Source organism: Motacilla alba, chromosome 14, assembly GCF_015832195.1.
Source record: "Motacilla alba alba isolate MOTALB_02 chromosome 14, Motacilla_alba_V1.0_pri, whole genome shotgun sequence".
In the NCBI taxonomy this organism is placed as follows: domain Eukaryota; kingdom Metazoa; phylum Chordata; class Aves; order Passeriformes; family Motacillidae; genus Motacilla; species Motacilla alba.
In genome coordinates, this window is record NC_052029.1 from 12449545 (window position 1) to 12973844 (window position 524300).

Here is a 524300-nt window from a genome sequence, read left to right on the forward strand (position 1 = left end):
TCATTACAGGTCTTCTGCATCCACCATGATTCACAGAATCTTCTGGTGCTTCTCCTCTGTAAAGAGAACCACAACACCTTTGAACTTGAAAATGTTACATAAATGTGTCAAAACCAGAGTGTATCAGCAGTACACCTTAGAAAAGCAAGAATTCCTGTATTGAGTCACACCAAAGATCCACCTCTGCCAGAGAACAGCAACTGCATGCTCCCAAAGCTGGAAGCTGAAGCCATCCTCATGTAAATGCAGCTCCACTGCAGGAACAGGAGCTGGGTCATTACAGAGGAGAACAGAGATAATCTTATGAAACAGGAATTTGCCAAAAGCAATTTGGGCTAAGTTAGTAATTTGATGGAAAAGTTATCAGATCCCAGAGGTCAGACTGAGATATTACCATGTTATGCCTTATTTCTCCTTATTGTTTCCCTTAAATAGAACAAACTTTAGCCAACATCTCATTCAGGGTTATTCTGCCAAAACAGCAATGATCATTTCTGAAAGCAGAGGATTCTGAGGCAGGCTAGGAACATATAATGTTTTCCAAGCAAGGGGAAGAGGGCAGAAGCAGCAGGTAGTGGAGAGTTCTTGAGAGGTTTTTAACAGCCTGTGAGTCTGAATTGGCCCCTGTGACTGAACGGACAGAAATCTTGATGTCCTACTTGATCTGTATGTGGAATTTTTCTATGACTTGCTACTTATAAATTATTTTTTCATCTTTGGATGTATCTGTTCTCCCAGGAGCTCATGTTCATTTTCTATTTAACTGTGTAGTTCCCAAGGGAAGGACTCTGAGCATTCCTGTAGAGGAGTTCTTAGGATCATATAAATAGAGGTCATATATCACAGCACATTTTACATATGTGAGATGAAACATAGCCATAAAACTATATGGCTGCTATTTATTGATCCATAAATGAATACCTGGGTTGGAATTTTTAATATTTCTCTTTGAAACAATAGTCTAGCTTTCTGCAAGCTGTGCTTTCTCACTGCATGGCAACTCTGTGTTAGAATATTTAACACCTTTACATCTATGGGACTTTCACTTCCTTCCAATGCCCACATACCCACATTCATTACATGCCATGAAATTTGTAACAAACTTTGATTCACTTATCATTCATGGAGGTACTTCTGATGCACCTGATGTAATAGAATGCAGATAACCCATCTGAAAATAAGTAATGGAAATGTAATTAATTCAAGCACACATAGGTCTAGGTTTTTATCTGTAGATCTAAATTGCCACAATTTTAATAACTTCTTAAATTTATTACATTAATAGATAATGATATCTAATAAAACTGAAGCCTGATTTTATGAGACATTGCACTAATTACCTGGTTTGATGTGTTAATCACTGCTTCTTGTGTAAAACATACCAGACCACTGCTGAGTTTACTGACCTCCATTCATTCATAGAAATATGCCTACATTATATTTTGTATAAAGGAGAGAAAGGACAGAGAGATGAGCACAGTCCTTTCATATAAAACTGAAAAGAAGTCTAAAATTTACAGCACTGCATAGTGCTTTAGGCTTATTTAAGAGTGTAAAAAGTTTTGGAGAGAACAAAGAAACCATATTGTCTCTTTCTGAAAAGACATGGAATTATGCATTTATCCTCTTTTGGCTCACCAAAATATGAAAAACTGCTTATAAACTTGTGGGCTTAAAATTCCAGTGAGTGAAACCTGTAAATTTTAAGAAACCCCAGTGACTCCTAAATTGGACTTTCAGTGAGACAAAGAAGCAATAATGTTAAGAGTATTGACAGAAAGAGGGAACTACCATTTTATATCAGGATTTAGGGAATGATATATTCCCCTTGCAACTACTGTATCCAATCCTTATCCTTACACCATGAAATAAACTAAATTCTCTATTCTATCATGGATCTATTAAGCTCTCTCTACACCAGTATAACTGAGGAATTTAACAGCTATTCACACTAATCCTGAAAATTTATCCACAACAAAAGAATTCTTTCTCAAAATATACCACCAGCCAGCCTTTTGCTAATTACCTGTTGTTAGGGGCTGGCCTGCCTTTCTCCTGAGCAGAAGTCATGCCTGTCTTGTAGCTCAGGTTGTTGTATTTCTCTGAGCATGAGAAATGAAAGCTTACATGGAGTATATTTGCCCTCACTCTATTTAACCACTCACTAATAGGTGATTCAAGGCTTTTTAGCATCATTTACTTAATGAACAAGACAGGACACTTCTTTCAGGAATGGTCAGCAATCCATTTCTGGCCCTGCAAGCTTCCCAGGGGAAAAGTGAAGTGTTTGAACAAGACTGTGGTTTGGGTCTTAAGAGATTTAACACATCGACAGCAGGCTGTCATGAAGGCTGAGAGCTGCTTGGAAAACCATCGGTCTCCCACTGACACGGCAGGGAATGGGTTTCCTATAAACATTCTCTGAAATCTTTGCCCTGTTCTGTTCTTACAGAACCTAAATGGTCACTGCTAGAGGCAAGATGTTCACAAAATGTCAGACAAGTTGAAAGAGGGAATCTGATTTTTTTCCCATTTAACTTATTTTTAATACAGAAAGTCTAGAAAATGTTTCGCATTTGGACACAGCCCATGTCTGGAAATACCACCAAAGTAACTCAGCAATGATGTAATCAAAGTAATGCGGCAAACAGGTTTGGAGATGAGAGAGGGGCAGTGAAGATGGGCACATAAGTTTCAGAAGACTTCACTCTTGCAAAGACAGAAGTACAAAAGCTGTTAATGGCCCACAGGTGAAGATCTGCTGGACAAAAGCTGTAGCTCTCCATAGTTCTGTATGGACAAAGAAGGAAAAAAACCCTAATGGAAATGGAAGGGTAATGAAATTGTCTTAAAAGTGATTTCATACACATAGAACACTGTTCTGGTCCAAAAACTATACATCAGCTACTGGTCCAAAATCTTCCTCAGAAATACCCTGGTAATTGATGGTTTCAGAGAGAAGAACAGAGATGACAGCAAGGAATAATAGAAAGCTCAAAATTTGAAGGGAATAGAAAAGCTTAAATCGTAAGGGAAGAAAAAAATCATACATGAATATTGCACTTGAGACAATGAAAGTGAAAGGACAGAAGGGAAAACGGACCTTGGACATGGAGAGCTGGTGGAAGAGGCTGCTGAGCAGGTGTGGAAGGATCAGTAATGCTAAAAGCACAGATGTGCAGACATAGGGGAGCTTTTGTTCTGATTTCTTGAAACAGACCAGGAATTAGTTTACATTTCTAAAGACTATGGTAGTGTTCTGCTTTCAACAATAGCTACAAACCAGGCATTTGCTATCAATAGTACTGTACACTGCTACAATACCCTCATCTTGGGCTCTCAGCAGTCACTACCTCTCCCAAAGAAAGCAGCTCAGTAATATTGACCTATGCATGCAGAAAAAACAGGACTTGAAGTCTTCCAGCAGAGCCACAGAGATTCTCACCAGAGGCAAACAAGAAGTGGCCTCATGAGACTTAGCACAATTTGATCCTTATTATGTTAAAATTGAGGTCCCACATTTCTTCCATATGGGAAACCATTGCGGATGCCTGAGGTATAAGAAACAAAACAAGTGTGATAGTGAGTACCAAAAGCCCTAATGAAGATGAATTAACAAACAAGAAGAAGTGAGGAGAAAGATTAAGATGATGATATGATGCTTTTTGCAGAGGCTTTCACTTTACTGAGTCTAGTCTAAACTGACAGGCCTGGCTGGGAGCAACAGCTCAAGTGTTCAGAGGAGTGGAGAAGGAGAGCTCACTTTTATATTTTGCTGAGTTGAAAAGTGTCACTTTTAATTTCGCTTTTATAGCTGCTGGAGATCATTCCAGCTCAGCCTGGGTTGGCTTTCCCTGCCCTGGAGGAAGTAAATGCCATGTGAGGAGGCAGTAACTGTGTGGTTTATCGGCTCATTTCATGGGACCCCACAAAAGCACTGCAGGCTCATCTGCAACGCCTCAGCTTCACATCGCTTGGGTGAACCAATGTACCAGGCGCAGCTACTTTTGTTTATATAACTCTCAGCAGCTTTACAACGGCGGAGCAGAACCCAATGTCTGCTCTGGCAAGCCCAGAGGAAAGCAAGATCATGACAGGAGACCTTGTAGGAACTTGCTGTCCTTGAAGAGAGGAGGGGTGATGGGGAGAACTATCAGGAGATGTAGTGGAATGTGCACATGGTATAGACACTGGGCACATCTTATTTCTGGAATAAGACATATACATTCTTTTCAGCTGAATTCAGAATGTCTCCACATACTGTGAGGGGGTGAAGGTGATGCAGTAAGGACAGATTCTTTCCGGCACAACCCTGAGAGCAGAGAAAGGGACACTACAAAGCCCAACTACTTCTTTTTGGTCACCCACTGTGAGGCTTCTGAAGGAGGAGACAGATGTGGATACGATAGTGCCTCTCTTTTTTCTAATGAATACTCAACACTCCCGTGGATGGAAAGAAGAGGAAGAGGAGGCAGCACCAAGCTGTGCTGCTGGAATGGTCAGAAGTTAAATCATTCTGTCATAGAGCAAAAGACAGTAAGAGAAAATCAGAACATTCATGGTCTGTAGGTTCAGTGACGGGATGGTACCAGGGTTGTGAAGTCAGAGACTGTAGGATCAATGCACAGCACAACCTGCTGCTCTGCAGCTCCCTGTAACTGAGGCAGCTGTCCCTGGAAATAGTGCACTGTTATAATTAAGAACACTAAGGCAAAGTTAGTATTTTGGACCTCAATTCTGCAAAGTCTCATGTAGGTTCCTCATACTGTGAGCAGTCCTACTGAAGCATCAGTTCTTCAAATTAAGGCCATTATAAGTCTCTGCAGGATCATAATCAAGGATTGTATTTTCAGTCCTGTGTTAATCCTGAAAAGGGGCTTCATGAGAAAGACATTAGAATAAAGTAGACTGCAAAGCATATTCCATAAATTCTAAACCCTAGAAGCCAGACAAGCTGTGCTATTCATTAACATTTCTGGTCTTCCCCAAAGTCATCAGAGATTAATACAATTGCTGCAGCAAAGGGCTACAAATACTATAGAAAATAAAACATTTACATACATATAAAGCCAGACTAAATTTGATTGCTCTTGCATAGCATCTCCACATTTGTATTGATACATTTGCTATCATAAAGTGGGAAAAAGAAGACACTAATTTTTCTGCATTATTTCCAGTGCCGAATCCATCAATAGTGGGAAACATGTCATAAACAGCTGTGAAATCCAGCCTTTCATCCCACCAAGGGCAAGACATTAGCCAGGTTATTATCAGCACAATGACACACGCAGAGCAAAGGAGAGGGTTTCAGGGAGGGTTTTCACATGAAAGGTAAAAAGATTCTTTCCATGGTGAGTTTCTGTGACTGTTTTCACTGCCTCAAGCAAGTTGCATCAACACCCCCCCCCCCAGTCCAACAGATATCTTCCATTACTTCCACACGGATGCAGAGAGGGTTATCTCATACATCAGCTTTTTATTCAGGTAGCTAATGTCTTCAACCAGACTGAAAGTACCAAAAATAAAATGCAGAAAATTCTACTGGAATGATTTCAGAGTTCACAAACTCAGGAGGTAGCAGAGTCAGAAACAAAAGTGAACTTTAAGGGTCTGTACAAGTTGAAAGATGGATTAAAATATACTTCAGCTCATTTCCTTTCTATCTACAGTAGATTAAATTATCACACTTGGTTCTTTTTGAGTTTTTTTTCCTCCTTCCCAAGTGCCCAACTCTTCCTCTCATCCCTGCATGAAAAGAAACAATTCCATTCCTTAGTTCCCATGCAAAACCATATGAAAGAGGTCTGTGGTTATTTAAGAAATATTTGCCTCCCAACTCATGTCCTCATTTGCCTGCCAGTGCCAACTTGAGAGAGCAGGCAATGATGTGAAAATGTGGAACCAGAGAATGTGCACACGTTGCAGTTTCAAACTTCTCATTCCCATATGGGCTCAGTCACTCGCAGCCTCTGCTGTCCCTGTTTATCTTCCCCAGGAGCAGCAGTGCAGCTCCCTCAGCTGCCTTGGTGCTGCTGTTCCTGTGCCATCTGCATGTGTGACACTGATTTATTCAGCCACACAGAGAGCTCCCAGCTCTGGCCAGGAGGACGAGCAGCAGCTTTGCTCTCCTGAGCAAAACCCTCACGCGGTGCCAGCTCAAGGTGCTCGGGTCTGACCTGCACCTGATGTGCCACTTACACCTGACACTGCCAAGAGACCCCAAATGCCCAGATCACTGAGTCTGGAGTGCAGTCGTTTCCACACCACAAGGAAACAGGAGCAAACAGCACCTCAAGAAAACAGGAGCAAACAGCACCTTCCTGTCCCTCTCCTCATGCAGTGCTCAGTCCCCACCAGACCCAGCTGGTGTGAGAGCTGCACTGTGCTCTGCTACTTCAAAAACTTCATTACTTCTACAAAATATGTTGCAGCATATTTAACAATGCACTGTGAAGGATTATAAATAATTAAAGCTAAACCATTCATGTCAGAAATAAATGAACAAAGCCCATTTTGCAATGCACCATCCCTGATTTATTTTTATTGCATTCATTTAGCTCATTTGTTAATTCTCAAAACCCAGCAGTCCGCACAGAGTGGGTCTCACACACAGTAGGGAATGCTAGTGAGGCTGTGTCTTCCCTCATAAAGGAGCAAATCATTTTGGGTCAATAAAAACCATACAAAATACAGAAAATTATCAACCAACTGCTCCTGGATTTCACACTCTGTGTTTTCCAAGTGTCCGCTGCTCTGAACGTCTCTTTTTAAGAACTTTTTCTGCACACTGCATTTGCATTGGGGTACAAAATATGCAGAATCACACTCCAATTAGAAATAATTTTAAATACAGCTCTGGCTAATATCTACCCTGTGAGAGACTGATACTGTCTTGGCTGCTCCCTGACTTCCAGTGGGCTTGTTTGTGAGCATCATAAATAACATTGCTTCTATTTAAAGCTGCAGTTTCACCAGGTGAGGATTTCTTTGGGGGTCCAGATTATAGTAGTGAGGATCAGACACCCTTATTGCTGTGCTATTCTTATTTTCTGTATCAGGGTTATATTTCACAAAGAAAGCTTTGATCTCACACACGAGAGGATAAATAAGCATATCATCTCAGATCTACTGCAATATGAACCCATAATATAAACCCTACTTTTTTGCTTCATCTTATTTTCACAGAGATGCTGTGTGGAAATATATTTAAATCTATAAACAAATTCCTATATTAAACACTGAAACAATTCCCCAATAAAATTATAATGGGCTTAAACACTATTTCAAGCTATTTTAGAACAAGTACATATGCACCTGCAGCAAAATACAGATCTGGAATAATATTGGACCCTTCCAATCCCATTCATTTCATCACAAACCTGGGTTTGTCTTTATGGCTCAGTCACTGAGAGCAGCTACTCCTATAACAGAAAGAGCTGTTTGGGTTTTCTTTGCTGGAAGAATGCCCAAAGAAGTTGGAGAGCACAAACTTATGTGAGAACCAAGTGAAAGCAGAATGCTCATCTCTATTAAATATATTTTCTTATGATTCTGCCAAAAAATCTTTCAAATTCTAATCATGTATTATTAATACTATGCTTAAATTAGTTGATACTATTCCAATATTAATTATCCCACAAAAGTTTGCAACCACTGCAGGGTTACCTTTGGTAAAATTTCATAGGTTTATTGACTTCATGTCAATATTTTAATCATAAACAGTTTCACAGATGGAATATTTAAATCCTTCCTAAGGTTTCCATGGACTTCTCTGGGCTACTTTTTTTCCATTTAAAGAGGAAGTACATTCTCAGAAGATAAAATGGATTGAACAGGTAAGAAATCAAAGGCTTTGTTTCTATTCTGATTTTTCTATACTCTTCTATGTTGTTCTGGTCCATTCCTATGCTTTTCACAACACTGGAAGTGAAGAGATTTGTAGCCCCAAGTCACTGCTCTTCTCTGGGAGTTTCCCTATTCGTGAAACTGTAGAATATCCCTGCCTGCATTCCAAGTACACCACAGAAATTAGAGCATTTAATCTTGCTGCCTATTCACAGCAAAAACACCTATAAAAATGAACAGGATGCAGGACTGGGTGTCACACCCTTCCATTCTTGCTATCAGGCCTGATGTTTCCCAGCACAAGCAGCTCCTGAAGCCTCGGCAAATTTCCAAGTGTGCTGCTCCCAGCGTGGATATGGGCACAGAGACCTGCACCCTGTGGTCCAAAGTGTCCTCAGCCTGGCACTAAAAACACTTTGAGAGAAGTGTGTCCCTCGCTGACAGGAGTCCAGGTGCTCCCCAGGGAGGGGCTCTCCTGCTGTTCCAGGAGGGTTGCACCAGGAGTGTTTGCTGAGCTGAGCTCCAAGGAGAGGGGAGGAAGCAGATCCTCGGCTGTAATTCCTAGTGAGAGAGGAGCTTCTGCACAGCCTCTCTTGTGAGAGTCCTCAAGAAGAGCAGCTGAGCTCACCTGAACCCCTCAGCAAGAGATTCCTGTGTCCACACCTCCACAGACAGGACTGGGACAGACACCACTGACAAATACACAAATCCCCCTCATGTTCAGTAGGATGGGAACGGGCACTCACTGGGCACAAGCCTGGCTTCTCCCAGAACGTACCACACTCAGGGGCTGAACTTATGCACATAATGATTATTCTACTCCATTCATCTTTATGCATGAACTGGATTTGTTTTACTTTTCTAAGCCATTATTTAATAGAAGAGGCAGTGCAGAAAGTAAGAAGCTAATACAATCACTTCTCTTGTGTACTGCATGCTTCTCTAGCTGGAAATGTAAAAATGTCAGAATGCATGAAGGATATCAGAAGTGTCATCAGGTCTGTTTCACATGCAAAAGAGCACTGGACAAGGTTTTTTTATTTAAAAATATATATTTACTCCAAATTGAATTTCTCCTACCACACCTTCAGTACTCAACAACTAGTTAAAAAAAAAAAAAAGTCTGATTGGTTTTTAGATATTTATAAGTAATGCAAACCAAATGATTAACAAGACTCAGATCCAGACTGTGATGTCAACACAGACAACAGCCTCAACCTGAGCAGCCTTGTCAGACCTGAGCTTTTAAACAAATGTGAACAGTTAAGGTGCTTCCCAGTTCCCACCAAGGGAACGTCTCTAAAACCTATTTTGCACTGACTAATGCTGCAGAGACTGAAATCTTCTCAAAGAAGCCACGTTTCAACTAATGCAGCTCAGTTTTAAACCTGAATGGCCCTTATATTTGGTGTCTCCTACTTTCTGCCTTACACATCATTTTCATCAGATGGATGCAGCTACTGAAGGATATTCTGTCACCTGAGTTTTTTTACACATGTGAACTTTGTCAGGGATGGCAGTTCTGGGAAAAGGGTTATGTTACTGTGATCATTAAATGATGCCATGACGTTTGCATCATCAACAAGTAAAGCAGAATATGTGATTCTTCCTCTTCAGCTGGAGGGCAAACAGGCAGTGAGCCAGTCACGGGCATGGCATGGTGCCCTTCAGCCCAGCCCAGATCCTGCCTGCCCACCCTGGCAGGGCAGAGGGGCAGATCCATCAGCAGGGCCAGGAACAGGAGCAGCTGAGGCCACAGCAGGGCTGGGGTGCAGGAGACACCGAGCCCTCAGTCTGGGGTGGCTGCTCAAGGATGCCTGAGCCACAACAGCAACAGGCAGCAGAGTATTAACACCATCACCAGAACAATGATGACTCTTCATTATTGAAGAAACACCATTTTAATTGCCCCCTTCTTCTATTAAAACATTAACAAAAATCCCAAATAAGTAATCTGCATTTCACAAATGACAGTGACCTCGGTCTGCTGCTGCTCCAAACAGAGCTTGCTTTAGGGCAATGGGCTCTTAACAACCGTCAGTTTACAGCAAATGAACATTTATCTGATTTTTTTTTTATTCTATTATATTGTATTTCTGTAATGGTGCTTGAAATTAACATTTTTGCTCTGTTTTTTTCACTTTTTTGATCATTAATGTAGTAAATTATACCAGCAAAATGACTGCAATGGTTTCATTTGTGTCCTAAAAACCTATTAAGTGTCTGTGTAGAAATTGTGGAGCTTTTGGAGGTTGACTGTCTTATTTCTAAGGTCATACTTGGCCTATTGACCTAAACTAAACTGACTCCACCTCAAATATTCACAAAAAGAATTGTATCAAATTAAAAGCTTGAAGTGAAAGAGGAAAATAAAGCCTAGACTCATAGTTACATCATCAAAGCTAAAATTATCTGTAACTAGTCAAAGTGTTCCAGAGATCTCCATTGGCTTTTTCTTCCTGGGAGGTCCCTATTGTATTATTCAGATTTTTAAAAACCTCGTAAGTTGAGGTATTCAACAAGCTGCTGGATATAATTTATCTTACTTTAATTTATTGGAACATGTTTCTATATCACTGTTCTTATTTTAACAAAGACATTTTTTAAGCTGGTAAAAAGAAATGCATATTTAATTTATTTTGCCCAGTAAAGAATCCTGGAGAAAATCAATTTCCATTTACAAAGATATCCCAGCAGGCCGGGTGTCCCATTACCACAGTATTGTGCCTCTTATATCCAGGTTTATGTGACACATGCTATCATTTCTTCTCCATGATTCTATTACTTCTGCAAAACTATGTTAAAACATAATATAACATATAATGTGACTTCAGACTGACAAAAGCTGTGAAAATCAAAGGTAGTGCTGATCACTGGCAGGTTGGCTGACAGCACACCCGATGTTTAATGCACACATTTCCATATTTCTGCCACCACATGACCAAGCAAACTTCTCACACCTCACCCCACAACCCTACCAACAGCAGGGTTTCTGACCTGCTGGGGCTGCACTGGGCTGATACTGCTGCTGCTTTATTCAGTCATTTATCCTGACCCCAGGAGAGACAAACATCCCATGACACCTTCCCACAGCAGCAGTCACTCAGCTGGATGAGCTGTTCCCATGCTCTCAAAACCTGCAGTAATCCATCTCACCCTTCCCTAAAGGACACTTCCCCATGCTTGGAGTGGGATTTTGTGTCCATTTTTTTAAATTTTAGACTAAAAGCAAGGACCTTTTCCATTAGTTATAGCTGCCACAGTTCTCAAGGTATTGTTATGTAGAACCAACACCAAACACTCCAACTGTAATAAAAGCAGCCTTGGTGACACCCAATATTCACATAGGAATTTAATTAGATTCCAGGTTGGGCCTTCATTTCACTTATGATTTTATACAATGTATACACAAAAAGTATGTGTTTATATCCATATTTAAAGGTGCTGAGAATTACAGGATCCTAATTCCATTGTGCCTTCTCATGCCATCATAAACTATGAGAGAGGGAACCCAGTGGATTGCACAACCAGAACCCAAAACATAAATGATATTTCTGCAAACCTGAGCTGCTTTGTATTTTAGACAAAATGTTGGTACAGAAGCTGTGCAGTTCCCAGCCTGTTAGTTCTCCTGCTTATGCTGCTTCCTCAGTAATGTGCCCTCCACATTCCCACATCCGCTGATTTCCATGGAGCCTCGCTCCTCTTCAAGTGTTTCTGAAGAGTTCTGATATTCTTGCACACGACATTTTGCAATCAATGAGCACAACTTCAGCAGGAATGCTGATTTAGGTGCACACAGGCATACCCAGGAATTATGAGGGCTTTTTCTGGGACTGCAATGTGCACAACACTGCAATGAATAATGCTGCACTCCCCAAGCTGGCATAAGAAATGGCTGTAAAACTAATCACCTCCTAGCCCAAGAATGACACAGCTGAGGTTGCCTTTGCATACTTGATTCATCTGAAGGTGTGTGTTGCCCCTCATCCCCAACAGCACAGTTTCAAAGGCATCTAAGAGAATCAGATGCTCCTGTTCCACTGAAGTTCCAAGGAATGTAGCTCTGCATGCAGTTTTAAAAACTGTTGAAAATGACAATTTACTGTATTTAATTATAAAACCTTTCTGTCTTACTCAAGGATAGATGATGCTTACTAAAGTTGTGTCTGAGCAAATGTAATCAAGTTCTTATATTTTGGTATATCCTTAAATCCCATTTTCTTTAGCAGGAATGTAATGAATCTCTGTTCTGATGAGGTGTGATGTTTACTTTAAAATAATATCGGAAAGCAGGAGAGAAGACCATCTCATATCTAAGCACTTTCCTTTTTGGAACTGCAAGAGGACTCAGAAGTGAAAAGAAGACAAAAAATGTGTATTTCTTAAGAATGCACATAACGACCAAAGGCAAAAAGAATGGAGATAAGATTTCCAAATGTGGATGTTGTCTCTTACTTATTCACAGTATTAGTATGTAGACTTCACAACAGAAATGCCTTTGTTCAGTATAAACACTTTTCACTTGCTAAGGCAAAGTGATGGCAATTTGGAAAAGGAAATCACAGGTCAGACAGCAACAGCACTCATTCCTGGCCATGGACAACAATCTACCCATGTGACAGGAGACATTAAATTTTTATAACCTGGATCTATGTCAGGTGACTGGGATCAGAAAATAGAGGGCAATTTGCTCCTAACACTTCTTTGTTGCACATTTTTTACAAGGTTTTAACCTCCAGCAACTCTGGGATTTGAAAGAAGGAGGTATCTCCCTTACACAATATCCCTACATCCCACATCAGACTAAGAGTAAATCCCAGCAAGCCATTAGTTGTGTGTAAATCAATAAAAACCAACCAAACAAAAATAAATCCCAGAGACCAAACATATAAGATCAGAATTTCCAAGTACTTGCCTGATTTATAAACTCTCTTTACTAATTCTGAACCCAAGCCTGTTATCAGCCCTGGAGCAGTGCATCAGCAATGCCACACAGCCACCAGTTTTTATCCTTATCTTCATCACCATTTCCCCTCTGCCACTTCAACACAGCACAGAAAAGGCAACATCTCCTCTACTCTTGGATACCACTACAGGCATTTTTGCTCATTATCTGAATATTAAGTACTGGATTGCTGTACAGACTTGTTGTTACAAATATGGTTGTTGTCTTCATGTTTCATTCTTTATTAAGCTGCTGTTTAAAATGCCTTAAGATGCCCAACACGAACAGCTACAGCATGTAAAGTACAAACCACAGAGACACTGAAGGGAGTTTGTGTTCATGTGTGTGCACACATGGAACAAAGAGAAGGCAGGAAGCACTTCTAGAACTTGTCCTGTTGGAAGAGTGTGCTGCTACACAAGACAAGGTGATGCTGTGCCATCACTACACAAACCTGAACAATTCACCAACACCATGTCCAGAGATATCACACCAGGAGGAACTGCTGCATCAAATTACTACAGTTGACATGTATGTGAAGTTGCACATGCTGACTACTTCCAAATATAGCATAGGAGTATGGTTTTCCTCTACAGATCTCTTTGAATAGTTATGAGAGGTTCGGGCTTCTTGTGAGCAGTCACAGAGCTTTGAAAATGAGTATTTTTGTACCATGCTGCTGGTGATAGCATCTGTGGAACAATGTCATGGCATATGCCACAGGAATACAGCACTGAAATCAATCAACAAAGCCTCCTTCTTAACATGCTGTGGGAAAAAAAAAGTGAGACACAAATATTTCATATTTAGAATTGCATATGTTCAGGGCAGGCAGTTCTGCAGGCGAGCTGTGCTCAGGCTCTCTGTGCTGTGCGGAGCTGCTGCAGTGCTCCTGCTGCAGCTCAGCCCCGTGCCCAGAGCCTCAGCACACCCAGCCAGCACCGAGGGGAGCCACCTCTCAGGAAGAGCAGGCAAAATGCATCCCTGCTCCCAGCTCATGGATTGCAGAACATTCACATCCAAAACAGACTTGGTTATGTCTGTGTAACATCCTTCATCTCTATGTCCACTAAAATATCCTTTGGTAGGACTCAAAAAAAAAAAAAATCTGTCACCTTCTGTTACCTTTCTTTTGGCACTGAGGTACCTTCGTACTGCTAGGGACACTCTCAGGGGGTGATCAAAACAATTAGGACATTATTAGGTAATGAGGTTCATACAGCATAAATCATCCTCTCCCTAGTATCTGGGTCTCTGAAATCTTATCTTCTCAGAGGATGAAACCAAATCCAGTGTTCTCAGCTGTGCTGCCCTGTAACACACCAGTCACCAGCACTTTGTGACAATTACTATTCCCTAGAAAGCTGCTTTGCTGTAGCTGGTACACTCAGCATGTTTTTAGTATACGCTGAGTACATATCAGAGGCCAGCTTGGACAGGGCTTGGAGCAACCTGGGACAGTGGAAAGTGTCCCTGCCCATGGCAGGGGTGGAACAAGATGAGATTTAAGGTCCCTTCCAACCCAAACCATTCAGTGAGTCTGTAATTCTATGAAATCAGGTATCCTGCTGACCATATGCAGGGAGAAAGTCCCACAGGAAAAGTTTTGGAAGCAGAGGTGGGGAAGTGTAAAGAGGCATTTAATTCAAATGCAAGGGGTGGGGGAGGGCAAGATCTCATTCGTGAACTTTCTTCCTGCTGTCATCCCAGGTTGTGTAAATATTAGCTCTGTGAACTGGAATAATGGCTCGACTGTCTGAGAGGATGACAAGTGACAGCGAAGAACTGGGTCAGGATCAATCCCTATTTGCATACCAATTAGTTAATGTTCTTTCTTTTCTCACACAAATGGAGGAAAGGGTAACACTTCTCACTTTTAGAATAAAAAGCTTCAAATGTCTTTCATGCAATAACTTGTGTTGTATTTTTAGAAAACTTGTTTAGGCTTCAGGAGCTCTGCTAAAACGCCTTAATCCTGATTTTAAACTTATCTAAGTCCCAGCTTCATCAACTCAGCGAATGTATCTTGTACCACTCACCTTTCCAGTAAACTCATGTGCTTAGCAAACAGGTTTTTCCTGGCTCTGGAGCAGTCGCCCTTATTTCACTCCCCCAGTGCTTCTTTATAACTCCTATATTTTTCAGTATATTCCGAGAGTGATGTTCGCTGCTTTCCTCTTATTCAGGCCATAGGCCCTCTGTCAACACAGCAAACCCCAAACATGTGGCACTCCTGCAGATTCCCTCTTCGGTCATCATTAAAACAGTGCTTGAATTCCACCCTGTTTCTGGGCACAGCAGATTTATGGTAGAAATTACAAGAATCATTCATCTTTTTCAGGTTTATAGTGGAGCTCACTGCTGGACCGTTACCTCTCTTAAAGAGGCTGCTTGCAGTAAGGAAATTGGAGAGAGGAGCAGCTAGATGGAAACTTTTATCATTTGGACACTGTTCTTGTCCTTATTGATCCTTGCCTTAGTTGAGCCAGTACCCCCAGCTCCAGTAACACCTTATTTCTAAAGAGGGCAGGAGCCTCGGAGAGACTGAGAATGGTGGATTAGTAAAACAGTCACTTTCTAGACTTATTTCTTCAAGTATTTTAATATTTCAAAGGATTAACTCTAAATGTTTTAAGAGCTTTAAATTAGTAGCTGTAACCTGATCATAAATTAAACATCTTCCCTTCCCAATGCAAAGCGATGCCGAGTTATTTGTATACTTATTGTTTGTTTACACTCAGCATCAAGATATTCCCTGGAAACTGATTTTTATTGCCAAAAGAATCTGAAAAGACAATACAACTTCCATACTAACTAATCTTGTATTATGCCTTCATTAAGCAACTTGTGCATTTCTGGTCATGCACAAACATCCACCCAAACCCATGAAATTTTAAATGTAAATAAATATCCCAAAACCCACATAAGCAGAGCACCTAATTCTCACATCAGAATGCAGACAGGTGAGAATATGTGCGCAATCATATCCAAGTGGAATTTCAGGTGACGTAAGAGCTTAAACGAAGAGCTCCGGCCAAATGGGGGAATCACAGTAACTCCAGCTTCCTTCTCCAAATAAAATGGAAACTCAAGAGTCCTGGTCATGCTCATATGCTAAGCCTAATGCTATTTATTTATTTATTTTACTTTTTAAAAATACAGTGCACATCTGGGTGCAACGCCACTGCTCTAGGTGCTGCATGGCCATCTGACTTAACATTAAGCCAGAGGAAAGTTAAAGTGAATTGGACATAAGTTCAAAATTTAAAAAAAAAATTAAATTATGTGTGCCCATGCTGACTTCACTCATTATAGAAGGCTTCTTCCCAATGCTTTTTAAACAAACTTTAAGCTTTTGGGCTTCTTTCTCATTCCAGGGACATTGGCTCCAGCAGACATTCCAGGAATACATACACTTCCTTTGATTTCATTAGGAGTCATCCCCAGGCCACCAGCCAGCAACACAATGGATCCTTCAGATGTCATTTCCGCAGCTCATTCTGTTATTAATGAAAACTGGAAACAAAGTCCAGCTTGAGGAAAGTCATCCCAGGGCTCTACTTTCCTACTGGTGCTGCAGTGCTTAGAGAATAAAAAATCCTTGTTTGTGGAATCCCAGGTGTCTTAAACTAACAACAGTTAATTTACCGATGATTAGTACTTCACATGACAGCTACATCCCATTGGAATGCAAAAACCTGTCAAGTCAACTGTAAGAAGCTTGGGTCACCAGGAAAGAGAAATTGAAATTGATTTGGATCTCTGGAAATCATTTGCTGTCGGGATAGGATTGGCCAAAATGTTCATAGGCACAAGTAAAACACTATTTTGTATCAACTGCTCAGTTTCTTCACCCCAGAAATTGTTTCACTCAAATTCCACAACCTTCAGAAACACTCAGCCCTGTATAACAATCTGATATAATCTCAAGTATGTATTTTTTTAGTTCTTCTAATTTTACATAATATATAACTCCTACAGCACTGCCATATCAAAAATATATTTTCTAAGTGGAGAAAACTGAAAATATTAATTTGCTATTGGCCCATTTGTTTTTTAAAGAGCATAAACAACAGCCATTTTCTAAGCATATGGAGACTTTCACAAGTGTATGTTTACATAACTCACACTGGTTTCACTGCAAGTTGTGCATTGAGTACCTGTGTGCTGCTTTGGGCTGGGGGAGAGTTAATTTTCTTCACCGGAGCTGATATGGGGCTGGTTTTGGGATTTGTGCTGCAATTACATCGAATCAAGGTCTTTTCCCCAGCCCAGCAGTGAGGAGCTGCAGATGCCCAAGGAGGTGAAGGAATGCCTGGGGTTGCTTTGCTTGTGTCTGAGGCTTTTGCTTTACCTATTAACCTGTCTGTATCTCAACCCACAAATTCTCTTTTTTTACTCTTTCAATCCTACCAGGGATGTGGGTGAGTGGCTATCTGGGGCTTACTTGCTGTCTGGGATTAAGCAACATCAACTTGGGAATTCTACTAAATCAGCAATGAAATCCATTCAAGGCTCCTGAAGACATCCCTTTGCTACCGCCCTAAACCCAAAGATACAGAAAGCTCAGTGGTTTCCAGCTGACAGAATATTTACAGTGTCTCATGCCTAAATGTCATTTTATTGCATTCTTCCTGCTTCATCTCCTATAAATTAAAAGACGTGTGATTAATCAGTCGTACTTTGGGTTCCACACACGAATTCATGCCCTGCCAAACCCACAGCCCAAGTGTGCCACCTAATGGCCCCAGAGTCAGGAATGCACCGATCCCTCAACTTCAGCAATAAAATCTAAAGAAAGCATCGCTTCACTTGTTGAGGTGGAGGTGGAGCTTCATCATTATTTTCCTGCAGGCCCTACCCACCACATTTCCCCAGCAATTCTGCAGGTTGGATGAAATAATTGCTTTAAGGCACTTCAAAATGTTGAGATAAACAAGCATTTGAATGTGACCACGAGGTTAAAGAAATCCACAGAGCTTTAACCTCACAGTTGAAACCTCATAGGCTGCAAGCTGCACAAAAACCTGGACGTTGCCTGGCTGCCTCCAAGCCTCACTGCTAAACGATCAGCATTTCCAGTGAAGTTGTGGTGAGTGGCAGCAGTGGATTCAGCCTGCTAAATGAAAGTGTTATTTATCTGCTGAAGTACTTACAGAGGGCAAGCTTAATTTAGCTGATATCATCTCCTTAAAATGCAGTCCATAGTCAAGTGAAGTGTTTGCCTTAAGAAGTACCAGGGAAAAAAAATTACATAGAGGAGTTGTGGAATAACATTTGCAATGGTGATACATACAAAGAGAATATAATTCCATTATAAAATAAATACCACAGTAGCACACATTAATGAAGTTGTCAAGCAAAGTTCTTAAAAATACTACCCACCTAAAAATACTGTTAAGGAATAAAAAAGAAATACAGATGCAATTAATTCATATAACATTTACTATTGGGAAACATAGCTACTTTGTAATAATTTACAAAAGAAAGCATTACAAACGTGGGGCAGAGGGTGTAGATTAAGGAAATGAGTTACTGATTTGGTTATGTACTCAGAAACTGAACACCAGGAAGGAGGCTTGGGATTTACGTTTACACTGCTTACTGTCAGTCCCTGTTTTCTACTGCTTGAAAAGAAGATTCAGAAAATGCTTACATTTGCATGGGATTAATGATTTATTATAAACACAGTGTGCCAGCAGATGAACAAGGGATGGGAAATACTCCTCGACATTTGAATTATTTTCATATGTACTCAAAGCTTCCTTTCCATTATTATTAACTAATAATGTAAAATCTGAACCTAAATATTGTCAGATGCAAAACTGTATGCCAAGAGAGCGTTTACATTATTTATTTTGAAATCAATTATAATGACTCCCCATTTCTTTCCAAATATGCCTGAATTCTGTGCCTTCCCTTTCCAAGCTTTACTTCACCACCTTGCTTGCTTTAGGCAGGATGAACCATATGAGCCTTTTGATTCTGATAAATTCATCCACACCACAAGATTGCTTTCTCTTTATCTAATGTTAGCAGTAGTAAAGAACAATTATATCAGTTTTATGGAGCTGTAGCAATACAGAATATCTCTGTGATACATAACTGTGGTGCCTTAGGAGGAGTAATTACTGAACCAGTGTCTTGACTGTATCAGTGGCACAGGCACAGGAATGAAGAAATGCTTGTGCCTGTGGTGGGCTCCCGACAGACCCCGTGACCCAAGGTGCAAGGGAACTTCAGCCATGGTTTAGCACAACAAATCCTAACCAATACATTACAGTTCTGGAAAGAGATTATATTGTTACAATTAGATAAGAGGTTTCAGATAGCTGGAGCCTGAAAGAAAAAAAAAAAGGAATCTTATGGAGTGAGGTACTTAGAAAACCTGCAATACACTAAGCTAAACTTCTGCAACTGTCACCTGATTTGTTTATACTTTGCTTACAGCTGCCTGTTAGCAGCTGGTATGATGTGTCAGCCACGTGGAGATTCCAAACTCCAGCGGAAAGGGCAACTAAAGGAATGCATGTAGGAAACCATCAAAATGGGGATTTTAGGATGCATTTATATCCTTTAGTCCAAGCATGCTATTTCTGAGGCAACCTTTCACCAAATGTTCAAGCAAACATGAAACTAATCCTTCCATTGTGATGGAAGCACCTCTATTCCATGGGCTTTAATTCCCAGTCCAGAAGCCTTCTGGGAATTGTCTGTACTGTACAGAACTGAACTTGTTCATCAAAGCAAAAGGAAGTGGAAGAGATGGTCTTACAGGCTTGTCTGTCTTTCTAAGATCAGGGCTGAAGACATTTTTCAATCAAAGCGTACATTTTCAGTTTCACTGTCAAATTCTCCATTTGCTACCATGGAAAGAGACATAAGGATGTGCAACAGAAAATATTTCTTTCTCTTTTCCTATAAAGTCCTGATTTCTTTTGCCATAATGCTGAAGCTGGTAGAACACTCTGCATGTTGTATAAGCAAACAGGAGCAGGGGGATGAGGCAAAAAGGAGCTGAGTGAGATGAAATGGCAGAACTGAGTAATTGGGGTTTTACCTCTCTTTTCCTCAATTCTCTATATTCATGCTTGGACAGTTCCACACAGAGCCAGCTGACCCGGCCCACCCAGAGCTGGAAGGTTCTTTTCATTTCAGATCTCATTTCTCTGACAGGCTGCCAAACACAGAGGACGTTATCTCACAGTTTGTCACATCAGGATTGCTAGTGATGCAACAAAAAGAAAATAAAGACAGAAAATAGCCAAGAAGAATACAGGCACTCATGGCCAAGACATTTCTGAAGAGAACTTTAGAAAAGGTATGGTTCATAGTGCTTGTCACAACTGAGGCTGCTCTGTGGCTGGCTGCATTAAGACTGGGAATGGCTGCTGCTCATGGAATCCTAGTATTCCCTGCAAGACATTCCTCCTATCCCATTCCTTTCCTTATATGCTGCGTTGTGCAATTTGTATATGGAAGATGCTTTTATTCTATCTCCTTACAACCAACATTGGCCAAAGGATTTAGTTTTGGTGGAAAGTTATCTCCTTTGCAGGTGTCAGTGATAAACAGAGAAGGAATCACTTGATGTTTGTAGACACAGCCTTTCCCACTTTATGTGGAGATAAACTTCCTTAATGTATAGCTCTCTAAATGTGTGCATGTAGCTTAAGACTGTAATTCTGTATAAATATTTAAATTAAATCAGTGGCAGCTTTCTCTAGTGACGAAATATAAACGAAACTTGCAAAGAAAACAAAAAACCCCCAACGCTTTCACTGAACACTACTGCAAACTACATAAGGTTTTTATGGAAATTTTTCACACCACTCCCCCTCTCATTTCCTCTTGTCATATAAATAATTCACCAGCAAAATCCTCATTCTGAACCAGAAATGAAAAAATTAAATAAACAGATGATCAAAAGATATGTATGGGCCCTGCACAAGGTATAATTTTGTTTTGTTTTGTTCAGGTCGGTAGGGAGTTGTTAGCAAGTCCTCCTGCCACACTGGGATGAGAGGGGGGATTGCAAAACCTGCAGACAGATAAAACTGCTGGAGAGGCTGGAATCTGATTTCCTTATCAGAGTCAGAAAGTTGGCTGATGCAAAGCAGAGCGCAAACACTCACCTATTGGGTTTTCAGTAAGAAATGGTAATTGCACAGTGATGGCTATGAGTTAGAGGTAGAATCTAAACTAAAAACTAAACCAGGTGAATAATTCAAATTTGACATATCTGCCAAGGTAGGGGAATGGCCCAGGTTCTTCCTATTCAACAACAAATAGCAGATTTTCCTCCATGCATATCATGCTCCAAAGATTTTTAAGTGAAAGAAACTTGTTATCTGAATAATCCAGTTTTAGCTCAGTGGAACAGAATTTGCAATTATAGAATGCTGCTGTAAACTTTGACACCACTCATGTAAATATCATTCATCCCAACGTGATCTGTGAGCTCAAAAAACATTTCCAAAAGCAGGATCTCCGCACTTTAGGTTGAATTCTGCATTGTGTGCTTGTTGAGCCTGCTGATCCTTTCAAGACTATTCTTCCAGATGGGGGACACTTGACCATCTTAGTTTGATAGTTGGATAGTTTCTTGCCAAGAGAAAAAGAGAAGGAGAATTGCAAACCATTTCTCATTCTCATTATGAGGTTGCTGGGTGCACATCCCATGGTACCTACACTGCCCTGTCAGCAGCCACTGTTTGCAAAGAGCAAAAGCCCCATCCCCAGTGACCTGTACAAACATTGCTGTCAGTTCAGGGGAAAGCCTACTGAGACTTCTGAATACAATAAAATGTGTAGTCATATTAGAAATTCTTCCAAGAAAGCAATGATTGGCCAGCATTGAAAGTTGCTAGTCCTCTGTTTAACCCATCCTTCCCACACCACCTTTGTGGTACAGACAGAGCAGGCCAGAGGGGTCCCTTGGCTGCAGGATGCTGGTGACTGCTCAGGAAGGACAGCTCTGTGCCCATCAATTGCAGATGGTGCCTGGAGAGCAGGAGAAATATTTGGCAGCATGTCCTGAGAACAGCCAGGGATGCAGAGTGCTCCCATGACACTGCAGCTAGCCTGGCCAGCCCTGTTCTAGCTGCTCTTTGGGGACAAGGTCTCCAGGGGTCCAGGTCACTATAAACCAGGCATTGAAATCCGGGGGTGACTCAGTGCTGCTTTCAGGAGAGGCCTGGTATGAAACCTGAGCACAGCTGCGCACGTTGAGCTGTTACTGGATGATCATTAAAGGAAAGAGAATAGTTCTCAAACAGAGGGGATGCCAGCAGGAAGCTCCTCTTTCAGAAATAAAAGCCTGATGCATCCTGAGATTTTCCTCTTGTGAAGGAAAACAAGGGAAAGGACAACCTTCTTCTCTTGATGTGATTCCAGCAAACTACAACACAAAACATTTATGAACATAGTATTTTTATCTATTTACCAAAATATAATGTATAATAGTTTCCTGTTTTACTTATGGCTTGAGGGTATCCTAATTGCAGCTTGCCAGTACCTGAAGGGAGCCTAAAGAAGGATGATACAAGATACAAGAGCATGGAGTGAGAGGACAAGGGGGAGTGGATTCAAACTGAAAGCAGATTTAGATTAGATATAGGAGAAAATACTTCCCTGTGAGGGTGGAGAGGCCCTGGCACAGGTTGCCCAGAGAAGCTGTGGCTGCCTCAGCCCTGGAAGAGTCCAAGGCCAGGTGGGATGGAGCTTGGAGCAACCTGGGATAGTGGAAGGTGTCTCTACACCTGGAATGAGATGAGCTTTAGGTCCCTTCCAAACCAAACCATTTCACGGTTTCATGATTCTATGACACTTTCATGGTACATTTAGGGAAAGTGATGTCATCAAAGGGTAACTGCCTTAACATCATAAGAGATTTGAGGGGGCATGCTCTGCCCTTAGCACTTCCAGACAACTCTATTTATGTCAATACCATTGCAAAAATGTAACTCTGGGTAGAATTGTATCTGCAATTTATAAATGATGGTGTGCTGGAGTCTGCAGCTGTGTTGAGCTGATATTTAGCTGCTCTATTGTGAGCCTCTGACTCCGATATGAATAAATACACCAATGACAGAATTCACAAGCAGTGTAAACCTCAGGAGGACTGCAAATGGATTTTCTCGTTTGACTTTTTTTTTTTTTTTTTTTTTTTTTTTTTTAATCATTCCAATCTCCTTTATTTGGAACAAAGGATTTTCTGGTAGGAGGAATACAGAAAGACCTCATGAAAATACCATCTAGGTATTTGTTGGTTTGGGTTTTCAAGCAGCCTGTTGCAGGGTAGTTAAACTTACCTCACACTAACAGGTTCTCTTTGTGAAGAGCAGATGTGAATAAATTTGTGGTAGAAACAAAATAAAAAAATAAAGAAGATTTTGGATACTGCAGATTTTTTCTGGAATTTCTGGAGATAGAGTCCCACCTTCCTTCTCCAGGCTGATGGGAACAGAGTTCACTCTTAGCAATTCTGACTGGTACAGTTACAGTTCAGTCCCATACACTGACTGGGATAGTTAGCTAATTCTAGACATGGAGAGGGGAAATATAGGACATGTCTAAACTGCAGACAATTGTGTGCTGAGCATCCTTTGTTCTTGTCTGGCTGCATAATGACCCAGCTGTGATCCAGAGGCACTGGGACATGCTGGGGGTGGGGATGTTCCTGTGGTTCCCAGGCTCTCCCCCATCAGCCCTTCCAGAGGAATGGAGCCAGCCTGGCTGTGCCATGCCAGGGCAGGAGCAGAGCTGAGGCCACAGCTCCCTGTGCCTAAAGAAGTCTGTAGTCCCAAACCTGCCAGTACTGCGTCAGAGAAGGAAAAGCTGCCTTACATTGAGATAAAGCATATTCCTGTCACAAGAAAAGCTTTTTAAAATCCAAGGCAAGCTGTCTCACATTCATTGCATTGAGCTTCAGAAAGGAAAGACTGAATGAAAGGGGACATTCAGGGTTACCTGATTGACATTAGCACATGTATGATTTACCTTCAAGATCAGTGGAAAGAACAATGAATCTGTTTGCAAACTCTTCTTTAACATCAGTATGGAAAAAAACACAAAGGTAGGTCTTTCTTTTCCCTCAAACAAAATAGTCTTTCTAGGTCAGAGTTGCAGCTTCACTGCTTAACCAAGATGCAGAGAATTCAGGACTAATCAAGTTCTACTGAAGGGAAAAGCAATGTCTGAACTGAGGACTGAAAACTACAGATCAAATAAAACTAAGTAAGGTTCCTCTTTTTCACCAGTGAATTTAAATTTTGGTCCAAACTGCAGAACTGTAATTCTGAGTACAGACTTTTGAAAACAAAAATGTAGGGAAAAACATATTTTGCAATTTCCTTTAAATGAATCCACTGATTGTATCTTCCAGGGCAGCATAAACTCTCATGTTGCTAAACCAAAATCAAGGGATTACTCAGCACTATAATGCTGTAACAAACAGAATAGGTTAATAGCTGTCATTGCCATTTCTAAATCGAGACCTGCATCATTATGCATTGTTTGAGCTGCCAGCATCACATCCCTATTACAGAACTCCTGCAACCTCACACAATAACAGCAGTGATGTTTTGCAAGACATTTTGATATTTGCAGACCTAAGGAGACTTCAGTAAAGGCAGTGCTTAGGTTAGATATGCAAAAAGAGAGCAAAACCAAAAATCTTTTTCTTCACTCTAATTTAATGTTGTTTCCTGCACAAGTCATGCAACTTTTCTGACACATGAGAAATGCCTGGAGGAGGCCAGTCTGTCAGCAAAACAGCCAGAGAGAAATTTATTTATGGGAAAGAACAAAGGTGTAGTTAAAAAAGAAAATAAAAAAATGCTCCCCTTTGAGAGGAGATGGAAAGGCAGGTATAGACTAACAAGGCTTTCTTGATCTTTCCTCCTTACTGAAAAAAATGTCTTAAAGAAGTCGGACTTGCAACACTCAGAACAGAACTGAAAATTGCCATCCAGTGTCTCCCTAAGCCTCCTGCAATATAGTACATGCTTGCTTAGGGACTATTTCCCACATTTCTCCTGTGTATGACAGCAGTTCCCACACACAACTGGTGATATTCACTGGAGATCTATGAGATTTAGATTTAACTCCAGTTTCAAGAGTGGGGTTTAATCCCTGTGTCAGACAGCACCCCATCACTGCCCTTAATAATGGCTGTTCTGGCTTTTCAGTGCCTTGAAAATATTTTTGAAAGACTGGAATTCTTCCCTTCTCTCTAACTGTACTGCCAGGCTTTTTTCCCCTATAAAACAGCTGAAGGAATTGCAGAACAGATACGATATGGATGGTAAAATTATTGTACAGGGCAGTAAAATGTTATGACCAAAATCACATTTCCTTTCTTTAGCTAAGGCACTCTAAAATGAGCTTGGACAACAAACCCATTCTACTAAAGGAAAACCAGGACACATTGTAATGCAAAGCATATTTATAATATAGTTGTATTTAAATCCATGAGTTAGCTATTGGCATTTTCCTGTGAGTGCCACTGTCTCACTTGGAACTGCACCTACTGACAACAGTATAATTTTATCTCCAGCCTGTTTGGAACATGGGCAGCTTTGTTGCAGGGAAATGCATTCTCATATATTCTTTTCTCAATCTATCTTTCTCAGTCATTCACATCATATAAATGCTTTTGGTTTCACACGTATCTCTTGCAGCATACTAATTAAAGGTTTCAAAAGGCTTTATCCATGGTTAAGCGATGATAAAATTTTAATGATTTAATTAGCAAGCTCCAAGAAAAAAATAATAATGAACAGAGATGTGTGCTTTTAGTGGCTCTTGAGCTCATGTTACATTAAAAGCACAGGAAGATGCAACATTCAACACCACTTTTACTCATACACCCAGCAGCAAAAAACATGGTCCATACCATGCTAGAAGGGAAGTGTGGAACACAAGGCAAGTGACTTATGCCAGTTCTCAGGATACATGGAAAGAGTGCAGCCTTATGGAGGGGAAAACAAATCAGTTAGCATTTGATCCCTATTTTTTGAAAGCAAATGGGAAAAAAAATATTAGTTTCAGAAGATGCACTGAAGACTGGTTCACTTTTAATATTTCCTCATGACTCTGTGTTTCTCTTGTCAGTTGGCCCCTTTTCTCCCCCAGGCCACTGCATTTAGGCTTTGGTAAAGCTGAAATTCTGCTGTTCTGTATTATAGGCTAGAGAATAAAAAGCTAATTGCTCTGTGTGAATAACTTTCTATTCCAATTTTGAATGTATTATTTTGCTTTCCTCTCGACCAAGATTAGCCTATTATGAAAATCACTACCCAGACACCACATATCAGTGACAGAGAGCACAATACCAGGCAGTTTGAGCCTGCCTCTGGGATGCAGCCATTCTAATCCCACCACTTGGCTCTTCCCTCCCAAATGTGATGAAGTTGGTTACAATATTCCATTCCATATAGACCATGATGCCCTATGCTCTAATTCACATACTGAATATCAAAAGGAGATTAAAGGTAGCTGGGATTGTTCCCTCATTATAAAGCATCACTCATTCAAAGAAGTTAAACGCATCAATAGGCAGCTGCTCCCTCAGCTCAGTTCAGAGGGATCAGCAACACATGGAGCCCTGCTTTAAGAATTAGAGGCGAGGACAGAGCAGAAGGAGGGCTCAGAAAACACGCATTTAGCTGCAATTAGAATTGCAGCCCATTGTAACATAATCATTGTTTTAGTTCACAAAATTTGCGGTTGGCAGCGATCTCACTCTGTCAGCCATCACTGAGCCTGCTCTGCAAAGACCAAGAGCTGTGCTCAGTATCAGCTCTTGGCAGAAGTGGTCACCATGCAGTCACTGAAAGCAAAGTGATATCTATATTCTCATCTCATTATCATTATTCTTCTCAGCCAGGATCCCCAGTAAGAAGACGGAGCTGGCCAAGTTCTGCAGAAGGCTCTGTGCACAGGATAATAAAGCTGTGAAAGCTACGTGCAAAAGGAGGGCACGACACAAATGTGCCCTGCAGAGGGAAGGCAACTGGTAAGGGATGTAGTGAAGAAACTGAGGAACTGATGGCAGCCATGGAAATCCAGCAGAACATGTGACTCTCTAAGAGTTTTGGTAGTGCTTCGTCTATGTTCTGGTTCTTATAAACTCAGAATATGGGCACTGCTCAAGCCTTTGATCTGCAAATCCCCTGGAGCAAGGATTTACTTTTGTAAGTGTTAGTCAACCTCTTGTAAATCACTGTTTACAGCTAACAACACTATCAATGACTGCAACAAAAGAGTGCTAATGTGGGTGACTGAGGCACTGGGAGAGAAAAGTTGCAGGGAGCGACTGTACAACTGGTGTGGATATAAAGAAGCACTTGAGGTCAGCTTCACTTGTTCAAATTAAAATTAAGGCTTGATTTTCAGTGCTTAGTTAAGAAACAAATTATGTGAGCTGTACACATTAAAGTCACACACACTGGACATCTTTATGCTGCTCATTTGCGCACAATATGCTTCTCACACTATTTGACTTCTTTCCTGTAAATCTGACTAACCTAAGATGACCTGTACTGCTGTAAAACAAAGTTAAATTGGTTCACAAAAGCAGGTTCGGGGGACAGAAAGAAGAGCAGGGAATCTGAACTACTCACTCATTAAAAAGCACTATCCATTTACAGCTGGTATTTTACAGCTGATGTGTTTTGTGCTGCTTTCTCTGCACAAACAAACTGAACAAGGAAATCAACAGTTTTGAACTTGGAGCTACACTGAAAGCAGACATGGACAGTTCTGTCCTATGTCAACTCAAAAAAAACCCAAAAAAACCCAAACAAAACACCACTTAGGGCTCTTACAAACAGACATTAGAGATTTTCAATATTGAACTGCAATAATCCGAAAGAAATGCAAAGCAATAATCTGAAAGAAGTGCAAAGCATAGTACCCCTAATCTTAAATGTAAGTACACTAGAGTACCAACTTTCTCTTTCACCAACACTAACAACACAGGAAAACTTGCGCTAGAGACACATGAACACTTCGGTTAAAATTTGGAGAAAATTATCATAGGCTTCTAGGAAGCAAAGGTCTGTCTAAGTCAGCTGTTCTTGCCTGGCACCTCTGCAAATTTGCCTATGAGGGTCTTCAAAAGTTCTTTGATAAAGATTAATTAAGGAAGAAAGAGTCTATGTTTGCGATCTCTTAATTCTCTCAAGCAATGTAAATGTTTGAAAATACTGTGAGATTGGTTTCAGCTCTTTTTCAAACAGAGAGCTGTTGCTGCTGAGATCGATGGTCGGACGTGGGCACGGGATAGATTACAGTAACCAGTGGTGTTTCCTGTACAGCTCATCAGCTGTTAACAACTAAACTGGACAGAAGCAAATCTTCCAGCTGCAGCAATATTGCAATAAAACTTCTACCAGCGATTCTCACATTGGTGTGGTTGTAATAAAAAGTCTATCAGTGTTAAAGTTATAAGTCTTGCTTAATTTAACTATGAAAATTTGCTGGAGGCAGAGGTTTGTAATATAAATTTTTAGCCTGACAGCAATTTCCACTTTACACATTTTGAAAACAAATGTGGCAATGTTTCAGTTAGTGGAGAACAAATAATGTCATGGAAGTCTATCTGTTAAAGGAGTTGAGGAAAGGAAGATTTACACATTTTAAAGCTGACAAACTCCCATTACTATCAGTGCTGACATGTGCTTGGTTAATTCATGCTTTACCAGAAACTGCCATCAAGTCAGGAAATGTGGAATGACTACAAATGTTTCATAAGCATTCACAGTGGCAAATCACGTTGGATTGACTTGACCAGTTAAAGTTGGAACATTTAGAATATATTATAGAAATCCTTATGAACACACACCTGTGGTTACTTTTGCTCTTTGTTCCATGTATATATTATAATTTTGGCTGTAAATATGTCAATCGCTGCTTTTCAAACATTCTGGAAGTATAATAACGCATCACAACACTACAAGTGACAGTTCTAGATAGAAAACATGAGGCCACAAAGAGGCAAAGAACCCTGGATATGGGCCAGAAGGTCATTCTGGAAGTGCAAGTGAGTGCAATGCAAAGCACAGATCAGTGTGATTCCAGAAATGCCATGACCCTGAGAGGACCCGTGTGTGCACAGTTCCAGGCACACCAATATTCATTTGTCCACAAAATAGGCTCTAATAAATCCTGATCAGCAGTTGTGCCTGTTCTCTATGTAATTAGCATTTGTGTGCTTTTCACTGCCCAGGACTGTCATCTAGAATCCTGTAGATTACTGCTTTCCATTTCCCCTCCAGTATTGTAATTTCTGCCAAACGGCCTTCATGCCAGAGAACATAGTTGTAAAATGATTAAAGAAAAAAAGAAATGAACAAACTCATCATGTTTGATTTTAACTGCTTTCCATGTTCATTATGTGATCCGTGTTTCTCGCTCAGGCTTTGTGGAACCGCTTACCCCAGGTACAGCCCTGCAATCTCCACTGCACAATGGAAAACTGGCTTGCAATTATTGTCACGAAATTGGAAGGACAGTGTGAATTTCCATAACAACTTAATGGATCTCAGTTCTTCATCTGACAAGCAAGTTTGTGCTTATTTCTTAGTAAATTTACTGATTAACTCCCTGGTAATCTGCAATGGATTGGAAGTGCCTGTGTTTTATACAAACTGAAAACAGAGCCTCTACAGTCACTCGATCAAATCCATGGAATCCACTGTGGTGCCTTTTAGCCAGCCCCTGGGAAAATGCAGGGGTTCACTGGATGCTGTGAAGCTTAATGCACTCATGCTCTGATGGACCAAGGAAATAAATTAACTGCCCCCCAATGGAAAATGCTCTAGTCTCTGATTTCTGATAAATACCTTTTTGCTTCTAAGGTTATTTCAGCTGAGTAGATATGACTTAAAAAGAGATGTTCTCCAGGCTGGATTGAATTAACACCATTTCAGCCACTGCATAGAAACAAACTGGAAACCAATTAGATCTAAGAAAAACAAAGATAATTTGCTTTACCAAGCACCAATTCAGTAGGGTTCTACATTAGCTGAGATTTCAGAGTGATTTTTTAGTATTGCTCCAATGCAGATAACAAATCTACAATTCTAGACATGACAAAGTATGGATAACTGCAGTGTAGACTGCCATCACTAAAGCTCAGGAAACAAAGAAGGGGAGGAAGCAGGAGACTATTTCAAATACTCTTTTAAATAAGTATTTATTCTTCAAAAGTTTGCAAAAGTTTTATAAAAAAATTTCCTGGGAAACTCAGTTTTCATTTGAACAGAACCATCCTGGAGAGTAAATTCAATTGTTAAAGTGCAAGTCTTGCTTGGTATAAAAATCTCAATGCATCCTGAACTGCCCATTTAGTGCTGATAGCTCTGTAATATGTGACTTTATAAAGCATTGTCCAAAATTTTTAAAATTAAGCATTTATACTCCTAAATCACTTCTGCCTGAAAAATACTGGGTATTCAGCAATTTTGAAAATCATGCTTTTGCATGTCTAAATATAGATGTAGGATGTTCTTGATGACTAAAGCATCACAGAATCCTTCTCAGCTAGAGAGTAAATATTAATACTACTCTGAGTCCTCGTTCATCCCTATGCACAGTGCTTGGAGATCTTTGGATGAAAAGAGTTACACATCTATTAAAGGATCTTCTCCAGAACTCAGAATATTGAAGAGCTCTGTTAACCCACTCCCTCTTTAACAGGACTCACAGCACATGTTATCCAAAGAATCTATGTGCCATTCTCTTTTATACACTGGCAATTGGAATTCTGTCAACCAGAGTTCTTTTGCCTTAACCTCCTCTTTGTTCTATTTTTGTTTTTCTGTGTCACACTTTCCTCTTATCGACGGATGCTGTATCTGCACTAAAGGATGTGCACTTTCAATGAAAATAAAGTTTTAGCTTGCTAGCTATGCCATCCCCACTTCATTAGTTTCTGCACATAGGCTGTTGCTTATTAATTATATGTATCTATTTAAAGATAATAAATGCTGAAAAATAAAATACATGTATGAGGCTTGGAGCCAGTGAGAAAGTGAAATAACAGCAAGAACATCTTCCAGCAGTGCTCCAGCAAAAGGTAGGTTCTGGATTTTGCTGCACATTTCATCTGTCCAGAGCATTTTCATTTATCAGAGCAGCTGGATTACAGCTCTAGTGCACAATTTTTTTAAATAATTATGCATTCATTTTAATCCTATTAAATAAACAAAATGAACAAAATGAAACTGCTCTTTGTGAAGGCAAAGGGTTTAGCTTCTTTCTTGGAGGCTTTCTGTACATTGGGATAGCAGATTGCTTTTTACTGAGAGAAGGCATGCCTCTTTTGAAAGGGTCCAATTAGCAAGTCTGGGGACGCTCAGCTTACAGTGCTGAGTGAAATTGGAGCTGGACTTGTGCAAAACAAGACTCCAGTCCCCTGCTCAATGGAGAGAAAATGTAGTCAACTGAGAAGAAGGAAATAAGAGGAACAAAAAGAAAAAAGGGAAAGTGGATGATAAAACCCATTCTCCCACATGTTTTCATTTATAGTGTCATAAAAGCCTGCTTAGAGACTTTTATTTACTCTTAAGCCAGACATTGGAACATCCAATATCCCTCACTAGAACTAGCAAAACTCTTTTCATAGAGGAACAGAAATTTTTCTTGTTGATTTTTATGAAATTCTAATTTTGTAAGTATTGGAAATGATGCACAAATTGATGAGTGGTCTGGGAGTTTCAGAGCAAACAGAATTACTTTCTTTTTTGTGCAAAGGAGAGGGAGAAGAGGAAAATATGCCAGATCAGTAAATATATGAAAACAGTCCAATTAGTGCCAATGGAAAGAAAGGAAATTACCTGATAATCAAACCTCAGTATTACAGATGAAAGAAGATCCTAGCAAACTCCATTAACTTGTTCTAGGTTAATCCAAACCAAACTCCTCCCAAAGCCTTCAGTTGCAGTATAGACACAGATCCTCACACAGAGACATTTTAAATGAAACTGTTCTCCCATTCAGCATTAAAGCCCCAAACTTATAAGGATCTGCCAGCCTGTATTTTCTGTTTTGCAGTGGCAAATAATAAACCAGGCCTACATATTATACGGAGTAGAGTGACACAGTTAAACCACCAATTTCTATTATTGTTGTCGACCCCTCTAACCATCTCAGCAGCATCTGATATATCCTGAGGTCTCTAAAGAGGCTACAATCAAAACATTGCAAAAAAGCAATCAGAAGGTTGTGTGTGAACAAAAAGCAGACAGGCAACAACAAGCCAAAAATACCAAGTAGAGCTGCAGCTGGGGGCTGCCCTGGTGTTTGGGCACAGGGGCACAAAAGAGAGAAAGCCTGCTGGGAATCTTTGGCAAATCATGTCCCCAAGGGATGTTCCCCAGGAGAGCACAAACCCACAGAGCAACCTCCACACCTTTCTGGGACTGTCACACGGAAGGGAGGACAAAAGCCAAGAGCAGCATTGTTCTTAGCACTGGTACTGGCAGCTGTGCAAACACAAGGAGCCATCTGCTGTCATTTCATAAGTGCAGGGGTGATCTGGGACAGCAACGGGCTAAAAATATGATCTTCCTAAGTAAGAGAGGTTGGCTCAGTTTCTAACATTTCTGTCAACAAATCTGTGGGCTAGGTCATACTCCTGAGAATTTCCCAACTTGGCTTCTGCATGGAGGTGTGATATCAATGGGTTTTATGACTGTATTAGTTAAGCCCTCAGGACAATGATTGCATTTCATGGATCTTAGGGGATGATATGCTCCAGCTTGGCTTTGTGGTGGATGCTGAACTCCTCCACAACCACCACTCTAAAATGACAACACACAGGGAAAAAGAACAAATAGTCTATTTGTGCAGCCTAATCCAAAATAGTGTCCCATCTGAAATTCACACACTGTTTGGGGGGTGGAGGGGTTCTGCTTTGCTGGCTTGCATTGTGTCATGGCAAACTGTACTGCATTAAAAACATTGCACACAGTGTTGTAATTCCTACTACAAACACACAGTTATCTCGACCTGACTATTCACTGCCTCTTCACCTGCAGGAAACATTGCCTCCTGAGCAAAACCAGAGCTCAGCAATGCATGGAAAATAAAGATTTGGTTGTTTATAACATATAGCAAGAAGTCACTTATGTATTATTGTTTCTTGTCAGTGTTGTCTTGTAGCGATTACAGCAAACATTGGCTAAGTATTTGTGAAAACAGACTAAAAAATGAGGTAAATAATAGAAAATCATATCATACAAAGGAAAGAATACAAATTTATAGACCTCAGAAAGCTAAAATTCATGGCCTAAGACTGTGACTAGGTACTTCCATGCAGTTTTGCATTTCCAAAGAAAAGAACAAATTGTCTAATTGATCCTCATGAATAATTTACTGTTTGAAATGACACTGTAACCCTTGCCTTTCAGTGTATCACTGAACCTTCTGCCTTATTTTAAAACTGTGGATTCTGCAAGAGATACACATAAGCATGTTTTAATCATTTAATGGAATTTCAGTTGGGCAATAGTCCGCTACAACTTAGTGGAAGCTGCTCATCTTATCACAAACTTCTTGTTGATTCCTCCCCATGATGAAGCATTCTGCTCACATAAATAAATAAAATGCTTATCTAACTGCCTAGAATATGCTACCTTTGCATATGCATTCTGTCTGGATAAGTATGCACATGAAATCCATAAAGTTCTTTATTTTTTGAAAAAGCCCTTCCCCAGTAAAACATTGTGAACCTCTCATTAGTCTCATTGTGACTTACAATGGCAACACATGGAAATCATTGCTACAGTGAATCATTGGCTACATGAACTCTCTACACTAAATCTTAGTCCACAATTTCAGCAGAATTCAAACAAAGGACCAGACATTTAGACAGATACACTCACAATTACAATGGATAGAATAAAGTTAATTATCAGGGATAAAAACTCCCTGTAGTGTTTTTTTTCTACCCATCACCAATATATTTTATACTTTCAGAAGTCTGATAGATGCAGCCTTAAATGAACAACCAGTTTGATATGCCATAGCAATTCTTATCTTCTCAAAATGTAGAAGAGTTTTTGCAATATTCTCTGTGAAAGCCCAAATCAACTGGAATCAAGTACCAGCACAGTAATTATATTTCTGTTTAAAATGAATGTGCAATAGAATCAATGGCATTAATAATTTAATTTAATCTATAATCTGATTTTAATTTTTATAATTGAACATGACAGTTGTGTGCAACACACTTTTTTCACTTTCACTTAGTTGGTACCTAAAATGTAATAACTATCTTACCACACAGAACTTCCTATATGGCATTCATCACATGTTCTTTAGTGCACTGTATACTTTTTGAGCTCCATGTATATTTTAATAACGCTGAGTGAAAAATTTATAGGAAGCCTTTTTGCATCTTTTCAAGCATGAAACTGCCTTACTACAGATGAAGAACTATTCTGCAAACGTGCATAATGCTAGGACGGCTCCAGAATTACACAAACATCAGTGCAATGTGCAAACACAAAAGCAAAAAAGGGAAACATTCTACCTCATGTTTATATAATCCACAGATTTCTCCATGAAACTAAAATATTCCTTGATTCTCTCTTTCTGCCTCCTCCCTACACAATGGCACAACCATGATTTCAGACACACAAAGTTTCTTGAACTATAAACTTTTCCCACCTGCAAAGTAAATTATAAATTACAGCCCCTAAGGGCTAACTACTGATATTCTCTTAACACACATGGCCAATAACAATATAGAGTTTCACGGCTAAATAGTAACCCTGTAATTCAATCACAGGCTCCTGCTGCCATGTATAAATTGCTCTGGCTTTTATGATGCCAGCATCTCACCTTTGGAAATGCAGAATGGGATTCAGACATAAAACTTGTTTTATTGTATCTGTACAAGGACTATAAGGCAGTGTCCACATAAATGTTAACCCAAGGGGAATACATTCTTGCTGGTTAGAGTTGCTGATGCAGTTCACCACGTTGAGACCCGTTTCCTGAAGGAGGGAAAGGCAGGTACACTTACCTTATACTGAAATGCTACGACCTAACAGAAACCAGACAAAAACCAGCTTGGATCAAAGGCCTTGCTCTTGCAAGGCCTTGTAGTTTTATTGGGAGAAAAGGGTGTCAGAATTCTGGCAAGCTCTGCAATGTAAGGCAGCACCGTCTCCACAAAGCAGAGCTTTTGTGTGACATATTCAATTTTCATAACCAGCATAAAATTACAGCTGGAAACCCATATGCCCACAAGTTCAGGGAAAGCCTAAAGGAAACCAGTTGAAAAGAATTAGGTCAATAAGAGAGGGAAGAAAAACAGTGTAAAGGGCGAGGTAGGTGAAAGGAGAAAAAGAATATTTAATTCCACTGCTGTGGATTTTTTTCTCCATAGGTCCTCCAAGAGTCAAAGTTCAACAAGTGTGATGTGCTGTATTATAACATCAGCCTCCTTCCAAACACATCCTGGCACTGCCAGCTGACACCACAGCACAACTATGGAGAGCAGGGACTTCAAATGTCTGTCAGAGAGAGGGTGGTGTGCTTATTACAGATTCTATACACTTTGTGCTTTTTTAGTAAACATTAGCTTTGTTAGACTACTACCAGAATAATCACTCTTCCAATGAGGAACCTCAAGTGAGAGGAGTTGAGAGGTTCTTGCTCCATGGACACTACTTGGTCTTTTAACAGTCAGAGGAGATGAAAAAGATGGCACTGGGCACAGTTCAATAATTTCACTGTTTTCTTTCTTTTGGAGTTCACACTAACACCCTACTGCTCTTCAGGGAATTTTTTTCCAGGTCAATTCCAACATAACACTTCAACGTCAGCAGAATTAGCATTGTCTGTCTCTCACCCTCCCTTTCCCAGTGACCTTGGACACTTTATGATAGAATCTGCAAAATCTATAGAAGGGGGACTACACTGAGAACTGTGGTCCCCAGGGTTTTAAATAAAGTTTCCCTGAATATAAACGGATTCATACTTCAGATTAATAACCAAGGAAAATGAATGATGAACGGATGTGTTATGACTGTTGCAATCGAGAAAATGAAGCATAACTAAAAAAAAAAAAAAAAGAAATCAGGTTAACTCTATGTGGCTATCATTGTAGTAGGAGCAATGGGAAGCACAGCCTCGTGCCAGATAAAATATCTCTGAAGGGAAAAGCATCACTCAAACTTTATACAGCTCCATTCATCCTGCCTGTCTTTGAGGGGACTGAGCAGCTGACCCACCATTTGACCTACTGAATTGTAATTGGAAATATATATCTCTGCTTCATTTTCTGTAGGGATATCTGTTCAGGGGCTCATATTCAGTCCTAAATCTGAAGAGAGTCAGGATACACATTCTGCATTTAAATATCTTGGGTATTCCACCCAAATAGAATAAATTTGTATCTAAATTGAGATAAATCTGATTATGTATAGCTTAGACCTCACTCTCACTGCTTGCCACATGGGTGCAGAAAGGATTGTAAAATTGCTACTGTAAAAAAAAAACCCCAGGATTCCATTGAATCCTACTGAATCTCTCTCTCAGTATATGTATTTACTCCACACAGGCATGAATGACTACAAAACCAAGAGGCAACAAAGACTGGGTAATTAGTTCACTTGTTACTTTCATCTGCAAATACTATTCCCACTGCAGTTCTTGTTTTCTTCAGTACATGCACTTGCACATACAGAGCTGATAGAAACATGGCAGAGAAAACCTCTCTTTACTGAAATCAATCTTGTTTCAGAGCAGGCTCATAAGGCAAACCTCCTACTTGTAGCACATATCAATGACACAAATTGCCATGTTTCACAGGTTCACCAATACACAGTAAAGATCTTTCAGCCTTATGTCTAAAGCAATCACAGAATCATGGAATATCTCAAGCTGGATGGGACCCATAATGGTCATGAAGTTCAATTCTCTGTTGCTCACAGAACTACCTGAAACTAAACCATATGACCAAGAATGTCATCCAGATGCTCCTTGAAATCTGACATCACTCATCTCTCTTTCATAGCCCTGGTTTAGGTTTTGTGAGAACTAATATTTTTATTTTCTTCCAGGCCTGTGCAGAACCCAGTGAATCCCCACTGCTCCCATTCCAATCTAATGCCAGCTGTTTTCACACAGCCTGGCTGCCAGCCAGCCTCTGGATGGTTCTGCTGTGCTTCGGATGAACTGAAGTCATGGAGTGAAGTCCTGGGGAACACAAGCACACACTTCAATATATGCTTAACAACAGAGCTCCAAGACACTTGTACAAACATTGCTATTTCCATGTTCCTCAAGACCATAAAGGTGAGTTGGCCTCATATAAATTCTGGGGTTCTAACTGGAAAGGCTTAAGTTAAAGTTTTCCAACATTGGGGGAGTTATTCTGAACCTGTGATTCTGCTGGTACTAAAATTCCTCTGTTCTTCTCTTGAAGTATACAGACAAGAGTCTTTAAGTCTCTGATGACTACAACAGTTTTAAATAATGCTCTTTCTCTTGCTTCTCCTTCTCTGATTTAATATTTTCAGACTCAAAATGTCTTTCCCAAGGATGCAGAGTGAACAATGGAAACATCATTCAATCCAGCTTGCATACAAAGATTGACTTTGTACCACTGACACTGTAACAGGTTGATGTCACTAGAATTAATAAATTCCATCCAACAGTTGGACCCTAGCCATGGAAAAGGGTTATGAAAATGAACGATACAGCAGATGTCATATATCAGGGTAGGGAGAGTCATTGTTTTCCACTCTACACAATGCCCATGATAACATATTTTGCAAAGGACATCAGATTATCAGGAGGTTTTCAGCACATGAGAAAACTGGACAACATGGTTGAAACTGGCAACTTACCCATGTCTCTGAGTTTATAAGAACTATACTTCTAAGCATATTCTCTCTCCTTATAAATACTATCAACCCACTTTTCACACACACTTAGAAAGCCAAGCACTGACTTAATTATATAAATACAGAATCCACCAGTTTTGTTTCCTTGATTATCTGGTGATAGGAACACAAGGATAAAGTAGGATAAAACTAAGCCTTAAAATTACATGAGACTCCATCCTTATGCATAAAAAAAGCAGAAGGCACAACTACCTCCCGGGAAATTACTATCATAATATACCCTTTCAAAAATACAATTGAAATGGGCAGGTAGGTTTTTTCTACAGCTGGATTTTTCAGACTAGAATAGTATATAAACCCACTCAATATTCTCAGGTTTGCTCTGCTTTTTAAAGTATGGATTCATTCCATACTACTACATCTGAGCCATTTCAAATAGACAGATTATTGTGCTTGGCCATTTTGTGTAAGCTGTTTACAAGTAAGACAATTATAAATATTAAATTATGGCCAGAAGAACAGGTAAGTCATCTGAGTTGCACACAAACAGTATTTTATATACCAAGTTTCTGAGGCATATCCTTGTTCCTAAAGTCACAAACTGCAGGATTAGAGGAAAGATGTCGGGTGTTTTTTACTGTACAAGGAAGTCAACTGTGTCATCTGAAGGAACTGCTTAAGCTGCACTGATGAAAGAAATCAAGTTATTTTAGGCTTAACCATCACAAGGCTAAAATACTCAAGCAGTCAAAATTCAGGGGGGGGGGTTCATTTCTTTGTGTTTTTTAAAACTGGGAAAAAATGTTCATACTTGAGGATCCCAAATGTCTTCCACCTCTTTGCAATGAAATCACCCAAAGATATAAATAAACTATTCTAAATAAAGTTCAGACTGACTGCAGCATTAGATATGTCTATTAATGTATGTGACTGTCAGCCAAAATAAATTAACCTCCAATAGAAGTCATTTTCATAAAATTAATTATTCCAATGTCAGCTAAAAGAGTCAGGTGCACTCTCTCTGCTCCTTCACCTAGACTTTTCGATGAACTTCCCAAATAGGCTGCAGCTAGAAAAACTTCAGAATAGTTCTATATTTGAAGGTTTTATTTTATTGCTTTTTCTAGGTTGTGAGCTTGGTTGCTCATTTATTTTTTTTAAGCAAAGCAAAGGATCTAACTAGAAAAAGAAAGGATTACTGAGCAATTGATATATAGTACAACAAAAATATAAGGGGAAACTCAATGACAGAATGAACATTAAGCCTCATGGACTAGAAAAGGGACTGAGATACTGGCAGGTGCCCGTAACTCACCTCAGGGATTTAGCTTTTGCCACTCTTCTGAAAATTTGCCCAAATTTAGCTGCTGTAAATCTGAGAAATGGAGCTTGTATAGCTCAGTGGAGACTTGGATTTTAGCTGCCAGTGCCTGCAAGATTCAAGCCACACTGGGAACAGAGTAGTGCAGTAGGAAGGGACCTACAACAAATCTCCAGTCCAAGTGACATGCTGAGCACATCCCAGCCAAACCTTCCCAGTGCAGCCACAGCTCTTGGCTGCTGGGAACTGTTTCTAACTTCAGGCACAGATGTTTCTCAGAGCTTGTGTGGGAATTCCTGCAGACCAAGTTACTGTGCAGTCCAGGCAGACTCTGAGCATGTATGACATTCATAAAATAAAGAAGAATGTGCTGAAAATTTGGCTTCATCTAAATCAGTGTTACAAACATATTTCCATTGTAACTATGAACCTAATGCAGAGGTTCTTAACTTTAATTTTTGCCAGAGTGACGATGTTGTTTCCTTGCTGCAGCACTCTCAAGCAGCCTGAAGAACTCTACATATATTTTCCCCTCTGTTGGCATTCTTAAGTTTCCCTGAATGGCACTGAATTGCTGACAGACCATTCAGCCTCTCAACTCTGCCTCCATGCCTCAAAGATCAACTTGAGACCAAATATACTAATGCAATTTTCTAGCTTGGTAATTTTTGGGTTTGGAATAGCTATTACATTTTCCTGACATAAACATATACCTCTGTTTGTGTGTTTTTAAGGATGCTAATATGTATTCTCAAAACTGTTTTCTTCCAGGCTTAGTATTTGTGTATGGGGTAACAAAAACTGTTTAATTAACATAACGAGGGTTTGTAAGGGATAGCTGAGAGCTGGTTATGAAGAGGTTTGTCCTCACAGCAATCTGTATATAAGAACACACATTAAACATATGGGTAGGGAAAAATCATAATGCCCTAGGCAAGGCTTTGTTGTGGAATAAAGATCCATCTCCTTCTGCACAGAAACACAATAGTTTCCTAACATCACGACATTCCAAGAGAGAATTGGAGCATATACTATTCAATTTTACAAAACTGTTGAATTGTGCACTTGAGACAGTCAAAATGGACAGCAAGATAGACAGATTTTTTATTCCAGCAAAATTATTTTGTGTTGATATTCTGTGTCTATGATGCATCCAAATAGCTGCCCTGGGGCAAGACCCCAGTGCAATCAAGCTGTCAGGTTTAACATATATATTCTATGAAAACAACTTCAGTAAACAAATTAAAGATCATGGCTACTTGCAAAGAAGGTTATTCGCTCTTTTACTGGCAGTTCAGGCATTTTTTATCTCTAAAATAGCAGGTTGCCATCAGATATTTGGAGCATTAGTTTCATCTCATCACCAGCAGGATAAACAAAATAATGCTCCCCAACCTTTAAATCCTTCTCCTGTCAATGTCTTAACAAATTCAAGACATATCAACTACTTGTACTGTCAGCATGGTAGATGGAGTATGAGTGCTGTCAATTTGTTGGAATAAACCATTCTCTGCACACAGATCCCAGAATGCAGCTTCAGGTTTACCTGAAGTGAATAAAAAAAAAAAAGGTGAAATTAATATCTAACTCAGCAAAGTGTAAATTGCAGGTCACAAAAATAGTATTTTCTTATTGTAGAGCATTTACATGCTCTTAATTCATTTGCATCCCAAAGGATTAAAGTTATTTTAAAGAAATAGCCCCTCAACCTCTTAAGGTGCTGGATTCTGCTATTGTTCTGCCTAAGCTGATACAACTCAGCTGGAAATAAAATGTAACTTACAAAAATGATATTTTCGTTTCTTGGTTGCTATAATTTTCCAACAAAAAATATACAGCTATACTGTATTTCTCTGGGCACTCAAAGGAGAACAAAGACATGAATCGTAAGTGGGATGTAAGAATTTCCCAATACTAGGTGTTTGGGTTTTGTTGGTTTTATAGATGGAAGAATACAGACAATGAATAGCAGTAAAGTTTTGTTTTCTGAAACAAAACATGGAGGCAGCTTCCCAAAGCATTTGCCTTTCTCAGAGCAATGAGGAAACTGGAGCAATAGCAGCCACATCCTGTAGGTTCAATGGGCAGCAATGGTGCAGAGTCCTCAGTCATTTGGATGTTGTTATGGGAACTACAAAATCAGAGATCCAACGATTGCAGGCATCAGTAAAAAGCACCATTTTTCTCCAAATTAATTTTCGTTGGTCACTCTTCCCAACACTAAAAATCAATAGGTACTCGATAAAGAAGCTGCATCCATTCCTTTCCATGGGATGCAACCCATGGCTTATATTTGATAACAGACAAATCTAAAACCATTTTTCCTCTTCTGTGTAATAGTGTCAAAAGATTTTAATTCTAAGCTTGAACACAGTTTCCTAAATAATCTGCATATGTTTTATCTTGTTCTGAAATTAGAATAGTCTATGTTAAAATGACAGTCTAGCAATTAAGGCATTACTCAATATCAATAAGATTACAAGGATCAGATCTTTAGTATGTCTATTTGAGGCATGAATTTGCACGAAGTGGAATAAAAGAAGCAAGAGTTCAACCAAACTGCTGAATACATACTTAACTTTAAATGCATTCTTAAATACTATGTAGCATTTAGACCACAAAAATATAACCAAGTCTTATTCTGCAGCAATATCCAGTTTACAAATTAGTGCCCTATAAAATCAATTTACAGTAAGAGGCAGTCATAGTAAAACACAGGCAATATAGACTTTAATTAAAGCAAGACTCTAATGATGTCATCAGTAAACCACAGTTTGTGCTTTGTAAATGGCAATTACTCCAGAACTGCAGAATTATTAACTTAATCCTATTTATCTGCTCCTTGGTATAAAGTTTTCTTGGTTAAGCTGTGAGTTACAGTCCATCATGACTTTAAACAGCATAAGCATAATAGGGAGATCTAAGTTCAATCATAAATAGAGGCCAGTTTCCACTTCAGCCACACTGGAAATATCGAGTAACTGATTTCACAGGGATGAATTGTAGAACAATTCAAAACACACAGAGTAGCAGAATTCTTATTAATTGCTTTTACCCTTAAAGCAGTATTGATTCCAAATGCTTACATACATTGGGACACATCTTTATATGAAAACTTCCTGATGTTCTGTGTATGTGTGAACATGTGTACTAACTTCACACTTTGTTAATTTTGTGTCTAATTAATGCACAACTTGCAAACCCACATCTTATAATTAAAGTTCTTTGTCATTAGAGACACGCTGCTAAGACACTTCACAAATATGTCCAATTTCATCTGCAAAGAATGACAGACTATAAGCAGAACATTAAGCAATTTGAAAATCATTTGGGAAAAAAATCAAAACTTAATTACAGAGTTCAAATTATTGAAATTGCTCATGCCAGTGTTAAAAAAAAAAAAAAAAACCAACACAACAAACCCTCAAAATTCTCCAAGAGAAACTATTGACCACTCGTGTAAAGCTAATCTAAGAAATACAATTTGTCTTGAGGCTTTTCTTAAGAAAGCAATAATTTAAAACTGTGCTGGTCCCCAATAAGTAAGGCTCCAAGACAGTTTTGATCCATTGATGAATCCTTCCTAATATGTTCCCTGAGGTACAGTTTTCCTAAATCTATTAGACATTTACAGTCTTTCAGGATGTGCTGCCTGAACTGCTCTATCACACTGTATTAACTTGACAAGGTAATGCAGTGCTATCTTTTATTTCCATGGAAAGAACTCAGGTTTGACCTTGGAACCACTAACAACAGTTTATTACCCCTAACCTTACTAGAGGGACATTCTGACATATTCCTGCAAATTATTACCCCAGACATATGGTACACATTAGATACATAGAGGAAGTTATTTGGGGGGTTACAAGATCCCAAATCTACAAAAAAATCACAGTATTATTTCTACCTAATACCCAGTTCTCCAAGGAAAGGCAAAACAAAACAAAAGCAATCCATGATGGTCTCTAATTTATAAAACATAGTTACCACAATAAACCAACAATTCCCATTTGTTGCCTAGTGGCTCCCCTAGGCTACCAGCATGGAATCATGGTACTGACTCCTCTTGGAATCATAATGGATCTTGAACCCCGGATACAATTATTCCTCTCCCAATAAACAAACTTACACGTTCGTGGGGATAAAGGGAATGTCAGGCCCTTCTCCCCTGCTGTGCAGTGGCCTCTGGAAGAGTACCCTGAGTATTACTGCGCTGATAAAAGGATCCCAGCCACACTGAGCACAGTTGCAAACCCTCCTATGCAACAGATTTTGTGAGTTTATGCATCACAGTAAGCTTCCAGGAAAGAGTTATTTGTGCATTAATCTTCATCTTAATAACCCCTTTGCTCCAAATAAATTAGCTATACTTAGCTGTGTCATAAGACGTTATACTGCAATGTGCTGGAAGGAAAGCTGCTCTTCCATTTTTCTTTTTCAGAATTACTCTCAGCTGCAGTGTTTATCAAGGAGCCAATGCAAAGTGTGACTATTCAGCACAGGGGCACAAGTGAAACAAGGGTTCTTTTTCACCCTTTTGATATTTTTCTAGAGGCAAATTTATGGATATTACTTAAAAATATACCTTAAAGTAAGTAAACCCAGAATAATTCAAAATGCTTTGTAACAAAAAAATTCTATATCTGAGGTATTTCAAGCAGCAATTTAAGATGTATTGTTCTTTCTTTGTTCAGAGGCTTTGTAGTCATTATTTTACAGCATTTTAGGACGCCTTTAAATGAATTTTTGTCTAAATAATGAACGCTAAGTGACTGGAAGCCCCTGGGACTTGTTAGAGATCAAGCAATAACAGCAAGCAAGGCACAATGTCTCCAACCAGAACACCAAGCTCTGCTCCAGGTGACATCCACTGAAACTAGAAGTGTCTGCTTAAATTAAATCCTGCAGAGATATTCATCTGCTGCAAGTTAAGCATTTGTATATTACTGCTGTAATATATAGGATTTGCCCCTTGCCTGGAGTACATGTACTAAGTCCTTGCAGTATTAAGGCTTTATTTTGGATTTATATCATTATGACAAAAGGCAGAATTAGTCTCAGTATTATTTAACACAAATATATATAGTGAAAGGAGAAAGGCCACAGCTATGAAAGCTTTGCTTGATCTTCTACAACTCCCTGAGACTTCAAACACCCATAACAGGATTCAGACTCCATCCAGGTATCCAATTGATTAAAGCTACTAATTTTGTAAAAAATTAATTACAACTGAAAGAAAGAACTCTCTGAACATATGGTTTTGAGATTTGCCAGCATCCAAGGCCAATTTATTTCTTGTTAATCTATGTATATAAGATGTCTGAGACAGCGTGTAAATCTCCTTTTGAAAAGCTGGAGTAGAGTTGAGAAAGAAAAACCAAGATGTGACACTGTTCAATGAATGTCACAAAGAAAAGTTTCTCTTGTCATATAAAAGAAGTATGGAACTCCAAACTCACATTTTTTTGCCATGCATTTTACAAATAAATATAATTGGAAACTTTTTTTAAGGATTTAATTGCAAATATCCTTCCTTGCTGGCTTTGTTCTTGTCATCAAAGCAACTAACACATTTTATTGTTGACAAGTCTCTCAGAATTTGGAACATTTTCTGCTGTTTTTGTTTTCTTTCTCACACATTAGAGAAATTCTCTGGCTGCTGCTATGATCAACAAAGATTGCTGGATTCAGGTGAAACCAAGAACAATCAAACACTGCGCAATAGCAACTTCCTTCCCTGTCTTCTCCCTGAAACTACTGAAGAGACTTCCATGGATAAGGTCAGAATTTTACTCCAGCTCGTGAGCCAGCTGTTTCTCTAAGGTTTGATAAAGAAACATTTGTTTATATTGCAAACTCGCAATAATTTTTAAAGCCAAATCATGTACACAAACGTATTTTTTTAAAATTGGAATATTAACACAACTATTATTTCTATTGGAAAGCAATACTGAACATTGAGTGAAATGTAATTGGGAATAGCAAAAAGTCTATTTACAGATTATTTTCTAAATAAGCAACATCTTCTACAGACAGAGAGGCATTGCATGTCCAGGTAAAGTATGTGAAGACCAGTTACCAACTGGGATGGTCTGAGTGGATGGATCAGGAAACCTAAGCTGCTGAACACTGGCAATAAATAAAACTGGTTGAACTCGATGGTGATTATTTCGTTTCAGATGTTAAAAATCTCTTAAATTCCAAACTCCAGCACACTAGAGTTCATATTACTCAAGAATTATGACATCCACAAAGGGATTTATCATTCTTCAGTTTATGTTCTCTAATTTCACACTTTCAGTTGCTTTAGCTGAGCTTTTTCAAGTGTCACCATAGAGATGAAAATTCACTGTTGACAACCTCTACTCTTATTTGTGGTCTGAAATAATTTAGCATCACTTTTCAACTGTGGACTTTTTTTTTACGTCCCAAAGCATGCTTTGCCTGACAGATGAAAGATTTCTCAGAATGTCATTCTTCAGGAAGGATCCTAAATAATACCAGGCCTAAAAATAGATCTGACAAAGTTCTCCCAAACACACACTCCTTCCACACACCTTCCAACCCGATGATTATTTTCAGAAGTTTGTTTCAGTTTATCATTCCAATCTAAAGGGCTGAACATCAGATAACCCAATTGTTTTTAAAACCATAATCAGGCAAGATATTATGGCCAAACAAAGAACATTAAATGAACTAATGGGAGATTATCTGTCAAGGCTGTGATGTCATCCACAGCACCAGCATTCCTGTTCAGTATCTGTTTTCCATAAAAATCCAGATTAATCAGCACTGATTTTTAATTTTGCTTCTACGGTTTCCGTCTTAAGCAGTCTGTTGAGTGCATGAGAACTGATCTTCAATTAACATGTCTGGGATTACTTGTGGAATCATTAGCTTTAAAATATTTACACAACACTGGGTTTTCTTTCCAGTCTTCTGGAAATTTTATTGCTAAAGAGACACTGACAGTTCACAGAACTTGTTTGGCAGTTGCTTTAAGAATCCATGGCATATCCAGGCATTATGTAATATAAAATGATATTTGTATTATTTAACCATTAGAAATTTGAAGGTATTTTGCATTCATCTTGGTGACTCTTTTAAAGTATTAATTTTGATTAGCAAAGAAATATATTGCTATTTCTCTACAAAATTCACCACCTCCCATCAGTTCCTTTAGCCATCTTTATTTTTATTCAGGCTTTATGAATTTCATAACTGAGTTCAGTCGTGTGAATGAATCCAAGTTACAACTCAGTATTGAAGTTTCACCCTTATCTGGTTAATTTTTGCCCCTCTGAGGGGGCTTGAAAGGCTCCTCTATAAGTCTGTCAGGAAAAGCAATGATAAACATTCTCAGCAAAACAAAGTAGCTCTTATTCTCATCCTACACGATCTGGAACCCACAACAGTTCTGGGGAGGGAGGTAAAATGATAACAACACATGACTTCCTTTGGTTTTTTTCCCCTTAGCAGTAAAAACCAGAAGTAGTGACACCAAAATGTGTAGGGCTGCAGCAGCTGAACTAACATGCTGGAGCAGAATTAAGTTCCATCCCTAGGGAGATCCAGACTGAGCTGAGCTTTACTTTACTTCACTGTTAAGGCATCAGGAGTCCTGTTCTGATCACCGAGTGCTTCGCAGAGCAAGTCACCTCACTCTGGAGGTTGTACCTTTTCCTCTTGGACCTATGAGAGCCCTGTGGAGCTGCTCCCAAAGGGAGGTCACATTAGAGTCATCTTGGAATACTTAAAACCTGAAGATACACATACAAAATAAGGAATGAGATCAGATTTAAATACTAATTGAAGATTTATAGATTTTTTTACAGTATATTCATTAGAAGAGCAAAGAGGCTGCAGTGTTATTGTAGTGCAAATTCCACTCAGTCTAAAGTTCATAGTTTTCCTTATTTCACTAAACTCATTACTAAAACAAAAATCTTCAATCTCTTGCTGTACTAAAACTCTGTATTAGTAGGATCAGATGTATACATAAGCCAGCTACAAGAATCAGATCATATTACAGCTCACTAACAATTATTTAAAAAGTGTATTTATATTCATCCCATATAAGCATAGTGGGGTTTTTTCCATTCCTGTGAATTATTTACACCAGAAGTGTTGATTCACAAAGCTGGGGTTTCATCAAACTTGACCTATGCGAAACGCAAGCACCTGATGGAGTTCTGTGAACTATTGATTCTGCTGCATCCATCTGTCTCACACTCACTGTGTTCTGAGTACTCTCTGAAGAATAATGCTGGCATCTGTTTTAAGTATAAGCTTTCTAAATTACTGCATAGATGCATTACAGAGTAGTTAAGAAAAATCAATGGTTTCTATGTAAATAACCACAAAGCTTTCCTACTTCCTTTAAAGCATACATTTCTTCAATAAAGATTGTTTTATTTTATTTTTACTCCAATATTTCTCCTTTACATCAGCTATGCTGTCAAAGCTATCCTGATATTCTGCTGCTGTTTAAATTTATCATGGGTGTGAACTCCTTTGTTGTGGGTGTTTTCTTCCAAGGAGTATGCATTTCATATTGTCTGTATTACTGAAAAGTAACAGTGAAAAGTGAGATTTGGATTCAAGACCTTAGCACACGTTTAAATACATTTTCATCGCTTTCCTAAAAATGGAGCAAGGGTGTCACCCAAGTGGATCACTTAGAAAATATTTCAGATTAGCCTTTTAAAATAACATTTAATTGCTATGGAAATTAAGATAAAATGTCTGTAATTAGTATGCAGTCTTCCCTTCTGAGCACAGAGCAGCAATAATAACCTTGAGCTAAAGCTGTAAGAATGGTGAAATGCACTGTCCGTGCCCAAGCCTGGATTTCTACAAAATTAATTTCTGTTAGCAGAATCATGATAAGAGACCTGTGGAAAGGAAAGCTCTCCAGTGCTAATCTGAACTCTTGTCCTATCTTGAAAAGATTCAAAGATATATTATAATTGCTTTTGATCATCTTAAAAAAAAAAAAGAATAAAAAGGAAAAAAAAAGAACTTGTAAGAAAAGGAAGAATTACAGAACTGAGAAGAAGCAGTCTAGAAAAAGCTGTTAAGCACTGAGTAGATGCCAGTACAGTCAGGCAAGAGAAGGGCTGAGCTGATGTACATAAAGATGCAGCCAAGGAGAACAGTGGTGATAAATAAATTATTTTGGCCGCTAAATAGAAGAACCTGCTGGTCAGTATCTCTGCACAGATATCTGGCAAAAATATTTTGGAACAACATTAATTTTATGCCAAAATAGCAGTACTTGTAAAATCCATCTGGCACAGTGGCTCACTCACATTAACCCTCTCACTTTATCTCCCTGAACCAACAGTCTGGCCCATTTTTTATTTTTGTAAACCAGAGCTATAGGATCTAAAATTGACATCTCAATTTCAGTCATCAATACATCTGGAAAATTCTTGGCTACACAAGTGTTCAGAAGCAAAGGATTAATAAAGCCAAAATGTCCTTAAAAGATAAGCAATGGTCTCATTATGGCAAAAAACTATCTGCTGAAATCCCCATAGTGGCAGATTCCTCTGGATTTGAATCCTAATTTAAAATACTACTCAATCAATATATATTCACATCCTATGGAGGAAAAGAATAATCTATAGCTAAGGTGGCCAATCACTGCAAATAGCTTCTATTTATTCTTTAAAACTCACTTTGCCATTTCACGACCTGTTTATTTTTATATGACGGACAAATTGTAGACTTTGGCAGCAGCAACATGGCTGAGATGTTCAGTTTTCTCCCTTTTAGTGAGAGGGACTGCTCAAGCCCTTGTGGTAATTGTTTCCATCCTCCTTCTTGTTATCTCTTTGTCACACTGGCATTTTGCTTTTAAAGCTTTTCCATTTGAGTCATGTCAATCAAGTCAGAAAAATGCAGGGTTGTAATAATGAACTAACTCGTCACATCTAGCACTTTGCATTTCTCAATTACAGGATCTCAAGGATATGCTATTTTTTGAAATATGATCTCTATGCATACACTTAACACAGTTCTTCACCGTAATGGAGGAATCCCACCACAAAGTGTTCAATAGATGTCTTTGCTTACTTAAGATGCTCATACTGCATCTGAAAATAACCCATACCCTTGATAAAAACAGTTTTCTGCACTGTTCAGAGACTGCAAGAAAGGAATTTAAGTCTTTGTAATACTTTTGTGAATAAGGATATGGAAGACAATAACCAGTTCACTAATGACTAAACTAGCACCCTCTGGGAGAAAGGATGGGCGTATTACAGCTTCCCTTAATCAGGAAATTCAGAAACTTGTAATCAACAGAAATCACAATGGGTCTCGCATGGGGTACAAGGACTTCAGCTAAGGATTTTGTGGGGTTTTTGTTTGCTGGCTTTTTCATATGAGAGTTATTGAAAAATGGAAAACACCATGAAATCTAATCTCATTTCAAAGTGTTTAACATTTTATGTCCTGCAGAACTAGTACCTTTTACTGTTGTGAATGGGCTTTGGTTTAGTTCCAGGAAAAAAGAAAAAAAAAAAAAGGATGGGGGGAAAAAAGAATGCAACCATATACCGTACTTCCCACAGTCTGATGTATTCTCTGGAAGTCTTCTGCCTAGTGTGATCAAGTGTAAGCTGATGCATTAATGCATTTCACTGGTAATATTCAGCTGCTATTCAGTAGATTTCTTTTGTACTTACAGTTTCAGATTCTGCTTCATTTATTTTTTCCTGATCAACTAGAAAGTTGAGGAAGTCCCCAAGATGGCACTCCTCAGTACAAAGGTTAACTTCAACTGAAACATTCAGTCTTTGTCCGAAGTCTGCCCCAGTATTTATGGGCAATTTCAGACAGTTCTCAAAGTGCTCAGGTCACTCGTGCCTGGGGCATCATCAGAACCTTGAAAGGGCGATCCCGGCAACCCATGGCTGGGTAGCCAGACCCGCTGGTGTTTGAAGGCACAGACTTCTTAAGAGAAGATCCCTCTCTCCATTCTAGCCCACCTTGTCTGGAGTAGAATCATTAGAGCCCCTATAGACTTCCTCTGGGAGGCTCTGAGAATGTTTTCAAACGTCTACATTTCAAAAACGCAGAACCTGTTGTCTTGATCCTTTATGTTACTTCGCTAACTCTCTACTCCATAAAACACAGCAGGGCAACATGGCTGGGTCATTGTGAGTTTCCTCTGATGGCTAAATGAGAAAGCCTATCTTTACCTTGGGATAATACAGGGGGTGGGATAATTCAGAAGCCACGTTAGCTCCTAGTCCTGACGGCACACACATTGCTTCCATCAGCTTAACTGTATTTGAGCATGAATACAGCCGTGCTACAGCTCTAGCAGGATCTTTCTCAGGCTCATGAAAGCCATGAAACATTTCAATATATTCATTCTGCCCTCATCTTCTACAGCTGTGCCTTAGAACTGCACCTCGCCTGTTCCCACACTCCTGAGCACAATCATATTAAGCAGCAAGCGAAGGAATTTAACTCCGAATTTGCTCGCATTTCTGAATTTAAAATCAGACGTAAGAGGTACATAAATCTAATTCTAATTTCTTTTATGTAAATTCAAACCACATGGAGAAAACAAAAATTTGTCATTCTGTTTGTTTGGGGGCTTTATAAACTGACACCACATTAAGTTATTTAAGGCCAGTAAAATTTAATGGGAGTTTATTCTTGCTCTTGCAACAGTGTTTGCTGCAGGAGATACTTCCAGAAGGGTGGTGAAGTCATTGCCTAATGTCTCCCTTGAGACATCCAGCATATAATGGGATACTTTTTTCCTTCTCTTCCAATGTTTTTTATTGACGTAGAAGCATATTTACTTGATAAAAGCAGAGCAGCTGGCTAGTGTCCCTCGGGAATATACCCTTGCTAGGGAAGATTTTAGCCCCCTCCCAAAAGTTCATTGAATTCAGGTTGATTTAATATGCAGAAAAACCTTCCCATTTGAAAGAAAGTTACTTTCTACTTGCAAAGTCATTGTTTTCTAAAGCACTGTCCCTCTTGGGAGAAAAGGAAAGGCAATATAAAAACCCTCTGGGACTATCATGTGGTAGTCAATAAAATTGCTTGTCCTGAATTTTGCACTTTAAGCTTTTGAGTGAAGGAAAATGGAAGTGTAGGAACAACCCATGGAACTGTTTTCAGGTACCAACAAGATCCAAACCTTCTATGCAAGGAATTAAAAATAGTAATTCTTCCACATTACTTATGATGAAGACCTTACTAGAATATCAACTTTTATTTTGCCTGTTATAGTGTTCATATAGCTCTCCATTTAATTTTCAAAGGTTTTGGTAAAGACTTTTACTTTACCAGTTAAATTTTCCAGGCGGACTAAGTCATCAACAAAGAAAGTGTGCTGTCGAAAAATACCACATTAAAAAAATCACTGATTTTTATTTTTATATATATAAGAGAATGCAGTATAATTGTTCGGCTTACAGGACTAAACCAGCCAAACAAACCATAGCAATTACCTGGCTAAAAACCATCACATTTGGCATAATCTAGACCCCAGCTGGGTACCACCCGTCAATGACTGCAAGAACCAGAGACTGCATGAGGAGACACAGCAGATCCCATCAACCTGCTGCAGTGCTCAATAACAAACAAACCAAAAAACCGAACAAACCCCCCAACAAACCAATAAAATCTTAAAATCATATAAAATTATTTGCACATGAGAACGCTCCATCTGTAGGAGTTCAGCTAATTCCAAATGCTAAAGAGCCAATAAACTGTGCCCTAGGAGATATAAAGGCTTGTAAAAAGACATGGGTGAGGATTTCCTGCGGAAGTAGTTCCATGATTTCACTTTCTTGGCTAGAAGACTGCCTTTCCTTAAATGGCCTCTCTTTGGTAGTGGAGCCTTTTCTTCCTTTCTCTTTTGTCTCATTATCTCACCGCATTTACACCTCATTTCAAATCACAACCGTCATTGATAAAAGGACTTTAAACCTTCTGGTTTCCCACCTTTAAATAAAATTAACTAGATTGCTTCTTTTGTTCCAGTATTTACTTTCAAATTTCCTGAGAATTCATCTTTTTTTTTCTGTCTTTATGACCACCAGATTTGTTGTTTCTGGTTTTTCAGGTGGGAGAGCTCTTCTCCTACCAGTATTCCTGCCATATGTTTAACTGGTACACGCATGCAGGATGGAGAAGTGGTTAAAAGCTTTCACTAATCTAGATAACAAGATTTCAGATAATTTTTTTTCAGGTATGAACACTATTAAGTACGTTTACTGTAACCAAGGTAAAGAAAAAAAAATCCAAACCATGAATTTTGTCCTCTTAGATGTGCTCATTGTTAAAAATAAAAGAACAAACTGCAAACATTTCACCCAAAATGTCAAGTATGAAAGACATCATATTTAAATAAGAAAGCAAGGCCTGAGTGATGAAAATAGGTTACTTTCCTGTGTTTATGTTTGTAGATTACCTTCCGAACCTTATGTTTGCATGCTGAACAGATTTAAAGGGCTACAAGGAAAACATGTCAATTTCAAAGTGAAACAAACTTCCAGTGAAATTGAGCAGTGTCACAGAAATGAGCATTTCTCCTTTGTAGCACCTTGGTTTCAACAGTCTGACAATGATTCTTTCAGCAGACTTTTCACAATACTCTCATAACCACTGCAAACTGCCTCCCTTAGAACTTATAAGGAAGCACAGGGGGCTTTCTTAGATATCAAACTGAATTTGAAATCTTAAACTGAAATTTCCATCAGCAGCCCTACATTCCTTTGTTAACAGTGCTTTAAAAAAATACCAAAACAAAACTGCCCAACACACAATTAAATATATTTTCCATTTCCAGTTAAGGCAAATCAGTCCCACCCAAATTTACTGGTTAAATAAAAAGAAGGTTTTTTTTACGCTGCAGTAAAATAAGTACTATTAATGGTGCAATGGGAGTTACAAACAGATTGTTACTTCCTTGAGGTCAGTTCTGAACACAATCTGGTTTCAGTATGCATTGTTCTCAAAACGGACGTATTGCAGGGAAAATCATAAGCACCGAGTCCTGATATGTGTAGATAATTATTAAAGTGGTCTACGCACAAAAAAAAAGGAAAGTGTGACGTGACAAGCACAGCAGAATCGCTATTTTCACTCTATTTACCACAAGGAAGAGGCGGCTGGTGCATGCAGCACATACCTCTTACCAGGAAAAGGTGCCACAATAAGGAGGATTTGAGTACAGCAACTTCTTGAACACAGGAACAGGCTGGCACACAGAGGGATAAAGGGTGGGCAGACAAGAGATGTCATAAAACTTAATAACCTGTTGGATACTAGAAGAAGCAGGGACTGGCGTAGGAGGGAATCTGGCAGACAGATGTACCTGGGAGATAAAAATGGGAGGGTCAGGAGGAAAAGCTGCCCTGCAGCTCTGGATGCTGATGGGTGGAATGGGTTGGATAAGGAGGCAGCTGAGGGCCAGGTGTTGGGCACTGCCAGGAACCAGGGAAAGTCTTCCCCTGCACTGGGGTGCAAACTGAAGCTGCTTTACCTTCTTGTATGCTGTAAAATAACAAAGGCTTGAGAAAAAGGTGCTTTCTTGGGCAACACACCTGTCAGACACCCATCACACCGGCTGCGAATAAAAGGGGAAAATGACCTTGTGTTTGATGCGATAATACACAGTGTTTGCTGCACAGCTCCATCATCACACACCGCCTCTCAAAAAGGCAGAAGGAGCAGGAGCCAACCTCCAACTTTGGCTCTGCCACCCTGCAGCCCTCGCTCCCCTCCACGGGGCACAACCGCACCGCGCTCAAGAACGCGGCAGCACCGCACAGCCCAGCGCGCAGGGACGGGGTTAACTCGCACCTCGGGGCTCCCTTGGCTCTGTCACCACATTCCTGCTGCTCGCCCTCCGGCGCACGGGAAGCGCGGCCGCCGCGGGGCGCGCCCGGGATGAGGCGGCGGCGGCGGCGGCGGCGACCCGGCCTGTCCGGGCGGGCCCGGCGCGTCCCCGCCCGCGGCACCGCCGCGCGGGCCTAGGGGGCGCTGTTAGCGCGGAGACGCGGCGGCGGAGCGCCCCGCCGGGACCGCGGGGACGGGGATGGGGACGGGGACGGGAACACCCGGCGGGGACCGCGGGCCGCGTCCCCTCAGGGCCGGCGCGCGCGGTGGGGTTCGGAGGGGGCGAAGCGGGGCGCGAGGCACAGCCCCGCTCGCGCCTTTGCGCGGGCTGCGCGCGGCCCCTTGCGCGCGCGCGCTGCCCGCCCCGCTCCGCCGCCCAATGAGCGTCCCGGCCGGAGGGAGCGCAGGTCCCGCCGCGCCGGCGGCGTGAGGGGATGGGGATGGCTGTGCTTGTGTCCCCCTTCCCGCGGCTGCGGAACCTGCACTAAAATACCCCCCCCCGCCATCCCCGCACCGCCCAGTCCCGGCAGTGGCACACGCGTACAGATACACACGCGTACAGATAAACACACACGCCCACACATCCCCTCAGCCCCGCGCAGGATGCGCCCCCCCCCCGCCCTTCCCGGCCCAGACACGGCCCCGCTAGTGAGGTGTAGGTCAGGGGAAGGTGGGCTGAGGCGCTGTGGGCGGGAGAGCCGTGCGGGGAGCCGGGAGGTGAGCCAGCAGCGCCGCTGCCGGTTCGGAGGGAGCTGGGGGGGAGCCGGGACGCGGGGCGGGGACGCCGAGGTGGGCGCGGGGGGATGGTGGGGGGCGCGGGCAGGGTCGCGCCGCGCCGCCGCCTGAGGCGGTGAGAAAAGTTGAGGCGGCTTTCGGGGGCGGGGGCGAGCTGGCGGGGCTCGTGTTTGATCAACTTCGCGCTTAGGTGCTTTGTTTTTAACTCGCCTTTATCCTCGGTGCACTTCTTTTATAACTAGTCCTATTCTTTCCTTTCTTTTAACAAGGGGGGGGGGAGGGAATCTCCCACGAAAGTTTTCCCTTCACGGAAGGCGGGACTGAAACAATACCCCGATGCTTTGTTCAAATATAAAACCTCCAGCGCTTGCTTTCCTTTTTTTTTTTTTTTTTTTTTTTTTTCGGTTGGGTTTTATTGCCGCCGCTGCCGCTGTTGTGATCGCGCTTTCCCCCTTGTGTTTACAGCGCCTGTGAGGGAGAGACGCTCGGAGGAAGGACCGGGATCCCTGGGCTGCATCAGCGCAGAGAGCCGGAGCCCGGCTCAGCAGAGCTGGGAGGATTTCACCTTGTTGCTGTTTGTTTCGGGAGATCTTCGGTCCCCCCACGCCGGACACTGTCCAGCTGAGGATTTGCTTCCTTACTGCGTCCACAACCGGCCAGAGAAAAAGCGCTTTCTCTGTTAGAGGTGATTTTTGTCGTGGTCTCTCTGCAAGGAGAGGATCGGCACCAGCCTTCGAGGAGGGAGACAGGATCAACTGAGGTTTTCCCTACCTCCGGCTGAACGTGAGGAGTTCAAGTGACACCGGCACCGGCCTGTGGCTGACTGACTGCACAGCGAGCTGGAATCACAGCCGGAGCTGCTCGATTTACCTGCTCGAGGACCCTTCAAACCCTTCTATTGACGGTAGAGATTTGTATTCCAAGGAAAATCGGATTAATATAAACTATGCAGAGCTTTGCGGGGATATCGGGAGACTACTCTGTCTGCATGGCTAATCTTGAAATTGTCTGAAATAAATCCTTAGCGCAAGGAATAACGAGATACTTTCAATTAGTTTTTTTTTTTTTTTTTTCCTTGTCGCTTTCTTCCCCTCCTGCGAGAATTTAACACTTCCATCGGAGGGTTTTTACAGGAGAATGGGACACATGCTGGAGAACTCACCACGCTCCACAAAAATGACGGGGGTAACAGTTTCCATCACTGTTGCGGTATAAAAGGTTCTCTTTGGATTGTCTGCTGGTGGCTGCTAAGATGGATCAGTTTCTCCCTGTTCCTGTTTGCGATGTGCTGAAGGATCCGGATTTACTGACATACTGACGCCCATGAACTTACTCCCTCTCTGCTGAAGGCATCGGATGTGACAGTGCAGAGAAACATGTGTTTCACATTTCTGACTGGTTGTTTTGGTGCAATCAATACCTCCACAAGAAACATTGACTTAGGTGGCGACTGTCATAGCGGGAGGCACACGGAGCGCTGCTCCCGGCTTGCAGGCGGAGCGAGCACAAATCAAAGAGCCCGCCGATCCTGGCAAGTGGGGGCTTCGCTTCCCCCCAAAGCGCGGGGCACAGGCTCCCGAACCTCCTCAGAGAGCCCGGCCCGCGGGTGCGGAATGGGCGATGACCAAAGCGCTGTCAGGAGTGGCAGCCACTCGGATCGGATGGGCATCAGTGAGGCAATACCGGTTGAAAGAAAGGTGGATCGCGAAATTATTGCCCGGAGGAATAGCAGGCGAGGCGGAATGATGATAAAGTTAAACTTCTGTTTCATCTTCTGTCGGGGATGGTGGGCGTTTCTGTTGCTTCAGCTCCACATGTTGCAAGCACTGGCACAAGGTAGGGCTAGAGACATTTTTTGTTTATAGAAATGCTGCATCCGCCTTCTGAGAGGAAGGGAATCTTGCTCGGGTACAGAGAAACCCTTTTACTTTTATCCTTATCAGAGATAAACTGCAGAATTCGCACTGAGCTGATTCATGTGGGAATGGTCGTTTCTTACACACAATCGTTTCTTTATGGAGCAGGGATTTGCAAACTGTACCTTCATGTTTCTCTCCCTTTCTAGTCCCATCCTTATCCTATCCCAACCTCCCACGGAGAATCACAATCCTGCTTTTTAAATTTACTTGAATGCATCCGTGCTGTTCTTTCAGGCAGCAAAAGAGTTAACTGCTGGGTTTGTGTGTGTGTGTCTCTGTGTCTGCGTGTGTGTGTTTAAAACCACTGTGCTCTGAGATAAGTTATTAGGAGAAGGGGAGTCATAAATCCTCCGACTAGAACTAAACCAGGCATGTAAAAGGAATTCTTTAAACATATGAGCACTATTCTGTGTGAGCCTCGGTCTCAGCATTGTTCATTTCTTTTGGATTGCCAAGTAACATTTACCCGAGACAAAAACTGCAATTGATTCGTATCTGAGCATTTCCACATCAGAGATCCTTGCAGTCAAATGAGTCACTTGTAAACGAAGGGTCAGAGTCGACCAATAGACTTTAAATACCAAGTGTCAGTCACTTTGCATGTAAATTCCCTTCTCAAAAAATTGCCAAATGTAGCCTAATTCTTAATAATCCTTTGACAGAGTAAACAATAAATGGCAGGCAGAAGCATTACAGTTGGCTGCGCCAAATAACACGCTGAACAAACGCAGCTTTCACTTTCTTTGCTGGGTTGAGTTTTATTGCTGTGTGCATTGTCTGGCTGAAGTGGGGTGTGCTGGACAATGCAGAACTGTATCGTGTGGGACCAGGAGTTAGTTATTAAAGCGGAAGTTAATACTCCATGAAGGGGAATAGTCTTTGTGTTTTAGCTCTTTGTTTTCAAGTATTTCACGGGGAACAACGGTGCATTCAGTTGTAATAAGTGGATGGGGCTCGTGTTGAGGAAGAGGAGTTGGAAGCCAAGTCTGCTGTAGTTTGTCTGCTCTGGGTTTACTGCTGCATCCTCGGAAAGTTTGGAGCCGCAGGATACAGAAGAGATTTAATCCAGTGTTTTATATAGACTCCACCCTCATAAACCTTTCTCAGTGCTTTGTTTATGCTGTCACTGCTATTCCCAAATCACTTCTGCTGAGGCCTGCAAGCCCTAACAGGGTATTGTTATCCTGAAACAAGCCATACCTGACATAATTATCTCCGCAAATTAAAATTCACATCACTTTTTGCTTTTTTTCTTTTGGTAGTTGTTGTTGATAGGTGCCAATATGATGCTTCATGTTGGCAGAGAAATGCTGATGATTCTTGCTGCTTACATTAAAAATAATAATAAAAAAAATCATAAAAGGTAGTTTAGGTGCCAGGGATTCAGGAATCATTTTAGGTGCCAGTCTTTCTATGGTTAGTGGTAAACTAGCCACCTTACTGGATTAAAAGTGAATTGAAACTTTTGTTTAGCCCACAGTAGAGCATAATTTTTCAATCGCTTATTTCAGATTACTCAGCATTTGCAGTAGTATCAACTTGAGGTACTGTATCACTCAGGGAGTTATGTAGTGTATACAAACTATCCCCCAAAAAAGTCCTTACACCAAGTTAGTTTTGAGTAACTAAGAGTATTTAAGGCAAGGAGGGGAAGGGAATAGAATAAGATATATTATTTCTGAAAAATATTGCAACAGATAAAGCTATGAAGTGTAGAAGACATGAAACAATGAAAGATTAAACAATTATGTAATGCAGAAGCAAAATACATTTTAATTTTTATATAATGCTGAAGATTAGACTTAGTCCTCTTAAGAATTATTTGACACATAAACCAGTGTGGAGGTCTTGATGTAGAGGGCTTTTATTGGAATTTTACAAAATTTGTATTAATTTATAACTTACGGTTCTTTTTGCACTCTGAATTCTAATGGATTCTAAGACATTCATAATTTTTTTGCAAAAATTTACTTTAGAGAGAAGATGACAATATAAAAGTCCTTCATGGAAATGGGAATTCTGCTACAGCCAGAGAAGTTTCTAATGGAATGATGTGGTCATATGCATGAGAGAATTACATGACTTCAATCATTCTATAAGATAAAAAAATGAACATTCTAAATATATGGGCCATGGCTCTTCTGAATGAATCATAATACAATGTTATAACCAGCTAATGTTTCCATAATCACTATTCCAGCATTAAAGACATAAGAAGTATTTCAGGCAAACTGAAATGCAGGTTCTTCATTCCTAGGAAACAGATCAGGTAAAGTTGTTGAGATCAAGTATCTTATACTTCATGGTGAACAGAAGAAATGAGTTTCAGCTGCAACAGGTTGGTTGAGTATTCTCTAAACTTGAATGATCATTCATATGAAAGCTCATGGTGAACTGTAGACAAAACCACTCGTAAATTCATTTTGTGCTTAGGTCTTCAGCTGTTCTGTCTTCCGATAGTTGCGTTACATATTTCAATATACAATTTATCTGCTTTCTTTTTCCTCTTTAAAGTGAGTTTGATGAGTCTAAAATGTCCATTGGGTTGTTGTCCTGAGTAATAAAGGATGCTCTTTGAACCTTAGTGGTGTTGTGCAGACCTTCTCACAGTGGGAGTGACTTTCCAGGTACAGAAGACAAAGGCTGTGGCCTGTCCCAGGCTGGGAGTGGAGCTCCCACTCCTGTAATGGCCCGGGCTCTGCACAGGGCCCCTCACACTGGGGGTGTGTCTGCACTGGCCCATCTCAGAAAAATTAACCTGTAAGAGTCCCCAGAGTGTTGCACATTCCTTTGTTTACTCAGCTCTCTCTGCCTGCTGGCCTCTGCCACCAGCCCTCTTTTCATGGCATTTTTATTAAATGATGTACGAGATGCTAGTTAGCCTCAAGTCATCGTGTGTCATCAAATAGTGATGAGATGCTAATTGATAATCACTATAATTATCAAATTAGACTTTGTGAGGTGGTGGTAGGAGTGAATCATTTGGCCCCAGTGGCTGCCTACTGTACTTGGAGGAACATCCTCCTGCAGAGTCTGGCTCAGGGGTCTGCATGCCTGGGCAGAGTCCTGGGAATACACAGAGCTCCTGCAGCTTTGGAATTTATTCCTTATGTATGAGATTAACAAACACGGATGCCTACTGAGGTACAAAATGTTTACTAAACTACTGGAATATTTGTATGGAAATAGAAAAATTCTGCTTATTTAAAATAGGTTGGAAGTTGCTAGAGGGTACTCTACATGCATCTTAATGGATTTAAGTACTTTCCCAATGTCTATCTTTTGTTAAGGAATGAAAGAATACTTTGAAAATATATTTCTTTGGATTGATAGCTGTTGTTCAGAAAGATTTTAAAATAGATAAAAGCAGAGCAAAGCTTTAAGCTTCTCCAGCAGGAGCCTGGTATCTTTAAATATTAAGAAAGAGAAGCTTGTCTGATTTTTCTTAGTTTTATAGCAATGGAACCATAATCTTTTTATGCTACTTAATCAAATCTGTATTCAGAATTCTACAAATACCTGAATGTACATTTAAGGTGATATTGATATGCATTATGCTTTGAAAGAAGCCATAACCCAGTAGATAGATGAAAATGTTTCTGGGGCCAAACTTCCTTAATTCAAATACTTGATCTGGTGTATTATAAATATGCTGAATGTAAGAAGTCTTTTCAAGCAAATTTCAAATTGCATTAGGTGCAGAGATGATAAACAACTTGCATAGAATATTTGGTTGTTAGGAGGATGGAGAGATGGTAAAATGTTAGGGCAATTCCTACTGGAGAGTGAAAAAGATTATGAATTCAATGTAGAAGGAACCATTTCTAATTCCAGAAGACTCTGTTACTCTTTATTGGATACTCAAGATTTTGTATTGGGTTTCCCTTTTGTGTTTCTTTTCTTTAGAAGAGCATTTTAAGTATGTGCTACTTTCAAGCAGTTGAATTTTTTGTGTATATAATTATAATAATTAAGCAATTGATTTGGAGGAGTAGATCCAGGCCCAGTCTAAATAGAACTGGGGTGGAGATGGTTGGCATTTTCTGTGGCCAGATCATGCGACTTCTCGCTCTCTCTACTGTGGTAAATCTTGGTTTGCTTTATATGTTTATGTTTTGCTGGAAAAGTACCTATTCTTAAGACTTCTTACAGCAAGTTCAAAGAGCTGTGAGCACATAATATTAACATTCCAAGCGCAGTGTTTCAGAGGATTTCTTGAGAGTGCAGTGTAATGGTCCTGTTAGAGCTGAAGGGAGACCATAAGTAATGGGTGTTTATTATCATTGTGTTCATGCACTGCCAGGAGATGCTCAGAGCAGGAATGGCCTGGGTGTGGAGAGAGGCTGTGGTAGCTCTGCTCTGTGGCTTTCACCTCATTAAGAAGAACAGAAGGCAAATCTGTGTCCTTGAAAAGTTGTTCTGGAAGGTTCTGCCATCTCTGCATAGTCATGTATTTTGAATAATGAAGGCAGATCTTGTCTAATATTTTAAAAATTGCTTAAACAAACCACAGAAATACTAAAAAAGCAATTTCGAATGAGTTATCAGGAAGCTGTTAAATGAAGGGATTGGACTTTTGTAGATATGAGAGGGAATTTTTTTATTGTCTTATTGTTCTTATCACCATACATGTACAAGTCTGGAACACATTCTTGACTCCAAAGATTTCCATGCATGTATCAACTTTCTGTACAGCTTTACTTGAACATCACATTCTGGATGGCCTGGTTATTTGGTCCAGCTGGACGTTTGTGCTGTGATGAATCTGTGGGCTGACTAGAGGCAATTACATTCCTCATGGAGCAAAATCTTGTTCATGCTGAGTTCATTACAGAAACAGGCCTTTCCTCCTCCCTCTGCATATGTACATACATACCATATATTTAAATAGCTTCTAAAGAACAATTTGATGATATGTTGATATTTTCAAAATTGTATTTTCTTGAAGTTAAAACATATGAAATAGAACAATTTTTGTAAGATTTATGTAGAGATTATAAAATGCCAGAAGTAAGGTACCTTTGCATCTTTAATACAAATTCTTAATGCGTGTACATGATGATTAAGTTTAAATTGTTACCTATTATTTTTCCTGTCTACACCGTCAGAACTGAGACTGAGTGCTGCCCACTGATCAGTTTTTCAGTATTTTGTTTTCTTGTCAGTGCCTGGCTCCATTTTTCATTTGCTTGAAATCTTTTAAATTCAGCACAAGAAGACTTTTGTGTGAACCAAAGGAAGAACTGTTAGCAGCTATAGCATGGCATTGGATTAGGCTACTTAGAGTTATTACAGCTGGAGAGCAAGTAATTGGTGAGATTTGGGTTCTATTTCTGACTATCAAGTGAGTATTTTCTAGTGAATAAAGACTCTTCGCTGCACGTGCCTCAAAGATGACCCTTCACCATGCACAGAGCTCGAGTAGAACAAAAATGTAACTTCATGGAAAGGCCTGTTCCCAAAGAACTTGGGGTTTCTGAAGTTACATCTGCCCCTGGAGTAAATACTTTGCGATTCCTTTACAGACATGGCCTTTGGAATGTCACAGCCCCAGAAGGTTCAAAGGGTGACACGGCTGAGAAGGGAGGAGCTTTTTATTTTAAAGTGATCCCAGCTTCATTGCTTTTAAACATACATGACTGGGTTTGTAGGATCTGCTCATGGCACAGATTCTTGACTTCTAGATGTATGTGATACTTGTATATCATATCTTGAGCATTTGTATTTTTGGTTTACAAAGATAGATTTTTGTTGTTCTGCCTTTGCTACAGAAAACAACAGATCTATTCCTAGAATAGACACTGGTCTGTTGCTAATTGTGTTTTAGCAGTGAAATGCCCCTGAGGTGCAATACCAATGGCAGCCTCACTAAGATTAGAAATGTAGATCTGTAGGCTTTTTAAGGGGAGTGTTTTTAATTTTCATCTGTTCAGCTCCCTGGACTCGCACAGACTCGGGTCACACTGGCACAGTGTGGGACACACAGGCACATCAGGGACAATGCAAACGAGGTGACAGGACAGCCTGGCTGGGCCATGACCCTGGCAGTGTTTCTAAGATCAGCTTCAGCTGGGGGGGAACTTACCAACTCTGACAAAACACAAGGCAATGTACATGGCCTGACTTCTTACAAATACGTGGAGGCTGCTGCACCTGGGGAAAGATAGTGAAGTGAGGTGGTTTAGAAGAGTTAACTTTAGTTTTTTTCTCTGAAAGTCCCTTTCAATGGGTTTCTCTCTCTGTTGGGTGGTCTTCTCAACCCAAGTTTATAAGGTAGATGCTAAATTTAAGTAATATGAAAATTCCCCTTAATCCCCTGATATATCAATTCTGTAGGATGATGATAGAAATAATACCTTTTTCTTAAAAAAAGAAGAAACTTTGCAACTTCAGTTGCGAATTCCACCAGTATTACTTTGTAGTGTTTCTATCTAATGCACAGATTCAGAGGGTTAAAAAGGGGAGGTGTGAGCTCCAACAGCTCTGATTAAAGGAAGTCTTTAACGGCACTTAATGCAGGATGTGGAAGTGGATTGTACAATCTTACGTCACAACATTCAGATAACTTTTGAAGTGTCATTTTTATAAACAATAAAGCATTAGAGCTCTTTATGCAGATAATGTGATTCTTTAATCCTGTTTTTCTCATTTCCATGCTCTGTTGCGGCAGCCTGAAGAGAAAGTTGATTCTGGTAGATAAATCAATGTCCCTTAGGTCTCTTTAAACCACTTTATGGTCTTTTAAGCCCTAAGCCATATATTTTTCCTAATAAACTCCTTGGTCTAACATGTTACCTAAAAAATAATTTGTTGGGTATTGCTCTCTTGGACCAGAAAGTAGAGAATGATGATAACATAGCTTCAGTGTGTGTTGCCAGAAGAGTCCCACATTGATTCCAGGCTGCAATTGAAGTTTGTAACTCATTATTACACAAAGAACCAGAAGATCTGGTGGCATTGCTTTCATCCTCAGGTTCATATTTGTCAAATTTTATGTATTTATTAGCTGAGAATGTTGGGGCTTTCATATGTGATTTTGGCATTGAGTTCATAGGAGATCAGCTCAGTAGCAATGCTACTTTTTAAGAGAAGGTGCTAAGGCAATAATGGAACTGTAGTGCAAATATTTAAAATGTTTAGACACTTAGAAAAAATTATTTTGTTAAACTAGTGCTGTTTGCTCACCTAACATTTGTGCTAAGCACAGACTCAGTTCTAACACTGTCGTTGCAGTCTGGCTGCTGCATTGGGGAATGAATGTCCCTGTTTCTTATTTCTTATCTGTCAAAGAGTGCAAAGGCCATTAATGACTAAATACTTTGAAGTAACTAAATGGTATATGATTATTGGAAAAGAAATATATGGTGCAGTGCCATACCTGCAGTTCAAGGAGAATACATTTATCATAACATGGAACACATTGCTGGAGTGTTGAAGTGCTTGGGTGGAGGTGAAGGGATCTCTGCATCAGTATTTCTAAATGTGTGTACTGATAAGTCCTCTTGAATCTGTGCATGTAGAGGTACAACAAACTTTTCTTGTTTGTGACTGTTTCCTTTCCTTCAGGGTCAAGAGATTGAATAAACCCAGATCCTGCCTATCATGTGAATGTAACATTTGCAAACCAGCCCCTTTGTGCTCTCTTCCCCGCTGTCCATGTTGTTGAGGAGAAAGTCGTTGGCACTTCTGTTTTATGTTGTGATGCTAAAAAAACTTTTACAGCAGCTTTGCTGATAGTGCTCTGGCAATGCTGCTGTGCCGTGGTGAAGGCAGTGCTGTTGTTTGTGTGCACATCCATCTGTGTGTCTCACCCTTCCCTCTGTTGTCTTTATCCCTTTGTCTCAGGCTGACACAATGTGCTTCTGCTCTCAGATTAGTGCTCCTCCGTGCTGTTGTCTACAAGTAATGCCTCCTGCCAGGGACAGGCTGAGGAGGAGGCTTAAACCCTCTGATTCTGCACTTGCAATGTGGAGCAGATCCCACCGTGATCCTCTCCCTGGGCACAGAGTGCCTTTTCTAGGACACGTGCATTGTGTTAAGCAGGGCTTTTATTGTGCTGGAGGCCTTGTCATCTGGAGAGCAGATGAGCAGGAAGATTGTTTAATGGTAGATTATCCCAGCATTTTTTAAATGTTAGATAAGTCTAAGAGGCGAGACATCAAGAACAGTAGCTCCTGTGTTTCACCTTTTGCTGGTTTTATTGCCATGAAGACATTAGATTTGTTTTTGAAGATGGAGTAGCTGAAATTAAAAACCATTTTAATGCCACTGCAAACACCAGGTTTTAAGATAAATTCTATCAACTAATTTCCCATTTCTCTCTAGAATTTCTTTGTTTTTACAAACATAACTGTTTACTTGTGAACAACATCAGATGTACCTTAAATGAAGAAAGATATGTGGATTATTGTTAAATTAGTTTCTTGCATCGGCATGTGCAACCATAATCTTCTAAACTGCTGTATTTTGACTAGAAAGAATATTTTCTTTTCATCTTAAACTTCATTTTTAGGGTTATGTTTTGTCTTCTCTCTTGGAACTGCTATGCAAGGCTCTTAGCTTTTAAGAACTAATGAGAGGTCAGTGTTTTGTTCTGGGGTTTTTTCCTCCTCTTGAAAAGAATACATATTTTATATAGTAACTTCATAAAATTAGTCAGCTGAGAGAAGGTGGTTCTTGTTCACAGAGCCTAATCATGCTAGTGCTCATTATCCATAAAACAAGGCTAAAATTTCACTTTTAGGTGTTCTGTTTCAGGGAAATGGGAGAATAGGTCAATTGACTCTAGCTTAATTCAATTACAAGATAGGCAGTGATGCTATTGTTGAATGAAATCATCAACAAAAAAATTTCAAGTGACTCTCAAGATAAACCTCCCATTCATACTCAAGTTTGAAGCAGCAGTGAATAACAAAGCAAGATTTGTATTTTGAAAACTTTTTTCCCAGCTGTTTATGTAGTACCTAACATCTTCATTTCCAGTTTCTCTATACAAGTGTTGATAGCAATCTTACTCAGATTTAATTAATTATATATGGCTTATTATTAGCATTTAATGGGTCAAATATTTAAGCATATTTTTCTGAATCTTCAGTTGAGAATTCTGAGTCGATGGCACTCATGTCAAACTCAGAATTTTAAGTGCTGGTAATTCAATATTACATTCACTATGTAAATGCATCATAATTAAAATGATGCCTTGTCAATGCCATTCAGGTTTCTTGTGAGTATAATTTTCAGCTTTCATATACTGTATGTAGCTCTGTTTTCTCCTACCCAAAACCTGAACAAGACATATTTATGGTGTACTGGTGTCAGTAAAAACCTGCGGTGTTAACTGTTGTGCCTGTTTAAACTCAAAGAGTGAAAATCTTACTGCTTCTGTTCAGGAAGTCCAGGTCAAATCTAAAACTTAATTTTCAAAACATTTTTCAAATGGTTGAACTCCCGTATATAAAAAATACTGGAGCAGCCATTTAGAAAAGACAAGATGGCTCTGCAAGTGATCCCATGGGCAGATATGGGCAGTTCTTATCCATATAATTGACAAGTGAAGTCAGAGTTTTCATGTAGCATACAGAAAAGGAAATGCTGAGTAATTTTTGATTTCCACACTTAACATGTGAACAAATGTTCATACATGTTGCAACAAATCTTGAAAGAATTCTTCATGTTCTAAGAGCCTTTCTTTGGAGCTGCAGCACATCATAAACGCTGCTAAACCCACTTCTGTACAAATGGTCACTAGACTGGAGTAAGTGCTAGCTGTCACTTTGTTAAAACTAATGGCTTAATTACTCATGTTTGCTTGAAATTCATTGCAGTGTGAAGTGATTAGGCATTGGTGCTTTGGTAAATTATGGCATATTGCACATTTTCTGTAGGCAATTAGTGAGTGTTGGTGTTGGGCACGTGCAGTGCACCCAGCTGTCACTCATTTCATTAACATCCAGATCTGTGCCATTACTGAAAGACTTCTGTTGGAACTTTAAACACGTGACAAAGACAATGGGGAATTAAATATATATATATATATATATATATATATATATATATATATATATATATATATATATGTATATTCAATATTTATATGTATGAGAAGCTCAGAAAAGACAGCAAATAAGTACAAGATAAAAGTTACAGTGCAGTTCTAAGCACATGACTGCCTTGACTGAAAAGCTCCCCAAACCAGTACTAGAGTTGCCAGATACTTCTGTTCTGAGTGAAAGGCAAATGTTGCCTTCATACATATTTGCAGCTCTCTTCCAGACATCCAGCAGTCTCAGCTGTCTCAAAATTCTGGAGAAGTGGCTACATGCTGAAAAAACCGTGTGTTTGCCTGCTTGTTTAGATGCTGCACCAAGGCAAATAGAACACCAGACACAGCTACTCAGATCTCACGTAGTAAGTTGGCAGTAGAATGTACTGTACAGATGAAGAACTGTCTGTAGTGATTGATATATTGGGGTTTTTTTTAAGTCTTCAGTGTGTTCAAGGCTTCTGAAGTCCCATTTCTGATGCTGGTCAGAAGTTCCTTTGCTGTTCTCATTTTTGTAGAGAGAGTATTTTTGTGATTTAGATGGATATATTGCTGAATTTCAGATTTCTAGGAATGATTTGTATTGAAGACTTGTTATGGTTTAAGCCCAGCTGGCAACTGAGTACAACAAAGCCACTCACTTCCCCCACCAGCAGTGGGATGGGGAAGAGGATTGGAAAAGTGAGAAAACTTGTGGGTTGAGACAAAGACATTTTACCAGGTAGAGCAAAAGCTGTGTGTGCAAACAGAAGGCAACCTGAGGTGTCCCTTCACCTTGTCCCCTCAGCAGGCAGGTGCTCAGCCATCCCTAGGACAGCAGAACTCATTAATGGTGATTAATGATGGCATTTGGAAAGCAAACCCATCATTCCAAACATCCCCCATTCCTCCTTCTTCCTCCAGCTTCCCATGCTGAACATGACACCAGATGGTCTGGAATGTCCCTTGGGTCAGCAGTCCAGGCTGTGTCCATCCCAATTCCTTGTGCACCTCCAGCCTCCTCGCTGGCAGAGTGGTGAGAAGCACAAAAGGCCTTCACTCTGTGCAAGGGCTGCTCGGCAATAACAAAATCATCTCTATGTTATCAACGATTTGTTTTTCAGCACAAATCCAAAACACAGCCCCCTACCAGCCACTGTGAAGAAAATTGACTCATCCCCAGCTGAAACCAGCAAATGACTGCATCTGTAAATGCATTTTCATTTTGTACCTTGTATATTGACAGAGGAACTGTATGAAATGGCATGATCTTAAATGGAGATCTCGAATCTCATAAATCTGCATTGTGAAACGTAATCGTGTTAGAGGCAGAACACTTGTGGTTTTTCAATTATAGTGGTGCTTTTTCATATCACTGTGTGTGAAGCAGTTCTGTCAGAAACAAAGAGTTCAGAGCTCTCAGACGTACCATCTTTGAAGAAACAGCTAAAGGCAACAGGTGTCAAGCTCTTTGAAGCCTTTTCTCTTTGAGTCCTTGTTAAAGGATGGTCTCTCATAACTGCTGGTCACTTACTAAGTCTGTTTCTAAATTTGTGGGAAATCACATAAAGTGCATTATTGCATATTCATGTAGCACAGAAAGCCATTGTATTTTTCTTTATATAGTGCACATTTGTATTTTATAACTTGCAGAAGTTCAGTTAATTGCAGTGAACACTTTCAGTAGGAGAAGGCATCTCAACTAATATAAAGAGGAGGGGTAAAATTTGTATGAGTTAGCTGAATATGATAACAAGTGTAATTATACTAATATAACAATGTGATGTATGAAAGCAAGAGATTTTAATTTTAGCCTGCATTCTGTAGAGATTACATATTAGGAACATTCTTTGGCATAGTGCTTTATAGTTTAAATAGTTTTGAAGGGTTAGAAGCTTTAAATATTTGTATTGCAGTTATAAGAGTCTTAATTTTCCTTTAGACAGTTAAGAGCTTCAGTTGTGTTGGGATGGTTTTAAAACTTGTTTGGTAGAAGAATTAATGTATACAATGAGGTTTATAATAAGTGTTACTAGATTCATTCCAATGACGTTCTTCAGTGTCAATGTGTAAACTGCTCTCCTCTTCTTACTGTCACTCTTTTTTTTTTTTTTTTTTTTTCTTTTCACTTAAACAAATGTGTGGGATTCTGTGTGAAAAGGATGTGTTTCAGCAGGTTTCAGGAGCTGAGATATTGGTCTGTCCCCTCACTCAGATTGATAATGGAAGTAATATGCTTTACAGGCAAAAAGTCTGTTGAAATGTAAGAGTTTTATGATGAAATATTGACTTTTGAGATACACAGGTTTCATAGCAGTTCTTAATAAAGCCAAGGAGTCCCATGTTTTGGTTTCAATTTTAGTTTTATGGTCGCTTTTTTGTTGCTTTTTTGGGTTGGTTTCTTTTATGTCATAATCTGGGTCTGTGCAACAGGTTTAAGAAAATAAACAGAATCAGATTGTTGACATGATCAAAACCACAATAAGTTTTTTAAACAGAAATTTTATTTGAACCAGGAAAAGACAAGACATGAGTCAAAATCTTCATATGTATACAAAAGAAATATGTATAGTAAGAAAAAAAAATGTAGTACATTTTGACTAATGTTGCTTATCAAGTTGCACAGAGCAGTGTGATGGCTCCTCAAGTTAGTAAAAGCCATAACCATCAATCTTCTGTTGAATATGTGTGAGCTATTTAATAAAATTAAATATTTTTTCCAGGTCTTAAGTCTTCCTAGCTGTTTATGAAGATGCTCCAGACAGAAACAGCAATACTGAACTGTGGGTTGCATTTGCCAGTGCTTGGCTATTCCAAATGTGTAGATCCCCTAATCTCAAGAAGGCAGTATTTATTGTGAACTCTGGCCTTTCCTTTACCTAGATCCAAAGGCAAGATATGTGTTCTCAGTAACACAAATATTTAGAGTTGTCCAGCTTTTAGGTGTTTCACAGTCCAGAAAAATGCAAGTAAATAAATAAAAAGGATTTCCTCTAGTTGTCATGCTTTCAAAAATCACTGATAGAATTAATATTTCATTATGTACATTTTTTTCTCCTGTAGAAGCTTCTTCTTGTAAACCCAAGCATTCCATATTCTCAGAGCTTTCCTTTACCCACGCCCCTTTTTATTTTGCCTGCTTTGATTGAGTTTTTTGGTGTTTGTTAATTTATTTCTTTCGTAGCTAGTGCAGAGACTTCGGTTAGCAGAATGGATGTCCTGTGTGGGAGAAAACAGACATACTGCATAAATGGCTTTTTCCATGGTGGAAGATGAAGGATCTTTCTTGAGTTCTTATCTATAAATTCCTGATGCCATCCACCTGGGCAGAGAACACATATCTCACAACTGTGAGGTACAGGGAAAAAAGTTCAAAAGGAGAATTGGCTAAAAGCTGTGGGCTCTTGCTGGGGGTTTTCTCTGAGCAGGTCTCTGGGGGCTGTGGAGGGCAGAGCTCTGCTCTGATCCTGAGGCCTTTGCAATTTTCTCTCTCACCCTGGAGCTCCTCTGGTGCCAGGAAGTCTGACCTGTTTATCTAAATCAACATGGAATCTTTGAGATTGCAGGGAAGCCACAAGTTCCTGCACATCAAGCGAGGATTAGTGTTGTTACACTCTAAAATAGCACATCCCAAAACTATTTTAAAATGGTACCTTACTTAGCACAGACCATCTCCTGGGTCCCCTCTTTTTAACACTTCCAGTTTATAATGCTGCAGGTAGAAGAGTTTGAGTACTGTGGTCAGAATGGCAGAGGAATTCTTCATCATTTATCTTCTATGGTGTTTGATCACTATTTGACCATCTTGGATCTTATTCATATCATATCTTCTTCATACATCATCTACAGAATTGTTTATTAAGTTCTGAACAATTAAACAATGCAAACTCATTCAAGGCAAAATAGCTAGAGCAAGTGCTGGTGGAGCCCTTGCACGATGTCAGTATTGCATTGATATTGCAAATATCATTCGTTCATTCATTTTTTGTATCTATTTGACAGCGTGACATAATTTAAGAGAAGAAAAATAGATTTTAATTAGCATATTTCTGTATTACTGAACAGCTAATTAGGGAAATTAAAGTACTTTCTCAGCTATGAATAGTACGTTAAAAGAACTGTGCAACAAAAATACTCCTGTAGCTGTACTGCTGACTTCCTGGAAAGTACCCATTTAATTCTATTACAGATATTAGTGGTGCATCATAAAGTTGTGTGAGTGCTCTCAGTTGAAGTGAATTATAAAGACAGAAGAATCAAACCTTTGAATATGGTTTGATCAGAGTTTGCTAGAGACTTTGTTTTATTGACTAGTTCATAGAGCAGTGCTAATAATACAAAAAATCTGATACTTGGGGCCTGAGATTTTTAAAATGAGTGCCACAGTAACGGGGAAAACTGGCCTTATCATCCAAGGGAGTTTTAAAATTCTTTTTTTGGGTGTTTTTGGTTATTAACTAAAACTTATTTTTAGTCAGTTTTCGCATTTTGAAAACTTTTTCTGAGATTTTTTTATGAGGACTCCTGTATAACAAGTCATTTTCCTCCTAGGAGGAATATATATTTAACTAGCACACAGTTTTCTCTGGCCTGCTATTCTAGGAAGAATTTCTTCACTGGAAGGATGGTGAAACATTGGAAGGGGCTGCTCAGGGTGGTGCTGGAGTCACTGTCCCTGGGAGTGTTGAAAAAATGAAGGCGCTTGGTGCCACGGGCTGGTGGTCAAGGTGGTGATCAGTCAACAGCTGAACTCAATGATCTTGGAAGCCTTTTCCAACCTCACTGATTCTATGATTATTTTGATAATTCAGTTTGCTAAATGATGTATTAGCAACACAAGGAATGCAACAAAATTCTTGAGGAATACATTGAATACATGGCTCCCTCAGCTTTGCAGGGAGCCACATCTCTGGGAGGCAGACAAATATTATTCTGGCTTTATTGCTGCTCTGAGAGTTAATGACCATAATAACGATAAGCATATCTTGCTAATTGTCCACTAGTTTTGGTTTTAATAACATTTTAATTTGCATATTGGTCATATGCTGAAAACACATGGTTTTAATTGTTCATCTTCCATTAGCATGGCTTTTCACACTTTTTGAATGGGCTTTTAAAAAAGTTTTTAAAGTGCTGGTCTAAAAAGTTTGTCAAAATGAATTGAGACATAAATTTGAAAAAGCAGGCTTGTGTCAAAAATACTGGATTTCAGTTAAAAACTTGAGTTCTAAGGTCAGTCTTGCCCTGTGGTTTTTAGCTTGGAATGTTTTGGGCCATTATGACCATTACCAAATTGACTGACTTCTGTGTTTTATCTTTGAAAAAATGGATTATTGTTTAGAGCCTAGAATTACAGTTTGAAAGGATAAATTATTGATTGTTGACATTTTCCACAATACGAGATATTACTCTAAGATCTTTCTTGGAGGATGAAATCTAATTTCTTTGATCTTGTAAAAGTGAAATAGAAAAGTATACTTTAGGTTGATTTGGGGAAAAAATGCTTTTACAAATAAAAAGATGTTTTTATATTTGCATTATTTAAAATGCATTTTTTTGTCTTATAAATATGCTAATCTTCATAAGCTGCTTCTGGTGTGACATATGGTTTGTAATTTTCAGTTCTTTGACATCAACCTACTTTCTATTACATAAAAATGTACAATTGGCAGGGAAAATTAGTATGTTCAATGGCACCATACTTAGAAGACTTTGAGAAGTATCTGGGGTATTTATCTGCGTTATAGGCAGACAGATGTTTGAAGAGGTCTTGGAGGTTCTGTTAATTGTATGTTTGTTCCCTTTCAGACTACATTTCTTTGGGGCTTGGTCTGATGGAAAAATTGCAGATAAATACTTGTGAATAAAAGAGCAAAGCTCAGTATAACATATGTTTGTATTTTAAGTAGTTTTATAGATCTAAAAGGATATTTAGCTTAGAAATAATTAAGATTATTTTCTCGGGGGGATGGAGCAATGTCAGGAAAGAAAAAAAATCACAAAACAAGTTTAAAAGATTGACTGAAATGACCCCTTAATCTATCAACTGGGACTTAGTCACATGCATTGTGTTAGGAAAAGAAGGAAAATTAGATGATAAATTCAAATTCAATTCAGAAATTTATTTAAACAGAAATTTATTCTGTTACAACTGTTGTTGATCTCCCTCTGTTCCCCATTCCACAGGGCTGTGCACAGATAAATTCTGAACTGAAAGACTGTCTTGAGTACCTTGGAATAATCTGCAGTAATGGTGCAGAGTTCAAGTGGGAGGTTCCATGATCTTGTCCCTGCCCTCTGAATCACGTGTGCAATTTGAAATATTCCAGCTAACCTTTTCCAAGGTTTTTCACTCCTTGTTGGAAGCAGCTGCTGAGAATCTCAAGTGCTCAGCTCTTCTCCAGTGACACTGAAGCTGGGTTTGTGGTTTGAACTGCCTGAAGCAGATGTCAAAGAGCTGGGTAGAGCACAGACCCACTTGTTAGATCTTAAATAGTAGAATATGTTAAAAATAGTTGCTTTTACTGTTAAGTGTTTTCTGTTCAGTTTAGCTGCAACTAAATGTTGTTACATGTACACTTCTGCCTTTTCTAAAAAACATTTTTCTCCATCTTAGCAACGTGAGAGGTACTTGCTAAGCCAGGGCAAGAGAGCTACAGGCAGTTTGACTTGACTCATGTTGTGAAAGGGTTCTTTGCTAGAAACTGATGCTGAAGAACATTTCCAAGAATTAATTCATTATTTTTGGTTTTGGAAGGCTGGTTTGATTATGGTTTTCATTTAGCTAAGTCCCATCCTCAAATCATTGAGCAATGATTCCATACAATTTTATTAAAACCAATGTAGTGAATACTCTTTTCATAGGCCAAATTCAGTGTGGTACTTCAGCAAAAGCTTAATTTCAGCTACATGAGAAGTGATATTATTGATAAGTCAAGCATGCTTTACCCTACTCAATTATATCATAATTTGTGTTTAAAAAAACCCTCTCAGTCATTTGAGGTCTTTCATAACAAAAAAATTCTGTAAATTATTCTTAGTAAATGAAGAATTTCCTATTGGTCTTGCTTGGCTTTGCTCTAGATTTTTTTTTTTTTTTGAGATTTTTGAGTGGTGTGCAGAATTTCTTGTACTTTTGGCCAGTAGTTTAATATTTCTACAAAAACTGTCAGGAGCATGTGATTGAAGTCACATGTTTTTGCTCTCTAGTTGGGGCATCTTTTTTATACTAACATCTCTAGTCTTGTTTTGACTTGACACAAAGTGGTCTGCATTTAGTAAGGTCAGATCTTCAAGTGGTCAGAATTAGCAGCTGTCTGGAGTAATTCTGTTTGGACTGACAGACTGGAGGTGTGGCTGTGGTCCACCTGCCATCTTTGCCTCTCAGTGTACACGAAGGCTTTGAGGCCATCAGGGCCTTGGGGACATTAGGTGACAATTTCCCTGAGCCTCCAGGGAAGTTGGATTTCACCAGGACCCTCCATCCACAGCCTCCACCCCTGGGCCCTCAGCTCCCTTCCAGCTCAGGGCTGGGAACTTGGTCCCTACCTGCTGGAGGGATCCCAGCCCTGTGTGAGAGTTTGGATGGGCCCCTCGGATGTGCCTTGTGCCTGGTGCTGTCCCTGTACCCATTTCTGTCTCTGCTCTGCCCCAGTGTCACTGTCTCCTGCCCTGCCTGGGGTTGTCAGTGGGTTCCACTCCCTGTTCCTCCTCTCCCTGCTGTGTTCAGGTGCTCTGGGGCTGCATCTGAATGCCGGGGGAAGCCCCTGGCCTGGGATCACATTGCTCCTGCTTTGCTCTCCCTTTGGGAACAGCCAGCCCTGGCTGCTGCTGGACACTGCTTCAGTGTCCTGTGTAAGGAGACTCTCTCAGCGCTGGCAGCCAATCCTTGTGCTGTCCTTTTCCATCAGTGGCAGGTGTGGCAGACACAGCTCCCTGCCTCGGTGCAGTTTCCTGGCAGCAGCACACCTTCCCAGCTCCTCACACCTGCCTCTGAGCCCCTCGCCTTGCTGGACTCTTCCCTCTTCCAGGCTCACTCTTCCCCACCATGGCCGTAAGGCTGGGAGCTTTTTGTGATCATCTGCTACTTCATGGCTGAATTAAATATGTTTAATTTTGAGTGTGGTTTTAAAAGATAAATTAACTAAAACACAATGATCAGATGCTGCAATTCAGTGACTCAAAGAGGAGAAGAAAGCAGGGGGGCTGGAAAGAGATTCAAAGGTTCAACAGTATATTCTCCTGGGCTATGGCAGGATCAATCATAGCAGCACAGTTCCTGACAGATATTTATTTAATCTGTTTTCTAAGCACTTCAGTAAGGGAGATTCCAGCTATTCCATTGTCAATCTGTTCACTATTTAACTATCCGAGCTGTAAAAAACAAATTTTCTTGAGTTCAGAATCTAATTGCTTTTGCTGCTACCAGTACTCCAGATTGCTGAAGTAGATGGTATTTTGGACACCTGCTATCCATAATCCTTTTCTGTTTCATGCGTTTGATGATCCTTTGCTGTTTGCATTGAAATTTGAAAACGGAACTGAGCTGTCCTTTGTTAGTGAAGTAAACACATATCCAAACTGTGTCCTCAAGAGATTATCAGCCAAGTTTTGGAAAAGTGCTTGGAAAGTCCTAAAAGTGCTGAGGAAGAGTTGGCAGTCAGGACCTTCATTAGAAAAAAAAAAAAAACAAAACACAACAACAAAAACAGCCACAAGAAAACAGCCTTCTTTAAGCAGTGGCACTTTTGCAGCCTTCAGCCAGGAGTGATGGTGGAGTTTTCTGCTCGTTCCGGATGCGATTCTGTGCAGTCTGGTGCATTCTCAGTGTATTCTCATGGTGAAGTCAGTCACCTTTCAAGGATGTCTGATGAGAGTCCTTTAGATCTGAACATTTGCTAAGTCAGACGCCCCCAGCATTCCCCTTGGTATAAATTCCTCCGGACTGCTCAGCGGGGGAGGAAACACCATTAACTCCGTTCTTAAGATAAAAGTGAGTTACAGAATTTCGGTTATCAGAGACCAAAGTCCAGCTTCCTTCTTGCTTCAGAGTAGTTGCATTAAGTGCTGTTCTTGCAGGACTGCATACTTGCAGGGCAGTTACAAAGTAAGAATCTTGAAGTGTAGAAAATATGGGAGATTTCAGAGCTTAAGGAAATAGTACCTGTGGCTCAAGAAAAATTCCATTGCTTTGTTAACTGGACTTGTAGGGTTTGAGTTTCTTTCCCCAAGGAAATGCCGAAGTTATTTAATTTGGAAGAAGACTGCTTTCATGTGCTTAGCTGCAGGGAGAAGGAGGAATTTTCATCAGGGGAAGAAAACAACAAGGTGTTGGAGTGGGGTTTAAAAAATATTGAAATGGGCCGAAGGAGAAGAGCAGGAGTGGAAGATTTTAGAATGGGATTTTTTGTTTAGATAGGAGCTCATACTTTTGCCAAAGAAAGCTCTTTGTAGGACCAGAGTCCACATTTCAGGACAAGTCAGGAGATCAGAGACCCAAGGCATGAAATGTACAATCCTGAATTCTCACAAACACGCAATAATAGAAAGAAAGTTTCAGGGAACTGACAATCGGAAGATAATTTTTTTTGCTTGTCTTGTCATTGTGCGTTGTGTGACTTCTTTTAAACTGTGAAGTTACTTTGCGCTTCTGTTCCCAGATCTCCTAGAGTTAATAAGCTATGCATCAGACTGGAACTCTGGAGGAGAGCGATGTCAAAGCATCTGCAGCCCGTGGGTGTCCTGAGCCGCCCCTGGGGCCGCGGGGCTGTGTCACCCACGGCGCCGCTGCAGGTACCGGGAAGCTTTGAAATCATCACAAGAAGATGAACGGCCAGTGCTGGGTCATATCCAGTTGAAGGCAGCCTGAAAGCCGCTTGAATGGAGCGCGGCCAGGCGGGGACAGGCCGGGCGTCCCTCGGGCGTCCCTCGGGTGTCCCTCGGGTGTCCCCAGGGACGAGCCCGGAGCGCGGGGGCTGCAGGGGCGGTGCGAGGCCGCGGCGGTACCGCCAGAGGGCGGCAGAGGGCGGCGCAGGCAGCGCGGGCGGGGCGGCAGCGACCCCCGAGGGACCCCGAGAGAGCCCAGACACCGAGAGCCCAGAGCCCACCCGAGCCGGCCCCCAGAGCCCGCCCGGGACCCTCCCCGCAGCCCTGGGTGTGAATCGGAATAGGCTCCTTTGGGGCAGGGCGCCATCCCCGCTAGCGCGCCGGAGGGATGGAGAGCAGGCGCTGCTCTGCTCCAGCCCCGGTGCCCGCAGGAGCCGGGCATGGATGTGCAGGATGTCTGGAGCAGCGAGTGCTCAGTAAAAACACCTTCGGTGCGGGGTGGGAGGCTATGTGTGTTTCAAGTTGGGAAAATAAAGGATTTGACACACTTTAATGTAGGATTAAGAACTTAAAATGTGGAAGATCGCTGAAGGTGATGGTTTAACGTTCCTTTTCCACTTGAGAAATGGATTTTTCTTCTCCTTTCAGTGCAAGAGAGGCTAATCCAGCAAATAATTCAATATTATCAAAATCCATTTGATTTTTGTCAGAAAAACATGTTTGATTCAGTTTTCATGTTCAACCTGTTGAAGGATTTGATGAGCTAAGAATTACAGGAGGCTTTCTGGATAACTAATGACTTGTTGGCTATCCAGTTACCTTCTCAAGAGAAAATGATCCCTGAAAATGGCCTGCACATTTGAAGGAATATTTCTTGCAAGATCTTCTACTACATTTAGTATACAGCTGAAGCCCCAGTAACTTTAACAGGGTCGGGATTTTATAGGAACTTGTCTTCTGTGTTATCCTTCATAGATCTGTGGCTGTCTGGAAGAAGCAGGAAGGAGATACAGTGCAGTTTATCTACCTGTATGAGGGTGTCAAAGTGAGCAAAATGTTATACTTGGGAGCTCACTTCCATTAGTTTAAAAATAGGTTGTTATAGGTAAGCATCAAAGCTGTGATTTTAAGAGGCCCTAACCATAAGAAACTGCATTTATCCAAAGTAACCTGTTTTCTTGTTTTTGTTAAATAGTCACCAAGTATCCAATCTGATTACCTGCCTCCTGCCTTGAACTTAAACTTATTAAATGAAACGGTTGAACAGAAATCTCAGCTTCAAAACAAATCAGCAGAGTTCTTCCTTTCTGGTAAATGGAATGTGAAGCACTCAACTCCAATACCTCCAGCAGGTGATGGACCTCAGCCTTCGCCTACTGGAGGATGAAGCAATTCTTCGTGTGTGGCTGGTTTGTTTTGTTAGCAGGAATAGATTAGTCACATCACTTTGGTGGATAAGGAGGCTGAGTAATTCAATCTGCTGTCAGGAACTTCCCCTGCAACAAGACTTGTCCTGTTTTGTATATTATAGACAATTTAATTTGCCATTAGCTTGGTAGGGGAGATGTCTGAAGGTCCTTGACATTTGGATTTTAAGCATTTTTTAAATGATGTCTTAGTTATATCAGTATTTAATGAAATTAATACCTTGGTGTTTTATAATTCCAGTTCCCTGATTTTCAACACACAAAGCTTTTGCTTTCTTGAAAAACTTTTTTACTCAGTTATCTTGGTATATAGACGACTTGTTGTCTGTTTTGTAAGAGGTATTTGGGCACACAATGTTGTTTGTCTCATGGCACTTCTCTCCCTTTGGTGAGGAATTTCCAGAAGCATTGCTGGCTCTGTAATGTATCCCCAGTATCCCCAGTTCATGAGTGTGCAACACAACTTTCATCTGGGGAGTCAAATAACTTGTCAGGACACCCAGCCAGCATCAAATGCCCTTTCTTTACTTGCTCAGGAACATTTAAATCAAAATAATAATAGTTTTTATAAGGTTTTCATTTTAGTGGAAATATTTAGGAATGTATATTTCCAACTGTAGTTTATGGAATGCTTAAGTGAACTTCTCACCTTTAAGAAGAAAATGAAATTCAGAAGCCTCAAAAGCCTTCTGCAAAAGACAAAGTTTTTCTTAACCTTTTTAAGTAACAACATCACAGTGCTTATGAAAGCTCTTGTTTTCAATAGGAAGTCTGTTGATATCTAACCTGAGGATTTTTTCCTCTCTTCCAAGAGAAAAAAGAGGAAGAAAGCCTGGGTTTGCCACTGAGTTTTTAATAATGTTTCTTTTTGCATTATACATCCTTGACATATCAAAGCTAGAGATGTCCTGTGCTATCCAGTCAGTCAGAAAGTCTTTGAAAAGCAGTAGAAGGTGTTTTTTGGGTTTTTTTTTTTTTTTTTTTTTTTTAGTTTTTAAATGTAATAGTGGTTGGAACCTTATATGAAACTTTGTGGTGCTGCAGTTCTACAGTTTCCCAGTCTCCATATTCTCATCCTTAACTTCTGAAGGAGAAAGCATGAACCAACTTTCTTGGTGTTTTCAGGAAAGCAGTTGAGGGCAGGAAGACTGGGATATTTTTGAAATGCTACTGAATTCTTTACCTTCCCAAGTAAGGAGAGGATTATTAATAGCTGTCTGGTATTCATGGTGCAAAAATGATTCATGTATTGACATTCTGAATTTTTACCTTACAGTTCTGAAGCTGCTTCTCACACCTGTGAAAGTTTTCTGGATATGGTTTTTATCTGCCTAAGTCACCAATATCCTGTGTCTGCTGGCAGGATTCCACAGAATTCAGTGTCTCAGATTCACACCATGCTCTGCTTTTTTAAACAGATCTTTTTGGAGTATCATATGGGTGTGAGATCATGGAATAATTTATTATAAATCGACACAATACTTATTTTCTGTAAGTTTAATGCAGAGCACTGTACCAATGAAGAGGCTATAAAGTGGTGTGGGCTTGAATTGGAAGCTGTGGTAGATAGCAGAGCTTATTTTGTGAGGAATTAAGATTTAGCAATTCAACATCACACAGTTTTGGTGGGTTTTAAAAAAATGTTGAAAAAGTATATATTTAAACTCCAATACATTTTCTCTTCTATTTTTTTTTTTTTTTGGTCATCTTATAGGTTTCTTTGATGTGGTGGGGGCTTGGAGTTTTCTTGGTTAGAGTGAAGCTGACAGTATTAATGAAGTGCAGAAGCTAATTTGTTGTATTTTTTCTGAATTTAACCTCGTATCTGCTCAAGTGAAGAATTCATCTTGGATCTATGATGACATATAATAGTGTTTCACTTGGGATCAGTGCAGCAATATTTCTCTTATTTAATTATCGTGTCAAAGCGAAGAGAGTCTCCCTTCTCATGTGGTGTGGTAAGGTTATATTGTGAATTTTTCATGCATACAAATCTGAGCATATTGCTGCTGCAGGATTGAGAAATCAGAGGACAGAGCACAGTGCTGGAGCAGGAAAATTAAATATTTCAGTGCTGAAATTTTCACTCACTATTTGAAGATGGAGAGGAGTAGATAAGTGTGTTGCAATACGGAAGGATGCAGAAGTGAAGACGAGAAGAAATAGTCTAGAACAGCATAATAGCTTGTAATTAAAAGGGGAGGGAGAGATAAGGAAACAGATTAGGTTCATAATGCTGGGATATTTTTATACCGTGTATTAAATTTGTGCTTACAGGAAGTATCCTCACAGACTGGGTGGGACACGCTGTTGGATCTAGACAGAACATTCAAGATGGAAAATTATGAGCTAAAAAAACATTTTCATAACTAATGGTTGTTTATTTTTCTGCAATTAACATCATAAGGATGATGTTTTTGTATGTACAAGCTGTTTGCCATTTTTGGAAAAAGAAATTCTGCAATTTAAGCTTTGCAATCAGACCAACTTTCTTCCTTAAACTAATGGCTCCCAACATTTTGTCGCAGGATTCAGATGGAGAATTACTGCTTTTCATTGAGGCCTTGTAAAAACCAAATAATGCTCTGCAATCTTTTATTTATTTATTTATATATTCAGATTAGTCCTGCTTGAAACACCCAATTTTGTGACGCCAAAGAAACAGAAGAGAGGAGTAGAGAGGAGTAGTTTCACTGCCATTTTTCCATATGGAGTAGCCTTTTGACTGGATCATCTACAGTTTTCTGAACTGGTGTACAAAAGGAATTGCCCATTTAGGGATGTTTTAATTTTGGATACTTAAACAGATGAACTTTATTTATTATTTCCTTCTAGACCTTATTTACCTGAGAATATGTGAGATATCCTGAAGCAATAATAGAGATTGTTTTAATATTACACAGTTGCAAGCCCTTTTCTTAATTCCTTAACCTTTACAGTCATGAGGTGTCATTGGGTCAGAGTGAGCAGAGGATTTATTAATGCCCTGTTTAATGGTAATTGAGACAACAGAAAATACTGTCTCAAGTACAGGCCAGTGTGAGGGGTAGTTTGAGAGAAAAATGGTGGATTTGTGTTTTGTGAGTCTGAAAAGCAATGGTTGCTTCTGAGTTTTAAAAAGAAAGGCTAAAAATTGCACTTTAGTTCCGTCTTAAACTCAGCACATTGTAAAAGCTGAGGAAAGCTCAGCTTTGCACAACTGGTGCTTGAGATCTTCAGGAGATGAGGGAGTTGAATGGATCCACCTTGTCCAAATGTTCTCTGCTACATGAGAAAACAATTTTTCCCATCCCTTCATTTAAAAGACCCCAAATCTGAGCTGAAATAAGAAAATTAAAAAAAAAAAAAATAAAGCAATTTCTTTACAGATGTGTAGGAGCATGTGGTAGTTTAGTATCCTCTACCCACTCTTGAATTAGTCTGAACAGTAATTGTAACATTAGGGAAAAACCTAATGAGGCCAGTTTGAAGTTATTTACTCAAGAATAGAGTATTCTGATAATCACTCCATAACATGCTATTACTACCACTTTATAGGCTTTTTATTGAATTAATTTTTACACACCAGAATTGTTATTACAATATCATACTCGGATCACTTGTTCCTTGAGAGCATTCAGAGTCGTGCTGGTTATAATCACACAAACTAGAACTGGATTAATTGAGGTTTTTTTTTAAGGTAATTGCTCTATTTAGTGAGCCAAATTGCAAAATTTGCAATTCCTGAAAAATAGTATGTCATAGAAAAGTAAAGAGAAACATCAGAGCTCCAACCTAAAATTTAAGTTTCAGTGGTTTTTATGGCTTTCAAAGGTGTTGCTCAATAGCCTGGTTGTGAGCTGTAGGAAAAGGGAATCAGTTTCCTGAGTGCATGGGGTTTGGGAAATGTTTATTTTTCAACATGGGAATTATCAGACAGGGCTGGATTCCAGACAGCTGGGCAGATGGTTCTTTCTTTTCAAATTGGGCTGTGCCAACAAAGAGAGACAGCTATACAAATGTTAACCCCTAAGGGATTGAGAAATCTCTGTCAATACCTCGCTCCATCCCCCCTCAACTGGCTGTTTGAAAAGAAGAGCAAAATAACAATTCTGATCTAATTACTGAAAGATATTCTGGGTGTGAAGTGTAAGTTTTCAAACTTTGCCTTTCCAAAGACACCCCTGTACAGAAATGTAATGGAGTTGATTAGCTGGTGTTTAACGTGGTTGTGTAGATAATGAAGCATGAAAAACCCAAATTTGCCTCAGGTCAAGTGTGTATCAATTGCAGCATCGTGGAGATGCTAACAGATATTTAAGAAAAGTGGTTACTCGCTGCAAAACTGATTTGTGCATGGGCTGACTGAAAGGAGATTTATTTTCTGATGTTGGAAGTCATTTGGTTTATGTATTTTACCAAGTCAGTTTGAAGTCTAAAATTTAACTTATCTAGGAAATAGATCTAAAACCTCAGGTTCTTAGAAAAAGAATTTTAAGAGTCACAGAAATCCCCTCTAAATGTCAGGATTTAGTGTTTTCAGTAAGGTAGTGATTTAAAAACAAAGCTTCAATTTTTGGACCTTTAAAATAAATTTCAGATGCTATTCTGTGCACATTCAAACTCATGTTGCTTTCTTATTTTCTTGTTTTGAAAATAAGAAAGCAGTTTTCTTATCTGGATTTTTATGTGGGCTTGTATTTAGATAATAAAGGCTTCTAACAGGTGTAGAAGGGAAATTTAATTTTCTATCGAGAAAAAGGAATTCTGAGATATTGCAGACAGAACAAGCAGTTATTGTTTGCTTTTATTTACAAAACAGAATAAGAGAGGGAAATTATTGAAAAGAGAAGCAGAGGTTGATGGAAACTTTAGTGGTTCAGAGCAGGGGGTTGTGTACAGCCGTTGAGAAATAAATAGACATAAATAACACTCATTCTTCTTCTGAACCATCCACTCACTGGGGTTGGAACAAGAAGAGCCCTCAGAGTGTTCCATGGGGCCTGAGTTCCCCTCCTTATGCAAGGAAAAGCATCCTTTGTACATTGGATAATTGTTATTGGGAGAATAATGTGATTGAAGGACTCTGCAGTTATAAATGTGCAATTTAGTGCCCTTTTCAGATATTTTCCCCCTGGCTTCCATGATGTCCAGGTAATATTTTTGAGATGCAATTGAGGAGGAGGGCACCGCGATTCTGGTGTCCAGCACATGGCTGGACTTCTTAAAAAGGAAAAAAAAAAACCCCAACAATAACTTTTTGTGGCTGTCGTAAGGTAATAGATCAAAATCATGTCCGAATTTCTGATGTCTCTGTGTTGAGAGAGTAACCTTGAGTTAACATCGGTCTTGAAATTTTTTTTGAGCCAGATAGCTTAGGAAAATTGTGACTGTTGTGAAGCATAAAAAAATAGCTGCAGCCAGCTCTTCAAGGTTATTTCACAGTAAAAAGCTAAATTTGAAATGCTGAAAACAATTAACACGGTGTGGAAACTGCAAAATCATCTTACATAAATGTTATTTAATGTTAGTATGAGAGAGGAGGGCTTATTGTCCAATTAAATAATGATATGGATGCAAGCTTAAATGACATTATGTATGTATACGGCAAAGTTTTTTTGAAGGACAGATTAAAAAATGTAGTTATTAAAGTGTTATTTACAGAAATTATGAGCAGTACAGAACATAGAAGGGAATTTTATAGTTCTAGCATCATGTTTGTTATGTAAATGTGTAATTGTCATTCTCACTAGTACCTGAGTTTAATGTTTCATTTCAATTTTCTTTCAATGTGCTGGATTTTCATTTCTGGATTCTGCTAGCCTCACTAACAGGATGTATATATCCATAATATATGAATTGTAATGTGGTAGGAGTTGAAGACAGCAGGGGTAGCATGTCAAATCCAGCCAATTATTTAAGTACTAAAACCATTCTGAATTGGTAAAGCTCATCTGCAGTGCTCAGACTCCCTTGGCTTTTGAGCAGGGAAATTAGTCTTGTACGTTTGAGTGTTTCCAGTGTCCCAGCTGAATCAGGTGCTGTGGGTAGGTTGGGCAGGCAGCTCTTGGATGCTCTGAATTCCTGATTCCTGAAGGAAGTGAGAGGGCTCACACTACTGAGGCTTGATTTCACTTGGAATGTGCCCATCTTTCACCTCCCTGTTTACATCTCCTAAAATATTTTCCAGTATTGTTTTCATACCAGGGCTTCTCTTACTCTGAGCAGCACCAACACCACCAGAACTTTATAACAACCAGTAAAACTTTTCTAAGATTTACCTGCTCTGTGAAGAGCAAACAGTTTTACCTGCAACAGCTGCATCCTCAATATCCAGCTGATCATTTCACCTTGATAAATCAGCTTCTTAAAAATGAATACATACTTGATTTTTTTTTTTAATGGAGGTTAATCTGCTCCAAAGCAAACTTGAAAATTTCCTTGGATAGTATCAGGGTGGGTTGGAGGATGGGGAGAAGCCCTGCCCAGCTCTATGCAAATGCTCTGTAGTCATTACAATTCCTCCAGTTCCACTGCAGTGCCGAAAGCTCCCGTCAGAGTACAAAGAAAAGGAGGAGAAAAGGACACCTGGGGAGGGTGAACCGTTTTCTCAGATCCTTTTCTTTAGTACAGTAAAAGATTGGCCCAGAAATTATGAAACGTATCTCATATTGAGGAAAATGTGATTGTTTTTTTTTTTGTTACCACAACAGTTACTTGTACCTTTTAAATTTGCATATTTTTAATTTACTTTAGTAGAAGATGAATCCTGAGAGTTCCATCAGCTCATTTCCAATTTTATTTGGTTATGTTAGTTATAACTGTGTGTTTATGTGTAATGTAAGGCACATTATAAATGCTAATAGATTTGTTCTGCTAGCAGTATTTCAACTCAAAATGTTTTCCTTTTGGATGTTCTTATATCCTTTCTTGAATATATAGGAACAACTATGCATTGTCCCATTAAAAATACTGGAGTACTTGTGAGTATGGCTGAAATAGAATTGAATGCAATATCACATATCATAGGACATTATTGTATTTCCAGATAGCCTGAGAGTCCTAAATGACTTCAACAATCACTGAGGCTTTTCTTTTTTTGCACGCTGCTGCTTGTCTATTTTTATTTTTTTATTTAAACAGCCAACTTGACATTATTTTTGGCCTATCCACTCACTTCTTACTGCACAAATGATTTCTGCAAACTGTCATCACGTGGTAACCAACAGACAACCTTCCCCATTCCTCATTTATTTTCAGTCAGTTTTATTCTGTGTATGCAGTGGACCCACTGGCTGGGAAAACCTTTTTTAATATCAATGTGTCAACTCCTTATTTCTTGAACTTTTCTCTTCTGCTCTTGGTCTGTGGTGAAAAAAGTCAGATGGAGTGAGACCAGGTAGTAGTCTTAATTATGTATATTTTTTCATTCCAATGCTGCAAATAAAGGAATCATTTTGTTGTTGATGGGATAGAGTTAAGGTCAATTTTTTAGTGAAATAAGTTAGGGCAGGGCAGTGTATAGCAATTTACATTGGCATAGCCTTCTCTACCTAATTTTGGCACCTTTAGCAATCACTAATTGTATTTGAGAGAAAATCAAGCATGTTCTTTCTAGATGATTTTTGTAAATGCCTTACTCTAGACTTCTTGTGAAGTACTCCCTCCTACAAGCCTTGCTTTTACCTTATTTTCCTGTATGAGTATTACCAAGACTGTCTTGATTTTAATTTCTTTGATCTATCCTAAAATATTGAGAAGAAGCACCCGTATGTTCTTAAATGGAGTGGCAAATTGATCCTATTTTTTTTTTTGGTTGGTTTCCTACAAAGCTTTGCTTGGAATCAGGAGACAGGTGGTGGGGTGTGTTTACTGTGTTTTTCTTAAAATCATGGAAAAGGAGATTTTTTGTGTTTTATTCAGTGTTGGGAAAATTACTCCTTGATGTTGGGAATGCCTGGTTGGGTGACTGTTCCATAAACAATTGTTTCTTGAGCTTCTAAGACTCCACTCTCTGGGCTTATCCTCGGCCTAGTTGCAAGAAAGTGGATGCTGCTCTTGGGTTAACTTGTTTGGATGCAGTTCCTAGTCCAAGAAGTAAAAATCAGAAAAAAATTCTCATCAGAAAACAAAAATAAAAAAAAAAATTCTTTCAGACCTTTAGTTAAAGATAGTTAATAATTATAAGAGAAGATCTCAGATCATGTTGGTTTGATGTGTGTGTGTCTCTTTGTTCTCATGGAAGTCCAATATTGTGACAGCAATTGATGATTTGACTCTATAGTGAAATAGAATTTAAATTGATTTTTTTCACATCTGAACACAGTATGAAATTAGGACTGTTCCTTAGAAAAGCTTTTAGCATACTGGAGAATAAGAGAAAATGGAGCTTACTGGACTGTGCTGGCAAGTCAGTTAGCAGGAGAGCTAAAAAACACCCCATGCCCTCCAGGAAGGAGCCTTGACCTTCAACCAAGCCAGTGTGACGCCTTTCACCAGCTCTGCCACTGGCAAAGCACTAATGAAAGATTTCTCTGTACCTCTATTTTTCTGTAACCAGGTTGTCAAGTGGATATTTTCCCTCTATTTGTATAATTTCATGTTATATTTCATTTTCCCTTGTGCTGCTTTTTTAAGGCTCTTCGAGTGTCAAGACATGATGAACAAACTGCTTTGTTGTAAAAAGACCAAGTCTTGAAAAATAGAAGGAGAGCTTGATTTTATTTTATTTTTTTTTTAATTATAGGAATAGAACTGAAAAGTAACAATTCACCACATTCTTACTGTGGCACAAATAGCAACCCCCAGGACAAGGGAAAGGAGTGTTCATGTCCTAGGGTGGTTTTGATTGAATATATCTAAAAATAAGGTCATGAGAAGGAACAGTGTCAGCTCAAGACTCAGCTATATTTCAAGAAAAATAGTTGTTTTCATTTGATGGTACCTTAAGTTCATGGAAGCTTTTAATCTACGTGTTCATTCAAAATTCTCTGAGTTATCAATTTGGCCATCCGTGGATCCTTGTCAAGAAGATCCAAAAAGTTAAACATCAAATATGTTAAACAGCAGATAGACCAGATTTTTTTATCTGCAACCTGGATATTAAAAAAATCCCCTCCAACTTCAAAAGTTTTGTGTTTTGCGAATGTAACTTTTTCAGTTTTGCCATAGGTATGATTTTTGTCGCACATTAGTTCGGTGAGTTCTTTTATTTCCTCTATAATTTTCAGTGAGGGATAAGAAGGTATGAAAATACATATGGTTTTAGTTTAGTAAGTGAGATAAACCTAAAATTATTGTGTGCAAATGTCATCCTGTGCTAAATTTCTACCGTTTTGACATTACACAGAGAGAAACATTTTTGGGGGGAAGATTATCCTATTTCTGTCTGTCTCCTGAAATGTTAATGGTAAAAGCAAGGCTGCTTCTGAGCAACTCTTGATCTCTTAAAAATACAATTGCCTGAAAAAGAAAAGATCCAGGGAACACATTTTGTGGAGAAGTGAGGCACAGCAGGAAATACCATTGGAGCAAGGGAAAATGTCAGTTCTCACAGTGCTTTGCTGTCACTGGCTCTAGCTCCATTTATTTCCATAGATTTCCTTCTGAAGTTTCGTGGTGAACACTGAAGGATCTGAGTGAGGAAGAGTGTGATGCTCCGAGGTATTCCTTGCATAAATCTCTTGTGGTAGTGTTCTTGGGGACAAAAATTTCTGAATTATCTTAACACTGTTCTTATTTGTTCCTAACTAATGAACCCAAATACTTGCTTGTCTGTGGGTGTTACATCATACTTCACTTCTGTTAAAAAAAAATAAAATTGTTGTTAAGTGTGCTAACAGTCCAGGAAAAGATCAATAAAAGCTAAAATGAGATAAGGTAAATCAGAAGCCCAGACAAGTTTCAAAATGTGGAATTACAGGGAGATTCTCCCCTCTTTCTTTGAAAACCATTATATTTAGTTGAATGCAGTAGTGCAAAATTGAGTTTTGAATGAATAGTTTTTGGCAAAATGTTGATTTTATTAATATTTAAAATATCACAGGGTTCAAAATGAAAGCACTTGTTCTACTCAAGTAGCAAAATTAGATGAAACTGTTACATCTCAGCAAAGGACACAAATATATTTGTGCAGAGAAAGATTTCCTCTGAAGAGTATAATCTGACAAGAAAATTAATTCATCCCTGACAAAGAATCATGAGACTTTGGCAGCAACATGTCTTAAAAAATGGAGATTTTGGAGATGCTTTGTTTGCAGGCAGTGAATCTGTTCACCTGAGCTGAGTGCTTTGTTCCTGCAATCAGAGCAATCCTGAGGAGGAGTGGAGAGAAGAAATCCCCCGAGCAGGCAGTCATTTTCCTTTCCCAAGGGTTTGAGTGTACCATCATGGAGGGAATCATCCAAGAAATATATTTTTGGTCAATGGAAATACAGGAAGTCTGAGAATTCTTTGCCTGTTTCTGTCACTTTTCATTCCCTCCTTTTAGTGCAGTAGAGGTCGTTAGACTTGTTTGTGCCAAGGAGAAGCTCAGAGCCCCAGGAAACACATGGAACACCAGATGTGAGGGAATATCCTGACTTTATAAAGTCACCTGATGGAGGAGCTGAACTCTGCTGGCCTCTGAACACAAAGCCAAATGACTCCATGTAACACAAATAGTGTCAGAGGGTGCCCGAGACGCGTGATTGAAGCCCCTTGACCCTGCATGGGATTATTTGAAGGTGGGGCTGAACAAATAACAAGCTTTTTTTCTACATCTGAGTAAGTAGTTTTGCTAAAGTTGGTGTAAATTAAATGAGAATTTATGTCTTCGAGTGATTTCAAGAGGCAAGAAGACAGGGCAATGTGTGAGTTTGGTAGAACTGCAGAAAAGAAATTGTTAAAAGTGTTTGTTGTAGAGTGAAGTAACCAAGGATTTGTGGGAGTGTGAAGCTGCTGATTGCTACCTGCTGGCACTGGACTTTGTATTTGAAGATAATAATGAAATTAGCTTTCTGCCTTAGGGTTCTTTACATTTATGGATAGATATAAATGAATAAATTGCATCAACTTCTACAAGGACAGTGAAGAGTCTATGATAGCCCCAATCCAGGGAGCTCAGAGGTTTACATAAATATTAGTTGGCAACATGTGATTAAAAAATGGATCTTGGGGCTAGAGGTGTGAGATGGGAGGGAAAATTCATGTTTCCAAGACGTAAGAGCTTACTTTATGATCAACAGTGAGTGTTTCATCTGAACTTAGCACTCATTTTTTCCTTACTCAGTCCTAACTCAATAATAATGTGATGAAAAAATGTTAAATATAAAACTGAATTACTGCTGCTTACGATTTGCTGACACTCAAAACGCTGTCTCTCAGTCATCATTGGAAGGCTCTGGTACTACTTTATGAGAAATTCCTGGTTTATTTACCTTACATATAAATATTTTGCATGTTTTAAAATACTTTTTTCAAACTTAAAGAGACTAAATTGAGATTAATTTTTATTTATGTGCAGCAAGTCATTGCTGCTTAGCAGTGTTCTGCCTGGTAGTGTGCTGATAACAGGGAAGATCAGGGGCTTGTAGATGACAACAATCTAGGAATGAATTTGCATTTCAGTGTGAAGTGGGCAAGGGTAAAAGGCAGAAGACATGGTGGGGATCAGATCAGATTGTTTGGAGCACAAAGAAAATGGAGGTAAAGAAATGAGCAGATGCAGGGAAGCTAGAAAAGGTCACAGGATAAACTCAAGTTCAGAAGATATTGCCTTTCAGCAAAACATTTCACTGAGTGTTTATTGGAAGGAAATTTTCCTTGTTCAATTTGAAATATAGCAAAGGCAAAGGGAATTGGTGACTCGGTGCTTGTGAAGGGGGTCTGTAGGTCAGTCCAGCGCTCCGCACTGTGCTTCAGGAGGGATCCTCAGATTGCAGTGCTGATTTTAATTGCTTAAAAATCTGGAAGAGAGATGTATTTTTAAGCCTGAAAAAACTTGAGGCTATCGCACCTATCAGATTTGATGTTGTCTTAACCTTTGAATCAGCTACAGAACCAACAAGATACCAGCTGACAAACTTCAGCCTTGCTGTCTTGTTCATTTTGGGGCTTGAAAATTACCATACAACTGTCTGAAAATTAATTGTATTGTATTGTTTTGTCACTAAAAAGGGATAGCTGTAAAGCTGTAAAATGCAATTCAGTCTTTTAATAGGAAAAATTACTGCAAATGGTATTTTTATATTCCATAGAAGAGAATGCCCACAGCAAATCATGGACCCATTAATTTCTCAGGCAAATATCTAGATAGTTGATGATTCACTTTTAGTTATAGCAGCACTTAAGTATTTTTTTACTGTTATTTTAGTAATAATTGGGGTTTTTTATTCCTGTAAGGTAAGAAAAAGCTGTTAAAGTCTGTAACTTAAATTTTTGCTATGTTATTTTTTAAAGAAAGCTGAGGCAATGTTCTTTCTTGAAACACTTTTCTAATGATGTCTAAGCAATGCTTGTTTCTCTCCCCAGTGAATTTCAGTTTTGTAGAGAGTCTTGAAAAAATGGCACTTTAAATATGCAATGGAAGATCTCAGTTGGTTTCTTTCCTTGTAGGATTTCCTCCAATTTTACAGTATCAGATCTCCTCTTTCACATCTTTAAAACTAAACAAAAAAGCCTCCCCAACCCCCTGCCACTTGTAATAATCTCGTGAGCCTGTAATATGATGCTTCCTAGCTAAACTCTAAGGTGATGTGTTTGCCCTCTGGTTGCCCTTAAGCCATTTGAAAATATTTACACATTGTTGGTGACCTGCAGTGTATGAAACGGTCAGTTTTCCACTGTTATTTATATGATCTGAGTTAATTGCTGATCCCTTGTGTTTGTGATGAATGTCTGCATGTGTCAGAGTGCACTCCTGGAAAGTTCAGGTCATGGGGTTTATTCTGTTTAACCCTTACTAACAGGCAGTGATATGGAGTGTTTGCAGTGCAGAATATTTCTGGACTTTTTGGGCTGTGTGGATATGGGAAAACAAGGAGCTCCTTGCATGTTTCAGCATTAAATATTGACACATTGATCTGCTCTGCAGTTTTTTACCCAGGGAATTTTGCTGTCTTTCATATGCAGCTCTTGACAGGGCTGCTGCTCTCCTGTGTTTCCATCCTTGCTCCAGTGTGGTTGCAGAGTTTTACAGGAAACATCACAGTTGTTTTTGATGCTTGGAAAAATCTTGCCAATGTTTTGAAACGTTTCTCCGGAATTTGCATGTTACATCAAAGATCATTTCAGCTGTGTTTGTTCTGTGGAATAAACTACTAGTTCAGTTTTATAATTCTTCCAACTATTTAGGTTTAGATTTCTATTCTCTGCAGTTTCAAGGAATTAAATACTACAGGAGAAGAGACTCTTTAATATTAAAGTAATTGCTGCTTTTACTCACTCAAGAAGTTGAGCTGGAAGTTGCTGTAGTGGTTTTAATTCCCTGTTTATTCCACTGAGCCTCGTGCTCCAGTCTTGGAGCAGGGAGCAGCCAGTGCCCTGATTTTATGTACTCTTTTTCACAATAGGTAACTTCCTCTTTCCTATTTCTAGACAATTCTAGCATGGAGGCCATTTAATTTTCCAAAGAAAATCTGTGTAGTTCTGTTGTTTTCCTGTCTTCAAGTCAGTTGATGCAATCTAAGTGGCTGTGCTACAATATTGCCACAAATGCTTTCCCTTTGTTAGCTAAATTAACACTCAGTGTTCTTCTGTAGTCCACACTCATGCTTTAGCTTCCTCTGGAATTATTCCTAATCTCTTTGGGCCCCATTACTTATGGAAAGAAGTAGGAACACCATAATTTAATGTGCTTTAAGATTAGCTTCCTAAAGTAGTGATTTTAACATTTCCAAGCATTTATTTGCAGAGAGGTATGAAATTCGAAGTGGTTGAGTTTTATCCAAGTTGATCCACGTCTTATCACTGGAGCTACATTTAGTGAGCTGGTTAAATTTTGTGTTTGCTGATCTTTCTAAGACCCATCCCTTCCACCAGGAAGCCCTATTAAATCTTCTGTATAATGCTCTTTGTATTTGATATGGAAATGGAGCCACAATTTGTAATAGATCCCAAAGGCAGAATTTTGTTACATGCATAAATAAATGAAAAAAAGAATAAATATAAACCTAATAGAAATTAATAGGAGGGACAACACAAGAAATCATGTTTAGTTTTATGCCCGTTTCCAGTCTTTTAGTGTAAACTCATTGATTTCTCTCAAATTAGTGTCTTCTGCTATAGAACCAGATGTCATCTTCACATAATTATGTATGCGGGCTCTAAATTCTTTTGGAAACAATGTTAACTACAAGATTTAGTTCTTCAATTTTACTATATGATGTACTAAATTAAGTATTCATAGAGATATTAAATTTAGATGAACATTCTCTCTGGGTTCCTTTACCCTTGTTTACACATCCTGACTGCTGTAAGGCCTTGAAGGGTCCTAATCCAGCTCTTGAGCAGGTACTAATACCCAGAAAACAAACTGGCAGGGAAGCTTAATTTAATTTACTGCAGTAACTGTGAAGGGTGGAAGCCCTGCTGGTGTAAAGATCAAGCTGTGCATGATCAGGACTCCTCCTTTGCCTGAATTTTTTCTTTTCTGGAGATATTATCTATCTATCTGTCTAATCTATCTATCTATCTATCTATCTATCTATCTATCTATCTATCTGTCAAATCTTCTATCTATTCTCTGTGTATTTTTCTGATGCATTTGCCCTTATTTCTGGACACAGGTCCTGCCTGGCAGAGCTGGGCTGCTCCACACTGGACAGGCCCAGGCCTGTTCTCTGTGCTCACTGCAAAAGGTGAATTTACTCATGGACACAAGTGGACTTTTTGTGCAACTTCAGTTGGGACTGAACTCTGTATAGCAAGTCAAAATAATTTAGGCCTCTGTTTGATGGACTTCTGCCTTTGTTTAGGTGGTACCTACTGAACAAGTTCAGAATTTCTAGGAACCTTTGAAATTCCTGCCTGTATTTTGTGCAGCGAGCGCCTGCATCTTTCTGTAGTTTCATGGAGACAGCTGTGCCCAATAACCAAAGTATATGGCCCACATACTTTACATCTTAAATTCTTAATTGAGGTGAAAGATGACAATGAATCACAGAAAACTTCTGTAGGGATGCAATATAATTTTATTAACTATGAACCAGTATTTCTATGGAAATGCAGGGTCTGAGCCTTGTGCTTGGCAGATCGATAATCACTCACTGCGAGCAATAAAGTCAGGTCTGGGGAAAGAAACATCCTTGGGTATTTTCTGGTTTCTTGCCCTGAGTCTGATATTTCTGCACTGACCCCTGATATACTGCTCTGCTATGAAGCTCATTTGTGTTAATGATAATTTTTATTGGTACTAATCAACCATAATCTATTATTTTTGAATGGCACGTGCTACAGCAGTTTTGGCAGCATCATGTTTTCAAAATTCAGCGTGAAGAACAGGTTGCTCTGTTTTGCTAGAACTTTGCCTTTTGTTTTGAACATTTATTTATAATTGTTCCACTAAGTACATTTATTTTTAAAGCATTCCAGAAATGTGATAATTACAGAAGCCACACTTACAGCTGCATTGAGGTTTTTATAATTAATGCATAGAAATATGCAATAAGCCCATGATAAAATATGTGAATAACTTAGTGGAGTTTGGCACAGTTTTGATCTTCTAGATACTAAAACATTATGTTTTCTATTCCTGCTTTCATATGAAGTTCTAATCATGTTCTCTAATTACCTTTTTTTAAACGTAAATATTGGCATTTGCTGAAAATTACAAGCCACTTTAGAAAGTAAAATAGATAAACAGTGGCATGATAACAGTGATTTTGGCCATGGACAGAAATTTTAGTGAAAGCTTTCCCTACATTGTGATCACTTCAGCATGGTTTCAAAAAGCTGGGAGTGTAGGAAGTGGTCTTCAGCTGTGTGTGGTTCTGGAGGGAATAAAATGAAGAGTTGGATATTAACAAATTTCCCCTTTTATTGTACCCCATTATTGTTCTTGTGGTGTACACTTTTACAGGTGTTTTGAGAGTAAAGAGAATGTCTATTTAGTAGATAGAACAAATGGCAAAAATATTGTTGAAGGGTTTTTCTTTCAGATTATTCATTAAAAAATACATCAGACAAAGAGGATTTAATTGGAATAGTGGATGCTTGACATTTAGAATTTCTGAAATGTTTATAATTTTTTTTCCTTAGTAATTGTACCAGAAGTGAGACTGAGCAGTAGCATTTGCTGAAGCTGTTCCATCCACTCTGCTTTTGCCTCCCCGGACTCACCTTGGCCCTGTGGATTTGTTCCTACAGCTATTTCTGGGAGTACTCTCTGAACTGAATCAGGAAGCTGATTTGATTTAATTATTCCCTTATTTCTATTTCTTTTTTTTTTTTTTCTGTTCCCAACCTGGATTAGTTCCCCAGTCACATCCACAGTGCAGCCCTGGGAACAGCTGTGAAGGGCAGAATGGGGACAAGGATGGGGAGTAGAGCAGGAGGAAAGGAAAACCCCAAAGCCAGTGCTGCTGCTGAGGAGAAGGTTTGTGGAGCCTCAGCCTTGTTTTAGGTACCCTGGGCTCTTTCAGTAATTGCATCTTCTGTAAGCCAGTTCACAAGACTTGCAGTAAAACAGGAATTATCAATGAGTAAGATTAACAGAAGCTTTTTCATACTGCCATTCTGGTCACATGTGAGAACTGTAAGTATAGGGAATCATTTCAGAAAAGAAAAATCACTTTTTGATCACAAGGAATGATTAAAAACGTACAACATCTAAAGCTAGTTTTTCCTTGTGACTTTTTATAGAAGTTCACAGATTAATTTTTCATTTAAAAAGGTGGTTTGAGCATTGTGAAAGCCCTAACAACTGTCAACCTCTGCTAAGTTAATATACACAAGTACAAAATCTTGGATTATAATTAAATATCATGTATCTGTAACTTAACTGAGCAATGCTTGATTTAAACTCAGTGGTTATATTGCTAATGCCCCTAAAATTAAATGTTTTCAGTACCTTAGTCTGCCTCTGCTTTCTGCACATTCAACTGCCTAGAAGTCAAATCTAATATTAATTTGAGAGGTGGAAAAGCCTAAGTTTAACATTTGGCAGAATTGCCATTGTTTATGTGAATTGTTGGAGTTTTCTATTATGGTTTTCTTGAAGTAAGATTGAATGTTGTGTGGAAAGAAATTACCAGGAAGTTGTTATTGAGCTGAGACAAAGGGGCTGTAAAGGTCATACATAAAAATATAATTATATTTCTTCAAATGAAACAAGAATATGCCCTGAGAAAGCAGAGTAGTTTGAAAGATATTTTTAAGGTAGGTATAGTTCATGATGACAATTTTGACTTCAACAGGAATCAAATGAATTATTTTTATTCTTAGGCCATTTCTTTCCCCTTTGGCCTATTTTTTCAATACAGAATTTAGAAGGTTCAAGTCATAGATCTATTACAGTTTGTTCAGTAGATTATGTTGAATTGCCCAGGAAATGTGACATAAGTTTGATGGATAGCTTGGAATCCTAATTTTCCCTCCCCACTCCCAAAATGCCTAAGAGCATCTATCAGCAGTGTATAACCTGGAATATTTTCATGTTGGAAAACCATATTAAAGAGTATTAATTATTCTGTGGCAGAATTTTGGCTTGCAGTTTTTAGGCCATGGTGTTTGCACAAAGCCAAATGGAGAAGCAGCTTCACGGTTGTGTTCTTTGTTTGCTAAATGTGGTGACCCAGCTGAGCTATCACAGGTAGAACAGACAGAGAGGGAGCAGAGCTGGGGCTGAGCATCCCCTCTGTACGTAAATAGTGCTCACTGCAGCTGCTTTTTTAGCTGATAATCTGTGATTACAGTTTAGGAATGGCAAATTGAACAGTGAAATCCAAACCTGGGACAGAAAAGCGACTGTTCATAGGACGTCTGGGGTTTTTGTAGACTCAGAAGGACTATTGCCCAGTTCACAGTATTATTTAAATTTGTACTTAAGACCAGCTTTGGAATTATAGAGGAGCTAAAGGCACATAAACCTTCCAAATTAGTCCCTGCTTCCCTTTTCCTTGCCCTTCAGCACTGCTCCTACTGTAGCACCGTGGCTACTTTCCAGCTTCCCTACCTGCCTGAAGAAGCAAAGTGCTGTACCGGATTCTGGAGTGTTATCACACCCCAAATTAGAGCCCTGGCTGGGGCTCAAAGTGTGCAAACCTGAGCTGGCACTGGGGCTGTGCCTGACCATTCTCCTGTCCTGGGGAAAGCAGCTGGACCTGAACATTTTTGGAAAAGCCATAGCTTAATGAATGGACTTAATCAAAGTATTTGCTCAAGTGTTACTCAGTTTGCATCTTCAAAATGGGTCTGAAAAGGCTTTCATTTAACTCCTGAGAATTAAAGATAACTTTGCCTGTTATCTTTTGTGCTGTGTTTTTACAGATTGGGTCAAAATCCCTTGTCTGATGGGGAATTTTGTGTGCAGTGGTAATATGAGATACTGAAATAATGAGGGAAGTGGATCTCCTTGAGTATGGAGAGCAAGTTCAGTTTGTATTTGTTCTCAGTGAGAAATTCCTTCACTTAAATGCTTGTTCTCATGTATTTCTTTGGAGTCATTAAACCTCATGATTAGTTTTATTTAATAAACCAGTTAATTGTTTTTATAAGTTCTCATAATAAATTTCTGTGTAATATTAATGAAACTGATTCTGGGCAGTATTTAGTATAATTGAAGTAAATATTCAACTGTTTTTTGTTTATTTCACAGAAAGGGAGAATTAGTGCCTGATCCTGCTTTGCACCTCTATGAAATGATCTCAGAGGTGTTTTCCAACATAATTGATTCTGTGAAATAGGTGGACAACACTAAATTAGATTGTAGGGGTTTTTAATAATTGAACTTGTGTGTGCTTCACATAACTGAAAATAGCTGCCTGATCTGCAAGTCAGTGGAAAATTCACTCTGTTGTTGCAGTGTAGTTTCAGTGCAAACTTCACTACATCCCTAATTATGGAGTCACATAATATTTGCCATCAGATCCATTTGTCAACTCCATTTGCTGTCCCAAGTTACAGATGTCAGGAATTTGTACATGTCATCAATTCATTTGTCAGAATTGTTGTATGTTAACATTAGCATCAACTCTGCTAATGTTGACATCTAAATTGCCATATTTAGGTTTCAGAGTCAATAACAGATTTCAATTAATTCCATACTGATCTGAGATGTTGTGTCAGGGTGATACAAATCTAGGGAAGTCAACACTCCTTTATACTTGCCTCACTTATTGGTTTTCTTCAGAAATAAATCATAATGAAAGTGTAAAACAAAGGAATCCCAAATGTAATTTCCAGAAGTGAGAGTCTGTGTTGATGCTGGAAGGATAAGAAAGAGCTCCTGAAGTTGCAGCATGAAGTGAATTCTAATTTGGAAAAAAAAAAAAAAAAAGGGAAAAGTGAGCAGGAAGAAAAGAAACATAATCTGTTATTGTAAACTTACTAAATTGTTACTCATTATATAGTGAGCTCACAGTTTGGGAAGATTATCTACACAAGAAAGCTAAGAGCTACAATTACATGTTTCTTATTTCTTAAATGAAGATTTAAGATTGTTAGCAGGTTGTTATTTGTATTCATGTCTCAGTACAAGACACTTTTAATTAAGATTTAGGGTACTGCAAAACACCATTTTGAATCATGATGTTTTGAAAAAATACTATATTGATCAAACAGAGGAAAAGAAAAACAAATTCAGTAACTCATATCCATAAGATTCATGATGAGCTTTATTAAAATGAAACTCAAAATGAAGTTTTATGGTTGTGCTTTTTTTTTGTTGTCATTCATAACTAAAGTTGTGCAGCTGGAAGGTCCCAAAATGGTGAAAGGCTGAGAAGTGATTTTGCAGCCTGAGACGCAGCTTGTTCTTGCCAGAGTTATCACATGAGTGTCATCAATAGATGCAGTATCAACAATGCGTACCTAATAAATGATGCAAATTTGGCCAACCACACAGTGTCCAAATCCTTTAAATGTTGAGATAATAATCACTATTTTAAAATCAGAAGCAAATGTAAAAGGTCTGCTAGAATTAAAAAAAAAAAAAAGTTTAGCAAGGCTAATTTACAAATCTTTCTTTGAAGTGTAAAGAAGTTGACTTTTCAGATTGACTCTTTAAAAATGTGTAGTAGATTTGTTAGACTCTATATTTCTCTAGAACAATGAGGCCAGGAGTTTTCAGAATATATCATGGGTTGTTTTTGTGTTTGTGTTCTGGGTGTAATTCTACCAAAGTTGTTTTACATAAAATTCTCCATAATTCCTGAAAAAAAAATAAAAACAATGAAAAAAGCCACCAAATCCAATTGGTTCTGAAGCACAGAGAAGATTGACACAGAAATGGAAACTCAAAGTTCTTTTAAAGATGCCAGATTATATTTACACTTACAAAGTGTTCATATGCAGCTGCAAAGTTTGAGTTTTATTTTCTGCAGGAGCCCAGGTGCTCATTCCCTGCTCACTGAGCTCTGTGCAGGGTTCACAGAGTGGTTGGATGCTGGTTCTGGCATCCTGTGCTGGACCATTCCTGGAGTGAAGAGGAGAGAGGAGGTACCAGCTGCAGGCATCACAGGATGGGTAGAGATCTCACTGCTCCTCATTTAGAGATTTCCTGCCTCGTACTTTTCTTCTAATGGCAAAAAAATACAAACCTAGCACTTGAAGTGTGGTCTGCAAAAGATGTGGTAGCACAAGAGAACAGTGCAGTCATTCACATTCTTATTTTCTGCTTCTCAATATGTTTACTTTCCTACCATAAAAGAGGTTTGTGGATCATGGGATTTTCTATAGTCAAAAACTGGATGGGGAATTGTCTGGGAAAAATGTCAATAAGGTGTGGTACTTGTTTTTTAAATTAGTAAATAATTTATGAGTGAGGCAGTTAAAGGCTCTTAAGTGGGAATTAAATTCTGCATTTCTGTCGAGGCCCATCTCTGTAGCTGAGGGAGAAAACAACAAACTGAGAACTGCAGTTATTATGAGCCAATATGTAACTTTGCTCAGTAGAAACTTTGTTAGTTTTAGTCACACCAGTTCCCTCAAATGTGTCTACGCACCGCTGCAACTTCCCCAAACCACTGTAAAAATATTCAGTCATGAAGTCAGTCCATGAATAATCAGAATTTTTGTTTGTGCCTTGGTATGGAGTTGTGCTGAAGGTGTCCAGCCAGCTCCAAGAGATCATCACCTACTACTCCCTGAGCTCTTGGTGTGTTCCGGTGGATCAGCATCAATCAGAAACGGCTTTTTGTGGAGCAGGGCAGCTTGTTCTACTCCAGGACACTGCTCTAACTGTTTCAGAGTAAATGTGTTGGTCTCTGGGAAAGCAAACTAATTGTTTTTGCACTTTTGTGTTCTGTTTTGCCTTCAGAAGGAGATGTTAACCCAGGAAAAACAAAATCAGTTCAGCTTTTTTTGTTGAATTGTGTTAAAGAAAATTTTATGTCAGTTGGTTTAAATAAGAAAACAAACAAACAACCCCCAAAAAAGTGCATTATTGCTGGATGTCTGGGATTTTCTAAGAAAGCCCATGGCTTTACAAATTGCAGACTTGGAAAAATACTCTGGCCAGCAACCTGGAAAGAAAAACTGTACTCCTGTGTGGATATTGTGAGGAATTCTTCTGTAATGGAAAGTATGTGTGTTTTTTTATATTCAGTAGTAATTGGTTGGGACTCAGGTAGTTTTGTGGGGGAAGAAAGGGAAGGAGAACACAGAGTGAGAAGTTCTGGTCACATAAGATAGGCAAACGCTAAGAAATTCAGTACATTAGAAAGAACAATGTACATGTGAATGGAGCTGTCTGTGGAAGAGAGTGAGGAGACCATGACTTTCAGCTACTGTCAGCCAGTGGGAGGAGTTAATGGGAATTTGTTATGGTTCAGGTTGAAAAAATGAACTCATATGCCAGAAAATCCCATTAAGTACTTGCCCTTCCAGGACAGTGAAGGAAATGCAAGGCAAGGCAGTCTTTGGGGAAGATCCCACAAATACCTGTCTGCATGTCAGTTTTCCAATCCCTAAGAACACTCCAGTCTTCTTAAACATATCACAGGGGCTGGTTTGAGAGATGTCCTAAAATGGGCAAATCTTTGCTGAGAATTCAGATTCTTCTTGGTTCGCTAGAAGAGCTACAAAGGGAAGCAGTTGCTGAAAACAAAGAGTTTGAGTGGGGCACCCTTGAGTTCTCTTGAAAATAGCATGTGGGCAGAAATCCCAGTTCTTATGGTGTGCACTCCCAGTTCTCATGATGGGCACAGAGGAACACAGACTGACACAATTCCCGAGGCAGTGGGGAAAACAGGTCCTGTTCCAGATACAATTTCTATCCCTTTGGCTATAGAAGCCCAGAATTCTGGCTGTGCACAGGGAGTGGTGAAAGAAACGGGAGAAAAAAATTATCTCAGTAGTCCAGACATTTTACAAGTTCAGTGTTTTGATAGTCCTTGATTGGAAGAAGAGAGAAGTATCAACTGGTAAAGGAAAGAATGGGTGAAGAGAAGTAAAAATTGCCTTACATGCCTTAATTTGCCTTCCTAGTTGTGTTGGAAGCAAGTTAGGCTGTATCTAATTAGAAGTTAACATAGCCCTGATTTTGTAAGGCAAGCATGTGCACGCAATGAGCTGATGTCTCGGGAAGGAAATGACAAGTGCACAAGAGCATAAATCAACCTCTAGCTGAAATCCCTTGGTTTTCAGCAGTGCATGAAGGCTCTATAAAAATTTTAACCCTGAAGTAGTTCTTAGTTTTTGGATTTTTAAGAGGGTGTTTGTAGCTGTGGAAGTCACGAATTGGCTGAAAAGTAATTCAAGATATTTCAGTTTGTAAAAGGTAGGAACTTGCTGTCATTAAATGCAGCAGATCTGCTTAAAGTAGAGGATTTGTACTTGACTGGAGTGAAGTGAGCAGCAGCCCTGCACGAATTTAGTGAGCAGAGGAGACCTGGCATGTTAGTAGCAGAAAAAAAAATATCAATAATGTAAAAATTACCTGTCTTTATTAAATTCCAAGTTTTGAATGGTACTCTCAGTGAATATTTTAATGTATGTCTTATCAATCACTTCTGCACTAAGTCTATAATTTTTGAACTCTGAGGGTGTACATTGAGCTGACTTTTTGAACCTAATGAATTTTAAACAAACAAAGCTAGCAGGGAATAGCTGGAGTAATATTTACTTTTTTATTTGATGAATTAGCAGGATGGGGGTGCTAAAGGGTATCACAGTGCCAGTGGTTTCACTACCTTTGTGTTCCTTCTGTGTTTTTATTTGGAACTCATTAGTTCCTGTTAAAGCAGTAATTAGGTTTTGGATGCAGCTGAAATTCTTAACTCTTGGTGAACCCCTCCTGTGGTTTTCCTGCCTCTTTTATTTCAGTCTGGTTTAGTTTTATTACATGTCTCAACAACCTGGTGTTTATCTTGTGTTTGCTTAGGCTTCAAATTCTGTTTAAAACTATGGGTGTGTTTGATTCAAGAGCAGAGTTTTTCTTTCACACTCATTATTGTGTGAAATGAGGATGTGGGAGGCTGGAGTACCTTTACAATTCGTGGTGTTGCAGGATCTTTCCTCCTTCATTTCACATGAAGTACTTCAGGCCATTTGTGTGGCAATGGAAAAGGTGAGTCTCTGAAGAGCTTGTCAGGTTTTCTTTTTCCAGGTACTCTTGTTACTCATTGTTTTATAATCCTTATTGGTGAGAATAGACCAAGGACATTTGATATAATTGCTGGTATGCTTTGTGCTTTTCCTCTTTTAACAAACTATTCTAGTAAATCATTAAGATCCTAGAGCTCTGAAGTTCTTTAACCCCTTTTCCCTCTTCATTTTCTTTTTTCTGCCAATGCCAAGGTAACAAATCCATTGTCTGGTGTCACCAGGTATAATCTGTTTTTTTCCCAAAAATGAGAAAACTGCAGCTCTGGCTGACTTTCTTTGCAATGCAGCTTCGACTCAATTTCTTCAACGTGGAACTAGCAGCAGATTCTCCATGCAAATGATGTCTGGCACGGATTTAGGGATGTGGCTGCCAGGATTACTGATGAAGTAGATGGAGAGCTACTCTTTTGCCATCATTACACAATGAGCTGTACCTTGGTGTTGAAGGTAATCCTGCTCATATTTCTAGGGACGAGGGTTAAGTTTCAAGCAAAACCATTGTTACCCAGTTTAAGCAAGTTGAAAAAACTGCTTAAAAAAAGAAAAAATCAGCCTGTGGAAATAGCTCAGGAAAACTCTTAATTTAAGAATCTTGATTGCTTTACTTTATAGCAAAAATTGTTTGGTTGATTTGGGGTTTTGTTGATTTTTTGCCTACAGTAAACCTTTTACAGTATTTTTAAAAAATAATTTTCCTTTTCTTTGAGAAAGAAAACTGGACCCCAAGGAGCTATGCATTGCATATAATAAAAAATGCCTAATATAAATGGTAAAGCCAGTTTAAATGCTTTCCACAGTGTTACTGGGCCATAAAAAACTATAATCAGAACAAGCACGTTGTAAAAGCAAACTTGTGTTCAAAAGAATTCCTTTCTCTCAGTTCAGTAATTGTATTACTTAGCAATTATAGGGAAATCCCTTTTTGTTTAAAATGGTTTAGAAGCTTGAGCTAATCCTTCAATGGTCTATGGAAATAAACGGAGGCATGAAAAAATAAAGGGATTCATCCAAAACTGGAGCTTATTGACAGTCAGAACTGAGTCAGAATTAAGTTGGAATTTTTAGTCTTAATCTCAGATCCTGTTTACTATTCTTCTGTGTTTTTAGCATTAGTATTAGATACATAATATTTGGTGTGTGGAATAATAGAAAAGGATGTGAAAGCTTTTGATTTGGGCAGATTACACACTGGCAAGTCTTGCTCTTGGGCAGGAAGCTGTGAAAGAACCACTGTGGTTTGTGTTGCACAGGGGTTTTGTGTGAGTTGTTGGTGGAGTGGGTGATTTACACATTGGAAAGGCATTGCCAGTGATGATTAAAATGGCATCTGATATTCTTTATGATTCACTTCAGAGGGTACCATTATGACTAAGAAAGATTTAAAAATAAGGGCGTTTTAGTGAATGGTGTGACTCTGGCACATTCTCCAAGTCAGTAAATCCCCAGGGTTCTTCAGCATTTATAAATAATTTAGATTTGTACTGGATGTCATTGCACATAGGTGTGGGCACCTTGCTGCAGTGCCACCAGCCTTGGTTCCCCCAAACGGGTCATCTGAAATATTGCTCAGCTGAACATTGCTGTGAACAGAAACCACATAATTTAGATAAAAATTTATGCCACCAGATGACTGAATTTTTTTCTACCATAAAGTTATCAGGAATTTAATGATAGCAGGCTTATCATGAGATAAATTAAGATGATAGTCTAATAAGTACAGATTAACAGCCATGCTACATAAATATCTAGAAAATCTCCTATCTCTATTGTCATAAATTAGTCTTAAAAATGCCCCATGCACTTGTATTTATAATGAGAGATCTTAAAGTGGTTCTGCCTTCTCCCTTTCAGTGGTGAGGGGTGTTGTATCTCCGTCATGGCTGTTAACCTTGTGTATTTGTTTTTGCTCATATTTAACTTTCCACTGAGTTTCATTACAGTGGCCTGATGAGAATAAATAGCAAGAACACAAAACACTTCACCTCTCATTAAAATAAAGGACGCTTGAAATAGTGATGGGAGGACTGTGGCTGGGTTGCTCTAGAGCTGTGAGGGGAGAAAAGATGTGATGTGCAAATTGCTGGGGTAAACCATCACCTGCATCCTGGCAGCTTTCACTAAGGTTGTGTGGGGCAACTCAGGAAGGTCATAATGAAGTGTAAACCACTGGTTTTGACATCTCTTGCTCTCTGCCTGACAGCTGGCTCAGTGTTGTCCCCAAAGTGCTGCAATTTGTGGGTGAGACCACTCAGTGGTCAGGAGCTGTGAGTGTTTCCCACACCAGCCTTTCCTTTGCTGTGCTCCCCGGAGCCCAGGGAAGCCAAGCACTTACATTTAACATGTGATGACATTCAGCAAAACAGGTTTAGAACTGATGGTTACAGTTGTCCTTGTGGAAGGAGAGTGATGTATTTTTCATGTTCTTTAATAATCTCATGAAAAAATTAAATTACCTCTTAAGCTCTGGGCTGTCATGTGGATCAGGTACTCCCCTTTCCCAGGCGAAGGAAGCAGCTCTCTGTAGCCTCTCCTGGAAGTTCAGTGCTTGGAGTGCTGCAGATCTGCACCACACTGAGTGGAAAAACATCACTCCTGAGGAAACTGACAGTGCTGATGCAGGATCTTTGATCCTTTCTCTCTCTAACCACTACAAGATGTTCTGCTAAAGCATGTGCTTCTTATTTTGTAAAGGCAGGTGCTCTGCATTTCCCTGCACTCCAGTGTTCTGCTCATCCTCCACAGAGAATGCTGCCACTTCTTAACATAAAAATAATATTGGAGAATTTTTCTTAAATTTTTATTATTCTTCTTTATGTTTTGTGGTGAGAGATTATTTTCTAGACCTCTTTCATATTGTTGTCTCTTCATATCCTTTTTCCTCCTGGAAAACAGGAGACTTCAGGAAATTGTTATTTGAGAACAGACTTGGCAGTGGAGATGGCTGAAGTCAGATACAAGAAGTTCCTGCAGGTGCCTTGGCTGTGTTATAACTCACTGTCACTCCACACTGCTTATTGGAGAGTTTTTGTGCTTAAAAGAGCAAAAATAATAATAATAAAAGAGGAAGTTGTGGCTGCTCCATGCCTTCCAGGCACTCTGCAATGCTGGTGGAGTTTTGTTTTCTAATGGGGTTTTGTTTTCTTTTGTAGAAACTCCCACCTCCTCCCTTGGTTTGCTCCTGCCACAAATGCTGATGGCAGTTGACAATCTTTGGCTCATTTTAAATTCCAGGCAATGTTCTTTAACACTTCAAATTTAAAGGATGGTGTGTAATTTTCCTTTTATTTATGGAAATTGGTTTGCAACTGGTTGCTTTTAAGTAGCAATGAATTCAAGTGACCGAGGGAGGTAATAAGGCTGACTTAGCCATTTGTAATTTTTATTTTTCTCATTCTTATCAGGAGAATTCTCTTAGTAGTGCTTTCAGAGATCTCACACTGAGATCAGGCATTTTAGATTCCCAGTTGGAAAAGAAATATCTCGATAGATAGAAAATAATGGATTTTTCCCTTTGCTTTTTTTTCCCCCAAGGGAGAGTAAGAGGAAAACTCCAACAGCACCAAGAGAGTACCTGCATAATGCTAACGATGCAAAATCCTGTTTCTTTGTGGCTTTTTCTGTCAGTTTAAATTATATTTATGTGCAATCTCAGTATTGAAAGTACATATGTAAAAACAAAAGTGGTTTAGCTGGCGAGGGATTTCAACTCCCGCTTTGCAAGCAAATGAAGGGGAAGTTCAATTATCAACTTTCCCTTTAATAAGCCACTGATGTGGTATTAGTTTTCTCATTTGTGTTGGACATAGATGAAAATAACTATTATTACAGGCAAAAAATACTTTTATCCTTTGTAGAACTTGCATTTATTAAATAAAGCCCAAACCACATTGTTTTTTGATGTTATTAATGCAGAAAGAAGAGCAGTTCTAAGGAGAGGCTTCCTCAACTTTGTTTTGTAATTTTGTTACAGTTAATGTAACTACTTTTATTTTACATCAACTACTTGTGTTTCAAGATTTTTCCGTTCGATAGTGGTAAGACCAGATAGTCTCTGTGAGTGTTTGAAGTAGTAATTACAATTTTTGTGCCTCAGGGGGTTGGCATCCTTGAACCTGAGATGGTTTATATCAGTGTACTTTTACTTCCATGTGAAGAAATTCATCAAGTATTTTGGATTTGTTTTTAAGGCAAAATTTCTTATTTATTTATTAAAAACCCTAGTCACAGAAGTACACTATGAATATTGTTTTGCTTTTGGTTTTATATCATGATTGCAAGTTTTACATCTTGTTTTATGGTGTAGTGTGATTTGATTTAGAAGTGATTTGTTTTATTGGTTTTTTATGCAGAATTTTCTGTAGCCTGTTCTGCTGACCTTTTACAGTTGTTTCCATAGAAGGTTCAAAAGATAAATCTTGTCCTACACATTGTGACAGCCACTTTGCAATGCAGTGATCCAAAAATACAAAAGTCTTCTTTGCAAGTGTTTTAGAGAACATGAAATAAAGAATGTTAGCAGGGACTCTCAGTCAAATTGATAATTTCATAACTTCAATTTGTACAGCAAGGGTCTGATTGTGACATCTGAGCTCTGCCTGCCCTGTGGTGGTGGCTGGTGGAGCCTGTGTGGCACTGGGTGAGGGAAGGTGTGGTGACCTTGGCTTGTTTGGTGGCAGAGCGTCTTTAAAATGTTCCATCCAAGTGCTGAATCATTTCCATTCATTGCAACTGGGATATTTCAGAATTCCATGTAAAATCACAGTTTACCAGCCAGGCTGGATTATTTTGTGGCTTTTTACTGTGGAACAAGGAATGTGATGAGCTGCCTTCCTTCTGTTGTGGTCTAGGATTGAAAATGATTCCAAATTTCAGCACGAATCCACACACCAGCTTCTCATTTCTAACTTTGAATTTCTGAGTCCTGTTTATGACACTGATATTCAAAGACTGTTTTGATGTTTGAAGATGTAACTTCTTTATATAATGAAAAAAAAATTGGCTTCCAAAGTTTTCTGTCAGGGAAGAAGCTGAATAGAAATTACCTATTTATATTTAATCATAATAATCTAAAAGAAAACCTGAATAATACTGCTTGAAATTACTGTTGTGGAATGTGTTGAGTGTTCTGAATACAGACAGGGATATGAGGAGCGCTGAGAATATGTTAATTACTCGGTGCTTTTTTTTGCAATCAACTTTTGAGAGGAAAACCATCATTGTATGAAAAAAAATATGGGCACTGCCATTAATCTGGCTTTTTTGGGGAGAGGGAGGGGGTCTGGAGACAGAAATAGGCTTCTGTGTGATAAAGGGAATTGTTTAAGCTTGTTCATAAGTTTGTGTTTCTTGTTCCCAGCACTCAAGGCCTCCCAGTTTGAACACATGGGGTCACTCACCGTGGTCATCAGATGGAATTGCTCTGTGTCCTTTTCCCTGTATTCTGTTCATCCACTGGAAATGCATGCAAGTGGTAGAGAAGCATTTTCTGAAGAAGAAAGTTACTGCCTGCTGAGGAAGAGCAGGGGCAAAGTTGAAAATTTTAAAATCAAATCTATTTTTGTTGCTGTCAGTGCAGTTAATCCCTCCATGAACTCCCCATTGTAAAAAGATTTCTCTCAGTGATCATTCTTTGTTTCTCTTTGAGACGTGGTACAGCTGATTGAGATGGAAGTCACAGAGCTACAATGTTGCTGAAATTTGCTTGCAAATTACTGTAATTAATACAAAATTTCCTGGAATGCTCTTCCTAGAAGAATACTGTTTGTAATCCTGGTAGTCAAGACTTTCCCAGTTGTGATAGGATGCAGCAGAAAAATTTATTGTTAATAATATGTTATTAACCACAAGATGTAGGAAGTTAGGCCCTATTTCCATCTACTTCTACCTGAAGCTACCTGCAGCATTTTATTTTTTTCCCCCTGTCACAGAATCCTTTAATTTTCCAATCTAGGAATGCCATGCTCAATAAAAATTCATTAACCTTCACAAAGATTAGGTTATAAGATAATTTATTAGCAAAAGCCCAAGTTTTGATCCAGATATATAATTTCATAAAGAAAAATCATATGCCGCATATTCCTGAATTTATTATTAATAATATTCCACTTTTTCAGCAGCAGCAGCTCTAGTCTATTAATAATGTGTAATAATCTAGTATTAATAATAAAATATTACATGTTCAAAAATACATATTCTGACACTATACCCATAAACCTGAGGGCAGATTATTATAACAAGTTCAGGATTTTTGATACAATTCCTTTGGATCTTTAATAACCAATTTTGAATAGGAAAACTCAATAATTATCAGGTGGGCAGGAAAACACAAGTGAGTGCAGAACTCCACCTTTTTGGAACAGATTTATTGCAAAGCAGCACATCTTTTGAATCCTGCTGTAGAATTAATTGGAAAAGCTGGGGAGCTGTATAGGAATGTAGAAGTCAAAATCGACCTAATAATTCATGATGTGTCAATAAAATCTGACTTGGGGAAGTAAATGAGAACCAGAGCAGCTCCTGAGATGGGCTGACTTGTGTTACGTGTTAGAGAACAGAAATAGAAGGAAACAGAATAGAATAAAAGGAAATGTATGTTTGTTTGTTTGCTTGCTTGCTTGTTTTCTTACTCTTGCTAATACAGCAAAACAGCTTCAACCTAGTTTTTGGAGATTATTTTTGTGGTTATAAGGTTAGAAAGATTTATTTTGAAATGAAAGCTTTAGAATCTGTAGAAAATATTGCATCTTTCAAAGTACAATTTTGGGGTCGAGTCATGCATTTGGAGCATAAAAATGCTCGCTAGAAGGTGTAATTCTTCCTGAGTTTTAAACCTACTTTAATTCTGCTTTGACTTTATCACTGCCATTCATATTTGGAATTGATGTACATTTCTGCCATGTCAAAAATAGATGAGAGTAGTTTTGCAGTTTTTCTGGGAAGAGCTGATCTGTTTTTCTGAAAATAATGCTGATTGTTGTTAATCAACTTGTCAGAACTGAATAGTTTTCTTCTTTATCAAAGTGAAGAAAATTGGGACACTAAATAACAGCCTGTGTGGAACTAGGACACTCTGTTTGGAGACACTGCTCCAGACACTGTAGAGGATTTTTTTGACAGATAAGCTGTGTGCTTAAAGAGATAAATGTTAATCTAATACATTGGAAAACAGACAGATTGCGGGGCACTGCCATGCATTCCAATAACAAGGCTAAGTTGTGTGCCCCAGCTGAGTCTGTGGCAGAAAACTACCCAAACTTACTCTGAAGACCATGGCAGCAGCTGGAAAACTCTGTCTGGTGGACTCTTGATACGTGACTCAATATTGGTAAGCAGCAGCTCAGCTAATATTTTTAATATAGAAAATATTTTTTTTAATTGGAGTGTAGGGGAGAAAATGAACACAGACCCTCTGCTACCTTTGTTCCCAGTCAGAATTCTTTGTCACCTCCTTTTGTCTTTTTAGGTTTCCAGAATAAATATTGTCTATTTTTACTCTGTCCAGAATACTGAGGCTTGATGTGGTTTATAAGCTGCTCCTTTGTATCCCATACAGCATAAAAAGGGGCACATTAGACAGACCCAGGGCACAGCACACACGACAAACCCACATTTTCACAATGGTAGTTGAATACTGTATTGCCTCAGGCACATATGAGGGGATGCATCAGAGTGATAGTGATTCAAAGAAGAATTACAGAAGCTTCGAGGTGCAAGAGCTGCTCTTGTCATAATATGTTCTTTTACAGTTAAAGCCAAGATTGGTTCTCTGGAATTATTCTTAAATATTATTAGCTGAGTATAGATTTGGAAATGACTTTTCTTGAAGAGCTTTGTTGATCCTAATACATAATAAATTTGTTTTAACATATATATTTATATATTAAGGTCACTGTTTTTGTCCTGTTCTAAACTGGATCCATTGATCTGGAAAAACATTGTATTGGAAGTAACGGCCTCTGAACTTTGATCTGGATGTTTTTGTCTAATACAAGAACATCCCATAGTCATGTGAAGATTCCTGTTAGTTGCATAGTTAGGGAAGAGGCACTGGAGCACCAAAAGCAGTCATGGCCAGGGCAAGAGTTTTCAGGCTTTTCCAAAGAGTTTCAGCCGAGAGAGCCCATGGCAGCAGTTCCCTGCATTCCTCTCAAAGAGTTTTCTGTTCTCTGCCTGAACCTCCTTACTCCTTCATGCTGAGAATTTGAAAGTTCTGTTTCCCAACTGCCCAGCTGCTGCAAAGGTGACACCCAGCTGCTGCCAGGGGAGCAGGAAGATGGATTTTGTGTGTTTGGCTTGGCATTTAAAGGGTCATTTCGCATCCTCATCGTGGCTTTTTTTATTTCTCGGCTCAGGACCCTGATGGGTGTGGTGAAACTTCTCCAGAGGTGCTGAACTTTTACCTTTCATTCTGCTGCAGTAGCTGAAACCTCCTGATTCCAGAAATACATCTGAAACACGGAGCCTGGTGGCACTGCTGTCACAGCAGTGTGGGGCTGTGCCCTCTGCACTTCTCCTGTGCCAGAACCCAGTGCCTTCACTGGTTTTGGCATCCTGGGGCACCTGGTACTGGACTTGCAGTGACTTCCATCCTATGAGAATGCTTCTGTGTCTAACTGATAGGACAAATCTAGACAGTGTCCTGAGAATATGTATTAAATGCTTGAAAATCCTCTGTTGAAAGCTTAGAAGAGAGCTGGAAGTGCTCTGCTGTAAGACTTCTCCTTGAAGATGAGCTCAGAGTCTCTGTGTCTTTTGAGTTTGTTTTTAATTGCTGATGCAGTAGGATATTCTACAGTGCTTTTTTAAAAATAAAACATTATTTTTTTTAAATGAGAACTTTGTTGTTCTCACTTACTTAGAGTAGTAGTTCTCTTATCTCTTCCTGGAATAATTTATGTACATGTGGATACACAAAAACCAGCAGTATATTTTTTATTATAAAATATAGGGCTGGTCTACCAGATATAATAGGAGTAGCACTTTTAGAATTTTGGCTGTGCAGCATCTTAGAAGCAAACATCGTAGAGATAAATTATAATATTCATATAAATACAAACCTGTCTAAATTTAATACTGAAATAAAGGTACAGTTGCCTGAGTAAGTGACTGGATTTTTAAACATGCTGCACAGTGAGAACTCACCTTGACTGAAGTGCTGAACTGAAATCACAGACAGCACCACTTCTGCATTTCCTCATCTTACTTCACTTCCACTACACTTCAAGATGATCACTCTCAGATAATCAAAATACATGAGCATTTGGAGGACTGGAGGTATATCTTGATGTCATTACTTGAACTTGGGCACAGAAGTTTGAAAATCCTGGTCAGGTCCTTGCCAACAGGGAAATAAGAGAAGTACAGGTTACAAATTCTGGTTTGTTTTTGGTTACTGGGCATTTAGCACCGGGGTAACTGTTGCACAACAGCATTTTCTGAACTGTGCTGGGTGATTTTAAAAAGCACTAATTCAACTTCAAAAGGCTTGTTAAATGCAAGATTCCCAGTAATTTTAAAAAGTAATGTAATATATTAGAACTTATAAAGACCTTGGAAAGGTAAAAGCTTCTTTGAAGAGCTGCTTTTGATTCTGTTGGTGGCTTAGAAATGATGTTCAGGCTTCCTCTTGAAGGGCTCTCATTAGCATTTATGAAATAAAACAGCAGTGGATACTGTTGTGCCAATTTTCTACAGAATATTTGGTGAGCATTTCTAATTTGTAGATTCATGGTTTCCTATTTCTACCTTTAAATGCTTATTTGCAGAGAATATTGAATGGAACCATTAGAGCTGAGGGATTTTCTTGTACCACAGTTAAAGATCTTTATGTAGCCATCACCAGCATTTCATCTTGGTACATAAATCAGGGAAATAGTCAATATACTGAACAAATTGAAAAGATGTGAGAAAGTTCATATGCCATTCCAATTTGATCTTTAACAAATGATGTCTATTATAAGAAAACCCACACTGATATTACTTCATGCAACTACCTTGGAAAAATAGTGTTGACTTAGAAATATTAGTTTCTGTCACAAATGTTATTTATTTTTCCTGCAGGTAGAATTCAGGGTGCCAACAATGTTCTGGTGAAAGTTAAAATCACTCCTATGGTGACAGCAAGTGACAGATTTCATAATGCTGCCTTTTTTAAAGATTTAAAGTTTCAATTTTAGCAATGTATAGAATAGACTTTTGAGGGGTGACAGAACTCCACTTCTTAGCTTGATGTAATTTTCAGGAGAGTGTTTGGCTCCAGTGTGGTTTCCAGGATGCTGCTGGATTTTTCTCTGTTACAGCAGGGTACAAATGCTCTCATGGCTTTCTTTGCTTTGCTTCTGCAGCATTACATTCCACTATTGGAGGAGTAAAGTGATTTAAGGAGGAGAGGGGAGGAAAAAAAGGATATATATATATATTTTTGAGCAAATATGTCAGTATTTGATGTTTTCACAAGGTATGGTACATTAATTATATTGTATAAAGAGTATAAATATTTAATGTGGACATTAATTCTTGAGTGAAAAAACTTGATCTATTTTATTGCCTAAATAAATTCGTGGTAACTGACCTTGTCTGAACTCTGACTAGCATCTGAGAAATGATTATTTGGACCTGCACATCCATCCCAGACTGGAAAAGCTTATCTTAGAATACATTATTTTAAGCTTATTTTCAATTTTGAATAAGAATTAATATACTGAGTATATTGTCAGTGTGCTAGATAAATATAAAATATTCTTTCTTATCCTGAATACTCTTTTCTAGACATTCAGATTTAGTATTTTCATGGCCTGCTGACCCTCCTTGCTCAGAAATGTTCTCAGACTATTTTTCATTAAGTGGCTGCAGATTTATTTCAATTGATTGAAAGTCATCTCTAATTACAGGTAATCATAAAGCAAATGATGATAAGGAAAAGGTATCATTTAGCTGAACTATCAATCATTCTTTTTTAGTGCATTCTAATTAAATTACCAACTGTTCTTTCAGAAAAAGTCCTTTGTAATAGGCATAAATATCGATTACATTGCATGTTTGCTGGCCTGTTTTTGTCTCTGCATTTCTCTTGTTTTTATATACCTAGACCTCTATACTGAGAGCTGTATTATTTAAAGGCAATGTAGTCTGGGCTACTGGGAAATTAAAAACCACTAAATATTTAATATGTTAATTGTACTGTTTAATCTCAAAAGAATTTGGAAATGTCTCTCTCGTTTGAGGCTGATTATTTACTGCATGCAAGTAAAAAGCTTGGAACACATAATTATGCTCTGTCATGGTGAAGAAAATTACTAGTATTTTAGGGGGTTTTACTCTTTTTGGTAGCATTAATGGTCTCAGTTATTAAACCAAATAAAAGGAATCCTCCCCAGGAACTGACACCAGCTCAACCTCCCTCCCAAAAAACACCCAAACAGTAAAACAACAAAAAAGCCCAACTAGACAAAAAAAAACTTGTGAAATTTGTTCAAATGTCCATGTTAATGTTTAGCTGCTGCAAGAAGTCATGGGTGGTAATTGATTGTACTGTATGGCCCAAAGAACTCCATGGTAAATATTTTATTGAATAAAGCTTTGTATTACAAAGGGACTATTCGGGTTGTAATTATCAAGCTAAAATCAATATCACTTTCCCAGCCTGGTGCTTTAAATGTAGGGGTATTCTTAAATACAAAAGTATAATCAATAAACAACCGGACATTTTCCATTTGCTGTAATTAACTCTATCCAGTAGTTTTTCAAGGGACCTTTTTTCCGTGCTAATAATGAGAGCTCTTCCCTTCAAAGTTACTAAATGGAGCTAAAAAGCCTGGACAAAATGATGTTTGGGTTTAGAACACATTTAGTCTTCCACGACTCTACTCTCACTTCCTCAGGTGGCAAATCCATCTGTCCTTGCTGGAATGGAGCTGTTTGATTTTCTTTTCAAAAAGATGAATATCAAAAGAGTTTTTGGACAGGAACTGGGGAACCTTCTGCTGCACTTGGAGAGAAAGCCCTGTTTATTCATGACTCCACTGAAGATCAAGTTTATGAACCTTTGTGACTGCTGAAAGCACAAGATGTTTGTGTTTTGTACAGGCTGGGTCACAACCCCTGCCCAAGCTTTGATTTCCCTGGTGGTCTGCAAGTGGCTGTCCAAAATGTTGAGACACAACCTGCTTCCTGATAGTCACCAACATCTCCTCACTCTAAAGACACTGTGGCAGCAGGTGGGACTTTGTCAGGAATTTTGCAAGAGTTGCTGCCAGCCCTTCTAGCAAAATCTAAGCTCCTTGTTTAAGGCAGGAGCTGCAGCATCCTGTCTGAACAGCAAACCCCGCTCCCAGCTCCTTCCATTCCACGCTGTCTCAAATTTCCCAGGGCCTTGCTGGCCCTCCAGCTGCTCAGTTCAGACTTTTCCATGTCCCTCCTGCATGAGGGAATGAGAACATGGACCACGGAGCTCCAGAGGTGTCCCAGGTGCTGACTGGAGCCAGTCTTCACATCCCTCACCTCCTGGCCATGCTCTAGGCAGTCTCACCTTTGCTTTGATATTTCTCCCCCAGACAGCAGAAAGGGCTCCAGCTGTGTGCCAGGATGAGGCAGTTTCCCTTCCCACCAGCATAATCAAGACTAAACAGGTTTAAACTCTCTCTGTTGTAATAGCCTCATGTTCTTGATGAATTGGCACAGCAGGATGGCTTTTCTGCCTTGATAAAGGGTGCAGCTGTTATCATTATTGGTGTGATTGTTTAAGAACCAAATTAAAAACTTGACTTCATTTTAGATGCTAAGCAAAGGATTCCTCAGTGCTGGAGATACTTTATTTAAAAACAATAGTTGTAAATATTCTGCTACAAGGTTGAGAGTAATATTTGCTTCCAACTTGGGATCAGTGAATGTTGCTACCGTTCAGATTATTTTGTTTTAATCAGCATTTGTTTTAGGTTGAACAAGTGTGAAATTGTTGTTTTGGAAGATGAAAAGTTCTAAGGCACGTTTATATTCAACAAGAATTACATTTCTTGTATAATAAGTTAGAGATAATCCATATATTGTATTTGAATCTGGAAGGAAATTGTTATTTCTCAGAATAAGCTCACTTTACTTCCAGGAACAGCAAAATAAGTAGTTAAAATGGGGGAAAAAATCCCCTCTATAAAGTAGTCTATTTATTAACAATTTTTAAAGACAAAGCCATTAGAACTCTTGGGAGTTTTTTGAGTTGGTATGAATGCAGTCCTCTGAACAGGGGAGTGCTTCAGTCCCCATAAAACCTGGGTGACCTCTCTGCTGGTTCTTTGTGTTGCTGTTTGCGTAGAGAAGAATTCCTGCCCTCAAGGCATTCAAGATACTTCCCAAGAGCCAGGTTCCCAACTGCTATCCCTCCTGGGATGTGAAATTATAAATAAAGCACTCTGGTTGTTGTTTTTAAGAAAACTGGGCTGTGTTTGTGGGTAACATAGAAGCTCTGGGTGTGTGGGGCAGGGAGGGGCTGAGAGCACAGCTGATGCCCATGGATTTGTGTCTCTGAACCCTTTTTGGTGGTGGCCTTGGTGGCCTCACAGTGAAGCAGCTCCTCAAGAAGGCCATTTGGACTATGTGCAAGGAAATCCTGAAGGAATTGTGGAAACTGGGTGCTTCTCAGCGTTTCCTTTGCTTCTCAGAAGGCACTGATTTAGTCAGTGAACATGATTCCTGCTAAGGACTGCATTTGAGTTATTTTATTGCTGAGTTAGTTGAATAAATCTTAATACAATTTACCTCTATCCCTTAATGAAGTTTTAAACATCCTTATGAGTCGTTCCGTTACCTGTACAGCCGTCTTCTAAGGATGTGCTTAATTGAATTTATGTCAGATGGGATTTAAAACTTTCATAATATATGCAGAGTAAGTGTAATAGGTTTTGCTTTGGAATATGATAACCGAGGGACATTTTAATTCCTCAAGATAACCCAGCGTATATAATATTTCTGTCTCAAACTGATGATAGAATCTTCAGCTCCTCTCTCTTCCCCAACCAAGAAAAAAGATGAGAAGAGCAGAAGATGAGTATTTTACAGTGGCTACTCCATTTACATATATTTCCTGCATAGAGGAGCATAAAGTTTAGAAACGTCTAGGCAGGCAGGATGCTTGCAGAAATAAATACAGTAAATGCTTTTTAATGGCTCGACATAAATATGATGTACCTGACTCAGTACTGGAGTGTCCACAGTTCTTTTGCATGAATTTTAAATCTGTGGCTACTCTGGGGATGAGAGAGATTTCTATTGGTGTTCTTTGGAATACAGAAAGAAGGTATTTTCGTAGACTGCATTGCTAGAAAGAGCAGTACAACATGGAAAAAAGAAAGAATTCCTGAGGTTTTTTAGAGCATTTTTAGCCTTGGATTTTTTTACTAAAATCATAGAAGGTTTTACTTGAAACTAAGAATTTTTCATTGCAGATTCAAGTCCCCATAGGATTTGCTGATGACAAGTGGAATTCACAGCAAACACTGACACTTGTATAGACAAGGCAGATGGAAAGAGGATTTTAAACAGCTCTATTCCCATCTTAGGTATTATCTATTAATAACTTATGCCCCATCCTTTTGGGTAGTGGGATGGAGTTAATTTTCTTTGTGGTGGTCCAGATGGTGCCGTGTTTTGAATTTGTGGCTGAAATGGTGCTGATAACCCACCAATGTTTTGGCTGTTGCTGAGCAGCGCCTGCCCAGTGCTGGGGATTTCTCTTCCCCTGCAGCCTGGGGATGCAGGCAGGCAGCAGCTCCAAACTGGCCAGAGGGACACTCCATCCCATAAAACACTCAGCAACAACACCCCCTCACACCCCAAACCCCAGGAACAAACAGGGTGGGGGGTTGCCTTCCCAGGGTGCTGTTGCTTAGAGACTGGGGAGTACCACTCCACCTGTGGGAGGTGGCGACTGGTTGGCTTTGCATCACTTGTTTGTTCCTTCTCCCCACTCCCCTCACTCCCCTCGCTTATCAAACCATCTTTCACTGATTAAACCATTGTTTCCCCCCACCTATGAATTTTCTCCCTTCATTCTCATCTCATCCTGCTGTGGGGGGAGGGAACAAGTGGCCATGTGAGTGGTTAGCTGCTGCATTCCATAACCTACAGGAAGAACAGGGAGGAGAAAAAAACCTACTCTTTAATTTTTGATAACAGAATGATCACGTTTAATACCTGTAGTCCAGGATCTGCTCCACTGGAGATGCTTGCATCCTAGGCCTGGCAGGATATGGTTTTGCTCAAACCAAAATGTTGTCTCAGCCTTTTTGTTACAAGTTCCAAGTTCCTGCACTTATCTTAGGAAGTAGGTGTAACCATCCTCATTCCAGTTTGCAAGGACAGTGGAAAAGCTGACCCTGGCTGTTATGTGTCTGAGATATTATTGGTCTTACTGGTGCTGCAAAAAAATCTGCGTAAGGCCTTTTTTCTCAGGAGACTTTTGCATTAAGAAACTTACATTATTCCTGCAATGGTAAAATACCCAGTGTGGCAGTGGGTATTTGTATTCTGCTGTTGATCAGTGCTTTCCATTGTTTCCCTTTGTTAATAAGTAGGTAAATATCTCCAAATCAAGAGCTTGCTGCTGAGCTTATTGATCTTTGGGAAGCCTTTGATTCCTGACAAAGGAATCTTTGTAGCTACAATATTTGAAGGAAAAGTTCAAGGGAATTTGAAGTGTGTGTGTCTCATCATGCAGCTCACACGTGGTAGTATAGTGTACCATTAAGAAGTAATTTTAACTTTTTTACCAAAATGGTTATTGAATAAATAAGGATTTTGTTTGTTTGTTTCTGATCAATTATAAAAGCCTGCAATTAATATACAATATTGAAAATAGCAGAAATTCTAGGTTTAAGTATTTTATGCACTATAAATACTGTTTCTCATGATTGTTACTGATTTTCAGACTCCTGGTCTTGCATGCTGAATTACTTAGGCTTCTTGTAAGAATGCATAGTTAAACTTGAATCTTCTTTTGATCATAGGGCAATATAAAATAGGAATATAGGCTGGAGGAGATTATATTTTATATATTGGTATAAGCCTGTCCTTACTACAGCAGACCATGCATGAGGTTTAGCAGTGACTGAAGGGAATATTTGTTATATTAAAAGGAGCAAAAGGCATCCTCACCTTTTATGAATGTGTGTGCATTCTAGGAGTACAGAATTTATCAAGTAGACTCAGGCATTGTTTAATATCTTTATGAATGATGAAGAAGACGTGATGACACTGGAGACTGCTGTGACTTGCACAGTTGCAGGATCTGGGTGGTGCTGAAGTGGAAAGCATCTGGTTCTGGCACTGGGATGTTTCCACAGGTTTTGTTTTTTATAGATTTTGAAGTCAACAAACTTCAAATATTAACTTTAAATGAGCAGGAGGGATCCAAGTTGGTACGAATGAATTATTTCACAATTTCATGGAGCTGTTCTGACCATGATCTAAGGGTTGAATAAGTTTTACTTATCTCTATTTTGTCATGCGTGTTGATGTGACAAGATGACATCACAGCTGAACTCTTAAATTATTATGGTGATTTGAATAAACCTGAAAGGAAGTAACTGGAAAGGCAAACTACTGTCAGATTGCTTAAAGTGTATGCAACAAACTTATCAGTGTTACTCTGAGTTTTCAGAAACTCAGGTTATCATATTTGACATTGCTGGAGCAATTTTAAAACAGAACATCATGGGAAAAAATTCAGAGTTTCCTTCTTTTGTATCCTGCCTAAAATCATGGCAGAGAATTTTCCTAGGGGAGAGTGGTAAATTCCACTCCTGTGCTTTTTTATGCTTCCTTTCTTTGGTTTACATTGTGTATTCCTGATTTATTTATTTGTGCATATCTGAGGAGTGCTGTGAGCTGACAACTGACTCAGCAGGAGGGGATCACAATAATCTGAGTAATTTTGCAAAATACATTTTTTTTGTTTGTTTTTCCACATAAATAAAACAGGTTAATCTACGGGAAAAATAAGTGATTCATCAGCTTGGAGTTCACTCACTAGCAGCCTGTCACCCATTCTCTCAAGTGTATTTTTCTGTGCTTCTTCAAAGGATTTCTTAGATCTCTTTGTTTTTCACTTTCATTCAGTTGACAGCACCTACCACAAGGGCCAAGGACCAGAAGTAAAGTCAAGCTCAGGCCCTGGGAGATGGGAACTCAAATCCCTGCATCGTGTGGAGGAAGATGAGCAATGGGGTTGTGTTATCAGAAGGTGACCATGAATTTGGGTGTTGCAATAACAAAAACATGAGTTTGTGTGAAAGCTCATGGTGTCCCCTTCCCCTGCTCCCAGCTGGGGACTCAGTGCTCTCCTGACAGAAGTCTGTGACATCCTTCCCTTCGAGACCTAGTTCAGTTCTAGAATCCAGGAGGAAGATAAGAAAAACAAAACTTTTCTCCTGTGCTTTTCCATGCTGTCTTGGTTGTTCTTTACTTGTTTTGGGAGTTCTCTGAACCTCTGAAAGACCAGTTGTCCTGCAGAAGCCATTCAATAATTGCATCCAGTTTCCCCATCTGTAATTTTTTTCCCCCCGGAGATTTCCTGTGCATCTTCAGGCTCATTCTCTGGTCTTGCTCTCTCACCCTTGATCTCTCTCCCTCTCCATCTCCCTCTCTCTTTTGCAAGTTGAATTCTTAGTTGAAATGTGAGGCAATGAGGTAAATGCTGTCAGTTCTGAGAGAGCAGGAGCTGAGGGACTGGGACCGGTTCACTCCAGGCTGCAGAGAAGTTTTGTGGGTTATTACCTGGATTGGAGAGCACAGATGTCTCAGGGCTGAGTTGGGGTAAGGAGCTGTGGCTTGGATCAGGGATGGGCTACTGCAAACACAGAGAATCCAGCAGCTGTAGAAAGCAGAGAGACACATAGATAAATGTGATTATTTTAACCTAGAAGGCTCCAGAACAAGAGAAAAGGGAGAAGCTCAAAGATTCTGCCCAGTCTTCAAATTTTAGGATGGTCCAAGGCGACTTTCTTGTCAGTCACACCTCTGGAGCTCACAGCATCCAAGCTGTCACATAACCAGTGCTCAACACCCTGGGGCAGGTGCAGCTCAGGAACAGCCTTTGGAAGGTAAAATAAATATCAGCCATGTCCTCCCTGAACTTGAAAAAACTCATTAAGCATCTGTTTTAATTTCTCTTTTACTTTGCTGGCATATGAACGAGGTTGCAAACTGTCTCGTAGAGATGGTGTTAATGTGTAATGTTGGAAAGGGAACAACAAAGTCAACAATGCATATGGCACAGGTTCCTCAAAATACTGGTTAATCTGGATAAGAACCTTTCCAATGGGGAGGCCCTGCTGATTTCCCTCTGCTGCACTGCATAGCCAGAGTGAATTCTGTGAGATTTTCCCAAAGATAATGAATATATCTTGTTTTCCATCTTGAATATAAGGAATATTTTAGAAGAGAAGCACTTAATGCTAGAAACATGAAAAAATTCCCTTTCAGAGCTGCCTGAATTTTACCCAGATTTTTCAGTCTTCCCAGCAGTCTAAGAGTTTGTGCTTTGTGGATCATACTTGAGACTGTGCTATTCCAGTAATGAGGTTAATCTCACCATTAAAATTAACTGTGAAGCACCATGTTTACTTTGGGATTTATTGAGAAATGTAGAAGTGTGTCTGTGATGTAAAAAATGTGTTATAAATAGTTGTGCAATTAATTCTGATTCATCCTTTTTTTTTTTTAAATTTCCCTAGTAATACTTGCAAGTAGGAGTTTTATTTAAATCTTTTCTTTCTTGTGTCTTCCCCACGTTGTGCCAGCCTTGGTTTGTCTGGAGTCACTAACACAACAGAGTGAAATGCAATGCAACACTCAAAACCCCACTCACATCATGTCTTTATATGAATCTCCAGGCAAGCAAAGAGAATTGCGTTCCAGGTCCTAAAACCAATACTCTGAAGTGGTTTTACACACTCTGACCAGATAAATACACAGAAAATGATATTTAAAGCATCTCCAGTAAGCCCAGGGAGATTCAGAGCCCAGCACTATGAAGCATAACCCTTCTGCTCTGGCAGTGTGCTGTGATGCAGTGAGGGGATGAGCCAGCCTGTGGCACCTGCCTTCAGGGCTGTGTCCCTGGAAATTCTCAGTTAATGGAATGGCCAGGAAGGAGACCTGGCCCTCTGGTTAAGCTCCCAGACATAAATCTGGCTGAATTCGACTGACAGTCAAGTAGGAGTCTTGAGAGCTCTTTCCATGGCTGAGGTTCACTGAGAGCATTCTTAATGCTTTGTTCATTTCTAAGCTCGTGTGGGCAGTGGAATGAAGGGAGGGACCACACTTTTACAGTTCTTGAGGTAAGCCTGGGAAGTTTTAGCTAAGACTGTTGTAGTAGAGTGTTTTTTTTTAAACTTCAGGATTGATGGAAAGAACTGCAACCTCATCAAGTACATTTTGGCCTATATAGAAAATAGTCTGAAACTCCCAGTTACTCTTAGTAAGCACTTTGTTTTGTCGTCATTTGGAACCCGTGGTGCAGAGTTTCAAGGAGATCTGTCAGAGATCCTGTGGAGCTGTCTCCTCCCATTTATCAGTTTAAACAGTGCTAGGGAAAGTGCTCCTGCTCATCATCCAGGTATGACTTCAGTGTTTCAAAAGTAATCCTGATGTTTCAATGAAAAAGTTGCTGCAGGACCTTCCACTGTATCTCTAAACAAAAAGGCTGGTGGAGGAGAGGAAAAGCTGGAAGTGCTCCTTTGAGTAGTGCTGATATGACAGCAGGGCTTGTTGTGCTGGTATTGGAGTCTTAAGGTCACCTTTCATCACCTCAGAGCTTTAGAATAAAGTACAGGCATGCATGTGGTGTGAACTCACACTGAAGGAAAGAATTATGTAACGAGAAATGCAAATGGAACAGTTTTAGTTAAGGAATAAACACGTAACAGAGCACCCAGAGTAGGGAATGTGTTTAAGCTGCTTGAGGATCTCTCAATGTCATTTGTTTCCTTGGCCTGGTATCCCCCATGCCTGGTTGTACTGCACCAGTTCTCCTGCTCTGTCTGGAAATGATGTTTTTGTAGGAAGAGATTTTGGCAGCCGTCCACGTTCGGTTCAGCCTCATGGCACATGCAGAATTGATTCAGAATCGCTGTGTGTGACCAGGCCCTCGGTGCAGTACAATTGCTGCCGGCCTGGTGAGTTGGAGATGCACAGAAAACGATGACACAAGTGTTGCATAAATGCTCCCCCAGAAATCCGGGGGGGAAATGGAGGTAAACAGCACGTGGGAGCCTCCTGAGGACAAATGGCAGTGCTGAGTTTATGAGATAATGTGGGGATGGGGGATAAGATCTGTTCAGATGGTGAGAGTTGATATGTGATTAGAATTAGTCTGTTAGATTTTCATTATGCTACAAAAAGACAGATTTAATTGATTCTTATGAAGCACTGTATATTTTTTTTTTGTTAATTGTTTATATTAAATGCATAGTGAGGTTAATCATCTGCTCAGTTGATTTTTTAATATCCTGAGGGATTTTTCGCTGTTCTTTAAATATTTGCTTAAGCAGTAGTGCTAGAAATAAGAAACAAAAGGCATTTTATCTTGAGCAGAAACAGCACAGTGATTTGAATTTCGCATGTTTCTTGTTCTTTCGCAGCAGTTGCTGCTTTCATTAACACAGTTCTTTATTTTAGAGAAATTGATGCCAAATACAGCAAAATTCCACAGTTGGCGCTTAACTCCAGGGTAGTGGAGTTAAACAAACAGAAAAAAAGCCCCAACCAAGAAAACCTTGAAGTTAACAGTCAAGATTTCTTATTCCATCTCCACTGACCTTTTTGAAGGTTTTTATCCTCTGTTCTGCTGGCTGATTACTTAGGGATTCACTGAGCAGTTTCCTTGAAGGCCATTCTTTCTGCTGGCCATTGGCATGAAAATGCAGCTGTCTGAGTGAGACCTCTTTGATCTTCAGAGAGCTTTGTAAAGATAGATTAAAAGCAAAGCTATCAGGCATTTTTTCCCAATACAAATACTGCCTGTGTTTTCAAGTCAGATAGTTTTTCGGGGGTTGGCTGGTTTGTTTTTAGGGAATTGAGATTTGGGGTTCTGATCACAGTGTTGTTTTTTTCCTGTAAACAAAAACTGAAAATACATGAATGTATGTTGTACCTTTTGGAAAGAAAAATAAACAAAAAACCAACCCAGCTCTCTGTGGAACATTTTATGTTCGTTAAAATCCATTGGGAGGATGAATCTAGTACCCTCTGGTCAAAATTATGTTTAAAGACACTTACAAGGGGCTTGATTCCAATAAAGTAATTAAAACAAAATATGTTTCTAAGCACTTTTTGCTTTTTATATTTAGGTGCTGATGTTCAGATAAATCAAAATTTGCTCTTGCAAGTTAAAAAGTCTGCTATTCTTACAGACTATATTATAATTCAAAACATTTAAATGCTACATTAATTTGCAGCACACAAAATTACATTTACATTATCTTTTTCTTCCTTTGAGACCACATATTTGTATTGGAATTTTCAATAATTTGTGTCCTTACTTCCCCCGAAATTAGTCACAATGAGATCAACATATCTGTGGCTGCTCTGTGTCACATGAATGGAACCAGCTGCCTCTTGAGTGAAAAGAGAGGTACAAGAACTTTGGGGTTTGCCTGGAGGGACAGGTTAGGTCTAGACACCATCAGTTTGGGTGCTTCCAGACCACAGCCCTTGCCCCAGCTGTTTTCTGAGTCCTTACATATCACTTGTAATTTCCTCATTTTCCAGCAGAAATCCTTATTCAGCTTAGCTTAGGATGTTTTGGTTGGTGGCAAAAAATGGAGACAGTCTCACCCTCTAAAGGCTGGGGTTTGGCAAGATTTTGGTGCTTTCCTGGCCACTGGGAATTGACCCCTCTTTGCTGGCCCCGCTGCTAAACATGGTGCAGTGGAACAGGGACAGTCCTGGGAGAGCTACAGAAGCAAATAAATGCCACTCAAAGATATTGAGTTTTGTCTTCCTGCTTTTAAACCAAAGCTGTGGAGATTTAAAATATTCTCTCAATTTGTTTTTTCTGACAAAACCAATGGAGTTTAATCAGTGAAATACATCAGCTCATTAATCAGTCCCTCTAAACCACGAGTAAGTCACAACACTGATTTAGGTACTGACTTCAGGGGTGCAGAGTTACATTTCCATTTTGAGGAACAGCTCCTGAGACTTTGAAAAGGAAATATTTTTAATATAATGACTGTATTTTGTTTTCATTTCTCTGATACTGTTCTAATAAAATTGCAAGTTAGGGAAACCTGATGATCCTTACTCACAAGAAGGTTTTATTACTTGTGTATTACAGGGTTTATTGTTCTTAGTGTTGCTAATTAGTTAATAGAACTATTTTGATTTCTATATGTGTGTGCTTAGTAATTATTTTATCAAGAGAAAAATGAGTGGGGTCCAAGTGCCCTGTTAATTCATTTCAGCCTGAAAAGTTTTTGTATAATTAGTTTGGCAAAGAGGAATGAGTGAAATTAGCTACTAATGAGAAGATAAGTGTAGTAATCTTCTTGTGATATAAAACTGTGATTGTCAGTAGTTAGTAATAGGAACCAGGAGTGTATTTCGTGGGACCTTACTTGGTCCTGTGAAATGATTAACATCATCTGATATGGTAAATTGCCTTATTTCACACCTGCATTTCCATCACTGCCTGCTAACCCTCCAGCCACAGATACTGATAAGTTTTTTGCTAATTAGAGAGTCATTAATGAAGTAAAGAATATGAGCAATCAATTATGGCTTGTTTTAGTAATCCAAACAAAAACTTAATTGCATAAATTTGTCATGTACTTTCAAGTTTTGACAGTATATTTGTGAAACATGGCAAGAATGTCAACACTTTGTAAGTAGCAGGTGTGACCTAGACAAGTTTTTCTCATGTTCAGTTGCAAATTGCTTGACTTGTGATACGCAGTGATGGATTAATGGCTTATTAAAATCCACTTCTTTCTGTAAACAAGAACTTCACATTTCCTATTCTGGTTCATTATAATTGCAGCATTTGTATGGAGAGGTTTATGATAAATAACTTATGTCTCTCTCCTATTTTTTTTTATCCTATGGATTTGCATCTTTAACCAGCACTTTGTTAACAAAGTTAAGCATTTCCTCACCACTCACTTCTAACTTAAATGTACTTTTTTGGTGTAAAAATGGCATTTCTTGTGTTTCCTTGCTCCATTTCTGCCTAGGTCTCTATGGTAAAATAATACTTCATGTGTATTACCTCTTATTTACATTTCTTTGCATTTCTTCATGTTAAAAAGTAACAATTGCATGCCAAAGCAATAAGGCTCAAAGTGAAATAACCTTGCTGATGAATAAACATGATGTGGGAGAAGGTCGCTGTGAAGATATTGCTGGATATTAAGTTGGGTGAATTTGTAATTGCACTTTTTCAATTTATCTCAGAGGTAAAAATGAGTAACTTTTGTATCATTGCAAATAAGTGATGTGAATATGCCAAGAATGCTAAGAAACTTGTAACTTTTCCCATTTCTCAGAACTCTGTGGATATTGAGGTATGCAGTCTCAAATGTATGTCAATATTTTCCTCTAATAAGTTCTTTCTGCCATAATTTGGATGCTTAAAAGGATTGCACTAAGGGTGTAGGTAAATAAATACCAAAACTATTTTGAGGTCACGACACACTGGTATTGCTGCTAACATCTGGAAGGGATTTGTACAGCATGAAAACACTGTTCTGTGGTGGATTTATTAACATTACTTTTGTTGCTAACTGATTAAGACACAGGGGAGGACGATGTTCTTATCATTGCACAGTCATTTTTCAGAGCAGGATTTCACACTAAATAGCTCAGGTGAGAACGAGACAGCTTGTTCTGAAGCAAATGCCCAGAGCTGTCATAGGATGTCGATGGTGTCCTTGAGAAAATGTCTTGTGCATCAGTCCTTCCCTTCAAAAAACCTCTTCCCAAATAGTTCTGTGTCTGCTGGGGATCAGCACTGGAACCTCTGACAGCAGCTGCTTGGTCTGGGGCTTATTTTGGTCAAAGGAACAGTGGATCTGCTTTCTGTGCCAAGAAAAATAGTGTCACTTCTACGTTGTTCCAGGTTTGAAGAACCAAATTTTGAAAATTATTATTTAAATATCTAACAGTATTTTTTTAAAGAATTTCATGGTTTGAAGATTTTGATTTTCTAAAAAAATGCTTGTTTTTTTAAAATAAATGGTAGGGAAACTCTAGAAAAGCAACTTTTTTATTTTAAATGATGCCATATCAATTATTTACCTGGTAAGTATAAGGTGATGAAGACAGTGAAGGGGCATTAAACCAGGAATACTTAAAATTAGACACTGCTCTGTCTTTTAGCCAGAGATGTACGACAGAAATTCTAGCAAATTGAAAAAGTCATAAAATATTTTCTTACATGAATATTCTAAGCAGGAAGCTTGAAAAACGTTCTTCCCTTAAAGCCAATTATATCCATTGGCTATGAAGCAAAAAACAGTTAAAGTCCTAATTGCTGGGTGGTTTCCTGTAAATGCCATTATTTATTTATTTATTTATATTCAAGCACTAATCAAGAATGATACACTCTGCATTTCCATCTTGGCTGTGTTTTTTTCTTCTAATATTTGGGTTTAGGCTCCAATTAGCTGTGAAATGTGCCTTCAGTGAAATTACCACAAACGTAATTTGGGCTTGTCACCGACTGCTTAATCCTGTAGCTGCTGGGCTGCCTCAGTGAGGCTCAGCAACTGAGCTTCTAAACGTCTCTTGAAGGGGCTTGGAATAACTGGGGTTAATATTCCTGATCATCAAATGGCAATTAGATGAAAGATTAATGATTTTGAGTCCTTCCCCCTGTTGTCTTTCAGAGGACAGCTGTCTGTCTTGCTGGGAGTTTAAATATTATCACATCTCAATGTGAAAATAGGTATTGTATCTCCACTTTTATGGCCTGCTTGTTTGCTTAGATGAGCCTAAAAATATTATTATAGGTTGTTTGCCTTGCCTCTTATAAATCAGATTTTTGAGTTGTAATTTGTTTGTTCTAAAACATGAACAAAATTGATGGATGTTTATCCCCAGAGAAAATAAAAGTCGCTGTGCCATTAAGAGTCCCTTTTGTATTTGTCAGGCTCTACACCCCAAGTTCAGGCTCGTCTTCCTTTCCCCTAGAAAGTAAGACACCCAGAAGAGCTGCTGCTTTTAAAAAACCCATCCTACAAACTAAAAACCATAGGGATAGGAAGGTCTTCCAAAATTGCCAGACCCAAACCTTTAACTGCCAGCTGGTCAGGAAATCTCACACAGTTGTTCTGCGCAGATTGAGCCAGAGCAAGGCAGTATTTAAAGCAAGGCTGTGCAGTATATCTTTCAATAATCCCCTGTGGAAGCTGCAGAGCTGATTGATGAATAAATACAGCAAGGTGAGTGTCAAAGACACTCTGTGTGTTCAGCTCACCAAATGCAAACGGGAGGATGGGGATATGGCTGTGCTGCAAACAGGATCTGACCAGCATCACAACCTCTGAAGACTTCATGAGCCCGGTTTTAAACTTCAGACAGCTCCAGTTTAGCCACAAACAGCTCTAGCAGCCCAATGTTCTGCAAAAGCTACCCCCAGAGCATTTCATCCTGTTCTTTCAGGTTTTCCAAATGACAGCAGCCTTGTGCTCCTGTGGATGTGCTGTTATTGGTACCTGAGCACAAGGCTGAAGCTGTGGTCCCAATCAGCATTGTAGCACCAATATATCCTGTCCTGCCAGTGTCCTTGGCGTTCCAATTCCAGCTTGGAAATCCCTTCTGGCATTGGAGAGACAGAGTGAGGAGAAGTCTCTTCAGCACAGTGTCCTGCTCAGCTGTGACCTGCTTCCTTCAGTGCTGCAGCTTCTCTGACTGGGATCAAGCTGCTTGCTCTGTCCCATAATCTCCCTGAAATTTCAAGATCCCATCAGTCTTTTAATGTGATTTAAGCCACTGATTTATCAAGCAGTGTTTCAGGATTATACCTGCGGAATGTAAGGGAACAAGGTTATTGACTGTAGAAAATATTTCATTCTTTTGCATTTCTGTCTCCCCTGCACATCTTCTGCATCCCTAACCTCTCCATTTAGTAAAGTTAAACTGTCTTTTGTGTATGAGCCTCATCTCTCCACCTGTGAATGAGTACTCAAACAGTTTTCTTTGTTTAAGTATCACAGAAAATATTTTTTTTCTTAGATTTCAGCTTCACTTCTCTTCCTGTGGAGAGAACTATATTAGGAAAGCATCTCAGAGAAGAATAACATTTCCTCTTTGAAAAGCTCTTTGTGGTTAATACCTACTGAGGAGCTGAAATACCTTTAATTTTTTTTTCCAAGAATAAACTGGAGTAAAAAGGAAACATATTTCTGCTTTTTAGTTAGATTCTCTATCTCAATACTGACAGGGTGTTTAGTACTTAATCTCCTCTGACCATTCTGGGGCCCTAGACTGTTAAAATTCTTCCTTGGGGGAAAGAAATTAACATTCTATTCTATTCTATTCTATTCTATTCTATTCTATTCTATTCTATTCTATTCTATTCTATTCTATTTTTTAACATGCAGAAATGGGAGATTAAAGAAAACATGATTTGTTCAGGGCAAATACAACTAATCAGCGGTAACAACATACAGTTGGAAAAAAAATTGTCTTTATCTTGCTTTGTAATGCATTGATGATTAATGGAAGCATGAATTGAAGTAATTAATTCATATGCATTCTTACCAAATTATGAGGTAGATATTTTATTTCTGAAGTATTAGGAGAGAGGGTTAAATCAAAACTTTAACAAAAGCACCCAAAGTCAGTGGCTGTAGTTGTGTGAATCAGAAGCTTCATTTGATAACAAAGATCAGCATGAAATGTGTTTTTCATGTTTTCAGATCTTAACCACACTTAGTGCTGCATGCAAGTGACAAGCAAGTCCCTGGTGCTGTCTGCAGGAGGCCTCTGCTGTGGGGAGCCCCCAGCACATCATCCACTTTGTTTAGACTTCAGTTTACATTTCAAAGCTGTGAAATCAAAGGCAAACCTTTCTAGTGAATTTAGCAACACATTGTACATTCTGATGTGGTTTCCATGAATTCCTCCAAGTGGCTTTTGTGCTTTTGGTGCTGTCAGTGCTACCCTGTGCTGTCCATTGGGGCTTGAGGGGGATTTAGGGGAGGCCTCCTGTGTTCTGTGTCCTCAGCACTTCTGTCCCTCTACCCTGCTCCCATGAAAAGTGCTCAGGCTCATCTCTCAGTCCATTGGATGCACGAATGCCCTTCACGAAGCTGTAAATTTAGAAGAAAGGATCAGTGGGAAGTATTTTTGTTCATTTTAAAGTGGTAATTTTAAACTTCTGCACAGACATGTTAATACAGTATTAATAAAATGGCACAGACACATCGTTGTCTTTGAAGGCATCCTGTTGACTGCCAGAGAGCCCAAACACTTTCTGGTTTTCTTGGATGAATTTTCTTCATTACTTCAGATATTTTTAGCTGTGTGAAGACAGTGAAATGAAAAACATCACCCATCTAGTTCAGTAGTGGATTATTTTGCAGAAAAATGAGCAACTTTTGGAAGTTTAGCCAAGGTGTTGCTATAATTCTCTCAGACTAGTCAGAAAAGATACATCAGTCTCTTATCATTTTAGTAGTTGAAACATAGAGGAAATGTTCTAACTCATAAATGGATATTCACTTGTCCAAGGAATCAAAAATTGTCTTTTTTTGTATTCTGCTGCTGGGAGCTCAAAGCTGGACCCTCAGTATGCATCTTCCTGGAGAACTCACTCTTTTTTGTGTTCAAGGAAGGAACGAGCTGAGCAGAGAATAAAATTTAAATGATGATTTAGAGTTTGAGATTAGGACATACAATGAACAGCTTTCCGAGTTCACATGCTCCTCTAAGGCTCTCTAGTTTGCATGTCTTAAAGCTTAACAGTCATGTTTTATTACTGATTATGAATCTAAAAGGTTTGCAGTGTCTGTAAATTTGAGGTATTTTGTATTGCAGACACATTGGCTCTTGAAGGTACTCTGCTGTTAAACCCATAAAGTTCAATAAATACATGGCAACTGGGAGCACACATAAAACTTTCTCTATTAGCTGGAAATACTAATGAGTTTTTTTAACGGTGTTTTTACACCCATGTACTTACAAAGTGTAGCTCCAATTTCCTTCATATGTGGAGAGAACATTTATTAATGGCAGAGGACAAATGATCCTAATTTTTTGTCTTCATAGTTTCTTTTGTTCTTTTCAACAATGAAGTAAAGAACATGAAGGGAAAACAATTTTATGGAGTAATTTAGTGTATGTAAATTATGGACTAAGTGTCCCATTCAAACAATCTTTGCATATTTTAAACTGTTTCTGTGGTTAATTATTTATTAGTACTCAGGCTATTAGCACAGAGCTCCTAATTCTAAAATATCTTAGGGGAAAAAAACACAGATTCATCAGTTGCTTTTCAGTTGAGTCATGTAGGTTCTGTTCCTACTAATTATTGTATTAGGGAAGCAAAGTAAGGCTCTAAGGCTATTAGGAAAAAAAAAAAAAAAAAAAGCATGGGTTTTTATCTGTTACGATTTAATACTTACAGCAAAAACTGACATTTAAACACCAAAGAAAACATCTGGGTGTTTCCAAGCCTTCTTTGAAGACAGTTTGGTTTAGTTACTAGGTTTTAAAACTGTTCAAGTTTGTATTAATTCTTTTCCCCACAATGATGCAACATATCACTGTCTATACAGTAGCAGGAAGGATAAAAGCAATGTACCTTGGTAATCACTGCTATTCTGGAATGAGATTTTGGAGCAGCAGGAGAGATGGTTTTACAAGTGGCTGTACAATACCAGTTATGATATAGCAGGAACTTGCAATTTCTGTCCCCTTCAAAGAGATGACATTTAATTATGGTAATAGCTTTACTGATAGCTGATACACAGTATGGTGTGCATTAAAATTATACTGTCTGTGAGAAATCACATCCAAATATTGTTTGAAAATAGGAGGCAAGAAAATACCTCCCTATGGGGGAAAATTATTGGCAAATTCTTCTGACTAACAGCATAGTGCAGCACTTTTATTTCTTGTACCTCTTGGCGAAGGTGGCGCGAGATAATTTGACAAATGCTGTCAGATGTGGTGACCTCCTGTAATTCCTCCAGTGCACATCCTAATCCTGGTGCTCTCTCCTCAGAGAGCTGTGCGGGTGGGGAGCGTTTCCCCACTGACAGATGCAGTGACCTTATCACGCAGACAGCTCCATCCAGCGTGACAGCCCGGCCATCTGCCTCCTATTGATCATCATTGGCTTGAAGAAAGTGATCCTCCGGAGCTTGGTGCCGTGGAACCCCAAGCTAAATAAGTGCTTGATGTGGAGGCCTTAACCTTTAGGGTGTTTTGCCTCTCATTTCCATCTGATTTGTAAAACGCAGTCTGAAAACGTGGCTTCTGGTGGTAAAATGCTATTGTCTTTCCCAAACACAGCCTTGAATATCTGAGGCAACTCAAATAAATCCCAGAAAGATAGGAAGAGAGCTGGGGTTCACCATGGTTGAGATAGCAAATAACTGCTCATTGATCCTGAAGAGCTACAGGATCTTTTCAACAATTTTCCATAAAAGATAAATATTTTATCCTGTTCCCCAACTTTCCCTATTTTCACATAAATATTATATGTATGTAGATACTTCTGTTTACAATCTCACAATTTCTTTCAATATTTCAATAGCTGTAACTAACAGGCACAAATTGGTTGAATACCCTAGAGTATTTTTCAAACCAGAAGTAAACAGACATTTTTTTAGATGTAATGTTCTTTATGATGACACCCTGGCACAGGTTGCCCAGAGCAGCTGTGGCTGCCCCATCCCTGGAAGTGTCCAAAACCACGTTGGAAGGGGCTTGGAGCAACCTGGGATAGTGGAAGGTATCCCTGCCATGGCAGGGGTTTGGAACTGGATGAGCCTTAAGGTCCCTTCCAACCCAAACTAGGCTGTGATATTCTGTGATTTCTGTCTGAAACCTTTTAAAGCAGAATAATTTAATGCTGTGTGTCGTTAGTTTTAATAGTGTTTTATGTGTGGTCCCAATGGAAAGATAACAACACATAAAATCCTACATCACGTAGATTTATGTATACAATGAGTTATTTATTTTAAAGGGGTCATTAGTCAACTGTGCAGAGGGAGCAGTTCAGGTTGGGTGGGTGGCTGCAGGATGAATGCAAACAAAATAAAAGAAAAGAAGAATCCAGAGACTAGAAGGGAAGGAGTTTGGGGAGAATCACAGTTACACATCCCAAATGGAGATGCTCCGAATGCTTGGCTGTTTGGGCCGAGTGACTTGGGCATGCATTCGGAATTTTAAGTGAGAGTAATTAAGCAAGTATTAATTGTAGGTTATTAGACTGTGGATGAATCAGGAGGAAGGTGACAATCACAAGGCACTCTCTGTTCTGGAGGTGATGAATCTGGGGGTAGCAGTGCAGGTGAGACTTGTGTTCTGAGCTCCAGATAAACCCTCAAGTGTGAGTAGCCACACTGAGTATTAATTCACTAATTACCCCTTGAATTATTTAATCTATTTCCAGGGCTTGATTTTTCAGTCTCATCCAAAAATTGACAATACAATCCTTTCACTGCTGCTTCCTTGGGAAGGAGAGTGACCTGGGAGACCTCTGCAAGCTTTGTTTATCTTTACCCGTGTGGAAAGGGAATGGATAGTCCTAAAGGACAGCATTTTGAGCCTGTCTCGAGGCTTCTCAGGAGTGTAAGCAAAATATGTTCATGCAAAAACATAAGTCCTCTGCAAGATCAGGTGTGAGGCAGGTGATTTCAGAGGGGGTTTTAGACTGGGTGTGAAGAGTCAGGTGGGATATTAAGATGCTGTCAAAAGAAAGAAGCAGCATGGGAAATGAAGGGTCAGGTTCAGTGCAAATTAAAACAGTGGGAACAGAATATCCTGCAGATGCCTGCTAGTGTTCAGGAAAATATTTACTGCTGCCTCTCACACAGGCAAGTGCTCTGGGTATCACATGCTCAAAACATTTTACTTGCCCCAAGCAGTCAGTTGCCAAATGTCAGTCACCTGCTTTGCCTAGGCCAAAAGTCACCTCTCATCATAATCCTGTTGTGCTCTGTTACAGTTCTGCCAAAAAGTTTATCTGGGCATCGATTTCTGAAAGTTTTAAAAGGAGGTAGCTGAAATGACAGTGTGGTGTCTGTCAATAGGGAAGGCACCAAAGGGGATGGGATGGAAAATAAAACTTGTAAGTAAAATATAAAAGTAACTGCAAGTCAGAATGAACAAGTGTTAGTTTCTGAGATGGCTTGGTTGGCTAGAAGAAGATTTATCTACCTTCACTGAGAAAGGTTTTTAGAAGACAAGGTATTATTTATAGTTTGAAAGATACAGATTCAAAGATGATACAGGAGTAGTCAGATACCAGACTCCTTTGAAAATCTTCCAATTTTTTGTGTTTTTTTTCTTTTTGAAATGAAGAAACAAGACCTGAGCTGTGGGTAAAGAGAAATGAGGGGACAGCAAGATGTGCATTCTGTAAAGAAGGTAGTACATACCTCCTTGTGGAAATTACTGCCATTACTCATTTGTCTAAATTGAGTTAATGAGCACGTAGGAAAGCACTTGGATTGTCCTCAGTGGCTGGTAATTGCCTGTACTCAAGGTTCTCTAGTTCTGCAAGGCCTGGAACTAATACCCCCATGCTGTGACACTTTGTTTTGATTGTGCTAATCATTAAATTGGCCATTGAAAAAAAAAGAGTAGGAAAATAAAATTGGGTTTTAAATTCTTTTGCAGAAAAGTATTCTTAGTCACAGTGACTCGGTAACTTAAACTGATACGAAATTCACTTAGTTTTCATTAAAATGAAATATTTCAATTTGCCTGAGAGGAAGAGGGTGGAGCTATCTCCAGCCTGGTTTAAAATGTTTCATACACATGTGTTTTTATTGTACAGATGCTATAGAATGAAAAGTTCAAGGAAAGATGCATCTTTGTGAAAGAGGCCAAAGAGTCACCGAAAGGAAAGGCCGAAGTTTTACTCTTCTTTGAAGCAAGATGCCACTTATTTATAATGTGGATAAAGGCATGAAAGTTTCTTGAAGATCTAACGGAATCAAAGTCTGGAAAATAGAGCTCTGAGAAGATGGTGTTTTTCAATTACGGCTGACCCAACTTCTGTTTGGCTTGTAAATCAAATGGTCTTGTATTGATTGGCATTACTTCCTGAAGAAGTTTGTCTTAGGTACTTAAGGTACCATCACATTTTGATCAATATAATAATATCGATCCAAACACGCTTTGTTTGTTTGAAAATTAATATTGCAGTTTGCTCTGGCTTATCTGTAAAGACCTGAGAGAAGCTACAGTAATTTGTGTCACTCAATCTCCCTGATGGTCAGCGATAACCCCAAATCCCACAGCAGTTTGTGGGATTCTCCAGATTAGCTCCATCCCAACCATTTACGGCAATTCCCTGAAATTGCCGAATTCTGGCTGGATTTCAGAGAGAAGATGACTCTGTGAAAGTGTTGCCAGCTTCATGTGCAAGGTGGGCCTTGTCACCCTGCTGCTCTGATTTCTGTGGAATGCCTTTGGGGGCTTGTTTTGAAGTAGACAATCAACAGTGAAGAGAGCCCATTCCTCTCAGCATTCCCACTCTTCTGTTCAGCTTCCCAGGATTTTACATTTTGCACCCCACCTTTGCTCCCAGATCCAATATTCCTTCTTATCTTAAAAATTATTGGCCTTTAGTTCCCAGCCTGAAAACAATGAAGTACTTTAAAACATGCAGGATTGAGGATTATTAACTAAAAAGTAATGGGTTTTTATGATCACATCCTTTAAAAATGGCTTTCAGTAGCTTCAGCTGCGTGCAGTTCTAAATGCTGCACATTTGGGGTTTGGAAAGGCACTTACTGGATTTTAAAGTTTATTTTTAGAGATAAATAAATGTTGATAACATTTTCTGAAGATTGCATGGACTCACTAAATATGCATTTGCTTTGGTAATGGTAGACAAGTGTTTTTGGAAGCCCTGGACATGTTTGACTTCCTTCAGAAACATTAAAGTCACTATTTATTGTGATTTAAAATAAGTTTAAAATAAGTTCTTTAACCACACAATAATAATACGAATTGTTTGGGGTTGTTGCTGGGATTTTTTGTCACTATTTTTTCAGTTGCTCATTATTTTGTCAGCTGAGTTTTATAACATTTTTAAAAAATGAATAATATGAAGTCTCCTCAAAACTAGGAAGTTTATTAAGACTCTCAGGGTTTTTTTGAGAATATATTCTGACCAGGTATTTAAAGTTTTAGGCATTTTGTTTTTTGGTCTGAGAGTTTTTTGGGTTTTTTTGGTGTTTTTTTTTTTGTTTCTTTTTAATATAAACCTCTACATATGGAGTTGACTGTATAAAAATACAGTGTTTAAAAAACCCTGCACATAGCCTGTGCTTGTTTCCCAATAATTCCAATATTGATAGCCACGGTTAGTGCATTTTTTTGGGATATTGATGGCATCAGTTTATCTACAATGTTGGATTTCTGGTAGTTAAAATTAGGGAGCATTGTTGGGAAGTTTACTGCAATCATGTCCTCACTTGCAAATGATGAATGCATATAGACTAAAATATTTAAATGCTACGTAATTGCTGGGTTCTTGACTCAACTCTTTAGTTGGCTCTGGGGAGAGGCAGTGAAAAAGGAAAAATGTTCATTAGGGCTTAGGGATTCAGGCTGGTGTATTAGGAGGAATTGGATTATTCGGTTTACAGTGTTCTTAACAGATTCAATTTCGGGCAGAGATAATTGAAGTGTCGTCAGAGCTGTGTGCATCACTAAAACATACAGGGAGAGCTGCTCCCCTGGGCTCCCTAAAACAATATAGAACAATTGCAGGAGCTTTGCAGGGATTTAACTGCCCTCATGCTGAGCCTGCTGGAAAGTATATTACAGCAAACTTCCATGAGTACAGTTTCCAGAGAATGAATATTTAGATTGTTTTATTTTATTGTTGAAGGAAGCTGTTTGACAAATTATTGTTTTTATTAAATCTAATGCCCAAACTTGTGAATTTGTAGCAAAATTTCATCTGTGTTTCTGATGAGTGTATTTCTAAACTTCTCCCTATTTTTTTCTCGATGTTCTCTAAAAGGGCAGTTCTGAATTTTAAAGGAATTCTTTTAACACGATGAGTGACACCAGTGGTAAAAATGCAGTTTCATTATTGTTTAATGCGAGATCAAAATCTGTGGTTTTGGGAGGGATCTGTTTCAGAGTCCTTTGATCCACTGTGTTTGCACAGGGGTTTGTGCCCTATTTGAGCTGAGTTCCTGCCCCAGTCTCTGCAGTAAATCCATCACTGCCCTGTGTCTGTATTTGGGGGATGTCCTTGTCAGCCAGGCTCTAGTGGGGTGCCAGAGCCAATAAACCCCTTCCCTGACGCCCTACAAAATGCACTTTATCCTATTTACTTATGGTTATACTCTGGGGAACATTTGGAGATGCCTCTCTACAATAACTTGTAGAAAAGAAACCAACCCAACAACAGGAATGGAAATTCCATGAGATCAAGGTGGATTCAGAGTGCAGCGAAGAATTGAACATCCCAAGACCTTTTATGAGAATTTTACATTTCAAGATCCTGTTGATCCAGGCCTGGCTGATGTGAGAGCAAGAAAAATCACTTACTCATGACCTGCTCATGCAGAAATCACAGGAATTTCAGGAGAGGTGCAGGCAGAAGCAGGTGTGATATAAGATAGGCAGGAGTACTAAAATGTTTAAATAAGCTTTGGAAAAGTCAGCTGCTCATTTGGGTGCCTGCTTAGCCTATGGAGTTGCTTTCTAGCTAATGTTCTGTATATATTGCAAATATTTTTGTTAATCATGGATTCCCCCCTCCCATATTTTATTTGGTTTATTGGATTTCACATTCTCTTGGGTTTGAAACATATATATTATGAGTAGTTCTTACGAAAATAACTATTTTTCTAGCCTATGCTTCAGAACATAAATACTTCTTATGAATTCTAAGCTTTTTACTTAAAAAAAATTCCAGCAAATCCTCACTGTATTTATGTATAATGGACATCAGTAGGGATTTAGTAAACCATTGGTTTTTATTGTTCTTTAGCTCTGAACGTGAGGTCATTAATTTGTACAGAAACTAGAAAAATATTTCACATTTTATAGTGATTTTTACAACTTTTAAACAAAATTTTATGTTCCATAGAATTGAATTACTTAATCTATTTTATGCATACAAAGACGAAAAAAAAGCTTTTTTACATCAATACAGAAAATCATCCGCTAGGGCCACTGCAGAACCATTTTAAAGGAGATTTTCATAATGAAACATATTGTTGCTTTTAGAAGGCTCCTTAAACACTGTTCATCCAGACAGAGAAAAGCAGGGAGGAGAAGCATTAAACTCAGCACTGGGTGTGATAGCACAGTGTGTGTTACATCTGTAAGCAGAAATACCTGAAGTGTTGCTTGAAGTTATTTTACCTTTATCATCTTCTTTTTTTCTCTAATTATTGAAGTAGGCAGGATTATTATTGCAAAAGCTAAACTGATTTAAATGATCACAGTTAATTCCATATGAGTTTGACAAGGTAAAGGCAATAAGGAATGGATGCACAAGATAAAACTTGGTGCTTTGTGCTGTTTTCAATTCACTGATTTCAAAGCACTTTACCAGGATTAATATTCTAAGCCTCCACACAATTCCCAGGAGGAAGTTAAGCATTATTCACATTTTAGAGATGGGTAAATGAAATCCAGAGAGGTTATAACCTGTACAAAGTCACACAGAGGCACCAGGCCTCTGGAGAATGAGGGAATTTTTGCATCTTGTTACCTGCTGCTACCCTGTGAGTAAAAGATCACTTGGAAGATACAAAAAACCCCTTTGAGACTCAATAGTTTAAGTCACTTTTAACCCATTTAATGGATTTGTAAGTAAGAAGCAGCAGTTATTTCATGCAGGTCTTTAAATCCTAGTGAGCTCTGTCATATTGAATCATATCTACAAAGGAAAGGCTGCAAATACCAGAGTATCCTGGTTCATTGGCACTGAGGTGAAATGTCATTCCTTCTGCTGCTTTGCTCTGCAAGTGCACTCAGCTAGGACATGAAAAAGCCTTTCCAACTGTTCCTGTTACACTTGGCATAGCTCAGAATTTTAGCTCACTGTGGGGACAAAGAGATTAAAACAACAGAAAAACTGGGGCAATTTCTGTTCCTTTATTGCTGGGTGAAAAATCAGGAAAATTGTACCCCAAGCTCCTAATTGCAGTGGCTGGCATAAGGAAACTGTAGAGTTTGGCAGAGGGTTTGGAGTGGCTGTTGTTGTTTAAATATGTATATTTATATATATACATTGACATAAAATGCCTGTTTTGGACATATTTGTTGGCTGCGTGCTGACTGTACTTTCCTGGCTGTACTGCAACAATTCCATGTGTTTATATTTTCCTTCCCCAAATGCACCTTGAGATTCTGCACTGATACCATTCTGATGTTTCCATTTGGGGACTCTGGAACTGTATTCTTTGGAGTATGTGTTTGAAAACTTAAAATTCAGTTATGCATGAAAATGCATAATATTATTAATGAACACGCTTTTATTATAATTAGTGATGCTCGTCAGACATATTGATTCATCTGCTGGGGAGATCATATTAGTGTAGCATTAGAATTTTTCCTGAGCTGTAGCAAAACTGAATAGCTGGGATATAAGCTTGAGGTATTTTGGACCAGGCAGGATCATGCTTGCAGAAATGAATAAAACAGAGATGACCTTTGAAAGTACTCACATGGAGAAATTAATGTTTTCTTAATATCTCTTCATTCGTAGTTCTTGTTACAGGCTCATTATTAATCAGAAATGTTTGGATACTGTGTGGTATTTCTTTCAAAGTTAAATATACAGAAGTATATGAATTTAAATAATAATAATAATAATAGTAATAGTAATAATACCTTGCTGTAGGGAAGAGAACCTTTTACAAATGACATGATGCTTTATTGGTTACCGTTGTGTTTCAGGATGGATAGTGTGTTATTTTTGTGGCTGGAAAGAACAAAACTACCTGCATTAGAACACTTTCCTTGAATCTCCATAGGGATTCTTTTTTTACAATACCTTTTTACTGATAACTGTGTCTTTAGTTACAGTGCAGTGATCACTGAAGATGCAGCTTAGCTAAATACCCAGTACTTGCTGAAGATGAGCCTATGAGCTGTCCAGCTTGACTGCAAAAGAATCATTTCTTGTGCTTTCTAAACTATTGCCTAATTTGCAAAAAAGGAAGGTATGATTGGCTGAGGAATCAGCTGTGTCTCCTCCAGAGCTTCCAGGAGCACAACTGATGCTGATGTAATTACAGAGCCACCTTGAACAGGAGCACCTTGAGGGAAAGTGTTCTGCTGATGTCAGGCAGAGGCAGGGAGGTGGTAGGTGACCCTTGGGAGATGATGGCCCGATTGCCACGGACAAAATTACAAATTTTTCAGATGGCAGAACATTCTCTTCCTCAATGTCATTCATATAAAAAACCTTCTAATGAGAAGAAAAATGTGTGAAGTGAAGGATGCAAAGTCTTGGGCAGCACTTAATGCCTAGCACTTTTTTGGCTGCTGAAACCCAGGTTTACAAAGCCTTCAAACTCTAATGTGTCAGGAGTAACAAATAAGTAGCAAACAACCTCAGAGGATGCACCAACAGCACCAGCAGGGGATGGCCCCCAGCTCTTGCTTTAGGAGATTGTTGAGCTGACTGTGAGACGTGCTGTACCCCAGCTCCAGTGCTGTACCCCAGCTCTCCAGTGCTGTAGCCCAGCTCCAGTGCTGTACCCCAGCTCCAGTGCTGTACCCCAGCTCTCCAGTGCTGTACCCCAGCTCCAGTGCTGTACCCCAGCTCTCCAGTGCTGTACCCCAGCTCCAGTGCTGTACCCCAGCTCTCCAGTGCTGTAGCCCAGCTCCAGTGCTGTACCCCAGCTCTCTAGCGCTGTACCCCAGCTCCAGTGCTGTACCCCAGCTCTCCAGTGCTGTACCCCAGCTCTCCAGTGCTGTACCCCAGCTCCAGTGCTGTACCCCAGCTCTCCAGTGCTGTACCCCAGTTCCAGTGCTGTACCCCAGCTCTCCAGTGCTGTAGCCCAGCTCCAGTGCTGTACCCCAGCTCTCCAGTGCTGTACCCCAGCTCTCCAGCACTGTACCCCAGCTCCAGTGCTGTACCCCAGCTCTCCAGTGCTGTACCCCAGTTCCAGTGCTGTACCCCAGCTCTCCAGTGCTGTAGCCCAGCTCCAGTGCTGTACCCCAGCCCTCCAGTGCTGTACCCCAGCTCTCCAGTGCTGTGTCCCAGCTCTCCAGTGCTGTGTCCCAGCTCTGCTGGAGCCTCTCCCAAGGCCTTGTGTAGGGAGGAATCAAAGCACCAGGCTCCATCCAGCTGCCCTGTCATCCTGTGCCTCCTGTGTCTGTGTGCAACCTGGTAAAATCACCTGCCCATGGTAGGAGCTCTGGGGAACACCCTGGCCCATGAAACAAGGGGTGAGACTTTCAGCTGTCACATAACAGTTCTTTGTGATTGGTTCTTGTACTTGTCTAGAGCCCATATTTTACTGTGTGCTTACATTCTTTATGAGTACAGCTTTTTGCACAGATTTTGATTCCATGTTTTCATAATGACACAGAAGCTGCTGTCTGTCCAGTTAATTATGACTTTTCAGTTGGTGATTATTGCTTTTCTTTTTTTGAGAGATAGCATTTAAAATATTTGCCTTCATTTACAGTGTCAGTGATTCATGTTTAACATGGCCTTTGACACTACAGCTTCAATTGTGCCTTTCCTGGTACCAATTTAATACAGCTGGTCACTAACGTGGGTATTGCAGTCAGCCTGGTATTTAGGTCTGAATTGAAAGAAAAATGTTGCATGTCACAAAATATGAATTTTTTCAATGAGATGACCAGTCCAGGGGTGGGAGGAGAGGTTGACTGATATCCATGCATTACAAGTGAGCAGCAATATTCCAGAAGCCTTTCTTCAGAGCCCAGAATACCCTGCCTAAAATATTGGCTCTGCTAGAAGAAGATTTGTTTCAATCCTGATGTAGTAAATTTATCCTTGGGGATAGGAGAAAGGAGGGGTTCCATCAACAAGTGTCTGCCTTTCTGTCAAGATCTGATTAGTTGTGAAATTACAAGTAACATTTTAGACATGGTTACAGTAAAGGTTACAGGCACTCTTGGATCTGAAATTTCATTTTAGAGCAAAAGGTCCCCAAGGGCTGGTTTAATTTATTTAATTACATTGTACAAGACTTGGGTAATAGTTTTAGATCGAAGTATAAGAACCAACTTCCAGGCAAATTTGTAATATAATTCAAAGTGGTAAATTGCTAAACACTTCAACAGTTGTGCTTTATGGGACAGGATGATACAAGGATATGGATTGCAATTATATAGTGCAACTCTAAGTCTTATATTGAAATCATAAATAATAAACTAGGAAAAGTAATTGCTTAATTGTAATGGCAGCATATCTTTCCTGAAAAAGTTGTGCTACAAAACTGAATTACATGGCCTAGGAAGCCTCAAGGCCCTTTAAAGTATTTCTTATCCCACTTGGTAGTTTGGAAGAGAAGATGGGCTTTAAATCTAGTATTTGCATAAGGTAATTCTATATCAAAATGTTCTCTGACTGCAGCGCAGGGAGAGTCATTGTGTTAGTTCTGTGTCTTCCCTCATTAGCTGTGTCACGGTGATGGGTGAGACTCCCTTAAACTTCCATATTCCCCTCATTGTGCACCTTGAGTGGTTCTTCATTTCACTCTTCTCACTTCCTGCTGAAAATTTTGTACCCCTTTTCCTAGACATGATTCTTTGGGTGTTTTATTCCTAGCTATTTTACCACCCCATGCCCAGCTGAGCATCGACAGCATGTGATCAGCATGCTGTCGGGTTGTGATCAGCACCATGGTGAAAATGACCCAAAACCAGTGTCACAAACAAAGTGGTAATCACTCTTTGCTCTGAAGGCACCGAGTGCGCACTGCAAGAACCAGAAAGCACTAAAAAACCCCATTAACAGATCCAGATCCTCCTCCTGCCATGATCTTCCTTTGCCAGCTCTTTTGATTTACCCTCAAGCAAATTGTTCCCCACTCTCTTGCTCGACGCAGTAGCACCGCTTGGTTCGGCCGTGCCGTTCCCGGCGCGTTTCCTTTCTAATCGCTCAATTTTGGCTGTCACTCACAGCCTCACGTCTGATTACTGACACAGCTTCAAGGCCAAGGCTCCTCTAATGCCAGTCATTGCTAAAGCTTGACAAAGGAGATGGATGGCACGGGTGGGGGCTGGCAATAAATCGGAGCTGCTGTATCTGCTGTTTGCAAGCCTGACTTTTATCTGACACGCCGTTTTACAGTTCTTACATTAAATCTTTTGATCCACAAATATATGCTACATCCATCAGAAGTTTTCCCAATTTATCATGCATGGCCTTATAGCTCTTTTTTATGATTTTTTAAAAAAAATCGACCAGGAATTTCACTGATGCCTTCCTTTAAATAAAGGCGCTTGGACAGTTTGCCGTCAGAGTTTGTAAGATCAATATCCCTCTGGAACATAGTGCACTTCCTGCTGTTCCATATTTAAAGGATAGTTCTGTTTGTTTCTCTATTGATGTGCTACTTTTTCATGGTTTCCATCTTGCATATTTACTCTTTTTGGCAGTACAACAGTGCTGGGTTTTGGTCAGCCAAGGGACAAGTGATGACTCACCTAGGAGCTGCCTTCCCCAGAACAGCTCCCAGGGAAAATTATTCCACCTGAGGGAAAAATACATTGCATTTTGATATCCAGGTTCTTGTTCTTAGAAGAAAAAGAACAACAAAAATTACATCAGATACTGGTGTTTTTTTCTAGAAGAAAAGGAAGAAACGGATCGATTTCATGAAAAATGTTAAAAGTGTTGAAAATTGAGAAATAAGGCCAAACCTGGTTTTCTCCACATAACTATCTTTGTGGTACTATAATTTTAATATGGATCTATTAATTATTGCAAGAGAAAGAATAATAATTATAGAACTACAGTACAACTTCTTTATACTAAAACTCAGATGTCTTTTCTTGTGAAGGACAGAGTGAAAATCTGAAGGGGTGCTTAGGATCTGCTCCCTGGCATCAGGGATTATCAGAGCCTTCAAATTTTAGTTCTTTTAGCCATTTAGCACTAAAACTGTTCCTAATTAATACAAAGAGTTCTTTGGATGATTCTCTGTGTTCACAGACACAAGAATTTAAATCTGCAGGTGGCTCAACAATTTTCAAATATCTGTATTTAAATAATTCTCCTAAAGTATTTGATTAGTCTTGCAACGTGCTGTTTAACATCAAACATTCAGTCAGTGGCCATGATAATTATTTAAGCTAATGTCCTTTTCCCTTGTAAAAGAAGCTTTAACTGGTGGTGAAATGTTCTACTCTGTAATAAATATAATTTCCAAATGAATACCAAAAAAATACATGTGTAGGGGCTTTTTTGGTGGGGTTTTTGGGTTGTTTTTTGATTGTGATGGGTTTTTCTCTTCTTAAAATATTTGAGGAAAGGGATCAGAGAAAGGGGGGCTTCACTGTATTTTTTCACATTTTACCACACAAGGCTTTGAGCTATTTTTTTCTCTTTACCATTTGAACTTTGATGTCTTGAAGGACCTTTTCTTCCAAGCCTTCTCCATCCTGCTGTTTAACCTTTCTGGCCTTTTTAATACGTTTCCTTACTCCAGGCACTTTTCCCTTCTGAGACAAAAAAATTCTGTACATTTTGTCATTATTATGGTAACACTTAAACCCCTGAAATCCTGGCTTAAAATAGGTCTTTTTGTGGAAACAACAAAATCCAAACTGTGAAAAGAATCCCATGCTTCTATATTAAACCATTAAAATTTAGGAAATTGCTTGACATAAATTTAAACATTTGGTTAAAAATACCACAGAGAAAGTTTGAAGCAGCTCAATATCACTTGTGGAATATTACAGATACTTTAAATGTTTTTAGCAGAAAGCTGATCATTTTAAGGATAAAAGTCTTAACAGGAGCTAATTTGGCAGAGCTGTTAAAGTTGATAGTTTAGTTAAAAATAGGTAAATATTTGGATTTTTTAAAGCATAAGCTACAGACAGGAAAATAACTTGATTATTATTTATTGAAGGCAGAAGCAAACTTTAGACTTGGTGGGGAGTTAAGGTGTAGGGCTGTGGGGGACACCTGGGTTATGTGTGGGGCTGGGGAATGTTACTGAGGGAGTCAGGAATGAAGGGAAAGACCTTGGGTTATTGAAATTTGAAAACGGGGGAATTTCACAGGCACAAACAAGTCTGTGGCTAATTGGACTCCGTTAATTCCCTGGCAGACAGAACAGTGTCCTTGCTTTCCAGCACTTCTCAGAGTCCTACTCGAGGTGAAGGAAGATGTGTTTGGCACTGCGTTGTTTTGCTGTCTTTTATTTATCTCAGGTTTTTTTCCTTGCTCTAATGAATGAACTCCAGCTGTTGGATTCCATATGGGAAATGCAGCCCGCGTAGCTCTTCCTGACAACTTGTGCCTGTGCTGTGAAAGCTGAGAATGAATCAGCATGAGAGATCTGGGAGTGATAGTCTAACATAAAACAGATGACTGTCATCTATTATTTGGGTGGCAAGGGGAGATAAGGGGGAGGAAAGTTTGCTTTTTAAGCAGGGTTCAAGAAATGAATTTTATATCAGTGCAGTTTGTGGCTCCAATTTAGAAACAATTTACAGTCACTTGGGAAATTCTGTCTTCAGGGGTGGACTTGAAGGTGTGTACTTGGGAGAAGGGAATGGTCATAGGAGCTTCCAGTGACTATGGAAGCTGTGGGGAAAGGGGAAGTAAATTTAAAAAGAGAGGAAGGAACCAATCAAAACCCCCATTTGTCTGCCTCTAGCTGTCGCTGCAATTAAAGTAGTTAATGGATGTCTGTGTATATCACCTGGCAATTCCAGTCTGTGCAATTTGAAGAAATAAGTAGCAAATAAGAAATTATTTAGATTTATTAATCTCTATTTTCTATTTCATGCGGGCTTATTTTCCTCTGACTTTAAAGACACACTAGTTTTCGCTATTTTTTTAAAATCACAGACAGCATGAACAGAATGCAGTTGAATTACTAGAACCCTACTTGGATTTTGGAATTTCCATGCAAAATTCTAGATCTCAGGTTAAAGCAAAGAGAAATTGTGTTGTGTACTGGGTATTTTAGGAGAATTCAATACAGAGAAAAAAAATTCTTGTGAAATTTGATTGTGAAATTCTTGTGAAATTTTACCAAAACACTCCTTGCTATTGCAGAGTATTTTCAGTGTTTGAGCTGGTGTTCTTGTGAGAATTCAAGTTCATTTTTGATCTTTTCTCATGTCAGACACAAGTGCCTGCTCTGGGGCAGCCTGATTCAGATTGTTCTTCTCTTTTTCCATCTCCACAGAGCCTGAGCTACCCTGATTTCACCCAGCCTGCTCCTCAGCCCCCCTTACCAGGCCTTTTTGTGTTAAATGTCCACCATTGTCTCTGCTGAGCTTCTGTTCCTTTGCAGTTTCACTTGATGAAGCTGATTTTCCTTCAGCTTCCATGTTCTCCAAAGCATGGGAATCTTTCAGACATTTTCAGTTTTACTGCAGTTTTCTTCCAAGAAGTGACAGTCCTACATCCCGTGGACCCTGAGGAATCTGTACTGATTTATTTCCCTATGGATTCATCTGTAATTTCAACCCTTGGTTCTTAATGGATAAATGGATTCTTGATGTGTTCATTGAGATAAATATAGATATTTTACAACTTCTAATCATTGTATCAATAGACAGAAGGATGGACTGATAAACTCTTACTTTTTTTCCTAAATAGCTTGTTTAGACGAATAAAGGTTCCCAGGAGAGAAAAGAGAGAAAAAAGGGTTATTTTCAGTGTTTGGTAATGAACAAAGTACAAGTGTTGAGAAGGATGAGAGAATTCAATGTGTATCTTGTTTCATAAACCTGTATCACTGTGCTGGTGTAGCTACTCTAATTCATTTTGCCTATGTATATTTACTTTTTATGGGGCATATCTGGCTGCAGAAAACTTTTTCTTAATTGCTTGAATTTTGAGCTGGAATATTTTATGCTGAACTGTGCTTGAGGGTAAATTTTTTTTGAAGGCTTGAACAAGAATGCATATTTCAAGTCTTTTTCCACAGAAAAATATATGGCAGAGCCACTATTGCCATAAAAAGATGAAAAACTGCATTGGTTTAGATGAAGTGCAACAGTTCAAAATGATGTGTGCGCCAAGATTTATTTTGAACTCATGAAGCTTATTTTCATTAATGACCCAACTCTGTTTATTAGAAGAGTGTGATATTAATACTTGATAATCTTATCCCTGATGACACCTTCAGAATAGAAGAGGAGATTCTCTTTTTATTTGTGTGGTTGCTGAGGGTATTTTTGATCAGGGCTGGAGATGTCTGGGCCCTTCCTGTTTCTGAGCTCCTTCCAGAGGTGTCTCGAGGGCTGAAATGCAAAGTGGACACCTGATCCCAGGTGGCCAAGGCTCAGGAGATGAGGCAGCCATGGTTGTTTGATGCTTCCTCCAGGTTTGGTGGTGCAGGTTGGTGTCTGAGGGCACAGAGGCCTTGCAAAAGGCATGTTGGAGGTAAATAGATCAGAAGGGAAACGTGGGCGCGCTGATGCAGCTCTTTCACTGAACAATGAGGAGGAGATGCACTTTTGAGTGGTTTCTTGATTCGGGTTTTCAAATTCTGTCAGCGTGGGGAGTCAGCAACAAGACTCACAATCAGAGCGTTGTGAAATGAGCTGCATTCCCCCGAGGGGTGGAGGAGAAATGGGATCCATGGAGGTTTTATCCTACAGGATACACACAGCGACGTGACCGTGACTTGTCATGTTTTCAAAAGTCATTTGTCAATAGGCTGGTGCCACAAACTGAGTCCTCTGACGAAGGCAGGAATGAGAGTGTGGCCTCCTGCAAGGGCTGCCATGAAAACAATTCATCTGGAATCTACTCAGGAGAAATGAATTGTAAATTAAAAGAAATTGCCAGTGAGCCTCTCTTGTTTTAGGGTTAAAGATCATTTCTGCCAATTATTGACCTCCTCAGACTGAAAACTACACCATATTTCAAAACTCCCACTCTTTTCTCCCTTTCTGCTTGCTGGATGCATTTTATATTTGCTAACTGTAAGAAAATAGGAACAACATAAAAAGCTCAACTTCTTTGACTTCTAGAATTTTGGGGTTATGTGCTTCAGTAGTGTTTTATTGTTCCGCTTCTCTTTCATAAAACAGTATTTCTATTATAAATGCAGCTGATAAAATCAAAAGATCAGTTTCACTTTTAAATCTCCTGAGAGAATTTAGCGCTCTCAAATTCTCTTGCACAATTTAAAATGAATTTTCGCCTTACAAATTTGCAGATTCCTTCCATTTTGGCTTCCACACAGTACGTAGCTGCCAGAATAGAATAAATTAATATTTTCTTTGAACCTCAGTGTGCACCTGAAGCACTCATTAACAGTAAAAGGCTGGAAGTTGTGCGATAGCTGCCATAGATTTTGTAGTTCCTTTATTTCATATATTGATATCCAATTTTAAGGCTTAATAAAACCTGCTAGTGATGGGGATACTCTTGTGACACGTGAACAGCTGGTATCAGGCAGCAATTTGCAGTAAACACTTGCAGTAAACCAAGGAATTTGCCAAGATCTCTAAAAAGTCAGTCTGGAAACTGCCTTCCACAAGGGAAACCTCAGGTCAGACCCGCACAGGAGCTGGAGTTTGGTGAGCTCTACACAAAAACATTTTCAGTGAATAGTGTTTATTGCTGCTTGCTGAGGTTATGTCAGCACAGCAAAACAAATCCTTCACATTTTTTGCCTTGTTTTAAGGAAAACCACAGTTTTCCCCAGGAATGGCTCTTTCAGGACTTTCAGCTAGCTTTGAAAAGTGGGATTAATTACCTTGGAACACAGGCATGTGCCATTAGTCATGCAGTGTATGGCAATCTGCTTTTGTGCTGGTTACTTCTGACTTCAGATTCTTTTTCTCTGTGTAATTTGTATTTGTTTGGTTTTTCTGTTTTGGTTTGTTTGGTTTTTTTTTTGTACTAGTGGACATTCTGACGGGAATACAGGAAACCTGGGATTCCTTTTTTTTTTTTTTTTCCTGAGAACTCCAGGATGCTCAGCAGGAGCCACATGCAGCTAAAATCAAACAAAACAGTGTGTTTTGTCCATTTAAGAAATCCTGTGTGCATAAGATGGATGATAATCAATGTCTTGTTTTTCTCAGCTATTTTGCTCTGCCAGCTACGCAGAGAGAGCTGCAAGGTAGAGGTCCCTCATCCGTAGATTTAATCTTTCTTCAGTTCAAAGCTTTGTAAATAAAAGCAACCATCTGGGCAGGACAGCTGTTGAGATCCCTCTCTTACAAGCATGGTGCTGGTGCCAAAGTGAAGCTCCTTGCACTCATATCATTGGGCCCTCATCAAAAATAAGCAGCCCAAACCCATCCTGTGACCCTTGGAATCCAGTGAATGAGACACCAATTCCTGTTACAATTAATCTTTGCTAGGGGTTCTTAACAGAGCCTCAACACACAGAGTTCAGTGCATTTTCAGCCACTGCATGGTTAATAAGGAGTTGGTTTTGACATTTGAATGATTTTATAAATGTTGCTTTTATCAGTTATTTCAGCTGACCATTCATTCATTCATTCATTCAGCTATGAGCCAATTGCAGAATGACACAGTGACAGCAGTTGTTTTCTTTGAACTCTATGATATATCTGTCCTCTCTGTAAATTTTAGTCTGGAAAAGTAGAAACCTAAGAAATTAAAATAGAAGAAAGTCCAAGCATAAGGACATAGATTTTCATGAAAGAGCAGGCATTCACTACATGGGAAAAAACCCTAGCTCAGGCATTATCAAAGTGAACAAAAATAGGAAATTAACAGTGAATGAAAGCAAAGAATTGTTTTTAATATACTTGGCTGGTATTCATTTCCAAGGCACAAGAATAAGGTTCAGGTACATTTAGGAACTTATAATGGAAATTCAGTTGCTTAATGATGCAGATGATTTCCAAGTATCAAAGGGAGGGAAAAAAAGCTAAGGCAATACATTTGATTTTTTTCCTTTACAATGCTTTTCCTACGTCCTTTTCTGTAGTATTCTTGCCTTCTCAGTATCTGTCTTTGAAATCAATTTCAGATGTCAGGAAGAAAGTTAAAGATGTTGGCAGTAGTTGTCACAGATCAGACTCGGATGTCTCATTAAACTGAGCAAAGGGAGAGTGTGAATCACCTTTAATTTTCAGAATGGTTGCTCTTTAATGTTAAACTGAATGTGATTGATGCCTTGCAGAGTAATATGTGATAATATTTACTGAAATTTCTCTTAAACATTTGAAGATATATTTCTGTGTCAGCCTGGTAGGAATGATTTCAGTTTCCTGTGTTCTTCTTTCCTGGCCCATGGCCTCTAAAGTGAACTTTCAGAACAAATGTAGAACAAGTCAGGCATACCCCTGTTGTGTTGATAATATCAACTTGACAAATGTATTCTGAATTTTGCCTGCAGCCATTAAAATGGAAAGCAAAGTCGGAAGTGTTTTATGGGAGGTTTTTTTTATTGCTTGTACCAGCAAATATTGTACTGGTTTTGTCAAAGGAAAACATAATTTTTATAAAGCACTTGCCCTATTGACTCCCAACTCGAACAATATATTTTAATCCATCATCATGTTATTTTTACTGCTTCATTGTTTTATTTGCCATTATTTTACTGTTTCTGTTTACTTCTAAGATGATATAAACTAAAGGCCAAAAGTCTAAAGTAAATAATTATTATCTTAATGCTAATTTAGGCTGACTGTTTATTAATAGAACTTGGTTTCTATATATAGTATAGACAAACAACAAAGGTTGTTCTTGAACTTTACACACAATTGTAATGATTTGGTTGTATACACAGAGGAGAAGGTCTGGCCATCGGTTTTTAGCCATTTGTGCCATTTTTATTAACTTTATTTTTATAATAAATTGTACTTGAAATGCATTGTAAATATTAAATAGAAAAATTAAAATCATCAGCTTCTCCCAAATGCAGTGGGTTGGCAAGAAGCACATGTGGGGAAGTGTCTTATGTAATTTAACTTCTTTAATATAGAAATAATAATTTTTGCTGCAAGGCTGCGGGATTGGCCTTTGTCCAATGAATGTTTCCTGTAACTGTGAAACACGTTAATTTAATGTGTTTGCACATTAAAGTGGTGTCAAAATAAGTACCTGTGGAGTACTGCTAAACAAAGACAAAAACAACTAATTTGCTTCTTAATGAGCCAGGAATAATGCACCAACATTTCAGTCTGTTTGCTCTTAAGGCAGACAGGGGTTCTGGAGGAGGCTGTTTCAGAGGTTCTCCTCCATGGAGAAGCCTTTTGAAATCCATGCTGGTGAAAGGCATTTTCATAAACCACAGCAGTGAAAGCTCTGATTGTGAAAAATGTGTGAGTAGGAGGATTTATGTGATATAACCTTAAAAGAAGCTAATAGGAATATATCACATAAATTATATTCAGGTCAAACTATTTTTTTTTAGCAACTCACAGAATCACAAGATCACAGAATGGTTTGGGTTGAAAAGGGCTTTAAAGCTCATCCAATTCCAAACCCCTGCCATGGGCAGGGACACCTCCCACCAGACCAGGTTGCTCCAAGCCCCATCCAATGGAGACATGACCTGGAGCTTTTTCCTGTTTTTCTCTTATTCACACCACGGTGGGAGGTAGACCAGAGCAAGTGGCCAGGAGGCTGCCCTGTCACCTCCCTTCCTGGGATCACAGGGATTTCTCCTGTGCCAGAGTAGGGGTGTTCTGCCCTGAACAGAACCTGCAAAATTAGCTTTGTTTGCAGTAATGTGTCAGAGCATCGCTAAAGAATCACAACTGTGCTCTGCTTCAGTGACTTTCCCCCAGATAAATTAATGTACAGAAATGTTTTCTTTTGTCTGTTAAGCAAATAGCTACAGGCTTTCCTTCTTTCTATAAATATTTTAAAAGTTAAGAAACCATTTCTAGGTGTTAATAGAGGACTTTTTCTGTAATTTGTTTGTAAAAGTTTTCTTGACTGTTAAAATTGGACTGTTTTTTTCATGTGGTGCAGACATATAGTTTTCTTGTAAAGCTTTAGTTTGGAAGGACAGGAAGTATACCTTGATATTTTTTGGCCCTGTGGCTAAAAATGTGAGGAATTTCAGAGTTAGAAGAGGAGAGGGAGAATAAGTATTATTTGGGAGGCTAAAACCTCAAACAGCCCAGCTGTTTTCCCACTGGGCTGGCATTAAGTGCCTGGTGGAAGGTGAAGGTAACTTTGTTGATCCAGTCCCACCTATTGCTTCTCTGAAACAACTCAGTGCTCCTGTTACACAAAGAACTGCTCTTTGTTTCAAAATAACTTGAAGTTGCCAGTCCTTTCAGAGAATGTAATTATTTCCTCTGGGGAAAATGACATGCCTTAGCTACTCAAAGAAAGCATTTAGGTTGCCCTTTCTTGCTTTCTTTGTCCTGCAATAATCTAGTTTTTCTAGAAGGAACATTTCTGCTGTCACCATTTTTCTCTGGTGTTGCTGGGTGAAAATAAGCTCAGTGTGTGTCATCCTGTGATGCACTCCCAGTAAACTCAGGTAATAATACTTCATCTATATTTATCCCTTTCTCCCACAGAGTTTAATAAAGGAAATTACTCTGATTAATAGCTTTTAGATGTAACAAACAGCACTGTTTGGGGTTATACATCCATCTAGTCCAGTTTCTGAATTGTCAGCTTGATGATGTATGTGGATGTATAGAGCAGGAGCAGATGACTGGAGGGACTGGGGGAATCCTGCAGAGAACTGAGCCAGCAGATCATTTCCCCCAGTGAGCAATTGTATGGAACTTGTAAACCCGCCCAGGGCTCACCTCTTACAGGATACAGGAGTGCTCCTGAGTCAAGGTTCTGGCTGATTCTGTCTCCTTGTGGATGTACATCTTCATTATTGCCAGCTTGGCCGGGCTCAGAGCGAGGAGCAGAGCTGTGCCCTCCATTTGTTCAGTGTTGCTAAGCAGGCTTTGGCCAGCCTCTCTCTATTTGTTGGGTTGGTCTCCAGCTGGTGCTGCTGCCTGGGTGTGAGAGCAGGATTAGGATCCAGCATGGTCAGTGTAATGTGTAGGGTTTGGTAATTTCCTTCCTGCCAGGCTGGTGCTGTGGGCCAGTGGGATGGGACGAAGCCTGGTGTTGGATTTCTGAGTGAGCACCGAGTGCTCTGTGTTAGATCTCGTGGCCAGTCTCCCACAGGCTCAGCCTTCCCCTCACTCACAGCTTCCAGCAGGACACAAAGGTAACACTGCACAATTCCCACTTTTCACTCGGATGATCTTCTCTCAAGGCTCGGGTGCCTGACAGCTCCCAGAAAATCCTGCAGACGTACAGCCCCAGGCTGGATGTGAGGCAGCTGATCCCCTCTCTCTTTCATACCCATTCTCCTTTAACAGTTCAGAACAGTTTTTGTGAAGAGAAGTCTTTCCCTGGATTATTTTAAACAAAACACTCCAACTCTGAAGACAACCTCATGACTTTTTTTGCATTAACTCTCACCCTCATTGAAGGTGCTAACAAGGTCCTGCAGGACATACGGTAGCCAGTACACTAAGTGGTTTCTTTTACAGTATTTTTGCTTTAATTTTTTTGTTAAATAGAATTTAATCTTTTTCCAAGGTTTGAAGGCAACTTTACAAACTTCTCTCTGACTTAGACTCACCATTGTTTTTCAGTTTTTCCTTTTCAGTTAATTATTTCTCAAACATGCTAAGACAACTTGCAGACTGTAGACATTGCTTATTACTTCTCAAAAATACTGTCCAAAGCAGCCCAGCTGATGGACTAGAGCCTCCTTGTACTTCACTGAATCTTGTTGTGGTACAACAGAGGTATTTTTTTATTTTCTATTCAGATAAATTACTCTAAAATATAATGATTACATGAATTACTTCCAAAGGATAACACTTCAAGTTTACATTCGTTACTTTTTACAGCTGGGAAAAGCCCATCCTCATGACAATTTTTAATACAAAAGGACTTTTTTTTTGTCATCCTGTGCACTGGAAATAACATATTGTGCAATTATTACTTGTGTCCTGAGAAATCTATCAATAATAGAAGGAAAACAATTTCCCTTTCTATTTCAGTACATGATTATACATTCTGTATATATACACACTTCTGATAATGGGCTTTAACCAATATTTTATTGGTTTACTGTAGTTACACACAGAGTAATAAATAGCTTTCAGTTCTTTGGGATTTCATAGTTTTATTATATTTTATGTCTTCTTTACAAATGAGACAAATGAATAATGAGAATTAGTTACTTTGTGACCTGTATCTCTCTTCAAGATGTACAGGTGCAGTAGTACTGGCTCTTAGGATGGTTTTTGACTGAGTTTTTCTTTTATTACAGCTCATAATGCAGTGAATGCAGTTAAAATTGATCTATGATCAAATTTTTCATGTACATCCTTTAACATTATAAACACTTTACTGTAGCATGTTTGCAAATAGTGAAGTAGTTATCAACTACTGTTTGGGGTTTTTTAATCATGTTATTTGTATGTTTAGATGGAAGTACTGTGTGCTGAACATGGGAATGTGGTTCTTTAGTAAGATATATTTGAAGTTCGAGAGGTGCAATTCATTGTTCCTGTATCCTACAGGATATCCAGATTTAATATAATAGTTCTATATTCAGAGCAGTCTGCTGCTGATAGCTGCTAGCCTTAGCATTAAAAGAAAAAAAAACCTCATAAATCAGCCCAAATCAAACCCCAAACTCCAAAACCCCTAAACTTCCAAAAACCCAAACAAGAAGAAAACTTTTCACATCTTAATAAAGTTAAGATGTTATTTTCAAAACACTGTTTAAATTCCCCGTCTGCCTAACTGGGGCTTAACCCTGTCTGGCTTACAAATAAGTCTTTTATTTTTCTTTTACATATGCTTTTGATGTATGTCATCCATCAATGTTAGCAAGAACAGTAAATGCATTGATCTATTGCTGCACTTGACAAGTTAAATAACACTTTATGTAAGAAGTATTGATTTATAAAATCCAGTACATATAATTAACATTAGAACTGTCAAAAGTTGAAAACAGTATTAACTTGCTGCTTATTTATAACCTAAAGAAAATTAAATAAAATATCCAGATTAATCAACTAACTCCTTTTCTTTGCCTTCAGATATGTCAAGCTCAGTTATGTTTGCTAGAACAGTGATATGTTTCTTCCCATTTTGACAAGAAGAAATTACATGTTTCGTCGGTATCGCCAAAAATAATTCTATAGTCTCTAGATCTGTGTATTTTCCTTGAAGTGGTGAAAGAATTCCACTTGGGTAGTTCTGAAAGGATTTGGTGTAAAAGACACAGAAATAAGTGGTGATATTTGGGAAAATGAAGGTGGCCAGTTTGTGTGAGGCTTCCAAAGGGCCTTTGATCCGTCCCCTTGGGAGTGTCTGCACAAATACCCTGAGTGCTCTGCAAGGGTCATTCTGTGCTTCTGTCTCTCACCAGGTGTCTGTCCCAGAGTTTTCGTAAGATGTGGGAATATTTCAGTTGAGTCCTGTAAACTTTGTGCTGTGCTTTGTTGGCATTTCTGTCCTAATCCAGTGTCACACAAGGACATGAACAGTCCTGTCTCTGCTCAGCATAATGTGGGCTCCTGTGCTCACCACCCTCCGATTAAGTGACACCACTCAGATCCTTTGAGTTGAGTTTTTTGAGGTGGGCATTACCCAGTTTCTAAACCTATTTACATTTTTCAACTTCAAGGGAAAAAAAAGAAAACTACAAGTTACATTTAAACAAAATAACAATAGCAGTGAGCAGTAGGCATTGCTTTTAACAAAGGCTTGAGCATGAATCATTTCCCCCCAGCCCCCTTTATCAAAAGAGATGTGTTTATATCTTCTCTGGTTATTCATAGCTGCTTTGCTATTTAGAAAGAAATTCTCCTTGAGAACATAAATAGGTGCCTGACATGGCTTTCAGGTCTGGCAGTGCCTTTGCTGTTCCTTTGTTTCCTCCTGCTGCTCTTGTGTTTCTGTTCTGGTACTTCCAGACACTCCACAGCTGTTTATCTTTTTGATTTTATTTATCTTCTGCACACTGAGAATGCCTCTTATAGCAGGCATGAACTTGAGGAAAGCACATTTATGTTTTCATCTTCTCTCTCCTGTTACGTGTTCTGTAGGGTTTCATCTCTCCTTCGTGCCAGTGTCAATTGGAATATTTAGAGGATATATTTATAAATTGCTGGTTAGATATCAGTGTGATCAGGCTGCCCTACAGTAGTTGGAGATTGTAGATTACGTAGCAGCAACAATAGCTTCCTTTGTGGCTAAAATAATGAAGGAAATCCTGCTATATTTGGATTCCCTTTCAGCGAGGCAGCTCTGCCTTCCACCTGCTGTGGGCTGAGGTTTAAACACTAACAACTTATTTCCTCGAGTCTCTGAGTGAGGCTCTGTAAACATCACTGTATGAAGAGAATATGAAAAGCACAGAGGTTGTGCTTTGATACCAAATTCAGAGGCTGGAGGTTTCTTTGGAGATTTTGTTTTGGTTTTCATAGTTAATGGGTTCTCTTTCATTTGCCTGTTTTGTATGGACGTGCCTTTTTTTTTCAGTGCATTTGTAACTTTCTTAAAAACATCTTCATGAATATTTCAAAAAAATTTCTGGAGCCTTTTTTGTGGATGAACTACAGTAAACATAATTTTAGAACATCACACGTAGCTTTTTGATTTCTAACCTTGCAGCAGGTAAGGAAGGGCTTTAAGCTGAAAGAGGGTGGCTTTAGATGGGATATTGAGAAGAAATTCTTCCCTGTGAGGGTGGTGGGGCCCTGGCACAGGTTGCCCAGAGAAGCTGTGGCTGCCCCATCCCTGGAAGTGTTCCAGGCTGCATGGGGATTGGAGCAACCTGGGCATAATGGAAGGTGTCCCTGCCATGGCAGGGGGTGGGACTGGATGGGCTTTAAGGTCCTTTCCAACCCAAACCATCCCGGGATTCTGTGGTATTCCATGAATTCACAGAGCTATGAATAATGGCTGCCTTCTGATAAACAATAAGCCAATATGATTTTTTTTGCCCCAACTGAACTGAATTATTACAGGTGATCAGAAAGTGAGACTAAAACATGAGGTGTAGAAATTAAATGGGGAAAGGAAGTCTTAGTGGGATTTTAGGTTAATACATCAGGAGCTGCTTGAGGCTCAGTTAAAACGATATCAGCTCATTATTTTTTTTTCTCCTTGGCTGGTCTGCTAAAGAAATCAATTTTAAGAAAAGAATAATACAATTGCATGTGGGAAAGTCTTTCTTGGTGTATTTGGGGATAACTGAGAGAGGTTCATGTTGAATTTTAATGGAGGTGTGTTACCAACCACTGTCTTTTTTTTTTTTTTTTCCCTATCAGAATCCAGTCCCTATAAAAACTCTGCTGTGGCTCTGTTTTGAGTGTTTCTAATAAAACTTTAGAAATCTTTTCTCAAAAGGGAATTCTTCAGGAAGTGATTGTGTAGTGAATGAAAAGATGGTCTTTAAATAGATGGCAGACTGTTAGGGAGTAGATTTTATGAATACAAAGAACAGGTTATATTTAAGGACTTTTAAGCATCTGTGATAGTAAGAGTTTCTTTTTTTATCATAAAATGTCCTGCTCTGGCTTTTTTCTGTTGTCTTAGGATGAAAATGGATTTCTGTAGTTCATCTAAAGCTGTTCATAGAGAAAAATGGAAGAAGGCTAAGAAAGATAACAGGAAATGTTTGTGCCTCAAAACAGGGAAGAAAGGTTGGAAATATCAAACCAGGTTTTACTGTAGCTAGTCACTTCATGGTGTTTATCTTAGAATTATAGAAGTTTCTAGGGAATGAATTAGGATGTTTGTTCTTTTAAGCAATACTACGTGTTAGCCAAGATTTGGGAAAAACATTTGGTCTGTTTGCATCAAGAAATGAGGAGCAGAGAAGCCAACTGGAATCTGCAGTGCCATTTAGGTAATTCAGAAATAGAGAAGTGATGCTTCAATTAAAAAAAAAAAAGAATTTTTAATTAAATCTCCTTAACTATCAGTGTGAAACATTCATTCTTGCCGCTTGGGACTCCTATTCTATTGAATTGTTGAAAGCTAATCATAACTATACATTACAGAATGTTTAGTTTTCCTCCTGGGATGGGCTGCAACAGGTTTGCAATCTTCAGTTCAATATTTCCTCCGTCCAAATCAAATATATGATTGGCAATTACCCAATAGCTAACTTGCCAATTAGTTATATGAGCTGTTCAAGGCAAAAAAAAAGAGAAGATATCCATTGAAATCTTGTCTTCCTGTGAGTATGCATTTAAAAGAAATAAATGTCACTTGTTCTAAAAATATGTGGGCTTACTCACAGATTTTGCTGAGTCCTAAAACAATTTAATTCCATCCCCAATTAAACCTCTAAAAGCGCCATCCATCAACCTCAGCTGATATCTGTATTTGCATTCAGGGATTATAATAGAGGTGCCCAAAAAGAAGGTTATCTTCGTAATCTCTAGGACGACAAAAATGGGCAGCTTGGGCTCATTTACTTGATGTGTGAAACTGGGGAAGAAAGACTGATTTAAATACAGTTGCTTCAGTACTCTTCCAATATAAAATCAGATATCGTCTTTGATGAAAGTTCAGGAAATCCATTTTGAGAGAATGCTTTATACCATTGTGTGAAAACTCTTAGCTGCTGCAGTATATTTGAAAAATAACCTGATATTTTAATGAAATATTCACTATGATGCATCAGTCCTTTGCAATTGAGGTTTAGAATGAGGTAGTAAAATGCAATTTAAATTTAATTGTTGTACTTGGTGATTTATGTCACACTTCCAACCACAAAAATCTGAATCTCAAAGATCCAATATTTTGGGTAAAATAGACTTCCTGCAAATCAATACAGTTAAAGTGACTGAATGCTCTAATGTATGTTTGACATTGTTGACAGTTTATGAATAGATCATAGACTAACTTCCCCAGCATCTCACCCATGCATTTTAGAAGATTTGAATTCAAAAGAAGATTGATTCAAATATATCTGAGCTCAATCTGACTTTCTGGTACATTTCCCAGGATTTACTGTGTTATAATTCCAAATTCATATGCCATATAATCTATTGAAGTTCATTTCCACAAGAGAATACGACTTGCATCCAGAGCTAGCACATGTATGCATGTATATCAGAAACTCTAAGATTAGAAAACTGAGATAGCAAGACTAAAAGATCCTTTTGAAAAGGAAATAGAGAAAAACCTTTTCCATATCCATCATGGGAATAAGAAGAAAAGCCATTTTCCCAGGAGGTTGCAGTTATTTGCTGTCAGAGCAGAGCAGCTCGTGCTCGACTGTTTGTGCTCACAGCTGAACTTCAGTCTGGTCTTGAATGGAGTTTTGCTGTCCAGAGTTGCAGCAATTTCTGTGGATTACTGAGAACATTCTTCCTGTCTCTAGTTTGGGTTTCCTGATTCCAGTTGCCATTTTACCTTAATTTTTATATTACATTCAATGCCCCGGACAGACTTTTTGGGATACTCTTCCCACGGCAGTCACTGTTTACCCACCTGAAGATGGCTCACATCTCCTTTCCTAGCAGACACTGAGAGCAAAACCATTTCTGTGTTGCTGATCTCCTGGGCTGATTGTTCAGTCTCTACCTCATTTTTCTCAGAGAATTCCTCAGAGATAATTCTGTTCTTTATTTTCCTGTGTCAGCTGATCGTACCTTTAGAAGCATATGAAGAAATAGCAATGTGCATCATGTTTTGACTGGAGATTAATAAGCTAAAATCAATAGAGGTGTGCTACTTAATAAACCCATTGTTGTTTTTCTTTTGAGTTTGAAAAATGTATCTCAGTCAAAACTCTCTTTTCAATATTGAACCTGTAGGGCCAACTGAGTGATGGAAAGGCAGCTGCTCACCTGGTATTTGTTAAGTGATTGAGCTGTATTTGCTCTGAATTGCTGATTTATGTGCAGGTTGATCTACTTTTAATATTCAATATTAGCTCACCTAAAAATGACTTTAAAGTAGAGATGCATAACAAAGATAAATAGCAGTGGCACTGGGGATCTTTCAACCTGCTCTCAGCACTCCCTGCCTTTTCCTTCCTCTGAGTGTTCAGGACCACAGAATCTTTTTTTTCAGGAAGTGGGCACCTGATTTTGCCTGTAACTGTTGGTATCCAACTTTTCTGGAGGGAAAAAAGCTGGGATTTGAAGAGGGTAGTTGCAGTGAGTTTTACTGATGGGGGTGGTGTGGTACTTCTCTGGAATACTGTACCTTTCCTTTTCTCTGCAGGGTAGAGGTTCTCAAGATCAAATTGTGTCTTTAATTAAAATTTACTAATTCCTTAGGGACAGGAATGTGCAACTGCTTTCAAGATCTTGTAAGACCTTGTAGTAACTGAAAGATCTATTTAATCTGACTTTGCTTTATGTGTTTTACAGATGTAAGCTCTTCAAGGGTTCAGAATCATTAGCTGATCCTTGTTAATTTGTTTGTTAGAGGGAATGTTTGAGCTCCTTGAGATGGTGCTCTCCTGTTTCTGGAGTCACATTCACTCATGCAGTCCCTGTGAGATTTGGGTTCCTTGGCTTTTTAATGAGTATCTACTCCTGGAATTGTTGTTACCATTCCAAAGCTGTCCAGCCCAGCTGCCTTTTCCTCTTGCAGGTCCTGTTTGTAAATTTGTTCTTGAAGGTGATTTTCAGGGAGAATGGAGCACAAGGGAGCTTTCAGCTCTCCTGCTGTGCATTTCATCTTCCAGGGCTGGGGACCCAGAACTCAGCACCATTTTGTGCTTAAATATCAGCATTAGTCCAAGAAAAACTGTCTGGGTGTTGTTGAATTTAGTCCTGAATCTTTATTTTGAGGTAAAATCCATCTAAGCATGTACCAAAGAAGGAAACTGGATGGGCCAACCCAGCAATGCAATGAAACTCAGGCAGTCTGGAGGTGCAGAAAAGCAAGGCAGAAATGCTGTGGAGCAAATTTCCAGATAATTTTGGCATATTCAATCCTACTTCTTCTTGAGATTTACATAAAAATAAATCTGCAGCATCCTTTTAAGGACACAAGTCAGGATGTTGGCGAGTTTGGTAATCAGACTTAATGAAAATTTACTGAAGCTGTAAATACACATGTGCCAACAGATTGGCACCTTATCCCTTTGCTCCTTCTTTCAACTCAGAAAGTTCTTTAATTACTATTACTTTTATTTTTAAATCAGCATTGCTGAAGAGCCAGAGAGGCTGGAAGTATCAACACATTTAGAAAAAGCAACAGTGTATAGCATGAATGCTTGCTTAATTTTTTTTTTTTTTTTGGTAGGCAGAAAAATATTCTAGCCAAGAATAATAATTTTATTATTTTTTGGTTTTAGGACTCAGTATTTTCATTAGTATTTTACTCCATTCTTTGAAAGTATAAAACAAAAAATGCTTTCCTGGCTTCTAAACCCATGGTTGGCCAAGGTTACCCTCCTGATGAGCCCTTTCTGTAGTTAATTACTGAGTGCAAGTATCTCATACCTATTAACTGCCCCCTTGTGTTTTCTATCCCTCAGCCAGTTAGTTCTTTCCCACAACCCTTCTGAGACGGCTTTGATTTTTTCCCTGCCAATTTTCCTGTTTCCCTGGGATGCTCTATAACAGCCAAACTTTTCCTTGCAGGTCCAGGTTTAAATTCTGCTTTCCATTACAGCTTAAAGCTGTAAATAAAGCCCAGGGTGCAGCCCTTGGTTCCTGAGCCTGAGGTGTGAGCAGCCCTGTGCTGCAGAAATGCCAACGTCATCAAAGCTGCTTCTCTGCAAGGAATTTTTACTCTGTATTTTATTTTCATTTCTGCTTTCAGTGAATATTTAGTGAGCTCTGATTGCATAATTGAATTTGATAAACTGATGGTATGTGATTGATGAGAAAGTCAGGAATAAAGGATTAGAAGATAAAATTACTTCAAGGGTTTAAGTAAATCTTCCATAGAGCCAGGGTAATTTATAAAGCATGCTATACTCTTTATAAAAATATTCCTGTAGGTCTATTAAATTTTAGCTTCTAACAGAACTGGATTGAGTTTTGAGAATCATTTTCATGTAATAACAGCTTGATTGTGATGCTTTAAATGGGAGATAGCTCTGAGTGGGCTGCAGCATCACTGGGTTCAGAATATTTGAGTAGGAAATATAGGGCTGAATGAAGGCTTGTGGGCAGCACTTTGTCTTCCAAATGCATCATTTTTTTCTTGGAAAGACATAACTTAGGAGTAAGTGGATAATTCAGAGTAAGTAATGAAGGAGGTTGTGCTGCTGAGTCTGTAAATCACTGAAAACAAGGATCAACAAATGACTCTGTGTGGTGCAGACTGCACTTCCACTGAGCTCTCCCTCAGTGACGAAACTTTCTTTGGGGAGGAACAGTTTAGGGAACTCATTCCAGGAGCCTCTGTACATGAGCAGGTAAGTGTTGTTTTCAGGAGACTCAGCACGAATCATTTCACTTTACCAGCTGGGCTCTGTTATCTTCCCCTGAACACCAGCACTGCTCCCAGCTGCTGCTTTTCTGTCTCGAGAGGAAGCCTGACACCTTTAATCTTACCAGGGTAGAATGTCTGCAGCTCCCTTGGGAGACTCCCCAGAATACCTTTGACAGGATTTAACATTTTCTCTCTTGTTTAGAAATACCTTTGTAAAAATTTGCTTTTCTCTCTGGATAAAATAACTGTATTTCACAGGAACATCCTCTAACTCCAAGTTAAATTTTTCTTTATAACATTTAAAATATTGGTTGGTTTTACTAGCTAGGAGACAATGAGAATTGGGATAAGAGGATTTCACCATAATTGTAGTCATTAAAACAACAACTAAAGAGAAGCTTTGCAGAATATATTTTCAGTCACGTAATAGTGTGGAGAGGTGTAAAAACTCTCCTTGGCTTGTCTGGGAATATCTGCTAGTTTGGAGCTGTTCCAATTTTCTCATATGTTGTATTGTTGTAGCTTCCTATATAGCCAATTTAGAGAAGATACTGCTGATCTGCACTCACCATAAATCAGGTTGTTTGAAAGACAGGTTATTTAAAATGCTACAAATCAGAAAAGGGCCCTACCCCAAATACAGTTTTTAATTCAGTTTGTTAGATTGGATTTTGTGTGATAGTTTATAAGCATTGCTTTAAGATTATGTGTTTTTCTTTCTGCCTAAATGACTTGTGTTCCTGAAGTTAAATTCTAAAAACTCAGGAGAGAATTTGTCCATCCAAATCATCAGATGAGTGAGGAGCTGTGGTTGATTTATGGCCCATTTCAGAAGATATTTGGCACCAGTGGGCCTGGGGCTCCCTGGCCACGCTCAGCTGGAGCCCAGCTCTGACCCTTCAGTGATAACGAGCCTGTGCTGCCACGTGCTCTGCAGTCAGAAACATCCCCTGAGCAGAGCAAAGTGAAAGATAAAGGCTTGGAGACTTTGACAATCCCCAGGCTGGGCTGTGAACCCCAGTGGAACACCAGGGTCACTGGGAAACCACCACCAGCACCCCTTGGCCCAAGCTCCCGGGGCTGTCCTGGGGCTGTCAGTGATTCTGGGACCTGAAGGTTCAAAAATTCCAGCCAGCTTTGAACAGCACATGAGGGCACTCCAAACTGAAAAAAAAAATAGGTTAAACTCTTTAAATATAAAATGCCTGAGTATATATAAAATGCCAAGTATAAAAATGAAATATAATTATTTAAACATAAAATCCCAAGTATAAAAATGCCTGAGATTTTTGTGTAAAATAAATGTTTAAAGGAAGGTTTGCAGTTTAACTGAACCATTACGTGCACTGGGACAACATTTGTCTATCTTGGGGTTTTTTATGTATTTTATATATAAAGTACACACAGACACCCTGCACACTTTAAAGAAGAGCTCAGTATTGTCTACTTCTTCAGTATTATTAATATTTTATATAAAATTTCTGACTTTGAATATAACTCCTGTGTTTTATGAGTAATCATATAATCCTGAAAGTGTTCCAGGCCAGGTTGGATGGAGCAACCTGGTCCAGTGGAAGGTGCCCCTGCCCATGGGAAGGGTTGGAACTGAATGAGTTGTAACCTCCCTTCCAACCCAGGCCATTCTGTGTTAATTTTGTGTTACAGAATTTGTATGCTTCTAAAATCAAACCTGTAGTTCCTTTACAGTTACAAGTAGAAATTTGACACGTAAAGTGTGAAAAGCCTTCATCTCCCAGAGGTGACGGGGGTAGATCTCCAGCAGGTGTGGACTCAGAATCAATCTGTCTTTGAGCAGAGCTTTGGCAATTTACCCATCAAGAATTTTTGCTGCTTGGAGTGTTTTATTGGTGATACACAAAAGTTTGAGATTACAAATGACCCTTGCACATTACTGAAGTACCCTAATTCAAAAATCTGTTAGTGGCTTCAGGTAATATAATTTAACACATTTTGGTTTGCAAGAACATTGAAAAGTGCATTCAGCTTGTGAGGTGTTTTTTTTCTAAATTCTTTTCCCTATCAAGAATCTTCATTTACCCTGAGACTTCTCCTGCTGTGATAATCATTTCTATCCAAGATTACACTTCTGGTTTCTATTCAAGAAACTTTTTTTAAAAAGGGTATTAAAAAAAAAGCTTTGAGTGGATTTAATCCTCAGAAAGGAGAAGGGGGAAAAAAGCCAATAGGGTTGTTCACTTCCTGCCACAGCAGACAATGTTGGAATTCTCATCTGGAGAAAGAGTAAACATGGACAAAAGCATGTCTGAATGGGCAAGGACAAAGTTTATCAAGATCTTGGTAATTCTGCCCCTAAAGATAAAGCTTAGTTATGAATGCACCAGTGCAAGCCTTAACCGAGTCATGTTGTTTCTTGTTTTACCATGACCATGTTGACGAGAAATTAGCTAAATATCAGTAGTTTCTCCTATATTTTCCTAAATAGCCTCCAAACCCATTTTTTTTTCCTTTGTATTTCAGGGGATGTTGCACCATTCTTCAAGACAGAACCAGGCTTGCCCCAGATCCACCTGGAAGGAAACAGACTGGTCCTTACGTGCCTTGCCGAAGGCAGCTGGCCCCTGGAATTCAAGTGGTTGCACAACGACAGTGAAATCACCTCCTACTCCAGTGAATACAAGTAAATAACATCCATATAATCACCTCTGCAAGTGGAATTGCACAAAACAACCCCAAACCAAACCCCACCCCCTCAGTTTCCCAATGCCTCAAAGAGCTTTGTAGATACAGACACAGGGACTTGGGGGTTTATTGTGAAAGAAGAGTGGGTTTTGTAAACAGATGGGATGAGATTCCCTTGTTAAAAATGAGATTTAACGCTTCAAAACATGGGTCCTAACCTGGAATTTTTAAGTACCAGAAGTGCCTTTTGCTGGAGATGTAACTTTTACCTGTGTTTGTGATAAATAGGAGCCACATTCCTTAGCTAAATGTTACATGTGATGTGTGAACTCATCCTTGAACAGAGCCATGCTCGCTGGGACTGTCCATCTCCATCAGATCTACAGGAATGTGGTCTGTCTTAAATCCCACACAAAACTTTCTGTTTCAATCCTAGCAATTCCAAAAGGGAGCTGATAGTTTAATAAACTGCCCTTTAATGATTGTGCAGTTTGCCCCCAGGACCTCCCTTCCTGCCTCTCTCCCCATCCCACAGACATTCCATCAAACAGGAGCTAAACCACAGCGTGGCTTATCAGAGCTCATTCCTGCTGATAGGCAGCACATGGCTGGCCAAGTACCAATGTGCCAGACAGCCAAGTTTTGTCTGCTTTTCTCTGATGTGGGAGGATTGACTGGGTTTTCTCTGTCCAAACAGAAATTTCTGTGCCCTTACGGAAATTTAATTTTTATGCAACTTATTTGATGGTTTCAAATTTTGTAGAATTTGCCCGATGAGTTCAGACATTGTGAGGGGTGGGTATGTGACAGAGGGAGCCCAGGTACAACACCTGTACCTTTTGAAAACCAAGCAAGTACTGCATTTTTGGGGTACAAGGCTTAAGGTAGGGAAAAGTTATGCTCCATTACTATAGATAGAAATTACAGTATGAGTTGGTATGAGTTGGTAGATAATGCAGATAATGACATAAAGTTATATATTGTTATGCAAGGTAATACATAATTACTTTTCTCAAAGACTTTCAAAATTTTAACCTAGCACTAGTTCTGGTTTTGATGTTATTTACATTTACAGAGCAGTAGGGGGAAAATTCCCTTAAAAAACTTCTTCTTAAAACTTGTGGGGGTCATTTAGCATTTCAAGTATTTAGCAACTGTTTAAAGAATTTAGTTCTATATGAAGTTACCTAGAAATGCTAGACTTGATTTGGAGGAGCCCCCTTAGTCCTGAGTCCCTGCATCTATTCATGGTTGCTGCTTTCAAGCCTTTGGGATGTGGATTACGAGCCACACGCACATAAAGAGGAGATTTGTGAATGCTTTCTAGAAAATGAAAAGATCTCTAATAGCGCAACAAATCACAGGAAGTTTGAGCATGGCTTTGTGCAAATGCCACTTGTTTTGATCAACGACAGCAGAGCCAGTTGTAGTGGCTGGGTAGAAGGAGCTGGAAGCAGCCCTTGACCATGTGAGATGCTGAGAGAGAGGGAGGAAAAATGGTGTTGGGGGACAAACCATGAACATGGAATGAACAGCAAGCAAAGGTTGGAACTCCAGCCCTGCGGATGTGCTAGGCACTGGGAGATGACATTTCATGGTATTGGAGAAACCTGAGTAAGAATGTGTGACATTTTGAAATAAGACCTGGGTGCCGTGGTATTTCTTAAACAAGTGGACATCTCAATAAAAAATTGGAATTTTACTGTGTATGGCAGTGTGAGTCAGTTATTGGAACACCTTTCCCAAGCTGTGTGTGCACATTCCTGCAGTCAGTCCCTTGTTTCTTATATTGCATTTAATTTGTTCTTGTGAATGTCAGGTCATGATTCCAACCATATTTATTAATTCTGCATTTTTATATTGTTCTTATTTCTATTTCTCATTAAAAGATCTGGCGCAGAGGAAGCTGCTGGTTTATGATAATAATATTGATAAAAAATATTAATTTAGAAATTGCATCCCTACTGCTACACCACAGCCAGAGATCAACTAAACAGGATTTTGATTCTGTAGAAATGCAAAGCTTTAAGCTTCCAAAAAATGGCATAGGTGCATTAGGATGAATGAAAGCAAGGAAAAGACATGCTCAGACATAAAAATTGCAGTTGCAAAATTTAACCTTTGACCCCTTAACAGTTTGCTGTGCAGTTCTCTTGGGTAAATAGCCTGTTTAAATGCACGAATCTTCCTGAGTAAGTGACTTCTGCTGCAATTTAAATCATCAATCAAAGATTTTTTGGTAATTGATATTACTTAGTGTGTCTCACTTAAAGTAATGTCTATATTGTAACAGGCTGAAATATATTATTATAACAGCCCAAGTGAGTAAAGAACTAATTGGAGCCTTTGCATTGTGACATTGGTGACCCTGAGTGAGCAGCTCCTCTTTGTCTAACGAGGCTGGTTGTGTGCACAGCCCGGCGTTTACAGTGACTGTGCATACACCACTTTGTGTTAAGTATTTATAAAACAACCTCAGAAATTCTTTGTGATCTGAGATCCACTTTATGATAACAAATCGATGCTGCTGACTGCAGGAGCAATTTTGGTCATGTCTATAGGTTAAGAGACTTTAATGTTCAGGCAGTGTCTTTTTTCTGTTTTCTTTTTTTCCCCCCTTTGTTTTCTTTTGAATTAAGTTCTGGACCAGGTGTGTCTGTCATATTTGCTTTTGTGGCCTGATTTATTGGAATTTATTGGAATTTAAGAAACTAAGGTATGTCTAAGCAGCCATACACTTTCAACCCAATTACTTAAAAGTATCTGATTATTATGTTTTAACAATGGACACATTTCAGTTTTGCTTCTGTCTTTTAAAAGTTAGATCAGTTGATCCATAAGTCTTCTGTTAAGAAAGCTGGAGTAGATAAAAAGTAACATGAATATCTAATAAAATACACTTAGCTTTAATTCTGTATCCATAATTATGACTATTAAATCCCATAGCCTATAGCTTCACTTTCAACTCTTAAGACATTTAAAATTAAAATGAGGGTTTAAATTTTAGATTAGAAGTGAACTGTGAGTGTTGGCTGGGATTTCTCCTTAAGTGGCTGATGCCACTCCCTCCTGGAGCTCTTTGCAGAGGGGTGATGGAGCACATCAGGCTCAGGGAGACTCCCCTTGAAGCTTCTCTTTTCCGCTTGTCACTTCCCATCTCTCCACAGAACCTTCCCAAGCTCCAGGTTCTGCTTGGCTGTGCCATTTAAAATGAGGGAAAAGTCAGGGCTGACTTTCCAAAGTCCTTGCAGACATCCCCAGGAACCTCAAGGAGCCTCCATACAAAACCATGACACATCTCTGCAATGGGAAGATCTGTTTTCAAAGTTTGAGCATGGACAAAAATAAAGCAAAATTCTGTCTTGTCACTGCAAGGAATTGTATTAACCTTTGATTTCAGTTCATTCTGGGGAAGAAAGTCTTATTTAGAACTTGGAAAGCCTATTTATATCCCTTCGTGCCAGTCAGAAAACAAGTGGAATGGGAAAAGCATAGCACAGAAGGCAGTATCAAGGCTGTTATATCAATGGAAAAGTAGGTTTTAAAACAATAATAAGACATATGAGGTGCATAAAGATTGTTTAAAATTGTAAACACAGAATCAGAAATTCCATAAATATTTATCCCTTGCCCAGGTTTGCAATTTTCAAGTTAGCCTCAAACAGTATTAACACGTGTCCTATCTCTTTTTTCAATGTTTGTTATTTAATTCTTCTAATTTTGCTTGCTGTACCTGCATGTTATACCCAGTAGGTCCACTGAGAATCCAGCTGCTCTAGGTTTTGGCTGCCTTGGAATTTCCAAAGTAGATGGGATTTTCACTGTAAATTTTTAAAAGATTTTCATTTCTTCAGGCAACATGTTCAGAATGTTTCCTGCTGAAACTTTAATAAGTCAGAAAAGAAAACCAAAGTAGGACACTTCTGATCTAATTGATTTGTTTTGTCCTGGTGGCAGCAAAACTAACTCCGCATTACTGTCCTAGTACAGATAAATACTCAGGAAAGAGGCCTTTAATTTTGGCTTTTTTTAATAGACAAGGCAGTAGCCAAGTAGGACACTAAATCTTCATGGGAGAACGAAAGATTGTTGATGTATAATTGTTGGGTAAAAAGAACTATAAAAATTAATTTTCAGTATTTGTCAGAATCTTCAGTTATTTTTTTATTTTTTATTTTATAATGATGTTTTACAACAATCTTCTTCCCGGCAGAGAAGGAAGTGATTTTGTAAGGAACTAGAGAAGCCTCCTGCCCTATTGATTTCTCTCCTTGTATTTTCACCTGTTCTCTCACTCCATTCCCCATGGTGAGGCTCATCAGGCAAGAGGAAACAACATTCCTGCTTGAGAGTCATTATTTGTGTGCTAGGGTTGCTCTGGCTGCCATAAAGAGCACAAGAATCTTCCTCTTCTTCCTGGTGCCAACTGCCACAGCCACGGGAGGCAATGTGCTGGTGGCTCCTGGGGAGGTCACAGCAGTGACCTGAGGAGGTCACAGGAGTCACAGCACGTATCCATGGGCAGTCAGGGGCTCCTGGAAACCCCAGGGATGTCTAAAGCTTGCCCACGGTGTTGGGCTCTGGTTCAGTGCCCTGTGTCTGGTGGTGTAACCCAACTGCTGGGGTGTATTTTGTGATGGCACCAGAATCTTCTGCCTCCTTTGTTTTATGGTCCCTGATCCTGTTCAGGCATTAAGCTCTGCACGTGGGTGTGTACAATTTATTTGAGTCTAAGAAGAAATGTTTTCTTTTAGTGGAATTAAATTTAGAAGATTAAAATTCAGCAGTTTTCCTTTTCCTTATCTTCCATAAAGACTTTCATTAATCCTGCCATAATATCTCCTGAAGGTGACTGGGGGAATATGTGTTTGTGATTAATGTTTGTTTAATGCAGGATTATCTCTATTATTCATGTGTTTTATTCCCATTAAAACTGTGCCTATCAGCTCATTTTCATGTTGAGCAATCAGATGTAGCTGAATGAGGAAGGTGAGATTAGTGGACTGAGTGTCTGTTTGAAGGGCAGAGCAAACACAAAGTATAGCACAAGGTGGCACTTCCAGGATTCCTGAGTTTCAGTGGTCACACAGTGGAGCTTTCATTGGAAAGCTTTGATACTTCTTGCAAGTCTTCCTAATTCCTACACTTAAGCTTCTTGTGGCTTCTCTGAACTAATTACCTGCCCTGCCTTATGAATGAATGTAGAGAAAACTAGGGAAAAAAAATTTAAGTCAGTCTTTCATGTGAGTTTTTGATACACTTGGCATTTATCATAGGCAGAACTGAAGACTGAAAGGTGTTTTCATGCATTTCATGTCAGCTGTTTTTTTAAAAATCTGTGTATAACAGGTAATACTGTAACCAAAGACCTGAGATTACAAAAGAATGCTGTTTGTAAGACAAAAATACAATAAGCATTTAAGACAAAGTGCAAACCAGGAAGAAGTGCTCTCTAATTGTGCCTTTTGCCCTGCAGGTACATCATCCCAGCTCTGCAGAGAGCTGATGCTGGCTTCTACCAGTGCATCGTGAGGAACAGGATGGGGGCACTGCTGCAGAGGAGATCTCAAGTCCAAGTGGCATGTATGTCTGAGTGGGGGTCACTCTGTAACTCATTAGCTTCTTTTTGGGTAAAAAAACCTGATGTATGATGACATTTGTTAGTCTGAACAGGTGTTAAATATCAGGCTTAACAATTTTTTTCAATTACTGCCTCATAAGAATTTCATACTTCAGTTATCATCTGGAAGCAGCTCAGAGCAGTGCAACACAGTCTTTGAGCTGTTCAAAGCCATGAAAATGAGATTGTTTTGAGAGATCTGTAGCATGAGAGAACTGCTACACTTTATGGAATTAAGGAAGGCCATGCACAAAACTATCAAAACTATCAAAACAGCAACAAAAATTCTAGAGGAAAGCAGCAGCATCTAAAGGGAATGGCATGGTGGGGATAGCACCAGGAAGATTTCACATCCTAATCCTTGTGGTACTAAATCAGCAGTTTTACAACAGAACTTTAAAATTCTGTTCTCAACACCTTTCTGAAGCAAACTCTTCCTCCAATGTGTTTGCCCCACTTCAGTCTGGGCTTTGCAGAATTTCTGAAATCCAGCTGCCATTTGGAAAGGTTAATTTAGTTTTCTCAGGTGTTTGTGCTAATGAACGTGATATAAGAAACGATCACAAACCTTTGATTTCCAATTCAAGTAACTTTGGAAATAATAGTAAGATTAGCCCTAATTCTTTTTCCAAATTAAAAGCATAAAAGAAATTTCAAAAGAGACAGATTTGTGTGCTGTGCCTAAGAAGTCTCATACTGGATCAAATTTCTCCTCGTCAGGGTTGGTAACTGGAAATTCAGTAGCAATAAATGTCAGTTGATAAGCAGAATTTAGAGAAATTGAATTATTTATTAGATACCCAATTTGAAGGAACTGATTCAAGTTAATCAGTATGTCAATAAGGGAAATAACGTGGAATTTCCTGTGTTTTAAAATAAAACCAGTTGCAAATGGCATTATGTAAGTTTTGGTATCATGTTCATCAGTTTACTGCATTACAGTAGATTTTGTTGCTATATCTGTAATGTCAGTGATATCAGTAATTTGATGTTTGGTCTCCCTATTGTTTCAGAGCTGCTGGGAGCTAAAGTAAAAATAAACTGCTGCTAAAATGGGGTTTTCCTTCCCTGACCTCTGCCAGCCTTTGTGCCCCTGCTGTCTACTGACCATGGGCTCTCTCTGACCTGCCTCAGACCCTTGCAAGTATTTTTCCAAACACTCCTCTGCAGATTTAGTGAATTCTCTCAGGTCATAGAGGATCTACTGCAAGCTGCTGTGAGTGAACAGAACTTTGAGTGAGGTGTGGGGCAAGCAGGGGGTTTAGAGGGAAAGGAGAGAGTGAGGTGTCTCTTCTTGTGCAGCACTGAGCCTTTAGAGGAGCCTGGATGCCTCTGGAGCTGCATCTCCAGGTGTGGTTTCTGGGGACAAAGGTTTTGGTAGCAGTCCCAAGGAAAAATGCCCTTTAGGCTCAGCAGGAAAATGTGTTTGAGCAGCTGTGGGCTGGGAGACTTCTCCAAAATTTCTAAAAGAGCAACAGTTCTTTTGCTGGGCTGTTAAAGTTGTCTCCCAGCTCCTCCCTGTCCAGCTCCCTACCCAGCTGTGCAAGCAGTTGAACTGGCACAGTGCAGGGAGCAATTCCTGAGGAAGTCCTGGTGGGAACAATAGTGAGAAGGAGACACAGGAATGCTTTTCCTTGATGCTGCTGCTCCTGGAGAAGAATTCTGTCTCCTGAAATGACAGCTTTATTCCCCTCTGAAGTGGGGGAAGGTTTGCAGTGCAGAGTTTTGTCTCTCCAGGCTGGTTTGTGTGTGTTTGGCTGTTCTGGAGAGAGTAAGAAGTGCAATTGCTTACTTTTCTACAGTTTTAGTTTTCCCCCATTTAATTTGTAGATCTGCATTGCTAAGGAGGCTAAAAGGCTCTCTCTTAAATCTGTCTGAATTAAGCAGTCTATGGATTAATTCATTTATTCATTTCTTTTCACTGATAAAGACAGAGGCAAAGCAAACCAGATCCTGTGTGGCTTGGGAGACCTTTGGTCTTGAGCCTTTGTGACATCAATGGCTTCTGTAGGGAAATTGCCAGTCAGATTTGCACTTCACTCCTGCAGATTAAAGTGTTCTACAAGTTTTAAATATCCTCTTTCTCCTTCAGTCAGGGTAGCTACTGATGCCGTGTGATGATTGTTTTCTGTGTTTTAATGGCTATGATTTAAATTAATTGATTTAAGCTCTGTGGATGTAGTGAAGTTCCTGATATTTTATCATATATTGCTTTTTGGTTATTCTTCAAAACATCTCAGAAAGCAATGTTCCAAGGGTTCCTAAAATCATCTAGCCACTCATCAAAACTGATGGGGATTGAAATGTTAGTCTTTTAACTCAGAAAGATTCACAAGAAATGATCTGTTCTTGCCAGTGAGTAGAGGATGCTTCCCAATACACTTCAACTCAAGATCTCTAGTGAAAAATTGAAAGGTGTAATTATAATGGCACTGATAAAGATCTGAGGTATTTTCCATGTCCTAGATATCTGAAGTAGCAGGGAACTTGTTAAATAATTTAAAAAATATTTCAACACATGCTAACATGTTACTTAACTGAAGGGGAACAGATATTTGTGAGAAAACTGCTGAGTAAATCTTAATTACAGGATGGGCTTAAAAACTCCTATATTGTGAAAACTGAAATAATCATACGACAGTGAAGTTAATTAGATCCACCTCCGCAGTTTGAAATTTCTTTTCAAGTAGCTGATCTGATTACAGTTGTAAGGAATCTGGAGCAGCAGAGGAAGTACAATGCTGATTATGTCTGAATAAATAACTTGAAAATCACAAAGATGATTAAAGCTGCTTTAAAATACCATGTGTTTTTAATTTCTGCTCTTGTTCTGTCTCTTCTCATCTCCTGCCATTCACAGACCTGATAGTAGTCATTTCTTTTCTGTGTCCTTTGCATCCCTCTCTGCAGCACAGAACTTGTAGAGAACCCTGTTGTCCTTTAAAAAAAGGGAATGCAGTGACAGAAGCTGGAATAGTTCTCTGGGGTGTGTGTGTCAGTTTCCTAGTTTAAATCAAATTAAAATGCAGAGAAGTTCTTTGGAGGGTGAAGAAGTAAGAGCCTACAGCCCTGTTCATTTTAATGGATAAGAATGCTGTGCAAAAGGCAATGGAAAAACAAGAAAAAAACACTCACTGAATTTCTCCAAGGTCTCCCCAGATACCTGAACTTGCCTGTGAAATAAAGCCTGTGGAGGCAGGGGTTCTGCAAGGGTAGCATCATTTCTTCCATTAAAACTTTAGTTAAAAGCTGCTCTCTAACACTAGGGATGCACTATTGACCTTGGAATGTTGTGCCAGAAGAGGTGACAGCCCCCAGCACGACCTTGGGAATCCAGGATCATTTTGGGATCCTTGTCTAGGTCTGACTCTGTTGGCATGGCTGCCCTGGAAGAGCTGCTCATCTGTTTGTGTAGCTGTGGATAAAAAACAAAAAGATGACCAAAAACTGGACACATTTATATATGCCATGAGCATCCCTTTGAATTGCAGGAGTTTCTTTTTTATTGTTAAGGATTTATCTGAAAAAGCCTCCAACCAAAGCAAGCAAACCTCCATTAAAATGTCATTTTTCAGTAAAACCCCTCAGTTACTGCCCAAGAGCACAGGGGCCACGCAGGGCTGCTCATGGATGCTCTGCCTGTGTGCACCAGCAGCACTGGGGTTTCCTTCATCTTCCTCTATAAACCAAACTCCCCAAATTCCAAACTGTCCCGTGATCCATAGTGTCCCATGAGTAATTATCAGTGCCAGTGGTTGGTGGGAAACACAATGATTTCTCTGTCTCCTGAAAAGAAATGGGGAGAAAGGCAAAACTTCTATTTTTTAAATTTTTTTTTGCAGACATGGGAGATTTCATGGACACAGACCAGAGAAAAACAGTGACTGAAGGACAAGCTGCTGTTCTGAACTTCCCACACATCCTCAGCCATCCGAGGCCCCAAGTGACATGGTTTAGAGATGGGCACAAGATTATACCAAGCAGCAGAATGTAAGTCAGCTTAAAGCTCAAAATACACCCACCCTAAAATATGATTAATTATATTTGATAACACAGCTTACATTTTAAGTACACTAATTAAGGTTTAAAGAGAATAAAGTAGTCATGTTCATACTAAGTTTGAGATAAATTACTATTTTAAGACTGTCTCTGAACTTCTGAAGCAGTTTGACAAAATAATTCATGTGGTTTTAATGGTCCTGGTGCAGCATAAGGGGCTGGATGTGCAGAATGTCTGAGCTTCCTTCACGCTTTCCATTTCCATGATACATTTTGGAAAAAGGAATGTTCATCTCTCAATTACTTTTACTTGAGTGCACTAACTTAATGAATTCTGAGGTTTTTTTTTCTTTTAAAACAGGAATCTGTGGGTTTGGTTGCAGAGTTATGCTTAGTATTATTTTCTTCGCGATAAAATTCTAGATATTGTTTATTCTTTTCACTATTTTTTAGCCAACAGTGACAGTTTTATTTATTTTTTACTAATTAGCAGCTCACCCCTAATGACACAGTACTTGCATTTTGATTAGCTATTATCTCAAGGTGTCATCATTTATCCTTTTCTGAAACAGTTATGAAGCCTCCCCATGTTTTTATCTGCAAAGTTTCATTCAGAGACTGAAGAGCTTGGCTGTAACATTAGAAAATGTGGATTAAATCTTATCTCATTTATTAGAAAGCTGTTGAAATGCCAGGGATGTTGCTAGTTAGTTTTTAACTGTGCATTACATTTCTGTGTGTTCAAAGGGATAGATGTGCTAGCAATGATGGTAATGGGATATTGCTGTGTTCCAGGAGTGCTTTAGAGTTCATATTAGAAAGGGAAAACTTGTCTTAAATTTGTATTTTGCTAATCTGTACAGTATATTTTACTGCTATTTGCCTTTTTGAAGTTGGAAAGCTGGTATTAGAGTAGCTTTGAAACTGCTGAAATTAGTATTGCAGGGATGTGAAGAAACAATGTAATAATTTATGAATAATTTAATAGCAATTTGATGGGAAACAGCTGGAAGATGAAACAATGGGTTCCTGGGCAATCTCCTGAAGAGAGCTAAGTGACAAATCCTGAGTTATTAACCATTAAGGATCTACTTCCCCCACTTGTGCCACATTACAGATTTTGTGTGGTTGATGCTGAGAATACACAAATCAGGAATTTGCAGATAGTGACAAGGCCTTGTTATCCTGACATCTGAGAGTTTCCTGGGAGCCCTTACAGGGAGCAGAGCAGAGTGACCTAGGTAAGCCTGCAGGGCCTGACAATGAGATTTGCCTGAGTTCTCTTACAGTTTGGGAAAATTGCAAGTAGAGCAAGTACGTCATGTATTTCTAATATAAAGATCCTGATTTTCACCTGCTGTGCTTTCCTCTTGCTCTTATCCCTTTGGGATTGCTGGGGTAAAATCACCTCTAACTGTGGTCCTGCTTACAAATGGGAGAACTGCAACCCTGGCTACAGCAGGGCTGAAACACACCTCAAGGTTTCCATATGAATTCAATTTCCCTGGTCAGAAATTTTGTCTAAAAGGGACACTTGAGGACATTTGTCTGGCCTGTGTAGGAATCTCTGAGTACTTCTGCAGCTGAAATGCCCATGCTGGAAGTGTGAGCCTGCTTGGAAGTTTGATAGATGGTGCATAGTGAGTCTGATATGTTCAGGAGGTGACAGATTTATGGTACACACACCAATCATCAGAGCACTCTGTGTGCAGTGGGTCTCAAAATACTGGAAAAACCAGAGAGCATCCACTCACATCTTGCTGTCCATGAAATTTGGGAAGTAAATATGGCAGCCCTATAAATACAGGAAAGCTGAGACATGGAGAGGGTGCATATAAAACTGTGAGAAATGGAGAAATATCTTATGGGAACTGTTTCTTACCTGTGGAACAAGTTGTGCATTTCACATGGTTTTTTGTGCACCAGGAGGGATCAATTTCCCTGATCAGTTTAGCCAGTGATCCAGTTAGGCTGATGCATCAATCTCACTGGATCTCCTGCTAAACTGATCAGGGAAATTGATACAACCACCTTGTACGATGCTCTTTAATCTGATTAAAAGTACCTTCTATTGCTAAATCAATACAAAGCTTTTTTAATGCTCTTAAACAAGCTTACAATGATTTGCCTGAATCAATCAGCCATAATTTCATGTGTCAGCTGTAATAATGACTTCTAGGAGTGACATTGCTGTGGTGCATGAGGAGTGAGGACACAAACAGTGCTAAAAATAGGGAGAACAAGAGTGGTTATGGTGAAATTCATTCAAATAGTTGGTAGAGTTAAGTCTTACTCATGCAAAAGCCTTAGTCACACTGCACCATTCTTATGCCATAAAAATGATCCCCATGTTTGTGTGTATGGATTCATCTCACTGGTGTGGGAACAGTTGTCTTTAGATGAGAAGTACAAAAGATCAAATGTAACACTAGTTCTGAGAATAAAAAGGAAGAAATTCTTGAGCTGTTTCAAGGAATGTCATTTAATTGGCTCTTCAGTAGGGCTTTCCTAGCAGGTTTAAGGTGCTAAATGCTGATGTATTTCTCCTTCACTGTGTACCAGTATTTAGGACACTTATGGGGAGGGGCCCTGCCCGCTATTCAGCATCTCTGGGAAACCTGTGCCAGGGCCTTACCACCCTCATCAGGAAAGATTTCTTCCCTATATGCACCCTTTTTTAGTTTAAAACTATCCCCTCTTGTCCTACCACTATGTGCCCTTGTCAGTTTTTCAGGGTGGGGGGTGAGAAAAGATCAGTGAACAGCTTTGCTTTCACCTTTTTTTAGATCCTACTCTGAGAGTGTGCATGGCTGTGACATTTTCTGGGAGAAAGTTTCCTTTGGGACACAGGCAATTTTTTTTAAACTGCACACTCTATTTAATTTTACTGCTGGTGTTACTCAAAGTGGAATTTGCAGCAAATAACCACATATTAGTACCTGTCCTCATGGTATTGGTAATATTTTGTTAAAGCCTCCAGATAAAAACAGGAATAGGATGACAAGTTGCTCCTAAATGAGTGGGCATGTAAAGTCAACAAATCCCTGTATAATACATAAATGTGAAGCAAATGGCCTGCACATACTCCTGGGGTTGTTGTTATAGTGTATGACTTAAGGCAAGCAACAAATGTGCAGCAGAGTCAGTGGGACATGATGGTGTGTGTTTAAAAATTTAAGTCCTAAAAGTCACTGTCATCCCCTCCTCGCTTAGTGCAGTGTGGGTGCACATTCATTTTGTCTTTTTTGCATTCTCTGTCACCAAAGCCTCAGCTTGGTATTTTCAAGAGGTGTTTCCAGAACAGAATGAAGCTCTGTATGTGCTAGAAAAGGATGAAGTGGAGAATTGGAGAGGAGACTAAAAGATCAAGAATAAGAGAAAATGAGCAAGGAGAAGAATTAGGGTTTCAGGTGTTTGTTATTATTCTACATTCCCCAAGAAGTTCTAGGAGAGACTTCACATTACACCCAGACAGATTCATTTCCAAACACACCAGCAGTGAAATGTGGAGTTACAGCTGCACTGTTATCCAGGGTCTTGACTGATGGGATGATTTTGCCTGTTTCCCTGCACATCTTCCCAAAACTAGCAGCTCTCTAAAGGTGACTGCATCAAAAGAAATTGCTACTCTGGGATATCAAGTATTCTGCTTGCCTTGCCTGCCTGTACTTCATCAGGCTTAAAAGCAAAGAACATTTAACTTTCTTTGCACGAGCACAAACAGTACCTTGGAGAGGCACAAAGGACAGTAGCACCATCAAGGTCTACAATTGCCTTTCACTTGTGGCATTGAGGAATTAAATTCTTAGTACTCTTAGAGGGTTTTTTACCTTTCTCTAAGTGAAGCATTTTTCAGAGAAAAGGTTCATTCCAGCCATCAAGGCATTGAATTCACTTTCTTCAAGAAGAAAACTTCAATGCAGACGTTATTACTGTCTTCATTAACTTCCTTACAGTGAAACATGTAATCTGCAGTTAGATGAATATTAACTCATGTCTTTTGACAGTGGAATTATGTCTGACACAAAACAGGAAAGTTCATTTTTGGTGTCTAAAGGCACTTCTGGGGTGTCCCTTTCAGCAGGATGGACATGTAGGCACTTCATTAACTCCTGAGGAACCAAAAGACTTCAAAGTGCACTTCATCCCCCTTGGCAGGAATGCTGGATTGCACTGCCTTCAGGTACACATGGGTTAATATCTGTATTTTGCACTCAGATCAATTCATTATTGAATGGATTTGGTCATTATCAACTCTTAGAGACTGAAGTTGCTGGCAGATCATGAAAATTGAAATGCATTCAGCACAAGCAACTCTTTCATGACTTGCTGTGGTTTTGAACATTCACAATACTTTGCAAATAGGCAAAGCTGGTGCAAATTTATTAGACATTTGTTAAAGTAAAATTGTAAGAGTATTAATGGCAACCTCAAAAAAAAAAAGTGGTTGTAGCTAAGTAGGCTTTAAAATATGAGAAAAATGAAAGTATCTAGGAATAATACATCAAATTTGGGGTTGATAATAGCATTGGATTAGGTTTTGCTTTGATGATAGCAGCTGACTTAATGTGCCATGTATATATTTTTCACTTTAAAACAAATACTACTTCATTTTTCTGTGAGCAGTTCTAGTGGCACAGAGCATCTCTCTGCAAATACCAGCCTGTCATACAACTTAAGCCAGTTGCACATAATTACTTTTCACATACACTGGATAATACTTTCATTAAGATCATGATGATTATCATTACTGAACAATAAATTCAGAGACTGTCAACCCTGCAATGTATTAGCTGAGCAATAATTTAAAAAATAAAATTTGCAGATCTCCTGTCTGGCAATATCATGGAGTGACAACTCACAGCAATAAGATGTAAAAAAGCCCTATAATATTTTGTTTATCTGTATGTACCTTTCACAGGCTCCACATTAAGGTCAGTACTGGGAAAAGAAGAGTATTTGCTAGAATTTAATTATTCCCTTACAATAAAATTCATCACCACCACTGTGTAATTAATTTATTTAACCAAACTTCTGCACTGAGTCGCTTCAGTTTGGAGGAACAGGCAGCACTAGGAATCACCTTCCAATAGTTTCAGTGTCGTCCCCAAGGCCTGTATGGGTATGAAGGACTGTAGGGAAATCTCCCATCATCTCTTGGAGTGCTTATTTTGAGGAGTCCTGGCACTGTCAGGGGCTGTGTGAGCATCATTGTCTGTCAGGGCTGCTGTGGATATCACCGTGCTCAGCAGAGGAAAACAGCAGCACCCCAGGGAAGCAAATCCCAGCATTATTTCCCAAAGCTGTTTGACTTGTCTGGATCCAACCTCACTGCTTTCCTCTCTGCACATCGTTTGTTTGCCACAGGTTTCAAACATATGTGTCAGAAATTAATTTATTCAGAGCTCTCATCATCCCGGGGTGATTGTTGTTGTTTGGTTTGATGGAGGGGGAGGAAACTGAGATTGCACCTGGGGACCTCGGGATGCTGAGTGCAGGGTGGGTGGGAGCAGCACAGCCCTCGGAGCTGGGACAGGGACAGCAGGAAGAAAACATTGCTGCCAAAGAAAATGCCTTTTAGCAAGGCTCATTTGGAAGGGGATTCTTCCCAGGAGAGGCACTCGGGCTGATGAGATGAGAGGCACATTTTGGGATTTGACCAATATGTTTCATTACAAATTTGGACCACAAACCACAGAGGGTTTTGTAATGTATGTTTTTTTCATAAGCCAGGGGAAGTTGCTGCCATTACAGTAGCACTGTAAAATCCATATCTTTGCTGGAAAAAAGTGGATGCTTGGAACAAATATTGTGCTTTAATGGGCCTCAGCTGCTCACAGTATCTTTCAGGACAATCTTCAGCAACTGTAAATTTCAATAAAACTTCAAAGATCACTGTCTAGGAGGAAAATCTGACTGTTGGATATTGTTTTTCCTATGATGATCACATATAAGGAACAAAATCATTTTATGTGCTACTACCCTTATTAATCATACATTTGGAATTTGTAAAACAAAGGCAATGGAAGTGTCACTAGAAGGAAACCTTTTTTGCTCTAAGTATGATTTACTTATCACAGCTAGCAGTGAAATTGATTTATGAGTTTGTTGTTTTCTGGGGACAAATATACTTTGAGAAAGAAAATATGGACTGTGAAAGAAGTGTTAATAGCATTACTCTTTGAAAGTGAATTATATACTATTTTTAAAAAACCATTCTCAGTCTAGAGGTGGGTAAATATGAAGACTTGTTGTCGTCGTATTTTGAGGCTCACTTTTTGCATCTGCTGCATTTTCTAATCTGAACTAAAGATGCTATTAGGGACAAATCATGAATATAATCCTTTAATAACTAATGTACTTTTGTGGAAAACCATTTTTCTGTCAATCTTTGAACCACTCTGGCTACAAATGGAAATATTTTAATATGCAGCCAAGATAAGACTACTTAAAAGTGTCACAGTCATTCTTAAGAGCAAATATGCAAAAGAAAACTATTGCTTTGTGCTTAAAAAGTGGCAATTGTTCACAAATCCCCGGGAACAATTTATCTCCTGTGGCCCCTCACATATCTCTGCTTTTATGGAAATAGATGCAAAATGCTGGTGATTTATCAAATATAGCAAAAGGTAATGTCTTATGTTTACCAATCAACTTTTATTAATCAAAACTGACTGAAGGAAAAGATATCTGTCAGTACTTCTGGCTCTGTACTACAAAGGATTGTTAATTTTCTTTCTATGCAGGAAAGGACAAATTCTGTCTTGCCTAGTGATTCCAGTGGATTTTTATGTGATGTGAAAAGGTGCTAAGACATATAAGTTTGTAGCTTTAAGGTACAGGTTTATGTGGAATACTTTAAAAGCCTTTCATTTTGGCAGATTTACTTTTATAGTGAAAACTGCTGTGTGATTCAGGAAGAAAAAAAAAAACCAAACCCAAAACCACAGAACCTGGCACTCTGGGGATATATTGTGGCTTTTGTGGTTGATTTGCATCAAGTCTACTTTGTTAACAGTATTCAACTTGAATTTAAAGAATTTGCTACATGGGAGCAAAAGTGAAGCAGTTTTGCATTAATTAGTGCTGCAGGGAGAGGCAGGAGCTGGCAGCCTGTGCCTTATCCCAGGTGCCCAGAGTGGGGAGTGGAGCTGCTCTGTGCTTGGCCTTCACCAAACAGCTTCCAAATGAATTTAAACCTATTGCAAAGTGCTGTCTGCTCTTCCATGGGTCAGGCTGATCCGTGTGAGAGGAGGCATTTTTGGCTCTGTGAAACTTTGCAAAAGCATCTTGCAATTAGAAGTGAGAAAACAGTCGAATTCTGCCAAAACTTGTGTGAAAACTATTTATCTGCTGCTTGTTAGTGCTACCTTTTATTTCTTAATACACACCTGTGGCTGTTTTTATGTATTACACAGATCCCTTGTTTTACATGAAAGGACCAATTCTAGACATAGACAAGGCAAATGTTTATTGGGGTGAGCACAGGCAGCACTTGCTTGCTTAGCTTCACTCTCTTTGCTTTTCTCTCTGAATTCCTGCCACTTGAGTGGGAAAGAGTGGAATAGATCAACCTGCTTTTCATCAGAGCAGGGCAAAGGGACTGGATAAGGATTGGAAATGCTGGAGGAAATCTCTCCCTTCCCTCGCCTCCCAGGAGTGTCAATATCCTGGCAGTGTGGCCCTCACTTTTCTTTAGTTTCTTCCCCAAAAATGCTTGATGAGTTTCTCAACCCAAACTTGCAGCAAACTCACTGTACTGCCACTGATCCATCCCAGTCCTGCGTCCCCCCTGGAACTCCCCTGCACTCTCTGGAAAACTGAACATTGCCAGCATTTTGTTTCTGTTTGTTGTGGCTTATTTGAAGAATCAGGACCTAATGTGTCATTGAGAAATAACAGGAGAACAAATATCCAGCAATTTCAAGCTTGTATGTGCCTGGCTCCTTGAATTCTCAGAATTGAGGTCTAAAGGAGACCTTATTCAGGAAAAGCACTTGAAAGCATTGTACCTAAGGGCTGTACTACAGAATTTCTTGTATTTTTTCTAAAACCTCAAAGCCTATTCACTTTATAAAATGGGGGTTTGCTAGATTTTACTCAATGATTTTTCAAGAAACTGCATTTGCTGTTGTCATTCAGCAACCACAACCATTTGCAAGAATTTTACCAACTCTGCTGCTGCCTGCCAGCTGCCATGCGTTCCTTCCCTGCTCCCTGCATAAAACCTCCTCACTGCAAGAGGACTGCAATACTTTCATAGTAATCACTAGTTCAAATCACTGATTATTTTAAAACATCAAATCTCATTTTTGGCAATCCATCATCTGTTTCCATGGGAACTGAAACTGGCCTCAGCAGCCACAAGAAGCAGAGTTTATTGGGATACTTACACATTTCAATGGCTGTTGTTAGACAGCTGCATTTTCTGTTTACCCAACAGATATTGCTGCAACAACCTCATAATGCACTTAAAAATTCTATATACATTTCATTTTAATGCATTTATGTCTTTATTCATATTTTTCACAACTTAGCAGAAATATAATGATGGGGGAGAGGGAAATGTCAGTAATTTCCATCATATGCAGTCAATATTGGATATTTCCATGCAGTGTCTTGACTTGTGTTTTAACTAGGGCTGTGACAAAAAAGAACGGAAAAATGCCCTGCCTTGAGGGGAGGGCAGGTGGGAGACAGGATGAGGCTCCCACTTTTCAGGTGCAGAATTATCCCTTGGAAATCTTATCCCAGAGTTTCTACTTTCCAAAGTCTGATTTCCTTCATACCTTTTGACCCAAAATAACCATTTCCCCAAGCCTCCAGCTCATCCTTCTGCTCCAGAGCTCAATTTCTCCTAATTCCTGCTATTTCACCACCATTTTTAAACCCCATTGATCAAATCAGCAAGGAGTAGCAATGTGGATTTAAAAATGTTGCCTTGCTGTAGATTTGTGAGGAGTCTGTCAGTATCAAAAGGAGTAACTGGGCAACTAATTGAGTATAGTGTTGATATGAATATGTATCAGCTTTTCTTCTTTTCTTCCAACTGCTTTAGAGTGGAAATTGTTATTTTGGAGTTTGGCATTATTTTGGTTCAGAAGTGAGGCAGCCATTTAAGACAAATCTCAAATCTTGAAAAACTGTTCTACTCACAGACCTTCTTCAAAGGTCAAACAGACAACCTTCATCTTCTGCCATCTTCTGATACTGATTTTATCACCACAGGGGAAGCTGGCTTACAAGGAAGCATTTTGGGGCAAAATAGATCATATTTACTAATAAACATGCTGGAATCAAATTCAAAATTATTTGTCTCGCAAAATAGGGGGAGAGAGGGAACTGTTACGTGCTCCATCTAGTGCTGAGGTGCAAGGGGAGAAATGCAGATTTTTCCAGGCTCCCACATGATCTCTGAGGAGTTTCTGCTAACATGAAACATCTCATAAAGCTACTGCAGAATCTGGAAAAAGCTACTGCCTATCTCTGCTTGTCAGCTGCTAAAGCACTGGATCTTGGTTAAGTTCAGATAAATTAAATGAATTAATTTGTTTAATAAATTATTTGTTTAATAAATTTGTTTAATCAGTTCCCTCGGTGATCCCCCCCCAAGAAAAGAATTTCTAATTCTGCTGCGAGTCTAGTGAGTCTTTGTATCTTTGGTTGTGACTCTTTCTGTCTCAGATCTAACTTGGAGGAAGTTTAGTGGAAATGCCTTGAAAATTCCCAGTTCTTGCTTCTTTCTGTGCTTTCATGGGGCTGATCTCAGATCATGTAATCACTGGTGCAGTATTTACCACAAAAAACACTTTCTAAAGAAAATATCTGCCCTCACATCTTTGTGTCAGAGTGTTTATCAATAATTTATTCACATTTAGCATAATTATGAACAATTCAAGCTATATTTTCACACAGATGGATTTTTCTGCACTCATACGTAATTAAAAACCTGCTGCATGAGGGGATTATAAATAACTGGTGAAAAATGGCTGAGGGTGCACAGCAAGATGGTGAGAGCAGAGAATATTGTACAGCTGCTTTGCTGGGATCTAGGTCTGGTACTGACCACACCCTACTCTGGTTTTAACAGCATTATTTGAAGAGTAAACTAATTTATTTTTAAGAATTTTTACTTTATTTTTAGAAGAAGCAGTGAAAATACCTTGAAGGAATCCTGTAAATAGGTATTTATTGTATGTTGATTTAAAGAAGTATTCCAACACAAGAAATCAACTAACATGCCACTCATAATTTAATAAAAACAGGGAGTTGGCAAAATCTTCTTGTTCCAGACAAATAAAGAGAAGTGTCTCTTTAATATTAGAATGGCTGATAGCTTCTAATCCATAGCTGTCAGTGCTAATTTCACTAAATAAAAGACTTTATGGTGCTGAAAGGTTCACTAATCAAGATTCATAAAGGTACAATTCCAGTTGTCATCCTCTTGTCTCTTTGGGAAGCCACTTTTATACACGAAACAATTCCTGAGTGGAAAAAAACCCGAGCATAAAGTAGAAAATTGAGGGTGTAAAACACACTTTGGTTTTTCTGGTGGAGCCTTGAAGGTGATGCTGGATGGATAAAGGATCTGGACATCATGCCTGAATTTTTGAATTACTTAAGCAAAATTATTTCATCAGTAGGAAAATTTCTGATTGAGGATCAGCTTTTAGAGCTCTCTTTTCCTTGCTGGGAGGTTTCTGTCAGTGAATTGTGGGGTGTCTGAGTGCTGTCAGTTCCTCTGAAACCTGCTGCACCCCATGGGATATTCCCTTCATCTGCTCTAACACAGCCTGTGACTGGTAGGTGTGAATTTTAATCATTTCTGTAGGAAAATACTCATTTTCATCAAATGCAGCACATTTTTGCTCATTCAGTAGGTTTGTTGAGGTGGCACAGATGGATTGCTCTCCACAAGAGCAAAGACAACACATTCTATTGGTGCACTTCAGATTTGCTGTAACTTTCTGTAAGGGTAAAAAGCATCTGCACCATGGAAAAGAGTCAGCACCACAAGAGATCCAAGCTACCCAACCAGCTGCCAGGTGATTTCCCAATAATTTAAACTTTTAAATTTCCTAATACTTCATTTACACCTCTGAAATAACGTAGTGATAAAACCTCCCTTTTTATAACATCAAAGTACTTTCCACAAGGTTGCAGTTTTAACTCCCATGCAGATCTTGTAAAAAAAATCCATTGGGTTGTTCCTCAAATGCAAATGTCGAATCTCTTTTTTATTAAACTGCAAAAGGGATTTACCAGAATTATGAAAAGGACTCTGAGCTTGTGCTTTATAAATGCTAATATAAAATCTAGTATTTTAATAAGTTTTTTAAATTTACATTTTTGAGTTCATTGAGGGAGCTTTGAAGGTGCACCCTCTCCCTTTGACATTCACTTTCTGTTCCAACACTTCCTACTCCTTTAATAGAGTCACACTTAAGAAGCTCTTTGTACTTTAATCTTTTAACCATTACAGAGAGTCACAGAAGATCTGCTGACCCTCTGGTTTACATCAGAATTGTCCTGAGCCATTTCCCTGTGTGAATGCTCTTCTTATTCTTTCTAAATCGAGCACAGGCTCTGCATCATGAATGACAAAAGGAAATTTTCTGGGCTTTGGGTTTTGGTTTGTTTGGGGATCTTTACCATGAGTTGTACAGGATGTGTTTGGTGGATCTACATAAATGTTCATTTCTGTGTTTGCGCTCAAGCTTTGGAATTTTTCAGTTCCTGGAAGAATTTCAAATCAAATGCTCTGGGTGCAGGAAGCCACTATTTTCCTTAGGATCGTTCTGTGTTACTGTGCACTCTTATCTTTCTAAAGCTGAAATAATGGTAAAGGTAATGAAATCTCATGCTTCAGGGCATATGCTAATGCCTACAAATCTATTTCACATTTGTGAGGTTAATTAGTTAATATGTGTACAGCATTTAGAACATAATTAATTTTAAATTTAAGCCAAGAATTGCTACAGAGTGATCATCTGTGGAACTCAAGAGTTAATTTCTTCCTGTGTACACTGTGGAAATGAAGAATAACATTAATTTTTTACGTCATCTGTGTTTGTAACGGACAGATCATTTGTCCCACAAGAGTAATTTCTGCTACATTTAGTTTGTTTAAAGAACAACTAATCCTGGTTAGTTGGATCATAAGATCACAGCTGCCTGATGAACTCTGGGAGACACTTGGAAATGCTTTGGATTCACACGTCATCCTCACCCTGGGAGCCCTCCCAGTGCAGAACTTGGGCTGCTTTTCCTTGCAGGGGTGATCTTCTCTCCATCACGGGATCAGAAGTGGCTTGAGATGGATGCTGCAAAATTCCCAGTGCCTGGAAAGGAGGATTTGTAACGGGAAGATGAGAGGTGAAGCTGGAATATATTTGGGTAGTAGAAGAGTGGATATTCACAGATAGAATTTTGAATAGTTGTGGTAGACTGGAGGGAGGAAATCAAACCCAGTTTCTTCCCTCTGTGCTCCTTCTGTGGAAAAAAGGGTTATTCTCCATGCACCGAGTAAATAAATGCAAATAATAAAAAAATACTTTCAAAAAGTTGTTTAGGATAACAACCTTGACTGAATTTAGGGGAAGGTCTGGATGGCTTTCACTGATAATTTTAGTTTTTCCTCCTCAGAAGGTGCACATAACTTATCTTTATTAATCAATCTGTGTGGATTTGCACTAGAAAAAAAGACATTAATAGAAGATTTTCACCCCATATTATTTTTAATTAGTAAAATAGCTCAGAATGAGATTTGTAATTACAAATTGGCATCAAGTTGAAGTATGTTGAAACAAGCATTTCTCTACAAAGCTTATTTTCACGGAGCCCAAAATGGTTGATACTTGCATTACATGTTGTGCTTGTTTGTTTTATGATTTTTCCTGGAACTATGTTTGCTGTCATTTGCAAACAAGAGAGATCAGTCTGTTATTTACTGAGGCTGAGTAAATCACAGAGTATTATCCAGTTAGGAGACAGTACACAGAGTAAGCAGATCAGGAAAATGTATTTCAATGCCAGCTTCATTAAGTCGATAATCATCTCAATATATTCCCTTACAATTTCAACAATTAGTAGCCATAGTTTTCTACTCGTGATTATCTTTAATCAATGGCACAAAAAAAAAAAATCTCCAAGAAGAATTCCATGGTAATCAGAAGCTTCCAGAAAAATGTTCTCACTGTGTGGAGTGTTGCAGCAGGCAGTCACAGGACCCAAATTTGCCGGTTAATTTTGTGTTCTGAGGAGAGGAATTCATCCCAGGTGCTACAACAGCAGCTCACCTCTGAGGAAACACCTTCATTTCTGTCAGAAACCATATGTTCCTTCAAAAAATATCCTTGTTCCCAGATACCTCAACAGCAGGACATGGCCACATGCAGACAGTGCTGGTGGCTGTGGTGGCCACATTAGGGTGGTGCTGAGATTTAGGATCCTGTGACTACTTCGGTCTCCTGGCAGGATTAGGGGAAACTTCTCTGCTCTTGAAGAGCACTTGTTAAGTTCTCAGCTTTGCTCACTCAGTAACTTTTGTGCTGGGGTTTCAATTTCAGTTTCTGCTGTTTTAGCCTAAGTTTCTGAAGGTGGTTTGTTTGGTGTTTTTTTTCCCCACAAAATTTCAGAATTTTCAGGAATAGATTAAAGCAAATCAATAAATCGATTTACAGAACACAGAAGTAAATAATGCCATGCGAAATGGAAGAAATACCCTCTCTTGAAGTTGCCCTGAAGTGGAAGACAGCGAGGAAAACCTGGAGCTGGCTCTGCCCTGTGTCTGTCTCCCCCCAGCCCCTAGAAATCCCGTTCATGGGACATGGCCACTGCCTGGCCTGACCCAGCCTGTGGTCACAGCGCTGCTCGGGTCAGTTTAGGAACTGGCTGTGCTGGGATTCCCACCCTGATTGTGCCCAAAATCCACCTGCTAAAGCCAGTTCTGCATCTCACAGGGCTTTGTGCTCGCAGTGTTAAGCATCTTGTGGGTTTTGAGGAATCTGGATATTTAGAATAATGGCATTTGTTTCAGCAGCAAAATTCAACAATCCAAAACTTCCTATTCACTTTGCTCCAGTCTAGAGATGAACAAGAACCAGGTATTTCCTTTTCTTGTTCAGAAGTGTCTCATAATTGAAGTAAACAAATTTCAAAGGTATCTAGAGTTGCACATGCACATTAGTCTGGCTTGAATGGAGTAGTTGGATTCTTGATGGGAATCTTCAGTGATGAACATCTTCTGTTCATTCAGTGTAGCTGCTCAAGGTATATTATTATTTTTTGTTGACTTAAAGATTTTAAGTAAATGTTTATGTGAGATAGAGTGCTACAGTATGTTTTGCAACGTGTCATAAAATTTGCTGAGAATCATCTGAATTGATCACACCCAGAGTGAAATACACTGATAGAGCGTTTCCATGGTGATTTCTTGTTTTTCTGATCATTTCTTTTAATTCTCTCTTTCTCTAATATGTTAGACAGGTTATTCTCCCTGGAAGCTCATGGCCTGCAAGAAGCTTCAGTATTTTCCTGTGCTCCCTGCTGCTTTGTGTATTCTGTCACTGGCATAGTCACTTAATTATCTGACAGGCAATAACTGCTCTCGGAGGGAGTAAAAACAACTGTTGAATTCGTTTCTAAATTATATCATATTGCTCTGTTCGAAACCTCTTTTAAATAAATGTTGAGAGTAGAACTATTGATGTGATTTTTAAACTTTAAATTTCAGTTAGTTCAGATCATTTTAAATAGTCCTTCAGCAAGAATAAATCATTTTTTATGACTTATAACTTTCAATTACCGCCTTTGGAGGGAATAACAGAGTGTTTCGAGGAGCCGTAAAGTACAACAAAAAGGAAGGGCTGCTGTTCCATTTGTGCAGGCTCTGAGCTCCTGTGGAACCTTGACAGGAGCTTTTTGTGAGGAAGCACATCCTAGAGGGATCCTCGAGTGTGTCAGTCTGAGGTGTGGCTTTGATCTCGTGTTGGAGCTCTCACTTGGGGAGCTTCCTGCAGAACCTTGGGGGAGATGGATGATGCTTGACCTACTTTGCTGTGCTTCAGCTGTTCCACAGAAATGGTCTGAGAATCTCAAGCTGTGCCCCTGAATTGCCTGGAAAGAGGTTTCCTCTCTGCAAGTTGCCAACTGGTGGCTCTGATGGAGAATTTTCTTGCTTAACTAATAGCTGACTCCATTTCAAGGTGGTGGGCAGTGCAAAAGCTTTAAATTGTTGCAAATTTGAGCTAAATTAGGTATGGACCTATTGTTAGATACTTATTTAGACCTAAGGGTCCTGTATTTAGAAAAAACCACAATGGAGTTAGTTATATGGATGGGGAGAACCCACACAATAGTGTGGAATAAATAGAAGCCTACCTGCTAATTGATTCTAAGTGTGTTAAAGGACTAAGCTGATGGGTTCTTAGCTGAAAATGTTGGTTTTTAACAAATCTTTCAGAGCCTGGTGAAATCCAAAGGCTCATGTGACTGCTAGAATCCCAGTCCTTAAAGAAATAAAAAGAATGACTGGAATGGGAATCTCATTAGGGGCCATCACTCCTGGGCAGAGGAGCTGAACGGCTCTGTTGGCACTGCAGCAGCAAAAAATGGTAAATTCATCCTGCTTAATTCCTGAGAGTGTCATTTACTGATTTGCTTCTGCCTGAGCTCTGGTTTTGAGTATGCAGATTCAGCTAATAAGATAGACTTCAGAAATAATGCAAAGACTGGGGTAATTTTCTCTCCCCCTTTCCTGACTCTCCTGCCTGATGCTGGCACTGCTTGCACAGCTGCTGTTGGGCACAGAGCATGTGTTGCTGTCACTGTGAGGTTTTTTCTGCTGGCCCAGGGCTGTACCAGGTAAATTACCTCCCCCTAAGTCTCCCTTGGTCCAGCCCTAAGCTGATGGGTGCCAGGACAGCAAACAATACCCACGTTCATTTCTGGCTGTTTAGGGAGCTTTTCCTCTGACCAGCCACACAATGTGACTCGTGAGACTGTTTTACTGGATTCATTATTTCTGCTATTGCCTTACTGAAGCAGAAATGAGGAAGCAACTGTTTGAAAATCTTGTCTGAATTGTTTGGCTTAAAACCTTTTTGAAGCATCTATTTCTTGTTTGCATTCCTGGCCTCCTCTGTAGCACTCAACAGGTAGGAAACTATTTTCCTTTCTGCTATGATAATACCACATTCTATGATCTAAGGAATTCTTTTCTTTTAATAAAGCCTTTGCATCTTTTTTTTTTTTTTTTCACTGAAACAAAGACAGATCAATGAAACCCATGAAAAAGTTACTAAATTGGCAAATGCAACATTAATTCCAGGGTAGCTGTGTTATAGATTGACCTGATGTTGTCCCATTTTAAATTCAAGAAAGAAATTAGCATAAGTAGAAATAAGAATTGCAAAGGATAATATTTTCCCAGGTGAAATCCCATTTGGATTGTCAGTCATAGAAATTTAGTTAAGACAATACTCTCCTTGAAAGTAACTTCAATGAAATGATACAGAATCAGAAAAATAATTGTCTTGAACAGTAGAAATAGGAAGAATTTTATAATACCAAATATATTATTTTTCCTTCCTTCACTGTTTCTGCTTTTCTTTCTCTTTTTACCTCTCACTTGCATTGTAAGATTTCATCATTTGCTGCATAAATCAGCATTTTATCTTTTGTAGATGATTTTCAGAAATTTGCTGGCTTAGATTCATATAATGGAATTCAAATTATGTTGCTCTTCTGCTCCAGGATCTGAGCTGATGTTCAAGGCTTCCAGTGCTCTGCTCTTCTGGCCCTTGATGATGCTGTTTGCACAACCCCAGAAATTACAGATTTTGACTCTTCCTGAATGATGAGTTGGGACCTTGGGGATGCATTTCAGATAATTCTGTAAAATACTGCCTGAAGTAGGATGATATAAATTCCATTTCCCCACGTGCCCCAGGAATTCCCCACATCTGTTGTGTTTCCTACATTGAAACCCTACAGGGAAAAAAGGGACCAGTACTCCACCTTTGCATGTTTGTAATTGTCCTTAAAATACAGATTATGGGAGGGGAGTTTTGAACTTGGATCATGCAGAAGGAAAAGCTGAAGAAAAATATGTGTAAAGTGGTACAGGGGAAAGCATTCATTTTACTTTGAATTTTCAATGAGGGGCTTGCACTGAACACCAACTTCTGTCTCACTGTTCAGTGTAATCCAGAATAATTGCACCTATAATTAGTATTCAATTAACACCAGTTACATTTCTCTGACTGCTGCTAGCTTGGAATCTCCATTTACAGATTGTCCTAACCTGATAATAATATCTGTCTTTTATGGTGTCTAATTGGCTTTTAGAAGGGATAAATGAGGTTTTCCCCTAGAACATAAGAAATGCCCTATTGGCTCAGACTAATGGTGCATTGAGCCAAACATTCTGTCCTGCCTCCAGGAAAATGAGATGCTCCTCAGGCAGAGCAGGCAGTTGTTGTCCCTTTTTCTGCTCCAGCATCCAGAATTTTTGGGTTAGGAATGCTAGATGTTAATTCCTGCCAGTTCTTCTAGTATTTGGTTACAGGCTTGCTGTCCATGAGTTTGTCTAATTCTCCTTTGAACCTGCTGATGTTGTCAGCCTCCATCAATTTACCTTGTTGTTTGTTTTTTTTTTCCTGTCATTAAATATTATATAAATTATAATGCACCTTTATGTAATCATAGATTGGATTTCTTTAGAATAGACCACATGAGGATTATTGCAGGAAACCAAAAGGATTATCTGTACTTTGGGCACTGACAAAGCAGGAAAGAAACCCAAACTTGGCCAGCAATTTAATGATAAAGAGGTGGCTCTTCCTCTGGTAGAGGAAGAGTGTTTGAGTCCAGGAGTTCTGGATGGTAAAAAGGAAAGTAAAAACTTTTTGTAGGAACTTTCAGGTTTATCATTGGACTCTTTAAACTTGATCCAGAAAGAGAGCAAGCTATTCTTCTCTTATTTCTCTTATTTCTTACATCTTTGCTTCTGGGCTGTTTCACAAAGGACTAAGTTAGAAAAGGTTCCCTGGGTGTTACACTGAGGGTGTCTCCTAACAGATACAGCTGTGCATTAGTGATGTGAGCATGCTTATGCCTGGACATTTTGTACCTGAAATGAATTATGCTTTCATCACTAAAACCCAGCCTTTTCTCAGGGTTAGGATTCACCCATTCCTCCGCAGATGTTCCTGATAGCACTACTTAGACATTGTGGCTTTTGCTGACACAGAAATGCCTTGAAATTGCTAAGCAAATTTACTGAGTTGACAAAAATTCTGAGCCGTTGCTGATAAAAGTGGCAGAAATGTCCCAAACTCTTTTACTCCACTGTGCATGGGCTGAAGCATTTTCCCAATCTGCCCCTGATCACTGCTGTGAGCTGATTAAGGTTCACTTTCCTCAGGAGGGGGATTAGCTGTGCATCAGTCCATGGCAATAACTCATGGATCATCAAAAGAGGCACTGAGCAGCCATGTTTGGCATGGGATATTTTCCTGGGTTAAAACACAGTTCATCAACTTCTTCTCTTGAAGAGATTTCAGACTTTAGCAGTTCTCTGGGTTATTTGAAGCTCAGCCCTTGAAACCTCCTTGCTTGGTCAGGGAAGAGCAGATGGCAATGTAAAACTAAAAAAATGGCATTTTTCTTTGGAGGAATTTATTGAATACTGTAAAACTGCATCAAAACCAGCCTGCCCCTCAGGCTGAGGGGGGATTCTGCCTCTCTGCTCTGCTCAGGTGAGACCTCACCTGCAGAGCTGCCTCCAGCCCTGGGGTTCCAGCATGGGGAGGATGTGGAGCTGCTGGAGAGAGTCCAGAGGAGGCCACAAAGATGCTCCAAGGACAGGGAGCATCCAGCCTGGAGAAGAGGAGGCTCCAGAGAGGCTCCAGAGCCCCTCCCAGTGCCTAAAGGGGCTCCAAGAGAGCTGGAGAGGGACTTGGGACTAGGGCCTGGAGTAGCAGGACAAAGGGGAATGGCTTCCCAGTGCCAGAGGGCAGGATTAGAGTGAATATAAGGAAGAAATTCTTCCTGTGAGAGTGAGGAGGCCCTGGCACAGAGCAGCTGTGGCTGTCCCATCCCTGGAAGTGTCCAAGGCCAGGTTGGATGGGGCTTGGAGCAGCCTGGGATAGGGGAAGGTGTCCCTGCCATGGCAGGGGGTGGGACTGGATGGTCCTTAGAGGCTCTTCCAACCCAAACCATTCTGGGATTCTATGAATGCTTCCGTGCCTGATGATTATTTTCCATCCTAAATAGCAAAGACATCTAAGATATTATTAGGTAAAAAATTCTGGGCAATGTTGTATTTACTGCTTTCTTCAGGAGGAAGTCTTTTGGACAGTGTGACTGAATTACAGTTTCTTTAAAAACAGAGCTTGTAATTGTAATTAAGTGTCTGAAATTACAGCAGTCAAAATCCAATTCCATAAAATATCAAATGGAGACTGCTGTGGAGTGCACTTCCACCACACTAAGGAAGAGAGTGGAATGAACTCTAATTTTTCTGTTGTTTTTTTTTTTTTTTCCCAGCCAGAATATTACAATAAAGCATATTTGCAAAATCTCATACAGAAAAATTCAGCAGCATGTGCTCACATGATGTATAACTCCAGTGAGTGTCAGTTCTTGTTCCTGCAGGAGGAGGCTTCACCCGAGCAGGGAAGATAGAAAAGGGTTTGATTACCAAATCCCAGTATGAAAAAGGTTTTAGATCCAGAAGACATTTAGCAAAAAGAATGTACACTGATCAACATCTGGAGACAAATAGGGTCCTGCAGGAGGATCTTAGCTGCAAAAATAAAAGCAAAGAGGATAATAAATGCAGATTATAAATAAACAATAAGATTAGACAAGACATTTCAGCTGTAAGCTCTTCTTAGGGCTATGAGAAAATATATTCAATTTTTTTTTTCCACAGCCTGAAGATGGTCTCATAGCCCAAGTGTCATCTCTTATTTGGCTTTCTTTCCTTGTGCAAATTAACCCTTCATTCAGTGTTTTTACGCTCGATACTGACGTTGAAAATTACATTAAACCATTCTATTTTTAATCTTAGCAACCCTCTCTCAGTAGCTTTCTGAACAGTCTTAAGTAGTTAATGACTTCAGAGATAAATGGATTGGCTTACACCATTCATTTACAAATGTAGTCAAGATCAGTAAGATGTGCAGCAGGATATAATTACCATCAGTGGCAAATGTGTACATTGTGTAGCTTCTGTTAAGCCCCAGTGCAAGGTTTTTTGGATAAATTTATTTAGGATGAAATATCTTGAACAACTTTACTTCCACTCTTCTGCAAATTACTAATATCTTGCGAGTACCTTTGATTGATCTGGGTAAAATTATTATTTTATTAGAAAAAAGGATCAAACTCAAAGAAATCACAGGTTTTTTTCAAAAAGTAACATTTCCAGCGAATTTTTCTGTTATCAGGGGGTTTTATATTTATATACTTTTACTTGTTTGCTTTCTGATCGAATAAACCAATCAATATCCCGGGAGATTTTTCTCGGTCTGCGCGTAGAACATAAGAACCGTTTGTGAAAAGCTTTATAACCTCTTTCCTAGTAAAGGATCACTAAAGAGGTTTCCTCTGCTGACTGACATTGCTGGGAATGTGTTTTTTAAGCTCTACAAGAGTGTCATGGCTGTGATAAGGAACAGGAATGGGTCGTTTGCCGTGGCTGCGGAGAGACGCCGATGCTCCCTCTGTTGAAGGGCATCGATTTTCCCATTTTCTCTTGCATCATAAGTAGACATTGAGAAAAAGTACCTCTCAGTGATTGTTTGCATGGCAAAGCAGAGTTGAGATGCTTTTCATTTAAACAGGAATCTTGTTGCTGCATTGATTTTATCTGACTGCTGTTTGTTCCTGTGTGCAGATCTAATGTATAATCAGAATCACTAAACAGGGAACACAGCAAATCGCATTAGACTTTGTTTTACAGTGGCAGAAAGTATAAGGTCACTATTTAAAACTGTAACAGAAAATTTGGCTTTAATTTATCCAAATAGCCATTGAAAATGTGAACAGTTCAACAGTGTGGTGACCAGGAAACGAAGATTTTGAGATATATTCAGATTTTTTCCCCTTAAACACCAACTGTAGATTTTTACGCCTTCTCTTCATGTCAAAAATGTCTGTTAAATTAGGAAGACTTTTCATCTAAATACTTTAATCATTATAAGTGTTTGCATTATAGTCAGATTCATGCTCAAATTGTCACACAGAATTATAGTGCTGAGAGAAAACAGAACTTCAAATAAAATTTTGTAGCCATGTGCCATCTCAACCAATTCTTCATGGTTTTCATTTTAATCTCCTGGGAAGAACCTTCACTTATTAAATAACATCTTCTTACTGTTGCACCAAAAATACTGGATCTGCCTTTGTTGATAGCAGAATTATCCCTGCTCAGGAATCTGGAGAGTATCTAGCCAGTACAAATGTGATAAGTGCACTAAATTAATTGTCATTCAGTGCCTTCTAATACAGAAAAGTCCTTCAAGGAGAGTGTCACAGGAGTAAAGGAATAAAGCACTGAAAGCAAGCAACCACTTAAGAGACATTGGAGATGTATTTCTCATCCAGTTAAAAAGATGAAATCTGTTTGCAAGGCTTCATTGGCTTTTGAAGAGAAAAGCCCAGAATTAGAATGAAAGACTATGTGCTTGGAAGACTTAAAGAAGTGGAAAATATTGAAAAGTGCAGCAAAAAATACTAGGATTAATTTCCAGTGCTTATAATTATATTTTTAGTAGTCTCCGCATTTTTTCCAGCCTTATTATATAAATATTTACTACTTCCTTATTGATTCTTACATCTCTCAGTTTTCCTTTCCCTTCCACATTTTTTCTCTTCATCTTTCCATCCATCATTTCTTCAGCCCATTTTCCCCTGCCCATTTCAAAGATGATCCATAAATTGGCTTTTCTTTCAAGAGGCCTTTCCATGGATTAGATCATATTTGCAGTAACCAGCCCAGGAGAAGTGGCAAAGGCCCAGCTTGCCTGGGAGTTCCCTGGTCTATTTTTGTTTCGCCACCGACCTTTCTCCAGATTTTTTGGTTTCCTGAGCTGCTTTTTTTCCCCCAGCTAAGCCAAAAGAGGAACAGAGTATCTTTGTGAGACTTGTCATCATCATGTCACCTGAGTAATGATGTTCCAGCCTTCCTGTCAGGCACCCCAGTTTCCCCAGAAGTGCTTTTCATCTGTGGGTTTGGATCCTTCAGTGTGCACTGAGCTGGTCCAAAGCAGGGAGCAGCTGTGGGCTCTGGGCTGTGTTTATCAGCTTGGTCTCCAGAATGTGAGCTTTTGTGTTAGAGCAAAAAGGTGAAAACCCAGTCTCTGTCTTTCCTGAAACTTCTCTTCCTTCCTCCTGTCACTGAGCTCCCGGCTGATCCTGGAGCTCCCTGTGAGCCAGGCACAGAGGCTTGTCATGTCTGTGCAGGTGAGGAAAGGCTCGAGATAATTTGTGCAGCCAGAGGCACAGGGCAGACCTGGAGAAACTCCTCTCAAGAGCTGTTGGCTTAACCTCACTTCACACTGCAGATGGTTTAACACTATGACACAATCAAGGGCTGCTGGACTTCCAGTGGCTTCTTTGCAGCCTTTGGGATGTCCTGTTCCATGACCTGCCTTGACTTTCATCTCTTACTGGCTCCCAAGCAGGGTCAGCAGTGCCCAGTGCTCTGCTGCTCGCTTTGCCCCCGTCCCAGAAGCAGCAGCACTCCTGCTTCAGTGCTCTCTGGCTTTGGAGAAGTTGTTGGAAAGCTTTCATCTTGATATTAGCAGTTCTGAATCCAAAACTACAACCACTTCCCTTCTAGGGGAAAACAAAGCCACAACTCTATGAGGAAGATGGTCCTTGTTAGAAATCTAAAATAGAAACTAAAGGGTGTTGTGAGATTTAGTAATGATGCATTTGTTCTTTCCTCACTCCAGTTGCAAACTATAATGTGTAGCTTAAATTATTTTTGTTATACATAATTATAAGCCTTTGGTGACAACCTTGAAGATAAATCAGTTTATATGATTTGCTTGGTAAATTGAGCAGATTAAGAGGATACACAGAGTCAGCTGTCATGGCTCAGGTGACTCATGGAGACTCTAAGCTGCAGTAATTTGACACTTCTGATCATCTGTCTGTATGCTGAGAGATTTGTGAACTGTCCCCTTGGAACTGGATCTGTAAACACAGAAGGATCAGGGTGTCAGTGCAAATATGGCAATGCATGAAATGACATTTTTGAGATCTGCATAACCAGACGTGGTTTAAAATAAACACAGTAACTCCACATAATTTGAGAAAGATTAATGTTGGGGAATTGCAGCCACCAGCAATTACAAAACCCAGCATCATAGATGGCTGTAAATAAGTGTATCAATAAAGATGAGAAAAATACTGGTAGCTGGATCAGCATTTCTGGAAGGCTGTTCCCAGCTAAAAAGGTTGCTTCTGGTTTTCTAATGGGTATGTTTACGAACACTATTTCATATGTTTGGAAAACAGAATCCCTCTTTAATGGGCTCAAAGATATTGAGTTCTGAAATAGGCCAACGCGTAAATGATTTCACGGGGTGTTACAAGGTGCACATAAGCCATAATTGAAATGAAGGCAGCCAATTTCTGTAATTTTAGAGGTCAGCTTGGCACAATCTCCTTGCTCCACAAAACACCTCCTATTGGAGAATTTCTTCACTTGCATTGCACTGGATTTGAAGCAGGAAAGGGATGAAACCAGGCTCCCTGGAGATGAGCCTGGCGGCAGCAGAGCTTGAGAGAGGCTCAAGGAGCTCCTTGGGTGACTCTTGGGGCAGGTGAGGATGGAGCCCCACGGACAGCAGGGACATGAGATGTGTAAATGTGTCAGCACCTCTCACTCCAGGAAGGACATTGAGGGACTGGAGCATGTCCAGGGAAAGCAACAGAGCTGGGAAAGAGTCTGGAGCACCAGGAGCAGCTGAGGGAGCTGGGGGAGCTCAGCCTGGAGAAAAGGAAGCTCAGGGGAAGCCTTCTGGCTCTGCACAACTCCCCGACTGGAGGGGACAGCCAGGAGCATGTCGGGCTCTGCTCCCCAGGAACAAGGGACAGGACAAGAGGAAATGGTCTCAAGTTGCACCAAGGGAGGTTTAAGTTGGATATTAGGAACAACTGGTTCACCAAAAAGGTTGCCAGGCATTGGAACAGGCAGTGGAATGCCCATCCCTGGAGGGATTGAAGACATGCACATGTGGCACGTGGGGACAGGGTTCTGTGCTGGCCTTGACAGTTCTGGGTTAATGGGTTGGGCTTGATGACCTTAGAGAGTTTTCTAGCTTAAATGATCCTGTGATTCTATGATATTAGTTTCTGATGGTGAAAATGAGGGAATGAAAACCAGCACCTTTGAATCTTACAGCTGTCACCATGACAGGTCTGCTTTTTCCTTTGCATTTTCTGACATGTTCACTCATTGTGCTCAAATGCAGTATGTTTTAATTTACTTTGTTACTGAGATTCACCTTCCTGTGCATCTTCACAAAGGGTTTTATGTAGATGAATTTCACATCTTGCAATCAACTTGTCATCTCCTACAATGAGATGATAGAAATCGCAGGAATAAATATAAATATCTCTTGAACACTGTGTCTTTAGCTGATGTTAATAAAAGATCATGAAGATAAAATATCAGTACTAAGAAATTTTTGTAAGTTTGTATTATAGAGGCTCAGAAGGAGAAGGGGTAGGCTGGAAGGGTTGCAGGCAGGTTAAGGAGCCCAGATGCGGATTTTAAGGAGAATGAGGATAAGTGTGAATCACGTAGTGAAGGTAACCTGGACTGGGATATTATTGTTATTATTATTGCAGTGACATCTAACAGGAAGGTGGTGTAGGGCTGGGATCTGGTGTAGGGCTGCAGTGACCCTGAGCAGGTGCTGTGTCTTGAGGGCTGTTCATGAAGGAGGTGCTTTCTGAGAGGAGGAAGCTGGTTCAGAGTACATCTCCCATCAAAAGGCGCCCCAAAACCACAGTGCTAAATGATACCAGTAATCCATTTCTACCCTTAGTCTCTGTTCATGTTGGGCATCACCAGCTCACATGGGCAAGAAGTGCAACTGGGCAAATGCTGCCATCAGTGTTGTGGCCAGAAATGTGTAAAATGCCACTCCTCTTGGAGTGATTCAGTACAGATATTCTTCAGAAGACACTGCTGGTAAGCTCACAGTAGAACTTCAGTGCTTTTGTTGATGTGAAAAAACACAGACACTTCTTGACTTCGTTTTTTTAACTTTTAAAATTGGTTAAATTAACCATGATCAGATGCAGTAATTAAAGCAGATTTTTGGCATTAGTGTTCCTTCTATGACATTCATAACCTATGGGAAAGGATGGTAATTTTTTCATCACAAACTCATTGTCATTCAGAATAAGGGAAAAAAATCAAAATTAGTTTTTCAGTGGAGTGGCATTTGATGAGGCTGTTGATGAGCCTGTGTTGATCAGCAGCTTCCTTTGCAAGCTATTGCATCTTGTACGAGCATTTTGGTTTTTCCTTCTTTTGGTTTTTTTCGGTACTTCAGTTCCAGTCCAGTTTTAAGGTTAATGCTTCCTAGCTCAAAGCAATTGAGGAGCACTTACAAACCCTTATCTGGTGGCAGTTCATTGTTGACTACTCCTACAAACTGTTGAATGCTTTTAACTCGGTCTAAAAGTTGAGGAGTGTAGAAATTTTCTGTATTGAACCCTTTATTAATCAGGTTAATAGAAAAAACCCCAGTGTTCACAGAGTTGCTGTAGTTTACTAAAGGGTAACAGACCGTCATCAATAATGATGTCAGAGAATGGAAAATTATTTCCTGCACATGGAACTTTTTATCAACAAAAAGGCCAATATATTATAGTAGTTATTATAGTGGCTAGCACATTGTAGTAGTTAGTTTATTATAATAGTTACATGCAGCCATCCATAACAGAATCAGCAAGAGCTAAATTTACTGAAGTGATGGATTGGTGTTCAGTCAACCAAAGTGTCCAAGGAAATCCCCTCTTTACTCTTCCTGATCCTCCAATAGTCAGGACTGGAATGCAGACAGGACAGGTGGCCAGAGTAATTATTAGCTCTTAAAATAGGAATGTCCTCATTTGTTGCTTTTAGGAAATGTTTGTTACACTGAAGTTTGCATCTGACTTTTGGAGTAATTTTTCTGGGTGAACACAATTCCTCAGAGGAAGACAGATCAGGACAGCTTCAGTGTCCTGCCCAGATACCCATTAAACAGAGACAGAAAGCACTGACTGCACTGACAAAACACATAACAGGGTATGGGGCACTTAGGATTGAGGTTCACTCTCAACAGGCTGCTGTGATTTAAGAAATTCCTGGTTACAGGAGTGTCCCTGCCATGTGGTATTTTGCACCTTCTTCTTGCTGCCTGTGGCTGTTCAGCTGCTCTTTAACTCTGGGTTATTTGTGTGTGTTTCAGCTTTCTCTGAGTAACTCAGTTCTCATTTTGATATAAAAAAATCAGCAAGAAAAACATCAGTAAATTCTTACTTTTGTTAGAAAGTAGCTCTGAACAGATTACTTGGCTCCCAGGGATGTTCAAGCCAGAGGCCTTTTTAAGCAAGCGAAAGGACAGAATAAAAACATTTTCTGTGCTGGCAGAAAAATTCAATTGATACTTTGATATAGACTTGAAAAATTCACCTGCCTGTTAAAAGAATGTTTACATGGAAATAGGGGTTGGATTAATCCTGCTACTCGCTGTAAGGACCCAGCAAGCATATCTAGAATGTATTTCCCAGAAAAACTGAATTAAAGGATAAAAATTAGAAATTATGGCAGTCTGATGCCATTCTCTGCTCTCAGTGCAATCCTTTCTGTGCATTGTTACCCCTGTACTCGCTGCACTGGTGTTTGGGAGCCTGGGTGACCTGTCTGACACCTACAAGAGCATCATCCAAGCAGCCACCAGATCTTCCCCACTTTGTGTCTCTTGCTCATAATCTCCAGCTTCTCTGCTTGCTGTGGATGCTGTCAGTGGCCATGGACTGGTGCTGGTTTTGGCTATGGATGATGTCTCAGGCTATGGTCTGGTGCTGTTTTTTGGCTATGGATGATGTCTCAGGCTATGGTCTGGTGCTGTTTTAGACACTCCACACCGTCCCACCTCCCCCAGCTGCAGCTCCAGGACACAGCTCTGCATTGTGCCTTGTGTCATGTGCCCAGCCATTATCATCATCCCAATCACCTCTCATGGTGCCAGCTACCTGGATTTAGGCAAGGGATTCACATCTCGAGGGGAAATCAATCCTAAACACTTCAAGAAACCTAAATCCAAATGTCTGCAAGTATCCATACAAGTAAAAGCTCCTCTTACAGCTGGTGCAGATGTGTTCTGTTACCAAGCTGCTCGAACAAGTGAGCAATTAAGAAGCTAATTAAGGAAGAGAATGAGAACAAACAGTGAGGGTACTAACTTCTTTAATCAGGCATTTAATTTGCCTCTTCACATGGGCATGTTCTGTGTTACAACCATTTCATGTTATTGTACGTCTCACAAGGGAGAGCGTGAGAGGAACCTAAGGACTTTAGAGAATGTACACGGCCACAATTTACACTGTGTTAAATATAACTTCTGATTTGGCCTAAAAATACCAAACTTGCTCTTGGAAGATAAGGTGTGTCTCCTACTCTAAGTACATGAGCAATCAGCTTAAAGGTGACTGTGTCAATGGCTGCATTATTCAGCTCCATCTGAAATCAACTTACTTTTTCTCATTTCATGGCTGATACCAGGATTGTATCAGGAATAATGAGAAATGTTCAATGTTTTTACCTCATTTACTGCTGTAATGGCAATATACAGAAAGGGCTCCTCCACCATTCCTTTTGCCTGTAGTCTTTCTTCCATGCATGTCCACTGTGGGTATTAATTCATGTAGTGCAGAGAAGCTGTACTTGCCTTATCACTCTCAGCTCTTATTCTCTACAGAAGAAGAACAAATACCACGTTTACAAGCACATTGGTTAATTAGTTTAAATAAATGCATCTCAAATTAATCTTACGAGACAATGTGCAGGCAGCAATTAAAATAAAATTATTCCATTGTTTTCCTTCCCGCTTCTACAGATATTTAACAGTTTCATGTTTTTACTTTTCTATACGATGGAAACCTCTTGGCATTGATGACACTTAGATCCTGCTGTGGCATTTGTTGTTGTGAGAATGCAAAAGCAAAGTAAACATAATGCAGAAGGAAATAATGGGTACAGACAATATCTTATAGGCTGTTTTTATCATTCTGCACCTCAGACTGTTGTCAGGTGGCCTCATGTAAAACTCTGGTACAGAAGGTCAAAAAGGAGGATGCCACTCAGTATCAGAAATGGGAGGAGCAAACAGGTTGCACTCTTAAGAGGAGCAGTGAGAATTTTACAACAAAGTTGATAAATAAAAGACCTCTCCAAGCACAGACGGTGATTTCATGCACTCTGCAGTTAGGGATCACCTTGCGGGACCTGCTCTCCTATGAAGAATTACACAGGGCAGTTTGGGATCTGTCTGATGCTGTGTGAGCAGGAGGGGCCAGTGAAACCCTGTGGGTGGCAGTGGGAGCTGAGGGTCACAGCCCTGACCCAAACACAAACCCCTGGTGCTCCCACCCAGCCACCTTTTTTGGTGCTGTTCCAGGGACATGGAACCCTCCAGGGTGGGGAAAGGCACAGAGCATCCCTGGGGGAACTGTCACCCTCCAGGGATGGAGCTCAGTCCTCTCTGGGACACACAACCCCATCCTCATGGAAGTGCTCCCGCGGTCTGTCACACGGATCCTGCAGGAAAACGGGAGTGCCACGGTGGCAGGTGGTGCCCGTGGTGTCCCAGGCACACCAGGCTCTGTATTCCCAGTGTCACCTCCACTGTGTGCCACGGTGGCAGGTGGTGCCCGTGGTGTCCCAGGCACACCAGGCTCTGTATTCCCAGTGTCACCTCCACTGTGTGCCACAGTGGCAGGTGGTGCCCGTGGTGTCCCAGGCACACCAGGCTCTGTATTCCCAGTGTCCCCCCTGTGTCTCTGAGCCCTGGGACTGGCCTGACATTCACAGCAGCAACAAACTGAAACTGAAGCCAGTGGTCCCAAGTGCCTTCATCTTTAGCAGAGCTGACAGGGTTGGTTTTTCACCCCCACCTCAGTTTAAACAAGAGCAGAAATCATAACAACCATTATGTCTTATTCACTCTTGCCTTTTATGCTCTGCAGTTAAATGATGTGTTAAGAATTCTTTAAAGAAACATATTAACATATTTATTCCAGGTTGCTGCTTCAGGTCACCATAATGTAATGTAGATATGTAGGCGAAGCTGTGTTAAATTCCAAATACCTTTAATCTGCAATGTAATTAGTTTGATTAAGACTGGTTATCTCTGTTAATTAGCATATCAGTTAGAAGCATTGACTGAAGTGCTTTTCATGATCACAACCGGTTCTTTATGAAATTTAGAAATCATTTCTTTGTGTCTGTTGCTGGGTTAACTGGAAAAAGATCAGATCTCCTCAAAGCTGTGAGACACTGTCAGTGTGGAGCGAGCAATTCTCCCAGAAGACCTGGCAAATGATGAAAAGATGAAGGAATGGGATTTGTTTAGTTTGAGAAGATTAGGAAGGAACATGATAACGTTTTCTAGCACATATTAGATTATTAAGTGGATGATGTTGAGTTCTTCTGTATAGCTGGTGGGGAAAGGAGATAGAACACAAAAATAAATGAGCATAATTTATTATAAGGGAGATTTGGGTTAGGCAAGTTTTTGCAAGCAACAGAAATAATGGGTACTGATGCCTTGCTGTGGGAAAAGCTTTTGACAAGGCCTTTACAGGTAATTTTTGTAAGTATAAGACAAATTTCTCCTTGTGATAACCCAGGCCTTGCTGTCAGGCCCTAAACTGGAGGATTTATCCAGATGATCTCTTGTGATTGCTCTAGAAATAGCTGATTCCGTGATTCATGGCTCTCTGATTAAGAGGAATTGGTTGTTATTCATAGACAGTTCTTCTGTCGGGGTAGGAAATTTAGAAAGGCACTCGCCTCCCAGAAGTGCTGAGTTCTGAAGTTATTATTTTATTTATATCTAATGAATAAAAGGCTCAACAAGTCAACTGAAAGAAGGAGAACAAGCAGATCCTTTTTATTTTAAAATTTTCATATCCTGAGAGCATAATTAAATAAATGTGCTTTGGAGGAACCATATATTTTGTTATTTTGGATTTAATAAAAATGGACAGGCTCGGAACATGTAGCAAAAAGCAGTGCAGGATGGTACTTTGTAGATTATTGCTTGAGGTATTCAGCATGTAGAGAAAGTTTTTATTTTTCTTCTATGATATTATTGAGAGGGTTTATGAGGTGCTTTACAAGTTTCTCATGGTTGAAAGGCTCAAATTGACTCTGCTAACTTACCTCCCGTGAGATTTATTCTATACTGCATAGGGTAGTAAATTTTTACAATCAATTTACTTAATTAATTTAGTAGATCAATTTATTTTTTTCTGTGATGTATTCCTTCAAGGGCTTTAATTTTCTTTTCTTTTTTTTTTTTTCTCTTTTCTGACTGGATTTTTTTTTCCAAAAGCTTTCATGACTCTCACTTTGATATTTATTTACTGAATGTACAGACTTATCACTTTAATACATTATTCCTTTGTGGTTCTAATGGATTAAATTAAAAATACATGTTAAAAAGTGTTGCAAGTTGCATGCCTATTAGCATTGCCCATCAGGGGCTGGGGGAATTTTATGGCTCTACTTTGGAGCCACGGGTTCATGTTCAAAAAATTGGGAAGGCTTTGGGTAGAAAGTCACTTGATGTGTACATTTTCTCAAATCTTTTTTCTTCCCATTTAATTTCAGTTCTGCAAATATGTTCTGCTGCACTGTAAAGCTGCATCCTCACCATTTTCCCTGTGCAGGCTTTTGGTTTTCCAGCTGTAGGGCAGTGATAGGAGGAGGAGGTCAAACGAGCTCCTTCCATCAGATTTGGGATACTTTCACACGTGAATTCTGACTCAAATATCTCTGTTTTGGCTTCGCTTTCTGAATACCAGCAGTTCAAGTTTTTGTTGAAGCTGTAAGAATAAAGTTGTTGCCTTTTAAACAAGCTATCGATTCAATATAGATTGAGATTTGTAAAATAGTACACCAGCTTCCTTGTGATTTCTTTGTATTAATTCATGTTAACTCGCATTTTTTGGTCTAATTTGTTGTACCATTTCAGTTTCAGTTTCTGTCCTTTCCACCACACACCAGCTCTCTTTCTTCTTTTCTGTCCCTTCACTCCCTTCCTCCCCTGTCCTACAGGCCTGCTCCTTGTATCTGTTTTAATTTTATTTTTTTTTATGATACCCAGGGCCTGAATGAAGTTTTGTTTGCTTGGTTGAAAATTAAAACAACCCATTTAGCATCTCTTTATTTTCACCAGTTGTGATCAAGAGCATTTCTCCATAATTGTTAATTGCTGGGTTTAGTAATTACTGTCTTGAAGGTGCTGAGAAAAATCCTATTAATTAGGAGACTAGATGAACTATGTGCATGGCTGGACATCTTTTTCTCCATGTAAAAGAAAGTGGTTTTCATGACTCCTTTAAACCTTGCTTGCCCAAAATCATCAGGACATCATCCAAGGAAAACTTGTTACTTGGCTAAGCCTGCCTGGTTCCAAACTTGCATGTGATAGATGATGGCTTTCATATAACATTAGCTTAAAACATTAAAGGCTTGAGGAGCATTTCAATCAACTTCAATATTTCAATTGATATGCCTGAGCAAGCTGCCAAAGTGTATTATTTAGGCAAATCCTTTTTATTTGGCTACAGGAGAATGAGTACCATTGATGAAGATGGATCTCCTGCTTTGTTTATGGCTTCAGAAGTTGGGAGTTTTACAACTTGTGTCTTCAAAGTCCGAAACATTTTATAAAACTCAGTTGTTTTAAAGAATTCAGTCATAGATTTTGTGCAGGAAATTGCAGGTGAGGTTGGACTCTTTTCTGTGGAAAACTTTCTTGTCCCAGGACAAGAAAACTATGAGCTTCCAGCATCTCAGAGGAACTGATGCCTTGTAAAAAAAACTTCACTGCTATGAAAACCAAAAACCAGTTTACATAAAACAAACCCTCTCCTATAACAATCTTTCTATAAGCATCATGTTTACAGCAAAATTTCCTGGTAAAGTTTAGGCAAGCATGTGGCTGAGAAACATTTATTTCTGAGAGCCATCTGTCCTGAGAGAGAGAGAGAGAGAGAGAGAGAGAGATAAAGAAAATTCAGAACAAAAATCTGATTCAACTGATTTTAAGTATTTCTGTGACTTGGATAGTGCTGCAGCTCCTGGGGTATTTTCATCACTGTATTCTGAACTGGAGGAGGGGGGTGGATGCTCCATTCTTTGCTTCCTTGGGCAAACTTTGTTCTACTTTTCTGCCAGAATAATTTTAAACCCGCATCAAGTAATTTAGCACAGATTAATCTCTCCCTTCTATTTAGGAATCTAGCAGACTGTTGTAAGTAGTGAGGGAGAAAAGCTTTTAGAAATGAGACTAGAAATGCTGGCTTATTATGGAGGGAATCATTTTAATCAGGTGCTGGAAGCTTTCCACCAGCCCTCTCTCCACGGCCCTCTGAGATAAACTCATGGAACTTCTTTTTGCTGGGAGGATGACACGGGAATAAAACAATTCCTTTCCACACCGTTCCTCCCCTCGCCCGCTTCTCACCAACAAAGTTTGGTTATGCGGAGATCACTAGCAGTTATATCAGCATGACCTGGTATCTAGGCAACCCAAAACCTTGTCAGTTTAACAATACACAGTGAAGAACTCCGGGATGATGAAAGCTGAGAGGCTCGTTTGACAAGATAGCACCTGTTTCGCTCTGAACAGCCAGTGTTGAAATAATGATGGCATTAGTCAGGGGAATACAAGAGGTTCAAAAGGGTTTTTGTGACTTTGAAAGTGAATGGCAGCACGGGGAGCTGTCACCAGTTTCCTCTTCAGGGATGGGTTGCTGTGCCTGCTATTTATTTGTGGCCAGTTTTTGTGGGGTTTATGATTTTATTGCCTCTAATGGCTCTGAGCTCCCAGCTCTGGCCAGGGGCAGCTGTGCACAGGCTGATGGCTCTGAGGTAAACAGAGCCTGCTCTGTTCTGAACCTGTCCAGCAGTGTGAGTTATCATCAGCCATGTGAGAGCTGCTGTGTGGGATGGCAAAGTGATTGCGCTGTTGGCCACGGTTCTTTAGTGAGTGCCTCTCCCCCAGGTGTGCCACAGAGCCTCTCGCTTGTCTGTGTTACATTGAGGACTGACTTTTCTCCTGCTGGTTTTGCTGCTTGTGCCCGAGGTCAGTCCATGATCTCCTGGAATGAAGAGAGCAAGGGGAGTACCCCACAGTATAAAAGTGGAACATGTGCAGAGGGGACTGAAATGATTCAAAAGACTGAGATCTGGAGGAGCAGGAGGAAACATGAAAGCAGTGTACAGCAAAAGAGATGGGGAATTTATAGAAGCAACTCAGTAGGGAAGCAAAATATGTAAAATTGAAATATTCAGATGGTGGAATAAAGCAAGAGTGGTACGCTACAGTGGGAAATGATAGGAAAATGAATTAATCAGGCAACAGCAGTATTACCTTAGTGGAATTTAGTTAGGGAAACTGGAGGGGCCATGAAAGATGTTTGATGGCTCACTGGCTTGAGAAGCACAGATTCAGAGGGTGTCTCAGTTCTTGTCATTCACTGACATTCAGTCAAGGCTGTGAATGACCAAAATCATGTCCACATGTTGACAGCTTGATAAACTGTGAGAAATGAGTTAATGATGTGGGGTTCTCCAGCAGATAATACTGAAATAGGTTTTAACTTGAACTTGCAGCTATGGGTATGTAGGGAATAAAGCAGCACTGAAAAGCACCACATTCCACCCGACATTATAATCTATCTAATTACTTTTTTAAATAATTGAAAAGATCAGTACAAGTGGTAGTAAGCAGTGTACTGAATTGCAAATTAAGCATAGAATGGAAACATGTATTGAGCAGAAGGGTAAAAGAGTGATAATAAGCTCCCTTGTCTCTCTACTTCACTCCCCTTTAATGTGGCTCTTACTCAGAAAGGTAAATAAGGAGAAACTGTTTTATCTCCAAAACTTGAAACTGGAAACTTAAGTAGATTGATTTATTTCTCAAACTGAAAGAATGCATGGTTTTACAATCAAAAGAACATTGAGATGAAAAGATAATTTTAAAATCCCTCAATTTCCTACTTCCTCTCCTGCTGTCTGTCACCTCCCTTAGGTTCCACCCTGTCCCACACCTTCCTGTCTCTGACTCTGCCCACTCCTGACCTTCAGAGTCCCTCTGGAAGCTCATGGCTGATTCCAACTGAAGTTGAAAAGAGGGAGAGATGTCTTGAATCATAAAAAGTTTTGCTGATAGTGTGAAGCTGCATGGAAGGGAGAGCCCAGTAATGCATCCAGTGTGAGAAAAGCTCCAGCCCTTTTTAGACATTTGAGTGTTCCCCTGGGAGCTCAGCCTGGAGCTGAGCTGAGCTGGGGCTCTCTCAGTTCCCTGCTTATGGAGCTGATTATGCCCTTTTCACCTGCTACCCAGGTTTTGACTCTTCTTTCCTACTTTAGTGAATTTTCTTTTTTCCCTCTGTTCTCTGTACAGCCTGAACTAAAGTTGTCTTTCATCAAAAAGGGATGAAAATGTAAGTGTTGGGCAAACAGAAATTAGAGCAGTCAAAAATCAGACATTGGCAGCCAGAAGGGTCAGGAAGGTGAACAGAAGCAGCTGAAATATTCCAGCATTGAGACAATCAGGAGCTGAAAAGAGTTGGGAACAAAATGATCCAGTGACTGCACATATGGAGGAATGTCTGTGGCTATGTCAGTTCCTTAAAGTTTGAAGTAAATATAATAATGGGCAAAAATGTCTCAACTTTGTCATTTTACATCCATTGGTTGAGCTTTCTGTGACCACAATGAGCACAAATGTGTTTGCTTGCAACCAGTTTTTTGTATCTCCCTGTCTGTGACTACATTAAGCTTTAAAAATCCATTTGCCACACAGATATGATGGTAATTAGTGGTAAAACAATTCTTCAGACTTTAAAAGAGTTGAAATTTAAGTCTAAAAGATTATGTAGCATTCGCTGTACAAGAACCTTGAGAAGGAATAAATGGATGGAAATGAAATTGTTGCTTTGGAACTTGATGATGTGGTAAATCTCAGTATTATACTCATTGATATCGAAGATTCCTTAAACTGAGCAAATTGTAAAGATTTACTTTTCTCCTAGAGGGACTGGATTATGTTTGTCTGCTATTTGGAGCTGGGAAATGCTGAACAGTTTCAGGGATAAGCAAAGAGAAGGGATTTTGCAGATGAGTTTGCAAGCTCTTCTGTCTTTCGTGGACTCAGTGGAGCTGCAGGAACACAATTCCTCACAGTGTTGGGAGCTTTGAGAGCAGCTTAGGATCCAGCCAGCTTTGTGGATCTGCATTAAATTTCTTCTGACATAGGAGACCATGTAGAAGTCTTGAGGTAAAAAGAATTAATTTAATTTGTTTTGGAAGTCTGGCTAAAGAAGCTGAATGTTATTAATAAAAAAGTGTTTAGGATTATAATTGAATTTATGGGACAGAACAAAAAGAAATTCCACATCTCGATTCTTGACTAGTTTTTCCTTGGCTACTCAGAGAAAAATAAAAGGAAAATAATTTTTTAGCGGAATCCACTGTTTCCACTGAGCTAGAACTGGGTCAGTCTCCTGAGAGTATTGATCAGATGGCAGATGACTGAATTTGGTTCATTCAATGTAGTCTTTATTTTGGTAATATTCAACAAGGTCTGACACACTGGTGGGCATCTTTGCTTTCTTAACATTATGGAATTATTGTCAAATAGAAATAGATCACCTGCTGAGTTTCACTATTTTTCTGCCCACTTTTTTGCTAGATATGGGACTGTTAGAACAGTTTTTGGCGTTCAGCTTTTACACTTACAAATGGATTCTCACACTTTATGATGTAATTCCATTTATAGGCATATAAAACTTGACTATCTCTTTCAGATTTGGAGAAACACATTTTTGGTCTTTTTTATAGCATTTTCTGGCATAACAGTATTTTTTCACTATTTATTTATAGAATCATAATCATCAAATGGGAAATATGAAGTGGAAAACCTTGGAGTAAATCTTCATTACTAATTTTTTGTAGGCCAAAGAACAAACACATCAGTTGACAATTAATAGACTGAAACTACAATTCTCAAAAAATCCACATGCACAGTTTAAAATCATTGCTTTGAGAGGGCTTGTGGGTGTTTGGTACCTTTTAGGCTTGTAATGAAAGATAAGAAAGTTGGAGTTTGTTCATCACAACGGGATGTGGTGACATCACTTTTCTCAGTGCCAGAGGTGACATTCTGTACTTGAAGACCAGCACCTTGCACTGCACAAACAAGTGAGGAGAACTTTCCTTGTACAGAGAATCCTGTCAGTGCTTGTGAGATCAGTGTTACCTCCTTGGTATTTCATAGACATTGGAAATATAAAATATGCAAACTCATTTTGCCTCCATCTCAGTTTGAATGCTTGGTGGGTTCATGCTTCACTAATCTGCTCCATCTCAGACACACACACCAAATATCATTACCTGCAAACTGCATGTCCTCCCATTCCTTGGATGTTTTATTTTAAAGATTTAAATAGAGAGTTAGCTGGTGCTGTGAGGATGGAGAAAAATGATTTTTTGATATTCAAACATCTTTTCCCAGTGCAGCTGATGAAAGCTTTTTCAGAATCAGTTCTTTTTGCAAACTGCCTTCCTATGAGCCTCACCTAATTCAGAGGGATAAAGGACTAGAAATATCTGACCCAGGAGTTTGTCAACTATGCTTTAATCTGGTTTTCTTTTGCACAAAAATAGCCCAGAAAAAAAAGTGATCAGATCTTTGAATCTGAACACTTAATATTGAAAGTTGCCCATGCTGTAGGTGTTGTTTCTTTTTGGCATCATCAGAAACCCCTGGAAAGAAAATATTTGTCCATCTTTTGGGATTTTTGACCCAGTAAAAATCTGATTTTTTAAGGTCAATAATTTTGTGAAGAGCTAGAACGAGCTGGGCAGTGCAGAGAGCAGAGTGGTGTTTCACAGAGATTTTATTTGTGTTGGTTAAGTGGTGACAAGGCAAATGCAGACAACAAAGAAGAAGTCAAAGACACCTTTACCTTGGCTTGTGCCCTGAAAGGCAAGGTGTTGGGTGGAAAGAGGTCTTGCTTCAGAAGTAGGACTTTGAGGAAGATCTGAAGATGATTCTGTGTTCTCAGACCTTAATCTTTCTGCTGGAGCTTTCCTTTAAGACCTGGTATGTAATTTCACATCTGGTTTATGTTACTTTGCTGGAGTTCCAGTGAATAATGCTGCAATCTTAGAAATGCATTCTCTGTATTTTTCTATTCTCTTGTTCTCATAAATCCTTCACTCAGTCAATACAGTGGGCTGGGAATACAGAACCATGGAATTGGGTTGGAAAAGACCTTAAAGCTCATCCAGCTCCAAGCCCTGCCATGCACAGGGACACCTCCCACTATCCCAGGTTCCTTCCATGTGCATCAATGGGCTTCACTCCAGTAAAACACCAGCTCTGTTCCGTGAGTGTGCTTTGTTAACTCAAGTCTTCCTTCCAATATTCTAATCAAGTTTGGAATCTCTATCCAGGACAGGAGTGAGGAATGGTGGCCACTGGCTCCTGCATTCCTCTCCTGTAAGATTATATTGTTCATAATGGAAAAACAGGGATGTATTTATTCAATATGCTTTTCTCTCCTGAAAAATATGCCTCAATAAGTAAACAGGACTCTTGAGGGCATAGCATCATATCTACAAATATTTATTCAACCTTAACATTCTTTTTTTCTTCCTAAAGCCTTTTCCAAAGTACATTATCATCTTCAGTAGAGTGTTCTGATGAGCTGTCAGTTAAAAGCTGGTTTATGACGCTTACCTTTCCACCCACTTATTCTAAATAAATTATGCTACTTTTAGTGATAGTATGAATCTATTCAGAACTGATCATTGAAGAGTAAGGCCTAGTAAATATTTCTTGTTCCCTGAAAATGTTTGTCTGACCCTTGTCATTTATTCAACTATTGATTCTGTCTTTTCTTTTGTTATCTGTAAGTATTATTCACACAGTTCCTAAATATCTGCCTGTACGTAAAAATTATTCATAATTAAACTCTAGAGAGTTGGTGAAACCAAGGATGCCTAAATAGATGTGTTTTTCCCCAGTTAATATTTCCATCCTGATTGATAATGATAAGATTTCTGCCAGGATGGTGATTACAGGCAGAAACAAGCTCAGAGAAAGAGACCCTTTGGAAGGTGCAACAGTGTGAGCTAGGAAGTCAATTTAAGTTACACTTTACTAGGATTTGAAACTACTGAAGTAAGCATTCTCCTGGGCTTGTTCAGAAATCTTCTGGAGCGCTGAGCTGTGCTGAGAACACAGAAAACATAAACTGACCTTAAAAATGGCTGGAATATCAACTGGACCCTTTTGTTGTCAGTGGGACGGTGGGAACAGGACAGTTGTTGACAAATGATATTTGTGACTGAGACACATATCTGGGAAAGACTGGGAATGTTTTCCTGTGCCTGAGGTCTCTCCCACCTGCTGGCTTTACCTATAGGCAGGCAATTCTTTATCTTGCATCCCCATAGCTTTAATATTTCTTCCAAATCTTGGACCCCCTGTTAGATGGTCCTGTTTAAAACAGAGCCTTTGCAGGCAATGCCATCTGTGTGCATCCTATGCCCTTATCACAGCATGAGATCTCTTTGTCTGGGGCTAAAGAATTTTTTATTGAATGGTCCACTCACATTGTTTACTACAAATTGCTTCACACCACAGTCCTCAGAGCACAGTTCTGCATGGCACAGGCAGCAGAACACTGGTCTTACCATTGCAGTGCTGCTGTGTGTTTGCACTAAGTGCAGCTTTCACCTCTGGTGTTCTCAAAGGGACCTGGGGCATGGTCTGAAAATAGAGATGTGATTAATTAAGCTGTGAGAGGGGAGGGAATTCCTTCTGATCATATGTGTCCTTTCCTGCACTCCAGTCACATGCTGTGTAAAACCAGAATGAGATGTGCAGCATAAAGATTGGCCATGGAAGCCAGGTGGGACTGGAAATGTGCAGTTTGCCTTCAGCCTGGACCTACTTCAGGATGGCTCTGACATGTCAGAGAGAGACCAAGCTGATGGCACATCACTGCCTGAATCCTCCTCTAGCAGATTCTTGTAATTTTATTAAGGGTTTTCCCCCAGCTGTAAATGCCATCATTGTCAGAGCAGCTGGAAGCATGGAGAGCAGCAGAGAAAACATCCTATCTTCTGGAGTCTGAACAGAAAAGCTGTTACCTTGAAACTCTGGAGAATACAGGCTTGTATTGTATAACAGGATTACTCTGCATTAACTGAAGTGGAGACACCACTCGGCAGCAGCACTCTGCACAACAAATAAAACATCATAAAAATAAACTGCTTAGAGTTCTTGCAAGAGAGAAGCTTTAAGATAAAAAAGAGTAGTAATATAAAGGAATAATTTACTGGTCGACTGCATCCTTTTCCTTATTGAGACTTGTCTCTCAGTGTGCTTTGACAGCAGGTTTAAACAGAGGAGTTACATTGCTGGATAAAATATGATCTTGGCTCAAGGGAGTAAGCACAATATACTTATAGCAGGATACAGTCTTGTCTCACAAAACTTAGAGTCAAAAAAAAATTAGCAATCAGTGTTGATTCCAGCCATGCTGCACATGTCCCTTCCAGCTCCCTACTTCTGTGTTGTCATCTTGCACATATAATTTGTTCCTAGACAAACCATTCCTTCCTCACAAGCAGCTTTCAGTTTCCTTAAAGTTTACAACAAAAATGTTGTCTTGCATGAATGAGTAAGGATTTCTCATGTGGGATTCCAGCTGCTTTGAAAACAGATTTCCTTGTGCTGGTAGGTCTTGTACTGCTGACAGTTGTGCTGCCATGGGGGTTTATTCTGCTCTTTACCTCTTCTTTTTTTTTTTCATGCAGTACAAACCTAGAGCACAAACACAGAGATTCTCTTTCTGGTGCTGAACTGCCACAGGAATGGCTGCAGTGGTGGTGACTCAGTCATTCTTCTGGCACAGTTGATCAGAAACCCCAGTGATGTTAAGGTGTTCCTGTGATAGTGACTGTCAAGAGGAGAGAAAGAAGAGACAAAACACAGCCCTTAGGGTTTTGTTGACTGATTTAGCCACAACACCACAGGACATGACTATAAGGAGCATTGCAAACATAAGTGAAAATAATTCACTTTTGAAAAAATAATTTGAGTACATGCAGAGTAATGGGGTTTCAAAGATAGATATTAATTCCAGTGTAAGGGAGGGCAGTAATCAGGGCTTTTAAAACAGGAGTTCCATGCTCAGGACTGGGATGTGAAGAAGGAGTGGCTCAGTGGTTGTGCTGAGATCATGCACAGTGCAGTGATGCTGCACAGGTGGAAGCTTGCAGGGCTCAGGTATCAGAGTCTTTATTGCTAGCCAGGATGAGAAAGAGGCAGGAAAACAGCTCAGCTTAATGTTGAGTTTAATTCTTCAGTTTTGCTATTTATGATCATAAGTCAAATCTCTTTTCCATTCCAAACAACAATTGTCATCAGCGTGGGGTTGACAGATTTATGTTTGTTTGCAAGGTTGACAGATTGATTTGCTGTATCTTGTAGCATCCTTTTCTAGATTAGACTAGCATTTTATATAAAAATAATGAGTTTATAATTATATAACATAAACAGAATAAGGATGAAGGGTCCATTGGGTTTCATTACTTCAAAGTGCTGCAATGCTTGCACATTATAGACAAAATTTTACCACTAAAACAATTCACATGAGACATTAGCAGGCAGGAATACAAAGTAGCTAAATGCTCTTAGATGAAGGTATCTGTTTGTTTTGGAAGCTTAAACTTCCTTGACACTGAAGAGAATTTGGCATCCCTTCTGAAGAGGTGCTTTTAGTACATGACACTTTAATAGAATACCTCAGTGAGTTATTAAATTAACAAAGACAACACTAAATTATTGATGTTCCCTCCTCCCTTTCTCTGCTGTCCTTCTGCCTGAACTTTCCCTGTATATTCAATTTTAGGAAATAAACATCCAGTCTGTCTTGCTGAGCAGTTCGACGCCCATTGGTGAAATGGATTTTGGATAGGAAAAGTGCAGATGTTGAGGTTGCCAGGTTGTCCATCTTAGGCTGGAGCTGTGTAAAAAGAACCTGTGATAAATCCCTGCCCTGGTGTGGGTGGGTGCTGGAGCCAGATCTGTTGTCTGTGCTGTTGTCTCCAGGGTCACAAATGATCCCAAGGGGCAAAACTTTGGGATAACATCAACTCCTTTTGTAGGTGGTGTGCAGTGATTGATAACACCAATCCAGTGTATTGAAAGCCTGTCCTTCAGGCTAACCTCTAGAAGCTGTTGTTGTTGTTTATATTCTAGAATTACATTATACAGTACTAGAAAATTTGAAAACACCTCAGTAGATCTCTCAGATTTATAATCTATGGTCACTTCTTAGCAGCGTTCCTCCACAATTATAAAATAATTCTGTGCAAGAGCTAAGCCATGTGGTGGAATCCAGTAAGTCTTTGATGTCTGTGAACTCAGCAAGAGCTTTTAGTATATGCCAGAAGGTGAACAGTCTCAACACTTGTGGGAGGTGATGTGTAAAAATAAATAAAAGCACATTTTTTTCCATATAAAGCTGCCTTACTGTAGTAGCTTTCAAAGTGAGCTGCTTTTCAGTGCTGCTCATGCTATTTTGCCAAACATGTTCTCAAATTGGGTGACTTTTTATCTCACATCAAAATACCACATTCCAGTGGCATAACTCATCAGTGAGAGCTGTTTTTGCAGGTTAGGTACAAAAGGGGCTTTTTAAGTAGACAGAGTTTGTGTCAAAAGTCATCTCACATTGGTCTGATATGTAGAGAAAAAATTGTTTTGCCTTAAACATCTGGAAGTTTTCCCCTCTTTTATGTTTTTTTTGTTGTTTGGGGGTTTGGGGGTTTTTTTAACCTAATTATTTGTGGATTTGTTCTACTAGTTGGAATTGGAAATTGTGCAGTGACCATTAGAACTTCTGATACTCTTCCTCAAGGCATCTCAGCCTTCCACTTGTACTGGATTGCTTATTTAAACAGCACCTTTTCTATTTTAAAGAACTTAGATCTTGAAAAGCTGGTCTGGTTTCTGAAATGGAATTTTGATTAAATGGCCATATAACTTATTGAAGATTATGATGTGGAACTGTCAGAGGTGATTTTAACAGAAAACAGAGGTTCCCCACCTGAGGTTCCCCAGGATCTGGGTGTGAGTGATGGGAGACTTCAGCCACTGCAAACTTGTGTCTGAGTATTCTGGGTCTGTAGAGTGTGGGTATGTGTTAAGAAGAAAAATCAATTATTTTTTGAGGGAAAATTAAAAATGAGAAGGGTATCATCTCTGAGTCTAAGATGTGCTTGAAATATCTGAAGTTTATGCAGCTGATTTGTTCATTCACAGTGCACAGAACTGCACCTTTGATAAGCAGACACTTTGAAACTAAAAGGTCTGAAACCTTTGAATATTCCTTCCTAGGCTGGACAAGGTCTTTGATTTTAATAGAGCTGCAGTAAGGATGCAGAACATAACCCCTTACTTCTCATGTGTGATACAATCCTCTCTGATCATGTTTGTTTAATATTCTGATCGTGCAAAGTGTTAAATGGTCTTGACTTCCTTTAAAGCCAGGAATTGTAGCATCTGTCTTTAATTACCTGACAGCATTTTCAGAGTTCTGTCAAATTCTGCCTTAAAGGAATGACACTTTCCAAGCAGGTTTGGACACCTTTGCCCTGTCTCCTTCACCACTTACTGTCTGTATCCTCTTCTTGCACCCCAACCTGGGAGATGTAATTTGCACCCCTAAGAGCAGCTGCCAGGGCTGTGTGTCCTGCACATCTCCAGGGTGGGAATGGCTGTGCTGAGCGGGGTGATACCTGTAGAGAAATCCTCATTCTGAAGCCAAAGGATGATCGAGGAACCCTGGCAGCAATTTAGGGAATTCGTGTGCTGTGCCTCGGGCAAACACTGATTAATGAAATGGCCCCAGCCCTGAATCTGCTGAGGGAGGCTGTTTGTGGCAGATACATTGTGTACTTAGGCATTAATTGTCTGCAGTTACCAGAAAGTTCCTGATTCTTCTGTAATTATATATATGTATTATATTATAAATGCCAGAAAAGCCAGAACACGTTCAATTCTTTCCATATGGAACACGGTGGAACATGGAGGAAATGATGCCTCTGTCCCTAATTTCCCAGCCCTGCCCTCTACAGTAAATACACCGTATAAATCCTATATATATTAAAATATATCTATAAAATATCACATACTATATACACTATAATACACTATTACAGTATATTTCTCTGTATTCCCAGGGTAAGGTGAGTCTGACCAGTTAACTCCAGAGTCAAGCTGCAATATCTGCTTTTCAGAATCCAGATGGGCTTTTGGGGCTTCCTGGCAAGATTGCTGTGCCACAGTTGCTTTCCAAACAACTGTAATAGAAAGAAAATGAATGTTAGAAGAGCACAGGACGCTTGACTTACTGCAATTCATTGCTTGTGTCCCTTTAAAAGCAAAAGCTAAAAGACCTAGCAATTAGGGGAACTGTGATACAGGATTTATTCTGACTAACTCTGCATCTCTAAGAAGTAGTTCCTAAATTTGTAGCAGTCTGAGCAGTTCCAGAGGCAGAGTGAGCTGATTCAGCAACCAGCTTAATCCTGCATTTAATCTGAAGAGGGAATTTAGTCACAGTTATTGGTGAAATTAGGAGGAGCTGTACACTGCCCACTTTCTGAAGTGCCTAATTTAAAAAGGGGGAAAGGGACATGTCTTGATTTGGTGACAGCAATAATATTTTGTCTTGTCTGTATGTCCAGCTCTGCGTTTTCCTTTCATCTGCATGCTCTGATCAATATCTGTGAGCCAGAGCAGTTACTCGAGTCTCTGCAGAAATCCCCTCTCATGCCTGATATTTCTGCTCCCAGCCTGGAAATTGAATTCCTCTCAGCACCTTTAATAACTGTATCTCAGTGCCTGCATGTGGCTATGGGTGGGCTTTGCCTCTGTCCTTACACATTTGGGACTTTGCCTTTGTGGGCCACCCTCCACAAGATTTCTGATTTGTACTTCCTTGATTTTAAGTTCTGTTTAAATCGTCATTAGTAAATTCTCCATTCCAATATTCCATTTTTATTCCTTTCTTTGTCAAGGGATTAGGTTAATTTATACAATCATATATGGACTGCATACATATCCATATTGCTGTCAGCTTACATGCATAAAAGGTGGCAAAAAAAAAAAGCCCAAAACATGAATCACTGTGATTTTGAGAGTAATCATGACTTTGTCAGATGCCAAATTCAGATTCACAATTCAGGAAGCAAACACTTTTCCTTAAGAGAAAAAAAATAAAATACTTTTTCCCCTCTATTATTGTTCCAAAATAACTTTTCTATAATTTTTTATATCACACTTAGGTAAGTTTTCCCTGTTGTATTTTATAGAATAAATCCTGTCCCATGTGAAATTCCCAGTGATGGCCCCTTTATGCATTGGTTGGAATGGTTTCAGGAGACATGCAAGAGTGCTTTGGCTTTAACTGAAATCAGCATTGTTAATTAGGAGTTGTTGGGGGCTTTTCTGAGGAAAAGTTTGTGAAAGAGTAATTTTGTCTAGATGGGGCCTCCATGAAGTGGAGTATCTTGGGCAGTATTGCACATTACCAGCTGTGGATGGAGCTGCTAATTCACCTGGAGATTTCTGATAACTCCACCCTACTGCTGTATTTATTCAGGCTAGGATGTACTGCAAAACACTACTGAGAACTGCAGTACCAGATCTAAATTTAAACTTATCCAATACAACCTGTTTTCCTTCTGCCTAATTTATGTGTGTGACTTAAAAATATCTCCCCATTTGCCCCTGCTAACTCTGCATTTTTAAATTCCAAGTCAAACTAGCCCATGGGGGTTTATAGTTGTAAAGCTTTGTTTGGACGTTGGTGCTAAAAATAAATTTAAAAGGGGAACAATAAAACAGTGGCACTGACTGTATTAAATTGAGTAATTTTAAAGAATGAATGCATAAGAAAGCTACTTATTCAAGGCCTTCCAGAAAATGAACTATTCAAATTTATTTCCCACGGTAAGGATCTGTGAGCAGTATCTTCTCAGCAGCTCAATTGCAAACACCAGAAAGGGAATTGGAATCCTTCCACTTAGGAAAACTAAGGCTGGTCTTATCACACAAGATGCTTTCTGTGGAATGCAATGTTTACCATCCATAATTTGAATTTTTCTAATCTAGGAATTATTTCATTGAAATTAAAAAAAAAAAAACCTAATACTCAAACAAATCCTTCATTTAGGAAAGCTCCAGAAGGACAAAGCAAGCAGCCTCTGCTGTAGCCATGCCCCAGTGCTGTTCAATAAAACCAAACTGCCATGAGAGAGGAAACCCAGAGCTCTCACAGAGGCAGCTCCAATATCAGCAGTATCTAAAGCACTGGAAGTTTTACACGTTTTAAACTGAGTTATCTCAGGGGGACATTCTCATTCTGTGGAGTCGGAATTCCTTAATTGATTCATCCTCTCCATAAAGAGAGCAGCTAATGAAGATTTTCTTATCTTGTGGAGCCAGTTCTTTTGAAAAACAAGCATCCAGATTTGGTCTGTCCTGATGCTTTGAAGTTCTGAGTGGTGCTGGTGCTGCAGAGTGACAAACAGGATATTGGAGGTGACTGCAGGGATATTGGAGGTGACTACGGATCTTTTCCATTCTGACTTGCAGGCATGAAAGAGGCTGGGATGAAGCAACAAGTTGGAGCTGTTAGTTTAAAAACTGAGAGGGAAGGAGACAAATCAAATTTATGGCTTGGTTGAAAAAAACAGTTTTTCTGTATTTTTAATCAAACGGATTTCATATCGGTACACTGCATAATCTAAGAATTAGTTCTCCCTCTTTACATCTACTTCCTGGAAAGCCCTGATAACAGAGATATTTTTAGAGCACTGCCTTCTTGAATTAGCAGATTTTTTAGGGTTCTGAAATTACATTTTGCAATTTGCTCAGGTATGAGAAAGATTTTACAAAAACAAACAGTGAAGATAAATCATTGAAAGTGAAATATTCTACAGTTTCCTAATGTAGGAAAGATAATGATGCCATTATTTTCTCAAAGGTGTGATTAGAAAAATCCCTTTTCCATTCTATTTCCTTTTTCATTTGCAAATGTACTTACAAAGGTAGGGTGTATGTGCTCATAAATGCACAAATATCCAGTACAATTTTTGTTCTTCTTAAGATAATTCTTAAATCCATTAAACTTTTATGACTGGTACACACACTGTGCCAGGTAATACATATTTATGAACAGTACATACAGCACCAAGTAATATGCAAAATATTCCACAATTATCTACAAGCCTTTAAATATCAAGTGATAGAAGGCCATGGAACAGGCCAACCTTGGATACTACCAATACTACTGCTGGAAAATGTTAAAACATTCATCGCTTTGCAAAAACAAAACAAAAATGCCATTTCTGTGACCCCAGACACCAGAGCTGGCTGGGAAATGGAGAGACTTTGCAAATAAGATTGTGTTCAACATCCTTTTCTTAACACAAAAGAATTCCTATTCCTGGCCCCAGAGCACTTGTAACTTGCTTGAAGAAATACTCCAAATAACTAGGCTTGGGTAAATGGTCTCTTTATATGCATTTAGGTAGTACCTGAGTGTGGAATTTCATCAATATTCAGTGTGTGACCTACCCAGCTGTTCTGGGGGGCTGTGTTGCTTCTCTGCTGCTCTTCTTTTCTGCCCACAACTACATTTGTCAATGTTGGAATGGTTTGCATCACTCTAAAGGAGGATATCAGCTGGCTTTTTGTAGTTAGAGAAGAAGAAATTGAAGGTCAAGAGAGCCCAGGCTGAGGAACACATTCCTACATGGATCCTGTTGTGTTGTACCATAACCAATGAAAACAAGCAGAAGTTCTCTTCATAGCTCTCCACCTTCACCTCTGTCTCTCCATTCCTCATTTTGGAGAGCAGGGAAAGATGAAATCTGACTTCCAGACATGGGGCTTGCTGTGTTCTGATCTGCTGGGTCTCCAGCAGATCACAGAAACCTCTTCTCCTCTTTGTCTCCTCTTCTTTCTCCTCTTCTCCATTCCCTCTCTCCTGATCTAGAGTCTTACAAAGCATGGGATGAGGAAATTTTATCAGCTGCTCTAGCAAGCATCCAACTTCCTTCCTCCCAGAGCCTGAGATTTACCTTGGGACTTGTTTTGGATGGCTGGAGTCCTCCAGATGGAGAACTGGGAGCAGCTGCAGCACAGAGCAAGCAGCAAATGCTCAGGGCTGGATTGCCACGGAGGCTTGGGAAGCATTATCAAACATCATCGCCCTTGAGGTCCCCTTCCAACCTGGGAGCCTGTGGGTCTGTGATTTAGCTTCAGTTTTAAAAAGTGAGGCATGCATTGAGGGGCTTAATTTAGTTCACATTAATTTTCTTTTTAACTCAATATCCTTTCAAGGCCACAAACCATATCCTGGGGATCAGAAGTGCTCCCTGGCTAGCTGGAATGATAGAGCAGGCGGTGTTGCTGAGGTAATAAATTGGAAATAAGTAATAATAAAAAACATGAGAACATCACGGTGCTTTTGAAAACAAGCAATATTTCATCTTTATTACATATATAACCATCCCTCGTACTTGATGTCATAGCTTAAATATTTCCTAATCAATTGGACAGGTGATCTTTATCTAGGTTACCTGGAGAAGCCACGGAATGATTTTGGAATGGTTGGCAGTTATCCTGGCGAATGAATGCAGGATGTGAGCCTGGGATGCAAAACACTAAGAAATGTCATGTCTGTTTTTAGGAAGGGGAAAAGAGAAATATGGAAATTAAATGTCAGTCAGCTCACCTCTCATTCCTGGAAAAATGCTGTAATAAGCTACCAAAAGAATTAATTGTAATCTCCTAAACAAAACAAACAAAAAAGAAAGGTCATTAAACAACAAATATATATTTATATGTGTCAGAAATGGGTTGTGCTGGACCCCCCTGTGGCTGGTAGATACAAGTGGAGCAGCAGATGTCACACATCTTAGTTTCAGCAGGGCTTTCAATACTGCTTTGTGAGTTGTAAGAAGGTCTGGTCTGCCAGAAGTTACCAGCAAAGGGATGGCAAATGGGGAAATTGTACTTCGAGAAGAGTTAGCAGCAGTTCCGTGCTGGGTGATTTGCAAGTTTCCTGTCCTGATAGGATGAGCCAACCAGCACTTCTGGAAGCTGTTTCTTCTGCTTTCATTTGCAGTGATTAAAAGGTAGCTGTTTGGAAAAAGTCACATTTTAAGCAAAGCTATTGGCAATCTTACAACAGCCCAGAATGCTGACCCCCCCCCCAAAAAAATCAATAAGCTGTTTTAAAAGTCAGTCTTTTTCAATTAAAAAAACCCAGATACATCAAGTTGTGCTCTCCATTCAAGTAAGGGTGGAACATGCAAAATATCATAAATCCATTGCCGGTATTTACTGTACTAAAGCCTCAATGCATGCCACAAAAATCTGGTAATTTTTCACTTATATCTTTATGAAACACTGGAAATTGTATGTCTGGCCCTGTATTATATACTACAACCTGAATTCTTTTCATGGTTCCTGGGTGCATGGTTTATAAAGAGGCAGCTCAGTAGAAACTCCTGAGCTTTCTGCTCTGTTGGCACCTGGTGAATCTTCCTTCCTGCTGCTCCTGAGTGCAGAAATACATCTTTGGCTTGTTTTGATGAAGAATGTTTGCATGTATCCAAAGTTTTTCAGACTCCTTAGAGACCTGCTGCTACTTTTGATGGGAAGTTCTTACAGATGACAAGACAGAGCAGCTGCAGTTGACCACTCACAGGTTACATTTTGTTTTCTTGAGGTCAAGACGGTGGAGTATTGTTCCAAAAACTACTGAAAATTGGCATGCAGTGACTGTAAACACACAGGTTCCAAAGCTTTGAGATTTAAATTTGCAGAAGACTCACAGAATGTTGTCCATCTCTTTCAACAGCAGACCCTTAGGAAAAAAAATATGTGTAATTTTTTCTTAATACATGAAAAATACCTGTATTTTAAGGACATGAAAGGGCTCTGAGTAAGCATATAATCATTAAATATTCACAGTGTACAAGGTTTAATGTGCACAACATTGAATACACCAAAGAATAATGCCATAATTATAGCCCCTGTAATAATTATGTTTTATTGTGGCTTCCTTACTTTTTATCCCACAGTTGGCATAAGCTTTTAAGCAGATGCCTTAGGTTTGCCCTTTGCAGCTTATAGGCAGATCACTGCTGTGTTGATTCTGCAGCCAGTCAGCTATTCAGCAATCTCATTTTTCTTTTACTGTTTTGGCAGAGATGAAAAGCAAAGTTTTTAACCTTCCCCTTTCCTGCTATTTCTTTGACTGTTGGAAGCCAACTTTAAAGCTTAAAGAGGAGCACAGGCGTATCCTCACAGCAATACATTATTTTTCTCCCTGGAGTTCTTGAAGCAACTGACTGAAGAATGAAATGCAGGCAGTGTGAAGACACAAATGAAGGACTAGAGTAAAATGTAATTTGAGTGGTGTCTTTTTTAATTAACAATGGCTTAGACTCTGCAACACAGGCCTTCCAACAGAAACTCGCCTGTAGATAGAGAATGTGTGAACAGATTTCCTACTATAGATAGAATATCCATAGATATGTCCTGTAAAATATAGAGTATCTGTAGATATATTCTATAAATATAATCTGTAGCATATTACAGTCTCTCTCTATACTTCTGTACATCACTTATATAGACATAGAATATATAGAGGTATAGTCAAAAATGTAGACAGGATTTATACCCTGGAATCAGAAGTTTGAACCTGTAGCCGGGCACAAAAAAAGTCATGTAAACATGGATTTTGGTTCTGGATCATCAATCCTGACCCTGACAAAGGTAGAAAAAGCAACCAGACAACCCACAGCAATACAGCTTGGAAATGCAGAGTTTTGGGGTTCCTCATCCATGTTCACAGGTTCACTTAACATCATCCTTTACATTCTGGCGTTGGCTCCCAGAAGTGGGTGCTCTGGCAGTTTGTCCCAGAGCTGGGATGTGGACAGCCCAGGCTGTGCATGCACAGAGTCACTGCTGTGTCCCAGGCTGGAAGTGTGTGCAGCAGGAAAGGGTGATGGGTGGAAGAACGGCGTGTTGGGGAGCTCAGAAACTCTAATAAACCTCCAGCTGCTTTCTGTGGGAAGAGGAGAATTGTGTTACCTAGGCAAATGCTTTCTATTAATGTTGTTCTTGCTATAGATATTACCAACAAATAGTATTTCGATAAATCCTTGAGGCATCAGAGATGCAGCTCCTGAGAGACAATAGAAACGTAGAAAGAAAATTTCCTTACGAAAGTGTTGGATTTTGGTGAGGAGTTTTTCCCTTTCTGTCTCCAGTGCGGTTGGAGTGAGGAGATGCTTTAAAGTGAGACAGTCCCTCTGCTGCCCTAGGAGGGAAAACAGTGCAGTGGTGTTGGTGCTGCCTCTGCTCTTGAGAGCTGACTTGTGTTCTCTTCTCAAACATTCCTTTTCAGCTGCCACTCTGCATTGAAGAGTAAGAAAGAGGAAGGAAAAGGAACACGTTCCATTTGTGACCTTTTGGGTGAAGTCATCTAAACTGAGCAGGCTGGAATTATCTATAGAGCAATATTGTTAGGTCTTAAAGCTCAATTCTGGCATGATAACAAACCCTAGCCTCGTGTAGACACTCCTGGCTCACTTGTGGCACCGGGGAACAGAATTTAAAGTCTCGACATCAAAACCCTCGGCTGTTGAATGAGCTGAAGGAGGAACTTCAGTGCTTGAGTTGACAGAGGGATCAGTCAAGAGGCAGCTCTGACATCTCTCCCGAGATGTGTCTGTGTGTTTTTGTGGGATGTGTGCCCTCTCTCCTGCTCATTCTCATACACAAGCACTCAATTAGACACGAGCCGTGCCACGGCTCCCTTTTTCCCTGCAGTCTCTCTGACTTCGCAGAGCTGAAGTGTAGGCTTGTATGGATTGAGGAACTGTGAGCCTGCATGTCTGTGGAATGTAATCCTGAATTTTAGCTTAAAGTTACAATCCCTGGGTACCTGTTTGACTCCTTTTCTGGGTTGAATATTAACCACTTGAACAATGTGCTTTTACTACCTTGGAAAAGAAAACTGTGAGCTTGTTTGGGCCTGTTGCATGAAGATCCTTATCAAGAAATGAGACTTAAGTACCTCAAACCTGCAAGTGGCTTTCTGTTTCATTTTTAATTTAGGAGGACTTGTTGCATATGGTTATTTTTCTGATTGTTTTGCATGACTGAGTAAGGGCTGCAGTATAACCAAATATGTATTTAATCTCTTAATTACTGGGTGAAGAATGTATGGGAGAAAACAAGACATTTATCTCCCCATCCTGTATGTCTTGTTCCTTATCCCCTCTTTGTTACCTCTGCTTTCAAGACTTCATTCTGAGGCTTGTGTATTGTTATTATTAGCCTCATGGATCTGGCTCTTATAAAACACTTATTTTTCATCTTAGGAGATAAGAGGTTAATTTTCCCATTTCCTTTAGCAAGGTAGCCTGCAGGGTTTATTTGAGCATTGTTTCTATTTTCCATCTTTCAAGTTCAGTAACAACAGGATTAAAAACTTGGAAGTTAAAAACATAGACGTCTGTCTAATTAAAGGAATTGGCTGTTGAGGCTGTATTTTTCTTTCTCATTAGCATTCTGTTCATTCTGTTCTCTTTCCCTATCTCCCTGTTCCCTACACACTCAGCTTGTAATAAAAGTTGGTTCTTGAATGTAAAGAGCGTGTTAATGCACCTGGGAAAAACATGTACAGGAAGGAATTGGATTTGTTTCTATCTAACCTGGGTAAGATAGAATGGAATGTTCCAGTTTATCTTTACAGTAATAATCAAAGGCTCCTTGCAATGCTCATAAGGATTATTTAAGAAGAAAATTAAGTAAATGTATTTATTTGTTTGTTTCCAACAGAAAAAACAATCTCCTATTTTAAGTTTATACCCCTGCAGCCAAGTGATAAGGGCATTTTAATGTTTTCCTGCATCTATCTTTCCATTTTTATGTGTGGCAGGATTAGGGGAGAGCTGATGCTGCTGCTGTGTAAATGTGAGCAAGCAGAGATCCTCATTACAGGGCAAAGTGGATAAAAAGAGTCAGTAACTGAAGGTGATGGAACTGTTGTGTCTACTGGCCATTAACTGGGTAATAGAAGCTCTCCTCCAGATGAGGGGAATCGCAGGGAGCAGCATTTTGCTGCGTTGCAGGAGCAAATCCCTAAAACCTCTGCAGCAGGAATGTCTGCAAGTACAGAGATAAATACAGGGAGACAGATTGCAGCAGAGACTTTGGGGGCATCAGAGGTTTTCTGTTCTGGTCCAGCTCTTAAGTGGAATTACTTGCACCAGCAGGGTGTGGAGCACTCTGTTCCCAGCCCTGGAATACGAGCTGGGCTGGCATCACACATGCTTCTTCCCCAGGATTTGTGAGTTGCTCTGCCACGGAACTCAGCCGAGTGTTTCTTCAGTGCTGAGAATAAAAATGCTCTGCAAAGCCTCTCGTAGCCATAAAAATCAAAGAAACCATGCTGTGTCTCCTGACACTTCAGGGTTTCCCTGGCCTGCTTGATGGGCGCAATGTTTATGGATCATGCAGCAGATGCAAACAAGGCAGGGTTGTCCTTCATTAGAGGGAAAGTGTGGTGCTTAAAGCTTCAGTATTGGGAGGGAGTTGAAGTTCTTCACTTTTTATTTTACCTCTGGGACTATTTCTAAAGTAGAAGTTGCTGTCATTCCACTGGAGGACTGGCCAGATTTACTGCAGGAGCTTTGGCCTTCTGACTTCCTTAAGCTTTACAGCCAGAAGTCCTGAATGTATTTCATTGCTCTAGGGCAAGGAAATTTGTGTCATTAGACTCAGAAGTCAAATATGCAGTAAGTCATATAAAAACACCTGTGTCTTGATTTCAAGTAATTTAAAAATCAGTGGAGTTGAAAGAGCACCTGTGTGCCCAGACTTGGCAACACCACCCATGCTGAAAGCATAAAAATCTGCATGATCCATTAATTGTGTGTCGCTTACACTTGAGTTGGCCACTGAAGTGTTCATGATGAGTTGGAGACAACGGCTACAACAGGGTTTCAAGCAGGACACACAAAAAGACCCCAAAAAAGAGCTTTACTTTGGAATGTCTAAAGCCTCTATTCTCGGATGTTGCTGCAGGCCCCCAGCTGGGTAACAATTAGCATTTTCTCCATGCTTCTCAGAAGGCTGATCAATCACTTTATTATACTGTACTTATTAAGAAACCCATCACCCTTACACACAGTCAGGTGGACTCAATTGATCCTTGAATCCAAACACCATCACCATTGGCCAATCAAGAAACCACCCTTTGGTAAACAAATCTCCCTAACACATTCCACCCATTCACAACAACGGTGCAGCAAGTGAAGATAAGAATTGGTTCTCATTCTTTTCTCTGATCTTCTCACAGTCTTCCCTAGCACAATGCCTGGGAAAGTTGTGTGTTGGTCTCTGTGGCCAGAGAGCTGCTGCCACGTTGGGACAATTTATTTTAAAATATTCTGATGTTGGTACGGAGGTGCTGCAGATCTCACTGTAGCTAGTGCTGCTTTGCCTGGAACTAGGATCATCAAATGCTCAGGTCCAGGTATAGTTCTCAGTTTCTTTCATAAATCTTCTCATAACTTTGCTTTCTATCTTTTAGCGCTCCATAGCTTTGCTACGCAACAGCTTTCTGTATGTTTGGCTCATTAATTGGAAAGAAGTATTCTTCCTTTCTCCATAAAATTTATTCATTTGTATTTTTATACTAGTAATGTACCCCTAACTTAAAAGATAAGGTGCTATTGATAGAACAATAGAGTCCTGTATAGTGTGCTGTTTCACACTAGTGACAGGAAATCATGTTTGGGTAGAAACCACAACAGAGAATGCTGCTTTGATGTTACGCAGTTTTCTTTTCATTCCGTAGTTTTGAGTGGTTGGCCTCATCTGTTTGTTCAGCATTTGGTTGAATGAATCCAACCTGGCTTTGACTTGGGTCCCTCCATGGCCTATTTGTGATAGAAATGAGGACTTGCTGCTTCCTTTTCGACTTCTTATTTCTTCTCTTTAACCAGAGGTTTTTATGTTTTATTGTTGCTAACTTGAAGTGATTGGAAGTTTTTGCAGCATGGACATTGAAAAGGAGTAAATCTGTGATTGACTGGCTGAAGTTTCTACTTCTGCATCACTGTCAGTAATAACCAGGATTTGGTGGGGTCTGTGTGTTTGTTACTGACTGCATCTGTACCCAGTACAAGGGGGCTCTGCTGAAGGAGGTTGTGCAGTTCCATGGAACTCTGGTGTTTGGAAAGCAGTGCTCACCTGCCTGGTGTGTTGAGCTGAGGAGATGTTAAAAGAGTTGAACATCAGTGCTTTGCCTGAAGTTGTAATCAAATGCCTGACAGTCAAACTGAAATGCAAGGGGAAGTTTAGCACTTGCATAATCTTCTACATCTTTTGAGTGCCACGGGTATTAACTATTTAAGTCTCTAGATGTGTTTTTTTCTGCCTAAAAAGAAGTATATACATGTGCCATCTTTTTTCTCTCTTGGCAAAACCTCGAGACTGAAAGGCTGAATAACTCACCCAAGGCTTCATAACCCAACCTAGATTTACCTGGCTCCAGGGCCTGTGCTCAATTTCTGCTGCACAGCAGTAGTGTGTGTCCTAATGGTGTGTGAGTAGAAATGACCCCACAAAATCTCTGTTTTGATGTAGACAGCAAACCTGAGACACTGTAATAGCCCTGTATGATGGATCTGCAGCAGTAACACAAATGCTGGTCTTGGCAAACTGCAGTGCTGTACATAGACAGTGTTTGCTGTTGTATCGATCCGTGCCTCTAAATCTTTAATTATCTTTCATAGTAAAACTTGTCTAAATAAATTGCTGTAGTGCTGCTGCTCTCTGGCAGCAGCAGATGTTGATGCTTGGGTCAGTGGCCACTTTTTACCATATTCTTTCTCTTTGTTTAAAGATTTGGTGCCATTAAAAGGAAGGGTAATAGATCTAAAAACTAAGGGGCTACCAGGCTGTTAGTCCTGAGGCACAAGATTGCCTCCTACAAGTTATGTCTTGTACATCTTTTCCTATCCCTTGGAGTGTTTATTATCACCTGAAGGCACTGAGTGGCCAGGTTGGTGCTGTTCCTCTTTCTTGTACAGCAAGTGTGCTACACCTGGATATTTATTTTGCTGGGTTTAAGCTGGAGTTATATTTTTCTGGCATTAAAAGGAAACCAAAGCCTTCGGTTCCTACAATCAGAAGTAGTCACTGCAGGTCCTGGCCTCTTGAGGTCTTCTACCTGTGGGTTTCATCTTCAGTGATGAAAATCAGCTGCTGTGAGGTTTGCTGGTTCCAGAGAGAGGACTGCTGTCCCTGCTCTGTGTACTCTGGAAATCAGTTTTAAATATACTCATGTGCATGTATTTTGCTGCTGAAGGAGTTTTTCATCTGAGAAAACCAGGCAAATACATTGACCAGCCCAAGATTTGATATTTTATTTCCAAATGGTGTGGCTATTTCAGTTGCTGTGATACAGATTTCTAAATCCATAAGACTAGGTGTTCTCAAACCCAGCTGAGCCAAATCTTATTCTCAGCTACACCTATGTGAAAATGGAGATGGTTCTGAACGAGATATGTGTGAAATCAGGAATTAAAAAGGCAGAAATGATGCTGGGGCAGAGTCGGGAACATTAATAAAGGAATGTTGGGAGCATTTAAGTAGGCACAGTTGTGGCACATCTAAATACATGTGTTAAATATGCTGTTAAGAGGTTGAAGTTTCCTTTGTCATTGTTGCATGATCAATTATCCCTTCAGGGCAATGCCCTGTGACAGGGCCATGCTGCTGCTAATTTGTTTTATAGTTAGTGCAGTTCACAGCCATGGCTTATGTACTCCGAATAAAAACAAATGTATCTTAGTGAAGTAATGGTATGAATATACAATATTCAACAGGAAACCCTTCCACTCTTCACCACAAAGCACTAGAGCACATACCATTATGCTGACATGTTTTATCAGAAATGAAGATATAATTTAATAACACTAGTTTTCCTTCCACAGTGAAGGAAAGGGGAACAAATCAGTGTTTAAAAAAAAACCCAGCACCTTAAATAATCAATTCAGGAGAACTATCATAAAGTGAAGCAATATTCATGTCTGTCTCTGAAAATTGAACTATAAAATCCCAAATTATTACAAATAGTCTTTGTGCTTGCTGTCAGCGAAGTCAGCCAGCTGTGTAAATCAACAACCTATGGTACTTTTTAACTGCAATGTTTTGTTTAAATAACCCATTTGTATTAAAAAAAAAAAAAAATTTCCACTATTCTTCCTGCCTGTGGTTTCCAGCAACGTCCATGGCAACAGCTGGTGATGGCACAAGTGGAGTTCAATGTGTTGATTATACCATAAAATAGAGAGAGAAGAAAAACAGACACCCTGCTTACAAATATCTTGAATGCTGTAAGAGTTTTATAAGAAGAGGAGGCTGGAGAAAATTGTCTTATTTTATTCAGGGTCTTAGCTTTCTGTTATTGACCGAGATGTGTATTTTGTCTTGAAAGTCTGGTTTTTTTCCTATTAGCCTGAGAAGTGCTGCTGCTGGCGTAGCACATCCAGCCCCACCTCGGTGTGGTTCAGCAAGATAACACCCAGGAGCTGGGATTTAAGCACATTCAAGTCCTTATATCAGCTGCACTAACTCTTGCTGCTTAAAATGTAATAATAATTAAAAGAAAAAAAAGCAAGCAGACCAAAAAAAAAAAAAAATAAAAACCAAAGGAGCAAAGTTGTGTGATAATAATTAAGCTGCATTAAGTAAGAATTGAAGCTGCTGAAAACCTGGGGAGAAAATAAAAACCTGTTTAAACATAAATAGTGCACTTAGGAATTATTCCTGAGTTTGTTGCTGTAATTCCTTGCCTCTGCATTGGCAGCATTGTCTCTCCCTATAAACATCTCTCTCGTGATCAATTATATAGCAATTATCTTGGGCTTGGTTTTGTGGGGTTTTTAATCTCTAGGCAAGTAATTGCTTGATATGGGCATGATTTAAAAATGTACATTTGAGATAATTCATCTGAGTATCTTTTCTGGGAGCTTCTATCTCCAAAGACCAAAAACAAGCTTTCTGAGGGTGAGCTGCTAAGATTTTTTTTTTATAACAAGACTCAATATTTGGTGATTCTGCTTAAATCTGAAGCACTTTTTTTGTACGAGTCCTGTACATAAATGAAGATGATTGTGATGAATTAAGGCTTTTTGGTTTGGTTTTAGTTTGGTTTTTTTTCTTTGGTTTGGTTTGTTTTTTTGTTTTGAGTGTTCTCCTCCACGCCACATTCTCTGGATGATTCTTTGGGTCAGATGGATGGGAGAGGAGGGGAGTGCATTGTTGTGATAGTGTTTTGGTGCTGCTTGAATTCTTCCTGACTTACCCACACTTTTAAATCTAACAGCCAGGGCTGAGTGGAGGCCGTGCTGGGTGAGAAACAGGGTTATTTCTTCGATTTCCCAGTGATACTGCTGTTTGCACACCCCCTTGTGAGGTTTGCCTGTTGCTCAGTCGCTTATTCTTTCTCAAATACAAGGTTTTGAGCTTGTTCACTGAACTGCAAACCTCTCAGTCAGTGGAGAGGCTTGAGCAGATCTCCTGCATTTGTAATTCTGGTTCTGTCTTTCAGAGTCTTTGGGACTTTATCAGCAGGTTTAGTAAGTGAAATCTATATTCAGTCAACAAACACCAATGAAAATATTAAGCCAGGCCGAAGACAGACCCTGTGGGTTTGTACCTGCTCTCACTTTCCAGTCAGGTCGTGGATCACTGATGATTTGTCAAGTGCAGTTTTCCATCCACTTCCTTTCCAGCCTTCCATCTGCTTTACACAGACCAGATTTAAGGTGTTCATGAAGAAGCACAGGGAGTGTTGTCTACAGCCTTGTTAAACCAAGACCCTGCAAGCCCCAAAACCAGAGAACAGGGAAATCAATCATAAAATGTGGAAACTCTGCAGTTTATCTCCATTCCTCCTGGAAATACATCTGCTAAACCCATCAATAGCTGGTTGTCCTTCATTTCATGGTAGTTTGGCCTCTGCCTGGTCATTAGGACTGTTTTGGTTATTTTTGTGTAACCTTGGGATGTCTCCATGACTACAAATCCCAGTCACTTCCCAGAAACATGTGTTGTGCCCTGACATAGCTAGAGAAGCAACAGATGAACTGCCCTGATTCTAAATTCAATGTACTTTTACTTAATATCCAGTGTCTGTGAGGGTATAAAATTTTTATAAATAGATGGCTGATTTACAGTAACAATGTACACCTGAATAATATCCCATGAAACTGCCGTGCAGTCACAGCTCTTGGTGCTCTGTCCCTGTGGAGATGCTGCTCTCTAGCACAAACACAAATATTTTTCTCTGTGATTGAGTCCTGACAAACACAGGCTGTTTGTGAGAGATGTGTATTTAAATAATTTTGATTAATAATTCCCTCTCAGCACCGGGAGCCATGAGGGTGGTAAAGTGCTGGCTGGGTTAAGCTGTTCATGCACAGAGATCCCCTGGAACAGCTGTGTGTGCAACTGCAGCAGATCCCTGCTCTTCCAAGAGGGGAAACCCATGGGGGGAAGTCTTGCAGTAATTATTTTGTTATTACTCCATAATCTCTCCCTTTTCTGGCAGCGTTGCTGGTGTTCCTTGGTGTCTGGGGCATGGGGAGATTGGGCCTTGCTGTGTAGTGGACAGAAGTTTTTGCAAGGGGAACAGAGGCTCTCTGGTAAAAAATATCTGGTATAGAGGGATTAATAATCGTGTTAGCTGGAGGTAATATTGGAAAAGAGGCTTTAGGAAGGCCTTTGTAGTAAAATATTGCATGCTGGCTCAGAAGCAGATGGTGCCTTCTGAGAGAGAGCCTAATCAGGTTACTCTGATTTTCATTTTATGTTTTTATAACCCGGTATTATCTACTTTTTGTGTAATCTGGTAGTCTAATAACATAACAAATATCTAACTTTGGGGAATTATCCACTTGTAGAGTAGATTTTGGCATTTTCCCATTAAAAAAAAAATTATCTAAATCCACCTATTTGAGATACTGAAGGGTTCATTTGCAGCATTAACTCCAAAACCTTTCTCTTAAAGGCCATAGGAATGGCATTCCCTTTGAAAAATTATCTTTACTTGTAAAAGTCTCATTCATGTCCCATTGATCTTAACAAAAGAATTCCCATAAGCTTTAAATCAAGCTTAGAGATTATTTACAGCAGAGCTTGTAGTATTTGGACAACATGAAAAGGTGCAACTAAAAATTCCAGAGTGCAGAGTCATAGAATGGTTGGGGTTGGAAGGGACCATAAAGATGATCTATTCCCTGTGCCATGGGCAGGATGCTTTACTTTAGACCAGGTATCCACATGCTCAGCTCTGACTGCAGTGAGTGGGAGTGAGGAAACCTCAGGAGGTGCTGTTCTATGTTCTGAATGATGTGTGTCCATCACTTCTGCCTTTTCCCATCCCCTCAGGCCATAACTTTTGATTAAACAGGATTCCCTATACACAGTTCATCATCTCAGAGGCCCCCTTGCCTTTGCTTTGAGATCAGCCTGCTTCAGCCTCCAGCTCCTCCTGTGGTGAAGGTGCCACTGAGATGTTTTTGGACGTGACAACCTTGGATCCACCATTCCAACCACCTCCCACAACAGCCCTGCCTGCTGTGCTCCCTGCAGGCTTCTGCTGGGCTCCAGAGAAATCCTAAAAATTCTTCTATTAAAAAGTGTGCTTTAAAATGCTCCTTTCCTAGCTTAAGAAATCCCAGAGGATCAGTCTGCTTAGTTTGCTTGCTGGTTGCTCCTGTCTTGAAAATGTTAGATAGAGTTAAGTTTGATACTGCTTTTAAAAAGCAATATTTATATTTTTCATGAGTTCTGCGCTGGGTATGAATTACTGACAAGTCCATTCCATCTGCTGCAGTCATCTTCATCAAACGTGCTGCTAAACTGAGCACCCAGGAATCAGATTTTCCTTGGAACATCACAGTGGTGCTGTCAGAATTTAAAAGTTATATCAGACAATGAAAACAAACAATAAACCCAAGAAAACCTGTTAAGGCAATTTTTGGATGCTCTGTGCAGCTGTTGTGCAGAAAGTGGCTGCAGCCCTGGTAAGGGCTGGGACCTGGAGCTTTGGATGGTTTAGAAACACTGGAATTAATGAGTCCTTAAAATGTGACTAACTGATTTTCCTGATGCACGGGGCTCATGCGTGATGTAAATAAAAGTCCCAGGCTGCAGCCTGGGAGGCTCCTGGCTCTGTACCTGCCTTCATTTAATGAACTCAGGACATTCCATTTTTCACAGAACTATTAAGATATCAATAACTCATTTGGGGAGTTTTAATTTAACTTTGACCATGTAATTGATGACCACTAAGAGCTGCCTTCAGGAGTTGCATTATCTTCTAACTTTCTTTTCCTATACAAATTAATATCAAACTTTTACGCTTATGTAGATTACTTTCTAAAATTTCCTTACTTTTCACTCACAAATGTTACATTTTGCTCACAGTATAGTAAAAATTTGTGTATCAAGATGAAAAAGCCCCTCTTCATTTTAAATAATTTCCTTCATTAATAGATTTTCATTTCCTTTTCTCTTAATTATTATATAATGAGCTTAATGGTTTAAGTGTAAAAATTTTCAGCCAAGTTTATGTAGGGAGTAACTGTGTCCATCTCAGCAGTATTCAAGGATCACCTTTAAAACTTTGGGTGCAGTTTTACCTGGAATCAAAGCAGCCTGAAATGTATCTCAGTATTTTCAAAGAATCTTTCTAATGCTGCTTTCTCTAGAATTAAAGTAGAATAGAAATGAGTGTGAGTGTAATTGTCTTGTAATATTCAATTATTAGCACTGCACTGGAATTTTATCTGTATTTGCTCTATCAAATGTCCTATTAATTGTATTTTATATCCTTACTCTGTAAATCTATCACAGTTTCTTTGATTAATTTTCTAAATCAATTAAACTAATACAGCGTCATTGAATTAAAAAAAAGTATTGTGATTTTTTTTAGTAGTTTTTACAATAAAAGTTGCCACAGAGGATGTTACAAACAGGATCTTTAGGTGATGTGTGATGACTAATTTCAGAGCTGAACATTTAGCTTCAATTTTCAGCAGTTTTTTGTAATTATTGTATGGAGCACAAGTCTGAGCAGCAGCTGAGAGAGCTGGGGGGCTCAGCCTGGAGAAAAGGAGGTTCAGGAGGGACCTTGCTCCGCAACTCCCTGACAGGACAAGAAGTAAATGGTCTAAATTTGCACCAGGGAAGATTTAGGTTGGAAATAAGGGGAAATTTCTTCACCAGAAGGATTCTCAAGCACTGGCACTGCTGCCCAGGGCAGTGGTGGAGTCCCCATCCGTGGTGGGATTTAAAAGCTGTGTGCATGGGGCACCTGGGGACGTGGTTCAGTGGTGGCCTTGGCAGGGCTGGACTCCATGATGTTAAAGATCTTTTCCAGCCTAAATGGTTCTCTGGTTCCATGATAGCTTTACAGAAGTTCAGGTTTCTTTGTATCCACACCAGGAAATTGAAGTGTTATGAGTTAAGTGCCTGGCTTTGAACACAACCATGTTCTCTCTGTAATTTCTAATGCTCTCCCTATGTATAAAAACCAGTTTGCTGCACTAGGAATGTGTGATTTCCACTGTTACTTGGGGGTTTTTTTCAGAGCAAAATAGCTGTTTATTACCAAGGGTAACCACTCCATGGCAAAACAGGAGGATGGAAAGCAGGGGTGTTTATTATTGACTGATTAGTGCACAAATGCTTTGACTCAGTGCTCGTTCTTTTTGAGCCTATTGATGTGTGAATTTGTTTCTTCCAGTATAATAATTTTATAACTTGTTTCACCCTCATGCTCAGTGATATATCTAATAGCACAGCTGAACTCAGCGTGGCTTCTCATCAAGTATTAGAAGTAAAGGGAGTTTCTTCCTCCCAGCCTTACACTCTGATTTCCAAGTCTGTGCCTGTCCCAGGCTGCAGTAGATGAGCTCTTGGTTCCACAGACTTTCCCTGGAATTTTACATTTTCTTTTATCTTTCTGGTTTTTGAGCTTCCTGTGTCCTGTTCCTCAAACCTTTGAGTATTTACATGTTTTCTCTAGGTTAATCCTTTATAGGCAAGAAAAGGCCATCTAATCCATGTGAAAAGTAAAGTAGCCAAGTGTGTAAAGCTGCCTGTGAGGGAGTCCACAGAAGCCTTTGTTATGCAGCAGCTCTAAGAACAGACTTGTGTTAGACAATAGCATTTATTGACTCCTTCAGGCCCACACCAGTTACCTACAGGGTTGTGCTGTCCTACCTGCTGTGGGTGAAAGGAAAGCCCTCCCTGTCCATTCAGATCATCTCTGTGACAGCCCATGGTCTGCTCTAGGATGAGCTGGTAACCGGTGATGCCATAAATGCAGAAAGTTTACCTTTGGATGTCCTGCTGTCTTTGATTTTTACCTTCTTATTTCAATGAACTGTGTGTCATTGCTTGACTGTCACTCTTTAATAGGCTGCCTTTCACTTGTTGAGAAGGTTTTCAATAAATCTAAATTTGCAGCATCCTGATGATTGCCAGGATTGTTGTCACCCCACAAAGATGCAGTTTGCAGCCTGGTGGTCACTGGTGTCATTTGCTGATTCTTGCATAACTTCTTACTGCCATTGAAACTGCCCCTGTTTCACAAGTTGAAGCTTTTTCTGGGTGTCACTATAAGCATCTTACATGATCTAAATAGCGAAAAGGCCTAGAGGCATCTGAGCTCTTTATTTCCTGTGTGTTTGAAGTGGGGCTGATTTTGATTCTGCAACATCTTGATTTATGTGACCACTGAATACCATATGAGGCTGTCAGGTGTGAGGTGTTGTGTGGATAACATTCCTCTGGTTTCAGTGTGATCTTTCTCTTCCCTAAACAGAGCCATCACTCTGGAGAACCAGCTGGTGATCCTGGGGGTGTCACTGACAGATGCAGGAGGTTACTATGTCCAGGCAGTCAATGAAAAGAATGGGGAGAACAAGACCAGTCCCTTCATTCATCTCAGCGTAGCACGTGAGTACCCAAATCGTGGGGCGTGTGCTGGCACACAGGGGCTGCAGGCAGGACTCACAAAGGCCAATGAATAAAAAGGGCCTTGCCAATAAAGGATTGGACCTTTAAAGGAGGTCAATGTTTCCTGCTTGGTTTGGAGCACACTGAACTCCTTGTGCAAAAGAGGGACCTAAGAGAGGAGATGCCCTCCACAAATCACCCTCAGAGCCCTTTGTCTGGTGGTTTGCTTTGTGTAAGGCAGGTACATGATGATATCCCTCACTGTTTATTGGGAAGTTGTAGTTATAATTTCTTTTTAATGCAGGTGTTTATAATGTGTTGTTTTCCATTGTGCCTAAGTAAACAAGTCATCCTTCAGAGTGCAAATTTATTTATGAATCTATTCCCAGTTTATGGCATTATTTTTACCTGGAGTTATCACAGAGTCCCAGGGAACATGCATTTCATTGTTATTACTCATTATTTTACATTACATGGGTTGTATTAACACCACCACTCCAGAGATATTCCATGATTGGGTTTTGCAGCAGAGCAGAGGGAGAAGCAGCAGAGCACTGGGGTCAGGGAGATGGCTGCACACTGAGTCTGCCAAGGTGCACATTCAGCAGAAATGTGCACATGCAAGCTCTTGTAAAACATCCAGTAAACCTGTTTGCATGAAAAATTAATATTCTAAACATGTGAAATGGATTGAGTCCTTGTGTGAGGCACTTGGTAAAGGCATTATTTATGTAGCAGGGAGAAGAGGGAGAGTGTTAGTGCTGTGGGAATGGGGAGGTTCCTCGTTTTGCTTGTAGAGACAGGGAAGAGGTGATGGAGTAAATCACTGATAACAGTGGCAGCCCTTACAATTTGGGCTTCTCGAAGATGCATGACTCAGCTCCAGATCAATGGCATGATGAGATGCTCCTGATCTTGGGTACCATGAGATTTTGGACAATTCTTGTCGGCTCATTTCCTTACACTAGCAAATCTTGGGAGCCTGGGTTTCTGGAGTAGGAAATCTGGGAAACTGCTTTTGGGACAGTGCTTGTGTCTGTCAGAAGTTCATCTGAAACACAGTCCTGTGAAACATTCAATTTCTAAGAAAATGTCATTTTTCTGCTAAAATTCCTAATTGGATTTCAAGGAAAGCTGTTCTTGGACAATCACGGGGAGCCCTGGTCGTGGGCTGCACGTGGGCAGCAGCTGCATGGCTTGACAGGCAGCAGGAGACACAAACCTCTGTCTTCTTCCAGACAAGTATCTAAACTAAATGAACTGTTCAGGGGTTTCATGTGTATCTTTGTGGAAATAATATTCCAAATCCACTTGTGAATTCTGGCTGTTCTGTGGCACGTAGATTGTAAACATTATTATTTCTGACAGTATGAAGAGGTTTGCTAACACTTTAGTAATTTCATTTTTAAAGCAAATTTGTGTTGTTTGTATTATGTGACCAATAGTATACTTCCCACTTTAATTTCATGTCTTAATTAATGCTAGAAATAGTCTGTGATCATGCATGCATAACAAGTGCTATGCAAAGCAGAAGGTAATACGGGCATATGGAAAAGAAAACACTCCAAAATGCTCACAGGCTTGATACCATGAATGCAAAGTCTGCCTGGAATGTGGCAAATAGGAAAGATAAAATGGATAAAAGAAAATGAAGGATGAGACAAGATGGAAAGCCAGAAATGAATTTGCTTTTAGAATTAATGTCAGCCAATGAGGTTTTCAAATTGACACCTTGCTATCCAGGGTTATTAAGGCTCTGTGTGTGTGCTGAAGGAAGGCACTGGCTGTAAGGCATTGGAGTCTGTAAAGAAAATTGGATTAATGTGGTTGTTCTGAACTTTGATCTGGGGAGGAAACTTTTATGTGATACATTACATAGAAATGAATAAACATTTTTGGTCTGGTAACAGAAAATAATCAGGCAAAAATACAGTCCTGAAGCAATATGCAGAAAATGGTTTTAGAAAAATGACATATTTTGGAAGAGTAATAAAGAATTCAAGCAAGAGGTTGGAAACAGATTGTTAAAGGTAACACAGATGAGGAAGATACTGCATTGACTTGTCACTCTCAGAATCTTACAGGATGTTAGGAGTGATGACACTTGTAACTTTTCAATAGGACACGTATAAAATTTAAAAACAGTTTAATCAAAATCTAATAAACCCCAAGTAAAGCGGAATAGCCAATCTCTGTGCAAGTAGATTATATATTAATTATTGAGTGCAACCTTGCTGCATGACTCAGCATGCACACTGCCACCGTTATTGAGGGCAGGAGGAAAAAACCCTATAGATAATTCCCAGGGCAGCCATTCTCTGAGAACAGTGTTAGATATGCACAGCTCATTATTCCTTGAAGGAGACCAGTGTCAGATTTGCTTCAGCCTGTAAGAAAAGCATATTTGCAGAATCATTCTAACAGCTGAGAAAGCTGTAAGCTGTCCTGTTCTGCTCCAAAGTACAAGAATGACAGCAGGGGAAAGGTCTGGCTCTGAGCTGAGCAGAGGATGAGTTACAGGGACTTATATTGCAGATTAAACTCGCTGTTGCATTGTGGCTGAAGGTAAATGGAGCTTGAGCATCACCTGGAAAATACACTGAACTGCCCTTCAATTAATAACTGTATTTGATGCATGTGGTGTAACAAGATTAGAGGATGTTGGGCATGTTTCAAAAACAGTCTAAAAGCCCCAGTCACACTGAATTCTCCAGTGGGGCTCTGAGTATTAATAGTAAAGACATGCTGTTTCTTGTCAGTCTAAACTGCAGCTCACTGAGTCCAACACTGTGAAGTCTCACACCCACCCATCACCCCTGATTGCAAACATGCGGGGAAGTTGGGAAACAGCTCCCAGAGAAAGCCTGCAGGCTTGTCAGGGTTGCTTTGGCTGTGCTTAGGTTTGCTTTTCTCCATGTTCTGAGGTGTGCCACACATGGGAAATGAAGGCAGCAGAGTGCCAGGGCTTAGGGGAACACTCAGTTTTTTGGGACATTTGGGAGTTTCAGGTACACGCCCCATCCCCATCACTCAGTCCTTACACACCTGTGGTGCAAAGGCAGTAAAGATTTATTTCCCAGTAGATCTGGTCACTCCGTGAGAGGATCCAAATACTGAGCAGTGTTTTTCCTTCACAGCTGAGTCCCCAGCTTGGCTGAGCACCCGTGTTCCACATGCCTGCCCTAAACCCATGTGTCTGAATGTGACACAGGGTGAGGTCCACCCAGCTCTGCTTGAAAACCATGGCTGTTTCTTTCAAGTGGACTCATTTGCACTGATTTCAGGAGAATTAGATCATCTCTGAGGTGACAGGCTCTGGGGAAATAAAAATTATGTCCAACAAGCAGCATATCGGGAATAACGTCACATCTGAAATTAGTGTGAGGTGTCATAAATTAGTCCTAAATTTAAAGTGTCTAAAAATGAGTTGAACTGTGTACTACACTAATGAAAATCTTGCCACTTTTTTTTTTTCTCTTTTTAAACCATATGTCAGAGCTTTCATGTAAATAACACAAAATTTTGGCTTGGAAAATCGGAAAGTCTGAAAGTCAAGAGTTTGGCAGTGGAAATAGTAACAACACTGGCTTTGGGTTTTAACTCAAATTACTCATTTACTCCTTGTTGAGGATTCACTGTTGCTCTTTGGGAGGGTTTCAGTATTAACTCCACTGCTGAACTTCTTAACTTGATTGGAGAATTAATCTGTCTCTGGGCTGGTACAAGCTTTTGGGATGTAAATACTGCTCTTCAATAACAACACTTGGAAAATCCTAAATGCTTTATTCGTGTTTTCATCTATTGAGCAATAGGGGTTGATGATGGTATCGTAAATGGATCCTTAATTCTTCAGGCTTTTTCTTTCATATGCCTATCCTCCCACAGCCAGACATATCCTGCAGCACAGATGGTCAGCTCTGTTCCTAAGGATTGTGACTTGTCAGGGCATAAAGTGACATTCTTTGATCTTACAAGTGTTGGCAGGGCACCTAAAGATTGAAGTGTGTATTCCAGTAAGGCCATAGTAAAAGCCTCATTTCCCTGAGGGCCTGTAACAGCTAAATATCTCTGCATCTGCATCACAACTCTTCTGGTTGTAGTATGGAACTTAAAGAAAACCCAAACAAAAAAACCCCTCAAAAGTAATGATAAAAAAACCCCACGAACCAAAACCCCCCCCAGAAATACCCAAACAAACAAAAGACATTAGTCCATGGTACTTTGCTGTTGGCTGTGCCACTTTTGCATGAAGGTTTTTTTGAGGGTAAAGAGGAGCAGGGCCATTTAGAGCTTCTTAATGAAACCATGAGGGATTTTAGTATGTAAGTCAAGAGTTTAAGTGGGTTTATGGGGGGGGGGGGGGGAAGAAAGATTAATGGGGAGCTTTTTATTGCTGTGAGGAGCTGGCTGAGCTATTCCCTGCAGGGCACTCAGTCCATGTCCTTCTGCTTTATGATGTGACACCATGGCCAGGATCTGGAGCCACTTGGGAAGAAGTTGGCAAAGCCCTGGTGAGATATTTCCATTACTGACTTCAGGGCAACGCTTTATGGGAGCACCTGGAAACTTTTAACGGAGTGCTTGGCTTTTTCTGAGTCCAGCTGAAACATTTTATGAAAAATGTGGGCCTCAGTAAATGACTTAAATGCTGGCTTGCAGGAGGTGGGTGTGTGTAAGCTGTTGTGACAGTTTAGATGGTCCTGCTTCAATTGGTTTTGCGGCGCTAATCGTCCGGAACTGCAATTCAGGGCCTTGCTCCTGCACCTCCTTGTTAAGCTGTGAAATATTGAGATGCATGTCTCTCCAATAGATTTATTAGTAAATTAGATAGTCCCCAGACCTGTTGGTAACACCAAGAGATACAGAGCGTTCTGCAGCCTGATGTCATTTTCTGATGCAGGCTTGGTGAAAACAGAAAACAAGATTGATGAAAATTTTAAAAACCTTGCCAGCCAGCATTTCTGAAGAGTCAAAGATAATAAAGCCAATTATCATTTAACGAAGATAAATTTTTCCCTTGGGCACTGGCAATGCTTAAAAAAAAAAGTAGTAGGGAAAGAAAAAAAGTTGGGGACTGAAAATTAAACTCCTGGCTTGGTTGCATTGCAATTAATTTAAAGTATGAGGGTGTGATGTTGTTCTGCCCAACTTCCACCTGCAACCAGAAGAATTTCATTCTGTTATGGCAGACATTGACACGAGGCTAAATAGACCCCGTTTTTCCGTGCTTGGTGCCTGTTTTGTTCTTCAACTTAACATATCAAGACATAAACTTTACAGAAGGCAGAAGTCCCATTTCAGGCTCACAGGGACTGAATTTACCTCAAAGCTCTTGTTTGTTTGGTTTTCTCCTATAAAGGAAGGCTCTCGTGATTGCACAGGACATTGAGGTCACTTTTAGTGTCTGTAAGAATGAAATATTCTTTATGTTGTCAGGAAAGAAAGAGGTGGAGGGGAAGTGGCCCATTACCTGTCGCTGTGTTTGAGAGGATGTTCCTCTTGACATCCTTCTGTCAGGTGTGGTAGGAAGATAAGTTTTCAGAAGATTCTGAGCAGACATTTTCCTCCCAGGAAGAGAGCATTTCACTAACATGATTTTCCATATTAACCATCAGGGTTCGTTCAAGTCAGCAGATGCTGAGGATCCTTCATGGCTATGTTTGAAGCACAAAAGGCATGAATTTTTCATAGCCAGTCCCAGCTTTCAGGTGTAGGCAGGGAAAAGGAAAAAAAAGGAATGGGCTGGCACACCCGGGGAACAGATATTTCTATTCTGATGTCAAATTCACACAAGCTCTATAGACTTGTCAGACTGGTTTTAGTTCATGCCAAGAGAATTCACTTCTTTTAGCCTCTCTGGGTCAGTGCTGTGGAGGTGAATTTAGTGGTTCTATGATGCTTTTTTTTACCTTTTGGTGTTATTTTGGTGAGGGGAAAAAGCAGGAATATGGGATGAGATGAAATTGCATTTCTGTGCCATGACTGTACCTGATTTCCCAAATACTGGGGAAGTCCAACAGAGCAGAGCTCAGCCCTCTGAGAACTGGTTTTAAGTGGCTCTTTGAAAGGATCACATTTCTTCCCCATTTCCACAAAGGTTTTGCTCTCTTTGTCCAACAGGATTTCCAGGAAGGCTATCTTGGTGGGGTTCCAAGAGTAAATGTGAGCCTTTGGCTTTGAGTGACATTGAACATTTGATTGACACAAAACGAGCCTCAGTTATCCAGTTAATTTGAAGGGGTCTGTGGAAGTGTTTGGGGTCTAACACTCCACCCTAAGGACACATTCTGTGTAAAAGGCATCTTTAATACCCTGGTCAAATACTGTCAAAGTGCTTTTTCTTCTATTGCTGCTCTGTATTCAAGGACATACATTTTAAATGGGGATCTTTTTCCTTACTTTGAGAATAGAGTGCAATTTACACACATCTCAAATGCATGGTTATGTATTTAAGTCAAACACATTTTAATAACAATAATAGCTGTAAGAAAAAAGACTAAATTGAGTTAGTGTTAAAGATTTGGGTTTGATATATTGGAACAAATGTTAGTTTAAGCTTTATCCAGAGCTGGCAATTTTAGTGGAGGCTGATATTCTCAGTGCTTTACCCTATTATCTACTGCAAAAAGTGACACTGTACTGCAGTGTAGACTGATTTTATATGCATTACAAAGAAGTAACAGATGATGTTCAGGATTTATCAGCCTTCTTGGACTCCAAATTTCATTGTTAGGGTTTCTGAAGCCTCAGCCAGATCTCTTCCATAATTCTCTGCCTTTCTTCTCCTTAAAGGAAAACTTTGTTCACTTGTAACTGCAGAGATAGAAAAGAAAACCTGTGGTTTAAATGATAGATTGCTAAACTGCAGGAATAATAAAGGTGAGCCAAGAAACCTCTGTGGCAGCTCAAGCTTTTTTTCTTAGTTTTTCCTAATATTCTATCAGTTCTCTTCCTGATAAATAGCAGAAATATTGGTTGGTCTCCAGTTTCATCTTCCTCTGGACTATTTTTGATAAAACTTAGTGCCACTCATGGTGCATCTGCTGCAGCCTCTGCCCCAGGCAAGCACGGTCTCCTCTGCTGGTAGCTTTTGTCATGGAAAGATGATAAACTGAACTTTCTGTAAGATTATTTCAGTCTTCCTATTAAAGAGAACTGAAACAGCCTAAATCAGCATAAAACCTATTCAAATATCTGGCACTTAATTTTCATCATATCGCATCAACAAATGTAATGAAGCTTTAAATGCATGGTTTATGGGAAGAATAGTTATTTCCTTTTCTCCCAAGTGCAAGAGAACAACCCTGTTGTTATGGGGACTCCTCACTGGCTGGTGAAACCACAGAACTGCACCCGAGCTGAGAGTCTGTTCCCTCAGCAGATGCACATACATTATGCATGTTGCTCTGAAGAAACAGCAAATGCTGAGGTTTCTATAATCAAACTTATTATTTTAACATGGCTTCTTGTTACACTTGTCTGTTTATGAGGTTAGAGGGGTTACTGTGTCTGAGAGAGATCTCGAATGCGCACACAAACACAGGCTCCAAATCCTGGGTTGTCTCCTAAACCCTTTATTTATATCTGACACATGCAATTAATCTCCCCCTATCTCTAATCACTTTTGCTATTACATTCATCGGAGTGATTTGTATCCTATCTCTGTCACTGCTTGGTAATTGATATGTGGAGATAAGGGATTCTTAGAGGACACAAACAAGGAAAAGGGAAAATTGAATTTACCTTGCAATCATTTTATAAAATGTGACACCCATCAATTATACATGCCATCCAGGAAAATGCCATCTTGAACAAACTGCGATGATTTGTTGGAAGATCAGCAGAAGAGAAATGCCAGGAAACTTTTCTAGACAGAAAAGTATTGCTGGTTCAACAGACAGACTTTTCAATCTCATTGGTCCACCTACAGTGGTTTTAAATAATACTGTAGAATTTACAAAGAAAGTTTCATTTTTGATCCGTGTTTTTCTTCAATCAATCTTGTACTAATACTTCAGAGCGAAATAACATGAAAGGGAGCTGTTAAAATAAACATTGTTTTGATCAAACATAAAAAGATGATGTTGGTTACTCGAGATTGAATCATCTTTCATGGGCAGGAATGTTAAAATTGATAGTATAATCCAATTCCAATTTAACCACGTTCTATCATGAACATATTTCTATTTAGTTTCTCTTTTCCATTTCAGTACAGTGATAAGTGAACTAATTTTCTCACTCTCATGTAAGTACTTTGTGCTCATGATTAGTTCTAATTGTTGGCATGAGAGTAGTAGCTCCTGTCCATACTTGTAAGTTTAAGCACTACTGTGGGATCTTGCAAAAGCTTTTTAATACATACTGATAAAGCCATAAAAACGAGTATCTGGATGAATAATATAATAACAGTAATAGAAATCATAAAACGGAGAAGATTTAAGTCAAACAACATTCAGTGTTGGCAGCTTCCTGGGCCTGTCAGTCTGGCAAACAATCTTTTCCCTGGAACTATTTATCTCTTTATCCTGCACACCCCAGATCCAACTGCACTGCCTAAAAACTCCCAGAGCAGCCAGAAGCCCAGTGATTTGTAGGCATTTGTAGAGGGCTTTGCATTTCAGTTCCTGTAAGGATCATAATGCTGAAGCTTTAGGAGGAACAGCTACTGGAGACTGGTCTATCAATTTACCCCTTTTGAACATTAACTCCTGGTTTCTTGTAAGTCTCCTTCTGCTGTGCCAAACTCCTGGAGTTTTCCAAGGAGCTGACTTGAAGTATTTTGCTTTGATTCCCATCTTTACACAGTGGAATGTATTTAAAGTATAATTTTCATTTGTTTTAAGTTGCCAAACCCTTTGTAAGGTGCTTTTTACTATGAAACTAAGAACCTGTAACTTACTGAAGCGAGCTTGAGCTGAAATATGCTATTTTAAGGAAAAACAAACAACCCCATTTAAAGGAAAACATCCGAGATTTGGGCTTTCATGATCCTTGTGGATCTCTTTCAACTCAGGATAATCAGTGATTCTCTGATCTATGGTTGTGAGATGGCTGATCTGTGAGTGAGAGAATGCAGAGATACCAAGCTCTTGCTTAGGAAAACAGTGCCAAGCATTTTATTTCTTATGAACCAGATGAATTTGCGGCATGTAGGGTGTTTTGAGGTTTTTTTAGTTCTAGAAGGACTCTTCAATTTGGAAAAGAAATACTTTAGGAACTACTTGATAGCATTCTTCAAACTGTTGTGTTAGGCAAACTTGAAATCTCTTCTAAACAATAGAGATAAGGAATTGTAAATATGGTTAAAACAGATGTTTAGTGGAGTATGTTCTGCACTGAGTTACTGCAAAAGCCTAAATATATCCTGAAGATCTCTGCACGTGCCAAAGGTCTGCGTGCCAGAGCTGCCCTCCCAGCGTCTTCACAAAAGCTAATTTTCATCTCCAGCTTTCACAGACATATGGTTGCTTGAGGGTTATCATTTTTAAAGCTCTTCATATTAAAGATATTTTTAATTTCTTCTCAGTATACATCATAAAACAGGAAAATTGAATAAGAATGGAAAAGCCTTGGATGCCTGTCTCATCCTTCTGCCAGAGAGACGTGATTTGTCCAAGTAATTGTGGGAGTGCAGACAACAGCCTGGCTATGGAAAAAAATGGAGAAATAGTGATTACAACTGCAACCCAAGCACTGGAGAGTCAGGACAGGCAGGATTCAAGGTCACCCATACAGCTATAAATATTCTTTTTAGATTTTAGTAAGGACTTGCTATGAATTTTAAAGTAATTTAGAATAATTGGTCCTTCCTACCCCATTTGTAATAGGAAGAGAAGCTCAGACCTGGCCATAACCTGGGTTGCTTCACCTGATGTATGTAAAAGCTGCATTGATTTCCTGTCCCCTTGGCTGTACCCTGGGAGCTGTAAATTGCCAAGCCAGGATGTTTGTTATTCTTTGGTTTTGTCCTGCTCTGTTTCACACATTGTTGTGAGCAGCTGGGGAGTGGTTTAGACATCGGAGCAATCCAAATTTTGATTTTTTTTCCCTACAGACTGTGCTCTAAACTGATGGAAATACTGTTATCTTTTCACGTGCAGACTTTTGTCTACACTTTTAAGCCCTTAAAAAGGCAGGCTTTGGAATTATGGATTATTTTTGGGGGTGGATAAATCATTCTAGCTATGGAATGTGTGAACAAAGTTACAACTCCTCTAATACTAGAGAACATCGTTGTTAAATAGCATGCCTTTAAAGGACTGCAAGCTTCCTGTGATGAAGATGGAGCACAGCAACCAGGAAAATGCACACAATGTCCTGGTCTCCAAGGCCCTATTTGTGCAAAATTGTTACTAAATTTTGTCCAGCCATGTTTGCTGTTAAATATCTCTCCAAGCTGAGGATAAAGTAGCTTCTGCTGTTTGTGTGTAGGGAAAATACTGCAGTGGAAGATGTCTTGGATAAAGAAGGGAAAGCAGAGTAGCTGTGTCTGGTGGTTTTTTTTATTGCCTGCTCGTTCCTTCCTCACTAAGGAGGGATAAAAGAAAATTTTGCTTTTTCACTCCGTGTGGCTGCATTTTGATCTGCTCATAAACCTGACTTAGTAAAGACTTGGTGGAGGCTTAAAAAGTCAGCAGTGTTGTACCTTCTGCAAATGCTGGGAAAGTAACTGCAAAGCCTGTGCTGCCTTCAGCCATCCTTGTGGATTTATCAGGTATCTGTGAGTGATACTGTCAGAGCTATTAAAGAAAGTAATTGGTAGTGAGTGATTAAATTGCAGATGGCCTTTTCAAGGTGATTATGAATATTAAATCAAGTCAGTAAAAGCTAGCTAAAAAGGCCCATGAAAGCAAGAAGTGAATATGCTGAGGATAATGGTATGAAAAGAGGCTCTTGCAGGCATGCCACGCTCCTCCAACCACCCCAGTCCATCCCACCAACCAAAAAAACCCCAGCAAGCAAAATAATTCCAGTGGGTGTATTGTGTCAAAGGAGGTTGAAGTAAATATCTCCCTTTTGAGGCTGTGAATTCCCCTGCACAGAGAACTCGGTGCATCTCACTCCTGTTTTATCCAGAACTTTACCCCAGGTCTGTGGCTGTTGCCACTGAGCAGAGATGGCTCTGCAGAGTCCCCTGTGCAGGTAGTGCTGGGTCATTAACAGGATCTTTTCCTGTTCTTTCCCAATTGGAAGTGATTATGACAAATGTTTCTTTGCCACGTTGTCCTGGAGCAAGGCCAAGAAATACTGTAAACTGACTTAGTTTCTTTTGGTGATCTTCATCTCACAAAGCAAAGGTTATATGGGAGTTGGTTTTTAGCTGAAAAATCTAAGGTTCATTTTGTTCTGTGATTTAAACTGGAAACTTCACATGCAAACAAAGAAAACTGAAAACTAAATGTCTTCATTTTGAGCCCTGCTGACTTAATACAAGTGTAGAGTGCTTTCACATAGGTCTAAATAGCTTGTGAGCTTGGAGCCTGAGGGCTGGTTTTCTTGTGAATATTGTGATTATGGACTCATCACTTTTGGACCAATTTCACACTTTCAAATAGAATTTGGTATGGTTGCTTATACTTCAACATATTATTATTGTATTGATCTCCAACATCATGCTGACCTATCTAATCTGCTCTTAAACTGTAAAACACCATGGGATTGATTCTGAAGATTTATAAAAATGTGCTTTGCAATTATTATTTATTATCTTTGGTGCAACAGGGATCATTTGTTTAATCATTTGAGGAGTACTTTCCCCTTCAGACAATATTTCTGCTTACCTTAATTTTGTGGCCATTGTAATGTCAGTGGTTTTGTTGCATATTGATTCTTCATATAAAATTAATATTTTTTCACTTGTGGGTATTCCCTTGGTAAATTTGATAGAGAATTCTGCTCATTCCACTACACTAACACAGATTTCTAACCTTGTTAGCTTAGGAACTGCTCTGTGACTTCTGTGACAAATATCTGTACCTTGCTAGGATTTAAAAAAATTTTTATACCATGCAAGTATTTTTAAAGCTTTTCTAAAAATTGTTCAGCTTGATTGCTTGGTGGATTGCTTGTCAGTGAAACAGGTGTGTTTTTTAAGGGAGAGGAGGTTTAACCAGATGTTCAACATTTCCCTTTAACTGTGGAAAGGCAAGTAATGCAAATAGCCAATGCCCAAGATGTTATGGGGAATTAAAAAGAGGATTTTTTCCTACTGAAAGAATCAGTGAATTAGAGTAAGGCAATATTATGATTTTTCACCCTCAAGATGACACTTAAATTTAGCTTTTCTCTAAATTTTAACTCAAGAAGTGTCGTGTATGAAATGTGAGCACAGCAAATGGGTCCAGGCTGCTTAATATTGAAAGCATCGTAACAGAGTTTGGATTAACAGTTGCCACTTGCTTTTGGGGGAGGATATTGATCATTTCTTTCATGTGATTGATGTGGTGTGTTCTAACCTGGAGGGCCTGGGGTGCTTTTAAAAGTAATACAGTGGGCCATGGCATTGTCAGCAAACACAGCCCTGATCCAGGGGAGGTGAGGACAGGAAGACTCTGATTAAATTGTGGCTGACAGCTCTGGGTGTCCACTGCAGAACAGGGGGATTTGCACCTCAGAGGCTAATGGGGTAAAATATGGAATCTGGCAGGTCTTTTAGGACATGGTAGTGACTGCTGAGTGTCTGAGCATAATGCAGAATTCATTTTGAGCAAACAGGTCCGGGGTGGTTGTGCATTTTTGTTATGGCTTGTAACAGTGTCACTGCAGTCAGCCGGGCTACTTGAGGAAGGCTTTTTAAAATGATTTAAAGGTGGAGAAAACTGTGGAATTCTTAAAATTCACAGATAAATCATTTTTTACAAGGTTGTTACAAATGCTTTCAGAGGGTGTTTGTAATGGAAGAAGTGACAGACCTCTAATTAGTGTGGCAGCATGAGGCTGCAGCAGCTGTGAGAGGGATGAAGTTACACTGTTTATCTGGAGTTTATGGCTAGCAGATGCAGGTAGATAGTGTTTTTCTTGGTTCATTCTTTCTTTGCACATACAAGAGGAGGTGTTTTTAATTTTGTCAAAATATTTCCGAGTTGTGAGACTTAAAAACTACAAGTTATGAGTTTACTGTGAATAATGACCAAGCTGTTTTCCTGCAGCCTTTGCACACGCTGGTTCTTTAAGGCAGCTTCTTTTCAGAACTATATTTTTTTCTACTTTTAAAGCAATAAAGCTATTTTCTGTGTGTTTCAAGTGGAGGTTTATGAAGGCAGCTGACAAGACTTTATTGCAATTTTTAAAAGACTGGGTTTTAACGAGTCCATCCTTGGTTTGTGTGACTCAGGTACTTGATTTCACTTCCACTTCACAGCGTCACAAACAACTTTGATGACTTTTTAGTACCTTAATACCACGTTTACAGATGCTTCATGGCCCAGCACAGCAGCAGAACGGGGAGCACAAACCTCATTTGTGTGTTAATACTGGAGGTGGTGTGTTTGTCATAAATCCTCATCCTTAACTGAGTGATGTTCTTTAAATATTTATCAGAAGTGAATATGAATTACCTGAGTAATATTTGTGCCGCAGAAGTTTGTCAGTTGCATCTTTGAATAAGAATTTTCCAAAGTAAATTCAACCTTTATGGTGAGGCATCAAGGTGTGTGATCTGGAGAAAGTTCTGTCCATGAGTGCAAACAGCAAACCCCAACCTTGTCTGTGCTGCCCACCAGAGGAAATGGTCCCTGGAAAAACGCTGGAATACCTCTGTAATCCACCTCACTTCAGCCTCCAGCTGTGTTTGTCAGATACAGCTACTGCAAAAATGGGGGGGAACACAGTTTTATAAACAGGGCGTGTTATAAAAAATAGGATGTTTTGTGGAATCTGTCAGCTCTTGAAATATAGGACAGAGGCCCCTCTTTTTCTGTGTTTTAAGGGCACAGTGGGGTGTTTTAAGTGGTCTCCATGTCCTCAAGTGTAGTGAGCCTGTGGTTAGACTGAGACAAAGGTGAGCCGAACTGAATGATCAATTCTGGGGGAAGAGAGACATCAAAGTTGTCTAATGCTCACTCTGACCTCTGCAAATTCAGTACTGGAAAGGAAGGGGCTTGTCCTTACAGCCAGAGTTGTTCCTTTTGATGAGCTGTTGAGAACAATGTCAGATATCTCTGCTTTTCATCCTTGATCACCAAGAGAACTTTAAAATCTCTGTTTGAGAAGGAAATCCTGGGTAGCAGTCCCTGGAAATATGCAAAACTCACCAGAACTGCATGATAGGGAATGTGAAATCTCAGTGAAAAGTGTGGATCCTGACTGAGAGAAGGAGTGCACCGAATCAGAAAAACACATCTGGCCTGGAATGCACTGGGTTGTAGATCACAGTTTTATGAGTTTGCAGAAGATGGAGCAGTTCTATTCGTTACTCTTTTTTCCCCCTCAAGATTGTATCATTGCAATCCATTCAAACATTGCTAGGTAAGCTTAAGAAGAAATGAGAATCCTCTGTAAGTCACAGCAGGCTGTATTTTAGACAATTCTCATTCTGCTGTTTTCCCCTGAATTTGTCAAACAGTGAATTTTGAAACAACATAACCAAGTTGTTTATGCAGTTAAGGATTTATGGGAATGTGATTCTCATTCACATGGGGAGTGTGAGTGCGTTTGAATTCCTTTTTACAATATGCCACCATGATCCCGAAGTAATTCAGAGATTGATTTGTAAAACATTCTGAATCAATTAAGGCTTTAATCAGCAAGTGGCAAACTTCAGATGGCTCGTGGACTAATTTTACCATCTCCCATCAACATGAACCTAAGCTGGAAAAAGAAAACAATTAAGAGGATGTAATTATCTGTCCTGATTACTGAATTAGAAGAGTTTGTGTTTATTCCATCGCTATGCAAAGGGAAAGATCTGCTTTGAAAAACAATTTGAGGCAGCTACTAAATTGCCAAGGGGTTGCAGGGTGCAGTGTAGATGTTTGCTAGGCCAGTTTTGGAGGAGGTTTGTAATCCACAGCTGTCAGACAAGTTCTGGCTGTGGAGCTTTGGAGGCCGTTGCCCAACAGCTGCGTGGTGCACCCTGCAAGTCCTTGTGCTGAGAGGATTTTTGCTCCCTGTGCTTAAAATTAGTTTGGATTTTCAAGACAATCTCATCTGCAGTCGCTTGTCTAAGCACGTCTCAGGGGGTTCTTATATCTGGTGATCAAAAAAAAGGAAATCTTTCTAGAAGGCAGGAATTGATGTTAAAGTTCCCATATGAGAATAAACTTTGCAGAAAGCAGGGGTGGAAGATGTCCCTGAGTGATCAAAGGGTCTCGTCACCCTGTGGTTGTACCAAGCAGAGTTACTTTAGGTTATTGGTGTTTTGCTTAACATCAAATGAAATAAACTTATGGAAATACAGCAGACTATTACATAATTCTTTCCCAAACCAGACTTTGAGATTTGGTCGGATTTTTATTTTTGGCTTAGCAGAGAGATAAACACAGATTTGTGATAGATCTTTACTTGCCCTTTAATATTGTCCCAGATGTGATCAGAATCCACAAATTGCATAACACCTCTCATAACCCCCAGCTTACAACACTAGTGCAATTTCTCTTGGAATATTTAGCAGAATGTTAATCCTGACATATTTAGCTGCCATGCTGAAGGATTGTTGCTGCATTCTGTGCAAAGTTTAGAATAAATGCCCAGAACTCCAGTGAGTTATAGGTCAATTACAGTAATTGGAAGGAAAAGTAAACAAGAAACCTTAGTAGTATCCAGCAGCAGCAATGCCTTTATTTTTTATTAATGAGCAGTAAGCAAGCCTGTCACCAATCACTGACTTTGAAAAATGTGCCATATAACTTAGTCCTATAAATGGTATCATTTCTATGTAGTATATGTGTCTCTGGGTAGTACTGGGTTTATTAAATACTGTTGAACAGAACTTTCAGTTGAATGAGGTTAAAACTGTCATGTTAAGAAAAATGAACTTTATTTAAGCAGCAAGAGATATAAAGCTGCCTCATCAAAGAATCACAGAATAGTTTGGGTTACAAAGGACCTTAAAGATCATCCAGTTCCAGCCCCTGCCCTGGGCAGGGGCACCTTCCACGGTCCTAGGTTGCTCCAAGCCCTATCCAGCCTGGCCTTGGACACTTCCAGGGATCCAGGGGCAGCCACAGCTGCTTTGGGCGCCCTGGGTCAGGGCCTCCCCACCCTCCCAGGGAAGAATTTCTTGGTGTATTTGAAGGACTGAGTTCCAGACTGTCCTGGTTTGGGTGCACAGTGCAGATGTGCTTTGTTCTCAGAGCACTCAGCAGCCTGGGTGTTGCCATGGCTTTGCCAAAAGTATCTGTGACGATTATGAAGGGGTAGTGGATTTACCATGAGAAGACAGTTTGCTGTGCTGTGGATGCAGTAACACTCTTATTTTAGTGTCATCCCAAGTCCCTGTTAGGTGTTGCACCTTTGGGATAAATATTTGAGAGGAATTCTTCTGTGAAGAAGGGAGTTCGTGTTATTCTGGCTTTTTTTTTTTCCATGCAGATTCTTAATACAGGAACTGAGGAATCTTATTCCTAAAATATGAGTTCTTAGGGATGTATCCATTGTGGGTTCCTTTGTCTTGTTAACCTGGAGCACTTACTGATCACAACTATCTTGAAAATATTCCAAAAGTTCTTCTACCTCTTCATAACTATAATTTCTCAAAGGATTCAGAAATTACTGATGGAAGGGGTCTGTCTGAGGGTGACTGTAGTGGTGTTTCACACAGGCTGAGGTGTGGAAGGAGATGAAGAAATGTCCAGAGCACACAGTTGAAGGAAGGGAGTAAATTGCAGCAGACAATGAACTGCAGGAAGGAGGGATCTCCTGCCAGGGCCAGCTTCCAGTCCTGTGTTAATGGACAGGCAGCATTTCAGAGAAATGTCATCTAAAGAGATGAAAGTTTCTTAGAGGAGCCAGCTTTGAAAGGCCACTTTAGTAATGGCTTGGGGAAAAGGACAGTCTGCAGTCAGTCTGCTCCTCTGGTAACCAAAGGGCAAATAAATGTTAAATCTGATTTCCCCCAGAGACAACGAGCAGATTATTGAGAATGGGGACTTTATTCAGAGCTGCTGCCGCCTCTCCTGGAGAAATCCTATCAGCATGTTTTTGCTTACCACCACTTGCCAAGGTTTCTTTATTTACCACCTGGGTCATGATGTATGTGAACAGACATGTTGTCTACAGGAAATCCAGATGGGCTCCCTTCTCTCTCCTTGTTTCTCCTACTGGATGCAAAAGGTCAGGAGTAAAGCAGCAACAGGAATTCTTGCTGCCAGCACAAGATGCTCTTGACTATGCCTGCATCGGTACTAGAGACTTTAATTTCCTTTACACTGAACTGAGGTTAGACTTGCTGAAAGGTCATTCTCTGTGCAATAGGGTTTGTTCTGCCGTTTGTTTTATTTATTGAAAACAGCCTCTTGCCCAAAGAACAAGGTTGTTTTCCCTGCTATGGCCTCCCCTCTTCTTAAGTTGCTTTTGAAAGGTGTTTCATTACTTGCTAAGCTCCAAAGTGATTTTCCTGGTAGTGATAATATCAACTTGCAAAACCTTTGAGCTGGCTGTTTTTATCTTAGAACTCCAGTGGTGCTTGTTGAATAAAGAGATGGTGACATTTGGAAGTGACCCTGTCTTTATTAACTCAGGCTTTGAGAGAACCCTGGAATTATCCTGATACCTTTCTGCGAGCTTCCCCAGGCTCTGGGGATCAAATGGAGACCAACGCTCTCATCATACAACTTTCGTTGGAAAATCAAATCCTTTCTTTAATCAACAAATGTTAAAAACTAGATTTTAAATCTTTCATTTCCAGTTGGTTCAGATTTTTGGCTTCAAAAACGCACAGGTGACAAACTCTATTCTAAAATGGATCAAACTTCCTTCCTTATAACAGTGAGAACTCCTTCTGTAGAAATCTGTTGCTAAAATGCTGTCTCCTCTTCTTAGCATTCATTTTCATACTTGGTCAGAGAGTGAGCAGACATTGTCTGTTTTATACCCCCTTGGGTACCTGGGTACTCCATAATTGTTAAAAAAACCTCACTCTCCACCTGTGCATGGGAAGATGTTGAGGCCAGAGGTGTTTCTGAGAAGGCACAGGAAATTGTCTCTGGCAGGTTCCCTTCCTCCTCCTTGTTTCCTCGCCTCCAAAACATGATTTTTATTTATTTAGGTCTTTATTGGATTACAGCTGATATTTTTCAAGGTAAAATATATAGGTTGGTTACGAATTAAAAGGAGGAATAAAAGCTATTCAACGTGGGCTTTTGCAAAAATTGGGACCAACAGAATATGACAGCTTTAGGATTAAGAATGAGTTGGGTTTTTGGATGATGGAGTTCTCTGGGCAGGCATGGGAGGATTTTGTTAGGTATTGGTCTTATTATGTAATTCACTAAATGTTTTTATAGCTCCAGATGGCTGGATTTAAAAATAAAATTAATAAATTATCTTCCAACACTTTTAGAGTCCCTTGTGTATAGCCAGGTATATCCAAAGCATTATATAGAGAAGTATTTATGGGCTGCTATGAAAGGAAATAGATTTATTTTAAAGATTCTCTTTGCTCAATAAAACACTGCAGAGGAGCCCACAAGAATTGTCAAATATTTTGGATGTTTTTGTAAAAAGGAGCTTATTTGGGACTGAATGATGTCCTTGGGTTTCTGCCTCCCAATATAAAAGTGAAGTAACCTGGAAATTGTATCTGGCAGGGGAAGTGTGGCCTTGTGTTAAAGTCGTGTCTGGCGATGTGAGGGAGCCGTGTAATGAGGATCAGTTTGGCTCAGGGATTGCTTTGTTCAAAGTTAGAACCCATCCATGTTTGACGTTTTTTATGTTGCAATAAATATCGGCTGCTGGGGAGAAGCCTGAACACTCTCCTCATGCCACCCAGTTTGAAAATATTTTAAGTAGAATATAACAATGTCTCTGTATGCTCCAAAGGGAACAAAGACAAATTTCTCTCTCCCACTCCATTCCATGGAGTGGAACTTCCTCCCTTCCTCCTGAGGGCCAATATTCCTTAATTAAATGTTAAAAAAAAAGGCCTATTCTGCTCTTTCTTTTCAAATCAAATGCCCATAAATGAGAGGTTTGTCTGTGTAAGATGCAAGCACAAAACCCTGAGCAGAGCTGATAATAACCCCAGCCGAAGTTCTGAAAGGAGCCATCCTTAGTTCCCGCGTTGGGCACGGAGCTCTGACTCCCGTGATTCCCAGCCAGTCAGTTCCATCTCCCTTAATGTGGCTTTTCCTGGTGCTGTGCAATTGTTCCCTTGTTTTTCTTGGCCTTTGCTGGGCTATCAGGCTCTGGAGGCAGAGACAAAGGTGGGGAGGAGCATGCAGGGTGTGTGTTGGGGCCATGCTTTGTTCCAGAGTCTGGGGCAACTCTCTGGGTGTCTCTAAAGCAGGAAGGGACCTTGTGTCCCCCGTGTGACCTCTCAGTGCCACTCTGGCCCTGCTCACACCGATGGCCAGGCTCAGTCTGTGTGTCTGGCTTGTCCCGGCTTTGTTTGTGCTTAATGCAGCATGTCCCATCCTCTTCCTCCCTTCCCCTGGCCTAAAACAAACACTACCAGACCCAAAGGGCTTCTCTTTCTTTTAGGAAGTTACAGCCTGAGATGGAGCAGAGTGGTGATCTGATTAAAGTGATTAAAGCCATATACAGAATGCATAATTAACCTCTGCCCTCCTGGCTGTCACGGGGAGCTGATGCCGTCTCTCTCCATGGCAGCAGGCGTATGCTCCATGGCTGTTTTATTTTAGGGTTTTTTTCCTGAAGAACTTTAATCGCTTGAGATAAAGAGCCAGGAGAGAGAGATCAGGGCTGTATTAATCCTCTCAATGGCTTTATAATTTCCCCACTCTTCTGCTGCTGGTAATCAAGAAAAATAATGCTGCCTTAATCCTGGATACCAAGGTCGGTCATCCCTGAGCTTTTTGATAGGAAGGATGTCATTATGGAAAGATTTTTTTAATGAACGTAATTTTCCTTGCCTACTTTGGGACTGGCAATATGGAGGTGATTTCTTATTCCTGGTGGAAGAATATTTCTTGGCTGGAGCAATAATTGGCTGATTTTGATCATTGCCTAACAGCTGGCTGGGGCAGCAGGACTGACAAAGGCTGTTTGGGGAGCTGCTGGGGGACAGGGGGTGTCCCCAGCCAGCCAGGGCTTGGCCACAGCACCAGAGGCAGTTCCTGGGATCAGCAGGTGAGTGGGAGGGCAGGAGGATTGGAACAATTCATGGAGAGAACATATGCCTGTCCTCATTAGGTCTCAGAGGCACAAACTGGAGCCTGGATTATGTTTTCTGGGGTGACTTCAGCCTGCCACAGTTCTAGTTCTAGAAAAAAAACCCTCAAACTTCAAAAGTTTTCTTTTTCTGTTGGTGAAGAAGTTTTTTAGCTGTTTCCTGAAGGCTGCTGTTCAGAACACCTCACAAAGCTGCTGCTGTACATAATGCTGCTCACCATCACATTTAACTTAATTCTGCAAAGCTTCCCAGATTAGAGATGGTGAAAGATATGCCTGTCACTGAGACCAAAAGCTAAAAGTGTTAAAAAAGCAGAGCTGGCACACGTACAAAAGCTGATGTTAATGGTGGGCTCATCCCACAAGGAAAAGGATCAGCCGCGTTCGGTTTGGGAGAAAAAAGTGTGAGGGAGTTTTCAGGTTTGTCCCCTTAGCCAAGGTTTGGGTTAATCCTGGGAGATTATTCTGTGTTCTTGCTTCTCACATTCATGGTTGATAAAATCTGAGGGGGATGGAATGTGGAGAGGATATTAACACTTCTGCCTTGTGCAGAACAAACCCTTTCTTTTGGAAGCCTCTGTGAGGAATTGCTCATTTTTGACTGGTTTTTGCTGTGTTGCAATCCATAGCATCCAAACCGCAAAGTCTCCTATTTATGTAAAGTCATGGGGAGTTAAAAAATAACAAACAAAAAGAAAACACCATTGGATATCCCATTTCATACAGATTCAGAATGCCAGTCTCCCTCGTTGCTGGTTTCTTACAGAAAAATATTAAATGCAACTTAAATGCAAATACACACTAAGGAAGAACAGTATAAAATCCATCTTCACATTTTCACTTAGAAATTCAAAGAACTCAATGAAAAGGCTTTATTGCACAGTTCTGTAAAGTTTAGTGCTGTTGTACAGGAGTTGTATCTTTCTTTGCTATTGCCATGATACTGTAAATATTATGCAATATTTTTGCCATTGTTATTAAAAATACTGCATAATTACCCTTATCTTAGGGGGATAAACAAAAATCATTATCCAGGGGACTCTTTGAGATTTAACCATTGGGCTACGATGAGGTGCTGTCAGGCAACTTGGGTTTTCTGGCAAAAATATACATTGTTTTATCTCCCTGCTGAAAGTTTTTGGATTGTTTCACAGCAGTCATTTTATCCAGAGGCAAGATGAATTATATGTTCTACAACATCATTTTTTTTGGTCTCGGGGAGATGTTGTTTTACAGCATCACAGCCAGAAAAAAAAAAAAAAAGAATCCCTAATGGTTTTTTGAGTGATATTTTGATGTGACCAAAACAAATGATAGTTATTCTGCACAATGCATTTTGAATGCAGTGTTTTTGGGAGTAGATAGTATTTTAAATGAACCCAATTATAAAAGTAGCTGAAATATTTATAGTGCCTGACTATGGCTGGAACACAGCCCTCTTGTATTTTTAAATAATGCACTTCTCATTGTCCCTGTCCTTCCATATGGAGACTCCGTACTGGCAACCATTATTCTTTTCTCCACAAATGCATGCCCCTTTAAATTTGTTTTGGAAAATGAAATGGATGTTAGCAGTACTTAAGATCTTGTACAGGGCATGGAGTTCAAGCCCCAAAGAGTCTGTTGGCTTTGATTTGCGGATTTTGTTGTCGAAGCACCTTAAACTATAAAAAAAAAAAGGTCCAAATACACAAGTCCTGAACTCCAAAGTGATTTCCATTGAAATGTGGAAGTTGCACTGAGCAGAAATGACATTTTGATAATGACAAAAAGGAGAATAATTAATGTTTCTTGGGGAGGAGAAAAGGAGCTTTTTACCTAAATTCCTCTCCTTAGTGACTTTCACTTTCTTCCCCATTGAGAAGCAGCTATGAGTGAAAATTCAGCTCCTGCTTTGGAGCCCTCCCTGCTGGAGGAGTGTTGCTGTAGGCCATAAATACAGGTCGCTTGTGAATTCCTCACAAGTGCTGGGGCTAAGGCCATCACTGCTCATCAAATTGATTTGGTTAGTTATTAAACAAAACAAAGCATGTTCCTGTTTTCCCATGGAGTTCTCCTTGCTTCTCAGAGGTGTGAAGAAGCTGCCTGGGCTTTCTGCAGTCATTAATAGAAACTCAGGTAACCAGGGAGGCTTCCTCCTCTCATTCCCAGGCTGGAATTTGGTTTATAATGAAGAAATACTGTTCCTGTGAGGCAACACCATGGTAAAGTAATGGGCTCTGGCTGCATAATTCTGAGGAAAAGAGATATTTCTGAAATACCAAAAATACTGGGTATTAAACTGCGTGACTAATGCAGCACTCTGCTTTTGGCCTGCTAATTTCTGATGCAAACTGATTAGTAATTAAGTCAGTCATTGCTGTCTTGCCAGAATTAGGCTGGTTTAAAAGAGCCATGTTTATCCTTTACTTCCATCAGGTGAAAGATGAGTAAACAGGAAAAACAAAGTTTTCTCTGCAGTGCTTTATTAGGGGACATATTCTTCTATCCAGTCCAGGTTGTAAGTGTTTGCAGCTGCTCTCTTTAATTTCCAGCAGTGAATAATACAGGTCACACATCAACAGCTTGGTGATCTGAGAGGAATTATTATTAGTCATAGAATCACAGGGTGGATGAGGCTGGGAGGCTCCTGTGGAGTTCACCCCCTGCTAAAAGCAGGACACTTCCAGCAGGCCGTGAGGGCTCTCTTCAGGTAGGGTTTGAACATCTCTGAGGGTGGAGAGCCCACAGCCTTCTCCAGTGTTTGATTACCTTGGCAGTCAAGGACCATGTTAAAACTCCTTGTGCCTGAACAGAACTCTTTGCATTTCATCTCATGCCTGTTGCCCGTCTCTCTGTCACGGGCGCTGCTGGGATGATAATATCAGTTTACAGTTGTTTTCCCTGCAGCTGGTTATGGAGACAGTGGGTGAGGCTTCTATTGGTGCTGGAGCTGTTTTCCCACTGTCCCCACCTGCTGAAGCCTCTCCTGTACCCGGATGCTGCTGGCAGCATTCAGCACTAAAAGCAAAAAAAAAAGAACCATAATGAGCCGTGCCCTGCAGAGCAGTTATGTGGGATAATTGCACTAATAGACACTGGGTTTTACAAAGGCTTTTGCAGATGAAAATATAGGGCACATTAGTGAATAAATCAATGGCAATACTTTAATAGACTGTGGCTCTGATCTTCCCTCAGTGAAGCTACTTGATAATGACATTTTGTTCCCTATATCATTTCAAAACAACAGCGGTTTCATCACAATTGTAATGACTTTGATAAACCGTCTCATAAATGGGAGGTTTGAAGTTGGGCTGTTGAAAGAATTTGGGGATTTCAGCATTTCCATTAATACCCAATATCCCAGCAGCAGCAGGAGATTTGGATGTTTGCCATGTGGGATCTTGAGCAGCACAAAGCAGGTGTTCCAAAGCCTTGGAAGCTGCGACAGCAATAATGCAAGGGGCCCATACATTTATATCTTTGTGTATCCACTCTGATATAATTTGAGTTCAATTTACCTGTCAGTGTGTGAGTAAGTAAAACTGGGGTTGATGTGAAAGATTGAAGCAATTAAAGTCCCAATATTTTCTTTGAATTTAAATAGCACTTATCATCCAAGGATCCCAAAGCAATTTCCTATTATTAATAATAAGGCCTGATTCATATCTAATGCTTTTCATCAGTATTCCTCAAAAGTCTTTACCGAGATGCAGGTTATTAATTCCAATATCAAAATGAGAAAACTGATGCACAGAAAGATAAAAGTGATTAGCCTAAAATCACTTAGTTAGTATCAGGGGCAGAAACAAGGTTAGAAATCACATTTTGCAATTCTCAGTCCCGTGATCTTCTCACTTAACAAAATTGACTCCTACATGCAACACAAGGATAATTATTTTATGGAATTTATAAGAGCTGTGTCAAATAATTTCTATTAAAATACTTTAGTATCTGTCTTTTTTAGGAGACAGTGGTGTAATAAAGTAAGGCAAAAGCACTTAACAGATCAAAATTGATCTCCATTGCTCTGTTGAAGGATGATTATCAGCAGTGATTGATTTGGGTGGTAGACTTGAAGCCCAGGTGTGCTGATCCTGGAATATCAGTGCAATTTGCACATATCATGTATTACCTTGAGTTTTTTGTGTTCTCTTAATGAACAATATTCAGAATTTTAGAAAGAACAGCCCCTTTCTCTCTGATCCGGTAATCCCTGGTATGTGACATGATGCACTAGGCTTTCTTACAGAAACAGAGGGTCAGATTCTTTAAAAATAAATACATAAATCAAGAGAAAAACGAATGGTGTTCAGATTTCATTGCAGGCAAAATATTTTATTATGGGCATTCAGTTGAAATGTGAACACCATATCTGGTGCTGTCCATGAGGTCTCTGAACAACTTTCCTTGATGTTACAGAGAGAGAAGAAGAGACAGATGTTATTTTATTTCCCCTCCCAGAATGAGTAAAGTACATACAGGCCTTTGTTCCTTAGTTTTCAAGCTCAGCACAGCTATTTTTGATGACAGAAAATCATACTTTTCCTTAGTGTTTTGCTGGTAATGAGAAGACATAGTGGAATATCTGTATTTTCAGGGAGTATTTGAATCAGCTAATATTTTGCAGTGTATTTTCCTTGTTTTTTTCTGTTGCTGGACTGCACTGACTGGTACCAACCAATTATGGGAGAAGTAGATATTCCTAAGTTCATCACAGTGCTATTTACTTGCAAGGGGCAGCCAGCACACAATGAAGCTTTTTGGAAGGATCTAAACACTGCATTGGAAATTACAGGGCAGAGAGCAGAAACTAGAAGAATACAATGCTGGAAATTACCTAATGAGTAAAGAAAAGCATCAGTGACCTGAGTCTTTATGGGTGCAATTCCCATCAATGCTAATGGGAATCGTTGATAGAAAACTCATCTCTGCTTTCCACCTTCCCCTTTCCCCCTACACACATCACCCAAAGCTGAAATTGTAAAATAGCAAGAAATTATTGGGGAAGAGCATTTTATGTGTGGTGTCGAAGTGTTCACATATTGATTTGCAAGCCATTTTTTAATTGGTTTTTTTTTGTGAAATGTTGAGAAGGTAATAATTACTGTCCAAGCCCCAGATTTTGCAGCTAAACGGCCTGTTTTAATATGCCAGGATAATGAAGTTACAACATATTATATGGCAGTGGTGTTAATATTAAACCTTTTGGGCAAAGGGTGGCTGTATTTTCTGTGTTGACCCAGCTGGTGTGACCTGAATGCAAGCAGAGATTCACTTGTGAATCTGAGGTCAAACCTCATATTCCAGCCTAATTCCTTTTCTCTTCTGCTTCTTCCCTGGACGCCACTGATCCCCACAAAGTGACGATTCTCTGCTGTAGCTCTTTGCTAGGGAAATGGGGAAGTTGTGCTGCTTGCTCCTCTTCCTTGGTGCTGGTACCAGCTGGGCCTGGCACAGCATGTCCCAGGAGGGTTGAGGTGCCTTGGTCATCTTGGCTCCCCTCTGTTACTGCGAATCCCTCCCATTTAGGATGATGATAATCTCAGGGTGCTAATTATTGTCAGAGCAAGCTTTGAAGTCTCTCACAAACAGGACAGTGAGGAGAGCTGCCTTGGGTAGGGAGGTGCTGCTCTGGATGAAAATGTGTGATCACCCCCTGTGGTGAGTGTGCTTTGGGAGATGATGCTTCTGAACATCTTCATACACAGCCTGTACACCAGGAAAACTCGAGAATGGAAAGAATAAAAGGTGAGAAAACATCACTGAAAACTAGGCTGGAAACTGCCTGCAGGGTTTGGCTGATGCAAGGAGGACACAAAGGAACTGGTTCTCCTCTTCTTTGTACCAGTTTAACTTTATTATCCTTGTTTGACTTACTTTGTCATTTAGTAGAGCGTGGTTTTTAACTGACTGTTGTTTGGGGTCTGGCAATTGCAAGAAGAGGTGAAGCTGTGTGCATCTCTTCTCTAGTGCCGTGGACCAGAATCAGCACCAGGATGTGATTCAGTCAGGGGACCCTGGATAACTGTAGCTCCCCATTTCTTTTTTGTCATTAGTCAGCACCAGGCAGATCTGCTGAAACATCCTGGGCTGACTGAAATTTCTATGAGAATTTCACCCTGTTCCTTGTAAAGCTAATTGCCTTGGAGTAATTGGATACAAATTAAATTAAAGGCTTGAGAAACGGGGTAGCTGGAGGATAGCTTTTGTTTTCCTGCTTCTGAGGTATTTCTATTCCACAAATGTGCTTAAGAAACAAGACCCAGCGTGTCAGTGTTATTTGTTTACCCAGAGTGAAGTCATCCCTGTTAGAAGCTCTGACAGCCCATGCTCCTTCCCAGGTGTTCCCCTGCTCCCTCACCTACCCATCACTGTGTGAGGAGTTTGCTCCTAATTGACACACTAACTCGTAATCTGGACAGCTTTCATTTGGTGGGGCTTTGGTTAGCATTTTGAGACTCCAGCAGCTTGTTTCAGCAGCTCTTGCACTTCTCCCTGCAGAGCATAACAAATGCGTGGCTATTAAGCTGGGGTGGTTCTGAGCAGGAAGATCTGGTGTGTGTGTTTGGGCACTGGGGAGAAGCAGGATGCTTGGGGATTCTCAAATCACAGCAACAGCTAATGCTCACAGGCTGCTGTGACAGGCTCTGCAGATGACAAGAACACCAGTTCCAATGAAACCTTGCCACCATCATTTGTGGAAATCCTGATTACAAATTTCTTACACGAAGCCCTTGCTGTGAACATTCATAGATTAAACCAGACAGCTCCTTTTCGAGTTTTACTTCATCTTTGCTGTGTTTGCTCCTGGGGCCATCTACAGCACATTTTCTGAGATTTAGAGAAAGAGTGAAAAATTACAGTGCATGTAGTGCCATAGGAACATTCTTCAAGATACTGATTTTTATGAAAAAGGGGAGAGGATGGATTGAATGCCAGTCTAGTTATAATTGCAACCACAATATTTTTCAAACCAGGGGTATTGATTGTGTCCTTGAACCAGCAGTGATTGTTTTCATGAAGCTTTATGTTAACCATTAAAACTATTTTAATATTTCTTAGTCTAATTAGATTTTTTCTATAGATGGCAATTAAGCAAAAGGGTTGCAGTCAGTTATATTGATGTTAGATCAAAGTCTTGCAGCAGTGCTGAAGTTAAATGCTGTCAGCATTAGTGCTAATCTAAAAATTGTGTGCATTATTTATTGTGAGCTTTGTGTATCACTTGCAATCCAGAATTGCCCTAATCATGCTATGTATGATTATAAGTAGAATTTTTTTCACTTTCTCTTCAGTACAGGTACTGTGGTAATGACATTTTTACAAAAAAATGGAACAGTAGTTTAAGGGCTGAAATGAGGAAGGATTGTGCATCTCACTGAACTTTCATGTGGATTTTTAACTGGCTTTTAACTGATCAACATTAATGTTAGAGCAGGAAATGTTGTGGGAAATGCAATTAAAATTATATCATGCTGTGCCATTTTCTATTCAATCTTGAATTATTCTTCCTGGGTCCCCAGTGTCATCCAGGGTGTGGATTCAGTCCTCCTTCTCAAAGAAATCTGAATCTCTCAGTGCACCTGTGCTGTAGTTCTGTTGGGTTTTCTAGGGGTCACTTGGATGGATGCTCGTAAAACTTTACTGGTCATTTGCCATTACTATGAAAAGGTTTTATTTAAATCAAGAGTTTCTGAAAGATGTTCAATGCTATCCTCCAGATCTTGTGAAATAACTTCACAACATTTTAAAGACTCGATCTAGGTTTCTTTTTTATATTTTTGACACATACCTAAAAAGTATATACTGAGGTAGTCTGTAAACAAGCTAATTTTCTTTTTTCCTTTAAATGAAAAGAAAGTAAAATCATGTTTAGAATATTTGTAGAAGCGTTAATTTGGGAAGCCATGTGAAGTGTTTATGAGTGCCAGACAACCCCCAGCATCAGCAGGTTGGATTGGTGATGTGAGATGGGCAGGAGAGTGAGAAGCAGATTCTCTTTCCTCCCAGGGTACATCAGTTCCAAGCTGTGGCTTCTGCTTGGTGCTGAGGACAGAAATGTGTGAGACTCTTCTGAGCCCCTCAGGGAGAAAATCTCATTCAGTCAGCTATTGGCAATGGTGAGAGGATCAGGTGACAGCATTGGGCCCTACAACAGTGGGGGAAGGCTGTTGTTTGATTTCCATGAAACAAAAAAGTGAGATTTCATGGCAAAACCAGGCTGTGCAGTCTGTATCTTAAATAATGATAGTTAAGCATTAAAGAGCCATTATTTGAGCAAGGCCTGGCTTTTTTTTGGCATTGACATCAACCTTTTAAAATTAACTTTTACCCAAGGAGTGTAGAGGCTTAAAAAAGCATTGCAGGTTATATTTGTTACTCACAACATCTCTCACCAGCACAAGGAGGGCTGGGCTGCCTCACTGGGTGTTTCTCCATTGCATTGAGCTGAGCACCTTCTCGTACTTGATAACCAAAATGCTGCTGCTTCTTATGTTCTGAGATGTAATTTTATTTTTTCTCATTCCCTCTTATTTACTTGTTTAGAGCACAGAAGCCGAGCCTGTTCTTTAGTTATAAATGCCTCTCAGAGGTACATCCCAAACTGTGTTGTAGGTGCATGAGCCAGGAGGTAAAATTCCTTTGAAAGCAAAGGAAGAGAGGAGACTGTAAAAATGAATATTTTGGACAGCTGAAGAGCTGCCCAGGAATGCTGTTAATTTTTCCTGAAGCTAGCAGTGGAAGGAATGTTTGTTTCTGTGCTGGAGGAGCTGTGCCGTGCCTGGCTCTGAGCTGTGCTGCATCAGCAGCTTTCTGGGGAGAGTGCAGCACTTTGTGTTCAGCAAACAATGTGCAGAATTGCAGGATTAGTTTTTCTCCCATTTTAAGAGACAAAACAAGAATAGACTATCCCACTGTATTGGTACTTCACCCCCCAACAAAAGCCTTTTAAAGCCACCTCTTACAAACAACTTGTTTCTCAGGCAGACTTGCAGACACCCGGATTGTTCTCTGCCCACAGAGGTGTCCGTCTCCTGGTGAACTTGCATCTTTTGAATCCAGTCAGCATCATTAAAATAGCAGGCTCTAGGAAGGGAAACTCTTGATATCCTAATTTTTTGGCGGCATTAGTTTCTCTGTTGTAAAAGGATGGTGTTCCAGTAAGATTCCCTGTCAGCCCAGCCATGTTTCACCTCCAGTGCTCTGTTTGCTCCTTGGTTTTGTGTCCATTTCACACTTGAGGTTCTCTTTCAGCCCTTTCCAAGGACTTGCTTTCTGTGCCTTTTTGGAAGTGTCCAAGGCCAGGCTGGACAGGACTTGGAGCTACCCAGGATAGTGGAAGATGTCCCTGCCCATGACATGGGATAGAACCGGATGAGCTTTAATGTCCCTTCCAACCCAAACCATCCTGGGATTCTCCATGATCCTTCTCCAAACATTTTATGCTGCTTTTGGTTTTCTTAATACTCAACTACAGGAAAAAATACAGAGGAATTTTGAGAACTTCCTACTATTTTAAGTACACAACTTATCAAAGGTTAATTTTATATAAAAGCTGATAACACAGAGGCTTCTTTTATCTGATCTTTTGCTTTTTGCTATTGGTCCTTCACACCAGTTCAAGTTACAAAAGGAGTGGTAATCTCCTTGGATGCTTTAGCACATATCCTCCTTGAAATCTCAACCCCTTCTGCTTCCTTACCACCCTCGCTTGATTTCCTATCAGTGTAATCACCCTTTCAAAGAACACCCACCTTATCCCTGTTTCTTGGGGTATCTTTTTTGCCTTTCCTCTAAATCTCTGATACATATCAACTGCTTGTCATCCACTTTTGAAAAATCAGATTTATCTTCCCATAGCAGTCCTTGCAGATCCCACCACACCTCTTCCTCTCATTCTTTGCTGTCTCCCCAGAGAATGTAAACATGCTGCTTATCCCACAGGATGGCACTGGCCAGAAGTTACTTACTGTCATCTTCTGAGATCCCTCATATTTCTGTTGTGCCTATTATTTACAAATTTATCTTGCTTTTAATAGTCTTGTGATGATACAGCCTTTCCATAAATCCAAAACTCTTGTCAAAGCTTCTAACAGCTCATATCTCCATTACTAAAATCTCTCTTCTCACATATTGCTTTGACCTTTCCCCTCCCATTTTGCATCCTGCTGTTTTTCTCCCTCTTCCTCACTTTTGAGGAGATTTATGACCTTTCCCATCATGGAGGCAGCAAGGAGCGATCAGCTCCTGGCTCCCCTCAGCCATTTCACAGCCCCTCACCTGCTTGTTCTGTTTTTACAGTCTCACCTGTGCTAATTCCTATGCTGCTCCTGATTTATATTCCAGGAAAAAAAAAAATGAATCCTGTGAATTTGCCTCATTAGTGCTACAAAACGCCTTCTGGAAGTGTCTCTGTGCTGGGATGCCTACAAGAAAGTTTGAGCGTGATCCAGCAAGTTAATATGCTGTCAAATAGAGCTGAATAATTTCCTTCTGCTTTCTTGTTTGGCTGCATCATCCTTGGGAGGGGGAAACTCTGGTTTCTAAGTTGCACTGCAAGATCTGTGAGGCAGTGACTGTTTGATTTGTGTGATGAACTGTTCCTCTGTGAAGCCCTGGTCTGTGTCCTTGACAAGGCTCCATCCCAGGCTGAGTCTATCCTGTGCTTTCAGCTGGAATTGCCCTGATTTGGGGAGCACAAATATGCTGAGATATTCTCACCTAGGTGCAGCTTTCTCTCAAATCTGTGAACCATTTAATTGCTCATTCTCTGCAAATCCCACCAATGCAAATTCCTTGTTATTTTGGGCTTCTGATTTACATGAAGCCTCAATTTTCTTTGCATGCCCAAATTCCTAAATCCTTTCTTTCCCTATTTAATCTCGTGTCCAGGCAAGGCTGGGTGTGTGCTACTTAATGCTTCGAGTTCTGTTCTTCCATACATGCATCTGTTTCTTATTATCTTGTAGCTTCTGCAGACACAATTTTTTTAGAAGATTTATTTCATTTACTTTCTAAAATATTTTCTGATGTTTTCTCTGATGGAACATTGTGTAAAAAGTACTACTTGAATAGATTGTATACAGAAGTAAAGAGAAAATATGAGGCTGTGACAGACTGCAAACAGAACTTTGCCAATTTAACAGAAATTTTACAGTTCTGTAACTCAAGAAATGCTTTGGATCTCAAAACGGAAAGGTTTTGAATAGCTCCAGAACAGCATCTAATTGCTCCAGCTATTTATAAAAAAGAGAAATTGTAAAACATCGGAGTTCAAAAGTGAGCTATTGCACATGCCCAACAATCTTTTTCAACAATAATTTCATAATGATTTTTAGCTTGAGGACTTTGTGCTGTGCATTTGTAGCAGCCAAATTGACACAATGGAGTGTAATAGCTCCAGAGCAACCATTACAGTCTGTTGGGTAATTAAAAGCTAAATGGAACGTTGAGAAATGATCCGTACAATGGGATTGGCTAATTTCTTCACTTTTGTAAATTTAAGTCACTCAAGATGATGTTATCCTTTTTTTTTTTTTTTTTCAAGTGGGTGTATATTGCTTAAATCACCACGAAACCCAGTTCAACCTCAGTATGATATTAAGGAAGACATCAAACTTTCATGGTGTAATGAATTTCATGTACATTGTGTTCCTCCCGTGAAACACTTTCACTCTTCTGTTGTCCACTGTCTTGGAGAAGATATTTTATCTGGAAATTCCTGAGAAATATAACTTATTTACCAAGGGCACAGCAGCAATAAGAAGCTTCCCTTTGGTTTGATGTCCCTGCAGACAGATCACAGGCAGCCAGGAGCATTCCTCAGTTTTCCCAGAGTGTGGCTTGGGCTGGGAATGAGGGAGGTGGAGGTGACCCCCTCGTTGAACTGTGTTTGTGGTGCTCCACCCAGCTGCAAACAGCTGGAGCACTAAATGGAAGGACAAGGAGATGCTCCAAGGGCTGGAGCCTCTCTGCTCTGGAGACGGGATGAGAGAGCTGGGGTGCTCATCTGGAGAGGAGAAGGCTCCAGAAAGGCCTCAGAGCCCCTCCCAGTGCCTAAAGGGGCTCCAGGAGAGTTGGAGAGGGACTTGGGACAAGGACCTGGAGGGACAGGACCCAGGGAATGGCTTCAAACTGACAGAGAGCAGGGCTAGATTAGACATTAGAGTTCCTGATTTTTAATTGGTTTTGAGATACCATTAAGTTTATGCTTAACTTAAATCTCCTTCCAACTCCTACACTTTTCTTCTCCACAACTTTACTTCTCCTAGCTAAGCAGTTCTTGCTGGCTGTTGTCAGTTCATTTTGTGGACCTGTCTGTCTCAACTCTACCCGCTGCAGGGCCACGTCGTGTCTCTTTTATTGATTCTGGGGTCCCCTGAGACATGCTCACCCTGGTAATTCAGCAGCAAACATCCTGCACTTCCATCAGAGTTTGCCCAGAACAAGCTGTTTCTGTTTTATTTAGCTTTATTAAGCTGCGTGGTTCTGCTGATCCACAGCCTGGACACTTCAAACAGGCGTCATGGTGATGCTGCCCGAACTGGACTTGACAGATATTTTTCAACCTGTCTGGTGTTAGCTTGATTTTTAGGATCATTCCAGACAGCTGTTGTAGCAAAAATTATGCTGCAACACTGGCCACTGGTTAGAGAATCCATATTTCAGGATGTAACAATGTTAGGTGTGCATTCAAACTTGTTAAAACTCTTCTTGACTGTAACTACATTAAAAAATGGTTTCAGCCCCAGTTACAAGCCTCAGAGGGAGCAGGGCTTTGCTGGCTCACTCCTTCAGGGCAGCACACACTACCTGCTCCCTGAGTTCTTGCTAGCCTCCAGAATAAATGGTGAATTAATCTTGTGTGACTGAGAGAAACTTATGGTACATGAAATTTAGAATGCTGTCCAGACCCTTTCAGAGAGGCTTCCATCTCTTTCAGACCTCGGGCTTTAGAAAATTGAACCAAAGGAATATATGTTGTACCTCTGACAGAACTCCTGTTGTTAACTATTTCTCATCCTTTAATTTCTCCGAGTCAATAGCCTGGTGTGGAAGCAGGCCAGGCTTTTGTGGGGAAAGCTGCTCTGAGACACCTGTGCCACTGAGACAGTCACCTTCATCAGCCTGGCCCTGACCTTGCTCACACTCTTGTCTGAAACTTCTGCTCCAGCAAGGGCTGAATCCCTCCATCTGCATTATCCTCCCTTCCCTAACAGCAGCCCTTGAGGAGGCTTTCTCCTCAGGCAGGGAAGGGCGTTCTCACCAACACATAACCTGCTTGTCTGCTTCTTCACTCACAGTAATTGCTAAAGTTGTAATTTTAAATCTGACTGGTGGTATCAGAAGGCCAACTACATGGTGTTATGTGGGTCAGGACCTGCAAATCCCAGCATCTTAATTTGACCTTTGGCAATTGACTCTGGGCTGTTTTATTCCCCATCTTTTCTCCTTAATTGCAACTGCAGCTGTGTCTGGCTGCTATTACAAGAACTGAATTAGAAAAATGGAAGAAGTTATTCCATGGTGCTTTGGCTCTCAAAGTAGCTGTTTAACCCTGTGATTTTGTTAGAGCCATGCATGAAATCTATGCCTCTGATGTCTCTTCTGTCATATGTACTTATAATGCTGAGAAAGAACACTCTCAAAATGATGATAAAGGGAAAGCTTCAGAACTGTGATAATTCTGACACATCATTACTATGATTGACACGATAAATAAGTCAGGTCATAAGGAATAATGCAGTTCTAAATCCCCAACCACATAAGCTTGCTGAGAGGGAAAAAAGGGTCTATTAAATTTTCTGTATAGAGATTGCAGTCAGTGGTGCATAAACAATACATTCTATAGCAACCTGTTCATTGCTCAAGTTGTTATTGGCAGGCACTGTGGCATTTCTACAGTCATTAAAAGAAGCTATCACTATTAATCTCCAGTCTCAAGGCAGACAGCTTTAACCTGAAGCTGATCATCAAATAATGGTAACAGATATTTGTGCTTTGGTGAACGTTCCCTTTCATCTTCGGATGCCTTTTCTGTAATATAACGGGAAGGGTTGAGGATTGTAACCTTCATTATAGAAGTTAGTAAGTTAATAATGTGTCTTTTAAACAGGTTTTTCCCCCCAAGCCAAGGGTATTTGTGAAGGGAAGGAGATTTTACAGAGCTTAGCAGCTCATTCCATGCATCCTCAGCATTCAGGGTATTTCTTACTCTAATTTTCAATTAAGAGTCCTTGGTTTCATAAAAAGCCTCATTCTTGAGCTGTACAGTGTTCCTCCACTAGAAGGAAAGGCTTTTTTATTGGTGAATTGAGTCCTTAAAGTGATGTCAAAGAGTGATGTACTAACTAGTAATGTATTTATGTTCTTCTTTTCCTCCTGGTGGCCTGAGGAACTCATCCCACCCTGCAGGTACAAGAGCACTTGGGAAGGGCAGCTGTAAGGATGAATCCATCAAGTTTCTTGCTTAGAAAGTGGCCCTTGAAAGAACTGAAATAATAAAAATATTTTGACTTGTGTTCTCTTTTGCTTCTCCTTACTCAAGGAAAATTGTGTTTTCCTCTGGGAAAAATACAGGAATCTCTTCCCACAGACAAATGGGAAATAGGGATTCATAAAGGTTAAGGGGAAAAGATTGAATTTATTTTTCATTCTTCCTAAAGAGAAAGTCATATCCCTTCTCAAATATCCCTGAACATCCTCACAGAAATAGGATGATATCTGTCATTTAGGCTCTGAGTACTCTCATCCCAGTTCCAACTTTTGGTTGTGGTGATCAAGTGATCAGGGCAAAACAAACTCCTCCCAACTTATGCCTTCAGAAACCATTTTTATGTGCAAATACAAAAATTGAATTCCTGCCCGGGAGACTTCCCTGGTATAAATGATCTTCAGAGCATCCAGTGTCACCAAGACACAGAGTCCCCCAGAGCTGGGGACAGCCCTGCCCTGGTGTGCCCCATGTGCTCATCCACTCAAACTTGAGCAAAGCAACAGCAGCTCTTCCCAGCCTCTCATTGAGCTCCTTTGCTCTGTGGTCTGACATCAGTCACAATGATGGACACAGGCTGGAAAATCAGTTTAAATTACCAATTCAGGTCCCCCCAAAAGGGCCACAGTCCCACGCTGTCTGAAGGAGGAGTATGCCAGTCAGGGACAGTGCCAGGCCAGAGCCGCCTGATGGGTGTGAGCACAGCCCAGCCCCCCTTGGCAGGGAACAGGGTCTGGGGTTCAGGTGCAGCTGCTCTGCAGGGAGTGAAGGGCTGGGGGGAGATTTCCCAAAGCTCCTTCTCACAGAACTGATTGGGTTGGGACCTTAAAGATCATCCAGTGCCACCCCCTGCCATGGGCAGGGACACCTTCCCCTGTCCCAGGCTGCTCCAAGCCCTGTCCAACTCAGCCTTGGACTCTTTTAGGGATGGGGCAGCCTCAGCTTCTCTGGGCAACCTGTGCCAGGGCCTCCCCACCCTCACAGGGAAGGATTTCTTTTGAATTTATAACCTAAATCCATGCCCCTGCAACTTAAAGAGCAGCCAGGAGTTGATTTAGGGAGTATGACACTGACCATGTTTGCATCCAGAGGAGACTGGGAAGGCACAGAGATGCTGTTGGTTTGAATTTTGGAAGGATTCAGCTCAAGGGGTTGAGAGGAGCATCCCCCTGCCCGGGCTCCTTTCCTGGCTAGTTCCCAGGGAAGGTGGAGAGTCCTCACTGACACTTCACACCCACTAAACCTGTCCTCTGCAATGCTTCAGATGGATTTTCATCTTGGCTTTTTTAACTTCTAATTTTGTTTGATATATGTGCATTTGATCTCTGAAAAAGGACAGAGGAAAGATCTGGCAGAACGTGGCTGTGGAGATGGAGGGGCAGGAAAGCAAGATTTTAACACTGGGTGGAACTGGCTGCCTGAATGGCCTTAGCACATGTTTTGATCTGGGGTTTAGGCATCCATTTCTAATGCTTTGTAACAGCTCAAGCTCAGTTAAATTGCTGTGGTGACATGTGCCAGGGTCTGTGGGCAGCCTGAGACAATAACTCTGAGAAATGCAAATTGCCTGGCTTGTTCTTGCCTGTGGTACAACCTGGGAGCATCCTCTGCTTTTCCCCCTCTCTGCTCCGCTGTTGACAAAGATACTGTAAATAACTGTCCAGCAGCAGAATTAAATTTAGATTGCCACGTCTCATTAAGGAATTTTCCAACTGAGAACTGGCCTGAAAAGGGACTGTGAGAAGGGGGACACCCTCAGAGCCTGCAAGATACCCAAGGATTTGTATCTTCTTCCAGCTGAAATCTGGAAAGAGAAAACAAAATCTTCCCATCTTGTATTTGAGTGTAACCTAATATGTTAAAAGGTTGTAATAAACAGGTCAGATGCACCTGGTGCAGCCTCATTTCAGTAATGTTTGTCCTCACCTCATTTTCACCACACATAAAATGGAGATAATGGTTCCTCCATCTTCTCTAGAGGTCTCTGGTGTGCTGGGAGAAGCAGTTATTATTTTTCAAGAGCACTTTTTACTCCCTCTGCTTTCCAGTGGTAATAATTTGTACTTTTTAATGGTAGGAGGAAAGGATTTGTACAGAAAGAAATCAGCTTTTTAAAATTTTCCACTTTCCCTCTTTGCTGGGTTTTACATTCCATGCATTTGTATGCACAGACAGGAACCAGAAACAACAAAAAAAAATTGTTAGCAGTTAAAAACGTTTGTTTAAAAGCATTTTTTTGTGACTCTGGTTCTCCTATATGAAAAAAGAAACAGATTCATTTGCAACATGCTATTTTTTCTTGTCCTTTACATTGGCTATTGCTATTAATTATTATGAGTGGTACTTGTGATTCACTATAAAATACACAATTTAATGTCCACTCTGCCTGTGCTGACAGAAGGTTCAACCATTTACCACTTTCGAAGTGAGTAGATGGCAATGATTTGCAGAAGCTTCTCAATGTCTCTCAGAAATTTGGTCATTTTTGTCCTGCCTGTGGTTGCACACCTAAAATTTGTGACCAGACAGCAACTGATAAATGCAGAGAAACACTTAAAATCCCACATTTGCAGAGCTTTGGGTACACATTGGAGTTGAAGCTTGTAATGTTTTCTATGTGTGTTATTTTAAAAAAAATTAAAAAGCAAATCAAACTGCCCCCCAAATCAACAACAAAACCCCCCCTGAGGTTTGTGCATCGCTGCTTGCTGTGTCAGGGCTGAGTGGGAAGCATGGAAAGAAACCCAGTGCAGGTTCCATGTTTTGGGAAATAAATTGCTTTATTCCATGTATGAAATGCTCAGGAGATATGTCTGAAGTCTCTGCCTTGTGGGTGGGACATGGGGCAGCTGCTCCTAGCACACCCCAGGTTCTGAACCCTGGGACAGGATTGCTCTGCCCTGCTCTGCACCCTTGTCCCAGTTCCCTTCCCAGTCCCTCATTCTGGGGTGCAGTAGATGCTTGAGTGAGAAGAGCTTTACTTGCACCTTATAGTGGGCTCTGTTACAGAGTGGCATTAAAGCATTTTGCTGAAATACCAAGTGATCCTTTTCTTTTTCAGAAGTACTAAGTGAAAACACATTGATTTTTATTTTCTTTCAGCAACCTCAATAGCTCAAGATTATTACTATTTTTAAGAGTGATAGAGAAATGTCAAAAATGCTTCATCTGTACTTTTATTTTTATATATCACCAGGCTTTGTGTTTTTCAGGGTTTTTTTGTTTGAAGTTGCAGACTTTGGGAACAGGGCAGAGAGATTACAGTTTATTTCAAAAAGCTGCTTCTATTTCTGAGTCCTCTTAGAGATTTTGTGGTTCAGTAGGTAACACATTTTATTGTCTTAAATTCAGTCTATGCTGCAAAATTCTTTTGCTCCTGAATAGCCAAATGGTCTGGCACACATTAATCTCTTATCTATAATAATGTTTTTTGAAAGGAAGGAGAGGAGGGAGATGGAGCAGTTCGTGACACTCTGTAGGGTGCTGGCAGTAGCCTGCAGAGAGGCCAGCACCAGCTTTTGACACTGCCCATGCTTTATTCATTCAGCATTTCCTCCCGCTGAAGGTGAGAGTGAATGCACTGAGGTTTCAGCACTAATCTCTCAGCCAAAAACCTGGAGAGAAGTTACCGAGCAGGAGGTGGCAACACCAGCTTGGTGCTGCAGGTGTTTGGGCATCCCCGTCAGCATCCAGGACCCAGGTGCTGGCTGCAGCCAGCTCCTCCAGCCTGCCTTCCTGGCAGCTTGGTTTTACCTGCTTGGAGTAATTTTAATCTCCTCCAGATGCATTTAATGTGTGTTTCAGTGATTCATCCTTCTTTTTTCTGCGTGAGCACTTTCAGGAGATGTGCGTAGGAGAGAGAGGGAGCTACAGGTTTCGGGTTTCAGGTGGACCCTGCAATGTTTGGTTTCTGGTTTGGCTGACAGCTGATAGTTCTGCTCTGACACAGCCCATCACCATCTGGAGAGCAGAATCATATTGTTAGGGTTATTTTTGGGGCAAATCTGAATAAAATGGGTTAATTAAGTCGAAACAATGCAGTTGTGTTCTGCCTAATGACACGTTGCCAATTTATTTCAAACTGACAACCAAGGACGTTTTGGGAAGTGACAGTGTTTCTAAAAAACCTAGGGGTGAATTGATTTCTTTTTAAAACAAAATGAAATAGATGTTACTTGTACCTCAGCAATATAAAAATTCATGTCTCAGACGATGGTGCATTTTCTAATGTACCACTTTATCTTCCACTTATTCCCCCTAATTTTCCTTATTAACTGTAATTCTGTTGTGACATCCGAGTGTCATATTATAATGATGAAAATTTCAAATAAGAAGCAGCATGAAACACGAAGTTGTGGATGAGCTGGGAGTCAAGAGCACCCTGTGGAAATAAGCTTATGGTTTTTATCACAGCAGTGAGTCCCTGTCATATTCAGGAGAGGCTGTTTACCATCCACACAGCCAAAAACTGTGACCAGCCCTCGTCTGAGAGGGCAGGAAGTCAATGCAAGATTGAGAAGACATCCCACTCTTCAGCTCCTCTCTTGGCAGGGCACAGCAGAGAGGAGATCCTAAGTAAATTAATGCAAAGAGCATTTGTACAGGCCAAGCAAGGTACAGCCAACAGTTTGTTTTTAACAATGCTGGCACTACTCAGACTGCAGCAGCACCAACAAAGAGCCTGGAGTAATAACTTTCCTTTAGATTTCTTTTTAGAGGGCTTGCAGCATTCTCTGAGCAGCATTTATGTACTGGGTATAAATAGGCAGGTCCAAAAACCCCATTCCACATCTCAGAAAAGAGAGAGGCTGGTTTATTCTCACTTCAGAAAATTAAATGCTTATCCATCTGTGGAATTATTTTTGAATGGATACATTTGTAGACTTTCTTTAGCTGGGTTATTGTTTGCTCTTTTGGAACATTCTTTGCTTTCAGAGTTGCTTTATTCTGGTGACAGAAGAAATGCAGCAATGTGTATTTTTCTCCCTGCTGAAGTCTGAGGCAACGTTATATTATAAAATAACCAAAGATTGGTAATCACAAAGACTGCAAAGGGGAAGCTGCACTTTACTTAGAAAAAAAAATCTGCGCTAGTAAGGGGAAACAAAACTTTGTTTTGTTAGAAAAATATTTCTATGGATTCTGAGCTCATACTGTGCATGGCTTTGTCCCTTTATTATTATTGTTATTATTTTACAGTACTGTAAATATTATAAATGAAATTTTATTCGGTTCTGAATGTCCGTGACCTGAACAACTCCTCTTTTATTAAGGATTGTCTCCCTTTATAGAAGATAGTGGAGAAGTAGCATGATATGGTCAGGGGGATGGAGAACTTTAGACCATATGGAGTGGACCTGAGGCCCCTGGTAACCTATTTCTCAAAATATTATTTTGACAAGTCATTCCATATGTTTGGCCGAGTTAGCTGCTGGAAGAAGGCTGTGGGGTATCTTCTATTTTTTTCTGATCTGTTCTCTTTATATAAAGACTTGGAAATAGCAGACCTTTGGGAGCAAGGTAGCAATCTGGATCCCAAAACATGTTTCTCAGATGTGTGTGTGTGTGTATAAAGATATAAAAATAGAATGCAGCAAGAGTTGACCTTGAGCTTAAAATGCTGCTCAGTGAGTGCATCTGGGTTTGAAGAGTTAAGTTCAACAAGGGAAACCAAGAATGCCTGTTTGTTTCAGTATTATCCTCTCTGTAGAATTGCTCTCCTTTAAGCCTTCATGAACTGGGCCCAGCCTGTGGTATCTGGGATCCGAGGCTGTTAAATTTGGTAGGTTTTTTTAAATTTCTTTTAAAGTTCAAATTATGTCTATATGTGGCAAGTTTTAATCTCAGTTCTTAGAGTGGATTTTCTGGAGAAAGCTTTGACCCACACTTTGCTTATCCATCACCTGCAAAAATGGACTTGCATGGCTTTGGTTCAGTGGTTTTTAAGAATATGGGAATGGGGCCCAGGTGGTGGCCTGGACACCTGCCCCAAATACCTGTGACACAAAAGCTCCTCCTTTTGTTGTGAAGAGCATGTTAACCGTGGAACTCTTTTAAACTAAAAGAGAAGAGATTTAGATTATATAGGAAGTTAGGGAAGAAATTCTTCCCTGTGAGGGTGGGGAGGCCCTGGCTGCCCCTGGATCCCTGGAAGTGTCCAAGGCCAGGCTGGATGGGGCTTGGAGCAACCTGGGACAGTGGAAGGTGTCCCTGAACTGGATGGGCTTTAAGGTCCCTTCCAACCCAGACCATTCTGGGATTCTGTGATCACTTTGTGTACACAAGTCTCTGCTTCCCATGTAATGCCCCACAATATCAGGTTCATTTTAAAAACTGCTACAGAGAAATAGACCTTGGGAACTCACATGTGATCAATTGTACATATCTGCTGTATGCTCTACAGAGCATATTTAATCTTAAATCTTCCCTCTGAAAATAGTGCTTCCATTATTGTTGTCATAAAATAAATTGAAAGTATTTCATAAAGAAATTCTCCCAAAGTCACTGCAAATGCTTGTCTTTATTTAAGTCCAGTGAAGGATAGATAAGGTTCTCTTCTTTACTTATTACCACCTTTTCATTTCCAAGAGGAAGAGTTTAAACATCTTACAAGTAGGAAAAAGCAAAAGTAGACTGTCAGTTGTGTGATTTTATTTGTGCCAAAGTAAGGAGTAAAGAAATGCATTTATAAAAAGCCAACATGAAGCCATATGCAAGGACGTATTTGCAAATAGAAGGCAGCATTTTATTATCTCCTCTTTCTCTCTTTTTGCTGCTGCTTGACATTAAACCGGGATCTGCTGGTGAGAATTGCAGCCCCTGAAATGGCAGCAGCTCTCTGATCCCTGTGACACAGCCACGTCCCCAGCTCAGCTTTCCTCCTTCCTTTCTCCTCTCAGCTCATCTCACCACTGAACTTGCATTTGTGGACATGATTATTTAGTGACAGGTTTGGTTTATTTAACATCCAGCTACTGATGTGTGGTTAATTAACTTAAATTTCCCATTATTGAGAAAGCAAATGGTAAATATCTGGCTGTGTGAAGCACCAAGGCTGCAAGGCCTTAAAATTTTGTCCTTAGGAGAAAGTGAGTCCTGCCTTGTGCTGCAGAAACCCCTGCAACCACTGCCAGGCCCCTCAAACCTGTTTCCTCCTGCCAAATGAGGGTCTGTTTATGGTTAAAAGGATGCTTCTCATGCAATGCACTGAAGTGCATCGTAAAAATATACAGCCTCTTAAAAGTAATTCCCACTAATGAGTTATTTTTAAGTCTTTTTAAACATAGCCGTGTTTTGGGAGAGATTTGAGGTTGTTCAGCCTGGAGAAGACTCTGGGGAGGCATTGGAGCATCTTCCAGTGTCTGAAAGGGTTCCAGGAGAGCTGAGGAGGGACTGGAGTGCCAGGACAAGGGGGAATGGCTTCCCACTGCCAGAGGGCAGGGTTGGATGGGATATTGGGGAGAAATTCTTCCTTTGAGGGTGGGAAGGTCCTGGCACAGGTGCCCCGAGAAGCTGTGGCTGCCCCTGGATCCCTGGAAGTGCCCAAGGTCAGCTTGGACAGAGCTTGGAGCAACCTGGGACAGTGGAAGATGTCTCTGCCATGGCAGGGGTGGCACTGGGTGGGCTTTAAGATCTCTCCCCACCCAAACCATTCTGGAATTCTGTGATTCCATGGGAAGCCAAAGGCTGTGGGCCCTGGCTGCAGTGCAGCTGCTCTGCCTTTTTGCCTCCTGCATCCCTTTGAAGATGACTCTGAGGCTAATAGATTCCACTGCCAGACCATGGATATTTTTCCCCCTTTTAACTGCTGCTGAATAAGATTACACACTCCATCCACTTATTTAGCTGGTATTAAAGCTATCTGGTGAATTGAATAGCCACCTGAGTGTTCTTTAGCTGGAATAGCTTGAGGCTAGATATTTTTTCATGTTAAAAGCTCTAATGATGTGCTGGATGATAAGTTTCCAAGCAGAAAGAAGCCCCTCACTGTGCATGGGGGAAGGTCAGGTCAGTGACAGAGACTGAACTTCCAAATTGCTCTTTCTGCACGAGGAGCTGTGAGAAAGGAATTGCAGAGTGTTTGAGCAGGAATTTGGTCTGCTTTTGAATTTAGCTGCTGATACATAGGGAGCTGTGTAACTAAGCAGTGGTTTAATTTCCTCAAAACTACATGGAACAATGCTAGAAATCTATTTCTGAAGTAGTCCTGTAATACAAAGTAGGTCTGTAGACCTCAGGAAGTAGAAAAAAGATGAATTCACCCCCCAGATAGCAGCTGCTGGGTCACCTGCATTTAATGATCTGTAGAAAGAGAGGAAAATCAAGAAAAGAGCCACATCTCCCATCCCTGTCTTCAGAGCAGAACTGGTGAAAGACAGGTTGGAGGGACTGCGTCACCATGGACCATCCTGGCCTTGCTGCCTCTCCTGGGGCACTTTGTTGGTTACAGAAATACATTTTCCATCTTTAAATCAACTTTGTTTAGACTTCAGCCTCTCATTGTGCCCAGGAGTAGACCCTAAGAACTCTCTATAAGGTTTTAGACTTTTTCAATCTGTGTTTTAGACTCAGTTTTATCCAATAAAGATATAAATCTCCTCTTTACTGGACTATCTACACCCAAAGGGGTATAAATTGTCTTCTGGCTAGAGGTGAGTTCTCCATTAATCTTCCCTAGGCTAGAATTAACAGCACTTGCATTCTGTGTGAAAGTCCTTACAAAGTGGGGGGAAAAAAGCTGTTTAGAACATGGCTGCAAGTTGTTTAAACATTTGGAGGCATTTATAGAGTGATGCTGGCTTGGATTTTTACCCCTGCTCCTCATCTTTTGTGTGTTTTTCAGTGAATCCTTCCAGGCAAGACAAGTTTTGCTTGTTTCACTGAGTAAAATGAAGGCTGTGGAAGAATAGGATTGTTTTCTGTAAATGCTTTAGGATGTAAACATCTCAGAGGGAGAGAGCAGCTTTTCCAACTATAAAGGACAGCTCTGGCAGAAGAACTAACAGAGTGCATTGGCCATTGAAGCTGAGAATTGGGAATGTTTGTAGCAGGTTGAGCAGAAAAGCTTTAGGAAGCTTTCCAACCAAAAAAGGATCTGGACTGCTGAAATCACCACTTGTATGGGTTAATTTCTGTGGGTAACTTTGTTTTTTGAAGTTAAATGCTTCAGAAGTGTCATTGTGACATCTTCAGAATTATGACATCTTCAGCCAATCCCACAGGCCCAGGAGGGGTGGATGGAGAAGGAGGGACGGGAGGTTCTCAGCCTTTATGTGACATGGGCAATTCAGGCAAAACAAATTTATTGCAATGCTTCCTCAACAGGTGTGATGAAATCTTTTCTTATTATTCCTTTACCATATCCCTCCTCAAACTCTGGATATTTAGCTTGAGATCTACTTCCTTTATATTATTCTAGTATACTCACCCTTTTTTTTTTCTTTTTTTTTTTCCTTTTTTTTTTTTTTTTAAACTTTCCTTCCAATGGAAATGCATCCCGTGTTTGTTGTGATGTGGACAAAGCTTAGTCACAGTGACAAGAGCATAATGAGTCAATAAATACAACCAACCTAGATCATTCACTTGCTTTCCTTGGGTTTTGTAAATCTTTTTCATATCTGGTGTTTTATTCATATGTTGTGATGTTTGATGTCTGGTTCAAGACAAGGGCTGGATATAGAATTCACTTGCTGTGATTAATTCAAACAACTAGGCTGTTTCTTCCCTATAAATTTGATCCACAAAATTAAGGTTTTTTGTGTTGCTCCTTCTTTACTTTTTTAGGTCTGCAGTCTGGGTTCTCAAAAGTTAAATATATTTATGTTAATACTTACATTTTTGAGGCTTCTGAAGACATTCTTTGGTACTGAAAAGTCATAATTCTTGATATACCAACTCTTCACCATTAGTTTGCTAATTATTTTGTAACTATGTAACATTGGCTCAAGAAAGCCCCATCTGGAGTTTTTATGTTCTTCATCAAACTAAACAAATGTGACCAAGAAGCCTCATGGGAAAGTCTCTGTTATTTCCCTTTATGTCTAGAAATCAGAGCAGAGACCTGTGCAGTGACAGCAGCATCAGATTCCCATTTCTTGAAAATAAATAGTCCTTGCTAGAGTCAAAGTGGGAAACTGAAACAGGAACTTTGACTGTCTTAATGCTCTTTTATTTTATCAGCTCTTAAGAGTCACTCTAATAAGCAGGGAACCAATAGACATGGTTTGGACATGGGTTTATGATTGAGAACACACTTTCTTTTCATTAGTTGTCGAATGTTTCTCTCTGGTGCCTGCAGGTGGTTGTCAGCATTTGCTTTTCTGTTGATCAAGCTCCAGTTCCTGTTGTCTATCTGTTGCTCCGAAGGGGAAGGGAAATTAATCTATTATTGATCAGGATCCAATTCCTGTTGTGTGCCTTGTACTGGAGAGGGAAAGGGGCATTAATCCTCTCTGGGTTCATAATTCAAACCCTTTGCAGGCTGTACCTGGCAACAGGGAGTGTTCCATCAGGCAGTTTGTATTTGTAAGGTTGCTTTTTCTTCTCTCCCCCTCGAGCAGTCATGAGATACCCTGTGATTGTCATTTCTCTTGTCATATTCTGTGTCCCAGGCAGAGATTGCACGTTCCTGATGCCATAATGTTGTACTAGATGTAATATTTTCTTGCTATTTGTGCTGGACTCTTATCTCCTATCCTGTTTTTTTTCTAATAGGGGTGTCCATAATTTGATAAAATGAAGCTTTGCATGTATCCTGCATAGTAATTATTCTGCATCCTGTGCAAGCCTGGAAGTCTGTGGGAATTTTTAATATTTTTCTCTCCTGATAACTTTTCAAAGTTCTAGGTACTGAATTTCTCTATTAGCTTGAGGGTAGGGTAGTGGTGATCTCTTCTGTGGAGCATTTTTCTCCCATAGACAAATTTCATAACATGAATAAGTACATTTATTTTTGGGTACTGATTCCTGTGGGCTCCCTTCTTCGCTGCAAGCTGGACATGGAGCAGTATTTGCAGTAATTTACAGTGAGGGTAGAGAGGAGGTGCAGCCAACCTCACATTCCAGGCTCTTGATTATTTGGGCAATCCTCCCCCTCCTCCTGCTCATGGTCACCTTGTTTGGATTAAGCTTCTTCAGAGGGTTAGGACCTATAAGCAAGCCTCAAAAATAAACCTTATCATTGTGTTCAAGTCTGAACTCAAACTATTTCTTCTTTTCAGGAGATAAATGGTTTCTCTCAGTTTCTGTTGAGGCTGGCTTACCTCGTATCTCTGTCCCATGAATTTGAGCACCCACTGAAGTAATACCCTTAATATTCTGCACTGCAAATACAGACATAGATAAACTTTGCATGTCATAATGTAAAATCTGGGGAAGAACCTAATGTTTATGCATTTCTGAAGGGGAAAGAACCTATTGTGTCTCCAGTCATCTGGCCTGGGTGAGATTTCAGTTCTGTTGGGAAAATTAAGAACCTGAAGTGGCTTTGATAAGGTCTGGGATCTTTATAAACTGTAAATTACAATATTTAAAATTCCCCGTACCTTACTTGTCAATATATGTTCAGAGATAAAAATACTGTCTTTGCAGAGATGATAGGGGCAGTGCACATAATTATTGTATTTAAATAACAGATGAAAATTCTACAGCTCACCACTACTGAAAAAAAGAAATCAGTGTTAGGCCTTGGATGGGTTTCATTCCTGATCAGGCAGGAGGAGGGAGGGAGAAGTTCAGCAGCTCAGTGATGTGCAGCCATTCACAGCCCCAGGTGATAAAAACAAACACACCGTGCAAAAGTTGTTCACTCTTTCTTCTTTCTTCTCTCAGTTTATCTCTGCTTTGTGGGGGATTGCCAGATTCCTGAATTCCACAGTCTGGAGAGGAGTTTATGTTCAAAGGGACAGAAAAAACCCCAGATCATCCCTTTCCATTTTCTGTTGTCTCTTTTTTTTTTTTTTTTTTTTCCTCTTTTTCTGTCTCTTTAAACAAAAATAACCAAACAAAAGTTGAATGTGGAACACATAATATCAATGCCAATTTACCTTAATATCTTGGGCTGCAAATGGCAGCAGTTGAACTGTTTCATGAGCAGCTGGGGATGGCAACCACTGGAGGACTGCAGGACAAACTTCCTCCTGTCCCAAGTCTTTGGTGTTCCCACAGTCTTGTTTCAAAACCTGTTTGGGGTCAGTCCTGAAGGCCCTGCAGGTACTGGGCCCTTGTCGATCCTTGTAATGGCTCAGACAGTGATAAATGAGAAAGTTTAGAACCAAAGGGGAGAATCGAAATGCTGGGAGTGCAGTGGCTAAAATGGATAGAAAGGAAAATAAAGCAGTGTGAGCTCTCTTTTGCAGAACAGTCCCTCTTGGATTAGGCCTCTTGCCTGTGGCAGTCCTTCTGTCCAGTCATCTATTAAGGGCTAAAATCAGATTAAGAGCACATCCTTTAAGTGTTTTCCAGGGTCACTCAGCCTTGTCTCTGCAGCTTCCCACAGGTTCCCCCCAGACTGATTGTGTCTGATAGTGAGGCATCCCCTGGCTGCACTTCTGGGGTCAGTGTTTTTCCCTAATGCTGCTTTGCTTTCTTAGCTGAGAGGAGGGTTCAGGAAGCAGATGGGAAGGAAGGAAGATCTTTTCTTTCCAAAAAGGTAGAATATAGCTGGGAATGGGGGTCCCCTGTTAGTGGATTCATCTCACTGTAGCTCTGTTCCCATTTGCATTTGTATTACTTCCCCATTTCAGTGTATTTAATATTTCCTTCAGAGAAGCTGAAGTTCAATCAGTAAATTAAAGGATACATCAGAAATTGAGCAGCTGTTAAATAGTGGGAAACATCTTTAGGAGACCATGGGATGGAAAAAAGGGGGGGAAATGGCCAGAGATGAATGCAGAGAAGCTGAGGGAGGGGGAGGAGAAGGAAGAGGTGATGAAAAGCCAGAAACAGCAAAGTGCTAGAAAGCTCAGGCAACAAAAAGTCTGATGAAGTAAAAAAAAGGAACAGTGAAAAGGAGAAAAATTCAATTGTTTTCGACAAAGGATTTTAAAAGAAAATGTCTGTTTTCTAACAATGACATTCTGCATTGGATTTTTGTGTAGCATCAGCCAAGTAAAATCACATTTGTGTGCTGCACATGGAGGCAGGAGAAGGATGGAGTGGCTTTATTGACAGGCAGGATGAGAAACTTGGGGAGTCTGGGTAGCTGTTCATTATCTGATTGTTTGCAATAACTCTCTGCCTTCCCCAGCCTGATGGAAAGCTGATCTGCCACATCCCATCATCCAAACTAAATCCCAGTGTTGCTTACCTCCATTAGGATCTTGGCTACTCTGATACTCCAGCCTGTGGATTTCTTGCAAAAGGGTGAAGTTCTGAAAGGCACAGATCCCAAGTTACAGCCCTATTGAGATTTTTACTCTAAAGTAAAACTAAGATCCTCCTTTGGTGTTTCAATTAGCCATAAAACAAAGCTGCAAAGTGCCCTCTGCAAAGGGAATGTCCCTGTGGAGTTTGATTTGGCAAGGCTGGGGCCAGAGTGAGTTATGGGAAGGAGTTTCTTAGTGCTGCAAAGGGAAACTTGAGCTATGTTTGAATATAAAATAGGAACATTCATGCTGCCTCCATACTGTTTAGGTAATACTTGGAAATTTTGTTATTTTCTGTACGTGCTGTTGTGTCCATAGCTGACCTTTGTAGGTGCATTCTGGGAATCCAGGCTGTGACCATTTTGATGAGCCCTCTGTCTCTGCATCAGTTCACTCACAACCTTAGCAGCAGCCTGCTTTTAATAAGTTTCTTTCAGGGACGGTACAAAATAACAATAAACACATGCTTGATTTAGATTTTTGTTGCAGTCACTAAGAAATCTGTGCCTTTTCCTGGTTGCAGGCTGGGGAATTCACACTTTTATTTCCTTTCTTATCTTCTGGGTGCACACAGGGCCACTGGTGTGGGGTGATGAGAGTGACAGCAAAGCTGACTTCTCCTCTTTGTCTGGTTTTAGTGGGGAGCTGATAAGTCAAACAAGTTTTCCTCTCTTCCAGAGAGGTTTTCCTCTCTTCCAGATGGAGATAAGGAATGATTACTGCCCAATTAGTCCCTGCTTTGTTGATCTGTTAGCATTCACTGGTGTTAACCTTCATCTTGGGCAGAAGTGGTGCGGAGCAGTGATGCTGAGGTTACTTCTTCTCACCAGTAACAAGCTTCTAATCTGATCATCAGCTCTTGCTTTCTGTTTGTTTTGGTTTTTGTTTATTTTTTTTTAATTACTAACTGGAAAAATTCTGTCATGAATACCTGTAAGATCAACATGGAAATCTTAGAAAATAGATTTGCTACCTGATGTCATCATATTTCCAGGAATGTTGATGAGGAGGTGTAAAGCCTACTAACAGCTTGTGTTTTGAGATCCTCTGAGTGTTTCATAGAGATGCTGTGTCAGGTTGACAGAGCATATTTAGGGGAAGAAATAAATATCTGCTTACTCTTTAAGTACTATTCTTGAATGCTTGAATTTATTCAGAAGTGTGGGTGGTATTCTTTAAATTTTAAAACGATTCCATGCTTCCATCTCCTGTACTACACTAACTGCTGTCAATTAGAAAATCTAAATGTAAAGGATTTGTCATTGAGAAATCTGCTCACCTTGTGAGCTTTCTGAGCCCTATAACCAAATTCTTTGTCCATCCAGCAAGTAAAATCCAATGTCAAATGGCTTTTGGCCTGCTGGGTATGATTTAAGCAAAGAATCTTCTGACCATTTTCTGTTCTTTAGGGAATTACCCTAAATTTTAGGGTCCATACCTTGCATTTCCCAATTTCCCATGCTGCTTAATGGGCATGGACTAGCCTCCTGTGCAGAAAACATTTGATGAACTGGCTTGCTTTTCCATCAGTTTAGTTTTATTTTCATTACTTTTCCCTGTAATTTGTTTATTGGTTTCTATATCTTTGAAAATTTTATTACTGTGTTATTCAAGCTAAAAAATAGCTAATTTTTCTTTCCCAAATGAGTTGCTTGAAGCAAAGTACCTATGAATACATGGATATTTTAATTCACTTACTAAATGCATACAGAGAAAATTTACAAGCTGCCTTTTTACCATTTTTTAAGTGTCTGCTGACTGTTGCATAAGCTAAATTATTTACAGTATGAAGCCTCACAAAAGAGTAACAGATTTGGGTTATTTACTTTCCTGATAAGAAAAGGGGATTGAAGTTGCTGTGATATGCTGCTTTGTTAATTTTATATTTGTTCCCCAGTGTGTAAAATCTTTTTAAAGAACTAACATGAGTATTGGCAGACTCTTTTGAAATGGTGTGGAAGGGGTAGGATTAAACAAAACATGAAAAGGTCTTAAAAATATAAGTCAGCAAGTGTTTGATAAACAAAAAATAAGTGCTCAACAGTAGAAAACATTTAGGATGCTTAATTTATTTCCTCTGTCTTTGAGAAGATTCCTGGATGGAGGGCAGGGGCCAGTTCTTGGGAGTCGTGGGGTTTTGGTGCTGGGTTGTTGGAACAGTGCAGGGAACATCCCCCTGCAGATGCCAGCCTGTGGTGAGGCTGAAGGCTGACGTCTGCAGCAGTGCCTGGAAGGTGGCATCCTCGCTGTGCCAGCCCCGGCTGTCACTGGGGCCTCACCAGGTGTGTCTGTGCCCCTGCAGGTGCCAGCAGCCCCTCGGACAGCGCGGCTCCTGCCATGGTCGTCCGCCCGCACAACACCAGCGTGGTGGCGGGGAGCAGCGAGGCCACCCTGGAGTGCGTGGCCAACGCCAGGTATGGGAACAGCTCCACAGCTCTCACTGGGACTCTGCCCTCTCTAGAGAAGCACAGAGGATGTTATTTTCATTTTTTTTTTTTTTGTTAATAATTTGGAGACTGAAACAGGACGCTCACTCTTCAGAGCGACCTTATGAGTGATCTCGTTTGTCCAACATTACTGAATTAAACCTATCGATTTTTCTGGCCAAATGAGGGTCAGGCAGGGGTGCCTTCCCACCTGGTCCTCACATGGGAAAGAAAAGAAGTGCTGTTCAAGCAGCAGACATTATCTTAAGGGAAAAATTGTGGTGAGGGTTGATAATATTTCAGCTGTTGCCTATCAACAGCAGAGGTGATGCTGTTGAACAGTTGGTGCTTCCCTAGTAAATAAATTTAGTGAGGATCTCCTATGAAGTCATTTTTTCAGGCACTCTCATTTTGCAGTGATTATTGCTCAACTGTTCATCATGCACTGTAATACAGAATTCGCAGCATTCCTCCTATGTTTCCATCTAGCTGGCCTTGAATAGCTTTGAATTTCAGTGGAAGTGAATAGTTGAAGTCCTTGGGTGATAAGACCAACTGATTTACTTTCCCCTCTGAGGGCAGAGATGTTCTTGATATGATTAATATTGTTTTGGTAATTGAGTTGTAATGAAAGCACTTCCCATGCAGCTGATTCCCATAGCAGTATTTACTCCTTTTGCTTAGAGAAATCAAATTATTAGCACTTAAGTTCTATTGCTGTATCAATTAGCTGTACTTGCATAATGCCACTTGAGTAGTCTGTAGTCCTTGATGTGTAGAAGTTATACATGTATTTACTTTCTAACAGTGTGTTTTGGGGATAGAGGAAGACTTAAAGAAGTTTTATAATCTGTAATATTATATTCCTCATGTGTATAAACATATATATATGCACACGGAGATTATGCTGTAATATATATGTTTTATGATTTTTTTCCTGTATTTTTTGGCAGACCTCTTGAGAGGCTGAGCGTGACCTGGAAGAGAAATGGAATCAAGATCACCAGTGGCATCAGCAGCTTTGGGAGACGCCTCACTATCACCAACCCAACCTCTGCTGATGTGGGGATGTACTTCTGTGAAGCCAAACTCAGAGAGAGCACAGAGGAACCAGCAAGAGCTAAAGCTTTCCTTTCCATATTGGGTAATTCTCAAGGCAATGTGTTTTTTAGTAAAAAAGGCTCTGGGCTGAGGTATAATAGGAAATAAAATTGATATCTTAATATTTCACTGACCTTACATTTGAACCTTTCTTCAGAGAACAGAACAAAGGAGGTGAAAGAGGGTTATCTTCCAAATTAATTCAGCCGTTCTTCCCTGCTAATATAAATTCATCAAATAGATTTTTTTAAACACTGCTATGATTGTAAATCCCCTGCGAAACTATACATTTAATGGGAATTTTGAGTAAAATCCTTAATGGGCAGCTTCCCTATCGTGGCTTTCAGGTGCATGAAATCCTGATTAACTCCTGCCTTGCTTATGTCCAGTTTCCATATGTCAAGTGCCTGTGTTTTTGCAAGAGGCTTTCAGGAGCACTCCTGTGCTGCGGGTGCCAGTCGGGGGCCAAGGACGTTCTGTGGACACAGAGCATTGCTGAGGCAACAGGACGGGGAAGGAAATGCATTAAAGCAGCTCTCTGTTTGCTGGACCTCCAGCTCCCAGGGAAACTTTGGAATTAATACTGTTAAAAGGGACATTGCTGCCCTTTCCCTGCCTGTTTCCACCACCACCTCCTCTCCCAGTGTTGCTGTAGAGAGGAGGTTGGAATTTGGAAATGGTGGTTCCTGGCATGTCTGATGAAATAGTGTGCATTAGCACAGCGCACCCAGTGTGGAGTGGTTTAGGATTTCAGACTGAAAGAAGTGGTTTAGACTAGGGACACTGAGATGTTTTCAGCCAGACATGATTGTGTGAAGTCAAGCTTTTATCTGTGGGAGTGTCCTGGGGAGGTTGGAGCCCTGGCAGTGCCTGCAGTCTCGGTGTTGCTCAGGGTTCAGCACGTGCACTCCTGGAGCTTTGCAGAGGGAATGCAGGCCACGATTCTTTACATCTTTGAGCCTTCTGAAAATACAATTCTAAAGACTGCTGTATGATTTGTATTCTGCTAAAGCAATTTGTAGTAGCTGCTGTTAAGTGAGAAAGCAGCTCTTCCCTCTGCAAAGCTCCATTCCAGATTCATTTAGAGCACTGTGTGTCTGTTATATTTATTACCTGCTGGACAAAGTTTGGTTCCAGTCTCTTTCCTTGCCCTCTGCTCCTTGGAGTTATTACCTTCCCTTTAAGGAGCAGAGATGGATTTACTCATTTATAGGTTTTGTTTAAGCTCTTCCTTATTCATAAGATTTTATTGTAGCTGGTTTGCCTTTGTTGCTGTGATGTCAGATCCAGCCTAATGCAATACTTAAAGCAGCCTCTTGGTTAATGTAAAAGATTTTTAAATACAGTTACAATAAAACTGAAAAATAATCACTGGGGAATCATATTAAACTAGCAGGGCTTTAGTAGCTTACCTGCTCTCTTATTTTTAAATGTTTTATTTATTTCCTATCCAGTTTTAGGAGGCTGTCAGGGAATGAAGTTATGAAAAGGTCTGTAGATAAGAACAAGCAGATGAAAGAAAGCAGAAACAAATTGGTTACCAATTACTTTTATTTCCTTCTGATGGAACACGACACTTCAGATGCAGGTGTTTACTCAACGTGTCAGCAAAGCCTGATAGATTTCTTTATTTATGAGTTTCTTGAGCTTGCAGGATGGATCTCTAATTCTAAACAGGGAGCCAAATCAAAGGATTAGTAGTTAATGCATAACTTATATTCAGCTTTAGAATTCTTGGATGGATCTGTCTGTCATTTAATTAGTCAAGGGACGGGTTCTAGAGGAAAGTGCAGACAAGATTCAAACCTAAGGCTTTCTGCAGTGTATCTCTCCTAGTCCGTGGGGGCAGTACTTAGAGAGAATCAGGAATGCTTGTCCATTTGCATGCATAAAATATTTGTAGTGTGGATGTGTAGATTGGGAGCTGATAATGAGCTGTACTTCTTGGGAGAATAACACAGCGTGGACTTAATGAGGGGTCTCGACTAACAGAAAAAGGAAATTGGCTTAAAAGAAGAGGTTTGTTTGCAGAAGGGGAGAAATCAAATGCAGCCCCTCAACAGCACGGCTGTGAGAGCTTCTATGGATCAAGAGAGAAAAATATTTTGCTATTAAGGCAGAACAGGGGTAGCAATAAAAACATGCATCAAAGATGTCACAAACAGTGAGTTAATCAAAGCTTTTTTCCAAATATAGCAGTCCTTGACTTTCCCAGCTAAGAGGAGTCACAATTTGAGTGTGGCTCAGATGGCAACCAGAGCTCTATTAGAAGGTGGTGGAACTTAGCACAAAGGCATCTACTCAGCAAATTATTATTTGTGACCTACATGTATTATCTCAGAAGTTTTTTCTGGATATTTCTGAGAATGTATCTCGGTCTGTAAATTAAAATCACAATAATATTGAAAAAGCCTGAATCTCCGATGTATCAGAGTAGTACTGCATAAACAAAAAGAAAATCCTCTAGCTGTGTGCTGCTGCACTTTTCTTCTGAATGTGGCAAAGAACTCCCTGACATCTTCATATTGTTCCAGAAAAGATAAACTGAGGTGGTTCCAAACCTTGGTTTTATTAGCTGCAGTTGTTATAAATTTTTAAAGGGTATCATGTTCCTCGCTTGGCAGAGTAACAGTTTGGGAAAGATTTGTTGCAGATTAGATAAGAGCACATTTGTTTTATCACTAACAGTTTGAAGATTAAGTAATTTAAAGAGTCTTCCCATGAACAAACCAATTTGAAGCTGAGATAATCTTAAATTCTTTTGCTCCACTTCTGCAAGTTTTAGTGACAAATGGCAATAGTCATTTCTTAAGTGACTATTCTACGGGAAATTATGAATTTTAGGGGTTTTAAAAAACGGGGAACCAAACTCTTTCACTGTATGAAATCCAAACTGCTCTTAAATTAAATGTAGTCAGATAGTAAAACTTGAAAAAAATGAGAAAAACAATTTGAAAAAAAGGCCTGGCACGAGGAGTGGTTGTGCAGAACTGAGGGTTGAAGCCTTGTTGCTCTGTCCAAAGCAATACAAATTAATAAAACAGAGTCAGAGGAGAGGGCTTTCCTTCTTTTGGAGCATTTTTTTGTGCCCAGAGATCTACATTAAAAGACATGTTATTCTTATCTTGGGAGAATTCAGGTCTGTGGGACCACAGGATTCAGGAACACAGAGAAGTTCCAGTGCTGGTCTAAGGGCTTACCTGGCTGGGCTCTGACATGGACTGTGGGGCTGTTTGTCCCTCCCTATTCTCCAGGAGTGTCCAGATGCTGAAGGATCTTCTTTGTGCATTTCTGCTGCTCAGGAATTTGCATTGTGTGCACAGAACTGCCAGAGCAGAAGTTATTTCCCTCTGTAGCTACGAGCACCTCAGTGCCTCGTGCTCAGACCTCTGGAAACAGCAGCTCTTGTGGCTCCAGCTTAGACACTTTGAAACACTGCAGATGCCTTCTTTGAAAGCAGTGGAAATAATTTTTCATGTGTGGCACTTAAGGGGAGGATCCTGATGACTGTGTTCATCTACTGTGTAAGAAAATAATAAGCTTTCATGGAAACTATAATACAAAATGTCTTCGGACTCGCCTAATCACAGTTTGGGCTCAAAGGAAAGCAATATTTGCAACTTTTGATTTGTCAAGCCTCAGAAGTTCTGAGATGGACACAGAAATTCTGCCTTGGGCCTAAATGCAACAGGGCCTACCCCAGAGGGAAATAGTGGGACTTCTAGGCAGCCCAGCTTTGTCTCTGTTATTCCCAACAAGTTCTTCCTCCTTTCAGCCCTGCAGACAGGACATGTGTTCCCTGGGCTGTTATTTCAGAACACACAGGCTGCAGCTCACAGTAGGGGTGTAGCAAGAAACCACATGGATCTTTTCATCCCTCTCTGTTTTAACCTGATATTCATGCAAAGAAACTTCCTGCTCCGAGGAGCCTGCTGTACCTGCATCCACAATGGGGCTTCTCTCCCAGCATGGCCAGTCTGATCTTCTGTCTGGAGTTACAGACTTTGTACCTACAAGGGGCTGCCAAGCTTCCAGTTCCTCTTCCTTTAGAAGATATTCACCAAATAAATTAGTTTATGGTAATGCTGGAGGAAGGCTTCCATGTTGAAGGCTCAATTTTCCTCTTAAATATGCAGCCCTGAGTTTCTGAGAGATTCAGGAATTTCAGCTTCGGAGGAGCCCCTGGGGCTTTCTCTGTTCTTTCTGACTTTCATGTGTGTATCTAGGATTAGGTCACACATCTCCAGTGCAGCTTGAAGGGCATGTAATGGATGCTGACTGCTATCTTTTGAATGTTAAAATCAGTGACCATGTAGCTCTGCACGGGGGAAGTTAGAACAGGATCAAATTTTGCAGGCTCCCAAGGGTTTTTCTGAGACACATCTTTCCAGTGATGTCTGGAATGAAAAAAAAAAAACAACTCCAAAACCCTCAACAACTATTAAAAACAGGCATTTATATTTAAATACTCTTCCCCCCCACCCTTGCTTGTACTTGACATTTTAGCAATACAATATCTGAACAATGCAGTATCTGTTTCTTTCAGCCTAATGTGGGCTGTGACCTCTCTCATTGCCACGCACCACAATGCCAGCAGGATGAACTTGGAGTAATGGGTCCTTTCCTGGTCTAACTCTTGTGATTCTATAATTTCTAAAAAATTTAAATGTTTGACCTGATACTGGCAAATTACTGTCATTCCTAAAAATTGCTCTGTGTGAGGACTTGTGTCGGGCACATTATATTCTTTGGAAGACGTTATAATTTCACCCCACATATTAAATTTCAACACATTATTATTGCCTACAACAATAAATGTTAAATTCATACTGGGTGATTCAAACCAAGCCTTATAAATATGCAGTGGAGTCATGTATACAGCCACCCAGAATGCCCCCTCAGAATGCCATCTGACCCCTATAAATAGTGCTGCATTTTTATGGCCTCTTTCTGACAGTCATTCACCAGGTGCTGTACAACCCAAATTCACATACTCTGAATTTCTCCCTTGCAGTTAATGCTGGGCATTCAGGCCTTTGGGCACAAAACCTGACATGCAGATGATACATCTGACACCTCTGAAAAGTGAGGAGCTCGGCTTTCAGTCGCTCAGCACCTGTAAATGGAGCTGTTTCCTCCACAGCTTGAGTTCTGTTGACTCCACAGGACCTTTAGAGCATCCATGCTGCTGGTGAATGCTCATGGGTGGGGAAAAGCTGCCCAGTTGCATGGAAAACTCAAACTTCTTTACTTGGAGGGTGACAGGGCACTGGAAGAGGCTTCTCAGAGAGCTTGTGGAGTGTCATTCTCTGGAGATGGTGAAAACACACCTGCAGCCTGCCCTGGATGAACCAGCTTTAGCAGAGGGACTGGCCTGGATGATCTCTAGGGGTCACTTCCAACCCCAGCCATAATGAGGTGCTATGTGAAATCACTCTTATTTGCCTCAAAACCCCTTAGGGTATCCCTACACCAGCATTCCTGGAATTTCCTCATTCCCTGCACCACCGAGGCTAATTCTCCACAAATGTTAGACTTTACCACAGCTCTGCTGCCCATGTGCTATTCTGGATTTTCCAGAAATCCCTTATCAATCAGCCTTGTCATCCCACCCAGGCTTGTCTCAGTTTTTAGTCCTTACAGGCCATAAATTGCAGAGTTGCTCGTGGAAGCTTTTCTGTATCAGTGCTTGTCTTTCAAGGATGGGATCTGACTTGTCTGTGGGCAGCTGCTGTCTCTGTGTCAGGTGCATTTGGCAGTGCCTCCAGCTGCTGGAGTGCCTGTGAACAGAGTTCAGCAGGCTTTAGTCTGGGGGAAAAGGTGAGTCTGGGCTTCAAGACTAGAAATCAAATCTGTTGGCACCGAAAGTCCTCTGGGATCTGCCTGTGGTCTTTAGATTGCATCTTGCTGCTGCTCCTGCTCCTTTTCTGTCTTGTCTGCTTCTGTTTCTCACTGCTTCTTTCAGAAAAACTGATGTGAGTCTTCTTTTTATAACATCACATCCCGTTTGCCAAGTGACAGTTGTCACTGACTTCAGGCTCTTTGTCACGTAATTCATTGCTTGATACCTGCTCCCCTAAGCATCTCTTAATGTCACAAGTTTCTTTGAGGGTGTCAAACAGCCTGTGTGGGATTGAAAGGAAGGAGCACAGGTTGCAGGTTAGGATTTTGGGAGGGACACCGGGAAAGACAACTGTGTAAATATGCCAGGTGTAACTGCAGGAGCTGTGCAGCAGCAGCAGCACATAAACAGGGGTCATGGAGCCACCAGCATTTTGAGGTCACATCAAGTGCTTTGCAGCTGGACTGCAGGCCCACAGTGAAGATAAATCTGCAAATTTATTGCTGGTGTGTGAGTATCTTGCTGATCCAGGAGAAAGTTTGAGAACTGGTGGCTGAAGGTTGCCAAGTTTAGAGATTGGCCCTTTAAGGGCAGAATCCTTTATAAAAGGAAAAGTGCAGTCAGGACCTCCCTAAACAAAAGATAAACTTCAGTGACTGGAGAGAGACATTCACAGAAGAAGCCCAGACTTAGAGGGGAATGTCTGGATTTGTGGATATGTGTCTGGATGCCTTCCTGGCACAGTGTTGCTTTGTCCTCACTCCACAATCACATCAAATTGCTATAGAATGAAAGTTTCACATTTTATTTTGAGAGATGGATGTGTGGACACAGACAGGACACATAGATAAGGACACTGGGCTGAAAGTTTGGAAATCCAAAAGTTAACATCCAGAGAAATGGAGCACAAGGAAAATACCAGGCAGGGCTTGGAGGATGGTGTGAGAGGAAGGAGAGTGCTCAGAGTGAAAACATGGACTTAGATGAATTGCAGAGGACTCAGCAACTTAGCTGATCAAACATGTCAAAGTGTGTGCCATCAGTGAATTTCAATTAAATGTTCAGCTTTTCAATTTGTTGTTGAGATTAACGCATGAGATCATATGCAATAAATCACAGCTTATTATGCATGTTTATTAATAGCTTTATATTTAGGCAGTGAGGATCAATAATGTTAACACATGTATATTATTAGAATATAATAAATCAGGTAGCTTGTTTTTATTGGTTTTGCTGGGTAAACAACTATTCCAGGCTGTTTGCAACCTCCCCTCCTCCCCTGCATGGCGTGCTGAAGACTAATATTGATTGGCTTTATTTGGAATGAATACAGAATTGTAATATCCATTGGTGCTCAGACAAGACCCCAGTTCTGTACACCCAAGCAAGTATTTTATTATTGTGAGAGGGAAGAGCTGCTGGGAAAAGGGAGGTTCTGTTCTAACCTGGTGCCTCCTGATGTCACCCCTGTGCAATGACAGCCATGCTTGCTATACTGCAGGCAGCAACAAGATTTTGCAGGATAAATTTATATGGGTTTGATTTTATTTACTAAAATGCTGATGCCCTAGCAATAATATAACCACAAGTTCTTTTTTAAAGTCGTGTTTGGTGAAGAGATTTAAGAGCAGGTCAGCTCAGATGACCTTGGAACTTGCAGCTTCTTAGGTATTTTAAAACATACTCAATTTCCTTAAAATGGAAATAAAAATAACTCAGTTTCACAAGCTACTTACTTTGCCTTTTCTGTGTTTCCTAAAACTTAGCAGACAGTTTCGTTATGCTGCAGGAGAACTGCATTTATAATAAAGTAAAATCCTTATAAAACCAGTACTCAGATGATAATTGCATTGAGCAAACTATGACAGTCTTTAGTTACCATGATAATGACTGCAACCTTAGTGCCTCTGGGACTTTGACATGATGCTCTTCAATTTTATGCTGCATAGAAGAAAGAGTTACATGCCAGCATACTCTGCAATTTCTGCAGTCTGGTCTTTGTTTAATTAAACATCTAATATCTTTTCTTTAGCCCTAATGATAAAGTGGGGATTTTTATGATTATTACTATAACTTCAATTAAAGCATTTAATCTGTTTGCTTTCACAAAATAAAACAGTTGAGAGGAATTTCTTTTAATTATGCTGCACTTGTCCTCTGATGTTGACTCTGTGACATGCCATGGCACTTTATTTGACATACTTCATGCCTTGCTGAGGTGAAATGCAGTCTAGATACTGAAACAAACTATCCTATAAAATGTACATTGTAAATATAAACCTTTATAAACCTCTTGGGAGGGCCTTTCTAAGCAAAAAATTAACATGTTCAATGATTCAGTCCTATAAAATGAATAGTAGCCCCTGCTCTGGGTATTTATTTGCAGTGCAAACCCCTAAATCTTTACCTTCCATTGACTCGGCTCTGGAATTCCTACTCAGCATAGCAAACATTGTCAGGCCTTATTTTTTATGATGCCTTTACTACCAAAAAAAAACCCCACCTCCAAATAGAGACAAACTTGGATGAACAAACCTGTTAGTAACCCCTTACATCAAATGCACCACTTGTGGAGAGATTCTGTGATGAATATTTTTTAATGAGTGCCTGTTTTTCACTTTGCTGTGGCTTTCCTTGTTGACTTTTGTTTGCTTTCCCCAAGAACCCCCGTATTTCACGGCTGAGCCCCAGAATGTGATTTTGGCTGAGGTGGAGAAGGACGTGGACATCCTGTGCCAGGCCATGGGTGAGTGCACAGAAGTGTTCCAACCTGGATTAATGGCATGTGTCTGTCCAGTTTGGAAAAAATCAAGTTACACAAACCATCTTTGTAACTTTTTAATGTTTAAAAGTCTGTTTTATTGCTCATTATCACAGGTCCCATATACGAGGAAGAGGGTTGGCCTTGCCCTTTTGAAAATTGGGTATTTCCTGTAATTTAGCTTAATTTGGAATAATGCTGGCATGTTGATGTTTGTCTGTGGGGAGAACAAGTCCTGCTCCTGTCGCTCTGGGATCCTGCCTGTGCTTCAGAGTTGTCACTAGAGAAGAGATTTAAATATCTTGAGCCAGAAAATGGGCTGAGGGGACAGCATGGTTATGGAAGCCATCATTTGCAATGCAAACAGTCCTTATTTTCAACAGTCACAATGGCCTTTCTTCTAAAACTTAGAGAACTTTTATAGTGAAATGTCAGTAACTCTGACATCTGAATGTAGTTATGAAATCTGCGGGAGGACTGTTACAGGCAGTTTTTAATTGGTAGGTGGTTTATTAATATAAAAGGCTTCAAAAGTCTAGAATTCCGCCTGACTAAAATCCAGTTTCAAGTTGAGCTCCACAGAAATGCAATCCCCACCTATTTCAGCACTCTGGTAAGGTAGGAGATGTTGTCATCGTGTGTTTAGAACAGGTTTCTCAAAGTCACCAAATTTCTATGTGACTCTGGCAAGGGACTGAACATTTTGTTGTCTCACTTTCCCTGGTGCTGAGTTTAAGAAGCAGCACACATAAAATGCCACGAGGTCCTTAGGGAAAAAGATCACGTCCTTGATTAAAAAAGCACCCAGACCAAACTAACAGCTTATTTGTGTGGTGTCTTCCTCCAAATCAGAGCCAATAAAGACATTTTTACTGCGTGATTGTGTTATTGCCACTGTGATTTAAGCATTTTTCCCTGCGTTTTATGTAGGAAAAAGTCAGCACTGCTTTTCTAGAAGGAGTCTTTGCAAACTGTGTGATAAGCAAGTGTGTGTGTTAAGGGTGATGTGGCTGGTTTGGAATTTCAGAAGCCTACGATGAGATCTCTTACAAAAAGCTCTTATGGAAATGAAGCTATCAGATGATAAAAGACAATGTCTTCTTGTTCATTAATAGCTTTTTAAGCAAAACACAGCAGGACCTGCTGGCAGTGGAGTTCCCCAGGAACCCATCTGCTGTATCAAATATTTTTCATGAATTAAAAAAAAGAAAAAAATAAAGAATCAAGGAAACCTGAGGTTAACTTCAACTCTTCCTTCTACCCTCACTTTTTCTTTGAGCAGTTTAGTTTCCAAGAGGGTTGATGGAGCACTCATAACCATTCTCTGTGGAGATATGGGAACCCTTATTAGACAAAATTAATTATTTCTGTTCAACTCTTGTAGTGCATATCTGATTTGCTGATGAATGTGGTGCAGGAGCATGAATACTTGTTTCCTTGTGGATTATTTTGTTGAGTATCTATAACACATATAAGGGACAGGTATTAGAATTAAACACAGAGGAATTTTAATCCATTATTACACAAATGTAGCAATTGCCAGCTCTTAAAAAGAGGGTAAATGAAGATTGCTGCCTCCCTGCTCCAAGCTGGGAGAACAAAGCACTGGGGAAACTGCAGAGCTGCCCTCTACCTTTGCTACAAATGGAAGACAGATTGTATTTCCCCTAGCCCCATCAGGTTGTGTGCACAAAGCCCATTTGCCAAGACTTCGTGCACTATGGATGTGTGAGAGACAGATTAATTTCACAGTATAAGCAGAGATTAACTGTAAATAAAATTGCAACTTGCAGCAACCAGCTCCCTGCTCCCTGTAATGGAGTTTCAGGGTATCAGGCCACAGGAACCAGGCTCTGCTGTTTATCTTCCAGCAGTGGCTGATGCTGCCTGAATGTTCAATGGGTTTCCTTTAAATGCTCTTTCTGATTTGCTTGTGGAAAGTTTCGAGCTGCAGGCAGTGGTGGTGGTGTCTGGGGAGCACAGTTAATTGGACTTCAGTTCTACCTGTTTAGAGAAGTAGATGGAAGAGATGCTTTGGGGATTCCCCAGTAGCTCACTGGGATCTGGAGGAGGTGGTAAAAAATAAACAACAAAGATGACACAGTGAATATTCTGAGTCTTTCATCGAGGTTCTTAAGTGAAATTTGGCAGAGAGTCAAGCAGCTGTTTCACAGATGGAGGAGCTGAGCCTCGGGTTCCATAAGTTATTTGCCCAAGGTTACAGAAGAAGTGGCAAAGCCAGAACCAGCGTCTCCGTTTCCTGCCTTCCCTTCTCCCCCCTGACACTAGATTAATTTGTCTGTGAAAAATGAATAGAGCTGCACACAACTGAGAAATAAGGTTATTTTATTTATTACTGCCAGTCTTTTAGGCCACTCTCACCTCCTGAGCAGCAGGGTCGGGCCGATACTGCTTGGAAAGGTAGAGTGCAAAAGGTCTTTAAAGTGTTTTCCTCTCTTCATAATTTTTTCACCTGAAGTTGTTTAGGGAAGAAAAAAAGCAAAATTCCTTTGGGTGGGTGAGTGGAGAGGAAAGGTTGTGGGGTGGGTAGAAGATGAGAAAACCTGGGTTTAACCATTATTTACGGCCAAACAGGTAGCAAAATTAGAAGAGAACGTGTGTACAAGTTGGAAGACAAATCTCTCTGGGAAGATCACTAAAGCCCAGATGAATGCTGCTGACAGGCATCAGAGTGCTCAGATAAGATCCTATTATTCAGACTCATAACTTTGAGTGGAGGAAGATACCCGTAACTGAAAAGTAGAGAAATAGAGATGGTAATATTCAGTTTGTCAGCTGAGTTGGTGATAGGAAGGTGTATCTCACAGTGATTATAGGATTAGAAGGTTTGCCAATACTGTTAGTAGAATGGGATTTATGGAATGACACCAGTGTTAAAGGTTTCAGTGTTCTGAATGCAGGATTTCATTACTTCCTTGGTGCCTATCAAGTCTAATGTGTGGGAAAATGGAGTTGCTATTATTTAAACTTGAAATCATTTCCGAGCTTCTCAGCATCAGGAGAACTATTCCATTTTGCATCATCTGTTTCTTCATTACTCAGTGATAATTTGTATTTGCCCAGGAGGATTTTCAAGAGATGAATAACACTCTCACCGAGAATTGTGAACATTGAAATTTACGCTAATTCTGTATATGGGCTGCTGTATGAAATTTAAATTATGCCTATTGCAAGCTTCTACATCACGTCTATTCTCTATCAGACAATGCACTTCTACATAGTGGGTTTCTTCCTGAGATGATTATCTGCATCATGAGTACATTTTATTTTATCAGCAGAACAAAAGCATCAGAGGTGATTGAAGTAAATGATACGTGTTTATAAAAGTAACAACAGCAATTGGATGTTGTTTTTCAGTCATTTCCATACATTGTTTGTACATTTCTTCCAGAGTTAACACAGCTTTTGTCTGTATAAAGAGAATAAGTACACTGAGAGAAGATGTGAATGGAAGCATAACACAGTAGTATTTAACTCTGGGAGTTTTAAAATGATAATGATGATTATATAGATCTTCCCATGGCACTTTAGCTCTCGGAACATCAAGTGACTGCCAGTATTGCAGTGAAATTCATTGTCTGCAGATGCTCAATTCATCAGTGACATCCCATCCTCCATGCTTCGGTGACACTTCTTCTCTATTTGGGCAAATTTCACCCACCCATGAGTTTAAGTTTGTGGTCTCTTACCTTATTACAAGAAATTGCGTAGGTCTGAGGTTTGAAATGAAAAGTGTTCAAAAACACCCCAAGTGCAGTGCCCAGTTGTGGGCCTGCTATTCAGGAAGGACATTGAAGGGCTGGAGCCTATCCAGGGGAAAGAACAGAAGGGTCTGGAGAGCAAAGCCTGTGAGGAGAGGCTGAGGAAGCTGGGAGGGCCCAGCCTGGAGAAAAGGAGGATCAGGGGGACCTTCTGGCTCTCCACAATTCCTGACAGGCTCTCCACAATTCCCCCTCCTGCGGCAAGATGGGGGTCGGGCTGTGCTCCCAATGGACAGGATGAGAGGAAATGGTGTTAAACTGTGCCAGGGGAGGGTCAGGTTGGACATCAGGAAGCATTTCTTCACAGTAAGGGTTGTCAGGTATTGGAAGGAGGTGCCCAGTGAGGTGATGATCTTGGAGGTCTTTTCCAATATTAATTACTCAGTGATTATCTAATTATGTAATAAAATACCTGCCTCACTTCTGATCTCTGCCCAGAATCCCCAGCATTTGATCCAGTGGGGATTTCTGGGATGTAAACATAAAACATTGTCTGATATGAGTGGTGGGATGGGAACAGCTGTCTAAGACTGTTCTAGGCCCCTGACATCTCTTGAGCAAAAGAGAATCCTGCACTATTTGTGTATAATAAATTTACAGCCACTTCATCCCAGGTGACAGGGACATGACAGCAACAAAAATATGTGTGAAATAACTGTGTCAGGGTTTGTGGAACACGCACATGAAAGAAAACAGGAATAAATGAGACTGTTTTATCTAGGCTAGGAATTTTATTTCTCTTCATGCCTGCTTTTTTCAAATAGCAGGTGAAGCTCGAGACTGAATAAAAATAATAATAATTTAAAACTATCCTATTGTTGGCAATATGTTGTTTGTACATTGGCTCAAACTAAGCTGCTAAATTGGGACTCAAGTACAGCCATGTGAGCACTTCATTTTTTATGTCTAATTTGCCATTTCCTTTGTATTTCAGCTATCTTAGCTACAGAAGCACAGAGGAATCTTATTTGGGATGGAACAGTCTTACAGACTGGCTGTATTGCCACGCTGCTGCTGTTTAAAGAGCATGATTCTGGCTTTCAACATGAAATTGCTCCAAATCTTATTTTGTAGTAGCATGAAATATGATTGGGTGGAGAAAGTAATTTGATAACATGTTTTCTCAACATTCCCCCTTAGTATTTGCTGGTTTTATTCCTTCATGTCCTGCAGTGTGTTATTGCCATTGATAATGTGAGATGCAGCCTCCATTTATCTAAAGCAGCTTGGAAAAAAAATACAAATAATTGGTGTAGAAAGACAGGAAAACAGGGATACGACCTAAAACATGCTCTGCAAAGACTAATAGTGATTTCTTTTTGCTTGAGCAGGTGTTCCCATCCCCACCCTGGTGTGGTACAAGGACTCAGTTCCCCTCAGCAGGCTGGAGAACCCCCGGTACAAGGTGCTGCTGAGCGGGGGGCTGCGCATCCACGCGCTGCGGCCGCAGGACGCCGGCATCTTCCAGTGCTTCGCCAGCAACCAGGCTGGGGAGATCCAGACCTACACCTACCTGGATGTCACCAGTGAGTGAGGAGTGCTGGCACGGGGTGCGGGAGGTGTCATCCCTGTAGGTGACCCCACACCCATCACGTTTCTCAGAGCTGCTTTAGTTCAACCCGCAGAGCTCTGAATTCTTGTCAGGGGTAGATGCTCCAGCTGTAAGGAACTCCAAAATGCCCCTGTGCCCTCAGCACAATCTGCTGAATCGTGTGGAAAACTCTCCATGACATCAGGAGAGCTTGGCTTGAGGTGAACTCCCCTATTTCTCATAGCAAAAAGAGATCTTAGTGAAAAGAAAAAAATTAATTGTGAAATACTTTTATTTTTCCTTCGTTTCCTTCCAATTTCCACTCTAATGTAATTCCATTCTGAGCTTGAGCTACTGCTTCATGATTGTGCATGCTATCATTTTATTTGCCTTTGTCTGCAACTGCATTTGGTCAGGGAAAAGAAAGTAAGTTCAAGTTAAATGTCTTTTTTGGCCTAAAAGTCAGATTAAATGGTTTTGTTAATGAAGTGCATGCTTCTCTATGGAAGAATTACAAATCCTAGTAGTCTCTTTTAACAGTGATTATTAACAGTCATTTCTGTAATATTAAACTTCCCTTCAGGAAGCTGATTTTTAGCCCAAGAGCACTTTGCACATACTGACCAGAATTCCTACTGGCCTCAGAAAATAAATCAGCCCCAGTTCAATATAGATCTAGGAAACTGCAGGAAAAAAACTGCAATAAAATGCAACTGGGGGAAAATAAGAGAGAAAGAAACTTAGAAAATGTCTTGGATAAGGCTCAGGTTCTAAATTCTTTTGGCTGACATTTAAGTTTCAAAGTTAATGCCTCTCTCAAGTTGCTTTTCATCTTAAAGAACTCTGTTATGAAGATGAAGGAAAATAGTTTTGTTTATCTAGATTTCTCAAGTTCCCCCCAAACACTCATTTGGAGCTTTATCTTCCTTTTTCTTTAACCTATCTTACTTGTACAGGTACAAGCACTGATAGATTTTTATTTTCTGTGTAGGTAATAAACAGGATTAGGCAATTCCTGGGAGATGAATAAGAAAAGGTTACAGTCACTGCTGAAAGGTTTTCATGTCCTATTGTCATGTCCTTCTCCATGATCAGCTCTATAAAAGTGGATGTAAAGTAATCCATGGTAACAGTTAAAGGATCTTTCTGAGAGGTGAGGCATTGAGTTTGTTTGAATTTTTTATTCTAGACATCAAGCCAGCCTTTATCCAGCCCCCAGAGGACACCACCGTCACCGAGGGGATGACTGCAGTACTGACCTGTGAAGTTTCAGGGGCTCCACGACCTGCCATCTCCTGGAAGAAAGGTAGCCAGTTATTAATGTGTAGAAGAGCTGCAATCCACATTTTCCTGTCCATTCCTGTTACTGAGATCCTGTAGATCCATTCAGTGCCTCTCCCCCCCTTCCCCTGGCCCCCTGAGCAGCGGGTTCGCTCTGGGGCCATCATGGGCCGGCGGCCTGGGCGGGATGTAACATTTTGGGAGAGCTGGAATGGCAGTCCCTGATCCCTGATCCTGCCTGACACTAACCATGCTGCTCCCCCTGTGTGTTTCAGGAGAGCAGATCTTAGCCAGTGGCTCGGTGCAGATTCCTCGCTTCGTTCTCCTCGAGTCTGGAGGGCTCCAGATAACGCCCGTGTTCCTGCAGGATGCTGGCAATTACACTTGCTGTGCAGCCAACTCTGAAGGAGCTCTGAATGCTTTTGTGATGCTGACAGTGTGGAGTAAGGATAGTGCTTTGTTTAAAGTCTAACTTTAATCAAGTATTAATCAGTTTTTGTTGTACGCTCAGGAAATTTTCATTAGTAATTATGCTTTTCTCGTTAATAGCATTACTTGTATGATTTAATAGGAATAATGTGTCTATTTTAGGAAGCCTATCACAAATACCCTTTTTGTTTGGAGAATTATGCATATAAATCTCTATTTTGTGAAAGGAAGTGTATTTAAATAGAGCTTCAATCACAATTACAGTTTTAGGCAGGTTTTGCTTTGGCGTCTTGCATTGCAAGCCTGAGCTTTTAACTTGTAGATTTGGCTGGTTTCAGGTGGTTTCTGCCTCCAGGAATCTGCAGGTAGCACAGACCAGTCCATGCTGGTACTGAGGTAGTGGCCACAGTCAAAACAGACAGGATTTTCCTCACACTTTTGTATTTTTTAAGGCTCTGGGTGCTGTTGGAAGCCAAACCAAAGCAGCAGATTTCAGCTAATCCCTCATGCTACAGACTGGTGTGGGACAGGGCATCCTAGGAAATGGTTTTGTCATTCACCATTTTCTCTTGATCTCTATAGTTTTATATTTCTCCTGTTGAGGAAGTGAGTCTGATCCAAGGGGTTCACCTGTGTAACTCCTGAGTGAGTTCAGTTGAAGTGTAACATGGTTTTTACTACTCAAGGTACAAAATAATGATCCCTGAGCAGGGACTAAGAGCAACTGAAAATAATGAAGATGATGAGGATTAATACAGAAATGTTGTGGCTTCTCTACTCTCCAGCACTTGAAGTACTGATTGTGCTGCTGATGTGTGGTGCGTATTTGGCATTTATTAATCCCCAAACTCTGCAAGCTAAATCAGCCACATTTTTCCTTTTGGAATTGGGAATACCTGAAAATATTCCTGGCAGTAACTGTAATGTATTTGTGTCATGTGGCCATCGTGTTTATGACTTATTGACAATATCAAGTTGGTAGAAATTTCAAGATGCTCTAAACTGGATGATATCCAGGTGTATGGATCAAGTAAAGGAGATCCTTTCTAATAATTCTCAAAGCTACGGTTCTTACAGGTATTAAAGATAGTTCCTGTTCATTGTACTGCCTGAGGGGAAGAAAAGTAAATATAACCTAATGTTTTTGCAGCAACAGCACCATTATCAAGCCAGAAGTCTTACATGTGTGCATCAGGAGTAATGCTAAAAATTCCATGCTATTTAGAGTCAGCTTTTGATCTTGCTGATGGTCCCTCCTTGTGCATGTATGAGATGTCTCAGTAGATGCTGATTATCTCTGTAGGGATTTGGGACTCATTAACATTATCCACATATCTTCCAAGCTCATCCTGCTTGTCTCCAGGCCTCAGCTGATGCTCTCTGCTGCTCCTGTGTGTGACACATAATGGGGATCTTTCACACTGGATCTGGTTGCTGTAGTTACAGCAATTATTGTGTTCCGAGCCTCTAGGAGGGGCTTGAGTAAGGATGTTCTGAAACATTTGAGTAAACAACATCTTTCTTATATGGAAGATTTTTCTTCCAGGAGCTCCCCCACTGCCCTGGAGTTGATGAGGTTGTAGGGTGCTGTTTATCTCTTTCTTGGTACTTTTCAAGTGCGTTTTCCTTCGCGCAGATTTTCCTTGGTCTTGTTTGTGTTTTTGAGCGTGGCTTGTTTCCTGACTCAGTGTTTACTGCCACACACTCTAGAGACTATAGGGAGTAGCTACAGACATTTGCACAAGCCAAGGGAGAGTTTGGAGAGCTTTACCATTGTTCTCCACCGGGCTCAACTCGTGCCCTGTGCTGCTGTGCCTCTCCACACCCCACATCGTGTCACCTGTGTCACAATGTCTGTAGAGGGAGGGGAGCCTTCTCAGCAGAGGCTTGAAGAGCAGTGTCCCGCTTGCTTTGAATGACAAAGGCTCGGTGGCTGCTCTCGAAGTGAATAGCCAAGGCAAAGGGCTCTAATTTCACCTGAGCCGTGTTCCTTTCAGATCGCACTTCCATTGTCCGCCCTCCCGAGGACAGCACGGTGATCAAAGGAACCACAGCCACCCTGCGCTGCGAGGCCACGCACGACCCCAGAATTTCAATCAGGTCGGTGGTGGCACTTCTGGTTTGTGTGGTTTATCCCAGTTTAATTTCATAAGCTGTATGAATAGCATTAGGTGAAAAGTTTCTGGACCCCAGATTTTCACACCAAACCCCTGATTACTGCATTATAAGGTTGTACACTGTATCATTAATCATATAAATCCCATCTTCCATTTCAGCCTTATGTATTATTTACAGTGAGCTATGTTCCACTTCATGACTTCAATATAGCCTTCCATGATTTTACTGTCAAGGTTAATACACTATCAATAAAACCAACTTGTCAGAGGCCGATACTTAATGAGAGTAAAAGCCAAAGAGAAGGAATAGGATTTCAGAAGTGTTTACTCTGAGGTGCATGAAAGCCACACAAGAGATGCCCATGTTTTTGGAAACAACTCAATAACTTGGGCTTATAGTCTGTTCTAACTGTGTAAAGGAAACCAGAATTTGTCTGGACTATTAAAATTTGAATTAGAGCATTTAGACGAAACTCAAAACTTGAAAATAAATTTGCCATAAAAATTAATGTAGTCTGAAAGCAACATAAATGAAATAAAATGCAAGGAAGAGCTTGGAGAGTGCTTGAAGGGTGAGCTGCCAAAAGAACTTTGGAAAGAAAAATATGGGTATAAAAATTTCAGTTAGAGGTGGGAAGTTGAGTCTGTGGGCTCTCCACACCTCTGTGACATGTTGTGAGGGGTATTTTTGATATGTGAGCTCTAGCAAATCTTAAACAAGTTCCTGATCCTGGCAGTCCAATGTTACTGAGCTGGCCAGCACCCACCATTAACTGCAGAGTTAATGTTCTGGTGGGGGTGAACTTAAGAACTTGGATGTGGATGAGTACTCCATCTTTTCCTTGTAAAATACATAATATCTCGGATGGAATTACATTTTTCATTCTGATCGCTTGACCTAAAACTTAAATTTGTAAAAGGCACTGCTCTTGAAAGTAGCTGCAGGGGCCTGTCATTTTTAACACGTGATGACAGGAGCTGATCCCTTCCAGCAGAGTTAAAATAAATCTATTCTGGTGTTCTTACGAGTGATCAATAACTGAAGCATTGTAACACTCAGGTACCTTTGGAAGAAGGACAGTGTTGTAATAAATCCATCCAGCAGTTCCAGGATCACAGTAGAGAAGGACGGGACCCTCCTGATCAGCCAGACGTGGTCGGGGGACATCGGGGACTACACCTGTGAGGTCATTTCTTCCGGGGGGAACGACTCCAGGACAGCGCGGCTGGAGGTGATGTGAGTACTCCAGCTTAAATATTCCCTACACTGGCTTTCAGACACCCTCAGGTACTCTTCTAACATTTCATTCTAGGTATTGTGGAGAGTCAACAGTTCTGATTTTTTGGTGTGGGGCGCTTTTTTAAGGGAAATTAAGGCTGGTTCATTGCTAATGCAATTGCTTTGAAATGCTCTGATCTCATGGCTGAGGCTGCATTGAGCAGGAGTTTGGACCAGAGACCTCCTAAGGTCCCTTTAAACCTGAATCCTTCTATCACCCCATGCTGTGGGGCTTTCCCATAAAGCCCAAGTGCTGTGCTGTGATGCCAGAGTTTGAAAACAAGAAAATGTTTTCTTCCTTTTAGTATTTTTTTTCTCTGTTAAACATTTATCAGAATAGCTGCTCCCTGGATGGGCATTGCTTACTCTTGCATTCTCTTTATACATCATTTTTCAGGAAAAAAAAATATTTTTATGTATGACTTTCTTTATTCCTATGGATCTTTAAAAATAAAAACAAAAAAATGTTTAGAGTGCCATTCAGCTCTGGAAAAGGATTTTAAAAATGTCATTACATGGTTCCATATTTTCTATTTCTGTCATTCCACTGGGGTGAAGTGCACTTCCATTTTATTTTTATCACTAAAAGCAACAGCTGTGGGTTTGGTACATGTGTGGAGCAGATCAAATGAAAAAAAAAAAGAAGGTAATGTTTTATGTAGAGTGATTTATTTATTTATTTGCTCGACTAGTAGGCACTCTTTAATTTAACTAAAATTGCATCTGTTTCTGCTGGTCATGCCTGATGTCTCTGAGAAGATGGCAATTGTGTGTTGGCAGTGTAATGAGTTCACCTCTGAGATTTGCTGTGCAGAGGGCTGTTTGATACAGCATCATTCTGACAGTGCCAAGGCTCCATCAGATGCCCATTTTCTGAGAGCGGTCATACATTCTTTTTCTAATTAAGCACTCCTCAGCTCTCCTCCCGGAGTGCATTTTACTGCTGGTTGGAATCCAAGAGCAGAAGACAATTCAGGATATATTGCAGCTACATAACCGTGCTCGCTGTTCTCTGAGGCGGTCTTTGAATGGAGGGCAGAAAATCACAGAGTAAAGACTGAAAAGAATGTTAAAGCTTGGACTTTGAAACAAAGCTATAAATATGTGCTCAGCACTTCAGGAGCAGGACAGTTCCTAATGCTGAATAGCAAAAGCTGCCCTGCACAGCCCAGTAGCACAGGGAATCCCCTGCAGCACAGGGAATTGGATTTACTTGCAGTTCCCCACTGACTACTGAGGAGCTTCTTTTATGGTCCATAAAATCTGGGCTAGAAGTTGGTTGGGAGAGGGTCCTGTGTGCCCTGCTGAGGCACCCCAGATGTTCCAGCTGTGTTGGCTGGCTCTCCACGCACTGGGACTGCCTCCTAATCCTGCCTCTCTACTTCCTCTGATGTTCTGTTGCTGATCGCCCATCTCCTGTTTTTCCTGGAGGAATTAAAGGAATCTATCAGACCCACTCTTTCAGACGACTCAAGTAACTGATAAGTCACTCAATAATACCTTGATTTGTGACATTTCATTTCAAAGCAGGGCTGCAGGTAGTGCAACACTGCCAGAAAACATTGCATTTCCTTGCAGCTTTCATCATTATCGTTTGGCTCAGCAGCAGAGATCTGCGAGGAAGAGAGATACACGATACAACAGGAGTGAAATGAAGAAGAAAATATGTGGAAAGGAAACGTCGGAAGTAAAGCTTAAATTAAATTCCAGCTTGTATAGGAATGACAGATCTATAACATTCCCTGTTCTCCTGGATAATTCCCTCGTGCAGAGCATTAACAAACAGGGCATACACATTCCCATCGATGAGCACTTACACTTCAGTGCCTTGAGTAGCACTAATGGCAGATAAAAGCTCAAAGGAGGCCTCTCAACCAGTTACAGACTGGAGCAGCCACCAATGGCTGTGTCCCACATAGCCTTGCCTGACAACTCCAAATCTGTCCCCACCTTTTTTCCAGGAACCAGCCTGTTCCTCCTCCACCTCTGTGCCCATCAAGAGGAATTATCAAAAGCACAGATAGGTTTGTTACTGATTTCTGTTCAAACTGATTCCATTGAAAATGGTTAACCTTCAGGTTATTTAATCTCTGAGTGGTCCAGTTTCCAAATCTCTGAAAAGAAGGAAAGAAAACTCTGTCTTCCTTTGCCTGCCCCTGCTGGAAGTCAGGCTTTTCTGGGAGAAAGGTGATATTCCTTGCTGGAAGAACCTGCATGGATAGCACAGCACAGAGACATTGCTGCTGCAGACAGGATGGATAATCTTCCTCAGCATGAAAGAAGAAATAAAATATTTGCAAAGGAAAGCCAGAAAACTAATGAAGAACTTGCTAAAGTGCAGCCAAAGGTTACCTTGCTCATCAATTTTGCACTGATGGTACTTGGGCACAGAAACTAATTGCTAGTCAAGATACTCTATTCATTCATTTGTCTTCCCTCTAAATGTGTTTATTCTCCATGTACATCACTTGATTTGATTTGCATGAGGTAAAACATTTGCGAGTGATGTTTCTATTCTGCAAGAGATAGATTTTAATTTTACACTGACTTTGTTTTTCTCCTGGTAGAATTTCTCAACTGCATATCAGAAACATTTGGTGATGAGCCCCCTGCTTCTCTTGCATCCCTGCAAGTCACAGAGTTTGATCCTGAAAGTAATTGCATGTTATGAAACATCCCAGCTTCATTTAGCTTACTTTTATAGTCCTGTAAACACCAGCCTGAAATACATACAGAGGAAAAAAGGCTTGTTCCTAAAGCTGCAAAAGCTGAGTTATCAGCATGTATCACTCACCTGATGGGAAACTGTGCTGATTCCAGCTCAAAGTATCCTGAGGATTCTCAGAATGTATAAAATATGCAGAATTACCACTATCTGTGCCTGATGATACCCACTGCTCAGTATCAGCCCGTCTGCAGCCCCATGCTAGAGGATCTTTGTTGTATGAATGTGACTGCAAAGTATGGAAATGCTGCATTGTTGGAAAATCAAAGCCCTCTACAAGCCTCTGTTATGTCACAACATATAGTAAAATCTTTTAGGCTCTTTTTCTATGCAAAGTATATGGGAAGGACAATGTAATACAAAAATAGGCAATTTATTCCTGGCAGCAAGTTCATCTCCTTTCAGTTCCCTTTCATCAGAGAAAGAGCTATTATTGTTCCGTCTTCTTCAAAAGCAGGAGAGGGGAGCTAACCACTTATAATAAACCCCAGTGGGTTGCCAGGAATGCAGGGTATTGCCTTTGTCAGCCATCTATCCATGAATTTGGATACCCTTTTTACTGGACTATTTATAATTGCCACTTCTTCCAATTTCTTCCCAATATATCCTATAAAAAAATTATTGCTAAAATTAAAATCAGTGTGATCAATGCAGGATAAAAGATAAAAATGATGTCCAATTACAAACGTAACTTGATACAGATCCCACATCCCTTGGTTCCAATTGCCCATCTCTTCTCCTTTCTCCAGGGAGAGAAAGCAGAAGGAATGTCAAACTTGAAAATATATTATTCCTTTTTTGCTGGAAAGAAGGCTTCTATTTATTTTTCCAAGCTCTCTATTGAGATGTCATCCAAGACTCAAGGTTCACTGCTGAGTCTGAGTGCACTTGATACTCAAAGGAGAAATATCGCCCAGAAATGCATTTGGAAATAAATGCCATTGTGTCTGTTTGTCATTGAAGGTATAGCAGGAATGTAGGTGTTTTCAGCAAAAAGAAAGCATAAAATTCACACCTCTTTCCCAAGTCATCTCCAGATCTGAGCAGATTGAAATGGGAAATAAATCTGTGCACTCTGGAACTCGGCAACCCTTTAATTCCAAAAATTCCCCGTGTTACAGACCTATGAGAGACAAGGAGCCTCAAAACTCAGGGCTGCCTTGCACGAATTGGAGAGGATTCTTTTGCAAGAGAAACTGCAAAGTCCTGAGCAACAGTTGCCACGTTTGTTAATTTAAACCATGATAAACTTTTAGAGCAGAGCCATCAGGGCTGAGTGCTGCATTCCCTCCCTGCCTCAGCCCAGTGCTGTTATCAGCCCTGGCAGATGAACCACCTGCTCCTGAGCAGCCCCTGCCTGCTGGACCTGACGGAGAGAGTCCATTATAAAATAGGAGCAGGGCTTTTCAGAAACTGACAGGAAAACTTGTTTAATCTCCTGTGCCTTTTTAGTAATCCCCTCTTCAGTCACAGTCTCTCTAATTACCTGCTGTTGGACCATTTCTCTCAGAAGTCTCTCCAAACCGTGTCTGGTTTATTTTTCTTAGCAAATAGTCTGCTTTTAGCTAATTTTATACAACACTCTATGTGTTTGCTGAGTGAATTTTTCAGCTGCCCTCTGGCAGTGATGAGCTGACTCAAAACATTAGGGTTTCTGTTTTGAGCATGTATCATCTGCAACTGGCTAATATTTCTCTCCCAGATTGTCACAATGACTTCATGTTCTTTTCTTGCAAATGCACTACTTTAATTGCTTTGTCAGAGTTCCCTCAGGTCACCTTGGTGGCAATGCCATTAACCCTGGGGTTATCTATCAATTACAGATTTTAAAGTGTCCATGCACATATTTTGCTATCACATAAAATAAGTTATGGAAAACTCGCCTCCGTGCAACTCTTTGGCATTAGAAAAATGAGGTTTTAAGATACTCTGTATTGAAAAACTTCGATATATTTCCTGTTGCGGCTTCAGTGAACAAAAGAAAGATAATGATGGAATTACACTTTGTGTGTCTGGTCAGGGTCTGTTCAGTGCTCTGGGTGTTATTGCTCTCAACCTCATCCACTTTCTTGGTGCTGACCAGTTCTAGTCTGGGGTCCTCCTCACCCTGAGAAAGGGTTGAAATTTGAATTCTCTGCAATAATTTCTTGCGTGTTGGAAGCAAGGAAAACTAATCCTCTTAAAGGAAAAATAGAAGCAATGATCTCTTTGGGGAACATGAATATTCATGATGGTGGTACAGGTCTCATTTATCATCCCTTCCACAGGGTATGTGGTAGCAAATGAGAAGGAGACAAAGTGTAAGTGCATGCTAAAGTAGAAATTACTACTTTTTAATCTCTGCTTTTGCACACTACAATGAGAGAGGTACACTCCTGTGCTGAAATGTCTTTGTAGCTTTAAATATTCATTTCTGTCCAGGTGTGTTTCTTAGGCACTTGTTCTGTCTGCCTCGAGGGGTTTAAATCTGTGAGCACCATCTGTTGCTGTTCAGCGTGGACATGTTTGGGTAAAGACAAACCCAATATTTGTGATATTTGTGGAAGGGGTGTCCTGGATGGAGGCAGCAGCTCACGCTACTCAATCTCTGGACAGAAAGTGCCCATTTCCCTTTTGCTGCTGCTGATTGTCCTTGTCAACCCAAGAGAAAAAGCTACTAAACCTAAATCATAAGCAAACAAAACCCCAGGTTTTAACCCAGTCTGTGCATTTAAAAACCAGGGGAAACGGGAAAAACACGGAAACTCTCTTTCAAAAGTCTTCTGAGTCTTGTGCACTTAGAAAAAGAGACCAACCTTTAAGTCTTTCTCAATTGTGTAGTCTCTGTCTTCAAGTGAGCTGTTATTTAAGCCCTTCTAATGTATGGGACATCAAGAGTAGTAAGTGCATACCTTGAAAATACCCCTAATATATACCAGGAGTGCTCATTTGCTGCCCAGAAAAGCAGATCCATGGGGATTCTCTGCTGTGAGCTCCCCCTCAGCCATTCCTCCCACACTGCTGCTTCTGTGGCCATCATCTTCCAGGAGGAGCTGCAGCCACAGCCCCTCTCTGAGCTCTTCCCCACAGGGACTGGTGATAAATGAAGTGGGGACTGGGACTTGTGTGAGCCATGTAGCAACAAGACGTTTCACTCTTCCCTTCAGTAATTACCTTTGCCAGCTTAATCACAAAAACTTTTCCAACCAGCTTGCCTAGGACATAATGATAAATTGTGGTGGAGGTTTAATGTTTATTATAATTTAATGTTTCATTCAAAATTAAGCAGCACACTCCTGTAGTCCCTGGGTATATGGCCATATCTTACACCCCCACACTTTCCAGTGACAGCCACACTCTGTCTCCCAGGTCAGCTGCCCTCCTGCTTTGTTTCCAGGTCCCCCTCTTCCCTAAATGTGTTTCTCCAAAATTTCACAGTGCTGTGTTCAAAATCTACTCCCTTTGGGCCCACACGTGATCCTTGCTGTGCCTGATGTTTGTTTTAGCCCAAAGTGGCCATGTCTGAGCTGTCAGTGCACGCCCAGGAAGGAGTGAGAACAGTCAGCTTAAACTCCTCACCATCAAGGCATCTCAAGCAAGCGATTTAATGAAGTTGAGATCTGAATCACACCCTGAGGTGTCATTCCATGTTTACTACAGAAAGAGCCTGGGGTCACTGTGCTGCTAATTTGGTTCTGCGTTTAAAGTCAAATGAGATGAGACAAGGCTTTGAGTCTCAGGTTTAGCCTTAGGAAATATCAACCCTTCTTGCCTGGAGAGAGGTGGGCAGGGAAGTGCCTTCTGCTTCTGGTGCCTCATTAGCTGTGTGTTTTTCTTGCCACTCTTTGGCTCTTCCAGCATTTTTTTAAAATTTTTTTTAGTGCTAACTCCTCAGTGTGTATCCATCAGAAACGCGTAAACAAAAGCATTCACAGCTTAACAGAAAAAATAATAAAACTATTGTCTGGCTCTCCATATGTTCCTCAATCTTCCAGTAGAAACAGAAATCCAGGACATATTTATTGTTCTGGCTTGGGGCCAGAGCCTGTATTTATTTTGGTGAGTGGCTGAGGAGTTGCGGTTTTTAAATAACTCTGAGCCTTCAGTGGCAAAATACATCACAAGCAGGAATTGCTGCATTTTTAATTTAAGCATGTGAGTGCCCTCATGGCTTTCTGCTCTGGCCTGAGCTGTGGAAGGGTCACCCTCAGCCTTCCTGAGGAGGAAGGCAGATTGAATGGGTAAAAACTGGCCCTCCCTGCTTTTCCTCCACTCAGAAATCCTCGTTCTCTTTAGGAATCAGCATGATAAGGAGCAAAAATCATGCTTAAGTATGATGCTGAAGGGCTTTTATCTCTTAAAACACATGCATTTAAGGGTTGCAGCAGAATTTTGGTGTTCTCACTTTACCATGCAGCTCTCACTTTCAGCCAATGGGTACAAATGAAATGTTTTTCCACAAATTTCCTTTACGTGTAGAAATTACACATTTTAATTGAGCTGCTGTTTTATTTTTGTTTTGGAAATGTTTTATGTTGTATTTCCATGGGGTTTCTGCAGGCATTTTCGCTACATTTTCTGGTTGGGTGCTTCCAAAAAAATCCTTATTATAGGGAGGAAGGATTCTACCCATGACAGGATAAGCCTGAATCCGTGAGTAAATCAAGCTGTTCTGTAGCCTAAGAATACATATGGTAATTTTGATTAGTCGCTCTGTGTGGATAGTGTCAATGTCTTCTGCTTCCTTGAGTATGAAAAATTCCATGTTAAATCATATCTCCCATGTGTTTTACTGTTTATACGTATCACTGCTGTCACATTGTAGGACATCATTGTAAGACGGGAGAAAAAGTGAGAGAGGAAATTTATTGACCAACTTGCTCAGTCAAAAACAGGATGAAAATTGGCTTTTTGCCACATTTAGTGACATGTCCATTAGCTGTTCTGTGCATCAGCCTTGGGACTTTCAGCATAATTTTTTTTCCCCCCAAACAGGATAAAATTGTGAAGAATTCTGAGATGTCTTTCATTTATTTAATTGTACCATAGCTGCTGGTGGTTTTATATCCATCATCTCACGGGGCTGATGTCGCCCGCATTTAACTGCCTGTAAGACTGGAGCTGAATGAAATACAGATTAATTTTTCTGTGCTGGTTTATTTTTTTCCCCTCTTTTACCCTTTTCCTCTGCAGAGAGCTGCCTCACTCCCCTCAGAACCTGGTGGCCACCCTGAACTCCTCCTACAGCCGCAGCGTGGTGCTCTCCTGGGTGCGCCCCTTCGACGGCAACAGCCCCGTGCTCTACTACGTGGTGGAGCTCTCTGAGAACAGTAAGTCAAATACTTCTCAGCCTCATGGTGTTCTTAACCATTCCTTCAGACTCCCCTCTCCCCAGAGCTGCTGACAAAGTGCTGCTGCAGTTTGCTTAAGCCTGCACAAAGGGGTTTTACACTCAGGTGTCTTTGCACGCTGAAAGAGTGGGATGACAAGGCTGAGATGGAGGGATTTATTTTCAGCAAGGACTTAGTTCCACCTCTAGTGTATCCAGCCAGACTTGAGGCACAACAGCTCATTCCTTGGTACAGCAGTAGTCAGTTTGTTCCTTCCCGTGGCTTTTTCTCCAGTTCCATGGATTTCTTGGTGCATTCAGAGCCCCAATTTCACCTAAAAGATGCAGAGAGGGGGATAATTCAAGGAACTGATGGTCTGTCAAAGGAACAAACTTGGATGTCAAGAGGAGCTGCTGTCTTACCTCTCTGTGGGCTCATATGTTTTCTCTGCTCTGTCATTTTACACCCTCCCTTTAGGAAGGTGGTTGAGGATGCTTGAGTGCAATCCAAATGTCTGACTTCCTGCATGACAAACCTGGGCATTGGGAATTGCCACTTGCCAGTTTTATCATGCTGTACACCAGGCCCTCCATGGCTCTCAGTCTGCAAGGTTATTCAGGGACATTGGTAATGCCTCTTTAGGAGTTGATGGAAAGATGAGGGTATATGGAAATCGGTCACCTTGGCAATACTTTCTAATCTCTATCACCCTAGGAGCTGGAAATCCAAGCTGAACAATTGATTCTTGATGAAAAAATTAAGAGCATCACTTTTTGTGACATGTGGAAATTAGTCACTGCATAACTGAATGTGAAACAGTTCTGATTTCTGATTATCTGGAGAGCAGCAGTTTGTTTTGCCACACTGAGAGCTGGAGAGGAAACTCGAGCTTCAGGTCACATACAAGCCTTTTGCTTTGCAGGCTGGAGTGCACAATTTCTCAGATGCAGAGGTCCCAGAACCAATGATCTTGACAACTGTTAAGCAAAGTGCAGGGTTCTAATCCTAGCAGAAATCCAAAGTCGTGCCCAGGACTGCTGCCCTTAAAATAGTTCTTTTCAATCAAAGACTCTGGATCTTTTTGTAACAAATTAGCAAGAAAATCCACAATCCTGCCCTCATATTCCTTCTCTACCTTTTTACTGCCACTTTCCTTGTTATTTTCACTCTTCTCTCCTTCCCTCCCGTAGCTACAGACCAGTGACTACCTGTTTTTCTTCTTTTCCTTCCCTGCTCTTTTGCCCAAAGATGTTTCCCTTCTGCTCCTTGTTTCCCAGTGGCTTTGTTGATGACAAGTTAGTGAAGTCCCAGTCTGGGAGCTTAATGCAGAAGTCCTAGAGCTGTATTTACACAGAGGCAGCACAGACGTGGCAGAACACGTGCACTTGGATCCTGCAGTGGGCTGCATCGACTGGGACAATCCCTAAAAGAAAAGGCAGCTCATCCAGTGCCAGGAGAATTATGTAATTGTTTCAGTTGGAAGGGACCTTGAAGATCATCTCATTCCATCATCTTTCTTTTGTCATGGAGGAGTTTGGAAGGTCTTCAAGTCCTTTCTACCAAAGATGCTCTGCCGTTGTATAGGAATGGGGTAAATGTGCCATCATTTTAGAATTAATTCACTGAAATTTGTCAAAGCCTCAGCCAAAATCAACAGAATTTCTCTGGAAAACATGCACACAATCCCTGAGAACACCACAGGGACCTGTGAACCACTGCTCACTCTGTGACAGATCTAATAATTTTGGCTGATGTTATTGCAGTCTGCCACTGAGAGGGTCTCATTTTCCAAAAGCACAGGTCTGTGTCCTGCCACAGCTCAAAGCTGCAAAAGCCAAACAGGCCAGCTTTGTTTTGAACTGAGCATCTTAACTCCCAGATATAGCCCAGGTCTTGCTGTCCTTTAAATTTTTGTCTTTATTTACTTTGCTTTGATGTGCAATGTGTAAATGATTGCCCACGGAAGTAGAACAGGGAAGAATCTGAGCCCTTGGACATTCCACTGTCTTGTTCCGTGTGTACAGAACAGTACAGCCATATCAGCAGTGACTTTGGTTTGGAACACTGAAACATCTGTACACTGACACTGGCTTGTTTTGGTTTCTATTTTCCTGAAGTATTTGTTTTTCAGGGTTATTTTGATCTCAGCAGTGTGTGGTTAATATTTAGCTTCTCCAGACCTCCTGCTCCTCTGGAAACCATCACCTTCCCTTTGTTCCCAGCCATCCCAGGCCCTGTTTGTGCAAAAGCTGGCATTTGATGTTGTGTAGGTAGAGCTTGGCCTCATATGACTCTGCAGAAACTCTCTTTGCTTTTCAAAGACAATTTCTGTTTGGGGTTTGTGCTGCAGAAGACTGTCAGGGAGACAGGGAACACCCTCCACGAGCTCTGTCACTGTCACAGCAGAGCAATATGCCTTCCATCCCAGTCCCCCTCCACTTTCAAATGTGAAGGAGGAACACCAGAATTAGAGTTTACTTTCCAGTTAGCAATGCTGTGCAGATTTTTTTCTTAGTTCTGTGGCGTTTGAATGTTTGGAGTGTTTTGGTTTCAGGCACTGAAAAGTAGCCTTGTTTTGTTGCTTTTTTAGCTGTTTTGTTTAGGATAACTTTCTCACAGCTTTAGGACCCATGGTAGGTTTTGAAGCACTTATCATCAATGAATACATAAGAGTGTCTGTTGCAGAGAAATAGCTGAAGAGGATTCAAAATAACGAGTATAAATTTCAGGGGTTTAATTACCAGCTGCATTAGAGGGAGGCGTGTCACTCCACCTGGCATGGATTAGAACTCCTTTTCATTAATATCAATTCAGTAAAGAGATACAAAACCCTCATTTTAATTAGAGGGAAGAAAACAGTGGCAGATCGTGCACATAAATTGCTGGGAATATGAACGACTCTAGCCACCTAATTTTTAAAATTAATGTATTTGGCACAATGCAATAATTCTCAAAATACAAGTATTCACAGTAGACTGTGTCTGTGGGTGACTTGAGACATATGGCCTTAAACATTTGGGGGCAAATTTATAATCTAATTTGAAAAACACAGTTCCAAGGAAACACAGTCATTAAGTATTCCTGCCCACACAGAGCCAAGAATGTGAACCTTGATTTGAAATAGGATTTTCAAATAAATAGTACCATGCATTGCTGTCATTTGCACTAATATAATTTTGGATGTTTCATGACCTGTTTAGCCCCATTGCAATTTACCTCAGAATTCCAATGAAGTGTCTTCATGGAGTTAGAAGGGGATATGCTTATTTTATTCCAAAGAGGTTTAGACTGCAGGAATTAATCAAAAAAAACCATTCTGAATAGTCTTTTAACTGAAGAAATGAATTAAGACTTGTAGAATTCTGCTGAGAACAATTAAGATAAAAGCCCATTTTTGTTTTATTGTATTCTGGGATATCTGTGCTGTGTGAGGCGATGATATAACTCAGATTCATCACGTTGTGCCAATGAGGAGATAATAAAAGCTTCTGTGGAAAGCATCTCTACATGCTTAATAATACCTATGAGTTGTCATCCTGAATTTGGTAGGAATATTCAAATGGCAAATATTGAACCCATTGATTAATCTTTGCAAATATCAAAGTAAAACTGCATTGTCATTATGATTGTGACTCAGATCTAGATATGATCGTTTTAAAAGATTTTTTTTTTCAGGCCACTGCTAGACCTTGTGTAGGTCCTACCAAACAAAGGGTGAACCATTTAGCTTTCATCTGGATTTTTCTGCAATATTGTATTGCTACAAAGGTTTGAAAGATGAATTCAGTGTATTCCAGCAGTACAGCAAATTCCTATGCTGCCATCTATGCTAAACCCCCTGGGGAAGGAAAGAGATGGAAATGTGTTCCAAATCTGCAAAAATCAGCTTTCTGCAGTAGATCTGATCAGTAATATCAAATTAGAAATGATTTTTGGGGAAATTGCAATTAATGCATGAACTGTAGGGTAGACAGGAAAATAGAGAAGAAATGCCTCTTGGCACATAGCCAGAGTTATTGAACACATCACAAGCGCATCCAAAAATTCATGACAGAAAAAAAAATGTAATTTCTAAAACCCCAAAATGACATTGTAAACCAGAGAACAGCCTGTGAGATTCTTCATTTCCAATAAATTAAGCTGGAGAGGCAATCAGAGTTAATTCAGAATGGCCAATATTTGTAAGACGACAGACAGCTCAACATGGAAGTTGTTCAGACAGCAGCAATTACAGGGGAAGAGCAGCAGAGCCCAGAGTATGTTCTGGGCAGCTTAACTTAAATGAAGGATTAGCAGAGTCTGTTCAGTCTAACAGAGGCTTTTTTAATAGTTTGACCTGGCGAGTCTTTTGTCACCATGGAGCTTCTCCAGGCTTCCTGGGACAGGTGAGTGACAGCCATCCCTGGAGGACGGGAGAGGCACTGTTGAAAATTTTATGGCATGTTTCCCTTGTCAGAATTGCTCTTCTCCACGGTGAAAAGAGCTTCTGCACAATCCTGGGGTTGGTTGTGTGTATCTAAAGACGGAGATCCATTTTTTTGGAGTGTTTTGTTTATTGACTGTTTAAAAAAATAAAAAAAGACTTGACATTTAAATTTTAAAGATACTCTGCACACTCAGTGTATCCAGTGCTCCAGGAGTGAGCAAATGCTCCCTGAACCGCCCTCCTCTCTGAATCAGAGTGCCCAGGAGATGAATAGGCTTCGTTTATATTAGTTTCCAGTTTAATCTCTCTTCCTGCCAGATCTTTTATCTTCCACCAGGAGAGGAAAAAGAATTAATAAAGTATTCTACAGATGCAGCATATAAACAGAGCAAAGCCCCAAGGTGCTGAGGAGATTAATAGGGCCTGTTGTTGAATCAAACTGCTCACTACATTGAGCTGCTTGGGTTAAGCACTCTCAGGTGGTGTTTACACTGGCAGTAAACAAATGAAATGCTCTAGGAAACGGACCACTGCCCAAGTAGCTCATACAAGGGTATTTCACTCCCCTCTTCCATTTTCCTCAGGAAGTTCCTTCAGGCAGTGCACTAGGTCAGCCGTACCTTAACTCCAGCTTCCCTTGATTTGTTGCTGTGCACTCTGGCTGTAACAAGGCTGTTTGAGAAGTCTCAAGGGAAGCCTGTGAAAATTCAGAAGAAACTAAGGTGCAGAAAACTCCTAAGCAATGCTTTTCTAGATGGCACAGGTGTGCTTCCTCTAAGGGCTCTCTAAAAGAGATCCAATGTTCAGCTAAGATAAATTGGCATCAAGATCTTGCAGCCAAAGTGGCTGTTGGTAAATCAACAATTGGCAAGGACAGACCTTCACTGCTGTGCAAATGTCCCTCTCCAGCATTCCCAGTATTCTGCTGTGTCAGTTTTCCTGTTAAAAAAGACTTTGCTCTGGCAAGGCCCTTACTGGAATAAATACATTTGGAGTAATTTGAAGATGCAGTGTTTATAGCCCAACTGGCATCACACCCTAGAGGGCTTAAACTTGCTAAGGAATCTGCCAGAAAAGCACAAAATGAGTGGCTTCTGTCTTGGTGTGAAGTTTAGCAGCCTTCCATGTTTGGGACATCTCATCTTCATTTTCAGGCAGACGTTGAGGTGACCTGCCAGGAGCCACGATGCACTTCTGATGAGCAACATGCACAGATAACTTTGCCAAAATCTACAGCGAGCTCCTCAGCAATTTCCAGAAGTGTTAGTAATTTTGAGCAGGGAGCATGAAAACAGCTGGTATTATTTAAAAACTGAACAAATCTTCAAATTGGCTGATTCCATTGCTGTACTGTTGCAACACAGACCAAATGTCACCTCTCCCTGACTATTTCAGTCATGACATCAGGGAGAATATGTGACACCAGGCTATGGAGAGAAGAAGTCAGAATATTTAATTTTCAACATGTTTCATTTCTGACCTCTTTGAAAACTTGTAAATGTAATTTGGGCATCAGAGAAGCTTGATATGGCGAGAATGTGAACTGACAGCGAGGGGTTTAGAGTGCTGCCAGGGCTCTTTGTACCAGGGAATCTTCCTAGGACAATTAGATTCCATGCTGAATAATATCACTAGGAAAAAAAATAAGACTGCAGACACGTAGAATCAGCAGCTGAAGCTTTCTCAGGTCTTGCAGCAAAGGGCTGATTTGGCAGAGAGAGTCACGCTTCTACACCTGCTTGCAAGCTGGGTAGGAAGATATTCCAAACTGACTGTGAATTTCATTAGAATCCTTCCACCAGAGCCACTCATGGGTGTGGTGGTGTGATGGCCTGCCAAACAGATGGGTTGTGAAATACACAGCCCATCTGTCTTTATCATGCCTGTTTCCTCTTTTATTAAAATGTTAATGAATATAGTTTTTATTTATTATGCCATGACATGTGCAGCATCACTTTCCAGTAGACAAATATGCAATCTGCATAACCGTGTGGGCTGACAGGAAGGTTTCTTCTGCTGAAAAGAAACTTCTTCCCAAAGTTCCTCTGAGGGAAGCAAGCACCAAGAGCTCTGAGCAGTCAGAGGCGTTTCCTCACTTCTGCTGGGCTTTTGACAGGCACTTTCATCTTTATTCTTTTTTCCCCATGCTATTTTTTTTCAACAGATTCTCCCTGGAAGGTTCACCTGTCAAACCTTGACCCGAAGATGACTGGTGTCACTGTGAGTGGCCTCACTCCAGCCAGGACATACCAGTTCAGGGTGTGTGCAGTCAACCAGGTGGGAAAGGGCCGCTACAGCACTGAGACCAGCAGGTAATGACAGTCAGGGTCTGTGTGCTGAAGGGACAGTGACCTGGGGAGGGGAAAATGCTGCTTGGGAATGAAGGAGTAAAATAATCCTTTGCGCAATGATTGGGAAATGGAGAAGTTGCTGTTTTCCAGGTCTCTGGAGAGTGCCCTGCAGCTGGCAGCAGTTGGGAATTATGGCATTTGGGGGATGCAGGAGCTCAGCACATCATGGGAGAGGTGTCCTCATACTCCAGAGTATCAGTTGAGCAGAATCTTGGAAATTACATTTTGCTCTCACGCTAAGCCCCAGCAGTTAGCCCGGGCAGGAGCACAGCTCTCACCCTGTGTGTCAATGTCACTTCTGGAATTTACCCAGATGTGACAGAGAGGGATGGCTTCATCATATTGAGTTTCAAATGCATCCCCCTTCTTTTGTGAACCAAAGCTTGCTGCAAGCTCGAATTGCAGAACAGCTGAACTCTAAATGGCTTTTTCAAAATGTAGGAGTTTGATATGAAAAATATTGAAAGAGCTGAAAGAAACAATTTGGAAGGAGTCACAGACACTGGACCCGAGCTCTTACTCATTCAGGCTTGTAATCTTTTTTAAGAGTTGTAGCAGCCTGGGTGATTCTAAGAGAATAGGGTTACCTCAGCTGTCTGTCTTGTTGCTTGCTTAACTGATTTCCTATTATGTTGATTTGTTGTAACTATTTCATGCATGTCTTCAGCAGTTTGATCAGCATTATATTTCTTTCTAGTCATCAGACTGTGATAAAAGAGTGGTTCACTTGGAGTGGATACAGGAAATAGACTGTTATTTATGATTTCTTTCAACACCCATGTCCATCACATTCTTTTGTACTTAGGTTGATGCTACCTGAGGAGCCCCCCAGTGCCCCCCCTAAAAACATCGTGGCCAGTGGGAGAACCAATCAGTCCATCATGGTCCAGTGGCAGCCTCCTCCTGAGAGTGAGCACAATGGGGTTCTTCATGGCTACATCCTGAGGTAAGGCCTTTCTTAACCTGGAAAGTCCAGAGATAAGTCCAAGTGTGCACAAGGGAGTTCAAATGGTGTGACTTAAGAGTGTAATAAAAGCTGTCTCGAATAGAATTAAAGATATTAGTTACTGTTTGCAAGCGCTCAGGCTGCCCTGACTCGTTAAATGTGAGAAAACAACAACTCTTCAAGGAGTCGCAAGGGTGCAGCCACTTAAATTCTGGCCTGTCTGTCCTACAGAGTCTGAAGGCTCCATCAGCTGTTCCAAAGGACCTGTGGAGACTCACAAAATCCTTTTATTCCATTTCCAAAGGGAAGTGAAGCTCTAAGTAATGCAAGTGTTCGCATGGGAGGCTGGTACAGTGCAGCCTATGCAGATGTATATTTGCTTATTACAAGCTCAGCTCCCTGCTCGAAAGGTTAATTAAATTTATCAAAGACACAACAGGGCTCCTGCCTATGGAGGAGCAGCAAAAGAATCAATAAACTTCAGTTTTGTGCCAAACAAAATGGAGAGAGGGAATGACAGGTCAGATGCTTCATGGCAGACCTTGGTTTGGTTTTGAAAATCAGCCAGTTGAGTAAGGTCCTTTCAGCCCTGTCTGTATTTGTTAATGAGAAACACATTCAGGCAGGTAACTGGGAATCCTGCACCCATCCAGTCTGGCAGTTTTCACAGGATTCATTATGTTGGAAAGGGTGATGCCACTTGAGAGACTTTGCAGAGCATTTCCCTAAGGTGATTTTTTGGGATTCAGTATTCACTCCTACCCAATTCCACTACAGATTGCTGCTCATTTGGCATCCTCCACACCCTGCAGTGCTAGCAGCCAGCTAGGGCCACACCTCTAGTGAGGGAGGCATTTTTTGTGGAAAACTCCCAGCCCCTGACATATTTCCAAGTGATGGTTACAGCCTCCTGTAGACAGGCTGCTGACATTTTTAATACAGTGTCCTCCAGAACTGTAAAAGATAACTAAATGCTGCAGTTGAAATGCCAACATCCTGTTCAAGCTGTGCTCCTACTTTTGCTGGCAAGGATGGAAAGGCTTTTGTCATGTTAAGAGTGTTGGTGAGCTCCCAAAATAGCCCTGGGAAGTTCCCTCTGTCTGCAGGCAGAGTGTGTTCATCTCCCTGCCACCTGTGCAGAGCCCCTCAGCAGAGGTGAGCCCCTTGTGCAAGTGCTGCTGGTACAAGCTTTTAGGGCTGGGCTCAGTTTAAAATGTTTTGTCAGCCATCAGTGGGGAAAGGTGCTTTAAATTCTGCCTGCAGATAGACCCCTGTCCTGAGCCTTGGGTTCCCACCTGCCAAGGGTGCAAACATTCTTTATGCAATTCTTGCCTTCAAACTGGTCTCCTGGTATGATTAGTTCCTCAGTTATTCCCAGGGAGTCTTTCCCAGTCTCAGCATTAGGTCCTTTAAAAAGCAATCCCAGAGACTCCTACTTCTGGCAATCTGTGCTGTTTTCTCCATACAGCATTTCCAATAGTGTTTAACTTTGGTACTTTCTACCATATTTAGCTGCATAATTGATCCCTGACCTTACTGAAGCATCTCTTTCCATTTTATAAGTGCTCATGTTCATTATGCTCAATCTGTGAGCATTTCTGGTGTATTCCTGCTTTGTCTTGACGGCAGAGCAGAGAAACCATTTATTCCACAGGAATTTAAGATTATCACATAAGAGCACAAGTCCCAGGTAATAAACCAGGCTGTTCTTCCCAGTTGAATTGTGTGGTCACAGCAATATGCACTGAAGAACAGTGTTCCTGCACTGATTCCTGCAGAATCAGGGTATGGCAGAGTGAAAAGCACCAGCCATCCCAGAGACCCAAAGCTCAAGACATGCAAGATGCTAAATTGATGGAACACCTGATCTTTAAAAGTGAAGGTGCACTGCACAAGTCATGTGGAGTATCCATCAAAGTCCACGGTGAGAAAAATCATGAAGACATGACATTTCTGAACTGGCCTCCTTCCTCTGCCCTTTTTCTCACTGCCAATATTGCATTTAGTGGTCTGCCATGCTAACAGCATAACAGATTAAATCACAGGAGCACTTGCACCTTGTCTGCTGGGCAGGAGGCAGAGCACTGCTGCACTAAGAACTGACTTGCCAGGGAGCACACACCCTGCACAGGAGAGAGAGAAAGAGGGAGAAGACATTCAATAAACTCAGCTGAGGGCTGGTATTTCTTTATTTCTATTTATATTTCCTAAATGGAATCACACCAGTGTAGCATTACAAATATTAAGTGTGCTAGAGATGGTCCGGCAAGCAGCAGAAAATAGAGATGTCAGTGATTAGGAAGTGATCTCTTTATAGGAAGATTTTAGAACAAAAATCTCTGACTGAAACACATGAAGTTGTCTAGTCATAAACATTGCACCGATTTTATTGGATGAATTTAAAATGTCTCTGTAAGATGTCAATGAAATTGTTCTGTGTCAATAAACTTTTGGTGATTGCAGTGAAGCAAAGAATGGGTAAGAGTGTATAAAAGTTGTGTGGTGAAGAAAAATACAAATGTTTCCATATTTGTCTTTTTCATGGAACAGTAATGCCTTGTGTCCCTTATTTGGCCTCTGTTTTTTTGATTTTTTGTGAATTAGCATATTGTGAGCATCCACTGTGCCACTTTCCTAAAGGAAGGAAAACAAACAGTATTATTCACATTCACAGATTTGCAAGCTTTGTTTGTTTTCTATAATTTAGGTTTTTTTCTGTACTTTGTTGGCCTGAAGAGACACATCAAAGGGGCTCTGTTTTCTGGAATACAGTTTTTACATGAGAAGATATATTCTGTGTTTCAGCTGCTCATGTCTCAGCGGAAAGAGTTTCAGGATATTTATCACCCACCTGTGTTTGACACAGCCCTTCTCCTGGAACTCCAGTGCTTACCCAACCCTTCAGTCTCAACTGTATTCAATCCTTATTTTAATTATTCTGTGAAGTAAATTCTGGTAGAAGCCAGGGGTGCCAGTGGCTGAGATTCCAGGAGGTCAGAGCCCTCTGAGCTCTTCCTTTTCAGATTTCAGAAGTGAAGGGGAAAAAAACAATTTCTCAGGCTGATTTACAGCAGCACTCTGATAAAAATCACATCTGGGCTATTTTTTGTACTAAATCACAGCTTTTACTAGACAAGCCACATTTAAAAAGCTGTAATTTTTCTGCAACCATAAAACAGGATAAAATACCCGTTTTGTTTAGCCCTGAGCCTGTAATCTCAGTGAGATCAGATTATAAATACCATAGCAGTCAAACCTGATACGGTCTTATCAGGAGTTGCTACGTTCCTCCTGATTATTTTTCATTATTCTTGGTAAAATTCTGCTGTAAAACTTAACATATTGCCTCTTTACAAAGGAAGCTATTTTGCCAGCCAGGATATTTTCTCTAATTGATACCATCTAATTAACCAGCTAATTCTTCTCCCCATATGGCAGGTATCGCCTGGCCGGCCTCCCGGGAGAGTACCAGTATAAAAACATCACCAGCGCAGAAATCAACTACTGCTTGGTGAAAGACCTGATCATTTGGACCCAGTATGAAATCCAGGTGGCATCTTACAATGGAGCTGGGCTGGGAGCCTTCAGCAGGCCCGTGACAGAGTACACGCTGCAGGGAGGTGAGCAAATCCCAGCAGGATCTCCTTGATCAACCCACAGCTTCCTCAGGGGATGTGCTGCCTGGCAATCCCACCTTAGAACCTGGGAAATCAATGGTCACTTCAGTCAAATTTGATAGGCAGCTTGGAGCAGGAAGCACCTGCAAATTTCATGTGCCTGATCAGAGCCAAGTCTTTGCTCTATCTCTGTTGTAGAGAAAGCTGGGAGTGAAGTAAAAAATTATCTGTTTTGTTGACCCTGGTGATGACGTGTTGGCACACTTGCGGGTCAGAGTCAGCTGCAGCAGAAGTAATAAATAGAAATGCTGATGAGAGCTGGGGTCCTGGGGAATGGATTTATGGGACCTGTGACAGGCGGGGGCTGAGGTTACCCTGCCAGGAGAGTTAGAGAAAATATGGCTGGGAATTGGTTTTATCATGGCCAAGGCATGCAAGATGCTGCATATGCAATATAGGAGACAGCTGCATTAGTTCTGATATTCACAGAATACCTTGTTTTAGAAATATGGAATAAATTGCAAGAGAAAAATACAACCTGTGGAGAAAGGGTTCTGAAGCATTTCAGGAATGGTGCAGATACTTTCAAAGGGGAAGATAAAATGATCTTTAAAGCCCTGATTTTTATGCCAGAGCTCCTCCACACTTTTCGAAGTGCTTTAAGAAGAGTATAAATTACACCAACAAAAGGATATGTAATTACTTTTTACAACCAGTGTAAGGCATGTTTACACCTCTAGATTGGTATAAAAATCTGTAGGATAATTAAGTGCCAGGTCCTTAAGGCTTCCATATATTCCCATAATTGCAGGGTTGTGCTGGATGCTGAGCACTGGACAGTACAGGGCCTCTACTTCATTGGTCATAAAACAATTATGCTGTTCTAAAAACCAGCAGATTTACAGTGCATCAGTTAATTTTCAATCAGGGAAGAAGATGTAGTTGTTTGTTAATTGTTACTAGGAGTAGGTTATAACATGATTAGATACAGTTTGAGGTGTAGGGAGATCTTTAAGAACAGATTATTCATATGCAACACTAATTAACCACAACAACTAGGGAAAGAACTATCTATATTTTGTCTTAGGGCATGTAAAGTCTCATAGTTCAGAGGAGCCTAGGCACACTCAACCTCATTCTAGAAGTATTTATAGCAGACTTTGAAATGTTTTTTCTTGAAGTCTTCTCCTTGCAGCCAGGATTAATGTTTTCTATCCCACTAAACACCCGAGCTCTGCAGAGAATTGGTTTGCCCACAGAATTTGAATCCCTTTTGTGATTATGCTTGTAATTCATTACCCTGTTTATTTACACATTTTAAGCTATCATAGCACCTTAACCTTCCATCTATTAAGGCCCAGGTTTGGACTTCACACTCTTTTTTCTTAAACCCTTGTAATTGACTCTAATTTCCCTTGATATTATGTGCAGTTATTATCATCCTTTATTGATTGGCTGTCTGTTGTCATTTATAAGGGTATAAATCCTCTGTTATAAATTAGGTGTAGTCAGTCCTGCATTCATGTTAATAAGCAAGAGTCTTTAGAGTGCAGGCCAACCTGCAATGGCCTCTTTGGCTTCATGTAATTCCTCAGTGCTGGATAGACATAGAAGAAAAACTGGATATTTCTGATTTATTTCATATTGGTATTTGCTAATAGCTGTTAATAACTACCTCATGGATGTTGTCACTTCCTGGTGAACTTTGCTGGGCTCACCAAAGGCATATGTCCTGTTTTAAAAAGAGCTTGAAGTCTTTTTTACATTTAGAGCTGAAAAGGGAGACTGGTTGGTATAAATACAGTTTGAAACTGGATTAATATCCAGTTTTTATATGTAATGTGCTACTGTCCAAATCTCTGCTCCTTTATGTTTACTGTAGTTGAGAAAAGAAAGGGAAATCTAGTGACTGTTTCTTGCTCCAGAATGTTTTTCCTAAACCAAACTAGCAGAAGTAAGAAAAAGCCATGTGTAAAACTGCCTTGTAAATCATATTCTGATTTTAATATGAGCAGAGATAAATGTCAAAGACACACACTCCCATCCATCCCCCTCTCCTACTACCACACCACCACTGCCTCTGCTCTGACATGCATTAAATGATGTGAGCTGTGCTGGCAAGAACCTGTCTGTCTGCAGATGAAAAATACCTCAAACTCATCAAGTGTGCTGTGCAGGCAGAGCCTGGGAGGAAATGAACCCCAGGAGCAGATCAGCCCATTGGCAGGAGCACATCAGCATATTGGCACCTTTGTCATAGGGGGTATTGACTGACCATATAAGCCGTGGATTTATACCAGGAGCTAGTCTATTAATCCCTTATTAGTCCTCTGGCATTGCTTTAGCCACTGAAAACTAATCAGCTGCTCCAAGCTCCTCAAAAATCACCAACTTCCAGAACACAGCCAAGCTCATGAGGTGCTGGTGGATCTGAACCTGGGAGAAACTGGTGCATGTCAGTGAGATAAAATGTCAGGAAGACTTACTGGCAGAGCACTGAACGTCCCAGCACGAGGGTCAGACAGGTTGACTGTCTCTAAAATCTTGAAAGTCTTTTCAGAGTGATATTCAGTCTAATCCTTTGATGCTCTGTATATATAGGTCTTTCTTCATCAGAGTTTCTCCAGCTGTTCCTTGCTTTGATGTTACTTTTCACAGGGATTTGTGCAGCCCTCTGCATAGGGCAATTTTACTTATTTGAGCAGTGTCCTGCAGGACTTCTCATTGCCATATGAAAACCTGAAGTTTCCCAATACCTTTTCATGTAAGAACAGCTTTGTGAAGGTATAAACATCTTTGTGTGGTGACAATATTGTCTCTGCTCTGTACTGTTGGGCATGTTTGCCTTTTTTTGCAGGTTGATTTGATAAAGCAGCAACTTCCACCCTTTACTTTGGGTCTGTCCCTTTCATCTCACCACTGTGAATATCTCTGAACTTCTCTCTCTTTGAAAAACTCCCACCATGTCTTAGATTTAGGCAGGGCAAGGTTTACAAGCAGAGACATTTCTTCCATTTGCCTCTCCACTGGCATTAACCACTTCTGTTTCTGCTTTTAGTGCCATGTCTTTCTTTTGATGTGTATCTCAAAAGCCAGTCTTATGTCCCAAAGTTCACAGATCTCAACATGTATTTCAATGTTGTTTTGTTTTCCCTTCTTTGTTGTGCACGGACACCTTGCCAGGCCAAGGTCTGAGCAAAAGCCCTTCCTGAATAAAAGTTACCAGACTAGTGAGTCTTGATGGTGTGGAAAGGATAAAAGCAAGAGGAGTTTGTTCAGCCAGGTCCAAAGCAGCTTCTTCCTCAGGCACTAAGAGATGAATCAGAGAAATGTGTAGAAGAGCCAGAGGAAACCCAGTTAACTGAAAGCTTCCTGCTTTATGTAGGAAATAATCTTGAGAAAGGAATCCTTGACTGCGGAGTGTCCTCTGCAACCGTTCACTTTATCTCAGTGAAAAGGTATTTTCCTTAGTTTTCCCTTGAGTTTTCTTGGCAAAAATACCTTAAGGATCCTCTTTCACTTCCTTTGGGGAACTCCCAACAGCATTGGAGCACCCATGGCTGTTTTGGGCCCAGCTGCCCCTGAGCAGAAGCAGGTTGGAGTTATAGTGGCTGGGGGGATTTATCTTGCTTACATGTCATTTGCCATCTACTGCTTTTATTTTATTTTTAAATGATTTTACAAGGCGATGAAATTAGCAGTTGTGTCAGAGAGGCCTCTGGCCCCCAGCTCTTACTAAAGAAATAGAATCTTGTCTGTGTGACAGACATGCAGGAAGGAAGGAGGCATTTCCCAGCCACAAGAAGCCCAACTCATCAGTTGTGCCTAATCTCACACTGCTGAATTTCAGGATTCAGTTTTTCAGATGTGTAGTGTTACAGAGACCACTTTTCCTAGGCACCCACTGCTGCTCAGAGCACAGCCCAGAATACCAGCAGGGAGCAGAGGGAAGAGGCTTCCCAGGAGGAATTACAGCTCTATATCCCCACCGCTCCCAAGGGATGTGCAGCTCAGCACCTCAAGCTGGTGCATTAAAGGAACAACTAAATCCTCACCTGGAGGAAAACCTGCAGTTCCACAAGCCTGCCTGAGACAGGCAAGCTGCCACCTCGAAGGTCAGGAGCTCCAGAGGAGCCTTTTTTCCAAGCCTGTGCTGAAGATCTATATTTAGGAGCAGGAGTCTGGCAGTCAGAAGCTCCGTGGGATTTCCATGCTGTTTGCACATGGCCAGAGACAGAATAATTCCATGTACACATGCTTAACCTCCGTGCCTTGTCTCCTCTCAATTATCTTGTCAGGGAAACCCTTTTAATGGTTTTTATCTAGAGTGCTTCCATGACCTTTTCCACTTGGAATGCTGTACATTAACCCGCAGTCCCGGGGGCTGGGCTCTCCGCAGATTTCCAACCACATGAACTTTATCAGGAGGAAAGTAACAGTTGGTTGTGTCTGACCAATTTGATCTGCAGCTCTGAGATGACTCCCAGATGGATCTCCAGTGTGAGATGGCTTTGGAATACTTGCAGACATGATGAAGTGCAGGTTTAAAAGCTGGGAGTGTAAATACTTGGGGATTACTCTTGAAACACCTGTTTGACATTGGCAGCTTCTGTACAGCTTGACAACCAATGTTTAGGAAGAGGGCAGGTATCTACCACTAAATTAGAAAATCCTTTGTGCAGACAGCCACAGCTTCAGGAAGTTACCCTCCATGCTCTTGGAAAAGCATTTGAGTTTTGAAGTGACCAGAAGGTCAATTCTGATTTAGCTTCCCTCAAACTTCTTTTCTTTTTAAAATGCAGAACTGCTCAGATACCCAAGGAAGCCTTTAATATCAGGACATAAAAGGAGAATTTTACACTGGCACTTTGAAGTAAATTTGAGATTATAATGCCAATATTTTACTGATTAAAAATATAAAAATATATTACATTATGCCTTCTGCAGTATAATTAAGCTTATGCAAATCAGATGGACCATGTTCTTTCCATCTTTTAAATGCATTAATTGGGATGCAGATGTTGATTTTTCAATAAAGATATCCAAGGAGGAAATGTGATATAAATCATGATTTCCAACATTCTGAAGGTTTTATGTTTTCTGTTCATAATTTTTTCCACTTTTCATATTGCAGCAGGTATTTTCTCTGCTACGACCATAGATTCTTGTTTCAGAAATTTATCTCCTAATGAACAAAAAATATTTCCCTTTTTAAAAGAAATAACTAGTGCATTTGGTTATCCACATTCCTAAAACTGTAGTAAACCTATCCTCAAGTGTTTGCCTGGGCTTTTTTGAGAACTGTGAGGACCACAAATGAAAACTTGGAGCTTGGTGGTGCTCAGCTGATTTAGCTGTCCTGACAGGAGGAGAGGAATCTATCAGTGATATCCTGGTGAATTTCTGATAACAAGATAACATCAAGACCTGTAACACAATTTTCTTCCGCAATAACAAATCTCTGGCAGTTACAATGTCTGAACATGCAAATATGCAGGACAATAAGAATTTTGACTTCTGAAAAAATTTGTGCATGTTAACCATTAATTGTATGAGGTATTGCACACAAAAGCAGATTCAAATATATCTTGTGGCTCTCATCATAAAGAGTTTCATCAAGCACATGAATAAGAAAAAATGTGTTTAGTGGGGGACTGTAGCCAAAGCAACTCATTATGACTCGAGAGTGACTTTAATATTTATGACTGTATCTCAGGATGATTTGGTGAATCTCTTAACTAGAAAAACTTTATGATGTCTACAGGTCATTCAGATAATAGTATAACCTTCCAAAAGCACACAGGGAATTATGATACATGGCAGGAAGTAGGGCCCAGATTCTAATGAAAATTTAGAGTACTATCAGATAAACTCTGCTTCCAGAACTCAATAATTATGCATAGTTCATAAATTGTCACATCAAGTTTTAAATTAGGGCAAGAAGGTTCTGACTAATATGCTGCTACTGAGGTTTAAAAAAGCTGCAGAGTGAAGTTGTGGAGCCATGGCAGAATCTTCAGGGAATTTTAGTGACAGAGGGCAAGGGAGTGGATGTTCTTGTCATTTCAAACCTGACACCCTTGAGGATTTCTCCACTTTTCTGTGTTGATATTTCTGGGCTGTGCACATCTCTGGTAAGTGTGCACTGTCCTCTCTTACTATAGTGTCAGCACTAGTTAAGAATAATGCCCCTTCATGTCTCTTCCAAACAAATAATAACTTTTGGTGGGAAAAGGGGCAGTATTGCATTTCTGAACTTCGTTTCTTCATTTCTTCTCCACGCAAAGATTTATCTTCCGAGAAGTGCTTTGGAACTTTAAAAGTTCCTGCCCTGTTTTTGCAAAGTGTGGAGGAAACCACCATTTCTCAGTGGGAATCGTGGATTCTCCTTAGAAGCACAAATCACTGGGCTTTGGTAGAAACTTTTCCTTGGAAGCAGAAGGAACAAAGGCTTCCGGGCTTCAAAACCACTTGTGGATAGTTCCTCTTTCGTAGAATACAAATGCACATGGCTGTCAATAGTGATATTTTTGAAGCATTATTAAGCTTATTTTATGGGATTTAAAATGTCTTAGTCCATTTTTTTTTTGTAGGCAGATAGCAGTTTTCTTCTTAAAATTACTATAAGCTTGATAATTTTGGAAAAATAGGCCTGTCTATTAATATTCTTTCCTCTGAGAACTATAGAAATGACATCTTAAAGCAGTAAGTTGAAGAAATTGCTTGGAATGAGACATTTTATTAAATGGCGAAATATTTAAGTGCTGGTTTTGGTTGTTTGAAGGCAGCGTGCCTTTATGTTCCATGCTTGCTTTTGTATTGAGAAAACATCTGTCTAATTAAATCCTTGGCATAAAATGTTTATGCAACTTTTAGTAGATTAGAGGATGTATTGGCTCAGGATATATATAATCAATTCAATATACATGAATGCATATGATATCAAGATAAAATGAGAACGACTCCCAATTCCCAAGAAAAATCTTTACTACATGTGATATGACTGGTCCTAATTCTTTAAGCAGCAGTAAATAATAAACAGATGCTGTTGCCAGATTATAATTCACAATTAAAACCTTAATTGTGCAAACTCCATGTTTTCTTGTCTGATCTGGGGAATTGAGCAGCATTAAAGGACTCAAGAAATTTCTCTCAGAAACTCTTCATTCTCCATACACTCATGGATGACTGAAAGAGCTGTGCTCACCTATCCTTACATAGCTCAAGTCTTTCTGAGAAACTCCTCTGCAGGATAATAAGCTGCAGAAACCATTTCTTCTCCTCCTCTTGAAGGAATCTCCAATACAGGATGAGAAATTAACCCAATTACACAGCTTTCCAAATCGCTGCTGTTGCACGGGAAGTGCATCCCTCTCTCAAGGTTGTTATTACTCTGTGACTTGCAAGTGACACTCCGTGGGTTCTGTGTTCATTTTTCTTTTTCCCTTCATTCCCTCTCCACTCTGTTTTTTGTTTTGTTCCCTCTCTGCTGCCTGGGAGCAGTGCCCACAGCTCCACCTCAGAACGTGCAGGTTGAAGCTGTGAATTCCACAACCATCCAGTTCCTCTGGAACCCTCCACCCCAGCAGTTCATCAACGGCATCAACCAAGGGTACAAGGTGAGTACAGTCTTCAAATAATGTCTGCATTAACAGTCCTGGTGTAAACCAGAACTTCAGCCTTATGATCTCTGAATCTCCAAAGTGACTCTGCGCTTTCAGGATTATCTTGCACAGGTAAAATAAAGAGAGAAGTGAGTAGATGTTGCTCCTAACAGGGCTTGGAGCAGCCTGGGATAGTGGAAGGTGTCTCTGCCCATGGCAGAGGCTGGAACTGGATGATCTTCAAGGTCCCTTCCAACCCAAACCATTCTGTGATTCTAATATTTGCAATTTATGTAAGTTCTGAAAAGGGAATGTGTCATAGCATAGAAGTCCTCATACCTTTGTCATTTTCCTGGAGAGTTTCCAAAGCCAGAAAGCAATTCCATGTTAGTTTGGAAAGTCACCTCAGGAGACGTGTCATTGTGGCACTGAAAACCAACCTTGAGGTTTCTGTTTATGCTAATGCAGAATCACCATTTATTTCATTGGGAACCAAGGCATCACGCTAAATAATTGCCTTGACTTTCCCACTGTGATGATCTGAGAGATCTGAGAATGTAGAATTTATTAATCAGGCAGCATCTGTTGGAGTGCACAGAGCAGAGAGTGCTTAACAGAGCCTCTGACCAGTGGAGTGTTTGCTGAGGAGCTGGGTAGGGTGGTTTATTCTCAACAGAACCTCCATCAGTGATTCAGCAGTCAGGGCATAATAAATGAAGGGTTTAAAAACCTCCACAGAGAGAACAACGAGAAATCTTGCAGGAATCTCAGAGCAGGAAAAGAGGAGACAGGTGTGGCCTATGAGCAGGGAGGAGCAAGGTTGATTTGAGTGCTTGGTGAAGGGACATGGAATGATTTGAAGAGGGTGTTGTAGTTCAAAAGACAAGTTGTGAATTAAGGGATTGTACATGGATTGGAGATGTTTCAGAAGACTTGATCCTTCTCTAGGAATGTCTCAGAGTGACAGAGAAACTGAGACAGAGATATTCATGGCAGTTTTGGTATTTCTGCCCAAACCAATGTATTTCTCATGAGGACCAGCAGTGGTCTAAGGCTCTCACTGCTGAAGAAGTAAATAAATACATGGAGGTGTGTATGTCTGCTTCTGACAGGGATGGAATCAGCTCTCAAGGCTCAGTGACTGACTGAGCTGCAGCACAATACCCTGAAACTCCAGCACAGAAATAGCCCTTGGCTTCTGTTCAGACTCTGGAGAATAAAAGCACTTTTGGGGTTCAGTGGGCTGCAGTGCAGTGTAATTTTCTGATGCAGGTCCAAGCACAGTGAACCCATGTTTGCAAAAGTCTTATTTCAGATTTTCATTTTCTGTTGTATTCAGAGTTTCAGTCTAAAGATCCTTCATCTCATTGCATAGCTACCTCTAATTTTTGTTTCTATTTCTTCAGCAATGCTATAAGAGTTAAATTCTCATTTGTATCTGTCAGTGGCCAATGAAAACTTCTGAAATTATCAAAATTTGTATTTCTTTGTATTTCTTTGGTTGCAGTAGATTGCCATAGCTTTACCATCCTGTTTCTCCCAGGGGTTGGGAATTGCAGTACAAAGACTGCGTGAGATCATTTCTGTCACTTGTTTCTACAGAGTAGCTTTGTGTACGATTTATAAATTTCTAGTAGTCAAAGCCAGGCCTTTGCCTTTCTTAAGGATTAAACCCATTTTTTCCTTTAACTGACAAAATTGTTCACCTGTGTTTTCTGCACACATTTCCTCATGAACATGCATTCAAGAGTTCAGTCTTCCAAAGTTATAAATGCCAATTGTAATGCACAGAGGTGATTTAGAAAAGAAAATAAAACTTACTGTCCTCTTCAGCCATTATACATTTTTATCTTTTTGTTGAAATTTATTTGCATTTCAATAAGTTGTAAAGTGCACTTTCTCAAATATGAAATATTCCTAACAAAATTACTCCTAATAGTCTCCTAACTGTGCTTTCTGGTTATCAGAGACTCTAGACATTGGCTAAATGTGTCAAATATGGCTTATTAATTTCAGGTATCTGTTCATGTTTATGAGCCTGAAATCAATACAGGTAGCACAATTTACACAGATATTGAGTCAGGCCTGGAATTTTAACATTCCCCTGTAAGCCACATGATAAGGACTTCTGGACAAAATAAAAATTTCATAAACAGTTTCAAGTTTCAGACCCCTAAGCCTTTAAGGCGATTTCAAAAATTGTTTCAGAATTTCAAAGTCGTTTGCCAAAAATAAATTTTTTAAGTCCTCATTTAGGTACCTACACATGAGGTATTGCACTCTCAGAGATATTGATCGCCCAGAACATCCACTGAGATGAATGAAACCTGCAAGACTGAGCTCCTCTGACAAGCACCCTATTTTAAATGCATGAAAATGTCTTCAGGAGTCTAACTTTTGGGACTCAGGTGTTGAAAATTGTAGTAATCATCTTTACAACCATTTTTCTATTCTTTTTGTAGTTCCAGAACCGCTTGAATCATTCACAGTGTGGATGTCCCCAGTCCACTGAGCTTGTAATGCTCCCAGCCTGTGAGGCAGGGCTGCTCACTGGGGTGCTGGGGGAGGAGGGTGTGTGTGTCCCCATCTCTCTCCCTCTGATCCCAATAACATCCCCAGACTGTGGGATCTTTAAAGAAAATAAGATAAAGCATTTACGACCGAGTAGCACTGAACGTACTTTCCTTCATTCAACCTGCTTTCAGCAGCAGAGACTGGCCAGGCTGATGAGACAAAAGGCTCATGTCATCTGAGTAATGGTTTGCCATGATTTTGGCATTGCTCAGCAGCAGCCATGGAGAATTGCAATGCTGGTGTGTCCCCATCAGCAGCGAGTGTTACAGACATCCCTCCAGTGTCAGTGCTGCATCCATCTGTTCGGCATCAGAGCTGACAGTGGTTTAACAGCATTGCTTGCTTCTTTGCAATCAGATTAAGATGGTTTTGGCAGCCAAACCGACTTTGATTCCAAATAGACACAACTTCTAATGAGAGCTCATCCTTGTTTAAATTTCCCAGCTCCTGGCGTGGCCAGTGGATGCTCCAGAGAGCGTGACCGTGGTCACCATCGCTCCGGATTTCCATGGTGTTCACAGTGGCTGCATCACCAACCTGAAGAAATTCACCAGCTACTACACCTCAGTGCTGTGCTTCACCACCCCAGGGGATGGCCCCCGGAGCCCTCCCCAGCTCCTGCGCACCCTGGAAGACAGTGAGTACCCACATTTTTAAACCTCTCTGCTTAAAATTTGACCTCGGGTTCACAGCAATCTCTTCTCATGTGACCTCGTGTCAGATGAAGACCTCAGCCAGTTTTCCATGGGCGTTTTCAGCCTGTGGCAAATACTTGATTTTTTTTTTTCGTTATGGACTAAACCTGGATGAATTTTTTTTATATTGATGATTAGCTAAGAGCTTCATAGTCTGGTTCAGCCAGCACACAATGCATTATGTCTGCAAACCCTTGTGCTCTTAAATCCATGTTCAGGCACCCAAATAAATATGAATTGACCTTCTTAGGAACTGAGCACTGGAACTTCCTGTGGAGGTCAATGATTAATTTGCAATTGTTTCCTGCTGTTAGTCAATAAATTGAAAATGTCTGTATCTATATTACATTGCAAGTGTTTGTGTGAAGGAACCAGGATCACAGCAAGGCAGTAGCTTGCATCCTGAAAAACTGGAGGCAGGATGAAATAAAATTAACTGAATGGTTTAGCATGTAAATTATTTCCTGCATCAGAAAAAGGCTTGGTCTCTGTGGCCCCTTGAAGTTGTTTCCTCAAGACATATTTGAGCCTAACAAGTGCAGTGTGTGTCTGATGCAGATAAATTGACTGTGTCCACAGTGATCTTGGCTCTGGCCAGTGCTTCAGGAGCATCATAAACACTCCTGCAGGTTTAAACCAGAATAAAAAGTGTCTCATTCATCCATTAAGATATTGTTTTTAGAAATACTGCTCTGCCTTAATAGGGATCTTTTGGGTTAGTCAGTGTTCCCGTAAAGAAGAATCCAATTGTCATTAACATTCACAGGAGTGAGGCTAAAGTGCTAATCCAATTTTTCATGAGATACTTTTGAAGGAACCTGGAGAAAATTACTCTCCCATGGATTTTTCCTAGTGTCCTAGTTTTACTCTCCTCTGTGTACTAGAACAGGTTGCCAGAGGTTGGAATTTAAGGACCAGAAATCTGTGTGAGCCACTAATCTCAACTCCAGCTTGTGTCTGGGATGAAAGCAAAAGGTGTGGTGGAAGGAGAAACATGCATTAGGTTCCTGTGTGCATTATCAGCTTTTTTTTTTCCCATTTTCCTAATGAAAAAAGCTTAGCTTTAGCTTTTGATGATTTGTAAATGTGTTTGAGTTCATCTGTCTTCTCCCTCTCAGCATGGTAGAACCCCGTGGTTGATCTCAGTGAGTGCAGAAGGGTAAGAAACCAAAGGTACAAAACTCCTTGGATTTCACAAAAAGAATCAGCTGGGAAGAGGAAAGAGACTGTTCATATTTGTGCTGAAGGAAAGGCTGCAGAAATGAACCTTAAATGCTTTCCATGAAGTGGGGGCAGGGGCAGAGTCATTGCCCTGTCTCCTTGAGGCTATCTCAGGGAAACGTTGGGATCCCATGCTGATTTAAACACAAGAGAATTCCATCAGGAAACATAAACCAAGAGAAAGCCAGACTTGTATTTTCTAGATAATCTGAGACATTTCTTGGTGTGTCCACCTACATACTGCAAGGAGCCTCAGCAGGAGAGATGAGCAGGATTGATTTATTTATTTGTAAATCCTGCAGAATTGCTTCTCTGAGTTTTCACAGAGATGGAGAAGTTCCATGCAGGATGGTGTAATGCATCTTGGCAGAGAACTCCTTGAAGCTGAGTTGCTTCAGGATTTATGTGGTGAGAAAAAAGATTTGAAAGGCCTGTCATTCATGTTCACAGGTGATCATTTTCTGTCTGGATAGCAAAATTAGGCAATCCTTTAGGAAAATAGGGATTTGTTTGCTGACAGATAAAACCTGATATCCAGTCACAAGCGTCGTGTTCTGGTGTCACCTGCACCAGTGTTTCCTGATGACTTTAAAATTGGGCTCCACCTGCAGGGGCTGATTGGAGCAAAGCTTTGTGAGCGTGTGGTTTCAATGTCTGCAGCTCCACAGTCCCAAACTGTGATAATTCCATGCTCTTGCTGGGCATTCCTGGGATCACTACAGGCTCAGCAGTTCTGTGTGCTTTGACTACTGGGTACTGCAGAGTGGCTTTGGGAATTTTCCTCCCTGGGACTGCAGAATAGCAAATGGGGTTGTAGCTGACCTACTGGCAGGATTTGGGCTTTTTTTGTCATAGCTGGAGGGAAATAAGAGGCTGGACTAAATTGAAGAGGAAACAAAACATGAAATTGCAGACAAGAAATTGCCAACTGATGTCAGTGAAGCTGGAGGATACTCGGGCAGGCATCCAATGACAGAAGCACATTGAGTATAAAGTGAACAAAACCTCCTTTTTCCAGTGCATCGATTGAGGACAGAACAGCATTTGGATCAAAAATCAGTCAGGTTGTCTCCCTTGAAGATCAAAATTGAGGGAGGATGGCATATTCTTGACAGTCATTCCATTTTATGCTCTTTCATTGCACACTGGGGAGCTGAAATTTTTAAGAGCTCTTGAGCTACATCATAAAAACCCTTTAAAAAGTTTCACACACTTGTATTCATTTTACAGAAGACAGTTGCCATTATGTTGGACATTTTTAGAGTTGTTTTGAGGGAATTTATCCAAGCAGTGGCTCGTGACTCTGTCCTTGCTGTGACCTTGCATAGGGAAAAGGCTCTTTCCAGGTGAGGGGATTGCTGGTGGTGTTGCTGCACAAAACAAAGCAGATAAACCCCTCACAGGTATCCTTGAGGGAAAACAGTAATACTGTTAGATCTCCACACACTTGGGATGATGACTGGGTGAAATAATTGACAAGATGATGGCCAGAGTGTTTCTTCCCACCTTGCATTCTCCTCTCACTGAGGTTTCCAGCCTCCCTTAGCCCTGGCCCAGGGACATATTTCTCCATCCCTAACCCTGCCTTGTGAATCTGATCCCAGTTAAGTGGGTTCACCTATTAACAGCTATCCTTTTCTGATTTGCCAGAGCCAGGAGCTGTGGGACACCTGAGTTTCACTGAGATTCTGGACACCTCACTCAAGGTCAGCTGGCAAGAACCTGTAGAGAAGAATGGCATCATCACAGGTATCAGCTGCTATCTCTGCTTTTTATTCTTTTTTTATTCAGTGCGTGTGGGGTGGACTGCATTCCTGCAGTGAAAAACTGTGTAGTGGAGCATTTAGGGAGAATTTGGGCTGTTGCTGGCTTCCTGGCCCCTCCTCTGGGTAATTGAGATGTCACCAGGGAGTATTACACAAAGTACAGCTCCAATTACTGGCAGCTCATGATTGTGGTTACTGGAAAAGCAGTTTGTGTTAGAAATCAGCTCCCCACAGGGTGTCTGGTCTTGTTAAATCCTCCGTGACCTCCACCTGCTTTACTGAATTTTTGGAAATTTGTGAGACCGTGCTTGGCCTTTGCCCCAAGGGTGGGGGGTCCCTACACAGAGCTCCCAGCTGCAAAGTCTGGATTGGCATTGCTGAGGTTTGCAATCAAGACCAAGCCTGAAATCAGCAGAATCTTTCCTCTGTGATCAAGTGGTCTGGCTGTGGACTGCGTGACGGAATTTGCATGTCATTACTTAATCTGTTATAAACTGTCACAAGGGTTCAGAACTCTCTTGTTTCCCTTTGATGAGTCTGCCATTTGACAAGCTATTTATCTGTTTACTGTGTGCCAGTGTAGATACAACAGCAGCAACTTCATTGTTTTTCATACAGGAAGGTATAAATACTTGAGGAAGCCTCTAGTTCTTATCAACAGAGGCAATATTGTTTTCAGATGGGAAACTATTGCAGCTGCACAGGATGGCTGTTCCATTTGACAATGGTTTGCAAGGTTTTGAAGCTCAAAAAAGCTCCCAGATTTTAAATTACTGGAGGTTGTTAGGGAGAAAATAATTTCGGGTGGATCAAAATATTTTGGTTTTAGAGTGTTAAAATGTTTAATTTTTTTAATTGGGTTATCTTTTTTAAAAAAATGCATTTTAGGAGCTTAAAAAATCAGATTTTCTGACCCTTGACTACTGAAATGCTGTATCAGTCTAATTTCCTGAAGCATTTTAACTTTGGCAGGTGTAATTATTTTGATAGGGTTTCACCTGTCAGTGTTTTCCTCTGTGTATCTGTGATGAGCACCATTTGTAGCTGTGTGCTCTGAGCTGTTTGTGGAGTCCTCATGCAGATCATCTCCTGCCTCTCCACCGTGGAAACCTGCCTGAAATATGCACTGATTTAAGTGGTTTGAGAATAGAAACTAATGACTCCTGAAAGCAGAGCAGTATTGATTCAGTGAGGATGGCCAAAGCCTTTCAAGCCCAAGTGCTTAAATTTAGGTACCTCCACCCAGGGTGATGTAATACTGGTCCTTGTTAAGCAGCAGGTAGCAGCTCTGTGCTTGGTGCTGCAGAATTATTTTGCTAAAAACATGCTGCCCCTCCCAGAATGAGTTGAAACCGATGGAGCCAAATGATGGACTGGGTTGTATTTGGGCTAAATTGTTTCAGAAGGAATCAACTGAAGACATTGGTGTGAAAATGCCCAGCAGAGTCTATAAGGAAAAAGAAACCTCCTTAATGATGCAAATTGCATTTGGGATAGAAGAACAGCAAAATTGTTCATGCCCTGAGCACCTCAAAGGTTTAGAGAGGGCTGCTTGGAGATCTGAGTGCTCAGGGAGGCAATTATTCATCATTTCTGCTCATTGATGTCTTTACTGGACCTTCTTGTTCCCTGCACGGGCTCTGGGAGGAGGGAAGCACGGAGGGAGTGCCCAGCAGCCAACCTGCTCTGGGAAATTGCCCATTACTCTTGCTGTAAATCTCAGTATCTTCCTCGTTCCCTCAGCAAACGTTGATTTATGAGGATCTGGATGTGGACGGACAGTTTGTGATTGGGTGTAGTGCTCTCGTGTAGAGAATTTACTCCACATCAACAGAAAATTATTTCTGAAGCTCCTCTGGTCATTAGTTCCCGTTAGGCAGTGTTTTGTGGAGTGCCAGAGCGTGGGGGGAGGATCTGTGGCACCTTTCTTATCCTCGCTCACACCAGAGCCGGGGGAAACCCTCTGGAAAATCCAGCTGTGCTGCCCAGGCACGTTTCTGGCAGGGATCACATCTGTAGCACAGGGAGCATGTTCTCACCAGCCACATGGCCCAGAGTTCTGCCCATCTGCCACTCAGTGTGGCTGGAGTGCTACTTGGGGGTGCAGTGCTTGTTGTTCCTTTCCTTCAGCACTTTTTTTTTTCCAATCTGTTTTTGTTATGCCTGATTGCATTTGGCTTTGTGTCTGCTCGCTGTGTATCTACAGATTTTCTGTTCTCATCTTTTATATGACTGGAATTTAACTATGCATTGGGGACTGAAATCCCTGACAGTAAATACTGCCTCTTTGCCTTTTCTTCAATTTACACGGGAACTTGGGATATTTTTCTTGGTGAACATTTTTCTTTTTTTTTCCCTAGAAAATAAATACATAGGGACTATGTGCTTAATGGGTGGGAAAGCTGGGTCTCTTCTGTGGTCACAAGGGAAAAGAGATAAAATGTCCAAAGAATAATCACCAACATTTGATGTATAACCTAAGCTTATCCAGATAGGAGAGGAGATATCTCAATCACTGAAGATTGCCTGGTGTGTGCTGAGTGACACTTTCTATTGTCCATAAGTAACAAATGGATAGAGGGAGCATTAAAAGTCCCCTGCTTATCTTCCTGTAGTTATTTATTGTCTGGAACAGGCTGCACCCACAGCTATTGAAAGAAAAGGGTGCTTGTGATGTTCCTTCTGTCTGCAACTCCTTCGTGCCTCTTGACTGAGCATCAAACACAGGGGACAGTCAGCCCCCACCTTTCTGCTCGTCCTCTGTTAATTCAGGCAACAGAGCCCTTAAACTTTGTCAAAATCTTCCTATAGATTACAATCCTGTCTGTGCTACATCAGCTCTGGTCTGGCAAATGATTCTTAAGCCTATCCAGAAAGCATCAAAACACCACAGTGTTTCCAAGACATCGGTAAATTACTGAGTTAATTAATTCCCACTCAGATAATTGTTTAAAACCAGTTCCAGATGAGCTATCAGGAGTTTTTCCCCTTCCCCTCTGCAGCGCGAAGTCAGAGGAGCATTCGTGGTGTAGCTGGAATTGTTGAAGCATCACCTCCCTTTATCACCTGAAATGTAATTAGTGACTGTGTGAGCACACCGAGCCCATTTTCATGCAAAATCAGGTCAAGATGAATCCCTGTCAGTGATGGCAGCTCAAAAGAGAGGACTGAGAACGTCTCACACCTCTCAGACTCTTGCAGAAATGTTTGTCTCACCATGCTTTTGGCTCATGAGATGATGCTTTTTTGCTGGTTAATACCACGAGGGATTTTATTACATCAATTCATGTATGTTAATCAGCTTATCATGTCTTTTTATTTAAAAAAAAAATTAAAAAAACCCTTCAAGCCCTCCAACTGGTCTGAATTCCTCATCTTGGATGATGGGAACAGGAACCCAGTAGGGAGTTTCTCTAGCCAGTTTGCCTTGTGCATGGTTCACTCAGTGGGATTCCTTTCTGTTAGTCCTTTTCACTCACTTCAATTTCACAGGCATTCAAGAGCTATGTGTATTTTTTTTTTTCACCCTCTGAGTCAAATCACAAAGAAAGCAGCAATCAAGCAAACTTTTCAGACATGCTCTCCAAGGACTGGCACAGCGAGGTTCACATGAGTTCAAATGAGAATAAAGTGGGACTGGGCAGGAGGAGGACAAGCAGATTTGGAGGTAAAATTGAGCAAATCAGACAGTGGAAAGTTTCAAAAGTTCTTGGAAGGCAAGTGGTTATCAAAGAGATAAAAAGGAAAGTCTGGTTATGATAGAGGAATAATATGGAGGTCAGGGCAGGTGCAGCTTTGGACAATGCATTGGCTCCAAGATGGTTTTGAAAGAAAGGATAATGATTCACCCTGCTGAAGGATTTCTGCAAGGAACAAGCGGTGGGGAGTAGAGGTTTTTTAGTTCCTAGAAGATTCCCACAATGTTCCTGCCTGCTTGTTATTGTCAGGTTTCTAAGTATTTCTAGACAGGCAGCACTGAAGGTTACTTCAGCATGCAAAGGGAGAAAGCCCTACTAAGCACATTGAGATTTTTAATTAGATAGTCCAGTAGATGTTATATTTTCCACTGTTGCTTCCTGTTTGCTTTGTGGAGTTCACAGAATGAAAGTCCATCTTTCTGTCAGGTTATTTCCAGGTTTCCAGGCTATTTCATACCAAGCATAGAAAAAAAAAAAAAGCTGAGACCTCATGTCCTCCTGACAAGGAGAGATAATGCTATGTGGGGTATTAATTGTTTTGGAAGTTAATTGTTTATTGGAAATAACAATATTTTAAAAATACTTGGGTATTTTAGCCCGTGTTTACATCAAGGAGGGCTTTTTTCTGTTTATAGAAGGTGATCAGAAGGAATGGCATATGGAACGAGGATCCACCATTGCCCACAAGCCCACACAGGAATTCTCTGGGTTATTGGTGCCCCCTGAGCTGTGGGTGATCTGTTTTGCAGGGTACCAGCTCTCCTGGGAGGTGTACGGCAGGAACGAGTCCCGCCTGGCCCGCAGCCTGTCCAACAGCACCCTGGAGTACAAGATCACGGGGCTGTCCTCCCTCACCACCTACACCATCGAGGTGGCGGCCGTGACCGCCCAGGGCAGCGGCGGGGTCACCTCCTCCACCATCTCCTCTGGAGTGCCCCCAGGTTGGTCAGCCTGCAGGAAACAAAACAAAACCTGCTGGTTCTTGGTGTTTCTGTGGTCCAAAGGTCACGGGTTACTTCAGCTCGGCGGTAATAAAAATTTTATTTGTCAAGCACTGGAGTTCTTTGCCGCGTAATTTGGATTTAATTTTTGGAACAGACTGAAATGTTAACGTGAAGATATTTGGAGTTTGAAATTTCCAGGAAGTTGAGGATGTTTAATACAAATACAAAAAGAAATGTGTGAGTATGACAATGGAATGGACAAAGTAATAAAGTGGATACAATACAGAATCTCTTGACATTTACAAAGTGACATCAGAATAAAGCCTGAATCAATTCAAAGTGTTGCTTTGGGGGAAAAAACAGAGTTTGGGTGATATTAAAAGGGAAAGGATTTTCCATGTGGAAGTAATATAGCTTATGTCAACTATGAGTGTTTCACTTGTATAGTGAAACTAAAATCTTATTTACAAGAATTTGAAGTTTTGGCCTGAAAAAGTATTTGGGAGGAGGCAGTTATGTCTCACATTGTCTGAGTAACCATTTGGGCACCTGTACATTTACCCTTTCTGTATTTTCTTTTTAAAATTCTACACTCTGCCCCATCCAGTGTAAAAAGCAAACTAAACAGCCAATTCATATGTCAAATGAGCAGAGAGGTGAATTGGCTGTTTAGTTTGCTTTTTACACTGGATGGGGCAGAGTGTAGAATTTTAAAAAGAAAGTACAGAAAATACAGAGGTTACAGAAGTAGAATTTTCCAAAGTGGAGCAGTTATTGCTCATCACTGAGGGAATCCAATTTTTCCCTTCCCCAGTATTATTTAACTTTTCTGTGTGTCCTAAAGTATGTTTGCCCTTCTGTTCCCTAATCATAGGTAATTATGACAAGCTGCAGACTGGATCAATGCCATGATATCTGCTGGCAGGGTGCCTGCCAGATAACAGCATTATCCCACTTGGGCAGGGTTAGTTGATCGATCGTGGTTCCCACAAATGTGAAGTAAGAACCAAGAAATTCTGGGTATTTGTGCATATCTGAAATATATGCCAAAACCCTGCCCATTTTTTGGCCTTTTGCAGTTGCACAGAGTGCAGCATTTTCATAAAATTACAGAATGGTTTGGGTTGGAAGGGACCTGAAAGATAATTTAGTTCCAACCCCCTGCCATGGGCAGGGACACCTTCCATTATGTAATTACTGATTATAATAGTTATTTCCACTTGTTATAGATGCGGGTAACTATTGAGAATTTATTATAAACACTCTATATTTAATGTCTTTCCTGAACTTGCTTTTGTTGTTAATTCAGATGATATTAAAAATGTAAATGCCACTGTAATCTTGACTGATGGGAGGCAAAGATCTGATTGAGGCTTCATATTTTTCTTAGTAGGAGGTCACCCTCTTAATTTGCTACAGGAACTGAAAAAAAAATCATCTACTTTAATCAGGCTTTAGAAATGCCCTGGAAAACCTAGATATTATAGGTCAATATTAAATACACTACCCAAAACTTTGAGTTTTTTCCAGTTGTAGTTGTATGTCCTCTAAGAAGTAAATAAACATTATTGTAATTTAATTCTAGGGAAACAGAAGTTCAGTGGAATTAGGTGACTTGGCAGACCTGGAGCTGGGAAGTGCCTTCCCTCAAAAACCACCAGGATTTGTTCATTGGCAAGCTTTTCTAAAACAGTGCCTGTAATTCTGTAGATGTGCTCTTTCTTTTCTCATTTGATCTGTAACGATGTGGTGCATGCTCAGAGAGCAGAAATAGTAAAGCTGTGGGTAAAACTCTGCCAAAAAGAAAAGAAAAATAACCACAACTAGGGCAAATAGAGCCCTTTTCTCTTCGAAACTGAATGTCAGCTTGTGTTACTGGCTCCTAGACAAAGATGTTTCTACCTCTCGTTTATTTTTCTGTTTCTCCAGAACTTCCAGGTGCTCCAACCAACCTGGTGATTTCCAACATCAGCCCTCGCTCTGCCACACTTCAATTCCGCCCAGGATATGATGGCAAAACCTCCATCTGCAAGTGGATAGTGGAAGGCCAGGTATGTCCCTGACAAAATTATCTTAATGAAGTTTCTGGGGGGTTAAAATGAGCCTAACTAATTAATTCCTCTTGGGATTTCAGTTTTTTATTTAACTTTGGAGCAGAGCTCCTCTGTAAATGCTGGAGTTGCTGTCCCGGGGGTTCTGGGAATTTTGGGGTGCAGGGGAGTTTGAGGGGTTCAGTTCAGAAATGTCTGTGTCAGCCAGGGAGAGGAGGGTCAGATCAATGCTGGGCCTTCAGTTCAGAAGAACAACAGAAAAATGTGATGTATAATATATATGTGTATATATAAGCATGTGAGAATGCTTATCCTTTAAATAATTCACATGGGATTTTGTTTATGTTCAGAAGAACACCAGGCACACACAGCAGAGCTTTAGTCCATCTTCCTATTTTGAAAAGGATTTGAAACTTGTGTTTAGGTTCTGTGAGGTGTCTTTTCAAAAGTTTGGAATTATTATCTCGTAGATTCAGAAGTATAGGAAGAATTGCACAGGACAGTAAAGATACCATTATTCATGCGATTGAGTGTATTTTTCTATCTTGTAATGGAATATATCAAGGTTTTCTATCCAGGCCTCTAGATATGAATAGGATGAATTCTCTTCTTCATCAGCTTTAAACAATATCCCTCTTTCTGCTGTCATTATGCCTTGGAGGAGTTATATATTCCTCATTTGTTCTCCTGACAGATGAGCTTTGCTTCTTCCTTTCCTCCCACAGGTCTTTATAAATACTATAATCTGTTTTTAAGACCAAATGTTGGACTTCTTAAATCACCGTCACCACTTAGACATGTTGATACAATCACTTCACTTGGTAATGAGATTGTTGTGAACAAGTTGGAACATTTTGTGCCATTTATATACACATTATGGCATATTACAGAATTAAACACCAAAATCCAATAATATGGTGGCTTAGCGCATTCTGAGGAGCATTTTCCTGCTGGAACACCACGTTGATGTTGGTAGGAGTTTGTTAATTCAGTGAGTTGCAGAATGCTGCAGAAGTGAAGCAAATTTGAATGCTTTATAACTGCAGTGATAATTACCATGAAGTTCATCTGCAGAATCCTGGGTACAAACAGTGGTTTGAACAGTCCTCGTTGTGCAGGAAGGGTCTTTCTTGTTCACAAACCCTCACCAACATCTCATGCATCACTAGAAAAGTCCAGGGGGTTTTGGTTCTGACAGCTCCAAGAATTATTTGCTTCTTTTGGGAAAGGAGCACAGCCAAGTCCTTGTAGAATCTGGGCAGTCCTTTTAACCACAGCAACCCTACAAGTTTCTGCTGCACCACACCTCACTGCTCAGCTTCAGCACAACAAGAATTGTTGCTCCTAGTGGATTTCAGGAAGAAATAAAAACTCTTGCTCACCTGATTAATGAAAATCAGTTCAGGTATGCAGTGAAATTGGTGAGTCCTCGAGGATATAGCAAATCCTGTTTCCAGGATGACAGCTGCGTATAATCCTTTGTTCACAGCCCCTTTCTGCCAGCACTCTTCTCAAACTCTTTCTCTCTGAAAGTGCAATTTCACAGCACTTTCAGCCAATCTAAAGCAGAGCTCTGGTTGTCCTCCTGTTCCCTCTCCCCATCCCCCTTACCAAGACTTTTCCTCCTCTTGCCTTCTGTGTGCGCTGACACAGGATCAGACCCGGAGCTGCTGCGAGCTTTGATCCAGCCACGAACAAATGATTTTCAGATAGATCAACTCTGCACAGGCTGTGTGTGATCAGAACATCATTGTGAGGGGAGGGGGTGTGGACATGGCACTGAGAGCAAAGATAAGGGCAGGAATGCCTCTGTCTCCACTTGGATCTAAACTGACTTAAACCTGCCCACCTTTCAAAGAGCTTTTGCAAAATTGTTTTTTGCTGCCAGCTCCACCCCAGTCTCCATTTCTGCCTTCATGTGATCTGTTCTTAGCAGGGATTTGTCCATGCTGGGGTGCAGGCTGATGTTGCAACATCTGTATTTTAGCTCAGACAGCCATAGTTGCTCCTTAGAACTGTGTTGGATTGCAGGGCTGTGTCTGTACAATACTGGAATGGAGGGAGGGGTTTTGTCCTTCTGGATCTTTCAATCACTGACCCATGTACAGCTTTTAATAGCAGTGTTAAGTGTTTCACGCCTTGGCATTAAATTAAAAGCCACTTAAGGGTGGTTTTGCACACTGATTTTAAAGCTGATGGCATTGCCAAGGGACAGGATGACATTCAGCTATAAAACACTAATCTGTGATTTGGGGACTTCATCTACATCCCTCCCTCTCTGTAAGCTGGGCAACACCTTTGCTTTGGACATCTCTGATAATTCTGACTCTTCTCTTCCATCTCCACTGGGAATTTACCTTTCACTCTCAATGTCTGAGTCCTTACAGACAAAATTCAGCTGTTTTGTATTCACAAACACAACCAACCTGCCACCGACGTGTTTTTCTTCTTTGTTCCTTTATTTGGCAGAAAGCTTCCTTGGTGAGGGCAGGTCTAGAAAATGTTCCAAGTGCTCCAGTTTGGCTAAGAGCCATTTCTGAAGTCTGATCCTTCATGAACAATTTGGATGAGAAACACAGCTGGGAGTTCCAGCTGACGTGAAATTTTTGTGCATCTGGCCTTGGTTTCTGCTTTTTGTTCTTGGGTGTAAATTCAAGGGAGCCACTGTGGAACTAATTCTCAATTATGTCAATGAGCATGAGAGGAGATCAAGTCTTTAAGAGTTTAGTGTTGGTAGATATTGAAATATCAAGCATTAAAAATCCCATTTCTGTGTTTCTAGTGAAGGTACATTCTGTACTTTTCAAGGGATTTTTAAAAAAATACCTAGATTGTTTCTTTTCCATCATTTTATCTAGACTCAGGACTGGGAGAAACTGGATTTCCAAACAGAGAAATACAAAACTGTACCAATGCTGTTTAAAAAATACTTCTAACATTTTATTTTTTATTACATAGAGTTTAAATTAAAGGGATGAGGCTCAAATGCAGTATAAAGGTTCCACTGACACTTGTTCAGAGGGATCAGCAGTCCCCCTGCCTTGTGGCATTGACACTCACAGGTAACCTGTTCCTCTACAAAGAAGTTCAATAAATCCTTCCAGCCATCCTGTCTTCTCAGATGCAGTTAGAGCATATATTGCAGACTTTTTTTTTTTTTTTTTTTGCAATTTTTAGCCAAGAATGACTACAAATCCGTGCTGGTGTTCATGTAGTTTCATGTTTGTGCTCTCTGGCAGTTGCAATCCAGTTTCTTGTTTTTCTTGTGTTGCATTTTTCCTGGGTTTTTTTTCAGGAAAAATGTGTCTAAATTGATCATGGAATGGTTTGGGTTGGAAGGGACCTTGAGGATCACCCATTTTCAACCCACCCTGGCTATGCCTTGGTGGGTGCTCAGTCCACACCATCGAGCTGATTACAGAATGTGGGGTAACTTCTGCCCAGTCAGATGTGTTTTTCTGGTGATTAACATTATTTCCAGGCAGCACAAGAGCTGCAGAATGGCTGAAAAGATGTTTCTGAAGAGGCATCACATTTCCTGGAGCCATGAGTGTATGGGCTATTATAGAGAGTTTTTGCTTCAAGCCTTTCTGCTGTTTTTAGAACGATTTTTGTATGAATGTCATGGTGAGCAGGAGCAGAGTTTCAAAGTGGTAAAACCTTTAAAGTATTATCTCTGTGTTGCCTTCTAAAGCTGTGAGTTGGGAAAGAAGTTGCAACTTTAGCCATGAATTTGTGTGGTTTTGTGGGTGAAGCCAGTGACCCAGATAGGATTCATCCATTGCACCAGGCGATTCTCTGGGTGTTGTTTTCACTTCGGAGCTGGTAAATAAAGTGTCTGAAACTCTGACAGTTTTATGCCCTTGACAATCTCTAAATCAAAAATGGCTGAATCGATGTAAGGATTTAGTAAGAAAAAAAATTGCACCTGGGCTGACATCCCCTGAACCGAATTTCTCCCAAAGCGATTTCAAATGTGTGAGTTATGAACCCCTAAAACGAAAACTCTGGCACATCTTGAACTATAGCAGGACAAGGGCTACCTCTGTAATGTACAGAAACATTGTGTGTTCCTTTCCCGCAGTTAGTACTTTGTAACTGAAGTTCTGGAGGCATTGCTGTCTTATACACATGGTTTTTTCGTGCCAAATTTTAATGTTTTGGGTTTTCTTTTTAAAGTCAGAATTCTGCAACTTTGCTCATGCAGTGCATTCCATCAGAATATGTTGAGTCATTTTATAAAATATGTAACGTTTTCCTTTTAAGAAATGGAGAAACTAATGCATGGGGAAGTAAAAGGTTCTGACATCACTCCCAATATTGTTTTACACTGTCTCATTTCTGCAATAATAAAGGAATATGGCCTTTTATTGAATGTATTGCCTTGGGAGCAGCTGAGGGGTGGCAATGAATATGTGCTGAGCAGTGATGGCTGATGGTTGTTGAGCATTCTATGAAGTGTCTCGAGGGACAGAGGTGTTTTTATTGTGGCAGTGCTGGGATCCCTGGGGCCTGTGGCCCAGTGGCACAGGGAGCTGGGAAGGTGCAGAGTGTGTTCCTCGAGGAGGTTTTCTGCTGATGGTAACAGAAAAGCAGCTGGTGCCTCATCTGCCTCCCAAAACAAAGCACCCACGAGCGTGTGTGATCTGTCAACAAACACCATCCTGCTCTGAAGTGTGCATACACTGTTATCCAAAAAACCAGCTACAAGAAAGAAAAGCCTTTAACTTCACTTGATGTTCTGCAGAGCAGCTCAGAGTGGGCTCTCCTGCCCCAAAAGGACTCTTTTATCCCAACCACTGCCCGTGGTTCTTTCTGCCCCGTGGGAATCCCTTTGTACTCTGATTCTTGAAACTGATAAGTTTCCTCTGATCTGACATCAGAGTGTTTCAGCAAAAATAGTTTCCTTTTCCTTCCACAGCCTGAAACTTGGAATCTGCTATAGATTTTGGGGAAGTTAAAAATATGAAGTCCATCACTGAAGGTTTTCTTCTAAGGCTCACTTCTGAGAATACATATAGATATAGATACATATATATATATATATTTGTATATATATATGTATGTATGTGTATGTATATTTATGTATATGTATATATATATATTAAATAAACAAATTAAACTTCTTCCGAGCAACATGGACCTAGTACAAGATCCTTAATATTTCCCCCTTTGCAGCCCACCAGAAAATGTCTCACTGAGGCAATGTCAGCCCTGCTGGGCCTTGTGGTCCTTAATGTGTATAAATGACCTGCTTGCTCTGCACAGCAATGGCAACCTGTGGGTCCTTTTTTTTTTTTTCTCATTATTTTGTTAGGTAAGAAATATTTTAAAAGCTCTTACTGCTCTTAGAATACAAAAAAGACAACTTAGTCACCACTGGAGATTATTTGCAGCCTCCAGAGCACTGTGGATTGTTGCTATACAATTACTGCAGCACTTGGAGGTGATGCTGTTACGTGCAAAATTTGCAAAAATAAGCATTTACTAGAGACTTCCTACAGTATTAATAGAAAATTCATTTAATAAAAAGTGTTCTCTGTCTCCTTGACTGAAAGCAACACTCTCATCCTTTCTTTGTTTGTGTAGGGCTTTTTTGTTTTCTTTTAAATCTCTTTATCGACTCTTTGTTCTCGAGGTTCAGCTTAGGGATGTTCTGTTTTACCATGCAGACCTGTCTCACCTTGTTTCCCTTCAGCTTCCACATCCATGGGCGTCACTACAATTTATGAAGCTTAGTTAGGACTGGGAATTTTAAAAGGTCCATAATTGTCACTACCATCTATTTTATATGTTGTTTGGTCTATGGCAGTGACCTTGATCCCCCACAAGCCTGAAAGGCCCATCAAGACCTGTCCAGCCACATCCTCCAAGGAGTCAGTGTTCTGCTGGGAAGATGAGAGAGGCTTCTTTCCACAGTGCAATGCAGAGCTTACTTCTCTGGCCTAATTTTCTTTGTGTCATTTCTTCATGCACAAACATAAATATGCAGCACATCAAGTCCTGGGTGAGCGAAGAACTAAAATATCTATAAATAAATCAGGCTGCTTCTTCTGAAGGGGGAAAAAAAAGAAAAGAGTGAATGAAACCTAATTTTCTATTTGAAGTACTCAGGGTATGCAAGATACTTGGGGCTGTGGTGCCTGTCGAGTGTTTGACAGTGTCTGTGGCTGTAACTCGTACACAGAACTTGCAAGGAATCTGTTTAAAAAAGATTAAAGGAAATGGCTCTTTACACAGTGGGTTGTGAGCTTCTGGAATGTGTTGCCCCAGCAGCCTGTGGGAGTAGATAGTGTCAGTAGGTGAAAAAGGGATAAGGTGTCTTGGTGGATGTTAAGTCTGTGAATAGACACTGAAGGAAGAGCTGCCCAGGTACCCTCTGGCACCCTTCAGCCCCTGACTGTGGATACCAGGGCAAGGGAATTGGGCTGCACCCACCCTTTGTGGTGAGGTTGGAACACCAGAGGAACATGCTCAGTGCTGGGGAGTTATTCCAGGGACCTTGCCCGAGCTCCCCTGGGTTTCAGCACCTGCAAATCTCCAAAGTGGAGCCCAGCCATCCAACTCTTCTCTTCTCCCCTTGTCCTCCCATGGCTCAGGCACAGCCCTGCCCACATGTGCTGCATCTTCCAGGTCAGGCTCTGGCCTCTCTCTCATTCCCTGTTGGTTTCCTTTTAAGTCCTGATTCATCTTCATTTAATCTCCAGAAAGCTGCATAGAAAGCAATGCTCAATTCTCATCAGTGTTTAGTCCCTTCTAACACTGCTGTGGCTGAGGGCCCATGTTGGGCAACATGTTGTGATTAATTACTACAAAGGGTTGCTCATGGAAAAGTCTGGTCTAAGTGCAGAGCAGCAGATGAGGTTAAAACACTTTTGTTCTTTGACTTTGTTCTTGTTTCTCTGTCTTCATTTCCATGGCATTTTGCCTCCATTGAGACTTACTTAGTATGCATCAGTTCCTGCGAGTTATTATCAGGGCTATTTTTCATTCTCTTATATTACTACTTGATACTTTTGTATTGTGGCAGGAAGATTGAACAGGGTATTATTGCTCTCTTGGTGTTTTTTCTGGAATGGATCTTATCACAGGATCCAGTGAAGTCCGATCAGGTACAAGGAGACTTGGCTAACTTGGGTGCGTTTTCTCTTTACAAATAACTAGTCATATAAAAATTAGTATGAACTGGAAAATGTGTTTAACAGCATTTGTGCTTCCACTGCTGTGATGACAGACATTGTAAAAGAGGTTAGATGTATTTATTTATATATATATTTAGATAGATATATATATATAACCTACTTTGTATTCCTTCTAACCTCTCCCTTGTACAGGTTGGTGTGTTGGGTGATGAAGAAGAATGGGTGACTCTTCATGAGGTGGAGAATGAACCTGATGCTCAGATGCTGGAGGTACCAAACCTCACTCCTTACACTCATTACAGGTAAGAACAGCAGGTAATTGTCTGCAATATGGAAAAAAAATGAGTAAATAGCAGCATGAAACAGCTTTCCTATTCAGAAACATCTGGCTGAGTTTTATAATCTGAACAAAAGGGAAAACTTTTGCTGTTTTCATAGGTTATACTTAAAATTACCAATCCGATATTGTTAATTGTAATTCACATAAAATCCAGTTGAGAAGGAAATTCAAGTGCTCAGTGAGGTGCTTGTAAAAGTAACTGCTATCCTGTGACTTCCCTCCCTGAAGAGAGAGCACCAGTGGAACATCAGCCAGCGACAAATCAATCGTAGTTAAACTGGTGCAAACCTGTAATTACATATTTGCATCAGCTTAAACATCTCTTTATTGATTTAACTTAATTTGGTAACATCAGTTAGATGAAACCTTTGTTTATAGGAATTTACCAAGGTAAGCTTAATAGATATAAGCAATGCCTAAACTGATTGAGGTGACTCTGCATTGTGGGTGCACCCCAGTTAAACGAGATTGATTTTTAAATCAATCCAATCCAAGTGATGCTGTGGTATAGACAAGACTGGAGAATTTGAGGTACTCAGCCCTAATGAAAAATACTTTCATGATCCAGCTTGCTAATGTAGAGGCTAGTGGAAAGGAAATCCAGTGGCAAGTGTTAAATCAGCACTCTAGAAACTTGTCCATTTTGTGCTGGCTGAAGGGGCTATTAGCTAACCCATGTGCTGTTGTAAGCCAGGAGTAGGAGCAACCAAGGAGAGCTCGTGTAATTTACAACTGACACAGTGCTGGCATGTAATTTTCCTCCCTTGGTCACAAACTTAGGAACATATTGAATTTCTCACTAACTCTCCACTGAAGTGTTTTAAACCTCATCTTCCAGAGCTAAACGTTTTACTAAAAGGTCTTTGAAAATTTTTTTGAACTTAAGTAGAGATTTCTGGTGCAGAGGTTTAGGAAAATTATCTTCAGGTTAAGAGGATTTTGCTCTCCTCATAAAGACAGATCCTAAAGCTGAAAAGGCAGGGGTGAGCAAGAAAGTGCAGGTTGTATCACAGTTCAGCCTCCACTGCCCATCAAGAATAAGGAAAACTTGCACACCCAGACAGGTGCATGGAGAAACATTTTTGGGATAGCAAATAATAAAGAATATGAGAAATTTGGGCTGATTGTTTTTTCCCAGTTGTTAAACTTTTTGGTTTATTTTATTCTTACATCTCATTTTTCTCTTGTATCCATTAAATTCTAGAATGGTCCTACTTATGCTGGGCTCTTTCACACATCCACTTTCCTTTAACTTTTTTTCATTTCAAGGCAGCTCCTTGAATATTGCCTATTTTTTGCCTCTCCTGCACGCACAGATAGGAACTTTTTTGGTTTTGCTTCAGTCTTTATACAAATTTTTGAAACCTAGAAAGCTGTTGCCAAATGGATTTGTTGTCCCCTTACCAGCTTCAGTCATTGCTCACTGAGGAAATGCATGGTGAGAGCTGATTATCAGAGCACATCCTTACAGGCCATTCTTCTTCCCTATATTTTGGGCCAGCGTTTGAGGGTGAAATCAGTATTTTTTAAATGTGTTTCCTTCAGTGCACTTTGGAGGGAGATTAGAGCAGGTAAATAAACACTGCTGTGTTGACTGGCTCATCCTTTTCCCAAGCTCTGTCATTAGGTCCAAAAATTAAGGGTTTAGTATGAGCAGGTCACGTATTTATGTACAAGTGCTGGGTGCTTCCAGTTGTTTGTGATGGGTGAGAGTATCTGAAATATACAACACATCTTAATTATGTGGTGCTCCCTGTAAAAAAAAAGATTTCCCTAAATCTTTTGTGACCCAATAAGGATTTCTATTGTAGAAGAGATGGTTTCAAGCAGACAGGGTATTTTTTAAAGATGCATATCCGTATTAAATAACTTAATCTTTCTTGTGCAGGAAGGCTGAAAATGCAGCACAGGGATAAATCAGCCTCTTTCAACACATAATTGAGGGGAAATGTTATCTCCAGTATATTTTTTATATTGACAGGGAATGAGACTATCCAAAGTTTGATATTTTAATACCTTTCTGAATGTATTGTATGAGCATCACCAGAGAAAATCACTTACCGCCAGCATAAGCTCATCAGGCTTGGTATAATTAACATAAATTTCTCACACAAATACCTAAGTTTCTAATAGACCCTAAGCTAATCTCATTTTCATTTTTTAAATACCTGAGAGGATCTGAAAGCAGTTACCATCAAGCATTCAGCAGTGAATACAAAGGGGACCCACGTGCGGTGACCTTTGCGGAACGTTTCGAAAGCCGCTAATTCGAACATTTCCACCCGTCCTCCCTCCCTGGAGAAGAGAGGGAGCATTCCCCAAGCCCTGACAGCTGCACTTGCTGCCTCTTTCCCCCCTTGCTGCAGGTTTCGGATGCGGCAGGTGAACGTGGTGGGCCCCAGCCCCTTGAGCCAACCCTCGCGGGTCATCCAGACCCTGCAGGCCCCGCCGGACGTGGCCCCCGGCAGCGTCACCGTGCGCACGGCCAGCGAGACCAGCCTGTGGCTACGATGGGTGGTGAGCAGCTTGAGGGGCCTGGGGAGGGGGTTGGGGATGGGGCTGGGGCTGCTACCCCAGGGCCAGGGAAGCCCTCCCTGAAGTGCCTCCTCCTCCTCATGGCTTTCGGCGCAGAGGAGCAACAGCCAAATTGTTTCCTTTTCCAGACTAGTCGGAAATCTGAGCCTTGCCTTAAGTGCCTTATTAATCAAATAAATTGCCTACTGCCACTGTTTCTGCCACTTCATCAGGGGAATGTGGCTGTGTGTAAAAGCTTGGCTTTCAGGAGCTCCAGGACCACAGTCTGGGTCAACACATAGGGCAGGAACGGGGCGCTCGAGCCAATTTGCCGCTTTCCAGGGCTCGGTTGTTTGCTCTGTACAAAACGGTCCCTAGAAGATGCTCCCCGGCCATGGGCAGCATCCTGTGGTTCTCAGAGCTGTGGTGCAGCAGCAGCGAGGCTGGCACTCCTGTGGGAAGATTAGATTCAGCTGAATCGGTGTGGAATTATGCGCTAAAATGCAGAGATAAATGATTAATTGCGAAGATGTGGCAATTGCTGACATCGCTGTGCCCCTTTACCTGTCTCAGTTACCTGCAGAGTTGCCACGCTGGGATTTACTTGGCAATTAACCTGCTCCAGAATGGTTTTTCTTCACCCCTGTTAGGCAGGGTTTTCCACCGGGGTTACTGTGGTGTGAAGTTGATGAAGCACAGGTTTCCTTTTGCCCAAATGTTAGCTTTTCCATGCATAAACTCATTATGGCTGGAAGTCAAAATCAGGCTGGGAACAAGGGGGTTTTTCTCCTGTTGGAAAGGAATAATTCGAGTTTCTCAACAGGACACTGCACTTAATGCTGAACCTTGCCAGACCAAAACCTGAAGCTTGAAGGTGTCACATCACTACCCACAGAAGGGCAATTGCAGTTCCTTTGAGAGGCCCCACACAACTCTTGTCATGGCTTTTCTGTGTGAATATCATGCCCATGTTGGCACTGTATCCAGACCTACATATCTGCCATCAAAATTAACTCCAGGTTGCTTTAAAAGCCTTTAAAACATGAAGATTGTGCTGCCTGAAAGCCTGTTTTCCATGAATCAAATTGCAGGGTTCAGGAGAAGCAACAGCCACAGCTAAAAATGACCTGATAAACGCTTTTCATGCTTAATAGCATCAATATTTGAAAGTGTTTAATGTCTTTTATTTCAAGACCTGCAGGTGAATCTGTTCTCCCCTGGGAGCTGGGGATTCCTCCCTTCCTGCAGAATGAGGGTCACGCTTCTAGCCCTGCATGCCTGCGGGGTAGAGTCTTCTAAGCTGTGAAATGTTAATGTGTATCCAGCTTTCCCAGTGAATCAGAACTGAATCTCAGCCATCCGTGGCATCGTGTAGTTAGTTTTACAGCAGAAAAACTCCAAACTTCATGAAGTAGGCTAATTATTTCATATTTTAATCTCTGAAATTGCTTGGGGAGTTAGAATACTAGAATGAATCTCTACTGATAAATGAGTAGGCAGAGAGTCAGTAAAAAAAAAGCAAAAAATGTACGATAAATGAATTTGTCACATGCTCCAGCAATTTATCATTCATTTCCATAATTAATCACAAAGCTCTGAAATATATTGTATTCATACCATCTCTGTTGATACACCCACAGCAAAGGGCTTGGTTTTGTGAGCAAATCTACTTGGCTCAAAATTAAGGTAAAAAATCAAAAGAAAATTTCCAAGCGGGACAGAAACCAAGAGATCACAAAGCATAAACCAGAAAACCAACCTCTTGATCATTTTTGCCTTGCTATGGCCTGCACACGGGTTCAGGCTGGCCATGTGTCTGATGGGGACGTTGTGTTTCCTGTCACCCGCCAGCCGCTCCCTGACACGCAGTACAACGGGAACCCCGAGTCGGTGGGGTACCGGATCAGGGCGTGGCGCGTGGACCTGCCGTCCCCAGCCCTGCTGAAGGTCCTCGCCGACCGCCTGGCGCGGGAGTGCACGCTGGAGGAGCTGCAGGAGTGGACGGAGTACGAGCTGCAGATCCAGGCCTTCAACGCCATCGGGGCAGGGCCCTGGAGCGACGCCGTCAGAGGGCGGACACGGGAGTCGGGTGAGTCCGAGTACCACATCTGCTGGCACAGAAAACCCTGGAAATTCACCATTTTCTGCTCTTTTGTTCAGATTTTAATTTTTTAGTTTGACGTTTCAATGTTGGGTGGGGTTTTTTTGCTTGCTGAGCTGTGAAATCTGAAATGAAATTTAAAAAAAATCTATCTCGACTATAAACTGCAGGCAAAAAGACATACAGACATTTGAAGGATTTTTTTTTTGTTGTTCCTACCTTGCTTTCATGCACAAACCTTCAGGTTTTTTATTTAAAGCAAACAGAACAACCTCTCCCCATTTCTGCCCCACCGTGGACAGCACAAGGAGAAGCTCGTATAAAGACTTTTCTGGCTGAGATGCTCTCTCATGCCTCTTTTTCCTCCCCAGTACCCTATTTCCCCTAATCCTCCCCTTTTCCCCGTCTGCTTCTAGCCTGAGGCACATTTTCTCACAGCTGTGGTTACCTGAAATTTCATTTCAAGCACCAAATAATTCTAAAAGGGCACAAGTCACGTTAGAGAGCTGATTGCACGGAGAGAAATAAAATAATTACCTGAGCTTCTGATGGCACGTTTTCAAACCTGCCTTCCAAAATTGTGTGTACAAGGCTGTGTGGACATAACCTGCTCACAGACCTGGAGCAGCAGGGCTGTATTGTTGAGCTGAATTGTCCAGGCAAGCACAGAGACTTCAAATATCAGAAGGAAGCTGTCACTCTCAGGCAACAGTAAATTACTGTTAGCTCAGGAGAACAGTGAAGGCAGATGTTGAAAAGCTGCTCTCTAGCTGGTGACTTCCCCAAAACTTCTTTCCAGGCCTACCCTACGTGCACCTGGGAAATGAAAAGTTATGTTGCAAGTTAGCAACAAAGTGGGTGACATGTGCAGTTTAAAAGTTTAATAATAAATCTGTTTGTGACACTTTTTTGTGCAAGGTTCAATGCTGAGTTTTTTCCCTGGGTTTTTTGGGGGGTTTTTTGCAATTTTTCTTCGTTAAAGAAGTTTTTGGGATTTAATCCTGTGCATGCCTGATGTGTGCATGTCTGTGCCCTGTGTACCACGCAGTGTTCCTTGGTGGGAAGCGGGACCAGGCACAGCAGGGTTTGGTCAGCTGGTTCAGATAACTCTGCTTTGAACTAGCCAGGGAGAAAGCTAAACAAAGTCATCCCCCTCCATTGAAGTGTTGCTCTTTGGGAAGGAGTAATTGGAAAGCGATTGCCAGAGGTATTTTGAAGAAGGCTTGTGCTGGAGTTAGAGATAGCACAACCCAGACAAAGCAGTTCCGTATCGTAATAAAAAGATATCACATCCTCCACTTTCGCCTCTCCGCTGCTCTTCAAACACTTCTTTTGAAATGTAGTAAATACTAAGATTAAGTCATTTCATAAAACCTTAGGATTGCAGCGCTCTTGCTCAGCATCTAAAGATCAGAGGTTACACGTGGCTCTGGCATTTTTTCTGGGAGTATTAAGAGAAGGTTGACTTGAAACTGATTGTGGGAGGCACACAGAACCTGGGATCAAAATAACACAAAGCTGTGATCTAGGCCGTAAGGATTCGTTTGGTTTTTCCCATGTGTTTGCTTTGATAGTGACATCTGATTTCTTGCATAGAGCAATTCAGGGCTCAGACTTTTGGCTGTATCTTCCTAGATTTAGAATATACAAGATGTGCTGGCTTAGCAGCAAACTGTATGAAAGCACTTCAGGGAATCTGGAATTAACCTGTATGCACAGTCAAATGGGGTTAAAATGCAAATAAAAGATATTTAAAGCCGGAGAGAAAGGTCAAAGCACTTTTAGGTCCGTCTTCGGAACCGTAAGAAAAATTCCATCTATCGCTTATGTTCTCCAAGCACTTGAAAATATTTATTTTTCCCTTTTTTAGATACAGAGTCTTAGGGAAGTTGTTTGCTGGTGTTGGGGGTTGTAAACATCCCACACAGCTGGCCAGAGGTGCCTTGGCCAGGATCATGTGGTGCTTCATTGGCACAACTCCTGGTTCCATGTTTTATGCCATCCAGGGAAATAAGGAGTAGAGCCCAGACACTAAACCAGATCATGGTATCTGATGGCAGTGCAACTACTGGAGCCCAAAATCTTTATTGAAAATAAAGCTCTGTTTGAGCATTTGTTTGCTTTAGCTTGTGCAATCACAGCACTGATAGCTGAGCACAAATGCCAACAACAATAGCAGGGCATGTCATTACAAGTGCTCACTGGTTTCTGAAGCTCCTGAATATATAAAACAAATCAAAACCAAAGAAACCATGAGGTAATAAATAATGCTGTAGGTTTTGGTTACACTGGCTTGAAAAATAGTTGGGAATTCCTAAAATGAAAATCTGGGATAGGGCTGCAGGCAGCTGAAGGTGGAGGGAGATGAATTAGGATTTTTAAACAGGACAGGTTCTATCAATCCAAAATGTTTTTGAAATGTTAGAAATTAAATAGCTCATTAAATTTTACGGTGTAAAATAACTGCAGAGTAACAAGCTCAGTTTCCACTCAATAAATTGACAACGACTGCAGGTCCAATATAGAGAAAGCAAGAAATTGCAGAGGCATCTGATGTATTAGAACAACCTTGGCAGGGCTGCTTCCTCCTAGATACAGACCCTGTTGGCTTTCAAAAAAATTCATCTCAGATACACCTAACCCAGTGCCTTAATGGATTTTGTGCTCTTAATATTCAGCTACATGAATGTGTACACTTGTCCTACAGGATGAGCTACTGTGGGAGCATGGTCACACATCCATGGCAAGGATCAATCTCCCAGTGCTTGGGAGTCTGACCTTCACAGAGCAGTTACTGTGCTGTGATGGAGCATCTCTTGATAATTCAAATGTGGTCCAGTGTCACTGTGGGAATTTGTACAAGCTGAGGCTTTGGTCTGCAGTACCTAATTTTATAGGCAAAGTGGATGTGTGCTGCAGCTATGCTACTTTTGCTGTGAACCTTGCTGGAAATTTGCACTTCTTAGCCGACATCAGATGTACAATGTGCCACTTTAATTTTTACTTTCAAAAAGAGTGAGGGATGTGCAGCTAAAATGAGCTGCAAAAATGCAGAGAACCACTGCATCCCACTCTCTAGCTTTCCTAGAAAGCCAGAATACAGACTAGCTTATTAAAACCTCCTTTTGGCCCAGTTAGAGACATAAAACGACATAATTTGCTGTACATCAGATGTGGCTGTGTCAGATGTAGAAAGAGGATGCATGATTTTAGATGCCAAAGTGGATAACCTTAAAAACTTGAGCAGTTATTGACATTGCAGTGCGAAGTGCCAGTAACTCTGTGATTTCCTACGTTTGGTCTTCTGAAGTGCTCTGTGCTGGCACTTTGCTGGATTAGCTCATCGTTTAGTTTCAGTGTTTCCAGTTCATTTTGTTCATGCTCTGGGATTTTTTTGGACACTGTTGCTTGGCTTCTGTGCCATTCTTGCAGGTTACTAATGAGAACTCAGCTTTTTGGAGCTTATAACAAAGTCTTCCGTGCAACAGTTTAAGGAAACCTGCATTAGAGAAGGGAGCTTACAGAGGAAAGAGGGATTATGTGCCTCACTCACTAATTAGTCTTAGCAAACTATAATTTCTTTGAATCACAGCTTCCTGAGAGAGGAGATGGGTCAGAGAAATGAAGGTTACCTTTCAATTCATTCTTAAAGGGTCGATCAAAGTCTGCTACTTGATAAAAGGCTGGCAACAATAAGATCCATAAAATCACTTGCAGTTCCTGAATTCATATTAGAATCAAATTCTTGACACTGAGGTGAGGACTGAAGATTTAAAGCTTGCTCAATGAACACAACGATTTTTACCACTCAGGCATTGGACTTAGATTCCTTTCCAGTGAGAGGGGACATTCAGCTGCTCTGTCACTGGGAATTGAGAGAGGTCTGAGATAATGAACCTCCTTCTCTCCTTTGTCAGCTGTCCAGTGCCCCACCAGCAGTGTGACCATCCTCACCTCAAAGCCAGGATGCCCTCGGGGCCAGCCCGGGCACAGCCTCTACCTTCTATGAGTTCAGGAGAGTTCCTGGCTGCTGATCAAAGAGAAAAATAAATATTTGTAAAATAAAGTAACTTTTTCTCTTTTGAAGGGCCTCAAACCATATAAAACAGAAATAAATGTGGTGGGAAAGGGCTTCTTTCCTCTACACATCCTGGTTTCTTGTGACCCACCTCCACCCTTTCTCTCTCCAGGAGTGATTCATGTGGGAGTAGCTCTTTGTGAAGATCTACAGATAAAGTTATGGCAGCTATCCAAAGACATTCATGGCTCCTGGCAATCTATTTTCCTTTAACATAATTATATCCTTGTGGGGGATAAATCTGGGAGAATATTTAAGGAAAAAAAAAGACACTTCAGTGTTGGAGGGGGAAAAAAATTGGATTTCAGTCTGCTGCAGTGTCATGTGATGGTGCTCTGTTTCTTATGCCCCAAATAATTAGTATCAGGGAAATTGTTTCAGAAATTACTATCTCTGCCGTTAACCTTGAGTGCACAGGGGTGGGGGTACCACGTTTTGGGGGTGGGGTTTTTCCATTTTTATTAATTCTGGTGTCATACTCATTATCTCATTCATGTTGCTAGGAGCTTCAGGAGCTCGCCTCCAAACCAGCAGATCTGTTCTTTCACTCGGACAGCCAGGAAAGCTTTCCTTTGGCAGAGCTTTGGGCTGCTTTTTGTGATATATTCAGGCCCTAATCAAGCTGTACTGTCCCTAAGTGCTTGTGTAACATAACTTGGTGAATGTTCTCTGGAGGTCTGACAGGTGTATCAGGCTTTAGAAAAGATTGTACCCTTCAGATGCTGGAAATGCCATGGGGAAAAGAATGCGAAAGGGCAGCATAAAATGTGAACTCTTAAAAATAGCCTCACATCCTGCTTGCATAACGTGACATGCTATTAAGCTTGCCTACAAAAGGGCTGCAGTTGTGTGGTTTTGCAGCACTTTGAGTTTTAATGGCATGGGAAAATGCAAGTTTGCTCTTCTCTGGAGTCAGAGAAAATTACAGTGTTCCTGTGCCATCAGTCCTAATGATGTTTGCAGTTTCATGAGAGCCAATTTTGCAACAGAGATGAAATAGGCATCTCTCATTGACACCGTATCAATCCCTGAAAACACTCCTGGTGTTAATGCATCCATCTCTAATTGATGTCTTGCAAATATTGAGCGCTATCACATCATCAAAAGGCTGCATAGGTTAAAGAAATTCTTACTGAAGTGGCAGTGCTATCCAGGGGGGGAATTATTGCTAGCTCTAGACAAGATGTTACAATTTCCTTTCAGATAATATAGGAAGCCACGGGGGCATAAAACTTCTTGTTAGAGTGGATCATGCTATAAGATAAACTCACATTCAGAGAGAGTTCTGGGTTTTGACAGAAGGAATAAAAGGTATGCTAAAGAAATACTGGGGGATAGGCCTCTGGAGAAGTCCAGGAATTTAAACTTGGCTCTAATTACTGCAAATATATAGAATTAGAAATTTATTCATAGCTGTCAATATTTGCTGTCTGTCTGTAGACACTGATAAGTATTAAATGTTTAGCTCTTTACAAACATTGTCATTTCTGAGAGGAACTGGCAAGAAATTGTGAGACAGGCTGAAATATAAAGATGATGTAGAATGAATACAAGAAGAGAAGGGATTTTCTAAAACATATTCCAGCTCTTTTGGGTTTGAATACTCTTCTGTGGGATCCTGGAAGATTCCTGGGCAGGTAGGGATATGGAGAAAAATTATCTGCTATGTCTGACCTATTTCTGCTCTTTGGTGATGCTGTGTGGTTCCAGTTCCCTCTGCTCCTCCTGAGAATGTCTCTGCTGAAGCCGTGAGCTCGACCCAGATCCTGCTGACCTGGGCAGCAGTTCCTGAGTCTGAGCAGAATGGTCTCATCCTGGGCTACAAGGTATGCAGCTGGAGTTTCATACTCATTTGATTTTTAGCGCATTACCGGGACATGATTTTGTATTTTTTATGTATTATTCACCTGCTGGGTATTCTTATTGTTCAAAGTCAGCTGGAGAAGATACAGGAAGTGTGCTGGCTTTGAAAGGGCTGATTGGTGAATGTTATCTCATTTTATACTGGGTGACAAGGAGGAATCTCCCTCTCTTCAGTCCTCATGCAACAATCTCTTTCCTTCTCTGTCTCATCCACAATTTATCCTGCAGATCCTTTATAAAGCAAGGGATTTGGACTCAGAACCCAAGAGCCAAACAGTGAGGGGGAACCACACCCAGTCAGTGCTGCTCTCCGGCCTGAGGAAATTTGTCCTTTATGAGCTCCAGGTGCTGGCATTCACCCGCATTGGGGATGGGGTCCCCAGCTCCCCAGCAGTGACAGAGAGAACCAAGGATGATGGTGAGTTTAAAGGTTGCCAAAATAACCATCTTATTTGATCCAGCCTTTTAATGCAGATTTCTTCTAGTGGTGTAAGTGTAGGCAACAAATATTTGGAATTTGGGGGGATTTTTTTTCAGCTTTGAACCCAAAGGACATTGGCTGTAGCTGGTACATAACTCAGCAGTATCCCATTGGTCATGGGCTGAGAATCTGGCAAAAGCACAGAAAACCAGTGTCCCCTATTTTCCTCCTTCCCTGCAGCTAATGAAGAGGAAGAAAACTTCTAATATTGAACTCTGTAGCTTGGTGGAGATAATTTCTATTGAAGACAATTTTAGAGACCAATTATAAATTCTTATTGAAGTTCAATCATGCTAAAAAAAATGTGCTGCAATTGAAAGCAATAAACAAATCTGGGTCTGACTGGACTGAAGGAAAGAGGTGGAATTTGCAACTTCACTAATCCACTCTCCTTTTTTTTTTAACCCCAAAAGAATAAGGCATTGACCTTGGAAGATGATCCTACCAGCTTCCTTCTGCAGCTGCCTCCAGCACTTCCCAGGGGGTTCCCAGTGCAGTTGGGCTCCTGAAGGAACCCAAGCAAGCCCTCTCTGAGCACACTGGTGTGGTGGAAGCATTCCTGCTGATGGAATTCTACACAAATTTGGTTCAATTCTTGAAATATTTTTTGGGCTTTGCAGATGCTAAAACTGCTTTTACTTTCATTACCTTATCAGGAATAAATAGGTTGAGATCAGTGTGAGAGGCTTCTGTTTAAGTCTCTCTCTTTCTCATCAAAGTCTTTTCAAAATAATAATGGAGTAAACATTGGTTTACACAAGTAAATTCATTAAGGTAATTTGGTTGGACTGAAAACACATTCAGACTTCTGGCTTAACAAAACATTTTCCATGCAGTGCAGGGAAGGAAGGAGTGGGAGTGTGTGGGGTCAGGAACAGGGGCAACACCTCCCTGACCTTTTTTTAGCCTTTTTCTCAGAATACTCCCTGTGTGTGGACGTGGCTTTTCTTTGAAAGGAAAAATAAGAAAAGTTACTGTTAGCAGAGCTCTGCAGGGAGAGAAAAGCACTCAATGAAATGTACATATCGGACTGTAATGAGAAATACTTAAAACTGTTTGTTTTGGATAACCCCATTATAGCAGTTCCCTGCTTAAGTGCATGTTGGCAAATGAAACTAATTGTTCTTCCCTCTCCATACCCCTGACATAAATATGTTGTGTCTCCTCTGGGCTCAACTTAATTAAAAGCATCACCAGGAGTAATGCAGGTGGAATTTGTGCTGAAGGGGAAAATTCATGGATGGTAATGTATGAATTAGCATCTCCTCACCTTGTGAACCTGGGCTGGTCAGCACCATTGATGTTAATGTGCCTCTCACCTGCCTCAGGTTCTCCTGCTCACACCTCAGTGTTTAAAATGCAAATGTAAAGTCGGGAAGCAGTTCAAAGCTGGTGCTGATGACACAAGGAAGGGATATTATTGAATTCTAACAGGTATGGGGTGGATTCAGCTATATAACTCTCTGTAAAGGCAGCTTGGTGTCTTGCTTCATAGTGTGTTCTCAGTTACACCAGTGGTGATGCTGCTGTGAGAAAAATCCTACAGAGCTCAGAGCTCGTGGTGCAGTAAAAAACCAGTGTAGGGTGCACTGGTCTGTGCTGTGTTTGATGTCTGAGGGTGTTGGAGGCCTTTACCCATGGACAGAATGTATATTTATATATAGAATAAATTATATTATGCACATGCACAGGTGCTTCCAACCACTATCAGAGAGATAGGGCTTGGGTCATAATTCTGTACAGGGTGAGCAGAAAACCTGTGGTCCCTGTGCTGTTCAGTCCTTGCTGCCATGCTCTCTGTGTTGCCTTGCAGCCCCCGGGCCCCCCGTGAGGCTGGTGTTCCCCGAGGTGAGGCTGACATCCGTGCGCATCGTGTGGCAGCCGCCGGAGGAGCCCAACGGAGTTATTCTGGGTAAGGTGGAGCAGCAAACCCCAGGCTGGGAGTGGAGGGATGGAGATCAGGGCAAGCTACAGCTGTTGGGTTTTCCTTTGCCTTGCCCATAAGCAAATCTCTGGCTGAAGAAAAGAAAATGTGCTGCTGCCAGCTGAGGGGCTGTGGTGAGGGGCCAGTCTGCAGGGCTCCGTGCTGTGGGTTTTCCTGAGCCAGAATTCGGTGTTGTTCAAGGCCCCATGTCTGAATGTCATCTCTCCTCCCATCTGCATTTGGGTTGGTAACCTGTTTGGCTGACTGTTGGGAAAACTGCCTGGAGACCTGGATTTTCCCCACCTTTGCCAGACACGCCCAATGTTTCAGTTTTATGTGTGCTTCCATTTTATTGCTTCCTTGAGATAATATGTCTGACAGGTCATGAGGAGTTAAATCCTATTTGCCCTTTCATCAGGGGAAAGAGAGGCAGCAAGACATGACAGGAATTTGCAGAAAACCTCCTCACCTTCCTGCTCTCATAACTCTTGGGCTGCCTTTACAATATGTGCTCCAGCCAGTGTTGCACTTAAAATGTGAAGACTTTTACAATGTAAGAATCCATTCCTGCCTCTAAAATTAACGTAGCTCATAGTTACCAAGCAATTTAGTGTTTTCTGCTGCTGCTGAACACATTTTACAGTAGTTCTGGCTGGTGAGTAAAGATTTGTGTCTCAATTCTGAGAACAGAAGCAAAAGCTTTTGTTTTTATCTAGTACTCAGTCTGCCAGGCCTTTCTGCTTCTAATTTCACTGCCATCGTTCAGGCTCATGTGTTGGCTTCCAGCAATATTCCCTAAAGCTTTCCTTGCTGGCTGGAGGGTGCCTGCTTCAAATGCTTCTGCAGAGATGGCATTGCTTTAAATACAGAGCTCGTCCTGCGTTACACTTAAATCTTGAGTCAAGAACTCAAAGTGTTTGCTCAGGTGTGTGGTTTACCAAAGTGATCCTGGCATCTGAAGACACAGGGAAATCATAAAATAGCATCCAAAGGCAGACGCTGCAGGATTTTCTGAGCACAAGGAGGAGTCTGTGTGAAGCTTGGCAGTGGTGAGCTGCCAGAGATGGATCCACACAGGCTTTCTCTGCTGCTCAAGGAAGCTTGGCTTCCAGGTTGTCTCGTGGGTTTGATTTGTTGCCTTTTTTAAGGTACTGTGTGTCCTAGAACTTGCTCTCAGCAGAGTTTGAGATTTGAGTCACAGGATGTGGTTAAGGAGAAAAAGAAATCATTTGACAGGAGTGATGAGAAAGCACAAAAGACATTTTGCTCCCCCAACTGTGTTCCAGCCTCTCACGTTGCTGCACTTTGTCAGCCTCATTTGCAGGAGTTGCTGCAAGATCAGTGGAGGAGGAACTCTCCTTTATTTTGTCTTTGCAGAGTGCTTTGTGCAGTGCATCCCCTCCACAGCCAGTTCTTGTTCATTGCCATTGTGGTGATGAAAAAATAGTACAAAAAACAGGGTTGGAAGGAAGGGGGAAAGCTGTCCCTTAAAGAATCTTTGGCATGTTTAGCATGTAGACTGTTGTTTCCAATGTCTTTCACAGCCATGCCTAGTAAGGCATCCCAGGATACTTCACACAGTCCTTGACTATTCTGATGGTGTAACTAAGTCACTTCATGTCCCACTGTTCATTCCTGCTCTTTCCCACAGCACACTTCCAGGTCAGCCAGTCCTCCTTTCACAAGAACATGCAGCTTTTTCTCTTTAAGTGTGATAATTTGCAGATGCCTTTATTGAATTTCATCTCACTGATTCCAGACCATCTCTCTTCATTACCCAGATCTCTTTAAATGACACTCATGTCCTCTAAAGTGTGCACAGCTTGGTTTCATTTTTGGAGTTTGCAAGCAGATTGGCAATTCCATCAGCGAGGTCATTAATGAAAGTATTAAACAGAACCAGACTCATTCATGAGGTCTCATGAGAGCTCACTGTGTCCTCCCAGGTTGTTAGCAAATCATTGATAACAACATTTTATTTTTTTAAGCATTCATTTCAAAATATGTGGTGTTTTTCTTAGATTCTGTTATTGTGTTTGCTTTTGGTGGGACTGTGTGCAACCATATTAAAGCCTTACTCAAAGTCAGTGTGGCTCATATCTACTCTTCCCACCTGGCCAATTACACTGTCAAAATGGAAAACAGATTATTTGATATTTATTATTTGCTCCAATCAAACAGATATTGGCTGTTCCCTGGCACATTATTATCCTCATGGATGCTTGTATATTGACTCATATTTTTTTCCAGATTCTTTCTGTGTATTGAACTTTAGTTTGATTTGTCCATAATTCCTTTAGTCAGCCTTGCCTCCTTTTAAAAGCTGGTGTACTCTGTTTGCCCTTTTGTAATGTTCTGGGATGTCACCTGTCGTCCACAAGTCCTAGATGAGAATGGCTAATTATTCAGAGATGGCTCCATCTCTGCAGGGCAAATTTCATCAGGCCTTTCTGACTTGATTACATCCAGCTTAACTAAATATTCGTTAACCTGTTCTCCATTCCAGCCTGCATCCCTACTTTCATTGTTGTCACTTTTCATTTGTGTGGAGGATCTTGTCAGCACCAACTTCTTGTTGTGTGTGAAAACACAGCAGTGCAGGTACCAGCCTTCCTTCTCTCTCTGCCTCACCTGTCTTGTGCTCATTTTTTCTTCCTGCTGGCTGACCCGTTCTCCTTCTCTCCCTCAGATTTCTAATGTATTTATGAAATCTTTCTCATTGCCTTTGCTGCCCTTCAGGTGATAACTCACTTTGCTCTTTGGCCGTTCTGATTTTGTCCCTACGTGCCTGTGCTGTCTATTTATACACTCCCTTAGACCTGTGTCCTGTTTCAACTTTTTGTCCAATTCACTTTTGATTTTCAGGTCATTAGTGAGCTCTGAATGCAAACATATTGGCCTCTTAACATCTTTTGTCTGCGTTGGGATAGTTGTACCATTTTTTTTTTTTTCTCTCTTAAAATGGTCAGCTAACCTGGATTCCTTTTTCCCTTAGAATTCCTTCCCAGGGGGATGTTACCTGCCAGTCCCCCCCATCCACCTCTTTGAAGTCCATTGTCTTTATTCAACTGTTCTCACTTTTATTTTCTCAATGGTAGAAATACTGAGGTTCCTGGAGGAAGTAGTTAGCTGCCAAAGAGAGAAAAAGGGAAAATTGCTCATGCTGGGTACTTCTGTGATCTTTCCTAAGAACTGAACCGTGCTTCAAAAATAGATAAAAACTCTGTGTAGCGTTCTAAGGAAAGGTTGCAAATTTGGGGAGTTTTGGGTTTTTATTTTTTCCCTGTACACTTTTTACATCTCATTACTATAATGAACCTCCAAAACACCACTCCAACCCTCTGGTCAAGTGCACCAAAGTGGAGCCATTGGGAAAAATAAGTGAACGTAATTTTGTGTGCTGGCCTTCTATTCATTCCTGGGGCTCGAAAGAAAAACCACTTGCTTTGCGAGAGCGACTTCTATTCAGAGCCTTTGAACTAATGTTCCTGCTCTGGCTGCCTTGTCCTCTGAGCGTACACGCACCTTTGCAGCTAACATTTTTGTAATCTATATAAAAACATGTTCTAGCATTTCAGAGAGAGATTAGCAGGATGAAATACTGGCAGGCACCAAGAGGGAAAACCACTTGTTTGTTTGTTTAAATATTTTACCATGCAAGACTGTGAGATATTTCCCTTTTTCCTTCTGGGAATGTTACTCTAACCATCTGAGGCTTCACTCTGTCTTCCTCTCTGCACTCAGTTCAGCCAGCACCCACAGAGTTCCCTCAAATTCTATTAAAGATAAATGAGGCATTAATGTGCATTTGTGCACTTCAAGCTATGAGCTCCCCCTGAAAACGAGAGCTTAACCCACATCCTCCCCGTCCCTGGTTAGTATTCCTCACGGTATCCTCATATTTAGCATTTACCTGGAGCTTATTGCAAAAAAAAAAAATGTATAAGAACTCCGCCGAGAATTAGAACCAAAATTGGATGTAATCCATGTTTGCAAATTCCTGTTTTGATCCCAGGCTGCATTTGCACACCCGCTGGCCCTAAAACAGATAAGCAGGAAAATCAACAAACTGGATTGCTGCTCCGCCGCGCGAGCGTAACCTCGTGGTATCGCTCAGCTCTCCCCGAGTTCTGTGACAAATTAATAATTGTTTGTATCTCTGCTGCACCGTGGCCTGCACCAACGGGTGCTGTCACTTCTTGAAGGGCTTTGTATGGTGATGAGCTTGAAAGCTTTTTGATATTCACGGGGTGTTGTCACCCTCCTGCTGCCTGTTTGCTTCGGGGGATCCAGCGGCTGTGTTGCGGTGACCTAACGTTTAACAGGCAGCTGCCACTTATTGAGTTTGGGAACTGTGCAGCTCATGGAACTGCTTGCACTTGTGCAAAAAAAAAAATGCTCAGAAAGATGCTGAAGTGAAAAATAAGCCTAGTTTTAATGAATAAATAAACTCCTGAAGACTTGATCTTTTCAGGAGGGTTTTTAATGCTGTCGTGGCCTGGTGAGTGGCAGCACTCCCAATAGCAGAAGGGATTTGGGATCTAATGCTATATGGCAAAGAAGCTAAGAAAATTATATGACTTCTTATTGACCATCCAGACATTCTGTAAGATATTCCTTTCCCCCAAAAGTTTGCTTCAATCTCCTTTTAAATGTTATACTTTCATTCATAACCTTCGATTTTTTAATTTTTTTTCCTAAGATATCTGCAACATCTTATTGTCATAATCTAGCAAGGAAAGGAAGCTGCTCATTCCTCCACTGCAGCAATTGCCTGTTATAGCCCTCAAGCATACATTAATTTCTCTTTGAACACTTTCCATTTACCTCTATTGATTTGCCTCGTTTGATTTCACTTAACATTTCCTTTCTTCTCCTATCCCTTGTTGCTGAAATTCATCAACTTAATAATTTTATCTTTTTGATCTTGCATTAGCCCTAGTTATTATCCAAGTTGTAGTTTAAGTACTGAGTCTTCTGTGCCACGCAGAAAAAAATAAAAGTAATGCTTTTTATGCCAGTCTGGATCCTCATTGTCCCAAACTGAATGACAGGAGATGCAGGGGGTCAGAATGAAGTACTGGGTGTCTCTCAGGTGGGTTGTAGGTAGCAATAAAAGTGAGCTGAGTTCAGGTGTAGAGCTTGGATATTTGCCTTGGAATCAGACCTATGGAGTTGTTGAGTTTCTTATGAAATCTGTTAAGGTGATGTCTCTGGTTGTGTAAACTCAGGAAAACAGATATTTCCTCAGACTTTGAGCCAGCAGCAGATGTCGGAGGGGACAGTGAAAGCTGGTGCTGTTTTTCACAGGGATGCAAGGAGAGGGAGTTTGCAGAGCCTGTCACAGAGACAGGCTGTGACGAGTGATTTCCTCTTTCTCACAGCTAAATTAATTATTTCACCAGCCACAGACCCACTCTTGTGTAAGATTTGTAATGGCCTAGATATGTATGTGTTCCTTTGCCTAATCTGGGTGTGTTTGTAATTGCTTTCCAGCATGACTGCCACCATTTAGTAGTAAATAGTTATCTTTCTATTCCCCCCTTACATTTTAACTACACTTCATATTTTACAAAGGTTTAGAAAAGAGAGGAAATTACTCGACAAGGATATGTCCCAGATATCATACTTATCTTTTAATAACTAGATAAATCAACTTTTCTATTCTTTTAATGTTCTCTGTTTCCCTCCAGGTCTTATTCTTTGCATCTTATATCCCTTTATCAAGCTTCTTTAGCCATCTTAGTTGCTTTTTCCTTCATCTTTCTTGCTTCTGTAAAAATTTCCCCAGTGCTTTTCTTTGACTATTTTTTTCCTCCTTGTTAAGATCCTGCACTGGGGTTTTCACTCCCACATTCTTCACATCAGTATAAACAAAAAAGATCACATATATCAGTTCCTTCTCCCCGTTGCTCTCTGTCTTTCTGTGGACTTTTTTAAAAGATCAAAATATTGCAGCATTAAAGGTACAGAAATACTTTGTTGAAATATATTGGACCAGTAATGGAAGAACTAGTCCCATGGGTAAAAGGAGATAATTTGCAGGTGAAAGAATGAAATATTGAAAGTGTAAGACCCCATGACTTTGCTGGGATCTAAGCATACTCAGGAGCACAGAAAAATCAGGAGACTTTTTAATTGATTAGAAAAGAATAGAACAGAACAGACTATTCCAGTTGGAAGGCACCTATAACAATAATTAAGTCCAGCTGCCTGACCAGTTCAGTGCTGACCAAGTTACAGCATTATTAAGGGCTTCATCCAAATGGCTTTTAAACACAGACAGGCTTGAGGCATTGCCCACCTCTCCAGGAAGGCAGTTCCAGGGTTTGACCACCCTCTCTGTGAATAAATTCTTCCTCATGTCCAGTCTGAACCTTGGCTGAAGCAGTCTTGACCCATTCCCACGTGTCCTATCAGTCCCAGGGAGATAACAGAACCTGGATAGTTTGGGTTAGCAGCAATCTTTGAAAGCCATCTGGTCCAACCCCCCTGCCATGGGCAGGGGCATTCTCAACTAATAAATGTTGTTCTGAGCCATGTCCAACTTGACCTTGAATATTTCCAAGGATGGGGCAGGCACCACCTCTCTGCACCAGTGTTTTACCACCCTAGATCAGCATCTCCCTCTCCACACCCCCTCCTCAGGGAGCTGTGTGGTCACCCCTCAGCCTCCAGACTAGACAAGCCCAAAGTCCTCAGGCACTCCTCGTAGGACATTATTGCCAGCCTTTGAAGAAATCTAAAGCTCTCCACCCAGCTGTGGAAATGTTCCTGTAGGATTAAACTAACCACAGCCTGGGGGAGCTGGGGCTGAAGCCACGGGTGCTCAGAAAAGCCGGGTCACTGCTCAAGGTGCTGGTGCAAATTGTACTGCATGAAGCAGCCATGACTGCTGCCCCGTGTTCCCGAGCAGAAAGGACAAGGAAACCCTGGTGCATCATCAGGGGCACTGTGAGAGTCAGCACAACAAAATTAATACCATCTGTATCCCAATTAAATTCCACTGTTTGTGGCAGAGTGTGCCACACGCAAGTGGCATCGATTCTAGGGACTGCAGGAACTCCAGGCCTTTTCTGTGAGTGGCAATGTGGCAATTGTGGCATATTCACAGTGGGAAATAAATGTCATTGGGTTTTCTCTAATAGCCATAGGTAAGATCAGCCCCTCAGATTTCATGCACTGACCTTCCCAAATGAACCATGCCAGGTTTGGCTCCCCTTGGTCTTGTTACAGCCAAGATGTGGTGGGAGTTCAAACTCTAGCTGGGATATTAATTCCATGAGAAAGAGAAGGCTCAGGTGCTGTAGACCGCTTTAGTCATTCAGAGGGTGAGCAGAGGGTTGGCAGAACTGTGCCGTGACTGTTTTGTTTTTAGCTGGTTTGATTTGGATTTGTTGGCTGCGCTCTGCCCTGTGTAACTCCACGGAGCATTTAATCATACATTCAGCTCGGGCAATAAAACCCCACATCAGTTCTGCTATTAATTGATTTTGGAAGTCAGCTGCTGGACTGGAAGTTACCATTGAGCTCCAGAAGTGAGAGCCTGATTGAATTGCTGGGTTTACAGAATAGATTTGAACATTTGGCAGACCCTCTTTGGGGGACAGTTGTCGCTAGTGGTGCGTAAGAACCCTGGAAGCCCTCCTTGCACAGTGGAATCATTAATAACCCAGGCTAAACTGTGAGCTCCTGATTGTCAGGCAGGGTGGAAGGGGGGGTTATCACTTACAGGCATCAGCAAAATTGAATATTGAGACCTGCCTGGATGAAGCAGGACCACAGAGCTTCCAGGCTCCTTCCTCAGGCTCTGGGCAAGGGCAGCGACACTGAATGACAGAAGGGTGGCTTTATTGGCAGTGCTGGCACTCACTGCTGAGGGAAAAGCACTTGCAGAAAGGAGGAGCAAGCTTTGACTGGAGCAGTGTGAAGGCTGCATGGTTTGGTCAATCTAGCTGCTGGAGCTGCAGCTGAAGAACCTTGAGTTTGAGCCAGTGCTGAAACTGGGAGAGGGCAGAACAACCTGCGTGGGGGTTGGAAAGCTGGAACTGGAGCATTGCTTTGAACCACCTCAGTCAGGTGACACACGGCATCAACTCTGTTCCTTTGCTTTCCAAAAAGATGCCAGAATGCTCAGGAAGGATTAAACTGGTTTTGCATCTTGTTGGCCTAAGGAATGGAAAGTGAACTCAGTTTCATGGAGGTTGTATCCAGCAGAGCCTGGTGTGTGAGATTTCCTATGTAAGGTGTGTGGCATCTGCCAAAAAGCAGAGCTTTAAACCACCAAAGGAAGTAAATTACTTTTCTCCCGACTTCAGATAAGCATGTAATTAGGATAAACTAATAGTGCTGGTGCTCTTTTGTCCCTGCTAGAGAAGCCAGCTGAGCCTTTTCCCCTCTCTGCTTGCAGGGTACCAGGTTGCCTACCGCCTGGCCAGCAGCAGCCCCAACAAGTTCACCACGGTGGAGGTTGGCTCCACAGTCCGGCAGTTCACGGCTACAGACCTGAGCCCAGAGTCAGCCTACATCTTCAGGACATCTGCCAAGACCAGGCAGGGCTGGGGGGAGCCTCTGGAAGCCACGGTGATCACCACTGAGAAACGAGGTAATGCTTGCAAGCCGTGGGTCCAGGGAATTTCTCTGCCTGCCCTGCAGCCTGCGCTGCACTTAGAGGGATTTTAATAGCAGGCTACGCCTCCTCCTTCTCACCCCATAAACCTGCCCCAATCCATGGCAGCATCATGATTTGAGAAAGCAAGGCAGACTTTTATGAGACACAGTTCTTCTAACCTGCCGGGCTGTTGGAATTGATTTTTCCATCAGCTGCTATATTGGCCATGTGCAGCCTCCTTTTGCAGTCAGATGGGTTTTTTTCTTTTAGCTCTCTCGTTTTCTAGAAAGATTGCAATCTTAAGAAAGTAAGTGATGGATGAATTATATTGATTAGGGAACGCAAAATGAGAGGCAGTGGTGTTGCAGAATTTCTCCACGGCTCCTCCATTGTGCCTCAGCCCTGACCTAATGTGTTTGTAATTACTCTGGCCTTTCGCTGCCACACGCTCCAGCAGAGCCTTTGCATCTGGATTGCCCAGGCTTTTTCTGCTTCTTGCATCAGCCATGAAATGGTTGTTTGCATCCTGACTCTCCAGGCAAGTTCTGTTCTGAAGGGAATCTAGAAGGTGGCATTTATATGTGTGTGTAAATTAAACCAGATGCTTTGATACCAAATGTACCAAAATGTGAAAGACATGTAAGGTATTGCAGATCTGCTCTGCATCACTGCTTGTTTTTAATGCTTTGGCTCAAGGAACTGCTCATTCCTCCAGTTTTAGAACTGATCTGGAGAGCTTCAATTTAAAAATTTGCATTTTCTACTTGTGCATGAAGATTTTTAATTTATTTTTTTTCAGAGCTAAAAGAGAATATATTGCTGAACATTGGTAAAGAACAAGAACGTGGGTTTTTCCCTGGTCTTGCACGTAGGCCATGTTCCACTGCAAAGAATATATCTGGTCTCTTGAGCTGGCAAAATCAAAACAAGCCAGGGTAACTCTACCAGCACCACTGGGTTTTGTGCTATGTCTGGATATTGATATTTTTTAAGTAAAATTCTCCCTCAAAAACTAGAACCATACAACTCCCATGCCTTATAAAAGTCACAGTTCGGAGAAGAGCACACTCCAGCAGGTCACCAGGCCAGACCTCCACAGACATCTTTCAACTGTTGTTAGAATTTCTGCATGTGCTTGTGGGCCTGCTCCTGGTGCACTAGAATGCAACCAATGACGTTTGCTTTTAATTCCTAAAATGTGCCTGATAAGCAATCATTTGTTTAAAGTCCTTTCTACACCTTGCACATCATTTATTGCAAGAGTAAGGCTCTCCCATTGTATTTGCCAGCAATGTCTTCCTCATTATTTTTCTTTTAACACTTCTAAGAAGAGAGGCAGTTGATGTTCAGCTCCAAAGAGCAAGAGCCTGTGAGGTGCATTTCAGCTACTCCTGGCCTGTTTGGTTGGGTTTAAAATTCCCTCTGGCAAAGCTCTGCAGGTCATGTGCAGCCTTCCCAGTGCATAACAGTGCAGTCTTCAGAGAAAGAACCTCTGGAGATATATTAGGAAATTGGCAGTGCCTCTGCTAAAGGTACTGTCCATCAAAGAGATTTATCAGCTCAAGGTTTCTCCCACCCATGGCTGATTGCTGTCAAAGGGGAGGTTCAAAGCCTGACATGTAGAGGCTTGCAAAAAAAACCACCATGCCAAAAAAAATGTGAATTCTCAAAGCTCAGAGCCTCTCGAGCTCAATAAAATGAGCTGAGATTCCCCAGACTGTGCACAAGGATGCACAACAGCTCAAGGCAGAACTCCCAGCTCCACTGTGGGAAGAGTGACCCCTTGTTGCTATCAATGCTATAGGGTTATCTTGAGTACCCAAATCACAGTGTAACATGACCCCTTTCTCTTTTTGATGGACAACTCTGCTGGCTCTCTACGTGCTTGGGAACCACAAGTTTGCTGATCCCATATAAAGTGTAAGGACAACAATGTGTTTCCTCACTACAGCAAGAATTATAAAATGGGATGATAAAGAAATTTATCCAGTGCAGCTATTTTGCTAACAAGAAATTAACCTGAAATGTGTGTACGTGACAATAAATATTCTAGAATGAAAAGATATCTAATTCCTGTTAATAAAGATGTATTTAATATCCCCATAGTCCTTGATACTAAGGTAGACAGACACAAAAATTCTCTTGAAAATTAACAAAATTAGTCACTCTTGCCCTTGTAAATTCCTTGGTTAATCCCAGTATAAATCTTTACATTTTGCAGTGATGCCTGTGATGTATAGATCCCAAGTTATATTGTGGCAGTATTCTCCAGAGCCTCTGCTGCAGTGCTTTGAGTCTACACTTCAGAATAGTCAACATTGGTGATCAGGGCAGAACCGAGACAAAAAACTGAAATGTAGCAAGAAATTAAAAGTAGTCTATAGAGTCATGTGGCCTTTCAAGCCTGCACTGACAGTCTCACCTTAGCATTTGCTTGTGGCTAAACTCCCATAAATAAACTCTTAATACTAATGGGTTTGTACAACCAGTCAGGGAGTATATCCTGCAACACGGGAGATTTTAAGATCTCCCATTAGCAGCTGAAGGAAACCAAATCATGGGAGACTGACTGCAAGATCTGACCTGCCCAAAAGTGCAGAGCTTATCAGCAGAATGTATAAAATCCCTGCATGACTCTCCCTCCCTGGCATGGAATAACCCCGCGTCCCTGTCTCCGCCTGTCAGTGTAAGGCACTGACCTTTCGCGTCGTGCTGCTGCTCGCAGGCTGCAGGCACCCAGGGCTTCCTCCAGCTAATAGCTTACAAGTCTTTGGGCACTGATGTCAGCGAGAGCAGGCTGCAGAGAAATGCCAAAACATGCAGGAAATGGTTGTAGGGGATGGCAGGGAAATGAAGTGCTGGCTGTATGGAGCTGTGAGGAATCAGGCAAGCAGAGGTGTGTTTATGGAAACAAGTGCTGATGAAGTTGAATTGAATTGCTTCTCAAAAGCAAGTCACTGCGGTGTCTCCAATCAATTTCTGCTTTATTACATGCCACACATTTTAATCAGAATCAATAATCTTCATGATAAACAATTAAACAATTATTCCTCACTCTATAGAGTTTCTCTATTGAAATCGATGGAGTGGTGACGAGAAAGGAGATCTGTAATGAAACAGTTGGGGGCTGGCATGCTTACACCTGCATTGCCATTCCCTGCTCATCCCAGAGGTGTGAGGGTAATTACTCTGGAGAGATGTCCCTCAGCACTGGCTGGTTTGACTTTGCAGGTTCAAAGTTAGTGGGTTTGAAGAGTTGGGGAGCTCTGGAAGGGACCTGCACCAGGTGCTCCAGCCTCAGCTGTGTGCTGGTTCCAGGCTGGGGTTTAGAAGCAGCAGCACCAGGAGCTGCTGATGCCTCCTGGTTCCTTGCCTGGTGCAGGAATTCAGCATCAGCTGTGTCTTCTTGGACTCTGCCACACAGCAGCCTGTTCCAGGTCATGCCTTCATCTTCCTCATGCCTCAGCAGGGAGAAGAGGACTCTGCATAGCACAGAGAGAACAGAGTTCCTGGTACCAAAGAGTAAGAACAGATTAAAAAGGGAGCTGATTTACACACAGATTCTGTCAAAAGAGCAATTGCAGCCAGAAGCACAGCTGAGTTCCATTAAAGATTGCTTTGCTTTGCTTAGCTGCCAGTCCTGATGATTCTTCTTTAATCTGCCAGGTCAAGACCCCCCTCCAAGTTTGAGGTCCACTGTAAGGAAGGTTTATCTTGCAGTGACCTTTGATGCAGGGAGATAAGAATCAGTTTTACTACTCCTCCTTGCAATAGAAGGTTAAGGAATGGGATGGCTGTATACTTCATGTGGCAAATCCAAAAATGCAATGCCCTTTGGCTTTGCCACTGTGAAAATCTGACCAGGCTGTCCCATTTGACATTGTTTTGAATTTCCTCTCAAAGCAGCTAAATTATGCTTTGATTGCAGAACGACCAGCACCACCCAGGCAGGTGATGACCCCCCAGGCTGACGTGTCCTCCCGGAGCCTGGTGCTGACCTGGGTCCCCGGCAGCGATGGATCATCTCCAATCCGATACTTCACAGTGCAAGTGCGGGAGCTGCCGCACGGAGACTGGCAAACCTACTCCTCCTCCATCAGCCACGAGGCCACGTCCTGCGTTATCGAAAGGTACCACGTGGTCCCAGGCTGGCGCAGAAATTCCCATACTTTCCCACTAGTTAGGAAAGCAAAACAAGCATCACTCAGCTTCATGTTCTTTTTGGGGGAGAGAGGTTAAGTGAGGCCACTGCTCCCATTTTAGAGGTGGTGTTATGAACAGCAGTTGAGAGATTTGCTGAAGGTCATGCAATAAATCTAATTAAAGTTGGACTGCGGTGCATCTTTTTGAAGCCTTTCCTGGAAGCTCAGCACCGCAGATAACACTACTCAGGCTAAATCATATATAGCTACATAGTGCTCTGTAAAATACAACTAGTTAAAAATCCTTTCAGTAGTGACTGATGTTAAAATCCACTCTGAATGCTGCATTGCAATTATCTCTATATAAGCTTTTCCAGATGAAATGAGAACCATTTTTATCTGTGTTTTCCATACTGAAGTTTATAGATAGCATCAGAATGTTTAAACTTTGTTATTCAGGCTTCATTATATCCTCTGCAATACTGGTGTAATTAAAGTCCTTGTAACATCAGCAGAAGTAATTGAATGTCTACGAGCAGGTACTTGTTTTGCTGTCCATTTCCTCTGTTGACGAGCCAGTACAAATCAGATTATTTCTAAAAGGCTGTGAACTTTAGGCTTTAGAATCAGGTATTCCGAGCATTTAAATACAGATTTTTTGGGTCTGTTATTAAAAGCATTGGTGGCTGTGGTATATGGCAGCTCACTGGTTGTGTGCCAGTATTTTTCCAGTCAAAACCTGCAAAAACAAGAAAACCATCTATGTCACTTATACTTGACATTGGCATGACTGAAAACAAAAGATCAAAAAGAATGATTCACATTAATCAAGTTGCTGTAGGTAAGTAATTCTGTCCTGGTAGGGTGGCACTGCTGAAAGAGATTTCCTCTCCCCCTTGCTAAAAGCACTTTCGTGTGGAAGTCTAGAAGTGTCATGGATGTGAGTGCTGCCCATCAGAATGCATTATCCTTGATGTTTAATCATTCCTTGCAAGTAACTTGGGTTTGCAGTCAGTGTTCCATCTGCCAGTGGATGGTTAGACACTACCAATTAATTAGTGAAATCCCCTGTAAGTTACAGCTCTGCATTTCAAACCTCTGCCTGTGACTCCAAAGGCAGCCTCCCCTGCCAAGCCAAGACAGAATCATCTTTGCAAGGTTATGTCAGCTGGAAATCACTTTTTGCATATCTTAAAGCACCGCGTAGATAAAAGAGCTGCAGGGAACCTGTTGTCACCGTCTTTATTAAATAATCCAAGTAATGGCATTAATTTGGGATTCGGCAGGAGCAAAATGCACTGATCAAGTGGTGTGGTGTAAGGGATTAGTCAGGAGCTGGCACTCTGAATTCCAGAGTCTGCTGGGCACTGGCTGACCCTGGGCACGTCTCCTGCCTCCTCCCCACCTGTCCTGCCCATCCGAGCTCGGAGGATGGGCTGAGCCAGATGGCTTTGGAGGATATCTCAGCAAAGCACCTTGAAAGCCAGGCTCTGCACAGCCATGCAGAACTCAGATAGCAAGCCCCAGTCGTGGGCTGCTCCATGAGCTGCAGCTTCAGGTTTGTGTTCTGGTGGTCTCATTTATTCAACAATAAATGAGTGTTTCTGGGAACTCAGGGCAGGGTTCATGTGGGAAGGTGCTGATGGCAGCAGGGGTGGGAACACCTGGGGAGCCGGGGGCGTCTGCAGAGAAGAGGCGATGGGGAGAGGAGACAAACTGCTCAGTGACTCTGGTTGGCAGCGGGCAGCTTCTCTGTGGAGGCAAGTTGTGATGAGGGAGGGAGATTTCATCCCCTTTTCAGCCTTGTTTTCCCCATTCCACAGCTTGAACCCGTTCACCTCCTACAAGCTGCGAGTGAAGGCCACCAACGACATCGGGGACAGCGACTTCAGCGCGGAGACAGAGGCGGTCACGACCCTGCAGGATGGTAAGGAGGGAGGAGGAGAGGCACACTGGGGGCTCCCCGGGGCTCCTGGAGCCACTGCAGGGTGTTCTCCATGGAGGCTGGAGTAAAAACCAACACCCAAAGCAGTTTTGTCCACAAGAAGTTGACACAGGTAGCAATGAGATATGGCTGAATTAACAGGCAGCTCTTAAGTGTCCTGCTGTGCCCTCTGATAATGAATCATACTTTCAGGAGTCTCAAAATGGATTTAAACTTCATTTGATTGGCTTCCAAACTCTGCACTAACCATTATCTTTGCAGAAATTGAATAATTTACAAGAGAGCATTAAAAATAAATGTAGAACCCTGCATACATTTGAAGAAGTTTCTTCAATTGTTTTCCCCTCACAATCCACATCAGTCTGCAGAATGGCAAAATTGCTGAGGTATAAGTAAGAAAGAGTATGAGGCTCCTGGAAACATGAGCATTTAATCCTGCAGATCAGGATTAATAAACTGTGAATGACATTGACAAGGCTTTTATTTTTAGCCTTAAAGATCAGCTTCTAATTCCTTGATTGTATAAAGTCGATGCCTGAATGCAGAAGTAGCTCTGATGTCTTGAATGGAGAAAGGAACTCTGCAAAGTAGGAAAAGCATCAGTATGTGCTTTTACCCTGGGAAATTAGGTAATCCTGGGATGCATACATGGATAAATATATATATATATATGTGTGTGGGTTCTATGAGGTGAGGGTCAATCTCTTCTCCCAAGTAAGAAGTGGTAGAACATAAGGAAATGGCCTAGTTGCACCAAGGGAAGTTTAGATTGAATATTAGGGAAAATTCCTTCAATTCCTCCATTGTAAGGTTTCTCAAGCACTGGCAAAGGCTGCCTAGGGCAGTGGTGGAGTCCCCATCCCTGGAGGGATTTGAAAACCATGTACAGGTGGCACTTGGGGACATGAGTTAGCAGTGGGCTTGGAAGTGCTGACTTAATGGTTGGACTTGATGGTTTTCTCCAACCTAAATGATTCTATGGTTTTAGATATATATATATATATATATATATATATATATATATATATATATACATGTAGTGCTAGCAATTATTTCCTGCAGAGCAAGGAGTGATGAGTTTGAAATGACACTGCCATATAAAAATAGGAAGCCATTTTGCCAGAGAATGTGATCTTGAAATCAGAAGACCAGAGAGAGGGCAGAGCTCATCCCAGAGCGTGGGATGTTAAACAGGAACCCATTTAATACCTGACCAATGTGCTAAGCAGCCCTTAAAGGCATCCTGACTCTCCACCTTCCTTCACAGCAGCAGCAGGGTGGGTGCAGGCTGTAACTGGTGCTAATGAGGCAGCACTGACTCACTGGTTTGGAATTTAAAATTTCATTTTAAGTTCTCTACAGTGGATCCAGAGTTGTGCTTGGCCTCCTCACAATACAGCTGGGAAAAAAACTGTGAAAGCTTCTCACCTCCTCAACAAACTGAGCATTTATTCTGCGGAGCAGCCCCAGTGCTGCCACTTGAGCATTGCACTGTGGAGGGCTGTGAGCTCCTGATAAGCCTTTGCTTCGTGTCTTTGAGCTGCTGTGGAGTGTCTGGGAGTGCCACAGGCCATGGGCACAGGAAAGGGTTAACCTGTGGTAAATCAAGCTGTCCTGACTAAAATAATGTGTGGCTATGTCACACACACTCCTAAATTCATGGTGTGCTTACCCCAAATGTGGCAGAAAATCTCCTGAAAAATCTGGGAGCAGTTTTCTCACCCTTTGGAGCCAGCACACAGCTGGTTAAAGTTCCTTACAGATGGACATCTGGTGGTCTGTGAGCAGCTGGCTGCTGCAGCTTCCTCCAGGTTTGTGCCCTGAGCTTTTCTTGCTCTGCTCAAGCTGCCAAGGCCCCAGGTAGAGCAAGGGATGCAAGAGGAGAGCTTGGCTTCTCCCTGGGCTCCAACACCCACATCCACCATGCTGCTTTTGGGAGCCACCATGAAGCAGCTGGGCTAGATTTCCTTCAGCAGTGAAGAAAAAGAACTTGATGAATGAAAGAAAAGCTGTCCCTTTTTTACCCGCTTGCTGTAACTGCTTTTGTTTCCTTTTTCTCTTGTTTAGTTCCAGATGAACCACCCAGTTCTGTGTTAGTAACTCCCCACACGACTTCCTCTGTCCTTGTGCAGTGGCAGGTAGGTAAAATGAAAAATTCTGATGTTCCTGTGGGCAATTTTTTGGTTGCTTTGACTTGTAGAATTTAAGGGTACACTGCCAGGGACATTTTCTTGAGCTGGAAGTATTGTACTAACATTGAAGGACTGCAGCTACTTCCTTATTTGCCTGATCTAGCATAAATTTTAGTGATGAATGGAGATTCCTGTCAGTTGCTTTTATTTTGTGCCCCACTGGGAGGTAAAGGAGTGTCTGTAGCCATGTCCAAAGTTGTTTCTTGTCAGATTCTCCTGCCCTTTCATTGCTCTCCATGGATGTGCATCTTTACACAGAAAATACTCCATGGAGATGGTGTTGGTAAGATCAGGTAATCAAAAGCTCACGTTGTGCACAGCCTCCTCCTGCTGCTGGAATGATCAGAAGCCTGAGATCAGTGCCTGAGATCCCGTTCATACCTCTGAGGAGCTCCACATGCCCTCTTGACTCTTTGAGAGGGAAACATTGAGTTTCTTCAGAGAAAAGAAAGGAAGTTTGAGCTCTCTGCGCTCTCTCTGGGTTGGATGGGGAAGTGTTTGTGTCAAGTCTGCATTTTATATTGGCATTTCCTCTGCCTTCCTTTCTCTCTCAATCCTGGCCTCCTGGGAGATGCAGGAACATTTTGTGATCCAGTGCCTGAGGTTTCTTTTTGCAGAGTGGGCATTAATAGAGGGACCCCAGTGGGATACTGCACGTTATCCATAACCCATCCTGGAGAGCCTCTGCCCACCCTGCTCCCCAGACAACGCCCCCCACACATCATAAGGATGACTTTGGACAGATTGCATTATAGTGACAAATGTACATATGCATTTACAGTACAGATGGGACTTCTTGCATTCTTGGAAGAAAAATATATGGCTGAGGGTGTGTTTATTGGTGTGCAGCAGCACTTCAAAATCTGCCTGGCCGTGCTGCTGGGTGCCTGGCCCCAGCTCACACAGGAGAACCCTGAGCAGCAGCATTGCTTTCAGCATGTTGAGCAAATAGGAGACATGCTGAGCAGTTTTACCAGAGGAATTGTGGAGAGATGCAAATCTACCTCCCCACCTACAACAAGAGCCCCCAGCAAAGGGGAAAAAAGAGCAGAAAGAGAGGACAAAGAGGATGTGAGGCACGATGGACCACAGAAGTAAACGTTCCCCCAGCTGACTGATTCCTGGTGTGTAGTTAATGTGAAATAGGTGGTTGTTTAGGTAATTGGATGCTTTTCATTTCATGAAAGTGAAATGGGGTTGTTGTGCCAGAGCCATCTCAAGGGAGTTGCGGGCGATTATATGTCATTACCACATGTATATTAATAGGTCCTGGTAATTCAACCGTACTATATTTTTCAAATAAACAAAAATCTTGAAGTCCCACAATAGCCTCCAATTAAGAGGAAGTTTCACAGCAGTGTCTAAGAAATAATGTAAACTGAGAACAGCAGTCAAGCTAAATGGGAGAGTGGATTTCCAAGCAAAGCTAAATTTTTAACTTTGAGCTGTGTTAATAATTCACAAAACAAATTCTCGATGCACTATCTGGGCTTTCAGCTGCTTGGTCCAATCAGTCCATTATTTTTAAATTTAAAGGAGGAAGAAAATAAGTAATTTCCAGTGAGGTCTGTTGTATCAATAATGCAGGGTTATTTCAAATGTTCTGGAGGATGTTACACTTAACATCAGGATCATGTACTGTTCTGCTTCTACCTTAGAGATAACAATTATTCAAACTTACATTCCAGTCTTTATTTATTTATTTCTCTTTAGAAACAGCACAAAGATGTTTCTCTTACTTCTGTACCACATTATGGGCTGCCACTCATAACCATTTACCTATTTCAGCAGATCCCCCAGGCCTTTCTACAAAATCCTAAATAATCCATTACATCAAAAGCAGAGTTTTGTCCACAGAAGACAGATGGGAAGGGGAAGACCTGACCTTTTAGCAGAGTACCCTTTCCAGGAAAGAATCATCATTTCCATGGCAAAAAGAGAGACAGTTTGCAAGCTATTTATTTTCTGAGCTTTCCTGTCCTAAATCTCAAGGAAGGAAAAAATGGAGAATCACATGATAGCATAAGAAAGCAATGTTTTCTTTTTATATGTTGTTTTATAAGAAAACAATGAGATCAGTGTTGGGTCACAATGAGAAATTAAGTGTTACTTGTAAGGCAGTTACATGGCAGAGCAGGGAGTCACAGTCTCCTCCTCAGCTTCAGCAGGGTTTTCCTTTTAGAGTTCTGCAGGATATTCCACTTCAACTTTTTTTTTCCTTCTAAATTTAAAATAAAGTTTATTAGTAATTAAAATAGGAAAAGTCATGGGTCAGTGAGGACACTGCTGTGCTGTGGAGCCCTTCTCTGCAAGGGCACCATCAAGGCTAAAGCTACTTCAGTGTAATACAGAAAACAGAAAGTCATAAGATTGGAAAAATAAAAAGAAAATATCAGGAGAGAGATACTGATTATTTCCAGTAACCCCATCTCATCTCCTTGCACGGGAGAGTGTTTCAGCTGGTCCATGAGCAGTAACACCATGGGGCAGCCCTGGAGAAACCTGGCACTTTATTTGGTGTGTTTTCTTAGTCCCTTGGACAAGGGGCTCTCAGCCTGAGACTAGGAAAGGCTGCTGTACGAGAGCTTGATTTATTTGCCTTGTAAAATGCAGTCGTAGAGGGAATATGATTGCCCTTTCTAAAATACATCACAGGAGTAAACACCCCACAGGGAGAAGAACAATTTAACCCAAAAGGCAATGTTAGCACAGGAACAAATGGTTAGAAACTGGCTATGAATTATTTAGATTAGAAATTAAATGAATGTTTCTAACCGCCCGAGTGGTGAGGCTGGGAGCAGCTTCCAACAGGAATACTGGGGAGCTGAAGAATCATCTCCATTTCTGGTTGGTTGTTCTGGTTCTGGTTTCTGGAAGTTGTTCTGTCTGTTAAAGAAGCTTTCAGCAGGTGGGGTTCTGCAGTGGGGAGCTCCCAGCCCTGATGATCCTCGAGGTCCCTCACAATCCTGTATCCACAGCATCATTCTCTACTGCAGATGCCAAGGAACAGTGAAAGGTGGTCAGAGCTTTGCCAGAGGATGGAGCACCATGATGAGCATGAAATGATGAATAAGAGATCTCCACCCAGGCAGAGCAAGTGAAATCTTGGGAGGGTTTGTGCTGCTTTCAGCAGGCTCTGTGCAGGACAGCTGCAAAAGAAGGCAGCTTCCTCCTGGAGCAGGTTCTGCTCCTTTTCCTGGTGGCTGTGTAGTTTCCTTATACTCTGGTTCATGTAATTTTCTTTTTTTTTTTTTTTGTTTCCATAAACTGCAGTCTTTCTACTTAATTCCTTCAGCCCTCACCCAAAGTAAGGTCCTTGGCACTGAGTCAGGACATTTCTCTCCCTCCTCTTGCCATTGTAATGGAGTAATGGAAAATTCATGTCATTTCTGGAAGCAAAATTACCAAAGATCTTCCTCATTTCTGTCAAGATGTCCTAACTTTCTTCATTAAAATTACATGAGGCATTACCTTCTATTGTGATAGTGTTTCACACCAGCAGTTAATTTTTATACAATGCCTTTCCTTAGTAAAGTTCTCAAGGCTGGTAGGGATTTTTCTGGATTAAAAGCAAGATTATCATTAAAATCCTTTTCATTTATACTTTCAGCCCCTTAAATTTCAGTTAAAGAATCTTTAGAAGATAAATGGCTCAAGGCATCTCTTCTCTGCAGTTCTTATCCCGCATTAGACTCAGGAAAGTAAATTTTTTTTTCTCAAAACAGGAGGAATCCCTTTGCTTATCTCTACCTAAGCAAGACACCCAGATACAAATCTCCTTTCCGGTGTGCCAGCTGTGTATCTGTAGCTGAAGGAGGATGTGAGGGGCTGCTGGAGAAGCCTTGCTGAGGTGTTTTGTCTTTGAGCATCTCCCAACATGATGCTGAAAGAAAAAATCCTCAAATTTGAACCATCCCGTGGCTGTATGTGCCAAACTGCTCTGAACTGTTGTTGAGGAGCCCTTGGTTCTCCTCTGTGCCCACATCAGAGCCCATCACACTGTAACTTCTCTCTAAATGCCTCTATGAGGTTGTCATTAGCCCTAGTTTTGTCTTCCTAATCAAAGCCAGAACAATTTTTATTATTCCTTTTTATTTTCCTTTTTATTTGATCATCAGCCTTTCAGTAAAATAATGCCAAATGAAGACTGTCCTGTGATCAGTCCCCAAAGAAAAGCAAGAAATTCTGTCTGTGACAAAATAATTTTATTTCCTTTTGGAAGCAGTGAAACACTGTTTGGCTGTTCCAGTGTTGGTGAAAGGCAACCTGCATTTCCAGGGAGTGCTCATTTATACTTTTCATCCTACCCAGGTTTCTGTGGGCCTAGAAGGAAAGGAGCTTGGTTCATTGTGTGGAATTTTCAGTCAAGAACCTTTTGCAATGGCCACAGCTGAGCAAAATCCTCAAAGCTGCCTTTAATTGTGCTTTTCAAGCCACACAACCTCCAACCCAGTGCGTTGTTAATGTGTTTTCAGCAGAGCCCAGAGCCGCTGCCCCTGGTGCTGGATGTCTGTTGCCATGCCCATCCTAACGAGCCTGTTCTTCACGCGGCTGTTTTTGGGTGTTTTTCAGCCCCCCAAGGTGGAGAGTGTGAACGGGCTCCTGCTGGGATACCGCATCTACTACCGCGAGCTGGATTACGACGCCGGGCCTGGGACAGAATCCAAAACCATCCAGAACCCCTCAGCTCTGAGAGCAGAGCTCACACGTAAGCCTGTGGTTTGGGCCTTAAAATATCCCACAGTGGCAATCTGTCACTACACCAGGCAGTGCACACCCCCACTCTCGCCCCGTGGAAATAGAATGTAAGTCTAAGAGAGCTGGGAATAATTCAGGTTTTACACAATCAGCCTGAAGATGCTGAAGAGTGCAAGTGACTTGAGTGTGATCAGCATTGTAATGGTCTGTGCTGATCTCTGCCAGCATGCTGGAATTGATGGTCTGGCCCCCACGTACCCTCTGATTTCCTGCTTCCCCCTACCTCCACTTCATAATTACCCTGGTACACTTTGTTCTGCCTTCAAACGAGAGACGCTTCATTTTCCTCAGCTGGCAACTTTTGCCTTTCTTGCTGGTTTTTTTCAATAGTTTTTATAATTGACGTTTTGTTTTTCTTTTTACAGTGTGAGGAAAACAGCTGAGGAGAATTTTAAAATAGAAATTTTATAATTTCAAAGTGCTTGTCCACATTTTAGAAGAAAATAGCAAAGATGAGCAAGAATTTTTAGGCGCCTGCTTTCCATTTTAGTCGCTGGGATTTATGGCTCACATGGAAAGAAGGTGGAGAGGGAGAGGAATAATAGAAAAAAAATGAAAAGGCTTTTTAGATAAAGGCTAGAAAGGAAATCAGAGGGAAGAATAGGCAGAATAAGATGATGTGAGGCAGACATGTGAATACTCAGTAGCTTGAGAAATAAGGTCCAGCAATGAGATGTGCTCATGTAGGGACCAGCTTTTGTCCTCTTCGATGTCACTGGAATATTCAGAATAAGATAATACTCCAAGAGCAGCAGAATAGGGTTCAATGAGACTATTTTAATATCTTATATCATCTGCCATGCTTTCCTGAACCCATAGAAGTGATTTCTACAAAAGCAAGAGTGAATTTTAATGTGGGTGTGGATAAGTGAGTGCTTTAAATATAAAGTAAGCCCCTAACTCTGACCTCACTTATGTGGTCAGAGCTAATGAGACTTCTCAGACTGAGCAGCTTGAACCAGGACAGAGATGTAAAGCTCTCACAGGTGTAGGAATGCAGAGGGGTTTTTCTCAGACAAAAACTGAATGACTGACAGTGTACATTATGAAATCATGAATTTGGATGCTCTCACAAGATGGGGAGCCTGTGAAACCAACCAGTTTTGTCTTTTCCCTCTTCTTGTCTGGCCTGCAGCTATCTTCCTAATTACTGTAGAGGAGAAAAAACAAGCTGTACCTCTCCAGGGAGTCAAGAGACAGAGAGAGCAAGGGGTGGAGACAAATGTATTTTAAGATAAATTTCCCTCTTTCTCCTCATAATTCTCACCTGAGAACACCTCTGTTCCTCACTGACCCACAGTCTTGCACAGCTTAGCATATTATTACAATTCACTCACAGCAGGAATCTTGAATTCTTTCAGTGAAACTGTGGGAAATCAAATTCACACTTAAAGAAACAGGTCCTGCCCTGATGTAAGTGTTCACTTTGTGGTCCACCTTCCAGCCCACTACTCTGCAGCTCTTCAGGTTTTGAATTCTGCATCTCGAGAAATCAGGATGTAATGCACCACTGAGAGCTTTCGCCCCTAGAAATCATTTCATTTTTACTCATTTGTTCTATTTAATCTAAAAGCCAGAACATCTTTGTGTTGTGTATTTGTGAGTTCTCTGAGGAGGAAATGAAACAGCCCCATGTGGGCGAGACGCTCTCGATGTGTTGCGAGAGAGTGATGTGATTTTATTGCCCTTCAAGGTATATTCCTAAAGCCTAAACTGTGTATGGGTGTGCTGCCTCATTTGCCTCTGTCTCTGCTGTACATCATTTGCAATAACTATTTCCTTGCACTGTAACAAGCTTTCTGCTTTGCTTACCCTGAATAGCCCAAAGCAGCTTCAAGACAGTGAACAGCAGCTCTGCATTAACGACGTATGAATTAACACGTAAGTGCACATTGCCTTCAGTTGGGACTCTTTGTAATGGTTCAGAATATACCATGGGCAAACTCCTGTGGCTCTCCTCCGTGGATCCAGCAGAAATCAACACATTTTAATGACTCTGGCTTTCTCCAGTTTCTTTTTCTTTAAGCCTTTGCTTCCCCTACACCCAGAGACATCGATGATGCAAGTAGGTAGCTGTTGTAAAAATGTGGCTGCTGGGAAGGTAAAACATTAGTGACTGTAACAACCCAGCATTGCTGATGCTGAATGAATTTTGATTCACTTGCTACATATTCTGCAGTCCATCTGAGTTTAGCTGTATCACATCATTAGTCCTATGATTCAAGCATTTTGATGCTCGGGCATTCCATGGAGTACAAGGCCAATTTAGAAAGGGCCCAATGAATTTATGTGCATCTCCAGAGGTGTTTTCAATTGGAAATGAATAAAATAACATTCGACAGAGTTAAAAGGCAAGTTGCTTTGTGGTGCTGATGGTTCACTAGATAGGTTTTGCCCAAGGCTTTTGAGTCACAGATTGTGATGGACTAAAAAAAAGAAAAAATGAATCCTGATCCCCACTGAAAGTTGCATGCATGAACTCTCGTGTTCCATTTTCTTCCACATCCAGTTAACACTAAAATCTCCCTTGTGACTTCTCATGGCAGAAAAAACAGTTTCCCTGTGCAAGCTGCCCAGTACTATACGTGTGTATCTTACTATTGTTTGTTTATGAGCTCAGCACTGTTATCTGTGATTTGCTTGCTCCATCTTGTGCAGTCCATCCAAATTTAGTGATATGACATTTGAAAAATTGGGGATATATTAGGTATAATTTACAGTATGCCAGAGACTGGGGAATGATGCTGAAGTCACAGTCAGATACTGGAGCACAACACACATAAGCCGTTCTGTGACACTGAAATTAGACAAACTTGCCTAATTAGACTTTTTGAACCTTACCAAACCAATGGCACACTGTCAGCCCCTGTGTTAAGGAGACTCTGATTCATAGATAGCAGGGAAAATTATTGGCAAAGGGAGAAATTTGGACCTCTGGCCATGCATGTCTTAATTCAATGCTCATTTAAATAGGGCAATTTATATTATTGATTGCTCTCTTACTCTAATTTCCCTGTTAAGTATTGCAGATGATAAATATATCTGTTAGGATTGATTCTTTCATCCTGAAAATGCAAAATCTGAAACTGCTCAGGCGCTGCCTCCCTTAATGACGTTGATGTGATTCTGCTCCACCCTCGTTGCATCTGTTGATTACCCACAAACAATTGGGGTTTTTCGATTTTTTTCACGCTTCTCTCACTCTCCCGCCTCATCTGTCAGAGCAGTTTCTCTGTGTCAGCAAAGAAATTTGTTGCCTGGTGGCCAAATGGAGTCCAGCCTTCAAATTCTCCTTTCTCATTGTTGTTGTGGTCATGTTGGAGAAGATCCCTGTGGAGGACCTGGACTGGGACTCCAGATTCCCCACTGCAGCTCTCCCTCTGCACCTGCTTCAGCTGTTCTAGAGAAGTGCAGCTGCCAAATGCCCCCCCTAAATGAGCACTTCAGGGATGAGGCAAAGGTTAGGCAGGCTTTTTCCTACCAGTGCAGATCAAAAGGAGACTTTATGGTGACATTTAAAGCCAAATCCTGCCATTTTCTGTACTTAAGAACGACCTAGAGATGTTCCTCTGGTTAGTTATCCATAAGAAATAGAGAGAAATCATTATTCCTCTTACTGGAGTGACTCTGTGAGGAAACTCTGGAAAATCCTGCCATTTCATCACAAATATCTTTCAAAATGATGCAAATACTGTTGTGTTGTGTGAATTCAGGAAGGCTTGAAGTAGACATTGCACTATTGGGCAGTTCTATTTCCACTGTTCTATTCTGAGAGGCAAGTTTGGAGATAAAGAGGTGTTGGAGTCTAAAAGATAGCTGTAATACAGTATAAATCATAATATTAACATGTAATATTTTACTTTTTCAGAATTGAAGAAATACAAGAGGTATGAAGTACTAATGACAGCATATAATGTCATTGGTGAGAGCCCTACCAGCACACCAGTGGAAGTGTTTGTGGGTGAAGCAGGTAGGTGAAAAGAAAATCAGTTGATTTCTTTTTATTTTTTTAATATCAGCATGTTGTAGTATTCTCGAGACAATGTTCAATAATTGTCCAGGAAAGGCATTATTGGAAAAATTCCCCAGTCATTGCTGACAGTTTTTTGTTGCTCACTCTCCTGGAATAGGCACTGGCAGTTTCTTGCCATTGGAAAACCAGCTGGTCTGCAGGAAGGAGGGAAGAAAGGGCATTTGAAAGAAAGAAAAGGAAATCTTTTTGGAGTTGCAGGAGGATGACAGTTCATACCAAATTAGCTTGAGGGAAAAATTGACTTAAGGAAGTGAAAAGTGGAGCACAGGAAAGCCACAAGGGAAAAGAAACAAAACTACAAAACAGGGGAGACTCAGCTGGTTCTTTTATTTTATAACTCTCTGTGTAGAGACATTGCCTGGCACCACACCTGGCTGTGGTTTTGTGCTCTTGAAGCAAGGAGATGCATGTCTGGTTTTTTTGGAGGTGGGGCTTGGGTTCTCCCAGGAACCTGCAGATTGTCCCTGCATCCAGCCCCGGTCAGTGGCACTGTTCAGGCCTTTGCTTCTCTGGATCTGGTGCCTGAGTCCTTTTTGATCATTTTAAAATCCCCCCACTGGAAGGCTGGATGGTGGAAATCAGGACAGAAGAGTTGAGCAGACGCTTCTGTGAACGCCTTGAGGAACGGGTGGTTTGTGAGAGCCCAGATAACCCCCAGCCAGTCTGTCCCCCACAGAAATTCCAGCTGGGAAGGGCAGGACTGGGATAGCTGCTGCCCTGCCAGCAGGGCTGTGGTTATGGTGATCCCAGCTGGAGGGAGGCAGGCTCTGAAATCCTCGTTAGTTCTGGTCTCTGTTTCTGCAGCAGCAGCGTTTGAAGCTCAGAACAAGGGGAGGCAGCTCGACCCTCCCGTTGCTTGGCCCAGCACCGGAGCTGATTGCACTTTGTTCTGTGTCTCGGGGCTGTGGGATGGAGGAGCTATCAAAGCCAGCACTAATTCATTTCATTATTGCTCATTAAACATTCTATTGCTCAAAACGAAGCAAAGCACATTTTTTTAAGAACTCTACTGCGCATTTTTTTAAACTCTGCTTAACCTTTTCATTTCAAATATGGTGCAACATTCACCATCTTTCTTTGAAAACATCATAAATTAATCAGAGCAGCGTTGTCCTGGAGAGACAGCTGGCAATATTTACATTTTTTTCTAGTTTGCTTCTGCTCCAACTTACTTCTGCAACTGCAGCAAAGAAAGTCCCAGGTGGAGCCAACTGTATCTGGCTTCAAAATACATTTTTGTTTCAGAGCTAAGTATCTCCCTGCTGCAAATGGAGCCAGCACATGCACTTATACACATGTACACAGCATGGGAAATCAGCTGGGGAAAACCAGGAAATGCTGTTATATTGTGTCTTTTAATCCCACAGCCCAGATCTTGTTATCATAACTCAGGGAACAAGGCAATGGAAGGAGACAGACTTGAGAGGACACTGAGATAATTACAGGACCCCTGAGTGTCTGAAGGAAGGGGGGCTGGAACTAGATGAGCTTTAAGATCCCTTCCAACTCAAACCATTCCATGATTCTGTGCTGTCCAGGAGCCCTCCTTTCCCAGGCAGGACTGGTGTGTCTGAAGTTGTAGTGTGTGACTTGGCTGTTGTTTTAGAGTTCCTGGATTTACCTCTGGAAAGGGACCATCCAGGTTCACACAGCAGAGATGATGAATGTAGGCTCTTCCTGCCGATTTTCACTCTTGTTGTGTGAAGTTATTACACTTTGTTATATAACTGCCTCTTCCACCTCCAGAACTGGCTGTGATTTATACTGTGAGTAAAGTGATTGGAGATGGTATTGCAATTTAAGTTTTAAATTGATTTGTGACACCTTTGAGTTAAAGTGTGCTGTGGAAATACAAGGTTTTTGCTGTTATTGTTTGCTCAATGTTCTTACCCACGGTAAAGGCAGTTAAGCAGCAAGCTGGAAAGAAATGAGTCTGCTCAGCTCCAGCAGTGGGGCATCCAGGTTAAAAACAGAGAAAAGCTTCCCAATAAACAAGTGCTGACACAGGCACAGCACTGGGCACAAAGTGAGTGAAGGTGGCCAGTCCCTGGGCTGAAGCTCTCAGGTAGCTCTTGTCTCAGTGCTGTTAAATGGGGCCCTGTTCTGCCCTAAGCATTGCAGTAATTCTTGGAGAGGGGAGAACATTCCTCTCTGGCTCATAAAAAGGGATAGCCAGCCTTTGTGCCTTTGGGGAAATGTGCTGGGCTTCAGCTAGCTCAGTCAAAACACCCATTTCTGTTGGGTGTTCGTGTTGCTGCTGTGCTATTCAGCTTCTACAGAATGATGCAGAAGGAGGAGTGTCTGTGATTCCTTCCTTCCCTTTTGTGCTCTTCCCTGTTAGATTTGAAAATTTCCCTATGAACAGACCTGGATTTTTACAGTAAAAGTTCCAGTAGTAATAGAACCACCTAAAAAGCTTGGAGGGAAAAAGCCACTAAAACCAACCTCTTCTTCATGTTTTGCCAATTAAATGAGCAAATATACCCAAATGGGGAGTTTCTCTCCAGCCCTGGAGTGCTCTTGAGCTGTGCTCCAGCCAACTGCCCCCTTGGGCAGCCTGAGCAGGTCTTCCCTGCCTCTGACTGATGGGCAGGTGGAAATTCTGGGAGAGAGCACTGGCTCAGCCATGAGTAAAAGGCCTCTGTAGCCCAGCTTGCATGGTGAACAGGAAAGCTGGATGCCAGTGGCCTGGATCTTTTGGGGTTTTTTGGTGGTGGGTTTTTATTTTATTCTACAGGTGGAGGAAATGCTTTCCCTTTTTTGGGTAGCCCATAAGATCAAAGGCTTCCTTTCGAGTTCTGCCTGGATATTGGCAAAAGTCACTGGTGTGGAGAGCAATTCTTCCCCAAGATGGGAGAGTGGGCTGGGAGCCCTTGATCTCAGCGCAGCTGGGAAGGATGTGCTGCCTTTGTCCCATGTCCTTCCCCCACCTGCCTCAAGCATCTGCATCCCTCTCCTCCAAGGCCCAGAACATCCTCTAACTCTGCCTTTTTAGAGCTGGCTGCAGCTCTGCCCTGCTCATTAGAGAACCATGTGCATCTCCTGACAAATGACAGAAAAATTGAAAGCCACCACTTGCAGAAATTAGGAAGGGAGTCGCAGCCCCGCTGGCAAGCCCCCTTTTCGCCTTGTTAATTCATTTAACAGTTCAGCTGTCAGGGATGCTGGCTCTGATTGGGGAGGCAGTGAGTGTTCAGTGAGAGGCTGGCTACTGATATTCATCCCAGCCTGAAACACAGCTGCTACCAGAGGTGCTGTTCTGCTCCACCGAAATTAAGACTCTGTTAGAGCAGCCACTATATCAAGAGCATTATTCTACCAGGTTGCTGTCACCACCTGATTGTGTGGGGGGCTCTGGAGTTCGGGAGACTCCACTACCTGCATTTTAATTAAACAGAAATCACAGGTTTGGGCCAGACATGCTTCACCTAATTTGGGAAGGTGAATAAAGTAAAATGTGGCCATACAAATCCTGTGCTAACGAGCCTGCAGCCTTCAGTGCTTCTCCCATATACTGCAAAGCTGTTTTGGATGAAAAGTAATGAAATTCATCATTTCTTCCAGCAGCTGTTGCTGGAGTAGAGTGAGTGTGTGCAGAGAGGGGGTGGCAGAAGGGGTGAAGTGCTTCAAGAGACATCAGCCTTTAAACAGGTTGTAAATCCATTTGTGTGAAGAGGGGAGTGATGTGTGTCATTATAACTGATGGTGACATTGGTGACCTTCAGAATTCACAAGAACTGATGAGGCCGGGTTGTTGTTGTTGTTCTTTTTAATGATGTTCTCTGAGAGCTGGTTCTGTAATGGGAAAGGCAAGGAGTAAAAAGCTGGGATACAAATCCCTTTGTTCAGTAGTCCTCCATTGAAATGCCACTTTAGTTGTACCATCGTCTTTCAGAGAACATTACCTGGCTCTCTCATTCTCTTCCAAGTGGAGCTGTAGCTTGGAAAAGAACAGGAATGGAACAGAGTGATGTCTGCTTCTTACCTCTGTCTTCAAAAGCTGAATCCACCTCTTAGTGAAAAGCTAGCTGACACCAAACCAAATTTCTTCCTGTTATGTGCAATTATTTTCATCTGCCCTCCTGCCTGCAGCTCCACAGGTGTTCCTGGACTTCACAAATTTTATTTTATTCACCTGTAGCTGACACAGGGAGGGAAGATCTGCTCTGCCAGTAATGTCAGGGGAAGCACTTGGAGCTGCCTGGCCATCTCCAGCATTTTGCAGGCCAGAAACAGAAACCACCTGGAAAGCTCCAAGACTAAAAATAGTGAAAGAGGTTTGGGACAGAAAAGGCTACACTGAGAGAGCGAGCCATGATAAGGACAAAGAAGCCTTGTAAGGAAGCAAAGACTTGACTCCAAGTACTTGGCTCCCCTCTTGTGCTTCCAGCACAGAGCTCTTGTCCTTCTTACCTGGTTATCTGTGCTGGGGCAACATCCCTTTATGCTGAAGGCAAGGAGGGTTGGCAGGACAAGGCTCCTTTGCCCTTGGGTGCTTTAATCTCTTCCTTCAGGCCTTGCTCTTTTATGTGCGCTCCAGATTCCCCCAGCAGTGTCATCTCAGTCCCTTTCTGGAGAAGGGGGTCCCTCAGCACTGCCTGGGCCCCCCTTTCTCTTACAGCACAGCAGCTTTATCTCCTCCCCTGCCCCAAAGAGCAGAGGAGATGCTGTGTGGAGTCCCCTGTGCCTCCTTGGTCTCAGGCTGGGAGAGGAATGACAAGATTGCAGCGCGTCGGAGCTGGCAGCCCGCGCCCTGCCGCGGCCCGTGGCTGTTCTCTCTATCTCCGAGGGACACGTGGGCTGGCTGTGCCTGTGCAGATAGCAGCACAGTGCTGCTGGCGCAGCTGCGAGAGCTGGGTGGGCAGTGCCATCCCAGATGCCACTGGAGAAGGGAAGAGAAGGATTATCATGGCCATTTCACATTGCAGTAGTCTGAACCTGTCAGCCTAGGGGACAGTATCTTCCCGCGATAAACAGAAGGGGATGGAGGGAAGCTGTTGGGGAATAGAATGGTAAATGAATTATTGGTTTCACGTGCTCAAACTTTAAACAAAGGGCAACTTTGGAGCTTTAAAAGCACCAAGCTTTTTAAATAAAAGGGCATTTGCCTTTTAATTTCTGACACCTCTGGACATCAGCAAGAGGCTACTTTTGGGGGGATGGCAGGGTGTTTGAAACTGGTTGTCCTTTTCCCCTCCCCTATAAATTTAAAGAACCTGCAGAGCTGTCCCAATGTGGTGCTCAGTGCTGGATGAGCTTTACCCTGTCATTCTGGGAATGCCTTGCTCCAGGAGTGACACTGGGTTGCCATCCTGTCCCCATCGTCTTTCTCTCCAAGGAAGGAGAAGGTCTCCCCTCAGCTTGGAGTTAAAGATGTTCTCCAACAATGTGCTAAAAGACAGAGTAAAGTTAGAGCAGGGCAAGAAAGGCAAACTGCAGGAAGGTGGAAGGAAAAAAGAAGTGGTGAGATGTTTCCTGTTTGGACTGGGAAAGTAATCTCTTTCCAGTTTCTCTTGGAATTGAATTCACCTGTATCCCAACAGCATCCCATTTCTGAGAGCAGGATTGGCCACTGGGCACATCCCATCATTGTTTCTTGGCGGATTTTAAACTTCTCCAGGTTCACTTTATGTACAGGGGCTCAACTAAGGGCTTGTCTGCAGCAAGTCCAATTTGGATTTGTTGTTCCCCTCAATGCAGCTCCACTGGAGGTAGCAGGAGTGTTGATAGCATGTGGCTGTGGGATCTAATCCTGCAGGGCTGTGACAGGACCGTAGAAAATAACAAACTAAAGTGTGCCCACATCAGAGCATTAGTCACTGCTTGTGTGCTACTGGTGGTGTTACAATGCTGGGGAGTTATGGAAATGAATTTTCTCTGTAAGGCTTGGCTCCCTTTCCTACTCAAACTGGCTATTTTTTTAAGGGTAATTTTATATTCTTAATCTGTTTACAGATGATGTGACGGTTTTGCTAATTAGACTTCCAGATTTGGTAGCCTAGCTCAGTAGCTGCTCTTGCAATGGTAAGACAGAAAGTAACCGTGCCAGTGTGAGTCTGTGGAAGAAGTGTCCTTAATGTCAACATGTCAAAAAGACATCCCTGCAGCTCTCTGGAGACTGAAATCTAATGTCAAGGCAGAAGGAAGCAAAGTCTGGGAGTCGTAGTGCTGTCAAAGCAAGTTATTCTACCATATAGGAGAAGGAATTTTAAGCGAATGCACTGGGAAGCAGTGTCCAGATTGAGACATAGATTTGATGGGCTTATTTGACATCTTTAATTCTCCATTGACAGTCCAAAGCTCCCTAAAATGATTTGCAGTGTTTTCATGCTGCAAGTAAAAGCCGAGCGCGCGCCTCATTAACAGCTCATTAAGTTGTTAATATTGGTCATCAGCAGCCTTTGGTACAGCACAATGCTTTATGCAGTGCGGCAGCTCCCGCTTAGCTCGGGTCTAATTGCCTCTTTTCATCACGTCTCAATGTAGGAAAGATGTTTCTGTCCTAGCAAAAACATCCGCGGTTTCTGATGCGCCGGTCCCTGGCTGTGGCAGGGCCGGGAGGAGCTGGGCTGCGATTGCCGGGCAGCTTTGCTCTGGTGATGAACTCACCACCCCGACCATTCGATGCTGATTTTCTTGGTGCCGGCTGTAGCCCGACATGGGCAGGCCCCCGTGCCCAAATTCATCATGAGGGCTCGTGGCTGTGTGCTGCAGATGTGGGAGGGGAAGGACACATGAGCTGTTCTGCTGCAGTGCTCCTTGGGCTGGGAGAGCCAGAGCAGGGACATCCCTGCACACAGCAGAGGCAGGAGAAGCCTGATCGTGTATTCAGAGCTCTACTGAACTCACGGCACAGCTACTCCATTAAAAGCAGAGGAATTAACCTTCCTTTCAAAAAACATGAGCAATCGGTAGTAAAGTCAAATGGACCAGAAATTGCCCTGGTAGAGAGGTGGGGAAGCCCCTGGCTGATAACTCCTATTCCAGCAGACACGGGCTGGGGTTGGAGTGCTTTTGACTAAAGGGTTTTATTTGCAGCCAAATTCCTATTTTGCCTAATTGTGCAGTCCTGCTCTGCTTGTTTGCAGTCATCCTGGGATATGTGAGCAAAATTTGTGCTGTAAGTATTTTCATATGGGTCTCAACTCCCGTGGCTTTGCCTCCTCTGTACAGCTTTGCTGTGAAGCCAGCTGTGGAGAAACACAGTTGGTTTTCTTCTCTGACATCTGTTTGCTGTATCCGTCGTCAATCACAGAACTGGAGGCTTTTCAGGTTGCCTGTTGTAGACTGAAAACAAAAAAGTTGCAATTTTTTTTTTTCTTAAGGAAGTATGAATTAGCAATCATCTAAAATATCTTGGCTGCAGCAGTCCAGGCACTGAGATGGAATGGGGGTGTGAAGCTGCAGTGATGATATCAGGTATGAAAAAGAAAGAAAGAAAGAGAAAACTCTCACTGAGTCAAGGAAATTTAAATTTAATCTGTCTCGCCCCAGGAGCACAGTAACACAGTCTTCTGTGGGCTCCCTGGGGTTCCCTGACCATTGCAATCTGTGAATCCTAAATTAATTCCTCGTGGGGGTCAGCCACCCAAACTGGCATTAAAGCCACAGTGAAAGGTTGTTCCAGGGGCAGATCTCACCTGTGCCCTTTGACTTTTTTCTGATATGGCTTTTGACATTTGGTAGATGGCAAACCCAGGGGAGATTATTTGATACGCTCTCTTGGCTGCAGTGAAGCAGAAGGATTGGACTGTAGTAGGTGCTGCCATTGCTGTTAGTGGATGCAAGTGGGTGCTTTTGTTCAGTTGCCATGAACTTGTGGTATTATGATATTCAAATGTGGCATTAACAAATTATAATAAGTGAACATAACTACAAATAGAGGAGGAGGAATTTTGGGTCCTGGAGAGTGTGGGGAAAAAAATCTGAAATTGGTCATTTTGCTTCTCTAATGGGTAGACTTGTAAGAGAGTGGAGGGCAGAGCTTTCCCCTCCTGTACTGCTCCCAGTGCACATGAGAGAGGATCAGACACATAGCAGCTCCTCACCATCTCTTGAACAACCTTCATCCCCTCCTGGGGGTGAATCCTGCTCTCATCAGAGCTGGCACTGCTCTCCTTGCACTACTGTTTCTGCTCTTCAATGGAGAAAACCCCCAGGTGCACAGATGTGAGGGAGAGGGAGCTGCAGGAGCCATCCCCGATTTGCATGGATGGAAGAGAGGGAGGGTTTTAGCTTGCAGGCTCGTGCTTACCTAATGCTGTCAGGCTCTTGCTGTTCCTGCTCATGGCCCACCTCTGCTGACTGATGGGCTGCCTGCCTGTGTGTGATCATATCCCTACTGACATGAAAGAAATAGAGGGAAAAGCTCATTTCATTATTCCCCCCACTTCTTGTTTTAACCACCTGTACGCCCTTTCCAGAGGCAGTCTGACAGTTCTGTGAGGGCTTTACTTTGGGCCAGGCTCTCTCACTTCCTTGATGGATAATCTCAGTATGCAATGTGATAGCCTGTTCTAGGGTTGTGTTTGCTAAGTAGGATTGTGGAATTCAGCAAAAGAAAAATGTGTAGTTTTTGTTTGCAGGCTCTCTCACAGCACTGCTCTGTGGGGTTTGCCATGGTTCTAAAACCCATATCACGTCTGCCCCATGAAAATTCCCAGATTGCACGTGGCTCACTCACGTGGGAAATCCAAATCCCCTTTAAAAGATTAGGGACCACAGCAACAGTGTTTTCACCACCACTGCAGGAGTTAGTGAGGAACAGGATGAGAATGGCTCCTCAGTTCCAAAAGGGCATTGACAGGTAAGCCCCTAGATCTGTGTCCGTGGAAAAGAGACTCCACTTTTAGTCCTTGTTTCATTTCAGTTTTCAGGAATTCAGTTTGCAGGAATGTCATCTCTCCCTCCATCCAGCCCCACCTCCCTCCTGTAGCTCTGCAGGTGCTGAAGATACCTGTGCCAACATTGGGAAGCTTCCCAGTGCTAAGCACAGAAGCTGGGGATATTACATTTGGGGATCATTTGCAGCTGCTTTAATTTATGTTTCTTCATTACTTTAATACCCTTAAAAAATTGATGTGGCAAAACACAGCTACTGTACTAAATGTGGAATACAGAGGAGAGCCAAGTGTTTGTCTACCCAGACAAGATGGCACAGAGTAAAACAACTGCAGGTGTTCCAGACTCCCAGAGTTCTCATCCTGACAGCTGTTCTCTTTCTCCTCTTCACCCTTTCTTCTCCACTAAAATAGGTTTTTCTGGTTTTTGTCTTTGTGTTCTATGTCTGGTTTTGCTTTTTTGCTCTGTCTTCCTCAGCATTCATGAAGGTGAGAGAGATGTTTTTCAAGTTCTTCTTGTGCTCACTTCCACTGGTACATGAGGAGATGTTTTAAATTCTCTTACACTGTTCTATGCAATTGTGTAAATCAACACATACATCCATATCCCTTGGAAAGGAGTATTTCCACCTAAAACCTGGCTTTTACGGCTGTTTTAGCCTCCTTCCCCATCCAGTTAAACATCCCAACGATGGGGAGGCCAGATTGCTCCTTTGCTGAGACTCATTTCATGTCTCAGGTGTCACAAACCTGGCAGGGCAGCGTTGGTGCCAAATTGCTGAGTAAGAGGGCAGGAGCACTCAGGCCCAACGTAGCAAATGGAGTGTGTTGGAGGGGTTAAGATCCACATCGCTGGAATGTGGCTCTGCCTCTCTTAGTGCCTCTGAAACACATCTGAGTAACCACAGAAAGCTCAGCCCTTGGAAAAAGCATCGACTTCCATCACGAGGTGAAACCCAGCCTAAAACAGGCAGAAATTAGTGGGAAGTGTGTTTTACATTCTAAATATAGCTTGTGCTGCTCTTCACAGTGGAAAGCAGCTTCGCAGTGGCTGGTTTTGAAGCACAACTGACTAATTGTTATTGAGCTAATCAGCATCACTCCTGCAGCATTCCTGATGGCACCAAGCTCTGCTGCTGGGGAAGCTCCAATCCTTCCACTGCTCTCTCCCAGACTCTGTCAGAAAATGGCCAATAAACACTGAACATTCTTCTCTCATGCCACTTTTCCTTCATGCAAGGAGTGACTGCAGACATCTGCAGATCCACCTTTTTGGTCATTCCTGGGAGGTATTATCCTCACATTTCTTCTCTAAGCCTGTACTGCAGGAAAACCCCACTTTGCCTGTTCTGCAGATCAGTCTCACTGCTTTATCTGGTGACCTCCTGCTTGTTCTGTTGTGTTTGGCTTTAGAATCCACTAAACTATTGCTTATCTACACTGTGACTTGAAGGCAGTGGCTGCAGCTGAAGAAGCAGCAATCTCCATGTCACTGCAGGTATATAACTTAACACAGTGAGGATGGTTTAGGTTAGGCATCAAAAAGAATAATATGAGAGTTATTTTGTTTGTGTTCTATTATAGATAACCCTCTTTTGTTTCTTTTTAAAGTATGGGTATTACACAAACCCCTATTTTAAGAGTTGTTGAAGTAGAGAGGTGCTGGCAGAGTTTATGTGGGAATGACAGCACAATCTGGAAAGAAGTCAGTGACTGAGATTACATGAAAATCTGACCAGCAAGCTGATTCCAGTGTGACCCAGGAGGATGATGTCTGAGTCCTCTCCAAACCCTTTTAGCCCTATTTTCCATGACCGTGTGTGCCAGGAATCAGTGTGTAAACTTTGGAAGCTCTGGTGTGCAAGATTTCACCATCAGCACACACCGAACTGAACACTGCTGTGCCTTCTCCCTTGCTGTTAATCGCTGGGTGGGGAAAATTACAGCTGATACTCAGAACATGCTGCAACCACCCCTCCATTGTAATGTGGAGACAGATTAGAGGATTTTGGGGCCTGGAGCTGTGTCTTTGTTCTGTGTTTATGCAGCACATTGTGCAATGAGATTCTGGCCTCTAGGTGCTAACACCAAAATGCAAACATATTGATTACTAGGGAATAAAGGCAGGCATGTTCTCCAAGTCATGCTTTGAAGAACTTGGGGGAAACACTTGCTAGATAGAAAAGGATCAGTGGTCTTTACAAAACAGAAATTTGCTTGGGATTGTTTGGGATCAAGCTGATGCACAGAAAATCCTTCAGTCTCTTTCACTGCATTTTTCTCTTCATTTTTGGCCTGAGTGTTTACTTAAATGGCGTGTGAGTATCAGGAAATCTTGTCCCAAACTTGTCTGTGAGTGCCCTGCCAGTGACACTGCCACTGCAGAAACAATTAGAAAACCAGTAGAGGAGAAATCCTCTGCTGCCCAGAAAGTGGAGCAGATATAAGAGCAGTGAGCAATGCTTCACAGAACCAGTTATCAAGTTTGCCCAATGAATCACAAGGATTTGTAGCCTACCTGTGCCGCAGAGCATCGTGGCGATTGTCACTGGGAAAAGGAATAGTAGCTCCATTTTGATGGAAAGCTCTGGGTGCCACACAGCCCAGAGAACAAATATCCCAAGTGAGAAGAGCCGAGGTGAACCTTCTGCAGAGCAGAGCTCTGGAGCAGGGAGGCCACTGGGGATTTAAAGCACCTTCCCTTTAAAGGTTAGAAGCATTTGCAAGCTCAAATTGCCTGCAGTGAGAGCAGAGGCTGCTCAGTGCAGCTGGGAAATGAGGGCAGTGATATGTTTAAATGTGGATTTAGATGTGTAACTTTATTTATGGGCTCATTTTGACACTCTCACCACGTTCCTGGATAGATTTGTTGTCTTTGCGTGATCCTGCCAACAGCAGCCCAGCCCATATTTGTTACTATTTGTTACTAATTACTACACAACCTGCTCAGTCTTTCTCCTTAGGTTTTGGCTGAGAGAGAGTTTCAAGGAGACAATCTCAAAGGTAAATTGAAATCAGATAAGAAAGAAATGTTTACAAATATCTGCATGAGATTCCAAGGCAGGATACGTGCACAGAATTTGACTTCATGAGTACACAGATGTTTTTTTCAGGGAAAGTGAAATGCTTTCCACCTGCCAAGAGCTGTGTTTGAACCCTCGGGGGTCTGTGTCGCTCCTGCTATAGTTGATAATGTCACTAACACCTAAAGCAGTGTGAGGTATGTAGCTCTAACCTTGCTTTTTATGTATTTGAGATTTCAACAGCCATGAAAAATTCCAAGCTCAGTAATCTTGAAGTGCATTCCTAGAAGGTAAAATGCCTTTTGAATTCACCTTTAAAATGCACTTGCTTTTATTGGCACAGGCTATCCATATATTCAGGGAATGGTTTGGGGTTGCAAACAGGTGGGGTCTTCAGGGATGTGTTTCCTTCTTTTTGAAGTATTTCACTTCACCCTTAATGGAACGTGCTCTCACACAGAGCCACATCAAGCATCAGCAGCACTCTTCTGCTGTCCCTCGCTGTCAACAACAAATCTGTGCTTAGAGGAGGGGGGACACATCAGCCTTTGAAAGTTGAACAGAGGGACAGACTCACAGGGCACAAAACCAAACAATTTGCGTCTCGTGGAGGCTGTGGAGTAGTGAAGAGAAATGTCTTTTTCCACACATTTTTTTTCGTTCCTCCCGTCAAATTTTCCTCCGCTGTGCCAGCAGAAGCGCAGCTCCAGCAGCGAGTGTGTCGGTGCGGAGTTATCACCGGCAGGTTTTAACCACTGTGTTTCTTAGATGCTGCATGAAGGGGTTGAGGAAAAGCAGAAAGCAGTGTTTTTCAGGCAGTGGGTTGTACACGCCGTCTCCTCTGATGGTCGTGTCTCAGAAGCGGTATTTGTTCCCAGCTGCCACATGGCATCCAAAGAAAAATGCTCTTGTAGATGCTGCTTCAGACCTAGGTGTTGAGAGCACTGTGAAGCTGTCAGCTCAGGACAGACAGTGGTGTCGCTCCTTAGAAAGGAAATGCACTGCTAAAGGGACCCATTTTCCTCTGTGATTGTACACGTTCCTGTTTCCCTGAGCATGTCATCCTGGCAGATCTCTGGGATGTGTTTTCAGCTTTGCTCTCTGTCGTCATTTTGGCCTCATGCTTTGGTTTGTGCTGTGAAATTCTCAAAATCTTGAGGTTTTTGGTCCCTAACACTGAGGGCATCCAGCCAAGCGACGAGCACAGAAGGCAGGGCAATAATTAGACAAGTGCACCCTTGTGACCAAGCTAGGGTTTACTGATGGTCACTGTCACCTCATGTATTCACCATCCAGCCAAAAAGAAAACAAAAAAACCCACAATAAATAAATAGTTTTAACCGAGCCCTGGGATAAAGGCTATTTTCAATTTTACCTTTCACGTTTTAATTGTATAGCAATAATTTTGCAATAGAGTTGCCGATGGCAAACATGCAAAAGACATTAACTTTATTTATGTTTTGGATTATTAATGTGGCTGTTAAAATTCCTCCAGTTAGTTTTGATTGAATTGTTTTTTTGTGCGATTCTGTCGTTTAATGGAGCGGTAAATAAGAATTTCTGATAATGAGCCCAAGCATCTGTCACAACAACCTGGCGCTGGTTATTAACATTTCCATTAACGGCAGGGTGGGCAGTGATAATATGGAAACCACACAGTTAGAACAAAATAAATAGTTGGTGTCAGGCTGAGTGGGTGTTAATTACTTTTTTATTTTATAACTCTGGGGGGAGGGAGTATTGGTAGAAAAGTGTGACTTATGAAGGTCATTCTCTCTTAAGAAAGAAGTCTCCAGAGGAGCAGCTAACTGGCACTATCCAGTGCAAGCGGTGAATATTTTATTGCTTCTATTTATGGCCCAGAAAGGGGCAGAGAGAAAAGAGACAACTTTCTCAGGGGGTCTGGCAGAAGGCTGTGGCACTGTAAACACAGAGAAAGGAGAAGTGGAGGCTTTGTCCTGCTTTTCTCTCCCCACTTCTGCAGTTTGACCAGGACATGCTTCAGCACCTTTCCCGTGAACAGAACAGGAGCTGTTTTGTTAAAACCTGCTGGAGGCTCAGACAGCAGGACAGGAGAACAGAGCATCCTCAGCAGCTGCTGTGGAGGAAAATACACCTGCACCAAGTGGGATTCTGACAAAGGGAAGGGATGGAGTGACCCAGGTGCACTCAAAGATTGGTCTTCTCGCGCAGTGCAAGGAAGAAATGCCATCAGGAGCCAAAGAGGGCCAATGTGTGCATGTGGAGGTGTAATCAAAGTGGAGCTAACAAAAAGTTGTAGAAGCAAACTAAAAGTCATTGTGTCATACATAAAATATTAGTGCACTGTTTAGCAGCTGACTGGGTTTAGAGGTAATTTTAGGCAGTATTTAGCCCAAAGTCTTGCTGCTGAGTGGCATTTGGGCTGGTGGTGGCAGGGGCTGCCTTGCTCACCAGGAACAGTTGATCTGGAGCACCGTCCACTGCCAAAGGTGAGCCCCAAACTACCAGGGAACCTAGGCAAAATTTTCTTTTCTTTTTCAAAGCTGCTGGCAGGATTGAGTTGATTCAGTGTCTAAGCCAGCCTGCATGGAGCAGAACACAAGCATGTCCCGAGGCTCAGCTGCTCCTCGCTCCTCTTGTGCCGAGACATCCTGATGACGCAGATACCCCAGGGCTGGCTCATTGCTGACTTGTGGCATAAACAGAGCCTGTCCTGGTTCCTCCTGCAAATGAAAAACCTGGCTATGAGCTAATTCTGCTTGTCACTGTTAATTCTTCTGTCCTCCTTCCTCCCTAGCACCGGCACTGGCCCCGCAGAACATCCAAGTCAACTCCCTTTCCGCGAGCCAGCTGGAGCTCACCTGGGACCCCCCTCCTGCCGACAGCCAGAACGGGAACATCCAAGGCTACAAGGCAATCCTCCCATTTCTACTGTTTTCATTTATCTTGCTTGGCATTGCTATTTACTTGTGAGAGAGCTCTACAAAGTGCAGTCGCCCTCGCCACATAAGGCAAATTAGAGCAGTGCTCAGGCTGCAGCAGGGAAAAGCAGCAAGTCCCAAAACCAAAAGAAAGAGAATGAGATTGGGAGGGGGGAGGAGAGAAAAGGGAGAGTGTGTCATTATTTATGGAGAAGGAGAGCATGGGGGAAACAGGGGATGCAGATAAGGAGGCAGCTCCACTTATGCAGGCAACAGATCTGCTACAAAAAGCAACACAGCTACACAAGAGCTGGGGGCAAGAAATGTATTGAAGAAAATTAACTGAGCTTTTCCTCCATCAAATGCTACAAGCCTTTAGGAAGAGCAGAACTTTCTCCCAGTTGGAAGCCTGAGCCAGGTCAGATTTTGGAAGCATTGCTTCATTTCCTTAACTTTAACAAAATTAAATCAGCGTATTAATTGCGTTTGGTTTGCAGGAGATGAGCACGTTGCAGAGACACGCTGCTCAGCATCTCCAGCATGAGAATGGACCCTCAGAGAGTGGGAATGGGCAAGTCTACAAACACTGGAGCTTGGCTTGGGTTCAGTGTCTGGCTCTGCCTCTCTCCATGAATTTAGGTCCATAAGTGAAGGAAAGCCAAGCCAATGTGAATAATCTGGCATCCCTTCTTGGCAGTAACAATCATCCTTCTATATCAATCCCTGTCCTTTCCCTTTTGTACGTATATAGATAGCTTCAGCAGCTTGGCTTGGAGAGCCAAGGTGGAGTCTTGCCTTGGCTTGTTCTCTCGGCTCTCTGGCTTGCTTTGGCCTGTTGTAGTCCTCTCACTGCCAGGCCTGTCCAATAAGTAGGGCTGGCACCAATTTCCCGCTTGGAAACAACTTCTCCAAAGGCTAATTTTATAGCATCAGGGTAAAAATTATGTAATGGAAGAAGGGGTAAAAGCACCTCAAGGAACTTTAGGGAGAATCTTTGTTACCCTCTTCAGAAGGGCATTTTCCTGGCTGTGCTGTGAACAGCAGTGGTGTGAGTGCTGTGTGTGTGCAGAGCCATGGACCATCAGGGTGTGTCAGGATGCCAGTGCTGACAGGCAGCTTGCATTGCAGGGAGTATTTAAACTGACCTCTCCTCAGTGAACCCTGGCAGTCCATACCTACTGTCATTAAGCCATATTCTTCAGCCTTTGCTCTGTTTTTGAGTGATGTACTCAGCTACGTGGTCATTGGACTCAGGGGAATTTGCTAAGGAAAAGATTTGGCATGTGCTGAAAAACCTGAGTATCCCGTCGAACAGAGGAGTCCAGGGCAAGACTACACTTTCTGTTCATTTTGTAGCTGCAGTGGCCAGATATTTTCTAGGTGTAGTATATAGTACAACACATGACAGGATGAAGGGAATGCCCTCCAGTTGTGCCAGGGAAGGTTCCAATTAGATATTAGGGAAAATATCCTCACAGAAAGCTTGGTCAGCGTGGGAGCAGACTGTCCATGGAGGTGGTAGAATCACCAAGCCTTGAAGTGTTCTGAAGGCGAGTGGATGTGGGACTTGGTGACACGGTTCAGTGGCAAACCTGGGCGTTGATGGCTGGATTCATGATCTTAGCGGGCTTCTCCAACCTTAATAATGCTGGGATTCTGTCTCGCTGTCCCAACAGATTTATTACTGGGAGAGTGACACTCTGAATGACACGGAGAAGGTGAAGGTCCTTTTCCTCCCGGAGACCAGCGTGCGGCTCAAGAACCTGACGAGCCACACGCGGTACCTGGTCTGCATCTCCGCCTTCAACGCGGCCGGGGACGGCCCCCGCAGCAGCCCCGCCCAGGGCAGGACGCACCAGGCGGGTACGGGACCGTGTCCTGCTCACCTGGGCACAGCCAGGGCAAATGGGGCATGCAGCAGGGCAGTGCTCTTTGGATTCGCATTGTAGAGGTCTTGAAAGCAGGGGGAAAAAAAGGTGTAAAATAAGTGGAGTGAGAGGAAAGGGAGTGATACAGGTGAAATGAGAATGGAGTGGCAGAAGGGCCAGTCCTTAAACTAAGCTGGTCCAGAAGGAAACAGTCTGTGGCTTTGGTTTCTGCTGCCACACCTGGAAATCAGAAGGAGCTCATCTCCACTGCCTGGAAGTTGCCCTGATAGTCCTGTGAAACAATTAGAATTCCTCCCTGGTTTTTTTTAAAAAGCTGGGTCAGCAGCCTCCCAGTCAGGCTGAGCAGTCCCTGTGCTGGGAGTGCTCTGGCACAGGGTGAAGGCAATGCCCTTGGTGGTGGCTATGAAGAGGAGGTGGCTCTCACTGCACCCTTCTGAGGGCCCTTCCCTTCCATGCCCTCTCTCCTTGTTTGCTCTGGAGGTTCAGTTTTGCAGCTGACTGGCTGTATTTTTAGGACAGGCTGTGTTTGTGACTGATTACAGGACATTTGGATACAACTGACAAATCCCATTCTCAGCTTGTTTCCTTCAGATTTAGGCTGGGCAAATAAAGCAATGTTTTATAATATATATGTATATTAGATTGCTGCTGCTGCAATTCAATCTGTGTGCTATCCTTTCAGCACCCAGTGCTCCCAGCTTCCTGGCCTTCTCTGAAATCACCTGCACTACCCTCAACGTGTCTTGGGGAGAGCCAACAGCAGCAAATGGAGTCCTGCAGGGTTATCGAGTCGTCTACGAGCCTCTGGCTCCTGTCCAGGGTAAGAAAGAGCTCTGATCATACATATTCATGGGGAAATGACACAATGGTACTGTAGGACCTTTCCTCTCTGCCCAATTTCCTACTTGCTCTCTGCCATTTTCCAAGAGAAGCCAGGTAGCAAAGGGTAAATAAAACAATTCCGCTTTTGCCAAAATGCTTCAGTGAGCCATAATATTGTGGAATATAGCTTTTGTCTTGTCTTCTCTCATTTTCTTGCACAAACTGTAGTCTGTGTGATTTGAAAAGTCATTTTACAGCCGTCATTACCTGGTCTGGGCGAAGAGGAAGCTCAGCCTGGGAGTGCCTGATTGTCTCCACGCTTTGCCTTTGAAACTGCTGAGTAGGCTCCATCCCAGAATAGTTGTCAGGCGCATTTGTGTTGCTTATCACATCATGTGTCACTTCTGCTATCCCAGAGATTGCCCAGGCATCAGATGTGCTGGTCATCACTGGCAGCACCTCTGCTGTGACAGGCAGGATAACAGGACAGAGACGTGGCTGTGTCTCTTCACTCAGAGTTTTCAGGCAGCATTTTTAACCCAGCACCAGAGTTCACTTAAACCACAACAATGTGCAGGCCATAAACGTTTCATTAATTTGCCAGAAAAGCAACAGAGAGGGCTTTGGCAGTTTCTCTGAAAACAAATGTAAATTCATTCCAAAGGTGAATTAGAAAAGATGACATAGTTTGTGGATGGCCTTATTAATATTTTTATATTCCTGGTAGATTGCCAGTAGTTCAATAGGATGTCCAGCTTTGGCAGCATGACAGCGGGGAGAGTAATTTCAGCCATTGCCAATCCATTTTAAACTCTTTTCCAAAGAAATAAGGATATCAATCACTTGTATTTGCTTCTCCTGTAAGGAATAATGATCTATATTGTCTGAATATCCATGTCTCATGCACAGAGAAAGTTAAACTCAGGATTGAAAACACCAGAATAAAAGCACTGTCAGCCTTTATGGCTGGCAGGTCTGAGCACAAAGAGCTAATACAGGAAGCATTTCTAATTCTGACCAAGAAATGTGCACAGGGTATGCAGGAGGTTCAGGCTGGTCGGGCATTTCCTCCCTTTTCTTCATTCCTACACAATGTTCAAGAATATGTTTTTCCCCCCTGAAAATATGGAAGTGTCAGATCATGTTTTCTCTGCATGTATTTGACTTAACATCCTTCAGAACCTTTGTTGTCTTTTCCTCTCTTCCCCACCTCTGCCTGTGCTGCCCCTGACTCCAGCTTGTCTCTCCTTCCCCTCTGGAGGGTTTCTGATGTGAGCAGGAAGGTTATGGAGGGCTCTTCCCCAGATGCAAAATATTTGTCTAAATTTGTTTTCCAGTCTTTACCCACCATTTGCTCTTGTGCCAACATTTTTCTTTCAGCAAACATATTTATTCTCCTGCCATGGAAAGGAATCCCTTCCTTGATGATATCATTTTCACAGGTTCACAAATATTCCAAGTTGGAAGTCCCTCCACATGGATCATCAAGTCCAGCTCTTAAGTAAATGGCCCATTTGGGGCCAGAACCCAAATTCCTCCATGTGAGCACTGCAGTGCACCCACCTGGATGGGCTGGACCCTCTTTCAGAGTTTTTCTCATTCATATTTTGACTTTCCACCCATTCTTGATTTTTGGTTGAGCATCCTCCCATGGTGACACCTTTTGCCTTCCCGCTCAGCAGCCACCACTCACCCACCCATTTTTCAAAGCTTTCCAGCAGCAATCTGTTCTTTAGCACAGTCTTATCCCTGCTTGACCTTTTATTGTTTAAGCTTTACACTGTTATGTTTTACACAATAATAGACAACAAGATTGCCCCAGAGCCTTTTTCAACAGTCTTTTGGTTTCTTTGGTTTGTTTGGTTTGTTTTTTTTTCTTTTTGGAACACAACTTGAAAATGACAAATGCCTCCTGATTTGTCTCAGAGAAATGAAATAGTTCACCTGTGGAAGGAGGGAGCATTTTACAGCATCCTTGTTAGCCAAGGAAAGATTCCCTGAGTTATAAATTGTATCTGGAAGAAAACTTTGAACAGAAATTGCTTGGACATTACTCTTTATTTAAGTGATTAAAACCGAAAGCATCATCTTGATTTGCATAAAATAAGCATCTGGATTGAAAACCTCTTCCTTCTGCATTTTTTGGAAAGATGAACTAGCAAGCAGACATTTCTAGTGGGAAAAACCTTCTACTTCCTAACTTCTTGGTTTGAAATGTACATATACATACATCATGTACATATACAGACCCAAAAAACCACCAGAAAGACTCTCTAAATTTGAAATTTTTATTCTGTAAAATCTTTTATAAATCACATCCTTTCTGCTGACTTCTAGAAAATTTCAGTGAAAGCAAGAGCTTTTGTTTTCAAACCAATCATTGCCCCTCTGTCCTTTATGCAGCATTGAGAACCTAAAGGTGAAACTAGCAATGAACCTTGGTGAAGGGAACAACTCTGATTTTAACTGATCCCTGTAAGAAAAATTCTGAGAGAGTGAGAAGAGTGAAGCACAAGTCACAGCTCCAGCCTTGTTCAAGCTCGCAGTGCTTTGGTTGCATCCCCTGTTGCCATGGCATTTGTAGCCCCAAAGTCCTGGTGAGCTGCACATCCTTCACTCTGCATCCACGTGGGGATGGTGGATTTGGCAGGGTGAGATGAATGGAACACACCTGGCCCTTGTTCCTCCTCCAGACCATGTTGGAGGTTATTTGGGGAAGCAGCAACAGAGAAATGCTTGCCTGGGAAGCAATCTGGAATGTGCACTCCTCTTCGTTTACCTCCTCCTTTCTTCCCAGAATAATTACTGAGGTTACATGTAGTCTCTTGGTAATTTCCCAGATGTGTTGTAAGGTTTTTTCCTTGTCAGTACCCACTTATCAAGCTTAAACTCTAATTATACTTATCAGTGCTGAAAATTGCCTATTATCACTACTTAAACTCCTGCTAATTGTAAGAAATACTTTCTTAGCAAACTGTTAGATGATTTTACTTACCATCTAGATGTAATACGCTCCACTTGATTTCTATTTTCGCTTTGAAACTCCCTCTTATTTTTTCATCTGTGTGGCTGTTCCAGGGGTGAGCAAAGTGGTGACTGTGGACATTAAGGGGAACTGGCAGCGCTGGCTGAAGGTCCGGGATCTCACCAAGGGCATGACCTATTTATTCCGAGTGCAAGCCCGAACCATCGCCTATGGACCTGAACTGCAAGCCAACATCACAGCTGGGCCAGCAGAAGGTGAGGGGGACTATAAAAGCAAATCATAAGTCACAGATCACTTCTACAAACACAGGGCACCAGCAGGGAATGGTGCACTCAGGGCTTCACGTGAATTTCCAGCCCCAAGGAGAAGCTGAGTCACGGGATGTGATTCAGTGCATTTCACAACTGTCCTGAGAAACATGTTTCCTTTTTTTCCTGAAACCTAGAAGTTTCATGTGAATAAACAAAACACTGTAAATAAATCATAATGCAAACAGGCCAGCCAGGGATTTCCAAGCTGCAGCCTGACAGCGCAGTGCATAATTCTGACTGTACTGCTCTGCAGTGGGAGGCAGAACTGGAGTAGCTGCCGAAACCAGCAGAGGCTCCTGGATGCAAAACCAGAAAGAATTGACAATTGTTCTCTCCTGACACGTTGGCTTATGCAGAGGGAGAGATCTGTGGATTTCCTGCTGTGTCAAGAGCAGCTGCAGGGCAGCGTTCCCTGCTTGGTTCAGTGCCTGTACTCAGAGCTGGTTTTCTTATTTGATCAGTGACTTTGATAAACAGATAATCCAACAAGGTAAATGATACCAGCCTGTCAGATAAGTCACAGAGCATCGGTGCAGTGGTCACAGCTCTGTTTGTTTCCCACTTCCAGTCTAACTCTCACACCACACCACAGACCAAGTGTAGATCAGGAATCCTTTCTAACGTGGCCGTGGCATCTTCCCAAGCCAATGGGCAGTGCCTGTCCACATGAATCTCTCCATGAACCTCACAGGCTTTCACCTCTGAAATGAGAAACAGCAGTGGCAATGGATAAAATGAGAGTCCTTTTTCTCTTGCCTTCTTAACAGCAGGTGTAACCTTCGTAACAGAAGGTGTAACCCCCCCCTTATTCTTGAGGGTTATCCCCTGTAGGGCCATGAGTTGGACTTTGATGATCTAGTGGGTCCCTTCCAACTCAGGATGTTCTGTGATCCTATGACCTGTAAACCCCATTGATATGTAACTGCTGGTGCTGGAGCTAGTGAAACAATCAGGTCAGTAGCCCATAGAGCTGGTTTATGTTGCATGTTTGTTGACCAACACTGCGAGGTAATTTCTCCCCTCTCTCAGCAGAAGCAATTCATGCTGCAGTTTAATGCCACCTTCATTTGTTACTCTCTTTTCCTCCTTCAGGGTCTCCTGGCTCCCCTCAGGAAATCCTGGTGACAAAATCTGCTTCTGGTCTGACACTGCAATGGACTGAGGGAGATTCAGGAGAAAAACCCACAACTGGCTACATCATAGAGGCACGACCCTCAGGTGAGCCCCAGGAAATGCAGGGAGTTTGATGTCATCAGTTCCCTTCCTTCAGCCCCTGCTGAAGTGGAGAGGTTGTTTGTCATCCCAGTAAGGTAATGGGATTTTGGGAGAGAACGTGTTTCCAGCCAGTATTAAGATGTTACTGGTTTATTATGTAGTTTAGCATATTTTCTCCTCTTTAGGAGTAGTCACAGAAAATTACCCCGGCTACTCTGGCTTTCACTGTGCTACATCACTGGAAAATCATCCAACAGATGAACTAATATAGTTAATAATTAAAACTCATTTAAATGCTTACAGCATCTTTCAGGAGCAAGGACTAATAAGTATTTGCGAGCTATATTTTGAGGACCACAGATAGAAATCTGTCTCCTTCTGCAGCAGAGCACAGCAGCTAATTACTGTTTTAATGTTAATAATAGGGCCAGGGCTTCAGCAGCACATACACATTTCTTCCCCCATTTGTTCTGCAGGGAGAGCGTTGAGGCAGGGGGAAGGAATCCCCCATCACCAGTTTTCCTTGGTGCTTTCCCAGAGCTCCATTGCTTCTGGGATTTGCATCTTAGTGAAGCTGTTCTCTGCTTTTTTTTTTTTCCACAATGTTCCCCCACTTGGACAAGGTAATTTTAAAAGTCAGTGTGTGCTCCAGCCTGCTCACAGCTTGGTACCCCTTGGAAATTCAAAAAGCACAGATTTCCTGGGAACTAAGTCATTAAGGAAAGCCAGTGAGTGCTGCCAGGCCTCTGTGTAATCTCCCTTGATAACTTCCCTCCACTCTGACAGGGGATGTTGATAACCACTCTCTGGGTACAGTTTTCCAGCTGGTGATACCTGCACCAGCTCCTTGTTCCACGCAGGCCGTGTCTGAATGTCACCAAGTCAAAAGCTTTGCTGAAGTCAGGATAGATGATGTCTGCTCTTTTTCCTCTATTGACAAGGTCTGCTACTCTGTCACAGAAGGAAATTAGACATGATCTATACTTGACATAACCATCTTGGCTGCTGGTTCTTTCTTTTTCACTTCTAGGTGCTTGCACATTGCTTGATTATATATTGATTAAATGAATGCTTATCTGTTTGATTATATAGAAACTTGTTTGTGTCTTGAATGTGAGGTTGCATTTAAAACCAATGATTTTAATTACATTTAACCAGACCAGTAAGAAAATTATTGAGGTCATCTCTGAAGATGCAGATTTCCATACCTGCATCTGGTAGAATTTGCTCTGTAGTGAGGCTCTGCTCTGATCCTAAAAATTCTTTCTTATTTCTGTCATTTAACTTGACAATTGCTTTCAAAATAAAAGCAAGGGAAATACATGCCTTCTCAAAGCACTGGGGTTTCCCAGAGTGATCAAGTTTGCTTTCAGTTGGAGGCATGACACTGCTGTGCTTTTATTTCACCTACATCAGCTTTTTGAGCTCTGTCCTTATTTCTTCAGAGGTAAAAAATATTTTCTTATTTGAACAGCACTGTTAGCAAGTTAAACCAAACCTGTTCATTTAAAATCACTTACCAGCTTACATTTCCCCCAGACAGGTTTTCTGTGAGTCAGAGTATTTTAGGGGGAAGCCTGCAGCCCATGTACAGATTGTCTGCAAGCTTGGAAATCCAGCTCGTGCGAGTGGTGACATTGGAAACTCATCCACTCAACAACTCCCCGTTGGATGTGAACAAACATTTCACAGCTCACGGCTAAGGATGTAGGATTTGGGACCCACTCCTTTTGAGCAGGAAGAAAATAGTCCCTCCAAGGCAGGTCTGAGCTGCATTAACCCTGGGTCACTTCTGCTGGCCCCACTCCACTGATCCTGGAAACTCAAACAAGAGGTCTTATTCTCCTGCTCTTGCAACCTGACTGTTGAGGCATTTAATTCCTCTTCAGATTATTTTAATCCTATTCATGCTGCTGTAGCAAATGAACTAGGCATTTGTATGCTGGATTCTCATCCTTGGTTCTGGTTGCAGCTGTAGGAAGCGTGAAATGTGATCCAGGAGAGGAGACAGACTAATTGGAAGATTTGCTTATTCCACCCAAGCGCTGGCTTCCTCTCTGTGCTGCTTTTCTTCCTCATCTCTGCACAGAAGAGTCTGAAACCTGAATTACGAGCTTAACAAAAGCAGCGAACTAATTCTTCCTCTCAGGGCTGGTCATTCAGAGCAGCTCCTGTTTTAACATCATTCTAAGAATTAGCTTTTGCATGTTAATTTATGCAGGCAGTAGAGAGCAGATTGGAGCAACCTTTGTTTTTAAGGAGGAGTGTTCCAAGAGAAGAGCAGTTGACTTGTGCTCTTCACATAAAATTAAGAAAGGAAAAGATATTTATCCTTCTGAGGTCAAAAAAGGGGGCGTTGAGCAGACAGATGAAAAGCTTTAGCTTGTTGCCAATATTTAAATGCAATACCACTACCTTAGTGTTTCACATCTCAAGTGTCATCTGTTATAGGCCTCATTACCCCAAACGTTAAATGCTGTATCATCTCATTTTCCCTGCTGTAGCTCCCTGCCAAGACTCTTCCATCAGGGCAGGAGGATGGCTTTCTGTCAGAAATGGCAAACCCTACTCCCTTTTGTCACTTCCCTTTGAATTTTTCGGAGCCCTGCTGTGTCTCCCAGGGCTCCTCTGCCCTGCTGGGTTTAGCAATGGTGGCAGCAGGCAGCTGAGACTGCTCATTTGATTTCCCCGTTTCTCTGCTGGCTTTATGGAAGGTGACCAGGCTCAGTACCTCCTCTGCATTTTGAGTACACTCACACACAGGGATGAGGCAGGCAAGCCAATATTTTTTTTCCAGAGTGATCTGTGCTAGAGGAAGACATTACAGAAACAGAAGAGTTTTTCTTTTCCTTCAACTTCTTTGTCCTTAGAGAAATGGATTCCAGTTTAGCTCCTTGTGCATTACAAGAAATGCAATTAAGCAGGCTCTGTCTCTGCCACTGTAAGTGCTCCCCAGACATCAGCTGGGCTGGCTGAGGAACGGGGAATAGATTGTGCCCTCAGCCTTTATATACAGAGCAAAAGACAAATGGCACAGTGATGTTAAGGTTCCCAGTGCTGCTGGGAGGAATGGAGAAGCTGGCTTCGCCCCTCTTTTCCCAGATCCAGGTGCCACCCAAAGGTTCCTGTCACTGTGTTTTAGTGGTGGGCATGTGTCCTGTGCATTCCCAGCAGTCTCACCCAGAGCTACCTTCCCAGTGCCCCCTGTCTGCAAAGGAGGTGTTTGTGAAACACCCTGGGGATCCAGAGGCCAGGAGTGCCCCTGGATGTGGAGCTGCCCCATGAGACCTCCATCCATGGATCAGCCTGTGCAGAGCAGCCGTGTAGGTGTTGGGTCAATCTGCCCCACAGAATCATTTAGATTGGAAAAGACCCTCAAGGTCATCAAGTCCAACCATAAACCAAACTCTCCCACATGCACTACTAAACCACGTCCAAAAGTGACACATCTTCCTGGCTTCTGTCGCCTCAGAAAGAGCCTCCCTGACCCAGGACAAATTGAGGGAGATTTCCTTTTCTGCTTGCTCTCCCCAGCACAATTTTGGACTTTGTGTGCTTTTGCCAAGCAGAGGATGATGTCAGGCAACTGGAAGAGAATTGCACCTAAATCGAATGGTCTGGATAGGAGGGCACCTTAAAGATCAGCCAGTTCCATCACCCTGCCATGGGCAGGGACACTTGCTATTATACCTGGTGGCTCCAAGCCCCATCCAACCTGGCCTTGGACACTTTCAGGGGATGGGGCAGCCACAGCTTCTCTGGACAACCTGTACCAGGATGTCACTACCCTCACAGGGAGGAATTTCTCCCTGATATCCCATCCATCCCTGCCCTCTGGCAGTTTGAAGCCATGCTCCTTTGTCCTGTCACTCCATGCCCTTGTAAAAAGTCCCTCTCCAGCTTTCAAGAGATGAGTTCCATGAAGGCAACAGACATTTAGGGAAAGAACCCATCTACTTGGAGTGGGAATTGTCTATCTCATAAATGCCGGGTTTTGCTTCCCACGCCCTGGGGGCAGCTCTCACTTCAGTTTCCTTTCTGGTGTCTTGAGTAGTGTTTTTCCATTTTCTTCCTTTTCTATTTATTTTTAACCAAATGAGGGAGCGCAGTGTCAGACATGGACACGAACCAGCAGAAGTCAGTAAATTCAAAGTGAAGGGTGCAGCTGCATCCCCAGCATCTGCCATGGGGCCTTTTTCTCTTCTGCTGGCCAGCGACACACCAGGGCTGACAGTTTGTCAGCCTTCACTTCCCATTCTTGTCCTTCCACTGCTTTGCATGATAATCCAGCCCTTTGCCTCTGACAAATGCAGCCACGTTTTTAATTGTGTCCTCTGTAGGAGGAACACCAGTGGCTTTCAGCCGGGCCTTAAGTCTCAGCAGCTTCTCCCCTCATAAACCTTCTAATGTGTAATTAGGAGGGAGCTTTATGGTCCAGCTCTCCTGCTCGGAGAGGGGATGGCTGGTGTTTAAAACCCAAATAACTGACAGCTCTCCGAGTCTTGGGTTGTCAGTGGCTGGATTTAGTGGAGCTGGGAGCCTCCCTCGCTGAGTGACAGCTTTATTTAGTGTGGAGACCCTGATTAATGGCCTGTGACGCCGGGCTGGCCCACGGGAGCAGAGCAGCTCCTCTCCAACGTGGGTTGGACACGGCGTTAGGGCAGAGGTGGCTTCACCTTCCTACTCAGATCCTCTCCCTGTGCCTGAACCTCAAGCTCAGATGGGACAGAGGCATCGAGGCTGGGAGGTGAAGAGCAAATCTCCCATCAGCAGGAGTTGGGACGGGGCAGGGCTGGGGAAAACTGACAGAAACAAGGAGCAAAGAAAAATCTTTCTTTTTTTTGAGGAGTGCTCGCTTTTCCATCACACATTTAAGAGGCTGAGTGCCCAGTGAAAGGCCATGGGGAGTGAAGATGGGGACTGATGTGACTGAAAAGAAAAAGCAAGGGCAGCCTCCCTGGGGATGTCCCTCTGAGCCCTGCACCGGAGCCCTGTTTAGTGTTGCAAACTTGCTCTTCCCAGGAGTTTCTAAGAGTTAATACCCAGGTTTCTGAGGGTTAATGTCCCAGCCATGGCATGTGCACCTTTCCTCCCTAAACTGAGCAGAAAATGCTGTGTAAGGTACACTAACGATTTTCTACTGAACTGAAAGGCCAGTCTTTGCTATCACAGGTGACCTTCTAATGAATTCTCTTTCAGCTGAACTTCTAACATTTAGAGCATACCTAGTTTTGAGGATGGGGGAAGAGGTGCACTGAAGGAATTCACAAGTCTGTGTTCAATATTTAATCTCAAAGTTGACTACTGGAATAAAGTGATTTTTTTAGTTTGGATATATCTGATTGTGATCATTGTTTACAAAGAGGGGTCTGGATGTTCCAGATGGATATAAGATAAATTAATTGAGGCTCTGGAATTAAAAATCTGGCTGGCCAGGGCTTGGGAAGCCACAGGCTATGCTGTACTTAAGGATCAGCAGTAGGGAAGATGTAGGACATCTGTCCACTGTAGCTGCATCAGCACCTCTCTGGGACCCCAGGGATAATGAGCTGGGTCCCATTTTAGGATCATTAAGGTTGGAAAAGACCTCCAAGATCATCAAGTCCAACCATTAAGTCAGCACTGACAGACCTACCCCAGGGGAAAAAAAACCAAAGTTTTGACAAAGATTCTTTCAGTGAATGAAAGGGAGATGGGCCAGTGACCACGTGGCCACCAGCCAGAGCATCTCTGAGTCCCTGTGAGACAGAAATACCTCTGAAGAAGCATTCACCAGCATCCTTTGCTGCCCCACACCATCACCACCATAGCCAAGGGGACAGAGAGGAGGAAATGCAATGCTGACCTCTCAGGGATGGTTTTCCCAACTTACTGCAAGCTTCACAAAGCACTTAAATTTACACTTCTTGGTCTGTTGGGTTTTCTGCATTGTGCACCCTGATAGGTTTGAGAAAATGAGTGAGAGTGTGTGTGTCTGAACAGTTGTGTTTGTTGTAATGAGTGCTGAACATTCACTTTTATTGTTGCTTTTTCTTCCCCTATTTAAGTGGCTTTGAATGCAAACAAATTGCTTTTCAGACAATTCACAATGGGCTCAAATTCTCTTATTGCTGTTTACAAATGTGTTTATGAAAGCTTAGGCAATTCTAGCAAATATGGCAATATTTTATAGTCGTGAGATGCATCTTCTGAGTATTGGTGGCTGCAACAATCCAACTTTGAAAATGCATCCCTCACTCCACCTTCCATTCAGAGAAACTAAATCCCAAACTCCTGTTTTTATTACATTGTAACTTTACGTGGTAAAATAATCTCAGCTTCTATTGCCCTGTAAAAGGGAAGTCAATATTTTATCTCTTGTTTTATAGCCATTGTAATACCCTGCTAATACATAACAATGGTACATTATGATAACTTCATTATAGTCTGATCATGCTGGTGAATAATGCATTGGTCCGAGTTTTAAGCATGGCAGGAAAATTACCTATTTTTATTGTTCTTTGGTGTTTCTCAAATGCAGCTGGAACAATAACAATCCAGCCTGCTTTTTGCATCTGCTGAGACTGCCAATCCTCCTGACCAGAAAAGCTGTAGTTTGGGGCTGTTACTCATTGTGTGTGTCACCAGACGTGCAGCGCGGTGCAAATCACTGAGCCAATATTTACTGGTGCCAAAGCTAAAACATTCGCATGGAAATGCACCTGCAGTGTTAATCAATCCATCTTTGCTGCTATTCCCTGTGGCACAGGAGCAGGCTGAGGGCCAGACCTCGCTCTGTTACACCAGCACAGTTCTGGAATCGCTGCAGAGACTCCAATTAGGTTACACTCAGGTAAAGGCAAAGCAAATGAGAACAGATTCCTGCCTCACTCTGCAGCAGCAGAACGAGTCACTGAGGGTAACAGTGCTGGCTCCTGCTTTATTGTTACCTTGATAACACCTCGAGCTGCAGAAGTCCTGCTGCTGTCGAGCCGCGCAGTGCAGACGAGTGTCTTTCAAAGCAGGCAGCTCCCACACTGAAGTCGTGTCTGTGGAGAGGTTATCATCCTATTCCCACTGCTGTGGGACATGGAGAGAAAAATAGATATTGTTGGAACAGCTTTGATGGCTTAAAGTAAAAGCCCAATGGGATGCTTGTGAGGTCAGGTCTGTGAGATGCTGAGCAGGTGAGCTGAGGATTTAGCCCCATGTGTAGACAGAGACTCCATTTTCTCAGCAGAAATGCTGGGCACCAATTTTTACTGGGAAGTTAATCAGTCAGATTAATGTTTGATTCCTGCCCTCAAAATTTTTGAGTAGTAGCAATAAATTCTAGTTGGTTTTGTTGCTGCTGGTACCAGCATCCATCTCATTGAAAGTTCATTCCATTGTAGTCAAGTGAATGTGAGGTTACAGGTGTGGATCAGAGATGGGAATGGTGCCTGGTCAGGATGTGAATCAGGATTAATGTAATTATGGCTGTGGAGAGCCAAGATTACCCTACTGAAATGTTCCCATCAGAATGGCATTGTGCTTCTAACAACTTCAACAGCTTTATAAAAATAAACAAAATTAATTTCTGTTTAAAACTGCAGAGCACAGAGTGCAGCACCAGCTCTGTGCCATGCAAAGGACACAACACCGTTGCTGTGAATGGAGTCAGCAGCCCTCCAGTGACACCAGTCCCCTGGCACCAGCTCACACAAGGCCACAGAGCCTCCCAGGACTTATATTAGTCCAAACCTCACTTGAGTGCTTCAACAGCAAAGCAAATTTTGCAATGTAAAAGGCAGGCAAAACCTTTGTGATCAGGACTCGTTAATGTTGCCTTGGGTTTACGTGAGCTGTCAAATGGCAGATGTGCTGGTGGGTGACCTTACCCAATCAGGAGAGAGTGGCAGCTGCTCCAGCCAGCTCAGGTCTCTGTGGGTGCTGCTGCTGATTTTAGAGACCTCTTCCATCAGGGCTATGAAAAGCTCCCACCCTGAATTAATGCGTTCACAGATGGGGCTTGCAGGGCATTCTGACATTTGTGTGAAGCACAGGGCAGCCTCCAGGTGAGTGTGTCCCTGCCTGTGGCTCCAGCACACCATTGGTGACAACCTCCCTCACTGGGCAGGTGGAAGTGCCAGGGCACACAGCTGATGCCATTTCTCTCCTTGCTGCTCTCCTAGATGAAGGGCTCTGGGATATGTTTGTGAAGGACATCCCTCGCAGCGCCACCTCCTACACAGTGGGCCTGGACAAACTCAGACAAGGAGTCACCTATGAATTTCGGGTGGTGGCTGTCAACGAGTTTGGCTATGGAGAGCCAAGTGTTCCTTCTGTGGCAGTATCAGGTAAACATGGATTTTTTTTTTTTAAGTCTTTTTCAATGGAATTTCCCGAGGCTGAGGGAGTAGAGGGGGAAAAGAAACAAATCAGACTCTCTAGTTGCAGCAAATAATCAAGGGCAGCTTGTTTTCACTTGTTTTAGGATAAAACTGGAGTAATACAGCGGTGAATTAAGGTTTGAAATTACAGTATGTTTGATTCTCAAGAGAAAAAATGTGCATGTGCCATTTTTAAGCTTGATAAAGAACCCACTCAGAGTGTTTATGTCAGATCTCTTGTCATAAGACTAATTTGTAGAGTCTGCAATTTGTTTGCTTTTTCTCCATTCTCAGTCTGGTTTTTGTTTGCTCTGCTTTCTTTTTTTGGTTTTTTTTTTGTTTGTTTTTTTTTTTTTATTCTGGACTCTGATAAACATTTTCTGTGTTACTCTGTATTTAGCTCTCACAAATACAGAAGTGTAGTTTCACATTATTCCCGACAATCCTCTGTGCTGGCAGTCCTGCTCCAGTGTGATGCCTCCAGTCCCCCTCCACCAGAACAGCTCATTTGTGATGCTCTGGAGCTCTTCCCACTCTCCCTGCCCTCCTGTGCTTACTCCCAGTAACCAGGCTATGACCTAAATGTGCTTCCCAAATCTCTGTGAGCAGCCCAGCCCCCCGGTTTTCTGAAGGAGCTTGAACACCTTGAAAATCAAATTCCTCTCAGCTTGCCTGGGCTGGGCAGCTGGAATGCCTTGGCCTGTGGTGAGGTGAGAGACCTTGCCCTTGGGAAGGCTTGGCTGGCTCTCCTTTTACCCTGCTCTACTCCAGGTTGCTTTTGAGCCATCAGTTTCATCCTTGCTGTGTCAGCAAAGACAAGGGGAATAAAAGAACCTGATAAAGCGGCTTTGTGATTCAAAATTCTGGAGAGTCCTGAGGACCTGGCAGTGCTCCAGTATCTGGAGTGGCTTTTATCTCTTTGCTGCTCCAGTGAAAGGCATGAACACCATTCAGCAACTCCCCAGCAGGCAGGAGAAGCAAGTGCTGCTCTCACCATCGTGGCTGCTGCGCTTGTCCTGACACAATTAACCACTTACCCCGGGAGAGCTTCCATGGATTTCACTCTGAGTGCTACCCCAGCTTTTCTTCTTCAGGACAAGGGCATGGACAGCCCACTTCAAACACCAAGAGTCAGCGTTTTTCCTGTCTGGGGTTTCAGAGAGGCTGTAACACAGTGTAAAGGACCAGCAATCATGTCAGTCTTTCCTTTGCTCGAAGACATTATTCCTCTGAAGCAGGGCATGCGTCTCCTGTGATGCTTTCTATAAATAAACTGCTTGTTTGTAAGTTCTTCACTTGAACAGGACTATTTAATTCGCCCCCTTTTGATGCTTCAGTGTTGCTCTCAAATTGCTGCATGAAAGTAAGAGGCTTCCATTGAGATTCACAGTCATAAAAGTATAAAGCATTTTAGGCTGGCCACTTCAGCTGGCACAGGGAGGTATAAATTGCCCTGAATCTGCTCATCCCAGCATGGCTTGTGCAGTTTGTCTCTAGGATTTGATTGGCCTGGACTGGCCTCCTAGCAAAGAAGGAGCATGGCTGTTTTTCCCTACTGCAGAGTACCCAGTGATCTGGAACAAATTTGAGCTCGTATCGTCGGGCTTAAAACAGACTTTTATTCAGATCCAGGCTTGGGACAGTTAGGGAAAGAAGGTTTGGTGATAGTGAGGGGTTGAGTTGTTCTCCTGGCATCGCCCATTCGTGCCAGGTGGTGTTCCACCTTAAGGACTACTGGGAAATTATGTCAACTGCTGGCTCGTGCTCAGAAGCTGCTCTGTTTTCCAAAGCTGAGGGAGCTCAAGGGAGGACAAAGAGAATATCACTGCAAGAAAACAACAGTACTTATTACTTTAAACCAAGACTGGCGAGGTAACTCTGGAAAGGGGAAGTTGGTGTCATTTTGTGTTTCCACTTGAGGTCAAATGGGGTGAAATGGCCTGAGACTGCACAAAATCCAGGCAACTGAATTGATATCCCTGTGCTGCACATCAGGCTTGGCTCAGTGGATGGAGAAGTGATATAGAGTAGCAGTGAATGCTGGAAGTTGGAGTTAATGGAGGTACTAAAAGATGCTGAACCGAGTGTGCTTTGTTCCCTGGAACTAGCTGTATTTTTCAAAGAGCCACTGAACAGCATTTTGGCAAGGTAAGCCTCCCAAAAAGTGGAATAATCCTGGGTCATGGCACGTGTATTAGTGTTTCCTTGACCCAGGAGTGCTGAGCCTGCCGTGGTCAATAAATGTAGGTGTGCAGAGCTGTGGGAAGAACCTGCCTCTCTTCTCCTGGTGATAACTTAGCTAAGGGCCTCTGGAGCTGCTCCAGGGGTATGAAAGGTGCTTGTAGAGATGGAACTGGTTGTAGAGAAGCTGTGGCTGCCCCATCCCTGGAAGTGTCCAAGGCCAGGTTGGACAGGGCTTGGAGCAACCCGGGATAGTGGAAGGTGTCCCTGCCCATGGCAGGGGCTGGAACAAGATGAGCTTTAATGTCCCTTCCAACCCAAACCATCCTGGGATTCTGGCTTGGAGCTGTGATATTCTCCTGTTCTCTGCCGTCTTAGAAGGGTCAGCGAGCCCCTCAAGAGTCTGAACCCCCACCCCCCCCTCCTGAGCACCAGTTATTCTCTGTGGGGAACGAGAGAAAATTTGAAAATTTTAAAGGGGCATAAAGAGGAACAGTTATTTGTTTTTTGCTCTTTCAGCACAAACAGAAGCCCCTTTCTATGAGGAGTGGTGGTTTCTGCTGGTGATGGCTCTCTCAAGCCTCATCCTCATCCTGCTGGTGGTGTTTGCATTGGTCCTGCACGGCCAGAGCAAGAAGTACAAGAACTGCAACGGAGGTAAGGCATCATCTCTGTGCTGTGCAAAAGTCCCAAAAGCTCTGGGAACCAGAGATGCCTTTCTCTTGACCCCCTGATTTCCTCAGCAGGGACTGTGTTTAGAGCTATTTTGCTTGGAAGAAGACTTGGAACTTTTTGCTCTCTGGTTTGGTAGAAATGGCTTTTGCCCCTAGCCACACTGGATCAGGGTTTGGACACTGACCAGCCATGGGCTCAGTCAGGACAGACTCTGGAAGTCCCAGGGACTGCAGTAAAAGCCAAGGAGTCTGGGTCAAACACTTGGCAGATAAGGAATACATAAGGAATTAGCTGAGCCTTTGTTTAACTTTGTCATAAATCCCTGATAGATGGGGAGAAGGAGAAAGATTCTGCTTTTCCGTGGCTGTACCAGCGAGGATATTCTAAATCTCTCTGTGTGAGGACTGTATCACAATTCCTTTATATTGAGTGCCCTGCATCTCACATTCCTTCCCTAAGTCAAGCTGCAGTTGCTGGGCTGGGGGCCAAGCAGCCAGGAGGTGTCTTGGTTATCTCGACCTGCTAGATTTTAACATACAGTGAGCATCACGCTTTGAATTTTCCTTTAGTGATGATTTTTACCAGTCTCCTTTCTTGAAGGGAAACAGGAGCTACCTGCTCTGTAACTTGGAATGTCAAATAGTCCCCTTTCAAAAAGCCTCATTCTTGAGCTCTGAATATTGTTTTTATCTTTTCTTCTCCCTACATGGTGAAGTCCTGGGAGGGTTGTTCACATGTGTATTTCTCTGATAGCCTCCTCCACCTGCAGCAGGAAATTTCTCTGATGCCAGGAGGTGCCAGAAAAGGTACATTAATGAAAAGGATCAGGTGGATGGGTCTCTGCACTACCTGTTCTCAGGGATTAATGTAATGAAGTCTTCCAGGCAGTATTTAGTAATTCAGTCCCAAAGTGAAGATCTTCTCTTCCTTTGTAATTCACTTCTAACAACTGTTAGAAATCAGATTTCAGTCCCATGAGATATAAGATGTATGAATACCGTGGCATTTTACCAAGTTAATACTATTATATATTTGTATGCACAGCTCATAGGAAATCTCTCATCTTCTTAGTTTTACTGTGTTTGGGGGACAGACATGAAAAGGCAGGTCTGACCTGTGCTGTCAGATATCCGTGTTCACAGAGCCTTAATGCAGCGCTGAAATTGAAGCTGAGGATAAAGCACCTGTCTGCTGCAAAGTGGCTGCCAGCCCTTCTCCCTGGGACACAGGCTCAGCTCACACCTTTGGGATGACAAAGGAGGAGCACAGGAGAGAACAAGCTCCTGCTGGATCTGATCACAAGAAATAATACACTGGGCTGTATTTTCCTTCTTCTTCCCATCCCGTCCTTGTTCCTGCCTTACACTGTCCAGTGATTTCTCCACACCTGATCCCCACTTCATCTGTGGCCTGGTTTTCCCATTTGCTATCCACTTGCCCTTCCTCTTGCTTTTTTTCCTGCCTTTTTTCTCTCTCCTTCTCCTCTTTTTCTAGTTTTACTTTCACTTGCTTTACTCCAATCAGCGTGGAATGGGATTCACAGCACCTGATTTAGTACATCTTCAGTAGCCACCTCAATTAGTTATCTGGTTTCTATTTATAATCAAAAATGAAGAATAAGCACTTTTGAAGCACAGTTTATCTGTGCTATTTTAGATACTTGCCTCTGAATGAAATCCATCCATCCATCCATGACTCCTTTCTCCTCTTTTGACTTCTTCTGCCCCTTCACTTTCCTGATACACTCCTTGCCTTCACTCTGTTCTCACTTGCCAGGAGAAAAAGTAAAGAGAATTTCAAATAATTAATGATGCCATAAAACAGAAAGAAGGACAAGGGCTCCTGCAGTTCTATTTGGGGGAAAGTGTTTTTGTTTCAGCTGAACCTTTCATTTCCTGGCTCCAGGTAAAACCATCTCCAATGTGGAAGAGTCAGTCACCCTGGACAATGGAGGCTTCACTGCTCTGGAGCTCAACAGCAGACACCTGAACATCAAGAGCACCTTCTCAAAGAAGAATGGAACCAGGTAAAAAGCTGGGAATGCTGTGCTTTTGGAATGTCTTTTTTCTAGCTTCAAGCACTCTTAAAGACGCAAAGGGAGAGACTGAAGAATCCAGGGAGGACTTAAACACCCAAGTCTCTGCCTCAAGCTGTGATTCTGGCTTCTAAGTATGATTTCATTAATTCCAGGGTAATAGCAACATCCCAAACACTCATCCTTTGCATTTCTTAGGTCTCCTCCTCGGCCAAGCCCAGGAGGGCTGCACTACTCTGATGAGGATATCTGCAACAAGTACAACGGGGCTGTGCTGACCGAGGGCTTGGGCCTCAATGAGAAGCCCCTGGAAGTGTCAGAGTCAGAGGTAAGGATTTCCCTCTGCCTCACATTGCACAGACACTGCAGATAATCATTTCCATGCTGAATCCTGGCAAGTCTTTGAAGTCCCAGTCCCATACCTGCATCATGCTGTGTGGTCACTGTCTGTCTCAGGGATTTTAAAAGGTTCAATTCACCAGGCTGTTTGCATCACATTTTAAAATAAAAATATCAAAGGAAAGAATGGCAAGCAGGACCCAGCCAGGGCAGATTCCAGACCTGGCCTCGGCAGATATTCAGTTTTCCAGAGTCAGGTAGAAAGATAAGTGCAGTCAGTCAGACAGTGTGTGCTGACCTCTCGGGAAGGATCTGCACACCCCCTTCTGCAAACTTGGACCTCTTTTGGGAAAACACACACGTGCTGGAAAATAACCAGCTACTGTCTTCTGGGCGAGGTTAAAGGTGAGATGTGCTTGGGACCGTTGCACTGACTGGAGTGTGGAAGGTGGTTTGCAGTTTCACAGCTACAGCACACCCTACCTGTCAGAAGAGTGGCCTGAGTGGTGACAGCCACTGCCTTGGTTACAGAGGGAGTAGGTGAGGAGTGAGTAACTTGCCAGGGAGCCACATGGTCATGGCTGTGAGGGGCCAGCATTCATCTCTCTGAACATCCCAGCCTTGTCCTTAGACTGCTCTCCACGGATTGTGGGTGTTTGCCAGCATTATCCGTCTGGCAGGGCTCCATCTTGTGTTCCACATTCCCTGTAAGAAGGAAGAAAGTGCTTGCTGTCTGTGAAAGTCCAGCAGTGGCCATGGGTGAATAGACAGACTTCAAAGGAGATCCAGAAAGGTAAATCTGTCTCTAAAATCAGATGCTGTCAGCTGAGATCCTGACGAATCCGAACTGACAGTGCAAGAAGCGAGCAGTGGGCCAAACCATGCCAAACCCGACCCTTCCAGCAAGAAAAAATCACGGGCAGCAAGTCGTGAAAGAAGATGACAGTTTTCATCTGTAGCTTTTCTGCACCTGCAGCTACAGCTGCTTTTCCTGGCTACCTAGCTCTCACCTCCTGCTAATTACCACCGACAGCCTGCTGCTTTGTGCTGCCCTGTGGCCGACCCGTCGTGCAGGCAGCTTTCCTTGGTGCAGCTCAAGCTGCTGTCTCTGCAATGCTCCAGCATTACCCTCCAGATTAAACCCACAGTGCTTTGGTCATGTCACTGTAACAGCCCAGCATTAAACCTGTCATTAAAACAGTTTGCTGAGCATGATCGTGAATTTAGCACCGGCACCTTTTGACATTAATTTCAATGTCCCGTGTGGTATTTCCTGGTGATGTGCAGAAGTCTCCTTGCAGGGTGTCATTATCCCTCCCATATGCACTGCTTGCACAGCAGAGAATGAAGTAATTTTGGGGTGTTGTTTTTTTTTTTCCCCTCAGGCTATTGATATTGTTTATTTACTGTTGTATTGCTGTTGAGCCTGAAGGTCTCAATTGAGATTCTGGTGTTTTTGTGAATGTGGGTGTGCACGTGAGTATGTGCATAAAATATGCTCATTTTTCCTTGGGGCTTGGAGATGCAGCCCGCTTGTATAATGTCTTTGATGCTTGTTTGGGTTTTTTTGTAGTGGGGAGTGCTTTTAGTCATGAAATGTTAATATGCTCCCAGTAGAGGTAGCCGTAGGAGATGCTGCCTTTTGATCAGCCTGAAAATGCTGTTTATGTTGGCAGGTGCAGACAGGAGGTGAGGATGGGTTGGGGCAGAGGTGGGCATAGATGACTGACCACTCTCTTTTCAAGTGTTCCTGTACCTATTAGCTCTTCCTGTTGGTCTTTTATTTTCTCTTTGTTTCTGTTCTCAGAGGAGATCGTAATAGACAAGCTCTGTTTTCTGAGAGTTTCAGATTTTTCCATCTGTCTCAGCAGGCAGAAACATTTGCCATTAGATGAAGAGTTAAAGATATATTTTCATGTGAGAGTTCTACCCAGGTTTGGTCCTCTCCAGCAGAGGGTCCTGATGCTGGTTTCCTCTAATACATCTGTGTGTGGGTTTCAAATTCCACTTAATGTGATGCACATCAGGGCTGGCAGGGACAAAAACTGTGCCTTTGCCTTCAACCCACTTGTCACTGTGTTACTGCTTAGTCTCATGCCTGTTGCCTGAGGTGTCAAGATTTTATACGGAGAAGAAGGAATCTCACTGGCTTCAAGTCTCCTGGGGTTTGCTGAACATGAAGAACTCTTGGGCAGACTGACTGCACTTAAAACTCAGCTGCCTGGGAGCCTTCTTCCAAGCTCCCTCCTGGAGGGGAGAGACACACAGAAACAAAGAAGAAATCAAGTAGGACTCTTAATATTCATAAATCAAGTGGTGAACTTACTCCATGTCATGAAAGCCAAGCACCAGTACTGTTAATGAGGTTAAAGAAATTTAATTGGCAGGTATGGAGCAGGAGACTGCTATGAGTGTAAATTCTAAATGATTGATAATAATAGACTTTTAGTTAATGAGTCAAGTGGACAAGGCTCTGGACAGATAATCTGAAAAAAAATTGGTGTTCACCATTTATAGAAACCTGATGATGTACCTGCAGTGTCATCCAGCCAAGGAAGAGCAGGAGGAGAGGGGAGGCTGGTGCACGTTTGTGTGTTCTCATATGTCCTTGTGGTCTCCCACAAAAAAAAAAAACTGTTTCCAGGAGAAAATACTCTCACAGGTTGCACACATTATCAGGCAGTGCTGGATGCTCTGGCCTTCCCAGTGCTGTGTGCAGTATGACTGGCTTTGGCTTCCTCAGCTCTATAGAGAGGCAGGTATTCCCACTTAACACTTCAGAGGGAATAGGGTTTAACTTGTTTCCAGTAAAGCTCTCCAGTGATTTTGACAAGTTGGGCACTATGTGGAAACCAGCTGCAGGTGACACATAAAATAAGAATGGGTTTCCATGTCCAAAGAAATATTTTGCATACTGGGTTACCTTGTCTCTTTTACAGCATATTTATTTCAGGCCAACAAAAAAAAAAAAAATCCTGCTGTTATCTACATTTTTAGAAGTAATCTTGTAAGGCTGTTTCTTTTGTAGTCACTTAAAAGGATAACTGGAACTATTATCAAATTTATTATCACATTTCCCACTGACTAAGCCAGCCAGCTCTGGTGGCTGACTTGCCTCTGAGCAGCACTCGTGCATTTTATGCCATGAAAAATATACCTCAATAGCCTCTCGTTTTCTGTATTGGTTGTTTCATAGGCATCCACGCACCTTTGGTTGACAGTGTGTACTGTCACCACACACCCAATCACGCTCCAGCCTATGGAGGTTTCCAAGGTAACACAGCCACAGTCGCAGGGAAAGGAGAAAACTGAAAACAAAGCAAAAAGCCCTGCAGCATTTCTATTTACTCAATAGTTTAAAAACCACTAAAGAGTAATCCTCTAGTATAAGCTGTCTGTATTGTCATGCTAAACAGGTTTATCTTACTTCTCCTTGATTTTCATCGAGCTGTGGAATGCCAGTTTAGAGCATTCCTTGCTGATAAGGGTGGTTACTGGAGTCTTTCTGGGAGCAGACCTTAGGAGATACTTCAGAAACGCGGACAAAACAGTCAGCTCCTGCCTGTCCTGAAAGAAATACAGAAAAAAACTGTTGTGTCAACACCAACAAGCAGCATAGTCTGAATGATGGTGAAAGGCTGAAGTTACTGCAGCTCTATATGCTTCATGACAGTCTTTCCTTCTGAAATACCCTGGCCTTATTTACACCAAATTAGTGTTCCCTTTCAGTTGGTATAATGAACTAATTAGTGGACAAATTATCAGCAAGTGGTATTGTTTAAAATTCCTTTCAGTTCATAGCAAATCTGAGCACGCCATATTTCAAATGGTAGCAGCTCATCTTAAAGTGCTCCCAGGATTTCTCCTCTTTATGATGTTGACTTCTGGCAATGTTGAAAGAACTTGGCTTAGGAACAGAAATTATATTAGTTTTGTGAGTGAGTGGTTTTTTTGCTTGTGATGGACAGAGCTCGAGTGGCTGCATAAGTACTATTATAGCTATAAAGTCATGTCACACGCTTCTTTGCATTTCTCCTTTGGGCTTCCAGCTTTTAGTTGGCTTTATCCAACCCCACAGAACCTCTGTGTCTGTGGGGACATCAGGAAGATTCATAAAGAGCCACTAGAAGTTTGTGGGGGTTTTTTTGTTCGTCATGCTCATGCCACCTCAGCTCAGCTGCGATGCCTGTGTTCAGCAGGGCTCTGTTTCCTTGTCGGGTGGCTGAGAGTGATGGGATCTCTAAAAGTGGTGGTGGGCTGGGGAAGGAGTCAGAGGCCATGGGAGAGCAGTGCCTTGTGCCTTTGGTAGAGAGAGCACATCCACAGGAGCTGGAAGAGTTCACAACTCTGGGTGCTGCTTCTGGTGAGCGATCCTGTCTCTGCTCGGGATGCAGAGACTTTTCTTCCACGTCATCCCGCAGCTTCCCTGGCATTTACCTTAAAATTGCACTATGGACACACAGCATCATGTTTGGAGACTGATGCAGAGTGCAATAACTTGTTTTCTGCTGAGGAGAGAGGGAACCAGGGTTTGGGGATGCTTTGATGAAGTTGGCTGTGTCTGCAGCTGAGGACCAGCCTGAGCTCCTGCTGCCAGGCCCCGCCATGCTGCCACATCTGCAGCCATCCATGGCACTCCTGCTGGAGCCCCTTGCAAAAACAGACAGGGCAGTGCTGGCAGGATGTTCCTGGCAGCAGTGCCAAGACTCTGGAGCTGCTCTCTGCACCCACAGGCTGTGAAGTAGTCCAGATCTGGGGATATTCCAGGAATGCTGCAAAAACCACCTGTTCAGGAAGGTCTTTGGAGGGAGTCGGGTGTTGGCTTCCCAAGCCTGGCAGCTGGTGCAAAGGAGTGTTTTTCTAGGAGACAGGCTTGCTGTGTTCCTTCTGGAATAATTATGACATGCTGGTAGGGCTTTGTTGTATTAGTAATTACTTGTCAAGGCACCTGAAGCTTTTCATTCTTAAAAATCAAACAGTACATAATTCCTGAAGAGCCAAAGCCTGGGTGATAGTGGAGAGGAAGTTTTGCAAAGCTGTAAAGAGCTCCTTTGCTCACTTTTGGAAAGCACTGGGAAAAATTTCTCAGCTCTGTCCATCACCCTCTGCACTGGAAAATGGGCACGGAATAGTATTGAAGCAGCTACCTAAGCAAAGAAGGGGAATGATGGATGCTGTGCCCTTTTCAAACGATGGTTCACAAGGCATTTGCGGATTGTTCTTCAGAGACCATTAAAAAGGAGCTTTAGAGGAGGGAAGACAAGTTTTGTGGCAGGAAGGATCAAGAAGGATGTGTGTTTGCTGGGTGGTGTCATAGATCAGAACCACACCAACCTTTTGAAACTAATTGCAGCAACGAACAGCGATGAGCTGCACTTACCTGTCTCTCTTGTGTGTCTTAGGCAGCTCCTACTTTGATATTTAATTGCCTCTAGAATCGGCAATGCAGATTATTGAGTGGGGGAGGGAAAGGAATAAGAGCTTTTGCATGGTCTAGTCAGAGATTTTGAGGGAAGGCATGAGATCTGGAAATGCCTGGGTAAATGTGTGCTGGATGGGATGGGGCTGTTACTGGTGGGAAGATCAGTGGGAACAGAAGGAAAATGTGCTCTGAGATTCCAGGGCTGAGGCTTTGCCGTGGTCTCTGTGCTCAGCAGAGATGTACAAGCCCTCTGTGATTCCTCCAGCTGCATCCCAGCAGCAGCACTTCAGAGGAGGGGCAGATGCAAAGAGCTTATCTGGTTACATCTCAATAGAACTGCTGCTTGATATTGATGGGAGCTTTGAAGCTCTCCAGCCACCGTGCATAAATGTTTCAGGGGTAGGATCCGCTCTGAGCACAGAGCTGGGTCTGACTCATCCCAGGGAAGCAGCCCCTCCTGCCTGGCAGCTCTTCTTTCCCAGATTTTGCATTCTCTTTCTTCTGTGGCCGCTGGTTGTGTACCTTGTACCACCCATAATCAGCTGGAACATGCAAATAGTGTTATTTGCCTGTAAAAAAGTCTGATTTTACTTAACTTCCTTCCAGTTACAGAACAAATTTTCAATACTTAACACCCAGAGTCCTGTGCAGGTGGCTCGGGCTGGCCACCCCAAACAGTGGCCTGGCTAACCAGAGTGTTTGTGTGGAAGGCATCCCTGCTGTCCTTCCATCAGAAGAGAGATGCTCAGTTGTAACTGAGCAATATTTCTGATTGTGATTGAAAACTGTTGGTTTCACTGTGACTTCTCCACACTTCCCTGCATCTTGTGCCCAAGCAGGAGCTCCTGGCTGCCCCTGCACCATTCTGCAGGGAATTAGAAGGGATTTCTCTGTCACTTATCATCAGGGGACTCTCCCTCTAGCAGCAAAGTCTGGCTAAAGCAGAGCACAATGCTTTTCCACAGCCCAGCTTGAACCACACTTGGACTGCCATCCCTCTTACCTTAACATTACAGCTTTAGTCAGCTGGTGATGCTAAACTTGCCTCCCATTTCTTCGCGAGTGCAAAAGGCTAAAAAAATCATCGATGCTAATGACCAATTATTCTGTTTTTCCTGATGGCCCAGGTCACTGACTCGGATTACGAGGACGAGTTGCCCAAGCACTCCTTCGTGAACCATTACATGAGCGACCCCACCTACTACAACTCGTGGAAGCGGCAGCAGAAAGGGGTGAAGCAGCACCCGGCGTCCTACAGATACGAGGAGTGCACGGCCAGCGAGGCAGAGCCCTATTTCCAGACTGTCATCACGACACAGAGCTCAGGAGGGGTGTACACCCCGACGGGACAGCCCGCGCCCGGCTCCCGGACTCCAGTGACAGGATTCTCGTCCTTTGTCTGAGCGGGGCTGGGGACACGGCTGGACAGCCGCGGTGACCGCGTGTGCGTGGCCGGGGCGCTGAACTGTGGGGGACCTCTCTTCTTATCAGGGTAGAAACGGATGGGAACACACCTGAGGCTGGGTTGTTGGTGTTTTGGTTGGTTTGTTTTTTGGTTTTGTTTTTATTTTTCTTTCTGAAGACAATCAACTCTATAAAAACACGGAGCTGAACTAGCTGAACCTTTGTTTAAGAAAACAAAAAGAAAAAAAAAGGAATTCTGAACAGTGATGATTTTAACCACTTGTGAATAGTAGGGGTTTTTTAACCGCTTTTTGTAACACTGCTTCAGGAAGCAGCTCCCATGCCCTTCTCCTTCCCTCTTTCTTTCTCTCCCCTCCTCCTGTCCCACTGCTCTCAAACAAGCAGGTGAATTCCCTAGATGCAATGAGTGACTCTGTGATGCGATTTGAAGAGAAAACATAAAACCTCCCAGGCTCCTTTTTCTCTACTCTTTTTTATTTTCTTTTTCTCTTCTTTTTAATTTTTCTCTGTCATCAAAGTTAAGTAGTAAAACATAGAAAATGGACACATTTTTAGGTGAAAAGCAGACACCTCTCTTCTCCTCGCTGCTCCACACACATTAGGAGCACTGGCTGATCAATGTAGGCTCAGATGTGTCACTGTGTCTGCTCTAAGCTCACTACTGGTGTATTTATATTGAATTACTGACCTGCTTTTCTTTCTTCTACAAATGGGACCTGCTGCATTCTTTAAATATTCCCACTCCAGGGCCTTTGGAAGAGGAGATGGCTCAAAAGAGCGCTCTAGGCAGTGGTGGGTGAAGCAAGTGGGAAGAATTCAGATGTAAGGTCAGTTTATTTTTGGTGTGGCTCTAATCCTCCTTGTGGACTGCGTGTACCATTTGAATCAGTCATTTTTTAAAAGTCAAAGGACACAACCCAGCAAGCCAGAGGAATTTTTCAATTAAAATTGCAGTGACAACCTAGAGAGTTTACTAATTGATGAGGGTTTTGATCATCAGAGTTACCATGACCTGCCAACAGAAGTTGAACATCCTTTCTCACCCAGACTCTGCAGTTCTGTTTATTGGTCTGTAAAAAAGTACACAGTGGCAGGGTTTGTTTGATTTTATTTTTTTAGTACAAAGACACACCACACAGACTGGGTGAGTTTTGGTGTCCACAGGTGCCTTTTATTGATTCTGCAGCTTCATATCTGGGAGAAGCAAAAAAGTGTCTCCAAATAAAGCTAACTGGGTTTTTCAGGCTTTGGGGTCATGAATTACCTTGTGCACGTTTACAGCCTGCTCTGTGCACTTGAAACTATGGCCTTTGGAAAGAAAAGAGGAGACTTTTAGTTTCTTTTCCATCTTTTTGTACCGCTCACTTTTTGTTTTCTTTTTTTCTATCCTTTTCCTGAGTCTGTCATGTTTAGTAGCCAGTTGTTTACTCACAAGGAAGTTGTCAGGCATTGAAAGAATCCAAGTAGCAACCGTCCTGGGTCACCAGACTTTTTATCATAAGAGTTTGAAAGATGAATTTGGAAGTAGGAGAGTCCTTGCCACGCCAGGATCTGGCATTTCCTTCCAGGTGGATAAGCCAGGAAAATTGGTGCTTGCTAAGCTCCTGTCAAGGCTCATGTGGGCATTGCTACCACAGAAAATTGTCCCTGTCCTCTCAAGGGACGTGGGACATCTGTGGCAGGGAGAGGTGGTGTCTTCAGAGCAGGTTGTTGAAATCGGGCTGCCCAGGGGCCTGGTTGGGAGTATCCTGGTGGCACCTCACCAGAACAGCTGAGGTCCAAGGGCCAGTTCAGCCTTGCTGTCACCTTTCAGTGCCTCTTGGACAGGGCAAACTATGTGAGAACTGCTTTTACTCTTGGGCCCTGCCTCCGAGCACTGCTGCTCTTGGTGCATGCACACTCTGCATAGCTTTGGCACTGGATTGCTGTTCCTCTCCAAAGGTTCCAGGAAGAAAAAGTTCAAAACCAAAAACTCCAGTGGGTGTGTTTAAGGGCTTTTGAGTTTGGGATAATGATCTGCAGCTCATTAGATGGCGAGGGACTCGCAAAGACACGGCTGAGCCAAAAGCCTGTGAGTCATCCCTCTCTCTGCACCTGGGTAGGATGTGTGTGGGATGGAGATGGGGCTCCAAAGAGGATGACTTGGAGTGTGCTGTGAAGAGGAATGCAAAGCAAACAAAAAACCCACTGCCTTCTGTGCACTTTGACTGTTCTCTTAAGCCATATGGACTTTGCTTTAATTACTGAACTGCCAAAATTTGTTTTCAGTCTGTGTTTTTTGTTTCTTAGACAAAATTATCTACGTGACTTTCTGATTTGTTTTCCTTTTCCTTTGTCATTTCCTGCATCAGATTACATATTTTAGACACGTTGTTTTTATACATTTGACACAGCATTGCAATTGCTCTTGGAATTTTAATGGCACTTGTCCAGCAGGTGTAAGAGGTAGTGCTGCAGGAGGAGCCCTCCAAGGACCACTGAGGACTTTAGAGATGTAAATTAGTAGAAGTAGATGGAGCACCAAAGACTTTGCTCCAAAGGAAAGCATAGTGTAACTCCACATCTCCTGCATATTGCCTTACACTTGGTGTAAGGTGCAGTTACTCCCTGGGGTTGATCTGATACCACATTGAGGAAAAAAAACGAAGAAAACCATGGGGAATAAAGGAAATGGACTTCGTGGCCGCTGCTCCGCTGAAGGACAACATGGGGAGCAGCACAATCTATACAAAGAGAGGAGAAGAGACTGTTCCTTTTTTCTCAGAACCAGCTGCAACTAAAAAGCCTGAGCTTACTGAGGACCTGCTGAGTTGGCTGTGTGGCTCTTTTCTTCTGACTGCTGTCGAAATAACAGGTTAGGTGTGATTCCTGTAGGACCTGTTGATCCCAACAAAGGAGTTTCTGTTCCATTCTCATCCGTACCGTTGTCGCTCTTGGTTATGTTGTGTTCAGGAGTTGGCTTTTCTGACACTTGGGTTTATTTTTGATAGGCAGTTGCAGAGTGAGGAGGTGCAGAGCCCTGCTCAGCCCTCAGCTGAGCACAGGATGTGTTTTCTGCTGTGCAGGATCGTGTGTAGCTCCATGTGTGATGCCTCCACCTTCTTGCTAACACACTCAACTTGTAAAATATGGTTAATAGGTAGGTTTTATTTACTTCACATATCAGGGAAATTGTTTTATCTGGAAGGAAATACTCCATCAGTTAGGAAGAAAGCTCTATTTCATTGCTGCAATCTTTGGAAATTGCAGCCTTGAAATATAACTTTTAAACATTAGTTGTCATGTTACAGTAACTTCACCCATTGAATTCGCTTCCATTTCCATCTTTCTCTTTAGAATAGTTTTGAAAAATGAAGGCTTATGTTTAAAATGCCTTCTCAGGATATTTCATTTTTATTTATTTATTTCCCTTCCCTTGTTTCTCAGGTCTCTTGGTGACTGCTACTGAAAAATAAAAGCAGCATCATGAAATGACCAAGGGAGACATTTCAGGGAATGGTTTAATAGGAGCTTGTTTTCCATGCAATAGCCATAACAATATCCAGTCTCCCGCAGGTAAGAAGTGCCCAAGTCTTTACCCCCTGCAGGGCTGTGACAGCAGTCACCACTGTCAGCAGTGCCTCCAGCCCCAGACCTCAAGTTGTCCCTGCCATAAATCACATGCAAAAGCGCACACACGGAAGGAGCTGTGCTGTTCCAGCCCGCTCCGAGTAGAGCATTTTATCCCTCCCAAAATCCGCGTCACACGTGGTGGGTCCCCACCATGGCCCACACCATTGGGTGGAGTATTTTCCATTCCTGCCTTTTAATGCTCTGATGTTAGGGCAGGGCCAGCGCTGTGCAGGTACAAATGGCAGTGGTGACAAGGGACAGGAGAGGGCACTCCTTTGCTTTCATCAGTGACAGTCTCTTATTCCCCGCCCCGGGAGTCACGGTGGACTGCCCTCATGGGGAGGGCAGGGAGAGGTGAGAGCAAAGGCTTTCATCAGCAGTTACTAAAGGAATCACACTTTGGCCAGTGATCCCACTTTTGGGAGCAGTTGGCATGACTGGAGAGAAGAAAGAAAAATACACAGAAAAGAAACTAATCTATTACTCCAAGGATTTCTTTTCCCTCTTCATTTTGAATGTTAAAACCGCTGATGTTTTGCAGATGGGTCAAGATCTCATTTTTCTTCCTTATACCAAGGTCTCTGCCAGAAGCTGTGTAGCAATTGTTTGGACTAAATATCTTGACATGGAGATTCATTTATTATCCTTGCCATTGCTTCCCTCAAGAAATCCATTGGGTCATCCAAAGATTATCTAATCTGCTTTCCAAAAAGGGAGGAGAGAGAGATCTTTATACATACAGAGCACCAGTGTCTTCTCCCACACATTGCTTTCAGATACACAGGGCAACTTGTTGGAGAAAAATCCTTTTAGAAAAGGAATTTATCAGAAACTTTAAAAGAAAGCAAACAACCAGATAAGAAAGATAACCTCTGGCAGAGGCATTAGAAATCTTGAAGTCCAGAAGCCTGTGATGTGTAAGAGTGACCAAGATGCCAAGACCTCCTGTTTTTACTCATCTCCTGTACCAGTAGCAGCCAGAAGGACACACACAGTGAGGGGTGATGTTTGGAAAGGAAGAACCACAGAGCTGCTGGGACATGGGCAGGTTGTACTGCAGACAGCTCCACTCAGCCTGGGAGTTCCTGCTAGTTCAGTCACATTCCTTAGGTTGCTTTTATAGATTGTTGCCAGCACGTGTGGAATCCACACATTATCGAGGTGTTCCTAGAAGCTGCAAGGTTACTGGAGGTGAAGAAAGGTTTGTTGGTGTGGTGTGGTGTTCAAACAAAGCCACACGTGTGATGATGTGGTTCTACAAAACCCATTGAAACCTCCTTATGGAATCCACCCTTGAATTATGAGCATGCTCACCCCAAGACTGAACATGATGGGCCTGAAATGGCTCCACCTGACAAGTCATAGAATCCCAGAATGGTTTGGGTTGGAAGAGATCTTAAGGATCACCTTGTTTGAACCCCCCTGCCATGGGCAAGGACACCTTCCAGTATGACCGGGTTGCTCCAAGCCCCATCCAACCTGGCCTTGGACACTTCCAGTTTTCTGTTCTTTATTTCTGTACTCCTTTTGTCCTCCCCCTGCCCTCCCAGAAAAAGAAAGCTGCCTTGCACTTTGTGCAGGTGTAGAGTTTGCCCTGCCCGACAGCAGAGAGCCACAATGGATAAGCACACATGTGGCACCTGGGACAGGTGAGATTTGTTTGAACAAGGAGTGAAGTACCATTAGCACTTGAGATTCAGGATATGACTCAGAATTTTATCTTCTCAAAGCTGCCAGTTGTCCACTTTAAATGGCCTTGGGGCCTCATGACTTGACAGGAAATTCATTATTTCAATGCTGTTTGATCACTGTGCACTTTCTTGGGGCTTGAATCACTGGATACATAGACAGGAATGGGGTTACAGAGCTTTATATCAAGGTGTTTTCCCATTCGTGTCCAGTTCACTAGATTTGGGAATTTCTGCTGCCATGGAATGGTGGTGTTCTGCAGGTGGGAAGTGCCACCGGGGCTCCCTTTGATGTCATTTTGCCCCTGGGCTGTGCTGGGGCCTGTCGCAGTGCAGTGGGAGCTCTCAGGTAACAGAAAGGTGCAAGAACTCCACGTTCTGGTGAGTTTGTAGCTGGTCACTTTGCCCCTCTTGGGCTGGAGTCCATCCTCTGATTTGGTATCTGCTGTCAGCTGTGGGGTAGGACCACCTCTCACAGCTGTGTCTGAGCTACCCTTCAGTGTACTCCGGTTATCAGATCATTGCTTTTAATTCAGTGTCTCCTTGGAGATTTGCCCTGGATTTTTGTTCCACACCTCTTGTTAGCCTCACCTTCACCACTCCACTATTTTATATGAGAAAGTTACTTCTTCTTTTGCAAACTTGCTTCTGATTAAAAGAACCCTTTTGGAAACATCTGTGTCCTTGGTATATTTGTTCTGTCGAAGGGAAAAAAAGGATTTTTCCAGACTCCTCTGTTGCTGAAGAAGTTTCTGGGTGCCTTGCCAACATGCTCACGAGTTAACGGCTCAGGACACTGGGAATGTAACACGGACTGAAATTCCTCACTGTTTGCTCTGGACTGTAAAATCTTACAACCCCTGCTGCTTCTCAGCGAAGCTGACACTCTCAAATAGTTTCCACACAAAATTTGATCAGTCTTAAATATTTTATTATTTTGCAGCAATAAACTTCCTCAGATCCTTAGTATAGGAGAGTCACAACGCACTCAGAAACAGAAGATCATGAGGCCAACATTTTTCATGCCTTTGTCCCCTCCACAGCAGTGTTGTAGCAGTTGTTAATCAGTTCCCACAAACGTGCAGATGTTGGGGAGGCAGGACAAGATCCCAGCGGGGGAAAATCAGGGCAGCTCTGTTATTCCAGGGTGGTTGGTTGTGCTTTTCACCCACTGAGCATCTGGCCTAGAGAAGTAAACTAAACACAGTCAGGTCAGCTACAGCTCTGGTGGGAGAAAAGAGGGCAAGAAATCAATGTTTTCCAAGTGGGAGAAGGGAAGAAAAAAAAATAGTCAAACTGTGAAGGAAAGAACTCATATTCTCCTGCTCCTCAAAGGATATTATAAATAATGCAGTGTTGTATAAATACAGGCAGCCCTTTACAGCTGGGAGCTTGTAATAACCCAGAGGTATCGCTGTACCCATTTTGAAGATGAAAATCCTCCCGCCACAGAATTTCGTGAATGAGACATTATCCTGCACAATTGCCATAAGGTGCAGAAGTGCTTTTTTGAGGCCATTTGGCTCCAAAGTGTATCATCCTCCAGCTTCCAGCCCTCACTCCTCTCGGGATGTGTTTCCCCCACACAATTTTGTGGCTAGGATTGGAGCACGGATATAAACATGGGAGTGGATGGGAAATCTGCCATGGTATTCGTAGCCTAAACAATACCAGAGAAAACAGATTGGCTTCCCACCCTGCCCTGAACAGCACAAGCAGTGGCTTGACTGAATCAAGTAATCTAGGCTTTCATTACTGATCCTTTTCCTGCTATTTGTCTCTTTTGTTCCCTCTTTTTCCCTCTGCGTTTTTGCTCCAGGGTTATTTATTTTTTTCCTCACTCCTTTTCTTTTCTGTTTTTTCTTTTGTAAGCCTGCCTTTTTTATTATTATTTTTTCCTCTCCTCCTCTTGCCTCACTAATTATTTTCATTTTGAACCTGCATTTCCCACAAAATCAAAAGGAACTTTATGTGAACACACTTTTTTTTGTTGGGTTTTTGTTCACTTCCACTGTGCTCCAGGAGTTCTTTAGCTTTGCTGTCTTGTTTACTTAGAAATGCCGGGCACATCCCTTCAAGCCAAGGCGGTGTCGCTGCTGACTTCCCAGCCTGGTAGAAACCTTCATTAAGTAGGCAATTGTCACGTTCATAACCATTTGTTAGTGAGTTAGGATAATCCTAAATCAGACGAGGCTGATGGGTAAAGTCATTCTTCGGGGTTTTACTAGGCAAATTTGTCAGCAGCACTGAAACCTGTGAAGTCTTGTGGAATCAGGGGATCAGCATCTGCCTGTGGAGGAACAAGGAAGCTGCAAACCATGGTTGTGTGACAAAAATGTGTTCAGAGGAAGAAGGGACCAACACCCACGATGTCACTCAAAGGTGACACTGCTTTGTGCAACTTCCAAGGGGTTCTGTGCACTCTTCATGCTGATGACACACACCCTAGAAAATCAGCTGTAAGGACTCAGTTCTTTACCCTGAGCCTCCTTAATCTGAGTTTGTGCCCTTTGTGCACTTCACAGAAGGTGTAGATAAGGCTAAAAGGCTAGTTGGGAAAAAGAACCTGTGTAATATGGGGTCTCATGCCAAGAGTGACAAAATGCCTGACAAACACAGCCCTGCCAAACTGGGGAGGATGAATATCCTACCTGTGGTAGGAGGAAATTGAGGCACAGGCCAGCTTTGCCTGTGGGACCAAGCCACAATCTGTGTGGCTGCTCCCAGTGTGCCCAAGTGGCCTTGACTGCAATGTCCTCAGCACAGGGCAAAGAAAACACATCTTTCTTACAAAACAGCAGGATGAGTTATTTTTGGGCCTTTATAAATTGTCTGTTTTCTGACACTATCATTCTTACCCTACCAGGGGAACACAACTGACCTAATTAGAGTCTAATTCCAACAGTACAAGGCTCAACTTTTAAATACAAACTTTTTCAATCTTGAGTTATTTTTTATGTGTGTACTAGCAGATCTGATTGGTATGAACCCCGGGGGGGGGGCAAGGGAGGAGCAGGGTAATGGTAGCTATCAAAGAAGCTGATGGTGGGAAAATTGGGATAAATAAGGGTCAATTTTCAGCTGTACTTATGAGACTGACTTAATCTGCTGGGAGAGTGTATCCTCTGGGATTAAACCTCACATAACCTGATGGAAATTGGGAAATGTTTTATCCCTACCATGGAGAGGACTGGCAGAGGAAGGATTCAGTATTTCAATCCTCTGTCCAGCAAAAAACATCCAGGGTGATTGATGAGGACACTTTCATTGATCCATAGCTGTCTCCACACCACAGAAGAAATTAAAAGGTGAGAGAAAGATGCTTGTTTTCAATGAAGCCTATTTCACAAAGGCAGCAGGGGTTAATCCAACCAGCCAAATGCTTGGCTTTAGCTGCAATAGAGAAATCCTGTGAGGTTGAGTGATAAGCCTCCAGCCATACCTGCTTGGATTCTCAAGGACTGTGCCTGAACATGTTGGGGATGGCTCACATCCAGCAGCTGCTGATAGGGAGTCCACAGTGCCAAATGACTCATGAGCCAAACAGCTTCATCCCTGCCCTGAGTGCATACCCAGAATGTGTCCAGAAAAAACATCCAGAACCCAGGTACTGGAGACAGAAACAATGGGCTAAACTCTGCCATTGGGCAGCGATGTGGCTCTGAGTCCTGGCTCTGGCTGAACAGAGATCCTGACTCCAAAACAGATTCCAGAACACTGGATTGTTTCTAATGTGTGTCCTCGTGAGATAGGGTGGGTTTGGAGGTAAGGGGATGGTGGTAGAAGGGGCTGCCTGTCATGTGTTTGGAGATTATGGTTTCAGGGTCATGTCATGATTTTTGTCTTTTCTGGCTTGACTTCTGGTTTGGAAGTGGTTCAGCAGAAATTGAGGTCATTTCAAGTGGTGCAATGACACTTTCTGAAAAGCACTGGCTGGTTCATGCAGTGAGACTGAGCTACCAGCTGGGAGGTCTGAAAAGCTGGAGTTGTTCTCTGGTACAATGCGAGACAGGCAAAGGAGAAGTTGTCCTTGCAGGAGCTGGTGTCCAAGCATGAGGGGGGAGTGCACAGAGCACTGCCCCCGCTGTGCTTTCCAGAACTGGTTTTACACTTTAACACTGGCTGTGGCTTATAATTTTCCATCCTCGCTCAGAAATTATAGAGGAGTGAAAGGGAGATGGGTTTCAGCTGTCGACGCTTCAGGAGCATTCGGCAGCATTGCTGGATGAAAGGAACAACGTGGTCTTTCTGCTCTGCAGAGGTCTCAGAAATACCCAGGCATGAAGCACTGCGTGGTTTTGGGCTTGGTGAGAGGGAAGGCAGAAGCTGGTGCCAGCCCTTGGTCCTCCCCTGGCTGCTGGAGCTCTTTGAGGATGTCGTACATCTGGTGCTTTCCCATTTAGTCCTTTCAAGAGGCTCATTTGAGAGCAAGGTTTGTTAGGAAGAGCCAGGAATAAACAGCTCATGATGCCATTTGTGGGATGAGAGGAAAATAAGAAGGGAATTGTTAAAGATGGGACAGTCAGTGAATAAAAGCCTGGTTATTAATGGGGCTGGCATTTTGCTATGGCTGTTAGACTGTGTGTGTCACAACATGACTTTTCCCATAGTATGTGGAGGAAAGGAAAACCTTTGGGTCTGTAACACAGCAGCTAACGAGACATTATCTTGCAAATAAGATAATAAGCATTATCTTGTTTGCAAGATAATGTCTCATTCTCTCTAACAGAGAGTCTGAGATGCAGGGCAGAGTTTGTCTCCTGGGGATGGTCTTCCACCAGTGCTCTGCACTCTTGCAGGACTTCTCTCCCCTTGGCCTTGTTCAGTCCCACCAAGCAGACAGTCAAAAAATCACCTCTCCTCCAGGGAGGACGCTCTAGTTAAAATTTTTGTTTCTCTCTCTCTGAGCTTTTAGAAACTGAAGTTCTGCATGAGTTTTAACATCATCCTCTGTGCCCCATCAGTTCAGTCACTGCTCTTCCAGTTGGTCTAAATTGCATTGTCTCATTTTTACTGGTGACTACAGCTATATATCACAGCTCATGTCTCCTTCTGTTTGTGTTAGCCATGGTGACCATCAGCTTTTGAATCCCCACATATCTGAGTTCCTTGGCCACCTGTTGCCTCCCAGCTCTGACAAGTGCAGTGTGTTGGCACATCAGAAGGGTGCTGTGCTCCGGGGTGACTGACACAAACACAGGAAGGGTACCCAGGGCATGAAAGCACTCTGCCATTGCCAAGAGGAGTGGTAGATAACGTGTGAGTTAATATTGAACTGGGATTGTTTCCAGGCTGGCACAGCAAGAACAGGCCAGGAACCACCACAGTGTGAGGGATCACGTGGAGGGCAGGGCCACAGTTTCAGTGTTGCCCAGGACCATCACAGGCCACCCTGCTGTTGGGGAAGAGGGTCACACTCAGTTATTCCTCCTCTCCCCAGGGCATCAGAATAAACAGTCTTTTAATAGCACTGTGTGCATCCCCAGGGCCCCAGCAAGCCTTTTCAGAGCCCTTGGTATTTGTTATTAATGGGGAAAGCAGTGGCACTGTGTTGGTGTCAGTAAGAAGGGTGATGTCAGAGAGGCTGAGGCCACGAGTGCTCATGACCCAGAGGACGACGTTCCTTTTGGACCACTCTGGGTCCTTCATAGGTACAGGTCTCTCACCCTGGAAACACCACAAGGGCTGTGAACCAGCTCTGCATTCTAATATATAACCACGTAGACTAGCACATGAGAGAGGTCATTGGCATTGATGTGGCTCCTACCAACAGGGTTTGGCAGCTCTCTTGGAGATACCTCCTATTAATAAGTTATTACCTGAAATGGGAGGGGTGGGGGGGAGTGACATTTTTGTGAAAGAGGTGAATTAGAAGGTGATGTCAACTTGCAGGCTGCTGCTGTTATTTTCCACTTGCTTTAGCACATCAGTTGCACGAGTGCAGTGGGGAGCACTCATCACTCCCCGTTTCTTACCACAAGATGTTTTTGCTGGATCACCAGCCTTGGACAGACAAGAGTACTATAGCCCAAACAATGGGCAATTTTCTTCCCTTCTCTTAGACAAGAGGCTGGGATGCCACAGCAGCCCCTCCCCTGCAGACCTGTTATGCAATCTGCTTGCCCACAAGGCTAAACCCCTTTAAATGTTACCAGAAGAATGATCTGGAGAGCCTCTCCCGCTGCTTTATTCCTCCTGGGTGCCATTTCAGTGATATTCACATTAGAAAAGTAGTCTCAGTAAGTACAGACTATACCACCACATTTGGTCTAAAGAGCTGTGTAAGGAGAAAAGCATCACTTTAATACATGCAATTTGTATAAAATTATCTGACAGTGAGTGTTCAGAATGGCCCCACCTGCAGCTCTGAGTCATGGCAGCAATTTTGACTGGGAGGTGGACATTTTATGAACTATGATTTTCCTCGATCTGGGGAGCTAGAGAGACACAGCACTTCAAGAGACCTACAAAAAAAAACCCAAACTAAAAGTCTAATTACTAATTTGTTTTGGACAAATTAGTAATTTCCTTGTATGCAAAGATGCTGCACAGTTTATTTACATATTCTGGGGGCTAGCTAACATTCTTGTTTTCCTCTGAAGTCTTTCTTTGCTTCAGTTTCTGTGTGAGAGAGGAGAAAATACTGAACCACAAACCTACTTCCTACTGAGAAATCACAACAGCTGTTAAAAATTATTGGAAAATAAAAGGGTTTGTGTGAGGGAAGAAATGCAACTAATCCCAGCTTGGGAGTTACTGCTCCAGCACCTGGTTTCTCCTCCTGCCTTTCACTGCTGTTCTTTATGTCCTTCTGGTATGGGACCTCTCAAGGAGAAGAACCAGCCTTTGGATGCAAGAGAAAGGATAACTCCCCGAGTATAGTTGCTTCAAGGTGTCTTAAAAGGGGCAGATCCCATAAAATGGAGAATAAAGTTCTTGTCACAGCACACTGCTATAGCTCAGCTCTTCAGAGCAGCCTGGAGAAGCAGGAATCAGGGATGTGCCTTCATAAAATGGTTAATTGATTACTGCCAGCCAGTGATTATGTGAATCATTGAGCACATCGTGGCTGTGCAATGCTGGAGATGTCTGAGACACTGACCTACCAAAACTGGCAGTGCTGCTGCTCAGGTCTTCCACCTAGGTGTGGAGGTCACTGTTGAACCTGCTGGCAGCTCAGCACACGCTGCATGTGTTATGAGGCAAAAGAAATGTTTGGGCAGAGGCAAAATCCACTGCTGGCCTGCGAGCAGAGCTACGTGAGATGTGACTGGCAGGTAACTGCAGAAGCACTTGGGTTTCCTTAAGGCTGAGCATGCCAAAGGCAGGGGACTAATGTCCGATGCAGGTGAATGTGATGTAGGGTCCTTGTGGCTCTACTGGTGTCTTCAGGGAACACAGAGAAGGGGACGGTGCTGGACTGGGCAGAGGAAGAGATTTGTGGCCCTTCCCAGTGTGACGGGGACAAAGGACAACACATCCTGACCCATCCCCACACACACCCACCAGCACGGTGAGTTTGCATACGCTGGAACTAAACTGGCCAGAGACTCCACTGTGTCCCCCATACACGTAAATGCACTTTTCTCTGACAGAAAGCAGCCAGCCCGATATCTGCGCCTGAGGGGAAAACTGAGCTGCCTAAAGCCAAATGTCATCATCTTGTGCAACCTGAGTGCAGAGAGAACGCCCGGGGCAGTGGGAATATGGGAATCCAACCCCAGGTGATGAGGCTGGGGAGTGCTGGAGATGTGGGCACCGACTGTGGGATCACCCGGCCCGCAGCACCTCCTGCCCACACGGCCCTGCCCTGGTGGCTCCCTGGGGCTGGCCGGTCACCGACTCGGGCAGAAGCTCCACCGGCACAGGTGAGACTACAAGTTATGCTGCCACAGGATTGCATCCTTCAGAGGATCTGCCTTTCAGCCTGGGCAGGTGTTTGGCGCGGGTCTGTCTCCTCCAGCCCGTTCCCTCCTGGACCCTGAACAGGAGATACAGGGCACGACACATGGAGGCGGGAGAGGAGGCACAAGGGAAGGTGCGTCTGCACAGACACCCCCGGAGCTGCGACAGACGGGACACAGGAGCAGCTGCTTGTCCCTGCAGAGGCAGCACGAGGAGCTCGGGCTGCAAACCGCCCTTTCAGCAATTTCCAGCTGCAGGGCAGCGGGGGCCGACACCTCGATCCCGGAGAACCCCGCTCCCGGGGAACGCGCCCGGGGCCTGGCCTTGAGGCGCCGAGCGGGCGGGGAGGCGCCGCCTCCCTCACGTGATGGAGGGCACGGGTGCAGGCACAGGCCGGGGCGCGGCAGCGGCAGAAGCGGACGGACGGCGGGCACCATGCAGCTCCTGCCCAGCCTCTCCCCCGTCACCTGGCTGCTCCTCGTCGTTCTCCTGTGCCTCGTGGCCCTGTAAGTAGAGGCCGGTCCCCTGGGGGCAGGAGAAGAGCCCCGTGCCAGTACACGGTGAATTAGCGCTGAAACCACCCCGGGCCTCCGCGCTGCCCTCAGGGCACAGCGGGGGCTGCTCCGGGAGGCTGCGGGGCCCCGGTGCCAGCAGGAAGGAGCGAGCTGGGCTCGGCGGGGAGGGAAATTAAAGGAAATATTTGAATTTTTTTTAGCCTTTCCCAGGAAGGAACTTCCGGTTGTTTATAGACAGCAGCGCCCGTGGCGTCCTTGGGCTGTGCCAGCTGGGAGGAGCGCAGGGCGATGCCGGAGCTGCTGCTAGCAGAACCCTCCCGATTAAGTAATTCTGTTGGCAGAACTTCGGCTTATATGGCTCAGGGGAGCTGTAATGAGCTATAGAGGCAAAAACTTAATTTTGCTGTGGTAATTTATGTCCCTGCCGTGCCGCTGTAGCACGGCCACCTGAGCATCGCAGGAGGTCTTTGCAAAGACAAACACAAGGGCAGGCCTCAGCTTCAGAACTCAATCGCTCCGAGATCTCTCCTGAGCCACCTGAGCCACAGTTGTCTGAGCTGGGCAACTAAATGAGGCCCTGAGGTGCCCAGGTACACAGGTTTGTTTAGGCTGGGCTGCAGCTCCTTTCAGCCCTTGTCTTCCATCGAAATGTACCCCAAGTGATTCTGCATTTGTTGAAAAGAGTATCCTCAGCAGGGCTGCTGCTGGTCCACAATTTCAGCTTTCCCTGAGTGACAGAAACCAGTTATTTAAGCAGTTCCCTGTGCTCAGGAAGAAGTATCTTCTCTTTTCATTGCTTAAGTGCTTCTCACATGCTCTTTGTTGGCAGCTATGGGATATGGCCCTACCGGACCTTCAAGAAGCTGGGCATTCCTGGCCCACGGCCTCTGCCGTTTGTGGGAACTTTCCTGGAGTACCGGCATGTGAGTACCAGCAGCTGCTGCTCTGTAGTGTCTTAAATCCTTCTTGTGGCTGGTGCTGTTTTCCCCATTCTTTGGGCATCTCTTTCCTTTGTCCTTGATTCAGTCAGATGAAAATTATGCTTTTAGGTAGGAGGCTCTTTGGACACACAGAGAACGTAAAAGTTCAGGGTGACCTGAATGAGGTGTGCTGTATTTTAAAACTACTTTGTAATTTAAATTTTTTGTTTCTTACTGTCTTTCTACCTGCTCTTGAGCAACTGAAGTTCTGTTGGAAACAAACAAAAAAAAAGTATTGGAGAGATTCCCAAGACTGCTGTTTTCTGGGATCTGCATGTTTCTATGCCCTTTTTATCACCAACATGAAGAGGCTGAATTAGGCCCAGAATACTTCATCCAACCACTTACTTTTGAGGCAACCTGAGACTAAGCCAGACAAATACATTTTTAAATAAAACTCAAACATTATTGAGCTACCAAACTTCATCAAATAGCAAGGCAGTAGCTGACCACAAGTAACTGATTGCAAATGCAGAGTAAGTGTATTGGCTTCAATGAAAGGTGTTTTACTTGTATTTGCTGGGTTCACATCATTCATGTTGCCTCTTGCTAATGGTTTTGTGAGCCTTATGTGTCTCCTAAGTTTCATTGTTACATGTAACATCAGTTAAAACCCAAATGGAAACAAAATAAAAATCTGTTCAGCAACTGCCGAGGAAGATCCTACGAGGCCGAGACAGCAGCCGCTCTAACTTGTTGAGCAGAAGGTGAAAGGACACCTTGGGATCCAGTTCTGCCTCCTAACTCTGCTTACTAAAACTTTGTACCCTGACTTACCTTGTCTTCATTACATTTTTAGATTAGGTTGGCTGGTAGAAGTTGAAAGTGCCTTTTTATTTTTTCAATCTCTGCTCTCTTTTTCCTCTCCAATGCAAATGTCCCCTAAGCATCTACGTGATGCTTAAGAGGACCATGCACCTCCCAACCTCAACCTCTGCCACTAACAATGGGGCTGTGGGATGCACTGTGCTGACAGCTGTGGCCTGCTTTGATCACTTTTCACTGGCAAACTGTTCATTTCTCCTTTCTTCTTTTCCAGGGAGTCCACAATTTTGATCAGAAATGCTTTGAAAAGTATGGAAAAATCTGGGGGTGAGTTTCTACAGAACAAAACTACCAGTTCGGGGTGCTCCACAGCCCCAGAATGAAATGGAAAAAGTTACATTGATGTTATGTTCCTCAGTACTGTAATTCCAGCAGTGACAGCCTGGGAGAATCAAGGTTTAGCACTGGGAAAGTCTCCACTCATCTCTCCAAGGGATTTCAGTGTGGTGTGGGGCTGGGATGGTGATGGCCAGTTTATGGGGTCATTTCTTTGCATTAGCTTTGAAAATCACCTCCACTGCTTGGTGTCAAACTGAGCCTCCTGCCTTTGAAGCTGCTCTTCTGTGTCTGGAGCAGAAAGCAAGCTGCAGGCTGCCACGACGTTTTTCATCTTGCTCCCTGCTTCTCCCAGAGCTGGGGCACAAGCTACCTTTCAACCTGCCTCCCTGCTCCCTGCACAGTGCTTGTTTTATGCAGGGGCTTCTTATCATGCTTCCACTGAGAACCTCTCAAACCAAAACAAAATTGCTCTGCAAAAAAACATCCTGGGAGGCTTCATGAAACCTGCTGCATTTTTTCGAAAGATTAAATGTTTGCAAGCTTCTTGAAGATGCCAGCTTCCCTCAGCTGTGGCCCAGGGCTCCCTGCCCTTTAGCCCACACCATGACTTTTAAGTTTTTCTGTCTCTGTTGATTGGAAAATGGAGGAGACAGATGAAGTTTTCACCTCTCAGTGCCTTGTGGGCCAGGCAGGAAATCTCTTTCCTCCACAGGTAGATTGTTTGGTGTGGATTTCTTGTCTCCAGCCATCAGTAGTGGAAATGGCTCAGACAGCCCAAGTGCAGGGAATCAACATCGTGGCAAAAAGCTGCCTTTTATCTAAACCCACACAGCTTTGGTAACTCTTCAGTACCACAGACAATTGCTAGAAATGCTTATCCTGCCCATGTTTGTCACTGTTCACTTTCTCCTCTTTCACTGCATAATAAACAAGTTCCAGCCTCATCCTTCCAGCTGTTTTGTCAGAGGGCCCAAACCCTTTGTGCTGTGGCTCTGGCCATGGACAGAGCAGGCTGCTTTTGTTCCAACTGACCATGAAGGATGGACTGACTGTGGGTTTCTATTGGCTTAGGTTTTATGATGGCAGGCAGCCTGTGCTGGCTGTTTTGGACCCCATCCTCATCAAAAACATCCTGGTGAAAGAGTGCTACAGCATTTTTACTAATCGCCGGGTAGGTACCTAGTCCTGTGCTTTGCTGTTCAGTACAAAGCACATGCAGCAAGGAAGAAGGAATTTCTTCTTGGTTTCTGTTCTCCTCTGATCCCTTCAGCAAGTACCTGCTCTCTGATGTGCCTCAGTTTGCTGATAATAACAACATCAAAACTCTGCTAGAGAGGTATAGGAGCCACTCTGGCTGGGACATTGGGCCATCAGCCTGGATGTGCCCTAGGGGATAATGTCAGTTTATCACACTCAGACTTCTGTTTCTATTTCTGTTGTTTGCTGGTTGAGGTGGATCTGTCATGACTTCAGGGGCCGGGTCAACACTCCTTGGAAGGTTTTTCTTTGCATTTCTGTCACATGGAAGGGGGCTGTAAGCCTTCACTTCTCTCCTGTTCCCCTGTGCAGAACTTTCGTCTGAATGGGATCCTGGAGTCGGCCCTCAACGTGGCTGAAGATGAGCAGTGGAAAAGGATTCGTACGGTGCTGTCTCCAACCTTCACCAGTGGGAAGCTGAAGGAGGTAAAGCACAGGCCAGTGGTACTTTGCATCCATAGCTGGAGGAGAACTGATCTGTTTCTGAGTGCAGACCTTCCCCTCAAATGGGGAAGTCACCCTGTTTGCCAGGACCACATCCATGAGCACCTGGATTGTTGGTACCATTCAGCAATGCAGTGTCTGGCTGCCATCCTGGGGAGGGAGTCAGGAGAAGGGAGTGGGGGATGAAACAGCACACAAGACATTGGAAGCTGAGGCTGTTGGTCCTATGGCCTGTATGTTCATCCTGCTAAACACATCATTCACACCAGGCTTGTCCATTTTCCATGTGCCCAGGAGCCATGTTCATCCCAGCTAGAGTGGATGCTAAGCTGGAGCGGGAGCTGAGTGTGGATTTTTGGAGGAGAGCCCTGCTTAGTCCTAGTCAGATGAGCTCTCTGGACAGGTTAAGATGAGAGAAAGCAGTGATTGAGGAAATGAGACCTTCCTTTTGCTTGCCCTTCCTCCCCAAACAAGATGTGGAAAGTGGCAGATGGCAGTGTGGCCCAGCCTTGTTTGGTGGCAGAGAACGAGTCAACAGTGCTTTCTGCTTTGGTTTGCATTTCAGATGTTCCCTATCATTAATCACTATGGTGAAAAATTAGTGAAAAACATTGAGAAGAAAGTGGCTAATGACGAGTTTGTGACTGCGAAGGAGTGAGTAACTGTGTGGGGCTGACAGGAAGGGGTTTGTATTCAGTGTGGGGAAGGGACTGTTCTGAAGAGCCTTTTCCATGCTGCAGCATGAATCCCTTGTCAGCTATGGAAGCAGACTCCACATAGCAGTCATGGGCATGGCATGCTCCTCAGCACTGGGCTTGCTGTGCTCTGCTCTGTTCTGCTCAAATGGGAGAGCTGTGCCCTTTTCCCATTTCATTTTACTGGGGATGCATTTTGAGGTAGGAAGAAGCATTTCCCAGAGTTTTTTCTAGAAGCTGCACAAGATACAGTATTTTTGATGTCATTTTTGCAATCTCTTTTACAGATGAAAATCAGAATATAGTCATTGTTACCTGAGACTGCAGTGCTTTCCAACTACAGCTTAGGTTTTTGAAGCTTAGAAAAGTGGGAGGAATGAATGCAATGGGTAAACTTCAAAAATAAAATGGTGGTTACTGCCAGGTCAGGACAAACCTACTATGCTAGGACTGTGCATTAAGAGAGATTCCTTCCCACGAGGATTGTTCCTAGATGGGCTCTTATTTACTGCTGTGGTTGGGTTCGTCTCATTCACTCTCTCTTCTTCTCTACTCAGCATTTTTGGAGCTTACAGCATGGATGTGGTGACCAGCACTTCTTTCAGTGTCAATGTTGACTCCATGAACAACCCCAATGACCCCTTTGTCACCAACATTAAGAAATTTCTCCAATTCAGTTTCCTAAGTCCTGTGTTCTTACTCTTAGGTATGACAAACCTCATCTCATATAGCCCTGAATCAGTGTCAAAGGTGCTGCATTTTCTGTAAGCTCTCTTAGTAACTTTGAGTCCTTTCTGCCATATAGGAGATGCTCAGCACTTTTCAGGATTGGATTTACAGTCTCAGATCTGCAGAAATGTTTCCCCAGGGAAACCACAGCCAGGATTTTTACAGCCCATGTGGATCTTGGCAGCATCCTCCTATGAGGAGAGACCCTCTTTGCAGAGATGGTGGAGAGCTGCTCTATCAGAGAGCTGCACTTAGTGTGGTATTGTGGCCATAACATAACATATGGAGGAGGTTCTCAAGTGCTCTTTCATCCCAACTACAGCTAGGTAAAAAGAGATGGAGGCGACAAAAAGGGTCAAGGTCCAGATGTACTGCTCCTTTCTATGCTTTGGGCCAGGTTGGATTTTCTCAGGGCCACTTTGAGCTCAAGTGTGTTGGTCTCTTCTTTCCTTTTAGTGTTGTTCCCCTTTGTTATCCCTGTGCTGGAAAGGATGAAGGTGACTCTGTTACCCTCAGACGTCATGGACTTCTTCAAGAATGTCTTCACAAAAATGAAGAAGGAACGGGAGAAGGGCAGCAGCACGGTGAGTCCAGCCTAGGTGGCCTCTTCTCTTCAGGAAAAGTCCTGAGTGCAGGAGGAATCTGGTGGCATCTTTGGAAACTGTGGTGTGTCACCTGCTCTCCAAGCTCACCAAACCCGAGAAAGGCCAGAACCACACCCTGCCTGGGGGTCCAAGTGGAGAAAGTATTTGTGTTCCTGAAGGGTCTGTAGTCCAGACCTCATCACGTACTGAAGCCATGAGCTGTGAGTGGAGCAGGTGTCTCAGCAAGGGACTTGTGCTGGACAAGGTTTGCCTCTTCCCCACCCACATCTTCTCTGCCTCTTTTTCTCCCCAGGACCGGGTGGATTTCCTGCAGCTCATGATTGAATCGCAGAACTCACATGATGGCTCCAAGTCTGCTGAGACCAACTTGGACAAAAGTATGTCTTGAGATGTATTCTCCTCTCAGCAGAAAGCAGTAGTTCCTTATCCATTTGAAAGGGAAGTAGGGAGAGGATTTTAGTCATTAATCCCATGAAAGATTCATGGTATCCATAGTGGGGCCATAATGATGTTTATCACAAGTCAGCCATATTTTCATTGTATCTCATTTCCTGGGATATCTTTGAGTGTGTTTGTGCAACAAAGAACAAAAAGAGTATCTCCTTACCCCCATTTCCTACTTTGTTGTCTCTGAAGGCCAGCAATGTTGGCTGCATATCAAAAAGCACACGAAGCACATCTGCTGTGTGCACCTTGCTCACCTGTGAGCTCACCTTTGTTCCCTATCCTAGGTAAAGTGTAAGAAGATAAAGGCTCAGCCAAGGCATAGTCCTGGTCAGTCAACTCAAGGCAGGATGCTTTTAAACTTTTGAGGTGCCAGGACAGGGTATTTGTAGGACACACTGCACTGCATCCTGCACGCCTTTGTGGTACCAGAGGGTAAGCTGGATGTTTCCTTTACCAACTGTTGTGTAGCTAGGAGTAGCATTACCTAGACTGATGACTGGGATCCTCAATTCCCAAGGGTTAATTACTGTAATTTTCAGCTTCTTGTATGTGCTTCTATGCCTTTTTTCAGCATTAAATGATGAGGAGGTTCTGGCCCAGGCTCTTATCTTTGTCTTTGCTGGTTATGAGACCACCAGCTCCACCCTCAGCTACATAGCCTACAACCTGGCCACCCACCCCGACGTACAGCAGCGACTCCAGGACGAGGTCGATGCACACCTGCCCAACAAGGTAAAGGAGGGTGGGCTTGTACCCACCTGCCTTGCAAACCCAGGTTGGAAACAGAGTGGCAGAGGTGCTGGCACTGAGATTCCCCCTTCCTTGGAAGCACTGGGGGGCTGTAGGGGTGGCAGTTGCTGTGCTGTGTTCTCAGCCCTCCCATTCCCCTCGCAGGCCACTCCCACGTACGCCGCCATCACTCAGATGGAGTACTTGGATATGGTGGTGAACGAATCCATCCGGCTCTACCCCGTTGGGGGCCGGCTCGAGAGGGTCTGCAAGAAGACTGTGGAGCTCAGTGGAGTGACAATTCCAGAGGGAATGGTGATTGTGATCCCAGCCTTCGTGCTGCACCGGGACCCGCAGTACTGGCCAGAGCCGGACGAGTTCAGGCCTGAGAGGTGAGGGCCACAGGGGGGAATAGCTGCATGCTCAACCTCAGCCCTGGGAGTGGGAATGGCAGCAAAAATGGGGAATGCATGATTATAACATTTAAATTAGGCATTTATCATTGTCTGACATCTAGTCCCAGCATTACCGTGAGGGGAGTTTTATGATCTACATCCATAAACTGTGCATGGAATTTAATTAACTGCATTGAAGGGAGCAACAGTGAGAGCAGCTCCCAGCAGCTGTAACACTGAGGGGTTTATGGCCAGATATTAAAGCAAGAGCCATTGGGTGACTGGCACAATGCCCTGCAAATCAGCAGTGGAAGGGCAAAGATGGGTAGGAAATAAAACTTAATTTTTAACTCAAGTTCTGAAGCAATCTTTGCTTAGGAGCTCTGTCAGACCCTGCAAAATGATGCAATAGCCCAAGGCAGACCTGGGATACCATGAACCTGGTAATCTTCAGGTGGCCACCAAAACATTGATGCTTGGTCCAGGGAGACCAAGACCAGACCTCTGCCCTTGCACCAAGAGCTGAAATACCCCTGGAAACTAATCCTGGTGTGGGAACATGGTGAACTTTGAGACAAAACATGGCAGCATCAGGTATCAGGCAGAAGCACCTGTGGTCACCTTGTGTTGGATTGAGAAGGAAACGCCCAAATACAAGTGCTCTGGCAATGGGCCAGGCTACACCAGTTGCTCCAGTAGCCACATCCTTATTCCAGTTGTCAAACTTGGCATGGGTAGCTGGACAGGAGCTCTTCAGGGCTCACTTGCCTTGCTGGGAGTTCATCAGAGGGATGTGCTGGTGTCTCAGTAGTGAGATACTTCACTTCTGACTTAGCATAGCTGAGGTTTGTACCTCATGCACTGGGAATGAAAAGGTTTCTGACATGAAAACCAACTGATCACTGAGAAGTATTACTGAAAATGCTCAGTGGCAAATTTCTCTGTGAAGCTCATTGTTCTTCCCTGTTTTTCATGATGAGGGAAGGAATGGGGCTGGCATGTCTCAAAAGCAGCCCTGCCTTTAGTCACACAAGGGGAGAACATCTTTTTGTTTGCTCAGTCCTTTGATCTAGAGGGAAGCTGTGGAGCTGTAGACCTGTGTGGTTTAGGGTTTGAAATCTGGGTTCAGTTTTGGAGCTGAGAGGGAGTTCTGAGAAAAGAGCAGTCATGAAATCCATTAGCGTGTTTCAGGTATTCCCAGGATACCCAATGCACCTGGATTTGCACAACCAAGTCTGAGCACTGGGATGAAAGCAGAGGCATAACGTGTCTATTGAGACAGAAATAAGGGACTTAGCTTCTAATTTGCACAGAAACACAAAAAGCTTTTCCCTTCCCAGACCCCTCATTACTTCAGATTTGGAAGTTAACACATCCCGGAACAGAGTGGTTCTTGCTAACTTGTTCTTTTTTTTGGTTATAATCAGGTTCAGTAAAGAGAACAAAGAGGGTATTGACCCCTACACCTTCCTGCCATTTGGGGCTGGCCCCAGGAACTGCATAGGGATGAGGTTTGCTCTCCTTGTGTTGAAAGTGGCTGTGGTTGTCCTGTTGCAGAACTTCTCATTCAGACCCTGCAAAGACACACCGGTGAGGATGTGGGGTGATGTCTCTAATTATCTGCCCCTTACTCCCTCTGAGATGGTCCTACTGTTACATGGCAATAACTGTTAAAATCTTCTCAGTTAATTGTAAGGGGTTCACCACAAGTTACTTATGCTTTTTTTTAAAAAAAGCCTCTACAGAAGCATATTTAATGTTGGTGGGATGTTTTAGGCTGAAATCCTTGAAGTCCTGGGCCTATCTTTGGGTGCACCTAAATTGTGGGGTGCTCTCTCCCCCACAGTGCACTGTTGGTCTGTTTGACCCAGCTTAGGAAGCCCCTGCTCCGGAGAGCAGGAAGAGAACATCCCCATGCCCATACCAAAGCTGTGTTTAAAACACAAACACGGCTATTCTCTGTGGGACATCCCAGGACACCAAAATTCATCTCTTATGACCCAGGGAAATCCCTAAAGGGTAGCAATTTTCAAGCAAGCACAATGTGAGTTATGTTTGAATTGGTGATCCTCTCCCTCTTTATGCTGGATCCCACCAGGCTTTGGTTTTGCCCAGGATCCCAGTGAATGCTGCATACAGTTCTGATGGGATGGGCCTTGCAGGGTGGGAGTGTTTGACATGAAATAAATGCAGGAGCTGTTGGAAATGATGTGTCAGTCCAGCCCTGCTGAGAGCACAGCAGCTCCTGTGCCTCAGGCAGGCAGCACCACGGTGTTTCCAGCCTGACCCAGCTCTCTGCACTCACTGCTGCAAAAGGCTGGGCCATTATTACATTCTGTTGGTGAGGAGAGCTTGGGAAATCAGAGCAGAGGGGGCAACAAGTCACTCAAAGGACGTTTGTTGTAAGAAACAGAAAAGTCCTTATTAAATTATTACTTGGCACGGGTGCTCAGCTGGAATCTCTGCAGATTCAGATTGCAGCTCAACTGGTAACCTGGAGGTGAAAGACTGTAATAGTCCATTAACAATGCAGTGACCTATCCACCCTCCCCCAAGTCTAATGACATTTTTCTAGTCCTCTGCAATCCATAAAATTGATTCTTTTTATAACTGCCTTTAATTAAAAGGAGACAAGTTAAATATGTATTGTATTATTGGTGCCCATAGGTTTATGGGGCTCTTTCAGCCCTTTTTTCTACAGAAGGTGTCATGTACATCAGAGTAGGAGGGAAATTTTCATGCTGGAGCATCCTTTTGGAACATGTATATGGAAGATGCAGCCTCCTCTCCCTGCTCCACTGATGACACATTGGGCTCCAAGCCATATTGCTTAAATTTCCTGAAACAAAGCTTACTGGGATATGGGAGGTGAATGTGGCCTGTTGGGCTGGGGGTGTGTCACCCTTGTCCTGATGGGGAGAGAAGGAGCTGGGATAGGAGCAGCATCCACTGGTGGGGGAGACTTTAAACACACTTCCCTCCCTTGCAAGATGATTCCTCCAACACCAGCTTTAAACGTTTTTTCTGTTGAGATTCCCAGCCTACCCATGGAAACCTTTCATGTTGAGGATGCTTTTGCTTTGCTGCTTGGACTGAGCAGCAATTTTAGTTTTGCTCTTCCTGGAGAGCTTATTGCTCCTCCAGCTCCCATTATGATCTAGCTGCCCTTAGTACTGACACACTTGTGCATTAAGCAAAATGGCACTGCACGCCCCCGTTTAGCTGCAGCACCCTGGCTGGGGTTTGGCTGCTCTTCCCTCCACGTGCGGCCTGTTGATCAGCACACCGAGCTCTTTGCACCGTGCCACGTGAAAGCCAGAGCTCACTGACCAGTTTATCCAAGAGCTGAGGGCTGTTAAACACCTGCTGGTGGCTGCTTTGCATGAGCAATAGTGATGGTCCTGCTCTAAGTACACCTGTGAGCTGGGAAATGCATTGAAAACAAGTGGTAGCTGGGATGTGTGTGAGCTGTAGGGCTCCTGCTGTCCTGTCTGTGCTTTCTCCCAGCTGATGTGGCTGTTTCCTTGTTTTTCCCTCCTGCTCAAGATCCCACTGGTCCTGGACTCGAAAGGTTTTATGCAACCAGAGAAGCCCATTGTCCTGAAGATGGTCCCCAGAGCCCAGGCTGACTGAAGAAGTGAAGGAAGCAGGAACAGAGCAAGAGACTCTTATTTAATGGTGCCTCCTCCAGCTCTTGAGAGGAGTCCAGGTTAATGTGTGCGCTGTAGGAATGTCAGGGGGGCAGCCCCCCCTATTTCATAAGGGTTTGGCCCAGCAAAATTACATGAGCATTATTCTAATGAACATGAGCCCCAGGTCCTGCTGTCCCCAATCACAATAGGCATTTTGCAAGACCATTTGCACTCCAGTTATTTGGGCATTTTTTTCTCTCTCTCTGAAAAGGCACTTTTCTAAGCAATTTGATTCCAGACACTGTCAGTCTCTTCTGGCAGTGTAATTTAAATCAAGATGGGGAGAGCAAATTGCACATAGTTAAGTAATGCTGCCATTGCTCCTGTTCCCTCTGCCTGCCGGGTGATTCTGTGTGTCTCAGGTTTTATTCTCCTGGGAATGCAGAGTTGTCCAAGGGCCTTTCCTGAGCTCTGTGCTATGGCCCTGACAAGTGTTAAAATGGTCACGTCCTTATAGGACTGAATGCCTGCAGCAGATTTTCTGATGCTGATTTATTTAGATGTTGGTGTGCTTTTAGATGGCTTTTGTGTGATTCCAAGTGCAGATGGGTTAACTGGAGGAGCCCAGAGAGAAGCAGTTACCCCTAAGGACTTTGCAGAGTGGGAGAGAAGTGTCCCACATATGTTTCCTGACTGTTTGCTTGTTTTATCGTGGGCATGCAGCCACCTGTCATGGGAGGGATTGTCAACACAGGCATCATCCGTATTGCTGTCATAACACCTTTTAGTCTGATTTATATTAGGCCACTGTAAGACCAGCTTAACTAAATAATTATGCAGGATGCAGCATGGAGAGCCTTCAGATGTCCTGGGCAATCCTGTCTGGAAGAAAGGTGCCTTTGCCTATCGAGAGCTTCAAAATCTTGCCAAACTTTTTAATTTTTGTACAGTCTAGGATTTCATATTATTCCTCCAAAAACTGCCACACGAATGCTAACTGCAATAAAAAATTCACTTGCCTCTTCTGTGTCCGACTGATGCCAGTCTCTGCTGCTGTGCTTTCTCCATACACAAGTGACTCCATCTGTAGATCTCATAAGCCTTTGGCCAGGTGATGAAAACTTTTTATCCTGGATGAATCCCTATGGGTACCATGAATCATAAGAGCTGCTCCTGGAGATGCAGAGCTGAAGGTACAAGAGCCCAAAAGGAACAGCTGAGCAGAGTCATTGAGGGTGAAGTGATTCCTATTGCAAAAGGAATTTTATTCACTACGTAGCAGCTTTTATATTTCTTTTATATTCTTTTTTTATAGAGGTAGATAGATTATACATATGTTATTATATGTTCTTTTCATACTTACTTTCTATATTTTTTAGGAATTGAGTAGAAAACCTCAGAAGGGATCTAATAACCTTTCTGCAGCAAATTAAATTCCCCAGTGAAAGACACCCTTGACTGGAAGTGTAGGGGAGGAGTGAGGCTGCTTCTCTAGAGAGTCATCAATGAGCTGGGTGAGAGGGTTAGAAAATTCCCAGCAGCTCAGGCAGCCATGGCTTGCCCTTCTGCCCTCCTCACCTGCAGCACTGCAACTCCCTTCTGCCACCAACGTCCAAAAGTGACAATCCATCTTTGTTTTCAGCCGTTGCTGTCCTCTTTTCCAAAGTCAAGGCAGGGTGTTTGTGACAGTACATGGACTAAATGTACAGGCAGTCAGAGCCCTGGAGGACAAACAGCTGAAAAGTGCCTGTACCATCACAGGGGTTCATAGCAAGGGGCATGGAAAATCCTCTGCCTTGAGAAGTGACCAAGAAGATGAGGGTGACAAAGTCACCTGCAGTGTCACAGGGATGAATTAATGGCCTTGCTGGGGCAAAGGGCAGAGCTTGCCCGGTGGCAGTGAGAAAAGGGTTTTGCCTCCTCACCCCATGCCCATGTTGGAATGAATCACACAGAAATGTCAACGCCCCAGGAAAACATCCTTCAGGATAATCTCTCTCACAAAGCTGCTTAACATTTTGGAAATATACACTTAACTTGGAGGTGTCAAAGGGTTTCAGCCCTTCTCATGTCTGTTCAAAGGCATCTTCCTCTGCTGCACCCTCTGCCAAGGGAGTGGGGGAGCAGAGCTGGGCTGGGAACGCTGCAGAGAGATGGACACAGCTCTGCCTCATCCCCCAGCACCTGGTGGGGTTCTGCCAAGGGACTAAACTGCGGAGTTTTGTCACATCTCATCTTTGTTTTGCTGAATTTTGTGCTTAAGAGCAGGAAGCACACATCTGTATGGGTTCCCAAGTGTCCTAGAGGGAGCTTTGCCAACAGACTTGGCTTTGAGGAGTGGATTGGGTGAGATCTTGCAGTGGGGAAATGCTTGGATGCTGAATTCTCCAGCAGGTTCAGTACCTGGGACGCTGTTTCTTGGGTTTATTCCAGACTGAGCAGCTGTCTGGAAAATGTTTGGTGTCAACCCTTTCTGGTCTGATTTCCAGAGGTAACCACTCCCCCATATCCAGGGGAAATGGAGCTGTGCTCTTCCACAGCCGTGTGCCTCAGTTTACCTGCACCTATATTTTTTTTACATTATTTACACTTAGGCAGTAGTGAAATTTGATGTGTCCACCTTATACCATGCTTTGATTCAGATTCCAGTGAGGTCCCAGAGTGAGCAAAAGGGTTTCCTTTCAGAGGGCACTACAGCAGAAGTGCTTCAGGATTTCCCCTAATATACTCCAGCTGCTGACAGCTTGAAGCAAGTCCTCCACTCCCCCTAAAAACCATCCAGGATGATTGTAGGGCCCTCAGCATGAGCTCTGCTCTACATATCCCCTCCTGCAGCAGAGCACTGCTTCCCAGAGCAAACAGGCTTCAGCTCAGCACAGCCCCTTCTGGAAGGACAGTCCCCCCTCGAGTGGCATCACTCCAATCTGGTCCCACTCATTTCTGCTTCAGTTATTTTGGCTCCTTCCAAGTGAGAGCACCCATTTGCACTTCACAGGGTGCTCCCTCTCTGAAGTGCTCTCACTGCGGGCTCCCTTTGTGCCCCGGTGCTCCCGGGGCCAGGCTCAGGTGAACTAATCATGCCTGCCACAATTTACAAGAAACACAGAGCTTTCCTGCCCCTGACCCTGGCTTGCATAGAGGCTGTCGGTATTATTGCTGCTGGGGCTGTACTGTACCCACTGCTGAGGAGAGACGGGCCTCCAGACTCCCGTATTGAATGTTCAATTCGGTTAAAATCGATGAGATAATCAGCCCACAGAGTCTGCCCAAAGGTCAGGAAGCAGTGATTTTTTTCCTCCAGCAACTTTGGTCCTGAGCTCTTGTTTCGGCGTGAAGATTGCAAGCCAAAGCACTTCAGCAGGTAGGTTATCAAAGGGTTACGAGTGCTGGTGGTTAGCTGACAGGCTGATGTAACAAGGGCCTAACAAGGGCTCCTAAAACAGGCAGGTAAGTTTTGGCAGCACTTTTTTCTCTAAATTGAGCAGGAGATGGTGCAGGGCGGGCTGGTGTCCTGCAAGGCAAAATGCAAAGAGCCTTGAAGGGAAACCCACCAATGTGGAGAAGGAGGAGGATGGCAGGAGAAGAGGGTGCTGTGGGAAGAAGCAGGTGGGGATAACCCTTTTTCTCACCCCATTCCCCAGATTTCATCCCCCATCGTGTCACCTCAGTCCCACGTGTCCCTGCAGCAGCCGTCACCAGAGCCAAAGGCCGCAGCAGGGGGAGGATCCATCTTACCCCTCTCATCACTCCACACGGTCTCCAGCAGCTGGACACACGACATACTGCGGGCTGGATTTGCAGAAACACTTTGATCTTTCATCTTTCAGCTCAGTGATTCAATCCCCCACAGAGCCAAGGTAAACGGCGGCGATGCCGCTTCGGCGAGCCCGAGGTTCCAAGTCAAACAGCAGTCGTTTAACCACACTTCTAAAGCTCGTATCATTTGAATGTCATATGTCAAACTGATGCTACTTCCACTGAAGGCAAATAGCTGTTTATTCCCCTCACAGCTGCCCAGCAGTCTGACATTCATTACTGAAGCTTTGCAGCTGCCAGGGATTGAAGCTACCTGTAGGAGTGCGTCTATCAAAGCCTTCCACCTCTGAAGGGTTATTCCCTGCAATACCAGCTCATACAGTTTAGTTCAGACTCATTTTACAGCTGCTGTCGTTCTGCAGTTGTTTTTTCCTATGTCTGAACAAGGTCAGGCATTGTTTTTTGCCCGTTCCCTCCCAAATTATGTCGTTAGCTCATTTTTCATGGTTTCTCCAGGGTTCAGGCTCGCTGTCACTGTGCACCAGCCCCTGAGGTTTGTGATGTGAATGCTCCACGGCTGTGGGCAGCAGCCAGCACACAGGACTGCCATGCTGGTGGTCCAGTCTTGGCATCTTGATGTAGCCCCAGCTCCCCGTGAGGTCAGCGCTGTGAATTCTATTTCTGGGATGTAAGTTCATGCATGAAATACCTGATATTTTGTAGTTTATTAGGCACTAGAATGTTCAATTGGCTGCAGAAGAGTTTACAGGAGGAAAGAAAAAAAAAAAAAAAGGAAAAAAAAAAAAGAAAAAAGAGGCAACAGAGATGATCAGATTAGTTTTCGTTTAGACAGTGCCCTGAACCTCACAGAGCAATTTACACCTGTGCGAGGAATCTGCAGAGTTCTATTGAATCAGACCTGGGGCGTTTTACAGCCTCTTTGCACGAGCATAAACGACAGCATAAGGTGCAAAGGAAACAGCCGGCCGGACAATTACAGAGCATCTTCACACGCCTTATTAATCCTCATTACAGCCCTCTGTGCTGAGACTCGGCGTCTTTCCTTCCCCGAGCAGGGCCGGCGAGGCTGTGGAGCCAATTTAGCCACCTGCCAAACTCGCAGGGTCTGACTGCTGCTATTGACGTGTCCTTGGTCCTGGGGAGCTGGATGCTCCTTGCGAGAGCCTGAGATGCATCTTGCTAAACTACAGTGATGGAAATCTCGGCTGCCTCCTGCCTTAGCAGGATTCTGAGCAGTGTGTGTCGTTATGCTCAACTCTATGCATGTCCTATTGTCATTTTTTTTCTCTTTAAAGCTTAGCTGTGGGCGTCTCAGGAAGGTGGGGTGATGTTCATGGGAAAAATGAAACCCAGTTTCTCGCCTGTGCTGACCCACCCATGAAACAGCTCTGGGTGCTGTGTGTGCATGCGGGGCCGGGAGTCTCAGGGCACAAGGAAATGGGGGGGAAAAGAAGATTGTTGAGGTGCTATGGGAAGCTCTGCCTGCCCGTGTCTGAAGCACTCAGGTTAAGGAGCCAAAATACAGCTGCCAGCGTGGCTCTGTCTGCAGGGACATTTCACGGGGGGTGTGATTGTTTGCTGTAGCTCTCAGGGTTATGGCTGTTACTGAAACTCCCGAAAAGAGAGCAGCTACCCAGTGTTTCTCAGCACTCCCAGGGAGCTCACCCTGCTTCACTCAGAATCTCCTGCTTAAAGGCTGGTAGACCTGAAATTTTCCTTGTGAAAATGAGAAGAAAGACCTGTAGAGTGCAGAGCCATGCAGGCAGGAGACAGCCTGAATAGTTAGACCAGTTGTACACAGCAGTGAGGTTAGCTGTCTAATGTCCTTTCTGGAAATCTTATTAATGTTATCTTATTATTTCATAATAGATATAACCCATGTGCTAGTGCTGGCAGGCTGTAATTGGGCTGTGCCAGGGAATTACTCATATTTTTCATTCTTGAAGGAATGAAGAGCGTATTCGGTTATGCTAACGACCTCATTTGTGTGGATTCCATTCACTTGGTGCGTCTGGCTCGTGAAGAATTGCAGCCGGAGTGATGATTTCTCACTCCGAGTAAGCGTCGAGGTGTCTCTCAGCAGATGCTCTCCCCTCCAGATGCTGAGCTTGTGTTTGCCTCTCCCCTGGCAGCTGCAGATTAGCCCAGTGGTGGGTTTTTTTCAGCACACGTTTTGCTGATGGTGATGTCTTTCCCTCTCGGTGTCTTGGGGTGCTGCAGGAGCCGCGGAGCTCTTTGAAATGGAGTAAAGTTATCTATTGCTGCTTTATAAATCCTTGCTGCCTGCTCAGTACCCCTTGTTTGGGCCTTGGGCCGTTGTGCCTAGCCGTGTTCTTCACTGAGAGTTTTTTAACTCTCCACAGGGTATAAATGATGGTTTCAGCTGTGGAGAACCCTCCTCCCCACACTGACAATTACTCTCTGCGTGCGTCTCAAAGCACAGGCAACATACCCACGTCAATAAAACCTTTTCTAATTCTTTTTTATCCTCCCCATGGGAGCCCTTAGAGCCCCACGGAACCTCGAGCAGCCCTTTAATTCCTCTTACTTTGGTCCCCGCTGCTGCTCCAGGCCGGTTGCTGGAGCAGCTGTGAAAAATGCTGCTCCCTGACGGAGCAGAGCTGAGTGACACAAAACGTCACCTGCCCACGGGGACCCCGCTGCCTCCGCAGCCTCATCAGAAATGTTCCCCCGCATTTGTTTGTAAAACATCTTTATCCAGCCAGGAGAAATGTCCCTTGAAGTCAAGTAACCAAAAAAAATAAATAAATAACAGTCAAAGGCAATCCAGAAAGGAGAAAAGAAAAGAAAAAAAAAAAAAAGGAAAAGGTTTCTAGAGGGAAATAAGTGATGGATTGAAAGAGATTTGGGGCTGTTGTGTCGTACAACTCCGTGCATGATGTGACAGCAGAGAGTCCTCACTGTGCTGCCTCCTGTCTTCCACTTTAAATGAAGTCCTAAAAATGCTGATTTAAAAGGGTTGAAGAAACAAAGTGAAATATTCTGATGTACACTGTGGATGTTTTTCAGCCCTTCTGAACTTTTTCCATGATATACCTGCTGGTGGCTGTGTCAAAATAAAGCTCCTCAGCCAAGGTGCAGGAGGGATGGGGGAGCTATGAGAAGTGTTTCAGTGTTCCTGCACAAATCTGAGCAAGGAGAGGAATAATTTCACTTCCCACATATAATAATGTCCAGCAACAGGAACCCTGAGCTGGAATTCGCCTTTGCTTTCCAAAGGCATCCCTGAGACATCTGTGGAGAACAGAGGAAAATGTTGATTAATACCACTGTTAATGAAAATAAACACAGGATAACATTCCAAGCAACATGATTTCTTCTCAAAGCATCCAAGGATAGCAACAGATGCAATAAAGGAGAAATTCACTTTTGCTGCCAAGGGATAATGTTTCCTACTTTGGACACAAGCCTTGAGGGGAACACACCACCCTTAGCAAAGCAGCCCGTGACCTTGAAGATCTTGTAGGCTTGAAAAACCATCATCTCAGACCTGAATGATGCCAAGGGAAACTTCTCAATCCCTGTGAAGGGCCCAATGTCATCTCCTGACCTGCCTGGGACCTGGATGCTCTTCCTGTTTAGTGGAAATGTCCATTGGCTTTTTCCATCTGACTATTTATCTCATTGATCTGACTGAAGGAATCATGGGATTGAAAGAAAATTAATAGTTCCTAGCCCAGCCAGCTCCTTATTTTGATTCATTCCATTCTTGTCACTTTGAGTGAACTAAATAATTAATTGTGTTACCAAAAATAATTAAGGCTAATATCACACCAATTACACTGGCCGATTCTAACAATAATGTTGGTAAAAACATCTAAATAGCCTGATATGTAATTTTAGTCTGGCTGTTCAGTCATGTGCAGGTTTGGGGCTTTCTCTCCCACCAAATTTTGGCCAGCCACATTGATTAAATGAGAACTTTTTATAGCTAGTGTTCAAATTATCAAATACTTGCCTAAAGCAATCCCATTGATCAAGTGTATCATTTGTAATACAAATGTTTTTATTAGGAGGCTTTGTTCAAGATAAATGAAGGATCAAATTAACTGGAGATTGGATTGAGTAGAAAATGCTGCAGCTGGATAATTTCAAGCACTGAGGCTGAACATTTCTTTCAAATGATGAGAAGTCATCAACTAAGTCTTAATATAAAACACACACACAGAGGCACTGCTGTATTGATTCCTTTCATTGCTGTGGCACTTTTTATCAAAATACATTTGGGCTTTGTAAAATAGGCTGCAAACCCATCATCCCACTGCAGCTAAAGCAGGCTGAGGGTTTAGTCTGGCCAGAATTAGGTGTGCTATCAAAATGCCAACATGCACCAAAACCCTCCTCCTTCTCCCTCATTTTTTTTATTCTACTTCTGCTGCCTCTCCTACCACCCAGTAATACTCTGCTCTTAACCCACTCACCTCCTTTAATCCAGAACAGGGCAATTTTCCTCTTTTAGGAAGAAAAACCACTAGAAGAGAGCCAGCAGGAATATTTAACTATTCCAGCAGTCATTGTAGCATGACAGAGTCTGGACGTGTCTGAGAGTTTATCCATGGCCAGCCAGTGGAAAATGACCAGCAGTGAAATGCTGTAAGTTCATATATATATATACATTTTAACACAGTCCAAATTAGGAAGGCTATTTGGGATTACTTTTTTTTTCTTTTTTTCTGCCATGTAGAGCTGTGGATGTGAAGTGATTGCTTTCTGAAATAACTCTCCCTCCTCTACGTCCCAGAGCGACGTGTAAGTGTTTGCTGATACAGGAATTACAGATGTTGGAGGAGCTGCTATAAACCCTCCCAAGATTTACATCTCCTCCGTGAGGTTTCTCCACGGGCTGACTTCACAGGAGAGGTTTTACAGGCACTCAGGATCCTTTTGAATGTGTCTCCAGAGGCGTTTGCAATAATCAGAGGAAATCCCTTGAAGCCCATCAGATAAAGCACACAGAGTTAGGAAGGGAGCAGGGAGGTCACTTAGTCCCTATGGAAAAACTATTTTTGGCTTTTTCAGGGACACAAAGCCAAGTTTGCACCTCACGCTGAGTGCTGGTTTCACGAGCACCTCCAGATGCTTGCAGCCTCATCACAGCTCCAGTTTGTTCTGGCTTACAGCATGAAAATAAATGTAAATCTCCTAAAAGTGCTGGGGTTTTTTTCTGAATTTGGGGTAGAGAGGAAAAATTCAGCTCTTATACCTGGGTCTGACCACTCCTAAGTGCCCATTCCCAGTGGTCCATTGATGTGGGAGGCTGGTGGCCACACAGCTTTTAGGGAGAATTATTGCTTCATTCATTACTTCAGTCAAAGAAGTAATGGGCCCACGTGGAATTACAGGTGGTAATGAAAAACAGAGACTTGTTTTTCTCCAACGCCATTTGTGGCTACTTCAAATACATATATATATATATATTTATTTATGTGTGTATGTGTGTATGCAAGTGCCACAGGTATGTGCCATGTATTTATGGCAGCTATACAAAGAATTACATCTATATATGTTAGTTATGTTACATCTATGGTTTGGAGCTGCAGGCTGTGGGCTGTGAGGCCTTGTATTTTGCTTTTATGCTCTGGCAATAATAGCTTTTGGCTATTATTTTGGCCGTGGCCAATAACAGCTTATTGCCCACATCATAAGATTTAAAGCCTGTGACCATTACGTTTGCTGAAGGGGACTTAAACTTCCCTTTGGAAACTCCAGTGTATTGGTGCAAGGTGTATTTTCTCCAGGAGAGCTACAGCTCTTGTAATAAAAGCAAGCAAACAATCACATTTATGACTTGTATTTAAAGAGGTGGGGAGTGAGAGCAGATTAACCCCTCAGTGATGGAGCCAAGGCTGCAGCACAAGGACATCACTGCCCTCTCCCAGGAAAGGGAGGGATGAAAGCAATGGCATGGATGGATAATGGGTGACCTTGCACAAGGCAAGCAATTTCATTTCTGCAGGGGACTGAAAGCAGTACTAATGCTGATTAACCCCCTCCCTCTATTCTGTCTTTTAATTTTTCACTGCTCAAAGCTCTTCCTTCCTCTCAGCTGATTTCTACTGCGTGTGTATGTCAAGACACCTCATCCTCCATGCATGGAATGTGTGTAACACCCTGCCTTTCTTAGCCTGAATCAAAATTGATACCACTGTGCTTATCTCTGCTAATTCTTAGTTAACAATTGAGAACAATTCTCAACTGCATAATTATTTAATTACTCTTTTCATAATTTACTGCAAGAAAATCTTGATCCTCCATCAGGTTGTTTCAGGTGAGATTTTGCAGCACTGCAAAACTCCAGTCTTGGAGGACAGGACCTGATGGGATATGTGCTGTCTCCCACCTGTTCTCTCAGCCTGGCCCCTGGTGTGAGGGACACCCCATAAACTCAAAGAGGAGTTAAGTTCATGCTCCTCATAACTCCCCTCATTTCAGAAAAGCTGTTCCACCTTGTTTTCATTAGGAATGATTGGTTTGGCATAGTAGATAATTTGATTTCAGGGGAGAAAAGCATGATCTAGGCTTGGAAATGACTCATGTTTGGCCACCCAAACATTACAACAACTCTTTGACTCTTTCCTGCGTTGGGAAATCTCAGCTGAGCTCAATGTCCTGCCTCCAGCATCTCCTGGAAAAGCTGTGGAAGTGAGTCATGGGTTGCTTCATCCACCAAGGCCCTTAGTGACTGCTGCCATTGCAAGAAGAGATTTCCCCATCTAGGGCAGCCTGAGAAAGCAGAGGATGTCTGGGAGACAGGCTGACACAACACAGAACCAGGCAGGAATGCATCTGAGGGTGGAGTTTGGCAGGGAAAGCTGAAAAGGAGAAAGTGTGCAGAAATTGTGGGAGCAAAATCCTGATTTTTATCGTGTTGTTTTCAAAAGGAGGGTGATATTTCTGGGGGGTGTGCTAGGGTTTTCAGTACCTGGTTTTCTTTCCTGAGAGCCTGAGCTGTTCCACAGGCACAGTGGTGAGGTTTAATTGACTGGATTCAAGACAAAAAGTGTTCCCAGTTGCCAAGGAGGTCAGGCTGGATATGCTGGATGAGAGCAGGCACTACTCATCATCTGTGAGCACATCAGTAAGAATAACAGTCATAGGAGAACTAACAGAGGTTCTTCTCAGCATGAGATGATAAAAATGTATGGTTTGGGACAAAAATGTTTTGATTTCTGCCAAAAGTCATGGGTAAGAGCTCTGTCTGGGCAAAGAGACACAGCAAAACCTTGGTCAGCTCGTGTCAAACAGAGGTCTGGGGAAAGACTTAAGTTGGGCAAGAGGCTGTGAACTCTTACAAGGAGGAGCATCATCTCTGAGCACTGAGGTCCAGCCAGGTTGTGTTGGAGGCCAGTGGGTTTCAGACTTGGTCCTTGCTGTCACAGGAAGCATCATCTCATTGCTGCTGAGGGGAATTTACCTCTGACTTCACTGGGATGGGCTCAAGGATTTTGTCATAAAGCATCCATTCCTTCTGCTGTACTGAAAATGTGCACAAAGATTAAACACGATGAGGAATTTATATCCAAGGGACTGATATTTTGGATGGGCTAAGAAGTGGAAGCACATTTCTCTCCCTGGAGAGTGGGGCAGGCTGGCTCTGCCTCTCGGCTCTGTTTCCTCTGTGCTGGCCAGGACCACGGGGTAGAACAGAAAATGGTGTCACAACCACCGTGGCCTTTGGGATTTACTCCTCTGCTTTCCCTACAGACCCCTTCAACTCAAACTCCAATCCAAAACAAGTTTGTCAAGCATCATCTCCAGAATATCCATCAGCATCCAGGCATTGTGTGAGAAATGACTTGTCGGGCAAAACTACAGCTGGCGTTCGCCTGTTCCGATCCATCTCCTGTCAGCTCTCACACCCCTGTTGACAAACTGGATTTCACCTTGATTTCTTCTTCCAGATAACACAGATTAACCGGGAGCTGTGTCATTTTTCTGTTTGCTTTGGAGGCCTGAAGAAGGAGTGATGTGGCAGAGGAGATACAGATGTTGTCTGAGGAAATCCTGCCCGCCCCGTCAGCGACTCAGACCAGAGTTTTGCTGAGACCCCAGAGGTACCAGTGGCTTCTGCAGGACTTTGGGCACAGCAAATGCAAACTCTTGTGCCATTGTTCTGCTTTAATGTTGTTTCCATGCCTCCCAACCAGCACCTCCTCCAAGCTCACCGTCTCCATCCTCTCACACCCAGCATGTGACGGTTGGCTGGGGTATTTCCTGAAGTGACTCTCAGCATGTTCCCTGAGCATCTCTGTGTCCTTGTGAGCAAGGCAAGGACAGCCAGCCCCAGCTCAGGCAGGCAAGAGCAGCACTGGTGGCTTCACATCCCGGAACAAAGACATTTGTACTGTGCCAAGCTCAGATGTATTGCCGTGTGTGCATTCACCAGCGAGCAGAGATCATTCCCCTCACTCTATCCAGAGAAAGAGACGTAAGGAATGGAGGCTCTGATGAGATAAATGGTTATTATGAGGTATAGACATTTTTAATTAGCTTCTGCAGACACTACCACACTGCTAATGAGCCCTTGCCAAGTTTCCTGTGATTCCTCTTTACTTTTTGTAACTCTGTAATAGTAACAATAGAGTCATTTTCTCTAATAACCATGATAAAACCCAGATAATCCCTCTATAACTCCGGCATAAGCTTCGTGTAATTAAATCAGTTGGTGAAACATTTTTGGTCTGAGGGATGGAGGAATGCAGCACAGCTCTGCTGCTCCATGAACAGTATTCCCCACACCCTCCTACCCCCAAACATTGTAAATCTGTACAAGATTTATGAAGCACAAGACTGGAATAGGGTTAAAAAGGAAAGTGGTTGTGTTTGGATCTCCAATTGCCCCATTGTTGCCAAAGCAGAGGCCAGAATTTTACCAAAGCAGTGAATTTGGTCCTGAGGGAAGAGCCTGACCTGTGCTAGGTGGGCTGGTGAGCTCCCAAAGCAGAGAGCAGTTCCCAGATGTGCGGGGAGGTGTGAGAAGGGATGAGGGAAAGAGACCTCACAGGAGCCCTGCTCTCAGCTGTGCTTTGAGAGAAGGGGGAGTGTTCCTCAACATTGCTGAGAAATGCAATTTAGACAAATGCTGGCAGCCCCTAGGAAGAGTTGATGCAGTTGCTCATCTTCCACTGCCCTGCTCTCATTGATGTGCCCCAGGTAGTGTCACACCTGCTTATTCTTTCCTGCTTTTTCTTTCAGTTACTAGACAACTTTTTCTATAATTACTCCTCTTTAAAGCATTTCTCATGCAAAAGTACACACACAATGCCCAGGAACAGCCTCTCTGCACTCAGGTTGTGTGAATAATCACAGACCTGCTGCCCTCCTCCAGGAGCCTGGGGATGGGGAAGCCTTTTGTGATGCTGCCTTTAGATCAGGATCTTGCTTCTTACTTTCCTGACTCATCTTTGAGCCCATGGAGTTTATTGGCAAGTTGAAGAAACCCTGGGCAGAGAAAGGCAGCAGCCTCCCACAGCTCTGCCACAGGGCAATTCCTGCCAGGATTTCTGAGCAGAACTTTGAAAAGCAAAGCCATCCCAAACAGTCCTGCCACATTACCTCATCCCACAAGTTCACAGTTAAAGGAGATGGGGAGATCAGCAGAGGGCAGTGAGCTTCCAAAACCCCCATCCCACATTTCCTGGGCAGCAGTGAGCTTCCAAAACCCCCATCCCATATTTCCTGGGCAGCAATTCATGCTGCAGCACGGCCCAGCCAACGGGGCAAGCCCCAGCTGGGGACAGTGCAGCGGAGGAAGGAGAACTTGAGAAACAAACCTGATTTCACTCACTGAAGCCACACGTGTTCCCAAGCACCAAAATGTGTCCAGAGGTGGCTCAGGCCTATTTGTGGTGACACAGAGGACAAGGGGTTCTGGCTGCTGCCTCCTCCTTGTGCTCCCGGGGGGGCAGTGACTTTCTGCTGAGTTTTCAATGAGCATTTTGTACCCATTTGGAGCTGACAGTGATTGGGATGTTTTGTCTCTCCACCTTCTCCTACACCTCCACACGAGTCATTAAGCAACACTTCAACTCCTCTGCTTTGTGTCTCTGTCCCCTGTCACCTGTAACAGCTTCATTCATCAGCCTCCCCTTGTCTGGGCTGTACTGTGGTGGTTTTTTTGGTCTGGGTGCATGGGATGCACCAATCTCCATGGCCTGCCAGTACAGGGCAGTCTTTCACACCTTCTTCTTCCAGCTTTTCTTCTCTGCTGGCCGCTCCCATGCCCAGACTTTCCTTTCTCTGCTGTGACATTTTCATCTCTTAGCATGTTTCTTGTGCCTTGGCTTTAATAACTGACCACAAGAAGAACTTTAGATGTTTGGGGAGTTTGTTCACATTCACTCCTTTAAGGGAAGGACTAAGGGATGTTTATGTAGGAAACAGAGAAATGTGTTGTGAAATGGATACAGTGCCCTGAGAATGAAACTCCAGTAAGGGACAGGAAAATTCTAACCTCACAGAAATCTCTGACAGTGTCTGGACATGTTCTGGTTGGAAGAGCATCCAGATTTTACTGTTTGCAGATTGGGCTCTCTACTGCATCAGGTGCTGAACAAGTGCTTTCCACAGGTCACTGTGTCCAACTTTATTCTAAACAGATCCAGCCCCAGGCCAAATTCACTCCTGACAGAAATGGACTCATCTCTCCCTCAGAGAGCCACATGCCCTGGCGTGGTGCATCTCCTGCAGCAGCCTGAGGCCGCAGGGATCTCTCAGCAGGGTGGTTCCTGGGGCAGCTTCTCCTGCAGCCCCGTGCAGGGTTAGTGCCTTTCTGCTCCATTTCCTGCCCCAGCTGGGGACAGCCTGCAGGGACAGCGTGGTGTTCAGGGGACACAAAAGGACAGAGGAAACTGTCCTGGTTTAGCTGGGATAGAGTTAATTTTCTCTTGAGTGGCTGGTACAGTGCTTTGGGTTCAGTGTGAGAGCAGTGCTGGTGACACCAGTGGCTGAGTTGTTGCTGAGGGGAGCTTACCCCAAGCCCAGCACTTTTCAGGGTCTCATGCTCTGCCTTCCATGGCCAGGAGAGGTGACCCAAAGTGGCCAAAAGGATATTCTTACCTTAGGACACCATGCTCAGTGTATAAACTGGGGGGCTTGGCTGGGAGTCACCAGTGGCTGCAGGGGACAGGCTGGGCATTGGTGAGTGGGTGGTGAGCACCTGTACTGTGCATCCCTTGATTCTCTCAGATTAATTCCAAACTTGGAGAGCCTCAGACCTCTACCAGACAGGCCCTGAACTGTCAGGCAGGGATTTCCTCCAGCTGAGGATGGAGAGGGCCTCCTGGGTGCAGACAGCAGACCTTGCCCAGCCTCACCTGGGCTCTGCACCCCTCCCACGGGCCCAGAGCCCATTTAACTCAGCCTGGTTGTGCTACTCCTCTCCTGACCTCGGCTGGAGATGCGTGGGTCTCCGGTGAAAGCACGACCCTGCCTCACCATGGGAGCCCCATCACCCACCTGGCCTTTCTCCCAGCATGGTGAGATGTTGTTTTGATTTTTCTGGGTTTGTGGCTTGTGCTCTGTGAGTTTGCTGCAAAGGCTGCAGAGTGGGAGTCAGCGTCCAGGGAGGGGTGGGGACAGCCCTGCCCCAGCCCTGTGTCCCCTGCCCATGTCTGAGCACCTCTGCTGCCCTCAAGCTTGGATAAGCTTTGCTCAGCTTCTCAGGCTTTGCACAGGGCTGTGGCTACCTAAGAAACTCCATCCCTTCAGGAACTGATGTTTCTGGATGTGAGCAAGCGTGGGGCCTTGGTGACCCCAGGCAGGGGCATGGGAAGCAGTGCAATTCCCTTCTTGCCTACAGAGATCCAGCCTTTCCTATTTGCTGCTGAGCATTTTTCATTACAATGTTCTTATGGTGCTGTAGGGCTGGAAACATCAGGAGTGTAAATCGGAGCTTGTCATTCACAGGCATCATGTTTATTTTACACGAAAATATGCTTTCTGTTAAAATATCACAGATTCAGTTGTGAACCTTGGCTGTTATCAGAAGCTTATTGCAATCATTTCTCTTCCTTTTCATTTATGCACATGAAATGCTGTGTTTGATGATGAAGTGGTTTCTGACTGAAGGGATCAGGATGTTTGGGAAGTCACAGCCTTCATGGCCTCTGTGCTCTGACTTAGCAATTTTGATGCCTCTGTTCCCCTGGGTTTTGCCTCTTTTCCTGCAGGTGAAGTGAGGGAGCACAGAAAGCACCTCCTTCACTTTAATGGCTAATATGAGACTGCAGTCTTGCCTTTAGACTAAAAATCTAGGCAGGAAAAAATACTATAAAGGCGTCTGTAATTCTGGAAGGATTTGAGGATTTCTCTGGGGAGGCTGAGAGCGGAGAGTCCTCTCCTGCCACCCCCAGCACCTGTCACCTGTGAAATGCTGCTGAGAAAAGGCACAGAGAGGGACAGGCCTTGTTATCCTGGGCTGGCTGGTAGGAATCAGAAGGGAGGTGTGTAACCAAGTGATGTTTTTCAGCTGTGAGCCTCCAGCTGCAGGCCATTTCCAATTATCCAGGCTCATCCATATGGATGTGCAGACCCCTGCCAGGCTGAGGTCAGCTCAGCTGGAGCCTGGCATGGCTGTGCTGCCATCCCATCCCACCCCAGATGGGCATGGGGGGACCCCAAAGCCTTCTGGAAAAGAGATCAAAACTCCGTCCTTGAGCTCTCCTTACTCCAAAATTTTATCCTTGAGGTGGGAGAGCAAAACTCTGTCCTTGAGGTCTCTGTGGGCTGTCAGGCCACGTGAGACTCTGGAGTTTTTGGGGTGTCCTGCAAAGCCTGGAGGAGAGCAGGGGCTCTGATTTCCTAGAGAGCCTTTCCTCCCCTGATGCTTTAGCTGAGGTTTGTGGGCAATTAACTGAATTCCAAGCAGACAAGTTTGGGCATCCTGCAGGATCAGTGATGGGTTTCCTGCAGGGTGTGAGCAAGGGTGCTCTTGTTTCTCAGAAGGGTTGTTAACAATCAGAATTATCCTTTGGCTGTAATAAAAGCTGTTAAACCCACCCAGCTCCCCTAGGTCTGATCCCAGACTGACCACACAGGCTGCAATCAGAGGTCACAGAGGTGGGGAAGTGACCCATTGTGCTGATCAACATTTGGTGGGCAATAGGAAGGTGGAGGAGGAGGCTTAAAGGATACTCTTGTCCCAGAATTTCTGGATTAGGTGCCAGATCTGGGCTTTATAAACATTACAGGAAGATCTGCTATGAAGATTAGATATGAAAAATAGATTAGGTGTTTTTTTCTATAAGCTTCATTTATACTCATTAGAGTGCTGCAAGTAATAATACCAGGAAACAGATTTGCAGGCAGAAGTATGATTTTTAAGTTAAGGATGTTCATTTAATTTCAGCTCTTGTCTCCTAGATGTGCCTCTTCCTAATGCTCTAAATAGCTCTTCTGCCTCTTTGATGTTTACACCCTTCAAATGCATAAAGACAGTTCTCTACAATTCCTCATTTTGCCAAGCAATACATACTTAGTGCTTTTCATCTCTCTCCATAAATCAATCCCTTTCCTCCAACAGGAGCTCGAATAGGATTTTTTCCCTTATTAGATTTGTACTGAGAATTTCTTTTTTCAGGAACAGATAAATGATACAAGGTTTTTTCATGACAAAGCATCCTATCATATATTATTAGCAAACACTTCCACAGCAGAACAGGAATAAAAATAGAAAGTGGGCTATAAAAAAAGAATGTGTAGCAGGATAACATTTAATTTCACAGTATGGTACTGAAAGTGGAGCATTTCCTTCACATTTCTGTGCAGATCTTCAAGGAAAGATCCAGGAGGCCTCCTCAGAAACACTTGGCATCTTTTACTTAAGATTTTCGTTAAATTCCGTGTGATCTTTGACACAGAGTTAATGAATTTTCTCCTTATTCAAAAAGCCCACCCACTGCCTGTGGTGTGTTTGAAGCTTCAGATCCTTTCTCCTGGCTCAGCTGCTACTCCCTCTTCCCAGCCTCTCAGCATCAGCTGTACCCACTCTATTCCACAAAACTTTCATTGACAAACCACCTGAATGACAAAAAAATCTCAGATCCCACTTAAGCCAAACCCAGAATTTTTTTATTCACTGATTTTCGGTGGGAGCCATCAAACTTGAACATTTTGGGGTTCTCACCTGGCAGGCCAAGCTAACAGGTCTGTGATGTGCAGTCCAGATTGTTCCCTCTGCCAGACCCTCCCCAGGGGTCAGCCCTGAGCCTGAGGTGATGGCTGCACTTCAGGGCTGCAGTGAGGTGAAGTTTTCCATGGAAAACAGCCCCTCTCACATTTCCCAGATCTCTGAAAGCAATTTTGGTTGGAGTCCAGCAGCCCCTACAAAACAACGGATTTGAAATGAAATTACAGGTGAAAGATGGATACTCAGATGGATGATTTCAGCAGGTTTTTGCCAGGGAAAGCTCAGGGCTTTGGGGATCAGGCTGCCCTAGGATGGAAGCACGTGTGGATCACGCTCAGATATGTGTCCAGCTGACTGCCACTTGCCTGATTCTTCCCTGCATTGCTCTTGCAGCTGTGAGTAGGAGCAGGGAGGAGAGGTTGATTCGTGGGTTTGTTTTTCCCTCTTTGTGGCTCCAGGGGTGATTTGGAGAACAGCAATGTTCCCCTGGGGCAGAGCAGCCCAGCAGGGCCAGCTGCTGGTGCTCCAACCCACCTGGGAGCCAGTTCAGAGATGGGCAAGAGACAAGAAGGTTTAAACCTCCAACGTTTTGGTGATTATATAATAAATGTGGCAAATAATGAGCTGTGCAGCTGTGGTGTGTGTTTAGGGAGGGAGCCTGCAGGGAGCTTCTAACTCCTTACAAAGGAGCAGGTGCTGCAAAGAAAACCAATATCTGAAACTTTTAGCAAAATTTCAGAGATCTTCTCTGGAGCTGCTGCCAGCAAGCAGAGAGAAGGCAGAAAACCCAACACAAAGCCAACGTGGCTTTATAATAAACAAACCAAAGCAGTGCCAGAAGCCGTTGCGTGCTGGGGTTTGTGACTGTGCAATTTAATTTCTCATTGTTCTTGCTGTCCTTAGAGCAGGGTCAGCACAGCTGAGGGTCTGAGCTCTTCCCTGGGGCAGCTGCTGCCTGGACACCCTGGCAGATCCTTCCTGCCTTTGGAAGCTCTCAGTTCTTGTTGCAGAAACTTCATTGCTGCCACCTTGGGGCCTGCTGGGTCCCTGGGAAGATTTATACTCTGGCATTTTCTGAAGTTTGGTTTTTGGGAGTTTAAAACAGCTCTCGAATGTGTTTTACTCTTGGTGGTGATTATAGAATCACAAATTGATTTGGTTCTAAGGTCAAAATCTAAGGTCAAGCCCACCACTGAACTGTGTCCCCAGGTGCCACATCTACAGAGTTTTTCAACATTTCCAGGGATGGTGAATCCACCACTTCCCTGAGCAGCCTGATGCAATGCTTGACAACCCTTTCCATGAAGACGTTTTCCCTAATATCCAACCTAAACCTCCTCTGGAGCAACTTGCTGCTGTTTTCTCTTGACCTGGGAGAAGGAACATTGATCACTGAATGTGGTTCCTCTCACCCAACCAAAATTTGCAAGGTCAACTTTTTAAACTAGAAGGCCAGTGTTTCAAAAAATGCATGGTACTCTTCTCCCCCATTTTAATTGTCTTTCTGATATGTGCCTGAATGTTTCAGTCCCTCCACAGCGAGCCTGAGAACTGCTCAGTTCTGCCATTGCTCCTGGAACCAGATTTCTGTAACTGCTCCTACTGGTGTTGTGTGGATGCTCAGCACAGCAAGGAACTGGTGGTGGGAAGGCTTCTTAAATTCAGATTGTGGGTTATGGAAGAGCCCAAACTGACCAATTCTATCTAAGTCACAAAAAAAGCCCTGAAGATGGCAGTGGTTTTGGTGTTTAAATGAGCACCTTGGTGGTGCAGAGCAGGTAAATCCTCCATGCCATGGCCTGGGCTCTAAGCTTATCACCTCAGGCACTCCCAGGTAGATAACTCAGCTGGATTTGGGGAATCTGTCCAAAGGCTAAGATACCCTTCTGCCTTTTGGGTGTGTGGATATGCACACGAGTATAAACACATTTATCTACACGTGGCTGCTAAGTCTGTAACAGCCCAGGCTCTCTGCTTGCTGCAAATTCTGTTCCTTAGGGCAACACTTACTCTGTGAACTCCCTGAAGATAAGGCTGTCTTGCTGAGTGTTTCCAACACTCCTAACCCTCCTGGGCTTTCATTTCCCGACTGGCTTTTAATGTAATGTAAAGATTAGAAATGATATCTTCCATTAAAACTTTATTAGGTGGCTCTTCCACTTAGGAGAGCAGTTTCACTTCCTCCCAGCCAAATGAATTCCAGTCACTGAAAGCTAAACATGAAAACGCAGGAGGGGGAAGGAGAAAGCCACTTGCAGTCTTGGAAAGTTGAGGAAAAATAAGAGTGGTTAGTTCAGTGGCCTGAGACACCTGCAGCTCAGTGCAGAGCCCTGGGCCAGAGCTGCACTGGGCACAAGAGCCAGCATGGGAAACACCCTCCTTCTTGGCAAGGAGCATCTCCAAATGCATTTTTCCCACTTGTACATCCTGCAGATTTCCACTGGAGCTTGTTACAATCACTGGGAGCACCAGGCATCTGCTGACTCCCCTGGATGTGGCTCAGGCTGCTGGTGGGGTGATTGATGTGTGGTTACCCCCGAGAGCAGCCTGAGTGGCAGCAGCTGACCTTCCTCAGAGCATCTGCACCACTCCTTGCCTTCCCTCTGCCTTCTGCTGTGACCTTTGGATACTGATTGATCCCAGATTAGTGCTTGTTAACAATAAATAGCCTAAAATTAGGATACAAGTAGACAAGTCCTGAAAAGGTTAGACAAGCCTGTGGCAAATTAGTGCAAGACTGTGCTGGCCATGCTGGGGGTTTGTCTTTGTGCTCTATTTTCCAAAAGTCTTTTCTGTCTTTACTACCTCCAATTTCAAAGCAAAACCAGCTGGACAGCCCCAGGATGGGAGAGCTGTGCTCCCTCAGCTGGGCTGCACAAACCTCTGACACAGCCCAGCAGCTTAACTGTAGCTTATTTTCTGTGCTGTGTGGATGGAATCAGTGTTTTGTCAAGTGAAGATGGGTAAATGCATCCAGCTGTGCTGGACTGGCTTCAGTTCATAAATGGCAGGCAAGGTTTTTCATTTTCCCTTGAACAGCTACGGTGTCTTCCCCACTCCATTTGCAAACTTGTGGCTGCACAAGTACCTCAGAGTGGGCTTATTTATTATACAGATGAAGGATATGGAAGCTGCAGGCCTTGGAACAATTTGTATCCAGACGTTTGTACCCAGCCACGCAGGGAAGCCCATGGAGAACATCCCTGATCACCAGCTATGAAATAGTTAAATAAGAATTTTGTTCCAAATCATCAAAGATATTTTGAGCATATTTGCAACATTTTCATGAACAAAAAAACAACAACAACAAAAAGCTTGGAGGGGAAAATCATCTGTGTCATGGGTGATACAAAGCTGCAGCAGTACCTATAAAGTGCCCCAGCAATGCAAGAGAATTGGAGTAATGAACAGAAATGCTCAGTTAGAGCTTTTTCCATATTTTATGTTAATCATTGGTTAGAGCTGAAATTAGCTTTAATTGATATTAAGAGTTGAAAAAATGAATCCTCCAGAGAATGAGTCTCTTTAACCTTTAATGATGCAGTAAATAAAATATCCTGTCAACATTTGTGCAATAGTAAGGGCTTTCAAAATTCCATATCTGTGTGGTGAGCAATTCAATATGCCTAATTCTCTCCATTACAGCAGAGAAAAGTGATGTTGTTGCATAAATTCAGCCACAGGTTTTCCATGTTTCCAATCTATCTGGTAATTCCCTAAGCTGGCTTGTTACTTCTACCAGGGAGATGGAGAGAGGAAGAAGGGAATGAGATCAATCCCAGCCCTGCTTGTGCTGCCTTTTCCACTTGTGTCCCTTGACTTGCAGGCTCCTGGTGCCAGAGAAACTGCCTCTGTAGAGGTAAAAGGGGCCATGCTGCCTGTTCTTCCTTTCAGGTGAAATATGCCTGGAAATGTTTCATTTTTCACTTTAAAGGCACAGCAGAATTGCAAAAGACTTCAATACTTTAGGGACACTTGGTTTGCTAATAGTCAGACCATTCTTCTCTCTGTCGGGGCTCAGCCTGGTGTTGAAATCTCTCATAACTGATTTGGTGAAGCACATGAAACATTCCCTCACTGTAAGCAGGAAACCTGTTTTTCATAACATCCTTTTGGTCATTGCAATCAACTGGAAGCATTGCATCATTTAGGCAAGTTAGGAGTGAGGGTGGCTCTGCTGTGGTTAACTAGGAAACAGAAAACAAATTCCCCCACTTAAAACCACCTTTTGTCTTTCGCCAGGACTGATGCAATAACAGTTCTCATCCCATGGGATACAAACCTCCTGTGGAAAGGCCCTTTCTGCGTTAAGGGGAATATATTTCTGCATAGTTACAGGAGTTCCTGAGTAATGCTGGTGTTTCCCTGGGTGTGAATCTGTTATGCTGCAGTGACGTGAAAATAACTTCTCTGAGACAAGGTTGTAAAGCCTTTGAGAAAACCCTATGTGATTTAAAATGATGAGGAAACAACAATTTCCTTTGTTCTTTTTTTCCTTCTCACTTGGGCTTTGGGAGGACTTAGGTGGGGAAGAGAAACAGAGGTGTCCCCACAATTCATTTCTACCTTACACTTTTCTTTCTTCTGATGAGACCCAGCTATTTTGGGGCAATTCAGTGTCCCAGGCCTGCCAAGGGTGGGTAGAAACAGTGCTCAAGCCTCAAGCCAGGCTGCCCAGGGCAGTCAGAGAATCTCCATCCCTGGAAGTGTTCAAAGAAAGTGTTTGTAGCACCTGGGGACATGGTTTATATGATTGAGCGTGGTGGTGAGTTAATGGCTGGATTTGATGATCTTAGAGGCCTTTTCCAACCATGAAGATTCTTTGATTTTATGAATCAGCAAGGAGTCCAGATAAAATAAATGTTTTATCAGCAAAAATGGTTCAAAGGGTGAGTTAAACAGTGCTATACCTGATTTAAAGTGGAAACAGCCAAACCAGTGAAATCTGATGGATGCTCAGGACCAGCAGACTCCTGGCCAAGTCACTGCTGAGGGGTGACCAGCAAAGGAATAGGAAGGGCTGGGAATGATGGAGGCAGCCCTTAAAAGCAGAGTATTTTTATGGTGTTAAGACACGGAGGATCTAATTTTCCTCTAGAAGACTCATTACTATGATTTTGTTACAGATTATTTATGGGCTGTTATGATAGTCCTGGCAGGTCATAATTGGCTGAAGCCGGAAAATTAGTCACATTTTTCACATTTGGAAGAATGATCTGTACAGTTGCACTTAATGACTTCATTCCCGGAGAGCCCCGTGCAGGGAAGGAACTGCCAGGGTTGGGGTGTGGCTGGATTAACCCTTTGTGCTTCTGGCAAAGGCACCTGAGTTTGCTCATCAGGTGCTCAAAGGATTTTTCATCACTTCAAAGCAGCTCTCTGGCATGTAAGGGATGTGCTGCTTTCATGATAGTTTCGCCTTTCTTTCTCTTTCTTTGAACCTGAGTTAGTTTTGCCTGGCACTGGATTTTCTACAGAAAAATGCCTTTTCTAAACTGATTTGTCCATGCTTTGCCCTCTGCCCATCAGAACCACTGCAGCATCACAGCCAGTCAGACAGGCCCAGCTCTTCCAGGGATGGTTTCTAACCCCTGGTAAGAGATGGGCAACAGATTAAACTGAGGCAGGGCCTCATTGGCAGCACTCCTCCGTGCCTTGCTGTGTACACAGCACAACCCAAACAGTCTATCACAGATGATGAATCAGAAGGGAGCACTATAATTGTTTTATCTGCCTTTTGGGACAGCACAAGCTGCTTACTCTTGAATTAGAGCCTGGAGAATGTCGCTGTATCTTCCAGGAAAATGGACAGCTTTGATTTGGGGATTTCCAGGGATGAGGAATCCACTGTGCTGTCGCCTGTCCACTCCCAAACTGCTGAATAGTCACTGGTAAAAAATGGACCTGAATTGTTGAATAAATTTGTGCTATGTGGGATGGCAGCATGTGGGTCACGTTGCAGTTTTGTGCAAGTTTTCTGCTAGACTAAAGAGAAAAGCACATTGTCACCGGAGAAAATTACAGACCATGATCCAGCAAATAATGCCTTGGAATGAAGGGTGCCAGGAGAAAGTTACAGGATGACTTGATTTGATTTGCAGATCTTTATCAGTGAAATTTCACCTGATTGGTGGGAGGAATGATGAGGAGGACTCCATGATATCAGAAGGCTAATTAATTACTTTATTATACTATATTATTCTATACTAAATTGCACTATATTACACTACATCAAAATTGAAACTGAACAAGAACTCAACTGAACAAAATCTCGTGACTGTCTCCTGACCAACAATCTGAACACACACCTGGCCCTGATAGGCCAAGGAAACAAACACCATCACTGTGGGTAAACAATCTCCATATTGCATTCTACTTTAGCACAACACAGGAGCAGCAAATGAGATAAGAATTCTTTTGATCATTCTTTTCTCTGCTTCTCTCAGGTTCAGAGAATGTGAATCCCACCACTCTTGTAGAAACCTTTCCCATTTCACTGCTATCTGTTTTCATTGGGAGGTGTCAAGACCAGCACGATTTACTGGGATAAACTGAAACCTGGATCTGGGAGAACTTCCCACCTGCTTTTGGGTATTCCCTGTTTAAATGGCCAGGGATGGCATGAGCCATTGGATCAGAGCATCCTGTTGATGACAGGAGCAGCTCAAAGCACCTAAAACCACACCACAAGCAACGACTAAAACACATCCATGGATCTGGGAGGAGAGGCTCAGCTCCAGGCTGTGTGCAGACCATTCCTACAGGAACACTGGCCCTCCTCCTGGGGCTGTCCTCTCCTCCTGGGAGCTGCTGCTCTCTCTAATCCATCCTCTGTCACTCCAGCACTGGAAAGGGTTGGCCAGGGCTGAACTGAAGGCACCCTCTTAATCAAAGTAAGAGGTGGGAGCTGGAGTGTTTGCAAAATACTGTACAAATGGGAGGGTTTAATGGTGTTAAATGAAGGATCAGATTCATTAAATTAAGTGGAAAGCAATGTACATGGATGATTTCAAGGGTTGAGGCTGAATACAGGTTTTTAAATAGGAAGTGATCAGCCACTATACACAACACAGAGCAGCTCTCAAACATTTTTAATGACAGTATTTGTACACACTTTAGTTTAATTAACACATGGCATGGGAGAGGGTTGGTAACTAGGATGTGTAGTCCACACCAGTCGTCTCAATTAGAACACATGAAATTTCAAGCATTGATGCACCCAGAAGAACAGTACTCGTCCCTGCCCAGTGAGGTTTGGCAGTTTGAATTTCCATCTCACCTTGGTTTTCTTGGATGTGGCAGTAATTCCTTTCCTCCAGATGGAGAAGTCCCTTTAGAAGCTGATGATCAGATTCTCATTGGGATTTATTTCTTGTTTTGCAATCAAAATTAAAGGGACTGTGTATTGTCACTGCCCAGTGATCCATGTCACGTTTCTGACAGTTATGTTTATTAGTAAATATGTAGTAATTGCTTCCAGAATTAACTGTAGCTGCTCTTCTGTCTGTATGTGTAGGAGAGATTTCCTGTGACGTATGATCCCTTTGTTAGCATGGCAGTCCCTGGCTGTTGGGGGCTATGGCTGGGTTTCAGTTCTTGGCAGGCTCGGTGCTGGTCCGGGGCACCAACTTCAGAATGATTGGCTTCTCTGGTGTTAAAAGCCCCACTGAGCTCAGCTTGATTGGGCTCTGCAACAATGAGAGGGAAAGCACAGGTGGAGATGGATAAGTTAAACACGCAGGGATGAAAGGTTCAGGCACAACTGGGTGCCTGGAAGTGTGAAATGTCTGGCGTTGGCACCCGGCTCCACCCGTGCCAGCCCCGCACCTCCAGGTGCCCCTCACCTGAGTCTCTTTGCAGGTCTGGAAGGTGAAATGCTGCAGCAAGGAGACGATGGCAACCTTCAGAATCAGGAGAGCAAACCTCATCCCAATGCAGTTCCTGGGCCCAGCCCCAAAGGGCAGGTATGTGTATGGGTCTATGGACTCCTTGTTCTCCTTACTGAACCTGGATGATGGTTGGGGAAAAGAAATGAAGGCAGCAAAACCACAAAACCTACACATACTATTTATCTCAGGATCTCTCACTGCTGCCCTGCAGAGCCTGGTTTGAGTTTTTCCTAAAGTGTCTCAAACTACCCCAGAAATCAGGTGCTGTGACCCAGCCCTTCCCCAGGACATGGTGGGGTCCCATTTGAGGCTTTGATATCAATTCTCTCCACACAGATTAATAGAAGTGGGAAGCAAGGTGAAATTCCAAGCAACATCCTGTCCCACAGAGACTGATATTTCCTATCTGTGGTATTTAGAGAGAGAAGAACCAGAAGTTGTTTTGGTTTGGAGCAGCCTATGGCTTCAGTTTCTCTGGGAATGAGAAGGAGGTATCCGTTACAAAAATAACCAGCTAGGGAAGTTTATCCTTGAAAACAAGGAGGGAAAGCAATTCTGGAAGGATGGAGTCTGGCATATTTAGTAGAAGCTTGTATGAAGGGAACAGGTTCAACAAGAAGGATTATAAAGAGGATGGCCAGCAGTTACAAAAACTCCAAATTTACCCCCTGTTAGGAAGCTTAAAAACTGCGTACAAGCTCCTGTGAGGTATCAGTGCTATTCTCCCAGGAAGATTATGTTGCTTGAAACCCTGCTTTAAGCGCAAAGCTCGTTTTCTTCTTAAAATTACATTCCCACGAGCCTGCAATTTCTCATCCGTATTGTTTGTAAAAAGATAGGAAGAACACCATTAGGAAGCTAATCAGAGATTAATGCTTAATCACTGAGAAAAAAGCAGTGAGATATTTCCTCCCTTCTTTGTACCTTTCTGGCCTGAACTCGTCTGGGTTGGGCCAGTACTCAGGGTCGCGGTGCAGGACATAGGGTGGGATTGTGACCACGACACCTTTGGGAATGGTCACTCCATTTATCTCCACGTCTTTCTTGCAGGTTCTCTCAATCCGCCCCCCGAGGGGATAGAACCGGAGGGTTTCATTCACTGTCATGTCAAGATATTCCAATTTCATAATTGCTTCGTACGTGAGAGGAGCCTGCAGGACAACATGAGGAAGGTGATCAGGTATTTTGGCATCAGAACTGGATTGTCCTAAAATGACTGTAGGAACTAACTAGAGTATCCCCAACCCCCACTGTCCCAGATTTAACTCAGACTCACTGAAGAACAAAATTCAGGGTAGAAATTGAGCAACTGGTTTCATTTTTCCACCTCTGAGTCATGGAAATGCCTGGAAATCCACATCCTCTTGTACATGGGTGCAGAGTGTGGCAAATGGGTTTGAGCAGTTGGAGTGGCTGGAAAGTTCCAGCTGCCAAAAGAAAATCACTGCAGGACTGAGTTGTCCCAGTGTGTGTCTTCCAGAGCTCTTGGAAAATCCATGGTGTTTAGGAGCTAAAGATTGCCCTGACTGAACCAGGAGGGCAGCAGGGTCAGAGTCCTCCCCATCACTCAGGGTCCCCCTTTACCTTGTTGGGCAGGACTGAGTCGATCTCCTCCAGCACCTTTTCCTGCACATCAGGGTGCATGGCCAGCTCGTAGGCCAGGAAACCTAAGGTGTTGCTGGTGGGTTCATACCCGGCAAAGATGAAGATGAATGCCTGGGCCAGGACTTCTGTGTCAGTCAGGGCTGTGGGGAGATGAGAAAAGCAATGGTGGCTGATGGTCTCAGCAATAAGCAGGCAGCAGCAGGTGGTGTTGAGGCAGGTTTGTTGCCATTGTTTTCTGATAATGCTTTTATAACTGCTCTACCTGCCTGGAAAAATCCATTTGATAGAGGAGGCAGGTGATTTCCTGGGCATAAATAACTGACATGGCAGTCCTGCTCCCTGGACAGGGATGTTAGCCATGGTGCTAGGAGACAGAGTGGTCCTAGCCATGGCACCAGGAGACAGAGCTCCATCTGGAGCTGGTTGGTGAAGATGATGGTGACACAAACACCTCCCCATATTCTCCTCACTCCCACAGCCCTGTGCCCATGATGAGGATTTGGGTGTTGTTACCTTTGTATGAGTTATTTGCTTCGTTGTTGCCCTGGCTGCCTGAGCGCTGGGATTCGATCATCAGCTGCAGGAAATCTACCCTGCCCTGAGAGGGAAAGCAGGAGAGTCTCTTTGGTGAAAGCTTCCTTGGAGGGCTCAGAAAAGCAGATTTCAGAGCCTAAGCACAAGTTTTAGACTGAGAGCATTGCCAGAATGCACACAACTTCCTTAATGAAAAATGTAACACTTGCTTTTTGTTTTGGAAACCCGTGTGTTCCTGTCCATTAAGCCACTGGGTGGGAGACAGTGTTTTGAATGAACTGGGGCAAAGGGATCCAAACTCTAAAGGGCAGAATTTGATCAGGAAGCAAACTGCAGTTTTTGAAAAGCAAAGGGGGAAGACACAACCCTAAAGGTGATTTTGTTGCTCATGTGCTGCTTTCTCTGCACTCTCTCATCCTCTGCCTAATCTTCTTCAGGGACTCTCACTCTCTCATTACAAGTGCTGCAGACTGAGGTTAGTCCAATTCTGCTGAGCCTTTATCTGGATTTAGCTTCAGATCACGGATGTACAAAGTTCCCCTGATTCTCTGCCAGGACGGGTCAGGTGGGGCTTTTCTGACAGTATTAAAATGAAGTGTTTACACTTGAGTAGGCTCAGGGTTTTGTTGAGTCATTGTACTTTGGCTTCACCTTTGATATCATCACCCTAATTATATCTCACTTCAGTGTACTTTCTGCCACAATTGCTCTCAAATTCCCACTCACCTTGTGAGCCTCCTTTTCACGATCCTGCTTAATTTTGGCAAGGGATCTCATGAAAAAATCTACAGCATCACTGGGGAAGATGTTTACGTTCATCTTGGCCATGACAGGAATAAGGAATGGGAAAGCAACTGAAAAACAAATAGAAAATTAAATTGCATTCTTTAAATAAACCCCTCCTGATAGCTGTAGATGCTACTGGGAATTTATTTCCTTTTTTAATTTATTTAGATGAGAAAAGCATGGACTTTGCCCTTTTTCCCTCTGTTTCATTCCCTTGGAATAGTTTTTGTGTCACATGGGCACAATCCAGCTGGGTATAATCATTCATTTAAGAGAAGACCAAGGCACTTCCTATTTCTAAGGCTCTGTTTTCTAAGGACAGGTTACTTATGGACACAAAAGGCATGTGGCTCACAAGAGAAATACTGAAAATTTTGAGTTCTTTGTTCAGGCTGAGCTGTTCAGGCTGTCTTGCTGTGATCATGCAAACATTTTCAAGTCCCTTTCAAGGCTTTTCCTTCCTCATAGAAACTGGATCTTGGTATTCTCCATTGATTCCTGAAATCTACAGCACCAGAACCCCCTCTGTGGACAGATCCAAATTTTCCTGGGTTTCAGCAAGGCATCTGACATTAATTTAAGGTCCACTGCTGCTAAGGTATTGCACTGGAGGAAATTGCATCTAATTACAGTCCCCACTCAGCACTCTCTTCCAAAAAATGCATTTCAGATAGCAGTGCTCTCCTTAAGCCTCACTTGCTTTTCAACCTTTGAACAATTTCCCAGCACTTAATTGGATATTTCTGGGTGGTTCATAAGTTTCTTGCACTGGGGATGCCAAAGGTGGAGGAAGCTTTTACCCATCTCACCCCCAGGGTTTCAGCATGAAGGTCATAATGAGGAACTGATGAAACAAGAGACAGTAGGACTTCATTCCTAGCAAGGGAAGTCGTCCAAGCAAAACCTGGACTCACTTACATGACAAGATGAAGACTGGGTTAAAAAAGTCAAACTTGACCAGTTTCTTCATCTCTCTGACAAAGGGGTCCTTGGGGTTGTTCATGGAGTCAATGTTCACACCAAAGGAAGTGCTGGTGACCACGTCCATGCTGTAACTCCCAAAGATGCTGATGGAAGGTAGAAAAACATACACTGTGGTTAAATATTTGGACTGAATGAATGTATTTTTTTCCTCATGTCCATGTGACATTCAAATATAAAGTCTTAGAAGACCTCCTGCCTTATGTTTGAAGAGAAAATTTGCTATGTGGCACTGAACAGCACTTCTAGAGAAGGGGATAGATTTTTAGAGAGCTTTTTTTGTCAAGACTGCACAGGTTTTGAAGTCAGACAGCTTCTCCAAGGATTTTACAACAACATGGAATGGGTTGGTGGAAGGGCAGCATGTGGAACTTAGCATGGTGACCTCTTGAGGAGGGGTGACAGCACACCTTGCCTCAAACAAGCCTTGGGAGTGGTCCAGTTCCACCCAGCACAGCTCCCTGTTCCAAGCTGTCCAAGCCCTCCCTTGCAGTGTTTTGGTTCAAGGGGAGCTTTGCTGCTTTGTGGTTCCTGGTGTGCAGCTGCCCCTGCTGCGTTTTTGCTTTGAAATTGGGGTTCAATACACAGGGTTTTTGTCCAGAGCCCATATGGAGGGCAGAGATGAGGCAGAAACACTCAGGGCCACTCTACAGCCTCAGTAACCCCAGCAATGGGCCACGTGAGGGATGAGCATCCCATGCTTCTGTGTGGGACAGAGGTCAGCATCCTCCATGTCCTGGGAAAGGAGAAGGTGCTGCACAGAGATCCTGAGTGTTTGCAGGAAAAACTGGGTTTTCCTGCCAGTCTTGGAGTTATCTTGGATCTCTGGATTCACAAAGCTGTGCTGGAGCAGTTTCCTTCCTATCTACCTCTGGGAAGTTTCCTAACATCCAAATTAAATTTTCCCCTTTTAAATTTCCAGTCAGGCTTTCAACAAGTCCCATTCCTCCTTTCAGAGCCCTTGCTGACCCAGAGAAAGATCTGCATTGCTGGTAGCCAATGAACCACAGCACTTTTAACAAGGTTTGCTCTGCCTGCTGCTCTTAGCAACTACTTACTCCTTTACAGATATTGAGCTGTCCTCTTTCACTTGCTTCTGAACATTCTTCACCAAAGCTTCCCCATAGTGCTTCATTATAGGGAACATCTGTAACACAAACCAGGCATGGTTACTTCAGGACAATACATTTTACTCCTTTACACAGGTTCATGAAGGCTACAGGGAGTGTCATGAATATTTACAAATAAGGGCTCTCTGCTCAGGCTTTATTTTAAGACTTTTCTGGTTTCAGTTAGGCATTAATCAAACAGGCCAGCTGAGTTGCCAGGCTCTGACTAAAGAAATCAGACCCCTGTGATAATCTCAGCCTGAAAACACTGCTTACTGACTCTGATTTAGTCTGTACCCACCCCTCTGGTTTACCTCCTTTAGTTTCCCACTGGTGAAGGTTGGAGAGAGCACAGTACGGAGCCTTTTCCAGTGGTCATCTTCAGCTAATGAGACTGCATTGGTCAGTACCCCGGCCAGTTCCGTGCGCTGCAGGGGAAAACAGAAGGAGTTAACCCCAGGAAAGAGAGTAGCCTCCATGCAGGGGTGGCAATGTGGCATACAAGCCCCTGCCCGGGCTCTTCCAGGGGCATTGCTGCTAGCAGCAGGCTGTGGCCTGACAAACAGCCTCTCTCAAGGCACACATCCATAAATAAACCCCTTTCCTACACTAAACCAGTTGTGAGGTGCCATCCCAAGCCCCAGCAAAAGTCCAATCAGCCCAATACCTGAATGTCTCTGTTTACCCACCATGTCCCATCCCTGCATCCCAGCTGGTGTGCACCCTTACACATTCCTGCATGCTCACACAGACTCAAATCCATCCATATATGCATAAATATATAATAGGTGTGAGAACAGACTTGGTCTGCTCCCTCTGCCAGCCCGTGTATGCAGTCCAGGCTGTAAGACAGGGGAACAGTGACATGCAGTGGTCGTGTTCAGCATTCCCTGTAGTGCAGCCACTGGCTCCCAAAGGATGCTTGGCATGCCTGTCTCCTCCTGCACTTTTCTGGACTCTGTGGTCGATCACAGCACTTGTGCTCTTACCCTGCGGTTGGTGAAGGTGCTGTAACAATCTTTAACCAGCACAGATTTGATGATCTGGGGGTCTGTGACAGCCAGCGTGGGTTGTCTGCCATCGTAAATCCTGGTGGGGGGAGAAGAGAACCAGGTAAATAACCCCAGATAATCGAAGTGTAAGGCTTGGCTGATGCCCACAAGATGCCCATGTGTTGAACAAATGTTCTTCCATCATCAGCCTTGTTGCTCTGTTGTCTGACTATAGACATGTAGAAATTAGAGATGGAAAAGGACTCCCAGTCCTTTTCCCCTCTGATTTTGGAAATGGTAAAGGGAGACAACACCCTCCAAATTCACTGGGAAATGAGCAGGGCTCAGTTGCTCAAAGGACCAGATACTAAATGAAGCAAGTGTCTTCACTTCCTCCCCTGACTCTCTGTGTTTTTCCAGGCACTTAAACACATTACAGTATTAGAAGGAAACATGTTCGACCCCTTTTAGGCTCTTGAGTTGGGTGTCTGGAGACTTGGGCTGACAGCACTGAGACATCCTTGGAGATGAAACTCAGTCCTTGTTTTTGTCTTTTTAAGCTGCCAGTTCTGAATGCTTTCCTGGAACAGATGTAGATGAAGCTGATCTGTGCTCTCTACTCATTTGTGCAAACATACATTTTCCAGTCTCCATTTCCTAAAGCTGCTGTATGGACCAGTGGATGCATCATGCAGGATATGCAAGGTTGTAGCCTAAGCTATGACAGCAGTGATGAGAGCTATGGGAGGAGGTGTCTAGAACAGGAGAGTCATAAACTGCAGCAGGTGGGGATCAGCAGCACAAGGAATTCTTTGGATCAGCTCCAAAGGGAGTCACATTCCTCTGCTGTTGGTAAACCAGAGGCACCCAACCTCCCAGGTGCAGATCCTGCTGAAGGAAATAGTTCTGCTGATGATTTTGCTAGGGGCAGGTGAGGGCCTTTTGTTACCAGATTTAAACTGCTTTTCACAGCACTGGTCAAAATAGTTTCTATATGATGTGACAGTGACACAGCTCTGTGTCACCAGGCTCCAAGTAAGCTACCAGCAGCACCTGTCACTGCTGCTCTCATCCTGTTGGGACTGTCAGGGCTGCAGGTGGAGAAAAGGGAGCTTTCCTAAGAAACATTTTCTCCCATTTGTGCAGATTCTAGTTTTACTCTCAGAAGAGATCAGTGGTTCATACTCACCCCCAGACTTTCCCGTATTTCTGGAAACATTCTGTGTCAAATTCCAGGAAACCCTGTGGAAAGCAATTTTAAAATTGTATTGGGCTATCCTGGATTGAAAGAGACCCACAGGGACCATCCAAGTGCAACCCCTGGCCCTGCACGGGGCAGCCCCAAAAATCCCCCCACGTGTGTGAGAGTGTTGTCCAAATGCTCCTTGAGCTCTGGCAGCATTCGTGCTGAATTATCTGAGAGAGGATGCAGTGGAAGGGATGATGTTGGACACGGTGGGTGGGGAGGAATAGCTCTAAACTAACGTTCAGAGTTGTTTTATGAGCAGCCAAAGCCATGATGAAGGATGAATGTGCACCGTGCTTTGACGGAGCTGCTGGCCAGGGCGCTGGCAAAGGGCAGCTGGAAATCAGCCAGCCAGGAGTGCTCCTTTGGGGATGCCCTTTAGTCTGTGCTGCTGGGCCTTATGCCACACTGGTCTTTTGTAGTGGTTTTGCTTCGCCAATTTGAGATTTCCCGGCCGATGCGCCAATTAGTGCGGTGGGTTCAGCGCTGACCAATCATCAGTGCACTCACTAGAATGTACTTATTCATCTCCTGCTGTGAGGTAGGATTAGGAGAAAGGCAAAGCAGGTTCAAAACTTTAAAAGCCTTTAAAAGAAAAAAATATTAACAGTAACTAAAAGAAAGAGTAATAAGAATAAGAACAAAACCTTCAGGACACTCCTCCTCCCACTACAGCCTTTCTTTCCCAATGACAATGTAAAGAAACAAAACCTAAAATTTCAGTCAGTTTGCCACCTCTAGAATAGTCTTTCTTCGGTTCCCTTAGGGAGAGAAGTCCCTCTTGTAAATGTTATGGAGATCTCCCCACAAGAAAACAGTTCTCTCATGGCTTTTAACTTCCACAAACAGCAGCCACCTGGGGAAATCTGCAATCAGGAAATCACTCCCATTTTCCACCAGCTTTTCCCACAGCTGTGTTTATGGGCTTTGTCAGCTTCTGGGGTACTGTTTTAAAAATGAGCTGTTCAAAGGCAAAGGTTCTCATTATCTATCTCTGAAATCATCTTCTTCCTGTGGGCACAGGATCTTCATCACTCTTCTCTCCTTCTCTGTTCAAACTTCTCATAGGATCACAGCTGCTTTAACATCACTTACTTTAGCGTGGAGCCCTTTGTCTATATCTACAATTTGAACACTTTCATCTCCCCATACTTTGATGCGTTATAGGGAAAAGAGTCTTCCCCCACAGCTTTACAGGAGGATTTCAGCCCTAAGATCAAGACATCTCCTCATCCCTCCCATCTGAACTTGATTCCTTCTTCACTGACTTCAGTGCCTTCATGTTGCTCCTCTACACTGCCTGCATTTTGCTCCTTTCTTTCTCTCGAGGGGGGATTGAGGCACTCAGAGAGTTAATATCTCACCCAGGGCCTGCACATGGTCACTTGACCTGGCTGGGCCCAGTATAGTTTGTGGTGGGAACTATGGCTGAGGGGCGCTGATGGCTTCTCCTCTCCCCTGCCCGGTGGCTGTGGGCAAATCTCAATGGTGGTAGAATTGGCTGAGCTGGCCCAGCCCAGGGCTGCTCCTGAGGCTGGCACAGCCGGCTGGGTCCCGAGCAGGTGGCAGGGCAGGGCCCGGCAGCAGCAAGATGTCAGAAATGGCAGCCATGGCCCAGCCGGCCTCGGCCCCCCACACGCTCCCCTCCCCTGCCCGGCACCTGATGGAGGCCGAGGGGCCCACAGAAACGGGGCCCAGACCCACAGAAGGGGCCGCCCAACCAGGCCCAGCCCCTGCTACCTCTTAGCTGACTGGAAAAGAAAGAGTTCCCGGGTTTCTTTTGTCTTTAGCATGTGTTTTTCACAGTGGCGTGTACAGCTTTCCAGAGGTTCAAACAGATTGTCGCTTACACAGAAGCTTTGCACCGCTTCCGTGAGTGCCTCCCGTGCAAAGCCAGCACACCTTTGCACAGGCCCTGTGTAACAGAGGAGCTGGCACTTAGAGATAACTTATCACCACTCTGTGATGATAAGGCAGCTTCAGGCACTCACTTTGCGATATTCCAGGGATGTCCCAAAGAAAGGCAGAGGTCTTGGCCCGGGAATGCCCAACTTCTTGAACAGACCAAATGGCCAGATCCCATATCTGTGGGACAGAAAAGAGCAGTGTTAACATCACTGTGGCACTGGGGCTGCGAGCTCACCTCAACCTGGACACTGCAGCAACATCCCTTGGGACATGAGGGAGAGGAGGTTGATCCAAGTGGTGGAAAAAAAGCAGTCTGACTGAGTGAAAACTGCCCTGTAAAAAACTGCTTGATAACCATGCTAAGGCTCACACAGAGCTTCAGAGGGACCCTTTTGGTGTGAAAGCAATTGTTTCAACCAGACCACATGTGGAGACAGCATCTGGAAATCTTGAGCAAAAGTCCTAAAAGGGGCTCATTGCCTACCAAAGGAGAGGCAGAAAACAGAGCTGGAAGAAGGAACGCCAAGCTTACATGATTGTATTGAAGAGAAATCAAAGCAATGCCAGGAATAATGTCCCAAACAGAGCTTTTTGTCAAACTGTCCTTCAATTTCAGTAATTGTTCTCCTTCCCTTAGTCCAGCATTAGCTCAGTGGAAGCGTAGTCTTGATGGTTTTCTCTTTAGATTTTATTGACAGCCTTGCAGATTTCTTTCCTCTGAAGCACCCTTCCTGGCAGCTCTGAAGTTATTGCTCCTACCTAGGGGCTTTCTCTTTCTTTCTCAACAAGGGCCTGGGCTGCAGCCCTTTGAAGCTCATCTTTGGCTGGGTTGAAAGAGCTCTTCAAAATATTTGGTTTTAGTTAGCAGCTGCAGCTTCCCAAGTGAGCAGTTCATTGCAGAAGGAAAGTAAAGCAGGGAAGGTTTGGCAGAGGGATGTTATCAGAGATCCTCTTCAGGTCACAAGGCAGCAACTGCTCAGATAGGATCTTGGGGATGCTTATTTGAAAAGCCAAAACCAAGGTTGAGACATAGGGAGGGTCTCCCTTACAATTACCAATTTTCATTTTTTTTTAATTCTGGGGACCCCAAATGAGATCAGTGTCGCCCAGCACAGCTTCTGCCAGAGCAAAAAACACAGATCCCATCTTATGATCCAAACAGGACAGGTGAAAAATGGGAAGCTGGGTGTGTTCAGGTGAAAAAAGGTTTCGCACAACTCAGTCTGTCAATATTTAATCTTTTTTGTCAAAGGTTAATTCACTACTAGGAATCAAATTTCTGTGAATTCTCATTTGTAATGTTTATAGGTAGCCAAGGCTGTGGGAGGACCAGGAAATGTCAGGCTGGGCTGGTTACAAAGCCCAGAAATACAAAGCCCAGAAATACTGTTGGAAAACAGGCTTAAACCACTTGAAATATGGCCAGGAAAATGTGGTCTAACACTCCTACAACTAAATTGTCTCAGGGTTTTCTGCAGACTGAAAAGGACTATTAAGTGTAAAGCCAAAGAATAATCATTACTTGTTCCTACCGTGGATGTGAACCAGAAATGCCTGAAATTCCCTCTTTTGTGAACTGGAAGAGCGTTGCCCCAGCTGGACAAAAGGCATCTAAACAACCTCTCTGTGTCAATGGCAGTGAAATTTCTATTTTATCTCTGATATCAGAGCAGAAAGATCTGGGTTTAGTCCCTTTTGCCTCAACAGAATTCCAGGTGCCTGCAGAAGGCACAAATCTGGTAACCAGCAATCTCAGATAGCTACAGAGTTACTGAAATGGGAGAGCTTAGGTGGCTTTTTTGGTTATGTTGTTTTGGTTTGGGGTTTGGTTTTTCATTTGGTTTTTTGGGGGTTTTGGGGGGGTTTTTGTTTTATTCTGTGGGGTTTTTTTGGTTTTTTGTTGGGTTTTTTTGTTTGGTTGGTTTGGGTTTTTTTGTAAGAGCCAGCTCCAAACAGGCTTTTCAGTGATCCAAATCACCGGAAAAATTTGAAAAATATGGCTAAAACTTTCTGAGCTTGCTGAGCTGCTGTGGTTGGAGAGTTGCTAGGGCAGACAAACGGGCCATGCTCATGTGCACCACATCAGTCAGGGGTTTTTAACCAGCCCTGCCCTGCTGCAGTGCTGAATGGCACCAACAAAGCCAAGAACAGCATTTCCTCACTAGCAGGGAAGCACTGGGGGTACATTTCTCCAGTGGGATTTTGTCTGGAAAGCCAGGAGCAGGTGGCTGACATTGCTCTGTGCTCCACTCCTTCCCCCGGGACTGGCAGCTGTGAGGAGGGACATGGGATGGAAATCAAACCTCTGCAAAGGACCCCTCCTGGTCCAGGTGCCCCTGAGGAGAATCTTAGCTGGATACCATGGAAGAAAGCAGGAGTAAAAACTGATCCTACAGATATTCTTCCCCTGGTGCCTTTCTGCTGCTCTCCAGCTGTGCAGCAGGGTCACCTTCTGCTGGCTTGCCTGCAGAGCAGCCTCAACCAGGGAGGCACAGCTGGATGTCTGTGAAAAATCACCTGATGGATCAGGACCCTGACTGAACCAGCACCCTGATGGTAACCAGTACCTGGCATCGTTACTATCCAATTATTTCTTTGATACTGAGCAGTAATCTCTTAACTGGATGGGAATACTCCAAATCTTGGAGCAAGGTCACGCACATCTACAGTCTTTAGACTTCTCTGCTACATCCCAGAGCCTGGTTAGATGCTGGAAAAGTGGAAATCACATCTACTCTTCAGCAGATTAGTTGCATGAAAGTGAGCAATGGCAAGAAGAGAGAAATGGCAGGAGCAGAGAATCAATAAAGAATATTTTACTCACACTAGCAGGAGGGCCACGAAAAGAAGTATAAGGGCCCATGTTTCTGTAGAGAAAGAAGGCAGGAGGTTCATTTCAGTTCTCCTCTGATTGGCTCTGAGTTCTGCCTTGACGTGCTCGTCCCACGTCTGTGGGAAATAGGAACGTTTCACACTGTGCAATCTTTTTTATCCAGTCATATGATTTAGGGGCCCTCCTTCTGTGACAAAAGAGGAGGAGTGGAAGGTAAAGGTAGAAAAGTCTGCTAATCTGAAAAACACCATTCATGTGATAGACTGAACTGTCTAAGGTTCAAGTTATTTAATGCATGTGTTGCCAAACATTTCAGCTGGTTTCCCTGTTGTAAATAATATCTGCCTTCCCATTGACTCATGCCCCTGGGCTCCTACAACAAACTAAATAAAAACAGGTTACAATGAAAAGGTAAATCCCATAGCAGGTGTCAGAGTTGGTTTACAAAAGGGAAAGAGAAGGGAAAAGGTTAGTCACATATTGTATGACAAGAGCCTTTCTAGCAGATGAATCAACTTTGACAGAATTTAAGATTTTGTTTGAAATCTCTCTTTCTGTGTTGTGAAGTGCAAGCGCTGCCTGCAGTGGGTCAGAAGCAGCTTCTAAGGCAGGAATTTGTCCCCTCTGAAGGCTCTAGAAGTCCAGTCCACCTTGTTTGCTGGCCTGTGGCCAGGTGTTATGTAAGAGAAATGTTGTCACTCCACAACTGTAAACAGTTGAAGTGCCACCCTTTCCAAAGCACGAGCACTCGTGGCTTTTGAATAAATCCCGTGCCCACCCTTCTGCCACAGCTGAGGAAAAGGCGCAAGAAAGGGGAAAACAAATTTTGTACAGGCTCTCCTGTAAGGATGATGCTGAAAAGCAAGAGCAGGTGTGGACGTGCTGAGGGGAGATTATGATGGGGAGAAAACGGAGCTCTTTGGATGGTGTTCGTTAGTGGGGATCAAGCCAGGGCAGGAAGTTCTATGATTTGCATCGGTGTGCACTACAGCAATTTTAGGGCTTTATTCAGAATTCTAAAATGAGCAATTCCCTTCATATTAGCAGAGCTGCTGCCTTCAGAAGGGAGTCCACTGTCTGCACTGGAGGCAAGTTGCGTGGGTGTTTTAATCTTTTGGCACACCAGAAGCCTTGGGTCTGCAAAGATGTGGCTGTGATAGACGCTGCACTGACTGAGCAGTGGATCTCAGTCCACTTTCCAAGGAGCATTATCTGCCTTATCTCAGCATTTGTATCTCATTTCTCTTTTGCCCGGCCTTTGCTCTGGCCTTTGGAGACAGAACAGTTCTAGATTACTTTGTAATAAACACAGTTTACTTTAGTTTGACGTGAACAGACAAGTTTATGACACAGCTTTCCAAGCCTATGCTGGGTTCTGCCTTTCTTGATTCAGAGATGTTGCAAGAGCATGGTTCAAGGTTCAAGAGGTGCTTTCCCCTTCAGGAAGGGGTCACAGCAGTGACTGGTGCTCCAGGGTTCCTCTTTGCCCATTTTGACACAGCCTTGAAATTTGAGTTTACTGGACACCAAAATGTTCCTAATTCACTGTGTTGGGAAATAAGTTAACACAGTTTATTCAGGAAATAGGATTGTTGTAGGGTTCTCCATCCTCAGTAAAAAAAAAGTCTCAATCTTTGTCCTCTTTGCACCATTTTTAGGGGTAATTATAGTCTCTGGGAAAATTGGTGTGAAAAACCAGAGGTGCAAAGTTTTGCTGTGGTTTTCCATGGTGACCTGATGATCTCTGCCAAATGGAATGTGCCAATTGACTTCAGACAAACAACACAACCCCACCATCCCCTTGAGACAGCTGGTGGATAAACAGAAAAACCCATGATGTGGGTGATTAATCTATGCCAAAGGGAAGTCAATGACCCAGGAAAGATTGACTGATTTTCACACATAAACCCAGCTCAGAGCCAGTTTATGCCCAAAGGTGCACTCTACTAAAACTGTAAACCCCCAGCTGTGGTACCCCCTAAGCTGCTCAGGGCTGCAGCACAGTTGTTCCTTCGCCCTCCCAAGTCCTTTATAACATCTGACTCGTCACCACCACAGGCTTTTAGGTCCTTCCTCTGCTTCTCGTGGACATTGGGAAGTCCACTCCATCCCCCCATGGCTTTAGGGGAGCCCTCCAGGTGTCTGGAGCAGAGGCAGGGCACTCAGGGGTGTGAGAAGGTGCAAGCCCCGATTTTGGCTGTGGGAACACCCTGCTGGTGACACCCCAAGTCCCATTCACGGGTGACCATGACACATACAACACCCACCCCTTGTCATTTAGGCTGTTGTCACTGAGTTTCTTGGATGGTCACAGGCTGAGACGCTAAGAAGCCAAAATTTGCAGCAAATTCAGAGAACTGAGCTGCTTTCCCATTTGTAATGCCCCTGTGAAGAAGTTCAGATTAATGGATTAATGGCTTTCAGCAAAGCAAAATAACAACAGGTTGTTATGTGCAGCTTAATGAAGGGAGCGCTGCAAATCCAGGCTGTGAACAAGGTGTGATGAGAAGGAAGGATTTTTTTGGAATAATGATTGGGGGCTGGGCAGAAGAATAGAGGAACGGGTATTTCTTTCACAAGCTGTGAAACCAAAGGATGTAGGGTTGAAAGGATACCCTGGAATAGCAATTATGACTGGGGCACAGGTGTGGAGAGGAACAAGAAGTTCAGAAGAGAAAGAGCTGTTGGGGGGAAGAAAAAGAGCCCCAGTGGGTAACACTTGTGTTCCTGATGAGAAGGACTGCATGTGTTTAGGGAAGGCCAGGCTGGATATGTCTGAGTCTTTAGGCCTAACTCACTTTGGAGTATGGTTGTGAAAGAGGTTCTCCTGAGATACTTTGGGGAATTTGTTTTAGATTCCCAGAGCTGGACCAGTAGAGACTCTGCAGTGCTACTCAGGGTATAAATATTGTAAAGTTGTGTCATTATGGAGTACTTTAAACTCTCTAGCTACAGATCATAAAAATTGTTGTTCTTGCAGAGCTCAGCTAATCTCTGTATGGGAGGGAGAAGGCAGATTTCTGCCCTGGACAAACACCAAACTGGCAAGCAGTGACATGGGTTTAGACACAGTGTTGATGAGTAATTTAAGATATTCTGAAAGAACAGTAAAGAGTAATATTACCTTGGGTTGAACCAACCACATTCATTTCATTTAACATGAAGTGTAAACAAAACCCAAGTCTGTAACTCAGGCTCATTTTTCAAGAGGACAAACGGGTGAAACAAACCAGTGGAATATCTCAGGACCTTCACTGTAGATTGTCTGTAACCTCCTTTTTGAAGTGACCTGTGCTAATATTATCAGCCAGTTACATGTCAAGACACTTTCAACTGCCTGAACAGCTGCATTGAAAGGATGCTCAGAAGAAACCAAACCAGTAGGAAGTGAAGGAAAAAAAACAACAACAACAAAGATTTTGCAGTTCAAAGTCCACTGTTACATATTTTTATGTTCTGGCCATAAAATCTTCTTGTTTCTGTGCCTGACTCAGAGCAGCCCAGTGCTAGAACACAGTGACTTGCTGAAGTGCAGTTAAGGGAGGGTCCAGCAGATCAGTGGCACTTTTCAGTCCCTTGGAGAGGTGCCCCCAAACCCCTTGGTTTGTTTAGTCTGACTAAATGATAGCTGGGCTGGAAGGAGGTTGCTATGAGAATAAATGCCAGGTAGTACAGCTAGTGAATCAAATTATGATGTTGGCCCAGAGCCAAATGGGAATAATCCAGCCATGAGTTTCTGCTAGGCTGAAAATGAGCACGGTCCTGGCCTGGAAAGCTCAGGAGTCTTTACTTTATAGGGTTAAAAGGGAGAAAAAAAGGGTCAGATAATGTAAAATGAGGAGAGATAAGGCAACTGCTGGTGGGAGGAGGGAGTAATACATTAAACTTAGAGTTCCTCTGCCACAGCATTGCAGGTTCACTTTATACACAGAAGATGTGGGGCTGCAACTATTTATTTTCCCTGATACACAGTGGTTTAGTTACCCACAGAAAAATGTTTCATAATGAAGGTTAAATTTTTTTTGCTGTGGTGAAAATATTGATACACTACTGCTAGGAAAAAAAAAATCAATGTATTTGGAGGGTTCTCTAATGATACTTTATGTAGTTCTGTGTATAGATGACTGATACCCTCCTGCATCTAGATTTCTGTGGGATTTAAAAAGCTTGCAAAAAAACCTCAACAAAAACATAATTAATTCCCCTGGATGTTTTGTTCCATATACTGAGCTTTGGAATTAAACAGAAACTAGGACATTTTTCTGATGTTTTTTCAGTTAAAGTAATATCCCTGATATATCCCAATCTTCCTTCATAATCTTTGCAATATATCATTATATTTCTTTTCATTCCAAGAAATGACAGCTACAAAAGCTGTATGAAATCTGGATGGCTAATTAACTCTGAGCACTGCATTCTTTTGCTCAATCCACTACAAAAGCCTGTTTGAGGTTCTTTAGCCTTTTAGAATGAATTAAGAAATAATAAAATACCCTGCCAGCTCCACCCATGAGTTACCTACAATGCAATGAAAGACAAGGTTACATTCCAGAAGGGAACAGCAGCAAAAATCCCTGACAAAAGCAAATACAGGTGAGGGACAAATGCAAATGCAGGTGAGATGTATTTCCAGTACAAGGGGGAGATCATGTTCTTTCCTTGATATTTTCAGGAGGATTTTCAGGAGGGTGTTTTGATGAGGGAGCTGCACGAGAGTGGTGCTTTGTTGCGCCATCATTTTGGCAAAGTCATCCCAAGAAGTCATTGTCCAGCAGAGTCCTGCTTTGGCATGTCAGAATTCTGCTTTGGGGTGTCATTTCTGCGCTGGGATGTCACAGCCTGCTGAAGTCAGGGCACTTGACTCATTCAGAACAATGGATCTTTTAGAGGGTGACAAATCATCGGGTGTGTGAAGGACTTTGCTATGCAAAGCAGTGCCTGAGATTGTGCCCAAGGCAGGAATAACGTCATGTCTCCAGTCAGTGTCCCTGCCACCTCCCACAGGGTGACCTGCTCCCATTAGCTCATTAGCTTCAGCTCCCTTGCGGTTGGTACACAGTTAGTGAGGACCGTGAGACTCCGGTATTTGTCATAAATGGAGCCAGGATCCATTCTCAGTGTGTTTGACACACCACAGATCACTTGTCTCCATCATTTGACATGGGGCAGTTGCTCTTTGGTGGCTGGGATAGATGCGGCAGCTCTCCTGACAAAGATGTGCCAAAGGGTTCAATGCCAGGGGTGCCACACCTGGAGCTTCATGGAAAGGGCTCTGTGTGATAACAGAGGTGATTGGGGGTTAATGCTTTTCACCTAAATGGGTGTGTTTCCAAAATGCCACTCCCTCCATCAGCTACCTCATCTGCTCGCAGACAGAGGTAAAGTTTGAAAAGGATTATCTTGGCATTATTTTCATATCACATCAGCATCCTGATATGTTCTTTTTCTCTGTAGTTTTCTACACAGAAGTTTCTCAGAGTCTAAAGTTTTAGCCTAGAGTCAGGTTGGGGGTTTGGGGTGTTTGTTTGTTTGGGCTTGTTTTTGTTATTTTAAAAACCAGTCCCTAAAATCATCTTACATGAGCAAAACCAGGCTTGTTTGAATCACTCTGTGATAAGTCCTTATGTATTTTGTATTTGTGTTAAGGGTTAGTCTGTTAAAAAAATAGAAAGAAAAAAGTTGGATCATCATTATTTCAGATTGGAAATGACTCTGAGGGACCAAAGGAGTTTAAAGTACTCAGTAGCACAGAGTTGGGTCAAAGGGTCCTTGGAACTGGCTTGTCTGAACTCAGAGGCTCACAAGAATACGTCCTTTGGGATGTCACAAGTTTTGATCTCGGGTCTGGGTGTAAAAACCTTTCTCTCAGTTCGACCTGCCCACGCAGTTTGCCTGGTTGAATGTTTAACCAGTCACTAGATGGATGTTTAACCAGTCACCTCGCTGAGCCTGGAAATCCTTAATAAAAGCACGGGAGAGGATGAGTCCCACCAGGAGAATGTCCACCAGTCGCAAGAAACTGCGCATCTGGTTTCTCTGGAGCAGGAGACTTTTATTTGGTCCTTGTGTGCTTTTATGCCACTTTGTGACCCTCTGGCTTCTGTCTGCACCAGCTCCACATCCCTGGCAGGGGGCACCTTGCCTGTATGCAGAAATGCTTGGCTGGTGGGGGCATCTCCAGCCCCAAAGCTCCAAATCTTCTGGGTGTTTATTTCCACAGCAGGCTGTTCCAGTTGTTCTTTTGATTGAGGGAGAAGTTTATTTTGGAGAATAGTTTGGCGTGTGCTCAGCAGAGCGCTCCAGCTATGGTTCCACACTGGTTGGTACCGACACCTCGGAGATGGATTCAGGTGCAAATCTGACAAGACACATATAAATGACAGGGACAGAAATAGTAGCTTTAAAACACAATTATTCCCTTAGGCTGCTGCTCCTGCCCAGCAGTGTGGCAGGTTCTCAAGGAAAAAGCAGCAGGAGGGAAAGCAGCTTCAAAACCTTTCTCTGAAGTTTCATGTCCTCACCCTGCAATCCTTATACGCCCAAGAAATCCTTACATCTGTGACCTGAGTTACCAGTGCTGAGTGCCTGAGTGGAGAGTGGGAATCAGATATTAATTAAGATAGTGATCACTACCAACAGATCGGCCAGCGGCCCTTGTCCATCTCCATCCTGATGGACACATTTCAAGAAGAGCCACTGCTCTTTCATCCCTACACCAGGATGGTTCTTGGTGGTCAGTGCTCCTTATTTTCCATGTTGAGTGGGGGAAGGCTTTTTGAAGGCTTCACATTATGCTTTCCTCTCTCCTACTCCAACACTAGCAGCAATTCCCAGTCTTCCCAATAACCTTCAGCTTCCCCGTGCCTCTGTGTATAACAAAGGCAGACCTTTAAAATGTTGGACAGAGACCCAAACTGAAGGGCACTGTGATAAATTCTGGCAGAAGTTTGACATGATGGGAAATTCATTCCTCCCACATAAATTATTTTCTTTTGCTTTTCAGGCTTTAGCCTTTTCCTGTGCGTTTTCAGCAATAAACAATGAAATATGACATTATTTACTCGTGAAGCACTAATAATGTGTACACACCATAAAACCTGAGGCTGCTCTGGTGAGCTCCCTGTCACAGCATAAACACAGGGAAGCAGGACATGCTGGGGACCCCGTGCAGGGACAGGCACCTGTCCCAGCTGCTTCCCTGCTTTATTCCTGCCTGAAGCATCACTTACTGCAGGCAGCCCAATTTATTCCCTGCTGACTTAGCTCCCCAAACACATGGCATGCCCTCTGCTTTAGGGTTCATCTCCCTTTATTTTATAAACATCCCTGAGCTAATCTATCGCTACCTGACCCAGCTTGTTTAGTGACACAACCCCAGCTCAGCAGGGGATGGGATATGGGATAAAACCTGAGCCTTGCTAAACCCCACTGCAGGGCTTGGGCATGGCTAACTCAGCATGGCTGGCTGCAGGGGCAAAGCGTCCGAAGGGATCTTCAGTATGTGTGCATGGATAATGCCATAATAAAGTCTAGATGCTTGAAGGTTTTGAGTGATTTTTTATTTATTTCTTGAGGCCTTTCATGTTGATGTGGCTTGACTTGTGTCACTGAGCTTTGGGTTAGCTTAGCCTGGCTTTGAGAGTTCAGAAAGAGCCGTGTCCACGCCATGTCCCCAGATCCAGTCACTGTCCTTGGCACTTGTCCTTGGCTCTGTGGGCTGGGAGCTGGCTGGAGCAGCAGCAGCAGCCTCTGCTTGGAGAAGAGCTTTGTGGGATGTGTTTATGTCATCCCTTGGTACCATTTCTCACGTTAGGCCAAGCCAGGGAAATTTTAGATTAAATTAAAGGTGAATCCTGGGGTGCTAGCAAGGCTGTGAGCCATGGGGGATTCCTGCAAAGACCCCCTGAGGACTTGGATTGACTCTGTGGGGTAGCCAGGCCATAGTCTGTCATCCTTTTGGGCTTTGGCAGTGTGAGGAGCAGGGTTTGCCTTTGGAACCCTCAGAATGCCCGGGAGATGAGAGCTGGCAGCGTGGTGAGCCTGCCTGAGAGCAGCGAGGAGGAACCTGGCCTCCTCCAAATAGGAGGCAGCTTTGGCCACATCTATTATCATTATTGGAGCTGTCAGCTGCGATTCAATACAAGGCTTCAGATGGATGTATCAGGGCCAGCTTCCTCACTGCCTCACCCCAGCACAAGGAGCCAGCTCCAGCCTCATTTGTGCTCATTTAATCCATTGATTTCACCGGAGTGAAGGGTGGGGATCGAGGCAGCAGTGGGCTCTGTTGGACTAAGGTTTTTTCTGACTTAGAGATGGGGTAATTGAGAGGTGTTTTAAAAACCTACTTTTAGTTTTCTGAGAAGGGTGAGATAATAAAGATCTTAGAATTTATGTCATTATAATTAGAAGTTAATTAATTTTTAATTATAAGTGGTTTTTTGTGTATTAGCTTTTGTTATACTATGTTGTAAATGCTTTAGAGTTAATTACGTAAAATTACTTTTCATGGCTCTAAGTTCTACACCTTAACTAAAATTTAGGTTTGCACACACATGCATACTATGTGAGCCTTCTGTCAGGCTTTGAGAATTTTCTATAAATCCATTTCCCAGAGGCTCTGCAGGCCAGAGCTCAGGGCACTGCCTTGGCTCCAGCACCTCACCCTCCACAAGCCATTCCCAGGAGATGATGGGGGGAATTGGGGTCCCAAAGTGTTCTGCAAACCCCAGAAGAAATGCACAGAGATAATTCTTCCACAATCAGATCTCTGGGAAGCTGGGCCATAACCCTCTCATCTTCTGATCTCTATTATTTTCCCTCTGCAGTACATTCTTACAGCTTGACAGTTTTGCTCCATCTTAAGGTTGTTCTGAGAAAGGGAGACTGCTCACTATTCTAGCAGAAGCCAAGCCTGTATTTCTCTGTTTTCCAGCCCATTCCACAGAGCTGTGCAGCAGTCAGTGTCAAACAAGCAGGGCCATGACAATTTTCTCTTATAAAAATAAAATGTCAGAAGTTTGATCCCTGTGGGGTGCTGAATTACCTCCAGTATCTCCACATTTGCATAGAAAATGAGAATATTCAGGAGAGGTAGTCAGTCTGCTCTAGGAATACAGCTGGAGTTTGCTGTCCAGATTAATTAAAGGGCTAGAGATACTGTGAATGTGATTACCTCTTCTTATCTTTTTCCAAAGTCCATGCAATATCTACAGTGTTTCAAAGTTATATATGTTTTTAAGAAAAAATCAATAGCAGTGGAATTCTCATTATTACCACCCTACAAATAAAGTTGTATAAGAAGCAGAGGAGGAGAAACATTGGTGTGGCAACAGGCTTCACCTCTGAGTTTGCAAGCAGATTTTCCCTGTACAAAAAACTATTGAAAACCCCAAAATTTCTTATTGCAAAGCAAACCAAAAACCCCAGAACTCCCCATTATCCCCTCTTGTAGGTGAGGCTTTGAGAAGTGGTTTTCTGGGTACTCAGGATTGGGTACTTGAGGTGAAATGGGTGCTAGATTTTGGCTTGGCCGCCCAATTCCAGCCTGCAAATACTTCAGTATCTTCCTCTCCATGGACAAGGAGAGTTTAACAGAGGGTCACCACAGAGGACCTGGTGGGACCTCAGGGGTTAGAGATGAATTTGTTCTTTGGCCCCAAGAGCTGAGCACAGACACCTCAAACCCCTCCTTCCCCCAAGTCATGTGGATCTCAAGTAATTACTATTCAAATTAATTGAGAGTGCAGCATCTGAGAGGAGTGGAACCTTCACACCTGCCAAGGGCACCTGCTGGTGGCTCAGCCCCAGGCTGCTGGGCTGGGCTGGGCCCCTCCAGCCACAGAGGGCTCCAGGCACTCACTGCCTCTGCCGTCGTGGCTCTTCCAGAAGGCACTGGCACAGCCCGGCTGGCTTTGTGGCTGTCACACTCTGCCACTTGCAAGGTCAGCAAAGTCCCCAGTGCCCTTTCAGCTTGGTGTGATAAACATACAGTCACAGAGGTTTTCTAAGCTGGCTCTGGACAGGATATGCCCTTCGTTATCCAAAAGAAGGTCGAATTTGTGCCAGCCACAGCCATGAGTCACAGAGGCTTCGATTGGGATTTCTGATTCCTAAACAAGGACTGATGAGGCTCTCTGGTAGCTCCCATTAATCTTCTTCCCCGTGAGCTCTGCATGGCTGCAGCTGAGGAGGTTTTGTATTTCATTTGCACAAAAGGTGACGGTGCAATGGGTCTGACAGCCAGGACGTGGATGGGAAGGATCCCGTCTGCGTTTTGGATTTGGGGCAGTCCTTTGCCGTATCTCAGCAGCGCCTTGCAGAAATGCAGGCAGAGGTCTCAGTCTCTGCTTGTGAGACATGATACAGCTTCTCCAGGGATGTGAAGGAGCTGTTCCTCACTGCCCTGGTGGGGCCAAGGCATCCCACCCCAGGGGAATTCCTTAGCATGGCAGCAGAGCGAGTGACTGCCCACTACACGATACCAGCACCCCTAAGCAGCAAAGCCACCCGTGCTTTCCAGCTTGGGAGGCTTCCTGCTCCATGTTGTGTGGCTTAAGTCTCTCCTTAGTATTTCAGGAAGGTTTCAGACCAATTAAATCTTTAATGATCGCTCCCAGCTCTTTGCACAGTGGCTTTACTTCTGCCTTTGTTGCAGACAAAATGTGTCTGTGTATAAACTGCCTCCAACCCAGCCAGAACAAGCCAAACCTTTCCCTCCCTCTCCCTCACTCTCCTCCCCAGACCCTGCTCTGCCAAGGAGAGCAGAAAGCAACAGCCCTGCGTTCAGAGTCCCAGAAAGCCGAGGGAATCAGTTTTCTATTGAACCTTTCATTCTCCAGATATCAAAACACTTGGTGGAGACGGGGCCTGTAGGGAAGCAGAGCTGCTATTTATGTGATCAATAAAAAGTTTTACACGGAGCCTTTGATGCTCACAAAAGATGGGAAAGAATGTAGCCGAAGCGGCTGTTCACATGAAAACAAGATGTTTATTGGTATTGAAACACCCTGCTAGGCTGAAATCAGATGCCAACAATGTAAGCTCAAGCCAAGACAGTTTCTTGTTGAGGAGGGGAGAGGAGCAGGCTGGCTTTTTGCATAGAACTTGCTAGAATTTCCCTGTCATTATGTGTAATAATAGAAGGATAAATGCACAGCATGGTGATAAGATTGAGGTTGGAGCCAAGGGGGACAGAGCCAATAACTTTTTATATATTTTTCTGCCACGTGAATTTTTCACACCTTGAACTACTTTTCCTTGATTTTCTTCTTCTTCTTCTTCTTTTTTTATTGAGGCAGCAGCCAATAAAAGAAACTAATGGGTTAGAAACCACGTAAGCAATCTCCCACTGAGCTTTATTCCCCACAGGCTCATTGCATCAAAGAGAAAGCAGCAAAATAGGGCGACCAAATGCAACGTAGCAATGAAAACAAGTTGGCTGCTGCCAGCTCTGTCCCCCACACAGGGCAGGTCACATTGCCTGGAGAGGCTGCTGCACTTGTGGGGCTGTGGCAGCCACCCAGGCAGGGGTGAAGAAGAAATCTGGGGGCTTTCACAAGGCAGCAAAGTTCCTGCCTTTGCTCTGCCTTAATCCATCCCCACTCCAAATGCAAATATATCTCTCCAGCTGCCCCACTTCTTCCTGTGCCGCCTCCACTCTTGGAGGTGAGGTTTCTTGCTTGCTGTGATCCCTCTCTCATTGTGGTTTGAGTCCTGTTTTCTAGTTAGAAGGTGCAGAGACACAATTTTCCCATGAATCTCCTGCCTGCCCCTTCATCAGGAAGGGTAGTTTCATCCCCCTCACAATGTCTTGTTCTCCTCACTCCACCTTACTGACCTTAGCCATGTCCAATTAGCAAATCCAGGCCTCCCATACAGAGCAGATATTATTTCCACCTCACTTCAAGCTTACCACTTCACCAGTTTTCGTTGTGCTCTTTCCAGCACTTGGCATTTTGCTCCATAATAATGGGATCAGCATCTCATAATTAGTGCAAAGCAGGGTACAACATCCTGGGGAATGAGACACGGTGGGAAAACACTGATTGTCCCCAGTGCTTCCTGGGACATGTCAAACCTGAGTTTTGAAAGCACTCTGGAGGGAGGAAATGCTGGCCACTGCACAGAAATGTAGGCTGGGGATAGTGCAGCATTAAATCTTGTGCTCTGGGCATGAAACCTTGCAGTCAGCACAGAGCAATAGCAGCGACACCATGTGCAACTTTATCAGGGCTCTGAAAGTTGGAAGAAAGACTTTATGAAGGATAAACTCAAGGCTTTTGGCTCATTCTTCCCCTAAATTTTGCTGGCTCCACAGCCACAGTTTGCCCAGTGAGGTGGGAAATGCAGCTCAGGGTGTCTTGCACCCACCACTCCAGCACCAATTCTTGCTTCTACCTCTCTCCAGAGATCTCCTCTCCCATCCTGTGCAACCACAGCTGTGGAGCTGCTCCTAATTTCCTGTGTTACTCAGTCACAAGCAGCGCTGCTGTGAACAGCCTCTAAAAGGAAACAGGGGGAAGAGCATTAGGAGATAATAAGTCTTATTAACAGCTTGGAAAATCTGCATTTTAGAGTGAGAACCACACTTAAAAATCAGGAGAGACAAAGGGGCGCCTTGCAAAAGTGAGTGTTGCCTGGGCAACATCAGCATCTGCATCCCTGCATCCCCCCAGCCCTGTGCTTAGCAAATATCCTCACCGTGGTCCTTCCTTCCATGCAGGCTCAGATTTACACTTTGCTCCCTCTCACTCACGTCTGCATCTGCTTCTCTGAGATGAATGCACAGGGATTGGCACACAAAGTCTACATATGCTGCTGGCAAGGAATGAATCTTCCTTCAGTCTTTCGTCTTGTCCCTCCTGCTGTGCTCTGCAGAGTCCCAGGTCTGCTTGCACACAGTGCAGGCTTCACCCCACTCCAGTGCCTTCAGACAGAGCTGGGTGCACTTGTGCCCTCATCTCATGTATCTGGCTGTGTCTCATCTCAAAGTTACATTTGTGTAGTAGTTAGAATTGAGGACAGCTGCCTTTCTTCTTTTCCTGCTTTTTTTTCCCAACACTGTAAAAGAAAAACACGCTCATCTTCCAGAGCTGGGAGTTCTCTTGAGAGCAGAACAGTCTGATGGATGTGCCAGGACATCATTTCATCAGAATCTCAAACCATGAGGGTGCCTACTGCCCTTCATTCTTGTCATTTGAATCCTCTTGATGTGTAAGACCACATCAAACTCCTGTAAGAGAGAAGTGCTGCACAGCTCCTTGGCAGAGAGAGCTGCAGCGGCTCATCCATCCAGTCCTGGGATGGCCCAGGTGGATGGGAGCTCTTGGATAGTTCACTGGAATGAAACAACAAAGTTCTGCAGGTACCTAATCCTCCTCCAGCATCATTTTCCAAAGGAAGACAAGGACCACTTCTGGTATTTATTATCTGCAGTTTTCTCCACACAAATCCTTAAAATAGTTGCGTTTTTCTTTCATTTTGCCAGTGGCAAAAGGAATTTGTCTTTCTTACACCTTTTACTCTTCCCTGATTGCTGGAGGTTTTTTAACATCTGGAGCAGCAGGCTGGTGGCCAGATTTCTGAAGGTGTTTAAGCATCGACAGATGCACCTGGGTACCTGGAGGGATTTTCCAAAAGCATTTTGCTGTAATTGCTTATGATATTCTTCACTTCCCATCCTGATCTCCTCTGTAGCATCCCTATTCCTGCCAGCACTGCATCTCCTTCTGCAGACCTGAGTTGGATTTTGCTTCTTTTCTTACTTTTAGTCCCAGAACTCCAGGGAACTCTACAAAGAGAGCAGAAAAAATTGCTGCACATGGTTAGATTTGGGTAGACTTTGGTGTCCTTATAAATACCGATGGGATGATGAGAGAGTTTGTGCTTTCATTTACAGCAGCAGAACTTCAGTACAGGCAGGGTCTTAACATAGATGTGATGTACAGAGAAATCAACTGCCTGCCTCCTTTGAAATGCAAAATATTCCTATGTTGCAACAGGATGGCTAAATTTGCCAGTGGATTTTGAGCATTTGTGTGTTTTTTTTAATTTACAGAGAGCTTCCTTGTCATGCTTGCTCTCTATTCTGGGAGGTCATGTTTGTGTTGTTATTAATAACCAGGTAAAAAACGGAGGGAAATTTGCCAGCAGAGCTGCAGAAATTAGTGATCTGAGCTGGTTTCCTCCGCCGGGACAAGCTGCAGGAGCCACCACAGCCCAGGGTTGTTATTCCCGAGCAAAGAGGCTGCAATTTCCATCCTGCAGTGCCATCTATAGCGCAGCGCAGAGCACAGCAAACCACGCTCCAAAAATCACACCACGACCCAAAAAAAAAACCCCAAAGGAGGTAGCAGGCTGTGCAAAACCTTCCTGCAGTGAATTAAATTGGCAATTTAGGGGCCATGGCCCGTGTTGTGTTGGACTGGATGGGAGTGGAGGTGTGAGCATCACCTGCCCTTCTGTCTGGCTGACCATAATTTTTGTGGGGAACACAATTTCATCCCCTACAAATCAATGCAGAAATGGCTACCTTTCTCCAGGGGACAGCTCAAGATACACCAAATCAGAGCTGTGAAACCAAAACCCATTTTGACTCTGATGAGCAAAGGGAATTTCTCTTTATTTTTGATTTTTGAACCAGATGTTGCTTTCATGCTCTGAAACCTCTGAAACAGCTGAATGGATTTTCTTCAGACTCCTCACATGAACAAAAATTCACCTTTGGGCTGTGAACAAGCTTAAGAAATTGCACTGTGATGGAGATTATTTTTTTCTTCCCCTCCCCTCTTCCTTTTTTTTGATTTTGAAAGTTAAAAGGATCCTAAAATAGAAGCTGAGAATTGGATTAAACATCTCTCTGTTAACTCTTAGCACTGCTCCAAGTCTGCAATTATCATTTCTTAAGGTGCCTGGCTCCCATCCTTCTTAGACTTCCAGCTGCCACCTTTTTTATTAAAATAACTGCTAGAATAATGTGGAGGACCAGCCCATCTCTGGCTCACTGTGAAGAGGGAACTTTGCTGGGAAAACTGAGAGAAAGCCCAGGTTTGACCCAATTTCATGTGCCTCCAAAACTGACCTGTGAGACTGGGGAAGGAAAATGAGATCGCGGGAGAAATCCCACTGTGCTCCTCGTGACTCCCCAGCATCCTGTGGCTGGAGGGGCAGAGTGTGGCAGTGCCAACTGCTCTGGCCTGGGCCAATATGTATCATGAGACCTGCAATGTTAACAGAGCAGAAAAATTGCCCAGTTCACTGCCAGGAATGAATAAACACCTCACAGACTTCTTTCCTGACCTAAATCTGGCTAGTTATATCTTTACCACCTGTAGTTATCTGAGAAAGCTTGCAATACTGTGGAAATCTGAGGTTTGTTCCCATCAGTTCTCTAAGATCAAGCTCAAGAGCAGCTTCCAACAGAAAGTGTGATAGAATTGTAGAATCATTTAAGTTGAAAAAGACCTTCAAGATCATTGAGTTCAGTCATGAATCCAGCACTGCCAGGCTCACCACTGAACCACATCTCTAAGTCACACATCTACACATCTTTTAAATATGTCCACGATGCTTTATCCCAACAACAGCCTCATGGGAAGATTTATTAACAGTCTTGGGAAAGGCATATCTGCCTTATAGCAGTCTCTTTCTGTGCTGTATGAGAATATCTAGGTGTGTTGGATGCTTGAGGAATGTTTTCATTGACAGAGGATGAGCAAAAATCATCATGTCTTGCTCTCACCACTAATTTTCAGTGCCTCCATTTGTGCTGATGAAATGTGTTGCACCAGTAACAGGGCAGACAAAGCCCTGTGTCAACACAGGAGGAAAGCAAGGTGGGATTTGTGAGTGTCTGAATGAGGGATTTCAGTCACCCAAGAGCACTGGAGATGGAGGGGGAGCCGTTTGTAACCTCTGGAAAGGATTTGGTGGGAGCAGCCCTTCCCGTGGAGGAGCCAGACAGACTCTGAGCAGACAGATGTGTTAGTCAGCTTGGCCACTGGCTGTTTTAACAGAAAATGATGTGCTAAATCAAGCCCTGGGAAACAAATTGCACACTCAGCGTGGCTGGAAGGCTGGCCTCTGGCACAGACAGCTGTTCTCAGCAGAGGCACATCCACCTCCTGCAGGACCTGCCACCAGGATCTGCCTTTGGCAATGCTGGATGGAAGGAGCAAAAGCCAGACACAAAGACAGCTTCAGCGCCTGGGTGCTGTGTTAGCTGGCAAAGTGTGTGTGTGCTTTTCCAGGGTTTCCTCTAAAGAAGGTGCTGCCTGCTGGAGGTTTGGCTTGGGGTGGAAGCAAAGCAGATATGGCCAAGGAAGGACTGGAGCCTGCTTGCCTAAGGGCCTTTGGGCAAGCCAAGGTGCTCCTGGAGAGATGAGATCTAGACTGCGGGAGCAGAATCTCCTGCTCTGAGGTGAAGGCAGGAAGGGCTAAACCAGAAACTCCCTTTAGCCTCTAAGCTAACAAAATCAGCAGCAACCCCCAGCTGTTTCCACCTACAGTAATTCCTCCCAAAGTTCTTGCAAGCCCAGTTCAATTTTCCTTTAATTCCTGTGTGTGTATCTGCAAATAGCCGATTACTTGTGCTAGACCCTGCCAATAAATTGTGTGCTTATTTGTTTCCCTTCTTTGCAGAGTCGGTTTGCATTAAGCACCACTGCAGCGTGCACAGGGGTTGAGGTAACGCCTCAGTGGCCTCATAAAACAAGTTCTTATTGAGCACGGCCTCTCTTTCTCACAAAATGAGCCCTTGGAAGATGCAAGCAGCTGGAATATGGGTATTTTCATGGCCATAAAAAGTTCATTTTACTTTTATTGCTATTGAAAAGCCCTGGATAGGTGCATTTCTCATCCAGCTGATTAATCTGAGGTTAGAGGCCGCTGCAGCAACAATTACACAGATATGTACCTCTGTGCATTTGGAAGCAGTGTATCTCAACCTCTTTCCAAAAGAAAATCAAAGGCAAAGTGTTGTCAGCATGGAGACACAAAGAATACCCTCTCTTTTTCATCTGAGACTCCAGCACAGGCTCGCTACGCCCACTTAAGGCTCCTTTCAGCTCCCAACGTGCCTCCGGGTTGCCTAGCAATCCTAACAATATTTTATGAGGCCTTATTCCAGAGGCACATTTTGCTAATGCTGAATTTTAGATAGACGCTTCAGGAGAAACACAGAGGAAGCCTGAGACGGTATCACTCCAATTTATTACAGCCAGGATGCAAGGTGGGGCAAAAATAAAATCCCAAATTATCATGCTGGGCATTTAGCAATAAGGTCTGTCAGCAGAGCCTGGGAGCCAGTGCTGCCAGGGGTGGTCCCAGTGCCATGGGCAACACAAATGGGCATCTGTGGCTGTGCCCAGGCTCCAACCAGGCACATCCCAAAAGGAATGGATGCTGCCAGCCAGCCCGCCTGCTGCAGGCTTCTGAGCAAACCTCTAACAGGAAGAAAAGGTGAGGGAAAACAACTCCTGGGTGAAGGGGGCAGAAAGGATTCAGTACAAGGTGGTACCTTCCTAATGTTGGGTGCCTCCATGGCCAGGGATTGTGCCCCAGGGTGAGTGATGCTGGGAATTAAAGGGGCTGAAGGGGCCTGGGGCTCCAGGATGCCTTGGAGAACCTGCAGGGAGTTTAGACTCACTGGCATCCACCCAGTTTCCCCTCTGAGCTATAGAGAAAGTAAAGGTACAAAAATCCATAAATCTGTTTCAAATCACTTTCTCTTGGTTTCTCCCTTTCCAGCCCAAAGCGAACACATAACCCAGCATAACGAGCCCTTGGGGTTAGAGTCAATGGTAGAGTCAACATTTCTGAAGGCTACAAAGTTCCTGTTTTTATCTTTTCCTTTGGCTAATGCAAACTTTGCCCATAAACCAAACTTTCTATAAGTTACTTTTAATGGTTAGAGATTTTAAATCCTACCTTGAAAAGGCAAAGTAACATCTTTAATCCAATCAAAGATTACTCTATAACAGTGATCTCCTGTTAACATAAACTGAATTTGATTCAACCATTCAGTTCTTACATTATTATTATTTTGTTGATGAAGAATGACCTTCAGTCAAATTCAGCAACAGTTTCATTTCTGTAAAACATGTATTTATAAGAAGAAAATAAATAGATGTGTTTTCATGCTTTCCTATTTCTCTCTCTTTTTTTGGAGAGGTTTTATTTTTTTTTCAATTTCCAGGGTGCACAGGTGGGCTTTTTAAGCATGACCTCTCCTTCCTGTAAAGCAAGTTCATCAGCATGAGGGAACTGGTGAGTGAAAAGTGCTCCAAACTGAAGTGAGACACTTGAAAGAATCTCATTGATTCTTTTCACTGGCCAAGCTGAAGGACAAGTAAATTGGATTTTTAAAATCCTTTCACTTTTAATACAATATGGTATTATTAGTGATGTGAGTAAGTAAAACTGTTTATAGCAGATGTTTTTCTAAAGGTGACAGTGGGCCCTGAAAGTGATGCCTGATGGTTGTAAATCCAGGGTTTCCCAGCACTTACATCAAATGTCCTTAAGTCACTAACACACCTAATAAATGCAACCAACCAGAAAGGGGAGCACAGAATGGGGAAAATAGAGTTTCACACTTAATTCAGGATTTTACTGGGAACCATCATTAGTGCTGGAACTATAAACTGAAGTTGGGTTTGCTCCGTGCTTTAGAGGTGTCTGAAGAACACAGGATATTTTAGGAGTCCCTCCTGAGGCATCTGCTCCCTGCTGAGAGGCTCCAGTGATCCCAAAAGATGCTCAGGTCCCACTGAAAGCAATTATGGTTTACAAGTGCCTTTGCTAGTCCCTACTTCAAGGATAACCCGTGTCGACAGCCAAAGCTAAGAATAGATCACAGCAACTCAAATTTCCTCTGCTAGGATGCTACACAGAGGCTGAAGTTCAGGGCTGCTCCCACATGGACCTCTGGACACCTTGGTTGTCCTTGGGCACTGGACTCTTCCCCTCTGCCCTTGGTCCCCTGTCTCTTACTTGAGAAAAAACACAGCCACAAGAACACCAGCCACCACATCATTATTCCTTTTGTTCTAATCCATCCAAAAGAGTGTTCATGGTGTACAGGCATCCCTGGGATGCTCCAGGCAGGGAGCCTTGAACAGGGTGAGAAAGGCTGGATCCAGACCTTTTCCTTATTTTCCTGGCATGGCTCGGTGGGGCTTTTTTTGTACTTGGGAGGGAAATTTTTGGTGTCAAGCAGGTTAATAGGTGATAGCTGATTAAAAGAGAAAGGGAGGCTGTTTACTTTGGTGGGGGGAATTTGTTGAAGAAGCACCTGCATGCAGCCTTCTCCAAAGGCTGGGATAACGCAGAGTCCGGGCTGCTGGGTCATGGCATAGAGGTGAGGTAGCAAAGAGGCCACTTACACACACAACATTCTGGTTTTGGAACTGATTCCAGACTGCCCTGACCTTCCCTATGTGGTTTGTGCCTGTGAAAATAGGGGAAGGATGCTGGGATCAGGTGTGACCGCTGTGGTTTTGGCAGCACATTACACAGGCTGCACCCCGTGACAGATACATCATCATAGGTGTGGATTGTGATTTAGGATTTGGGACAGTAAACACACGCATCCTGTGCCTTTTGTTTAAATGTTTTATAAAAATATAGGGCAGATTTTGTAGCTTTTCTGTCTCCTCTTGCTTCTCAGGCAGCTTGTAAAGCAAGAAATTTAAGATCAGTTGCTTCCAACCCTCCAGACAATGCATGGAGCTTGTTTTCAGCAGTGACAGGCTCTATATGCTGCAGTGGCTCATAAAAGTCCAAAGCCATATTCCTTTTGGGCTGAAATGCTTTGTGTTCGGTATCAGATTTTATACTTACTGGTTCAGTTGTTTTCAGCTGTTGAAAAGTATGTGGTGGGTTTTTTTTTTTTCCTCTGTTCACATCTATGGATAGTGAGAAAATGAGATCATTCAGAAAACTAAAGCAAATAATTCAGACCTGGCTTGTGTTGTGCATTTCACCCTGGTCCAAGTTTCAAGCCAAAATGAAAGTTAAGTTAGCTAAGCAGGTTTAAACCTCAAAGCACACAGAGCAGTGTAAACTGTATGAATTATTTTAACTACAACCCATGAAATGGTATTGCTTTTGTAAAAGTATCTTGACAACAAATAGTCTTGTTCAAGGCCTTCCAAAGTGAGGTATCATGCATCAGACAGGCGCTGGCTTGGATTCTACAAAAGTGACAGCATTTCTGCATGGGGAATGAGCAGATCATATAATATCTTAGGGAATGGCAGAGTCTGGGCATCAGATGTTCCTGTGTCCTTACTGTATTTCAGAGAGCTTGCTGTGAAAATATATTCTTGATAAGTGTGATTCAAAAAAAACTCTCTGAAGCCTAAATAAGCTGTGATAGAAACATTTCGAGCATGCTGGAGTTTACAGTAAACAGGACCACAGCTGATTTAAAAATGAAAAAATGTCATTACTACAGAAAGCACAGTCTCTGCAGGCTGTGCTGCTCTTGGGAGGGAGCTAACAGACACAGCATCTCATTTAGTGCTATCTCTGCAGGCACCAGGCTGCTGCTCAGCACCCAGCACAGGGCACACAGCACCTTGCAGGAGGCAGCCCTGACGAGCAGGGTTTAAGCAGTGCCCCCTCACTATAGGGCAATGTTTGCCTGCCTTTTTTTCTCTCTGATCCTTCTCTCTTCAGCTTAGCAACCTATTGGCATTAGGGGAGAAAATGGAGGGTTTGTATCCTTTGTGAGCTTTCAGGACTGTCAGCGCTCCCACCATATTTCTGACTCATTGATGTTGTTTTCTTCAACATTCTGAAGAAGAAAGGATTCCTCTATCAGTGGATCACCTCCTCCACAGGCCAACCCTTTCTTATCAGCCCATTTGGATTAAAACCTGGCTCAGAGCCACTGTGAAAGATCGGTAAAGTTGTTCTGACAGAGGGAAGGTATTTATGGGTGTCACAGATGGGATTAGTGTGCTGCTGTCTTCCCCAAACCCTCAATGCCAGCTCACATCCTCAATGCCACTGCGAGCCTTGCGTGTGTCCTTCCAGTCAGAGAGCCATACCAGGGATGCAGTTTTGGCAGGCAGGGACATTTATATGGTTGTCCCACATCAGGCACAAGGGTCATCACTGAGAGACATAAGGATCGAGTTAAAAGCACAGGTGCTGCAACAGAATTGAGAAAACAGGTAGAAATCCCATGGGAGGCTGAGTTAGACACCATGCAAGTGTGTGTGTGTGTGTGTGTGTGTGTGTGTGTGTGTGTGTGATACTGTGATGTGCCTGAATATATTTCAAAACAACGGATTTTATTTAACTTCTTGCAGCTGCTTGGTTAAGAAAAAAATCCTACCAGACATGTATAAGTGCAAACCCTTTTTTGTTCCTGTGTCACATCACAGTGATTTCCCTGAGACACAAAGCAGAATTAAAACCCACCCAGCTGGAGAGAGAAGTGAGGCTGCTCCTGAGCTCAGGTGTGCAGGGGAAAGTAGCTCCACAGATCCAGGGCACATTGCTCATCACTTACACTGCTTCAAATCAGTTTGGACAAAAACCACAACAGTGTTTAAAACCTACTTGATGGCTGAGGGAAAGAAAAGGAAAAAGTGCTGCGGAGAGATTGGCTGGAATTTCAGGGAACACTGCCCTCTTCTTTTGTATTTTATCAAAGTGTTTGTGAGATGCAGGTGCTGAATTCTCTGCTTGCTTGCTAATGATGCACATTTACATCAGTGGAAGCCTTATCGCCATTAACCCCATGAGATTGGCACCGTGCTCAGGAGAAATGCTGGACTGGGCTGGCACAGAGACAGCAGACTCTCTTTTCCTTAGAGTAATTGCTTTCCTTCACTCTTCTCCTCCTCCTTCCCAGGTCAGGGCTGCACACATTAGGCTGCCTTTCATTGTGAGCATCAATGTGTTGTCTGGCTGCTGGGTAAATACATCAAGTGGCTCACGCCCAGTGTGCAGCTCTCATCATTCCTTTATGTCCAAGCTGCTTTTCAATGATGCTTTGGTCTGGGGGGTCGAACAGATTTCCTGCAGTGCTGAAGCCAGGCAGATTCCTTGCTGAATTGGGGCTTGATAAATATGTATTGAGTTTCACGCATTGGAACAGTGAGCAACAGCCATGTGAAATGCTATAGAAATGCAGCATTTCACTTCTAGAAACTCAGTGTTTCTAAGCAGACACCATCCAGCAGATAAAAGCAGAAATGTGTCCTTTTATCACTGTTTTTGCAAGATTTGTGTTTGCCCAATGCGGCGGTATCTGGGTGACCATAACAACCCATTACATTCATTTGCCCACAACTGATAGCATGAAACAGATTCTTGCTGTATTGAGACAGTCAGCAATGACACACAGCCAAACAAATATTTGACAAAGGACATTTGGGTTTCACACCACTCTCTGACTAACCCTGACTCCATCCCAGCTATTTTCTGCTCTCACAGCTACTTTGTTTGAATGTTTGATTTCTCCTCCCAGCTCAGGTTGTCCTGTTGCACAGAGAGATGAGGCAGGGCAGCATCTCAAAATGGCTAAAGGCATCTCTACAAAGTGCCAGGAGGGATTATTTCTGCATGTGCTTGTGTTGGTGTCACACCACGGTAGTGCCTGAGCACAGGCTGGAGCAGGACAGTTTGGATGGCCAGGGATGGCCAAGGTGCCACTCCCACATCCACATCTCAGATGGCACAAGGACTGTGCTCAGCTCCCTACACCTCTTGAAACCTGGCAGGCATCTCCTGCCCATCCAAATACTTTGGTAGGCAACTCATAGAGTTAAGAAGTGCAGCCACATCTGCTGACACATCCATCTAAAAACCTGCAGAGGAAAAGGAGCAACCATAAAGTCCAGCCATGCAGGACAAGATAAACTTAATTCAAACAATCTTGAGTGTGTTTACATCAGGCATTTACACCGGGGCAGCTGGCTTGACTTTAAGCAGGATTAGCTGACAGGAGGAGCACGAGGCGTCGCCGTGGCTGAAGGGCCCTTGGTTTGATGCTGTTGCAGGGCAGATTAGAGCTGAGCAGAGCGTTGCAGGCTGCCAGCAGAGCCCTCTGTTAGAAGCTTAGGGAAAGGATGCCGCAGGCAGACGGGCTGCTGAGACACGGTGCTAAGCACAACCCACCAGGCAGCTCAGAGGAATCCTGTTTCTGTACACCATTTGATCACATTGTGCATGAAGCTGGGATTTATCTCAGCAGTGGTGCTGGCTTAAGCAGCAAATGCCACTTAGAAGAAATTTCCAAGTAGAAAGGAAAAGACTTGTTAGAAAAAAATCTCATCAATTGGTGTGGCTGGAGTGTCCCAGTGGCTGCAGATGACCATGACACATGTGGACATGCCCATTGACATCACCAGCTCCACAACCCTGGAGCAGCAATGCTGCATCAGCTCTGTCCTGAGCAGCTGGGGAGCCTTTGAGCAGGGCAAGGATCTTCCCAGCCAGCCTCACATGTCAGCCCCCAGGTTATTCCCTAACTGGAGCAGCAGAAATCTGTAGCCTGTATCGAATGTGGGAGCAGTAACAGGACCCAGCCCTGCAGTGACACGTCTCTTGGCCCCACATCAGAGGGCCACATGGAGCTTCCCTGCACCTCCTGTGTTTGGAACCAGGGCCCTGCTCCAGCCCATGGGGGGTTGGCTCCTGCCCTGACCCAGCCTGCCCGCAATGTGTTTTCTCAGGCAGCCCTAGAAACAGTTACTGACAACATCTGGTAACAGCCTCACCCTATTCCTGGTCCTTTCGGGGTCCTCCTGGTCAAATTGGGGATTTAGAAAAGCTTTAGACATGAACTAAAATCTCTGGCACTGCTTTCTCTTTTATTTTTTTTTTCTTTTTTTGGCAGGTCAGGCTGCTCAGATACAAGGTGTCACCCTGCTTGCTGCCACTCACCTGCCTACCAGCCTGGGTCCATTTTTAAGCTCGGGTAACAGCACACTCATCCAGGGGTGGATGGAGCAAAGGGCTGAGCCAGCTCTTGTCAGGCAGCATACAGCTCTGGCCACATTTTGCTTTCTGGCCACAAGCGTTTGCTAATGCTGAGCAGTTTGGGGCAGGAGAGGAGCTCAGATCTCAGCTCACCTCCCTCCTCCCCGTGCCCCTTCTGGATGCTTTTCCTCCCTCTCCTGCAGCCCTTTGCTGTGCCCAGCTTGGCTGAGTCTCACTGCAGAGCTGACACTGGTGCAGAGGAAGTGGCATTGGTGTTTTGTGCTCTTCTCTCTTCCTCTCGCTTGGTCTTGAACTGCAGAGGCAAAGAGCACTCACTGAAGACGGTGTCTCGGGTGAGATGTCTAACGCGGGTCCCGGCTGCTCAGCAGTCATTAAACATCTCAGGGAAGATGTTCCAGGAAGAGGGATGTTAACCTTGTGGTCCTGGACTGATTCCAGCTCGTTTAATTATAGTTTTCATTGCTGAAATTTGCTCTGCACTTTTGACCAGTTATGGGATTTTTTCCCCATCTCCTCGAAACTGTTGAGCAGCCTTGCTACAAGCTGACACATTCCCCAAACAAGCTGAAGCAATACAAACCTACAGCTGCTCCCTCTCCCAAATTCTCAAATTCATCGTATTTTCTGATTACTTAACTATTCAGGATTCTGCAAAGTATTACCAGCTCACCAAACAGAAACATTTTTTGTTTAATCTGGATATAGGTATATATGGATATGTATGTATAGCACAGACTGTACATGAACCAAATATATGCTGTTGTGGCACAGGACATGACCTTTATCATTAATATAAATATAGATAGAAATATAATACATGATCATACAGAAATGTAAAATGTAATTTGAAGAAGTGCTGTAATGCAAGCTAAACAACCTACACAGTCCCTTATAATGAAAAGTTGTATGAGTATAAAGCTATATAAAACCACTATATGATTATATACATTCATATATGAGTGTATTTATTTATATATATACATATATATAAACTCTACACAAGGTGTTTTAAACCTCACACCTTTGTGGATGTGGGATGAATCTCCCACTTCAGCAAGCCTCAGCAAACACTCCAGGGTCATTAAGGAAGTGTTCAAGGCCAGGTTGGATGGGGCTAGGAGGAACCTGGTCTAGTGGAAGGTGTCCTTACCCACGGCTGGGGCATGGAACCAGATGAGTTTTAGTGTCTCTTCCAAGGCAAAATTCTGGTTCCATAGAGAGGCAGCAGAAGGCCACTGAACCCAGCTCATGTCAGAGACCAGGCCCCAGCCAGAGGATGTATGTGCCCCTGTCCCACAGAACACCTGGAGCAGGTTAGTTTGGGCTTGGGGCATCTCTCCAGCACAGGGAGTTGTTGATGAGGTGATTTGGAGAGAGCCTCTTTGGTAGGAATTGCAGGGATACGACAAGGAGTAATGGGTACAAAATGAAAAAGTGGAAATTTATGTGAAATATTTAGAAGAAATTCTTCCCTGTGAGAGTGGTGAGGCCCTGGCACAGGGCACTTCCATCCCTGGAAGTGTCCAAGGCCAGGTTGGACAGGGTTTTGGAGCAACCCGGCATAGTGGAAGGTGTCCCTGTCATGGCAGGGGCAGGAACTGGGTGATCTTTAAAGACCCTCCAACCCAAACCATTCTATGATTCCATGGAGA

The 524300-nt window shown here is 42.0% G+C and overlaps 3 protein-coding genes across 9 annotated transcripts; 2 read left to right on the forward strand and 1 right to left on the reverse strand.

Moving 5' to 3' along the window:
* The first annotated feature begins 54164 nt into the window (after window positions 1-54164).
* SDK1 (sidekick cell adhesion molecule 1) lies at window positions 54165-442117 on the forward strand. Of its 7 annotated transcripts, none has more exons than XM_038151581.1 (46): window positions 54165-54577; window positions 55061-56431; window positions 163736-163895; window positions 169374-169480; window positions 173360-173507; window positions 236865-236998; window positions 287430-287541; window positions 288507-288697; window positions 297159-297242; window positions 302371-302565; window positions 303760-303876; window positions 304127-304294; window positions 306278-306380; window positions 307458-307634; window positions 315574-315710; window positions 322301-322448; window positions 323293-323433; window positions 326872-327053; window positions 334554-334669; window positions 337673-337865; window positions 340795-340893; window positions 345358-345549; window positions 347482-347603; window positions 354938-355047; window positions 357452-357602; window positions 359451-359688; window positions 365489-365604; window positions 365870-366059; window positions 367936-368034; window positions 376457-376651; window positions 380586-380787; window positions 382623-382726; window positions 384812-384882; window positions 389509-389644; window positions 391516-391575; window positions 393563-393664; window positions 408370-408485; window positions 410170-410356; window positions 411065-411202; window positions 414283-414444; window positions 415594-415719; window positions 423870-424034; window positions 426768-426905; window positions 428829-428949; window positions 429157-429286; window positions 435847-442117. In XM_038151581.1, the coding sequence occupies exons 2-46, from the start codon at window positions 55972-55974 to the stop codon at window positions 436120-436122; spliced, it is 6819 nt and encodes a 2272-aa protein (XP_038007509.1). In that variant the 5' UTR covers window positions 54165-54577; window positions 55061-55971; the 3' UTR covers window positions 436123-442117. The 7 variants fall into 7 exon arrangements, with proteins under 7 accessions (XP_038007509.1, XP_038007511.1, XP_038007516.1 ...); XM_038151583.1 differs by having other exon boundaries at window positions 54165-54515; XM_038151585.1 differs by having other exon boundaries at window positions 54503-54530.
* A 7580-nt stretch (window positions 442118-449697) lies between these two features.
* LOC119707072 (cytochrome P450 3A12-like) lies at window positions 449698-461916 on the forward strand. The gene is made up of 13 exons (XM_038151593.1): window positions 449698-449855; window positions 450694-450787; window positions 451884-451936; window positions 453020-453119; window positions 453518-453631; window positions 454215-454303; window positions 454902-455050; window positions 455530-455657; window positions 455971-456055; window positions 456697-456857; window positions 457020-457246; window positions 458677-458839; window positions 460796-461916. Exons 1-13 carry the CDS (start codon window positions 449785-449787, stop codon window positions 460880-460882), a joined length of 1521 nt encoding a protein of 506 aa, XP_038007521.1. The 5' UTR covers window positions 449698-449784; the 3' UTR covers window positions 460883-461916.
* Window positions 461917-485881: 23965 nt separating this feature from the next.
* Window positions 485882-498839, reverse strand: LOC119707202 (cytochrome P450 3A9-like). Its single transcript, XM_038151802.1, has 13 exons — window positions 498682-498839; window positions 495941-496034; window positions 493893-493945; window positions 492701-492800; window positions 492026-492139; window positions 491661-491749; window positions 490540-490688; window positions 489562-489689; window positions 488815-488899; window positions 488281-488441; window positions 487621-487847; window positions 486652-486814; window positions 485882-486495 (listed from the first exon to the last, which is right to left on the reverse strand). The coding sequence occupies exons 1-13, from the start codon at window positions 498750-498752 to the stop codon at window positions 486397-486399; spliced, it is 1533 nt and encodes a 510-aa protein (XP_038007730.1). The 5' UTR covers window positions 498753-498839; the 3' UTR covers window positions 485882-486396.
* Between the last annotated feature and the right edge of the window lie 25461 nt (window positions 498840-524300).

Coding starts and splice junctions, on each gene's coding strand:
- SDK1 (XM_038151581.1), top strand. CDS start 55,972: ATGTGTTTCACATTTCTGACTGGTTGTTTTGGTGCAATCAATACCTCC. Junction 323,434..326,871: donor CTTCATGGCTACATCCTGAG/GTAAGGCCTTTC, acceptor CCCATATGGCAG/GTATCGCCTGGCCGGCCTCC. Junction 393,665..408,369: donor AGTGTTTGTGGGTGAAGCAG/GTAGGTGAAAAG, acceptor CTTCCTCCCTAG/CACCGGCACTGGCCCCGCAG.
- LOC119707072 (XM_038151593.1), top strand. CDS start 449,785: ATGCAGCTCCTGCCCAGCCTCTCCCCCGTCACCTGGCTGCTCCTCGTC. Junction 449,856..450,693: donor CTCCTGTGCCTCGTGGCCCT/GTAAGTAGAGGC, acceptor CTTTGTTGGCAG/CTATGGGATATGGCCCTACC. Junction 455,658..455,970: donor GGGAGAAGGGCAGCAGCACG/GTGAGTCCAGCC, acceptor TTTTCTCCCCAG/GACCGGGTGGATTTCCTGCA.
- LOC119707202 (XM_038151802.1), bottom strand. CDS start 498,752: ATGAACCTCCTGCCTTCTTTCTCTACAGAAACATGGGCCCTTATACTT. Junction 493,946..495,940: donor CATCCCTGGAATATCGCAAA/GTGAGTGCCTGA, acceptor TGCTTTCCACAG/GGTTTCCTGGAATTTGACAC. Junction 487,848..488,280: donor ACTCAGTCCTGCCCAACAAG/GTAAAGGGGGAC, acceptor GTTGTCCTGCAG/GCTCCTCTCACGTACGAAGC.